The sequence below is a fragment of the Microcaecilia unicolor genome, chromosome 1 (genome assembly GCF_901765095.1).
Source record: "Microcaecilia unicolor chromosome 1, aMicUni1.1, whole genome shotgun sequence".
NCBI lineage: Eukaryota > Metazoa > Chordata > Amphibia > Gymnophiona > Siphonopidae > Microcaecilia > Microcaecilia unicolor.
The window spans coordinates 719,907,491-720,429,321 of record NC_044031.1 but is presented as its reverse complement, the minus strand read 5'-3'; the positions used below and the strand labels follow the sequence as shown (position 1 = coordinate 720,429,321).

Below are 521,831 nucleotides of genomic sequence, written 5' to 3'. Positions count from 1 at the left end.
CCCAAGATGGGCGGGCAGAAGAACTCTGCCATCTCCCACAAGTGATTTGGTCTCTCCCTCTCTCGCCTGCAAGCCATATGATCTCTCAAACATCCCCCTCCCCCCATACCTTTTAAATAGCAGATTTTCACTGGCTGCAAGCAGCAAATAATACACACTGCTTATGTTGGCTCCACAGCCTTCCCTCTGATGCAACTTCCGGTTTCCACATAGGCAGGAATACATCATAGGGAAGGCTGGTATGCAGGAAGGAGAGGAATTTTCAGCTGGTGGGGCTTGGGAATCCCTGCTAGACACTTCATAGGTGTGCTGCTACTGGGTGGGCCTGAGCCCAAAGTAGGTGGGCATGGGCCCACCCAGGCCCACCCTTGGCTACGCCACTGCAGTAGAGACAATGGATAGGGGTCACCAGTGCCACTTTGGACCCAGCACCAGTGAGGACAGAAGCGACTGAGGATCTCTTCTGTCCGGAACTCATTAGACACTGGGGAAAAGTCCAGGTAAGCTCAGGAGGAGGGGGCCTACCAAGGGAGGGGCCTTCAATTTGGTGAGTTGAGTCCAGATGGGTAGGCTTGGCCTAGGAGGTCACTTCAGGGGGCAAATGGATGCCCTTGAACTGGGGGGAGGGGAGAGCAAGCTTCCATTGGGGGGCATTGATGTAGGGGCTGCTTTAGGAAGGAGGATGACACCTGAGTGGGGGCACTTTGGAAGGGGTTGTATGACTGGGGTGGGTGCTTGCGGGATATCTTACATTTGTTATGGAAGCCCCTTTAAGATGTGACCTTACAGCATCGGTCCATGGCTTTGTGGCACTGTTCTTTCTAAGCTGTGCAGGAGTCCCTCCAACTGAATTACTGCTGGGGGGGTGCTTCAACATTGAACTTTCAATTGCTAGGGACAGGCAATATTGAGCTTGCAATTGCTAGGGACAGGCAGGTTCCCTGGAGTCCTGCAGACTTGCCTTCCCCTCACTATTTAAAATGTGATAGTGAAACAGCACCATCCACTGGCAGGACTGTAGATGGAGGACTCCTGCTCAACTTAGAGGGAACAGTAATTTGTGGCCCAATTTTCCTAGGTCAGTGGTTCACAAGCAGTATTATTCCTTTACTACGGGTGTCAATAACTTGTGGTACTGGACTACCACTAGTTACTGACTCCTATTGCAAAAGCCTGACATTTACTGCACCTTGATAACTTTCCCCTAGAATAGTGTACTGTGCATACTAAACTGGATACAGAAGATGTTAGCATTCATATTTTCTCTGTTCTAGTATATTACATGGATTCTTATTTTGAAAATATTTTACAACATTGCTCCCCCTCCCATGCGGTATAAAGTACTCATAGGGAGCAATTTAGTATAGTGCACCAAAATGCATGTGAAATTCCAGACACTAAGCACTATTCTGTAACAGCATCTGGGCACCCACATACCTAAATAGAACAAAGTATAAGGCAGCATTCACATGCCAACATTCAGGCCTGGTCTCTGGCAGGTGTAAATGTATACACCTAAGTGTTGCACTGTAGCAGGTAACTTATAGTGTTCTGTAAGTTACAAAGGTAAATGTAAAACCCATCCTTGATCCACTCACATATACGCCCCCTTGTAAATACATGCTAGGATTCTGTATTCCTAGCACGCAAAGAGCGCTTACATTTAGGCACTTTTGTTATAAAAAGGAGGACGATATTGTCCACAATGCATGTATTTTCCTTGTAGGAATCAGGGATGGCACAGAAATAAAGGTTAACAGACAAAATTAATATCAGGTGATACACTTTTAGTAGATTAACTTCATCCATTTCTTAACTAGCTTTCAGGATCTGACACTCTCTTCTGAGAAATTAGAAAATATATTTAATCCACATGAACAATGCAAACATGACAGTTGCCTTTTTTCTCATCTTTTGAATGCTTTTATTAGAGATATACTTGGTATTGGCTTCATTAAAATATTTATTTTATAATACTAGAAACACTTCTCTGATAGTAATAATCTAGGTCTTTTGGCGTGATTTAATAGTCTATGCTTATTGTTAACTTAACCTTTTATTGTTAGTCAATTCTGTTTATTGCTTGTAAGTCACATTGAACCTGAGCAAGTTTGGGATAATGTGGGGTATAAATATCATAAATAAATAGAGTATAGCATCCTTTCAGAAGAAACCTTCCAGAGGGTGCTTTATCTGGAACTGTGGAATATTGTGAGATTCTCATTTCCTAAAAGTTTTGTTACAATAATATTTACATAGTAATTTTCTTTTATAGTTACTCGTTTATTGTGGGGGTAAAATACTATTTCTATGTGATGCATTTGAAAGCTTCTGAGTACTTTTCAGTCACACCCATTTTAGATTAAACCAATGATTCCTAAACTAAATATGAGAAAAGTCTCACAGAACAATTAAATTACATAAGTAGGCCCAATAAAAATATTAATAAAATAGATTTGAGGAAACATACTCAAACCTATGCCAAATACCATAAATCAGAACATGGGGTGGACAGTTTTTAAAGCCATTTGCTCACATAAATTGTCTGTCAGAAAATTTCTTTCCCTCAGCGTGGCTTAAAAACAGGCACATTGGTAGGACTCTTCATAAGAAAATAAGAACATGAGTAGCCATATTGGGTCAGACCAATGGTTTATCTAGCCCAGTATCCTGCTTCCAACAGTGACCAATCCAGGTCACAAGTACCTGGCAGAAACCCAAATAATAGCAACATTCCATACTACCAATCCCAGGGCAAGTAGTGGCTTCCCGTGTCTGTCTCAATAGCAGACTATGGACTTTTCCTCCATAAACTTGTCCAAACCTTTTAAACCCAGATACACTAACTGCTGTTACCACATCCTCTGGGAATGAGTTCCAGAGCTTAACTATTCTTTGAGTGAAAAAATATTTCCTTCTATTTGTTTTAAAAGTATTTCCATGTGCTCTGTACTTTTTGAAACAGTGAAAAATCAATTTACATTTACCCATCTACTCCACTCAGGATTTTCCTCAATTATATCCCCCACAGCCATCTCTTTTCCAAGCTGAAGAGCCCTAACCTCTTAAGCCTTTCCTCATATGAGAGGAATTCCATTCCCTTTATCATTTTGGTTGCTCTTCTTTGAGGAGGTGCAGCCAGGGGTGCAATGTGGTCAGGGCAGGGAAATGAAAGATGTAGGCTGTATTTTCCATTAAATAATAATTTTTAAAAAGATCTGAAGAAAAGCAGAGGCAAATATCTGTGGCCACATTTGGGGTCATTCTATAAGGTAGGCACTAATATTACATGCCAGTTACAGGCATTTATGTGTGCATGTGTGTACCTACCTGTGTATATGCCAGAAGTGCACCTAAGCACTGTTCTGTATCCATGCATTTCTTCGATAGAGCGTAGTTTGCAACTGGGTGTAAACATGGGTGGCGTGTGGGCGAGACACACATAATTTACAGAAATGCGCCTAATTATACTGTTCTGTAAATTATGTGCGTCTCGCTCCTTAAACTAGGAATGAGCATTTAAATCCTAATAAATAATTTACACCAGCTCTGTGGCTGCCATAAGTGCATGTGTGTGTATATTTTTTTTTGTTACATTTGTACCCCGCGCTTTCCCACTCATGGCAGGCTCAATGCGGCTTATATAACCGATTACACTTGTATTCCATAAAAGAAAGTAGGCTCCTGCTTTCTTTAATAGAATATGTGCCAATAAGGCCTCCAGTTATAGAATTAGCCCCTGTACACCGACCTAATGCTTCAAAATGAAAATATGGGTGCACTTTCACTTTAAACATTTGTGTAAAGTCTGTGGGTTAAAAGTTCCCAAAACAAATTCTGAGGATACTTTTAACCCAAAGTGAATGTATGTACCTACTTTGATGCTGAAATCTTCTGCAGGTGCATTAGCACCTGCGTTTTATGCAGGGTTTTGTTTTTTTTTTTCCATAGAAAAAGATGTGAATAAGGCTGAAAATGCAATCTATATACACTATACTCCTTCAACTAAACATGCCCCCCCCCCCAGAAATTGTCTCTTTCAGGTCAGAGTTATTGGCAGAAGGTCCACACAGGGAGATGCCCTGTGGCCACTGGCAGTGTTGTGAGGACTGGCCCTAACACTAGGCAGACTAGGCATCTGCCTATGTTAGCGCAAATCTGTGGGTGGTGCCAACATGGTAGTCATTACCATCCCTTAAGCAAAATGAGAGTAGCTGGCAGAAGTACAGGCCCTTGAGCAGACACATGTATGCAAGACCTACCATATCTTAGGAGATGAGACATGACAGGCCTTGCATGCATGTATCTGATGAAGACACCATGCTATCTGTTCTTAGTTTGTTTTAGAGCTGGCCTTGTGGAGAGTGATCGCAGCAGCGATGTAAAGCAAAGTTCCAGGCAGGGAAGGGCTGAAATTCTGGACACCTGAGGGATAGGAAAAGAAAGGAGAGATGCTGAACACCTGGGGAGGAGGATATGGGAAGCAATAGGGAGTTGCTGAATACCTGATATAAGTGGAAAAGGGATGGGAAGGGGAGATGCTGGACCAGAGGGGATAGAGAAGGGAAGCGAAGTAAAGGGAAGAAGAGAAGCTGGACATGGGAAGGGGGGACTTGAGCCACTCCTGGGGGGGGGGGGGGGTATGGCTGAAGTTTTGCCAAGAGCATTAGATACCCTTGGGCCAGCTCTGAGTACCAATATGGAGAAGTATTGAATTGCACCAAGTGAGGGAAGAGTGTGGGGAGGGGATTCCTGCCAATAGGTGTGCCCTGTGTTTGAAATCACCTTCAGATTCACATAGGGCACTAACAACTACAAAAGCATGAAACACTGTTTCTGAGTACATTGCAGCATGTGGCTTCTCTCCACCTCCAACTGCTCATGGATTCACTTGAAGCTGGTGTAAATGGATTATTTCACCACCCTAATTAAATTAATCTTTCCCACTGAGATAAAAACAAACATACATAATGTAAATCTAATACAGTTAGTCTAAAATGTTTCCTTCTCTTGTTGACTCCTGTACCAGCTGCTCCATAAAGCAGTCCTTGATTTCATCAAGGAATTTTACCTCCCTAGCATGCCCTGTTGTTACATTTACCCAGTCAATATCAGGGTAATTGAAATCACCCATTATTATTATGTTGCCCAATTTGTTAGCCTCCCTAATTTCTGATAACATTTCAACATCCGTCTGTTCATCCTGGCCATGTGGACAGTAGTACGCTCCTATCACTATATTTTCCCCCTTTACACATGGAATTTCAATCCAGAGGGATTCCAAGATGTGTTTTGTGTCCTGCAGAATTTTCAATCTGTTTGTTTCAAGGCCCTCCTTAACATACAGTGCTACCCCTCCACCAATTCGATCCACCCTGTCACTATGATATAATTTGTACAGCGGTATGCCAGTGTCCTACTGGTTATCCTCCTTCCACCAGGTCTCATATCCCTCACTGAATTTTCAGCAGGTTGTAGCCAGTGAATATAAGAATTCTCTTTGGCTATAACACAGGCAGTTCAGCCAAAGCATCATACATACATACATATAGAACTCCTGGGAAACTTATGTGTCAAATTTTTAAAATCTGCACATTTTATTTGTTTCAAATTAACACAATGTGATCACTGTTTGAGTACTAATTAATTTAAACTACAGTACAGAAACAAGTTATTACTCAAAGATGCAGAATTCTTTTTGAGAAGGAGTTCCTCTAGGATTACCACAGTAATCCCTTCCTCTTTCATAAGTATTGCCACATTGGGACAGACCAAAGGTGCATCAAGCCCAGCATCCTGTTTCCAACAGTGGCCATTCCAGGTCACAAATATTTTATTTATTTATTTGGATTTTGCTCACACCTTTTTCATTAGTAGCTCAAGGTGAGTTACATTCAGGTTCACTGGGGTATTTCTCTGTCCCTGGAGGGCTCACATTCTGTTTGTACCTGAGGCAATGGAGGGTTAAGTGACTTGCCCAAGATCACTAGCAGCAGCAGTGGGATTTGAACTGGCCACCTCTGGATTTCAAAACTAGAGCTCTAACCATTCCTCCACTCCACTCCACAAGTACCTGGCAAGATCCTGAAAAAGTTCAATTTATTTTATGCTGCTTATCCCAGAAATAGCAGTGGATTTTCCCCAAGTCAATTTAATAATGGTCTATGACCTTTTCCTTTAGGAAGCTGTCCAGACCTTTTTAAAACCCCACTAAGCAATGAATTCCAGAGTTTAATTACACGTTGAGTGAAGAAAAAATTTCTCAGAGTCATATTAAATTTACTACTTTGTAGCGTCATCACATGCCCCCTAGTCCTAGTATTTTTGGAAAGAGTAAACAGATGATTCACGTCTACCCATTCCACTGCACTCTTTATTTTAGAGACCTCTATCATATCTCCTCTCAGCCGTCTTTTCTCCAAGCTGAAGAGCCCTAGATGCTTCAGCCTTTCCTCATAGGGAAGTCATCCCATCCCCTTTATCATTTTTGTTGCCCTTCTCTGCACCTTTTCTAATTCCACTATATCTTTTTTGAGATGCAGCGACCAGAATTGAGCACAATATTCGAGGTGCAGTCGCCAGGGCCACCGAGAGGGGGACAGGGGGGACAAAATTCCCAGGGCCTGGGCCTCTGGGGGAGGGGGCCCAGTGCTGCCGCCACAGTCCGGCCCGCCCGCCCTCCGTCACTCCCTGGCATTGAATTTAAGCGCCTCACCTTCGAAAGCGCAGCAAGCAGCGGCAGACCACTCCTTCCTTCCGTGTCCCGCTCTCACCTGACATAACTTCCACGAGGGCGGGACACAGAAGGAAGGAGTGGTCTGCCGCTACTTGCTGTGCTTTCTAAGGTGAGGCACTTAAGGTCAGTGCAGAGGGCCAAGGGGGTGGAGAGAGAGCCCGGTGGAGGGGGGGGCCCAGGGGCGGCCTTGTCCCAGGCCTGGCCCAGTCTCTCGGCGGCCCTGGCAGTCGCACCATGGACCGATACAAAGGCATTATAGCTTTCTCATTTTTGTTTTCCATTCCTTTCCTAATAATACCTAACATAGTAAATGACGGCAGAAAAAGACCCACATGGTCCATCCAGTCTGCCCTACAAGATAAACTCATATGTGCTACTTTTTGTGCCCAGCACTATCCCCTGCCTCCCAACCACCAGCCCCGCCTCCCACCACCGGCTCTGGCACAGACCGTATAAATCTGCCCAGCACTATCCCCGCCTCCCACCACCGGCTCTGCCACCCAATCTCGGCTAAGCTCCTTAGGATCCATTCCTTCTAAACAGGATTCCTTTATGTTTATCCCACACGTGTTTGAATTCTGTTACCATTCTATTTGCTTTCTTAGCCGCCGCAGCACACTGAGCAGAAGTATCATCAACGACAACACCTAGATCCCTTTCTTGGTCGGTGACTCCTAACGTGGAACCTTGCATGACGTAGCCATGTCAGTAAGGGCTCACACGCTAAACCCACAGTAATTCGGCAGCATGCAGTAATGTGGCCATGCTGCCGATTACTGCCAGGAATGCCTCACCACGGTAGAAAATAGAAAATTATTTTCTACCATAGGAAACTGTGTGAGCCAACTATCATCGGGCTCCTGCACTACCCCAGCAATAAGGCAGATTTGGTACACACTAACCATGCAGTAGCCCTACCACGCCTTTGTAAAATGGCCTTTGAATATGATAGCCTAGTGTACATAAATTCATGATTTTTATTTTAATGTTTATTGTGTTTGAAAGCTTTAAGGATACATATATATTCTTGTGATCTATGCATTTATTACTTATTGAGTTTGATAGCCTCGTGGATTGTTATTATCATAATGTAAATGAGAGCTTTTCATAGTGCTTTGTCATAAATACATATACATAAGTACATAAGCACCGCCATACTGGGAAAAGACCAAGGGTCCATCAAGCCCAGCAGCCTGTCTCTGACAGTGGTCAATCCAGGCCTCGAGAACCCGGCAAAACCTCAAAAACAAAACAAAAATTTAAATTAATAATGTTCAATGGACTTTTCCTTCAGGAATCTGTCCAAACCCTCTTTAAACTCAGCAAGGCCAACTGCTGTCACTACATTCTCCAGCAACAAGTTCCAGAGTCTAACTACGTGCTGAGTAAAGAAAAACTTTCTCCTATTTGTTTTAAATCTACCACATTCTAGCTTCATCTTATGTCCCCTGGTTCTATTATTGTTAGAAAGTGTAAACAAATGCTTCACATCTGTCCGCTCCATTCCACTCATTATCTTGTAGACTTCTATCATATCACCCCTCAGCCGCCTCTTCTCTAAGCTGAAGAGCCCTAACCGTCTTAGCCTTTCCTCATAGGGAAGTCCTCCCATCCCTTTTACCATTTCGTCGCCCTTCTCTGCACCTTCTCCAATTCCTTTATATCTGCTAAATTCTGAATCCTCATAAAAACATAAGAATAGCCATACTGGGTCAGACCAGTGGTCCATCTAGCCTAGTATCCTGCTTCCATCAGTAGCCAAGCCAGGCCACAAGTACCTGGCATAACCCCAAATAGTAGCAACATTCCATACTACCAATCCCAGGGCAAGCAGTGGCTTCCCCATGTCTATCTCAATAGTAGACTATGGACTTTTCTCTCCAGAAACTTGTCCAAACTTTTTTTAAACCTAGATATGCTAACTGCTGTTATCACATGTTCCGGCAACAAGTTCCAGAGCTTAACTATTTGAGTGAAAAAATATTTTCTCCTATTCGTTTTGAAAGTATTTCCATGTGCTTTCATTGAGTGTCCCCTAGTCTTTGTACTTTTTGAGAGTGAAAAATTGATTATTTTTACCTGTTCTACACCACTCAGGATTTTGTAGACCTCAATCATATCTCTCCTCAGCCATCTCTTTTTCAAGCTGAAGAGTCCTAACCAAATTTCTATTTTCGGCAATAATGGCCAAGCGCTTAAGTCCAAAATTAGCGCCTGGCCATTTACCAAGTGAGCCCTTACCACCTCCTATTTACTTGTATATAACTACTAAGTAGTGCCATACTGGGACACACCAAAAGTCCATCAGCATCCTGTTTCCAACAGTGGCCAATCCAGGTCACAAATACCTGGCAAGATCCCAAAAAAGTACAAAACATTTTATGCTGCTTATCCCAGAAATAGTGGATTTTCCCAAGTCCAATTTAATAATGGTCTATGGACTTTTCCTTTAGGAAGCCGGCCAAACCTTTTTTAAACTCCGCTAAGCTAACCGCCTTTACCACATTCTCTGGCAACAAATTCCAGAGTTTAATTACATGTTGAGTGAAGAAAAATTTTCTCCGATTCATTTTAAATTTACTACAACTTATGGGGCCCCTTTTTATAAGCGGCGGTAAGCCCATCGTGGGCTTACTGCTCGCTAAACAGGAAGTACCCCCGGGCTACCTCAGCAGTCTAGCAGTACTTCCCACACTATCGCACCATCATATCCGGTGCTACAAAAATATTTTTATTTCTTTAGTGCCGGAGTGTACCTAGTGGTAATTGGGCAGTGCCACGCGCTGCCCAGTTACTGCTGGGTTAGCGCGGAAGCCCTTACTGCCACGTCAGTGGGTGGCAGTAAGGGCTCCCCCCCCCCCCCCAAAATAGCCATGCGGCAAGTGCTTTACTTGCTGCACGGCCATTTTCTGCAGGAAAGAGTGACTTCCCTTTTACCCTCTGTGGTAAAAGGGGGCCTCGGCGTGTATGAAAAACACACACCAATGGCAGCGCAGGCCCCCTTTTTCTGTAGCTTAGTAAAAGGGGCCCATAGTGAGCTCCAGGAGTTACAGTTCTAGGTTTTAGAGCCGGGAACTCCTGGCGTCTCTTCTGCGTAATTCTTGATAAAACAAGAATTATACAAATTTGTGGCCCCCCAAAAAACTTCATTCAAATGACCAAAGTAAATACATAATATTCGGTCCCAGTCAGATTGTTTGGGAAGGCCAATATACATAGCATTACAATAGTCCAGATGACAAATCCCTACTGCCTGCGTTACTGTTCTGAACTGCTGTGGCTCCAATAATGATCACAACTGATGAACCAGCCACAGATTCAGCCATGCCTTTCTGGTCACTGCAGTGATTTAAGTCTCCATAGACAAGGAGAAATCAATGATGATTCTCGAACTACAAACCTCCCCCATAAAATTACTGTATTTGTAACATTAATCTGTGATCTACTACCCTCCAACTAACCTTTTAAATTTCAAAGACAATTATCCAAGCATGCCTGTGTGAAATATATTTGCCAAATACTTAGGTTCACCCCTGAATTGACAACTTACCCTAACTATAATTTGGTCCTGGGTGGTGACTTCAGTATCGTGGTCAATTCAATTCAATTTAGGTTTTTTATACCGCTAGTATCCCCTGTTTGAGGTTCAGTACGGTTTACAACGTTAGTGGGACAACAATTACAGATTTATAATTAAGACATTGGGTGAATACATTCTTATTGGTTAGATGTAGAGGGGCATAATCGAACGCAAACGCCTATCTCCATGGGCGTTTATCTCCGAGAACGGGTCCGTGAAGGGGCGGGCCGAACCGTATTTATGAAAAAATGGACGTTTTTCAGCTGGGCATTTGTTTTTTTCAGCGATAATGGAAACTAAAAACACCCAGCTCAAAAACGTCCTAATCCAAGCCATTTGGTCATGGGAGGGGCCACGATTCATAGTACACTCGCCCCCCTGACATGCCAGGACACCAACTGGGCAAGCTAGAGGTCAGTGCGGTGGACTTCAGACAATGCTCCCACAAGCATAGCTCCCTACCCACAAATGTACAACACTACCATAGCTCTTAGGGGTGAAGGGGGCACCTACATGTGGGTACAGTGGGTTTTGGAGGCCTCCCATTTACCAGCACAAGTGTTACAGGTGGGGGGGGATGGGCCTGGGGCCACCTAGCTGAAGTGCACTGCGGTACCCACTAAAAGTGCTCCAGGGACCTGCATACACGCAGGCCTCTAGGACTTGTTGCTGCTGTATAACACTGGAACACCAGTTGACACCTGAAGACTAATCTCTCCGAAAACGTCCTTTATTGGAATAACCGTGTTTACTCACAGTTAACTGCAGATCAGAGGTTGTGCCCCACTGGCAACGAGTCTCCCTGGTACTGAGATTAGCAGTAGGTCAGAGCTGGCAGAATGCTGTACAATGCCCTCATTCAGCCACATTCAAGGTAAGAACTAAGTTCTCTAACGTGGCTAACACAGGAAAGGGAACTAAAACTGGCTTACAAAAATGGCCACTACCGCATGGACTACAACAGGAAACACAACAGGGCACACTCTGACCCAGTAGGCAGGGGGAAAAGCACCATGGGAGAAGAGCCTACCAACTACCAACATCATGAGACTGTAACACAAGCTAATGAAATCACGGAGCCCAATACCCTACACCCACCACAATGCAATGCTGATGTGACCCTGTAGTGCACCCGAGAGCCACATCTGACCCAGGGAAAGGCTGTGAGAGGATTGAACACATTCTGCTGTCATGGAGGTGGGTACGGCATTTGAGGCTGGCATACAGGCTGGGAAAAAAGTTTTTAAAGTGGGGTTTTTTTTGGTGGGAGGGGGTTAGTGACCACTGGCGGAGTCCGGGGAGGTCATCCCCGATTCCCTCCAGTGGTCATCTGGGCAGTTGGGGCACTTTTTTGGGACTTGTTCGTGAGAAAAAAGGGTCCAAAAAAAGTGACCCAAAATCGCCTTTTTTTTTTTTCGATTATCAGCTAAAGATGCCCATTTCTCCTCAGCTGATAACCACGCCCCAGTCACGCCTCTGACACGCCCCCATCTTTATTCGTTTCCGCGACGGAGTGCAGTTGGAAACGCCCAAAATCGGCTTTCGATTATACCGATTTGGGCGTCTTTGCGAGAAAAACGCCCATCTCCCGATTCGGGTCGAAATACAGGCATTTTTCTTTTTCGATTATAAGCTGGATAGTGTTACAAAGCGTTATACGGTAAGATTATAGTCTGTGTTAAATTAGATATTTCTAAAGTTCGTAGGGATCCAAAAGCTAAGGTAGTTATTCTCTGCTCTGATAGTCAGAGGGAGTAAGTTCCATAATGGGATCCCAGCCACTGAGAAAAGCGAGAAAGATCTGAGATCAGACTCCCTTGTGAAACCGTGGGGCTAGGCTCAATTGTTATTTCAGTCTGTTGGAGTGAACAATGCAAATAGATGAGATGTTGATCAGGAGTGCAGAGGTTGCACCTTGAAGAATCTGAAAGATGAGGCAGGCCCTCGTCTGTATTATTTTATTTTATATTACATTTGTACTCCGCGCTTTCCCACTCATGGCAGGCTCAATGCGGCTTACATATTGTATACAGGTACTTATTTGTACCTGGGGCAATGGAGGGTTAAGTGACTTGCCCAGAGTCACAAGTAGCTGCCTGTGCCTGAAGTGGGAATCAAACTCAGTTCTTCAGTTCCCCAGGACCAAAGTCCACCACCCTAACCACTAGGCCACTCCTCCCTACTAGGCCACTCTTCTACTGAGTTATCTGCTATATAATTCCTAATCTAAAAGTGTAAATTTTGAGACATCTAGGAGTCTATTTTAGAAGCATTTATATATGTAAATATCAACATTTACACACATAGATTGCATGGATGTTTAAATGATGATTCTTAAAGCTGCTACTTACACATGTAGATAGCTGGGGCACAAAGGGGGCAATGTTCAGCCTGCCACAGTCAGTGTTTTTGTAAGCACTGACATGCTGGTACCTATTCTGTTATAGAATACTAGCATGGAGGGCATTTTAGAAAGGACATCCAACTCAGAATATGGATGTCCCAGTCAGTATGTCACAAGTGGACATCCATCTCACATTCATTTTTAGAACTGCCTGTTCTAAAATGCATGTAAGAAGGATATCCATATGCTGGAAAAGTCCAGCATTAACATCCATTTTACAAACTGAAACATCCAAATTGTGAATGAGGCAAAACAAGGGATATAAACGTCACTGTGGCAGCAGAGAAACATCCATATTATAAAATGGGCGCTCAGGCATCCATTTGGAGGAATAGCCCAATGGTTAAAGTATCCAGCAGAGAACCAGAGCAGAGATCTAGAGTTTGTCGGTTCATGTCCCACTGCAACTTTTTGTCATTTTTCTTTCCTCTTTTTAAATTGTGAGCACTTCAGGGACAAAAAAAAATACCTACTGTGCCTTCCTTTATCTCCATTCAGTGGAGAACTGCTGAATCAGAACACCTTTCTATAACTTGGACATGCAAAGTACCAAGTCTAAATATAGTCATCCATTTTTTTTGAACATAGGTATCCCTTTTCCTTCTGCAATTGGAGCTGGGCATCTATCTTTTGGCCCCTCCCTAGTCCTGCCTAGAGCATGCTTAGACCACTCCCCCTTGCCATATGGACATACTGCAGTGTTTGACGTCCACATTCTGGTTTTATAAAATTGGTATTTTAACGTACATGCAATATGGATGTCTAAATGCTGGTTTTCAGACGTCCAAAACACAAATAGAACTTCTAAAATAAGCACCTAAATCTACATCGATTCAGCAACATTTAGGCATTCCTACTTATACCAGGCCCGTGGCAGACATAAGATGGTGCACTTAAGGGCAATGTGCAGTGTGTGCAACTTACAGTATTGCCATGAAATGCCTGGCCACCCACCTGAGGTTACCCCGGGACCATTTAGAGAGTCTATCCTCAGCACAGCTGAGGTCCGCCTGCACTTGCTGCTTGTGCTCTACACTAACACCCTCCTCCCAACGACTGGGTTACAACTGCCTCTGAGCAAGTCTCCCGCTCTCAAATTATCCCTAGTGATTTCTAGGTTACTAGGGCCACACTCCCAGTGGTCCCACAGTTCCCAGAAAGCACTCACAGACCCAACACACAAACCACCAGGATTCTTTCACTCCAGACAAGCAGAATGAACAAACAAATGTGTTTATTCTCAGAACTTGAAACAATGGAGAGAAAAAATGTGCAACTAGCAAACAGTAACAAGTAACTGAAAAATAGATCAATTAGAAAACTAACTAAACATTTGCATACTTCCTAGAAAGTACCTGGGAAGATTAGGACATTCATAGCTGTTCACCAGTTATCAAATATAACTGTTTTTTACAGGGCTTCAGCAAAAAGTTCTCTCTCTCTCTCTCTCTCTCTTCTCCCAGGCTGAAAACTGAACTCTAAACCAGTAAAGTCCAAATAAGATGAGCTCCTGGGCCAATCAGAGCCCAGTCAACAAGATTTCAAATATATACTGCTTCTTGCTTCCTGTTTATGCCAAACAAAAGAAAAAACACTCAGTTCTCTGTAAAAGTTTTACAGCAAAGAAACACCACCTGCTGGCTAAATAGGATAAATATTCTTTAGAACATAATCAATACAGGAAAATATCCAATACATTTTACAGGCTTAAAACACACTGTTTCTTCACAAGTATTATATAAGTTGTGTCTGTAAGTAGACAACATGCCCATGTCCCACCTATGTTTCACCCACATGTATGCTCCCCTTGCAGTTTCACACTACAGCACTTAAATGCTCCCTTATAGAATATAATGTAGTGCACTTGCACATATAATTGCCAATTAAGACACCACTTACATCACAAGGTGCACATTACTATATGTGCCCAGTTATAGAATTGCCTTATATATACAGTCAGTCCAACATCCCCAGTGAGCTAACTAGGCACTAGCTTTGAATATCTGCGGTGCCTGAATAACTTCTGGGTCTACCCCAACTATACCCCTGGACCACCCTAGTGCAGTCAGCGCTAATATTCAATTGCACTAGCCGGTTAAGTACCACTGAACATTAACAGTTAGTCCAGCCAGCACAATTTAACTGGAATGGAGCTCTCCTGCCTGGTTAAATCATTTTGAATATTGACCCCAGAGTTTTCCAATAGATGTGGTTTAGGCATGAATTAGTCAGGCTAAAAAAATTATGTGTGTATTTCCCATTTTACAGTAGAAATGAATGTGTACTTTTATGACAGTTTTGTGCCAGCTTTGCACCTGTGCAAGTGCCAGGTATGTGATACTTGGGACTTAGATCACCCGCCGTGACTCAGAAGGGAAATTGTGCTATTCTTCGTGGTATCTACTATTACCACTTCAAAAACAGATAATTAGCATTATGTCACTGCTTTCCATGCTGTCTGTGCAGCTTTCTAAAAATGTGGCACATATAAATGTAAGCACTGACAAGTATACAGTGATGTGGGCAGTTACACATGTTATACTGGTGCATACACATGCAAACATAACATAACACCTGGTCTTCTATCCTTCTTACACCTTGCAGTTCAAAGTGGGCAACAGTAACATCAAAAGCCAGAACAATCCTCTGGGAGGACAGCTAAAAATGAGCAACAATTAAATCTATGGTTAAAAATCTTTTTGTAGTACAAATTTCTGAAAGAAGAGAGTCAATATTCTTTCAGAATGACAGATGCTACTCTTTTTCTGCATGTGCAGGTTTGTAAAATGCATACATTTGCCAATAAATACATATACACTCCTGCATGTCCTTATATGTATTTTATAGAAAGCTCCGTGTTTCACAGTGTCTTTTGTAAAATAATGGAAAAATGTGAACATCCAGATCTTGACATCTTATTTCCCACATAGAGTTTCTGGGCAAAATGGGTTTCTAATCTAGTGCTCCTGGATATTTGACATGTGCTTCATGCCAGTGATCAGAAGTTTAGAGTAAAAAGTAAACTCTGCAGAAGAAATATTCTTGATTATATTATACTCATCTTTTCCAACCTTTTAAACAAAGCTGCTTTAGGAAAAATTGGGCTTGCCTCTCTGACCATATTCTCCAGAATGCACAACATTAGAGATGATCTGGATGGACCAAGCAGGTCTTTTTCTGCCATCATTTACTATGTTACTATGATAGAAAAATAATATGGACCGTTTGACTAGAGACTGGAATTTATGAAGTATGTTACTGATTGCTGGTTAATATATTGGGAAACCAAATTCACATTGAATATGAACAGGATAACTCTATGGGAAACAGGAAAAGTAGTATACAGTGAAGATAATGCCCAGCACAAGAAAAAAGTGGAAGCAGCATTACATAGGCTAATGGAAGCAATCCAGAATGCCAGAAGACAGCATTTTGCCAATAAATCAGAGGACAAGTTTTAAAAAAATGGATACCTGTAAGACTATTCTCCATTTAATATTGCAAAAGAAGCTCTTTTGCAGATGCCATTTAACAAGTATAAATTATTTAAGTTTGGCATTAAGCCAGGAAAACATTTAGCTAGGGTGGTAGAAAAAAAACATAAATTCTAATCTCTAATCTTGTCCATAACCACTCTAATGGTTTACTACAAAATTGATCCTAACACCACTGGCAATATCTTTAAAGAGTATTATTAAAATGTATATTGCAAGTATCCAGCTGACTTAAAGATGTGAAGAATTTCTTTCAAATATTCATATACCCCAGACTGAGCCTGGAGTATGAGCATTTCTTAAAGTGCTCATCACAGTGTACGAAATAATGGCCTTCATTTCTGATCTATCCGTGGTGAAGGCCCCTGGTCCAGGTGCTATAAGTTGTTAAACAAACATATCTACCCTCATCAGCCAGGTGAAGGATCTTGGCATCACTGTGAATATAATGTTGACATTCTTAGCTCTATGTGCGGTAGTAGTCAAAAATGCTAATAGAATGTAAGGAATTATTCAAAACAGAATGAAGAATAAAACAATATTATAATATTGTAGTATAGAGCCTTGAATACTGAATACTTGAATCTTCAATACTGTGTATAGTTCTGGCTGCCCTATCTCAAAAAAGATATAGTAGAATTGGGAAAAGGTACACAGAAGGGGGAAAAAAAGATAAAAGTTGGAAGGACTCCCTTATGAAGAAAGGCTATACAGATTAGGGATCTTCACCTTGAAGAAGAGAGGTTACCCTCAGGGGGAGGAATGCTGGCTTCGGCCTTACCCCCTGGTAAGCCTTTTCTTGGCTGAGAGGTGTGTGGTGGAGGTGCCCAGCGCTCCCACCAGCTGCCTTCCAGGTGCTGTGGAGGACTTGCAGCCCATCTGCATATCCTCACAGCCTTCTCCGGGGTGACTGCCTGGTCCACTCAGAGCCTTCGCTCCAGGTGCCCAGTGCCCCCACCAGCTGCCTTCCAGGTGCTGTGGAGGGCTTGCAGCCCATCTACATATCCTCACAGCCTTCTCTGGGGTGACTCCCAGGTCCACCCCAATCCTTCCAGGGCTTCGCTCCAGGTGCCATGCGCTATCATTTTTCTCCTCCATTGCTAACTCCAGACACCATTCCTTTTATCTTGCTGCACCCTATGCCTGGAATAGACTTCTTTAGCTGGTAGGTCAAGCTCCATCTTTGGCCGTCTTCAAATCTAGGCTAAAAGCCCACCTTTTTAATGCTGTTTTTAACTCCTAACACTCACTTGTTACATACCATGTTTTATCATTCCCACCATAGTAATTCCCTTATCTTTTGTTTGTCCTGTTTGTCCTAATTAGATTGTAAGCTCTGTCAAGCAGACACTGTCTCTTAATGTCCAGTGTACAGCACTGCGTTTGTCTAATAGTGCTATAGGAATGAAAGTAGTAGTAGTAGTAGTGGCTGAGAAGTAATATGTCAGAGGTGGAGTGGACAGGTAAATAAGGAAAGGTTATGCCTTCAGGCTGTATCAGGACTAGGTGGCAATATATCAAACTAACAATTAGAAGAGAATATTTTTTTCAGTCAGCAAACAATCAAACTATGGAATTTGTTTCCAGAGGATGTGGTGGAGGCATCTAGCTTTTGTGGGTTTAGGAGTATAGAAGAATTCTTAAGAGGAAAAGTCCATAAACAATTATTATTTAAATAGACGTCGGAAAGCTACTGCTCATCTCTGTACACATCTTTAATATTGAGCTTTTTGAATCTTTGGTCTGTCCTAGCATGACCTATCTTATGTTCTTATATGTTATGGAAGAGGGAAAGAGCTAGAGTGAATAAAAGCATATGGAGAATTCCCATCAGTGAGGGTGGTATTAAATTTGCCAATATTAGATTATCGAACAATGACTTGTCAGATGAGTCTTGTTTCTAGATTGGATATGGGTGAAAGTAATTTTTCTATCTTTAGCCTGGATGAGTCAAACTAAAATGTTTAACCCCCTCCCCCCATATTTCATCTTGTAAAAGCAGTCATTAAACAATCATGATCTGTAGTATTCATATGTTAAGTAAGTTATCTTTGCAACTAGTGGTCAATCCTTTGTTTATATTGGAATCTGAAATGAAAATTTTTGGAATGGAAACAAATATCTATCAAGTCATTGCAGCAATTACAGGAACAGTATGACCTGTTCAGTACTCAGTTCTAGACCTGTCTGCAGGCTGTGTACATTTTATACAGGCTGTGGTAAACCAGAGGAAAGCAAAGCTGAGAGAAGACTACCTTGATAGAAAATGTAATCAAATTGGTGATTTACAGAAAACTTTGAGGCCCATTTGCTAAAGTTTAGCGCACGCTAAATGCTAATTCCCTTAGCGCACGTTAAGCTTTAGTTTACAGTTTATATTTTATATACCACTAACACCAAAAATTTGGTTTGAAGCGGTTTACAATAAGAATTGAAACCATACATCATAATAAAGGGAATTAGGAACACTAAAGAAAAAGCCTAACCAGAAATAATTAGGAAGTCTTAAAAAGAACTGTTTTAAGCATCAGAAGCAGAAAACCTGCGAGAGAACCCGTGGGACCATTAGATCAGCGAAACTGAATGAATTCTTAGCTTTTGTCTTTATGGAAGAAGATGTAAGAGATCTACCTGTACCGGAAATGGTTTTCAAGGGTGATAATGCTGAGGAACTGAAAGAAATCTCTGTGAACTTGGAAGACGTACTGAGCTAAACCAACAAATTAAAGAGTAATAGATCACCTGGACCGGATGACATATATCCAAGGGTACTCAAAGAACTCAAGCATGAAATTGCTGATTTGCTTTTAGTAATATGTAACGTCATTAAAATCGTCCCTGCCTGAAGATTGGAGGGTGACCAATGTAAAAGGGTTCTAGGGGTGAACCGGGAAATTACAAACCAGTAAGCCTGATGTCAGTGCCAGGTAAAATAGTGGAAACTATTATAAAGAATAAAATTATGGAGCACATCAATGAACATGGTTAATGGGACAGAGTCAGCATGGGTTCAGCCAAGGGAAGTCTTGCCGAAATCTTCTGCTCAGTGTGCGGCAGCGGCCAAACAAGCAAACAGGATGCTGGGAATTATTAGGAAGGGGATGGTGAATAAGACCGAAAATACTATAATGCCTCTGTATTGCTCAGTGGTACGACCTCACCTTGAGTATTATCTTCAGGTCTGGTCGCTGTATCTCAAAAAAGATATAGCAGAATTGGAAAAGGTTCAAAGAAGAGCAATCAAAATGATGAAGGGGATGGAACTCCTCACATATGAGGAAAGGCTAAAGAGGTTAGGGCTCTTCAGCTTGGAAAAGAGACAGATGAGGGGAGATATGATTGAGGTCTACACAATTTGAGTGGTGTAGAAAGAGTACAAGTGAATGGATTTGTTACTCATTCCAAAAGTACAAAGACTAGGGGACACTCAAGGAAGTTACATGGAAATACTTTTAAAACAAATAGGAGGAAATATTTTTTCCTGTCAATCAATAGTTAAGCTCTGGAACTCTTTGCCGGAGGATGTAGTACAAGCAGTTAGCGTATCTGGGTTTAAAAAAGGTTTGGACAAGTTTCTGGAGGAAAATGCCCATAGTCTGCTATTGAGACAGACATGGGGAAGCAACTGCTTGCTCTGGGATTGGTAGCATGGAATATTACCACTATTTGGGTTTCTGCCAGGTACTTGTGACCTGGCTTGGCCACTGTTGGAAACAGGATACTGGGCTAGATGGACTGTTGGTCTGACCCAGTATGGCTATTCTTATGTTGTAGATGTTCCTACTGCCTCAAAATATTGCAGCTATTGACAATAAGCTATTTTTGCAATACACTTGCTCAAGATGCAAGGTTGGAGACAGGACAAAATAAACTTCATAGTCTGCCCCACAGGCCCTTTTTTGTTTAAAATTGGTTTGATAATAACCTGCTTTAAGAAGTCTAGTTAGCAGCCCTGAGCATGGACTTGTTTGCTTTGTGAGTGAAAACTGGAGAGACAATTTTTTCAGCCAGGCATAGCAACTTGAGTGGGAAGGGTCAAGCATACAACCACTGGACCTTCAGTGTGCTTCAATTTATAAGCAAAGACATGATAAAATTCTGACAAACTATCTATATATGCTAATTTGGCCAAGGAACCTATTGCACGCGTCACCTAGATAGGATTTTATATAGTGCTGGGGAGGAGACGGCTGTCTTGGTACATGTGGGTACTAATGACATAGGAAAATGTGGGAGAGAGGTTCTGGAAGCAAAATTTAGGCTCTTAGGTAGAAAGCTGAAATCCAGATCCTCCAGGGTAGCATTTTCTGAAATGCTACCTGTGCCACGCGCAGGGCCCAAGAGACAGGCAGAGCTCCAGAGTCTCAATGCGTGGATGAGACGATGGTGCAGGGAGGAGGGCTTTAGATTTGTTAGGAACTGGGCAACATTCTGGGGAAGGGGGAGCCTATTCCGAAAGGATGGGCTCCATCTTAACCAGAGTGGGACCAGGCTGCTGGCATCGGCGTTTAAGAAGGAGATAGAGCAGCTTTTAAACTAGAAATGGGGGGAAGGCCGACAGTCGCTCAAAAGAGCATGGTTCGGGATAAGGTATCTTTCAAAGATATCACCATAACAGGGAAGATAGAGTATCCTGATAGTGAGGTTGCAAAAGAGATTGTAGTAGATCGGGTATCTTTAAATAACAATAAAAATCAGACAAAAGATTGCCAATTAATACTGTCAAGTACTAAGCATGATGTACTTAGGAACAACAAACAAAGTTTGAAATGTCTATATGCGAATGCCAGGAGCCTAAGAAATAAGATGGGGGAGTTGGAATATATTGCACTAAATGAAAAATTAGATATAATAGGCATCTCTGAGACCTGGTGGAAGGAGGATAACCAGTGGGACACTGTCATACCGGGGTACAAATTATATCGTAGTGATAGGGTGAATCGGATTGGTGGAGGGGTAGCATTGTATATTAACGAGAGCCTTGAATCAAATAGATTGAAAATTCTGCAGGAAACAAAACACTCCTTGGAATCACTGTGGATTGAAATTCCATGTGCAAAGGGGAAAAGGATAGTGATAGGAGTGTACTACCGTCCGCCTGGCCAGGACGAACAGACGGATGCGGAAATGTTAAAGGAAATCAGGGACGCAAACAAACTGGGCAACACAATAATAATGGGGGATTTCAATTACCCGCATATAGACTGGGTTAATGTAACATCTGTACACGCAAGGGACATAAGATTTCTTGATGAAATCAAGGACAGCTTCATGGAACAGCTAGTTCAGGAGCCGACAAGAGAAGGAAAAATACTAGACTTAGTCCTTAGTGGTGCTCATGATCTAGTGCAGGGGGTAACGATACGAGGGCCGCTTGATAACAGTGATCATAATATGATCGGTTTTGATATTGGCATTGAAGGAAGTGAAACTAGGAAATCAAGTACGCTAGCGTTTAACTATAGAAAAGGTGATTACGACAAAATGAGAAAAATGGTGAAAAAAAGACTGAAAGGAGCAGCTCGCAGAGTAAAAAACTTGCATCAGGCGTGGATGCTGTTTAAAAACACCATCCTGGAGGTTCAGGACAAATATATTCCACGTATTAGAAAAAAGGGAAAAAAGACTAAACGTCAGCCGGCGTGGCTAAACAGTAAGATAAAGGAAATCATTAGAGCCAAAAAACAATCCTTCAGAAAGTGGAGAAGAGAACCAACTGAAAGTAACAGGATAGATCATAAGGAATGCCAAGCCAAATGCAAAGCGGAGATAAGGAGGGCAAAAAAGGACTTTGAGAAGAAATTAGCGTTGGAAGCAAAAATACATAGTAAAAATTTTTTTAGATACATTAAAAGCAGGAAACCGGCCAAAGAGTCGGTTGGGCCGCTGGACGAAAATGGTGTTAAAGGGGCGATCAAGGAGGACAAAGCCGTAGCGGAGAAATTAAATGAATTCTTTGCTTCGGTCTTCACCGAGGAGGATTTGGGGGGGACACCGGTGCCGGAAAGAATATTTGAAGCGGGGGAGTCGGAGAAACTAAACAAATTCTCTGTAACCTTGGAGGATGTAATGGGTCAGTTCAGCAAGCTGAAGAGTAGTAAATCACCGGGACCTGATGGTATTCATCCCAGAGTATTAATAGAACTAAAAAATGAACTTGCGGAGCTACTGTTAGAAATATGCAATCTGTCCCTAAAATCGAGTGTAGTACCGGAAGACTGGAGGGTAGCCAATGTTACTCCGATTTTTAAGAAGGGTTCCAGAGGAGATCCGGGAAATTATAGACCGGTGAGTCTGACGTCGGTGCCGGGCAAGATGGTGGAGGCTATTATTAAGAATAAAATTGCAGAGCATATACAAAAACATGGACTGATGAGACAAAGTCAGCACGGATTTAGTGAAGGGAAGTCTTGCCTCACCAATCTAATGCATTTTTTTGAGGGGGTAAGCAAACATGTGGACAATGGGGAGCCGGTTGATATTGTATATCTGGATTTTCAGAAGGCGTTTGACAAAGTGCCGCACGAAAGACTCCTGAAGAAATTGCAGAGTCATGGAATCGGAGGTAGGGTATTATTATGGATTAAGAACTGGTTGAAAGATAGGAAGCAGAGAGTAGGATTGCGTGGCCAGTATTCTCAGTGGAGGAGGGTAGTTAGTGGGGTCCCGCAGGGGTCTGTGCTGGGTCCGTTGCTTTTTAATGTATTTATAAATGACCTAGAGATGGGAATAACTAGTGAGGTAATTAAATTCGCCGATGACACAAAATTATTCAGGGTCGTCAAGTCGCAGGAGGAATGTGAACGATTACAGGAGGACCTTGCGAGACTGGGAGAATGGGCGTGCAAGTGGCAGATGAAGTTCAATGTTGACAAGTGCAAAGTGATGCATGTGGGTAAGAGGAACCCGAATTATAGCTAAGTCTTGCAAGGTTCCGCGTTAGGAGTTACGGATCAAGAAAGGGATCTGGGTGTCGTCGTCGATGATACGCTGAAACCTTCTGCTCAGTGTGCTGCTGCGGCTAGGAAAGCGAATAGAATGTTGGGTGTTATTAGGAAGGGTATGGAGTCCAGGTGTGCGGATGTTATAATGCCGTTGTATCGCTCCATGGTGCGACCGCACCTGGAGTATTGTGTTCAGTACTGGTCTCCGTATCTCAAAAAAGATATAGTAGAATTAGAAAAGGTACAGCGAAGGGCGACGAAAATGATAGTGGGGATGGGACGACTTTCCTACGAAGAGAGGCTGAGAAGGCTAGGGCTTTTCAGCTTGGAGAAGAGACGGCTGAGGGGAGATATGATAGAAGTGTATAAAATAATGAGTGGAATGGATCGGGTGGATGTGAAGCGACTGTTCACGCTATCCAAAATACTAGGACTAGAGGGCATGAGTTGAAGCTACAGTGTGGTAAATTTAAAACGAATCGGAGAAAATTTTTCTTCACCCAACGTGTAATTAGACTCTGGAATTCGTTGCCGGAGAACGTGGTACGGGCGGTTAGCTTGACGGAGTTTAAAAAGGGGTTAGATAGATTCCTAAAGGACAAGTCCATAGACCGCTATTAAATGGACTTGGAAAAATTCCGCATTTTTAGGTATAACTTGTCTGGAATGTTTTTACGTTTGGGGAGCGTGCCAGGTGCCCTTGACCTGGATTGGCCACTGTCGGTGACAGGATGCTGGGCTAGATGGACCTTTGGTCTTTCCCAGTATGGCACTACTTATGTACTTATGTACCCCCCCTGTCTATATGAGAAAATGAAATGAATCTTCAGTGGTATATTGGGGAACACACATTGTATTTAGATCAGCCAGCTACTCAGGGAAATGTTTTCAACCCAGTCCTTGAGCACACCCAGCCAGTCGGATATGTCCCGGGGACTAGGTTGAAAACCTCTGCACTAGGGGGAGCGCTAGGAAACTGGAGCTCCAAAAAGCAGTGAGCTCCTAGGGCTTTTAGGATCTGTAATAGCCAGGCAGGCAGAGCTTTGAATGCAAAAAGGGTCCTTTACTAAAGATTACCACATGTTATAATTCTCACAAGACCAAGGTACACTAATTAACTTCTAGAATTGAAAAGGAAATGTAGACATTAGAAAGGATATGGTACAAAGAACTCAACATCGAGGACAAACAGGCATGGAGAACTGCATTTAACAAATAGAAATATAAAACACTAACAAGAAAAAATTATTATTCTTCAATAATAGGAACAGAGCTGATGGATTTAAAGAAACCATATAGTAGAGAAAGTTAGTCAACTAAATGAGATTGTTATGAATGATATCCTTTCGAAACCGATATGGTTCTCCAAGCAAGTGGCTGAGAATATAAAGGCTAAAGAGTTGGCATTCCAGAAATACAGAAAACTCAAGAAAAGGAACAAGGGGAGGAATACCGGATGAAACAGAAAGAAGCCAAGAGAGAGATACGTCTGGCAAAAGCGCAAGCAGAAGAACAAATGGCTAGAAATGTAAGAAGGAGTGACAAAAACGTCTTCAGGTATATTAGTGAAAGGAGAATGACTAAAAAGGGAATTGTGAGACTAAAAGATACTGCGAACTGCTATGTGGACAATGATGAAGAAAAAGCAAATTTGCTAAATAGATACTTTTGACCTCTTTTCACAGAAGAAAATCCTGGAGAAGGACCGCAATGGACTGGAAAAAGTACAAATGAAAATGAAGTGGATAGAGCACCGTTCACGGAAGAGACTGTGTATGAACAACTTGAAAAGCTAAAGGTGGACAAAGCCATGAGACCGGATGGGATCCACCCCAGGATATTGAGGGAGCTCAGAGAGGTTCTGGTGGGTCCTCTTAAAGATTTGTTTAATATATCCTTGCAGACGGGAGAGGTTCCAAGGGATTGGAGAACTATGGATGTGGTCCCTCTTCACAAAAGTGGTGATAGGGAAGAAGCTGGAAACTACAGGCAGGTAAGCCTCACTTCAGTTATTGGAAAAGTAATGGAAGCGATGCTGAAGGAAAGGATAGTGAATTTCCTGGAAGACAATAAGTTGCAAGATCCGAAACAACATGGTTTTACCAAAGGGAAATTGTGCCAAACAAATCTCATTGAATTCTTTGATTGGGTGACAGGAGAATTGAATCAGGGACGAGCTATAGATGTAATCTACTTGATTTCAGCAAAGCTTTTGACACGGTTCCCCACAGGAGGCTCTTAAATAAACTGGACAGGCTGAAGATAGGACCCAAAGTGGTGAACTGGATTAGGAACTGGTTGACGGACAGACGCCAGAGGGTGGTGGTGAATGGAATTCGCTTGGAGGAGGGAAAGGTAAGTAGTGGAGTGCCTCAAGGATCGGTGCTGGGGCCAATTCTGTTCAATATATTTGTGAGTGACATTGCCGAAGGGTTAGAAGGTAAAGTTTGCCTATTTGCAGATGATACTAAGATCTGTAACAGAGTGGACACCCGGGAGGGAGTGGAAAACATGGAAAAGGATCTGAGGAAGCTAGAAGAATGGTCTAAAGTTTGGCAATTAAAATTCAATTGATACCAAAATTACCATTGATACCATTAGGTAGCAGTGCTGGTGAGGTTAGTGGGCATTGCAATACAATAAAATGTTTTTGAGATATGAAAAAAATACTGGAGTCTGTCCTGTTGCGGTTGTTGGTGAGCCCTTAGGTTCCCTGAGGCCTGGTAAGACCTCCGAGGACCGCCGCGCACCCCGAATCTTCACCCGCGGCGACCGCCGTTCACCGAGGGTTGAGCCCCCAGCTGCAGGCGGCCAGCAGGACTGCTGGAACCGCGGGGTGACGGCCTGGCTGGTAGTCAGCAACTCAGTCTCTAAAGGGCAGCTAGCAAGGACGGCTAGCGCAGAAAAGGAACACAGTCTCTGAAGGGGGCTAGCAAGGACGGCTAGCTGGAAGAGGAACACAGTCTCTGGAGGTGGCTAGCAAGGACGGCTAGCTTGACGAGGACACAGACTCCGAGGGTGGCTAGCAAGGACGGCTAGCTGGAAGAGGAACACAGTCTCTGAAGGTGGCTAGCAAGGACGGCTAGCTGAAGAGGAACACAGTCTCTGGAGGTGGCTAGCAAGGACGGCTAGCTTGACGAGGACACAGACTCCGAAGGTGGCTAGCAAGGACGGCTAGCTGGAAGAGGAACACAGTCTCTGAAGGTGGCTAGCAAGGACGGCTAGCTGAAGAGGACACAGTCTCTGAAGGTGGCTAGCAAGGACGGCTAGCTGAAGAGGACACAGTCTCTGAAGGTGGCTACACTTCCGATCCACTGTGTGGGCTTCTGACGAACGAAACGGAAGCACTGGACTCTTCCCGTTTCGTTGTTTAAATCCCCCGCCCGTCCATCCCCTTCAATCAGCTGAAGCCAATCCCCCCGGCCTAGGCAGGCAAGGGAGGCTTGGATTGGCCAGCCTGCCAGGCAGGCTGGGTCTCCTCGTCAATGCGCCAATCCGGCGCGAGTAGGCGGGGCTGGCTCGCTGGTCCGCTCCAGCGCAGGGAGACGACAACGCCGGCGCCGCCATCTTGGCTGGCGTATCCCCTTCTCCGAGGCCGGCGCTCACTCCAGCGGATCGCCGGCCTCGGAGCGGCCCGCGGCAGCGCCGGCCCCGTCGGCGGCTCGTCTTCGCCGTCCTGGATCCCGCGGCCTCCGTCGGTCTTCGCCCCCCGCTGCGGGAGCCCAGGTAAGGGCCCGGGATGGGACAGAGTCTTTGTGTGTTAGAAATTAAAATTCAATGCAAAGAAATGCAAAGTGATTCACTTTGGGAATAGAAATCCAAGGGAGACGTATGTGTTAGGCGGTGAGAGTCTGATAGCTACAGACGGGGAGAGGGATCTTGGGGTGATAATATCTGAGGATTTGAAGGCGATGAAACAGTGTGACAAGGCAGTGGCCGTAGCTAGAAGGTTGTTAGGCTGTATAGAGAGAGGTGTGACCAGCAGAAGAAAGAGGGTGTTGATGCCCCTGTATAAGTCGTTGGTGAGGCCCCACCTGGAGTATTGTGTTCAGTTTTGGAGGCCATATCTTGCTAAGGATGTAAAAAGAATTGAAGCGGTGCAAAGAAAAGCTACGAGAATGGTATGGGATTTGCATTACAAGATGTATGAGGAGAGACTTGCTGACCTAAACATGTATACTCTGGAGGAAAGGAGAAACAGGGGTGATATGATACAGACGTTCAAATATTTGAAAGGTATTAATCCGCAAACGAACCTTTTCTGGAGATGCGAAGGCGGTAGAACGAGAGGACATGAAATGAGATTAAAGGGGGGCAGACTCAAGAAAAATGTCAGGAAGTATTTTTTCACGGAGAGAGTGGTGGATGCTTGGAATGCCCTCCCGCGGGAGGTGGTGGAAAAGAAAACGGTAACGGAATTCAAACATGCGTGGGATAAACATAAAGGAATCCTGTTCAGAAGGAATGGATCCTCAGGAGCTTAGCTGAGATTGGGTGGCAGAGCCGGTGGTGGGAGGCGGGGCTGGTGGTTGGGAGGTGGGGATAGTGCTGGGCAGACTTATACGGTCTGAGCCAGAGCCGGTGCTGGGAGGCAGGACTGGTGGTTGGGAGATAGTGACGTGGAGGGGCATAATCGAACGAAAACATCTATCTCCATGGGCGTTTATCTCCAAGAACGGGTCCGTGAAGGGGCGGACCGAACCGTATTTTCGAAAAAAATAGACGTCCATGTTTTATTTGACAATTTGTGAGCTGGGCGTTTTTGTTTTTCAGCGATAATGGAAAATGAAAGCGCCCAGCTCAAAAACGAAAAAATCCAAGGCATTTGTTCGTGGGAGGGGCCAGGATTCGTAGTGCACTGGTCCCCCTCACATGCCAGGACACCAACTGGGCACCCTAGGGGGCACTTTTACAAAAACAAAAAAAAAGGTAAAAGAGCTCCCAGGTGCATAGCACCCTTCCCTTGTGTGTTGAGCCCCCCAAATCCCCCTCAAAACCCACTGCCCCTCAAGTCTACACCATTACTATAGCCCTAAGGGGTGAAGGGGGGCACCTACATGTGGGTACAGTGGGTTTGGGGGGGTTGGACGACTAAGCATTAAGCAGCACAATTGTAACAGGTAGGGGGGGATGGGCCTGGGTCCACCTGCCTGAAGTCCACTGCACCCCCTAACAACTGCTCCAGGGACCTGCATACTGCTGCCAGGGAGGTGGGTATGACATTTGAGGGTGAAAATAAAAAGTTGTGAAACATCATTTTTTGTGGTGGGAGGGGGTTAGTGACCACTGGGGGATTCAGGGGAGGTCATCCCCGATTCCCTCTGGGAGTAATCTGGTCATTTAGGGCACTTTTTGGGGCCTTATTCGTGAAAAAACAGGGTCCAGGAAAAGTGCCCTAAATTCTAGCTACAAGCGCATACTTTTTTTCCATTATCGGCGAAAGGCGCCCATCTCTGTTCGGGTGATAATTATGCCCCAGTCCCACCTTCACCATGCCTCCGACACGCCCCCGTGAACTTTGTACGCTTCCGCGTTGGAGTGCAGTTGAAAACGTCCAAGTTCGGCTTTCGATTATACCGCGTTATTCGTTTTTGTGAGATAAACGTCCATCTCCCGATTTAGGTCGGAAATTGGGCGTTTTTCTTGTTCGATTATAAGCAGGATAGTATACTACTTACAATGTCAGAGAATGTCACAGGGATAATTGTCCCCATCCTGTCCCATCCCCATGAGCTGTCTAATTCCATCCGCACAAGCCTCAAATAGTTATGATTTTATATATAAATAATTTTATTAAATTATAAAAAGAAACAATAATCTGTACAACTGTCATTTTATAAATCACAAACAATACAGTACAAAGATCAACAAAATCCCTGTCTCCCCTCACAAATATCCCCTCCACTATCAGGAAAACTGAACAAATTATTACAGAATATCACAAAGAAAACTCATTCTAACAGAATACCTTGGTCACACACCCAGAAAACACAAATATATAATAGCTGAGAATTTAAATTTTGGGGGTAGCGATTCCAAGATGGCGCTGTGAATTGACGCACCTGTGTTTGCTCCTGGAGGCTGCTGTGTTTGTGAGTTTCTCTCAGTGCCTCTGTAGCCTCGTCAACGATGGAGAAGCGGAGGGGGAAGGTAAAGGAATATCCCTCGGTTCCTGTGACCTCCTCGACGATGAAACAAACAACCCTGCAATTTCCCAGGCAGCAACCGGGTCCTCAGGGAACTTCGACTTCCTCTGCAGCTCTTGACCCTTCGGAGTCGATCGAGAGTGGAAACGGGGCTTCCTTGAGCCCTGTGGAGCGAATTGCACCTCCCCAGCCTGGAAGAGAGTTGCTGGCTGTTCAAACAGAGAGAGACGCCGAAGTGGCTCAGCTGGTCCTGTCTGAGGGTGTGACTGCAGCAACGGAGATAGATTCTCAACTTCGGGAAACATTACTACAACAGGCTTCAAATGTATTGCCTCAAGCTATTGTTTCCAAGTTAGCTCGTGCTGATAGTCTATCTCAATCTCCTCCTGTGGCTAGTGGAGTGATTAGACCAGCAATTGTGACGCTGGAGTCACTATGGGACATGGTTTACAATATCCAAACCTCTATGCAAACTACTTTAAAGCAGAATTCTTCTGATGTTGAAGTTCTTTGTGAGGCTGCCCTGCTTCAAGCACAAGTGACTGCACAGCAAACCCAGAAATTGGAACATGTGGATATCAAAATTCAAGAAATGGGATCTATAGAAACAGCTTTGGTTAAAGACAATAATTTCCTACATAAACGACTTGAATACCTGGAAAATCAGACTAAAAGACTTAACCTTAGGTTTCTTAATTTTCCCAAATCGCCGTTAATCTCTCCTTTGGAGATGGTTAAAAAATATTTGGTGGACATCCTGGAAATGGACAAGGACTCTCTCCCTCCCATTACACGGGCTTATTACATCGAGAGTACTGGAGTGGTGGTAGGAAACCCCCCCCCCCCCCCCGTAATAGGGGAGGGAATGAATCTTACCTCATTCCTAGAAAGCTCATTAGAAATAGTTACTCAGAGGTTAACTCTGCTTGTCACTTTTGCGTTGGAGCCTGATAGGAATGCCGTACTACGGCTTTCGTTGAGACACTTAGAAAATCTGTTCTTGGGCTCAAAGGTCCGTATCTTTACAGATCTCTCACGGCCTACACAGATGAGACGAAGGGCCTTTTTGGAACTTCGCCCCAGGGTGGTGGCATTGGGAGCAAATTTGTTTTGCGATTTCCTTGTTTTTGTAATGTGATGCTTGAGGGTAAACATTTTCAGATTGTAGATCCAAAACAGTTGAAAGAGTTTATTGATGCAAGAGTTGATGTGAATATAGTAAACCTTCCCTAATTAGCAGGCTGGGGTCTGAACCAGAGGAAGCATCTATTGATTATTAATTTTTGTAATTTTTGTTTTTTTGTTTTTTTTTAATTTCCTTAGTCTTGGAATCAAATTTCTTTAACTTGTGGACAAATGGGCTGTAAAGATATATACTTATCATTTTTGTTTCCTAATGTTAAATAATGCCGATTGCATATTCACTTTAAGTGGTGATATATTGGAAAATTTAAATAAATAATTTATATATATATATATATATATATAATAGCTGACCAAAAATGATAAACATATATTAAACCAAAACCCTAAGAAGCCACACCAAAGAAGTAGAAAGAGATGCATTTCCTCCTTTACCATGCAAAATAAAAAGATCATACATGAGGGGAGTGCAACTAGGACAACTACCCCGCGGCCAGAGAGAGTCTTAAGCCTGCTGGAAGCTGAAGAAGGCATGGCCTGGTAGTGGGCTTTGGAATCCCCTCACAAATTTCTGCCCTGGGCATTAGCCACATGTAACACCAGCTCTGGCAGGATACACATTTCAAATCTGATATATTCTAATCACAAAATAGGAACTACACTTTTTTTCTGCCTTTTGTTGTCTGGTCATTTTATTTTTCAAATCATGTTGGTTCCATGCTCTGGTTTCTTTTTCCCTCTGTCTTCTCTACTCACTTGTCAGGGTCTCTTGCCCATTTGACATTTCTTCTTTCTCTATGTTCACCATCCATCTTCCATCTCTGTGTACCTATCTTTCCCCATGTTCAGCATCTCCCTTCTCTGTGTCCCCTATACTTTCCTGTCCAGCATCTTCCCTGTGTCCATCTCCCTGCCTTAATCATTACCACTCTAAGTCCCTATCCCCTCCCCCTGTGTCCAGCATCACTCATCTGTGTCCTTATGCCCCCCCCAAATCCAGCATCTCCCTTCTATGTTCCTATTCTCCTCCATGTTTAGCATTGTCCTTCTGTGTCCATATACCCCCTCCAATGCCTGGCATTACCCCCTCTGTGTCCATATACCATCCACATGTAGGATCATACCCTCCTTCCCTTCCTATGGTCCAGGACCTACCCCATTCAGCTCCAGCGCTGTCTCTGTCCCCTTCAGCTTCAGCCCTCCTCCTTCCAGTGCTATCTCTGTCCCCTTCAGTTCCCTCCCTCCCTCCCTCCCTCCATCCAGCGCTGCCTCTTTCCCCTACAATCCAGCCCTCCCTTCCTCCTTCCAGTGCTTCCTCTGGCCTCTTCAGTCCAGCCCTCCATCCCTCCAGCGCTGCATCTGTCCCCTTCAGCTCCCTCCCTCCCTTCAGCACTGCCTGTCCCCTTCCACTCCAGCCCTCCTTTCCTCCCTCTAACGCTGCCTCTGTCCCCATCAGCTGCAGCTTTCCCTTCCTTCCTTCCTTCCTTCCTTCCTTAGCGCTGCTTCTGCCCCCTTCAATCCTGCCCTTCCTCCCTCCAGTGCTGTCTGTCCCCTTCAGCTCCAGCCCTCCCTTCCTCCCTCCAGTGCTGCCTCTGTTGCCTTCAGTCTGGCCCACCCTCCCTCCAGTGCTGCCTCTGTCTCCTTTAGTCTAGCCCTCCATCCCTCCAGTACTGCCTCTGTTCCATTCAGCTCCAGCCCTCTCTCCCTCACTCCAGTTCTGCCTCAGTCCTCTTCAGCTCCACCGTCCCCCTCAGCTCCAGCCCTCCCTCCCTCCCTCACTCCAGTTCTGCCTCTGTCCCCTTCAGCTCCCACGCTGCCTCAGTCCACTTCAGCTCTAGCTCTCCCTCCCTGTCTCCAGCACTGCCTCTGTCCCCTTCAGCTCCCTCCCTCCAGCGCTGCCTCTGTCCCCTTCAGCTCCAGCCCTCTCTCCAGTGCATCCTCTGTACCCTTCAGCTTTCTCCCTTCCTCCAGTGCTGCCTCTGTCCCCTGCAGTTCTGTCTCTATCCCCTTCAGTCCAGCCCTCCCTCCAGCGTTGTATCTGTCTCCTTCAGTCCAGCACTGCCACCCTCCCTCCTTGCCTCCCTCCCTCTCTCCAGTGCTGCCTCTGTCCCCTTCAATTTAGCCCTCCCTTCCTCCAGCACTGCCTCTGTCCCCTTCAGTCCAGCCCTCCCTCCAGCTTTGTCCCCTTCAGTCCAACGCTGCCTCCCTCTCTCCTGCACTGCCTCTGTGCCCTTCAGTCCAGCCCTCCCTCCCTCCAGCGCTTCCTCTGTCCCCTTCAGTCCAGTCCTCTCTGTCACCTTCAGTCCAGCCCTCCTCTCCAGTCTAGCCCTCCCTCCAGCGGTGCCTCGCAAAACAGGAAGTTACATCAGAAGGTGGGAGCCGGCAGAGGAGGAAAGGCCATGGAGCAGGCCTATGGCAGATCTTCTTTGCAAATAGTTAGGAAGCAAGAAGACATGGTGGGGTGGGAAGAAGGAAGGAAGGAGAGGCCATACCCACGGCAATCACGTTTTTTAAAACCGCGGGAGCAAGGCATTTTATCGCTTCTAATGGGTAGTAAAAGTTTTGCTCCCACACCCGCGGTAAAATGCTGTTAAGGATTTTTTTATTGCAGATTACCGTGGGCCCCCATCCCTGTGTCATTCTCTACGTAGGGTATAAGCAAAGATTGAACATATCAATATGTAAGAGAGTAAGAATAGTTAGAGAATAAGGGGACTAATGTAAAGAAAGTAGCACATGAAAGCAGAAAGGTGTTTAAATATGATCTCAACTATGGTAGGAATGGATAAACATGTCCTTCAGTATGTGCAGCCGGTGCATTCCTTGTGTGTGTGTGGTGTGTGTGGTGTGTGTGTGTGTGTGTGTGTGTGTGGTGTGTGTGTGTGTGTGTGTGTGTGAGAGAGAGAGAGAGAGAGAGAGACTAGCAAGTTAGTTCTTTCATTAAATGCCTGGTTGAAGTGCCAAGCTTTTATCTGCTTCCTGAAGTAGAGATAGTTTTGTGTTAAGCAAAGCCTTTTATGGAGTGCATTCCAGAATGTGGGGGCTATTCCGGAGCTTGCGGGTATCACATCGTGTAATTAGAAACAAAGCATAAACAAATGTGTTCTAAAAAGATATCATGATGTAACCACAGGCCCAGGAACCATTATAAGCTCTTCAGATAGGTCTGGTGAAATGCTGCGTGCACCACACTGGAGGTGGTGGGGACAAAAACAGTGAAAGAATTCACAAACACATGGGATAAACAGAGAGGGGCCAATATTTAGTCCGCGGGAGTATGACCAGCTAACTCCCTTGGTCGGCGCTAAGCCCAGATATTCAATGCTGGGCCATTTCCGGTGACTGGAATTGAATATCTGTTTTATTTTTGACCAAAGATAACCAGCTGTGTCAATATTCAGAATTAGCCGGTTATCTTTAAACCGGCCAAAGATATACCAGGTTTTCACGCAGCCAAATATGGCTGCGAAACCCCGTTTAAAAATCGGCCGATATAACCATCTATCCACTTGCTGCTAACTGGGGATATTCATCAGGGGATAATCGGTTATCCTTTACTGAATAACCGGCAGATAGCCGGTTAAGTTCTATTTAACCGGTCAGCAGTCATTCTGAATAGTGCTGAATATCAGGGGGAGAGAGTCCTATATAGAAAGAGGTTGGAATTAAAGTATACTATATTCAAGGCATAGAGGGGTATAGCCTGCATGGAGCAGCAGGTACAACTTGTTGGCCACCTTGTTGGGCAGATTGGATGGACCATGCAGGTGTTTATCTGTCATCACTTACTATATTACTGTGACTCAAAGTAACTAATCAAGAATTAATAGAGTTCTTCCAATTGCAGACACTTAGATTCTGCACTGCAAGATTACTAAAACTAAAAATGTCTCTTAAAAATAATGCCATTCAATTGCAGCATTTAATCCCATGGGCTACATGGTCTTTAATAAAAATATCCATGTGTACAAAGTAATCAGCCACCTGTGCTCAATTAAGCTAGCAGTTGGGGAGCTAAAAGTGCTGTCTGTCTGCAGAGAGACAGAGGGGCTGATTTAAAAGGCTATGCGGTAGAGCTATGTGGCTTTTACTGTGAAATTACCTCAAAAATATGCCACAGCGATGCAGTATTCTGTTTCTTTTTCATTTCATTTATTGACATTTGTACCCCACATTATCCAACACAATGTCAGTTCAATGTGGCTTACATCAACAGAATAACAATACATATCCAAGATCCTCACAGAAATAAAGAACGATAGCAAGATAATATAAACAATCGTAAATGCAGACTGAAAACAGTAGAAAACCTAAACTCCATTTTAGATTATCCATAAGTAAAAATTTCTCAAAAAGAAAGATTTATAATATTCTACGAAAGAGCATATAACCATTCATACCTCATATCTTTTGGAAGGGAGTTCCACCATTTGGTGCCCTGATACATAAACCCTGCTGAATGTATCAGTTTATGAACTATTTTCCTACAACTGCATTACGTATGAGAAGCTCCACTGTGTCTTGCATATGCTCAGGTGCTAAATCATATAAAATCTGATAAATAAAAGTACACATTTTAAAAATACTTTCCTTTACAGGTGACTAATGCAGTCTATATAACAATGGGATGCTCTTTCACAGCGTGAAACCTTAAAAATCAATCTTGCCTCAGTGTTTTGTGCAGTCTACAGTTTTTTTTAAATTTCCAGCTCTTTACATCCTACATAGACTGCATTCCAATAGTCAAGATGAGATAGCACCAGAGTTTGAACCAGCGCACGGAAAATATTAATAGAAAAATAAGACCTAATTATTTTCAATTTCTATAAGGTCTTAAAAATCCTAGATATGACTATAGAGACCTGAGATTCAAATGTTAAATGTGGTCAAATGTAACTCCCAGTATTTAACTTGATCAGTAGTGTAACTATCGTAGGAAATCACACTAAAAGTGCTAGTTATAACCAAAAATTTAGTTTTTTCCCTGTTTAACTTCAGTTTAGAAATCAATACCCATTGTTCCATTATTCTTCCCAAAGATGACATCAGAACATTAAAAAAGAATTTGTGAGATCGGTGAGCCTCGCGGCACTCCACAATCAGGAGACCACATATGGTTGTCATGTTACAAAGTGTGTACTGTCTGAAAAAACCCATGCACACCACAGCAGTAATCTGCAGCTTATTGTGAAAATGTCCTCCTTTCAGTGCATAAATGGTGATTGGGTCAAACATTGATAGGAAGAGAGACATTTAAAACAAAATCAAGCTGCTAGGTCTGCATCCTCCCCCTCCCCCCAAACACACAAAAAGGGAAATGGGACTTGATATACCAGTGGCGTAGCCAGACTGCCAATTTTGGGTGGGCCTGAACCCAAAGTGGGTGGGCACAAAATTTTCTCTCTACCCCCCCCCCCCCCCAGCAAAATTTAGTCACACTCAGATGCATTTGTCACACAGGGTAAAGTGCTGTTTTTCAGTGCATCAGATTTCAGACAATTTATTTAATAACCTAATCCTTTTCAGTGAGCTTTCAGAGGCCAAAACCTCCTGCCTCAGGTCAGTATAATGCTGTTACGGTATCCTCTCCTGACCTAAGGAAGGAAGTATTGGTCTCTGGAACTTTATTAATACCATATTACTTTATCCTAAATTAAAAATAAAATTATTTTCTTTACCTTTGTTGTATGGCCATTTACTTTTTCTCATTGTGTTGCTCCCAGTCTTTAGATTCTGCTTTCCTTTGTTTTCGCTTAACTCTTCTGCCAGGGTTTCCTGGCCATTTGTCATTTTTCTCTCCTTTTTCTTTGTTTTCTTCAATATTTTTCTGCCTCTCTCTGTGTCCAGATTTAATTCATTCTTACTATCCATTCTTTAATTTCCTTCATCTACTTATGGCTTTTCATTTTTTTCTCACCCTTGTTCTCCCCATGCCCCTTCCTCTTATTCTCCAGTCTTTCACTACTCTCCTTTTCCATCCAGCAGCTCTCTTCTTTCTCTCCCCATCCTTCCAGTAGTCTCCCCTCTTTCTTTCTGCATTCTTCCATCCAGCGTCACCTCTTTCTCCCTACTCTTCCATCCAGCGTCTTCCCTCTTTCTTTCTTTCTTTCTCCCTACCCTTCCATCCAGCGTCTCCCTCTTTTTCTCCCCATCCTTCCGTATGTTTTCCCTCTTTCTCTGCCATCCTTCTGTCTGTTTTCCCTCTTTCTCTCCCCATCCTTCCATTTTCCCTCTTTTTCTGCCATCCTCCCATCTGTTTTCCCTCTTTCTCTCCCCATCCTTCCGTTTTCCCTCTTTCTCTGCCATCCTCCCATCTGTTTTCCCTCTTTCTCTCCCCATCCTTCCGTTTTCTCTCTGCCATCCTCCCATCTGTTTTCCCTCTTTCTCTCCCCATCCTTTCGTTTTCCCTCTTTCTCCCCATCCTGCCATCCATTTTCCCTCTCCCGATTCAGGCCCACCAGCCCCAGCTCCCATTGCCGGCCACTGCTACTTTTCCTGACGAGCAGCAGGGCCGTCGCTACAAAAAGAAGAAGCGCTCAGCTGACTGAGCTGAGTGCCAACGCTAACGCGACGAGAAAAAATGTTTTTTAAAAAACGCGGCACCGCAGGCAGCCTCGAAGCATTGGCTGCTGGCTCTGCAGGCTCCTCCCGTCTCTTACGTCACTGCCCCTGCTTCGCTCCAGGGGCAGTGACGTAAGAGACGGGAGGAGCCTGCAGAGCCAGCAGCCAATGCTTCGAGGCTGCCTGCGGTGCTGCGTTTTTTTAAAAACATTTTTTCTCGTCGCGTTAGTGTTGGCGCTCAGCTCAGTCAGCTGAGCGCTTCTTCGTTTTGTAGCGCCGGCCCTGCTGCTCATCAGGGAAAGCAGCAATGGCCGGCAATGGGAGCTGGGGCTGGCGCGGGCCTTGAGGAAGAGTGGGTGGGCGGGGCCTGGGCGGGCCCACCCGTAGCTACGCCCCTGTGATATACTGCCTTTCTGAGGTTTTTGCAACTACATTCAAAGTTGTTTACATATATTTGGGTACTTATTTTGTACCAGGGGCAATGGAGGGTTAGGTGACTTGCCCAGAGTCACAAGGAGCTGCAGTGGGAATTGAACTCAGTTCCCCAGGATCAATGTCCGCTGCACTAACCACTAGGCTATTCCTCCATCCCCTCCCCCCCAAACCCAACCTGCCCTGAAAACCTGCTGCTCCTACAAAACAACAAAATGCCTGGTAGTCTAACGTCTCCCCCCAACATCAGCCCCCTCCTCCTGACTTAACCAGACTTAAAAATAAATTCCTGGTAGTCTAGCGGTTCCCCTTCCTTCCAACCGAACCCAATCCCCCTCCCCCTCAACTTTAAAAAAAATCCCTGCTAATCTAGTGTTACCCATTCCCCTCATCACCCACCTGAAAAAACCTGAAAGTCAGAAGTGATGCCCACCCACTCCTGCTTTTCTTTCCTGCTGTCATTCAACATGTCAGTACCTGACCTCTAATGGTGTGACACATTGGTAGGGTCCAATCTACCTTATTTGTAGACTGACCCCTAGTAGTACATTACAATGTTGCCATTTTGAATGATAGCAGCACCAAAAGACAGGAGAAGCAAGTAGCATCACTCCGGCACATCTCTCTCAGATAAATTCTTGTGCATCTCCTTACCACCTGAGTGGCTGGGATGCCTCAAGACCTGGCAGGGGAATATATGGTCTAATGTCTCCTCTCAGGCAAGGCCCCACTCCCAGAAGCCCTATAGGCCTGACCTGGAAGAAGGGACTAGAAAGGGAGATTGCAGTCATGAGTGCTTCCTCCTCTGCCCCCCACCCTACTGTGATACCTGGTAGCAGCTTCTATATATCTCATATCTATGTCAGGTGCTGGAGTGGCCAACCTAAGTTCAGCTGCTATTGTTGTCTGTTGCAGGGCATCAGACATTTCCTGTCACCTCTTTTCTAGTTACTGGAGGCATGGCATAATGGTTTGGGGCTGGCAAGTTTGAGTCCCACCGGGGTTTCTTATGATGCAGGCCACATTAGATCCCTCTCCATTGGGCAACCCTCTAGTTGAACGCTTGACAGTAAGAAGGAGCTGCTTTGATTGTGGGTGTTGAGGGCCCTTTGGACGCATCTGTAAAACCTCCATCCCCCCCCCCCCCCCACCTTGTTCTACAGTCTCCCTTTCCCAGGGCTTGACTAGTAGTGTTTAAACCACAGCAGTTGTCAGCTTTGCATATCAGGGCATCAGCGCATATTTTGGAAAATGGAGACACAGACCTTTGTATGCATATAACAGAAAACATTGCATTTGGAACAGAAATACATCTTTAAACTATTTATTTATTTATTATTTATTTAGTACATTTATATCCCACCTTTTCCCACAGGTGTGCAGGCTCAACATGGCTTACAATGTAATGATAAGGCGGTCGCCAGATCAGTTGTTATACATTTACAATCAAATGAGATAGGATCAAAGGAATAAGGGAAGAAGAAGAGAGGGAAAGGGCAAGAGAGTCTAAAATGGTCCGTGAAGATGTTATTAGGAAGGACTGGTGGTTATATGATGAATCCTAGGAATAGGTTATTCGAGATAGGCTGGTCTGATGTAGGTTCCTGAAGCTGAGATGATTATGAGTGGTTTAACAGCTTTCAGCAGGACAGTCTATAATGGAGATCTTCTCCATTGACCTCATTGTGGATGCAGCCGCTCTTCATGGAGCATCCTGAGCTCCTTCAGAATTTGCCCCTGAATGTCACATATGGCTGCCAACTCCTGCTGCATGATTCTGCACATGCCTGTGACTTGCAGCAGGAGCTAGCCTAGGGTGTCTGTTGGGGGGGGGGGGGCTCACCAGCAGGCATGACAGCTGTGTCATGGGGGGGGCTTAGCTGCTGTGACCTCCTGCCTAGCTGCCTGGAAGAGCTATTTGTCGGCCCCTTCTTCCCCTTCTAGTGGGGACATGCCCCTGCAGGGGTCCTCCTTCTTTTCTAGTTCAGTGTGGTGTTGGGTATGACCGTGTTGTAGGATGAGGGAAACCTCCCACTGCCCAGGGTCCAACAGCACTTCCACCCAGGCCCTCTCAGCAGCAAGCTGGTCAGGGCTGGGCTGAGCAGCAGCTGGAGGGTGGCCTGTGTGTTTAAACGGTTTGCAGTTGAGATCAGCACATCCTACATGGCTTGCATAGTGATACAGCTGGCTATTGGTATACAGGTCCTAGGAAACAGATTGGCAAGCGGCCCGCTAGTCCTAGTAAATTGGAAGTCGAAGAAGCAGATACAATGAAGTTAGATTTAAAAAAAGCCTTTATTGTAGAAAACCAGATAAAAAGACACCCCAAATACCTGCATAGACCACCCCTTTAATTTTACAATTGGTAAATTATCTTAAAATATAACTTATTCCAGAACTGCTGTTTACAGATTTTTTTACATTGTAAGTTTACTTGGCATACAGAACAAGTCCCACATTTGAAGTGTACTCGTGGCAATCTAGACTCCCCCTTATTATAGGTAAAGATGATGGAACCCAATAATCATATAAATTGTGACTTTTCTTATGTGCAATAATGAGACATCTCTTGTTAGTGGTCCTATTGGAGCTGGGGGACATGTTCTGAGTTGTTCTGCAGACGTTTGCCATGGGCAGAGGAGAAGGGGATCTGTTGGATTTCCTTCAGAACTCACTGTATCTGACTCTTCCAGTGTATGGTGCTTTGCACATGACTGGTGGTGTGATCCTGGGGGGCACTGTTTCACACTCCATTTTCCAGGCTACTCCTGATTGATCTCCATGCCCTCATGGAGACATTGTGGGGTGGCAGGAAGTGGTGTCTTGGCACAGGGGAACCAAGAGCTTAGGCTCCTCCATAGAGAAACTGGGCTCTCTCCTGAGAGACATGGAGGGGCATAATCGAACGGGGAGTCCAAGTTTTCTTGAAGACATCCTCGCAGGACGTTCCACGAAGGGGCAGGGAAACCCGTATTATCGAAACAAGATAGGCGGCCATCTTTTGTTTCGATAATATGGTCGGGGACGTCCAAATCTCAGCGTTTAGGTCAACCTTAGAGATGGTCGTCCCTAGAGATGGTTGTCCCCGATTTTCAGCGATAATGGAAACCGAGGACGCCCATCTCAGAAACAACCAAATGCAAGCCATTTGGTCATGGGAGGAGCCAGCATTCATAGTGCACTGGTCCCCCTCACATGCCAGGACACCAACCGGGCACCCTAGGGGGCACTGCAGTGGACTTCAGAAATTGCTCCCAGGTACATAGCTCCCTTACCTTGTGTGTTGAGCCCCCCAACCCCCCCCCCAAAAAAAACCCACTCTCCATAACTGTACACCACTACCATAGCCCTTATGGGTGAAGGGGGGCACCTAGATGTGGGTACAGTGGGTTTCTGGTGGGTTTTGGAGGGCTCACATTTACCACCACAAGTGTACAGGTAGGGGGGATGGGCCTGGGTCTGCCTGCCTGAAGTGCACTGCACCCACTAAAACTGCTCCAGGGACCTGCATACTGCTGTGATGAACCTGAATATGACATTGGAAGCTGGCATACAGGCTGGCACAAAATATTTTTAAATAATTTTTTTGAGGGTGGGAGGGGGTTAGTGACCACTGGGGAAGTAAGGAGAGGTGATCCCCGATTCTCTTCGGTAGTCATCTGGTCAGTTCGGGCACCTTTTTGTGGCTTGGTCATAAGAAAAACAGGACCAGGTAAAGTCTTCCAAGTGCTCGTCAGGGACACCCTTTTTTTTCCATTATGGGTTGAGGACGCCCATGTGTTAGGCACGCCCAAGTCCCGCCTTCGCTACTCCTCCGACATGCCCCCGTGAACTTTGGTCATCCCCGCGATGGAAAGCAGTTTGGGACGCTCAAAATCTGCTTTCGATTATGCCGATATGGGCGACCCTCTGAGAAGGATGCCCATCTTCCGATTTGTGTTGAAAGATGGGCGTCCTTCTCTTTCGAAAATGAGCCTGATGTTGTCCTGACTGAGGGTTGCCCTTTCATGTGCACATTTTGTATGTGGAGGGAACATCCTGCCGTTGCCACAAACATTTCTTCAACACGGGACTACTACCGCCATTGCACATTTGCTGTAGTTTATTTCTGACAATTATCTCAGAATGTCTCTGTCGTTTGCAGTGTGTCCTTTTATTGCATGTTTTTTTAGTGTATTTTCGAATATCAGAAAACATTTATTTTCCTCTCTTATTATAAACTTAGTTTTTTCACATTTTTTAATAGATGCTTTTTTCCCCATTTCGGCATATAAAAAATGCCTCTCCACATCACACAAGACAAAGCAGAAAACCATTATAGAAAAATTAAACAAAGAAAAGCTTTAGAAAATGAGAAGTAGTAAAAAGAAGTAGAGAAGCTGTGGCTAGCCTGTATGGCTTAGAGAAATAGGGTGCTGGTTGGTTTGGGGTGAGCCAACCAGAAACACTACAAAATCAGCACGATCATACCTAAACCTTCACTACCCAAGTACCAAAGGACTCAAATACAAATCTACTTATGCATCCAGTTTTTCCTACTTAAGCGCACAACAATGGAACACACTGCCAAAAGTAGTAAAAACTACGCTCGACCACCTAAATTTCCGAAAAGCACTAAAAACAAATCTGTTCAAAAAGGCCTACCCCACCAACCCAACATAAAAAAAACCTGGTTACCTGCGACATAACGTAACCAAAGACCGTAATGGACATATCCTACCTCTTCTTCTTCCTCTCTAAGTTCCCCTAATGTATTCACCATACATGAACCTTAGTCTACCACAATATCACCTTGTATTTGTTCATACCGGAACTGGCTAACGTTGTTACGGAACTATGTAAGCCACATTGAGCCTGCAAATAGGTGGGAAAATGTGGGATACAAATGTAATAAATAAATAAAAATTATTATGTATATTGTTGGAATGCCTTGGCTGGATTAGATATGCAGTACATAAATCAGTTTAAATAAATTAAAGAAAAAGACATTGCTGTACTCCCCAAAGAAGGCCCAAAGTGCAGGTCTAACCTGCCTCACTCAGAGAATTTCCTGAGAAAAAACATAGAAGTCTAACAGGATAAAGGGAGAAACTGCCTATTTTAAAATGCTTGGTGAAAAAGCCATGTTTAAAGAGGTTGCTTAGAATGAGAGCAAGAAAGTTCCATAGAACTGGTGCCATGTACGAAAAAAATGAGCAATGTGTCATCTGTAAGTGGAAAGTCTAGCAGAGGGAACCACAAGAGTGTTGTTGTTGTTGTTGTTGTTGTGACCTAAGTATACAACATAGGACATAAGGAATCATCCAATTTGAGAGGTAGGGGGAGCTCTAAGTGCAATGCATTATAGTCAAAACTTCATACGTTATTCTAATATGAATAGACAGCTGATGCTGCTCCATCAGCAATAGGGTCACATAAACAAACTTAGGTGCTCTGTATAGTAGACACACTGCAATATTTTGAAGTAATTGTAGATAGAAGACTATTTCAGGTCAATTAAAAGATAATTACAATAATCCAAGCAATTTAAAACAAAAGCACACAAAAGAGTATGAATACAAATCCATATAATCAATTTGCAGAGGATAAATTTCACCACTTGCCAGTACACTTAATAATACATGCCGGTGTGGCCTGAGAGAGACTTGGAGGGATGCAGGACCACAAGAGACTTATTTGCATTAGTTAGTAAGGACTAAAAAGCAGCAGTGAATAGTGGGGTCATGTGTGAAAAAATGTTACTCAGTTATTGTGCTGGCCCTGAATAGCTGAAGGTCCTGCGTAGGATGTACCTCTTCTTAACTTACTTTTACTTTTTTGGGGGGGAGGGGTTGGGGGTTGATTTGTAATTTAAGTTTTGATGTGATGCTTATGCTCCCTCTAGCTAACAGTTCACTAGCAAGAGTATGAGTGACAAGAAATCCTCAGGGCATTATGGGGGTGATTTGAATATTTAAAAAAATAGGAATGGACCATTGCACCATAGTGTATTAATGGATAATGAGGCATATGTTATAACAGATGCTAAAGAGCATGTTTGCAAATATGTGTGAACAGCATTGCACAAAAGTTAACTATACCTCCCCGTGATATAGTTAACCTTTTTGTATTAAAGCATCTGCAGTGTATTTTGCATCTTTTAACTTGTATCTTTTTCATTTTGCTAAAAGGTAGTGGGCTATTTTGCATACTGTTATAGCTCATTGGCATAGATTTTGCTTAATACTTCTGCTAGTATTAACATGCTTTAATGCATTGTCTCTTAAGTTGTAGGGAAAAAAACTGGTGGGGAAGAGAAATCTTTTTCCAAATATAATAACTGTAATAGTCATGTTGTGATGAGTTAAGTTGGGTTGGTTGGGAAGTTTGTTTTAGGTTATTGGCTAATTTGATGAGCCAAGATTTGAGGAACTGCAGAACTTGTTTCTTAAAAAAGTTAAGTAAATATGCTATAACAGACTATATGCAGATGTCTGCATGTTTATTGTTTTCAGATGTATCTGTAAATGAATGGTGCAAATTAGGAAACACAAATTGTTCTTTAGAAAATCTGATAAAACAAAAAGGGAATAACTGTAATTTAAAGTAAAACCAAAAACACAAACACAGCAGTATTTTGGTATCTCCTTTCTCACATATATTCTCTGCATCTTGAAGAGCATATTAGTTTGATTAAAATATGTGTTTCTGATTACAGTGTGTGATGTAATTTGTTACACTTTTGCTGACATGGACCAGCCACACCAGCATGTGATGATATTTGTAATAATATTCATTTAAACCTAAGAATGCTGTACACAGAATACAGCATAAATTAATTGTGATGCAATGAAATGTTAAGCCTAAAAATCAATGTATGAGGTGAATGGACACAATCATAAGTAAATGAACTGTTTTCTATAAATACTTTTTCTATAGTAACCTAAGCAGCAAAGATGCATGTTGCGGAGCCCATGCATTTTAGTTTCCCCATTTTGAAGATTAAGGAACAGTATAGTGCTAATACAATCACAGCCATCAGTTTTCTGTGGCAGCTGAAAGATAGATTCTGTGGCAAAGCTTCTGAAATGTTGAAAAACCTATGTAGTAAATACACATTAATTTGCATATCTAAATATATATTAATATACATTAATTTACATATCTAAGTAATGCAAATTAGTATTTGACTTTTTATCAGTAAAGTTATTTTTTTACTTTTTTCTGTGGAACAGAAGAAAGAAGCAGTTGTTCAAAGTTCCCAGGATTCACAAACTAGTGCCCGACATGGCCATGTTTTGCAAGAAGTACAGGTTATGTCATGGGCAATGAAAACTGTAACACTGAACATAAAAACACATTAATAAATAGTCCAATAAATACATATAAATCTACGAACCAACACATGTACCTAGTGCTAAGAACTCATATAAATACATAAATATTTATTAAAACCATAAATAATTAAAACACCGTGTAAAAATGAATATAATGCAAGAAGTAATAGAAACACAATACAAATAAATATATGAGGCAAGCAATAACACATAAAAACTAAGAAGTTGAACTTGGTGCAACCTCTAAAACCCAGCTGGTGTGAGACTACAAACTTCACCAATACTGATTGTAACTAAGAAAAGTAAAATGTCAATAAATTAGAATCAGTTAAAAAGATGTATGTATGAGAATAAGTGGTAGTATCACTACAGCCACCTTCACATATAAAGACGAACATAAGTCTGTTAACTTACATATGTCTCTTCCTGGGTCCATTTAAAATCATAAAAACAAACTTGCTGTGACAGCCAACCTTAAATGTTGCAGTCATGTACATATGCATGAACTGTTTTTGAAAAAATAAAATCACAAATATATGCAAGCTCTTCAAAAAAAATCAGAGATGTTGTCACCAAGACATCAAAATTATAAAAACTAAATAAAAACAGCTTTTAAAAGATCTCAGACTCATGTAGTGTGAATATGGAGATCCGTGGCAATGAAATCAAATGAGAAGTCCATTGGGAAAAAAAGGGTTAAAAACTAAAAACAAACCCCGGAATTCTATATATCTCACTGAAATTTCTGCGCAAAAATTGAAGCGTATTCTGTAACAATGTATATAAGCTAAGTGGTTAACAAGCTATTTAGCATTGATAATTGGATGTGTTAATCTGGTCATGAGCCCAGGCCAAGGCCTAGTATAGGGTTTTGGCCTAGGTTAGACTGAACAGGCCTTTAAACACCACCCCAGCCACCAAGCCCCTCACACACACAACAACTAACTAGCACCACCAGAAAATGGGAGATAGAGCATTCCGGCAGGCCTCACGGCCTATCGGGAACCCACTTGCACAAAGTCCAAGCGTGCGGGCCTCACGGCCAAACAGGAACCAAGTCATACACTGGGAAAGGGAGAAAGAACAACGAGGGTTCCCCAAAGGGACAGGAACACCAGCAATGCACACAGAGAAAGCGAAGAATGCAAGGGAAAAGGGACTGACAGATGTTCCAGTAGGAAACACAAGGCTGTGCCACTGGCAGTCAAGAATAAAGGAAGCCACACAAGAGAACACTCTAGGCTGTACCATACACCACACAAGGGAAAGTCACCTAAGAATACACAATGCTAACCTCACAACATACAGGGATAAAAGGAACTGCTATGTAGGAATAAGCAAGGCTGTGTCATACAGCACTCAAAGGTAAAGGGAATCCACAGACAAGAATGCACAAGGCTAGCCTCACAACACACAGGGATAAAGGGAACTGCTATATAGGAATAAACAAGGCTGTGCCACACAGCACTCAAAGGTAAAGGGAGAGGTAAGCAAACAGAGAACATTGCCTTAACACACACAGATCAGATAAGGAGCAGCGCTCACCAGAAACAGGAGACATACAGCAAAGAAGGAATAAAAGCAGGCAAAAGGGAAAAGACTGCTTCAAAACACAACCTATATAAATTCCTAATATCCAGTCAGCATTCAGTTTTTCCTACATAAGCACACAACTGTGGAACGCATTACCAAAAGCCTTGAAAACGACGTACAACCACCTAAAATTCCAGAAATCACTATAAACCAACCTGTTTAAAAAGGCGTACCCTACCGATCCAACTTAAATGCCTAATCTCTGCAACATAACCAAACTAAAGCACATAATGGACATAACACAACTCTTCCGTTCTCCGATTCCCTAATATGGCTGTGCCACATGAACTTGATCTTACCACAACATCACCCTGTATTTGTTCACATCGGAGCCTGCAAAGGCCTCTCTGGTACTATGTAAGCCACATTGAGCCTACAAATAAGTGGGAAAATGTGGGATACAAATGTAACAAATAAATAAAAAAAATAAATAAAGTATTCCTAAATTACAGTGTACTTTATAGAACACACTTAGGCGACTTTCATTTTGGCACCATGATATATCAAATCTAGTACAAAGTGTGGAAAAAAGGTCCTAAGATGTTTGCTTTTCCATAATCTGCAAATTCAGTTAAAACCTCTAAAAACGTAGTGGAACACATTGATACCGATTCTGTGCATTCCAATGATGTCACTGCATTCCAGTGACATCATCAGTGCGTTCCAGTGAAAGAAGAAACCTCAGAAACCTTTAATGTCCATAAAAAGTGTGTAGAACATCATAAGAACATAACTTAAGAACATAAGCATTGCCATACTGGGACAGACCAAAGGTCCATCAAGCCCAGTATCCTGTTTCCAACAGTGGCCAATCCAGGTCACAAGTACCTGGCAAGATTCCAGAACAACAAAACAGATTTTATGCTGCTTATCTTAGAATATGCAGTGGATTTTCCCAAGTCCATCTTTATAATGACTTATGGACTTTTCTTTTAGGAAATTATCCAAAACGTTTAAAAATCCTGCTAAGCAACTGCTTTTACCGCATTCTCTGGCAACAAATTCCAGAGTTTAATTACTCATTGAGTGAATAAATATTTTCTCGGATTCATTTTAAATTTACTACTTAGTAACTTCTTTGTGTTCCCCCTAGTCAGTGGTATGCTGGAGCCGGCTCGCAAGAGCCAGTTGTTAAATTTTTTACCGACTTGCGAGACGGTTGTTCTCGAGGGTGAGCCGGCTCTCCTTCCTCCCTCCCTCCCAGCTACAAGGTTCGGTCCCTCCCTCCCTTGTCCAGCGAATTCTTTGGGGCAGGCAGTCTTGCCTGCCCGCTGCCGGCGCTGACCCTCCCCCGCTGCCGGATCTCTGTTTAAAAATGGCCGCCAAGACTTCTGCTGAAGTCTTGGAGGCCGCCCTTGTAAGTCTCGGCGGCCATTTTGAAGAACGATCCGGCAGCGGGGGGAGAGTCAGCGCCGGCACTGGGCAGGAAAGACTGGGGGGCATGCGATGAAACTACAGTGTAGTAAATTTAAAACAAATCGGAGAAAATGTTTCTTCACCCAACGTATAATTAAACTCTGGAATTCGTTGCCGGAGAACGTGGTGAAGGCGGTTAGCTTAGCAGAGTTTAAAAAGGGTTAGACGGTTTCCTAAAGAACAAGTCCATAAACCACTACTAAATGGACTTGGGAAAAATCCACAATTCCAGGAATAACATGTATAGAATGTACGTTTGGGAAGCTCGCCAGGTGCCCTTGGCCTGGATTGGCCACTGTCGTGGACAGGATGCTGGGCTCGATGGACCCTTGGTCTTTTCCCAGTGTGGCATTACTGATGTACTTATGTACTTATCTTTTCTGCCTGCCCCGAAGCATCCGCTGGACAACCTCGGTGGCTGGGGGGGGGGGGCAGGGGAGAGAAGGGAGGTGCTGGACATGGGTGGCTGGAGGGTGGGACAAGGGAGAGAAGGGAGTCACTGGACATGGGTGGCTGGAGGAGGGGGGCAGGGGAGAGAAGGGAGTTGCTGGGCATGGGTGGTTGGAGGGGGCAGGGGAGAGAGGAGAGTCGCTGGGCATGGGTGGCTGGAGGGGGGCAGGGGAGAGAAGGGAGTCACTAGACATGGGCGGCTGGAAGGGGGGACAGGGGAGAGAGGACAGTCGCTGGGCATGGGTGGCTGGAGGGGGGCAGGGAAAAGAGGAGGGTTGCTGGACATGGGTGGATGGAGGGGAGGGCAGGGGAGAGGAGGGTCGCTGGGTATGGGTGGCTGGAGGGGGGCAGGGGAGAGAGGAGGGTTGCTGGACATGGGTGGATGGAGGGGAGGCAGAGGAGAGGAGGGTCACTGGACATGGGTGGATGGAGGAGAGGGCAGGGGGAGAGAAGGGTCGCTGGACATGGGTGGATGGAGGGCAGGGGAGAGGAGGGTCGCTGGACATGGGTGGATGGAGGGCAGGGGAAAGGAGGGTCGCTGGGTATGGGTGGATGCAGGGCAGGGGAGAGGAGGGTCGCTGGGTGTGAATGGAGGGCAGGGGAGAGGAGGGTCACTAGGTATGGGTAGATGGAGGGCAGGGCAGGGGAGGGGATAGGAGGGTCGCTGGGTATGGGTGGATGGTGGGCAGCGGAGAGGAGAGTCGCTGGGCATGGGTGGATGGAGGGCAGGGCAAGGGGAGAGAAGGGTTGCTGGACGTGGGTGGATAGAGGGCAGGGCAGGGGGAGAGAAGGGTCGCTGGACATGGGTGGATGGAGGGCAGGGGAGAGGAGAGGAGGGTCGCTGGACATGGGTGGAGAAGAGGGAAGAGTGAGGAAGGAGATGAGTTGAGGGAAAAGGAAGAGAGGAGAAAAACTGCATATGGATGAAGAAAATAGGCAGAAGCTGGATCCACTGGACAGTCAAGTCTGCGGAGGACCAGAAATGAAGAAGAAAGGAGGAAAGGAAAGAAATAAATGGAAAGGAAGCCCTGGAAACGGAGTTAAGAGGACAGATAGCAGCAGAATCGGATACTGGGCCAGCATGATCAGAAAAACAAAGTCACCAGACAACAAAGATAGAAAAAAATCATTTTATTTTCATTATAGTGTTTGGAATATGTTCACTTTGAGAATCAGTTGCTCAACATTAAAAGTTTATATTTATTTACTTATTTATGGCATTTTATCGCACTTGAAACATGAATTTTCGTCGCCCTTCTCTCTACCTTTTCTAAATCCACTATATCTTTTTTAAGATGCGGTGACCAGAACTGCACACAGTATTCAAGGTGTGATTGCACCATGGAGCAACACAAAAGCATTATAGCGTTCTCAGTTTTGTTTTCCATTCCTTTCCTAATAATTCCTAACATTCTATAAATGTGCCACTAATGCAAAATCAACAACCCAACATGTAAGAATGCATACATCCACCGCACAACCAAATCTGGCGCCCCAGCACAAATGCAGACCCCGTCACCCAAGTCCACATCACAAGCACCCCTGCTCCTATTCCCAGCCACAGTCACTGAAAAGGACAAACATCCATCCGAGGCCGAAAACAAAGTTCACCAACCTCAAATCACAAGAATTTAAAACATCTGAAAACATCTCTAATTTGTCAAAATTAGTATTTACACATCCATAAATTGTAAAATGAAAAACATTAAAATCCTGATGAGGAATCCAAGTAAACCATCCTCTTAAAACAGAAAAAGCCTCCTCTTAAAAGCAAAAAAAAAAAAAAAAGGTTCCTTTGCTGGCTGAAGCCATAGAAGAATAGTTATATAATACACTCTTCCACTATAAAAAATACCACAGTCATCTAAACAAAAACAAAACTAGACTTAAAAAATAGCTAAGATCACATGAGGTAGCCAGGTGGTAGTTCCGAATTGGTGTGTTGGATGCGCGTAGGCGCCTACATGGCTTAGTAAAAGGGTCTCTTGATTTGCTAAAGTGTGCTACTGCATTAGTACATAAGTATATAAGTAATGCCACACTGGGAAAAGACCAAGGGTCCATCGAGCCCAGCATCCTGTCCACGACAGCGGCCAATCCAGGCAATAATGCTGTTAACACATTATTAGTAAATAGTTCTCATTGCTTAAAATTCTACCTGTAATAAATAATGTATATCATGCATTTGAGGGACACTTTTAGTAAGCTGCATAAGTGCCTATGCGCATCCAATGCACGCCAATTTGGAACTACCGCCCGGCTGTGGCCTGGGCGGTAATTTCATTTTTTACACGCATCCACTACACACGAACCGGAAAAAATATTTTACTAGTAAAAAAGGCCCGTTTCTGACACAAATGAAACGGGCGCTAGCAAGGTTTTCCTCGGAGTGTGTATGTTTGAGAGAGTGTGTGTGAGAGTGAGTGTGTGAGAGAGAGAGAGTGAATGTGCGAGTGTGTGTGTGTGTGTGTGTGTGTGTGACAGAGAGAGAGTGAGACTGGGTGCGAGTGTGTCTATGAGAGAGAGAGTGTGTGTGATTCTCCTCTCTCCCCTGCCCCCCTGTAGCTACCCAGCGATTCTCCTCTCTCCCCTGCCCCCCTCCAGCCACCCAGCGATTCTCCTCTCTCCCCTGCCCCCCCCCTCCAGCCACCCAGCGATTCTCCTCTCTCCCCTTCCCCCCCCCAGCCACCCAGCGATTCTCCTCGCTCCCCTGATTACCTCCGTTGAAGCGGCCGCCTTATTGAAAGCCCTGCCCGTCTGCAGCCTTCCCTTCGAGATCGTTCCCTCAGAGTTCTGCCCTCGCGGAAAGAGGAAATGACATCAGAAGGCGGGACTCTGAGGGAACGAACTCGAAGGGAAGGCTGGAAACGGGCAGGGCTTTCAATGAAGTGGCCGCTTCAACGGAGGTAATCAGGGGAGCGAGGAGAATCGCTGGGTGGCTGGAGGGGGGGCAGGGGAGCGAGTAGAATCGCTGGGTGGCTGGAGGGGGGGGGGCAGGGAATCAGGGCTTGCTCCCGCTGTTCTTTTTTGCCTCTGCCGTTCAGCTGTCACTGGTGTCCACGAAGGGCTGAAGCTGCTCTGTAACAGATTGACAGAAGCGTCCTCGAGAGCAACGTCTCACCCCTCTCTTGTTTATTTTGGTCGCATGCTTCCCGCCTCCCTGCTTCGAATAGGAACATCTCCTGACGTCAAGCAAGCAGGCTTCTACTGTGGGAGAGTGACGTCAGGAGATGGTTACGAACATAGGCAGAGACATAGGAACATTGCAGGAGCAAATTATTATATTAGATTTTCTGGCACATGGCACTAACCGGGCGGTAATCAGCAGTGTACGCATGCTAACGATTACCATCCAGTTAACACGTGAAACCATACCGCTAAGTCAATGGGTGGCGGTAAGGTCTCAGGCCCAAAAAGGATGTGCACCAATTTTTATTTTGTCGCATGTCCATTTTGGCCCAAAAAAAGGCCTTTTTTGTAGATGCGCAGAAAAATGGACCTGCGCGCATCCAATACATGCATCTACACCAGCAGAGGCCATTTTTCAGCACACCTTAGTAAAAGGACCCATTAGTGTGTACTAACAAGCTATTACACTTTGTTTTAATTACCCCTCTCTAGACCTCCGGGGTGTGATGAGGAAAAGTATAATGGTGGGGATATATTGTCATCCACCTGGACAGAATAAAGAGATAGACAGTGAAATACTTATAGAAATTAAGAAGGCTAACTAATTTGATAAGACGACAATGGAAGATTTCAATCACCCAAGTATTGATTGGAAAGAATAATCCGAATCACAGCTACCTGATGCTAAGATCCACTTTGGGGTCAGTGCCCAAGAAAAAGATCTGGGTGTCATAGATAATATGCTGAAATCTTCTGCTCAGTGTGCAGCGGCGGCCAAAAAAACAAACAGGATGCTAGGAATTATTAGGAAAGGGATGGTGAATAAGACCGAATATACTGTAATGCCTTTGTATCGCTCCATGGTGTGTCCGCACCTTGGATATTGTGTTCATTTCTGGTCGCCGTATCTCAAAAAAGACATAGCAGAATTAGAAAAGGTTCAAAGAAGAGCAACTAAAATGATAAAAAAGATGGAATTCCTCTCATATGAAGAAAGGCTAAAGAGGTGTAGTCTCGTGGAACGTGTGTGGAATCACCTATCCTGTCAAGAGAACCAAAATATCGTCAGCATTAAAACAGTATAAAGCCGATATAGCATGCCTTCAAGAGACTAGGCTTTCTATGGAGGAACATTACAAATTGCAAGCCATTGGGGAGAGGTCCGGTGCTCCCCGGCACCTGGTCATCAAGGGGGTGTGGTGATATTAATATGGAGGTCGTTGGCATACCAAGCCAAGATATTATTCAAGAAGGCAGGTATTTGGGCTTTAAACTAAATTTACAAGGTAGAAAGGTCTTGATGGTGGCGGTTTCTCCGAGGACAAGCAAGCTGCTTGTTCTCACTGATGGGTGACGTCCACGGCACCCCCTCCAATCGGAATCTTCACTAGCAAAGACGTTTGCTAGCTCTCGCGTGCCCATGCGCACCGCGCAAGCGCGACCGTCTTCCCGTCTGAACCGGCTCGTGTTCGTCAGTCTTCTTTTGTCCGCACTCGGGACGGTCGTGTTTTGCCGCCGTTTTGTGCCCCTCAGAAGACCTCGCGCGTCTTTCGCGTTTTCTACTTTTTTCTGTGTGTTTGTTTTTAAAAAAAAAAAAAAAAGAAGGTTCCCCTTTTTTCCCGTATTTCTAGCTTTTTCCCAGCGTAAGTGTCCTTTCGCTTTCGGGAGCGGCCTTGTTGGCCGCCCGTACGGGTTTTTCTCCCTTTTTTTCGGTGCCTATTGTCATCATCGCAAATTTTGATTTCGCCGGCGTGATTTTTCCGCCCATGTCATCGAAGCCTTCCAGCGGCTTCAAGAAGTGCACCCAGTGCGCCCGGATAATCTCGCTCACTGATAGGCACGCTTCGTGTCTTCAGTGTCTGGGGGCTGGGCACCACCCGCAGGCCTGTAGTCTTTGTGCTCTTTTGCAGAAGAGGACTCGGGTAGCGAGGTTAGCCCAGTGGAACATTCTGTTCTCCGGCGCTTCGACGGCAACAGCATCTCGGGATTCGTCGAGTGCATCGGCGTCGGCAGCACCAAAGTCTTCGGGGAGTGCATCGGCGTCGACGGCATCGAGGCGTATTCCTCCTGCATCGACGCTGGTGCTGATGTCGTCGGACGGTGGTGCTTCGTCTGGAGTGCAGGTGAGGGCTGTCCATTCCCTTGCTGGTGGCGGTGAGCCTTCGGGTAGGTCTCCTCCTGCCCTGAGGGCTCCTGCGGTACAGCCTCCCTGGGATCGACCATCTTCGGACCCGGCCCCGAGGAAGCGACGTCTGGATTCAACGTCCTCCTCATCGGTACCGGGGAGCTCCGGTGATATGCTTCGCTCGAAGAAGTCGAAGAAGCATCGTCACCGGTCACCTTCCCGACTTGGTACCGGGAGCTCTGGGTTGCCGAGGGAGTCGGCACCCAGCAGGCATCGGCACCGGGAGGACCGCTCACCCTCCATCCAGGAGGTGTCGGTGCGCTCTACCCCGAACAGCCCGGTACCGCCTCCGCGCCTGGAACAGATTCTGACCGCGACGCCTGCACCGGCTTCTCAGTCTTTCTCCACAGCCGCTCTGCACGAGAGTCTCCGGGCCGTTCTTCCAGGCCTCCTGGAAGACCTCCTTCTCCTCCGGTACCGGGGGTGCCTGCGCCGCCAGTGCCGTCGAGTGAGGCGACGGCTGGCCCTTTGCCTGGGGTGAGGTCCCCGGTACCGGTATCGCTTGCGGTACCAGCTTCGGCTGCTTCCCAGGTGGACTCCCGACAACATCGGGGGAGGGAGCTTCGCCGCTGCCGGCCAGGGAGTCCACCTCTCGACGCTCCCACCGTGGCCGTGTTGCCACGGAGTCAGAACGGGCGCGGCTTCAGACACAGGTTCGTGAACTTGTGTCTGATACCGATGGTGAGGCCTCGTGGGAGGTGGAGGAGGACATCAGATATTTCTCTGACAAGGAGTCTGATGGCCTTCCTTCTGACCCCACTCCCTCCCCTGAAAGGCAGCTTTCTCCTCCCGAGAGTCTGTCTTTCTCGGCCTTTGTCCGGGAGATGTCTACGGCCATCCCCTTCCCGGTGGTCGCGGAGGATGAGCCAAGGGCTGAGATGTTTGAGCTCTTGGACTATCCTTCTCCACCTAAGGAAGCGTCCACAGTACCCATGCATCATGTCCTAAAAAAGACATTGCTGGCAAACTGGACCAAGCCACTAACTAATCCCCACATTCCCAAGAAGATAGAATCCCAGTATCGGATCCATGGGGACCCAGAGCTGATGCGCACTCAGTTGCCTCACGACTCTGGTGTGATGGATCTGGCCCTAAAGAAGGCTAAGAGTTCTAGGGAGCATGCTTCAGCACCCCTGGGCAAAGACCCCAGAACCTTAGACTCCTTTGGGAGGAAGGCCTATCATTCTTCCATGCTCGTGGCCAAGATTCAATCATACCAGCTCTACACGAGCATCCATATGCGGAACAATGTGCGGCAGCTGGCGGACTTGGTGGACAAGCTCCCTTCTGAGCAAGCCAAGCCATTTCAGGAGGTGGTCAGGCAGCTGAAGGCATGTAGGAAATTCCTGGCCAGAGGGGTATATGATACCTTCGATGTTGCGTCCAGGGCCGCTGCTCAAGGTGTGGTGATGCGCAGACTCTCATGGCTGCGTGCCTCCGACCTGGAGAATAGATCCAGCAGCGGATTGCGAACTTCCCTTGCCGAGGGATAACATTTTTGGGGAAAAGGTCGAACAGGTGGTAGAACAGCTCCACCAGCGGGATAACGCTTTCGACAAATTCTTCCGCCGGCAGCCTTCGGCATCTACCTCATCAGGTAGACGTTTTTATGGGGGAAGGAGGGCTGTTCCCTACTCTTCTGGTAAGCGTAGGTACAATCCTCCCTCTCGACAGCCTGCGGCCCAGGCTGAGCCCCAGCGCGCTCGCTCTCGTCAGCAGCGTGCGCCTCAGCAAGGCCCCACAGCTCCCCAGCAAAAGCAGGGGGCGAGCTTTTGACTGGCTCCAGCAGAGCATAGCTGATATCACAGTGTCCGTGCCGGGCGATCTGCCGGTCGGGGGGGAGGTTGAAAGTTTTTCACCAAAGGTGGCCTCTTATAACCTCCGACCGTTGGGTTCTTCAAATAGTCCGGCAAGGATACGCCCTCAATTTGGCCTCCATGCCTCCAAATTGCCCACCGGGAGCTCAGTCTTTCAGCTTCCAGCACAAGCAGGTACTTGCAGAGGAACTCTCCGCCCTTCTCAGCGCCAATGCGGTCAAGCCCGTGCCACCGGGGCAAGAGGGGCTGGGATTCTATTCCAGGTACTTCCTTGTGGAAAAGAAAACGGGGGATGCGTTCCATCCTAGACCTAAGGGCCCTGAACAAATATCTGGTCAAGGAAAAGTTCAGGATGCTTTCCCTGGGCACCCTTCTTCCCATGATTCAGGAAAAAGATTGGCTATGCTCTCTGGACTTAAAGGATGCTTACACACATATTCCGATACTCAGGGCCGGTCTTAGGCAGAGGCGACCGAGGCAGCCGCATAGGGCCCCGCGCTTAAGGGGGCCCCGCGCGGCGCGCCTCATCTCTGACCGACCCCCGCTTGGACCGCACCACCGCATCATGATTTGATCCCGCTCCGCTTCTGCCTCCGGTCCGGTGCCCTGCCCACCCACCGCTGAGCCTGCTGTCAGCTCCCGCCTCTCCCCGGACCGGACAGACAATTGCAGGCTTGCAGCGACGCCCCGAACCCCGACAGTCAGAGTTGCAGGCAGCGATGGCTCACCCACCCAGCTTTTCCCTTCCCACCCAATGTCCCGCCTTCCTTCTGATGATGTATTTCCTGAGCGGGAAGGGAAAAGAGGTGAGCCTGATGCGAGTGAGTCGACTTCAAATAAAGTGAAGTGGCATGGAGCTGATCAGCTGGAGCAAGTTTTTGCGCCTCCTGCACTGCCATTCAAAGGCAAGCCAGCCAGGTATTTATGATTATTAGCTTTTCTTCCAGCTCTGGAGCACAGTAGTCTCTTCCCCCTCCCCCCTCCAGGGCAATTAAACTGTAGATCACGATCACCGTGTGGCAGAAGAACATCGTCCACTGAAAAATGCCTGTTGAAGAATTAAAAACAAAACGACCCCCCCCCCCCCCAGCATATTTACATTGACATAACTATACATTTATTTATTTATTCACCTTTTCAGTTAAGGCATCCAAATGGCAGATGACATTTAAAGTGAGCAAGTGCAAAGTGATGCATGTGGGAAAGAGGAACCCAAACCATAGTTATGTGATGCAAGGTTCCACACTAGGAGTCACCTCCCAGGAAAAGCATCTACTACTACTACTTACCATTTCTATAGCACTATTATATGTAAGCAGCGCTATACACTGGACATGAAGAGATAGTCCCTGCTTGACAAAGCTTACAATGTAATTAGGACAGACGAATAAGGGTTAGGAGTTAAAAGCAGCAGCATCAAAAACGTGGGCTTTTAGCCTAGATTTGAAGACTGCCAGAGATGGAGCTTGACGTACCGGCTTAGGAAGTCTATTCCAAGCATATGGCATAGCAAAATAAAAGGAACGGAGTCTGGAGTTAGCAGTGGAGGAGAAGGGTGCAGATAAGAGAGATTTACCCAGTGAACAGAATTCCAGGTAGGAGTGTAGGGAGAGATAGGAGTGGAAAGATACTGAGGAGCTGCAGATTGAATGCACTTGTAAGTCAATAAGAAGAGTTTTAACTGTATGCAGAAATGGATAGGGAGCCAATGAAGTGACTTGAGAAGAGGGCTAATATGAGCATAGCAAGCAACACTGGAGGAATATAAGTCGTGCAGCAGAATTTTGAACAGATTGAAGGGGAGAGAGATGGCTTAGTGGAAGACTTGTGAGAAGCAAGTTGCAATAGTCTACATGAGAGGTGATAAGAGTGTGGATAAGGGTTCTTATAGTGTGCTCAGAAAGGAAAGTATGAATTTTGTTGATATTATAGAGAAAGAAACAACAGATTTTATTAGTCTGCTGAATATGTGCAGAGAAGGAGATTGTGTGTCCGCACCTCTGACCCCCCGGGGTTATGAGAATTGGAACTACTAATTGTAGTGGACTTGAACTGAATAATTTCTGGGGAGGGGGGGTTCATGAAAGCATTGTGCTTATTATTTCAATCAGTTTTTCTGTACAAGTTTAGCTTCATTTGTCTTAATTTGAAATTTCATAAATAAAAAATTTTCTAAAAATTGAATAATCTTATCAATGGGGTGGAGCTGGGGTGGGGGAGGGGCAGGGGCGGGGCTAGGATGGGGCCCCACCAAATTGGTCTGCACAGGGCCCCGCACTTGCTAAGACCGGCCCTGCCGATACTGCCAGCTCACAGACAGTATCTCCGATTCCGTCTGGGAACACGTCACTTCCAGTACTGTGTGCTACCCTTTGGGCTCGCCTCCGCGCCCAGGGTGTTCCAGTACTGTGTGCTACCCTTTGGGCTCGCCTCCGCGCCCAGGGTGTTCACGAAGTGCCTGGCTGTGGTAGCAGCAGCGCTCCGCAGGCTTGGAGTGCACGTGTTCCCTTATCTCGACGATTGGCTGGTGAAGAACACATCCAAGGCAGGAGCTCTACAGTCCATGCCTTCCTCCTGGATTAGGGGGAAGGCCTGCTTTATGCTTATCCTCCCATACCTCTGGTGGGGAAGACTTTGTTGAAACTCAAGCAAGACCGAGGCACCATGATTCTGATTGCTCCTTTTTGGCCGCGTCAGATCTGGTTCCCTCTTCTTCTGGAGTTGTCCTCCGAAGAACCGTGGAGATTGGAGTGTTTTACGACCCTCATCACCCAGAATGAAGGGGCGCTTCTGCATCCCAACCTCCAGTCTCTGGCTCTCACGGCCTGGATGTTGAGAGCGTAGACTTTGCCTCTTTGGGTCTGTCGGAGGGTGTCTCCCGTGTCTTGCTTGCTTCCAGGAAAAATTCCACTAAGAGGAGTTATTTCTTTTTATGGAGGAGGTTTGCCATCTGGTGTGACAGCAAGGCCTTAGATCCTCGCTCTTGTCCTACACAGACCCTGCTTGACTACCTTCTGCACTTGTCTGAGTCTGGTCTCAAGACCAACTCTGTAAGGGTTCACCTTAGCGCAATCAGTGCATACCATTACCGTGTGGAAGGTAAGCCGATCTCGGGACAGCCTTTAGTTGTTCGCTTTATGAGAGGTTTGCTTTTGTCAAAGCCCCCCATCAAACCTCTTACAGTGTCATGGGATCTCAATGTAGTTCTCACCCAGCTGATGAAACCTCCTTTTGAGCCACTGAATTCATGCTATCTGAAGTACTTGACCTGGAAGGTCATTTTCTTGGTAGCAGTTACTTCAGCTCGTAGAGTCAGTGAGCTTCAGGCCCTGGTAGCCCAGGCCCCTTACACCAAATTTCATCATAACAGAGTAGTCCTCCGCACTCACCCTAAGTTCTTGCCGAAGGTTGTGTCGGAGTTCCATCTGAACCAGTCAATTGTCTTGCCAACATTCTTTCCCCGTCCTCATTCCTGCCCTGCTGAACGTCAGCTGCCCACATTGGACTGCAAAAGAGCATTGGCCTTCTATCTGGAGCGGACACAGCCCAACAGACAGTCCGCCCAAATGTTTGTTTCTTTTGATCCCAACAGGAGGGGAGTGGCTGTGGGGAAACGCACCTTATCAAATTGGCTAGCAGACTGCATTTCCTTCACTTATGCCCAGGCTGGGCTGGCTCTTGAGGGTCATGTCACGGCTCACAATGTTAGAGCCATGGCAGCGTCAGTGGCCCACTTGAAGTCAGCCACTATTGAAGAGATCTGCAAAGCTGTGACGTGGTCATCTGTCCACACATTCACATCTCATTACTGCCTGCAGCAGGATACCCGACGCGACAGTTGGTTCGGGCAGTCGGTGCTTCAGAATCTGTTTGGGGTTTAGAATCCAACTCCACCCCCCTAGGCCCATTTTTTATTCTGTTCCAGGCTACACTCTCAGTTAGTTGGATAAGTTGTTAGGTCAATCTCAGTTATGTCCTCGCCGTTGCGAGGCCCAATTGACCATGTTTGTTGTTTTGAGTGAGCCTGGGGGCTAGGGATACACCATCAGTGAGAACAAGCAGCCTGCTTGTCCTCGGAGAAAGCGAATGCTACATACCTGTAGAAGGTATTCTCCGAGGACAGCAGGCTGATTGTTCTCACAAAACCCACCCGCCTCCCCTTTGGAGTTGTGTCTTCCCTTGTCTTTGTCTTGCTACATATGGGACTGACGAACACGAGCCGGTTCGGGCGGGAAGACGGTCACGCATGCGCGGTGCGCATGGGCGCGCGAGGGCTAGCAAACGTCTTTGCTAGTGAAGATTCCGATTGGAGGGGGTGCCGTGGACGTCACCCATCATCAGTGAAAACAATCAGCCTGCTGTCCTCGGAGAATACCTTCTACAGGTATGTAGCATTCGCTTTATGCGCCAGTCATATTTGACAAAACCTTTTATCCCCGGCTGCTGTCTTATTGTCAGCGATACCCATTAAACCATATTTGTCTACGTGTTCTATAATTTCATTCTTTATAATAGTTTCCACTATTTTGCCCGGCACAGACGTCAGGCTTACCGGTCTATAATTTTCCGGATCACCCCTAGAACCCTTTTTAAAAATTGGCATCACTTTGGCCACCCTCCAATCTTCAGGCACTATGGACATATTACTAATAGCAGATCAGCAATTTGGAGCTTGAGTTCTTTGATTCTCCGAGGACAAGCAGGCTGGATTATATTCACAACTCGGTCGACGTCCATGTTGGCCCGGAAACTGGCATTTGCCATAGCAAAAAGAAAAACTTTGCTTGAACCTTCTGGTGCATGTGCAGTGCACACCACGCATGCATGGACCGACTTCCCGCCTGCCGCGCGAGCGCATACCTCAATTTCTTTTTTTCCGCGATGAGGTGCGGCAGGTTCATTCTGTGCTCCATGTTACTGCCTTGGAAAAGAGCCTTCTGTTTTGCTGTTTGACTTTTTGTCGCGTGTTTTTTCCGTTATTTATTTTCTTCTTTAAAAAAAAAAGAGTCCTTTATTTTCACAATTTCTATTTTTTCCCCTTGTTTAAGTTTCCTTTCTTTTTTGACAGTGGCTGGTTTTAGGCTGTGCAGTCGGGTTTCTACCCTTTTTTGTGCCCTTTTTACTTAGGTACAGTCGAGTCCTTTGATTTCACCGGTGCCGTTTTTCCTTCCATGCCATTGAAGACACCCAGCAGCTTCAAATGTACTCGGTGCAACCGGACCATCTCAGGTACAGATACCTATTCTCGGTGTATTCAGTGCCTTGGGCCCGACCATAGCTCAACACATTGTGCCCTGTGTCTTCATATGAAGGAAAGGACCCAACTTGCTCGAGAAGCCCAATGCGAGAAACTTTTTGGGGCTCAATCTGATCCTTCGACATTCGCACCGAGGTAGTCGACATCGAGGGACGCATCAATGTTAGGAGCAGAGGTACACATGGCTACTGAGAGGCCAAGACATGCTGGGAGCAGTGAGGCATTGAGTGGGTCTCCACCTATCTCGAGGCCTCCTGCTGTGCAGGCCCCCCAGGACTGACCATCGTCGGACCCGACCCCGAGGCGACATGAGGATTCGACGTCATCCTTGTTGGCACTAAGGAGCCTCGGTGATGAGCATTGTTCTGTCCCCTGACAGCCTGGCACTAGTTATAGTGTGACCCTAAAATGTGTTAATGCCTTCACTGCTATTCTTACTCCTAAAGATCTTGATTGCTGCAGTCTTCACTGCTAAGATATGTGTGAGAGCAATGCATTGTGTGTAATGTAGTTCACAGACAACACAACCCCACTTGCCTGTCTGTATAAGATCTGTAGATGAAAAACAACAAAGCAGTGGAATCAAATGTATTTATTGGAACAATACCCGACGTGGCCACGTTTCACCCTCAGGCTGCGTCAGGGGTATAAACTATCAAAAGTGTATGTAAATATATCATACACACTAGTAGTTCCAAAATCTAGTTCCACTTATCTGCTACTTCCAACTAAACTGATATGCATTAGGCTAATGCATATCAGTTTAGTTGGAAGTAGCAGATAAGTGGAACTAGATTTTGGAACTACTAGTGTGTATGATATATTTACATACACTTTTGATAGTTTATACCCCTGACGCAGCCTGAGGGTGAAACGTGGCCACGTCGGGTATTGTTCCAATAAATACATTTGATTCCACTGCTTTGTTGTTTTTCATCTACTGTTTTGTAAGCAGTTGTGTGCCTTTTTGTTTTTTTTGTATAAGATCTGTTACTACTGGTTGTGATGCTGCTTAGATCACTTTCCTGTCTCAGCCAAGCTTGGCTTCTTTGTTTATGTGCCAGCACTTCCTGGCCATTCTTACTATCTCTGCCTTGAGAGGTCAGCCAGGTATGACCTTTTCCTCCAATCAGGGGCTGTCTCCTAGAGCCGACCTTGCCACTCGAGGGCAGGCTTTGTCCCTATTGGCCTTTCTACTCTTTCCTTTCTAAATCTGTATGAGCTCCTGGCTCCGCCACTCTGCCCATGAGGAGGACAGTATTCCATCTTGCTCCAGGACAAAGCAATGATCCTGTTGTAGCTCTGGAAAAGCACTAGTCTTTTCACCCTGAAAATATCCTCCTAAAAGAGGGTACTGCACTCCCAAACACCTAACTCTGAGCTGCCTCTATCTATGGAACTATTTTCTTACCTCTGCAATGTAAACTGGTTAAACTTCTACCTTCTCTCCACTGATACAGCTCACAAAACCACAGGATTCCTTTGTGTTTATGAACATCTAACTGTGAGTAATCATCTATGTTATTTAATAAAGAAGCTTCAGAAAAGAACAAGACATTTAGGTGTGTTGATGTGCTAGGGGTTTATACTTCAAGATATAGCTAAATAACTCTTAAGAAACAGCTATACAAGTCTCGAGAGACTTGACAGGCATCGAACGAAAGCTAAGAAGCACTGTCACCATTCTCCCTCGACACACTGTGCCGGGAGCTCCAGGGAGGTGCAGATGCATTGGTCTCTTAGCAGTCTGGTTCCTGCTCCTGAACCTCAACCAATTCTGCCACCGACTGCTCCACTGGCCCCTCAGCTTTCTCCGATGGCAGCTCTCAACGAGTACATCCAGGCCCTACTTTCAGAACTTCTGGAGGAACTGCTGCACCAGTGTGCTTCACCGTCGGGGGTGCTTGCGCCTGCCATGCCATCTGCTGCAGCTGTGTCCGGCCCTTCACCTGCGATGAGGTCCTCATCCTCGGTGCTGCTTGTGTTGGCCTCTCGACATCGCCATCGAGGAAGTCGGTCCTCAGCATCGAGGCAGGCTCAGTCTCAGAGCTCCCTTAGGTAAGTGCTTTCCGATACTGAGGATAAGCTCTCGTGGGAGTCAGAGGAAGATCCAAGGTACTTTTCCTCCGATCAGTCTTTTGGGATTCCTTCTGAACCTTCCCCTCAACCTGAAAGGAGACTGTCTCCTCCTGAGAGCCTCTCTTTTTCATCGTTTGTGCGGAAAATGGCTGAGGCCATTCCATTCCCTATGGAAGTGGAGGATGAGCCCAGGGCTCTAATGCTCGAGGTCCTGGACTACACCTCTCCACCTAAGGAGGCAGTGACGGCTCCTTTGCATAAGGTACTCCGGGAAGTCCTTATGCGAAACTGGTCATTCCCTCTATCTGGTCCCGTGATCCCTAAGAAGACTGATTCCCAGTATCAGATCCATGGTGAACCCGGTTGATGAGGTCAGTTACCCCACTACTCCATGGTGATGGACTCCACCCTCAAGAGAGCCAAGAGTACTAGAGACTATGCCTCGGCGCCGCCAGCCAAAGAAACTAGAACCTTGGATTCTTTTGGGAGGTAGACATATCAGGCCGCTAAGCTCGCTGCCCGTATCCAATCTTACCAGCTCTTCACGAGCGTTCACTTGTGGAACTCGGTGAGGTTGATGCCCTCTCTCCGGAGCAGGATGAGCCTTTTCGCCAGGTGGTCAGGCAGCAGAAGGTGTGTCGTAAATTCCTGGCCAGGGGTCCATACGACACTTTTGATGTGGCATCCAGAATCTCTGCTCAAGGTATAGCGATGCGCAGACTCTCATGGCTGCATGTCTCTGACCTAGACCATTCGGTCTAGCAGAGAATGGCGGATGTACCTTGCAGGGGGGATAACCTTTTCAGAGAGAAGGTGGAAGACCTGGTCGACCAGATCAAAAAGCATAATGATGCTTTGGCTTCTCTCACCCACCGGGCACCTTCTGCTACAGCCTCCTCAACCAGGAGGTTTTTTGGGGGGACACGGAGTGCTCCCTATTCCTATGCTAGGCATAGGTACGCTCCGGCGTCCCGACAGCTTATTCAGGCTCAGCCTCAGCATGCTCGTTCTTGTAAACAGCGTGGGCCTAAGGCCCATGCTGCTCCCCAGCAAAAGCAAGGGACGGACTTTTGACTGGCTCCAGCAAAGCATTGCCACAGTAAAAGTGTCCATACTGGACGACTTGCCGGTTGGAGGGAAGTTAATGTTTATTCACCAAAGGTGGCCTCTCGTGACCTCCGACCAGTGGGTTCTTCAAATAGTCCAGTTAGGCTACACACTCAATCTGGAATCCAGACCTCCAAATTGCCCACTGGGAGCTCATTCATACAGCTCCCAGCACAGACAGGTACTTGCAGTGGAACTTTCCGCCCTTCTAAAGGCACATGCGGTCGAACCTGTTCCACCAGGAGAAGAAGGGCTGGGATTCTATTCCAGGTACTTCCTTGTGCAAAAGAAAACAGGGGGATGTATCCCATCCTAGGTCTAAGGACCCTGAACAAATTCCTAATCCGAGAAATGTTCAGGATGGTTTCCCTGGGCACCCTTCTTCCCATGATTTAGGAAAGTGATTGGCTATGCTCTCTGGACTAAAAGGATGCTTACACATACATCTCGATACTTCCAGCTCACAGGAAGTATCTTTGATTTCAGCTGGGAACACAGCACTTTCAGTATTGTGTACTGCCCTTTGGCCTGGCGTCAGAGTGTTTACAAAGTGCCTAGCAGTAGTCACAGCGTCGCTCCGCAGGCTGGAGTCCATGCAAATGACTATTCAGGTGCTAGAGCTACTAGGGTTGGTAATAAATTACTCCAAGTCCCATCTCACTCCTGTTCAAAAATTAGAGTTCATTGGAGCACTGCTGGACATGAAGACAGCTTGGCCTTATCTCCCCGAGACACGGGCAGACAACCTCCTGTCCCTGGTGTCCACAGTTCGAGCATGTCAGCAGGTCACAGCTCGGCAGATGTTGAGACTTTTGGGATATATGGCCTCCACAGTGCATGTAACACCCACGGCACGTCTACATATGCGATCAGCTCAATGGACCGTAGCTTCCCAGTGGCATCAAGCTGCGGGGAATCTGGAGGGTATTATCAGACTGTCTACAGACTTTTGCAACTCTCTTCAGTGGTGCACAATCCAGCCCAATTTGACCATGGGGCGATCATTCCAAATTCCTCAGCCGCAGAAAGTGCTGACGACGGATGCATCCCTCCTGGGGTGGGGAGCTCATGTAGATGGGCTTCACACTCAGGGAGTCTGGTCCTCCCAGGAAACAGGTCTTCAGGTCTAACTCCTGGAGCTACGAGCGATCTGGAACGCTCTGAAGACTTTCAGAGATCGGCTGTCCAACCAAATTATCTTGATTCAAACAAACAATCAGGTTGCGATGTTCTACACCAACAAGCAGAGGAGTACCAAATCTCACCCTCTGTGTCAGGAAGCTGTCCAGATGTGGGTTTGGGTACGCCGTCATGGCATGTTTCTCCAAGGTACTTATCTGGCAGGCGTAAACAACAGTCTGGCTGACAGGCTAAGCAGGGTAATGCAACCTCACGAGTAGTCGCTGAATATGGGCATCACCCGTAAGATCTTCTGAGTGTGGGGCACCCCCTCAGTGGATCTTTTTGCCACTCAAATCAGTCACAAGGTCCCTCAGTTCTGTTCCAGGCTTCAGGCCCACGACAGACTAGCGTCAGATTCCTTTCTCCTACATTGGGGAACTTGCCTTCTGTATGTGTATCCTCCCATACCTCTGGTAGGGAAGACTTTGTTGAAACTCAAGCAAGACCGTGGAACCATGATCCTGATTGCACCCTACTGGCCACGGCAGATTTGGTTCCCTCTTCTTCTGGAGTTGTCCTCCGAAGAACCGTGGAGATTGGAGTGTTTTCCAACCCTCATCACTCAGAACGAGGGGTCGCTTCTACATCCCAACCTCCAGTCTCTCACGGCCTGGATGTTGAGAACTTAGAATTCGCCTTCTTGGGTCTTTCAGAGGGTGTCTCCCGGGTCTTGCTTGCTACCAGGAAAGATTCTACGAAGAGGTATTACTCTTTTAAATGGAGGAGGTTTGCCGTCTGGTGTGACAGCAGGGCCCTAGATCCTCCCTCTTGTCCTAAACAGACCCTGCTCGAATACCTTCTACATTTATCAGAGTCTGGTCTCAAGACCAACTCTGTAAGGGTTCACCTCAGCGCAGTTAGTGCTTATCATCAACATGTAGAGGGTAAGCCTATCTCTGGACAGCTTTTAGTTGTTCGGTTCATGATAGGTTTGCTATTGTCAAAGTCCCCTGTCAAATCTCCACCAGTGTCATAAGATCTCAACGTCGTTCTCACCCAGCTGATGAAAGCTCCTTTTGAGCCACTGAATTCTTGACATCTGACATTCCTGCCAAAAGTGGTGTCGGAGTTCCATCTGAACCAGTCAATTGTCTTGCCAAAATTTTTTCCCCGTCCTCATGCCCACCCTGGCGAAAGCAGCTTGCACACCTTGGACTGCAAGAGAGCATTGGCGTTTTACATGGAGCGGAAGAAGCCCTTCAGAGAATCCACCCAGTTGTTTGTTGGTTTTGATTCAACAGGAGGGGAGTCGCCATTGGAAAACGCACAATCTCCAATTGGCTATCAGATTGCATATCCTTCACTTGTGCCCAAGCTGGGCTGACTCTGGAGGGCCATGTCATGGCTCATAATGTCAGAGCCATGGCTGCGTCAGTGGCTCACTTGAAGTCAGCCTCTATTGAAGAAATTTGCAAAGCTGCAATGTGGTCTTCAGTCCACACATTCACATCTCACTACTGTCTTGAGCAGGATACCCAACGTGACAGTAGTTTTGGGAAGTCGGTGCTGCAGAATCTTTTTTGGGTTTAGAATCCAACTCCACCCACCTAGGCCCATTTTATTCTGTTCCAGGCTGCACTCTCAGCTAGTTATATATAGTTTCAGGTTAATCTCTGCTTTGTCCTCACCATTGCAAGGCCCAATTGACCAATATTCATTGTTTTGCGTAAGCCTGGATGCTAGGGATTCCCCAGTTGTGAGTATAATCCAGCCTGCTTGTCCTCGGGGAAAGCAAAGATACTTATCTGTAGCAGGTATTCTCCGAGGACAGCAGGCTGATTATTCTCACAAACCCACCCACCTCCCCTTGGAGTTGTTTATTTGTTTATGCTTTTAGACTTAACTGATGTCCGCTCATGCGTGCTGCACGCGCACCAGAAAGCTCTAGCAAAGTTTTTCTTTTTGCTATGGCAAATGCCGGTTCCTGGGCCAACGCGGATGTCGACCCAGTTGTGAGAATAATCAACCTGCTGTCCTCGGAGAATACCTGCTACAGGTAAATATCTTCACTGCACCGTTGGATGTATGCAATCCAGTCCAGGTGATTTACTACTTTTTAATTTGTCAATTTGGCTCAGTACATCTTACTGGAGGAAGGTGAATAGTGGTGTTCCCCAGGAATCTGTACTATTTAACATATTTATAAAAGATCTAGAAATAGAAATGGGAACAATTAGTGAGGGGGGTTAAATTTGCAGATTACACAAAAATATTCAAAGTTGTTAAATCACATGTAGACTGTGAGAAATTGGAGGACCTTAGTAGATTGGAAAACTGGGCATCTAAATGGCAGCCCATGTGTGGGTGAAACAGGGACCACGTCAGGTAATTTTTAAATAAAGATTCCTGTATTCAGAGCATTCCTGGATCTGCTCTGTGTTTGTATTAGGTTTTTGATGCGGATATGAAAGCCTGTCTGTTTTTTGTACAAATGCAAAGTGATGCATATTGAGAAGAATAATCCAAATCATAGTTACATGATGTTAGGCTCCACATTAGGAGTAACCATCAAAGAAAAAGATCTAGGTATCATTGTGGACAGTACATTGAAATCTTCTACTCAGCAGAAGCAGCAGCCAAAATGCAAACAGAATGCTAGGAGCTATTAGGAAAGGGATAGAAAATAAGGCAAAGAATATTATAATGCCTCTGTATCGCTGCATGGTGTTATCTTACCTTGAGTATTGTGTGCATTTCTGGTCATCATATCTCAAAAGATATAGCACAATTAGAACAGGTTCAAAGAAAGGTGATCAAAATGATTAAGGGAATGGAACTTCTCTCATATGAGGAAAGGCTTAAGAGGTTAGGGCTCTTCAGCTCGGAGAAGAGACGACTGAGGAGGATATGATAGAGGTCTACAAAACCATGAGTGGAGTACAATGGATAAACGTGAATTGAATGTTTATTCTTCAAAAAGTACAAAGACTATGGGACAATCCATGATGTAATAAGGTAATACTTTTAAAATTAATAGGAGAAAAAATATTTTTTCAGCCAATGAATAGTTAAGTTCTTGACCTCCTTGCTAGAGAATGTGGTAACAGCAATTAGTGTATCTTTGTTTTAAAAACAATTGGACAAGTTTCTGGAGAAAAAAGTCCATGATCTGCTATTTAAGATAGGCATGGGGAAAGGCACTACTTGTCCCTAGTATAAGTAGAATGGAATTTTGATACTTTTGGGGATTCTGCCAGGTTGTGACCAGATTGGCTCAGTATCCTGTTAGAGGCAGGATACTGGGCTAGAAGGGCCATCAGCCTGACCCAGTATGGCTATTCTTTTGTACTTATGGCCACTCCTACCCTGACCCACTTTACCACTGACGATCATCTCTGGGTAAGGCCTGGGGGTGATAAGGGGCTGGAAGGATGGGAAAGAAGATTCTTGTGGAGACATGTAGGTGGAGTTTTGGGCTGGTAGAGGGGCCTCTTGATCTTTGCTGTTCAGTGGAGTTAGGGGGATCAGAGAGATATGCCTTCAGGGGGGGTGTTATGGAATTTGATTGAGGGAAGTTGGGTGGGTCTGGCACTTGGATTGGGGTTTATCAGGGTGGAGAGATGATGTCAGGGTGGGAAGATTGGACTTTGGGGGTTCGGTAGAAGGAATCAGATGGAAGGGGAAATGTATGGGGGGGGGGATGTCATCGGCATTTATTTATTTCTACCAGGGCTGTACTGCATTTAATGCAGTGTCTCTTCCATAACCCTCTGCCCTTTGTGGTAAAAGTAGGGCAGATGCTGGGCATGGCCCCAGCATTTACTGCACAGGCTTTGCACTTATTGCATGTAACTTTTTGCAGTAAACTTCTGCACTTTAGTAGAAGTAGTGGTGTAGCTAAGTGGAGCCACAGGGGCCTGGGCCCCCTCAAATTTCCTCTGGGCCCCTGTTTTTGCTGGTGGGGGTCCCCAACCCCTGCCAGCTGAAGCCTTGTCCAGCGCCAGTCTCCAGCAGCACCGCTTTGCCTGCCGTGCTCTTTCTTCCCCCTCACGTCCTGTACGCTTCTTTTAGTGAAATTGACCAAATATTCCCTCACCCCCACCTCAGGCTCTGGCCCCCTCCCACCACGAGGTCTGGCTACGCCCCTGAGTAGAAGGGCTCTTATGTTGTGTATAATCTTTCTTCACTATATGAGATGGTGGAATTCTTTCACAAGTAAATTATTTTAATAATCTAAATAAAAGTAACATTAAAAAATATGAGGAAATCATTTGAAAGTTGTCCTTTTCATGCAACAGCTAAGCAAGACTGAAAAGACGTTTCTGGATGTTTGGAATTAGAGTTCATTGTGAACTTTTTTTTTTCTGTTCTTAGGTGTCCTGTTGCAAGTGCAATCAAGGACTTGGAAATGGTTTTAAAGCAGGAAAAGAAAGATTTGAGACAAGTACAAGAACTTATCATTCATGACTTTGCAGAGAGCAAGGTTGTGACAGGAATGATCTGATACAGATTTTCTGTCTTAGAGACTTTATGCTGTTTACACAGGACTGAAACACTAGGATTTTCCTGGAGTTATAAAATGAGAGCATTTGACATTTGTCTTAAGGAGCACAACATTAAACCTGCTACTACTTATCATTTCTATAGCACTGCAGTTAGGTACTGAGTTTCACCTTATTCGAGTTTCCCTTTCACTGGTAGATGTTTAAAAGGTCCCATCTGTCTATGTTCACAAGTTAGGTGACTAGACTCTATGAAAGTTTATAAAACTTTTTCTTACATTGGCATCTATGAAGAAAATATTTGGTACATTTAGGGGGGTAGTCAGGGCTGGTGCAAGGGTGTTGGGTGCCCTAGACCAGTGGTTCCCAAACCTGGTCCTGAAAGCACCCCAGCCAGTCAAGTTTTTAGGATATCCAGAATGAATTTTCATGAAAGAGAGTTACATGCACTGCCTCCACTGCATGCAAATCTCTCTTATGAATATTCACTGTGGATATCCTGAAAACCAATTATTGGTGCTAATTAACGTTATTTAATTAAATTGCGCACAAATTTGTTCACACAATTTTTGGTGACATATAGAATAAGGGGGAAAGTGATTTGTGTGTGTAAAAGGCCTTTTATAAAATTAAATTATGCCAAAAAGTAAGTTTGGTTCAAGTGGACATGTAATTGTATAGTAGAAAAGGTCTGTGGAAATGAGGAGAGTCACAGTTTACGTGTTCATTTTATAAAATATTCACATACTTTAGACACTAGCAGTCTTTTTGGATTTGTGCTACTATTTTATAGACACATAGATGCCCGTGTGTCTTTATAATATACAGTGGTGGAAATAAGTATTTGATCCCTTGCTGATTTTGTAAGTTTGCCCACTGACAAAGACATGAGCAGCCCATAATTGAAGGGTAGGTTATTGGTAACAGTGAGAGATAGCACATCACAAATTAAATCCGGAAAATCACATTGTGGAAAGTATATGAATTTATTTGCATTCTGCAGAGGGAAATAAGTATTTAATCCCTCTGGCAAACAAGACCTAATACTTGGTGGCAAAACCCTTGTTGGCAAGCACAGCGGTCAGACGTCTTCTGTAGTTGATGATGAGGTTTGCACACATGTCAGGAGGAATTTTGGTCCACTCCTCTTTGCAGATCATCTCTAAATCATTAAGAGTTCTGGGCTGTCGCTTGGCAACTCGCAGCTTCAGCTCCCTCCATAAGTTTTCAATGGGATTAAGGTCTGGTGACTGGCTAGGCCACTCCATGACCCTAATGTGCTTCTTCCTGAGCCACTCCTTTGTTGCCTTGGCTGTATGTTTTGGGTCATTGTCGTGCTGGAAGACCCAGCCACGACCCATTTTTAAGGCCCTGGCGGAGGGAAGGAGGTTGTCACTCAGAATTGTACGGTACATGGCCCCATCCATTCTCCCATTGATGCGGTGAAGTAGTCCTGTGCCCTTAGCAGAGAAACACCCCCAAAACATAACATTTCCACCTCCATGCTTGACAGTGGGGACGGTGTTCTTTGGGTCATAGGCAGCATTTCTCTTCCTCCAAACACGGCGAGTTGAGTTCATGCCAAAGAGCTCAATTTTTGTCTCATCTGACCACAGCACCTTCTCCCAATCACTCTCGGCATCATCCAGGTGTTCACTGGCAAACTTCAGACGGGCCGTCACATGTGCCTTCCGGAGCAGGGGGACCTTGCGGGCACTGCAGGATTGCAATCCGTTATGTCGTAATGTGTTACCAATGGTTTTCGTGGTGACAGTGGTCCCAGCTGCCTTGAGATCATTGACAAGTTCCCCCCTTGTAGTTGTAGGCTGATTTCTAACCTTCCTCATGATCAAGGATACCCCACGAGGTGAGATTTTGCGTGGAGCCCCAGATCTTTGTCGATTGACAGTCATTTTGTACTTCTTCCATTTTCTTACTATGGCACCAACAGTTGTCTCCTTCTCGCCCAGCGTCTTACTGATGGTTTTGTAGCCCATTCCAGCCTTGTGCAGGTGTATGATCTTGTCCCTGACATCCTTAGACAGCTCCTTGCTCTTGGCCATTTTGTAGAGGTTAGAGTCTGACTGATTCACTGAGTCTGTGGACAGGTGTCTTTCATACAGGTGACCATTGCCGACAGCTGTCTGTCATGCAGGTAACGAGTTGATTTGGAGCATCTACCTGGTCTGTAGGGGCCAGATCTCTTACTGGTTGGTGGGGGATCAAATACTTATTTCCCTCTGCAGAATGCAAATAAATTCATATACTTTCCACAATGTGATTTTCCGGATTTAATTTGTGATGTGCTATCTCTCACTGTTACCAATAACCTACCCTTCAATTATGGGCTGCTCATGTCTTTGTCAGTGGGCAAACTTACAAAATCAGCAAGGGATCAAATACTTATTTCCCCCACTGTAGGTGATATCCTGCCCTATTAACCTAGATACCCTGTTATAAAATTACCCTCCAAAATCCTATTCAGTTTTCAAAAGTAGTGTAGGTGGGAAATTATCAACATGGGCTACCATTAAGACAGGTTATTGTACTGTTAACCTGAGTTATTACTAACTAGAATGCATTGCATAAATTGGGACCTGCGCTAAAATATCATGAGCTGTGTTAAAATAACCCATCTTAATGGTAGCCCACATTGAGAACTTCCTTTTTTAGATGCCTAACTTCCAAAATTAGATGCCAAAACCTTTTGAAAACTGGAAATATGGTCTCTAAATTCACAATGAATTCCAATTCCAAACATCTTTTATGTATATAGCTAAAAATATTATTTTATTATTTTCCAACTGACTGCTGAAGACTACTCAGTACATCATCCTTGTAGAGTGAATGAGTTAAAGGACTCTAAGCTTATATAAACAGCCTGTCAGAGCCTCTTTCCTTATTCCAACTTCTCCCTTAAACTGCCATTCAAAAGACCTCAGACTCACCTCATAAGAAAACTGCAGAAATACATTCCAGAATCCTAAAATGAGAAGAAAAGTGATATTGTTTTATTAATAGGTATTCTTATAATTTGGGATTAATTCCATGTTTGCATGTCTTGAGCAGAATAAGAGAAACCTACCAGAAAATTCTGAATTGATGTTATGTATTCTGTCACTGGATAACATAATGTTATCATAAAGATCAATTGCATTTAAAATTGAATTTTCTTTTCCACATCAGGAAAGAATACTTTTGTATACATGGGCATAATAATATGTTCCTTGTGTTTCATATCCAGAAGGTGAATTTGAAAACTAAAACCTCGAGGAGTAAAGTCTGTAGGAAAGATCTTAAACCATATAAAATATGCAGTTTTCTAGAGCCTCGGGATGTCAATATTTTAACAAAGTTACAGATTGTGAGGTTTGCTGTTATGCATGTATTACATTTGCTTTGCTAATTAATATGGGGTTGGTAATATGGCAAATACTGCTTAAGTTTCAATGAACCTGAGGGTGAATGGATTTTCAGTTCAGACTTCATAGACCCTGACCATAGGTTTGAACTGTAATAATAGCACAGACATTGTGGTTTACCCCTTGATGACCTCAGAGACTAGGCCCTGAGGGTTATTCAAGGTAAGCTCCTTCCCTTTGCAGGGACTTTGGATGCTTAGAGGAGTTCCTCACAATTATTCTGACCTATTGACATGTTTGGCAGTTGGAGTAAGTGTAGCAAGACTCTCTGTTCAGAAAGGGCAGCCAGAAGCCAGAACGTTTTTGGTTCCTTCTTAAATGAGGAGCAGGCACAGAGGCAGCACAGCCAATTCACCCCGTAGAGATTCTGTAACCTGGTAGCAGCCAAATCGTTTTGCTATTGAAAAATACGTTTAAGATCTGAAAAGTATTTTCTCTCTCAGTTCAGTGGTATCCCAGGTTGCTAACTGTGCCATTCCTATAACAGAGCAGATCGGTAATAAGTACAAATGAGTCTTTATTGTAGAGTATCAACACAGTCAAATGCCCGACACAGGCCATGTTTCGCTCGAAGGGGCTGCATCAGGGGCTATAAAATAATAATTAACAAACAAAATTACAAATATAAAAAACAAGTATAAAAACATAAATGCATAATAAAACAAGAAAACCATTACATGTAAAAACTATGTTTGTTGTTCCTAAGTACATCATGCTTGGTACTTGACAGTATTAATTGGCAATCTTTTGTCTGATTTTTATTGTTATTTAAAGATACCCGATCTACTACAATCTCTTTTGCAACCTCACTATCAGGATACTCTATCTTCCCTGTTATGGTGATATCTTTGAAAGATACCTTATCCCGAACCATGCTCTTTTGAGCGACTGTCGGCCTTCCCCCCATTAAACTAGAAATGGGGGGAAGGCCGACAGTCGCTCAAAAGAGCATGGTTCGGGATAAGGTATCTTTCAAAGATATCACCATAACAGGGAAGATAGAGTATCCTGATAGTGAGGTTGCAAAAGAGATTGTAGTAGATCGGGTATCTTTAAATAACAATAAAAATCAGACAAAAGATTGCCAATTAATACTGTCAAGTACCAAGCATGATGTACTTAGGAACAACAAACATAGTTTGAAATGTCTATATGCGAATGCCAGGAGCCTAAGAAATAAGATGGGGGAGTTGGAATATATTGCACTAAATGAAAAATTAGATATAATAGGCATCTCTGAGACCTGGTGGAAGGAGGATAACCAGTGGGACACTGTCATACCGGGGTACAAATTATATCGTAGTGATAGGGTGAATCGGATTGGTGGAGGGGTAGCATTGTATATTAACGAGAGCCTTGAATCAAATAGATTGAAAATTCTGCAGGAAACAAAACACTCCTTGGAATCACTGTGGATTGAAATTCCATGTGCAAAGGGGAAAAGGATAGTGATAGGAGTGTACTACCGTCCGCCTGGCCAGGACGAACAGACGGATGCGGAAATGTTAAAGGAAATCAGGGACGCAAACAAACTGGGCAACACAATAATAATGGGGGATTTCAATTACCCGCATATAGACTGGGTTAATGTAACATCTGTACACGCAAGGGACATAAGATTTCTTGATGAAATCAAGGACAGCTTAATGGAACAGCTAGTTCAGGAGCCGACAAGAGAAGGAAAAATACTAGACTTAGTCCTTAGTGGTGCTCATGATCTAGTGCAGGGGGTAACGATACGAGGGCCGCTTGATAACAGTGATCATAATATGATCGGTTTTGATATTGGCATTGAAGGAAGTGAAACCAGGAAATCAAGTACGCTAGTGTTTAACTATAGAAAAGGTGATTACGACAAAATGAGAAAAATGGTGAAAAAAAGACTGAAAGGAGCAGCTCGCAGAGTAAAATACTTGCATCAGGCGTGGATGCTGTTTAAAAACACCATCCTGGAGGTTCAGGACAAATATATTCCACGTATTAGAAAAAAGGGAAAAAAGACTAAACGTCAGCCGGCGTGGCTAAACAGTAAGATAAAGGAAATCATTAGAGCCAAAAAACAATCCTTCAGAAAGTGGAGAAGAGAACCAACTGAAAGTAACAGGATAGATCATAAGGAATGCCAAGCCAAATGCAAAGCGGAGATAAGGAGGGCAAAAAAGGACTTTGAGAAGAAATTAGCGTTGGAAGCAAAAATACATAGTAAAAATTTTTTTAGATACATTAAAAGCAGGAAACCGGCCAAAGAGTCGGTTGGGCCGCTGGACGAAAATGGTGTTAAAGGGGCGATCAAGGAGGACAAAGCCGTAGCGGAGAAATTAAATGAATTCTTTGCTTCGGTCTTCACCGAGGAGGATTTGGGGGGGACACCGGTGCCAGAAAGAATATTTGAAGCGGGGGAGTCGGAGAAACTAAACAAATTCTCTGTAACCTTGGAGGATGTAATGGGTCAGTTCAGCAAGCTGAAGAGTAGTAAATCACCGGGACCTGATGGTATTCATCCCAGAGTATTAATAGAACTAAAAAATGAACTTGCGGAGCTACTGTTAGAAATATGCAATCTGTCCCTAAAATCGAGTGTAGTACCGGAAGACTGGAGGGTAGCCAATGTTACTCCGATTTTTAAGAAGGGTTCCAGAGGAGATCCGGGAAATTATAGACCGGTGAGTCTGACGTCGGTGCCGGGCAAGATGGTGGAGGCTATTATTAAGAATAAAATTGCAGAGCATATACAAAAACATGGACTGATGAGACAAAGTCAGCACGGATTTAGTGAAGGGAAGTCTTGCCTCACCAATCTAATGCATTTTTTTGAGGGGGTAAGCAAACATGTGGACAATGGGGAGCCGGTTGATATTGTATATCTGGATTTTCAGAAGGCGTTTGACAAAGTGCCGCACGAAAGACTCCTGAAGAAATTGCAGAGTCATGGAATCGGAGGTAGGGTATTATTATGGATTAAGAACTGGTTGAAAGATAGGAAGCAGAGAGTAGGATTGCGTGGCCAGTATTCTCAGTGGAGGAGGGTAGTTAGTGGGGTCCCGCAGGGGTCTGTGCTGGGTCCGTTGCTTTTTAATGTATTTATAAATGACCTAGAGATGGGAATAACTAGTGAGGTAATTAAATTCGCCGATGACACAAAATTATTCAGGGTCGTCAAGTCGCAGGAGGAATGTGAACGATTACAGGAGGACCTTGCGAGACTGGGAGAATGGGCGTGCAAGTGGCAGATGAAGTTCAATGTTGACAAGTGTAAAGTGATGCATGTGGGTAAGAGGAACCCGAATTATAGCTACGTCTTGCAAGGTTCCGCGTTAGGAGTTACGGATCAAGAAAGGGATCTGGGTGTCGTCGTCGATGATACGCTGAAACCTTCTGTTCAGTGTGCTGCTGCGGCTAGGAAAGCGAATAGAATGTTGGGTGTTATTAGGAAGGGTATGGAGTCCAGGTGTGCGGATGTTATAATGCCGTTGTATCGCTCCATGGTGCGACCGCACCTGGAGTATTGTGTTCAGTACTGGTCTCCGTATCTCAAAAAAGATATAGTAGAATTGGAAAAGGTACAGCGAAGGGCGACGAAAATGATAGTGGGGATGGGACGACTTTCCTACGAAGAGAGGCTGAGAAGGCTAGGGCTTTTCAGCTTGGAGAAGAGACGGCTGAGGGGAGATATGATAGAAGTGTATAAAATAATGAGTGGAATGGATCGGGTGGATGTGAAGCGACTGTTCACGCTATCCAAAAATACTAGGACTAGAGGGCATGAGTTGAAGCTACAGTGTGGTAAATTTAAAACGAATCGGAGAAAATGTTTCTTCACCCAACGTGTAATTAGACTCTGGAATTCGTTGCCGGAGAACGTGGTACGGGCGGTTAGCTTGACGGAGTTTAAAAAGGGGTTAGATAGATTCCTAAAGGACAAGTCCATAGACCGCTATTAAATGGACTTGGAAAAATTCCGCATTTTTAGGTATAACTTGTCTGGAATGTTTTTACGTTTGGGGAGCGTGCCAGGTGCCCTTGACCTGGATTGGCCACTGTCGGTGACAGGATGCTGGGCTAGATGGACCTTTGGTCTTTCCCAGTATGGCACTACTTATGTACTTATGTACTTATGTACTGTGTACTCACATTCATATTTGTGACATATATATGTATATACATGTAATTAGTAACAATAATATAAAATATTGTATTGACATAACCAATGAGTCTAAATAAAATGTCTTTAACATATATAATATTATTAAAACAAAAACATAGATAATGATGATATACAAATATATTATATCAAAGTAAACATAGGACACCTACCCATTCTGTAATCTTCATCACAAAAATGTTCAATGGTGTTTACACTAGTTTCAACCATATACAGCTACAGACCAAAGAATAATGGATAAAATGTTATAAAAAAGCTGTTGAGTGATCACAAAAGTTATATCACAAAGTGAATTTGATAGATGGATTACTCACTTGATGGTCCAACGGCTATAGCAAAGAAACAGGTAAAAAAAAAATTTACAGATAAACAAACCAGCACAGTTTCTTTTCCAAAGGTTAACTTGAACATTATTGTTTTTATACTTGTTTTTTTTATATATTTGTAACTTTGTTAATTATTATTTTATATCCCCTGATGCAACCCTTTTGGGCATAAAACAACCTGTGTCAGGCGTTTGATTGTGTTGATACTCTACAATAAAGACTCATTTGTACCCAATTTAAGATTACTGAATTTCCCGAAGGAATTTGGAATTACTCCATTGGATGCTTTTAAGCTCTACTTACAGGAGGTTTTAAATTTATCCCAGGAAACTATTCCGCCATTGAACAAAGTATATTATATACCAATTAAAAAGCCTCCTGAAACCTCTCTTCCAGCAATTCCACCTGAAGAGCCAGGATTGAATATATCTGAATTATTAGAAACAACTTTGGACTCAAACTCTGAAAGAGCGACCCTAATTGCATTGTTTATTTTTCAACAAGATTTGGACGCGGGCATGCGTATATATTTTAAGAAAATGCAGACTCTGTTCAGGGGAAAGAGGGTTTGGATATATCCCGATATTACAAAGCAGACCCAAGAAAGGAGGAAGCTGTTCCTTGCAATGAGAACAGAAGTGACATCTCTAGGGGCCTCCTTTTATCTTAATTTTCCTTGTAAATGTGTTATTAAGTATTTGGGTCTTAAGTATTATTTCTACCAGCCTGAACAGTTGAAGGCATTTATAAATATGAAGAAACTTGGTAAACCGTAGGTCTTGATGAATAAATAATTGTTAATAAGCTAGGTATACATGCAATGCATATTACCTATTTAATTTTGTTCTACTTTGTGTAGTCTTCATATTTGCTTAGATTACCCCCCACTAATTGTGGTCTAAAGAAGATAATTCTGGGGGGTTTTTTCTTGGTAAAAATGTTTTACTTAAATTTATATTTTCCTTTCTGTATTGCTTATTCAAATGTAACTGTATTATTAATTTGATTAAAAATTAATAAAGATATAAAAAAAAGACTCATTTGTACCTACTAAGGACAAATCAAGGTTAGATATACATATGAAGTAGCAAATACAATGAGTTTATGTTGTTGGGCAGACTGGATGGATTGTACAGGTCTTTATCTGCTGTCATCTACTACTACTTATAATCAGACAATCTCCCTTGTCGTCCCCCTTCTCCTCCACTGCTAACTCCAGACTTTGTTCCTTTTCCCTTGCGGCACCTTATGCCTGGAATAGACTTCCTGAGCCTGTACGTCTAGCTCCATCTCTACCTGTTTTCAAATCTATGCTGAAAACCCACCTTTTCACCACTGCTTTTGGCTCCTAGCCACTACTCAATTGCCCTCCCCTTGTTCCTTCTCACCCAGTACTTCCCTTGCCTTTAATTGTCTTGTCTGTCTGTATTTTTTAGATTGTAAGCTCTATTGAGCAGGGACTGTCTCTCTGTGTCAGGTGTTCAGCGCTGCGTGCATCTGGTAGCGCTATACAAATGCTAATAATAATAATAGACGTACACAGTGCTGTACCCATTATATGCAGGTACTTTCCTCTGTCCCTAGAGGGCTCACGATCTAAGTTTTTATAACTGGGACAATGAAGGGTTAAGTGACTTGCCCAAGGTCACAAGGAGCTATAGTGGGAATTGAACCCAGGTTGCAAGGATCAAAGCTCACTGCACTTAGGCTACTTCTCCACACTAGTTGTTGTTACTATGTAACAACAAATAAATTTTGTTAGCTTTGATGAAAGATTATCCCAATTCTACTTTTCTGTATGATTTCTAACTTTATAGAACATGTTAGAAATAGAAAGAACCACATTTTAGGGATAGATAAAAGTGTTTTATATCAGAAATTTTCAGGAAAACCCAATCTGAATATGGATTATTTCAACCTTGCTTATGGCAAAACACTTTGGAAATAAGGCTTTATATTGTCAGAGGCATCCTTGTTTTTTAAAGAATACATCACTATGGTGATATGTTTGCAGGAACAAACTATGTGTCATTTATTGTATTCTGCAGCAGGGCCCCAAAATGTTCCTCTGTTTTGAGAGCAGGAAATTTCTGGAGCCTCTGCTCCTCATCTGTGTCTAGTTATAAAGTTATGTAATGATAGTGGGTATTCCTTGTGTGTCTGCTTTGGAGGGATCTAAGAAAAGCTCAGATTAATCAGGGTCTGGAGGAATTTTTGCCATGGATTGGCAGAACGTGCTGCTAAAGCCCAGGGGGCTGTAAGGCTGCTGAGAAGCAGCAGTTAGCTCCCTCACTTCATAACCAGCTAAGCCTTGTAAATGAAGAGGAACTTCCCAGGCTAGCTTGGTTTAACTGCAAAAAAGGAGCTGAGAGAACAGACCAGAGAGAGATCTGGAAAGAGTTTATGGATGTCCAGGTATTTCAGAAATATTAAAAAAAAACAAGTAACCTGCAGGAACCCCATAGCTTTAAAACTGCAGTAGTGTTTTCTTAATCCTAAGGAAGTTTGTGGGACGAAAAAGATGCATCCCAGCAAGCATCCTTGGAAGGCCAAGCAGATCCGTAATGGATCGAACCCCAGTGCATCCTGAGCAGACAATAAGGAGGTATTGAGAGATTTTATAGCATATTTTCCTTTTATGCATTTTATAGGTAGTGCCCCCTCTGCCCCCCCCCCCCCAATGGACTCTGATGTCTGTAGAAAGGCATAGATTTTGTTTTGGGGTTCTGAGGAATGGGGAGAAGCAAACTCCTTCAAGTCCCTACCTTTACAGAGCTTTTTTACTTTAAGTATGTCTTCCAAAATAACTCCAACATTCCAACTCAAAAGATATAACACAGACCAATAGTATGGTAAAAATATATGGGCTAATATTCAATGATGGTTATTAATCTTTTTTTTTAACACCAGCCATATTATTTTTAAAAAATATGTATATATGGGTGCCAGCCAACCTAGGGGAGGTTCCCTGATTGACTGAGTATGTGGTTGGAAGCATGTTCTTGATTCTCTGTGCTTTTCTATTTTATTGTGTTTTTATTTCCTTTATATTTTATATATTGTAAACCACCTAGTTGTTTGCAAATTAGGTGGTGTATCAAGTCTGAATAAAACCTAAAAAACAATTCTATAAATGTGCCCCAATAAATAGGTGCCCAGAGGGCCACTGTTAGGAACCTATTCTATAAAAAGCAGAAAATAACCAGAAGGAGGCTGTTCCATAAAGGAATATAGGCACCTACTTTCATTTATGGAATACCAGCATAACAACAACAAATATGCACCTATAATTAGGGCCATGCACTTATGTTAGCCATAGAGCTGACTTAAGTGCTCATGCCTAAATGCAGAAGATACATGCATAAAGTATAGAATTCTATAAGTTTTGCTTGTAAATATGAGCCTCACCATAGCTCTACCCATACTTGACATATGTATACCTACCTATAAAATATGCACTCTGCAAAAAATGCACATATTTACAGCAAAGCACCTAGGTATAATTTTGGCATTTATGTGCATATGTACAATTATCATAATATCATTCATTGTTGATGTTATGATTATACATTATGTTAATGATTTACATGCATAATGCAAATAAATGTTAGTGCATACTTTACAGAATTACCCCCTTAGAGGTTAATTCTATAACAGGGCACCTGGGATAAGAAGGTAAGTAGGCGCCTATTTCAATTCTGTTCAATAAAGAAAAGTAGGTGCCTACTTTATAGAACACTAGCAAGTGACAGAAAACATATTTACATTTATAGCTGATATAAATGCCTGCATGTAGATGTTAGCTAGAACATGCATATATTATAGAATACTATCATTTACACATGTATTTGCATACTTTGTCCAAATTCTGCCCATGCATTTATATTTGTAAAAAGCCATTAAAACATGGTATGTACTTTTCCACTATCCAGTAAGAATGGATGCAAATGTATTTATTTATTTATTACATTTGTATCCCGCACTTTCCCACTAAAAGCAGGCTCAATGCGGCTTAATCTGGGTCCTTTGGGTAAGCTTGCTTGAATAAATGGGTTTTTAGTGCTTTCCTGAATGGTAGGTGGTCATGGATTGCTTGGATAGGTCTAGGGAGAGCGTTCCAGAGTTGGCTGCCCAGGAAGGAGAAATTGGGGTAGTGCAGGTTGAGGTACTTTCGCGAGGATACAGACATGTTTCTTGCTGGGAGGTTGATCAGATTTATCATATAGTCCGGAGATTCTCCGTGTATTATCTTGTGGATTAAAGTCTGGGCTTTGAAGTTGATACGTTCTTTGATTGGGAGCCAGTGTAGTCTTGCACGGAGAGGAGTTGCACTCTCAAAACGTGATTTGCCAAAGATGAGTCTCGCTGCAGTATTCTGGGCAGTCTGAAGTTTTTTCAGGATGTGGGCTTTGTATGTATTATACAAGAGGTCATTTACACAAGTAAATGATTAGAATCCGCCACACTGCCTAAACTAGTTTTTTTATAGAATTACCCCCATAGTGGCAATATTTAGCTGATAAAGTGTTTCTATACTAGGACATGCTGAAGGTCCATCAAGCCCAGTATCCTGTTTCCAACAGTGGCCAATCCAGGTCACAAATAACTGGCAAGATTCCAAAACAGTACAATACATTTTATGCTGCTTATCCTAGAACTAAGCAGTGGATTTTCCCAAGTTCATTTTGGTCTATGGACTTTTCCCAAGTTCAATAATGGTCTATGGACTTTTCCTTTAGGAAGCCATCCAAACCTTTTTTTATACCCCGCTAAGCTAACTGCTTTTACTACATTCTCTGGCAACGAATTTTCAAAGTTTAATTACACATTGATTGAAGAAATATTTTCTCTGATTCGTTTTAAATTTACTACTTTGTAGCTTCATTGCATGCCCCCTAGTCCTGGTATTTTTGGATAGAGTCAACAAGTGATTCACGTCTACCCGTTCCATTCCACTCATTATTTTATATACCTCTATCATATCTACCCTCAGCCGTCTTTTCTCCAATGTGAAGAGCCCAAGCCATTTCAGCCTTTCCTCATAAGGAAGTTGGCCCATCCCCTTTATCATTTTCGTTGCCCTTCTCTGTACCTGTTCTAATTCCATTATCTTTTTTGAGATGCGGTGACCAGAATTGCACACAGTATTCAAGATGTACCATGGAGCAATACAAAGGCATTATAACATCCTTGTTTTTATTTTCCATTCCTTTCCTAATAATACCTAACATTCTATTTGCTTTCTTTGCCACTGCAGCACACTGAGCAGAGGGTTTCAAAGTATCGTCAACGATGACTCTTAGATCCTTTTCCTGGTCGGTGACTCCTAATGTGGAACCTTGCATCATGTAGCTATAGTTCGGGTTCCTCTTTCCCACATGCATCACTTTGCACTTGCTGACATTACACATCATCTGCCATTTGGATGCCAAGTCTCCCAGTCTCGTAAGGTCGTTTTACAATTTTTCACAATCCTCTTGCGATTTAACAACTTTGAATAACCTTGTGTCATCGGCAGATTTAATTACCTCACTAATTATTCCCATATCTAGATAATTTATAAATATGTTAAAAAACAGCAGTCCCAACACAGACCCATGTGGAACCTCACTATCTACCCTTCTCCACTGAGAATACTGACCATTTAACCGTACTCTCTGTTTTCTATAATTTAGCCAGTTTTTAATCCACAATAGAACACTACCTCGTATCCCATGAGTTTACAATTTTCTCTGGAGTCTTTCATGAGGTACTTTGTTAAATGTCTTTTGAAAATTCAGAGCACAATATCGACTGGCTCACCTTTATCCACATGTTTGTTCACCCCTTCAAAAAAATGTAGTAGATTGATGAGGCAAGATTTCCTTCACTAAATCCATGTTGGCATTGTCTCAATCCATGCTTTTGAAAATGCTTTCTAATTTTGTTCTTTATAATAGTCTCTACTGTTTTGCCTGGCATCGACCTCAGGCTCACTGGTCTGTAATTTCCCGGATCACTTCTGGAACCCTTTTAAAAAATTGGCGTTACATTTGCCACCCTCCAGTCTTCCGGTACCATGCTTGATTTTAAAGATAAATTACATATTACTAACAATAGTTCCGCAAGTTCATTTTTCAATTCTATCAATACTCTGGGATGTATACCATCTGGTCCTGGTGATTTGCTACTCTTCATTTTGTCAAATTACCCTATTACAGTTCCAGGTTTGCAGAGATTTGATTCAGTTTTTCTGACTCGTCAACAGTGAATACCGTTTCTGGCTCCGGTATCTCTCCCAAATCTTCCGTGGTGAAGACCAAAGCAAAGAATTTATTCTCTCTCTGCTATGGCCTTGTCTTCCCTGAGTGCCCCTTTTACCTCTCGGTAATCTAGCAGTCCAACAGATTCTTTTGCTGGCTTCTTGCTTTTAATATATCTAAAAAAGTTTTTACTATGCAATTTTGCCTCCAACGCAAACTTCTTTTCAAAGTCCCTCTTTGCCTTCCTTATCAGCGTTTTGCATTTGACTTGTCATTCTTTATGCTGTTTCCTATTATTTTCAGTTAGATCCTTCTTCCATGTTCTGAAGGATTTTCTTTCAGCTCTAATAGCTTCCTTCATCTCACATTTTAACGTTGGTGGCTGTCTTTTGGTCTTCCTCCTTTCTTGATACATGGAATATATTTGGCCTGGATTTCCAGGATGGTATTTTTGAACAGCATCCACGCCTGATGTAAATTTTTGACCTTCGCAGCTGCTCCTCTTAAGTTTTTTTTTTTCACCGTTCTCATTTTATCATAGTCTTTCTTTTTGAAAGTTAAATTCTAACGTATTGGATTTCCTGTGTGTACTTACTCAAGAGCTTATATCAGATCTGATCATGTTATGATCACTGTTATCAAGAGGCCCCAGCACCAGATCATTCATTCAACTAAGGATTAGGTCTGAAATTTTTCCTCCTCTTGTTGGCTCCTGAACCAGCTGCTCCATAAAGCAGTCCTTGATTCCATCAAGGAATTTCACCTCCCTAGCATGCACTGATGTTACATTTACCCAGTCAATATCGAAGTAATTGAAATCACCCATTATTATCGTTTGCCAGTTTGTTAGCCTCCCTAATTTCTGATAACATTCCTACTACATCTGTCTCTTCATCCTGGCCAGCTGGACAGTAGTACACACCTATCACTATCCTTTTCTATAAGGATTTTTCCTGGTCAGGGTCTTGATGGTAGGGGGTCACTTCCAAGTTGGTGTCTTGATGGGGGGATGCTAGATTGAAGTCTTGATGGAGAGGGGATACTTCTGGGTCAGGGTCTTGATAGCAGGAGATGTTTCCAGGTTGAGGTCTTCATGGGGAGGGGCTTCCAGGCATAGGTGCCTGGTATAAGAGGCTTGGGGAGGCTACACCTCCCCTGCTGCAGGACCCGGTTGCTGCCTGGGAAATTGCAGGGTTGTTTGTTTCAACGTCGAGGAGGTCACAGGAACCGAGGGAAATTCCTTTACCTTCCCCCTCCGCTTCCCCATGGTTAACGAGGCTACAGAGGCACCGAGAGAAACTCACAAACACAGCAGCCTCCAGGAGCAAACACAGGTGCGTCTATTCACAGCGCCATCTTGGAATCCTCAAGCTGCTGAATCTTGCTCCTAAGTAGAACAACTAAGCAAGAAGGAATATGCAAAAATGGAGGGAAAAAGACTTCAGAAATTCTGTATTCACCTATAACAAAGTAGTGAATCACAGACTGCCATAGACCTCTAAAAAAACTTTACATCAGAGGCTATGGTACAGATTCCTCATTAGAAAAAAAACCTCCATAGTAACATCTCAGAGCTATTTCTTAACAAGATAAGAATACACCTATTTGGGCAGTGGCGTTATCCGGAGGTGATAGAGGGCTTAGCTCCCGACGAAGCGATGTGAAGAAATGGAGGCTTTCTTTCGAGCACACCCTCCGGATAACGCCACTGCCCAGATAGGTGTATTCTTATCTTGTTAACTTTTTGTGACCATAGAGCATGAAAATAGTAAGAAATAGCTCTGAGATGTTACTATGGATGTTTTTTTCTGACTAATGAGGAATCTGTATCATAGCCTCTGATATAAAGTTTTTTTAGAGGTCTATGGCAGTCTGTGATTCACTACTTTGTTATAGGTGAATACAGAATTTCTGAAGTCTTTTTCCCTCCATTTTTGCATATTCCATCATTTTTTAGTGCAATTTCCTTTTAGTGGTGCAATTGAGTACTTACTGGATCCTTATTAAGTATTTTTCAGTTGGATCATTATAACATGTTATCTGACTGCTGTACATTTTGTGAGACACTATTAATGGAAAAAAACAGTTTATTTTTGGAAAGAAATAACTGCTATTTATAGGATACTGTTTTGACCAAGATTTCTGCAGTTGATAATATCTGAGCTTCATTTCAAGCATAAATTAGGCCACTTGCAATAAGAAATAGAAAAACTTTATCTTCTTTTTTTAATAGAATACTTAAGTAAATAATCTGCAACAAGACTGTTATAAAAGTAGAGCAAGACCGTCCCTAAATAAATAATCAACCGATTATAATCCATGGACTTCCTAGTTAGTGACTGATGTTTTGTTTTGTTTGAGTGACTGTGATCCTTCAGATCACTTGTTCAAGGATCAATGCTCTTGGACATATGAATATTCCTTTCCTGCAACAGGGTCAAGAGAACTATATATAGGCACAGCCTGTAAACTAATCTCCACAAGTAACCAAAGGGTTACCAAATAGCTCCAGAAAAAGGAGGACAGATTGAGCCAGTCTGAGTTTTACTTCCATTGCTTTCAATGGAAGTAAAACCTGGACTGGATCAATGTGTCCTCCTTTTTCTGGAGCCATATGGTAACCCTACCAAAAGCAGGCCTGGTGATTTTCAAGTTACCAAGGTAAAACTTGTCCTACCTGAATGAAGCTTCTGTTGTTTAGATATATGTGATTAAGGCATCTGGTAGAGGGTTCCTCTTGTCTTCCCTGGGTCTCCCTGGGCTCAGAGTTTTTATCTCACTACCTGCACCATGCCCTCCCTGCTCTGCCTAATGTAGCTCTGTGAAGGAGTATTGTTAAGGGGAACTAGTAACCTCCTATACACTCCCTCATATGGGGTATATTCACATAACATGTAGGCGCAAGCAATAGCACCAACCATAGAGCTGGTGTAAGGGTAAACACTTCAGTGCAGCAGGTACTTGCGTAACTTATAGTATTCTTAGGTTATATGAGAAATGGGAACCAGACCTATTATCCTACCTACATTGTGCCCTTACCTACGCCCTTCTTGCAGATACATACTATGTAAATTAGTCAGTATTTGCAGAATAGTGCTTTGGCAGCTTGCTGGCATATACATTAGTATTCTAAACATTTACATGCATAATGCAAATGTAAATATTAGAGTACCTAGTTTATAGAACTATCCCTATCTGTATAGAGTTAGGGTAGTGTGTGGGCGGGAACATAAAACTATATAGCAGCAATACTCAGCCACATGAATTTGCAGCTAGTTAATGCACATTTTGAAATGCCTTTATAATGCCTATTTAATAAAGTCAAGTACATGCATACATGACTTTATAAAATACTATTGTAGGTGCAAAAGAACACATATAAATGTAAGCCCTAGCACATATACCAGCTTAAGGGCTGGTGTAAATAGTATTGCATGCTTTCTGTTTGTATGTGTGTAAATTAAGGAAATTTATAATCTACATGCGCTAAGTGACACCTCCTACCTTGCTTTGCCCCTCTGAACATATGTAGTGAAAGTACATACCATAACACTTACATGTGTATTTTAACTCTAGTTGGTATTTTATAAGCAGTCATTTAGACATGTATGTGGCCATTCAAACGCATCAATGATTAAAATACCAGCATTTACAAGTATTCATAGCACCTAAAACTAGGCTGTTTCTTACAAAATTACGCCATACATTTAGCTATGTGGTTTTCTTTGGGCCTGCAAAGCAGTCCTAAAGTAAATTGCTTGGCTATATACATACAGCTTGACATTCAGCTGCTGCAATTGGTGTTTTGGGGTTGTTGTTTTTTTAATGCCTGCTATGATGGTTAAATGAAATCTGAATTTTTTGTACCAGTATCTAGATTGCAGCAGGTACTGAATATCCAGATAGAGTGATGATATTATCCAAATGAGTAACTGAATAAAGATGGGATAGCAATATGAATAGTCATATTTACTGTTAGGTGAAAATTTGCAAACATGGTATATGAGCAGTTTATGCAAAGAAATACTACTAGGTGCAAAGATTTGATGTATGAAGATGCTGCTAAGTGGTTCACATTCCAAATTTAAGATGATCAGAGGAAGAAAGGAAAGTTGCAATATTCTTTAGAGAGGAGAAAGAACATAAGAACATAAAAGTTGCCCTACTGGATCAGATCAAGTCTCACTCATAGGGTGGAATACAACTAGACTGGTGCTTTCATTCATTAATGTTTTTTGAGATCATAGTTCTATGCAAGGGAACCATAATTTTTGAACCTAGGTTCCTGCTTGTGTGGCGAGGGAACTGTTGAAAAACATTTAAGCTAAGACCTTGCTTTAAGAGCATGGCAGCAACTTTTGGACCTGGGATCCGCTTTTGCAGCAAGGGAACTGTTGAAGTTTCTAGCTGAGACCATGCTTTTACAGCATGGCATCAATCTTTGGCCAGTGGAAAGAGAGAAAAAGTTCTATCTATAGAGCAGAAACGTTTGCAGAATACACCGAGCACCTTCCCACGTGATCAAATTTAGTCATAGCCATTTATGCCAGGTGGGTGTATTCTATAACAATGTGCATAGATTTTAGAAATGCCCACGCTCTGCCCATGGCCATGCCCCCTTTTCAACTATGTGACTTAGAATTTAAGTGCACCACATTACAGAATATGCATTGGGGTCTTTTACAAAGACACGCTAGCGTTTTTAGCTTGCGCTAAACACTAGAGATGCCCATAGGAATATATGGGTGTCTCTAGCATTGTCAGACTTGTGAGTTCTTGTACCAAGTACAGCACTGCCGGGCCCGGTACTCGAATCAGGTTCTGCTTGGCGGCTGGACAACCCCGGGTTTCACCTGCGCTGACCGCCATTCCCCAGAGGTTGAGCCCCTAGGGCTTACGAGATGGAGCAGGAAGCGGGGTGATGAACGTAATGGCCAGACTGGCAGCAGGCAAGTGAGTAATCCAGGTACAGGCAAGGTCAGGAGGCAGGCAGCAGACACAAGAGTAATCCAGGTACAGGCAGAGTCAATAGGCAGGCAGCAGATATGAGAGTAATCCAGGTACAGGCAAGGTCAGTAGGCAGGCAGCAGACACAAGAGTAATCCAGGTACAGGCTAAGTCAGCAACGAAGAACAAAGTAGAGGAGAAGCACACTACTGAGCAAGTAACACCTACCAAAGTAGAAGCTGAAGCAAGGAGTCTAGGGAGAGCTCAGATGATAAAATGCTGGCGTCTGACATCAACAGGGAGAAGGGGCACAGCCATAGGACAAGAGCAGGGGAAGGAGGAACCGGAAGACCAATAGGAGAGAAGCAAGGGAAGCCAGGCAGAGGAAGAGCAGACCCAGGTGGGTGGAAGCAAAGCAATCAAGGAGCCTGCAGCCAGAGAAGAACTACACACATGGCTCAGGGCTGTGCCAGTCAAGTGTGCATGTCGACGGGACCCTGTGCAGCCCAAGGATGCCGCTTTAGTTGAGGTAGGGGACATGACAGGCGTTTAGCACACACTTATTTTTAGTACGTGCTAAAAACGCTAGCACGCCTTTGTAAAACGACACCTTAACGAGCTGTGCACGTAAATCTTAATTCATGCCAATTAGTGCTGATAATTGCTTTATAACATCCAATTAACACTGCTGATTAGCTAGTTTACAATTAAGTTGCATGCATTATTATAGAATACACTTTGATTTCCATGTGGAAATTAAGGCGCCATATACCGAATCCCAGGGCAAGTGTTTATTTAAGTAGAATTTAGCACAGTAGAGCCCTGGATTATTCATATTCAAATCTAAATCGATATTTGGCCAAATATGAATAATGTATTTATGGCAGTATTTGAGGCCAAATCAAATATGAATATTCAGTACAGCCCTAACAATGATAACGACAATCAAGAATGTACATTCAACAATCCAGAATGTACATTTTCTTAAAAGTGTACCCCCAAACTCTCCCATTACTATCCCATATTCTTAATGCAGCATCATTTTTTCTGATCTCTCTCTCTAGTTTCCTGTCTGTTTTTCCCTCTACCGTTTCTTTCCCCTTTCATCATTATTATTATTTATTATTTATGGCATTTATACCCTGCTCAACAGCAGGTTCAGTGCGGCTTACAAGGTATGGTACAAAGTATTACAGAGATAACAGAAAGTATGGTACAAGGTATGGTACAAAGTATCACAGAGATAACACAACGTATGGTACAAGGTATGGTACAAAGTATCACAGAGATAACATGAAGTGTGGTATTTCTTTGCTCGTTACCTGTTCTCTTTCTTTTTCGTTCTAAAAATTCTGATATCTCTGCTAAATATTTGACATTTTTGCACAGATCTCCCAAAGATTAATAATTGTTAGAAAAGGTTTGCTCAAAACTTGGAGACTATCAATTTTCTCTTTTAGCTAAAATTCTTGGTGGTCTCCAAAACTCGGCTTTTTTTTTTTGTCTAATTGGAGGGTGTTCTACTCCCTACACACACACTTCAATTTTTAGAAAATACCCTTGGGCATGCATGTTCTTTGAACTGATTTGCTAGTTTATCCTTTTTAGCCTTTTTCAATCTGGTCATGAAAAGCACATCTGGTTCCCATTTTAATCAGTTTTCCTGGTGGACCAACTCCATATTATAGAGAGCTAACAGTGCTAAAATATTAATCAACAATGATGCAACTTCTGGAAACTTAGAACAATTTTATTCAGTGGTTGTAAAAAGTGTGTTACTGATGAAGACCAATTGATTTTGCTACTGATAAATATGATGATGAATAATAGTAGCTATATTTCCACATAAGCTAACTTTGTAAATAATCAGAAATTTGTTTTTATAAATTAAATGGATTTTCTTCACTTAACTTTTCAGATATATCAATATTTATATACAGTGGATGGTCTTATGTACAAATTAAATGTAACAAGTATCATGGAATTCGCATTGCTGAAATTACAGTCCACCCTCTTCTTTCCTTGCTTTCCTTGCATGCATGAAAAGTAAGTGGGTGAATTTTCAAATACACATATACTTTTGCTTTGAGCACATTTGTGCACATTTTTATACCTGTTCTATGGCATGAACAAAATTTCCAGGTTATTTTATGTGAATAGATACGTATTTTCAAAAGTAGATACATACATGCTAATTGCTTCTAAACTGCATCCCCAGGAACACCTTCCTTCAATTTGAGCAAATTTACATGACCTCAATATTCAAAAACATTTATGGGATCAAAGTCTTGAGCTGCTAAATGTATAAAATGTGGCCATATATTTACTTTAACGTTAACTTGTCTTAACTTCAAACGTATATTCCGCTTAACCCAGAGAGTTCAAGGCAGATTACAAATCAAAATGCAATTAGCTAAACATAATAAAAGCTCATTCAATACAGTTTCATATTACAGCAAATAAAATAAAATTGCATTTCAATTTTTAAATCATAAACAGTATGAATTCATAAAAATATAATACCCATTTCATTAGATAACCATGTTTTAAGTTAATTTTTCTGAAAGATAGCTCTAATGAAGCCTTATCTGAAAAGATATCTAACTCTGAAGGAAAAGAGCACATCATTGAAAAGTTCTGAAGCATATAGAAGTCAATCAGCAGTCCTTAACTGATGGAATTTTCAATTTTCAATTCACAGATGATCAAAGACAGTGTACCACTAGCGATGATGCCATGCCACTAATTAATTTAAAATAATAATTATATATTTAAATGTCATTCACAGATGGATCAATTGAACCAAAAGAGGGGTTGCCCTTTCCTATCTCTTAATCCTTACCATTACTTTTGTAGCAATTGTTTTTGCATTAAATGCTGATGAGCCCTTACTCTCTTGGGGAGACCTAGGTATATTATGTTACAGTAATCAAGGTGGGAAAGAACAACCATCTATTTAGATGACCCTCAACAAAAAAATGAACTTGATGAACCAAACAAAGGTTCACAAACATTTTTTAACCATGAAAGAAACTTGTTTTTCCATCATGAGCACCAAAACATTACTGACACTCAAATTCTTAATGCTAGAATCCAGATGGACCAATATTTGGCTTTGATTTGGTAGTGTCTCCCATGCATATTAGGGACATCTTCTCTGGCCTTACTTTTAACATATTCTTCTTCTTGCAGTTTTCCACCTCAATGTAACATCCAATACATAAGAAGTTTGTTGCAAGGTATCTTTCTTAGGGATTACTGTTTGTATTTCATCCACCTATAGGAAATAACACCTAGCTTCTTGAGAGCCAGTCCTAATGGAAAAATGAGGGGCAAGGGTAGCCTTAATGCATCCCCCAGTTCAACTTTCTACCACTTCACTGATCTCTTGCTAAGCTGTTCTTTGTTTCAAGCAACTTTAACTTACCAGCCCCAGATATATCAAAGGATTTTCTATCAGTCTGCTCTTCTTTAGGCTTCAGTCAACATGTTTCTAATCCCACTCATGCTAAAAGTAATGCCCTTGATCTCATCTTTTCCCATTCAACTGCTACTTTTCAACCCAGCTCAGACTCCTCCTCCTCTGTTCAGTGGTCTGACCATTTCCTGCTCACCTTTTCCTTTCCGGTATAGGCGAAAGTGTGATGTTTGACCACGGGAATACAAAGCCTGGAGAGATGGATCTTAAAAACACTTGTTTTTATTGATGAAAAAAAGACTTGACACAACTGTTGTGTTTCGGCCGTCTTCTTTTCATCAATAAAAACAAGTGTTTTTAAGATCCATCTCTCCAGGCTTTGTATTCCCGTGGTCAAACATCCCACTTTCGCCTATACCTGTGTTCTTCCGTGGGGCGTTCGAGTTCTCTGCGAGCTTGCGGATTCTTTTGAACACCTTTTCCTTTCCAACTATCTTACCCACTAACAACTCCTTTCCTAAGTGCTGTTTCTCTCGTATCAGTCCTGATGAACTCACACACCATATTTACACCATCACACCCTTGTGTGCAACAGTCCTGCTTGACTCTCATTTATCTGCCATCCAGGAAGCTTTTGCTTCCATTCGTTATAAACTCACTCCACTCTACCTCACAGGATCACAAAACACAAATGCTCTTCTTGGTTTCACCCAGGTCTGTACTTATTTAAATGACAAGTGACTAATGTACTGTATACTAATGAAATTATCATTTTGCTTGTTGAGGTGTTTGTTTGAGGAGATTTACTTGTGGTTAGTGTTCCCTGATTGTCACTTTCTTTTAGCCTTTTTTCTCTTCATTTACTGTTTCAGCCCTTTACAGAACTTCTCACCTTTTCCTCTCATATTTCTCTTCTTCTTCCTATTTCTGTCTCCATTCTCACCCCTTTCTCTACCAGTCCCAGCGCTGTATTTATCTGTCTATAGGTTTTGCTGAGTGTTTCTCTATGACTATGTGAGTGGCTCTCTCTGTCTCTCCCTCTTTCTCTCTCTGTATGTGGCTGGAGCACTGGTGGTGGGTTCTAGGTGCTGTGTAATCTGTTCGTGAGCCCTTGAGCCCAGGCCAAGGCCTAGGAAGGATCTTGGCCAAGGCCTACGGTAGACCGAACAGGCGCTACGCACAACCCCAGCCACCAAGCCCTGCACAAACAGGACAAGCAACTAGCACCACCAGAAAAAGGGAGATAGACCACTCAGGCGGGCCTCACGGCTGAACGGAAACCCACTCGTACAGAGTCCAAGCGTGCAGGCCTCACGACTGAACAGGAACCGAGTCATACACTGGGAAAGGAAAAAGAACAACGAGGGGTCCCCAAAGGGACTAGAGCACAAGCAACGCACACAGTGCAAACTAGAGACACCAGGGAAAGGGCGACAGACAGAAGCTACTATAGGAATACACAAGGCTGTGCCACACGGCAGTCAAGGCTAAAGGAAACCACTCAAAGGAATACTCTAGGCTGTATCATACAGCATTCAAAGGTAAGGGGAAGCCACCTATAGGAATACACAAGGCTGTGCCACACAGTGCACAAGGATAAAGGGAATCCACAAGGCTGACCCCACAGCACACAAGGGTAAAGGGAAGCTGCTTATAGGAATGCACAAGGCTGTGCCACACAGCACACAAGGGTAAAGGGAAGCAAACAGAGAAAGTTGCCTTAACATACACAGATCAGACAAGGAGCAATGCTCACCAAAATCAGGAGACAGACTCAGCAAACAAAGGGGAAAAAACAGGCTAAAGGGAAGGCTGCTTTTGGGACACCAAACAGCAGGTAGCAGGGCAAACACAGCAGACAAAGGTAAGGCAAACAAAGGAAAACTTAAACGAACAGGAGCAATTACAAGGACAGGGAGGCTGCCAACAAAGGCAGGACTACAGAAGGCAAATACTAAGTTCAGCACATAAAGGGTTACACTGAGGAAAGGGAAACTAAACAAACGAACTGGAACGATGCACTCAGGTGCAGGGGAGTGAAACAATCAAGCTTACGCTGGGAACACCCAGCAAACACAGAAGCTACAAGCTACGAGGAGAGTAGAAAAAGTCCAACAAACACACAGTATGCAACAGCACAGACTGAAAGAAATGGGAACAGGCTTCAGATGACAGGAATCAAATGCTAAAGCATGGCCTGTAGGGAGAGGTAAGCTTAAATAGATCAGGCTTCTGACATCTGCTGCTTCAGACGTCAGCGCAACCCCTGACAGATCAATCAGAAGCGAGTCCCAAACATTCCCCTTCCTGTCTAGCAGAATCATAACATGCTGGTTGTGAGTTTTAGCTTTGTCATTAACGACATAAATGATTGCTTTCTGTGGGCACTTATGTTTGATAAGCAGAGGCCTCAGAAGAGCACCAGAAGGAGGCTTTCTTATCAGAGGATTTATAGGCCTAAGACCCAGCTCCTGGTTCCTTGAGTTCTGCTTCAACAAGTTGATTATTCTCCACCTCTGCCTGAAGCTAGAGCCTTAGCTGCAGTTCGCTACACAGCAGGAACCACCTGATGTTCACCACAACCCTTGCCTTTTTCACCATAGGTATTGTCATGGAGTTTATAGAACTCTGCCCTTCACCCTTAAAAATAGTGCCTTAGACAGCCTAAGCCACCTTAAGAGCACTAGTCCCACCCAGGAGGAAGTGAGCCGGGAGGAGGGGTGTAGCCTAGACAAGGAAGTATATAGTCGAAGCCCCAGGGTATGTCACCACAACCTATGATTAAGAATTGTGAACTGGCTGAGGTAAGTTGCTTTTGCTTCCTGTTTGAAACTGACAAGCCTTGATCTGAGTTCTGGCTGGAGCCAGACCCTATGTTAGGATTCTCACGGAAACACTGGTTTTGTGAGCCCTTGGGCCACTGCAGCGGCAGGCAAAACCACCCCCCAAACTGGAGACAAGGCGGAGCAGAACTGGAACCCCGGACTGGAGTTACAGCTGAGGCAAACAAGCTGGAACAGCTAGACTTCACCTGCACTTGGCCGCCGTTCCCCAGGAGTTGAGCCCCTGGGTGCAGGCAGCCGGCAGGACTTACCGGACAGGGCAGGAACTGGATACCAGCAGGATATCCCCAGGGTCTAGAATACACAAGGGAGGCTAGACAGAATACTAGACTAGGACTCTCAGACAAATACCACACTTGGTAGAACGCAGACAGGGTAAGAATCAAGACAGAGGTGCCCACAGGCACCCAGACAAGAACAAGGCTGCAGAGCTAATAGCTGACCAACACGGACAGGGAGCAGAGCATTGGCTGAGGCCCCAGTAACTGACAAACACAGGCAGAGAACAGAGCACTGGCTGAAGCTCCAGTAGCTGAGAAACACAGGCAGAGAGCAGGGCTATGGCTGAAGATCCAGTAGCTAAGAAACACAGACAGAGAGCAGGGCTATGGCTGAAGCTCCAGTAGCTGACAAATACAGACCGAGAACAGGGCAATGGCTGAAGCTCCAGTAGCTAAGAAACACAGAAGAGATCAGAACAATGGCTGATGCTCCAGTAGCTGACAAACACAGACAAAGAACATAAAGACTGAAAGCTGCCAAGCAGCCACTAAGAAAGAAACACTAGACAAGGAATACAGACCAGAAAACAAGACTAGGAAAAGCAATAAAACCAAAGCTAAACTACACACAGACTAACTAGAACTAAACTATACACAGGTTAACTAGATTCAGGCAAGGAACAGGACTAGGCAGAAGTGCACAGAGCACACTAACAACCCAGAGACCTTAGGCGATGCAAAGGCAAACACAGAAGTTTCTAGGTGATTAATAAAGCCCATCAGCTGCTGAAGCTCACTGCAGGAATCACAAGGCAGCTACGGATGCTGTTTAGGCACAAACAAGAAGGGCAAGTCTGGCAGCTTGGAAGATCCGGACCAGACTTGGCTGAAGTCTGGAACGGGTAGGGACAGCCAGACATTCTATGGCAGCCACCAGTTCTGGCCACCAGAGGGCGAGAGGAGCACAAACCAAGAAAAAAGTCACAAAAAGTCGGAGAACTGAGAAAGACTCATAGGCTGTGTTTGGGGTGGAGCCGCCCTACCAGTCACACATACTATGTTCAGGCCTTGCCAGCCTGAGACCTGCATAAGACTGCTTATTGAACTGCAGAGGTGTTTTTCCCTGTATTCCTGGCCCTGTGATGTTAACAGGCCTCAGGATTCAATTAAATCAACACTTGTTTTCATTTATATCCCTTTGTCCTGCTGTGTTATTCCAGAGGCCCATCCCCCTATCCTCGCTCGGGGTATTACAGCATATTCTAGTACACTCTGGTGGCCATAGCCAGCATTAAAGAGTCAGCCTCCTCATGTTGCATCTATTTCTGAGGGGCTTTCTCAGCCACACCTTAGGATCTGCTGCAGAAACAGCAAACTATGACCAAGTTCTATGAGATTGTTCATTTCCTGTGAGTTTTAGGGGCAATCCATTGCCCACAAGTAACAATCATACCATTCTGAGAGAGTGAGACAAGCTACCATAATAGAGAGGCCTTTCACTCCCTCAATATGCTGTGGCCAAAGTTTCATCACTGATGTCTTTTGAAACTTCTCAGGCTTCCATTATAATGCATTCATTCTGTCACAGTCCAGAATACATAACAAATGTATGAGTAGATAGTTCATGGGTAAGTAAGCGCCTCCAAAGTGCACAGAGCACCTCATCTGTGCTCTTTTTTCTCCAAAGGAGTCTCTGAATCAGTTCCTATAACACATGACAAAGGACCTAAGTGAATCCTAGTCATGCAAACTGGCCTCTTTATTATATCTTTCTCTTCTTCCCCTCAGGTGATAGATGCTATCCCTAAGAAACCTAGCTGATGACCCTCATTGTAGGATGCTCCAGAAAAACTTTATTAGGGACCCAACACGGTCCGTGTTTCGGTTTTTAAAAAAACCTTCATCAGGGGTCAATCAGTAGTTGCACAGAGGATATACTGACAGACAAAGGAGCTCATAAAATGTAGTCTCTTAAATAAAATAGAAAGTGTTGCCTCGTACCGACAGATTCAATATGAAATAGTATTGAAAAAAGTGGCGCCAAAATACACCCAATCTACATTTTATGAGCTCCTTTGTCTGTCAGTATATCCTCTGTGCAACTACTGATTGACCCCTGATGAAGGTTTTTTTAAAAACCGAAACACAGACCGTGTTGGGTCCCTAATAAAGTTTTTCTGGAGCATCTCACCCCTTGTCTTGGATTGATCTCTTGAAGTTGTTTTTTCCACCTGTTTCTTTTTTTTGTGTTGGACTTTTGTGGAAATTTTGGACCTTTTTTGTTTCTGCGTTTGCCTCATTGTAGGACCCACAGGCTGAGGAACACTATAACAGGCCCCACTACCAAATAAAGGCTATAATCAAAAGGACGTTTGAGCTTCTGAAAAGCTACTTCAGGGGCCTGAACAGATTGGATAGAGAGCTCCTATACACTCTCTCCCCCAAAGTCTGACATTTTTGTGGTGTGCTGCATAACTTGGCCCTTACCTGTAGACTTCCGCCTCCTAAGAACACTGTGCCAGAACTGTGACTTCCCTGCACCAACCTCTCTGTTTGTTCCAAATGTTTTTCCTGGATGGTGAGTTTTCACTCCCATAGTGCTAAGAGCTTCTTATTTTGCTGGAGGAGTTATTCATTAGACAGAGTCAGCTGGTCTTTCCTTTGTGAAGTCATATTCTCTGCTATATTTTCACTTCTAGCAGACTCTTCTGCGGAGTCAGGCACATCTACATAAAGAGATAGTAGTGGCATTTTTACTTCAGCTGCCACTTGTGCTCTGGCATCCTCAACATGCATCAACTGTTCCTGCACTAGAGGATGGTCCTCCTCCCGCTACTTCTGCAGTTGAACATTGTGGCCCTCCATATAAGCTCTCTGTACATTTCTGGAAGGTCATGGCTACACTGAAAAACCTTTCCATCTGCTACAGGTATGAAATGGAAAAGCAAACATAATACTTTAGTCAGGGATGTGGGTCCCATACCTATAAGATTTTCCCAGTTAAGGGACTGCAGGCTTGTTTTACCTGATATGGCTCATATATAAGGCTACAAAAGGGGTGGGCTGCAATTTGTCTATACAGCCCTTACAGTGGTCTGAATATAGGTGGCTGTTACTTAGATTTAGCCTTACCACTCCACTAGGCATTCCTGCTATCAAGACAGCATAAGCAACTTCATTCTTGTATTGTCATCTGGGCCACAGAGAGTATATGAGTATAGGCCATAGGTATAGTTACTGAGCAAGTGGATCTGACTCCTAAGGGGAGGCAAGGGTGGGGAATAGTGGAGATCAGGGCAATGCAGTGAGGGATATTTGAAAGTCTAGGATGTTTCTCCTAAGGCTGCTGCATAATGGGAAGTATAGCAATCATTTCAATGCATAGAAGATTGAACCTCTGGAAAATGTTCATGCAATAGTGAGTAATTCTACAGGAAAGAGATAATATTTATTGTGGCCTGGATTTAGAAGAGCATGGATATCATATCATGTCCAAGAGGAATAGCTAGCTACTCACATATACTGTCTAGTTCAAAGATTTTCAACCCAGTCCTGAAATCTCTCTCATGTGGATATCCTGAAAACCTGACTGGCTGGGGTGCCTCCAGGACTAGGTTTGGGAACCAATGTTCTATGCCCTCCAAGGTTTCCAGTCTGTTGTGGATGAAACGACAAATAGAGTGTCAGAATTGGTTGATATTTGGAATGCACACTTAGCTAAGTCCCTAAAGAAAACTGCATCGCTAAAAAGGGTCCCACTCACAAATGCTTACATTAGTTTTCTCCAAACATTTGTATCCTTAAGTGTCAAGGATGGAAACTGGAAAGGAGATGTTAAGCCTTTCCTCAGATGATAAGCCTTTCCTCAGCTGAGAGGTGCCCAGCTCTACCACCGGCTGCCTTTCAGGTGCTGTGGAGAACTTGCAGCTCATCTGCATATCCTTACAGCCTTCTCCAGGGTGACACCCAGGTCCACTCCGATCCACTCAGGGCCTCCGCTCTAGGTGCCCAGCGCTCCCACCAGGTGCTGTGGAGTACTTGCAGCCCTTCTGCATTTCCTCACAGCTGTATCCGGGGTGACTCCAGTTCCACCCCGATCTTCCCAGGGCCCTCGCTCCAAGTGCACAGAGTTTCCAGGTGCTTTTTTGGCTAGGATCAGGCGACCCTCAGGGGGAGGAATGCTGGCTTCGGCCTAACCCCTAGTAAGCCTTTCCTCAGCTGAGGGGTGCCCAGCTCTACCACCGGCTGCCCTTCAGGTGCTGTGGAGGACTTGCAGCTCATCTGCATATCCTTACAGCCTTCTCCGGGGTGACACCCAGGTCCACTCCGATCCTCTCAGGGCCTCCGCTTTAGGTGCCGCGCGCCGGGGCATTTTTCTCTTTACATCTAATCTTCTTCCCAGTTGCTAAAGTACCTCAGTCATTTATGGCCCCTATTCACATTCTCTTCCTAGCCCTGTCCCTTCCTAATCTTTTCCCTCACCCCCTACCTCTCTCCGCTAAAGGAACTCACTGCCCATCCATCGAATTCATCACCTCACCTTCTCTCCTACCCTCTTCCTCCCTCTTGGCTTTTAATCTCCGCCTCTTTCTTCCGTCCATTTTGCCTTCTCCATTCCACCTAAATACCTCTCGCCTTCGACGCCTTCGTGGCCACACCTCTCCTACTCTCCTCCGCTCTCTTTTACTCCTTCTCTTACTCTCAGCCGGTGACATCAATCCCAATCCTGGCCCCCCTCACCAACTATTATCCCAACACTACAGATCTCACCGCGACCTCTCTAACCTCATCTCTATTTCTCTACTCCCCTCCTCTTCTCTGCCCTTCTCCTGCGCCCTATGGAATGCCCGCTCTATCTGTAACAAACTCGCCTATATCCAGGACCTCTTTATCTCGCGTCACCTCCATCTGCTCGCCATAACAGAAACCTGGCTCTGCCCTGATGACTCTGCTTCAGTTGCAGCCCTGTGCCATGGCGGTTATCTATTTTCACATACTCCTCACCCTGCTGGCCGTGGGGGCGGTGTTGGACTACTTCTCTCTCCCTCCTCCAGATTTCAACCCCTTCTTCCACCTCAATCTCACTGTTTTTTCTCCTTTGAAGTCCACTCTATCCGCCTTTTCTCTCCTCTGCCTCTTCGAATAGCGGTCATTTATCGTCCCCCTGATAAGTCCCTGTCATCCTTTCTCAGTGACTTTGACGCCTGGCTTGCCTTCTTCCATGATCCTTCCTCCCCCTCTCTCATCCTTGGTGACTTTAATATTCCTGCTAATGATCCTTCCAACTCTTATATTTCCAAGTTACTCGCTTTAACGTCCTCCTTTAATCTCCAACTATGCTCCACCTCCCCCACTCATCAAAATGGTCACTGTCTTGATCTCATCTTCTTCTCCAACTGTTCACCTTCTAGTTTCCTTGCCTCTGATCTTCCCTCCTCTGATCACCATCTTATAACTTTCACACTTAAATCTCCTCCCTCCCAGTACCGTCCTATCTTATCTAATTTATCTAGGAATCTTCACGATATTGACCCTTCAACTCTATCCTCCCATGTTTCAAACCTCCTCTCTACTGTGGCACCACCCACATCTGTCAACAAGGCTGTTTCTTCTTACAACAATACTCTATCCTCTGCCTTAGACACTCTTGCACCTTTGATGACCTGCCCTGTAAGGCGTACAAAACCCCAACCTTGGCTGACTTCTAATATCCGCTACCTAAGTTCCTGTACCCGCTCCGCCGAACGCCTCTGGCTGAAATCTCGGGCCCTTGCTGATTTCTTACACTTTAAGTTCATGCTGACCTCCTTCCAATCTGCTCTTTACGTGCCAAACAGGATTATTATATCCAACTGACCAACTCTCTTGGCTCTAATCCTCGACTTCTCTTCACCACATTGAACTCTCTCCTCAAGGTACCCCCTCCCCCAACTCCCCCTTCATTATCTCCTCAGACCCTTGCTGAATTCTTCACAACAAGGTTCAAAAGATAAACCTTGCTTTCTCTACCTCACCACCTCTCCCTCCACTAGTCCGTTCCCCTCTCTCTCCTTCCCCTCATTCCCTTTCCTCCTTTCCTGAAGTTACTATTGAGGAAACTACACTTCTCCTTTCTTCCTCAAAATGTACCACCTGTTCCTCTGATCCCATTCCCACCCACCTTCTTAATGCCATCTCTCCTGCTCTTATTCCTTTTATCTGTCACATTCTCAACCTCTCACTTTCCACTGCGACTGTCCCTGTTGCCTTTAAACATGCTGTGGTCACACCTCTCCTTAAGAAGCCTTCACTCGACCCTACTTGTCGCTCTAATTACCGACCCATCTCCCTCCTTCCATTTCTGTCCAAATTACTTGAGCGTGCTGTTCACCGCCGCTGCCTTGATTTTCTCTTCTCACATGCTATTCTTGACCCACTACAATCTGGTTTTCGCCCTCTCCACTCAACCGAAACTGCGCTTACTAAAGTCTCCAATGACCTATTACTGGCTAAATCCAGAGGTCAATATTCCATCCACATTCTTCTTGATCTTTCCGCTGCTTTTGACACTGTCGATCACAGCATATTTCTCGATACCCTGTCCTCACTTGGATTCCAGGGCTCTGTCCTTTCCTGGTTCTCTTCCTACCTCTCCCTCCGCACCTTTAGTGTTCACTCTGGTGGCTCCTCTTCTACTTCTATCCCTCTGCCTGTCGGCGTACCTCAGGGTTCTGTTCTTGGTCCCCTCCTCTTTTCTATCTACACTTCTTCCCTTGGTTCATTAATCTCATCCCATGGCTTTTCCTACCATCTCTATGCTGATGACTCCCAAATCTACCTTTCTACCCCTGATATCTCACCTTGCATCCAAACCAAAGTTTCAGCGTGCTTGTCTGACATTGCTGTCTGGATGTCTCAACGCCACCTGAAATTAAATATGACCAAAACCGAGCTTCTCATTTTCCCCCCCAAACCCACCTCCCCGCTCCCCCCGTTTTCTATTTCTGTTGATGGCTCTCTCATTCTCCCTGTCTCCTCAGCTCGAAACCTTGGGGTCATCTTTGACTCTTCTCTGTCCTTCTCTGCTCATATCCAGCAGATTGCCAAGATCTGTCGTTTCTTTCTTTACAACATCCGTAAAATCCGCCCCTTTCTTTCCGAGCACTCTACCAAAACCCTCATCCACACCCTTGTCACCTCTCGTTTAGACTACTGCAATCTGCTTCTTGCTGGCCTCCCACTTAGTCACCTCTCCCCTCTCCAGTCAGTTCAAAACTCTGCTGCCCGTCTCGTCTTCCACCAGGGTCGCTTTACTCATACTACCCCTCTCCTCAAGTCCCTTCACTGGCTTCCCATATTCGTTTTCGCATCCTGTTCAAACTTCTTCTACTAACCTATAAATGTACTCACTCTGCTGCTCCCCAGTATCTCTCCACACTCGTCCTTCCTTACACCCCTTCCCGTGCACTCCGCTTCATGGATAAATCCTTCTTATCTGTTCCCTTCTCCACTACTGCCAACTCCAGACTTCGCGCCTTCTGTCTCGCTGCACCCTACGCCTGGAATAAACTTCCTGAGCCCCTACGTCTTGCCCCATCCTTGGCCACCTTTAAATCTAGACTGAAAGCCCACCTCTTTAACATTGCTTTTGACTCGTAACCACTTGTAACCACTCGCCTCCACCTACCCTCCTCTCTTCCTTCCCGTTCACATTAATTAATTTGATTTGCTTACTTTATTTATTTTTTGTCTATTAGATTGTAAGCTCTTTGAGCAGGGACTGTCTTTCTTCTATGTTTGTGTAGCGCTGCGTACGCCTTGTAGCGCTATAGAAATGCTAAATAGTAGTAGTAGTAGTAGTAGTATAATTCTTGCCTAGATGATTATAGACTAAACTGTAAGAAATACATGACAAATTACCACCAAGCCTTAACAGTAACCAAAAAATAAATTTCTCTCAGGTGCATTGAAAAGACTGCCATTTCAACCAACAACTAACTCTCCCCTGAAAGTGTAACTGGAAAGAAAAACCAGGCTGTATATCAATTGTTGGTATTGTGGCCATTCTGAACAAAGCAGCAAGCAGCTTAGAGGAGTAGCCTAGTGGTTAGTGCAAAGGGACCCTGTTTCAAGTCCTACTTCAGCTCTTTCTCTTTTTTTCTTTTTTTTTTTAAATACTAGTAAAAGAGGCCCGTTTCAGAGCAAATGAAATGGGCGCTAGCAAGGTTTTCGTCGCCAACACCCCCCCCCCCTCCCTCCCTGGCCAACCCCCTCGTTGTTCTGCCATTGCTCCACCCCCAACGTCATGACATTTGACGCGAGGGCGGAGTCCGGAGCGATTTCCCATCCCTGCCTCCCTCCCTGCCAACCCCTTTGTTGTTCTGGTATTGCTCTGCCCTCGAGGGCGGGGCCCGGAGCGATTTTGGTGGCTTCACCACCACGAACCTTTGAACCTTTTTGAAGGAAGTCAGGGCTTGGCTTCACTGACGTCAGTGTCCTCAGAACGTTGAGGGTGAGTTTTATTATAGTAGATGAGCGTTCCAGAAACAGAAAAATACCTACTGTGCCTAAATATATAAGACACCTGCAAGCCTGAAGGCTATTGAAGTGGAGTACATTCAGATACAGTACGTATTTTTCAGGTCCTGGAGGGATCACATTAACTCTTTTTTGTAATCTTAGGGTTTAAAACTGTATCCCTAGGTTTACAGTTCACTGCACTAACCACTAGGCTACTCCTCTGTTCTGCAGGAACATCTGTGTGGCCATATTTTTGAAAATGATGCCAGACATTCATATCTCTTGTTTTTTTGTCGTTCAAAGTTGGATGTTTCAATTTGGAAAATAGCTATTGATTTTGGACATTTTCAGTGCAGGAAATCTAGACATTTTTCCTGTTTGACTATGGCTGTGAGATGGACTTTTTTTGTTTTTTGGACTTAGACATTTTTTGAAAATGTTCCTACTGTTCATATTGTTTAGTAGCACCTCATCATCACCTTGGGCAATGACATATGAGATACTACAAGGATTGATAATTTCACCTTTTTACTTTATATATCTACCTCAAACCACTAGTTGAGCTGATTCAGTTGATGGGTGTTCAGTTCTATATCTACACGCATGATGTGCAGTTAATCATACCTTTTGAAATAAATTTACCTACAGCATTGATAGATGCTCAGTTCTACATCTACACGCATGATGTGCAGCTAATCATTCCTTTTGAAATAAATTTACCTACAGCTCTGCGTTAACTGACTGCCTATATAATAGCAATTCAAGATTGGGCTATAATCAAAAACCTTTGCTTGAACCCAAGTAAAACAGAGCTCCTGTGGATTCCCAATGCAAGCAGTCACGTACCCAACATCAAAATCCCTTGCAAAATCTACAAACTCCCCTTTAAATCACAGCTTAGAAACCTTGGGGTACAGCTGGACTCAATATTTACACTAATCCCTCAAATCCAAGCAGTCTTCAGGAGCTGCCTCTATGTTCTGCCACACTGAGGGGCATAATCAAACGTCACCGGCGAAATAGATCGCCAGCGATCTATTTTGGCAGCGGCGCAACAGCTGGCCATAACCATATTATCGAAAAAGATGGCCGGCCATCTTTTCTTTCGATAATACAGTTTGCCCCGGCCAAATGCCAGTGTTCGCCGGGTTTGACATGGCCGGTTTTGTTTTTCAGCAATAATGGAAAAAAATGCCGGCGATCTCAAACCCAGCGAAATCCAAAGCATTTGGTTGTGGGAGGAGCCAGCATTTGTAGTGCACTGGTTCCCATGACATGCCAGGACACCAACCGGGCACCCTAGGGGGCACTTCTAAAAAATTTTTTAAAATACACAAATAGCTCCCAGGTGCATAGCTCCCTTCCCTTGGGTGCTGAGCCCCCCAAATCCCCCCAAACCCACTCCCCACAACTCTACACCACTACCATGGCCCTTATGGGTGAAGGAGGGCACCTACATGTGGGTACAGTGGGTTTTGGGGGGGGGGGGTTGGAGGGCTCAACACTTAGCACCACAAGTGTAACAGGTAGGGGGGGGATGGACCTGGGTCTGCCTGCCTGAAGTGCTCTGCACCCATTAAAAACTGCTCCAGGGACTTGCATACTGCTGTCAGGGAGCTGGGTATGACATTTGAGGCTGGCATACAGGCTGGCAAAAAAGTTTTTTTTTGTTTTTTTAGTGTGGGAGGGGGTTGGTGACCACTTGGGCAGTATAGGGAGGTCATCCCCCATTCCCTCCGGTGGTCATCTGGTGAGTTGGGGCACCTTTTTGAGGCTTGGTCGTGAAAATAAAAGGACCAAGTAAACCTGGCGAAATACTGATTAACGCCACTTTTTTTCCATTATCTGCGAAAGCCAGCCATCTGGTAGCCACACCCATGCCCGCCCATGTCCCGCCTTCGCTTCGCCGCTGACACGCCCCCTTGAACTTTCGCTGGCTCAGCGACAGGAAAGCGGCGATGGTGTCAAAAAAGCAGCTTTCGATTATACCGATTTTGCCGCTTTTGAGAGATCGCCGGCCATCTCCCGATTTATGGTGGAAGATAGCCGGCGATCACTTTCGAAAATAAGCCTGACTGTGTACATCGAGAATACAAGTCTTGTCCAGTGGTTCACGCCATGGTAACATCAAGACTGAATTATTTATTTATTTGTTACATTTGTACCCCACATTGTCCCACCTATTTGCAAGCTCAATGTGGCTTACATAGTACCGTAAAGGCATTCGCCACTCGGTTGATAACAAATACAGGTTATATTGTGGTTGAAGTGAGGTAGGTGTGTATGAGGCACCGAGATGATGGAAGGGATGAAGATTGTATATTGTCCAGTACGATCATTGGTTATGTTGTGTTGCTGGATAAGGGGATTTACGTTGGATTGGTGAGGTAAGCCTTTTTGAAGAGGGTGGTTTTTAGTGACTTCCTGAAGTTTAGATGGTCATGGATTGTTTTCACACCTTTTGGGAGTCCTTTGCAATTTGGATAATGTAGGTTTAGGTATGATTGTGATGATCCAATTCTGTTTCTGGTTGGTAGATCTATGAGGTCTGTCATATATCCTGGGACTTCGCTGTAGATAATTTTGTGGACCAAAGTGCAAATTTTGAAGATGATTCGTTCTTTGAGTGGGAGCCAGTGTAGCTTTTCTCGGAGGGGTTTGGCGCTTTCGAAGCATGTTTTACCAAATATCAGCCTGCCAGCTGTGTACTGGGTGGTCTGGAGTTTTTTTTTCCGAGTTGTTCTTTACATCCCGCATAGATTCCGTTGCAGTAGTCTGTATGGCTTAGGACAATTGATTGTATTAGGTTTCAAAATATTTCCCTGGGGAAGAAAGGTTTTATTCATTTGAATTTCCACATTGAGTAAAACATTTTCTTTATTACAGAGTTTACTTGGTTCTCAAACGTAAGGTTGCGGTTGATTATGACGCCGAGTATTTTTAGGCTGTCTGAGGCAGGGAGGGTGTGTTCTGGGGTGTTTATGGTTGTGGGTTTGTACTTGTTATGTTGAGATGAGAGGATGAGGCAGTGTGTTTTTTTCAGTGTTCAGTTTCAGTTGGAATGAGTTTGCCCAGGAGTTCATGATGTTTAGACTGTCGTTGATCTCATTGGTTATTTCTGTTAAGTCATGACTGAAGGGAATGCAGTTTGTGACGTCATCTGCATAGATGAACAGGTTGAGGCCTCGGTTGGATAGGGACTTTGCCAGTTGCATCATCATCACCACGTTGAAGAGTATTGGTGATAATGGTGATCCTTGAGGTACTCCACAGGTAGCTTTCCATGGTGGTGATATGTTTGAGTTTGATTTTACTTGGTAAGTTCTGGTGGTTAGAAAACCCTTTATCCAGTTAAGTACATTTCCATCAATCCCGAAGTGGCCAAGGAGTCTTAGTAATATATTGTGGTTGACCATGTCAAATGCACTTGACATGTCGAATTGGAGGAGAAGTATACTTTTACCCATGGCTATTTCTTGCTTGAATTTTGACCAAGAGAGTGACTAGGACAGTTTCGGTACTGTGGTGGGGGCGGAATCCTGACTGTGAGTCTTGTAGTATTGAGAACGTGTCCATGTATTCTGTAAGCTGTTTGGTCACCAAGCTCTCCATCAGTTTGACTACTAGTGGGATAGACACAACTGGGCAGTAATTGGTTAGGTTGTTAGCGTCTTTGGGTATTGGGGTGAGAAGAATGTTACCATATTCCTCGGGGAAGAGATCTTGTTGTAGTCTGAAGTTTAAGTGGGATGTGAGATCTGCCATGAAGCGGTCGGGGGCAGATTTGAGTGGATGACTGGGACATGTATCCAGTTTGCAGTGGATGTTGGCAAACCTATGAGTTGCTTTTGTAACTGATTCAATGGTGAGGAGAGTAAATGTTGACCAGATATGGTCAGCTGGGCATCCACCAGGGATTAGGTCCAGGTCGTTGAAGAAATTTTTGATGTCGGTGTTGTGCTGAGGAAGTGTGCTGCGTAATTTTATTATTTTTTCGTTAAAGTAATTAGCAAGTTTGTCTGTGGGCGGCATGACTGTATTGGTCGTGGTGATAGGAGTGGTGTCTAGTAACTTATTTATGATTTCAAATAGTTTCTTCAAGTCTTTGTAATTCGGTCCTATTTTAGTTTTGTAATAGGACCTTTTGGTTTGTCTTATTGCATATTTGTATTTTCTATGTGTTTGTTTCCATGTATTGAGTGTGTGTTCTTCTTTTGTTTTTTTCCATGCTCGTTCAAGATTCCTGGATTGTGTTTTGAGTTTTTTTAATTCGTCATTGAACCATGGTATCAAGTTTTGTCTTCTTGATATTCTTGTCTTTACTGGTGCTATTTCGTTTAGTACGCTTCTGCATCTATCCTCCCACTGATTGAGGTAGTGTATGGAGTCCGTTCATGTTTTCCATTCGTTGTCATATATCAGTTGCCAGAATAATTGTGGATCTATTTGCCCTCTCGTGGTGTAAGTTGTGCGTGCTGGTGTAGAGTTTAGTCCCTTCTTCCGCCAGTTTAGGGATAGGTTCAATTTGTAGTGGTCGGTTTCTGTCCATTTGCTGTCTGTTATTATTAGGTTATGATCTGTGGATAGTTTGTGTGATAAGAGGTCTAGTGTGTGACCTTTAATGTGGGTAGCTTGCATGTGAGGCCATTTGAGATCCCAGGATTGTAGGAAGTCTTTGCATTCACATGCATTGGTGGAGTTGGGGTCTTCTAGGTGAAGGTTTATGTCGCCTAGTATTAGTGTATTGGAGTTGTTTACACATGAAAATAGGTTGGCTTTCGTTCCAGTTTCTGGGCGGTGTGTAAAACAGGACGCAGTTCAGATGATTGGTCAGGGATTTGTTATGGATTCTGAATGATGCAATTTCTAGTTGGGGTGGTCCAATGGGTGATTTTGTAACCTGGAGGGCATAGTTCAAGGATAATGGGGTCCTTTTGATCGTGAATCCATGTTTCGTTGATGAAGATAAGATCGAGGTTTTCTAAGCTGATCCAGTCTGATATTGTTGTTATTTTGTTAACTACGGGCCTAGAATTAATATAGTCCACTTGGATATTTTGGTATGGGGCTGCTAGATTTGATGATATGTGGATTTTTGTTAGTTGCCGTTCCTTGGGTGGTGTGTGTTTATTGTGATCTTTCCTTCCGTTTTGTTGGTGTTGTCCGTATTTAGATAGTCTTCCTTTAGTTTGATGGGTGTCAGTTTGGTGAGGTGTGATTTTGGTGATTTTGTAGGATGGGTATGATATTATTTCCTGTAAGTGGGATGGATAGTGTTACGTGGATCAATGAAAGGGAGTAGATTGTTAGGGGTATTTTGACTGTATTCATTTTGGTGTCAATTTGGGGGTAGGTAGGTGATAGGTAGGTTACTCACAGTCAGCTGCTTGGGGGTGATATCCTTGGCGCAGAACTCTGTTTCTTTGGACACCGTTCTGATGGTTGGAGGCAAAGAGGTTCCGTTAGCAAGGGCGCAGTGCTGCCGGTTGGGGTAGAGTTGCCAGCTGGTTGTCTAACGGGTGGCGGTCGTTTGGGCTGGGATCTTCACAGATCAGCTTCCTGTAGTTAATAGTTCGATGGGTATATTTGGTAGGTGGCTCGGCTGGGTCCCACTCGGGGTGAGCTGCTTTTGCCGCAATGGTCAGCTCATGCGGTGTGATGCAGTGTGGGCCCGTTTCTACGTCGTAGATCCCTCATGACTCGGCCAGTGGGTGCTCCCTCTGTGCACAGGGACGGTGTAGAAGCCGGGTCTGTACTATAATTACTGTAATGCGTGTGACTACAAAGGATTTGCACCAGCTCCATTTGATTCAGCATGAGCTAGGAGGTTATCAGCAGAGCAGAGGCAATGAAGGGGTGTATAAGGGATAATAAAGTTAAGGAGATAGGTGGGAGCAGTAGAGGATCTTGACTTATAAACCAGAAGCAGGATCTTGTGTGTGATTCGGGCACAGATAGGTAACCAATGTTCAGAGCAGAGAAGGGGGGTAACATGATCAAAGTGGTGTGAGTTACAGAGAAGTTTAACTGCAGTTGACTGAACTAACTTTACAGTAATTGAGGTTGGAGATAACAAGAGCTCAGATGAGGGGATGAAGGTTTGAAGTGGAGAGGACAGGGCAGAGAGAATGGGCATGGTGGAGGAAAGAATAAAGAGCAAAGTGCAGAATCAATTTGAGGTTTGAATGTGAGGAAGGAATCAAAGATAACATCGAGGATCTTAACAGAATCCTTAAACGGAAGTGGGACACCATCAAGTGAAGGTGGGGGAAGAGAAACATCACATGAAGAAGAGAAATGGATAGATTCACACTTCAAAGAGTTGGGAATGAGAAGGTTGGACTTGAGCCAAGACGAGATGTGAGAGAGACAGGAATTAAGACGGTGAACAGCTGAGACATCAGATGCTTTACAGAGAATGTGGATATCATCTGTGTAGCAGAAGGGGGTACAGGAGTGCTCTTGGCTGATGGGGACCAAGGAAGATATTAAAGAGGGTAGGGGCAAAAATAGAATCTTGAGGTACATCGGAAAGTGAAGGTAGGGAATCAGTTGAAGAATTTTGGAAACAGAGCTGGTAGGAACAGTTGCTGAGTTAACTAGAGAACCATGAGAAAACTATGCCAGAGATACCAATAGAATGGAGGCAATGAAGGAGGAGACTGTGATTGACAAGGTCAAAGGCAGAAGAGAGATCTAGAGAGACCAGAATGACAAAGTATTGTTGGTCAATGGAGGTGCGGATGAGATCATAGAGACCAGGAAGAAGGGTTTCAGTGCTGTGGGAAGTCCTGAAACCAGATTGATAGGGATGAAGAATGTTGCTCTGTTCGAGGTGGTGAGTGAGTTGGATATGAACCTATTTTTCTGGGGCCTTAGAGAAGATAGGGAGATTAGAGATTGGGCAGAAACTAGAAGGTGTTTTAATGTGTGTTGTATTAATATTGGAAGTAGCATAATGTTTATTTATTTATTTATTTATTTATTGCATTTGTATCCCACATTTTCCCACCTCTTTGCAGGCTCAATGTGGCTTACAATATGTTGTAACATGTACTGTTATTTGTACTGCTTACTTATTACCTATGTCTAGGTTATTCTGCTGTACACTGCCATAGATGAATTTCTTCAAACTGTTGGTAAGTACATCATAATAAATAAATAATCATAAATAACCAGCCAAAGTTAGGACAGCAAAAAGGCTGTCCTAACTTTGGCTGATTAGTTATATGGTTAGTGGTTTGAATATTGTCACTAACCGGATATGTTCCAGTTCTGCCCAAGCTCCATCCATGGACCTTGCCAGCACTGCCTGAATAGTTCTGAGGCAGTCAAAGGGAATATTCAGTGGTACTATGCAGTTAGTGCCCTTTACTATCCTACTCACCGCCACATATCCAGTTGCAGCACCCACTGATTGGATATGTGCTGTTGAATATCAGCCAGTGTAAGTATCAATGGTTTTCCTAAGTTTTAACCTAAGTTTTAACCTAAGTTTTAATAATACATTGGCACTGTTCATTGTTAATGGGAATGGCTAAAGGGTACTTTAATCCAGAGTTAGAGTTTGTAGTGGTGTACCTGTGCCCTCCTAAATCTAAAACCTGCTGCACCTCTTTCATGAAGAATTAGGAGTCCTAATCCTGTAATGGAGATGTAGCTGAGTACTCAGCTGGACTGCAGTGGTAGTATGATTGTTGCCATGGGCATACCCAGGGTCTCTGATACATGCACAAGAAACTGGTCTATAACATCCATGGATGGGTAGACGCAGCAGCTAAGAGTAGCTCCAGGGCTAGCTGGGGCACAGGCATTAGAAACCACAGCCAGATACAAAACGTCTGCTACATTTGAGAACACAAAGAGTGCAAAACATTAGCCTTGTTGAGGCAAGGCTAGCATCAGGCCTTCAGCAACTTTGTTGGAGCAGTACCAAAGACAGTAGGGAAAACTGGCCTTCTTTGTGGCTCAATAAGAAACCTCTTTGTGGTAAGATGTCAAGGGACATGTTTAGTAGTTCATCTAAGTTTGCCATCTGAATCCATGTCATAAAGAACTGTAGGCAGATGGTAATTGCCATGCTAATGCTGTTTAGTAAATAGGCCTCTGTGTATAGAAGCATTGCACAGTTATAGGATGTATCTAGGTATGACATATGTTTTCACTTGTTAGCAGATAGACACATAGGAGATTGTTCTTTAACACATGGCAGAAATCATAGCTAACCTGAGGCACTCATAAAGTAAATCAAGTCCTGCAGCAGGAAACTAGCAAATTCTGCTATTTTGCATCTTAGCAAAAAATCATATGAAAGTGGGATCTGGTATTTTATCAGGAAATACCCTATGGTTGCCTTTTCTCAAAACTGATGGCTGCAATACAAAATGACAATGTAGTCTTAAAAATACATTATGCTTGTTAAAAAAGACCTTCCTCAATATTTGGGTGGAAAAAATGATTAAATGAAATAATCATCAAACAAACTTTTGAAACTGGATTTAGAAGAGGTGAGAAAATTGTATGAAAAATATTCATTTGTTAAAAACTTGCAGAGTATTTTAACAATGTGAAAATATTCCACCAATGTTCATATTCTTAACAGAAACATCCTTAAAACATAGGCATTGCTGAGGGGGGAAATTCAAGATGGCTGCCGCACCGGATGTTTGGTGAGAACGCTCTGTGAGAATTACGCTGAAATTCTTTTTTTCCTCGGCGAAAATGCCCCATACTAAACATAAGGGAGTTTTGAGGATAGTGCCTCCTCCTACGTCAACTCCCTCCTCGGCTCAAACATCGCTGGAGCGCTTTTTCCCCGGTGTTCCCAGGCTTCGGGGAGAGGATCCCATAGTGGGGAGGTCCGGAGAAGTGGAAGCCCTACCGGGAGAGGAAGTCTCCCTGTCTCCACCATCGATCTCACTGATTCCTCCCAGCCTGATGTCGAGAGCGTCCCTGGTGGGAAACCCCGTTGACTCGGAAGGCATGTAGAAAGGGGCTTCCAGTGAGGACCCAGGTATGCAGGGAACGACTCGGAGACTCGCTGGAAGTTTGTCTTCCACGGTACAGACTGAGGAGGTTACACTGCAAACTTTGAAGGTGATGTTGGACCAGATTACCACTACACTTCAGAAGACATCAGGTGATGTGCTTATTCTAAATACTAAGTTTGAGGACTTAAAGCAAACTGTAGACTCTGTTAAAAATGATATTACAAAACAAGTACAATCTATACAAAAAGAGGTTGATAATTTGAATGCCTTTAAGAATGTGACTACGAAGGATTCTATAGATATGAGATGTAAACTTGAACAACTTGAAAACTACAACAGGCGCCTAAATCTCCGATTTTTGAACTTTCCAGTAATAGCGGGGGTAACTCTGAGTGATACCTTTAAGAAGTACTTGATAGAAATTTGATTTTTCCTCCTGAGGCCATACCCCCGCTAAACAAAATATATTATATTCCTAAAATTAGAGAAGGAGTACAAGGTCCTGAGAAAGACAATTTTGACTTACAAAATATCTCTGACATTCTGGAACAATCTTCTGATATTATAACGAATAGAGCTACAATGATTGTATCTATGGTGTTCGAGCAAGATTACAATGCAATTTTAAGACTTTATTTTAGAAATTTGAAAGCTCAATTCTATGGTTCTAAAGTCTGGATCTACCCAGACGTCACCAAGTCTACACAACAAAAAAGGAAGTTGTTTCTTGCTTTAAAACAAAGGACAATAGATATAGGTGCTTCCTTTTTTCTTGCATACCCGTACAAGTGTGTAGTGAAATTAGGTCAAACTAAGTATACTTTCTTTTCACCGGAACAAGTGAAATGAAATAGTACCTGGAGAGAATGCAGCCATTTCTTTAATTTGAAAATTTGTTGGTATCTAACTTCTCTAACTCTTTCCCTCCCCCCCCCCCCCCCCCCCCCCCCCCCCCCCCCCCCCCCCTCCATGTTAATTGGGGTCTAAGAAAGGTTAAATATTACGTTTGTTTGTAGAAACTTTCCAATTATTGCATTTTCTTTAAGTATTCTTATAGATGTATTATAAGTGAAAGTTTGAAATATCAGTTTTCATTTCTACCTGTATTTCTGAGGCGGGGATAGTACTGGGCAGACTTGTACGGTCTGTGCCCTGAAAAAGACAGGTACAAATCAAGGTAAGGTATGCACAAAAAAGTGGCACATTTCTAGGGCAGACTGGATGGACTGTGCAGGTCTTTTTCTGCTGTCATCTACGATGTTACTATGTATGTTCTGTACAAGGTTATCCTTGAATATTGTATTTAAAAGCATAAATAAAGAATAAAAAAAAACATAGGCATTGCTATGGGATGGTATCCCATTGCCAACCCATTTTCAGGCAGGCAAAGCAATGGCGCTCCCAACTTCTTTCTTGCACACCACGCTGATGCTCCTTCTCCAGTGTGGTTCAATGTGATGTTTGAACTACACATACTCAGAGTACAAACTGTTCAAATATTGTATTGAATTGTGCCTCACAGGAGAAGAACCAAATAATGAAAAATATTCCCAATTGTATCTCTGGAAAAGATATAAAACTAATGGTATAACACCAGAGAAAAAAATCTAACAAGGAGATAAGTAAGTGAAGGGATTGACCTAGTGCAGTTCTGGGTGACAAATAACAATAAAAATCAGACAAAAGATCGCCAATTAATACTGTCAAGTACTAAGCATGATGTACTTAGGAACAACAAACATAGTTTGAAATGTCTATATGCGAATGCCAGGAGCCTAAGAAATAAGATGGGGGAGTTGGAATATATTGCACTAAATGAAAAATTAGATATAATAGGCATCTCTGAGACCTGGTGGAAGGAGGATAACCAGTGGGACACTGTCATACCGGGGTACAAATTATATCGTAGTGATAGGGTGAATCGGATTGGTGGAGGGGTAGCATTGTATATTAACGAGAGCCTTGAATCAAATAGATTGAAAATTCTGCAGGAAACAAAACACTCCTTGGAATCACTGTGGATTGAAATTCCATGTGCAAAGGGGAAAAGGATAGTGATAGGAGTGTACTACGTCCGCCTGGCCAGGACGAACAGACGGATGCGGAAATGTTAAAGGAAATCAGGGACGCAAACAAACTGGGCAACACAATAATAATGGGGGATTTCAATTACCCGCATATAGACTGGGTTAATGTAACATCTGTACATGCAAGGGACATAAGATTTCTTGATGAAATCAAGGACAGCTTCATGGAACAGCTAGTTCAGGAGCCGACAAGAGAAGGAAAAATACTAGACTTAGTCCTTAGTGGTGCTCATGATCTAGTGCAGGGGGTAACGATACGAGGGCCGCTTGATAACAGTGATCATAATATGATCGGTTTTGATATTGGCATTGAAGGAAGTGAAACCAGGAAATCAAGTACGCTAGTGTTTAACTATAGAAAAGGTGATTACGACAAAATGAGAAAAATGGTGAAAAAAAGACTGAAAGGAGCAGCTCGCAGAGTAAAATACTTGCATCAGGCGTGGATGCTGTTTAAAAACACCATCCTGGAGGTTCAGGACAAATATATTCCACGTATTAGAAAAAAGGGAAAAAAGACTAAACGTCAGCCGGCGTGGCTAAACAGTAAGATAAAGGAAATCATTAGAGCCAAAAAACAATCCTTCAGAAAGTGGAGAAGAGAACCAACTGAAAGTAACAGGATAGATCATAAGGAATGCCAAGCCAAATGCAAAGCGGAGATAAGGAGGGCAAAAAAGGACTTTGAGAAGAAATTAGCGTTGGAAGCAAAAATACATAGTAAAAATTTTTTTAGATACATTAAAAGCAGGAAACCGGCCAAAGAGTCGGTTGGGCCGCTGGACGAAAATGGTGTTAAAGGGGCGATCAAGGAGGACAAAGCCGTAGCGGAGAAATTAAATGAATTCTTTGCTTCGGTCTTCACCGAGGAGGATTTGGGGGGGACACCGGTGCCAGAAAGAATATTTGAAGCGGGGGAGTCGGAGAAACTAAACAAATTCTCTGTAACCTTGGAGGATGTAATGGGTCAGTTCAGCAAGCTGAAGAGTAGTAAATCACCGGGACCTGATGGTATTCATCCCAGAGTATTAATAGAACTAAAAAATGAACTTGCGGAGCTACTGTTAGAAATATGCAATCTGTCCCTAAAATCGAGTGTAGTACCGGAAGACTGGAGGGTAGCCAATGTTACTCCGATTTTTAAGAAGGGTTCCAGAGGAGATCCGGGAAATTATAGACCGGTGAGTCTGACGTCGGTGCCGGGCAAGATGGTGGAGGCTATTATTAAGAATAAAATTGCAGAGCATATACAAAAACATGGACTGATGAGACAAAGTCAGCACGGATTTAGTGAAGGGAAGTCTTGCCTCACCAATCTAATGCATTTTTTTGAGGGGGTAAGCAAACATGTGGACAATGGGGAGCCGGTTGATATTGTATATCTGGATTTCAGAAGGCGTTTGACAAAGTGCCGCACGAAAGACTCCTGAAGAAATTGCAGAGTCATGGAATCGGAGGTAGGGTATTATTATGGATTAAGAACTGGTTGAAAGATAGGAAGCAGAGAGTAGGATTGCGTGGCCAGTATTCTCAGTGGAGGAGGGTAGTTAGTGGGGTCCCGCAGGGGTCTGTGCTGGGTCCGTTGCTTTTTAATGTATTTATAAATGACCTAGAGATGGGAATAACTAGTGAGGTAATTAAATTCGCCGATGACACAAAATTATTCAGGGTCGTCAAGTCGCAGGAGGAATGTGAACGATTACAGGAGGACCTTGCGAGACTGGGAGAATGGGCGTGCAAGTGGCAGATGAAGTTCAATGTTGACAAGTGTAAAGTGATGCATGTGGGTAAGAGGAACCCGAATTATAGCTACGTCTTGCAAGGTTCCGCGTTAGGAGTTACGGATCAAGAAAGGGATCTGGGTGTCGTCGTCGATGATACGCTGAAACCTTCTGTTCAGTGTGCTGCTGCGGCTAGGAAAGCGAATAGAATGTTGGGTGTTATTAGGAAGGGTATGGAGTCCAGGTGTGCGGATGTTATAATGCCGTTGTATCGCTCCATGGTGCGACCGCACCTGGAGTATTGTGTTCAGTACTGGTCTCCGTATCTCAAAAAAGATATAGTAGAATTGGAAAAGGTACAGCGAAGGGCGACGAAAATGATAGTGGGGATGGGACGACTTTCCTACGAAGAGAGGCTGAGAAGGCTAGGGCTTTTCAGCTTGGAGAAGAGACGGCTGAGGGGAGATATGATAGAAGTGTATAAAATAATGAGTGGAATGGATCGGGTGGATGTGAAGCGACTGTTCACGCTATCCAAAAATACTAGGACTAGAGGGCATGAGTTGAAGCTACAGTGTGGTAAATGTAAAACGAATCGGAGAAAATGTTTCTTCACCCAACGTGTAATTAGACTCTGGAATTCGTTGCCGGAGAACGTGGTACGGGCGGTTAGCTTGACGGAGTTTAAAAAGGGGTTAGATAGATTCCTAAAGGACAAGTCCATAGACCGCTATTAAATGGACTTGGAAAAATTCCGCATTTTTAGGTATAACTTGTCTGGAATGTTTTTACGTTTGGGGAGCGTGCCAGGTGCCCTTGACCTGGATTGGCCACTGTCGGTGACAGGATGCTGGGCTAGATGGACCTTTGGTCTTTCCCAGTATGGCACTACTTATGTACTTATGTACTTATGTGACAAATCAAAAAAGATTTTTTATATGATAAAATGTTCTCAGAGTTATAAGTGATAATAAGTCCGACTCTGCAGGGTTTTATGTATATTTTGGAAGACAGCAAAAATCATCATATTCAGAGTTCCTGAAGAAGAAATTTGAAACCCTGCAGAGTCGGACTCGTTATGATTTCATTTTGAAGCAGTTGTGTCGAGAGGTTGGACAGATATATTGAGGTCCCATGGAACCAGCCTTGTAGGACACGGCCTCGTTGCTACATCATAAGTATCTAAAGTTTTGGTGAAGGATACAATTGATTTTTTCTGGCCAGACTATGACATGTGGAGGGGCATAATCGAACGCGAACGCCCATCTCCATGGGCGTCTATGAACGAAAACAGGTATGTGAAGAGGCAGGACAGACCGTATTATCGAAAAAGATGGGCGTCCATCTTTCATTTCGAAAATATGGTTTGGACGGACCAAATGCCATGGATTTGGTCCCTTCTGAGATGGGCGGGGGTTTTTTTGCGATAATGGAAACTAAACACGCCCAGCTCAGAAACGTCCCAATCTAAGCCATTTGGTCATGGGAGGGACAAATGTACAACACTACCATAGCTCTTAGGGGTGAAGGGGGCAACTACATGTGGGTACAGTGGGTTTTAGGGGCCTCCAATTTACCACCACAAGTGTTATGGGTGGGGGGGGGATGGGCCTGGGTCTGCTTGCCTGAAGTGCACTGCAGTACCCACTAAAAGTGCTCCAGGGACAGAACTTGTTGCTGGTGTATAACCTTGGCACAGCAGTTCACACCTGAAGACTAATCTCGCTGAAAACGTCCTGTATTTGAATAAGCACGTTTACTCACAGTTAACTGCAGATCAGAGGTTGTGCCCCACTGGCAATGAGTCTCGCTGGCACTGAGATTAGCAGTAGCTCCGAGCTGGCAGAATGGTGTACAATGCCCTCTTTCAGCAACATTCAAGGTAAGAACTAAGTGCTGTAACGTGGCTAACACATGAAAGGGATCTAAAAGTGTCTTACACAAATTGCCACTACCTCATGGACTACCGGAAACAAAACAGGGCACACTCTGACCCAGTAAGCAGAGGGAAAAGCACCATGGGAGTAGAGCCTACCAACTACCAACATTGTGAGCATTTAACACAAGCTAGTGGAATCACGGAGCCCAATACCCTACACCCACCACAATGCATTGCTGATGTGACTCTGCAGTGCCCTTAACAGAAAAGGTGTCACACTCACCCGAGACCCACATTAGAACCAGGGAAAGGCTGTCAGAGGATAGAACACATTCTGCTGTCATGGAGGTGGGTACGGCATTTGAGACTGGCATACAGGCTGGGAAAAAAAGTTTGTAAAGTGGGTTATTTGGTGGGAGGGGGTTAGTGACCACTGGGGGAGTCAGGGGAGGTCATCCCCGATTCCCTCCGGTGGTCATCTGGTCAGTTGGGGCACTTTTTTGGGACTTGGACCTGAAAAAAAGGGGTCCAAATAAAGCGGACCAAATTCTTGTCAAAAACGTCCTTGTTTCGATTATCAGCTAAAGACGCCCATCTCTCCTCGGCCGATAACCACGCCCCAGTCCCATCTTCGCCACACCTCCGACACGCCTCCGTGATCTTTGTTCGTCTCCGTGACGGACTGCAGTTGAGGATGCCAAAAATCAGGTTTCGATTATACCGATTTGGGCGCCCAAGGGAAACGGACGCCCATCTCCCGATTTGGGTCGAAATATGGGCGTCTTTCTCTTTCAAAAATAAGCTGGATAGACTCCTAGTAGTGCAAATGCAAATGTTAGCCACGTTACTGTTCATACTATTTACTAGTACATCTCTGTTTTTTAATACACCCAGTGCCCCAGCAACATCAAAGGATTTCGGAGCAGCAGCCAAGGATATAGGGACTAGGAAGTCAAAGAAAAAGCAGATGCTTGGAGGCACTTTTGTTCCCTGGAACATCAATGCTTTGCAAAATGCCTGCACTGTAAAAAGCATGTGAATTCGGGAAAATAATTGTCTTTCTTTCTAACACTTCTATGAAGTACCACCTAGAAATATATTATAAGACTGTATTGCTTTCAGAGAAAGCTGGAAATCAGATAGTAGCAGTAACGGAACAAGAGAAAAGGGGAGGGTCTGATAGCAGTTATTTTAACCCAGCTCCCCAGCCACTCCACCAGTTACAAGGCAGGCCCTAACCCATACACAGAGGCAGGCTACAATGGAGGACTCAGGAAATACAAGCAAGCTAGGCAGAAACAGGACTCAGGGTATACAAGCAAGCTTGGCAGAAACAGGACTCGGGATATACAAGCAAGCTTGGTAGAAACAGGACTCGGGATATACAAGCAAGCTTGGCAGAAACAGAACTCAGGATATACAAGCAAGCTTGGCAGAAACAGGTCTCAGAGTACACAAGCAAGCTTGGCAGAGCAGACAGAAGAAGTAACCAGGAACTAGCAGAGTCTTTGGGCAGACAGCGGACAACAGAATAAACCAGGAGCAAACAGAGTCTAGGGCAGGCAGAGGATAATAGAATAAACCAGGAGCAAACAGAGTCTTTGGGCGGGCAGAGGAAAAAACCAGGAGCTAACAGAGTCTGGGCTGAAGCTTCCGCAGTTCCAAACACAGACAGAGAGAAAATGGCTGAAGCTTCAGACTCCAAACGCAGAGCAAGGCAAAGGAAGGACTAGCAGTCCACAGACACAAAGCAGAAGGGCAAAAGCCCACACGGAAGGACTAGAAGTCCACAGATGCAAAGCAGAAGGGCAGCGCCCACACAGAAGGACTGGCAGTCCACAGACACAAATAGCAGATGGGCAAGAGCCCCAGAGAAAGGCAAGTTGCAGCGCAACAGTGCTCTCACTAACCTCACGGCCTATTGGCATAACACTCTTACTTACTATGCAAAGGCCCTGAATGCAAGCACAGCACTTCCTTATGAAGGCTGTCACTGATGATGTCACCTACTGCAGGACAGGAGCAGGGAACACACTCACACCAAGGAGAGGCTTGGAACACATAGGAAGAACAGGCAGGAGCCATCTTGGAAGCTGGCACAAAACAAGTGGGAGCCATCTTAGATGCTGGCTCCTCAGAGAGGCATAGTCCACACAGGTGAGGTCTAGTGAAGCAATCAGCACACAGAGACAGAGACAAGACTAACACAGAAACAGACAGAAGCCAGTATAGATGCTGACCCCAAGAAATAAGGAAAGTCTGAGGGTGGTCATGACCACAGACGTGACAACAAGTCCATAAACCACTACTAAATGGACTTGGGAAAAATCCACAATTCCAGGAATAACATGTATAGAATGTTTGTATGTTTGGGAAGCTCGCCAGGTGCCCTTGGCCTGGATTGGCCGCTGTCGTGGACAGGATGCTGGGCTCGATGGACCTTTGGTCTTTTCCCAGTGTGGCATTACTTATGTACTTATGTAATCCTGGAGAAGGACCACAATTTATTTATTTATTTATTAATTATTTATTTGTTACATTTATACCCCGCTCTTTCCCGCTTGATAGCAGGTTCAGTGCGGCTTACAAAGTACGGGTTACAAAGTATCATAGAAAGAACACAGCTGTAGAATGGTAGGGGTAAGATGTGGTTGCTTAGAATAGGTTGAGATAAGTGAAATGTGTAGGGGAGGTAGAGGTAAGGGAGGAAGGGGTGTTATGGGATGGGCTCATAGATTAAGTTGGGTCATTTGGGTAGGCTTGCTTGAAGAGGTAAGTTTTTAGCAACTTCCGGAAGGGTAGATGGTCACTGATTGTTCAAATGGGTCTGGGTAGGGCATTCCAGAGTTGGCTGCCTATGACGGAGAAGTTGGATGCATAGTAGGTTTTGTACTTGAGACCTTTGCAGTTGCAAAAGCACTAATGAGAATGGAGTGGATAGAGCACCGTTCACAGAAGAGAGTGTATATGAACAACTTGAAAATCTAAAGGTGGACAAAGCCGTGGGACCGGATGGGATCCACCCCAGGATATTGAGGGAGCTCAGAGAGGTTTTGGCGGGTCCTCTTAAAGATTTGTTTAATAAATCCTTGGAGACGGGAGAGGTTCCGTGGGATTGGAGAACGGCGGATGCGGTTGCTCTTCACAAAAGTGGTGATAGGGAAGAAGCTGGAAACTACAGGCCGGTAAGCCTCACTTCGATTATTGGAAAAGGAATGGAAGTGATGCTGAAGGAAAGGATAGTGAATTTCCTGGAAACCAATAAGTTGCAAGATCAGAGACAACATGGTTTTACCAAAGGTAAATCGTGCCAAACGAATCTCATTGAATTCTTTGATTGGGTGACTGGAGAATTGAATCAGGGACGTGCTATAGATGTAATCTACTTAGATTTCAGCAAAGCTTTTGACACGGTTCCCCACAGGAGGCTCTTGAATAAACTTGACAGGCTGAAAATAGGACCCGACATGGTAAACTAGATTAGAAACTGGTTGACGGACAGATGCCAGAGGGTGGTGGTTAATGGAATTCGCTTGGATGAGGGAAAGGTGAGTAGTGGAGTGCCTCAGAGATCAGTACTGGGGCCGACTCTGTTCAATATATTTGTGAGGACATTGCCGAAGGGTTAGAAGGTAAAGTTTGCCTTTTTGCGGATGATACTAAGATTTGTAACAGAGTGGACACCCGGGAGGGAGTGGAAAACATGAAAAAGGATCTGCAGAAGCTAGAAGAATGGTCTAAGGTTTGGCAATTAAAATTCAATGCGAAGAAATACAAAATGATGCACTTAGGGTGTAGAAATCCACCGGAGACGTATGTGTTAGGCGGTGAGAGTCTGATATGTGCGGACAGGGAGAGGGATCTTGGGGTGATAGTTTCTGAGGATCTGAAGGCGACAAAACAGTGTGACAAGGCGGTGGCCGTAGCTAGAAGGTTGCTAGGCTGTATAGAGAGAGGTGTGACCAGCAGAAGAAAAGAGGTTTTAATGCCCCTGTATAAGTCGTTGGTGAGACCCCACCTGGAGTATTGTGTTCATTTTTGGAAGCCGTATCTTGCTAAGGATGTAAAAAGAATTGAAGCGGTGCAAAGAAAAGCTACGAGGATGGTATGGGATTTGTGTTACAAGATGTATGAGGAGAGACTTGCTGACCTGAACATGTATACCCTGGAGGAAAGGAGAAACGGGTGATATGATACAGACATTCAGATATTTGAAGGGTATTAATCCGCAAACGAACCTTTTACGTAGATGGGAAGGCGGTAGAACTAGAGGACATGAAATGAGATTGAAGGGGGGCAGACTCAAGAAAAATGTCAGGAAGTATTTTTTCACGGAGAGAGTAGTGGATACTTGGAATGCCCTCCCGCGGGAGGTGGTGGAGATGAAAACAGTAATGGAATTCAAAAATGCGTAGGATAAACATAAAGGAATCCTGTTCAGAAGGAATGGATCCTCAGAAGCTTAGCAGAGATTGGGTGGCAGAGCCGGTGGGGGGAGGCGGGGCTAGTGGTTGGGAGGCGGGGCTAGTGCTGGGCAGACTTCTACGGTCTGTGCCCTGAAAATGGCAGAAACAAATCAAGGTCAGGTATACACAAAAAGTAGCACATATGAGTTTATCTTGTTGGGCAGACTGGATGTACCGTGCAGGTCTTTTTCTGCTGACATCTACTATGTTGTTGTTGTATTTGTACCCTGCACTTTCCCACTCATGGCAGGCTCAATGCGGCTTACATGGGGCAATGGAGGGTTAAGTGACTTGCCCAGAATCACAAGGAGCTGCCTGTGCCTGAAGTGGGAATCAAACTCAGTTCCTCAGGACCAAAGTCCACCACCCTAACCACTAGGCCACTCCTCCACTCTCTTACTACGTTACTATGTTTTTTGTTTAGGTCAGATAATCAAGACTGTACTGTATATGCATGCACAACATAACACAACAAGTAGTATTTACTTTAATATTTATGAAATGTGATCTGTGATAGAGATATTTGAGCTCTCAGATTAGATGTGTCAATGTTTAAAAACTTGCTTAAGTCTCAGTGATTAATTGTAGAGGATTAATTTCTCACTCTCATGAATTAGTTATACAGATAGATCCTGGTCATGTTTGTTAACGGGGTGATGAATTGTACATCGTCTGCGTATATTCTATACGATATATCTCCTAGGGATTCCATAAATAAATTAAATAGTACTGCCGAGAGGGCTGAACCTTGTGGTACACCACATGTGATTGGAAAGCTAGTGGAAACCGTGTCTCAATTTTTAACATGAAACTTTCTTCTCTGTAAGTATGAGAGAAACCATGATAGGACTTGCCCACCAATGCCAAAGTCTGAAAGCTTGTTGAGCAGGAGTTGTTGATCAATAGTCTCAAACACTGATGTGATATCAATTTTGATGGCGCAGAAGTTGGTGTTCTGGTCCATTCCAAACCTTAATTCATCTAGCATTGATAGCAGCAGAAGTTCCACACTATGGTTGGTCTAAAGCCATATTGAAAATCATTTAACAGATGATTTTCTTCTACAAACTCCATTAGTTGGTGCAACACAGTTTTTTCAATAATTTTTGCAAGGAACGGTATGACTGAGATTGGTCTGTAGGTATTCATTATACTTCCGTCAAGTGATGGTTTTTTTTAGTAATGGTTTAACAGTTGCTCTTTTATGCGAGTCTATCAGTACACCTTCCTGCAGCAATTTATTCACAAGATTTTTTTTAAAAAGGTGCAATCATCTTCAGCATTGATCTAAATATTATCGAACAGCAGGGGTCTACTTGAGCTCTGGTGGGAGATAGGCTCTTCACCAATTTCTCTATCATGTTTTCGTCTATTATGTGGAATGTATTCCAAGTTTTATCTGCTGCTTCCACTCTTGATGTTGGCAGAACTAGAGCAACAGATTCTGAGTTTGAATTTTTTGTGTTAAGTTTCTGATGCAGTCACATTACATAATCTTGGGGATCAACATATTGTGCTGACTCTTCTTTCCTTCCCTCAAATGAACTGTGTGGAATAGTTCTCTGGATTTATTTAGGGAAGTTTTGATGTTATCCTTGAAGTATGTATTCCTTTCTTCTTCCCATGATCATGTATATTCAGCCATTTTAATCTCATATGTCTCCAAGTTTTCATTAGTTTTTGTTTTTTTCAATATTCTCTCTGCTGCTCTTAGATCTTTTCTTCATTCTTTTAGTGCAGGTGTAAGCCAACACCAGGTCTCTCCTGAGCTCTTCACTTTTATTGGCTTTTTTGGTGCTAACTGATCTAAAGCGTCTGTTACTGATTTGGTCCAGTGGTCAACCATATCATTTTGGTTCTTGTCCATATTGCTTGAGAATTTATCTGCTAGACAAGCTTTTAGATCTACCAGCTCAAATTTGGACCTTGTTTGTAGCATTTTGACTTGTCTGCCTTTTTCACTCTTTAAATCTTTCCTTGAGAACTGGAATATTACTAAAGTGTGATCTGACCATGAAATTTCTTGATCAACAGAGGATACAATCAGAGACTGGAATAAGTCAGGTGATATATATACTAGATCTAATATGTGACCTGCTGAGTGTGTAGAGTCTTTCACAATTTGTCTGAATTGTAATTGCACTAGTATTCCGTGATCTTTGTTGTGGCGATATCTCATTGACAGACAGTTCACTATAGTATTATTATTTATTGCATTTGTATCCCACTTTTTTCCCACCTATTTGCAGGCTCAAAGTGGCTTACATATTTTTGTTAACATAATTATTCTTGGGTGTCAGGTACAATTATTGTTGTACAGAGATTAATTAAGGAAAGAAGTAGAGAGTAGAAGGGAGGTATTTATTAGGTATAGTGAACAGTAGGTTTTCAGCAGTGGATTAGTAAGGTTCTAGGTTTTCATTGTATGCTTTGTTGAAGAGATACATTAAAATCCCCTAATATGCATACATTCTATAGATCAGTGGGTAAAGTTGATAAAAATTCTAAGAATGGTGAACAGTCTGCGGTTATGTTTCCTGGACGACAGTAGAATAAGCAGAAGGCTATAGATGTGCATTCTATATTAGGAATTCTGCACCAAGCAGTTTAAGTGACAGTGTTTGGTTTTTTTTAATATTACCACTCCTCTTCCTTTTTTGTATGACCTGCATGTCCATTCCCATTTATATTCTTTAGGGAAGCATTGTCTATCCACTACTAAGTCTGATTTTAGGAGCCAGGATTCTGTAACACAGAATACGAAAAAATTATGCTGCACAATTAGGTCATGTATCAGTATCGTCTTATTACGAACAGATCTGGCATTTAATAGGCCTACTTTCAAGTTAGAAGTTTCATCTACGTGAATATTCACTTTTCTCAGGATTTGTGTGACACCGAAAAGGCTTTCTTCTGTATTTATGTATGTTATGCAGAGATCCATAACGGTCTCTGTTCAATATTACCTTGATAGGCCTATAGAGACACACGTTGGGCAATAGGCAATAGGAAGTATCAGGAAGTCAATGATTTTGTTTAGAATTTGCTCAGGTTCCATGTTGAGTCTAAAGTATTCCTTCCATGTCTGTCAGGTGGGCTGAGATTTCATCCTTTCGTTCCTCATTTACTAACCTGTTTTTGATATTCACTATCATAAATGTCTAATTGTAGTATGAGTTAGTTTGTTTCTAGTCCGCTGGTATTCAAATAAAATTGTATCTTACTTCACTGTACATGGTGTTTATTCATGCCCAAGTTGTGCAGCTTTGGAGTGAGTTTAGTGGTGGTCAGTCCCAGCACCTGCCTCCTGCACCAGTGAGGATCACCACAAAAATAACCTTCAGAGCTGTGCAAGCAAAAACAGTCCTATTGACCTTTATTTGCAAGAGTTTTTGGTTTATTTATTTTTTGATTACCTGAGGAGGCCTCCGCCAGTCTCAGTGGTCGTCTGGTCCCACACCAGGTCCCCTGCTGCTCAAGCACTCCTGCCCTATCCTGGGTCTGTCATGGGAGTCAGGAAGAGCAGATCCTGTAGGGCTGTGCTCTCCCAAGCTATCGCCCACAGCCTCCTGCTCAGGGACTCCTGCTCTGTCCCAGCTCAGCCCTGGGAGCTGGGAAGGGCAGATCCTGTGGGGCTGTGCTCTTACAGGTGGTTGCCCATGCCGCCTGCAACCCCACTGCTGCCTCCTATGTCGAGCTCGCTGGGTTCTGGAGCAGGGCAAGCACATCGCTGCTACCACATGTCTTGGTAGCTTGTTTCCTCCGCTTTCGTCCAGCAAGGGAGATCCCCTTCTCCCTGATGCGTTGTGGGGCATTTTTCAATTACGGTTGACCTTCCCCTCTGCTGGGTGTACCGCCCAGGGCCGAGCATGGCAGACTCGATCCTGGTGAACGCGTATGTCAGCCGCCACACTTCAGCCACTCCAGCTCTGCTCAGCTCTGCCTAGCAGGGAGGTCCTGCCTGCTGTTTTCCCTCCAGGCATCATGGGAATCCCGGATAACCTTAACAGCTCCCGATGGCTCTACCTAGGACCCTGGAGTGTTACAGGGATCTTTAGGGCCAGCCTCAGGCTCAAGGAGCTTGTCGCACAGCTGTTGGTTAGTCGGCCATCAATTATGGATATGCAGACTGGTTAGATGAAGCTCCAGGAAAGGGATGAGGAGCACTGCAGCAGAACACCTGTTTAGGACCCTGCTAGCTTCCTAAATGCTTATGTTCAAAGAAAACTCATTAGGCAGCTATGCACAAGGATATACATACCTAGACGACTTTGGTATGTGAGCCCTGGGGGTGGCAGAGGATGATGGAAAGAAGCAGCTAAGGGGCCTACAAGCATTAGATCAGTCTTGTAGCACCAAAACACATTATTGTAAAAAATTTTTAAAGCAGAGAACAAAAGCCTCTTTATCCTTTTAAGATAATTTTTATATGAGGTCCTCTGTTACCACTTGGCACATAAAAGCACTATGCATCATTTATAGATTTTCCACAGTTTACTTAGAATAAGTACAGATTGTTTCCAAAAAAAACTAGGGAACTTCTTTAAATATTCATTAAAACTTCACCTCCATTTCATGCATTTCCCAAATACCTGAGTCATATGTAAGCTGAACTCCAACTTAAGAAACACTGTAGATAGAGACAAAATTAGTGACCACAGGTAACGGTAGCTATTTAGGTTAGGCTTTGGTAAAGGCAGGCTAACACCTGGGTCTATCTGGGCTATCTGTATAGAAATACTAGCTGTCTCCGCTGGCATTGCTCAGGGATAGGTTAGTACTTTGTAATTGAGAAAAGCAAGATTTATTTGTTTGTAATAACACTGTACAAGTATGTATTTTTAACTCATTTATGATGGTTGTTACATTTTGTGTGATGTCTTTAATGTGAAAAATGAAACATAAAGAATAGGTATAGAAATATGTATATAAATATATTTTTATTTGTACAAACAGAAATAGAAGATAGGGAAGATAGGGTATCCCGATAGTGAGATTGCAAAAGAGACCATAGTAGATCAGGTGTCCTTAAATAAAAATAAAAATCAGACAAAAGATTGCAAATGAATACTGTCAAGTACTGAGCATGATGTAAATAGGAACAACAAACGTAGTTGAAATGTCTATATGCGAATGCCAGGAGCCTAAGAAATAAGATGGGAGAGTTAGAATATATTGCACTAAATGAAAAATGAGATATAATAGGCATCTCTGAGACCTGGTGGAAGAAGAATAACCAGTGGGACACAGTCATACCGGGGTACAAATTATATCGTAGTGATAGGGTGGATCGAATTGGTGGAGGGGTAGCATTGTATGTTATGGAGATCCTTGAATCAAATAGATTGAAAATTCTGCAGGAAACAAAACACATGTTGGAATCACTATGGATTGAAATTCCATGTGTAAAGGGGAAAAGGATAGTGATAGGAGTGTACTACCGTCTGCCTGGCCAGGATGAACAGACGGATGCAGAAATGTTAAAGGAAATTAGGGACACAAACAAACTGGGCAACACAATAATAATGGGTGATTTCAATTACCCCGATATTGACTGGTTAAATGTAACATCGGGGCATGCTAGTGTCACGGTTGTGGCCGTGCACTTATGCAGGGCCGCTGAGAGACTGGGCCGGGCCCGGGGCCCCCTCCCCCCAGAGGTCGCCGCTGGTCCCCCCCTCTGTCCGCCACTGGGCCAGGCCCCCTGCATTGAAATCACAGCGCCTCTCACCTCCGTGTGAAAGAGCTGCAGGCAGCAGCAGATCGCCTCCCTTCGGGCCTCCTTCCTCTCTGTGTCCCGCCCTTACGAAAGTTAGTACATAAGTACATAAGTAGTGCCATACTGGGAAAGACCAAAGGTCCATCTAGCCCAGCATCCTGTCACCGACAGTGGCCAATCCAGGTCAAGGGCACCTGGCACGCTCCCCAAACGTAAAAACATTCCAGACAAGTTATACCTAAAAATGCGGAATTTTTCCAAGTCCATTTAATAGCGGTCTATGGACTTGTCCTTTAGGAATCTATCTAACCCCTTTTTAAACTCCGTCAAGCTAACCGCCCGTACCACGTTCTCCGGCAATGAATTCCAGAGTCTAATTACACGTTGGGTGAAGAAAAATTTTCTCCGATTCGTTTTAAATTTACCACACTGTAGCTTCAACTCATGCCCTCTAGTCCTAGTATTTTTGGATAGCGTGAACAGTCGCTTCACATCCACCCGATCCATTCCACTCATTATTTTATACACTTCTATCATATCTCCCCTCAGCCGTCTCTTCTCCAAGCTGAAAAGCCCTAGCCTTCTCAGCCTCTCTTCATAGGAAAGTCGTCCCATCCCCACTATCATTTTCGTCGCCCTTCGCTGTACCTTTTCCAATTCTACTATATCTTTTTTGAGATACGGAGACCAGTACTGAACACAATACTCCAGGTGCGGTCGCACCATGGAGCGATACAACGGCATTATAACATCCGCACACCTGGACTCCATACCCTTCCTAATAACACCCAACATTCTATTCGCTTTCCTAGCCGCAGCAGCACACTGAGCAGAAGGTTTCAGCGTATCATCGACGACGACACCCAGATCCCTTTCTTGATCCGTAACTCCTAACGCGGAACCTTGCAAGACGTAGCTATAATTCGGGTTCCTCTTACCCACATGCATCACTTTGCACTTGTCAACATTGAACTTCATCTGCCACTTGCACGCCCATTCTCCCAGTCTCGCAAGGTCCTCCTGTAATCGTTCACATTCCTCCTGCGACTTGACGACCCTGAATAATTTTGTGTCATCGGCGAATTTAATTACCTCACTAGTTATTCCCATCTCTAGGTCATTTATAAATACATTAAAAAGCAACGGACCCAGCACAGACCCCTGCGGGACCCCACTAACTACCCTCCTCCACTGAGAATACTGGCCACGCAATCCTACTCTCTGCTTCCTATCTTTCAACCAGTTCTTAATCCATAATAATACCCTACCTCCGATTCCATGACTCTGCAATTTCTTCAGGAGTCTTTCGTGCGGCACTTTGTCAAACGCCTTCTGAAAATCCAGATATACAATATCAACCGGCTCCCCATTGTCCACATGTTTGCTTACCCCCTCAAAAAAATGCATTAGATTGGTGAGGCAAGACTTCCCTTCACTAAATCCGTGCTGACTTTGTCTCATCAGTCCATGTTTTTGTATATGCTCTGCAATTTTATTCTTAATAATAGCCTCCACCATCTTGCCCGGCACCGACGTCAGACTCACCGGTCTATAATTTCCCGGATCTCCTCTGGAACCTTTCTTAAAAATCGGAGTAACATTGGCTACCCTCCAGTCTTCCGGTATTACACTCGATTTTAGGGACAGATTGCATATTTCTAACAGTAGCTCCGCAAGTTCATTTTTTAGTTCTATTAATACTCTGGGATGAATACCATCAGGTCCCGGTGATTTACTACTCTTCAGCTTGCTGAACTGACCCATTACATCCTCCAAGGTTACAGAGAATTTGTTTAGTTTCTCCGACTCCCCCGCTTCAAATATTCTTTCCGGCACCGGTGTCCCCCCCAAATCCTCCTCGGTGAAGACCGAAGCAAAGAATTCATTTAATTTCTCCGCTACGGCTTTGTCCTCCTTGATCGCCCCTTTAACACCATTTTCGTCCAGCGGCCCAACCGACTCTTTGGCCGGTTTCCTGCTTTTAATGTATCTAAAAAAGTTTTTACTATGTATTTTTGCTTCCAACGCTAATTTCTTCTCAAAGTCCTTTTTTGCCCTCCTTATCTCCGCTTTGCATTTGGCTTGGCATTCCTTATGATCTATCCTGTTACTTTCAGTTGGTTCTCTTCTCCACTTTCTGAAGGATTGTTTTTGGCTCTAATGATTTCCTTTATCTTACTGTTTAGCCACGCCGGCTGACGTTTAGTCTTTTTTCCCTTTTTTCTAATACGTGGAATATATTTGTCCTGAACCTCCAGGATGGTGTTTTTAAACAGCATCCACGCCTGATGCAAGTTTTTTACTCTGCGAGCTGCTCCTTTCAGTCTTTTTTTCACCATTTTTCTCATTTTGTCGTAATCACCTTTTCTATAGTTAAACGCTAGCGTACTTGATTTCCTAGTTTCACTTCCTTCAATGCCAATATCAAAACCGATCATATTATGATCACTGTTATCAAGCGGCCCTCGTATCGTTACCCCCTGCACTAGATCATGAGCACCACTAAGGACTAAGTCTAGTATTTTTCCTTCTCTTGTCGGCTCCTGAACTAGCTGTTCCATGAAGCTGTCCTTGATTTCATCAAGAAATCTTATGTCCCTTACGTGTACAGATGTTACATTAACCCAGTCTATATGCGGGTAATTGAAATCCCCCATTATTATTGTGTTGCCCAGTTTGTTTGCGTCCCTGATTTCCTTTAACATTTCCGCATCCGTCTGTTCGTCCTGGCCAGGCGGACGGTAGTACACTCCTATCACTATCCTTTTCCCCTTTGCACATGGAATTTCAATCCACAGTGATTCCAAGGAGTGTTTTGCTTCCTGCAGAATTTTCAATCTATTTGACATCAGACAAGGGAGGGACACAAGGAGGGAAGGAGGCCCGAAGGGAGGCGATCTGCTGCTGCCTGCAGCGCTTTCACACATGTGAGAGGCGCTGTGATTTCAGTGCAGGGGGCCCGTCCCGGTGGCAGACGGTTGACGACGGAGGGCGGGTGGGACTACGGCGCTGGGCCCCCCTTGGAGGCCCGGGCCTGGGGAATCTTGTTGCCCCTGCCCCCCTCTCTCGGCGGCCCTGCCCTTATGTTCAGACCTATCTGTTTCTCTGTATCTAGCTCTGTGACCACTCCAGGCTGCCTTTTTTCCTATTGTTGTTCTTCCTGTAAGCCAAGCCTCGCTTTGGTCTCCCTGCTTCTGCTTCATTTCCTGTTGTTGTTCTTCCTGTTAGCCAAGCCTCGCTTTGGTGTCCCTGAAGCCAAGCCTTGCTTTGGTCTCCCTGCTTCTGCTTCATTTCCTATTTGTGACATCATCAGCCTACTCCTTTATAAGGACCCAGGGAGCTTTCCTACGTTTCCTTTGCAAGAGGTCTCTTAATCTTGTGTTACCTGTTTAGATCATATCCATGCTTGGCTTGGTTCCTGAGAGTCTTGCTCCTGAAGGTCTGTTCTGTGTTTCTCTGAGTCTTGTGTTTCCTTTGTTTCTGTGAGTTTACTTTTGAACCTTGTTCCTGAAAGCCTGGCTGTAGAGCCACACCCTGCACTTGGTGTCTATATCTGTTTGACTCTACCCTTGGCTCCTGCTTTTAATCTAGCCCTGCTTTTGACTCTTACTATAGTTATGCTCTGTGTTTAAGCCAACCTCTGTGTTTAGCCAAGCTCTGTTTCTGTATTCCCTGTTCTGTTTCCTGTGTGTGTGGTTCTTGTCTGTTTATTCTGAGAGTCTGTAGAAGCCAGCATCATCCCTGATTACTTCTCTGCTATGTAGCTGTATCTGCTGCCTCTCTCAGTCTGCCTGGCCTTTCCCTTTCCAGCTGTGGATGCTGGTAAGCACAATGCTTCCTTGTTTGTCTTCCCTTAGTCTGCTTAATCCTTTGCCTGCTATGTTTGCTTCGTGGCTCTTGAGCTCTGTTTCTGGCAAGTTCTGTTCCTGTTGTGTGTGTGAGCCAGGTTCTGCCCCTGCTCTGTGTTTGAGCTAGTTCTGTTCCTGTTCCCTTGTCAAGCCAAGCCAGTTTCAGAATCCTGTTTCAGCCAAGCCTGTTCCAGAATCCTGTTCCAGTCAAGCCAAGCCAAGCCCATTTCAGAATCCTGTTCCAGCCAAGCCAAGCCCGTTCCAGAATCCTGTTCCAGCCAAGCCAAGCCTGTTCCAGAATCTTGTTCCAGTCAAGCCAAGCCTGTTCCAGAATCCTGTTCCAGCCAAGCCAAGCCCGTTCTAGAATCCAGTTCCAAAATTCGGTTCCAGCCAAGCCCATTCCAGAATCCGATTTGAGAATCTTGTTCCAGCCAAGCCTGTTCGAGAATCCTGTTCCAGCCAAGCCTGTTCGTGAATCCTGTCCCTGCCTTGTTTATTGTCTTGCTTCTTGTTGCCTAGCTCCTACCCTGTCTTGCCTGTCTAGTTGTGCTTTGTCTTGTCTCTTTCAGTCTAGTCCTGTCTGGATCCAGTTCTTGCCTTGTCTTGCCCTTTTCTGGACCCAGTTTTAATCTATTTCCGTGTTTGCTTTGTCTTGCATTTCTGGGTCCCAGTCCCAGTTTTAATCCAGTTCCAAGTCTTGCCTTGTCCTGTCTGGGTTCCCTCTGTGCTGTGAAAAGGCAGGTGATTTGTGGTATTGGTTTAATGTGCAAAGACTGTCCATGAAGATTTGTTCTGAACTGTTTTGCTATATTGGAAGTGTGCTGAGCTCTTACTAAACCCTTCTGAAGGAGGGGGAAGGGAAAGCTAATGCTCTAATAGAAGACCTGAGCGTTTGCTGAGGGATTTTGGGGCCTGGACTGTACTTTTTTTTCTTTTGAAGATTATCTTATGAGGACTGTACCTTTTTCTTTTGAAGACTATATTAAGAGGGCTGTAACTTTTGTTTTGAAGAATATATTATGATTTTTGGTATGAAATCGACTTGATAATAAAATACTTTGGCCCTGAGTCCCAGAATCAGGAGCATTCTGTCCTGAAACTTTGGGAGCCCCGCAGGCTTGCTGGCTCCACCCAAGAGGAGGAAGCAGACCCCCTCCCCCCTTTTACACTCTGAAAAACTTAAATATCAATAAAATGAACAACGAAATCCAAGAAATTCTACCAGATGAAACTAAAGAATATTTGTCTATTCACACAATGCAAGATGCTAATGACATTGTAAATTATCCGGTTGAATTTCTAAATTCACTGTATCCACCAGGAATATCACCAAATCAACTACACTTAAAACTTGGTTCGCCAACCATACTGCTACAAAATCTAAATGCTCCAAAGCTATGTAATGGCACACGTTTAGCTCTTAAAACTCTAATGCCACACATTAGTGAAGCTACAATCTTAACAGGTTGTACCAAAGTACACCACATTTTTATACCTAAACTTCCTCTAACTCCGTCTATTAGATACAGTTCAAAAGACTGCAGTTTCCAGTTCAACTAGTCTTTGCAATGTTGATAACTAAGGCTCAAGGTCAAACGTTAAAAGTCACAGGTGTCAACTTACAAAACCTATGTTTTTCACATGGCCAATTATATGTCGCCTGTTCACGAGTTGGCTGCAATAAGTCTTTATACATATATGCTCCAAATAGAAAAACAAAAAATGTTGTCTATCAAAATGCGCTTGAATGAGAACTTATTATAAATTATATTAAACATATTTAATATTTATCTACTCCTGTGTGTTCTGCATAAGTACATAAGTATTGCCATACTGGGACAGACCAAAGGTCCATCAAGCCCAGCATCCTGTCTCCAACAGTGGCCAATCCAGGTCAGAAATACCTGGCAAGATCCCAAAAAAGTACAAAACATTTTATACTGCTTATCCCAGAAATAGTGGATTTTCCCCAATTCCATTTAATAATGGTCTACGGACTTTTCCTTTAGGAAGCCGGCCAAACCTTTTTTAAACTCCGCTAAGCTAACCGCCTTTACCACATTCTCTGGCAATGAATTCCAGGGTTTAATTACATGTTGAGTGAAGAAAACTTTTCTCTGATTCATTTTAAATTTACTACATTGTAGCTTCATCGCATGCCCCCTAGTCCTAGTATTTTGGGAAAGCGTAAACAGACACTTCACATCTACCCGTTCAACTCCACTCGTTATTTTATAGACCTCTATCGTATCTCCTCTCAATTGCCTTTTCTCCAAGCTGAAGAGCCCTAGCTGCTTTAGCCTTTCCTCATAGGGAAGTCATCCCATTCCCTTTATCATTTTCGTCGCCCTTCTCTGCACCTTTTCTAATTCCACTATATCTCGTTCATTTCCTTGCCACCCCCCTTGGCCTCTCTCACATGGTTCCACCATTCCCAGTGTCTCCCTCCCTCCACATTTCTAGCCCAGCATCTGCTCCCTCTTTCTTCTCCCCCCACCATCCACCACCACCCAGCATTTTCCTGCCCCTTCTCTCCTCTTGCTCCCTCCCTCGTGGTTCTGCATTTCTCCCTTTCTCTTCCTTTCCACCCGTAGTCCAGTATCTCTCCCTCACTCCCTTCTGCCTCTGGATCCAACATCTCCCTTCTTCTTCCCCCCTCCTGTCCAGCATCTCTCCTTCCCTCTTCTTCACTCTCATGTTCAACATCATTCCCTCTCTTTTTCCTCTTCCCTCTCTCCCATTGTCCACCATCTCTCCCTTGCATCCCAAGTCTAACATCTCTTCTCCCCCACAGGATCTCTCCATCTCCTCCACCATCATGTCCAACATTTCTCCCTCATCCCTCTACCCCCTGTGAAGTATCTCTCCCTCCCAGGTCCAAAATTTCTTCCTCGCTTGTCCTTCACCCCTCCTGTGCAGCATCTCTCCCTCCCTCCCAGGTACAACATTCTTCCTCTCTTGTCCTTCCCCCCTCCTGTGCAGCATCTCTTCTTCCCTCCCCACCCCACCCTACCTTAACTACCTACATCCAACAATTTTCCCCACTCTCTTACCCCTCCCCCCAAAATGCAGCATCTTTTAAAGAGTCGCCTGCAGCATGTAAGAATCACTGCTGCTGCCAGCTGACTCAGAAGCCTTTCCTCTGCTGCATTCCTCCCAGGAAATTGCATCAGAGTTGGGGGGGGGGGGGGAGAAGCAGCAGAGGGAAGGCTTCCAGGTCAGCAGTTCCAGTGACCAGTAATTAGCAACTTTGAGTAGTGAAAATCTTCTCAAGTGACTTCAAGATGACTTTTGGACTGAACAAATAAGCTAAAGCAACTTTTCTTATGGGGAAAGCTGAGCAAAACTGAAAACATTCCTCTGACTGATAATTGTGAGATAAAGGAACTCAAACAATTAGGTGTGTATAAATATCTAGGAGTGGAGGAAGGAGCAACAATCAAACAGAAATCACTAAGAGGAAATACCAGTAAATAATATTATAGGAGATTAAAATAGATATTGAAGAATATATTAACATCGTGGAATAAGATACAGGCTATTAATCAGCTGGCAATTCCTGCACTCTCATACTGCTCTGGAATTATAGACTGGCCTCTTAAAGACTTTGAAAAACTGGATGTGTGAAGAAAAAAATTCCCCCCTGTCCATGAGGTTGTTTATAAGAATCAGTGATGCCAAAACTGTACATTCCTAAATCTGAAGGAGGGATAGGTCTCATAGAACTAGATTATGCCTTCTGAGCTTCTATCATAGGCCTCCATGTTTTCTTAACAGCATCATCAGATCCAAATGCACAAAAGGTGTTGAAATGTGAAAGGAAACTTCCAGCATCCATTTTCATTATTAAACTTGGACAAATGTTCCAAGGAGTAAAACAAATAAGTGAGAATCCACTGATACCAAGAAGCCACAGAATTTGCAAAGAAAAACACTCTTCAAGGAATTAGGCCTGCAGATGAGGAATAATAAGTGGCAAATGCATACATATAGTAGGAAATGCAAAGTTTTTGGTGAATTGAAACCTAAGGTTAATCGATTACAGTTCCAGCCCAGGACAGAGGATTACGGATGAAATGGTTTACAGCAAAAAAGAAACAAAACAGAGGAGCAGCTACAATGCTCAAAAATTTACTTTAGGCATGGATGGGGTTCAAAAATACCATCCTGGAAGCCCATACCAGACATATTCTATGTATTAAAAAAGGAGGAACTAAGGCCAAATGACGACCAGCATGGTTAAAAAAAGTGAGGTGAAGGAAGCTATTAGAGCTAAAAGAAAATCCTTCTGAAAATGGAAGAAGGATGTGACTGAAAGTAATAGGAAACAGCATAAGGAATGGCAAGTCAAATGCAAAGCACTGATAAAGAAGGCAAAGAGAGACTTTGAAAAACAGATTGCACTGGAGACAAAAAAAAACAAACAGAATAACTTTTTTAGGTCTATTAGAAGCAATAAGCCAGTAAAAGAATCAGTTGGACTGTTAGATGACCTAGGGATAAAAGGGGCATTCAGGGAAGACAAGGCCAAAGCAGAGAGATTAAATGAATTCTTTGCTTCGGTCTTCACTTACAGGTGCTAGAAATGGGATCCAGTGCTGATGAGTCACAGAAACTGAAACAAATCTCTGTAAACATGGAAGAAGTAATAGAGCAATTTGACAAATAGAAGAGTAGCAAATTGCCAGGACCGAATGGTACACATCCCAGAGTACTGGCAGAATTGAAAAATGAACTTGCAGAGCTATTGTTAATATGTAATTTATCTTTAAAATCAAGCATGGTACTGGAAAATTGGAGGGTGGCCAGTGTAACGCCGATTTTTAGAAAGGGTTCCAGAAGTGATCCGGAAATTTATAGACCAGTGAGCCTGACGCCGGTGCCATGAATAGAGACTATTATAAAGAGCAAAGTTAAAGAGCATATACATAAGCATGGATTAATGAGACAAAAAGCCAACATGGATTTAGCAAAGGGAAATCTTACCTCACCAATCTACTAATATTTCTTTGAAGGGGTGAATAAGCATATGGATTAAGGTGAGCCAGTTGATATTGTGTATTTGGATTTTCAAAAGGCAGTTGACAAAGTACCTCATGAAAGACTCCTGAGAAAATTAGAAAGTCATGGGATAAGAGGCAATGATCTATTGTGGATTAAAAACTGATTAAAAGATAGAAAACAGACAGTAGGGTTAAATGGTCAATATTCTTAATGGAGAAGAGAAGATAGTGGGGTTCCCCAGGGGTCTGTGCTAGGACTGCTGCTTTTTAACATATTTATAAATAATCTAGAGATGGGACTAACTAGTGGTGTAATTAGATTTGCTGATGATACAAAGTTATTAAAGTTGTTAAATTGCAAAAGGATTGTAAAAGATTACAAGAGGACCTTACGAGACTGGGAGACTGGGCATCCAGATGGCAGATGACTTTTAATGTGAGCAAGTGCAAAGTGATGCTTATGGGAAAGGGAAACCCAAATCACAGTTACATGATGCAAGGTTCCACATTAGGAGTCCCCGCCCAGGAAAAGGATCTAGGTGTCATAATTGATGATGCATTGAACCCCCTGCTCAGTGTGCAGTGGTGGCTAGGAAAGCACATAGAATGTTAGGAATTATTAGGAAAGGAATGTAAAACAAGACTCAGAATGTTATAATGCCTTTGTATCACTCCATGATGTGACTGCACCTCGAATACTCTATGCAGTTCCATTATATCTCAAGAAAGATATCATGGCAGTGGCGTAGCCAGACTGCCAATTTTGGATGGGCCTGAACCCACAGTGGGTGGGCACAAAATTTTCTCTCTACCCCCCTCCCCCAGCAAAATTTAGTCACGCTAATCAGATGCATTTGTCACACAGGGTAAAGTGCTGCTTTTCAGTGCATCAGATTTCAGAAAATTTATTTAATAGCCTAACACCCTTTTCAGTGAGCTTTCAGAGGCCAAAACCTCCTGCCTCAGGTCAGTATAATGCTGTTACGGTATCCTCGCCTGACCTAAGGAAGGAAGTATTGGTCTCTGAAACTTCATTAACACAGATACCATATTACTTTATCCTAAATTAAAAATAAAATTATTTTCTTTACCTTTCTTGTATGGCCATTTACTTTTTCTCATTGTGTCACTCCCAGTCTCTAGATTCTGCTTTCCTTCGTTTTCGCTTAACTCTTCTGCCACGGTTTCCTGGCCATTTCTCATTTTTCTCTCCTTTTTCTTTGCTTTCTTCAATATTTTTCTGCCTCTCTCTCTCTCTGTCCTGATTTAATTCATTCTTACTATCCATTCTTTAATTTCCTTCATCTACTTATGGCTTTTCATCTTTTTCTCACCCTTGTTCTCCTCATGCCCCTTCCTCTTATTCTCCAGTCTTTCACTACTCTCCTTTTCCATCCAGCAGCTCTCTTCTTTCTCTCCACATCCTTCCAGTCTCTCCCCTTTCTCTGCATCCTTCCAGTCTCTCCCCTTTCTCTCCCCATCCTTCCATCCAGAGTCTCTCTCCCCATCCATCCGTTTTCCCTCTTTCTCTCCCCATCCTTCCATCTGTTTTCTATCTTTTCTCCCCATCCTTCCATGTTTTCCCTCTTTCTCCCCATCCTTCCAAGTTTTCCCTCTTTCTCCCCATCCTTCCATGTTTTCCCTCATTCTCTGCCATCCTTCCATCTGTTTTCCCTCTTTTCTCCCCATCCTTCCGTTTTCCCTCTTTCTCCCCATCCTTCCGTTTTCCCTCTTTCTCCCCATCCTTCCATGTTTTCCCTCATTCTCTGCCATCCTTCCATCTGTTTTCCCTCTTTTCTCCCCATCCTTCCAAGTTTTCCCTCTTTCTCCCCATCCTTCCATGTTTTCCCTCTTTCTCCCCATCCTTCCATGTTTTCCCTCATTCTCTGCAATCCTTCCATCTGTTTTCCCTCTTTTCTCCCCATCCTTCCAAGTTTTCCCTCTTTCTCCCCATCCTTCCATGTTTTCCCTCATTCTCCCCATCCTTCCATGTTTCCCTCTTTCTCCCCATCCTTCCATGTTTTCCCTCATTCTCTGCCATCCTTCCATCTGTTTTCCCTCTTTTCTCCCCATCCTTCCATGTTTTCCCTCTTTCTCCCCATCCTTCCATCTGTTTTCCCTCTTTTTCTCCCCATCCTTCCATGTTTTCCCTCTTTTCTTCGACGAGGCCCGCCCTGCATGCCAGCGCCAGCCCCCATTGCCGGCCACTGCTGCTTTTCCTGTTGAGCAGCAGGGCCGGCGCTACAAAAAGAAGAAGCGCTAACGGCGCTAAGGACGAGAAATGTTTTTTTAAAAAAAAAGCGCGGCACCGGCAGGCACTGTCTCGGCAGCCTTGAGGCATTGGCTGCAGGCTCGCAGGCTCCTCCCGCAGACGGGAGGAGCCTGCAAGCCAGCAGCCAATGCCTCAGCAGCCAATGCCTCAAGGCTGCCGAGACAGTGCCTGCCGGTGCCGCGCTTTTTTTTTTTTTTAAAACATTTCTCGTCCTTAGCGCCGTTAGCGTTTCTTCTTTTTGTAGCGCCGGCCCTGCTGCTCAACAGGAAAAGCAGCAGTGGCCGGCAATGGGGGCTGGCGCTGGCGCTGGGCGGGACTGGGCTGAAATTGGGTGGGCCTGGGCCCACCCAGGCCCACCCATAGCTACGCCCCTGTATCATGGTATTAAAAAAGGTACAGAGAAGGGCAACAAAAATGATATAGGAGATGGGATGACTTCCCTATGAGGAAAGGCTAAAGCAGCTAGGGCTCTTCAGCTTGGAGAAGAAACGACTGAGGAGAGGTATGATAAAGGTTTATAAAATACTGAGTGGAGTGGAACAGGTAAATATGAATCGTTTCTTTTACTCTTTACAGAAATACCAGGTCTAGGGGGCATGCAAAGAAGTATCAGGGCTATATGGAGCAATAATGAAGGCAACACCACCTAAAAAATATGATGGGGTAGCACAAAGATGGACCACTGAACTGGGAACGGTAATCAGAGATGAAGATATCCTAGCATACATAAAAGAAATTAAAGATAACATACATAGTGCTAGACATAGAGAAACCTAGTATAGAATAATCACAAGAGCGTATTTTTCACCTAAACAAGCATTTTATGCGGGGCGGATACCGATGAGTAAATGCCCTAAATGTGAAAATACAGAACCGACCTTAATACATATGTTATGGGAATGTACGCATGTGAGGAGGTTTTGGACTAGGATACAAAGGTACTGTGAACATATAATGAATAAACAAGTCCATTTGACACCTCTGCTCTGCTTACTAGGATATAGAGGAAGCAGAAGTAATCTTAAGTGTTCGGAACGCCAATTTATGTATAAAGCATGTATAATAGGGAAACAGTGTATAATACAATACTGGATACAAGAAGAAATGCCATCATATTGGCATTGGCGTAATAGTCTGCATTTATTAGTAACATGGGAAGCTAAAGATGCCAGAGGAACTTTAAAGAGGAAAAAAGAATTCTGGGCAATATGGGAGCCCTATGTTCAAGCCTTAAGTAGTAGGGCCCGAAGTTTAGTAATGAACACTATACAAGAGTAGTATAAATATCATCATGGTAGTACTGAGAGTGAAGAGCGGTATCTCAACATGGAACATAATAGGGAATTAGATGTATAACAGTCTGAGGGGAGGGTGGGCTGTAGAACAATTAAGGAGACAAGGGAGGGGGGAAGGGGGGAAGTTATATGATAAGCTTGATTGTGTAATATATATAATCAGAATATGTTGACACCTTGATGACACATTGTTAATACAAAAGTTGAACATAGATTGGGGGGGGGGGGGAAGGATAAAAATGTTAAAAGCTTGATGACGGATTACAATCTCCAATTAATCATGAGAACATGTTATCTTTGAATCTCGATGTATTCATGTTATTGGAAATATTTCTTTGAAGTGTCATCAATAAAAATGTTGAAACATAAAACGAATCAGAGAAAATATTTCTTCACTCGAGTAATTAAACTGTGGAATTCATTGCCAGAGAATGTGGTAAAAGCAGTTAGCAGGGTTTTTAAAAAGTTTGGATAATTTCCTAAAAAAAAAAAAAAATCCATAAGCCATTATTAAGATGGACTTGGGAAAATCCACTGCATATTCTGGGATAGGCAGCATTAAATCTGTTTTGCTGTTCTGGAATCTTGCCAAATACTTGTGACCTGGATTGGCCACTGTTAGAAACAGGATACTGGGCTTGATGGACCTTCAGTCTGTCCCAGTAAGGCAATACTTATGTGTCTATCAGTAGATTCTGGAAGAAAGTACTGGAAACAGTCACTCATCTTGTAGCTGGCTGTGAAGTTTTGACGGCAGAAAGTCTCTATTCAGTAAGGTGTAGCAAGGTGGCACGTCTCATCCACTGGAAACTTTGTAAACATTACAATATTACTGTGCCAGAAAAGCATTAGGATCACGACCTTAAGAGAATCATGGAGAATGAAGAGGTTATGATCATCTGGGACATCCCCGTTCTGACAGAAAGTTGAGTGTCAGGAAACCAGATGTAGTGGTAAAAGAGAGAAACAACAGGGTTTTGGTTTTTTTGTTTTTTGCCATGAGACTACCACTAGGAGTCACCCAGTGCCATTTAAACCCAGCATCCGAGCAGATGGTAGTGACTGGGGATTGCTCTTGTTTTTAGCCCCTATACACCAGAGAACCCTCCTGGGAGGTCTTCAGAGGGGTTTGGGATGCCTTTGGGGATGAGGGACATGACTGGAGGGGGTTTATAGTGGCTTCAGGAGGGTTGTGGTGCACACAAATAACTTGACATTGACTTCTTCAAGTTTGTTCCAGGGAAGAAAAGTAATGCCAGTTCAAAGCTGACATAAGTTTTCTACAAATAATGCAGTCTGCACAGTTTAATACAAGCTGTGTTATTCAGTTTGCATAATAATGAAGTACTTTTCATGCATTTGAGTGCTTTCCATCTCATTATAATGTAGCCCCTGGTGATCTAAACTAACGTGTTGTGGTAAAATAACACATGATTTTATAATTTAGTCCACATTAAGAGGCAAGTATTATGTATTCCCTTAACACAGGTCAGTTACTATCCTTATTGGTCATTTTTCCTTCTCAGCATCCTGTTGTTATTACTTTCTCCTCACCAAGTCCATCATTTGTTTTGGTTTGTTGTGTCATTGTAGAGCTCAGAGGTTCCCCCTTCCCCTCAAGTAAAAGTTGTTCTTGTTTTTGTGGTTGTTTTACCTCAGTGACATTTTCTCTCATGGCAAACTTTTATATTTCTGTAAGGCAATGAGAGAGTCTAGTGGTTGTGTGTAATTTGTTTTCTTCAGTGGATTTCCTGTGATGCAGAAAAGTAAAATTTCCTTCACCTCCAGTCCAAACTTTTGTTTTCCTTCCATTTTTTGCATCTGTGTTTATTTTATGACCTGTGGCTAAGGAATGTTTGCCTTGATGAAATCAAGTTGATGCCTGACTAGGATTTGTTGACTTTTTATGGATTCTCTTTTTTCCCTCTCTCTTTCATTGTCAGAATTCAGTAGCTGTAACCCATAGTATATTCCGCGTTTAGTACTGTTTGTGATATGGACCTATACAGTAAGGTTGCATAATAAATTCTGAGGATGAATAATTTACCATATAATTAACTTCCTGAAACAGAGGGGCATATGCACTGAATATATTAGCATGCACAAAAAATAGTATGCTATGTACTAAGGTCCTAGTATGCACTCTAAATGATATTATTGCATATCCACATTTAAATGAAGGCACATCATCCCCCAGATTCTGTATAGGTCACCCAAATTTGAGCATAGATCCCAAATCTGTGCATAAGCTAATTAGCTAATTAGACACTAAATATTATTGGAGTTAAGCAGTTAATTAGCAGTAATTAATACTTAAATGCAGATGTGCACTATGCCCTATTCTGTAACATGTGCGCGTAAAATTCATGGTGTGCAGCTCGAAAGGGGACGTGGCCACGGGAGGGGCATGGGCGGGTTAAGGGGTGTTCCCACAATTTAGGTGCAGTGTTATAGAATACTTGTATTTGCGTACCTAACTGCTATCAGTTAGGCACCAGCTCTTGGCAAGTGTAAGTGCTGACAGCCAAAGTTAGGCACAAAATGCATGCTAAGCTAGTATTCTGTAAAGTACGCTCCACATGGAGCACCCTTTACAGAATACTAGCTAAGCGCAGACCCTCCCATGGGCACCATTTATTGAATCTAGCCCCTTATGCTAATTGTTTCCCACATACCTACTAAAGCCTAGTATTTCACACATGCCCTGGATCAGGTGTTAAATTAGCATGGCTTATTTCTCTTTTAGTACTAGAGTGGAGGAGTAGCCTCATGGTTAGTGCAGTGGACTTTGATCCTGAGGGACTGGGTTCAGTTCCCACTGCAGCTCCTTGTGACTGTGGGCAAGTCATTTAACCCTCCATTGCCCCAGGTATAAATAAGTACCTGTATATACTATGTAAACCACTTTGAATTTAGTTGGAAAATACCACAGAAAGGCAGTATATCAAGTCCCATTTCTCTTTCCTTATAATGTACATACTTGTGAATAAAAGTGACCTTTACCATACTGGACTTTGTGCTTTATCCAACTCCTTTTCACACCTTTATGGTTCTTTGATGGATTTTGCCTCTATTCTTTGTCTATAATGTATACACATACATATTTCCTATATATTTATCTCTTCAAGCATCAGATTGAAGGTAACACATCTCCTGGGAATGTCTGGGGGGGGGGGGGTTAATCCAACTAAATGTATGCATGTTGTGGGATCAGATATGATCATTTGGTGAGCTGCAATGGAGTTTGGATTGGAGGAAGGTCTGCAACTCATTTATTTTGTTCAATCTCAGATTCTAGGAGAAGACATAAAGAGGGCACCATTGGGGTTTGAGGTTTTATATAAGAATCACAAGGGTACAAAGGGTCTATTTGCCAAAAGCAATTGAGAATTTGTAGCACAGGAGATAAGATAGCTTCCTTTTATGGAGGCTTGGGAGTCCACTTTGGGGAATCTGTGTATCAGGGAGGAATGGCAAAGTATCTTCTTAATGGTGGTTAGAACCTCCATGTCCATTCCTCTGATGGAAGTTGGCTATACTACTACTACTACTATTTAGCATTTCTATAGCGCTACAAGGCGTACGCAGCGCTGCACAAACATAGAAGAAAGACAGTCCATGCTCAAAGAGCTTATAATCTAATAGACAAAAAATAAAGTAAGTGGAGGAGTGGCCTAGTGGTTAGGGTGGTGGACTTTGGTCCTGAGAAAGTGAGTTCGATTCCCAGTTCAGGCACAGGCAGCTCCTTGTGACTCTGGGCAAGTCACTTAACCCTCCATTGCCCCATGTAAGCTGCATTTAGCCTGCCATGAGTGGGAAAGCATGGGGTACAAAAAAAATCAATTAATGTAACATAGTAGATGATGGCAGAAAAAGACCTGCACAGTCAATCCAGTCTGCCCAAGAAAATAAATTCATATGTGCTACTTTTTTATTTGTACTGTCCTCTTCAGTGCACAGACCGTATAAGTCTGGCCAGCCCTATCCCCGCCTCCCAACCACCAACCCCACCTCCCAACCACCAGATCTGGCACAGACCGTATAAGTCTGCCCAGCACTATCCCTGCCTCCCACCACCGGCTCTGGCACAGACCGTATAAGTCTGCCCAGCACTATCCTCGCCGCCTAACCACCAGCCCCGGCACAGACCGTATATGTCTGCCCAGCACTAGCCCCGCCTCCCAACCACCAGCTCTGCCACCCATTCTAGGCTAAGCTCCTGAGGATCCCTTCCTTCTGCACAGGATTCCTTTATGTTTATCCCACGCATGTTTGAATTCCGTTACCGTTTTCATCTCCACCACCTCCCGCGGGAGGGCATTCCAAGCATCCACCACCCTCTCCGTGAAAAAATACTTCCTGACATTCTTCTTGAGTCTGCCCCCCTTCAATCTCATTTCATGCCCTCTCGTTCTACCGCCTTCCCATCTCCGGAAAAGGTTCGTTTGCGGATTAATACCTTTCAAATATTTGAACGTCTGTATCATATCACCCCTGTTCCTCCTTTCCTCCAGGGTATACATGTTCAGGTCCGCAAGTCTCTCCTCATACGTCTTGTAACGCAAATCCCATACCATCCTCGTAGCTTTTCTTTGCACCGCTTCAATTCTTTTTACATCCTTAGCAAGATACGGCCTCCAAAACTGAACACAATACTCCAGGTGGGGCCTCACCAACGACTTGTACAGGGGCATCAACACCTCTTTTCTTCTGCTGGTCACACCTCTCTCTATACAGCCTAGTAACTTTCTAGCTACGGCCACCGCCTTGTCACACTGTTTCATCGCCTTCAGATCCTCAGATACTATCACCCCAAGATCCCTCTCCCCATCCGTACCTAGCAGACTCTTACCGCCTAACACATACGCCTCTCTTGGATTTCTACTCCCTAAGTGCATCACTTTGCATTTCTTCGCATTGAATTTTAATTGCCAAACCTTAGACCATTCTTCTAGCTTTTTCAGATCCTTTTTCATGTTTTCCACTCCCTCCGGGGTGTCCACTGTGTTACAAATCTTAGTATCATCGCAAATAGGCAAACTTTACCTTCTAACCCTTCGGCAATGTCACTCACAAATATATTAAACAGAATCGGCCCCAGCACCAATCCCTGAGGCACTCCACTACTCACCTTTCCCTCCTCCGAGCGAACTCCATTCACCACCACCCTCTGGCGCCTGTCCGTCAACCAGTTCCTAATCCAGTTCACCACTTTGGGTCAAAAGCCTTGCTGAAATCTAAGTAGATTACGTCTATAATATGTCCACGGTTCAATTCTCCGGTCACCCAATCAAAGAATTCAATGAGATTCGTTTGGCACAATTTCCCTTTGGTAAAACCATGTTGTCTCGGATCTTGCAACTCATTTTCTTCCAGGAAATTCACTATCCTTTCCTTCAGCATCGCTTCCATTACTTTTCCAATAACTGAAGTGAGGCTTACCGGCCTGTAGTTTCCAGCTTCTTCCCTATCACCACTTTTGTGAAGAGGGACCACCTCCGCTGTTCTCCAATCCCTCGGAACCTCTCCCATTTCTAAGGATTTATTAAACAAATCTTTAAGAGGACCCGCCAGAACCTCTCTGAGCTCTCTCAATATCCTGGGGTGGATCCCATCCGGTCCCATGGCTTTGTCCACCTTTAGTTTTTCTAGTTGTTGATACACACTCTCTTCCGTGAACGGTGCTATATCCACTCCATTCTTAAATGAACTTTTGCCAGTCCATCGTGGTCCTTCTCCCGGATTTTCTTCAGTAAAAACAGAACAAAAGTATCTATTTAGCAAATTTGCCTTTTCTTCATCATTATCTGCATAGCGGTTTGCAGTATCTTTTAGTCTCACAATTCCCTTTTTAGTCATTCTCCTTTCACTAATATACCTGAAGAAATTTTTGTCACCCCTCCTTACCTTTCTAGCCATTTGTTCTTCCGCTTGCGCTTTCGCCAGACGTACCTCTCTCTTGGCTTCTTTCAGTTTCCTCCGGTATTCCTCCCCGTGTTCCTCGTCTTGAGTTTTTTTGTATTTCTGGAATGCGAACTCTTTAGCTTTTATTTCTCAGCCACTTGCTTGGAGAACCATAGTGGTTTCCTTTTTCTCTTGCTTTTATTTATTTTCCTTACATAAAGGTTTGTGGCCCTATTTATAGCTTCTTTCAGCCTGGACCACTGTCCTTCCACTTCTCGTACGTCCTCCCAGCCCATCAGCTCCTTCCTTAGGTATTCCCCCATTTTACTAAAGTCAGCACGCTTGAAATCCAGGACTTTGAGTTTTGAGTGGCAACCCTCCTCTTCAGCCGTCATATCAAACCAAACCGTTTGATGGTCACTGCCGCCCAGGTGGGCACCCACTCGGACATTTGACACGCTATCCGCATTTGTGAGCACCAGATCCAGCGTCGCTCCCTCCCTCGTGGGTTCCATGACCATTTGTCTGAGCAGAGCACTTTGGAAAGCATCCACAATCTCTCTACTTCTTTCCGATTCCACAGACAGAACCTTCCAATCTACATCCGGCACATTGAAATCTCCCAGCAACAGCACCTCTCTCTTCTTTCCCAACTTTTGAATATCTGCGATCAGGTCTTTATCTAATTCTTCCAATTGTGTTGGAGGTCTGTAGACAACACCCACGTGGACAGAGGTTCTATCATCTCTTTTTAAGGTGATCCATATCACTTCTTCCTTACCCCAGGTCCCTGTCATTTCGGTTGCTGTGATATCATTTCTCACATATAGAGCTACTCCTCCACCTTTACGACCCTCTCTATCCTTCCTAAATAGATTATAGCCTGGTATGTTTGCATCCCATTCATGGGAACCATTGGGCCATGTCTCTGTGATTGCAACAACGTCTAAGTCTGCCTCCAACATCAGGGCTTGAAGGTCATGAACTTTGTTGCCAAGACTGCGAGCATTTGTGGTCATCACTTTCCATTTACATTTCCAATTCCTGGTATGTGTTTCAACATTTGATATTTTGGTGTGTTTTCTGTCTTTGGGTTCCTCCATATCTTTTTGTTCACCCTTAATTTCTTTTGCTTTTGCTGTTTCTTCTGGCTCAGTTCTATTTTTAGGAACCTCACAGAGCTCTAATGGAGCAAAAGAATTCTGTAGGGGTAACACTTGTGAGGGTGTATGCCTCTGTGTCACATGACGAGGTCTGCCTGAGCCTACTGTGAACCATCTATTCTTAGGTGGTTTTATCCTTTGAGGCAGTGGTGTGAATTTGGTTTGATATGTGTACAGGAAGGAGGAGGAGAGGAGGGTAGGTGGAGGCGAGTGGTTACAAGTGGTTACGAGTCAAAAGCAATGTTAAAGAGGTGGGCTTTCAGTCTAGATTTAAAGATGGCCAAGGATGGGGCAAGACGTAGGGGCTCAGGAAGTTTTTTCCAGGCGTAGGGTGCAGCGAGACAGAAGGCGCAAAGTCTGGAGTTGGCAGTAGTGGAGAAGGGAACAGATAAGTAGGATTTATCCATGGAGCGGAGTGCACGGGAAGGGGTGTAGGGAAGGACGAGTGTGGAGAGATACTGGGGAGCAGCAGAGTGAGTACATTTATAGGTTAGTAGAAGAAGTTTGAACAGGATGCGAAAACGGATAGGGAGCCAGTGAAGTGACTTGAGGAGAGGGGTAGTATGAGTAAAACGACCCTGGCGGAAGACAAGACGGGCAGCAGAGTTTTGAACCGATTGGAGAGGGGAGAGGTGACTAAGTGGGAGGCCAGCAAGAAGCAGATTGCAGTAGTCTAAACGAGAGGTGACAAGGGTGTGGATGAGGGTTTTAGTAGAGTGCTCAGAAAGAAAGGGGCGGATTTTACGGATGTTGTAAAGAAAGAAACGACAGGTCTTGGCGATCTGCTGGATATGAGCAGAGAAGGAGAGAGAAGATTCAAAGATGACCCCAAGGTTTCGAGCTGAGAAGACAGGGAGAATGAGAGAGCCATCAACAGAAATAGAAAACGGGGGGAGTACTATAAAGTACTCTATAGGAACTATTTGTCACCAGCCTACCTATGTCAGTTGTGTAACAGCTGGTTTCATTTGGTATAGTAATGAGAATGGAGGTTTCTACTATGGGGGGAAGGAGGAGGATGGGGTGGCATTGCATGTTGGCGAGCTGCAGGGTAGCTGAAGAAACAACTGTATACCTTGTGGCAGAGTTGGAGGATGGGGAGAGAAGGGAAGGGAAGGGATGATTTAGGAGAAATATGAAATGTACCTCCCTTACTAGTGTTGTTCCTAGTTTACTAGTACTGCTCCTAATTTTCAAAAGTATTGCATATTAATGGAATATATGGGTGAGGAAGAGGGTTATCACTTTAATTTTAATATGGGTAAAGTACTTTTACCATTTAATGGTTTATGTTAGATAGGCAAGGAAGGCAGGGAAAGGGTATCTATGATGGGAGAAGTGGCAGCACCCAGTACTTTTTATATATCTTCTGGTTTTGTTTTTGGTTCTAACATGCTAGCAAATGTGAGTTTTGGTTACATTCATTGTTGGACCTGCTATGTGAGCTTACACTGAAAAAACAATTTTAGTTATTTATTTTAAAAAATTGTAGCCCGTTCATCTACCATCCTGAGCAGGGAACAATTATGCATGTTGTGAAAACCTACACTTATATTTTGATACTGTGATGGGGACAGTTTTCAGTGAGGGCAGTATACTTATACTTCAATTCATACTTACTATGCCAAAGCAGCTTCCTGGTTAATCATGAGTTGTAAGAAGAGAAAGCAGATCATTGTCAGAAGAAGTTGGCTTTCAGCTTTCTGCCTTGTACATCAGAGATTTAGGAAAAAAGAAGCTGTTGAGCCTGTGCAGCAGATGAGACATTTCAAGTGTCCCAGATTTAAAGGCCTTTTTACTAAGCCGTGTTAAGTGCTAGTGTGCGCTTAACACAGAAAATATGGCCTAATGCAGGATGCGATAAAGCATTTGGCATTAATTTTGCTATTCGAATATACTAAGCATGCGTTTTTTTTGGGGGGGGGGAGGGGAATTTCAAAGGCAAAGAATGGGCATAGAGGTGCTATTCAACTAGTGCTCTGACATAGCGTGTCCATAACGGAGGAGCCATTAATGCCTCCTAAAGAGGAGTCGGTAAGTGCTCCAATGTTAAATTTTTAAAATAGCTCCACACCAGTGTTAACATTAGTGCACAGCCAGATATTCAACAAATAGAAAAATACCTATTTTACAGCTACTCTAGAAATGGGCTTATCACGCAGGAAAGTCCTGTGTCAGGACACACTAAGCCCATTTACTAGCATAGCTTAGTAAAAGGGCCCCTTAGTGAAAATAGTGAAGGTGACAGATGGCTTAGTAAAGCTGAGCGTCATTTGGATCATTCCACTAGGAAGGAGGAGAAGTTGTAAAGTGCACCCTTACCGGGTGACACAAGGGAACATTTCCTCTTTCTCCATGTGCAGACTCAGGGTGTGGTGTATGTGGGGTGTGTGTTAATGGTTGGGTAGTATACAGAAAGTGTTTGTGGGATAAGGGTCTCCAAAGATTATGTCTGCAATACTTTATATATGACTAAAATGTCAGTGGACATATGTATTTGTGGAATATATGCAGTGTGTTTTTTCTAGCAAAAAAGGTGCCGGTACTCAAATGCCAGGCCACCCTTCAGGGGTGGGGTAATCATTGAGGGACCCACACCATAATAGCCAGGCCCCCTGCAACCAGTCACAGAATCTATGACAAAGCAGAATTGGTGTGTAGAGCCTGAGCTCTTTCATTAAAACTTGGGGACCATGGGCGAATTTTAGCAGACCATAGAAAAGGTGCCGGTACTCAGTACCTCCAAGTACCCCCTCAAAAAAAGCCCTGAATATATGAGACTTGGGGCATGGAGATGTGTACCGTGAGGAAGGACTGAGTACATGTGAGAGGAAGTCAGAAATGTGTGTGAGGAGGGGGTATATGTGTGTGTTTCTTGCAGGTTCTGCTTTGGACCTGTGGGGGAGGGGGGTTGAAGTGTGGGAGGGCGATGAGGGTGAATATAAATACATGTTTGGGTGGGATGTGTGGGTTTTTGTGAGGGGGGATGGAAGTGTGAGTTTGTGGAGGTAGGAAAGAGTGAAATGAATGTTGGAATAGTGAATCAAGTTAGTATATGCATATTTTTCATGTTTTGTTTGCCTTTTGCATGATTTTTCTTTTCTTCTAAATTTGAGCATTGTTCATTCGCTGGTTGACAAAGTCCTGTTTCAGCTGAATAAAAATAAAATAAATAAAAAACAGTTAAGGCGACATGGTAGCAATTTAATAAAGAGGTGCATACAGTATCCACTTTTAGTGGGTATTTTAGTCATTTACATGCAAATATAGTCATATACGTGCATAAATGACTTGTTATCAGATACTGATTGTATAAAAGTATGTGCCATGATATAATGGTGTGAGCAGTGCCAGGGGGTGTGCACAAGGGCGTTGTTGGAATGGAGTCCCCAGGTATGTGTGTAGATTATAAAATACTACAGTTTACGCACATGCTTGAAAATATTGGTATGGACATTTACTCCAGCTGTAGGGCTGGTGCAAATGTTTGTGCTTCCCACTTACACTAGTGTTTTATAAAGACAAACAGGTACCTAGAGTCTTTATAAAATAGACTGAACATAGGGGCCTTAAACAGTGCTTTAGCTAGGTGCCCCCTTATAAGATTACCCTCCTATAAAACAAACATTTCTATTTTTATCATTTTTTAACCCATAGAGTTAAAGAAGCTTCATTAGTCCTGCACCACAATCTTTGCTTTACTATTTAACAAAAACAAAATATAAAACCTCATCTGTCCATTTAATTCTTTGTGTTAACAATTATAAAAATAGAAATGTTTGTTTTAAAGGAAGCTTCTTAGACCAATGGTGTGTTTTAACAGGTATTTAGAGCACATGCTTTGCATAGTATTGAACTCCTGCGGTCTTTCCCTCCTCATCAAAAATGAATACTTCAGAGGCATCTTTTTTTGAAGCGTATGATATATTAAGTTATATTTTGGATAGTGCCATAGGAGCCAGCTCCATGGGTGTTTTGAGTGCTTGAGCACCCCCATTATTGAGCAAACTCTTTGTGTCCAGGGAGGGATAATTTCCATTGGGATTAGCACCCCCAATCATTTGGAAAAGTTGGCTCTTATGGATAGTGCTATTTTCGTATTGATATGTATGAAGTTAACATTGGAGATTACTTCAGTAATTTTGATAGTTTAGTCTCTGCTGCCTTTGTAAGTTTGAGCTAGAATACTCAAGTAAAAGGAAACGTTTTTTAACCTAAAACAAAACCCCCCAAATTTTACATTTCTTCCAGCAGGTCACAGAATGCAGCCAGAAACTCAAGTGCTGCATCTTTCACATTGGTTACTACACTTTATAATAAATTTTAATTTTCTCCTTCCTTTTAGCTGGAAAAAAGGAACTGGTTTTTAATTTGGATAAGCTAATTCAAGATGCCAAAGAGACATGTTTATCAAGATTATCAGATGAAGAAATAAAAGATATTAGATCCATGATGGATACATCAGCAAAGTCAGCAGCAATAACAGAGGTTTGCTTGGCAGTAATCTTACAGTTACATGGTCGTACTGTGGCTCATGTTTTCATAGGATAACTTATTTGGCTTTAAATTTAGTTTTTATTGTATAGGTTTAAGAAACCTTAAAGTCCCTTTCACTAATGTGCATTTAGCAATTATTTTGTGGCTTAGTGCGTTGTGGGGGTAGTTATTAAGGTGTGGTACTGCATCTTAATTTACAGCAGGAGTCACCAACAGGCGGTAGCTCAGTACTGCAGGTTGCTAACTGCCACAGTACATGAAGAACACAACATGCAGTAAACCAGGCAAGCTGTTTTCTTCATGCTTTTGGAAGCATCGAATCTCTAAGCCACAGCCCAGTCCTCCCAGGAGACACTTTAAGGGGCCTTAGCAAGACTAATGCTATGGGTTGCCAGCATCATTTTGAACCCAGGGCTGGCAAGAGTCATGAGTGGCAGGGGATCGCTCCTGACCTAAACCCATAAGGCACCAGGAAACCTTTAAGATAGATCCAAGGGGGATCCACTCAGGAGGAGGAAAGCTCTTTGGGGGAGAGATTGCTCAAGGAGTCCACTGGGAGAGCCTTGGTAGGAAGGGGGAGTCAAGGGTTTGCTAAGGCCCTTTTAGGGTGTCTCCCAGGAGCATCAGGCCCCGATCCAGTGCTCCTATGCCTGGAAAAATACTGCTGTTTTTGCTGGCAGGATTTTTCTAGGAATAATGCAGCTTGCAGTGTTCATCGCAAGCCTCATTATTAAATTTACATATTAATGAATATTTTGCATGTGTTTGTATGTTTTACCTTTTATTATTATGCAACCCATGGTAACTTTAATATACTTTATGGTAATTTGACACATGATAGTACCCTTTATCATTGTTTCCTCTTAGGACATGTTTAGTTGAACTTAAATTTTTTTTATTTGTAGCTTAAGGATCAGTATAATACCAAGAAAATTTATATTTTCTGCTTGAATTTCCCTGCTGTCTTGTTAATTTGTGATGTGAGTGTTTCTAGTAACAGGTTTGGAATTTTATCCTTGTTATTGTAAACTGTTTTGATGTTTCATTGTTATAAGAAGTGATATATCAGATAGATAGATAGATAGATAGATAGGAAGGATGTGTTTATTTATTTCACTTCTGCAAAGTCCATGGGTTCAAAAGTACATCGGTGTATTAACTCTGAACATATGGCATAAAGAATATGAAAATTTCAGTGAACCACATTCATGAATTTTATGCCTTGAAGACCTTTTAACTAACTTCAGAAATGTATATGAGAGTTTTAACCCATTATGTGTAAGGTGTAGTTGATGCTTATTGCCTACATCCAGACCTACCAGCTCTACACAAGCATTTACTTGAAGTCCCTGGCTCGCAGTGCATTTATTCTCATGGACTCTCTTCCTTAGGAGCAGATCACAGAGCTTTATCAGTTGGCCAGAAAGCACTGGAATGCAAGATGTATCTGGCCAGGGGCACCTATGATACTTTTGACATTGCATCCAAACTTTCTGCCATGGGTGTGGGAATGCATAGACTCTCATGGATACGTATTTCTGACCTAGAACCATCAGTTGAAGAGAGCTTAGCGGACATTCCCTGCTGAGGAGACAATCTGTTTGGGGACAAGGTGGAGGAGATCACTGGCCTCATTAAGAAGCATACTGACACTATTCAGTCCCTCTCTCAGCAGTCTCCAGCTGCAACATCCTCTACTAGGAGGTTTCTAAGTGGTCCGAGACGCAGCTGAAAGGCTTATCTCAGCAGTCCCAGCCCCAACAGCCCCATTCACGTCAGTCTAGGACCCAAAAGTCAGGGGACGAGCTTTTAATTGATTCCAGGAGAGCATAGCCACAGTCCAAGTAAAAATCCCAGATGACCTTCTGATGGGAGAGAAGCTGATTCCTTTCCATCAAAGGTGGACCATTGTAACCTCCGACAAGCGAGTTCTTCAAATAGTCTGTCTTGGTTACACTCTGCTTTGGCAACAGAGACCACCAAATTGCCCAATGAGAGCACCATTCATCAGCTCTCAGCACAAGCAGGTACTTTCAGAAGAAATCTCTGCCCTTCTACAGGCCATGATGGTCAAATTGGTGCCACTAGGAGAAGAAGGGAAAGGATTCTATTCCAGGTATTTTATTTCCTTTTGCCCAAAAAGATAGGTGAATGTCGTCTCTGAACAAATTCCTGGTCAAGAAAAGTTCAGAATGATTTCCCTGGACACCCTTCTCTCCATGATTCAGGAGCGCTTTTTGGACTTAAAGGATGCCTATACCTACATTTCAGTGTTTTCCAGTCACATGAAGTATCTCAGATTTTAAGTAGGGAAACACCACTACCACTACCAGTACCGCATTCTGCCATTTGGACTCACATCAGCTCCCAAAGTTTTTACCAAATTCCTTGCAGTAGTCACAGCATCACTATGCAGACCAGGACACTATCAGGCTTATTTTCGAAAGAGAAGGATGCCTATCTTTCGACACAAATCGGGAGATGGGCGTCCTTCTCCCAGGGTCGCCCAAATTGACATAATCGAAAGCCGATTTTGGGCGTCCCCAACTGCTTTCCATTGCAGGGATGACCAAAGTTCCTGGGGGCGTGTCGGAAGCATAGCGAAGGGGGGGTTTTGGGCGTGCATAACACATGGGCGTCCTCGACCCATAATGGGAAAAAAGGGCATCCCTGACGGACGACTTTACTTGGTCCTTTTTTTCATACGACCAAGCCACAAAAAGGTGACTGAAATGACCAAATGACCACCGGAGGGAATCAGGGATGACCTCCCCTTACTCCCCCAGTGGTCACTAACCCCTCCCACCCTCAAAAAAAATTGTTTAATATTTTTTGCCAGCCTCTATGCAAACCTCAAATATCATACCCAGCTCCATGACAGCAGTATGCAGGTCCCTTGAGCAGTTTTAGTGGGTGCAGTGCACTTCAGGCAGGCAGACCCAGGCTCCCCCCCTCCACCTGTTACATGTGGTGGTAAATGTGAGCCCTTCAAAACCCACCAGAAACCCACTGTACCCACATCTAGGTGCCCCCCTTCACCCATAAGGGCTATGGTAGTGGTGTACAGTTGTGAGGAGTGGGTTTTGGGGGGCTCAGCACACAAGGTAAGGGAGCTATGTACCTGGGAGCTTTTTCTGAACTCCATTGCAGTGCCCCCTAGGGTGTCCTGGCATGTGAGGGGGACCAGTGCACTACGAATGCTGGCTCCTCCCACGACCAAAGGGCTTGCATTTGGTCGTTTCTGAGATGGGCGTCCTTAGTTTCCATTATCGCCAAAACTCAGAAAGGACCAAGTCTAAGGACGACCATCTCTAGGGATGACCTAAATGTCAAGATTTGGGCGTCCCCGACTGTATTATCGAAATGAAAGATGGACGCCCGTCTTGTTTCGATAATAAGGGTTTCCCCGCCCCTTCGCAAGGCGCCCCTTTTGATTATGCCCCTCTATGCTGATGACACCCAGCTTTATCTCTCCACACCTAACATCACTGCGGAAACCCAGGCCAAAGTATCGGCCTGCTTATCCGACATTGCTGCCTGGATGTCTAACCGCCACTTGAAACTGAACATGGCCAAGACCGAGCTTATTGTCTTCCCTCCCAAACCCATTTCTCTTCTCCCTCCACTCTCTATCACAGTTGATAACACCCTCATCGTCCCCGTCTCATCTGCCCGCAACCTCGGAGTCATCTTCGACTCCTCCCTCTCCTTCTCTGCGCATATCCAGCAGATAGCCAAGACCTGTCGCTTCTTCCTCTTTAACATTAGCAAAATTTGCCCTCTCCTCTCTGAGCACACTACCCGAACACTTATCCACTCATTACCTCTCGCCTTGACTACTGCAACCTACTCCTCACTGGCCTCCCACTTTGCCATCTATCCCCCCTTCAGTCCGTTCAGAACTCTGCTGCACATCTTATCTTCCGCCTGGACCGATACACTCATATCACCCCTCTCCTTAAGTCACTTCATTGGCTTCCGATCAGGTACCACATACAGTTCAAGCTTCTCCTATTAACCTACAAATGCACTCGATCTGCAGCCCCTCCTTACCTCTCTACCCTCATTTCCCCTTACGTTCCTACCCGTAACCTCCGCTCTCAAGACAAATCCCTCCTTTCAGTACCCTTCTCCGCCACCGCCAACTCCAGGCTCCACCCTTTCTCCCTTGCCTCACCCCATGCCTGGAATAAACTCCCTGAGCCCATACGCCAGGCCCCTTCCCTGCCCATCTTCAAATCCTTGCTCAAAGCCCACCTCTTCAATGTCGCCTTCGGCACCTAACCACCATACCTCTATTCAGGAAATCTAGACTGCCCCAACTTGACATTTTGCCCGTTAGATTGTAAGCTCCTTTGAGCAGGGACTGTCCTTTTTGTTAAACTGTACAGCGCTGTGTAACCCTAGTAGCGCTCTAGAAATGTTAAGTAGTAGTAGTATGGGTTTCCCTACCTAGACAATTGTCTAGTAAAGAGCACATCACAAGAAGGAGCATAAATGCCCATGCAAAGAACTGTTTGGGTGCTAGAGCTACTAGGGTTTGTTGTAAACTTCCCCACCTACAACCTGTACAGAAATTGGAATTCATAGGAGCCCTGTATGTGAGAGCGGATGCTTGGTGATGTTTGCCTTACAAGTCCGCAGCAGCAGGCAGGTCACAGCTCAGCAGATGTTGAGATTGCTAAGCCACATGGCCTCCACAGTACACGTCAATCCCATGTCTCACCTCCATTTTAGAGGGACCTGATGTTTTCCAGTTGTCTCCACCTATAGGGAACCTAGTGGATGTCATCCAAGTTCCTTGTTCACGCTGTTCTCTGGTGAATAAGTAGGCCAAATTTGACCACAGGACTCCCATTCCAAATTCTACTGTCTCAAAAGGTGTTGACAATGGATGCATCCAACCTTGAATGGAGAGCTCATGTCAATGGGTTTCATACCCAAGGGACATGGTCTGCTTAGGAGACAGCTCTTCACATCAAACTCCTGGAGCTAAGGACTATTTGGAACACTCTAAAGGCTTTCAAAGGTCAGCTGCTGAATCAAATTGTTCTCATTCAAAGCAGCAAACAGGTTTTGATGTACTATGTTAACAGAAAAGGGGGTATGGGATCCTACCCCTAGTAACCTGGCAACCTCACAAGTGGTCTCTCAACATCAATATAGCCCATAAGATCTTAAGAGAGTGGATCTTTTTGCTACTCATTACAACAACAAGACTTCTCAGGTTTGTTCCAGGCAAAGATCACATGGCAGACTAGTGTCAGATGCCTTTCTTCTCCATTGGGGGAAGGGTCTTCTGTATGTGTATCCTCCCATATCTCTCATAGAAAAGACCTTGCTGAAACTCAAGGAAGATCGGGAATGATTAACCTAATCACACCATTCTGGCCAAAGACAGATCTGGTTCCCTCTTCTTCTGGAGTTGTTCTCTGAAGAAGCGTGTATTTTGACCTTCATCATGCAGAATAAGGAGTTCCTTCTGCACATCAAAATCTAGTTCTTGGCATTCATGGCCTGGATGTTGGGAGCATAGAATGTCACTCCTTTAATCTGCCTGTGGGTGTCTCCAGAATCTTTCTTGCTTGCAGGAAAGATTCCAGTAAGAGATGTTATTCTTTCAAATGGAGGAGGTTTGCCTTCTGGTGTGAGGGCAAAGCCCTTGATCCTCTCACTTGCCCTACACAAAAACTGCCTGAATACCTCCTGCACCTTTCTGAGTCTGGGAGTTCAGCTCAGCACAATCAGTCCTTATCATCTACATGTGTGTGGGGGGGGGAGGGGGTTTGCCCATCTCTGTACAGCTAACTCATGAGAGGATTGTTGTTGACAAAGCCCCCGGTCAAACCTCCTACCATGTCATGGGATCTCAACGTCATTTTCAACCAGCTGATGAATGCCCTGTCATCTGAAGTATCTGACCTGGAAGGTTGTATTTGTGGTGACGGTCACTTCAGCTTGCAGAATCAGCTTCAGGCCCTAGTAGCTGATCCAGCATTTTTCCCAAAACCTCATGCCCATCCTTGCGAAAGCACAACAAACCTTAGCCTTTTATTTGAAGTGGACTAAAGCCCATAGACAGGCCACTCAGCTTTTTGTTTCTTTTGACCCAAACAGGATGGGAGTAGCCATCAGCACACACACACACTTTCCAGTTGGCTAGCAGATTGCATTTCCTTCACTTATGCCCAGACTGACTCTTGAGGGTCATGTCACTGCTCATAATGTCAGAGCCATGGCTATGTCGGTAGCCCACTTAAGATCAGCCTCCATTGAAGAGATTTGCAAAGATGTGACATGGTCTCCAGTCCACATATTCACATCTCACTACTGCCTTGAGCAAGACACCCGCCATTTCAGTCAGATAGTCCTGCAGAATTTGTTTGATGTCTAGAATCCAACTCCACCTTCCTAGGCCCACTTTTGTTCTGTTCCAGGCTGTACCTTCATAACCAGTTTCTATATAGTTTCAGGTTAATCGACTTCAAGGCCTCGACATTTTGAGTCCCTGTTGTCCTAGCATTGTTGATTTTTATGAGCCTGGTAGCTAGGGAGTTCCACTTGTGAGAATATATTGGGCCTGCTTGTCCTCGGATAAACTGACAGAAATCACCAACGAAATCAAGAATAGCTTGAACATCATGGACTCTTGAGCAAATGCATTTCAACTAAAACTCAACAAAGAATAAACACACTGTCTCATCCTCTCATCACAACACAGCGTGGACAACCCCACAATCATCAACACCCCAGATTACACCCTCCCTGTCTCAGGCAGCCTGAAAATCCTCGGCATTACAATAGATCGCAACTTAACACTAGAGAGCCAAGTGACATCCACAACAAAGAAAATGTTCCACTCAATGTGGAAACTCAAATGCGTAAAACAATTCTTCCCGAGGGAAACATTTAGCAACCTGATACAATCAATGGTACTAAACCAGGTAGACTACTGCAATGGAATTTATGCGGGATGCAAAGAACAAACATTAAAGAAACTTCAGACCACTCAAAACACAGCAGCTAGGCCTATCTTCAGAAAAACGCAATTTGAAAGCGCAAAACTCCTCCGCGAAAAACTACACTGGCTCCCAATCAAAGAACGCATTGCCTTCTATTCTGCACTCTGGTTCACAAAATTATCTATGGTGAAGCCCCGGGATCCATGACAGACCTGATCGACCTACCAACTACAAACACATCCGAATCAGCACGAACGTACCTAAATCTGCACTACCCAAGCTGCAAAGGACTTAAATATAAAGCTACTTACGCATCCAGTTTCTCCTACATAAGCACACAACTGTGGAACGCATTACCAAAAGCCTTGAAAACCACGTACGACCACCTAAACTTCAGGAAATCACTAAAAACTTACCTGTTTAAAAAGGCCTACCCTACCAATCCAACATAAATGACGATCTCTGCAACGCACCAAAACTAAAGTACGTGAAGGACATGGCTCAACTCTTCTGTTGTACGATTCCCAAATGTGGCTGAGCCACATGAACTTTATCTTACCACAACATCACTTTGTATTTGTTTACACTGGAGTCTGCAAACGCAGCTCCGGTACTATGTAAGCCACATTTAGCCTGCAAATAGGTGGGAAAATGTGGGATACAAATGTAACAAATAAAATAAAGCAAAGTTACTCACATGTAGCAGGTGTTCTCTAAGGACAGCAGGCCTAATATTCTCACATATCATCCCTCCTCCTCTTGGATTTGTCTTCTTCAGCTATTCCATTAGACTGAGGTACCTGCAGGAAGGCACCTGTGCATGCGTGGTGGGATGCTGTCAGAACTTTCTTAAAGCAATGCACACTAGGCAGCATCCTCACCATACTCCACCAAATGTCATCACCCACATGTGAGAATACTATGCCTGCTGTCCTCAGAGAACACCTGCTACAGGTGAGTAACTTTGCTTTAGCTCACCCTTTCACAAGTTTGTCCCACACACTAAGACCATTTTTACTACAGCAGTAAAATGGCCAATTTTCCAATTTTTGCTTTAAAGGCCATGCATTAATGTTAAAAATCAATAAATACAAATTGTTTCTAATTCAGTAGCCAATAAGGTAAAAGTTGACTTTTAATTATCCATATACTTAAAAAAAACTATGGTGAAGAAAAAACCTCAGTGTTTGCTTAATTCGAACAGCTCTTATGTAGCTATTATCAGCTTAAACAAGCTTTAAGCAAAGCAACACATCACAGGAGGAAAAAAAACTCCACTATTGTACAGGAATTTGACAAGTAACTATAATCCAAACAGTGCAGTTCAAACCAACAGTGACTCTTTGCAAAGCTGCTACATCAAAACATTCAGTCCACAATGTAAACAAGTAAAGGCACCCACACTTATCTTTCTCAAAGTTGCTCACAGTGTCTTCCAGCTGAACCCCAGCCCCTCCCCCAGCAGCCATGTTAGAAACCAGTTTACTGAAAAGTGCTTGTGAATCCCCTAACGCAGCATGAAGCGAAACAGAGATTTCTCTGTCTGGAATTTTGAGCTGGAATGCCAAGAGTTGAGTTGAAATGCAGCTTGAGCTTCTGAAACAGGACACTGTGAGCAGCTTTGAGAAAGATAAGTGTGGGTGCCTTTTCTTGTTTACATTATGAATTGAATGTTTTGATATAGCAGCTTTGCAACGAGTCACTGTTGGTTTGAACTGCACTGTTTGGATTATAGTTACTTGTCAAAGTTTTGCAAACTAGTGGAGTATTATTTTTCCTGTGATGTGTTGCTTTGCTTTAAGCTCGTTTAAACAGACATAGCTATATAAGAGCTGTTTGAATTAAGCAAACACTGAGATTTTTTCTCCACTAAAGTTTTTTAAGCATATGGACAATTAAAGGGCAGTTCTTACCTCATTGGCTATTGAATTACTGTATAAACAATTTGAAATTGTTTCACTCCAGTTTGAGTTATTTGTGTAACTACATGTACTAATGTTACCATTAGCATGTGGCCATTAAAAAAAAATTAGTATGTATGCACTTACCAACACCTATTTTGTAAGTGGTAAGGACTTGCGTGCTAATCCTGTGCTAACCAGTTAACCAGTGGTATTGTAGCTGTGCTTACTGAGTAGCACAGAAATTCCCGCTCAGGTAAAACAGGGAAAAAAAGACAAAGATTGGGTCAAACCCACTGAACGTAAAATGGAGATACGATCTTGAAAACAGGTCTAGAAGGGGAAACCTTTGGTTGTTGGTCATACCAGAGATAGTCCCCAATCAACCACTTACACGTGCCTTGGAACAATGGTTGGACCCTGAGTTTACCATTGCATGTGGGCTTCAAGCTGGCATTTTTAGAGTACGTATACCATGTGGATAACAGACAACCTGGGGATACTTGTCCTCGAATGGTTGTTGTCAGATTTCATAATTATATTAACAAGATGGAAACTCTTAAGTAATATAAGCTGAAGCGTGATACTGTCTTTTATGATGGAGTTCCAGTACACATTTTCCAAGACCACTCCACGGCATTTAACTTCTGAAAGTATTCCATGATGGCAAATGGCATTCTGTTGACAAGCTGGCAGATGCTCAGGGTTTTGTCAATAAGATGCAGATACCAGCAACTTCATGACTGTATGTATTTTCTTTAAGTGAAAGTTTATATAGGTATTACTTCTGTGGAACACATTCCTCATTATGTATACTGTGCATTAAGACTGAGAATCACCGAGCCACTTAGGCTTATTTATGAGAACTTTCTACCGCTGACACTAGTGAGTATGTTGGATCCCATTCTCTTGAATTGTGAATTTCTAGATTTCTTGCAAAGAAATGGTGGGGGGAGTACCACATGTCATGAGAATGCGACTTCCTGACCTTTTTTGTTGCAGAGCTGTTGTCGAACACTATTTTGTTGTACTTGCTACCTGCTACTGGGTTGGGGGAGTTGAAGGGGGGTAGGGAGTGGGACTGGGTGGGTGTTTTGGGGTGGCTGTTTGGGGGGTTGCATTTCACTATACAATATGGCTATGGGTACTGTGTCTTGAGTAATTTAGACCTCATAAGCTTTCATGTTAGGGTTACGCAAGTTGTCAGGCCATGCATAAACTGCTTCTTCCCAGAATACTTCCAATACTTATGTCAGCTTTTTAATATCTCAGGTGAGGCTGGGCACCCAGGGAGATCACTATTAGTGTTAACATTTTTGGATTCCCCTGATATGTTTGGATAGTTGGCCTTTCACTCTACTAGAATGTTGTCCTGGAATGTCTCCAGGTTCACATTCTCAGTAAAGCGAACTAGCGAAGTAAGATTCTTTCCTTGCTCAAACATTAAAAGCAGATATAGCTTGCCTCCAGGAAATCAGGGTAACTGATCAAGAACACCAAACACTCTATACGGGCTGGGTGGGAGAGATCTATTACTCGTCCACTGCCCATAGGAGGGATGAAGTAACAGTATTAGTTTGTAAAAACATTGCAGTGTCAGGTCACACAACTCACTTTCCAAGGGCGGGATTATTGCCTTTTGGTGGTATTTGTACCCAATAATTACAAACATGCCTTTTAAAAAAAATTTGGTCAGTTCTGCTAAGAAAGATATGTCTATCCGTTTAATAACTGAAGGTGATTTCAACAAAGTTATAAACCATCAACTGGACAGAATTTCTCAGAATTGATCTGCTAACTTGGGACCCAGTAAGAGTCTGCCATATCTTTATGCCTCCTTCAGACTGGTAGATCCCTGGCGATTATTACATCTATCTGAGAGGAATTGCACATACTTGTCCAGGGCTCATGGGACTGTGTCCAGAACTGATTATGTTTAGTATCTCAGTCTTTGTTTTCTTGGGTTGTGGAAATAGAAATAGGACCATTGGCTGTGTCCAACCATTCTGTCATTTGGATAGACCTTGAGATGGACCCATTTCACATCAGGACTAGGCATTGGAGGTTTCCCGCCTATTTGTTTCAAGATTCAAATTTTCCAACATATTTGCATAAAAAGTGAGCTGACTCAGGGTTGCAAAGAGGTTGACCATTTTAATGGTCAGTACATTTCTAATCCTCTTCATTATTGGGAAACACTAAAAATAGTGCTTCAAAGAGACATAATAGTTTATACAGTCATTTATACCCACCGTATTTCCCAGGGTATTTTATTATTAGAGAAATAGTACAATCAGGCAAAATACAATTATATATCACATCCAACCCCAACTACTAAATAGACACCCAAGCTGCACTAAATGCATTGATCCATGAGAGGACTAAGAAAATGTTATTTTTTTGCAAGTATAAATTTTTCATTATGGTGAGGAGTGTGGTAGCCGTGTTAGTCCACTCTTAAGGTTATCAAGATCGGATCTGAGGAAGAAGGGCAACCTTCGAAAGCTAATCAAGAAATGTATTAAGTTATGTCCAATAAAAAAGGTATCATCTTATTTTCTTTTCCATGTTTTATTTTGTTTGATTTCTATTGATATCATTATGGTGATAAACCTGAGAAATTGCTTGTGCAGATTGCAAAAACATGGCACAGAGAGGAGGAGTGGCCTAGTGGTTAGGGTGGTGGACTTTGGTCCTGAGGAAGTGAGTTCAATTCCCAGCACAAGCAGCTCCTTGTGACCCTGGGCAAGTCACTTAACCCTCCATTGCCTGCTGCATTGAGCCTGCTATGAGTGGGAAAGCACAGGGTACAAATGTAACAAAAATAAATAACATGTTTCTACTGTAGTAAACTCAAAGGGGATACAATCTAACAGAACTGCAGATATTGCACAAACATTTTTGTGATGTGTCTCCTTCAGGGGTGGACCACAACCTTTAGACTATCTGGAGGACTTGGGCCTGTCCCAACTTCCTCTGGAAGTGTTCACACATTTGAATGTCTCTCTGTCAGCAAACGAAATTCAAACTGCCAATGGGAAACATCCCCAGATCCGGATAGGTTCACCCCAAAATTCTACAATATTATCATGACACAGGCTTGTGGACCTCTTGTATCATACTATACAGAAGTGATTTCAGGAGGGGCCTTCCCACTTAGATCCAATGAGGCCTTGATTACGCTTATTCCCAAAACAGGTAAACCACATCCATCTCCTGGAGTCATACTGACCCATTTCCCTACTAAAGGTAGATATTAAAATTCATTCTAGAGTAGTAGCTAATCGTTTAGCTTCCTATCTTCCATCAATAATTTGTCCTGAACAAGTTGATTTTGTTAAAGGTAGACAGCACTTAGCTTGGATACTTAACTACCGGTACCATTAAGATTTCATCATATATATTTGCAAGAACTGCTCACAGAATTTGATTATGATGTGTTGGTGTAGAAATGGACAGACGATATAGGTGCTGAAATAAAAAATGACCATATTAAACAATGCCTGAGAGAGACACGTAGATGTACAAAGAATATACCTTTGTGGGAAACTCAATTCAAAATGCTTATGAGACTGCATATTGCCTCATAGAGCGCCTATAAAGCCACGTTCAAGCCAGACTCTCATTGTCCTAAATGTTACCTCCCTGACTCATCTCTGATCATATGTTCTGAATTGTTCTAAGACTAGATTGTTCTGGATACAACTCCTCTCCCAAATCTCCTGTTTGTGGGACCAAGTGTCTTTTATACCCAAAGCTATTATTTTCTGTGTTTCATCTAGTCCATCCTGTTCCAAAGGGATTGAAAAGATTTTTGCAGCGTGCAACCTTAATGGGTAAGAAAACTATTCATAGTAACATAGTAGATGACGGCAGAAAAAGACCTGTGCGGTCTATCCAGTCTGCCCAACAAGATAAACTCACATGTGCTACTTTTTGTGTATACCTTACCTTGATTTGTACCTGTCCTTTTCCGGGCACAGACCGTATAAGTCTGCCCAGCACTATCCCTGCCTCCCAACCACCAGCCCCGCCTCCCACCACCGGTTCTGGCACAGACCATATTCTTTCTTGTTGGTTGTCTACAGACCTTCTGTGACTCAATAGAGATCTTACATGATTAACTTGCTCTCAATGGAGCAGCAGGCTGTGGACAATTTGGACTTGAAGCCGGGCAAGTGTTTTTGTTCAGTTTGGGAACCTTTCTGGAATTTTCTACCACATGTGGCATGAAGTAGACTACTGAGCTTATAACTCGAGATGGAGGTTAAATCTTTGGCTTTGAATTATTGCAACACTTTTTTTGAGATTTTTTGGAATATGGGATTAGTAGGGGGATATTAAAAATTCTGTAAAGTTGGACGTTAGGTCTTACTTATACGGTCTGTGCCAGAGCCGGTGGTGGGAGGCGGGGCTGGTGGTTGGGGGGCAGGGATAGTGCTGGGCAGACTTATACGGTCTGTGCCCTGAAGAGGACAGGTACAAATCAAGGTAGGGTATACACAAAAAGTAGCACATATGAGTTTATCTTGTTGGGTAGACTGGATGGACCGTGCAAGTCTTTTTCTGCCGTCATCTACTATGTTATTATGTTCCTATATATACATTTCTTTTATTTGATATTGGTTATTATGCTTGTACTTTGTTCATTTTGACTCATAAAAATATTTTAACATAAGTTTTATGTGCTCATAAGAATTTCCAGTGTGATCTAATTGTACTATTTCTAAATTTTAATGGTATAAAAAAATGGAGTGAATGCGTAAGATACAGAGATCTTAACCTCCAGACTGCTAATTTAGATTTGAGTCAAGTTATTTTTATGTTTAGTTATACACCAATTGGATTTTGTGGTTTATCCATGTCAATTTCCATTTTTAGGCTAATAGCTTTTTAAAACTGTTTGTCTTCATGTGTCATAAGACCTTGTATTGGAAAATCTGAAGACTGCCCATCAGATAGGAGATTACATTTATCGTTTGTACTGAAAGTGAAATTCACTTGTGGTATTCTGAGTATTTCTTTTTTTCTTGCAGTCACATTACATTGGTCCTGGTCCGAGATTCTGCCGTGTCCTGTTCAAACTTGGTGGTCAGAGTCCACTAATATCACATTACCTTAAAATGCATGAAGTCACAAATGTAATCAAAAGTACACTGACTTATAAATTGCAACGTACTGAAATTTCCAGATTACCATATCCTTTTCACCCAAATTGTGTTCACAAACTAGTTCAGCTAAAGAAAACATTTTTAAGGCCTCAGCAATGCATTTTAGTTTTCATGGTATACTACAAAGCCTTGCTTTCCTCCTCTTTTCAACATTTTACAGGACCAGGACACTGCACCAGTGATTTCACAGTGAGAATCCTCAAAGGTAACTTTAAAACCATACAAGAACGTAAGACCTTTGAAGTCAGAATGATTGAATATTTTAACACCCAACAGAAAGGACTTAACAAGGATCTGGGGTTCCTAGCCCATTATAAACCATAAAGCTGTATGTCTCTGTTGATCACCCTCCCCTCACCTATCCACACCCACCCTGTTAGAATATCAATGATATGCTTTGATGTCCCCATGCATACTTCCTACCCGCCCCCCTCCTCCCACCCTGTCAGACTGTCATAGTAATGTTTGAATGTTTTCACTTATATACACTGTCAGCTAGCACATTTGCTTATTTCCGATCTGAGGAAGAAGGGCAACCTTCGAAAGCTAATCAAGAAATGTATTAAGTTATGTCCAATAAAAAAGGTATCATCTTATTTTCTTTTCCATGTTTTATTTTGTTTGATTTCTATTGATAACCTTAAGAGTGGACTAACACGGCTACCACACTCCTCTACTCCTCTTTCCTATAAACTCAAAAAAGCTACAATATTATCCCTTAATGGTAACTTAGAACAAATCCAGTAACTTAACACTTGCATTAAGATTTTCTATTACATTAATGTTTAATTGATATATACCTATATTTATGTATTTGAGATCCTAAACATTAGCTGTTACCCCCATTTTCCATTTCTATTTTTTTACTTGACATTTTGGAGATTCCATCTGAACTATAGAGATTACATCTGTTGTGTTTTGACTATATGACATAACCCCTTTGTTTACATGTTCAGCTAATGGGTTTCGGAACTGAGGGTCTTTCTTCTAATTACTTTTATCCTTCCTTACATATATAATTGTTTCCAGCAACTCATGTTTGGCAGAATAAATGATTTCAAATGAAGATTAGTGCTTATGTTCCCTCTGGCATTTTCTGATGGCGATCCTCATAGTTGTGATCTGTTATATACCAAAGTGTTTCCACATGATAGCTTAGGGACACCTTGTAATGCAACTGTTTGATATTTTATTTCATCAGCTATTTGTAGCTAAGGTTTTAGGATGTAAAATAGTGTAAACAATACCATGTTCAAATAATTCACCCTAATTAACATTAGTTTATTTCTGTGAAATTTGGAAATATAGAAATATTTGATGAACTGGAGTTAATCACCACCAAAGGCAATACCTGAGTGGCTCTGAATATCTTTTTGTCTAAAAATACCTATCAAATATGTGTGTGATGCCATTGCCTATGGGTTCTAATCAGATATTTCCAGAGCTTTCCAGGAATTCTTGAAAAGCCACCTTCAGGCATGCATGGTAGTTTTGATTGCTCATGCATCATCTGAATTTGAATTTTAAATTTAATTACTTTGTTATTCCAAGTTTGAGCTCAAGGCAATATATAAGAAGGTACATAAATTATTTCCCTGCCCAAGTGAGTTTACAATTTAAATTATACTTAAGGCAATGAAGGATGTGACAGGTACAGGGCCTATCATGCTGGGAAAATAGTATTTTCCTTTAAAATGTGGGTGGAACCACAGGTCCCATAAGGCCTTGCACCACAGCAGGGAACATAATGAAAAAGGATGGGGGCAGAGAAGCTTGCAAACCCAGGGAGGGAAGGCTGGGAGGAGTGATGCCACTTATCCTAATTGGGAGTGACATGAGACCAGCCCACAGATAGGTTGGGAACTAAGGAGAAGGGAGGGGTTGATATCTTGAGGCCCCTTCTGAGGCCCCTTAAAAAAAAAAAAAGAAGAAGAACTGCAGATGGGAGAGTGTAAATGGCCTGTGTCCAGAGGTGGAGGATAGGACTGTAAAGTTATGATGAGTCTGGTCCTATCCAGAGTGAGGAGGCTGTTGGACTGAAACTCTGGTTGTCATCAAGAACGAGTCAGTCTAGTTGTTTTGCAGAGTGTTAGTTTCTTGATTCTCCTTTGCAAGATTGACAGCCAGGAGGGTCTGCCCAGAAGGAGTAGTGCGCAAATTTTGGGAACAGCAATTCGACTGGAGAATTCACCCTTTTGCTGGGAATAAGGACTATTGATGCTGAAGAAGCTCTATGTGCAGACTGTCTCTAATTATTATTATTTGAATCAAGTCCCTGTCCTTGGCACTGAAGGGCCAGGGGCCCTTAGACTGCCCTCCTGAAGTGCTGAGGACCAGGAAGAGGTCATAATTTAGCAGAATTAATGTCTGTATCTAGTCAGAAACTGGGGCAGTCTTTTAACGAAGGTGGCTTTGAAGCTTGTTCATCATACCAGTACTGTAGTTATGTGGTAGAAGATAATACTGTATTTAATCACCAGTTACAAAAAAACATTTTTCTAAAGAGTCAAGTTAATTGTAATTCTGTAGGGGTAATTTATGTTATTATATGCCCCTGCAAAAAATGGTATGTGGGACAAACGAGTAGAATGATAAAACATAGGATTGGTGAACATTGGTGAACAAGGCGACGGCCATGGCCAGAAAGATGCTAGGCTGCATTGAGAGGGGTATAACCAGCAGAAGAAAGGAGGTGTTGATGCGCCTCTACAAGTTGTTGGTGAGGCCCCACTTGGAGTATTGTGTTCAGTTTTGGAGGCCGTATCTTGCTAAAGATGTAAAAAAACTGGAAGCGGTGCAAAGAAAAGCTACAAAAGTGGTAAGGGATTTGCATTGCAAACCATACGAGGAGAGACTTGCTGACCTGAACATGTATACTTTGGAGGAAAGGAGAAACAGGGGTGTCATGATACAGACATTCAAATATTTGAAAGGTATTAATCCGCAAGCAAACCTTTTCCGGAGATGGGAAGGCAATAGAACTAGAGGACATGAATTGTGGTTGAAGGAGGGCAGACTCAGGAGTAATGTCGGGAAGTATTTTTTCAGAGAGAGTGGTGGATACGTGGAATACCCTCCCACGGGAGGTGGTGGAGATGAAAACAGTAATGGAATTCAAACAGGCATGGGATAAACACAAAGGAATCCTGTTTAGAAGGAATGGGTCCACAGAATCTTAGCAGAGATTGGGTGGCAACGCCAGTAATTGGGAAGCTAAACTGGTGCTGGGCAGACTTCTACGGCCTACGCCCTGATTGTGACTGAATAGATATGGATGGGCTTGAGTGTAAATTTTAAGGGGCTTTGACGTTAGCTTCAGAACTATTAGTACAAGCAGAGTGCTGGGCAGACTTCTACGGTCTGTGCCCTGAGAATGGCAAGAACAAATCAAACTCGGGTATACCTATATCGCATATCATGTAAAATGAGTTTATCTTGTTGGGTAGACTGGATGGACCATACAGGTCTTTATCTGCCTTCATTTACTACTACTACTACTTACTACTACTTAACATTTCTAGAGCGCTACTAGGGTTAAGCAGCGCTGTACAATTTAACAAAGAGAGACAGTCCCTGCTCAAAGAGCTTACAATCTAATAGACAAGTGAACGGTCGGTCCGATAGGGGCAGTCAAATTGGGTGGGGCAGTTTACTATGTTACTATATGTTAACATTTAAGCAACATTAGAAGACGCTGCTTGGAAGCGCCCCTTGTTAGTCATTGGGTTGATATGAAACACTCATTACAAGATTTAAAGTTTTTGGTTTTGTTACAAGTTAATACCACTAGAGGGGGTAACATATCTCAAAAATTGTTAAGAATGGAGCAACGCATTATTTTTTCATGGCAGACTTTTCACCCTTTTGGATTAAGTAAAGAAGTAGAATGGGCAGAAGTGATGTAATATATGTGAGTAGAAACTTGAATTTATGTTGGGGACAACGGTGACATCATGCGGTATGTGGGCAGGTTTCTTTACTTAAGGACCACCTGAGTACACATGTGCCAGCATTTTTGGCAGTTGAACCCACGTAGTTCCCATCCAGGAGGATGTGCTGAAAATGAGCTTTGATGGTATAAGTTTGTTAAATTATTGAGTAATTTTGGTATATTGATGTTCTTAATTCATGCTCCTGTATTGATTTTATGATCATTAACAGAGCAGCCACTGCAATATGGTGGCATTTTGAACATCTCCTGAGGACGCCCATTGGTGAAACACAGTCTTGTGTAAAGCTGTCAACAGAATAAAATTCAAGTTGTATTTGGATCTTCAGTTCAATGATGACGATAGGTTACATCAAGATTATGTGGACTGGAACTGCAAGGCATTTATTTATTTAAACGACGCTTTAAATATCCATCACATTTCTCGTGGTTGAACATTGGATTTATACAAAACAGGACACTTTGAATTTATTTTCCAGATGGTTACTTTAATCAAGATTGGCATGTAGTCTTCCTACTATTATCTATAGATGGACATTTATTTCAGTGTTGTTTCTGAATATATATGTAGGTAGGGAGTTTTGGTTTAATGGTATTGTGTGATATTTCTGGAGGGTGATACATCAGGTGGTTTTAATTTGATTAATACAATATAATATTTTTCCAATAAAGACATTTATAATAACCTATTCTTTCCAGTAATTATAGTTTATATTTGAAGAATATTTGAAGTTCCTAACTAACTTATATTAAGAAGACTACTGAACAACCTGTTGCTGAAGGGACTGAAGTATCTTTTGAGAGTTTAAATCTTACACAGACACTTGAAGATGATAATTTGGGTTTAAAACCTGCAACATTAATAGTGACATTTGTACTACAACCTGATAGAGACTGGATATTAAAACAATTTTTCCACCATAGAGAAGAGCTTTTTCTCAGTTGTAAGATTAGAATGTTTTCAGATGTATCTAAAACAACCCAAAAGTGGTGCCAATCTTTCCTTAAACTTCACCCACGAGTTATACAATTGGGCAGTTTTTTCTGGTTGAATTTCCCATGTAAGTGTGTGTTCAAATTAAATTCAGTGAAATATGTTTTTTATGATCCTATACACTTAAGTTCTTTATTAGATTCCAAGATTGTTATAACTTCATCCTCACAGCCAAGAGTCGTAGTTACATCCACTCCGTAATTTAGATTGGTAATAATCCTGAAACTCTTCTGTCTAGCCTCTAATCTTTGAATATTGTAGAGTCTTTCTTCATTGTTTTTAGCATTGTTCCTTGCTTCTCCCCCAGTTGTGGATTAAAGATGAGAAATATTATATGTTGATTATGTTTTTTGTGTGATTTGGAAATTTGAATTGAAAATACTCTTCTGTATCAAGATATATTCTTGGAATTTAAATTTGTAAATTGCTTAAAATTAAAAAATTGCGAAAATGCCCCTGATCCGCCCATGCCCCTCCCATGGTCATGCCCCCTTTTTGGAGCATGATTTTATGTGTGGATCCCAGCACACCTAAATTTTAATTAATGCCAATTAGCACCAATAATTGATTTTTAGGGCCCAATTATCAATTCTAATTAGGAGTGAAGGAGTAGCCTAGTGGTTAGAGCAGCAGACTTTGATCCTGGGGAACTGGGTTCAATTCCCACTGCAGTTCCTTGTGACTCTGGGCAAGTCACTTAACCCTCCATTGCCCCAAGTACAAATAAGTACCTGTATATACTATCCTGCTTATAATCGAAAGAGAAAAACGCCTATATTGCGACCCAAATCGGGAGATGGGCGTCTTTCTCCCGTGGGCGCCCAAATCGGTATAATTGAAAGCCGATTTTGGGCGTTTCCAACTGCAATCCATCACGGAAACGGGTAAAGTTGACGGGGGCGTGTTGGAGGCGTGGTGAAGGCGGAACTGGGGCGTGGTTATCGGCCGAGGAGAGATAGGCGTCTTTAGCTGATAATCGAAAAAAAAGGCGTTTTTACCGCGATTTTGGGTCACTTTTTTTGGACCCTTTTTTTTCATGAACAGGTCCCAAAAAGTGCCCCAACTGACCAGATGACCACTGGAGGGAATCGGGGATGACCTCCCCGGACTCCCCCAGTGGTCACTAACCCCCTCCCACCAAAAAAAACCCATTTTAAAACTTTTTTCCAGTCTGTATGCCAGCCTCAAATGCCGTACCCACCTCCATGACAGCAGAATGTGTTCTATCCTGTGACAGCCTTTCCCTGGTTCTGATGTGGCTCTCGGGTGAGTGTGACACCTTTTCTGTTATGTGCACTGCAGAGTCACATCAGCAATGCATTGTGGTGGGTGTAGGGTATTGGGCTCCATGATTCCACTAGCTTGTGGCAAATGCTCACGATATTGGTAGTTGGTAGGCTCTACTCCCATGGTGCTTTTCCCCCTGCTTACTGGGTCAGAGTGTGCCCTGTTTTGTTTCCGGTAGTCCATGAGGTAGTGGCCATTTTTGTAAGCCAGTTTTAGATCCCTTTCACGTGTTAGCCACGTTACAGAACTTAGTTCTTACCTTGAATGTGGCTGAAAGAGGGCATTGTACACCATTCTGCCAGCTCGGACCTACTGCTCATCTCAGTACCAGGGAGACTTGTTGCCAGTGGGGCACAACCTCTGATCTGCAGTTAACTGTGAGTAAGCGTGCTTATTCCAATAAAGGACGTTTTCGGAGAGATTAGTCTTCAGGTGTCAACTGGTGTGCCAATGTTATATAGCAGCAACAAGTCCTAGAGGCCTGCGTGTATGCAGGTCCCTGGAGCACTTTTAGTGGGTACCGCAGTGCACTTCAGCTAGGTGGACCCAGGCCCATCCCCTCCTACCTGTAACACTTGTGCTGGTAAATGGGAGGCCTCCAAAACCCACTGTACCCACATGTAGGTGCCCCCTTCACCCCTAAGAGCTATGGTAGTGTTGTACATTTGTGGGTAGTGGGTTTTGGGGGAGGGGGGTTGGGTGCTCAGCACCCGTGGTAAGGGAGATATGCATGTGGGAGCGTTGTCTGAAGTCCACTGCACTGACCTCTAGGGTACCCAGTTGGTGTCCTGGCATGTCAGGGGGGCGAGTGTACTACGAATCGTGGCCCCTCCCACGACCAAATGGCTTGGATTAGGACGTTTTTGAGCTGGGCGTTTTTAGTTTCCATTATCGCTAAAAAAAACAAACGCCCAGCTGAAAAACGTCCATTTTTTCGAAAATACGGTCTGTCCCGCCTCTTCATGTACCCGTTTTTGGACATAGACGCCCATGGAGATAGGCGTTCACGTTCGATTATGCCCCTCCACGTAAACCACTTTGAACATAGTTGTAAAAAACACAGAAAAGCAGTATATCATTTCCCTTTCCCTTTCATTATTTAATTAAATTGCATGTACAAAATTGGCATTTGCCCAAATTTGCACACACAGTTTTAAGCACCATTTACAGAAGTTGGGGCATAGTGTCTACATTGGAGGAAGTGAGGCAGAGTAAGCAGACATCAGTTTGGACCATGCTGAGAATGTTGTGCCTTATTGTATCAACAGTTCACATTATTATCAGGCATCTCACTGTATAAAACATGCCCAATAAACCTTAAAGACCCAGTGAAAACATAGCACTTTGGGACATCCACAATGCATCAGTGTATCAGAATAGCTTAGATACTACCTGTCATAGCAGTCCCCCCTTTCTAATCTGGCTTAGTGTATACAGTTCTAATTTCAGCCTTTTTCAATTATTCTAACCACATATTTCTCCAACTTGGGCTTAGGCTATGAAGCGTACCGAAATGGACTCTCCATGAAATAGTACTGCACATTAACATTCTGGAGTAAATGGCAGTACACTATTACCAAAGTGATCAGTAAAATTGTCCTGATCCAGATTAACAGTCAGGTAGGTGGCATGTTCTGCTTCAACAAGCACAATTGAACATAATCTTTCCCCCTGTATTTGGAAGCTGTCAGATTGTGGAACTGGACCATCTCATATGAGATTACTCAAAGATGCACTTATTTGGCATATATGGAAACACTCTGGCAGACAAGTTCAGTCACCTGCTGAACAGTCAAAAGTAGACCCTGAGTCAGTATGGTGAAACACATTTTCTTTCAGTAAACAACTCCTGAGATAGATAGAAGATAAAATGGTAGTATGCTGCCGTTTTGCTCTGGAAAGAGATCAGAAAGTAGACTGGCATTGGATGTCTTCTCCTTTCCTTAAAAAGGGGACTCTTGCATAGAATCTGCAATCTCGCTATTATTTGGGATTCTGTTAGGTACCTGTGACTTGGATTGCCATTGTTGGAAGCAGGGTACTAGGCTAGATGGACCATCAGTCTGACCCATTATGGCTATTCGTATGTAATATCTTTGGTGGTATTAACCCTAGTAAATTAAAAAAAAAAAGAAACATCTGAGCAGAAACAGATTTGGTTTCCTACGGTCTGTTTGTTTTGTTTTGTGTTTTGAAGAATAAATCAAGTTGAATAGTTTTCCAGCACTGATAAAGAGAAGAAATGAACATTAATGTATCAGCAAGGTCCTAGATGTATTTTCTTGTTCCATACTGCTTGAATATCTCATGCATTTCTAAAAGTTTGGACTTCGAACCAACTTTGTTGACATATACCATCATCATCCTAGTCTTTGGTTGTATGATTTATATTGAGCATGCTTCTTGTGAAGTCTCCCATCAGGCCACCCACTGTGTCATGACAGCTCAGTGTGGCTAGTAATGAAAGCCCCATTTGAGTAACTAGCTACTTTAAGGCTAAAGTACCTTTCCTGGAAGATTACATTAATTGGTGGTAGTCTAGCCCATAGAGCTAATTAACTCCAACTAACTTATCTACCTTATATAAAATGTATAATAGCAGGTTGGTGCTATATATGAATCCTAGGTTTCTGTCTAAGGCTGTGATGGACATCCACTTTAAATGGTTATTTATTTATATGGATTTATTTACCACCTTTTTGAAGCAATAGACAGCAGTAAAATATTCAAATAATAATACAAAGCATAGTATACTACTTACAATGTCAACAGGATGCCCAGCTACACTTCATGGACTTCATCTCAAATACCTGTATGTCCTCCCCAAATATTCTTATAGCAGGAGACATCAACCTTCATCTTGAAGACACTAACATAAACAAAGTACGCGAATGCAAGGAATTCCTTCAACTCTGGGAGATCCACTGGCCTAACATGCAACCCACCCACAAGAAAGGACACATATTAGACATTATAACCTACAAATTTTCATCAGAAGCGAACCTCAAAATGAATGGTATAAAATGGACAGCCACACCATGGTCAGACCACTACAAGGCAAACACCTCCCTCCTCTGGAAAACAAAAGAAACACAACAAAAACAAGAAAAAAGAACATACACTACAAGAGGCAAGATAGACCCTCTATCATTCTGGCAACAAATATACACCGACGAATGGACAACAAATACAGACTCACCCCAATTTCTACAAGAATGGGACAACAGATGCAAAACAGTCCTAGACAAGATAGCACCACTCCAAACTAGAACTTCACACAGGAAAAACTCAATCCCTTGGTTCAATGAGGAACTGAAGGAACTAAAAACACAGGTTAGAAGATTAGAAAGAGCTTGGACCAAAAAAAAAGACAATCACACACTCAATGAGTGGAAACAGTTACAAAGAAAATACAAATACAAAATCAGACAAACCAAAAGAACGTACTACAGAACTATAATAGGACCAAATTACAAGGATACGCATAAACTCTTTTCACTTGTAAACAATCTCCTAGACACCACACAGGTCACCTCGAATAGCACAGAAATCCCATTGGCAACCAACCTAGCGAAATACTTCAAGGAAAAAATCATAAAACTCCGACGCATGTTACCAAGTAATACCACTGACTACACAAGCATCCTTGAATGCTTAGACCCAAAACCCGGGGAATACCCATCCGATCGATCATGGACCAACTTTGATCTGGCAAAAGTACACCTGAGAATGAGGTGGATAGAGCGCCGTTCACAGAAGAGAGTGTGTATTAACAACTTGGAAAGCTAAAGGTGGACAAAGCCATGGGGCCGGACGGGATCCACCCCAGAATACTGAGGGAGCTCAGAGAGGTTCTGGCGGGTCCTCTTAAAGACTTGTTTAATAAATCCTTGGAGACGGGAGAGGTTCCGAGGGATTGGAGAACGGCGGAGGTGGTCCCTCTTCACAAAAGTGGGGATAGGGAAGAAGCTGGAAACTACAGGCTGGTAAGCCTCACTTCGGTTATTGGAAAAGTAATGGAAGCCATGCTGAAGGAAAGGATAGTGAATTTCCTGGAAGCCAATAAGTTGCAAGATCCGAGACAACATGGTTTCAACAAAGGGAAATCGTGCCAAACGAATCTCATTGAATTCTTTGACTGGGTGACAGGAGAATTAAATCAAGGACGTGCTATGGATGTCATCTACTTAGATTTCAGCAAGGCTTTTGACACAGTTCCCCACAGGAGGCTCTTAAATAAACTAGACAGCCTGAAGATAGGACCCGAAGTGGTGAACTGGATTAGGAACTGGTTGACGGACAGACGCCAGAGGGTGGTGGTAAATGGAGTTCGCTCGGAGGAGGGAAAGGTGAGTAGTGGAGTGCCTCAGGGATCGGTGCTGGGGCCGATTCTGTTCAATATATTTGTGAGTGACATAGCTGAAGGGTTACAAAGTAAAGTTTGCCTTTTTGCGGATGACACCAAGATTTCCAACAGAGTGGACACCCCGGAGGGACTGGAAAACATGAAAAAAGATCTGAAGAAGCTAGAAGAATGGTCTAACGTTTGGCAATTAAAATTCAATGCGAAAAAATGCAAAGTGATGCACTTAGGGAGTAGAAATCCAAGGGAGACGTTTGTGTTAGGCGGGGAGAGTCTGATAGGCACGGACGGGGAGAGGGATCTTGGGGTGATAGTATCTGAGGACCTGAAGGCGACGAAACAGTGCGACAAGGCGGTGGCCGTAGCTAGAAGATTGCTAGGCTGTATAGAGAGAGGAGTGACCAGCAGAAGAAAGGAGGTTTTAATGCCCCTGTATAAGACATTGGTGAGGCCCCACCTGGAGTATTGTGTTCAGTTTTGGAGGCCGTATCTTGCGAAGGATGTTAAAAAAATGGAAGCGGTGCAAAGAAAAGCTACGAGGATGGTATGGGATTTACGTTCCAAGACGTATGAAGAGAGGCTTGCTGACCTGAACATGTACACCCTGGAGGAAAGGAGGAACAGGGGTGATATGATACAGACATTCAAATATTTGAATGGTATTAATCCGCAAACAAATCTTTTCCGGAGATGGGAAGGCGGTAGAACGAGAGGACATGAAATGAGATTGAAGGGGGGCAGACTCAGGAAAGATGTCAGGAAGTATTTTTTCACGGAGAGGGTGGTGAACGTTTGGAATGCCCTCCCGCGGGAGGTGGTGGAGATGAAAACGGTAACAGAGTTCAAACATGCGTGGGATATGCATAGAGGAATCCTGTGCAGAAGGAATGGATCCTCAGAAGCTTAGCTGAAATTGGGTGGCGGAGCAGGTGGGGGGAAGAGGGGGTGGTGGTTGGGAAGCAAGGATAGGGGAGGGCAGACTTATACGGTCTGTACCAGAGCCGGTGATGGGAGGCGGGACTGGTGGTTGGGAGGCGGGTAATACTGCTGGGCAGACTTATATGGTCTGTGCCCTGAAAAGGACAGGTACAAATTCAATTCAAGGTAAGGTATACACATATGAGTTTGTCTTGGGCAGACTGGATGGACCATGCAGGTCTTTTTCTGCCATCATCTACTATGTTACTATGTTACTATGATCTGATCTCAGTCGACAAATTCACACACTGGATCAGAAAATATGCCAAAACTCATTGTAAACTGGACACCTGCCCTACTAGCCTAGTAAAAGCCGCCCCCAAACAATTCAAAAAAGACCTCACAAACCAAGTAAATTACAGACTCCTAAATGGGCTCTTCCCCACGAACAAAGGAAATATCCTCCTCACTGCACTGCCAAAAGATGCTAAGAAAAGCACAATGGACCTAACCAATTACCGACCAGTTGCTTCTATCCCGCTCATAACAAAATTGATGGAAGGCATAGTGACGAAACAACTCACGGAATACCTAACCAAACACTCAATTCTACATGAGTCTCAATCAGGATTTCGCGCAAATCATAGTACTGAAACTGTACTAGTGTCTGCAATGAATTCATTCAAAAAAAAACTATCGCAACCGGCAAGAATATACTAGTACTACAATTCGACATGTCTAGTGCCTTCGACATGGTAGATCATGAAATATTACTACACCTGTTAGAATATTTCGGAATCGGAGGCCCAGTTCTCAAATGGTTCAAAGGATTCCTCACCTCCAGATCCTACCAAGTAACAACGAACAATGACAGATCACCACCTTCGACACCAGAATGTGGAGTTCCCCAGGGATCCCCCCTATCGCCAACTATCTTCAACCTTATGATGATACCACTAGCCAAACTTCTAGCCAATCACAACCTCAACCCCTACATATATGCGGATGATGTCACAATCTACATCCCGTTCAAAAGTAACCTAAACGAAATAACCAACGAGATCAACCAGAGCCTCCAAATCATGCATTCTTGGACAGATTCATTCCAGCTAAAACTGAACCCGGAAAAACCTCAATGTCTAGTTATCACTTCTCAATGCAACACAAACAACTACACTACCATAACCACACCATACGGCACACTTCCTATCTCAGAAAGTCTGAAAATTCTTGGAGTCACTATTGACCGAAACCTCACTCTTGAGACCCACGTGAAGAACATAACGAAAAAAATGTTCCACTTGATGTGGAAACTTAAGAGAATAAAACCTTTTTTCCCAAGAAACATCTTCCACACCCTAGTACAGTCATTAGTGATAAGTCACCTGGACTACGTTAACTCTCTATACGCAGGCTGTAAAGAGCAGACCATTAAAAAACTCCAAACAGCTCAGAACACCGCTGCCAGACTCATCTTTGGAAAAACTAAATACGAAAGGGCGAAACCTCTAAGAGAGAAACTACACTGGCTACCACTCAAGGAACGAATTGAGTTCAAGATCTGTACTACCGTCCACAAAATCATCCACGCAGATGCCCCACTATATATGTTAAACCTAGTGGACCTACCACCTAGAAATGCCAAAAAATCGGCCCGCAAATTCCTCAATCTGAACTTTCCCAGCTGCAAAGGAATTAAATACAAACAGGCATACGCTACTACTTTTGCGTATAAAAGCACACAGACCTGGAACGCACTACCCATGGCCCTGAAAATGATGGACAATCTAACCAGCTTTTGCAAAGCTTTGAAAACACATCTCTTCAACAAAGCCTACTAAACACATCCTAATAAACAATTCTCAAATTACTCAGGTGCATCAAAACACCTTTCACAATACCTTACCTAGCATCTTACACCTAAACCATACCCCTTCAACCAATTATTGATTGTATTTAAGATAATGTAATGACAGCATCATAACAAAACTCTGTAAGCCACATTGAGCCTGCAAAAAGGTGGGATAATGTGGGGTACAAATGCAATAATAATAATAACACACTACATAATAAAACATTTCAATAGACAGTATAGGGTATAAGTAAAGATGGAACATATAGATAGGTAAGAGAGTAAGAGGAGTTAGAAAATAAGGGGACCAATTTAAAGAGTTGTACATGAGGTGAGAGAGGTGATCAAATATTGTCTCAGCTAGAGTAGGAGTTACTTCTTCCATTAAAGGCCTGGTTGAAAAGCCAAGCTTTTCACCTGCTTCCTGAAGTAGAGATAGTCTTGTGTAAAGCAGAGCCTTTCAGGGAGTCTCTTCCAGAGTTAACCATCCTTTCAATGTTTTTCTGAAAGCGTGAGCATGCATGGAAGTGCAGGCAGCTTGGGGCTTGGGCAGTAGACCGCCTCAGCTGGCAGGGCTTGGTCATCCCTGTCAGCTACCATGGGTGCCACAGGTTTGAAGGGGGTCTTAAAATATGCCGGGGCTCACCTGTGAGTTCACTGGGGTACCATGGCACACAATTTGGGAATCACAGCCCTAATGTATTAGTGGTTAATTGTTTTAATATGTCTGCTAGGATATATGTGCTAAGATTTTCATGCACATTATAATACCAATTTCTTAATGCACTTTTAGTACGTTTGGCCATGTAGAGAGTAGCAAAAGAAGAAACTATTTTTAAAAAAAGTATTGAAAAAAAACAGGACTTTATTATGAAGAACATGATAAAGAGATGAGATATTTTCCAAGTTATCCTTGAATAAACAGTTTATTTGCAGAAAAAGTCTCCCTCACCCAGGGGCGGACTGAGAGCATCAATACACTTATTGGGAAAACTGAACAAGCTGCATCATTACTACTACTACTACAGGTCCCAAAAATCAACACTAACAGAATATCTTGCCTTGGTCACACCTGCAAACACAAATACAGGTTAAGTGACCACAAACTAAGGGGCCCTGCACGTTCTATTTTATACTTATGGGTCTCAGGGCACTTAGTGCATACTAATTCCCATTAGCGCATACTAAGCTTTAGTAAAAGGACTCCTAAGAGTAGAAATATGTAAACAATTAGCTTGAAAGCTCAAGACCCCAGACTCTACATGCAGCACAACACCAGAGAAATAGAAAATGTTGCATTTCCTTGTACAGTGCAATATATAAAGATAGCAAATGTCAATTCCCAAAACTGACACGTTGCAATCAATAAATGGAAAATAAAATTATTTTTCTACCTTTATGGTCCCAGTCTCTGCTCCTTCTTATCTCGTAGATTGCTGTCCAGGGCCTTCTGTCCATTTGCCATATTTTTCTCTCCTATCTTCTTAATTTCTTCCACTCACTGATTTTTTTCATTCTTAGCATGTCACCCTAATCTCCCTGTCCACCCTCCTCCATGCCCAGCATGACCGCCCCATTTCCCCTCCCACATTCCTCCATGCCCAGCACGTCCCATGATCTCTGCTGCTACCATGTCCCCCTGATCTCCTTTTCCACCCTCTCCACAGCCAGGCCAGAATGTTACCCAATCTCTCCTCCCCCATTCCTCTGTGCCAAGCATTCCCCCTCAAATTCCCCTTCCACCATATCCAGCAAAAGATTATTAGAAATAACGGACTGCCTATGCATGGTCCATCTGTTAGAAGTCTAAAGCTGTTCCAGTTGGATAGGCAATCAGTGTCTTAAAAGTTGGAGGACAAAGGATTTTTTTAACTTATGTGAAAGCTTTTTAATTCATTTGAAAGCTTCCCATATGTAGATATAAATATTGTATATCACTAAACAGCTTCAAAAATTATTGTAGCTAGTAGAAACAGCAGTTTTAATCTCTGTATTTTGTGTGCTTATTTTTCTACACTGTTCTAACTTCTATAAAATACAGATGGCCAAATTTCAGTGAGGATATCCTGTTTCCTGATGGATTCTTCATCTTAACTGTTAAATCTGCACTGGGAAGCCTTAAAATATATCACTGCATTCCACAAAACATGCCATCCCAGCGTCCCCTGTTCTCAATCTAACCTCCTTAGTCGGTCCCATGCCGGGCTGCTCATTTATTTAAATCTATATAACTTTATTATTTTAGTAACTCAAAACAGCAAATGGCATTTATTTGATTGTCTTTATGTACTTTATAATAACGACCAGCAAAAATGGACAGGCTATCCACTCACTCACAATCAATTGCAATATCTATAGAAAGCATATTAAAATTTAAATGTTTATTTTCAAAATTATTTTTGACTCTGTAACGATTTTATTAAGTAATACATACACATTTGCATACAGTGTTCACCTGTTGTGACCCCTGTGACCTAGGCCAAAGCCTAGGGCAGACTGAGCCCACGCTAACACAGAGACTAAAGGGCTACAAGCCCAGCATACTCAGGGAGACCAGAGAGCACCACCAGGGAGGAAAGACAGAATACTCATACGGGCCGCAAGGCCAAACTGGAACCAACACGTAACAAGTTCTCACAGACTCAACAGCAAATACATAGTAACATATATGGAGGGGCATAATCGAACGAAAATGTCTATCTCTATGGGCATTTATCTCCAAGAACGGGTCCGTGAAGGGGCGGACCGAACCGTATTTTCGCAAAAAATAGACGTCCATGTTTTATTCGACAATTTGTGAGCTGGGCGTTTTTGTTTTTCAGCGATAATGGAAAATGAAAGCGCCCAGCTCAAAAACGAATAAATCCAAGGCATTTGTTCGTGGGAGGGGCCAGGATTCATAGTGCACTGGTCCCCCTCACATGCCAGGACACCAACCGGGCACCCTAGGGGGCACTTTTACAAAAACAAAAAAAAAGGTAAAAGAGCTCCCAGGTGCATAGCACCCTTCCCTTGTGTGTTGAGCCCCCCAAATCCCCCTCAAAACCCACTGTCCAAAAGTCTACACCATTATTATAGCCCTAAGGGGTGAAGGGGGGCACCTACATGTGGGTACAGTGGGTTTGGGGGGGTTGGACGACTAATAAGCATTAAGCAGCACAATTATAACAGGTAGGGGGGGATGGGCCTGGGTCCACCTGCCTGAAGTCCACTGCACCCCCTAACAACTGCTCCAGGGACCTGCATACTGCTGCCAGGGAGGTGGGTATGACATTTGATGGTGAAAATAAAAAGTTGTGAAACATCATTTTTTTGTGGTGGGAGGGGGTTAGTGACCACTGGGGGAGTGAGGGGAGGTCATCCCCGATTCCATCCGATGGTCATCTGGTCATTTAGAGCACTTTTTTGGGACCTGTTCGTGTGAAAAAAGGGTCCAACAAAAGTGTCCTAAATGTTCGCTAAAAACACCTTTATTTTTTCGATTATCGCCCTAACGCGTACATCTCTCCTCGGCCGATAACCATGCCCCAGTTCCACCTTCGCCACACCTCTGACACGCCCCCATCAACTTTGTCCACATCCGCGACGGAGTGCAGTTGAAAACGTCCAAAATCGGCTTTCGATTATACCGATTTATTCGTTTTTGTGAGATAAACGTCTATCTCCCGATTTGGGTCGAAATCTAGGCGTTTTTCTCTTTCGATTATAAGGTGGATGGTAACATAGTAGATGACAGCAGAAAAAGACCTGCACGGTCCATCCAGTCTGCCCAACAAGATAAACTCACATGTGCCATTTTTTGTGTATACCTTACCTTGATTTGTACCTGTCTTTTTCAGGGCACAGACCGTATAAGTCTGCCAAGCACTATCCCCACCCCCCAACCACCCGCCCTGCCTCCCACCACCGGCTCTGGCACAGACCGTATAAGTCTGCCCAGCACTATCCCCACCTCCCAACCACCAGCCCTGCCTCCCACCACCGGCTAAGCTTCTGGGGATCCCTTCCTTCTGAGCAGGATTACTTTATGTTTATCCCACGCATGTTTGAATTCCGTTACCATTTTCCTCTCCACCACCTCCCGTGGGAGGGCATTCCAAGCATCCACCACTCTCTCCGTGAAAAAATACTTCCTGACAAAGGGTTAAAGGCTAACCACACAGAGAGAGAACTCGCACTGTTCCACAGGCACAAACAGAGAATCAGAAGGTAAGCTCACAGCTGAGGGAATTAACGCTAGAGCATCCTATATAAGCAGAGGTACGCATAAATAGGGTCTGGCATCTGACATAATCTGCCTCAGATGTCAGCCCAATCCCTGACATAGCCAATCAGGACCGAGACCCTGTCACTACCATGCTTGTCCCAGTAGGATCATAACAACCTTAGGATAAAACAAATCATTACTGTTGCCTTTCATTGCACATGGGTTTTATATCATATCTACTTTGTACCTCAGCATGTTGCAAAGAAATCCATGGTGTTCTTGCTCCTTTGATCCATCTTCCCCCACCCCGCGTCAAACCGGCTCCTTATCGCAGCACTTCTAAGCTCTAAAAAAAAAAAAGATAAAGCTGCCTGCCTGTCAGTACAGAGCTGCATGCTGCAATACTGACAGTGAGGCTCTGCTGGAACCTCCCCCACTGAAGCAGGAAGTGTGTCACGGGGTGAGGTTCCGACAAGCCTCGCTATCAGTGTTGTAAGCACAGGGCTCTGTACTGGCACTGCAGCTTTATCTTTTTCTTTTTTTAAGTGTACAGCAGTGATGGCTGTGGTGGCCACTAGACCACCAGGTCTTTTCAACGCTGTCAGGATTTTTTCACGCTTCACAGGGGAGGAAACGCCCCCCACATTCCACATAGCCCCCCCCTGGGTTGCCATTACCAGAAATATTCATTTGCAGTGTCAAAAACAAAGAATATATTACCTGCACCCAGCTCCACCCAGAACACGTACCAATAACCAAGTCATGTCCTCATATAATAGCATCCAGTGTGTGGAAAATAGTACCCTGCTCAGCAACCAAAAGACCCCACCTTCCCCCCTTCCGTATCCTAAATGAGTTCTATCCAAATTAAATGGCAACATGAGCACTAGACTAAATACCAGCGCACCAGAGATCACACTAGCGCTAAGAGGGCCCCCACCACTATTATCAGCATCTTTCAGTCTACCAATTCCATTCCTTCTACAGTCTATGCCCTGAAAATGGCAAGGACAAATCCAAGATCAAGTATACATATGAAGTATCACATCATATCTTACGCTATGAGTTTATCTTATTGGGCAGACTGGATAGACTGTACAGGTCTTTATCTGCCATCGTCTACTATGTTACATTGATTGCTACTGAATATTATTCATAGTGTAACAGAAACATGATTTTTTTACCCCATTTTTTTCTATATATCCAAATCAAAAGAATTTGTGAATCATGAAAAAGGAGATTGCACTAGAAAAAGTCTAAGATTGGCATATCAGCCACATCTTAAGAAACCTGAGATTGAAGGTTTTCCTAGCTTGATCAATAGTCTAAAACTACCTCTGCAAAAGAAACAGAACAAGATGGAGAGTTTTCCTGCTGTGCCATAATGATCAAACAGCAACTAATCAAGGAACATTATAAGAGTCTAGAAAAATCCCCTGCAAACTCTGACTCTATGTACCACTCAGTGTGGAAGGTTACAGGGCATCTTGTCTCATAAAATGACTTACAGATACAGCTCAAGTTCGCAGCTTTGGTTAAACCTAAGAACATCCTTCAGAGGAATGGATATCCAGCTCATTTCATTAATGACAGATGTTTCCATTAGAGCTTACCAGAAACAGAAAAACAAAAAGATATCTCGACTTTCTGAATAAAAAGCAATGCTACAATGAATGCACGACAATAAAAAGGAGATGGCGTCAGACTCATAAAACTGAATTTCAAAAGCACACTTCTTAAAGGAAAAATTGTTAACAAAAATACCATTGTGAAAACTGACAAAAATATGCTTGAGTAACCTTAGAAATATTTTGTAACAACATCTAAACCACATGCACAAATTTTACAACGCTAATGTGAGACTAGCGTGAATGGATGAATATGCAGTATGTATTATTATGCAAACACAGGACCCCACAAGTACAGAACATATATACACTTAAAGCTCACATTTGTCGCAGATTATGTGAAGCTCAATCACCACTGCTCTACCTGCATAAATGGACTTTTCAATCATTGCTCATCATCTCCACAAAGTACCCATGTATGCCAGCAAGGCAGTTACTTTTGCCCCTGCAATTTAGGAGGTGGTCCTGATGCAGGGTTAGTTTAGGGGAGAAAATTACATGTGTGGTTTTTGCTTCAAACAGTACCTGTGCACAAAGCAGATGTAAATTTGTGCAAGGACATTTTTGTAGGCAATTATCAAAGTACATACTGTATGTATCATTTCTTTGATTTCTGCAGAAAAAAATACTGGTAAAAATTAAACGTTTAAGATAACATACATGAAATGGTCATAAAAGTAACAACAACACATCTGCAGTTGTTATATGTTTCAGACCACAGCTTCACTAGTTTTGGTGAAAGTGTGGAGTGTTGCATAATGTAGTTGTAAGACATGGGAGGAGGCCTAGGTTTTCAACTAAGAATGGATCTTATAAGAGAAAGACAAGACATGGAACAGCATAGTAACATAATCTAAACATCCTTGGGAGAGGTTTAGAGGCTAGTGGTAGGAACATACATGAGAAGTCAGATAAAAGCCATAAGATTGTCAGTGTTGACTTCAGTATGATAATTTATAGAATCAGGTATCCAATGTGGTAGATAACTGAGAGAAAGACAGACAGACTGACCTTTGTCTGACCCATTTAAAATATTTTGCTTCTGATTAAGCCTATTTGCTTCCATTGCCAACCCCAACAGTACCTGAGTCTGATCTGAGCCCTACAAAGCATTGATAAAGAAGGCTACAAAAGAATATGAAGAAAACTTTCCGCAGAGACAAAAACTCATAGTAACACCTTTTTCAGGTACATCAGAAGCAGAAAGCCTATGAGGGAATCCATGGGACTGTTAGATCATTAGATCATGAAGGAGCAAAAGGGGCACTCAGAGACGCCAAGGCCATAGCGGAGGGATTGAATGAATTCTTTGCTTCGGTCTTTACGGAAGAAGATGTAAGAGATCTACCTGTACCGGAAATGGTTAAGGATGATGATGTGGAGGAACAGAAAGAAATCTCAGTGAACGTGGAAGACGTACTGAGCCAAACTGACAAGTTAAAGAGTGATAATTCACCTGGACTGGATGCTATACACCCCAGACTGCTGAAAGAAGTCAAACATGAAATTGATGATCTGCTGTTGGTCATCTGTAACCTATCGTTAAAATTGTCTGTAATACCTGAAGAATGAAGGGTGGCCAATGTAAAGCCAATTTTTAAAAAAGGGTTCCGGGGTCATCCGGGAAACTACACACCAGTAAGCCTGACTTCAGTGCCAAGCAAAATAGAAACTATTATAAAGAATAAAATTATGGAACACATAGACAAACATGGTTTAATGAGACAGAGTCAGCATGGGTTCAGCCAAGTGAAGCCTTACTTCACCAATTTGCTTCATTTCTTTGAAGGCGTGAATAAACATCTGGATAAAGGTGAGCTGGTTGATGAAGTGTATCTAGATTTTCAGAAAGTTTTTGACAAAGTTCCTCATGAGAGACTCCTGAGAAAATTAAAGAGTCATGGGATAGGAGGTAAGGTTCTGGAGTGGATTAGGAATTGGGTATTGTACAGAAAACAAAGGGTATGGTTAAATGGCCATTTTTCTCAATGGAGTGAGGTGATTAAATTTGCAGATGACGCGAAACTATTCAAAGTTGTTAAAATGTGTGCTGATTGTGAAATATTACAGGAAAACCTTAGGAAGTTGGAAGACTGGGTATCTAATAGGCAGATGAAATTTAATGTGGACAAGTGTAAAGTGGTGCACAATGGGAAGAATAATCCAAATCATAGCTATTTGATGCTAGATACCTCACTAAGAGTCAGCACCCTAGAAAAAGATCTAGATATCTTTGTAGACAGTACTCTGAAATCTTTTGCCCATTGTGTGGTGGCAGCCAATAAAGCAAACAGAATGCTAGGAATTATTAAAGGGATAGAAAATAAGACAAAGTGATTTGTAATGCCTCTGTTTCGCTCCATAGTGCGACCACACCTTGAGTATTGTGTGCAATTCTGGTCGCCGTATCTTTAAAAAGATAAAGCAGAATTAGAAAAGGTTCAAAGATTAGTTACCAAAATGATTAAGGAGATGAAACACCTTTCATATGAGGAAAGCCTTAAGAGGTTAAGGCTCTTCAGCTTGGAAACAAGATGGCTGGGGGAGCAATATGATAGAGGTCTACAAAATACTGAGTGGTGTAGAACAGGTAAACGTAAATCAATTTTTCACTCTTTCAAAAAGTACAGACTAAGGCACACTCAAGGAAATCATATGGTACTACTTCTAAAAGAAACAGGAGGAAATTTTTTTCACTCAAAGAATAGTTAAGCTCTGGAACTCATTGCCAGAAGATGTGGTATCAACGGTTAGTGTATCTAGGTTAAAAAAAGTTTGGACAAATTCCTGGAGGAAAAGTCCATAGTCTGCTATTGAGATAGACATGGGGAAAGCCACTGCTTGTCACTGGGAACGGTAGCATGAATCATGCTACTATTTGGGATTCTGTCAGGAACTTGTGACCTGAATTGGCCAATGTTGGAAGCAGAATACTGGGCTAGATTGACCATTGGTCTGACCCAGAAAATCTAGTCTTATGTAGTCCCTTCTCCTCTGTCTTGATTCTACCTCCACTTTTTATATCCTCCTGCTATGCTTTCCTCCTACTTATGATACCACTCTTTTTGACTCAGATTCCATAGTCCAGTTTCCCAATCTCCTCATCTTAGGGGACTTTAATAAACTTCCTAAGCCACAGGACAAATACTTTCTTTCCTTTTGATCTTCACCAGTAGAGACAAAGAAAGAAATGAATTATAGGAAAGAATAATCCATGGAATGATAAAGATTCAAAAAGAAGATTTCAATTACCCTGATATTGACAGGATAAATATAACATCGGGGCACGCTAGGGAGGTAAAATTCCTTGATGAAATCAAGGACAGCTTTATGGAGCAGCTGGTACAGGAGCCGACGAGAGGAGGCAAAATTCTAGACCTAGTCCTTAGTGGAGCGCATGATCTGGTGCAGGAGGTAATGGTGCTGGGGCCGCTTGATAACAGTGATCATAATATGATCGGATTTGATATTAGCTTTGAAGTAAGTATACATAGGAAATCAAATACGTTAGCGTTTAACTTTAAAAAGGGAGACTACGATAAAATGAGAAGAACGGAGGAGCGACTGCAAGGGCCGGCATGGATGCTGTTCAAAAACACCATCCTGGAAGCCCAGGCGAAATATATTCCACGTATTAAAAAAGGAGGACGGAAGACCAAATGACAGCTGGCGTGGTTAAAAAGTGAGGTGGAGGAAGCTATTAGAGCTGAAAGAAAATCCTTCAGAAAATGGAAGAAGGAACCGACTGAAAATAATAAGAAACAGCATAAGGAATGTCAAGTCAAATGCAAAGCGCTGATAAGAAAGGCTAAGAAGGGGAGAGGAAGTGATGTCATGGACTGGGATGGCAGCTTGAACGCGGAGCTCAGTTGGGGCGCTATTAAAAGTGAGCAAATCCCGTAGATTTGAGCAGCATCTCGAAGCTTGGATTGCAGGGGAGAGGTCCCAGAGCTATGCTGCCGAAGAAGGGGCTGGAGCAATTCCATTTCACGACGGAACAAAGCAAAAAAATGCCGGCGGTCTCGACGGGGCCAGAGCGGAGCGAGTCCAAGATGGTGGTGATTCCAGCTGTAGCCGAAGAGGAGCATGCTGAGGAAGGACTGGAGGACTCTGGCGAGATTACTAAATCGGATGTGGTGGGTTGGTTTCAGGACTTGAAGGCCGATCTGGCGGGGGTCCAAAAGGATGTCCAAAACGCCCTGAGAGAAATTAGGGCTGAAATCCGCAACCTGGGAACGCGTGTCGGTGAGGTGGAGGAAGAGATGGAGATTCTTAAGCAGGATATGGACTGGTGACAGATTGATTAATTCGCTGAGGACATTATAACATAGTAACATTACTATGACGGCAGAAAAAGACAGAAAAAGGCAGAAAAAGACCTGCACGGTCCATCCAGTCTGCCCAACAAGACAACTCATGTGTGCTACTTTTGTGTATACCCTACTTTGATTTGTACCTGTGCTCTTCAGGGCACAGACCATATAAGTCTGCCCAGCACTATCCCCGCCTCCCACCACCGGCTCTGGCACAGACCGTATAAGTCTGTCCAGCGCTATCCCTGCCTCCCAACCTCCAGTCCCGCCTCCCACTATCGGCTCTGCTATCCAATCTCGGTTAAGCTCCTGAGGATCCTTTCCTTCTGAACAGGATTCCTTTATGTTTATCCCACGCATGTTTGAATTCCGTTACCGTTTTCCTCTCCACCACCTCCCGTGGGAGGGCATTCCAAGCATCCACCACTCTCTCCGTGAAGAAATACTTCCTGACATTTTTCTTGAGTCTGCCCCCCTTCAATCTCATTTCATGTCCTCTCGTTCTACCGCCTTCGTATCTCCGGAAAAGGTTCGTTTGCGGATTAATACCTTTCAAATATTTGAACGTCTGTATCATATCACCCCTGTTTCTCCTTTCCTCCAGGGTATACATGTTCAGGTCAGCAAGTCTCTCCTCATACGTCTTGTTACGCAAATCCCATACCATTCTCATAGCTTTTCTTTGCACCGCTTCGATTCTTTTTACATCCTTAGCAAGATACGGCCTCCAAAACTGAACACAATACTCTAGATGGGGCCTCACCAACGACTTATACAGAGGCATCAACACCCCCTTTCTTCTGCTGGTCACACCTCTCTCTATACAGCCCAACAACCTTCTAGATACAGCCACCACCTTGTCACACTGTTTCGTCACCTTCAAATCCTCAGCTACTATCACCCCAAGGTCCCTCTCCCCGTCTGAACCTATCAGACTCTCGCCACCTAACACATACGTCTCCCGTGGATTTCTATTCCCTAAGTGCATCACTTTGCATTTCTTCGCATTGAATTTTAATTGCCAGACCTTAGACCATTGTTCTAGCTTCTTCAAATCCTTTTTCATGTTTTCCACTCCCTCCGGGGTGTCCACTCTCTTACAGATCTTAGTATCATCCGCAAATAGGCAAACTTTACCTTCTAACCCTTCGGCAAGGTCACTCATAATATATTGAACAGAATCGGCCCCAGCACCGATCCTTGAGGCACTCCACTACTCACCTTTCCCTCCTCCGAGCTAACTCCATTCACCACCACCCTCTGGCGTCTGTCCGTCAACCAGTTCCTAATCCAGTTCACCACTTTAGGTCCTATCTTCAGCCCATCCAGTTTATTTAAAAGCCTCCTGTGGGGAACCGTGTCAAAAGCTTTGCTGAAATCTAAGTAGATTACGTCTATAGCTCGTCCCTGATTCAATCCTCCTGTCACCCAATCAAAAAACTCAATGAGATTCGTTTGGCACGATTTCCCTTTGGTAAAACCATGTTGTCTCGGATCTTGCAACTTATTGGCTTCCAGGAAATTCACTATCCTTTCCTTCAGCATCACTTCCATTACTTTTCCAATAACCAAAGTTAGGCTTACCGGCCTGTAGTTTCCAGCTACTTCCCTATCACCACTTTTGTGAAGAGGGACCACCTCCGCCATTCTCCAATCCCTCGGAACATCTCCCGTCTCCAAGGATTTATTAAACTAAGAGGACCCGCCAGGACCTGTCTGAGCTCTCTTAATATCCTGGGGTGGATCCCGTCCGGTCCCATGGCTTTGTCCACCTTTAGCTTTACAAGTTGTTCATACACACTCTCTTCTGTAAATGATGCTGTATCCACTCCACTATCATTTGTACTTTTTCCAGTCCATCGCGGTCCTGCTCCAGGATTTTCTTCTGTGAAAACAGAACAAAAGTATCTGTTTAGCAAATTTGCTTTTCCTTCATCACTATCTACATAGCGGTTCGCAGTATCTTTTAGTCTCACAATTCCCTTTTTAGTCATTCTCCTTTCACTAATATACCTGAAGAAATTTTTGTCACCCCTCCTTACATTTCTAGCCATTTGTTCTTCCGCTTGCGCTTTCGCCAGACGTATCTCTTTCTTGGCTTCTTTCAGTTTCCTCCGGTATTCCTTCCCGTGTTCCTGTTCTTGAGTTTTTGTGTATTTCTGGAATGCCAACTCTTTAGCCTTTATTTTCTCAGCCACTTGCTTGGAGAACCATATCAGTTTCCTTTTTCTCTTGCTTTTATTTACTTTCCTTACATAAAGGTTTGTAGCCCTATTTATAGCTTCTTTCAGCCTGGACCACTGTCCTTCCACTTTTTGTACTTCCTCCCAGCCCATCAGCTCCTTCCTCAGGTATTCAGCACGCTTGAAATCCAGGACTTTGAGTTTTGAGTGGCTGCCCTCCACTACAGCAGTCATATCAAACCAAACCGTTTGATGGTCACTGCCGCCCAGGTGGGCACCCACTCGGACATTTGACACGCTATCCCCATTTGTGAGCACCAGATCCAGCGTCGCTCCCTCCCTCGTGGGTTCCGTCACCATTTGTCTGAGCAAAACACTTTGGAAAGCATCCACGATCTGTCTACTTCTCTCCGATTTCGCCAGTCAGGTACCAAAATTATCTCCAAGGCCCATGCGATTCATCACTGCTCGCAAACCCCCCCCCCCCCCCCGACCGTATTATTGAAACGAAAAATGGACACCCATCTTGTTTCGATAATACGGGTTTCGCCGCCCTTTCGCCGGGATGTCCTGCGAGGATATCCTCAGGAAAACTTGGGTACCCCTTTCAATTATGCCCCTCTACGTATTCTCTACAATCATCTCAGACCTCGTTCCCCAGCTGCTCCATTCCAGGGCAACCTGCACTTTCTCAAGAGGTAAGTCCATCTTGCAGCAAGACTCTGGCGCAAAATACACTCTGCTGATAGCCTTAATTGTATTTACCAACTTAAAGACCAGAATCATGTTTAAATATTAACTGCTCTTGTATCTGTCCTAAAAAGCTGTTCTCTACCCTATCCAATCTATCTTGCACTGGCCCAAGAAATGTTATCCCTTCAACTGTCACTGCCTCAGATCTCCAACATACTCTTCATCTAAAATCTCCTCTCTGCGATCATCTTTTGGGTTCACCATTCCAGGCACAACTTCAGCATTTCCTTGCTGCTTGCTCCCTGACTCTGAATCTCAAGTCTTGCTCTCAAAAGTACCTGGGTAGAATTCAATAGGATTTTGCTGATTGCTCATATAAAACATCTCTCCTCTTCCTTGTCTACAACATGTCTACTCGATCTTATTCCTTCATCCTGGCTGAAGATTCCTACACATGGATTGCTAGTTTTACTTTTATCCATTATCAATAATAGTTTGTCTCTGGTCATGTACCAACAGATTGGAAAACTGCTATTTTCTGACCTGTCTTAAAAAAGCCCTCCCTGGATCTTTCACCCTCCAACTATAGGCCTGTATCTAACCCAATATACCTCGCTAAACTTGTAGAGAAGGTTGTCTTTACAAAGCTATCTTAGCATGTTGACTTGTTCCATATCCACACCAGTCTGGATTTAGGGCAGGCTATAGCATGGAAACAATCATCACTTTTCTTATTAGTGATCTACATTCTGCTTTTGATTCTAGCAGAATTGCCTTACTTGTCTGTCTCAACTTAACTGCAGTATTTGACCTCATAGACCATGACATGTTGTTAGCCAGATTATCAGACATTGGCATATCCAGCACCATTCTCTGCTGGGTTTCCTCTTTTCTTTCTAACCAAGTTTTCTAAGTTACACTGCCCTCTTCTAGCTCCTCTCCGTACTTACTGCTTTTTAGTGTACATCAGGACTCATTTCTAGCCCACCCCCTTCTTTTTAATCTGTATGTCCATTCCATGGCTACTCTCATTCAAAGGTCTTTAATCACCCCTTACCTCTATGCTAATGACATACTCCTAGTCTCCTACCATGACCTTACAACCTGGGTCTCAAATAACTCTAATTATGTCTTGATTCCATCTCAGTCTGACTCTATACTCACCATCTCATTCTGAACTCAGGAAAAATCATGGCTTTCTAGATCACTAGTTATCCTCTTCGTTTATCATTTACCCCTACCATTTTTGGCACTCCAGTAGTCCTTGTTGACTCATTCCAATATCTAGGTGTTCTTATTGATTCTCAACTTTCTTTTGAAGTTCAGATCACTTAAGTAATCCATTCTAGTTGTCTCACCCTTCGGCACTTCAGCCTATCCATAATTACCTTGATGACTTTGCCTGTGCTGCACATCTTTGTGCTCTAGTTCCATTACTGTAATGTAATTTATGCTGGCTTAGTCTCTGCTCTCCTCAAACCTCTGCAATCTGTGCAAAATACCACAATCAGATTTATGGCTGATGCCCAATGCTTTAATCATGTCACCCCTCTCCTCAATCAGCACCACTAGCTTTCTGTCTTTTATAGAATACATCAACCATGACCCACAGTCCTCTCAAGTGCTAACCATGACCCACAGTCCTCTTCGTCTTGGATCACCTCCTTAATATTTCACTTCAGCCAGATAAGGACCCTTCAATCTGCTTCAGAAAGTTGCCTAGCCATTCTGTCAGTTTTCTCCTCCTGTCTCAAGAGAACACAACAAAGTGCATTCTTATTTCTTGCCCCCAATCAATTGAACTTTCTTCCACTTCTTCTCTGAACTGAGTTGTCCTGTCCCAAATTTAATCTGCCCTCAAAGCCACTGTTCTCTCTAAACTGAGCGGGAGTCCTCCACCTTCAATACTGCCAATGTGCACTGCAGTTTCACTATCACATTTTCAACAGTGATGGACAGGCGAGCTCTGCACGACTCCAGGGAACTTGCTTGTCCCTAGTGATTGAAAAAACAATATTAACATACCGCTCCTCACTGGCAGCAATGCAGTTGGAGGATTCCTGCTTAGCTTAGAGAGAACAGTGCTCAAAGCCCACTTATTTTCCCAGGCCTTACCAAGATCAACAGATCCCGAGGGGCCTGCATCCTTGGTAATTATCCCTTAGCTGTATCCATTCTGTATCCCTCTTGTTTACTGTTATCTTTCCTGTCTACAATTGTAGTTCCTTACCAACTCCTATATTTTGTATTGTGAACCACTTTGCTTGTACCCTCATAAAGGCAGCATACACAGAGACTGATAAACATAAATATAAACATTGTAAATTATAACTGAACTGAATTTCAAGCAAATCAAAAGGCCATTTAAGCTATTACAAATGAGTATATAAACCACAGAAATACAGAAGCACTTCTCAGTTCATTTGTATTTTAAACTTACATCTGATGACTTCCAATATGAAATGGAAATTTGTGCTAAAAATGATACAAGCATCTTAATAGATTTATAGATTTATTATTTATAATCCGCCTTTATCCAAGGTGATGGCTATCTATAGTTCAAGCACAAAATGTCCCCCCCTAAAAAACCCTAACTTGTTGACTAAAAAGTCAGAGTTTAGGTAGCAGTGTCAATGTGGCATAGGGACTTTGAGCACCTACCTACATTGAAGATCTGTCCCCCCCCCCCCCCCCCCAACAGAAGAAGTTTGTATCAGAGGGAGTACAGCATGGTAGGCCTTAAGCACAAGCAGTTGCTCAAGTGCTCTGCACTGTACTGACAGCTGTTCTTCAAGCCTGGGGAGATAAGGAGGCAATGACCCTACAATAGCAATGACAAAGGAAGGAGGCAAGCCAAGTTGAAGGAAGGCAAGTTGATACTGAACATGGGGAAGGGAGAGAAAGGAAAGGGGAGATACTGGACATGGAGCTTGGGAAAAGAAGGGGAGATGCTAGACATGGGGGAGTAGGAAATGGGAGGAGATATGCTGGGCATGGAGCATGGAGAAAGGGAATGCATAGAGAAATGTTGGAGTGGTGGAACGGAAGGGAAAAGGAAGTGCTGGACACAGGAAGTAGAGAAGGGATGGGGAAATGGTGGGCTATGGTGGAGTACAAAAAGGGAAGATACAGGACTATAGGGACAAGTAGGGAAGGGGAAATGCAGGTATGGGACATAAAGAGAGGGAGAAATACTGGACACAGGTAATGAGTAAGAGATGGAGAGAGAAGGGGAGATAGTGATAGGCTAGGAAGGAGAGAGAAAGATGGGGAATGTGAGGGCTAGGGTAAGCGAGACTGAAAGCTATAAATAGATGCAGTAAAGAAGAGGGAGATTGAGAATTGAATGCTGAGAAGAGAATGAAACCTGAGTGGATACAGGGCAGGTGTTAAAGGGGGTACAAATAGGGTGGATAGAGAAGTAGGAAAATAAATAGAAGAAAGCTAAAAGTGAAAGCGCAATATCCAAGATGGATATAGGGAAGGAAGTGAAGATGAGTATAGGAGACACTGGGAACAGAGTTAAGAGAACATAAAGAGAAGAAAGCAGAAATCAGACACTAGGAGTGAGAGGATTAGAAAAATAAAATGACCAGACAACACTGGTAGGAAAAATAATTTTATTTTCAGTTTAGTAACTGCAGCATGTCAATTTGGGGAATTTACATCTGCTATTTTTATATTTTGCACAGTATGGAGGACATGAATCACTGTTTCTATTTTTCTGGTGTTGACCTGCATGCAAGGGAATGGGGCTTGATATACCACCTTTCTGTGATTTTTGCAACTATATTCAAAGCAGTTTATATAGTATATACAGGTACTTATTTGTACCTGGGGCAATGGAGAATTAAGTGACTTGCCCAGAGTCACAAGGAGCTGCAGTGGAAATTGAACCCAGTTCCCCGGATCAAAGTCCGCTGCACTAACCACTGGGCTACTCCTCCACTCCAGAATGTGTATGTGGGGGGGGGGGGAGTAGGGTTTCAGTTGAATTTTTGTGTACATATTGTTAGTTTGTGGTAATTTGTTCTATTCTTGGTGAGGGTCTATCTTTTTTCAGCCAAGTATTCTGTTAGCGTGGGATTTCATTATAGAGGTCTGTAGTAATACGATTTGGTGAGTTTTTCAGTAGGTGTACTGATGTTCTAGATCCTATTGCAATATTTACAGTGCTGCCATTTTCTGGGTAAGCTCCTTGTGTAAATTCTGGTCCTGAGTAAATGTTATAGCATAATGTACCTGGTACTGGACAGGGTATATGGTGCTGTTAATAAAATGAAAACAGAATCAATCACTGTATTTTGTTTTATTGTATGATGAAAACTTAAGGAGAAGAGCAAATAAAGTACAGAAAGCAAGTGGATCATGGAAAACATTGATATATAATGAAAGAAGATCAGAGACAACAAAGAGGTCAATTTTCACAGTTTAGGAGATTAACTTTAGAGTTAGGTGCCTAATTTTTCCATTTTGAAAAATGGCAAGGGCAGGTTTGCTAAATTTACTGTTCTAAAAAGTGGTTAATGACCAAAGAAGGGCACCAGTGCTGAAATTTGAACAAATATTAGGCTTCTAAAAAAACATTTAGGTCAGATACTCGACAACCTTTGAATGTAAGCCTGGTAGAGATAAAAGTGACTAGAGCAGAGGATCAATAGACCTAATAATCAAGAGGCATGTGAAGAATTTCTCTCTGAGAATACAGTTTTCTACAAGCCAACATTTAATTTAAATAGACCCTGCTTGCTGAGCAACTGTTCTATCTATATGCCCATGTGGACCAGAAGAAAAATTATCAGAGGCATTTTTGCCTGTTATAATCACAGATGTTACTATCCAGCTCATTTTCGAAAGTGATCGCCGGCCATCTTCCAACACAAATTGGGAGATGGCCGGCGATCTCGCAAAAGCGGCCAAATCGGTATAATCGAAAGCCGCTATTTTGACACCATCGCCGCTTTCCCGTCGCAGAGCCAGCGAAAGTTCAAGGGGGCGTGTTGGCAGCGACGCGAAGGCGGGACATGGGCGGGGTTACAAAATTGCCGGCTTTAGCCCATAATGGAAAAAAAACCCGGCGATGAAGAGCATTTGGCCGCTTTTACTTGGTCCCTTTTTTTTCAGGTCGAAGCTTCAAAAATGTGGCCGAACTGACCACATGACCACCGGAAGGAATCAGGGATGACCTCCCCGTACTCCCCCAGTGGTCACCAACCCCCTCCCAGCATAAAAAACAGGTTACAAATACTTTTTTGCCAGCCTCTATGCCAGCCTCAAATGCCGTACCCACCTCCATGACAGCAGAATGTGTTCTGTCCTCCAACAGCCTTTGCCTGCTTGTGATGTGGCTCTGGGATGAGTGTGGCACCTTTTCTGTTATTTGCACTGCAGAGTCACATCAGCAATGCATTGTGGTGGGTATAGGTATTGGTAGTTGGTAGGCTCTGCTTTTCCCCCTGCTTACTGGGTCAGAGTGTGCCCTCTTTTGTTTCCTGTTGTAGTCCATGCGGTAGTGGCCATTTTTGAAAAGACAGTTTTAGATCCCTTTCCTGTGTTACCCACGTCAGAGAACGTAGTTCTTACCTTGAATGGTGCAGAAAGAGAGCATTGTACACCATTGTGCCAGCTCTGACCTATTGCTAATCTTAGTACCAGGGGACTCTTTGCCAGTGGGGCACAACCTCTGATCTGCAGTTAACTGTGAGTAAACGTGGTTATTTCAAGAAAGGACTTTTTCAAAGAGATTAGTCTTCAGGTGTGAACTGGTGTGCCAAAGTTATACAGCAGCAATAAGTCCTAGAGGCTGTATGCAGGTCCCTGGAGCAGTTTTAGTGGGTGCAGTACATTTGTGGGTAGTGGGTTTGGGGGGAGGGGGTGGTTGGAGGGCTCAGCTCCCAAAGTAAGGGAGCTTTTCTGAAGTCCACCGCAGTGACCCCTAGGGAGCCCGGTTGGTGTCCTAGCATGTCAGGGGGGCCAGTGCACTAAAAATGCTGGCTTCTCCCACAGCCAAATGCCTTGAATTTGGCTGGGGTTTGAGATGGCCGACATAACTTTCCATTATCGCTAAAAAACAAAGCCAGCCATCTCAAACCCCGGCCAAATCCAGTGCATTTGGCTGGCCGGAACCATATTATCGAAACAAAAGATGGCCGGCCATCTTTTTCGAAAACACGGGTCTGGCCAGCTGTTTGCGGCGCCACCAAAATACATCGCCGGCCATTTATTTCGCCGGCGCCGTTCGATTATTCCCCTCTATGGGGCTCATTTTAAAAAGAGAAAAACATCCAAAACGTGGCATAAATCTGCATTTGGACATTTTTCTCATAAAAACGTCCAAATTGATATTTTCAAAACCAATTTTTAGACGTTTTTCTGTGATGTCTGTCAAAAGTGTGTTCAAATCACAAGGGGGTGTGTTAAGGACGGGACCTGGATGTTGCTAACACATGGACGTTTTTCTGCCATAATGGAACAAAAATAAAACATCAGGGCTATAAGTTGGATGTTTTGGTCTAGACCTGTTTTATTAATGAATAAGATATAACAAAAGAGAGGGAACGAAGTACAAACTAAAGTCCAAACAAAAAAAAACAGCACCACGGGCCTTTAAAAATGGAACACAGTTCTTTAATGAATGAGCCTTGACAAAAAGACCCGACACGGGCCGTGTTTCGGTGACTAGCACCTGCGTCAGGGGTCACAGTGATGACGTGGAAAACTTGGGGAATAACTCAAATATATTCCTCTACAATATATTATTCCCCCATGTCTCATATAGTAAAAGCTACAAAGCACCATTTGGATACAGAAAGTGAAAGTGCCTTGGTGCTTTGTAGCTTTTACTATATGAGACGTGGGGGAATAATATATTGTAGAGGAATATATTCGAGTTATTCCCCAAGTTTTCCACGTCATCACTGTGACCCCTGACGCAGGTGCTAGTCACCGAACCATGGCCCGTGTCGGGTCTTTTTGTCAAGGCTCATTCATTAAAGAACTGTGTTCCATTTTTAAAGGCCCATGGTGCTGTTTTTTTTTTTTTTGTTATTAATGAATAAGCCATAAAAATGTATCCTAGATGACCACTGGTGGGAACACTACTACTACTACTACTTAACCTTTCTAAAGCGCTACTAGGGTTACGCAGCGCTGTACAATTTAACAAGAAGGACAGTCCCTGCTCAAAGGAGCTTACAATCTAATGGACGAAATGTCAAGTTGGGGCAGTCTAGATTTCCTGAATAGAGGTACAATGGTTAGGTGCCGAAGGTGACATTGAAGAGGTGGGCTTTGAGTAGGGATTTGAAGATGGGCAGAGAGGGGGCTTGGCGTATGGGCTCAGGGAGTTTATTCCAGGCATAGGGTGAGGCTAGGCAGAAAGGGTGGAGCCTGGAGTTGGTAGTGGTGGAGAAGGGAACTGAGAGGAGGGATTTGTCCTGTGAGCGGAGGTTACGGGTAGGAACGTAAGTGGAGATGAGGGTAGAGAGGTAGTGAGGGGCTGCAGATCGAGTGCATTTGTAGGTAAGTAGGAGAATTTTGAACTGTATGCGGTACCTGATCAGAAGCCAGTGAAGTCACTTGAGGAGAGGGGTGATATGGGCATAACGGTCCTGGTGGAAGATAAGACGTGCAGCAGAGTTCTGAACGGATTGTAGGGGGGATAGATGGCTAAGTGGGAGGCCAGAGAGGAGTAGGTTGCAGTAGTCAAGGCGAGAGGTAATGAGAGAGTGGACGAGTGTTCGGGTGGTGTGCTCAGAGAGGAAAGGGCGAATTTTGCTGATGTTATAAAGAAAGAAGCGACAGGTCTTGGCTATCTGCTGGATATGCGCAGAGAAGGAGAGGGAGGAGTCGAAGATGACTCCGAGGTTGCGGGCAGATGAGATGGGGAGGATGAGGGTGTTATCAACTGAGATAGAGAGTGGAGGGAGAGGTGAAGTGGGTTTGGGTGGAAAGACAATAAGCTCGGTCTTGGCCATGTTCAGTTTCAGGTGGCGATTGGACATCTAGGCAGCAATGTCGGATAAGCAGGCCGATACTTTGGCCTGGGTTTCCGCCGTGATGTCTGGTGTGGAGAGATAAAGCTGGGTGTCATCAGCATAAAGATGATATTGGAAACCGTGAGATGAGATTAGCGAGCCCAGTGAAGAGGTGTAGATTGAAAAAAGAAGGGGTCCAAGGACAGATCCCTGAGGAACTCCAACAGAGAGCGGGATGGGGGTGGAGGAAGATCCATGAGAATGTACCCTGAAGGTACGGTGGGAGAGGTAAGACCTCCCCTTACTCCCTATGGTCATTAACCCTCTTCCAACCCCCCAAAATATGATTAAAAACATTACTTATCAGCCTCTATGCCAGCCTCAGATGTTATACTCAGGTCCATTAGAGTAGCATGCAGGTCCCTGGAGTAGTCTAGTGGTGGGTGCAGCGCACTGCAGACAGATGGACTCAGGTCCGTACCCCCCCCCCCTACCTGTTACACTTGTGGTGTAAACTGTGAGCCCTCCAAAACTCACCAGAAACTCACTGTACCCACATATAAGTGCCCCTTCACCCATAAGGGCTATTATAGTGGTGTACAGTTAGGGGTAGTGCGTTTTGGGGGACTCAGCAGATAAGATAAGTGAGCAACGGTGAGATGTGTACCTGGGAGCATTTATTTGAAGTCTACAGCAATGCCCCCTAGGGTGCCCCAATGCTCTCCTGGGATGTCTGTGTGGCCAGTCTACTAAGAATGCTGGCTCCTCCTACATCCAATGGCTCAATTTTGTGTGTTTTTCACTTGGACTTTCTTTTTTCAAAAATGGACCAAAAAAATAAACGCACAGATCACAAAAACATCTAGCAAGTAGCCATTAAAAAAAAAAAAAAAGACATTTTTCTGTTTTGAAAATGGCTATCTTCCCCACTTGAATTGTGGATGTTTTTAGCAAAATGTCCAAAGTTGGACTGAGACATCATATGAAAAATGCCCCTCCATGTGACTTATATAAAGTCTGCATTTTAGAAGTACTTGACTGACACTGGAAGTGGAGGTGGTATATCTATCTGACTGAAATTTTGCAGAATCTTTTATCAATTTTTTGAACATCCACAAATATTCTTGTATCTAACAATTTGGTTTACTAATGCAAGGGGTTATTTAGATGGAGTGATACAGTGGAGCACTAATAGTACGTGGAAGATGGGAGGCAAAGACCTTGGAACTGCGTACTATCAGTGTGTGTATAAGCAAATCTGCCTTCGGAATTGTCTTACAAAAGTGCCAAAAAGCACTCATGTAACCAGGTTTTTTGGCTGCCTCCCACCTGCCTCTGGAGGTCTCTTACAAAAGTCGCCAAAAAAGCATGCACACAACCAGGTTTTTCGGCTGCCTCCCACCTGTCTCTGGAGTTGTTTTACTAAAGTTACCAAAAACGTGCACACAAACCTGGTGACTTTTCTAAGAGAACTCCAGAGGCAGGCAGGAGGCTGCTGATAAAACAAAAAAAGAAACAAAACTAGACATCAAGGACTACCGCACTGTACCATGTACAGATGAATCCTGTGTATAAGCCCAGCATCATCGGGAGGCATTTTGCCCTCGCGCATAATCCGGACATGTGCAATAACTCACTGTCTACAAGCTGGCCTCATAGGCCCTTTCACATACTGTACTATCTCATAGTTATCAACTGTTTCACCTTCTCTCAGATAACATTTCTGTGTTGGTATAACTCTAACATTGTTTTTTATATGCAGCATATGATATAGTATTGTAGCAAGTTCAACTACATATTTATGTATCAAATTCCAAAATATCTAAAAACAGAAACATTTCCCTTGACTAATTATGTACATCAGTTGCTCCAACCTATCAAGATGTTATTAAAGAAACTGAAACAATCAGAAAGAACATTCACATGGATTATAATATGTAAGTCTGCATGTATTATTTAAATATAGCATACATCAGAATGTGATGCTGGTCGTACTTACAGCAAAAATAGCTTTAGTTGTGTTTGAAAAACGCGCTGAAGTTGAATGGCCAAAACTAAGGGGCCCTTTTATTAAGTGCTTTAGGTAGTTACCCCCAGATTCTATATAAGGCATGGCAAGCTTCGTGGGCATGCATCCAATTTACGTGTGCACGTTGAGTAACGAACCAATCTGTGATGATGTAATTAGCTGATAATTGGAATTTACATGTGCATGTTTTTAGGCATATTCTAAAAAGAGGCATGCGTAGCTGAAAAGGAGGCATGGCCATGGGAGGAGTGTGGTTGATCTACAAATTTACCTGTGTGGTTATAGAATTTGGTGGAACGTGCCTACATGTAGGAACAGATATTTACACCAGGTTTTCAGTGGCATAAATGGCCACGCTTAAATGTAGGCAGGTTCCCAGGCCCTATGAGTTATTCTATAAACCGCACCCAACTTTAATGCACCTATTATTTTAGACGCCACTTACAGAATCTGGCACATAACGCACAAATTAGCACACTTTAACTGCTACCACACAAGCACTGTGTGGGTTTAACAGCATGTGCAGATTCACAAATGTTATGTTAGGACTTGGTAACTAGGTGGAGCATAGGCGAATGGGCATGGAGAGCAAGCTGTAGGCGATGCCCAGCACATACTGTGTGTTAAGCAGCACTTATGGAGTTAGAAACAGGTCCACAAAATTGCATACGCAGGTTACAGAATTGTGCCACTTATGCATCTAACTTAGTGGCCCTCTTTACTAAGCTGTGTTAGGTAACTGGCAAATGTGAATGTGCTAACTGCACGCTAAAAAGGGTTTTTTTTGAGGGTGTGTGTTGGAGGATAGAGTGGGCGTTCCTGCGCTAAACAGCGCATCACATTATCTACATTTATTGTAACCCGCTCATGTGCTTAGATGGGCAGGTTAGAAGTTTTGCTAAATAAATAAAATAAAATAAACAACTGCTTAGTGCAGGAATACCATATGAGCCCTTACCGCCTATAAAATGGGTGGTGGTAAGTGCTCCTGTGGTAATATTTTTAATGGCTGCACATTAATGGCAACATTGGCGCATGGCCATTAATACAAAAATTAGAAAATTGGCCATTTACAGTTGTGGTAAAAATGGCCTTAGTACACAGGAAAAACTCGCATAAGGCCAGTTTTTATTGCAGCTTAGTAGAAGAACACATTAATTGTTAAATTAGGTGCTAATTGGCTAGCACCTAAATACTATAGTGCACAACTGCAAAGGGAGTGTGCACATGGGCGGGTGCATCTTGCATTTGTACATGTAAGATATAGAATGATATCACGTATGTGCACAACTGCCAACAGTTAGGCGGGAGCATTTGCACTATCCTTTGACATAAGTGCTCCTACCTAAATTTAGGCACGTGAATGCTGACTTTCACTAGATTCTATAAAGGCAATTTCCCACATAATCACCATTATAGAATTGGCACTTAGATGTGAATGGATATATGGTGCCGAAAAAAGTGCTATTCTATAAGCCATGCTTAAAGTTAGGAGCGGTTTATAGAATAGCGCTTACACCCGGGAATCGCGCCTAACTTTAGGCACTGCCATTTGCAGTAACTGAAACATGGTGCAAATCTTTGCGCCTAAATTAGGTGCATTTCTCCTTATTCTGTAACTATGCATGATAATTTTAGGAATGTCCCCGTTCCACCCATGACCCTCCCATTTCAATGCCCTCTTTTTGAACTCATGCGTAAAATTTAGGTGCGTATGTTCCAATTAAATCTAATTAGTGCCAATAATTGCTTGTTAAGCCAATTATCCATGCTAATTAGTTCATTTTTCAGTTAAATTGTGTGCGCAAATTGGGCACACACCAAAATTTGACTTTTACAGAATTCGGGAGTTAGTTCCCAAACTTTTGGCACCTAACTTTACACGACCTTTCTTGAATTGACCCATTATTGCCTCCTAAATAGGAAGCACTTAGTGTATCCATGCTAATTGTGACCTGAGTACTGCATGCTAATGGACATTTTAATGCAGGAACTGCAAAGGACATGCTGGGCATGCACCCCAGTAGTTGGCCTCTTAGATTTGCACTTGTCTCATATTAATTTAGCATTAAGGCACAGTAAGTGCAATATCTACTGCAGTTTAGTAAAAGGACCCCTAAGTTGGCCCTAATAAAATCATTAAGAAAATGATAAACACTTTAATAACCATAGCATCATACAGTTTATTGTTGTACTGTATTAATTTTAGTCAATTAAATTGACTGACCAGGAATAGAGCTATTGTTTGTGCAGATGGCATTATTCCAGTAATATTTACAGGCCAATTTACTAAATTACATCATGTGTTTAAGACAGCTTTTAACATGTGCTGATAGCTAACACCAAACTTGCTAGACGTTTGGCTGAAAATTCATCAAAATCCTTAATTAAAACGTAATTTCTAGTAGCAGGTTTCTGCCCAGAAACAGTTGCCTATTGTCAAGTAAAATACATCCTGCATCCAAGAGAAGCCCTTGCTAACAGATAATATATGAAGGAGGAACTTATGTGGTCTCAAAATGTTATATATATTTTTTGCATACTTTTCCTTGGCCCATCAATAAAATGATCTTAACTTGTAAAGAATCTGAGATGTACTTTGTAATGAAAACTTATGTGATGACTATTCTACATAAGCCACTTTGATTGTAACCACAGAAAGGTGGTATATCAAATCCCATCCACTTTCCCTTTCACTTAACTGACATGAAAGAAAGTCTGCTATTAAAATTGAAGGATTGAAGCTAGTGATGGATGTAAGAGATATTTGCATACCCCAGTTTATGCTATGCTGGGTCTCCTGCAGGAAGTAAGCCAGGCACCACAATTATTCTTGTGTCCACATTTTCCTTCCAGTAAGCTAGACAGAAAAGTTGTAATTTCCTGCTGTTGCACACTTCCCCCGAGTTCTATAAATGGCTCTAAAAAATGTATGCGCATTTAATTGAATAATGGGCTAATTAGTACCAATAATTGGGCCATAACAATCATTGGTGCCAATTGGCATTAACTACAATTTATGTGTGTAAATTTACACAGCTGGATTCACGTATAAAATTTATGCATGGATCCAAAAAGGGGGCACAGACATGGGAGGATCATGCACAGACCTGGGGCATTCTTCAATTTATGCGTGCTGTTATAGAATAAAGGAGATCCGTGCCTAATTTAGGCGTGGAGATTTACACCAGGATTTCATTGGTGTAAATGGTCACGTTCCTGGCACAAAGCACTATTCTATAAACGGTGCCTAATTTTGAGTACCATTTATAGAACAGCGCTACACGCTATTTTTTTCAGTTCTGATTTTTTAGGCTTCATTTATTGAATTTAGCCCTTTCTGCACTGCTCCAGTCCCTAAAAGACTGATCTGAAAAATTGTTTTACATGTTAAAAACACTTTTGCAGAATTTGATTTTAGGTCTACATTTTACTGTTTTTATGCACAAAATGGCCTTGGTGAAATGTTTTGACTTTGCATTTAGTAAACTTATACATGTATATTTATGCTTGTGAAATTTTGTGCAAAATTAAATTTAAGACATTGCTCTGATTTATTTACTAAATTTGCAGTCCTAAAATGCACATAAAAAGGCGTTTGAAGGCATAGTTATCTATTTTTGTGAAAAATGGCCTTTAAATACCTTTTTAATGAGGTGTAAAGATATTTTTTGTTTTGTTTTTGCAAAGTGTTTCATTGGAACCTTATACATTTTCTCCAACATTTATTTGTATATGCAACCTACTAGAAAATTAACACATCTTTTGTATGTCTGCCTGCAAAAGTTTTGTTATAGCACTTAGTTGCCCTCCTGCTGATCAGCAAAGAATTTAGGGGCTTTTTTTTACTAAGCTACGGTAAACAAAAATGTGCTTAACACAGGGTGAACTGAGGCATCGCACGTTAATTTAGGGATGTGCGCGCACTTCCCAAACACTTAAAAACCCACTGGGGGCGGGTTAGGGCAGAGAGTAGGCATGAACTGCACTAATCGGTTAGTGCAGCTACATTTACTGCATGCTAACTGATCAGCATGTGGTTTGTGTGTGAGCCCTTGTCACCTACAAAGTATGTGTGTTTAAGTGCTGACGTGCTAAAGGGAAAATTAGCGCATGGCAATTAATGCTGGAAATACAAAAATCGGCCATTTTAAACATGTGGTAAAAATGGCCTTAGCGCATGACAATGACCTGCATAAGTACATGTTAAGGTCACTTTTTACCAAATCTTAGTAAAAGGGCCCCTTAGATTGTGTCGTTTCCAAGTCAAATGATTTAATTTTGATGCCCATCTTTATTATTGTAGTTTGCGAGATAAAACTAAAAAAGAACTTTCAGAAATAGAACACAATCTACAAGTTAATATGCAGATCGAAAGGTCAGTATTTATTTTATTATAAAATGTTGTTTGTTTATTTTTGCAACAAAAACCATTTAATTAAATACATTATCTAGCTGACCATGCTTTTAGCTTTCTTCAGACATAGTCAAGTACATATATTCCATCAATGTCCAAATGTTCCTACAGAATTAGTTTATGTTGTTGAGGATCTGCTTGAAGAACTAGTATAATTAAAACACAGAAAAGATTTCTAAGTGTGATCTCCTGTTGTGATTATGGGGTAATTCTATAAAGAGGCGTCTAGTCGGGGTCTATTTTATAAAGGAAAGTAGGTATCTACTGCATATGTATCAGTGAGTACATATGCAGTTAGAGATGGTGTAAATGCTTGCACCTAGATGCCAGAAATACACATGAACTTACAGTATCCTATAAATTATGCGTGTGTGAGTGCCACTCAAGCCCCACCCAGACTCCGCCCACGTGAATACCCACTTCTTCTATGGAAGATATGCATGCATTTACACAATAGCACATAGTTGGAATTTTGCCATTTATGTGCATACGTGCGTATTTGCCAGTATTCTAGTTATGCATGCATGTGTTTGACAGGTACGTGTTAGTCCCTTCTTTACAGAATTACTCCTTATATGCAGGGCCGATGAGAGACAAAGTTGGACCCAGGGCAAACAATCTTAAGGGCTGCCCTGCCTCCCCTCGTTTTTATAAAAATCAAAGCCCCCAACCCCCACATACCTTTTAGAACAACAGTTCATCTCCGGCAGCGAGCACAAGCTGCCAGCGACTGATACACACTTCTCCTGCCAGCCACACAGCCTTCCCTCTGGTGTGTTCCCACCTATGTGGAAACAGGAAGTTGTGTCACAGGGAAGGCTGTGCAGCTGGCACATGTAGGCTGTATCAGTCACTGGCTGCTCATGCTCACTGACGGCAAAGAACTGTTTTTTTTAAAAGGTACTCAGGGGGCCTCAATTTTTACAAAAACGAATCAATTCAGATCGTGAACTGGACAGCAGCAGTGCTGGGCCCTCCATGGAGACTGGGCCCCGGGGAATCTTGCTGCCCCACCTCCCCCTCTTGGCAGCCCTTCCTATGTAGCTAGCTCAGAGACTTACACGGTGATTTGTGTATTTAAGGTGACATAAACACTGGACTAGCTGAATGAATATACTCGTTTTTTTGTGTGCTCTTAAGTTATTGTTCAGTCATCTCCACAGCTATATTTGAATACATTTAACAAAACTTTTTAAATATTTGTATCTGTAACCTAAAGCTATTATAGCTTTCCTGTTTATTAGTTATTCTTTAATCTTTAAAATGCAGTCTTCACGGACTTCCGGTCGGGACATGAGCTGAGCAGCAGCGTGTGGCTCGAGCTCTGAGACCCCTGCCCAAAAATTTAATCTAATCGGAAGGTGCCCAAAGTCAGATCTCGCGGAAAGTGGGGTAATTTATGGACAAATACCTCAGCAGGTCTCCATTAGCGATGGCACAAAAATTGGCGAAAAAAGAGAAAATAAAGACGAACGCGCAGGAGACCAAGATGGCGGAAATACCCGCTCCGCAAACGGAAGGCTTTTCAGAAGCACAACTCCAGCAAATCACGATGGCAGTAGCGAAGGCATGGGACCCGAAATGGGCGGCAGTAGAGCACAAGTTGGAAGAACTTAATACAAGGCTAGATGAAGTGGGCATTCGAATGGGGGACCTCGAAACTCGAGTGTCGGCCCTGGAAGATGAAGGGCGTGGATATGGCCCAGACATAGCCACCCTCACAAAACAGCTCCACGAATACCACAACAAATTAGAGGATTTAGAAAATCGCTCCAGGAGGAGCAATATACGGTTGGTGAGGATACCAGAAACAATTCCTGAAAAGAATTTAACCACCTGGCTTGAAACATGGCTAGCCAAAGAACTAGCATTAACAGACACCATGGGGCCGTTCGTAGTAGAACGAGCTCACCGCGTGGGACGCAAGGCTGAAGAACAAGCGCGCCCGCGAGTAATTATAGCCAAGATATTAAACTATAGGCATCGGATGGAGATTTTGCAGGGATTCAGGATGCGGAGGGACTCTTTGACACATGATAGGCATAAAGTATTAATTTTTCAAGATTTCTCGACTGAGGTGCAACTGCGGAGGCGACAGTACCATCCGTTATGCTCTGCACTTGTGAATAAAGGCATAAGGTTTTCCCTCCAATTCCCAGCAACTCTGCGGATGTTAATCCAGGGTCAGTGGAAATAATTTAAAACGGTGACAGAAGCAAAGAAAGCAGCGCTGGAAGAAGGCTTACTAGAAAAAATCTAGTGGTAACGCGATTCAACAAGGCACCAGAGAAAAGGTACATTGGACAGAGTGGGCAGGGGCCTCATGTGCCTAGGGGGTCACTTCTCCACAGACAGGCTAGACCTGGAGCGAGAGAAGGGGGGTTTAATAGAGAGGGGGGGAGGAAAGTGGGAGGGGGGTGGGGAGGAATAAGGAGGATAGAGGATATGGGGGGAAAAGAAATAGTAAGGATAGACAAAGGTAAAAAGATAGGGGTAAACAACGGGTTAAGCAGACTCCCAAATAGAACATATGAGGGGGAAACACGGGTAGCAGAATTAGCAGATAAACCAACCATAAGAGATCACAATGCCGGTTAGATTAACAACCTGGAACGTCGGGGGGATTAACTCCCCGATCAAACGAGCTAAAATCCTGACGGCCCTGAAGCGTCATAACGCGGACATAGCATGTCTGCAAGAAACACATTTATCAGAACTAGAACATGCAAAGTTGAAGAGGAGCTGGGTGGGGGAGGTGTTTTCCTTGGAGGCCCTCGGGAAGAAAGGAGGGATTGCAATTTTATTTAGGAAAGGATTAACATATAAGGCCTCCCGGGAGGACTCTGGGGAAGACGGGAGATATTTAATACTAATGGCTATCCGGTATGGAACTTATTCTGGTAACAGTCTATGGGCCGAACATTCATGACCCCTCATTCCTGAGGTCCCTGATGGCCAAATGTGCAAAATATAATAATAAAAGATTGGTAGTGGTGGGAGATTTTAATTTAGTGTTTAATCCTCAAATGGATTGCTCAAACAGAGACTCTTCCCATCACCTAGGCATAAGGGCTAGAGAATTAGGGTCGTTTTCTAAAACACTTAACTTGATCGACGCATGGAGAACATTGCACCCGACTGAAAGAGAGTATTCTCATAGGTCTAGAGCCCATGACACATTAAGTAGGTTGGATTATATTTTGATAGACAGTTTAACACTACCGCATTTAATAGGGGCAACCATTGGCCTGGAAGAAATATCAGATCATGCGGCCGTATGGATAGATTTAGAGCTGCAAGCAGATAACCAAAGTGGGAGAGGGTGGAGATTCCCGGCATACTTATATACGGATGAGAAATTTATCAAATATTTACATATGAAATGGGAAGACTACGCCCAGAACAATAGACAACATGTTCAGACGCAATCAGTCCTCTTCTGGGAAGCGTCTAAGGCGGTCTTGAGGGGGGAAATCTTGGCATATTGCAGCAAAAAGAATAAAAGTAGAGCAGCAGGAATCCTGTTATTAGAATCCAGATTGAAAAAAGCTCAGAAGAGATATACCCAGAATTCAACCAAGGTAAATCTAGACACAATGAAGTCACTGCAAATTGCCTTAAATACTAAACTACATGAAATTGAAAATAGATCGGCTCTATACTATAAATACAGACTCCATAGATTTGGGAATAAATCGGGACGCTTATTGGCAGGAGTAATTAAAGGATGGGGGGGTTCTAGGACAGTGACCACAATACGGAATAGTCAGGGTAGATTAACCAGCAACCCTAAAGAAATAACCCAAGTCTTCACTGAATATTTTCAGACTCTGAACACTAACCAAACACAATTATCAGAGACAGCTTTAAATGATTATTTGAGAAACGTTAGGATACCACAGATTACTCAGCAACAGCGGGAAGGCTTAAATTTGCCATTAACATTAGTAGAATTACAGAAGGCAATAAAAGAGTTAAAATTAAGATCAGCCCCAGGCCCAGATGGGCTATCAGGGGAGTATTATAAACTAATATCACCACAGACACAAACTCATCTACTAGCTTATTATGAAGAAGTGATTGAGATGGGTGAACTACCCGCATATGCCAATGTAGCATATATAACATTGATTCCAAAGGCGGGCAAGTCACCAGAAAGACCAGGGTCCTACAGGCTCATCTCACTGCTGAATGTAGAAGTCAAATTATTAGCAAAAATTATGTCAGAACGTTTGGCGCAATGCTTGCCTGACCTGGTGGGCCAAGACCAAGTAGGGTTTATTCGGAGAAGGCGGGCAGTACACAATGTTAGAAAGCTACTAGTGGCCTTGTCGGTATGCAAGACAAAAAAAATACCGGTGTGGATACTAAGCTTGGATGCCGAAAAGGCGTTTGACCACGTCAATTGGGAATACTTGGAACAAGTACTGACAAGAATGGGAATCACGGGATGGTTTAGGGAGGTAATAAAATCATTATATAATAACCCGAGAGCCAGTGTAATTGTCAATGGGGGGAAGGGCAATGAATTTCGGATTAACAAAGGAACTAGACAGGGTTGTCCGCTCTCCCCACTCCTTTTTGTGCTGGCATTAGAACCACTATTAAGAACTATTGTGGCCAATCAAGAAATACAGGGAGTTACAGTGGCGGGCCGGCAAATAAAAGTGCTGGCCTACGCAGATGACCTGTTATTGGTATTAACTGATCCAGCACACTCTCTGGGCTGTTTATTGCAGGAAGTACAGAGGTTTGGAGAAATCTCGGGGTTTAAGCTAAACATCACGAAATCTTGTGTTCTTCCGGTGGGCACGGAAGGGGTGGAGAGGTGGACAGGTACACAATCATTACAGTGGACGGAAGAACCCATAACATACCTAGGGGTAAAGATACCGGCAGATCTCAGACAATTATATACCATAAATGTAGTTAAACTGCTAAAAGAGACAGAAGACAGATTGGGCATGTGGGGATCCCTGCCTACCTCATTATTAGGGCGGATAGCCTTATACAATATGTGTATAACCCCGAAGTGGTTGTACGTTTTTCAGACACTACCACTGTTCCTGAAGAGACAAGAGGAACAGAAACTAAATCAGTTGGTACAACGTTTTCTGTGGCGAGGGAGGAAGCCACGCCTACCAGTAACTACATTAACCATCCCAGTTGAATATGGGGGCCTAGGACTGTTAAGTGTGAGGCATTTGACAGTGGCCAGTGGAATGCGACACATCAATGACTGGTTCAGGGGGACGACAGAATTTTCTAACACAGATCTGGAGTTACAGCTGGAACCAAGGTGGCATTTTACAAATTATCTACACGTAGGAGGGACAGTAATTCCAGAAATCTTGAAATATGCAATGATAATGCCCACTGCAAAAGCAGTGTGGAGATGGATATGTAAGCTACATAAATTTTCCGCCAACGTCACGCCCTTCCGATCTATATGTGGCAATATGGACTTTGAACCGGGACAGATATATGGGACATTTCAGAAGTGGAAGCGACAAGGGGTGGTATACCTCCTCCAAGTACTAACCACAGAAGGCAAGATTAAGAACTTTGCGGAATTGCAAAGAGAATATGGATTGCCCGACAAAGACAGATTTCACTACCAGCAGCTAAAACACTATGTACATTCTTTACCGTGGGAAGATCTCACGGAGGATGTACAAATAGAAATGTCAGATGCATTTTCCCTGGCAGCTCAGCAGGAAGTACCACTTGCATTTCACCACAGGTATATCAGAGATACGGCCGCAGAATTGGATTACAAAAAACTAGTGCAGCAGTGGAGTGCAGATCTGATGCAGACAGTAACAGAGGCACAGATAAAAGCACATATCCTGACCATGAGGCACGCCACTGCAGCCGCACTACACTGGGAACAGCAGTACAGGCTGGCTGTGCGGACGTATATAGCGCCCAGACAAGCTTTTCATATGGGTGTGTCACCCTGGGGATCATGCCCCAGATGTGATTGTGCTGGAGCAACCTTGGGTCACATGATATGGAACTGCTCAGCAGTGGTGGAATTTTGGAAAGGATTGCTCGCTTATGTATCACAATTGTGGAATTCACCTTGGATTTATGATGTGGCGATTCTCTTTGGTCATTTCAGACTAAGCAAACCAACACAGAGAGGATATACAGAATTTGCTTCAAAGACGGTTATAATTGCTAAGAAGTTATTCTGGCCGAATGACTCTCGCCCAGGCCACCATGCAGACAACAGTGGAGAACGCGAATGTTGATGTTGATGAGAGTAGAACGGATGGGCGTGAAGAACTGGGAATTGATAGAAGGGAAGAAATTTGAAGCGTGTTGGAGTCCCCTTTTAAACACGCTCCCGCAAGCAGCCCGCAGTTACCTGATAAACTTCTAAATGGGGAGGATGAAGAAGACGGTGGAACAGGGAACATGAACAGACAGAGTTGGAGGTTTTGGGAAGGGGAGCGTAGGCTCTTTGGTTAAGGACCAAACAAACCCAATAACCAAGAAGAGAGGGAGGGAAAAGGTAACGAGGGAGAGGGGGGAAGGGAAAGGGAGGGGGGGGAGGGAAAAAAGGAAATAGAAAAATCAAGATTTGTAACAATGTAGCAGATCTTAAAAGTTGTGCACATATGAGTAAAAGGAAATGCTAATTCAAGTTGAGTTATTCACATTGATGTTAATGGGTTGAGTAAATTAAGTAGAATTGGTAAGAGAGACGAAGTAAGAGTCATAGAGAGAACTAATATAAAAACCTGGACTCAGACATGTATGTACCTGAAAAGAGGATGTAACTGAAATAGAGCTTAGGATCAGGTAGAGGAAGACATAAAAGACTAAGACAGAGAGAACGGTTTCAATATAAACAAGAGAGCTCAGAGTTATGATCAGGATTACTTTGACCTGTAACAAATATTATGTAATATGAATACATGTGTGTTTCAATGTTGAATATTGTATATTTGAACATTTAATAAAAAAGATTTAAACATAAAATGCAGTCTTCACATATCTGATTTATAGAAAGAACAAATTTGAGAGAGTAACTCTCCTTTTGATACAGTTGCATTGGTTGCTGATGCATTTCTAGTCATTATTCAAACTTTGTAGATTTGTATTTTGGGTTATTTATGAGCTAGCACCTGATTACATGATATCGGATTTCATTTTCTTAAGAAGGATATAGGTGTGTGTCATGTATTCACATTAACCCTTTAATTTCCATCTCTAGAGATAGTAAAATTGAAAAGGCCACTCTCTCAAACTTTAACTTAACAATTGGTGTTAATTTGGAATTCTTGTCCTGTTGACCTCAAAGAAGGAGATAATTATTTGAAATTTAAGAATTGAAAACCTTTTTTATTTTCCACATTTTATTTTATTGATAGATATATTTTTGATGATATGGCTGTATTATATGATTTTCGTAGTGATGTACTAGCTTCTTTTATTGTAAATTGCTTTGTACTAAATTGTTTGGTAGTGGTATATAAGAATTTTATTATATATATTGCATTAATATTGGGCCCTACCTACTATGAGTAAAGTGACTTCAGAAAAGAGCACTTTACATGGATAATCATGCAAAACACCTAGAAAACCAACACAGAAAAAATGAATATTTTAATGCTTTTTTTGTGCAAGGTGCATGTTTGTGAAGTCACTAAAACATACTTAGCAATAGTAAACACTTGTGCAAAGTTTTGTGTAAATTTTGAATTAATGAATTACTGTGATACAAAATCATTCAAAGCAGCTCATTAATACCAAGAAATGCAAAACAAGCATGTGAAAAAGGCTTTGCAAGCTTACCTTGGCTCAAAATATAACTACAGCTGGTTGAGAAAAACAATACCTTTTTGCATAGTTATGACAGCCTAAATTTAAAGGGCCTTCCGTCCTGAAGCTGAGGTCCCCCAAGAACTCGTTCCCCCTAAAATCCCTCATGGCCCATTGGACCCAACATGCCCCTCCCCTAGACCCTGGTGTGGGGCTAAAAGGTTTCAAAGTACCCCTCCCCCCCCCCCCCCCCCCCCACACACACACACTTTAAATCCTCACCCTTTCCCAAAATCCTGCCCCTTAAAATTTAGGCTGCCATTGCCAAGTGAAAAGACATTTCTATCCCTTTTTTCAAACATTGCCACATGCAAAGTTCCTGGCTGTGCCAACATGTGAAAATGAAATTGTGGTGGGGATGTAAATGAACCAAGAGCTCATTTGCATCTCCTAGCTGAATTTCATAGAAATGACTACTCACCTATGAACAGTGTCACAGGTTAGTACATCCCCCTCTCTCTCAAGCCAGCATATCCCCTTTCTTTCTCCCTCCCCTGATCCTGTATCTCCTATCCACCCCCCCCCCCCCCCAACTCTCCAATGTGTTCTTCTTCCTCTGCCACTGTCAAATTCACTGCTGCTGTTTCCTGGGACACATGTCATCGACAATAATCAAACAGAAAAAGGAGGATGATGAACCTATTAGCTTGTTGCCCACTGCCAATGTCTCTGCTGGGTAGACTTCGTGTTTCAGAGGGGGTGAGACTGGTATAGCCATCAGCGGGACACACAAGCTAATAGGCTCTGCACCTTTTTTCTGTTTTACTGTTGTTGCTGCCACTTCCAAGGACATGCAGCAGCGGATGGGAAGTGGAGAAGTGAGCTGACTGGGAGCCAAGTGAGACTCCTGCTGCAGGAACATTTTGAGGGCATATTTTGTTATCTGCAAAATTTGCTGCCTCAGATGACTGCATCACTTGGCATAATAATGCAGCTCATTCATAAGCTATAGAAAGCTTCAAATCATTGAAGGAGGCACTTCAGCATGAAATATCATTTTAAATGCAGTCTGTGATTTAGGAGACCTTTTACTAATGAGCTGATGCTCAAAAACTAATGCTGACGGTAGAGACGATTAGCGCCAGCCTAACGCTGGTGTTACTGAGCACAGAATGCTCAGAGGGCTCTAGCGCAGGAGACAATGTGCATGCCAAAGAAGAGAGCAAATAGCATGCAAATGTAATCAAACATGTTAATGAAGTAATTTCCTATTCCCTCCCAATACTCAGAGAACACACACAAAACAAAGCCATCCTTACTGCTGAAAACCTAACGCCAGTTTAGAGTACGCATTGGGGTGTTTGAAGAGAAGATTTCTCACTATCATTTCTTTAAAAGCTGCCAGTTTTTATTTAATTTGAAAGCAGAAGGAAACCCTTGCAAGCCTCTAAATGCTCATAGTGAGAGATGAATATATGCGAATCAGAGCAAACCTGAAAGTGAAAGCACATATTGGTACCTGTTTTCTGCACTTAAATATATTATTATTATTATTATTTGTTGCATTTGTATCCCACATTTTCCCACCAATTTACAGGCTCAATGTGGCTTACATTATGACGTAGTGGCGATCACCATTTCCGGATAAAGACTTACAGTGTTATTGCATTAGGCGCATAAATGGTAAAAGTAAAGTACAACTTGGTGTTGCATTAAAGTTCCTGAATGATAGAGTGAATTATACAATAGGTTAGATCAACTATAGAAAGTTCATTTCTGGCATGAGAAATAGAGTGGTAGTACGTATTGTGTAACTTTCATTAGTGAAAATATAAGCTTTTCAAGTGAAAAAATAATTTTGAAGCTTATACGGTTTCCTAAAGGACAAGTCCATAAACCACTACTAAATGGACTTGGGATAAATCCACAATTCCAGGAATAACATGTATAGAATGTTTGTACATTTGGGAAGCTCGCCAGGTGCCCTTGGCCTGGATTGGCCGCTGTCATGGACAGGATGCTGGGCTCGATGGACCCTTGGTCTTTTCCCAGTGTGGCATTACTTATGTACTTATATTTAAAGGCGCAGAAGAACAGTGCTGATGTGTGCTTTGCTTCTGGGTTTGCCTGGTGCCTGCAAATAAGGCCTGTGCTTACCGCAAAACTATTGTGCACATATACCAGACATGTTCTTCCCCCTTGCTTTCAGTCAAATAGTGCACATATCATTTGCATCTTTTTACAGTTTAGCTTTAGGAAGTTGTTTTCCTGCGCTGCTCCTGTGGTACTGATCGGGGACTTTTGCAGATGGCACCAAGTTCTGAGCATCGACGCGTATGTGTGTTAATCACTTAACACATGGATTAGCACATGCTGATTGTTAGCTCATGGCTGTGTTAACACTTAATGCTGTGGCTTGACACTTAGCACCTGCTAATTCATGTTTTATCCCCCGGATTCTTTATACTGTGACTTAAATTGTGTGTGCAAATCTGGTCATATTCTGGATTTGTCATGCAATTTAATTAGTTAATAAGCCAATCAGCACCGATAATTGCCAATTAACAAGCAATTATTGAAATAATTGGCATTAATTAGAATTTATGCGCACAACTGTCCAAGCGTATTCTGTAACATGATGTGCATAAATTCTAAGTTACATAACTGAAAAGGGAGCATGGCCATAGGCATAGAATGGGTGGGTCATGAGCATTTCTAAAATCTATGCACATTGTTATAGAATACATCCGGTCTGTGCCTAATTTAAGCGTCGGTATTTACATCAAGTTTTACTTGGTATAATTGCCCCCGACTAAATTTAGTCAGGCAGATGGGATCTAGTCATATTCATAAGCTGTGCTGAAATTTACATGTATTCTATAAAGTACACCTAGACGGTTGTTTTTTTTTTTTTGGGGGGGGGGGTTGGTGCTGATATTTTAGGCGTGATGTATAGAACCTAGCCCTAAGTGCATAAAAGGCAGTTCTATACCTAGGCATCTGTGGTTATGTGCCCCTTTTGCACACATAAATGCTGAGAAAATTAGCATTTATATGCATAAGTGCCCGATTCTATAAGGGTGTGCATGAGTGCTATAGTGTGCAGCTGCACGGGTGGCATACATGTAGCCAAAGCCTACACTGCAATTATACATTATCAGTTATGCATATGCTCATACTGCAGTTACGCATTATCACTTATGCCAGCTCTATAGCTGCTGTCACTGCTGATGTGTAATGTTAGGCATGCCATTGGAAGGTTATGCTTGTATTCTATAGTGGCATCTTGGTGCTCGCCATACAGCATCAGGTCACCCAATTATAGAATTGTCCCCATGGTATAAAGAGGAGGTGAATGGGCTCAGAATGGCATGGACTGGGGCTTGCAGTTAGCGCATGATGAGTTACTGTATATTATTACTGCAGCAGATAGCACAGATCACTTAATGCCATTAGGGGTGAATTCTATAAATGGCACCTAAAAAACTGATGCCAAAGAAAATGCTTAAGCAGTATTCTATAAGCCGCACCTAAAGTTCTTCGCGGTTTATAGAATAACACTTAAGTGAAGAGGTCACGTGTAAATTTAGGCACCGCCATTTGCACCAACAAAAATGTGGTGCAAATGCCCGCTCCTAAATTTATGCGCAGAGCACCTCTATTCTATAATTACGCATGTAGCTGAAAACCATACCCAATCCACCCCAAAATGCCCATGACCCTCCCGTTTTCATGCCCCCTTTTTCAGGCTGTGCATAATTTACATTCATAAATCCCAATTAAATCTAATTAGTGCCAATAATTGCTTGTTAAAAAGCCAGTTATAGGCACTAATTGGCTCATTATTCTATTAAATTGTGCACACAAATTGCATGCAATTTTTGGCGACTTTTATAAAATCAGGAGGTTTATGTAGTGAAAAATTCTCCATGTTAACGGAATGGGAAAATGGCTGGCCACACCACCAACAGTTACTGAAGAGATTTTGCAGTTAATGTTTTAATTTTTGCAACTAACACGTGGTAACTGCAGATTTTTATTGCAGTTTAGTAAAAGGGCATTTTATCTGCATTTTTTGTGGTTAAGCAATATTTCATATTGTGTGAATGTTGAGTTTGTTTCTTTTCTATTTTTATTGTTCTTCTGTGTCTTTTATGAATTTTGTATTTTTTGAGTTTGTAAAATACTGTGGCCTGCAAAGCCAGGTGGTATAGTAAGTTCTCTAATAAACATAAACATAATAATTTAGTAGGCAACAGTCCAGAGCTACAAATACCTGTAATCTAAACAGAACATTCAAGGCAGCAGCTATTTATGGAATCCTGACGTAGAATATTTTGTTGAGTGTGGTGTACAAGTGATCTGTTTAAGTCAGATGACCACACAGCTGGATTTAGGCGTAGTGCTAGATGTGCTGTACTTAGATTTTTAGCAAAGTCTTTGACACAGTTCTGTATAGACAACTTATAAATAAACTTAGGGGGTCTTTTACTAAGCGGCAGTAAGCCCATCGTGGGCTTACCGCTTGCTAAACCGGAACCACCAGCATGCGCCATTTCCAGCACTACAAAAATATTTTTATTTTTGTAGCGGCAGTGTTTACCCAGCAGTAATTGGGCAGTGCTGCACACTGCCCAGTTACCGCAGGGTTAGCGTGAGAGCCTTTACCGCCAAAATGGCCAAACAACAAGAGCTTCACCTGCCATGCCATTTCTTTTTTTTTTTAACCCAGTCTTTTACCCGCTGCGGTAAAAGGGGGCCTTAGCGCACCACATCTTAGTGAAGAGACCCCTGAGTGCCCTCAGTATGGGCTCTAAAATGATTGGGTTAGGAGCTGGTAGAGTGGACGGTGACAAAGGGTAGTGTCAGATGTATGATTACCTTCCAGTTGGTGAGATGTCATATTTGTGTGCTCGATGCAAAGAGCTCCTACCTCTCAGGGAACAAGTCCGTTCTCTTGAGGCTAGAGTAGCAGACTTGGAAGAGCTGAGGGAGACAGAGAGGTACATAAAGGAGGTCTACAGGTACGTTGTAGAGAAGTCCCACCTCCAATCTGGCAGCCCCTGTGCTGCTTTGGAGGATGGAGGCCTTCGAAAAGGAGACCATCACCCTGGTGAGGCTGGAAGTAATCCTGTAGACAGGACCAGCACACCAGGGAACGCAATATCCTCTCGCACCGAGGATGTGTCTCCAGGGGTTAGTGCCCAGGTGGGAAGGGTTAGGATGGCTGTTGTAGTTGATGATTCAATTATTAGGAATGTAGATAGCTGGGTGGCTGGTGGACATGAGGATCACCTGGTCACTTGCCTGCCTGGTGCGAAGGTGGCGGACCTCACGCGTCACCTAGATAGGATTTCAGATAGTGCTGGGGAGGAGCCGGCTGTCTTGGTACATGTGGGTACCAAAAACATAGGAAAATGTGGGAGAGAGGTTGTGGAAGCCAAATTTAGGCTCTTAGGTAGAAAGCTCAAATCTAGAACCTCTAGGGTAGCATTTTCTGAAGTGCTACCCGTTCCACGCGCAGGGCCTGAGAGACAGGCAGAGCTCCGGAGTCTCAATGCGTGGATGAGACGATGGTGCAGAGAGAAGAGTTTTAGATTAGGACCTAGGCAACATTCTGGGAAAGGGGGAGCCTATTCTGAAAGGGGAGCCTATTCTGAAAGGATGGGCTCCACCTTAACCAGGGTGGGACCAGGCTGTTGGCATTGGTGTTTAAAAAGGATATAGAGCAGCTTTTAAGCTAGAGACTAGGGGAAGGCTGACAGTCATTCAAAAGCGCATGGTTCGGAATAAGGTATCTTTTAAAGATATCACCAAAAAAGGAAAGATAGGGTATCCCGATAGTGAGGTTGCAAAAGGGACCATAGTAGATCACGTGTCCTTTAAAAAAAAATAAATCAGACAAAAGATTACAAATTATTACTGTCAAGTACTGAGCGTGATGTAGATAGGAACAACAAACATAGTTTGAAATGTCTATATGTAAATGCCAGAAGAAATAAGATGGGAAAGTTAGAATATATTGCACTAAATGAAAAATTAGATATAATAGGCATCTCTGAGACCTGGTGGAAGGAGGATAACCAGTGGGACACTGTCATACCGGGGTACAAATTATATCGTACTGATAGGGTGGATCAAATTGGTGGAGGGGTAGCATTGTATGTTAAAGAGTGCCTTGAATCAAATAGACTGAAACTTCTGCAGAAAACAAAACACATCTTAGAATCCCTATGGATTAAAATCCCATGTGTAAAGGGGAAAAGGATAGTAATAAGAGTGTACTACCGTCCGCCTGGCCAGGATGAACAGACGGATGTAGAAATGTTATGGAAATTAGGGAGGCTAATAAACTGGGCAACACGATAATAATGGGTGATTTCAATTCACACAGGCAAGCACTCCAGGACCTTCCCAGTCTGCCGCATCTGGCTCTCTCTGATACAACTTCATGTTGCAAGGGTCAGACATGGCAGAGGGAACTCCCTACAGTGCCTTTGTGAATTGCAGACGGCCCGAAAATGTAAGCTGCAAGCACTGCAGCGGCAGCAGGGGAGGAAGCAGGAAGCAGCAGATTCCGGACCTACGAGAGGGGAAGTAGGCAGAGATGCTGGATTGTGGGCAGCGGGAGGGAGGTCAAGATTTGCTGCAGCGCACCAGGGTGCAGTGGCACACAGTTTGGGAAACACTGCTCTAGTCCTTAGTCTCCATTTAATTTCTCATCTATCTACTTGCTTTTAGTACCTGCCTCTCATTCCTTCTCAAGCACTCCCATTGACCCTCTGTATCTCCTTTCCCCAGTCTCCTAAACCCCTCCCCCCATCTTTGACCTACTTTATTAGTTCCCCATTCCTATCCTCTGTACTCACCCTTTTAGCCTTTATCTACCCTCCACTGCATATCTTCACCCTATGATTCCTAGCTCCACATCTGTCTCTCCTTCCTTCTCTTGCCTCCAAGGCCATTATCTTTTACCCTATACCCCAAGTTCTATTTCCTCTCTTTCACCATCTTTTTAACCCCATTTCCACCCTCACTCAGCTCCTTCAGAGACCCATCATTCTCCTCCCATACCATCCCAAGTACCCTCATGTCTCTCATCCTGTCTCCAGTCTTCCAGGTCATTCACATGATGTCTCCATCTTTCCTTGCATCAACTCCTTTTCTTGCTCCTCTTCTCTTATCCCTCATTTCACACTCTCACTCATTCTCCCAACCCACCCTACTCATACCTACAACTGCCAAGTATTCACTATCCCTTCAAAATTCCCACCACATCTCTCCTATCCATAATTCCCTGCTCTGCTCCCCAACACTCTCCCAATTTTATTTATTTATTTATTGCATTTGTATCCCACATTTTCCCACCTTTTTGCGGGCTTAGTGTGGCTTACAATACATTATGAATAATGGAGATACAGTTTGTTACAATTCGGTTATGGATTACATTGTGAAGAGTTATATGAGACAAAATCAAAGTATCGTTAAGGAATATATCAATGGAAAAGAACATTGAAACATTGGAAGGAAACAACGGGAAACTAAAGGGCAATACATAATGACAAAAAACATATGGGATAGATTTTTCTATGAGTAAAGGTATGAGTGTGGTGAGATTTCAGGATTGAAATCACCAAGTCCCAGTCATCTGCTTTGTTCCCCTCCCCCCACACCACACCCTAGTCATATCCATTTTCTGATCTGTCCCTCGCCTTTAGTCATCTTCTGCTCTATTCTCCCCTCACCCCTAGTCCCATCCAGTTTCTGCTCTGTTTTCCATCCACCCACACCTCCTAGCCCCATCTTCTGCTCCCTTCCTCTACTTCCCCACCCATACCCCCAGCCCCATCTGTCTTCTCCTCCTTCCCCCTCCCACCTACCCATCTACCCATACCCCTAGTTCCATCAGCCTTCTGCTCTATTCCCCTCCCCTCCACCCACAGTCCCATCTATCTTCTCCTCCTTCCCCCTCCCACCTACCCATCTACCCACACCCCCTAGTTCCATCAACCTTCTGCTCTATTCCCCTCCCCTCCACCCACAGCCCCATCTATCTTCTGCTCCTTCCCCCTTCCCCACCCCCCCACAACCTAGTCCCATCAATCTTCTGCTTTCCAGTATCTCCTGTCTATTTGACTTTTTCTCTCTCCATGTCAACCATCATTCCCTCTGACTCCCTACCTCTCCTGTCCATCACCTCCCCTCTGTGTCCTTGTCCTTATTCTCCCCATGTTCAGCATCTGCCCCCTGTGTCCCCATCCATACCTCTGTCCCCATGTTCCTCCCCTCTTTCCTCCTCCTTTCTCCTGCACTCCCACCCAAGCATCTCTCCTTTGTCTCTCCCCTGCCCCATCCCTATCATACTGCATCTCACTCTCCCCTCCACAGATCCAGCATTTTCCCCAATCTCCCCTCCTCCATGCATCCCATCTTTCTCATCCTGTGAGTACACCTTCTCTCTCCCTCTCTTCCCTAACTCCTCATTCTTGTTCTTGCTTACCCCTCCCTTTCCCCTTTCCACTTCCCCTGTGGACTGGCATCTCTCCCTACCCTCAAGCCCTCATGATGTGGGATCCTTTCACCTTTTTCTCCTCCCCATCTGTGGGTGCGACATCTCTGTCTCTCCTTCCATACCCCCAAGAGGACCGCCAGTATCACTCTCTCCACCCCCCCACCCCCACCCCCACCCCCCGTGTTGCAGGCAGTGTCAGTGATGTAAGCACTGCTTTCAGCCTGTCTCGGAAGCCTTCTCTGTACAGCCACTTCCTGTTTCTGCATAGGTAGGACACTGTACAGAGAAGGCTTCAAGAGTAGGCTGAAGGCAGCACTTATATTGCTGATGCTGCCAACGTTCTCCTGGAAGTTTGGAGGCCTGCAGCGCAGGGGGAGAGAGGAGGGGGAGCGATACAGGACCCCACTGGTGAGTGGAACGAGAGAAAAAGAGGAGCTGCACCACTTGGGGGGGGGATGCTAGAAGAAAATGAGGTTGCAAGCCATTTGGGGGGGAAGCCCCCCTTACCCCACCAAACTACACCCATATAAACAACCCTTTATGATCTGCACCCGGGCCACTAATTCTTGGCCTTTTTAACATTTTTGTGAGTCATATTGCGGAAGGGCTATCTGGTAAGGTTTGCCTCCTTGAGGCTGATACCAAAATGTGCACTAAGGTAGACACCCCTGATGGTAAGGATAACACGAGGAGGGTCCTAGCAAAACTTGAAGAATAGTCCAGAATTTGGTACCTAAGATTTAGTGATAAAAAATGTAGGTTCATACATTTGGACAACAAAAATCCGAGGGATGCTTGGGTACATAGGGAGAGGAATGACCAGAAGGAAAAAAAGGTGAAAGTGCCTCTAAATAAGTCTCTGGCAAGACCTCATTTAGAGTACTGTGTATATTTCTGGAGGCAGGAACTTTCAGAAAAATATAAACAGGATGGAGTCAGTCCAGAGGGCAGGTACTAAAATAGTCAGTGGTCTCTGACATAAAGGGTATGGGGATAGACTTATAGTTCTTAATATGTATACTTTGACAGAAAGGTGGGAGAGGAGAGATATGATAGAGATGTTTAAATACCTCCATGGCATAAATGAACAGGAGGCAAGTATCTTTCAATTGAAAGGATGCTCTAGAATGAGGAGGCATAGGATTAAGGTGAAAGGGACAGACTCAGGAGTAACCTGAGGAAATACTTCATGAAAAGGGTGGAGAATACGTAAAATGGTCTCCCGTTGGAGGTGGTAGAGATGAAGACTGTATCTGAATTCAAGAAAGCTTGGGACAAGCACATAGGACCTCTAAGGGAGAAGAAGGAATAGCAGACGGTATGGATGAGTAGATTTGATACACCATATGTTCTTTATCTTTCATCATTTTCTTTGTTTCTCTCTGTTTTTCTTGGACTAATTTACTGTATCACATACAATTTGTTAACTTTTGTTTATACATGTTCAAGTGATTAATGAGGAAAGCAAACTATTTTATATATTTTTTTGTTTGTTATTTTGAAATAATATTTCCAATAAAAAGAAACAAATGGAAATAAAAGGTTCATGTTGAGAACAGAGAAGAAACTAATACAATACAATCAAACAACCAATATAAACAGAATGGAGTCAGTCCAGAGGGCAGGTGCTAAAATGGTCATATGTCCATTGCTTAGACCCAATTTAAACTTCACCCCCTGTAGGTACTCTTTATCAATTAGAAAATATTCCAGTTGGACAGGATCAAAGAAAGCATATTGGACACCATTATACTTAACAACAAGCTCAGATGACTGGGTGATCCAAAAGAGTGGCCCGTGAAGAAATAATGTCTTACAATGTTTCTAGGAAAGTTGTCAAATCAAGGGAATCTAAATTGGCCACCTTTTCTGGCAACCCTCAGGGGGAGGAATGCTGGCTTTGGCCTAACCCCTGGTAAGCCTTTCCTCGGCTGAGAGGTGCCCAGCTCTACCACCGGCTGCCTTTCAGGTGCTGTGGAGGACTTGCAGCTCATCTGGATATCCTTACAGCGTTCTCCGGGGTGACTCCCAGGTCCACTCCTATCCACTCAGGGCCTCCGCTGTAGGTGCCCAGTGCTCCCACCAGGTGCTGTGGAGGACTTACAGCCCTTCTGCATATCCTCACAACTGTATCCGAGGTGACTCCCAGGTCCACCCCGATCTTCCCAGGGCCCTCACTCCAGGTGCCTAGGGTTTCCAGGTGCTTTTTGGCTAAGATCAGGTGACCCTCAGGGGGAGGAATGCTGGCTTTGGCCTAACCCCTGGTAAGCCTTTCCTTGGCTGAGAGGTGCCCGGCTCTACCACCGGCTACCTTTCAGGTGCTGTGGAGGACTTGCAGCTCATCTGGATATCCTTACAGCCTTCTCCGGGGTGACTCCCAGGTCCACTCCAATCCACTCAGGGCCTCCACTCTAGGTGCCGCGTGCCAGGCATTTTTTTTCTTTACATTAATTTTTTTCCCAGTTACTACTTATGGCTCCAGTACACTTTCTCTTCTTGGTACTGTCCCTTCCTAATCTGTTTCTCCATCTGAAACCACTGTACACTGCAGGAACACATTATCCACCCTCTGGACATCATCTCACCATCTCTTTTTTCCTCTTCCTTCTTCTCAGCTCTCAACCTTCAACATTTCCTTCCTTCCATTCATCCCTCTCCTTTCTATCTGAGTACATCTCGCCTTTGTCGCTGTCGTCATACCTCTCCTACTCTTCTCCGTACTCTCTTGCTCCTTCTCCTGCTCTCCGCTGGGGACATTAATCCCAATCCTGGTCCTCCACATCAGCTGTCATCCTATTTGTGCAGGTCACACCGTGATATCTCCAATCTAATTTCTGTTCCTCTCCTCCTCCCCCTCCTTCCCTGCCTTTCTCTTGCACTCTGTGGAATGCCCGCTCTGTCTGTAACAAACTTTCCTACATCCATGACCTATGTATCTCTTATACTTTCCAACTGCTTGCCCTAACTGAAACTTGGCTTTACCCTGAAGACTCTGCTTCAGTCGCGGCCCTATGCCATGGAGATTATCTTTTTTACCATACTCCTCGCCCAGTTGGCCACGGAGGTGGTGTCAGGTTACTACTTTCACCCTCTTATAGATTTCAACCTCTTCTTCCACCTCAGTCTCACTGCTTTTCTTCCTTCGAAGTCCACTCTATCCGTCTATTCGCTCCTCTGCCTCTCCGAGTAGCAGTCATTTATCGACCCCCTGATAAGTCAATTTCTTCCTTTCTCACTGACTTTGATGCCTGGCTTTCCTTCTTTCTTGAACCTTCATCTCCTTCCCTCATTCTTGGGGATTTTAACATTCATGCTAATGATCCCTCTGACTCTTATGCTTCTCAGTTTCTTGCTTTAACATCCTCTTTCAATCTTCAACTGAGCTCCACTGCCCCCGCTCACCAGAATGCCCACTGTCTTGATCTTATGCTCTTCTCAATCTGCTCACTCTCCAGTTTCTGTGCCTCAACTCTTCCCCTCTCTGACCATCATCTGATAACTTTCACACTTAAACACTCTCCTTTCCAGTCCTGTCCAATCTTAACCAACACATTTAGGAATCTTCAGGCTATTGACCCTTCTACTCTTTCCTCCAGTGTTTCAAATCTCTTCTCTACTACTATGTTATCCAAGTCTGTCAATGAGGCTGTCTTTTCCTATAATACTATTCTCTCCCTCTGCTCTGGATACTCTCGCTCCTCCCATTCCCCGTTCTGTAAAACGTACCAAACCCCAGCCTTGGCTGACCTCTAGAATCCGCTACCTACGTTCCTGTGCCCGCTCTGCCAAACTGCTTTGGCTGAAATCTTGTGCCCATGCTGACTTCATACATTTCAAATTCTTGCTGACCTCCTTCCAGTCTGCTCTTTTACTTGCCAAACAGGACTATTACATCCAATTGACAAATTCTCTTTGCTCAATCAATCCCTCGATGTCTGTTTGCCACACTGAACTGTCTCCTCAAAGTGCCTTCACCTCCAACTCCCCCTTCACTTTCCCCCCAGACTATGGCTGAGTACTTTCATGATAAGGTTCACAAGATTAAACTTGAATTCTCAACCAGGTCACCTCCACCTCTCCTTCTCTTAGTCCATTCTCTCAACCCTCCAACTCCTGCCTCATTTTCTTCCTTTTCTGAGATCACTGAAGAGGAAACTATACAACTTCTTTCCTTCTCGAAACTAACTACCTGTTCCTCTGATCCTATTCCCACCCATCTACTTAACACTATCTCTCCTACTGTCATCCCTTTTATCTGTCATATCCTCAATCTTTCACTTTCCACTGTGACTGTTCCTGATGCCTTCAAACATGCCATAGTCACACCACTCCTTAAAAAACCTTCATTGGACCCTACCTGTCCTTCCAACTATAGCCCCATCTCCCTATGCTTGATATGCCAAAGAGAAGGGGCAAGGTTCAGAGTAATCCTCCTCCTCCACAATCTGTTGGTACAGCACGTCGAACTGTAATAATCTCTAATGCACTGCTTGCTGCAGGCAGAGAAACAGCTGTTGGGGCAGCAATATTTCTCTAAACATGAACCTCTTCCATTTCCCTATATAGCCGGAGCAGCACTGCTCAGTAGTGGAGCGGAATCCAGAAGTGGAGCCATGGCTGCACGTTGCTGTTGTTATCTCCCATGCAAGTATAGCTGCATGGGAGACAACAGTGACATCTTTTTCAGTTTTGACACCAAATATAAAGGAGAGCACGACAATCTTGTCAAGTGCTGGTCAGGATTTGTCTCTTGGAATAGGGGAACGGGGCAGTTTGCCACTTTTGAGTCCTTCCACTATGGCCATTGGTGAAGCCTGATGTGGTAACCTGAGACATTTGCCACCCGATATTCAAAGTGATTTAAGTGGGCAGGAGAAACTCCTGTCCATTTAAATCACACTCAGCAGGCTGAGCACTGATATTCAGCGGCATTTAACTGGTCAGTGCCGCTGATTATTGGATCTGAAGGGCCATGTGTTAGGTAGGCCGGAGAGGGGTGTTCCAGAGGCAGAGTTGTGGAGCTGCTGGCAGCTATGTGGATGCTGGCAATATTCAATGCTGGCACCTGCATAGCTAAGCGACCAAATAGGACTGCATAAAAAGCAGTCCTAACTTTGGTCGCTTAGCAATGCAGGTGCTAGCACTGAAAACTGGCCAGCACCCGCAGAGCTGTCAGAGGTGTCTTGCTTGCCACAGACATGCTCCCCTCCCGAGCCCCCCCTAAAACCCTGACACCATTACAGATGTCTCACCCAATAGTGCCCCCCCCCCCCCCCGATTCTGATTCCCCTGATACCAAGCCCCTCATCCCCATTTCTCAATAAGGCTCCTACGGGCCTACCTTTACCTCTCTGGTGATCAAGCGTGTATGGGGAAGGAGTGAACCCTATTGATTCCTGCCCCTTGTAGCTGAAGCTATAAATGGTGTCTGTGACTCTAGACATAGTCTCATGGTACTACTGCTAAAGGTCAGCCTTCCATATATGTGGACTATTGAGGATGTATTTTTGCCTTTTTTTGAGGACTAATAGTCTATTTCCTTGTATATTCCTGAATTTCCTTTTCAAAGTATTATACTTTGGTAGTTTAAATGCAAAGAAATAATATAAAATAAAATCACTCTTTTTGTCCTTCCAGTCCATTAGCACTGTTGTATCCTGGTCAGTCCTGAAATCATCCTTAACTGAAAGAGCAACAAGATAAATTTACATAGCCTATGAAGTCATTATGTTCAAGCACCTCTATATTTCACAAAATTACGTGCTAGTGTGTGGAGTCGATTCCAGTAGAATTCTCCTACATTTCCATAGAGAACCAAATTTATTCACGATCTATAAATGCATGGGGATAAGGCATTTTCCTAGTTTTCTACTTTCCTGATCAGATGGAAGAAACTTTACCCGGTTTGGAATGCTCAGGCTAGCTTGGCCTCTCCAATTTGATTTTTGAGCATATCTCTATATAAAACGCACCTCCAACATACTAATGAAGCCAGAAGTTGTAGTTGTGTAGACCGCTTTTGCCCATGAGTGTCTGCCCCGCCCTCACATCACAACTACTACTACTACTACTACTATTTGACATTTATAGAGCGCTACTAGGGTTGACATCGCGGGCGGAGCACTCACACTCACCAAATCGCAAAATCGCAGCGCTGCAGCACCAGCCAACAACAACGGAATAAACAAACAAAAAAAAAAAACCCGTGGGAGGGAGAGAAGGAGGGAGGGTGGGGGATTCGCAAAAACCGATCTCGGCAAACCTAAACTTAGCTGAGAAGGCGAGTCAAAACAACACACACATACCAAGTCACACGCATTCGCCTGCCCTCACAATCTTACACACCGACCACCCATCCCCCTCCCCCATGGTCTGCCATCTCTCCCTCTATCTTCGGCTCTCTCCACTCCAGTATATCTCCCCCTCTCCATCCATCCGCGCTCCGCCACATCTTCGTTAATCTCAAACTTCACCTCTCCTACCTTCAAACTCATACGTGAGGTTACCCGCCGCCATCCTTGCCGATTTCTTCCTCCGCCACCCCGCCCCCTCTGACGTCCCTTCTCTCCCTCTACTGCGTTCCGCCCTGCCGGAAGCAGGAACTTACGTTAGAAGATGCGGGACTCTGGCCTAGGAGAAAGTGGCGTCGAGGAAGACGGGACGCTGGAGGAGGAAAGCTTCTGGTGATTTCAAAGAAACATAAATTGGAGTTTGACAGTTGGGGGTGGGGACTTTGCGAGTGAAGGACAGATACTGGATTGGGGCTACCAGTGAGAGAAAGGGAGAAATACCGGTCGTGGGCGTGTGTGAGTTGTTTGAGTTCCTGCTTCTTCCGGTTTGTCTCACGTTCATGCTTTGTCCTAAAGTCACTCACACCCACACACTCCCCTCCCACCCCCCTTAATACAAAAAAACACAAATGGAAAATGTAAATGTCTCTCTCTCAATAACACACACACACATTCCCCCCAAACACCAGCACAACATCATACACAGACTCTGTCTCTCACTCACACTCACACCCACACACTCCCCCCCAATAAATACACAAGCTCTAACATGCAGAATCAGCATCTCTCACTCACACCCACATACACAACCAACACAAAGAAGAAAAACAAAAAATATTTCACATAATACAACAATGTACATTAATCATTAGCATGACAACACATTTCTCCTAACAATCCCTTTCAAAACATTAATTGCAGGAAGCCAATACCTTGCTAGCGTCCGTTTCATTGCTTTCAGAAATGGGCGTTGTTTCCTAGTTTTTTATATTACATGACATATTCAGATAGGGTCATGTTCATTAACATGCCATTGAGAGGACCTACACTAGAGAACAACTGTCAGTTGAAATAGAAAGGCAATTAGGGGTGTGATGAATGGGGCTTTGGCCTTTATTTGACTGAGATGATGACTAATTCTAGTTGATTCCAATAGAAAATGCTAACATTAAAAGCTATAGTATGGAAACATTTCAATTGGTTTTACCACACATTGATGTTTAATATAATGGAAAGAACAGTGACAATGAAAGGAAAAATGCACTGAAGAAGCTAAAGCCTGAACACAATTTAACATTTTATAGTCACCCCAATATGTCTTACAAAGTTAGAGATGGTAGGGCATTGTTCTTGGTTTTGGATTGAGCCAGAGTCACTTTTATTATTATTCCTTTTTTCCATGAAACCATAGTAGGTTTTAAGAGAGCCAGACTTTAAACGTTCTTTAAAAATATGATAAACTTTGAAATCATCTTTTTCGGAGGATGATTCTCTGCACCTCATGCAGAGATTTTCTGTATAGCACAAAACAAACTGTGAGTAGTAGGCCAAAATATTTGTTTTCTTGGAAAGCAGAGAAGGAGAAAGAACCAACATTAGTAGGCAATTATATTTAAACAATTTTAGCATGTTTTGCCAAATCCCTGTAGAGGAAATTCACAAAATTCTGTAAAAAGATGGCTAGCTGTCCATCTTTTTTAAATTGGTCACAGTAGGAGCCAGATTTAAAGAAACTAGACTGTACAAAGTAACAATGAGTCTGATTCTTGGTGCTGCTGACTCCCTTTTCATCTCATTCTTTGGACTCCTAATATGTTATCTCTGTTTTTCTTTGCACGTGTTTAAAATAGGATTCTAAACAAACTTTCTGCTGGGAAGAACAGAGCATGAAATCTCTTTTCTTAAGATTACCTTTCATTTACCGCTATGATACCAGGTGAGGGTAAACAAAGCAGCATCCAAAAAGGTGGATTCCTAGTGCTGAAACAGTCAAAAGAGCTTCTAAAAACGGGGGAAGTAGTATGGTCTCTGTGCTAGCCCACTTCAGTGCATGGAAAATAAGATCAATAAATACATCTAAGTCTAGTCTTTTTTATGAGAGTAACTTAGGGGCCCTTTTATTACGCTGCAGTAAAAGGGGCCTGCGGTGTCGTCAGCCTGTGGATTTGCTGCACACCAAGGCCCCTTTTACCGCAGCAGGGTTTTTTGTGAAAAAAAGGAATGGCTGTGCAGTAAGTATATACATGCCGTGTGGCCCTTTCCTGGGGGGAACCCTTACCACCTCCTGTTTAGGGGGCAGTAGTGTTCTCCCGCACTAACCCAATGGTTAATTACTGCCGGGTAAGCCCCCTGTGGAAAAAAATTAAAATAATTTCTAGCACACCAGAAATGGTGCGATGAGGGTGGCATTAGCACCAGCTACCGTGGTGAGCCAACAGTAGTGCCGGATTGGCGCGCAACAAAGCAGTGGTAGCTCTACCACCGCTTTGTAAAGGAGCCCCTTAATGCAGCTTTCAGAGGACAAGCAGGGTAGAATATCCTTTCATCATCCAATGAAGCCTGCATAGGGAAGTACTTGTGGGAGTAAGACCCTCCCCCCCCCCCCCTTTCTATAATATTCAGTGTGTAACAGGCTTTTAGCTTGTATCCATCCGTAACGCTGGCTTTGTGATGTCATCAGACTGCACTGAACCCTGTGCAGAAAGATCTCTGCTTTACTTTGCATCTTAAAGAAGGACATGCCCGAACATGTTTGCCCTGCATCTAAGAATAACTTGTGGCTATGATCCATCTGCAGAACAATTAAATTTAGATGTCCCGTCACATCGGGTCTTAAAATTGCGTGAGTATAGTAGAGTAACTATTTTTCATGTAGCAGGTCTTACTATATGGAACAGCTTACCATTAAGGCTCAAAAACATTCAAGAGGTAAAACAGTTTAAATAAAAGTTGAAAACCTATCTCTTGTATAAAGTAGCAGAAAATCAAGAGTAGACTTCAGAAGTAATTTGACTGAACCGATTGGACTGAAGCTCTGGGCTTGATCTGTATATGTCTTAGTTACTCAAGTTTTGTATTTGACTGTGTATGTGTTTATTATATGCTTTTATGTATTTGTATTCTGTCAATCGCTGAGAACGTTTTAGATTATGCAGTATAGAAATTTTAAAATAAAAATAAATCCACTGTGACCCAGAGAGGCATCTGAGTTGAATTAGAGATATGCAGGAATTTCCATGTAATGTCAAATACATTCCTGTGGTTATCATATCAGACCAATCACATATCAAGATGATATCATGATTTAAAGGTCACTACTAATAAGATCGAGTATAAAGATGCAAGAAGCACTTGTGAGAGCACCGACTTCTATCTTGAGCCTACTCAACCGCACTGGTATCCTGAACACCGAGAACATTTCCACATCACAAACCACCTGCCAGCCAAGCCAGTCACCTACAAGAAGAACCCAATACCTCCAAGGTCGTTTGGTACTGCTATCCTAAATGTCTGTGAGATACTGAATATTATGGAAAGGTGGGGGGGGGGGGGGAGGGTCTTAACCCCACACCATCCTCCAGTTTTGAAGTTGTATTGAAAGTTTAAAATTTGACTGCACATATCCACCACTTCTCACACTATATTATCCTGCCAAGCCATGTCAGTTTTTGTTTTCTGCTTAGTTGTTCAGTCATGCTCTTTTTGTAATAGACTTATTTTCCCATAAGTTTAAGTATTTTAGAATATTTTCATCTTTCTCACACATCTTAGTATTTTCTATAGTTTGCTTCATGTATGATTATCCTCCAGTTAGTGAGACGTTATATGTGTGCAGTCTGTGCCTAGCACTCAGAAAATGAGTCTGATCTCGGGAGGCTAAGATGACAGACCTGTAGGAGCTGAGAAAGACAGAGAGTATAGAGAGGAGACCTCAAGGACATAGTAAGTACAGCAGTCTAACGTCCAGTCTGGCAGCCCCAAAGAGGAACAGTCACCTGGAAGGAAAGTATCACCTTGACGTAACAAGAAGTGACCGTATTCCTAGGACCTGTCCTCGAGGTTATGCATTATCCTTTCACACCAGGATAGAAGATTTAGGATGCCATTGTAGTTGGTGATTTGATCATTAGGGATATTGACAGCAAGGTTGCTGATAGACATGAGGATCATTTGCTAACTTACCTACCTGGTGCAAAAGTGTTAGACTTCATTCATAACCAAGGTAGGATTTTAGACATGGGGTGATGATGAGTGACATATGAAGATGCAGGAAGGAGGTTCTGGAAGCCAAATTTAGGATATTAGATAGAAAGTTAAAAATACAACACCTTCAGAATATCATTCTCAGGAATGTTACCTATCCCACATGTGCAGATCCTCAGAGGCAGACAGAGCTCTAGAGTCTCAAAGTGACAATGAACAATGGTGCAGGGAAGAGGACTTTAGAGTTTTTAAAGAATTGGGCAACATCCTGAGGAATGGAAAGCTTTTTCTGAAAAAATGGGCTTCATCTTAACCAAGAATTAGAGCAGCATTTAACCCAGATAATAGGGGAATCCAATAATCACTCAGGAGAGCATTTGATCAATGTAAGGTATCTTCATAATACACTACAAAAATAATGAATTTAGAGTATCCCAACAGAAAGGTTGTGTTAACTTACCTCATCACCTGCTATGCAGGTTCTGAATACAAATAAAGAAAACATACTTTAAATTGCCTAGATGTGAATGCTAGAAGTTTAAAAAATAATTCTAGTGAGTTGCAATGTGTGGTAATAGTAGATATCTCAGAAGCCTGATGAGAATAACAAATGGGATAGTGTGATACCAGGATACAAATTATAGCAAAATGATCAGATTGATCACATTGGTGTTATATGTTAAAAATGGTATTGAGTCAAATAGGATACAAGTTGTATTGGAAACAAAATGCAATATTGAATCTTTATGGGTAGAAATTCCATGTGTGATGGGGAAGAATATAGAAGTGGGGGTATAGTGCCATCCGCCAAGAGAGAATGAAGAGACAGTGATATGCCAACACAAATTAGGAAACTAACAAATTTAGTAATACAATAATAACGGGGCACTTAAATTACCATACAAAAAAAACAACAATATTAACAAAAAAACATAAACTGTGCCTCTGCTCTAAACATATGCAAAAAAACATATAATAATATCCCTCTGTGGAGAAAATAACCTCAGATATAAGCAGGAACTATCAGGAAAGCGTTCAAATGACAATGACTAACCCAGTCCAGTATTACCTATCATAGGTCTGAAAAACTCCACTGCAGTTAAAACATAATATAATATTTAACAATTAATTTAGGAAAACAAAGGGCCCCTTTTACTAAGCCACTCTAGTGATCCCAGCACAGCAAATGAGACACAACCCATTCAATTTGGATAGGCTTTGTCACATTTGCCATATGGGAATTGCTAGTGTGGTTTAGTAAAAGAGGCCCAAAATATCTAATGTGATAGTTCAACTCATGTCCATCTCCAAAAAACACACACAGATCACCTCGTAGTCAGGAAGCCCTCAAATTAGAAGCCAAGTTCAGTATATATGAAAAATCAGTGATAAGCCACTAAATGATAACAAATTCAAATGAGAGCTCTTCGGTATCAGCAATCAGTGTCCTGGTTCTCTATCGTAACATAGTCATGAGATGAGTCAAACTATCACATGAAGATAATTTTGTTTTTCTAAGATAAGGTTATTACTCATTTTTGGACAATAATTAGTTGCATGTATGGATTGCTTGTAGCTGGTTACATATCACTGGACTATTTCTCTTGGAGTGGAGGAGTAACCTAATGGTTAGTGCAGTGGTTGGAGAACCTGGGGAACTGGGTTCAATTTTCACTGCAGCTCCTTCTGACTCTTGGTAAGTTACAAAGCAAGTACCAGTATATAATATGCAAACCACCTTGATTGTAGCCACAGAAAGGGAGTATATCAAGTCCCTTTCCCTTTAGAACTGGGTTCAATTCTCACTGCAGCTCCTTGAGACACTGGGCAAGTTACTCAACCTCCATTGCCCCAGGTACAAAACTTAGATCGTGAGCTCACTAGGGACAAAGAACATATCTGCATATAGTAATTATCAACCACCATGGTTGTACCACAGGAATGCAATATATTGAATCCATGACCCTTTCTATATTTGTAAGTACTTTTCAAATTATTTTAAGAGTTAAAACCTTTATTATTAACATAACAGTAAGACTTCATTCAACATTAATATTTCCAGAATGTAACATACGGGCCCTTTTACTAAAGTTTAGCGCTCTGTCACATGGCCCATAGATATAAAATAGGACGCACAGCATTCACTAATTCCTGTTAGCATGTGCTAAGCTTTAGTAAAAGAGCCCTATAGTATCAGATGGCAGATAAGATCATCATGGTCCATCTAGTCTGCCCAGAAAGTTAGCTAGAGTTGTACCTGCCGCTCTGTGTGGAACATGCAGGTTACCTCCTCATTAATTTGTATAGGATTGTATCTGCCGCTCTGTGGAGGTCAAACCCTTCTGTATCTGTTGTTTTGCTTTGATCCCATCCTTTTGCTTGATTGGAATTCTCTGATTTATCCCACACCTTCTTGAATTTTGTTACAGTTTTTTTTTCCTCAACCACTGGGAGGGCGTTCCAGGCATCCAGAACCCTTTCAGTGAAAAAGTATTTCCTGTTGTTGCTTTTAAGCTTACCTCCTGGCAGTTCTAAAGCTTCCCCATCTTTGAAAACATTTGTTTGCTTAGTAATGCCTTTCAACTATTTAAATACCTGCATCATATCTCCCTTTCTCTCTAGGTCTTCAAGTCTTTTCTCATATGTCTTCTGGCACAGACATCATACCATTTGGTTATTCGTACTAAATTAACACCCTTAGCTGATCAACAAACTGTTCTGAAGAGTTGCTTTTATGTTCTGATTTTAATAGAATGATGCCTCCTTTTTCAGAATTATGCTCAGTAAGGAATCTTCAATGATCCCAGAAGCTGTAGACGAAGATACGGACGAAGAGTTCCTTTAAAAAAGCGGCATCTACTATTCATTACAAACATTACTTACTAAACAGTGGTGTTATGGTAAAAAAAAAGTTACATTTTAATACATTTAGCACTGAATTTTAGAAGGCGTAGGGGATATAAACAGAAGATTTACACAAGTAAATCCAGTTATATAAATAGAGATTTTAGAAAAGGTGCTACTAATACATATATGCAGCAGCATGCAGAAATTTAAAGGAGGAGTGGTCTGAGCAATCCCTTAAAGTATACTCCATATTTTACATGGTGATATACCTCAGAAAATATGGCATTTATGGCTTCAAATCTAGGCTACAATCCCACCTTTTTGAGACTGCTTTTAAGTCCTATTCACTTGTTCAGTACCCATGTATGTTTTATCATTCCCACCTTAAGTACTATTACTACTACTTCTACTTATCATTTCTATAGTGCTACTAGACATACCCAGCACGTACTGGCTCAGGAAGTCTATTCCAGGCATATGGTATAGCAAGGTAAAAGAAAAAGGAGTCTGGAGGAGAAGGGTACAGATTTACTCAGTGAACAGGGTTCCTGGGGAGCAGTGTAGGGAGAGATAAGAGTGGAGAGGTACTGAGGAGCTGCAGAGTGAATGCACTTGTAAGTCAATAAGAGGAGTTTGAACTGTATGCAGAAACGGATAGGGAGCTAATGAAGTGACTTGAGGAGAAGGCTAATATGAGCATAGTGACATTGGCGGAATATAAGTCATGCAGCAGAATTTTGAACAGGTTGAAGGGGAGAGAGATGGCTTAGTGGGAGACTGTGAGAAGCAAGCTACATAAGAACATAAGAGTAGCCATACTGGGACAGACCAATCGTCCATCTAGCCCAATATCCTATTTCCAACAGTAGCCAAGCCAGGTCACAAGTACCTGGCAGAAACCCAAATAATAGCAACATTCCATGCTACAAATCCCAGGGTAAGCAGTTGATTCCCCATGTCTGTCTCAATAGCAGACTATGGGCGTTTCCTTCAGGAACTTGTCCAAACATTTTTTAAACCCAGATATGCTAACTAATGTTACCACATCCTCTGGCAAAGAGTGGCCTAGTGGTTAGAGTTGTGGACTTTGGTCTTGGGGAACTGGGTTTGATTCCCACTGCAGGCACAGGCAGCTCCTTGTGACTCTGGGCAAGTCACTTAACCCTCCATTGCCCCAGGTACAAATAAGTACCTAAGCCACATTGAGCCTGCCATGAGTGGGAAAGTGTGGGGTACAAATTAAAAACAAAAACTTTGTTGAGTGAAAACATATTTCCTCCTATTTGTTTTAAAAGTACTTCCATGTAACTTCCTTGAGTGTCCTCTAGTCTTTGTACTTTTTGACCGATTAAAAGAATCAATTTACTTCTATTCATTCTACACTCAGGATTTTGTCTCCCCTCATCTGTCTCTTTTCCAAGCTGAAGAGCCCTAACCTCTTTAGCCGTTCCATCCCCTTTATCATTTTGGTTGCTCTTCTCTAAACCTTCTCTAATTCCGCTATATATTTTTTGAGGTACGGCAACCAGAACTGAACGCAATACTCAATTTGTGGTCATACCATAGAGTGATACAGAGGCATTATAGAATTTTCGGTCTTATTCACCATCCCTTTCCTAATAATTCCTAACATCCTGTTTGCTTTTTTGGCTGCCACCGCACACTGAGTAGAAGATTTCTACAATGACACCCAGATCTTTTTCTTGAGTGCTGACCCCCAAGGTGGACCCTAGCATCAGGTAACTATGATTCAGATTATTCTTTTCAACGTGCATCACCTTGCATTTGTCCATATTAAATTTCATCTGCCATTTGGATGCACAGTCTCCAATTTCCTAAGGTCTTCTTGCAATATTTCACAGTCCGCACATGTTTTAACAACCTTGAATAGTTTTGTATCATCTGCAAATTTAATCAACTCACTCGTAATTCCAATTTCCTTATCATTTATAAATATGTTAAATAGCACCAGTTCCAGTAATGATCCCTGCGGCACTCCACTGTTCACCCTCCTCCATTGAGAGAAATGACCATTTAAACCTACCCTCTGTTTTCTGTCCAATAACCAATTCCTAATCCACACCAGAACACTGCCTCCTATTCCATGGCTCTTTAATTTTCTCAGGAGTCTCTCATGAGGAACTTTATCAAAAGCTTTCTGAAAATCTAGATACACTACATCAAAAGGCTCACCTTTATCCACATGTTTATTCACGCCTTCAAAGAAATTAAGCATATTGGTGAGGCAACACTTCCTTCGGCGGAACTCATGCCAACTCTGTCCCATTAAACCATATTTGTCTACGTGTTCCATAATTTTATTCTTTATAATAGTTTCTACTGTTTTGCCCGGCACTGACGTCAGGCTTACTACTACTACTATTACTACTTATCATTTTTAAAGCGCTACTAGACGTACGCAGCGCTGTACACTTACCAGTCTGTAATTTCCCAGATCACCCCTGGAACCCTTTTTAAATATCGGTGTCACATTGGCCACCCTCCAATCTTCAGGTACTATGGATTATGTTAACAACGGGTTACATATTACTAACAGCAGATCAGCAATTTCATGCTTGAGTTCTTTGAGAACCCTTGGATGTATGCCATCCAGTCCAAGTGATTTACTACTCTTTAATTTGACAATTTGGCTCAGTATATCTTCTAGGTTCAACGAGATTTCTTTCAGTACCTCCACATCATCATCCTTGAAAAACATTTCCAGTACAAGCAAATCTCATACATCTTCTTCCGTAAAGACCGAAGCAAAGAATTCATTCAGTTTCTCTGCTATGGCCTTGCCATCCATGAGCGCCCCTTTTGCTCCTTCGTGATCTAATGGTCCCATGGATTCCTTTGCCAGCTTTCTGCTTCTTTTATACCTAAAAAAGATTGTTACTTTGAGTTTTAGCCTCTGCGGCAGGTTTCTCTTCAAATTTTCTTTTAGCCTTTATTAATGGTTTGCATCTGACTTGCCAGTGCATATGTTGCTTATTTTCTTCATTTGGGTCCTTTTTCCATTCTTTGAAGGACAACCTTTTGGCTGTAATAGACTCTTTTACTTCACCTTTTAACCATGCTGGCTTTTGTTTTCTCTTCTTTCCACCTTTGCAAATAAGTGGAATGCATCTGGTCTGGGCTTCCAAGATAGTATTTTTGAATAACGTCCACACCTGATTTTGTGTCCTAACCTTAGCAGCTGATCTTTTTAGCTTCTTCTTAACCATTTTTCTCATTTCATTATAGTCGCCCTTTCAAAAATTAAATGAAGCTACAGTAGATTTCCTTTGTGGGTTCACTCAAGATAGTAGCTCAAACTTGATCATGTTATGATCACTGTTGCCCAGGGGACCTAACACCATCACCTCTCACACTATGCCCTGCATGCCACCAAGGACCATATCAAAAATGGCTCCCTTTCTCATCGGTACCTGAACCAGTTGCTCCAAGAAGCAGTCATTTATTACATCTAGAAATTTTATCTCCTTGGCACTGCCTGATGTAACATTTATCCAATCAATATTGGGGTAATTGAAATCACCCATTATTACAGTGTTGCCCAATTTGCCAGCTTTCCTAATCTCTGTAAACATTTCTTCATCCGTCTGTTCAATCCCAGCGGACAACAGTACAGCCCTACAAGAATGCTCCTTCCACACATGGAATTTCTATCCATAATGATTCCATGCTGCTATCTCAATTCCTTCTTTAACTTATAGCGCAATCTCCCCCCTCCAATTTGATCCTATTATTGCAATACAATTTGTACCCTGTTAACACAGTGTCTCCTTGATTGTCCTCTTTACATCAAGTCTCTGAGATGCCTATTATATCTACTTCATCATTTAGTCCTATATACTCTAACTCTCCCATATTATTTTTTAGGCTTCTAGCATCTGTATACAGGCACTTCAAATTGTGCTTTTTCCTTGCTTAGAAGTTGAAAGGGATAATATGCAACCTTTATCCTACTCTCTCATTAAGCACAACTGACTTACTTTCAGCATTGTTGAAGCCTCTCTACTGGGATTCCCTAAATGTCCTGTTTCAGTAGTATTCTTCATGGATACTCCATACTGAACCACATGCTCCTGGACAACTCTTGCCCCCCCCCCCCCCCCTCCCATTTCAGTTTAAAAGCTGCTTTATCTTCTTTTTAAAAGTTAACGCTTGCAGCCTGGTTCCATCCCAGTTAATGTGGAGCCCATCCTTTTGGAACAATCTCCCCCTTTCCCAAAATGTCACCTAGTTCATAACAAATCTAAATCCCTGATCCCTGCACCATCGTCTCAACTACACATTGAGACTTCGGAGCTCTGCCTGCCTTTTGGGTCCTGCAGGTGGAATGGGTTTCATTTCTGAAAATGCTACCCTGGAGAATCAGCTTTCTACCTAAGAGCCTAAATTTGGCTTCCAGTACCTCCCTCCCACATTTTCCTTTGTCATTGGTACCCACATGTACCAAGACAGCAGGCTCCTCCCCAGCACTGTCTAAGATTCTGTCTAGGTAATGCATGAGGTCTGCCACTTTCGCACCAGGCAGAAAAGTGACCAGGCGATCCTCACATCTACCACCCACCCAGCTATCTATATGCCTAATGATCAAATCACCAACTACAACAGCTGTCCTATCCCTTCCCACCTGGGCAGAAGTTCTTGGAGACATATCCTCGGTTCGAGAGGTGGGCAGGTCCTGGCTACAGGAGTGCTTCCTACTTCACCAGAGCAATGTTCTCCTTCTAGGAGACCTCCCTCCTTCAAGGTAGCACAGGGGCTACCAGACTGGAGGTAGAACTTTCTAAAACGTCCCTGTAGGTCTCCTCTATATACCTCTCTGTCTTCCTCAGCTCCACCAAGTCTGCTACTCTAGCCTGAAGAGAACATATCCATTCTCTGAGAGCTAGGAGCGTTTTGCATCGGGCACACGCATACAACCGCTCACCAACTGGGAGATAGTCATACATATGACACTCAATGCAAAAGACTGAATAGCACCCCTCTCACTGCTGGACTGCTGTCTCCATCTTAGTATTGTTGAGATTTTCAATAATTTAAAACTTGCTAAGGTATTAAAGATATTAGTCTAATATAAAAAAGTCTTTAGCTTATATGGCATATTGTGTGATTTATTTAGTGATTTCTTCTTAGAAGTTAATGAAATGTAATTAAAACTCTGAAAGAGCACTCCTCCCTTGTTATCCTAATTAGAATAACTGACTATAGTTGTGCTGGGGGTGGGTGGGAGTTGGGGAGGATGGGTGAGATTGAAGACTAAAGTAAGTCCTGCTGTGCCTTCTAGAGGCTATCTATTAATGTTGTAGGTTGTGCAAAAAGTTCAAATTAACTCAGTAATCAGATAGCCCTTAATAACCTTTGCAAATATTCTACTTTCTCACACCTTAATTAACACCTAATCAAATCAGTAGCAGTGCTACCTCTCCAGTAGCCAAAGAACAGAAAATAACTGTCTTTTAGAACAAAATTTGAGCCTTGCTACTATCCTTTTTAATGTTCTTTGGCTGTTAAGTTGCAATAGTCTAAGCAAGAGATGATAAGAGTGTGGATAAGGGTTTTGGTACTGTGCTCAGAAAAGAAAGGACAAATTTTGGTGATATTATAGAGAAAGAAACAACAGGTTTTAGCAGTCAGTTAGATATGTGCAGAGAAAGAGAGACAGGAATCAAAGATAACCCCAAGGTTATGACCTTATGTTATCCACAGAGATAGAGAATGGGGTGGGTTTAGGGGGAAATAAAAGTTCAGTCTTGGTCATGTTTAGTTTCAGATGGTGATGAGACATCCAGGCAGCAATGTCAGACAGGCAGGCGGATACTTGGGCCTGGATTCCTGTTGAAATTTCTGGTGTGAAGAGACAGATCTAGGAGTCATCAGCATAAAGGTGATACTGAAAACCATGAAAACTTATTTGTCCTGTTGTCTGTCTTGATTAGAGTGTAAGCTCTATTAAGCAGCAACTGTCTCTTACATGTTCAGTGTACAGCACGTCTAGTAGCGCTACAAGAAATGATAAGTACTAATAGTAGTAGTCTTTGGGATTCCGGAATCTTGCTGCTCTTTGTCCTTATCCCTTATTTGTCCTGTTTATCTTGATTAGATTGTAAGCTCTGTCGAACAGGGACTGTCTCTTACACGTTCAGTGTACAATGCTGCGAACATCTAGTAGCGCTATAGAAATGAAAAGTAGTAGTAGTAGTTCGAGCTATGCAGAACCCCCAGCTATCTTTGTGTTTGTTCTGGGGTTTGGATGAGTGCTAGAGGTAGGGAATTGCTCTCCATTTGCAACTTAATCAGCTCCCTGTGGATATGCAACTATAACAAATCTGCCACTTATATGTGTAAATCAGAGCTTCTTAACCCAGTCATTGAGGCACACCTAGTCCCATCAGGTTTTCAGGATATCCACAATGAATATACATGAGATAGATTTACATACGAAGGAGGCAATGCATGCAACTCTATCTCATTCATATTCATTGTAGATATCCTGAAAACCTGTTGGGACTAGTATGCCTCAAGGATTGGGTTGAGAAGCATTGGTGTAAGCTATGTCACTTATACATATAAGTAGCAAAATTGCTTCTTATATATGATGCTTTTTTACCCTAGTGATGCTACTCTTTTTTTTGAACATCTTAATTCTTGAAATTGTTTCTTCTGTTGTTTCTCAGACCTGTTATATATATTTCTTAAGCAGCACTATGGGTATTTTACAAAAAGCTACATGCTCACCAAGCTTTTTATAAAATACTAGTGTGATTTTGAGTGCACAGAGCTCAATACCTGTTTTTCAAACTAGACACCCACCCTACCACTTGCACCTCCTATTTTAGTGCCTACATTTTCAGACCAAAACAATGCTTAGACTTTTGAAAATACAAAAAGCGCATGAATTGCTTCAATCCCATCTCTCCTTCCTCCCCGAGAAACATGCTTGCTAAGTGCAAGTAAAGATTCTCATATTGTGGAACAAATTGCCTATTGTAACCCGCACACCGGGAAGGCAATTTTTATATAGGACTAAATTCGATATACAGTGCTGAAAAAATAAGCACTAAAGCACTATTCTATATGCCCTGAGTTGGGCACTGTTTATAGAATAGCATCTAGCACCAGGAGCCGCACCTAACTTTTAGGCCTGAGAATTTACACCAACTGAAACCTGGTGTAAATCCCTGCACCTAAATTAGGCGCAGATCAAGTGAATTCCTTAACAGTGCAAACAAATTCTTGAAATGACCATGCCCCTCCCATGGCCATGCCCCCTTTCCAGATCTGCACACTAGAATTTACATGCACATCTTTATAGAATACACCTAGCAAGATGCGCACGTAAATTCTAATTGTTGCCAATTAGTGTTGATAATTGATTATTAGCAACCAATTATCAGCTCTAATTGCTTCGTTATTCATTAAATTGCACGTGGAAATTGGGCACATGCCCAATTTCCCATACACAGTTTTGAGCACCAGATATAGCATCTGGCAGATAGCCCATTTCTGCAGGTAGTACATTGTTTTATCCAATGGAATTACTTTGAATATTGCCCTCTTATTATTATTATTATTGTAGTTGAACCTTCCACTCTGCAAAACAGCACACTCTGAAGAGGAGTCTAAAGGGAAATTTGGCACGTGAAAACATTTTTACTTTGACTTGGGGCTCTTTTACTAAAGGGCATTAAGCCCTTAATGCACATTTAGCACACACAAAGGCTTCTGCAGATATACATTAAAGTCTTTTGCAGTATTTTGCTGATTTGTATGCACTAACTTGCATGTTACTGATTTTTAAACAAATATTTTTGGGACGGAGCATGTCATGGATGGAGAGGGGGCATGGAAGCGTTAACCTGAGAGTGCATTATAATTACCACACACTAATGGGTTAACGTGGGAGCACTTGGGGCAAATAACAAAAATGAAAAAGCCCTAAATAGATGCCACAGTAAATCTGGGCATAGCATGAGGTAAAATTTCATATTACTAGACATTAAACCCAGATTTTGCCACACTTTAGTAAAAGGGCCCCTTAAATTTAAGTTTTAAAAGAGAATTAAAATTGAAATTCCAATTGCATAATGGATTTTGGCACCTACTAAACGTGAAGGTCAAAATACTGCACTAATTCCCACTCCCTCATAGCAGCTTCTTCCTTACTTGCCAGGGTGATCCACAGAATGTATATGGCTTCAAAATGCACATAACTGTTGGTTTGATTTATTGTCAGGTAATTGGAGATTTGCTGAGGAGCAGAAGAAGACAGGAATGTGGATTTTCTGAGTCTAGTTACTTGGTTAACTAGCCAAGATCAACATTTTTATCCTTACTTATCTGTTTTCAACAATTAGAATAGAAGAAATATTTCATTTCCTATTGCCTTCCTGGCTTCCCATTCACTCCAGAACTCATTTCAGCAGCCAGAAGGAGGATGGCTATAAGGGATTAAAATGTTATTCCTCTCATAATTATAAATCTGAAGTAGCTTAGATTGTTACATAACTGAAGAAGTATGTACTATTCAAGACAAGAAATGAAAAAATGTCTTATTTAAGAAGTATCTCTGTTTTATTTGTTTCCATGTAATATTACATTTCAACGTTTAACTCAATAAATGTTAGTACATTTTAGTGAGTTGTATACTGCTAGAAAGCTGAAGGTTTTCACTGATACAGTAAAGATGTTTTTCAAAATGGAAAAATATACAAGACAACCATTTCAACTGTTTCTTTAGTTATGCAGCTTGATAAGTGTAACTACTTATTATAGTATAAACCAGAAAAGAGATTATTTACTGTGGCAAAGGAAGTCCTGCCAGTTCTTCAAAGCCTTGCATAGTTTCTTTTCAGTTTTTACATTTTTTAAATCTCAAGAAAAACCATAGCTCCGCCTCCGGGCTTGGTGGCAAACAGGCTTCTATTTTGCAGGCTCAGCCTATGGTCATCAGTTTTATAATAGGCATCTCGCACGCTGGCGAGGAAGCTGGCCAGCTTGTCAGCAGGGACTAATGAGACGGTGCAGCCTCCCCATCCTGCTCCAGTCAGCCTTGAGCCGATAGCTCCAGATTTCCTGAGAGAAAACCAAAAGAATCATTTTACAAAGCACACTTAAACCAAAACTTTTTTACTAGGTACCAAAAGATATAAAATGCTGTGCATATTGAGACCTACCGCTAAACTGTGTTATGGTTTTGCAACTGACTTGCATCAACAGTGCAAAACTTCAATGTCAATTATTGGAGGTGTTTCTAGCACTTTGGAAAAGGCAGTTATGCAGCTAACAAGGAGTGATATTCAGTGCCAGTGCCACATAAATAGTGTTGTAAGTTTGCCCAGTTAGCTATGCAGGTACGACACTGAATACTGGCCATACCTGATAACTTCCAGACACCACCAAAAACCCAGACAGGGCTCAGTACTGGATATCTGGGTCTAATTTAATTGGTGGAGGTCAGTGTTTAAAAAAATGCAGTCACTGGCTGAATACTAACACCATAGTTTTTTTTTATTTATTTTAAGGGCCCCTTTTTACAAAGGCATGCTAAAAATAAGCTTGCGCTAAACACTAGAGATGCCCAGATATTCCTATGGGTGTCTCTAGCGTTTAGGGCTTGATTCTATATATGGTGCCTAAAATTAATAGGCAACTACTCCTAAGCGTATTCTATTTATAACAATGCGTGTAGATTTTGGAATGCCCATGAAACTCCCATTTCCACACCCCTAGGTACACCCCTGTTTGCCTGTGCGCATTAGAATTTAGGCGCAGTACATTACAGAATACACTTAGCAATGCACACACATAAATTCTAATTTTTGCCAAATAGTGCTCATTATTGCTTGTAAAGAGCTGTTGACAAAACTTATCAGCTTGTTAAAACAATTAGGGCCCTTTTTACTAAGCCTTGCGGTAGGTGCACTAACATTTTTAGCAGTGCTAGAAATTAGCGCGCATTAACACTAGAGATGCCCATAGGAATATATGGGTGTCTCTAGCATAAGCGCGTGCTAAATTTTAGCACACCTTAGTAAACAGGGCCCTTAATCTACATGCGTAGTTATAGATTACACCTAGATTTACATGTGGAACCACGTGGAACTCTAGGCATGCTATATAGAATCCGGGGTCTAGCGTGTGCTAAAAACACTAGCGTGCCTTTGTAAAAGACCCCCCTAAGGGTCTCTTTAGGATACAATCACTTGTATTTACAGTTTACAAACATTTTCTATTTAAAGGAAATTTTGCAGGCCTATGTCTTTTTCGTCCTTTGCTTGTGGAATGCAATTTTCAAAGCAATCTAGCTATATTAAAAAGAATTAACACTCTCATGTTGCATTGTGTGAAAACATAAAAGCTTGCATATTTTTAGTTGGATTATAAGGAGAAATACCTGGGGCTATGTTTAGGGCAAGAAAGGAAAATAGTATCTGTGTATGACATTATAAAGCACAGGTTCCCTTTTATCCATTTTGACCACCTGCAAGTAAAACCAAATGCACAGTGTACAGGTGCTTTCAGCACTTTGTGCACTAAAATCAAGCACTGTCTTTGAAACTGTTTAGGCTACTTAATGATTGCTTCCGCTAAGGGAAATTTTGTAAAACCCTGCAGTCAAATAAACGCTAATCCAATTTTCAAAGGGAAAGTATGTGGATACACATTTATTTCTGCTATTTAATGCACACTTTTGAAAATCCTAACATGGGCATATAAATCCATGCCCCACTGTAACTCCACTCCCAGGAACACATCTGCTTACCAAAAGTAATAATATCCATAAAATGGCTTTATATCCACATATAATCCAGACTATTTTATAACAAGCCATTTTTGTATCATAGACACACTTTTATTGACATAAATGGATGGATCTTAAAAGTTTCTATGTGTGTACACTTCAAAATTTGAATTTCTGGGATATAAAACCTCTTCTAGTGCATCTTTGCAATCAAAAGATGTATAAAATAAAACAAACATTAAATCATGAATAAAAAACAAAGGGCTTGATACTCAGCCTGTGGTAGTAAGCAGCTTGGAAGTTGCTCACAGCCGTGGGCTCAATTAACCCTGGATATTCAATCTTGGGGCATGTCAGAATATCTGGGCAGCAACCCAGAAGCTAACCAAGCACTGGCTGATATTCAGACCAGCGCCTGGTTAACTCAGCAGATAATTTTACGTTAGCAAGCTGAGACCCGGGGGAACTCAGAGCAAATCCCGCTGTGGCTCCCTGTGATCTTGGCAAATCACTTAACCCCCCATTGCATGAGGTACAGACTCAGATTGTGAGCTCCTTCAGGGACATAAAAAATACCTATGCACACTGCTTCAATAGCTTTTGGGCTTGCAAGCCGTAAACAAGATTTTTTTTTTTTTTAAAGGAAAGATATGTGCCTGGGCCCACCAAACGGCCTGCTGTTCCTGGAACCACTCCCTCTCTCCAATCCTGGAAAAACTTCTCCTTCCCTCCACCTTCTCCCCTCAAACAGAAATCACTCCCTTTCTTCCTGCCTCCCAAACTTGGAACTATGTCCCTTCTCCTCAGCCCTGTATCCTCCAAACCTAGAATACCTTCTCTTTCTTCTACCCTCACCCTCCATATCTGTAATCACTCCTTTTCTCCTCTATACCTTCTTACCCCAAATCTATAATTACTCCCCTTCTCCTTTACCTAGAATCACTCCCCTTCTCCACCCCTTCCCCACAGACCTAGAATCACTTCACTTCTCCAGTCCCAGACCCAGAATCAATCCTCTTCATCTCTGCCCCCCCCCCCCCCAGAGCTAGAATAACCTCTCTTTCATCTCTAATCTCTCCCCTAGAATCACTCCCCTTCTCCTCCACCCCCAAACTGTGAATCACGAAAAAAGTATAGTATGTGTGATATGTGCCAGGCCAAGAATTATACAGGAAAAGGATAAAGCCAATGTACACTAAGAAAACCGTGCCAGCAGATCTTATTACCTTTGGCCTTTCATGGCACTAAAAGATTTTAAAAAATCATTTTCAAGGGTAAAATGGTGCTTTACTTGAGGGAATGGGTTTTTACAAAATTCCCTGCCTGTATACTGCCTCAGTGGTGTATCCAGAGAGTGAATTTTGGGTGAGCAACTAAATTTTATCTCCATCTCCACCCCTCAAACTTGAGGTGCTCCCCCCCCCACCCCAAACTCAACTTTTAAAAGAAATTATAAGTACCTGAGCTGACAGAGATCTCCAAGCCCCGCCAGCTGAAGATCTCCCCAAAGGTACCAGAAATACCCGTGCTCATCTCAGCAGCCAGAGGCTCCTTCCTAAGCTGCTGGTGTCAGCACCCCAGCACACACTGAGTTTCTGCGCATGTGGAAAAACAGCACATGCAGTGTACCGGTGCTGATGGCTCAGGAAGCCGCTGTCGACTGCTGAGGTGAGCACAGGTATTTCCGGGTGCCTTCAAGAAGATCTTTAGCTGACGGGGCTTGGGGGATCCCCAGCAGCTACCACAGCAGTGTGCTGTTGTTGGGTGGGCAAGTGCCCACCAAAGGCCACCTGTGGCTATGCCACTGTGAACTGCCTGCATGTGTTTTAAGTGTACCAGGACTGAGTGTGGTCTTAGGAACAGGCTTAGGGAGGCATTTGCATTTTTGTGCATACCTTTGAAAATTTGTGAGTGGTAAAGAGCTGATGTAAGCACATAAATTTCCATGGGGTAATTTTTGAAATGGAAGTGTGCACATACTTCCACTTTGAAAAGTCGGCAAAGCCTGCATGGAAAAATGTATGCATGTACATACTAAACATTTTAATCAGTTCTCATTCTACAGAATACACAGTTGCACCCCTTCGTCTGTGAATATAACAGGACCTTCTGAAAGGTGAGCTCCTGAAAAAATGCTAGCACAGCACGAATTGTACATTACCATCACTAAGCAGAACTGCTACAAATGTAGGAAATATCTTTGAAAAAAAGTCTTTTGAGCCTCATAAAATTACAATTACATCAAAAGAAACTGCAGAAATTGTTCTTTCAATGTAATGAGTCAACGCAGACCTACAGCACCATTAACTGCATCCCATGATTTATAGGATACAGTCTGTAAACAATACTCTAATGCCAGTAGGAAAACATCAGACATCTTACCACATTTTTCCTTCTTAAGCAACTCATTTGCTAGAAAAAGTTGGGAACATATTTTCTCTCTCTCGTTTAAATCTAGGGTGGCAAATGATATCATGGTTTGTGTCATTGACTCAAACCATATCCCAAGAGTATTTCTTTATTTTGGTGTCACAACTTACAGACAGATGTCCACCAGCTGATCCAGCTCAAGACAGCTGCATTCGTACATGTCCCTGCAGCTCATGTGACTCTGGTTCATGAGGTCTCCCAGCAGCTGGATAGCATCTGCAGGTGCTTCATCACATACCTTCTTGAAACGGAGAACTCTTGCAGCTTCACTGTACACATGCTCAGCTCGCTGGTACAGCTTAAAACTGCAAACTAACGTAAATTAAAGTACTGGTAAGAGAAGTTAGACGTACTGTATTTCATTACAAATGTAAGACATGTCTTGCTCGCTCAGACAGTGAATCTGGGCCACTTGCAGATCATCATGGGAAGTTCAGTTCTCTATGACTCCCTCCCAGAGGTAACAGAGTTGCCCAAGTCTTTCTGGCAAATAGACTGACCTCCTGAAACTCATCTAAACCTTTTAAATTTTTTAGGCTTGCTTTTCTGAAGAAGGCTGTGAACACTGTAAGGCTATTCTACATACTGTTTTGTTAATTGTTTAGGGCTGCATTTTAATTAAAATTAATTGTGCGATTAAAGGTATGTTATTTATTTATTTTCCCACTGCAGCTCCTTGTGACTCTGGGCAATAGAGGGTTAAGTGACTTGCCCAGAGTCACAAGAAGCTGCATTGGGGTGGGGGAATAACATACCTTTAATCGCATGATTAATCACAATTAAAATTTTAATCGAAATACAGCCTTAATTTTTTTTAACCAAGCTGAATTAAGAACCTTGATCGCATCCCACCAACATATTCTACACTTTAATTGTACATGGACTGAAAACCTGCTTTCTAAGTCTGTTCTAAATCTGCTACTAGTTAGTTTCATAGAGCATTCCTTTGTACTAGAATTATTTGAAAGTGTAAATAACAGTTTCTATTAGTCAAACAGACCACTCATTATTTTATAAACCTATATCTCCTCTCCTTTCCAAGCTGAAGCCTTTATGAATTCTCTAGTTTTGCTGTGTCTTTTCAGAAATGGGGCAGCCGAAACTGCACACAATACTTGAATGTGGTCATTCCATGGATTCAGACAAAACCAATATGAATGATATCCTCAAGTTTTATTCTTCCTGCATAACTGTTAACATTCTATTTGCTTTTTTGACTGCTGCTTCACACCGAGCTGAGGATTTTAATGTATTGTCCACAGTGATTCAAAGGTCCTTTTCACAGGCAGTGGTGAGTACTTTAAGGGTAATTTTACAACCAGTTCTGCAGTACACAGACTACTGGATCAACATGCTATAAAACATCTTTGTACATTTTCCAAGGTTACTGTTTCTGTGTTTAAATGGTTTAAAAACTGTAGGCCTGATATTCAAAGGATTTATGCTCCTAACTCTGGAGCCTTTTTACTAAGTTGCATTAAGCAGCTAACATGGCATTATCAGCCCAGCAGGGGCGTAGCCAGACTTCGGCAGGAGGGGGGTCCAGAGCCCGAGGTGAAGGGGCACATTTTAGCCCCCCCCCCCAACGCTGGTGACCCCCCGCCATTGCCAACCCCCTCCTGCCGCCGCCACCAACAACAACTTTGATCCCCCCCGCCGCCGACCCTCTCAACCCCCCTCCCGCTGCCAACCCTCCCCCGCCACCGCCATCACCTACCTTTGCTGGCGGTGGACCCCAACCCCCACCAACCGAGGTCCTCTTCTTCCGGCGCAAGGCTTCGTTCTGTTTCTGTGAGTCTGACGTCCTGCATGTTGTACGTGCAGGACGTCAGACTCACAGAAACAGAATGAAGCCTTGCGCCAGAAGAAGAGGGCCTCGGCTGGCGTCCCCCGCCAGCAAAGGTAGGCGATGGCAGCAGCAGGGAGGGTTGGCGGCGGGAGGGAGGGTCGTCAGTAGGGGGGTCCAGGGCCAAATCTACAGGGGCCCAGGCCCCCACGTAGCTATGCCACTGCAGCCCAGTAGACAATAGTGACAGCTCATGCAACTGTGTACAGCAGTGTTTTTAATTTTTGTTACATTTGTATCCCGTGCTTTCCCACTCATGGCAGGCTCAATGCGGCAGGCAATGGAGGGTTAAGTGACTTGCCCAGAGTCACAAGGAGCTGCCTGTGCCGGGAATTGAACTCAGTTCCTCAGGACCAAAGTCCACCACCCTAACCACTAGGCCACTCCTCCACTCCTAAGTTTCCCAAGTCCAGTCTTGGAGTACCCTTGCCAGTCAAGTTTTCCACAATGAACATCCATGAAATAGATTTGCATATAATGGAGGCAGTGTATGCAAATCAAATTCATGCATATTCATTATGGATATCCTGAAAACCTGACTGGCAAGGGGTAGTCCAAGACTGGACTTGGGAAACACTGGTCTACAGTGCTAAAACAGGGACCTGTGCATTAAAAATGCCATATTAGCTGCCTAACGTAGGAGTGGGCCGAGTATGAGCGTGGCAGGAGTGGGAGGAGGTGTGGCCTGCTGTGACAGTTAGTGCAGAGGTCTTTAAATAATGTGTGTAACTTGTTTAGTGTGTACATGTAAGGGGGACATTCTCATGGGTGCGACCAACGTTTACACATTACACAACTGCATTTGATTGGTGACAGAGAAGAAGCTGGAAACTACAGATCAGTAAGCCTCATTTCGGTTATTGGAAAAGCAATGGAAGCGATGCTGAAGGAAAGGAAAGGATAGTGAATTTCCTGGAATCTAATAGGTTACAAGATCCGAGACAACATGGTGTTACCAAAGGTAAATCGTACCAAACGAATTTGATTGAATTCTTGTACTGGGTGACCATAGAATTGGATCAAGGATGTGCACTAAATGTAATCAACTTAAATTTCAGCAAAGCCTTTGACACAGTTCCTCATAGGAGGCTCTTGAATAAACTTGACAGGCTAAAGTTAGGTCTCAAAGTGGTGTATTGGATTAGGAACTGGTTGACAGACAGACGACAGAGAGTGGTGGTTAATGAAATTCAATCGGAGAAAGGAAAGGTGAGTAGTGCAGTGCCTCAAGGATCGGTGCTGGGGCCAATTTTGTTCAATATATTTTTGAGCGACATTCCTGAAGGGTTAGAAGGTAAGGTTTGCCTTTTAGTAGATGACAGCAAGATTTTGTAACAGCGTAAACACCCCGGAGGTAGTGGAAAACATGAAAAAGGATCTGCAAAAGTTAGAAGAATGGTCTAATATTTGGCAATTAAAATTCAATGCAAAGAAGTGCAGAGTGATGCACTTAGGGAGTAGAAATTCAAGGGAATCTGTAAGACGCCGAGCGGGGTTTGGGCTTGACTGGGAAAATAATACAGCCAGACAGATGGTATTATTTACAGAATAGACAGTCCTGGTCCTGTTACCTCACAGGGCTGGGTTGTAGCAAGGATAACCCACTACAGTTCAACAATCCAACTTATTCCTATTTATATTCATGTACTCTCAGGCTTTATTCTTTCCAGAGCTTGAGACACCCAGCGGTTCAGCAAGCCGCCTTAAGCCAGCCTCAGCAGCGGTTCCAACTCATTCCGTGGTTATGGGGTTGTCACGCCCAAACACAGTCTCTTCTTTACTTCTACTCCTTGGGTTGGGTTTGCTTTCAGCCTGACCTTCAACACCTTTACAAAGTTCCAATAAGCAGTAGCAATCTCTCCACTACTCATGCTTAGCAAACAGTACTTGTAATGTCCCAGTAATTTTTACAGCGATCACATGCCCTTATGACTTGCTCCAGCTATACACCATCACTTATTCTCAGGGCTTACCTCAGCCAGCTCACAATGACTCAAATCCAGTCAATCAATCATACTCTGGTTTCCTGCACTTCTCTACCAAGCACCTCACTTGGCTAGGTCTCTGTATCGGGACCTTGCTCCTCCAGCTATCTCTCCTCCTGGCGCCTCTCTCCTCTTGCTCTGTTCTAAGGCTTTTAACTTCCTGCATTCTGAAGCCACTCCCTCCTGGCAGGTAGCCTCACTTTCCCATAATACATTGGATCCTGCCATAATAGTTCTGCAGTTCAGTCAGAGACACAATAGGTCCAACACCCCCTGCTGTAAGATGGCTGAACTGCCACTCCTCGCCAGGAATAGCACCAGGGACTCCTGCACCAACTCCTTCACTGCCTCACGGAGCCATATGTGTTAAGCGATGAGAGGCTGATATGAACAGACAGGGAGAGGGACCTTGGGGTGATAGTATCTGAGGATCTGAAGGCGATGAAACTGTGTGACAAGGTGGTGGCCATAGCCAGAAGGATGCTAGGATGTATAGAGAGAGGTGTAACCAGCAGAAGAAAGGCGTCCCTTTACCTGGTCCAGTTTTTCTTATGACCAAGGCACAAAAAGGTGCCTGAACTGACCAGATGACCACAGGAGAGAATCGGGGATGACCTCCCCTTACTCCCCCAGTGGTCACTAACCCCTCCCACCCTCAAAAAACAACTTTAAAAATATGTCGTGCCAGCCTCTATGTCAGCCTCAAATGTCATACTCAGGACCATCGCAGCAGTATGCAGGTCCTGGAGCAGTTTTAGTGGGTGTAGTGCACTTCAGGCAGGCGGACCCAGGCCCATCCCCCCTCCTGTTACATTTGTGGTAGTAAATGAGAGCCCTGCAAAACCCACCAGAAACCCACTGTACCCACATCTAGGTGCCCCCTTCACCCGTAAGGGCTATGGTAGTGGTGTACAGTTGTGGGTAGTAGGTTTGGGGGGGGGGGGGGTTGTCAGTACACAAGGTAAGGAAGCTATGTACCTGGGAGCATTTTCTGAAGTCCACTGCAGTGCCCCCTAGGGTGCCTGGCTGGTGTCCTGGCATGTGAGGGGGACCAGTGCACTACGAATGCTGGTCCTCCCACGACCAAAGGGCTTGCATTTGGTCATTTCTGAGATGGGCATCCTTAGTTTCCATTATCGCCAAAAATCAGAAACGACCAAGTCTAGGGACGACTATCTCTAAGGTCAACCTAAATTTACAGATTTGGGCGTCCCCGACCGTATTATCGAACCGAAAGATGGACACCTATCTTGTTTCGATAATACAGGTTTCCCCGCCCCTTCGCCAGGATGTTTTGCGAGGATGTCCTCAGTAAAACTTGGGCATCCCTTTCGATTATGCCCCTCTATGTATGTAATCTACACCCATAGTTCATGATTCCACCTGACTCTGCCCAAACTCCTCCTAATATTGCCTCAAAGTGCATAATTCACACCTGAGATAATTTTATAAGAGGCACTTTAACCCCCTGATTCTATAAAGATCAACAAAAATTGCGTCTACAAATTTAGGAGCGTTCCCAATTTACGTCTTCAATTTAATTGAACAAGCCAATTAGCACCAATAATTGACTTTTTAACAAGCAATTATTGGCACTAATTAGATTTCATTGGAACCAACGGGTATAAAGTTAGGCGCTGGATCCATGCCTAAAATTTACATGTTCTAAAAAAGGGGGCACCTGATGTTGGAGGCAGACTTGGATGTTGTTGCAATCACAGAGACGTGGCTAAATGGTTCCCATGAATGGGATGAAAACATACCAGGCTATAATCTATTTAGGAAGGATAGAGAGGGTCGTAAAGGTGGCGGAGTAGCTCTGTATGTGAGGAATGATATCACTGCGACTGAAATGACAGGGACCTGTGGAAAGGAAGAAGCGATATGGATCACCTTAAAAAGAGATGATAGAACCTCTGTCCACGTGGGTGTTGTCTACAGACCTCCGACACAATTGGAAGAATTAGATAAAGACCTGATCACAGATATTCAAAAGTTGGGAAGCAAGACAGAGGTGCTGTTGCTGGGAGATTTCAATTTGCAGGATGTAGATTGGAAGGTTCCGTCTGCGGAATCGGAAAGAAGTAGAGGGATCGTGGATGCTTTCCAAAGTGTTTTGCTCAGACAAATGGTGATGGAACCCACAAGGGAGGGAGCGACACTGGATCTGGTGCTCACAAATGGGGATAGCGTGTCAAATATCCGAGTGGGTGCCCACCTGAGCAGCAGTGACCATCAAATGGTTCGGTTTGATATGACTGCTGTAGTGGAGGGCAGCCACTCAAAACTCAAAGTCCTAGATTTCAAGCGTGCTGACTTTAGTAAAATGGGGGAATACCTGAGGAAGGAGATGATGGGCTGGGAGGAAATACGAGAAGTGGAAGGACAGTGGTCCAGGCTGAAAGAAGCTATAAATAGGGCCACGAACCTTTATGTAAGGAAAGTAAATAAAAGCAAGAGAAAAAGGAAACTGATATGGTTCTCCAAGCAAGTGGTTGAGAAAATAAAGGCTAAAGAGTTGGCATTCCAGAAATACAGAAAAACTCAAGAAAAGGAACACATGGAGGAATACCGGATGAAAATGAAAGAAGCCAAGAGAGAGATACGACTGGCAAAAGCGCAAGCGGAAGAACAAATGGCTAGAAATGTAAGGAGGGGTGACAAAAATTTCTTCAGGTATATTAGTGAAAGAAGAATGACTAAATAGGGAATTGTGAGACTAAAAGATACTGCGAACCGCTATGTGGAAAATGATGAAGAAAAAGCAAATTTGCTAAATAGATACTTTTGTTCTGTTTTCACAGAGGAAAATCCTGGAGAAGGACCGCGATGGACTGGAAATAATACAATTGAGAATGAAGTGGATAGAGCACCGTTCACGGAAGAAAGTGTGTATCAACAACTTGAAAAGCTAAAGGTGGACAAAGCCATGGGACCGGACGGGATCCACCCCAGGATATTGAGGGAGCTCAGAGAGGTTTTGGCGGGTCATCTTAAAGATTTGTTTAATATATCCTTGCAGACGGGAAAGGTTCCGAGAGATTGGAGAACGGCGGAGGTGGTCCCTCTTCACAAAAGTGGTGATAGGGAAGAAGCTGGAAACTACAGGCCGGTAAGCCTCACTTCGGTTATTGGAAAAGTAATGGAAGCGATGCTGAAGGAAAGGATAGTGAATTTCCTGGAAGCCAATAAGTTGCAAGATCCGAGACAACATGGTTTTACGAAAGGGAAATCGTGCCAAACGAATCTCATTGAGTTCTTTGATTGGGTGACAGGAGAATTGAATCAGGGACGAGCTATGGACGTAATCTACTTAGATTTCAGCAAAGCTTTTGACACGGTTCCCCACAGGAGGCTCTTAAATAAACTGGAGGGGCTGAAGATAGGACCTGAAGTGGTGAACTGGATTAGGAACTGGTTGACGTCAGACGCCAGAGGGTGGTGGTGAATGGAATTCGCTCGGAGGAAGGAAAGGTGAGTAGTGGAGTGCCTCAGGGATCGGTGCTGGGGCCGATTCTGTTCAATATATTTGTGAGTGACATTGCCGAAGGGTTAGAAGGTAAAGTTTGTCTATTTGCGGATGATACTAAGATCTGTAACAGAGTGGACACCCGGGAGGGAGTGGAAAACATGAAAAAGGATCTGAGGAAGCTAGAAGAATGGTCTAAGGTTTGGCAATTAAAATTCAATGCAAAGAAATGCAAAGTGATGCACTTAGGGAATAGAAATCCACGGGAGACGTATGTGTTAGGCGGGGAGAGTCTAATAGGTACGGGCGGAGAGAGGGATCTTGGGGTGATAGTATCTAAGGATTTGAAGGCGACGAAACAGTGTGACAAGGCGGTGGCCGTAGCTAGAAGGTTGTTAGGCTGTATAGAGAGAGGTGTGACCAGCAGAAGAAAGGGGTTGTTGATGCCCCTGTATAAGTCGTTGGTGAGGCCCCACCTGGAGTATTGTGTTCAGTTTTGGAGGCCGTATCTTGTTAAGGATGTAAAAAGAATTGAAGCAGTGCAAAGAAAAGCTACGAGAATGGTATGGGATTTGCGTTACAAGACATATGAGGAGAGACTTGCTGAACTAAACATGTATACTCTGGAGGAAAGGAGAAACAGGGGTGATATGATACAGATGTTCATATATTTGAAAGGTATTAATCCGCAAACGAACCTTTTCCGGAGATGGGAAGGTGGTAGAACGAGAGGACATGAAATGAGATTGAAGGGGGGCAGACTCAAGAAAAATGTCAGGAAGTATTTTTTCACGGAGAAAGTAGTGGATGCTTGGAATGCCCTCCCGCGGGAGGTGGTGGAAATGAAAACGGTAACAGAATTCAAACATGCGTAGGATAAGCATAAAGGAATCCTGTGCCGAAGGAATGGATCCTCAGGAGCTTAGTCAAGATCGGGAGGCGGGGCTGGTGGTTGGGAGGCGGGGATAGTGCTGGGCAGACTTATACGGTCTGTGCCAGAGCCGGTGGTTGGGAGGCAGGGCTGGTGGTTGGGAGGTGAGGATAGTGCTTGGCAGACTTATACGGTCTGTGCCCTGAAGAGCACAGGTACAAATCAAAGTAGGATATACACAAAAAGCAGCAAATATGAGTTATCTTGTTGGGCAGACTGGATGGACCGTGCAGGTCTTTTTCTGCTGTCATCTACTATGTTACTATGAAATGGAAGGGTCATGGATGTTTTCTGGGCAGAACGGGAGCATGGATTCGCGTTACACATATAATTACAGAATGGTGCTCCATATGATTTGACTCCTAAGCTACACCAGAATCAACCAATACTGGTCTCTTCTAATTTGATTTCTTCAATCACATTATCATTATTGAACATTATATCTCACACTAATCTCACTTTTATGTCATGCATTATTTATTTATCCTAATTTTCCTGATTTATTTACTTATCCTAATTTACCTGATATTCTTCGCATCTTAATTGTAACAATAAGCTGAACTTCTTATTCTGTTACGACAATCATCATTGCGACATAATGTAAGCCACATTGAGCCTGCAAATAGGTGGGAAAATGTGGGATACAAATGCAGCAAATAAATAAATACATAAATTTAGGAGCAGGCATTTGCACCATGTTTTTATTGGTGCAAATGGCCACACCAACATTTACACGTGACTCTATAAACTGCGCCAACCTTTAGGCACGGCATATAGAATACCACTCACACGGGTATTTTTTGGCGCCAATTTTATAGGCACCATATATAGAATCTAGCCCTAAGTGCACATACACACATATATGTTTCAAAAATACTTCAAGTTACCCCAAAGTATCAAGTTGCTATGTGAACTGCTAGCATGCAGGGCTGGCTTTGAACTATTGCATAGGGCTAGGCAGGGGCAGCGGAACGCCTTGTTGTTTGGGGGTGCCCAAGTTCCACCCCTAACACTACCCCCAGCTCCACCCCACCCCAAGATAATACCATTGATGCTCTCTCCTCTCCAGCCTTCCTCCCATGCTTTCTTTAAATATACAAGCCTATCAGCAAAGGATTTTAAAATAATTTCTTTTGCCCAGCCCTTCAGCATCCACAAAAATATAGCTACTTTTGCTGATCTTAAAATTTTTTTGTAAAATCTTTTCATCACTTAGAAAAACAAAGTACAGTTTACTTTTTTGTACTGTGCATAAATTGTACCTAGTATATCTGAATGTATCTCACCTTGAGCTACTGCAGAGAAAGGTGTAAGCTAAATCCAAACCAAAACCAAGTACCTGATATAATGTGAATCAATACAAAGTCCTATAAAAGTCACTCAAGACCTATAAGGCAAGGCTATAATCTCTCTATCCCTCCCTCTCCTCTACCTCCACCTCCAGGTGCAACATTTCTCCTTCTCCCTTCCCTCTCCTCCACCCTGGGCCAGGTATCACCCATCTCTCTCAACCCCCTTCTCCAGCAGCTCCCCCTCTCTCAAACCTCTTCCCCTGCCCAAGGTCAGGCAGCTGGCCTCTCTCTTAATCGCCCCTGAAGTCCAGCAGATTTCTCCTCTCTCTCACCCCTCAATTCTGCAACTCTTCTTGCTCTCAACCCCCCTGCCCCCCCCCCCCCAGCCATGGCCCCTTGCGATTCAGCAGCAAACCTTCTTTCAACCACCCAGGTCCAGCAGCTTTCCCCTCTCTTAACCCCACCCCGATCTGGTAGCTTCCCTCTCTATGACCCCCTTCCGATCTGGCAGCTCTCCTCTCTCTCAACCCCCCCCCCCCAACCCCTGCAATGCAATCACTCCCCCTCTTTCAAACACCCCAAGCCCTGTGATTCAGTACCTCCCCCTATCTCAAACACTCCCATCCAACAGCTTCCCTCTTTCTCACCCCTCCAATCCAGCAGCTGTTCTCTTTCTCAATCCCCCCTCTGACCCTGTGATTCAATATCTCCCCCTCTCTAACCCCCCCCCCCCCCCCACCAGGGTCCGGCAGCTTCACTCTCCCCTTGATCTGGCAGAGGCCCCCCTTCAACTCAAAGTAAAACATAAATGACTCACACAAATAGACAAAAAGAGAGAGCACATGCAGGGCCGTGCCGATGCGGTAAGCGAGGTAAGCGCCGCAGGGGGGCGCCCACCTCTGGAGGGCGCCGCCGCGGTGCTTACCCTCGCCCAGGCGCCCCAGCCCAATCGTTGACTTCGGACGTCCCTGCTGCCCTCACAAGCGTAGCGCTTTTGCGAGGCAGCTCGGGCTCTCCCTCCTTCCTTCCTTAGTTCCCGCTCTGGCTCCCCGATCAGCAGCGCCCCCTCCCCCGCGTGTTTTAACCTTTACGCGATGTCAATCAATGAAGAACGCACACCAGACTCGTTTCCAGCTTCTCTCTTCACACAGTGTCCCGCCTTCAGCGTCAGCGATGATGCATTTCCTGTTCCCGCGAGGGCGGGACACTGTGTGAAGAGAGAAGCTGGAAACGAGTCTGTTGTGCGTTCTTCATTGATTGACATCGCGTAAAGGTTAAAACACGCGGGGGGGGGGGGGGCTGCTGATCGGGGAGCCAGAGCGGGAACCAAGGAAGGAAGGAGGGAGAGCCAGAGCTGCCTCGCAAAAAACGCTGCAGCCTGCCACATGTAGGGGGGAGGGCAGGGGAGAGGAGAATTGTTGGCCATGTATGGATGCAGGGCAGGGAGAGAGAAGAAATCACTGGACAGGAGGGGAGAGGGCAGAGCAGGGGAGAGAATTGCTGACAGGCATGGATGGGAGGGCAGAGAGGCATGGATGGGAGGGCAGCAGCAGGGCCCAGGGAGAGGACAAATTGCTGGAAGGGGAGGGGAGAGAGGAGGATTGCTAGCTATGGATGCAGCAGGGAAGGGCAGAGAGGGACAAGGATGGACATGGGGGCCCAGGGAGAGGACAAATTGCTGGAAATGGAGGGGAGGAGGATTGCTGGCTATGGATGGAGGAGGAGGGAAGGGCAGAGAGGGACAAGGATGGACATGGGGGCCCAGGGAGAGGACAAATTGCTGGAAATGGAGGGGAGGAGGATTGCTGGCTATGGATGGAGGAGGAGGGAAGCGCAGAGAGGGACAAGGATGGACATGGGGGCCCAGGGAGAGGACAAATTGCTGGAAATGGAGGGGAGGGGAGAGAGGAGGATTGCTGGCTATGGATGGAGGAGGGAAGGGCAGAGAGGGACAAGGATGGACATGGGGGCCCAGGGAGAGGACAAATTGCTGGAAATGGAGGGGAGGAGGATTGCTGGCTATGGATGGAGGAGGAGGGAAGGGCAGAGAGGGACAAGGATGGACATGGGGGCCCAGGGAGAGGACAAATTGCTGGAAATGGAGGGGAGGAGGATTGCTGGTTATGGATGGAGGAGGAGGGAAGGGCAGAGAGGGACAAGGATGGACATGGGGGCCCAGGGAGAGGACAAATTGCTGGAAATGGAGGGGAGGGGAGAGAGGAGGATTGCTGGCTATGGATGGAGGAGGAGGGAAGCACAGAGAGGGACAAGGATGGACATGGGGGCCCAGGGAGAGGACAAATTGCTGGAAATGGAGGGGAGGGGAGAGAGGAGGATTGCTGGCTATGGATGGAGGAGGGAAGGGCAGAGAGGGACAAGGATGGACATGGGGGCCCAGGGAGAGGACAAATTGCTGGAAATGGAGGGGAGGAGGATTGCTGGCTATGGATGGAGGAGGAGGGAAACGCAGAGAGGGACAAGGATGGACATGGGGGCCCAGGGACAGGACAATTTGCTGGAAATGGAGGGGAGGGGAGAGAGGAGGATTGCTGGCTATGGATGGAGGAGGGAAGGGCAGAGAGGGACAAGGATGGACATGGGGGCCCAGGGAGAGGACAAATTGCTGGAAATGGAGGGGAGGGGAGAGAGGAGGATTGCTGGCTATGGATGGAGGAGGGAAGGGCAGAGAGGGACAAGAATGGACATGGATGGGAGGGCAGGACCCAGGGAGAGAGAAGAAATTGCTGGAAATGGATATAGAGCAAGAAATGAAGAAGAAAGGAGGAAAGTAAAGAAATAAATGGAAAGGAAGCCCTGGAAATGGAGTTAAGAGGACAGATAGCAGCAGACTCAGATACTGGGCCAGCATGATCGGAAAAAGAAAGTCACCAGACAACAAAGGTAAAAAAAAATCATTTTATTTTCATTTTAGCGTTTGGAATATGTCCACTTTGAGAATTTACATCTGCTATCTTATTTTGCAATGTATAGCAATTTGTTTCTAAGAATATTGCTGACAGTTCCTGTCAGTGTGGCAAGTGGTGAGCGATCATTTTCACCGGGGGGGGGGGGGGGGGGGGGGGGGCGTGATCATTTTCACCGGGGGGGGGCACCAACTGATAGTCTGCAGGGGGGCGCCAGAGACCCTAGGCACGGCCCTGAGCACATGGGGGGGGGGGGGGGGTAGTAATCTGCACTCTGAGGTAGGTGTAACCCTAGCACAGCTATGGGTAGACTGGATGGATCATGCTGCTCTTTATCTGTATTTACTATGTTACTATGAAAGATGTAATCCTAAGTATAGACAAAAATGTCTGCATGACTTTTTCTTATAATGTAAAATCTCTTCTGAAATAACTTTTTATTTTCCATTTGGCAAACACTCTTCAAAACATCATACGTATACTATATGTCAGTTTGTGTGACTGGGGATGGTGGTTATCATTTCCCTCTTAAAAGCAGGATACATAATGCCATATGTTTCAAGGAAAAATGCCAAATTTAATAGACAAGATATTTCCACCTGTCGAGACACACCAACCTGCAAACAAAAGGCTCTTAAATTTGTGAATCAGGGCACTGTGGTAATGGCAATTCACAAGGCCAGCTGTGAGGCCAGATCAAGGTTATAGAGCAACAGTCACGCATATAAAGAAAAGAACTCCGGTCATCAATTATGGGGATAGTCCCTTTCCACCAAAACAAGGAGGTACGAGTTGAATGGATAAAACACCATATTCAGAATTCCATGTGCTTTACTTCATTTGAGCACTGTTTCAGTTTCCTGAAACACATGCACAGCTGCTAATTCAGAAGCTTATTTGGGGAGGGGGGGCCAGAAAGTGGGATATTTTATAAGGCCTTTCTAAAAGAAATTTTCAAATAAAACTCTGCAGTAAACAGACTACCAGCGTGTTATAAATCATGTTCATATGTTTCTTTAGAGAGGGAGGGGTAGGTTTCCAGTTCACCACCCATTTTTAGCTGGTGATTTCTAAGCTGTGCATTACACAGTGATGTACATTCTCACGGCTAACGCAAGCCAAGAATAAAGATAAATGTTGAACAAGTAAGCGGAGAACTGAAACACTCGACTAAGGATCATTTCTCTTTAAATAGTCTTAACTTGCAGTCCTGGTAATGAAGTGAGCAGATTTCAAAATGTGCATTCAGTTATGGCATATCGAAGGTTGCGTGAGAGTTGTCTATAGCTCACACACTCTTGTAAATCACCACTGAACAGTAGTAACTCAAAAAAGGAACTAAACATGCCTGGTTTCAATTTCAGTGCAAAAGGCTTGCCAATGCTTGCGACGAACTTGGAGACCACCCTTTGGTAAAGCAATTCTTTTCTGGTCAGGTCACTTTCATTATGCCTACGCCACTGGAATGGTCCTCCAGTGGCTGGCTGGGAGCCAGAAAAATCTGAAGTCTCCTTGAAAGCTTTATTGTCATATCCTGAAAACCATTCAGCCTGGGATTTAGCTTGTCCAGAGAAAACCTACTGTAATTCTACGGAACAAGTATTTTTCATGCAAAGGAGACTCACATGACAAGCAAATAAAAACATAGACATTAAGGGTGAATTCTATAAATCATGCCTAAAAAATTGGTGCCAAAAAAATGCTTAAGTGCTATTCTATAAGCCACGCCTAAAGTTAGGCACAGTTTATAGAACGGCGCTTAAGTCCCAGGGGTCAAACATAAATTTAGGCATGTCCATTTGCACCAATAAAAATGTGGTGTAAATGCCCCTGCCTAAATTTACACACAGAACCCCCTTATTCGAAAATTGCACGCGTAACTCAAAACCACACCCACTATCTACCCCAAACCGCCCATGATCCTCCCATTTCCATGCCCCCTATTTTAGGCACAAATCACACACCTAAATTTAAGTGTGCACATCTCCACTGATTCCAATTAGCGCCAATATTTGCTTGTTAAAAAGCCATTATTAGCATTAATTGGCTTGTTATTTAATTAAACTGCATGCAATTTTTAATTACTTTTGATAGAATTAAGGGGTAGATCACTAAGCGGAGCTTTTACTAATCTGCATTAGGCACTAGTGCATGCCTAACACAGCTTAAAATGGTGCATCATGGGATGCACACAGGCATCTTGCAGTAACTGCCACATAAGCGTGTGCTAATGCAGGCACTAAAAATATTGGGGGGGGAGGGGCGTATCAGGGAGCGGCGAGTGGGGTATTAATCCACATTAGCAGGCGCTAACTGGTTAGCACAGGATCACCACGTGAGCCCTTATTGCCTACAAAATGAGTGGCAGTAAATGCGCAGTCTTTTTTTAATTTAATGGCTGCGCACTAATAGCATTAATGGGAAAAATAGAAATCATCCATTTTATGGTTGCGGTAAAAATGGCCTTAGTGCATGGGACGAACCCACATAAGGGTGTGCTAAGGTCACTTTCTGCCACAGCTTAGTAAAAGGACCCCTAAAAGATTTTTCTTTTGTATTGTTAAATGCAGTTTGTATTATTTATTTATTTTATTTGTTACATTTGTATCCCACATTTTCCCACCTATTTGCAGGTTCAATGTGGCTTAAATTCCGGTACGAACAAATACAGTAATGTTGTGGTAGAATAAAGTTCGTGTGTACACACACATTAGAGAATCGTAGAGAGGAAGAGTTATTATATGTCCATTACGAGCTTTGGTTTTGTGTTGCAGGGTACAGGCATTTAAGTTGGATCGGTAGGGTATGTCTTTTTGACCTTGGGGTCATCTTTGACTCTTCTCTCTCCTTCTCTGCTCAAATCCAGCAGATCGCCAAGACCTGTTGTTTCTTTCTTTACAACATCCGTAAAATCCGCCCCTTTCTTTCCGAGCACTCTACTAAAACCCTCATCCACACCCTTGTCACCTCTCGTTTAGACTACTGCAATCTGCTTCTTGCTGGCCTCCCACTTAGTCACCTCTCCCCTCTCCAATCGGTTCAAAACTCTGCTGCCCGTCTCGTCTTCCGCCAGGGTCGCTTTACTCATACTACCCCTCTCCTCAAGTCGCTTCACTGGCTCCCTATCCGTTTTTGCATCCTGTTCAAACTTCTTCTACTAACCTATAAATGTACTCACTCTGCTGCTCCCCAGTATCTCTCCACACCAGGGGCGTAGCCAGACACCCAATTTTGGGTGGGCCTGGGCCCAAGATGGGTGGGCAGAAGAACCTCGCCCCGTCCCACACGTGATTTGGTCTCTCCTTCTCTCGCCTGCATGCCATATGGTCTCTCAAATATCCCCCCTCTCCCGTATACCTTTTAAATAGCAGATTTTCACCAGCAGCGAGCAGCAACTAATACACACTGCTCATGTTGGCCCCACACCCTTCCCTCTGATGCAACTTCCTGTTTCCGCCTAGGCAGAAATACATCAGAGGGAAGGCCCTACGTCTTGCCCCATCCTTGGCCACCTTTAAATCTAGACTGAAAGCCCACCTCTTTAACATTGCTTTTGACTTGTAACCACTTGTAACCACTCGCCTCCACCTACCCTCCTCTCCTCCTTCCTGTACACATTAATTGATTTGATTTGATTTACTTACTTTATTTTTTGTCTGTTAGATTGTAAGCTCTTTGAGCAGGGACTGTCTTTCTTCTATGTTTGTGCAGCGCTGCGTACGCCTTGTAGCGCTATAGAAATGCTAAATAGTAGTAGTAGTAGTAGTAGTAGTAGTAGTTTTTAATGATTTCCGGACGTTTATGTGATCATAAGTTGTTTTCACGGCTTTTGGTAATGCGTTCCATAGTTGTGTGCTTATGTAGGAAAAGCTGGATGCATAGGTTGATTTGTATTTGAGGCCTTTGCAGCTTGGGTAGTGGAGATTTAGGTATGTTCGTGTTGATCCTGTTGTGTTTCTGGTTGGTAGGTCTATGAGGTCTGTCATGTATTCCGGGGCTTCGCCGTAGATAATTTTATGAACCAGGGTGCAGATTTTGAAAGCAATACGTTCTTTGATTGGGAGCCAGTGCAGTTTTTCTCGGAGGGGTTTGGCGCTTCGAATTGTGTTTTTCCAAATATTACGCTATTCATGGGAAAACTGATAAGTAACTATGGGGCCTTTTTACTTAGCACTAGTAAATGGACTTAGCACGTCCTAACACAGGACATTTCTAACATGGCTGTAAATTTGGCCTTTTTCTATTTGTTGAATTTCTGGCCGTGTGCTAATTTCAGTCTTAGCACACGCCAGCCAATATTTAAAACCGTTTAACTGGCCAGGAACAGCTCCTGGCCAGTTAAACAGCACTTAGCCGGCTATCTGGCAATATTCAGCAGGAGATAGCCAGCTAGCACCTAATGGATAACTGGTTATATCACACGATATAACTGGCTATCCACCGATATTCAGTGCATCACTAGCTAAGTTTGGCGGACAAATCTGGCCGCCAAAATAGCAGGTATATCTTCCGCCGGTTTAAAAATAACCAGCCAGTGCTGAATATCAGCAGCCCGGTTACTTCCTACGGTCCGAATATTGGTCCCACGGTCATTTAAAAAAATTAATGCAGGAGCACTTACCCCCTCCAATTCAGGAGGTGCTAAAAGCTCTGGCATTACAGATGCGCATCAGTAATGTCAGCGTGTACATTCTCCGCCTCTGGCACGCCCCCTCCAATAAAAATAAATATCACATGCTTAGCACATGCAAATGGACAAACGAATGCAGAATGCTTTAGCGTGACCTGTGTTAGGCCATTTTTCCTGCATTAAGCATGTGTTAGCACTTAAAAAGGCCCCTATGAAAATTACTGTGGGAAAGCAAAATTCATGTTAAAAATATTAATTATTCGGCTGATATTCAGCCTATGGCCATCAACACTAACTGCTGTGAGAACTAGGGCCTGGATATACCAGCGTTGAATGTTCATGTGTTTGGCAGCACCTAACATAGTAACATAGTAGATGACGGCAGAAAAAGACCTGCACGGTCCATCCAGTCTGCCCAACAAGACAAACTCATATGTGCTACTTTTTGTGTATATCTTGCCTTGATTTGTAACTGTCATTTTCAGGGCACAGACCGTACAAGTCTGCCCAGCACTATCCCCGCCTCCCAACCACCAGCCCCGCCTCCCACCACCGGCTCTGGCACAGACCGTATAAGTCTGCCCAGCACTATCCCCGCCTCCCAACCACCAGCCCCGCCTCCCACCACCAGCTCTGCAGCACCTACCAGTTATCTGTGTACCAGGGGCGTAGCTACGGGTACCCAATTCCAGCCCAGGCCCGCCCAGCGCCAGCTCCCATAGCCGCAGCGCGCGGCGCTACAAAAAGAAGAATCGCTCAGCTGACTGAGCTGAGCGCCAACGCGTCGCTAAGAACAAGAAAAAATGTTTTTAAAAAAACGCGGCACCGCAGGCAGCCTCGAAGCATTGGCTGCTGGCTCTGTGCAGGCTCCTCCCGTCTCTTACATCACTGCCCCTGTAGCGAAGCCAATGCTTCGAGGCTGCCTGCGGTGCCGCGTTTTTTTAAAAACATTTTTTCTTGTTCTTAGCGACGCGTTGGCGCTCAGCTCAGTCAGCTGAGCGCTTCTTCTTTTTGTAGCGCCGGCCCTGCTGCTCATCAGGAAAAGCAGCAGTGGCCGGCAATGGGAGCTGGGGCTGGTGGGCCTGAATGGGAGAGGGAAAATGGATGGCAGGATGGGGAGAAAGAGGAAAAATGGGAGGATGGCAGAGAAAGAGGGAAAATGGAAGGATGGGGAGAGAAAGAGGGAAAACAGATGGCAGGATAGGGAGAAAGAGGGAAAATGGAAGGATGGGGAGAGAAAGAGGGAAAACAGATGGCAGGATGGCAGAGAAAGAGGGAAAATGGAAGGATGGGGAGAGAAAGAGGGAAAACAGATGGCAGGATGGGGAGAAAGAGGGAAAATGGAAGGATGGGGAGAGAAAGAGGGAAAACAGATGGGAGGATGGCAGAGAAAGAGGGAAAATGGAAGGATGGGAGAGAAAGAGGGAAAACAGATGGCAGGAGGGGGAGAAAGAGGGAAAATGGAAGGATGGGGAGAGAAAGAGGGAAAACAGATGGCAGGATGGAGAGAAAGAGGGAAAATGGAAGGATGGGGAGAGAAAGAGGGAAAACAGATGGCAGGATGGCAGAGAAAGAGGGAAAATGGAAGGATGGGGAGAGAAAGAGGGAAAACAGATGGCAGGATGGGGAGAAAGAGGGAAAATGGAAGGATGGGGAGAGAAAGAGGGAAAACAGATGGGAGGATGGCAGAGAAAGAGGGAAAATGGAAGGATGGGAGAGAAAGAGGGAAAACAGATGGCAGGATGGGGAGAAAGAGGGAAAATGGAAGGATGGGGAGAGAGAGGGAAAATGGAAGGATGGGGAGAGAGAGGGAAAATGGAAGGATGGGGAGAGAAAGAGGGAAAACAGATGGGAGGATGGCAGAGAAAGAGGGAAAACAGATGGGAGGATGGCAGAGAAAGAGGGAAAATGGAAGGATGGGGAGAGAAAGAGGGAAAACAGATGGGAGGATGGCAGAGAAAGAGGGGAGATGGATGAAAGGATGCAGAGAAAAAGGGGAGAGTGGAAGGATGTGGAGAGAGAAGGGACACTGAACAGAAAAGGGTAGAGAGATAGACACTGGTTAGAAGGAGGGAGAGAGACATTAGATGGAAGGATCAGGAGAGAGGGTAGATGGGTGGAAGGATGGGGAGAGAAAGAGGGAAGACGCTGGATGTAAGGGTAGGGAGAAAGAGGTGACACTGGATGGAAGGATGCAGAAAGAAAGAGGGGAGACTATTGGAAGGATGGGGAGAGAGAGGGGAGACACTGGAAGGATGGGGAGAGAAAGAGGAGAGCTGCTGCATGGAAAGGGGGAGTAGTGAAAGATTGGAGAATAAGAGGAAGGGGCATGGGGAGAACAAGGGTGAGAAAAGGATGAAAAGCCATAAGTAGATGAAGGAAATTAAAGAATGGATAGTAAGAATGAATTAAATCTGGACACAGAGAGAGGCAGAAAAATATTGAAGAAAGCAAAGAAAAAGGAGAGAAAAATGACAAATGGCCAGGAAACCCTGGCAGAAGAGTCAAGCGAAAACGAAGGAAAGCAGAATCTAGAGACTGGGAGCAACACAATAAGAAAAAGTAAATGGCCATACAACAAAGGTAAAGAAAATAATTTTATTTTTAATTTAGGATAAAGTAATATGGTGTTAATAAAGTTTCAGAGACCAATACTTCCTTCCTTAGGTCAGGAGAGGATACCGTAACAGCATTATACTGACCTGAGGCAGGAGGTTTTGACCTCTGAAAGCTCACTGAAAAGGGTGTTAAGGCTATTAAATAAATTGTCTGAAATCTGATGCACTGAAAAGCAGCACTTTACCCTGTGTGACAAATGCATCTGAGTGTGACTACATTTTGCTGGGGGGGGGGGGGGGGTAGAGAGAAAAATTTGTGCCCACCCACTTTGGGTTCAGGCCCACCCAAAATTGGCAGTCTGGCTACGCCACTGCTGTGTACAGCCCATCCTCAGAGCAATACCTCCCGGATAGCTAACTAGGCATAGGACTGAAGAAACACCGCACACAGCCAAGTGATTGTAGTACAATGATGACTTTATTCCTTGCTTGTGCCTACTGATATTATCAGCCCCTTGCTTGAGACACCGAGGAAATTCAGTTGTGTACAGAAGGTGGTGACTTTTGCCTTGCGCAAACATCCTGTTTTTAATTAGTCAACCCTCTAGGAAGCAGTTCACTAACTCCTGCTATTATATACCCCTGTACAGTAACAACATTCACATAAAAAACAACACAAAATCAAAATTACAAACAGACCTTTAAAACATCAACAACTCATCCTTAAAAAATTGGCACACTACAGATTTAGTGATTATTAATTTCTCCCTGATCTGGAGATTGACAGCAATTCCCAGCTCTCCTAGGAACGGGTATTCATATGCAATGAGATGCGAAATGCCAACAACTTATCCCATGTCACTGCCAAACTAAAATGAGCAGAAAAAAAAAACAAAAATATGCATTTTATCATTAGCCGATAATAGTGAGAGAGCGTGTGCTATTTGCAAAGAGTGTGCCCATAGCACATATGTGAATTACAGCGCATACGTGCATAGTGCGCTCTCAACAACTTTGCACATGTGATGAAAAATGGCCAAATGAAAACAAAGTAAAATGAACGTCCGAAGTTTGGACATTATTCCTTTTCATACTACTTTATTATACAAACATATCATATTCCATTCAGCCAGAATATCTGATCATAATTTGTCTGTAGAAAATATGAAGTTATATGTTATATTGATATCTATTGCACTTACAATAATCTGAATGGAAAGACAATGCCAAAGTAACGTTCCAACAATGGTGGAATACTACATGTTTATTTTACAAACATGAATCTTACATAGCTGGAAAGTCCAAATTTATAATTCATCATGAAAAAGTTTGGAAACCTTTTACATTATTCTGTAAAATACCATAAATACGTGCAGGTACTGTGATCTTTATGATAATTTACCATTATATATTTCTTTAATCAATTTTGTTATATGTCTCATGTATATTCTGACTTGCTGCTGTGGCTGTTGCTATATATTCTCACAGTTTTATCCTTGCTGTTTTGTTATTGGTTATTTTTACTTTGTTAATGTTAACATTATCAATAGAAATCAAACAAAATAAAACATGGAAAAGAAAATAAGATGATACCTTTTTTATTGGACATAACTTAATACATTTCTTGATTAGCTTTCGAAGGTTGCCCTTCTTCGTCAGATTGGAAATAAGCAAATGTCATGTTAACATAAAACTCTTAATAAAAATTATTGGAACTTAAAAAATGAATGGCTGATGGGAGATATGATAGAGGTCTATAAAACAATGAGTGGAGTGGAACTGGTAGATATGAATCGCTTGTTTACTCTTTCCAAAAATACTAGGACTAGGGGGCACACGATGAAGCTACAAAGTAGTAAATTTAAAACGAATTGGAGGAAAGTTTTCTTCACTCAACTTGTAATTAAACTCTGGAATTCGTTGCCAGAGAATGGAGTAAAAGCAGTTAGATTTGCAGGGTTTAAAAAAGGTTTGGATGGCTTCCTAAAGGAAACGTCCATAGACCTTTATTAAAATGGAGTTGGGGAAAATTCATTGTTTATTTCTAGGATAAGCAGCATAAAATGTATTGTACTTTTTTGGGATCTTGCCAGGTACTTGTGACCTGGATTGGCCACTGTTGGAAACAGGATGCTGGGCTTGATGGACCTTCGGTCTGTCCCAGTATGGCAATACGTATGTACTTATGTAACGTCCCCGGAAATGGCACAGGAAACGACACGAAACGAAAATTTTCTGGCTGGCTCCCCCCATCATATCAGGCCTTTCACAAGGGTGTGCCACTGTCATTCCAATTATTGCTGTATTCTTTCCAGTTGTTTATTGTTTTAGACCTTTCCAGAGTTGTTTCTGTTATTCTGCCAAGTCTCTCGTTTCTTTTTCAGTATTTAATAGCAGATTATAATGTTCTTGTTGACCATGTAGTAAGCTTGCTGAAATTTGAGGAGGAGGATAATTGCTGTATCATTTTCTCCTTTCCCCTCACTAGATAGCGTGATATTAAAGGGTCATCTTTATATCCTATGCTCGTGTTTCCTCTGCTGTCATCATGTATATTTTAAGCAACGGAAGTTGCTTGCATTGTTTTTAAGTGCTTTGGGATTGTCCTTTTGTTTCACAATCAACGATACCTTTTGAATATACCTGCAGGTCAACAACTGTAAGTTTATTTTAATTGATGTACAGTGGGGGGAAATAAGTATTTGATCCCTTGCTGATTTTGTAAGTTTGCCCACTGACAAAGACATGAGCAGCCCATAATTGAAGGGTAGGTTATTGGTAACAGTGAGAGATAGCACATCACAAATTAAATCCGGAAAATCACATTGTGGAAAGTATATGAATTTATTTGCATTCTGCAGAGGGAAATAAGTATTTAATCCCTCTGGCAAACAAGACCTAATACTTGGTGGCAAAACCCTTGTTGGCAAGCACAGCGGTCAGACGTCTTCTGTAGTTGATGATGAGGTTTGCACACATGTCAGGAGGAATTTTGGTCCACTCCTCTTTGCAGATCATCTCTAAATCATTAAGAGTTCTGGGCTGTCGCTTGGCAACTCGCAGCTTCAGCTCCCTCCATAAGTTTTCAATGGGATTAAGGTCTGGTGACTGGCTAGGCCACTCCATGACCCTAATGTGCTTCTTCCTGAGCCACTCCTTTGTTGCCTTGGCTGTATGTTTTGGGTCATTGTCGTGCTGGAAGACCCAGCCACGACCCATTTTTAAGGCCCTGGCGGAGGGAAGGAGGTTGTCACTCAGAATTGTACGGTACATGGCCCCATCCATTCTCCCATTGATGCGGTGAAGTAGTCCTGTGCCCTTAGCAGAGAAACACCCCCAAAACATAACATTTCCACCTCCATGCTTGACAGTGGGGACGGTGTTCTTTGGGTCATAGGCAGCATTTCTCTTCCTCCAAACACGGCGAGTTGAGTTCATGCCAAAGAGCTCAATTTTTGTCTCATCTGACCACAGCACCTTCTCCCAATCACTCTCGGCATCATCCAGGTGTTCACTGGCAAACTTCAGACGGGCCGTCACATGTGCCTTCCGGAGCAGGGGGACCTTGCGGGCACTGCAGGATTGCAATCCGTTATGTCGTAATGTGTTACCAATGGTTTTCGTGGTGACAGTGGTCCCAGCTGCCTTGAGATCATTGACAAGTTCCCCCCTTGTAGTTGTAGGCTGATTTCTAACCTTCCTCATGATCAAGGATACCCCACGAGGTGAGATTTTGCGTGGAGCCCCAGATCTTTGTCGATTGACAGTCATTTTGTACTTCTTCCATTTTCTTACTATGGCACCAACAGTTGTCTCCTTCTCGCCCAGCGTCTTACTGATGGTTTTGTAGCCCATTCCAGCCTTGTGCAGGTGTATGATCTTGTCCCTGACATCCTTAGACAGCTCCTTGCTCTTGGCCATTTTGTAGAGGTTAGAATCTGACTGATTCACTGAGTCTGTGGACAGGTGTCTTTCATACAGGTGACCATTGCCGACAGCTGTCTGTCATGCAGGTAACGAGTTGATTTGGAGCATCTACCTGGTCTGTAGGGGCCAGATCTCTTACTGGTTGGTGGGGGATCTGTTGGAATGTAATTGTATTTTACATGCATTGCCTGTCACCTATTATTTCTCTGTGATTACTCTGTGACCTCTGATGTGAATTACTTAGAGAGGTCACACAGCTATGCAACTTCCTGTGGGGGTTAGATGCAGCACATGCAGCACATGGAGCACATGGAGCTCATGATCTCTCCTAACCTGAGAGGATCTATGGTGGTGTGAGCATCCATTACCATCTAAGCACATGGAAGGAGCTGATAATACAAATGTATAGTAATATGTATATATAAGCCTGTCTGATTATAATCTAACTGCAAACTGTGAGTAAACAGATGTTTTGTTACTTCAACTTTAAAGTGACTCAGCAGTGAATTATTCAGGGGTGAATGAGAGAGAGATGAAGAAAGAAATTAACATTTCTAAAGCTGAAGCTGTGTGTACTAAAATCTGCTAATTATTTACTACAAATAATCCAACAAAAGGGTTATGGGCCCAGGGCTCAGGAATTGAAAAAGAAGAGAAATATTACCAGGCAGAAAAAAAGGCCACATTTTTCTCTTAAGTTTTAAAGGAAAGAATCAGTCTGTCTCTCTCTCCCCCCACACAGCAGACAGAAGGCTAAGAAAATGGCTGAGGGAAGAAATTCACCATTGTTCTATTCTCTCAAGGTGCCTAAATTAACTGAGTTTAATTATCAGCAGTGGGAATTAAGATTCATATGTCTCCTTCGAGCAAAAAGATTAGATATATGCTTAGACCAAGACAGAACAGCTGAAAATATGGCTGAATGGGACAATGCAAACTATTATGTGAAGTGCATGCTTTTGGAAGCTCTCTCAGAGAAACAAGCCATATTAGTGGAGGGAAAAGATACACCAAAGGACATTTTATATAAACTGAGAACTATGTATGCAACTACATATGCAAAGCAGCAACCAATTTGGTTGGCAGAGTTGAATGAAACCAAATTAAGGGATAAAAGTAAATGTAATGATCACATTATGCATCTTATGTCTTCATTTCAAAAGCTAGAACTTTCTGGAATTCCCATGTGTGATGCATTGAAAAGAGCATTTCTTTTTACCTCACTATCAAAGAAGTTTGATGTTTTTAGGTCTGTAAATGAGGCCATTGAAGGGCAATCTTTTGAACAGACAACATCAAAACTAAGGCAGGAATGCATAATAAATGATTCTGAGGAGATGTGTTCTCAAAGCAAGTCAGAGAGAAATGAAACAAATTTCTTGGCAAAGAACAGAGGAAGGCGGAGCTATGGGAAAACTCCACCCAAGGGCAAGCTGATTTGCTACTCATGTGGAAAGGAGGGACATGTATCTAAATGGTGTAAGGAAACACAAAACACTCCCTCTAGCTCACCTAAGCCAATGGAACTAAAGAATTTTCAAACCAGGAAATGTATGAAGGACAAAGATAAACACAAGGGCTTTCTAATGGCAGAAAAATCTTTGACTATGGTAAATAATAATTCAAATGAAAGTACTTGGATTTTGGATTCAGGGAGCACATGCCATTTAACCAATTGTAAGAATTTCTTTCAGGAAATGTGTCCAGAAGAAGGTATTCTTAAAACTGCAAACGCAGGGACTGCTAAGATCCAAGCAAAAGGTATTGGATTCTTAAAATGCAAAGTGTCTAATGAAGTTAAAGAAATTCCTGTAAGTGATGTCTTGTATATTCCCCAAGCAGTTTGCAATATGCTTAGTGTATCTACATTAGATAAGAAGGGATTTGTGATTCATTTTGAAAACAGTAAGTGCACAATCTCTAAAAATGATGAAGTGTATGCTGAAGCGTTTATGCATAATGATGTTTATAAGCTGAACATTTCAGGTGAAGCCTCACATATGGCGCAAGTAAGGAAGAATGATGGTAAATGTAGTCTGGAAATCTGGCACCGCCGCCTGGGACATCGTGATTTTAAGGTGATCCAGGATCTTTACAGTAAGCAACTAGCCACTGGCATTCAGATAAGTGCAGATGCTGGTAAAATGGAGAAATGCATAGACTGTGTTACTCAAAAAGGTGTGAGACCCTCATTTCCTGCATACACAGGAAATAGGAGTAATAAAGTACTGGACTTAATACACAGTGACTTATGTGGACCGTTTAATATCCCATCATTGGGAAATAACAGATTTGTGCTAATATTCTTGGATGATTTCTCTAGATATTGTGTGGCCTATTTGCTGAAAGAAAAAAGTCAAGTCACAGACATGCTGAAGAAATACGTAGCCATGGTGAGCAATAAATTTGAAAGAAAACCAAAGGTTCTTCAGACCGACAATGGTGGTGAGTTCACTTCACAAAGCATGCGCACATTTCTAGAACAAGAAGGCATTCAGCATATCACAACAGTAGCTTATACACCAGAGCAAAATTCTGTTGCAGAGAGAAAATTTAGGTCACTTGTGGAAATGACCAGATGTATGCTGTCAGATAGCAATCTCCCTAAAAGACTATGGGGGGAAGCCATTCTCACAGCAGTGTACCTACAAAACAGAATGCCAACTAAAGGCGCTGAGCGCACACCACATGAGACATGGCATGGTAGGAAGCCAAACCTGTCACACATAAGAACATTTGGAAGTACAGCATATGCTCATGTACCAAAGCAAAGAAGGCATAAGCTGGATTCCACAACACAAAGGGGCATTTTAGTTGGCTATGCTCCAGGACACAAAGGATATAGAATTTTGAATCTGAAAACTGGCATTGTTGGCATAAGACATGTTACATATTTTGATGAAAACAAGAGGGTTGATAAAGGCTGGATTATCCCAGATGAGCCTTATCATCCAGAATATGAAACTAGAACCATAATAGACATGCCAGTGTATATAAATGCCATACCAAGGCAGATGTCTGAAAGCAACTCATCTGTATCTAACGAGGAACAGGCAGAGGAAGCAGACACAGAAAGGATCATTGAAGAAGACAGTACAGTTGGAGAAGGGGAATCAATTGGAGAAGGACTCTCAGATTTAGAGAATGCGGAAAGGTCGGACCAACCTGTTGTCAGACGCTCATCCAGGGAAAACAAAGGTGTTCCACCCCCAAGACTGTCTTACCTAACAAAGTCAGCAGAAGCTCAAGAGCCCTTAACATGGGATGAGATTGAGAAAATGCCAGCAGAAGAAGCTGCTGAATGGCATAAAGCTGCACAAGAAGAAATTGATGCATTGGATAAAAATAATACTTGGATTCTTACAAAATTACCTCCTGGCAAGAAAGCTATAGGATGCAAATGGGTATTCAAGTTAAAAAGGAATGCACAAGGAAAAGTGGAAAGGTATAAAGCCAGATTAGTGGCAAAGGGATATCTTCAAAAATATGGAGAAGATTTTGATGAAGTGTTTGCACCTGTAGTGAAACACACGACAATCAGAACACTTCTGAGCATTGCAGTCTCAAAAGGCATGCAAGTCAACCACATTGATGTGAAAACAGCGTTTCTTCACGGAGATATAACTGAAGACTTGTACATGGAACAACCAACAGGTTTCATAAATACAAAACAAAGACAGCTAGTGTGTAAATTAAACAAAGGTCTTTATGGATTAAAGCAAAGTGCAAAATGTTGGAATGATAAATTGCATGAAATATTGACAAATTTAGGATTTAAGCAAGGTGAAGCAGATAAATGCTTGTACACTAGGTGCACAAATGGACAATATGCATACATTTTAGCTTTTGTTGATGATCTGCTCATTGCAAGCAAAAGTGAGCAAGAGTACAAGGACATTGTAAAGTGTTTAAACCTCAATGTTGAGATAAAAGAACTGGGTAATGTGTCATACTATCTTGGTATAGAAATTGAGAAACAAAATGATGGTTCTTATCTTCTAAGCCAGAAGCAGAAAATAAATGAGCTTATTGAAAGTTTAGGTATGCAAGATGCCCAAGTTGTAAGCACTCCCATGATCACTGATTTTCTGAAGGATGAAACAGTAAGAGAACCTTTACCAGATAACATCCAATATAGATCAGCCATAGGTAAGCTTTTATATCTAGCTACCACATACAGGGCTGATATAGCAAATGCAGTAGGAATTTTGAGCAGAAGGGTCAGCTCACCTACCAAATCAGATTGGACTGCAGTTAAAAGGATGGTAAGGTATTTAAAGGGTACCATTGATTGTAAATTAAAGATTTCAGCCAATAGTAATCCAAAACTAATATGTTACTGTGATTCAGATTGGGCAGGGGATCATTCTGATTATAAATCCACAAGTGGATATGTGTTTATGTATGGAAATGTACAAATTTCATGGGCCAGTCATAAACAAAGTATTGTGAGTTTGTCTTCTACAGAAGCTGAATATGTGGCCGTATCGGAAGCGTGCAGAGAACTGATGTGGATTGAAAAACTTTTGCTGGATTTCGGAATAGCTGAAAAGAGACCAATCCAGATAATGGAAGATAATCAGAGCTGCATCCGACTGTCACAGAATGACAAGGTTCAGTCACGCACCAAGCACATCGCAACGAAATACCACAACGTGCGAGAGTTGGCGAAAGATGGGGTCATAAGTCTACACTATTGTCACACCAGTGAGATGACAGCTGACATCATGACCAAACCGTTACCCAGAGAACATTTTGTGAATCTGCGTATAAAGCTTGGACTTTGTATGAATAAATAATTGCATGACAGTTATGCATGAGAAGGGGTTTGTTGGAATGTAATTGTATTTTACATGCATTGCCTGTCACCTATTATTTCTCTGTGATTACTCTGTGACCTCTGATGTGAATTACTTAGAGAGGTCACACAGCTATGCAACTTCCTGTGGGGGTTAGATGCAGCACATGCAGCACATGGAGCACATGGAGCTCATGATCTCTCCTAACCTGAGAGGATCTATGGTGGTGTGAGCATCCATTACCATCTAAGCACATGGAAGGAGCTGATAATACAAATGTATAGTAATATGTATATATAAGCCTGTCTGATTATAATCTAACTGCAAACTGTGAGTAAACAGATGTTTTGTTACTTCAACTTTAAAGTGACTCAGCAGTGAATTATTCAGGGGTGAATGAGAGAGAGATGAAGAAAGAAATTAACATTTCTAAAGCTGAAGCTGTGTGTACTAAAATCTGCTAATTATTTACTACAAATAATCCAACAGGATCAAATACTTATTTCCCTCTGCAGAATGCAAATAAATTCATATACTTTCCACAATGTGATTTTCCGGATTTAATTTGTGATGTGCTATCTCTCACTGTTACCAATAACCTACCCTTCAATTATGGGCTGCTCATGTCTTTGTCAGTGGGCAAACTTACAAAATCAGCAAGGGATCAAATACTTATTTCCCCCACTGTATATAACTTGGCATTTACATTCAGAAGGAGTTTTTTTAATCTTTTGCAGATTGACTGATACGAAAGTAGCAGAAATCTGCCAAATATCTAGAATGTCACAGTTGTATACAGGAATTGTGAATTAATTGATGGCTTGCACATTACTATATGATAAGGCATTTCTTGACAGGCTCATGTGCATTCTTAGGGCCCTGTTTACTAAGGTACGCTATCATTTTTAGCATATGCTAAAAATTGGCACATGTTAACTGTGTGTTCACCCATAGGAATATTATGGGCGTCTACACAGTTAGTGCGTGCTAATGCTTAGCGTGCACCAGGGCTGCCAAGAGGGTGGGACGGGGGGCAAAAATTCCCAGGCCTGGGACCAGTGCCGTAGCGAGGGTGCCTGACACCCGGGGCGGGTCGCAGCTGCGCACCCCCCCCCCGGGTGCAGGGCACGGCGCCCCCCCTCCGGAGCGCTCCCCCCCCGAAACGCACCCTACCTTTCAGCAGGGGACAGGCGGGAGGGCCGATCCGCCCCCAGTGCACATCACTGGGAGCTGCGTCAGCTCTGCTGCTTCCCTGCTTTCTCTGCCCCGGAACAGGAAGTAACCAGCTCCGGGGCAGAAAGAGCAGGGAACCAGCGAGCCGACACCCCCCCCCAGCGCGTGCACCCAGGGCGGACCGCCCCACCGCCCCCCCCCTTCCTACGCCACTGCCTGGGACTCCAAGGAGGGCCCGGCGCCAGGGTCTATCACCCGCTCTTGCTCCCAGGCCACCGGCGCCGCAGTCCCTAGTCTCCACCTACCTACCTACCCTCAGCTCCCTTCTGTTGGCCATCCGATCACCTTCATTTAAAAAAACAAAAAAAAATCTCGAAATCGGCAGCGCCTTCTGTATGAAAGCGGCAGATCACCTCGGGTGGACCTCCCTACTACTACTACTTAACATTTCTAAAGCGCTACTAGGGTTACGCAGCGCTGTACAATTTAACAAGAAGGACAGTCCCTGCTCAAAGGAGCTTACAATCTAATGGACGAAATGTCAAGTTGGGGCAGTCTAGATTTCCTGAATAGAGATACAATGGTTAAGTGCCGAAGGCGACATTGAAGAGGTGGGCTTTGAGTAGTGATTTCAAGATGGGCAGAGAGGGGGCTTGGCATATGGGTGCAGGGAGTTTATTCCAGGCATAGGGTGAGTATAGGCAGAAAGGGCGGAGCCTGGAGTTGGCGGTGGTGGAGAAGGGAACTGAAAGGAGGGATTTGTCCTGTGAGCGGAGGTTACGGGTAGGAATGTAAGGGGAGATGAGGGTAGAGAGGTAGTGAGGGGCTGCAGATCGAGTACATTTGTAGGTAAGTAGGAGAAGCTTGAACTGTATGCGGTACCTGATCGGAAGCCAGTGAAGTGACTTGAGGAGAGGGGTGATATGGGCATATCGGTCCCTCACTGTGTCCCGCCCTCGCGGAAATAGGAAGCTACATCAGAGGAGGGCAGGACACAGTGAGGGAAGGCCCGCCTGAGGCGATCTGCTGCTTTCACACAGAAGGCACTGCATTGCTGATTTCAAGATTTTTTTTTTAATGAAGGTGGTCGGATGGCAGACAGAAGGGAGCTGAAGGAAGGTAGGTGGAGACTGGGGACTGCGGTGCCAGCAGCCTGGGAGCAGGAGCGGGAGGCGACAGCAGTAGCGATTGGGGAGAGGCAGGGGTGGCGGCGATCCTTAGGGAGGGGCTGGGGGCTGGGGGCAGCCTTGCTCCGGGCCTGGCTCAGTCTCTCAGCGGCCCTGGAGTGCTCTAAAAACGCTAATGCACCTCTAGTGAGGCTTAATAAACAGGGCCCTTAATGACAGTATAACACATGGCGTAAATAAATACCACTAAGCTTATATTTTCATATGAATACCACACTCATGTTATTGCATAACAAAGGGGGAAAAGCCTCAGAAATCCGTGATAATATAGCATCCTACGAACCGGTCTGTGCTGTGCTAAATTAAAGCAATACTCTACAGATCCTGGTCTATCATCGGCCAGAAAAACCCTTTAAAAATAACTAACTTTAATCATTTCAGCTTATCTATAAAAACAACATGTGGAATTCCGTTTAGCATGCAGCACACTTATCTTTTCCCAATGGGACCCGTTTCACCATCAGGCTTCCTCAGGGATGCAGTGTTACAAAACCAAAAAAAAAAAAAAAACTTCATATATATAATGTTTAAATTTTTAAGATGTTTGCAAAAAGTTAGTATCAAACTGAGGATACTCATGTAACAAACCTTTAACTGACTTTGCCATCTTGGTTTCCCTTCAGCAATAGAATGGGCAGTTTTTCTTTAATTTTTTCTTTGATTTTTTTCACATATGTCTATTTTTGTTTTGTTCACGTGTTTATTTTTAGAAGGTACGGTGATTGAACATTAAGTACAAAAGAAAGAGTTTTGAATGCTGGATTGATTACATCATTTATTTATTACATTTGTATCCTGCACTTTCCCACTAAAAGCAGGCTCAATGCGGCTTACATAGTAATAGGTAACACAGAAGTTTGTTATGTAAAGTAGGAAATTAAGTATAACATAGTAATAGGATGGATGGGTAGGTAGAGACAGGTGATAGAGAGAAAGGTAAGGTGGGAAATAGAGTCTTATTATTATTGAGTATCTATATTGAATCGCTGGTAGCGTGCTGATGTCAGCAGGGAAAGCAAGATGGTGGAAGTCAGTTAAAGGTTTGTCACAAGAGTAGCCTCAGTTTGATACTAAGGGGGTTGTTTACTAAAGCTTAGCTGGAGTTATCTGCAGCAGGGCATATAGGAGTAAAATGGGCCCTGCTGCAGATAAGCTAAGTTTAGTAAACAGGGGAGTAAGTTTTTGCAAACTTCTTAAAAATTGAAACATTATACATATGTTTTTTCGGGGGGTTTTGTAGCACTGCATCCCTGAAGAAGCTTGATAGTGAAATGGGTCCCATTGGGAAAAGGTAAGCGCGCTGCATGCTAAACAGAATTCTACATGTTGTTTTTATAGATAAGCTGAAATGATTAAAGTTAAAGTTGGTTATTTTATGGGGTTTTCTGGCCGAAGATAGACCGGGGTCTGTAGAGTATTGCTTTAATTTAGAACACCACAGACCGGTCCATAGGATGCTATATTACCATGGATTTCTTAGGCCTTTTCTCCTTATTTTATGCAACAACATACTTGTGGCATTCATATGAAAATAAAAGCTTGGTATCGACACATATATCCACTTTGGTTTAGAGTTTGACTGCGTTATATGTGGATTAAGATTCAATTTTGTTGAAAGTGATAAATAAATATCAAACAAAAGATCCCATGTATTCGCTATCCTTTGCCAGCATTTAACTGTAATCATGGCCCTTGTCAATTCTTGTGCCCTGAGATTTTTTACACTTACTTCTTGTTGGTTACACAGGACAGCAAGATTTTTGTTTCCATAATAAGACTGGGTGTTTCTTATAGATTTTTGGATGCTGGTCACAGAAGTGACTGCAAAATGTTTCTATAACTTTTCCAGAAATGTACAGAAATTTGTTACAACCCATGCATGTCAATATATATTATATTAAATATATTATGATGTCATTTAGCTCTATTTTAATTTATTGCTTCTAGAAGAAGTTGATAAATAGCTAGTTATTGCATGATCTGATGGTACATTAAAGTGGAACTGTCACAGAAATGTATTTACAAACCGTGCATGAGCCCTGCACGCTACCCCCTGGATTCTATTAATGGCACCCAAAATTGATTAACAAGCCAATTAGTGTCAATAATTGGGTGCTAGTTGGTGCCAATTTGGATTTGCGTAAACATCTTGCTCAGCACTATTCTATAACAATGTGCACCCAAATCCCATAGGGGACCTTTTCAAAAGCCACGGTAAAAAGTGGCCTGCGTTAGTTTGGGCCATTTTTTTTACTGCGGCCGGTAAAAAGGCCTTTTTTTAAAGGGACAGTAAACAGCCGTGCACTAATATTAAAAGTAGTGCATGGCAATTTACTGCCTGAGACTAATGCCACCTAGTTACTTGGCATTAAGGGCTCACATGCTACTCCTGTTGTAATCAGACAGCGCACATTAATGTGGCTGCACTGCCAATTACCGTCAGGAACGCCCCATGGTAGAAAATTATTTTTTAGCGTGGGAAACAGTGCGCGCTAACTTCGATACTACTGCAGGGTGCCCACGCTACCGCAGCGGTACTGTCGATTTAGCACATACTACCTGCGTGTTAGCCCTACCGCGGCTTAGTAAAAGGGCCCCTTAGTGTGCAACTCAAAAGGGGGCGTGGCCATAAGAGGTAAATGAGCAGATCAGGGGCATTCCTAAAATGTGTGCGCCATGTTACAGAATTCAGGGAAATGTGCCCACCTGCTTTTAGCAAGCATAAGTTTAAGTGCCTAAATTTGGGCACCGAAATTGGTAGGCGGTACTATTCTACAATGGGCACTCATCTTTGAGTGCCCATTATAGAATAACACAGTGGCGTAGCTACGTGGGGCCACGGGGGCCTGGGCCCCCATAGATTTGGCCCTGGACCCCCCTGCCAACAACCCTCTCAATACCCCCTCCCGCCACCAACCCTCCCCCCCCCCCCGCGCCGCCGCCGTCATCGTGGGCTACCTTTGCTGGTGGGGGGCCCCAACCCCCGCCAGCTGAGGTCCTCTTCTTCTGGCGCAAGACTTCGTTCTGTTTCAGAGTCTGACACCCTGCACGTTGTACGTGCAGGACGTCAGACTCACAGAAACAGAACGAGACCTTGCAGATAAGCCAGCAACGCGGCCGCTGGCTGATCTGCAAAGGCTTCGTTCTGTTTCTGTGAGTTTGACATCCTGCACGTTGTACATGCAGGATGTCAGACTCACAGAAATAGAACAAAGCCTTGCGCCGGAAGAAGAGGACCTCGGCTGGCAGGGATTGGGGTCCCCCGCCAGCAAAGGTAGGCAGCGGCGGGGGGAGGGTTGTCGGCGGGAGGGGGAGTCAAGAGGGTTGTCGGCAGGGGGGGGGTCAAAGTTGGTGGCGGCGGCAGCAGGAGCGGTCGGCAATGGCGGGGGGGCGGCGGCACCGGGGGGGGTGGGCTAAAATATGCCCCCTCACCTCAAGCACTGGACTCCCCTCCCGCCGAAGTCTGGCTACACCCCTGGAATAACATTGAGTGCTAATTTTTTTCATTGACAATTTTTGAGCACCATTTACTGAATCTACCCCTATGTGCATAGGTTCACTATACCCACTTTGACTGCACCTTGGGCTTCTTTTACAAAGCCATGCTAGTGATTACTGTGTGGCGAATGAAAGGAAGTCCGTAGGATTTGAATGGGCTTCCTCTCATTTGCCACACTGGGAATCTCTAGCGCAGCTTTGTAAAAGAGGCTTCTTGATAACTTCCCCTCTTAATGTATGTTAAACTGTAAAAATCTTCTGTTATTCCCTTAAAGCATGTTAGTAACTATGCCTTCAAATTAAAAAAAGAAATTTGATTGTACCCCAACCATTAACTATTACAAAACATATTTATTTACACATACGTATATTTTCTTGAAGAATTTTTACCAAGTTTCAAAATAGGTGTTGAACGCCTTAAAATTTCAAAAGGTTTTGATACCATTTTCAGTTTAACCAGAAAATCATTCAATAAAATCTCAGAATAGGATCATTCTTAGGTTAGATTTTGCAGGCTGCAACATATTGTTCTCCTTTTTTCCACTGTATCAGCCAGTGCTGAGTACATCTAGTAGGGCTATTCAAATGATAAGTAGTAGTATAGCTATAGACTTACCATCTTGTGTATTTTGGCTAAGGATGATAGAACGAAGCTCTTCCAAATTAATTCCCAAGCTCTTACAAATTTCCTCTCTGCTGTATGGCTCAGGATGAAGTGTTTTCTCCACAACAGTCAACATTTCCTCAAGGCTAACCCCTAGTTTCATCTGCAGGTCACCCAATTTCCACAGGGTTTTCCAGTCCAGGCCTTGCAATTTTGCTATAAGCTATAAATCAAAATAACATTAATAACTGGATTTTATCATTGGAAATGTACACAAATTCAATAATATAAATTACTCATTGTACAAATCAAAATAAATTTATACCTAGTTTTGAAGTATAGTTCATTGACAATCTGTGAAATTCACAGGAGGATGTGCCCTCTCTCTATCTTGCCCCTGCCTAACCCCAGAGCCCATACCCTTGCCAGGAAGCTATCTCTCCCAGATACCTCCCTAGACTCACCTGACCATCAGTCTCAATGTTGTGTCCTACTTGGAGTCCTGTGGGCTGCTAAGACTATCATAAATGCATCATGCTGGCTTGTGTGGCCTACTCTATTCTAGGGTTGACAGCTATGGCCACTTCAAATAGGCGTCTTACAGTGGGCTGCTGACAGATACCACAAAGCTCAAGCTTATTATATATAGAAATGGTATATATGGATGGCAACTGTTCTCATTCATGGATGTGGTGTCCCTCAAGGCTCCCCTTTGTTTCCATTACTTTTTAATCTTTTTATGACCACTCTAGCCCTAGTTAGATGAAATGATGATGAACATCTCTTGTCATGTGCAGTTGACATAGAGGGGCATTTTAGATTTGACATCTAAGTCAGACTTTGGACATGAGATCTGCGCCAAAATCAGTGCAGATTCTATAACAATGCGCATAACGCAACAAGCTAATGAGCGCTGATAACAGCACTTAACAAGCAATAATAAGCAGTAATTGGCACTGATTAGAATTTAGGTGCACAACTTGCTAGACGTATTCTGTAACGATGTGCGCCAAACTTCTAACATGCACAGGCAAAAAGGGGTGTAGTTATGGGTGGGGAAATGGGCATTTCGTGGGTGTTCTGAAATTTATGCGCCTAGTTATAGAATATGGTCCAGTAAGCATAAATGTACGCACTGGGATTTACACCACATTTTCGCTGGTGTAAATGGGTATGCGTAGATTTCGGCGCTGAAATATCAACTAAGTGTATTCTGTAATCGGTGCCTAAATCTAGGCACGGATTATAGAATATGCTTAGCACTGATTTCAGAGCCAATTTTTTAGGCACCATATATAGAATCTCCCCCTTTGCACTAAATATCCCAAATCTGAATGGTAAATATAACCATTTTCAAAAAACCAAAATGTCTTTTTTTTTCAAAAATACCATTTGTAACGAGGTTTTGTGCTCTATGCATTTATCTTTTCAGGTCATTAATAAAAAAAAGGAACAAGTGAAAAACGTAGAAAATCAAGCCATTGGGATGTAGAAGGGGTCGGCATTTTTAGCAGACTGGTCTCTCAGACATCCCAGGAGAGCAAGGAGGCACTGCTGTGGAATCCATAGAAATGCTCCCATGTACACATCTCACTGTTGCTACCTTATCTTGTCTGCTGAGGCCTCCAAAATCCACCCAAAACCCACTACCCTCAACTGTACACCACTACAATAGCCCTTATGGGTGAAGGGAGCACCTATATGTGGGTACAGTGGGTTTCTGGTCAGTTTTGGAGGGCTCACCTTTTCCACCACAAGTGTAACAGATAAAGGGAGGTATAGGCCTGGGTCCACCTGTCTACACTGCTCCAGGGACATGCATGCTGTAATGGACCTGACTATAACATCTGAGTCTGTTATACAGGCTAGTGAATACTATCTTTATTCACATTTTGTGGAGGTGGGAGGGGGGGTCAGAGACCCCTGGGGGAGTAATGGAGGTCATTCCTGAATCCAGGGCCGGTCTTAGCAAGTGCGGGGCCTTATGCAGACCAATTTGGTGGGGCCCCATCCTAGCCCCACCCCACCATAGCCCCGCCCCACCATAGCCCCGCCCCCACCCTAGCTCCACCCCATTGATAAAATTATTCCATTTTTAGAACATTTTTTTATTTATGAAATTTCAAAGACAAATGAAGCTAAACTTGTACAAAAAACTGATTGAAATAATAAGCACAATGCTATCATGAAACCTCCCCTCCCCAGAAATTATTCAGTTCAAGTCCACTACAATTAGTAGTTCCAATTCTCATAACAAAGGAGAATAAAGGAAAAATATTAAGAAAAGATTCAGTACTTTCAAATTCCCCTATTACTCTGTAACCCATATATGCAATAAAATAAAAATGAAATGAAAAGATATACAATAAAATTAAGTGATATGTAAAATATAATGTACAATATAAAAACATATAGACCACCAAGGTATTAAAATTGTTTTAAAATATATACCACAACTCTCTGACTCAAGAAGACTCCGACTCTGTCATCCATAATTGTCTGACAACACACAGAAAAAAAATAAGTAAAAAAAAAAAAAGTCACAATTAATACCTTATACACCAATATACCAGCCATACGGAAAATGCAGATTATCAACAATATGAAGCTAGCAAGGGATCATAATATCACAATTCTCATGTAGAGCCACAAAACACCCTTTTAGAGATAGTGTGTCATGATTTAGGCTCTACACCCTTTCCAATGTTTGGTGCCACCTTAGTAAGGCCAACACACAATCTCTCCACTGCAAAACACTATACACAAATGTGTGCAAAAACACACTCATAACCTTCACAAACCATAAACAGCACTAATTCCAAGGACAGGACGAGCTACAACCTTATGCGTGGCGTGGAAAGGCAACTGTAATTACACCGGGCTCTAAAACACCAGTGCACATCCTAGTGAAAAAAAACAAACAAAAAGGGCTGCAAACTATACGCTAGCAGAATACTGTACCTTCCTTGATCACACCTGAAAAACACATGAATGCAAAATACTGAACTGGAAAGTTACCTCAAGAAGTCAGACTCAGTATGTAGCAATACTACAAAAATTAAAACTTACATGAAAAATATCACAGATGCACATTTCCAAAAACTGACATATTCCAATTAATAAATCCTGAATAAAATAGTTTTTTCTACCTTTGTTGTCTGGTGACTTTGTTTTTCTGATCATGCTGGCTCAGTATCCGATTGTGCTGCTATCTGTCCTCTTAACTCCGTTTCCAGGGCTTCCTTTCCATTTATTTCTTTACTTTCTGCCTTTCTTCTTCATTTCTTGCCCTACATCCGTAAGTAAAAGCTGGGTCCTCCGCAGACTTGACTGTCCAGTGGATCCAGCTTCTGCCTATTTTCTATATCTATGTGCACTTTATCTCCTCTCTTCCTTTCCCTCACCTCATCTCCTTCCTCACTCTTCCCTCGCCTCCATCCATGTCCAGCATTTCTTCTCTCTCCTCCATCCACCCATGTCCAGCGACCCTCCTGTCCCCCCTGCCATCCATCTATGTCCAGCAACCCCCCTGCCCCCCTGTCCTCCCCTGCCATCCACCTATGTCCAGAGACCCCCTCCCCTCCATCCACCCATGTCCAGCGACCCTCCTGTCCTCCCTGCCCGCCCCTGCCATCCACCTATGTCCAGAAACCCCCTCCCCTGCCATCCACCCATGTCCAGCGACCCTCCTGTCCCCCCTGCCATCCATGTCCAGCAACCCCCCCTGTCCCCTATGCCCTCCCCTGCCATCCACCCATGTCCAGCGACCCTCCTGTGCCCCCTGCCCTCCCCTGCCATCCACCTATGTCCAGAAACCCCCTCCCCTGCCACCCACCCATGTCCAGCGCCCCTCCTGTCCTCCCTGCCCACCCCTGCCATCCACCTATGTCCAGAAACCCCCTCCCCTGCCATCCACCCATGTCCAGCGACCCTCCTGTCCCTCCTGCCATCCATGTCCAGCAACCCCCCCCCCGTCCCCTATGCTCTCCCCTGCCATCCACCCATGTCCAGCGACCCTCCTGTGCCCCCTGCCCTCCCCTGCCATCCACCTATGTCCAGAAACCCCCTCCCCTGCCATCCACCCATGTCCAGCGACCCTCCTGTCCCCCCTGCCATCCATGTCCAGCAACCCCCTGTCCCCTATGCCCTCCCCTGCCATCCACCCATGTCCAGTGACCCTCCTGTGCCCCCTGCCCTCCCCCTATGTCCAGAAGCCCTCCTCCCCTACATCCACCCCATGTCCAGCGACCCTCCTGCCCCCCTTGCCAACTGCCATCCACCTATGTCCAGTAACCCCCCTGCCCTCCACCCACGTCCCGCGACGCGAGTCTCCTCGTTCCCCTGCTGCTCTCCCTCCCTCCAGCCACCTGAGACATCTCCCGTCTGACCCCCCCCCCCGACCCGCCAAACGACCCTCTTCTTTCGCCCGCACCTCAACTGACCCGACCCAGCATTTAAAAAAACCTTCAAGCGGCGGTGCCGGTGCCTCGCGTCTGAGGGCAGAAAACTCGCTTCGTCGTTGGCCGGCCTTCCCTCAAGTCCCGCCCTTGCGGAAGTTACATCAGAGGGCGGGACTTGAGGGAAGGCCAGCCAACGACGAAGCGAGTTTTCTGCCCTCAGACGCGAGGCACCGGCACCGCCGCTTGAAGGTTTTTTTTAATGCTGGGTCGGGTCAGTTGAGGTGCGGGCGAAAGAAGAGGGTCATTTGGCGGGGAGGGGGAAGGTCAGACGGGAGATGTCTCAGGTGGCTGGAGGGAGGGAGAGCAGCAGGGGAACGAGGAGACTCGCGACGTGGGTGAAGGGCAGACGAGCGTGGTCGGCGAGGCAGAGGCGAGGCACGCCGCGCGGGGCCCCCTTAGGCGCGGGGCCCTATGCGGCCGCCTCGGTCGCCTCTGCCTAAGACCGACCCTGCCTGAATCCCTCCAGTGGCCATCTAGTCATTTAGGGCACCTTTTTGTGTCTTATTTGTTAGAAAAACAGGTCTAGACTAAAACGTTGAGGTTTTCGCCCTAGACGTTTTAGTTTTGTTCCATTATGGCTGTAAAACATCCAAGGGTTAGGCACGCCCTAAGCCTGCCTTAATCCCGCCTTCAAAATGCATCCAACACACCCTCTTGTGATTTGGACACACTAGGTTTCGAAAATACCGATTTAGACATTTTGAGAAGAAATCCATCCAGATGGTGCTTTATAACACTTTTTGGACATTTTTCTGTTTTCGAAAATGAGCCCATAGTGATGTTAATTCCTGCTCTTGATTATATTTCTGATACCTTTAACAGAACACTGTCTTGTATGGATAAGATCTAACACTGGGCACTGGATAATATGCTAAAGCTGAACACTAACAAGACTAAAATTCTTTGGTTTAAAGATTCTGGAGTAACTGCTTCTAATGCCATTCCTTTATCTTCAGGCACTTTCTTACCAGTAGAAGTTAAATCTAAAGTACTTGGTATCATTCTGGACTCTTCCTTATCCTTTTGAGCCTCAGATAAATCATTTATGGAGAAAAACATTTTTTTTTAAACTAAAATAGCTACACCTAACCTGATCTTATTTCTATGAAGCGCATTTCGCTTTCTTAGTCCAGATGTCAGTTTTTTCCACATCTGGATTACTGCAATTCTCTGTATTTGAGTTTGTCATCTAGGCTAATGATCAAACTGAAACTCTTCCAGAATACTTCAGCATGACTCATCTTTCAGATTAGGAAGTTTGATAGTGTTTCGCTTTTTCTTGCTAAATTACACTGGCTCCCTATACAGGCCTCTATGTTATCTAAATTAGCATGCCTGGTGTTTCAAACTTTTTATGGTCTTCTGAGTTTGTGATTAATTTCTTAGACACACCATTGTTTAGGTACTCCTCTTAACTGCAGGATCAGCTGTTGCTTTGCCCTTCCTCTTCCAAAGATAAGCTTAATTCTTCTTTCCTGTTCCAAGCAATTTTTTTTCTGGAATTCTTTACCCTAATTTATCAGGACTGATACAAATTATTTATTCTTTCACAAGAAATTGAAAACTTTTTCTTCGATAAATTTTAAACACTGTTTACTAAGCAGCGTTATAGGCGTATTAACATTCTTAACGCGTATTAATCATGTACATGCCAACAATATCCCTATAGGCGCTTACATGGTTAGCACGCACGCTAAGTGTAGGTGCGCTAAAAACACTAACGCACCTTAGTAAGCAGGGCCCTTAATGGACTGCTCCTTGTTTATGGAATTTGTATTTTTATATATTAATGTATCTCCCAACAATGTACTGGTTCTCTTAGGGGTCCTTTTACAAAGGTGTGCTGAAAAATGGCTTGCGGTAGTGTAGGCGCAGGTGTGGGCGCGCGCTGATCAATTTTTTAGCACGCCTGTAAAAAAGGCCTCTTTTTTTTGCCAAAAATGGACGTGCGGCAAAATCAAAATTGCAATGCATCCATTTTAGGTCTGAGACCTTACTGCCAGCCATTGACCTAGTGGTAAATATTCTGGGCGGTAATGACCTACTCGCATCAAATGCCACTTGGCGCACATCTGTTCCGCGTGACAGAAAATAATAAATATTTTTCAGACGCATGTAGCGAATGTGCGCCAAAACTGAAATTACCACAAGGGCCATGCGGTAAATGTGCAGTAACTCCAATTTGGCATGCATTCAGCACGCGTAGGCGCCCACGCGGCTTAGTAAAAGGGCCCTTTAAATTGTAAACTGTAAAAAAGACATGGGTACTGAACAAGTGAACAGTAGTTAGGAGTTAAGAGCAGCCTCAAAAAGGTGGGCCTTTAGCCTAGATTTGAATATGGCCAGAGTCTGAGCTTGACTTGACTTGGGAAGTCAATTCCAAGCATACGGCGAAGATAAAAGGAACAGAGTCTAGAGTTGGCAGTGGAGGAGAAGGGTACAGGTAGGAGAGATTTACCAGATGAACTGAGTTCCTGGGGAGGAGTGTAGGGAGAGATAAAAGTGGAGAGGTACTGAGGAGCTGCAGAGCGAATGCACTTGTAAGTCAATAAGAGGAGTTCGAACTGTATGCGGAAACTGATAGGGAGCCAATGAAGTGACTTGAGGAGAAGGCTAATATGAGCGTAGCGACACTGGTGGAATATAAGTTGTGCACCAATGCTATGTCACTCTAGTGTTCTATAATGGAACCTAGGAGCCAAGATTTCGTTACAGAATAGGTTTCTGCTACACATACTCTGGGTGCCTAAATGAAGGTGCCTAGTTGTAGAATTGTCTTCTCTAGGGGGGATTTTATAAAGTCATTTTGCACATTGGTGTCTGTTATTAAAGAAAATAAAGCCCAGGCACGCAAATTGGAATATACTGAAAATCAGTTAAGAAGGAATAACTTAAGGTTTTTGAACTTTCCTTTTTCTTCATTTGTTACAAGAATTTATTACTGCTAGAGAGAATGTGAGGGTTACCCCTGAAATGGTTTCTTCCAGTTAATGTGCTGTCTAGGCTGCATGATCCTAAAATCCTTCTGGTCAGTTTGAATTATGATATAATTCTATTTATGTATTAGATGTTTGGATTTATTTCCTATTCTTGGATCCTTTTATTGTGGACAAAAGATATTTGTATTCTTTCTTTATTTTTATATTTACTGTAGCTTATTGAGTTAAGCAAAATATTGTGAATTTCTAAACATTTTGATGTAATATCATCTCTATGTAAGTAATTGAATATTAATAAAAGATTGAAAAAAAAAAGTCATTTTGCACATTATGTGGCTTGTTATAAAATTCCAATTGGCATAAAAGTATGCATGTTAATATGGAGGTGTGTATTTTGGTGGTAGGAGTGTATGGAGGAGGAGTTTGGGCGAAGCACAGGTGGAATTTGCAAGTACATGCATAGATTATAAAATTCAATGTAGGTACAGGTAATTATAGAGTTGGATGACAACCACAAGTAGCATGGTGATAATCTCTTTACTAGTGTTAAAATCAGTCACTGGATATAAGCATCACCCAGCATGGCCACATTTCGTCTTACACCTCCCTCAGGTGCATAAATTCACATCCAGAGGAAACATCCAAACAATGTATTCAAATGATTCAAAATTATAACAGATGAGTCAACACCTCTTAGATCAGCAATCTAAGGGGCTCTTTTACAAAGCTGCAGCAAAAACAGTGGCCATAGCGTGCCCTTATGCAGGTCTTTTCCACATGCTAAGGTCACTTTTTGTCACAGCTGGAAAATGGTCGATTTTCTATTTTCTGCTACTGGTTTGTGGCCATTACCGCATGGGCCAGTACTGCCGCTCATTCTATAGGTGGTAACAGATCACATGTTAATCCTGTGCTAATGAGTTAGTTTGCGACAATGTGGCTGCGATAACTGATTAGCGCAGTCACACCCACTCTCCACCTCCAGATCTGCCCCCATGGGACAAAATACATTTTATTTTTTACTGCGCCAATAGTGCATGCACAAGTACTGCGGGACACCTCAGAGTGCCCCGTGGTATGCCATTTTAATTTGTGGTATGCACACATTAGTGCTCATCGCAACTAGTAAAAGGGCCCCTAAGTTAAATTGGAGACACACAGCAAACTGTGGCACAGACATTTAGGGTCCTGTTTAGTAAAATGCGCTAGCATTTTTATCACGTGCTAAAAATTAGTGTGCGCTAACCGTGTAGATGCCCATAGGAATATTATGGGCACGTAAACAGCGCACGCTAATGATTAGCATGTGCTAAAAACACTAACGGCTTAGTAAACAGGGCCCTTGTATTGCTCCCTGAAATATAGGTACAGTTTTTGCCATTTATGCTAGTATTTTCTTTTCTTTCTTTCTTATACATAGATTTGAAATCAGCCTTACAAGACATCTTATTTTCAGAAATAGATCACCACTTACAACAACATACTCTTGAAAAAGGCGACAGATCAAAGGAACAAAATAATATTAACGCAACAATAACCTCATCAACCACATGTATATTAAAAGAGGAAAGAGAAATTAAAAAAAATAAATAACTGGAAATGTTAATCATTGAAAAAGGCACACCCATAAACCAAGCGTATGACAAATTCAGTCCAAATTCTGTGCCGCTTGCATCTGCCTGAGTGGTTCTAGCACCACTACTGGTGAGGTTCTTGGCATCAAGAAAAAACCTAAGTTGTTCAGGGGTACAGAAAACATAACCTGAACAAACTTAAACATTTACATGGATGTCTTAGGAAAAACAAAGCTCCCAATTCTCTTGCTTCATAACATAGTCAAGAAGTCCTTATGCCTTTCCTGGGCGGCCTTCACGAGGTCAGGAAAAATTCACACTCTACACCCCATGAACAACTTTTGCATATTTTTGAAGTAAAGAACATGATCAAGTTCAAATCTTGCTCACAAAACAAATAATAAAAGTTGAGTAGATCTCTCTCCAACCCCTAGACTGGATTCTTCCAACAAGATAAAAAAAAAACACTTACTTGTTGGGATGCAGCCTTACCAATCTCCACCCCCAACAAAGGATTCCCTCTGTGGATTCATCAGATAAAATAGCTTGCCTACTAGCACAGAGGCAGAAGCTATTCCAAGAATCTCCACCATAACTCTCTTGGAATTAACCCAATAACTTTAGGAAAATTAATGAGACAAAGATTAAGATGCCTCAAAGAATTTTTTAACATGCTCAATCTTCCTAGCCAAAAAGATTTTATCTTGACTGTCGTAATTATTAACATTTTTCACTGAACACAGGTCTTGCTCTACTGAGAGAATCTTGTCAGAATGTTCTTTAAATTGAACTTCTCACACTCAGCCCTTTTACTTCTGATGACAAAAGTTGTAAGTCAGCAGTAACGTTACCTACTGAAGAATCAAGTTTCTCCAGGGCTCCCCAAATACCACCTACAGTCACCATCTCAGACTTTGGCCTGTTTACTTTGAGTGCTCCGTACCGTGTGCAGAAATGCCAAGGGTGGCTCATCCTAGTGCTGGAGATTTACCACCACAATGCTGGAGATTGAAGACAAATGAGTGAGATTTTTCTTGCAGGCCCCAGCCATATCTAAAACTAGTTCTGGCAGATGCACATTCCAAAAACTGACATATTTTCCAATCAATAAATAGAAAATAAAATTCTTTTTTTCTAACTTTCTTGTCTAGTCATTTAATTTTCCTCTTCATGCTGGTCCCAGTCTCTGGTTTCTACTTTCCTCTGTCTTTTCTTAACTCTCTTGCCAGGGCCTCTTGATCCATCTGACATTTCCTCTCTCTCCATGTCCACTATCCATCTTCCCTCTGTGTCGCTATCACTCTGTTTAATATTTCCTGTGCCCCTGCTCCTATCCTCCCACCATGATAAGTATTCCTCTTCTCTGTGTCTGTATTCTTGCCCTATCCAGTATCACCTTTCTGTGTTTCCATCCCCCCTCATCATCAACCCTTTGTGTCCCTATCCCCCTTCCACCTGTCCAGCACCACGTACGGGAAAGAAATGATAGGGACTGCAAGGAGGAAAAGCAGCCCTTCCCATGCTGATGTATCTGCTGTTATTCTGCTGGAATCCTCTGGGGCATCATCAAATTTTTATCTATTCACTAACCTTGATGGTACTGGAGATGGAGGAAGGGGGCAGGCCAGGAAAAAAGAGATAATAAAAATGGAGGGCAAAAAACAGTTTACACGTCACATTAACTGCCACATTTTGAATACGCTGCCAGAACCCTTATCCACACCCTTGTCGCCTCTCGCTTGGACTATTGCAATTTACTTCTTACTGGTCTTCCGCTCAGCCATCTCTATCCTCTCCAATCTGTCCAAAATTCTGCGGCACGACTTGTTTTCCGCCAGAATCATTATACCCATACTAGCCCGCTCCTCAAGTGACTTCACTGGCTCCCTGTCCGCTTCCGCATTCAGTTTAAACTTCTCGTACTGACCTTTAAATGCATCCACTCTGCAGCCCCCCATTACCTCTCCGCTCTCATCTCTCCCTACATTCCTCCCCGTGAACTCCGCTCGCTTGACAAATCTCTCTTGTCGTCCTTCTTCTCCTCCACTGATATCTGTTCTCCATTGTAGAAATGTCTTTATGGAACCTCTCTCCATGTTTCCAATATATAATGCATTAATATTATAAGTGAATAGGCTTTGCATGTATAACTTAAAATCTAGACGTGTCAGGCAAATTCAGAGTTCATACTTGGAATCGGCTGGTTCAATTTAGTATAAATCACATGTTTTTCTCTCAGTAGCAAAATCATTGTTGCGTTGTGTTATTAAAACAGACATGGGAAAATTCACTGCTTATTTCTAGGCTAAGCAGCATAAAATCTGTTTTAGTCTTTTGGGATCTTGCCAGGTACTTGTGACCTAGATTGGCTTGATGGACCTTCAGTCTGTCCCAGTATGGCAACGCTTGTGTTCTTATGTAATGGGTATGGCATAGTTCTACCAGCTTTGTTCTTTTCCAGACTGCGTTTAAATTATTTTGCTTTCCTAAATTGTGTTTCAGTCACATGTACCATAATAAATGTAGTTTGCTTACTTAGAATATGCCTTTTACCAAGATTTCAACAGTTTTTTCTTTAAACCATAAATAGATAGGTGATGTATCCAGGGCATTTTTTTTTAGCCAGTACGCATCATGGAGTACCAGCACCTTTTTTCCCTACCTTCCAAAAATGTCCTATCCACCTCATTACATTTCTCACTCAAAATCACCCAGCTCAGGGGTGTGCTGGTAAATTTTTAACAACGGGCTCTCTCTCCGGGCATAGCCGGCCCTGAAATTTTTTTTTTTTGGGGGGGGGGGGAATACATGTCTCTCTCTCCCCTCCCTTGTGTGGGCACGCTAGGCATACCTTTGTTGAGCCCCACCAGCCAATAAATGGGACTTCCACCATTCTCTGCTGCTTGTTTCTGGCTCTGAGCAGCATGATGGAACCTTCTTGCGCTTGCATGAAAAGTCCAAGCCTGATGATCAGAGTCAGAAACAAGGAGCAGGGAGCAGCAGCAGTCTATTTACTTGGCTGGTGGGGCCAGCATTACTGCCAGCAAAGTAAAAATGAATTCAGGAAGGGGCCCAAGCCCACATTTTGGGAGTCAGTTGTTAAAGTAGCCATGGGGAGGCCTACTTTAACAACCGGCTCCCAAAATTCTTAAAAACTTAACAAACGGCTCTCGCGAGCCCGTGAGAGCCTGCTCCAGCACACCACTGACCCAGCTTGTTTCCGTCCCCCCTCCCCCCAGCCTCAAACCTGTGACCCTCAGACTCAGAGGCAGCCATTTCTAGATCATTGGTTCCCAAACCTGTCCTGGGGGACAGGTTTTCAGGATGTCTGCAACGAATGTTCATGAGTTAGGTTTGCATGCAATGGAGGCAGTGCTTGTCTACCTCATGAATATTCATTGCAGATATCCTGAAAACCTGACTGGCTGTGGTTTCCCCAGGACAGGTTTGGGAACCACTGTTCCAGGTACAGCTATTCTGAGCCACATGATTGCATACACGTGTTGGCTGAAAAGAAGCCTTAGTTATCCTGCCCCCTAAGCTTGACTTTGAATGAGTACCAGCACCTTTTTTCCTAGAAAAAAAAAAAAGCACTGGATATATTCAATATTTTTCATATCATGACAAACGTACAACCATATGAACAAGACATGGAGAAAGAAACCATTTAGCTGCAGCTTGAATGAAAACATTTCGCCAGAGATTTTATTAAAATACAAGTCAGCTAATAGAAACCCATAACAATTACTAATAATGTTTAACAACGAATAGCTGTTGGCCTGCTTTACAATCTACATTTCAGACGTGTTTCTTCAGCTCCAGGCCAAGAAAACCAGAGAATCCAAGTGATCTTCTGAGTATCTCCTAGTCAAACACTCAGTCTCTCATCAGGAACTCTTCAGAGAAGAAGTATGGATTGACTGATAGCATGGGGAATGGAGCAGTGGACTGGGACAATTGAGGTGGCACAGTTTATTCTCTTAGAAACCAGGGATTAGCTCAGCGTACCAGCTTCAGTAATTACAACACAAGCTGGATTCTGTCAGGCAAGCTACATGACAGAAGCTTGGCATCAGACTGTGGGAGAGCAGAGCTGGGGAGGAAAGATTAATAAAAATCCAACCATTACCCTCTCATCATCTCCACAAAAATTCTCCTGCACACTGCCTGGCAAAAAAATGAAGGGAGGAGGGCCAACCACTCATACCAGCTGCTCTTATGAAGTTATCCCAGTGTTTGGAGGGATTTTTTTTCCTCTCAAAAAAGTTCTTTTGCAGTTTTGTTAAGGAGAAATAAAGAATAATGCTCTGAACTTAGGCATGAAGGCTATCATTCAGGTAACTTAAGCAAGTTTCGTAGGAAGTGCTGCATGACGGCGCTCTACAAGAAGTAGCAAAGCTTTCTGACTCTGCAAACCAAGCAACCTATAGCATGAACCCTGCCTAATCTGTCATTACTCCTCAGGGTGATTTTAAAGCTGTTTCATGACTATTGACCAGGAAAGCAGTTTTAAATTTGCTTTGCTGGGAACCTGGCTCCCTTTATTGGAAAAGCATAGTCCTCCTTTCCCAACCCTCTTCTCCTCTTTTTTTCACATTGGAAGGTTACCTTTCTCTCAAGGTAATCTTGCTCTCTTTAATTCCAGCTGATTTGAAACCTGTAAGGTATGAGAGGCGTCACTGCTTCTCTCTGGGCCCCAAGACATGCACCTCCACTCCACATGCATGAACAGCAACTGCTACGGTCAGGATTATAGTGACCACGATGGTGATAATGTTGGAGAAGTCTGCTGGTATTATTTGAGAAAATTGGAATAATTTCATAGCACTGATGTCCCTGACGAAGGAGTTTCTGAAACAGAGTGTTCCGTCAGATGTCTGCATAGCAGAAAAATGGAAGGGTGTCACAGCAGAAAGATAAGTGATGTCTTCAGCTGTTTTTCAGCAGACTGGTGCTACGTTGTCTATTTTATATACATAGACATTAGATTGCTGCTATATTTTGAACTGAGATCATTCGCATCAATATTGTGGAACTTGGATTGTTTTTCCTTCCAGCAGACGGATATCTTTGGATTGAAAGCCTATTGGCCTCTTTATTTTTGGACTTGACGTTCTCATTGGGAATTCTGTTTGTCTTAAATAATTGAAAAATTAAAAAAAAAAAGATTGGTTGGCATTTCTCACTGAGAATGGGCTTGGCTTTTGGATACAGCCTATACTGGATCCTCCCTTTTTCCTTCAATAAATATTTTTTTGAGTGGTAATCAGTGGTGTGCTGGTAAATGTTTAACAACAGGCTCTCTCCCCGGTCCACCTCTGTGCCCCCCACCCCGTCCACCTCTGCGCCCCTCCCCGTCCACCTCTGCGCCCCCCCCCCCAAATTGCAGAGCTGGTTATAGCCGGGGAGAGAGCCTGGGAGGGGGCAATCTAATTCATGTTTAATGTGGGATAAAATACCATAAATTAGTAAATAAAAATAAACTTTTAATGTTGAGCACCTGATTCTCAAAGTGGACATATTCCAAACACTATAATGAAAATAAAATGATTTTTTCTACCTTTGTTGTCTGGTGACTTTGTTTTTCTGACCATGCCGGCCCAATATCCGATTCAGCTGCTATCTGTCCTCTTAACTCCATTTCCAGGGCTTCCTTTCCATTTATTTCTTTACTTTCCGCCTTTCTTCTTCATTTCTTGCCCTACATCTGTAAGTAAAAGCTGGGTCCTCCGCAGACTTGACTGTCCAGTGGATCCAGCTTCAGCCTATTTTCTCCATCCATGTGCAGTTATTCTCCTCTCTTCCTTTTCCCTCTTCTCATCTCATTCCTCACTCCTCCCTCCCCTCCATCCATGTCCAGCATTTCTTCTCTCTCCCTTCCCTCTCCTCCATCCATGTCCAGCAACCCTCCTCTCCCCCTGCCCTCCATGCACCCATGTCCAGCAACCCTCCTCTCCCCTCTATCCACCCATGTCCAGCGACCCTCCTCTCCCCCCCTGCCCTGCATCCACCCATGTCCAGCAACCCTCCTCTCCCCTCCAGCCACCCATGTCCAGCAACCCTCCTCTCCCCCTGCCATCCACCCATGTCCAGCGACCCTCCTCTCCCCTCTGCACTGCATCCACCCATGTCCAGCAACCCTCCTCTCCCCTCCATCCACCCATGTCCAGCAACCCTCCTCTCCCCTGCCCTCCATCCACCCACCCATGTCCAGCAACCCTCCTCTCCCCCTGCCATCCCCTGCATCCACCCATGTCCAACAACCCTCCTCTCCTCTCCCCTGCCCTCCATCCACCCATGCCCAGCAACCCTCCTCTCCCCTGCTCTCCATCCACCATGTCCAGCAACCCTCCTCTCCCCTCCATCCACCCATGTCCAGCAAACCTCCTCTCCCCTCCATCCACCCATGTCCAGCAACCCTCCTCTCCCCTGCCCTCCATCCACCCACCCATGTCCAGCAACCCTCCTCTCCCCCATGCCCTCCTCCCCTCCATCTGCCTTCTTCCAGCCCCCCCCCCTGGTTGTCCATCATCCGTCTGCCCTCTGCTCCCCAACAGAGCTGGTTTCCTTCCTGCGCCACTGCCCTGCCTTTAAAATTTTTATTTTCCCTCGAGGCGCGCCGGCATTGAAGCGAAGGCAGCAGGCTCAGCTCGGTTCCAGCCGTCTGTTCCCTTCCCTCGCATCATCGCTCCACCCTCGCGCAAACAGGAAATACGTCAGAAGAGGGTGGAGCCATGATGCGAGGGAAGGGAACGGAAGGCTGGAACCGAGCTGAGCCTGCTGCCTTCGCTTCAATGCCGGTGCGCCTCGAGGGAAAATAAAATTTTTAAAGGCAGGGCAGCGGCGCAGGAAGGAAACCAGGTCTGTCGGGGAGCAGAGGGCAGACGGATGATGCACGACTGGGGCAGCAGAGGCGAGCTGGCTCGCACTGGCCAACAACCGGCTCGCAAGATGCCAATAAATTTAACAAGCGGCTCTTGCGAGCCGGTGTGAGCCGGCTCCAGCACACCACTGGTGGTAATTGTTTTTATACCACTTTAGTTCCCTCTGTCTTTATCAAGTTGTAGAGCCTTTAGGTGATGAAGAAAACAAAACACAATTTCCAATAAACAAACCTAGAGAACCATCCAGATGCGTAAGGATGGATTGCTTGTACACCTCTCACTCAGTGGAATGGAGGAGTAGCCTAGTGGTTAGTGCAGTGGACATTGATCCTGGGGAACTGAGTTTGATTTCCACTGCAGCTCCTTGTGACTCTGGGCAAGTCACTTAAACCTCCATTGCCCCCGGTACAAAATAAGTACCTGAATATATGTAAACCGCTTTGAATGTAGTTGCAAAAACCACAGAAAGGCAGTATATCAAGTCCCCATTCCCTTTGGTACAAAACAAGTACTTATATATGATATGTAAACCCTCTGCTGATCTGACTGTGGTTGTAGTTTGCCAGGAAGCTGTGCTTTGTCTTTATGCTTCACCAATCTATTACATTTCTTTGAAGGGGTGAACAAACATGTGGATAAAGGCGAGCCAGTTAATATTGTGTATCTGGATTCTCAAAAGGCATTTGACAAAGTACCTCATGAAAGACTCCAGAAGAAACTGAAGGGTCATGGGATAGGAGGTAGTGTCCTAATGTGGATTAAAAACTGGTTAAAGGATAGAAAACAGAGAGTAGGGTTAAATGGTCAGTATTCTCAATGGAGAAGGGTAGTTAGTGGGGTTCCCCAGGGGTCTGTGCTGGGACCACTGCTTTTCAACATATTTTTAAATGATCTAGAAATGGGGGTAACTAGTGAGGTAATTAAATTTGTTGACGACACAAGTTATTCAAAGTTGTTAAATTGCGAGAGGACTGTGAAAAATTACAAGAGGACCTTATGAGACTGGGCATCTAAATGGCAGATGACGTCTAATGTGAACAAGGGCAAAGTGATGCATGTGGGAAAGAGGAACACGAACTATAGCTACGTAATGCAAGGTTCCACGTTAGAGGTCACTGACCAAGAAAGAGATCTTGGTGTCGTCGTTGATGATATGTTGAAACCCTCTGCTGCGGCAGCTAAGAAAGCAAATAGAATGTTAGGTATTATTAGGAAAGGAATGGAAAACAAAAGTGAGGACGTTATAATGCCTTTGTATCAGTCCATGGAGCGACCGCACCTCGAATATTGTGTTCAATTCTGATCGCTGCATCTCAAAAAAGATATAGTGGAATTAGAAAAGGTACCGAGAAGGGCGACGAAAATGATAAAGGTGATGGGACGACTTCTCTATGAGGAAAGGCTGAAGCATCTAGGGCTCTTCAGCTTGGAGAAAAGACAGCTGAGGGGAGATATGATAGAGGTCTATAAAATAATGAATGGAACGGGTAGACGTGAATCGTTTGTTTACGCTTTCCAAAAATATTAGGACTAGGGGCATGCAATGAAGCTACAAAGCAGTAAATTAAAATGAATCAGAGAAAATGTTTCTTCACTCAACGTGTACTTAAACTCTAGAATTCATGGTAAAGGCAGTTACTTTAGCGGGGTTTTAAAAAGGTCTGGATGGCTTCCTAAGGGAAAAGTCCATAGACCATTATTAAATTGATTTTGGGAAAATCCACTGCTATTTCTGGGATAAGCAGCATAAAATGTATTGAACTTTTTTGGGATCCTGCCAGGTATTTGTGACCTGGATTGGTCACTGCTGGAAACAGGATGCTGGGCTTGAAGGACCTTTGGTCTGTCCCAGTGTGGCAATACTTATGTACTTATGACTATGCAGCAGCAAAGGAGAGACAGCAATTCCTGCAAGTGCTCCTTACACGGGGCAAGGGCCAAGTCAGTAGGCATACTAACTAAAGATGTTTCATACTTTTTTTGTTTGTAGATTTTTGCGTTGATTGAATATCAATGACAAGGGGAATGCAATGTACCAGATCTTCCTTGTGATGGAAAACAATCCATGACTATGAATCTGATGTGCGGAATGAACCTCAGTGTGATGAGGTTAATTGTATTTTTTGTTTATTTATATGCTTGTAATTAATGTGATTTTTATTATGTGTGTCTATTTGTACCCCATGCTGGATAAGAACGCTATATAAATGATAATAAATGAAATGAAAATTAAGGGGAAAAATATTCCACTAGAGGGAGGAAGTCAAACTGCTGCCAAATGCAACATAAGCCCCAAGCAAGTGCAAACAACAAGAAAAATGATCAGATGTTTCCTAAACCTGTCCAATCCCATCTTTCCTATTAAGTAGAACTAGAAGGAAATATAAAAGAAAGCTTAGAACATAGGCAAGAAAGATTAGCCCCCAAGGACCCCAGCATCATTCTTTCCAGCTTCCGACTGAAAATAATCACAACTGCCATGTCTAACAGCTAACCTTCAACTCCCAGATTTAGCTGCTTTGATCTACAGTTTCTAATTGACTTAAAAGCCTGTGTTTTTTTTTTTAACAAACCAAACCTCTGACTCTCCAGTAACTAAGTATTAGATCCCAGAAAAGGACTACTTCTTCTGTTTAAGTGCATGAAAAAGTTCTGAACACAGACTATTAATTATTCTCTTGTAAGTTTAAAATAGATGGACAAAAACATGTCCCTACACAGAAAAGAAAGATCCTAATTAAACCTTTCTGAGAATAACTGCCAGAAATTCACAAAACTCAAAATTATATGCTTTGAGATAGTAGTCTAACTCTGCAAATAGCTTCAAATATGCTGTTTTACATGTAAATGTTTGAAAATATACCTCCTCTATCACTCTTGCATGCAGACAATCCTTAAGCTCACATTTGGAAAAAGAGCCTAATAAATTTAAAATCTAAACGACAATCACAGGGTTTGCAACATATAGAATGGAGAATAAAGCTTCCGGTCATTCAGCTTGTCGATTTAAAAAAGTATCATTTTTTTGTATTTTAATTTTATGCTACAGTGGGGGAAATAAGTATTTGATCCCTTGCTGATTTTGTAAGTTTGCCCACTGACAAAGACATGAGCAGCCCATAATTGAAGGGTAGGTTATTGGTAACAGTGAGAGATAGTACATCACAAATTAAATCCGGAAAATCACATTGTGGAAAGTATATGAATTTATTTGCATTCTGCAGAGGGAAATAAGTATTTAATCCCTCTGGCAAACAAGACCTAATACTTGGTGGCAAAACCCTTGTTGGCAAGCACAGCGGTCAGACGTCTTCTGTAGTTGATGATGAGGTTTGCACACATGTCAGGAGGAATTTTGGTCCACTCCTCTTTGCAGATCATCTCTAAATCATTAAGAGTTCTGGGCTGTCGCTTGGCAACTCGCAGCTTCAGCTCCCTCCATAAGTTTTCAATGGGATTAAGGTCTGGTGACTGGCTAGGCCACTCCATGACCCTAATGTGCTTCTTCCTGAGCCACTCCTTTGTTGCCTTGGCTGTATGTTTTGGGTCATTGTCGTGCTGGAAGACCCAGCCACGACCCATTTTTAAGGCCCTGGCGGAGGGAAGGAGGTTGTCACTCAGAATTGTACGGTACATGGCCCCATCCATTCTCCCATTGATGCGGTGAAGTAGTCCTGTGCCCTTAGCAGAGAAACACCCCCAAAACATAACATTTCCACCTCCATGCTTGACAGTGGGGACGGTGTTCTTTGGGTCATAGGCAGCATTTCTCTTCCTCCAAACACGGCGAGTTGAGTTCATGCCAAAGAGCTCAATTTTTGTCTCATCTGACCACAGCACCTTCTCCCAATCACTCTCGGCATCATCCAGGTGTTCACTGGCAAACTTCAGACGGGCCGTCACATGTGCCTTCCGGAGCAGGGGGACCTTGCGGGCACTGCAGGATTGCAATCCGTTATGTCGTAATGTGTTACCAATGGTTTTCGTGGTGACAGTGGTCCCAGCTGCCTTGAGATCATTGACAAGTTCCCCCCTTGTAGTTGTAGGCTGATTTCTAACCTTCCTCATGATCAAGGATACCCCACGAGGTGAGATTTTGCGTGGAGCCCCAGATCTTTGTCGATTGACAGTCATTTTGTACTTCTTCCATTTTCTTACTATGGCACCAACAGCTGTCTCCTTCTCGCCCAGCGTCTTACTGATGGTTTTGTAGCCCATTCCAGCCTTGTGCAGGTGTATGATCTTGTCCCTGACATCCTTAGACAGCTCCTTGCTCTTGGCCATTTTGTAGAGGTTAGAGTCTGACTGATTCACTGAGTCTGTGGACAGGTGTCTTTCATACAGGTGACCATTGCCGACAGCTGTCTGTCATGCAGGTAACGAGTTGATTTGGAGCATCTACCTGGTCTGTAGGGGCCAGATCTCTTACTGGTTGGTGGAGGATCAAATACTTATTTCCCTCTGCAGAATGCAAATAAATTCATATACTTTCCACAATGTGATTTTCCGGATTTAATTTGTGATGTGCTATCTCTCACTGTTACCAATAACCTACCCTTCAATTATGGGCTGCTCATGTCTTTGTCAGTGGGCAAACTTACAAAATCAGCAAGGGATCAAATACTTATTTCCCCCACTGTATAATGAATCTTTCTATGGTGTGCGGTGGGGGGGGGGGGGGGGGGAGATGGAGAAGGTGCATGATGTAGCTATGAGGGCCTTTTTCGATGCATTACAATTTGCATTTATATCCCATTTTATTTTATATAATTCTGAGCGGCTGATAACATTATATGTACCGTGAAATATAAAACAATACACAAAATATAAACATCCAAAAATAATTATGAGCACTCCTATGCCCTGTACTTTACATATCCCCATTCCATCAAATACAAGAAAGAGTAATTTCTTTCTAGCCTGAAGTACAAAAAACAAATAAACTCCATGCTCCTAAGAAGTTCCCATTGGGGGTGATTCCCCTTTGGCTTGCCCTCTGGAGGGAACTCAGAGGCGGTAACCCTCCTATAGGGTAACACCTGTTCTTCACCCTATGGCACCAGGGGTTGGGACCACAGAATCCACATACGGGAAAGAAATGATAGGGGCTGCAAGGAGGAAAAGCAGCCTTCCCATGCTGATGTATCTGCTGTTATTCTGCTGGAATCCTCTGGGGCATCAGCAAATTTTTATCTATTCACTAACCTTGATGGTACTGGAGGTGGAGGAAGGGGGCAGGCCAGGAAAAAAGAGATAATAAAAATGGAGGGCAAAAAAACAGTTTACACGTCACATTAACTGCCACATTTTGAATACGCTGCCAGAACCCTTATCCACACCCTTGTCGCCTCTCGCTTGGACTATTGCAATTTACTTCTTACTGGTCTTCCTCTCAGTCATCTCTATCCTCTCCAATCTGTCCAAAATTCTGCGGCACGACTTGTTTTCCGCCAGAATCGTTATACCCATACTAGCCCGCTCCTCAAGTGACTTCACTGGCTCCCTGTCCGCTTCCGCATTCAGTTTAAACTTCTCGTACTGACCTATAAATGCATCCACTCTGCAGCCCCCCATTACCTCTCCGCTCTCATCTCTCCCTACATTCCTCCCCGTGAACTCTACTCACTAGGCAAATCTCTCTTGTCGTCCACCTTCTCCTCCACTGCTAACCCCAGGCTTCGCTCCTTTTCTCTCGCGGCACCTTATGCCTGGAATAGACTTCCTGGACCTATACGTCTAGCTCCATCTCTACCTGTTTTCAAATCTATGCTGAAAACCCACCTTTTCACTGCTGCTTTTAGCTCCTAGCCACAATTGCCCTCCCCTTGTCCCTTCCTCCCTTCTCACCATTACTTACCTCACCCGTAACTGCCTTGTTTGTCTGTATTACTTAGATTGTAAGCTCTTTTGAGCAGGGACTGTCTCTTTGTATCAGGTGTTCATCGCTGCATGTGTCTGGTAGCACTATACAAATGCTAATAATAATAATAATTCTATATATTGTAATCCACGGGACACAGCCAGGTTTGTAATCCACAGGCTACCTCAATTTCCTGGATCTCCCAGTTTCCCCAATCCTCTCACAGGGAGAAACCAGGTCAGTCACTTCTGCTTTCTCCCCCTTCTGGCCCCCAGTGTCTGGTTTCAACCCCGAATGGATACACCCAGCTCTGACCTAGGCGGCCACCTAGGCTGCAGCTAAGACGCTGGATTTACTGGGCTCCTCTATCCGCCCCTTTCTAGCTTCTGACCACTGCTCGCAACTCCAGCTGCCTGGGTCTCTGAGCACTCTTCCAAGTCCACCCTTAATTTCAGGGCAATAGTCACTCTCAGTCTTAAGGGCAAACCCCCCCCCCTTCAGACTTCCTTCCTTCCCCTCCCCGCTTATGGTTCAGTTTCACCCGTCTTCACTTCCACCTCTTACAGCCTGGGAAATAGAAAGGTGTGGTAGTCGTGTTAGTCCACTCTTAAAGGTTATCAATAGAAATCAAACAAAATAAAACATGGAAAAGAAAATAAGATGATACCTTTTTTATTGGACATAACTTAATACATTTCTTGATTAGCTTTCGAAGGTTGCCCTTCTTCGTCAGATCGGAAATAAGCAAATGTGGTAGCAGATAGTATATATAAGAGAAACATCAAAGCATTACTTTGACAGTCTGACAGAGTGGGAGGGTGGGGGTATGCATGGGGACATCAAAGCATTTTGACACCCAACAAACAGGACTTAATAAGGATCTGGGTTTTCTAACTCATTATAAAACATAAAGCTGTATTTCTCTGTTTATTTCTCTGTTTATTACCCTCCTCTCACCTACCAACACCCATCCTGTTAGAATATCAATGAAATGCTTTGATGTCCCCATGCATACCCCCACCCTCCCACTCTGTCAGACTGTCAAAGTAATGCTTTGATGTTTCTCTTATATATACTATCTGCTAACACATTTGCTTATTTCCGATCTGAGGAAGAAGGGCAACCTTCGAAAGCTAATCAAGAAATGTATTAAGTTATGTCCAATAAAAAAGGTATCATCTTATTTTCTTTTCCATGTTTTATTTTGTTTGATTTCTATTGATAGCTTGGGAAATGAAAGCGCCCCACCCTCCTTGTCAGCTTCAACACTTGACAACCACCCACATGGCCCCAGCTAAACCTTAGTGCTGCTGTAGCCACTTCGTCCCTCCTTTCATTAAGTCAAAGAACCATGTTGCCATGAGCCCTTTCAAGTGCCCACCTTTGACTTGAGCTACAGCAGATTCTGGGACTTGTAGTCTGGGTAGCACTTCCTGGTCCTACCCGGTGCCTCCCTCCAGGACTGCTGGGATTTGTAGCCTTTTGATCCCAATAACCTCAACTTGAATGTGTAAATATACAGAATACAGTCACATGTGTAAGTGTACACTAACCCATGAAAGTACAGCAGAGCAACTGTGTTATTCTGTGAAGGCACATGGAAATGGCGTAGCACATAAACACAAGGTGTGCATATACATGGGCGGGACGCCAACTTACACCCATAACATACAGAATACTGTAAGTTTCATGTACCTGGCTGCGTTTATGTGATCGCAATTATACCAAGTGTAAAATCGGGCGCCTACATGTTAGGCCTACCCATGCCCAGTCCCATTAGTATCTGCAACTAAATCTGGGCACCAAGAATCTATTAGAGAATTGTGTCCATTAACCAGTATGTGAGTAGATTTTACTCTATATGCCATGAAAAAGCCTCGGCAGTGACTTCTTTCGCACAAGGAACACAGCCCTGTGACTTGCCTCAAAAAAACCATAGCATATTGCAAGTCCACAATTATACTTCTTTATTCTTCAAATATATTCTATTAAAAACTTTTAGAAACCTGTAGAAGACTTATCTCCACGGAGGTCCTGTTTAATAGCAATATTGAGAATATTTAAGATATGTTTTTTTAAAGTTTTCTAAAAGTATTTTTTAATAGAATATGTTTGAGGAATAAAGAAGTATAATTGTGGACTTGCAATATGTCATGTTGTTTTGAGGCAAGTCACAGGGCTATGTTCCTTGTGTGAAAGAAGTCACTGCCGAGGCTTTTTCACGGCAAATAGAATAAAATCTACTCACATACTGGTTAATAGACTGACTAAGTTTGAGCGCTGGCTGGGTTTTGTAGCTATTTGAGTAATACCCCCGCTACTTACGAGTTTGTTTGAACTATTCAAATTTTAGAATTGTGCAATATTGGGGCATCTAAATGGAGACACCCACTGGTCAAATTGCCTCCGTAGCATATAAAAAGCTATAAGATATGGACATATCTCCCTAATCTAATGCACGAGCATTTACACCAGCTCTATGGTGCTCACACCCAAACACATACACACATATATACCCGGCTACACTAGTATCCTAAGAAGCAAAGTAGGCGCCTACTTTCCCTTACAGAATAGACTCCAAATAGGTGCCCCTTTATAGAATTACCCTCTACGAGGGTAGTTTTATACGGGAAGACCCTTCTAAAGACAAGCAGGTGTCAGTGTAAGAGGCAGGTGTGGTTATATACACCAGTCCAAGAGTTGATGTAAATGTCCACACCAATATCTGTCAACAATGCATGCAAATTATAGTACTTTAAAAAACTATGTGCAAACTCCACCCCCTGCATTCCAACTGCAAAGGATGTGCCATCATTTTAAAGTGTGTACCCTTGCGCTGGTCAATATATTATGGAAGGTCTTTTATGCATGGGTGTGGCCACACCTGTGTGCAATTGACTAAAAAACCCTAAAGTTGGCATGTACTTTAAAGTACATACCTGTCTTGAAATGCCTAGACACTCGCCTGGGGCTAACCCAGCAGCAACTTAGAGGGTCTATCCCCAGCACAACTCAGGTCCGCCTGCATCTGTGCATGTGCTCTACCCTAGCACCCTCTTCCCACCGACTGGGTCCCAACTGCCTCTGGGCAAGTCTCCCACTCTCAAGTTATCCCCGGTTATTTCTAGGTTACTGGGGCCACACTCCCAGTGGTCCCACAGTTCCTAGAAAGCACTCACAGACCCAACACACAAACCACCAGGATTCTTAGTCAGTCCACACAAGCAGAGTCAATAAACTAAAAAAGGTTTATTGTCATAAAAAATATTGAACAGTGAAGTATAAAAACAGATGGAAAATAACAGATAACTGAATAAGGATCACTTGTAAAACTATCTAAACATTTTATCACTACCTGGATAGTGCCTGGGAAATAAAGGAAATATAGCTGCTCACAGGTTAAAGAATATAAATGTTCACAGGGTCTCAATAAAGAGGTATTTCTCTCTCTACTTCCAAACTGAGACTTGTATATCATAGAGGCCATGAAAAGGTGCAAACCATATATATTCCTAGTTTTTACTTTAATATAGCTATTTTTCTGGGAGCAGACTTAAGAGTTGCAAGACAGCTATAATATGCTTTTTCTGAAAAATACCTTTCTAAGGCTGTGGTTTGACATTTGGCCTATGCTAACTTGTGATAAGACAAAGACTCCTATGACTAAGGACATCTGCTGTATCCAGATAAACAATCAAAATGAGAAGTAAGTGGGTGTGAGTAAAATTATAGCCTTAGCAAGAGGGTGGGGGTAGTAACAGAATAACTTTACCCATTATCTAATGAAAACTTATGCTTATATGCATGACAGGCCCTAACTGCCAATATAATAAGGGAATGAATGATAGAATTTGATGGAACATGTTGGAACATGATTCATAACAGGAAACAGAATATTCTGGAAAGATGCATATTGATTAGGTAGGAAGGGTAATTATAATTAATATAATGAAGAAAGGAAGAAAAAAGTATTTAAGAAGAAACAGAATTGAGGATGGCGAACCTCAGTGTGTCCACTAGCAGGTGGACATATTGACAGCTTCCAGGGAAAACTCTGTTTTTATTTGCTACATATTATACTGTATTGGAAATGTATTTGTTACTATTTCAATAATTACTAATTGGCTTCTTTGACAATTTGAATAAACATTTATTATGTCTAATACTTATTTAGTAATCAGAGTTTTTCTTGCCTGGAATTCTGCCTGGGGAGTAAAGATTTACTCGAGGTTCCCCCCTCCCCCCCAGGAGACCTCCAGAAAGTTACTTCTGTCTCAGAGGCAAGACAGAAAGTGGACAGACTGGAGAAAAATCCAGTATTTCCAGACTGAATTTGAGCTCCTGGGCAAATCAGAGCCCAGAATAACATTTTTAAAAAATAGCTGGCCACATCACTGCTGGTTACTTCCTCTCTGTGCTAAACTAAAGAAGGAACAGTCATTTCTCTGTAGCATAGTAACATAGTAGATGACGGCAGAAAAAGAGCTGCACGGTCCATCCAGTCTGCCCAACAAGATAAATTCATATGTGCTACTTTTTATTTGTACCTGTCCTCTTCAGGGCACAGACCGTATAAGTCTGGCCAGTACTATCCCCGCCTCCCAACCACCAGCCCTGCCTCCCACTACCAGCTCTGGCACAGACCGTATAAGTCTGCCCAGCACTATCCCCGCCTCCCAACTACCAGTCCCACCTCCCACCTCCAGCTCTGGCACAGACCGTATAAGTCTGCCCAGCACTATCTCCGCCTCCCAACCACCAGCCCCGCCTCCCACCACCGGCTCTGGCACAGACCGTATAAGTCTGCCCAGCACTATCCCCACCTCCCACCACTGGCTCTGCCACCTAAACTCGGCTAAGCTCCCAAGGATACATTCTTTCTGAACAGGATTCCTTTATGTTTATCCCACGCATGTTTGAATTCTGTTACCGTTTTCATCTCCACCACCTCCCGTGGGAGGGCATTCCAAGTATTCACCACTCTCTCCGTGAAAAAGAGTACTTCCTGACATTTTTCCTGAGTCTGCCCCCCCTTCAATCTCATTTCATGTCCTCTCATTCTACCGCCTTCGCATCTCCGGAAAAGATTCGTTTGTGGATTAATACCTTTCAAATATTTGAACGTCTATATCATATCACCCCTGTTTCTCCTTTCCTCCAGAGTATACATGTTCAGGTCCGCAAGTCTCCCCTCATACGTCTTGTAATGCAAATCCCACACCATTCTGGTAGCTTTCCTTTGCACCGCTTCAATTCTTTTTACATCCTTCGCAAGATTCGGCTTCCAAAACTGAACACAATACTCCAGGTGGGGCCTCACCAATGACTTGTACAGGGGCATCAACACCTCCTTTCTTCTGCTGGTCACACCTCTCTCTATACAGCCTAGCAACCTTCTCGCTACAGCCACCGCCTTGTCACACTGTTTCGTTGCCTTCAGATCCTCAGATACTATCACCCCAAGATCCCTCTCCCCATCCGTTCCTATCAGACTCTCACCGCTTAACACATACGTCTCCCGTGGATTTCTCTTCCCTAAGTGCATCACTTTGCATTTTTTCGCATTGAATTTTAATTGCTAAACCTTAGACCATTCTTCAAGCTTCCGCAGATCCTTTTTCATGTTTTCCACTCCCTCCCGGGTGTCCACAGCTTTAAACATAAACCTGCTGGCCAAACTAGAGAAATACACTTCGAGAAATAATACAGTTTACAGGCTTATAAACCCAATGTTTTGTCATAATACCCCTTTATCAAATTACCCTCTCACTGTTAATGTGGCAGATAGCACAAAACAGTTAACTACGTCATCAGAGCTGCAGTTAATTGCATTCCATATTGGCAGAATAGTGGACTTCCTCAAAGTGTTGGGAATGATTCAACAGTTACTGCTGAGAATTTGCATTTAACGTATTTTAACTTTGTCTAATAAGACACATTAACTGCAAAAACCTTAATGCGATTTAGTAAACACACCTTTTAATGGCTTAAACATTCAAAACTGTTCAATTCAGGAGGGAAATTATTAACATGAGCTATTGTTAAGAGTGTTATTTTAGTGTTAAGCCCAGTCATTAGTAATTAGGTCTCACTGTATAAAACAGGAACCATGCTAAAACGGCACGTTAGTTTTAACAGTAGTCTGGATAGTTAGTCCCCTACCTGACAGTCAAGTTACATCTTAAAATGAGTACTCTTTGCTTAATTTAAATTTAATTTCACTTTAATTTTGTATTAAATAGTTTTGTTACAATTGGTACAAGTGATAAAAAAACAAAATATTGTCATATGAAGATAGCATATGTTAGTAAAGTATATTTGCATCTGTGTGACCGATGACGAAGGTGGTGCGTGATTTGCTATGAGCGAGAATGTCAGTGAGTGGCACCGCTAAGGCCTGCGGATGACATGCACTAATGGCAAACATTAGCACATGGCCATTAACACAAAAAATACAAAATAGCCATTTTTAAGGCTGCAGTATAAATGACTTTAGCACACAGGAAAGACTCTCATAAGGGTACGTTAAAGCCACTTTTTACCACAGCTTAGTAAAAGGACTCCTTAGAGTGTAACACGATGGAAACAGAAAGCACTTTGCAGAAATTTTGGCAAGCAGAGCTATTTTTCGTTTTGTAGAAACATTTTGCATGCTGTGTTTGCCTTTTAAAATAGTGCAAACTTCCATCTGAGATGCCCTCCACTATCTACATTCTGCCGGTCATGACACAGAGAACAATGCTAACCCATAATTTTCTGCAGAATCTCACCGTTCCCGCACTATCTAAACAATGTATGCTACTGTTTACAAAGCGGATTTCTGTGACTGTCTCTCTTTTGGGGGAGAGGGGAGGTAAGATTCCTCAGTTGAAGGATCAGCCTCCACTGTAATCCTAAGAAAGAATTTAAAGGAATTTAATAATTCCACCAGTGCTGTAATGTGAGGAAGAACCAAAACACAGCAAGCAGGAAAACAATCATGGCCTTTCTTTATTGTCTGTAGCATTTAATGAAACAGAATTATACTGTAATTATCTAACTCTAGACATATTGCAAGGGAATGAATTTCACCTGCTTTCATTCAGTTTACAAACTAGCAGCCAACTTAAAAATGTAAAAATAACTGGAGCTTTAAACTGGCATAACACTGGAAAGATCGAAATGTCTGTAGAAGTGGAATCTAATCAGGGCTGGATTAACACTATATTAGGTCCTAGGCAAACATGAATACGTAGGGTCCCCCCTGCCATGGACCCCACATATGTGGCTTAACGGTTACAGCTGGAAAGCTCCAAGTTACCCTGACCCAGGAATTTGTGGCAACCTCATCCTGATGCATTATGGACCCATATAGCTGATTTCAATGAGTAAAATAGCTCACTGAATTGGGATGTAAGTTCAAAAGCAGGACTGGCCAAAAAGCTTCCCTCCTGGAGGAGGGTAACTTGGGAGCAGTGGCATACTTGGGGTTTTTAGAGAATCCACAAAGCGTGGAGAACTCAAAGAAGACCCACGGATACTTTGTAAAACAAACAAAAAAGTGGGCACAAAACCAGGATTCCCAGAGACTGGATCACAGTAAAGCTAAAACCAAATTTTATTAATTAGTATATTTGACTCGTATATTTGACTCGACACAACCGTTGTGTTTCGGCCAAAGGGCCTGCATCAGGAGTCTAAATACTAAGGTAGACAGCTAATTATGATCCAGAATAAGAAATACTGGCGAATAGTGTATAAATGGTCTTTAAAAAGACCTTTGTATTTTTTACTGTGATCCAGTCTCTGGGACTCCTGGTTTTGTGCCCACTTTTTTGTTTGTTGTACTTGAGGTTTTTAACACTTGGGGCAAATCATCTTTGAACACCTCCTCTTCCATGTCCATGCTATCAGTTCTACCAGTCTCCTGCTCTAGAACAGGAAGTTGACATCAGAGGGGCAGGGGGCTGGCAGAGCTGACAGCACATGCATAGACTGCGGCCCTGTGAGTGCTCGATGTACCCCCTTATTGTATGCACCAGGGGCAGACTGCTCCCACCACCCCACCCTTGGTACACCATTGCTTGAAAATTGTGGAGCAATAGGCTGAGAACCAGGGGGGTAGGGCAAGTCGTTTTCACCTTTTATTGCTTCTGGTACAAACGTACAGGTGACATATCCAGCCTATAGATTTACAAAATTTTACCTGCGAAGAAAGCATCATAAATGGAAGCAAAAGAAAATGATACTTAGCTTTCTTTGGTATTGCTGAAAGGATATAAATAGAATGGAGACAGTGTTAATACAGCTTTCATAGGATGGCCCACCCACCAGCCTGCCCGTTTGTCCAGAAATCCGGACAAACGGGCAGATTGCTAGCCTCCCCTCCCCTCCCTTACTACTGCCCTGGTGGTCTAGTGACCTCTTCCTCCTTCGTGGCAGGAAAGAGCCCCCTCTTTCCTGGCCGGAGCGCTGCCCTGCATGCATCCCTTCCTGTTCGTGATCTTGGCGCCGACTCAAAATGGCCGCCGAGAGTTGAAGTGACCTCGCGAGACTTCAACTGTTGGCGGCCATTTTGAATCGGCGCCGAGATCACAAACAGGAAGGATGCATGCAGGGCAGCGCTCTGGGCAGGAAAGAGGGGGCTGTTTCCTGCCCCGAAGAGGTCACTAGACCACCAGGGCAGTAGTAAGGTAAGGGGAGGAGGGGAAAATGTGACAGGGGGTGAAGCGAGGGCATGAAAGGGGGCGGAGCAGGGTGTGAAAGGGGGCGGGGCATGTGTCCTCCTTTTGGAGGGACAAAATATGGTAACCCTATGCACGCATGCACTCTCACTCTTCAGATACATGCACGCATGCACCCTCACTTTTCATACACACACACACTCTTCTAGTGCTGTGCTGCCGTTTATATGTTCATTCAGTCAGTGCCTCCTCCCTCAACCAGCTCAGCTCATTGTCATGTAAAGGTTTTGCATTTGTGGATAGCTCTTTTCCTCAGTTTGCAGCAGATCCCTCACACTTTCTGTCATTCCTCTTACATTCTCAGCATCCCACCCCCAAGCACACTCACTGCTTAAGGTGGCTCTCTCCAAGCCAGTACAGAGTTCATTGTCCTCCACAGCACATGCAGGTCAGGCCCTCCTTCCTGTATCTTTAACAGCCTTCTCACTTGCTAGGTCCTACCACAGTCTCTGCACTAGAAGTGGGGGGGGGGGGGGGGGGGGGGAGGGGAGGCTTGGAAAGCTATGGAGGAAATATCCAAACACTTTTGCCAACCTTCTGCCTCCAAGACAGATAATTACAAATCTGTAGAATCCTGAAAAAAATCCATTCAGTTGGAAATCCTAGCCTCCTGAATCCTAAGCATATTTGACAGCATATTTAAATCAACCCTCTAAACTTATGGGATCTAGGCAGGTACCTAATTTGCCTAAGCAATCCAGTCCTGATCAACATAAGGCATGAGCTAAAATTCTACATTTTGAAATTTAATCTAGGCATATTTACTCCAATTATATTTTCCTTTTAATCTGATGCAAACCATACCTTTGCAGCCAGACGACATTCCATCACTCTGATATTAAAATGAGAAGTTGCTGCTTTATTCATTTCAACACAACTGTTAGCAATCACAAAGACCGTTCCAGCTGGAAGCTTCACATCAGTTGCTCGCAGAGGACTGAACTCTATTAATTTGGCCTGTTAAAAGCAATTTGAACCATCTGTTTTAATTTATTGTCACCTGCAAATGAGTCTAGTTCCAAAAATAAAACACACCTTGCCCAATGTGACACAGCTCTCAAGAGTATGGAGAGTGGTGGAATGGAGTGGAAAGAGGGATTAAGATGTGTCAGATTCACTCACCTTACCTGAAAATCAATAGGTCATATTTTTGAGGAAGTTTTGCTAGATTTCTGGATATTTTAAATTGTTTTGGTGGCTTTTCTAAAGGCAGTGTATCAAAAACAAATAAAGAAACATATAGATAGAGAAATAATGAGCAATAAAAAAAAAAGTTGTAGATGATTTGGAGAAGAGGCAGCTGAGGGAAGATATAATAGAGTTCTATGGAATAATGAATGGAACAGGTAAATGGGAATTGATTGTTTACTCTTTCAGAAAATACAAAGACTAGGAGATGCGCCATGAGGTTATAAAGCAGTATACTTAAAATAAATCAGATAATATATTTTTTCACTCAATGCATAGCTGGGTTCCAGAATTAATTAATTAATTAATGTATGTATGTACGTATGCATTCATTAATTTAATACATTTAAGCCCGCCCATCCAGCCATCTCAGCGGGATACAAAAATAATAACAGACTTAACAAAACAAATATCCACAATACCCATCTAATACAGCATCTAAGCCCTCTCTCACCTCAAGCAAAAGCCTTGCAAAACAAGGTTTTCAATTGCTTCTTAAACAGAGCTAAGGAAGACATTTGACACATTACAGGAGGAAGGGCATTCCACAAGCAAGGGCCAACAACAAAAGAAGCACAAGCCCAAACTTCCTTCAGGCAAACTTGGTGGAAGGAAGGAAAATCCAACAACCCCTGATCCTGAGACCTCAAAGCCCTCTGAGGACAATATGCCTGCAAGCATTGCACCAAGGCCACAGAGCATCATCATCAAGCAACCTAAACACCAATACAGCACACAACGGGCAACCGGTGCAATTGTACCAACTGAGGGGTTATATGCACCTCCCTACCAACACCGGTAAGCACAGAGTTCTGTGCCACCTGCAAGGCCCACAATATTGAACGTGGAAGACCGCACAAAAGGGCATTGCAGTAATCAAAACGGGGCAGCACATAACTCTGTGGCACGGTGCAAAAATTCTTCACAGAAAGAAATTTCTGAAGCCTTGATACCAATTGCAATTTAAAAAAAAACCAGCCCTCACCATCGCGGCAACCTGCTGCTTAACAGACAACGTGGAATCTAAAATAACTCCTAAACTACGAATCAAAGTCAATACAGGAATAAAAAGAGAATCCAACTGAAAACCAGAAAAAACGGACACTGCTCACCGGACTGAGCAAGCCATAAGACCTGAGACTTAGCTACATTTAAAGCCAATCCATTCTTACCCATCCAATCCTGTGTCCCCAGAAATAAGTCTGCATCAACTCAACACCATCCTCAACCACAAGGGGTACAGCAAAATAAAACTGCAAATCATCCGAAAAAATACGATAGCTGACACCCATATCGGCCAAGCATAAACATAAATTTGTTGCCAGAGGATGTGGAAAGAGCAGTTATTAAGGTAGACTGTGGGGGTAAATAGCATGGATTGTTGCTACTTTTTGGGATCCTGCCAGCTACTTGTAACCTGGATTGGCCACTGCCAAAAACAGGATATTGGGATTGATGGACATTTGGTTTAACCCAGTATGGCAATTTTTATGTTCTTATGCTTTTTATGGAACTCAGTAAATGTACAACTGGGTTTTGAAGGGCTCGGCTCCCTTCACCAGGTCAGTGCAAAGTGCAAAACCATGAAGAAGGGTGTTCCACGGAAACACTAGTCACAAATGTACCGAGTCCAATTAAAAGGCATCATCTACAACATTTTTGTTGACCCTTCTTTCTGCATATCGAAGTGGATTAACATGAGAACCTGTTCCGTTTAATCCCCATAAATGTAGAATAGACGTCAATTTTCTAGACAGAGGGACTTCTCAAACTAAAGCTAAGGAGTTCCACTAAAGTGTGGCAAAGTTTGTATTTCCTGGGTGATAAGTGCAAGTTGGGGGTGTTCCAAGCAATATTCTCATACATTTATCACCCAGAAAACATTGTAAGGGGGAAATTCAATAAAGTGCCTCAAAATTTAATGCTGGGCATTACGTGTGAATTCTATAATGGCATTTGAACACCCAGATTCTACTATAGAACACCAGCATAAATTTGCATTTACATTCCAGCACTTAGGCATGTCCACTTACACCATATCTATCGCAGGCATAAATGCGCACACCTAACTGCGTGTAAATGACGCTGTTCTATAACAGTGAGATTTACACACCCAGTTCGTCATCAGCATCACAGAATCAAATCCCTTTATTCACTTATACTACTTCCATATCTCTATATTGACTGTCTTTTAACTTATCTTCATTCATTCAAGACAAATATAAACTGTTACTCATCTGAGGATGCAACTTTACTGCAAGGTCGGGGACTGACTATCCGACACGACTCCTGTTTCGCACACAGCTGTTTCAATGATGTCCCCTAACATAGATAGAAACACTGACTGCCAGTAAAGTTGCATCCTCAGATGAGTAAGTTTTATATTTTTCTTGAATGAATGAATGAATGAATGAATGAATGAAGCTGTTAAAAGACAGCCAATATACAGGGTTCGATTCTGTAATGTCGATGACAAGGTGGGTGGGTAAATCTCACTGTTAATGAAGGGTTTGGTCAGTGAGTGACACCACTGAGGTACACAGGTAAAACTTTGAGTCAAGTGGGAATTTGATTATGTTGGCTACGTATGCTTGTTAACCTAGACTATAATATTTTGCCATTATTAGATGACTATTCTATAACATGTATGTCATTGTAGGAGATGCCCGTGTCCCACCCATGTTAGCACCCCCCCCTTGCATTTGTGCATTAGGTAAGTTCTGCAGTAACGTCCCTTTTACTAAACCACATTACGCATTACTGCGTGTTTAATGTGGGGAAAGAGGTTTACCGCAAAATACAATAATTTCTGCACTAATCACACGTTATTTTTTTATGATTTTTTTTGAGAGGAGGCATATCATGGGTGGGGGATGGGTGTGGAAGCATTTTCCAGCTAGCATGTTCACATTAGCAAGCACTAACTGGACAGAGTAGGTTTAACGCAGGAGCACTTAGTGATTCCTATAGGAGGCAGTAAGCGCTCTTGAATAAATTTTTTGCAAGTCCACGTGCTCATGGAAAAATTTGCATGGGACCTGCAAAAAAGAAAATCCATAATATACTGGCGCATTAAATATAAGCTTAGCATATGGGAAAGCCCTGCATTAAAACACGCTAAGCCCATAATTTAGTGCATTTTAACCGCCCAGTAGCATCTATCCCATTAGTAGTCAAACTAATGGAAGGTCTGGTGACCAAACAATTCAATGACTATATAAACAAATTCACTATACTACATGAGTCACAATCAGGATTTCGACCCCTACACAGTACCGAAACAGTACTACTTACTCTCCTAACCAAATTCAAGCAGGAAATAGCAATAGGCAAGAGCATTCTTCTCCTCCAATGACATGTCAAGTGCGTTCGACATGGTTAACCATAACATACTGCTAAGACTTCTAGAATGCTTCGTAATCAGTGGCAGCACTCTCAATTGGATCAAGGGCTTTCTAACCACAAGAACATATCAAGTAAAATCAAAATCAAACATATCATCATCGTGGAAACCAGATTGCGGAGTACCGCAAGGATCATCACCATCATCGATCCTTTTCAACCTCATGATGACACCACTAGCCAAGACCTTATCCACCCAAGGCCGTAACCCATTTATCTGCGCTGATGACGTTACATTATATATCCCCTACAAACACAATTTGGCAGAAATCACCAACGAAATCAAGCTCAGCTTAAACATCATGAACTCATGGGCTAATGCATTCCAACTAAAACTCAATACAGAAAAAACACACTGTCTCATCATCTCATCCCAATACAATACATACAAACCCACAAACATTAACACCCCAGGATACACCCTCCCTATCTCATACAGCCTGAAAATTCTTGGAGTAACAATCGACCGTCACCTCTCACTAGAGACCCAAGCGAAATCCACCACAAAGAAAATGTTTTTCTCAATGTGGAAACTCAAACGCGTGAAACCATTCTTCCCGAGGGAAATATTTCGTAACCTGATACAATCAATGGTACTAAGCCACGCAGACTACTGTAATGGAATCTATGTGGGATGCAAAGATCAAATCATAAAAAAACTTCAGACCACCCAAAACACAGCAGCCAGGCTTATATTTGGAAAAACACGTTTTGACAGCGCTAAACCACTCCAAGAAAAACTGCATTGGCTACCAATCAAAGAACATATCACTTTCAAAATCTGAATGACTGTTCATAAAATTATTTATGGCGAGGCACCTGGATACATGACAGACCTTATTGACCTGCCAACCAGAAACACCACAAAATCTGCACGATCATACTTAAACCTCCACTACCCAAGCAACAAAGGACTGAAATATAAATCCACCTATGCATCCAGCTTTTCCTACTTAAGTGCACAACTAAGGAACGCACTGCCAAAAATAGTAAAAACTATGCCAGACCACCTTAATTTCCAGAAAGCACTAAAAACAGACCTATTCAAAAGAGCATACCCCACCGACCCAACATAAAAATACATGGACACCTGCGACACAATGCAACTAAAGAACGTAAAGGACATTACCTGACTCTTCCTCCCCCCCCCCTCACTCTCTATGTTCCCCCCAATTGTACCTACCATACATGTACCTTATCTACCACAATATCACCTTGTATTCATTCATACCATGTATTTGTTCAGACCGGAATCGGCTAACGCCGTTAACGGTAATATGTAAGCCACATTGAGCCTGCAAAAAAGTGGGAAAATGGGGATACAAATGCAACAAATAAATAAATATAATGTCTGTGTGGCCAGTCTACTAAGGATGCTAGCTCCACCTACATCCCAATGGCTTGATTTTGTGAGTTTTTCATTTGGACGTTTTTATTTTTGAAAATGGCCCAAAAAGATAGACACAACACTGTCTAGCAAGTAGCCATTTTTGAAAAAAAAAAAAACGATAAATGTTTTTCAGGTTCTAAAATGGCTATGTTCATAACTGGATTTAGGTCTTAGACATCATATCGAAAATGCTTCTCAAATTCTCTCTTGGACTAACCAGCATTTGAAGCAGTCGTTAAACAGACAGAGTAGCTCAAAACTCCCTGACAAATAAACATGCAAACACAAGCAGGGCAACTGAGGCTGGGGCAAATTTAGGCATTCTACAGTGAGCTCCTGAAGACGGAGACTGAAAGGTCCCAAATTAAAGATGAGGTAAGGGAATGACTGAGAGGGGACACTTAGAGAAGGGTGGATAGAGCAAAAAATGGAAAACCTTTGGGATTGAGTGTAGGAGGGTGAGAGAATGTACTGGGGAAGGGACACTTAGGGAAGGGTGGATAAAACAAAACAGGTGCGTATACGCTAACCAGAGCTTTCCCATGCTTATAGGCGTATTTTACAAATCATGTGCGTACATGACAACCAGAGCTTTACAAAACACACTAACCTTGCCCCCACCTCTGTATGCTTCCATTCACGTTTACATGCATATATATATACTCCAGCCAGTTTTATAACTCCCTCCTTCTCTGCATAAAACATTGTGGAGTAGAGGAGTGGCCTAGTGGTTAGGGTGGTGGACTTTGGTCCTGGGGAACTGAGGAACTGAGTTCGATTCCCACTTCAGGCACAGGCAGCTCCTTGTGACTCTAGGCAAGTCACTTAACCCTCCATTGCCCCATGTAAGCCGCATTGAGCCTGCCATGAGTGGGAAAGCGCGGGGTACAAATGTAACAAAACAAAAACAAAACAAAAATTGTTTTAAGTGCAGAAATGGTTTATCAAATTATCCCATTAAAGCATAAATACAAAGAGGGTAGGTGAGGAGAGTTCGGGCATTTACACTCCACTTTCTTTCCATATATTTTAAGCATATCCCCAGGGCATAGTCCCAAACAAATAATACAAATAATAAGCATTTCCAGAAAGATGAGACCTTTCAAAATTGGATATACAAAATGTTTTGCACGCAAAACATGCTAAGTATCTTTGCAAAGGAATGAATCAATGCACAATTCAGAGAACGGATCTTTTGCAGAAACAACAGGAGAATGAAATAGAACGGAAATCTGGATGTAATATATAACATATAGAAAAGATAATATACCGTATCAGAAGTGTTTTTCTTTTAGATTTTAAGCAAAGACAAAGATACTTACAGTTCCTTCTTCTGCTAGAAACGATATGGACTGGTCCATGCCGCCTCCTTCAGTGCCAATGAAGCGCTCGCTCTTAGCGCAGAGTTCTGCAAGTTCCACCTGAGAATACAGTTAAGTTAAAATAGTTGCAATGAGATACCAGGACGGGTTTGGTGGATAAAGGCAGCATGCCTCCAATGCACTGCTCTCTCTTACAACTCATACCATCAAATTAAGGGTTGGAGTTACTAACAGGTGCCACCCGATAATATTTTCTAGTATGTGTTAACATGATTATTTACCACAGCTCCTGTTTAATGCCATGGGACCTACTCTACTAATAATGCCTTATTGGCGTTAGTATTTGCCAGTAAATCTAGCCCTACGTCTCAGCTCACTTTTTTTTTGTTACATTTGTACCCCGCGCTTTCCCACTCATGGCAGGCTCAATGCGGCTTACATGGGGCAATGGAGGGTTAAGTGACTTGCCCAGAGTCACAAGGAGCTGCCTGTGCCTGAAGTGGGAATCGAACTCAGTTCCTCCACCACCCTAACCACTAGGCCACTCCTCCACTGTTGCTACTATTGGAGATTCTACATGGAATGTTGCTATTCCACTAGCAACATTCCATGTAGAAGTCGGCCCTTGCAGATCACCGATGTGGCCGCGCAGGCTTCTGCTTCTGTGAGTCTGACGTCCTGCACGTACGTGCAGGACGTCAGACTCACAGAAACAGAAGCCTGCGCAGCCTTCTACATGGAATGTTGCTAGTGGAATAGCAACATTCCATGTAGAATCTCCAATAGTAGCAACATTCCATGTAGAATCTCCAATAGTATCTATTTTATTTTTGTTACATTTGTACCCTGCGCTTTCCCACTCATGGCAGGCTCAATGCGGCTTACATGGGGCAATGGAGGGTTAAGTGACTTGCCCAGAGTCACAAGGAGCTGCCTGTGCCTGAAGTGGGAATCAAACTCAGTTCCTCAGTTCCCCGGGACCAAAGTCCACCGCCCTAACCACTAGGCCACTCCTCCACTCCACTTGTACTAGTAAACTGACTTCTGCATTAACTTTGTACTTTACAACAGGACGGATGCACGAACCAGATCTGGTTCATTTCCCCCCCCCCCCCCATTTGTTCTGATGAAAAGTGCTCACTGCAGTCGGTGTATACAGAATTCATGACCCTGCTCTAACTGAAGAGCAGATGGCTTCTAGGCATTTGATCTAAGACCTCCACCCATGATCTGCCTCCCAATAAGTTGCCAGCCATAAATCTTATGGGTAATAAGGAGCTACAATTAATCACCAAGACTACGTCTGACATTTGGAAAACTATTTAATTAGCTTCATAATTCAAGAAGGCCTGAAATAAACACAGGGAATTTCCGATTAGGAAGAGAGGAGAAATGCAAAGATCGGCCGTGGTATATTGCCCTTCAGCAACAAGGATAAAAGATACTATGCTAAATATCAACAGCTACATAAACACCGCTGTAAGCCTAACTCAAGGCTATGTTTGTCATACACATAGGGAGGTGTTTATGCAGCAGTTTTTATGTATCTTTTCAGCACTGTCTTGTCCTTTGATACTGTGTGTAAGCACTTATTTTGTCTCTATATTGTTCTGCTAGGCTATCAGGCAACGTTCCCTCTAAGCCAGGCTTGTCCAACACATACGGCCTTTGGGCCAGAACCTGGCCACCAAGTGCTTTTTTTCTGGCTCTTAGAAGCTTAGCAGTTCTTGTGGTGCTTACAGTGGGATTCTGCTTCCCCACCGCAACTTGGATCTCTATAAGCACGAGTCATGCAGTGCTGGAAGTTAGGGTTGGTCTTGTGGTTTCAGTTCTTCTAAGACTTGAAACCGTGAGATCAACCCACTGTACGGCTAAAGCTTGCAGTCAGCCAAGTTGTGGTGGGGGTGCAGGAATCAGTGGCGTACCAAGGGGGGGGCGATGGGGGAGGTCCGCCCTGAGTGCACACCGCTGGGGGGGGGGGTGCCGTGGCGCGCGCCTGTCAGCTGACTTCGCTGACTTCGCTAACTTCGCTGCAGCTCACACTGCCCCGGAACAGGTTACTTCCTGTTCCGGCCGGGGCAGAGGGAGCTGCAGCGAAGTGAGCGAAGTCAGCAAACTCAGCTGACAGGCGCGCGCGCCGCGGCACCCCCCCCCCCAGCAGCGTGCACCCGGGGGGGTCATTTTGCAGGGGGGGGGCGCGCTGCACCCGGGGGGAGGCACATCGGTGATCCACCCTGGGTGTCATGCCGGCTAGGATCGCCACTGGCAGGAATCCCACTGTTTCTTCTGCAGCTGAAACCAGATGAGGGAAAAGAAACTGGGTGAAGGATGGGGAGGTTACATGCATAGCCGCCAAAAGGGGGGGGCAGGGGGGACAAAATTCCCTGGGCCCGGGCCTCCAAGGGGGACCCGGCACCACAGTCCCACCCACCCTCCGTCGTTGACCGTCTGCCCCCTGCATTGAAACCGCAGTCTCACCTCCGTAAAAGCAGCGCTGCAGGCAGCAGAACGCCTCCCTTCAGCCCTCCTTCCCTCCCTGTGTCCCGCCCTTGTCTGACGTAACTTCCGCGAGGACGGGACACAAGGAGGGAAGGAGGGCCGAAGGGAGGCGTTCTGCTGCCTGCAGCGCTGCTTTTACGGAGGTGAGACTGCGATTTCAATGCAGGGGGGCCCGGCCCGGTGGTGGACGGAGGGGGGAGGGGCGGCGGCAGCGACCTCGGGGGGTGGAGGGGGGAGCAGTGGCTGTGGCGATCTCGGGGGGGGAGCGATGGCGACCTCGGGGGGGGTGGAGGGGGGAGCAGCGGTGACCTCGGGGGGCCGGGCGGTGAGGGACAGAAACCAGGCTTGGAAACTAAGCAGAGATCTCCCACGTGGTGACCAATGGGCAACCAGTCTTGCAGTATTTTCTGCTTCATTTGGCAATTCTTTGTAAGTAAATTTTCTTCATATCCAACGGAATGAATCAGGTATAACCACATAGCTGGGAAGAAAACTTGCAAATGGCCATGTATTGCTAATTTGTATAGCTATATGAGTACTAACTAAAACAAAAATGGCTTTCCGAATGCTTGATATCACATCACAGTATTGCACTGCCACTGATAGGCATTGCTTGTGCAACCAGGTGATGAAGTGTATTGCAATTTTGTGTATACATTGAGGTGAAAATCCACAAACCTTCTACATAGACTTTTAGGGTCTCTTTTTCAAACCCACGCTAGCGATTCCCATGTGGCAAATGAGATGACGCCCATAGGAACTGAATGGGCTTCCTCTCATTTACCTCACAGGAATCGCTATCGCGGCTTTGTAAACCAGGCCCTTAGTTTGATAGTTCTATCATTAAAATCAGGGAAGGCAAATGTTTGCCACTGCAGTATTGTTTCCACAAAAAAAAGTTTACTTATCAAAATAGAATTCTGCTAATCTTTACACTTATTTTTGTGAAGGAAGTAACAGTGGTGCAGCACAGTGACTTAGCAAGGAACTTCACTGGCTTCCGATCAGGTACCGCATACAGTTCAAGCTTCTCCTACTAACCTACAAATGCACTCAATCTGCAGCCCCTCATACCTCTCTACCCTCATCTCCCCTTACGCCCCTACCCGAAACCTCCGCTCACAGGACAAATCCCTCCTTTCAGTACCCTTCTCCACCACCGCCAACTCCAGGCTCCGCCCTTTCTGCCTCGCCTCACCCTATGCTTGGAATAAACTCTCTGAGCCCGTACGCCAAGCCCCCTCCCTACCCATCTTCAAATCCTTGCTCAAAGCCCACCTCTTCAATGTCGCTTTCGGCACCTAACCATTATACCTCTATTCAGGAAATCTAGACTGCCCCAATCTTGATTGACTGCACTTTTTTGTCCTTTAGATTGTAAGCTCCTTTGAGCAGGGACTGTCCTTCTTTGTTAGATTGTACAGCGCTGCGCAACCCTGGTAGCGCTTTAGAAATGTTAAATAGTAGTAGTAGTAGTAACTTTCAAGTGTCTGGGTCCAACCTTAAATACACTGAAGTTTAGTGTGGCTGGGACTGCCACAGAGGGGATCCTGCTATATGAAGATCATGGAGACAGTGAAAAGCCGAGAACCACAGGCAAAACATCTGCCAGCCAGGTGGCGGGAGGGAAGAGAAGGGGAACATCTGGCTAAGGGTTAGTGAGGAAGGATCACCATGCAATGTAGCTCACAGAGGATTCTGCCTCAGAAAAGGCATTAATAAACACAGGGGCGGTGCTTGGACAGCCAGCGCCTTGGCTCAAACTGGACATGTGAATGCAAAGAGATTATAAATGAAGGAAATTGACTAATGCAGGGTGATATTAGTACAGCTTTGTTTACTCTGCCCTGCAAATAAAGAGGAAAGCCCCAGATGCTGACCTCTACACATGCTTCCACAGGCACTTTAGTAATCTGGGCAATCATTCTCTTTGTCATCTCAAAATAACAGCTTCTACCGTAGTCTCTCCAAACGTTAACTGTTTTGTATTTTATTACCAAAAAGGAATTTTGTTTGGCATCTAAATCCTTCAAGACAATAGACATGATAAAAGAAGTGACTTTGATCCTTGCAAAAACACTGGGTACCTGAGACTACCCCTACCCCCCCTACATACACATATTACCATCACCACCATTAACACTTCATCCCCTTTCACCCCATCCCCTCTGGGTCACCCCAGAACCACTCTTCTTACCAACAGAGAAAAAGACCCCATTGACAGCATCATTTGCATACGAATGACAGGCTTCCAGATTTCACATCCTAAATCATTTGGAAGCATGTGAATTGTGTGCAGATAGATTCTAGTGATGCTTTCACGGAGGTCTTTTTCTCTGCTGGTAAGGGTGGCTCTGGTTTATATTTAAATATTTAAGAATTTAGCAATTATATTGATTGTTCAACTTTAATTCAATAGACATGCTTTTTGGTATTTGCTGGAAGGTTGTTCACCTCTCGTATCTTTATGGTTTCCATATTGATGTATGCAAATTCCCAGCAGACAATAAGTCTACAGCTTTAAGGCCTTCCAAGAACCCCAGAGGAGATCTAGTTTCAGGCCTGTAAGATGGGAACAGAAGAGGCCTCTTTGCTACCAAGCTACATGCACGTTTATAATTCCAACTCATACTTGCAGGGCTAGAGGCTAAGGAGAAAAGAGAAATGCGACAACGCCTACTGTAGAGGATCTGAATTCAGGGCAAGAGCAAGGACTTGAAAAACGTTTTTGTGGATTTACTTCACACCTTTTTCAGTAGTAGCTTAAGGTGAATTACATTCAGGTAGTGCAGGAATTTTTCTCTTCCCAGAGGGTTTACAATCTAAATTGTACCTGGCACTATTCTGTTGGAGTTGGTTCTTTTCCTGAAAGTTACAATCACACAACTACTTTTGAGCTGTATGTGACCTCCTATCCTTGCCAGGAATGAATGCAATGCTATTAACTCCACTTAAAGGGCATAAGCCTAGCTTTGGCTTATGTTAGACCAGAAAAGGAACCTGTGTTGCATTAGCTGTGATGCATATCCTTGTTAACTACTGCTTTTGCTGTAGCCTTTTTCTGAGAATTGTATTCTCCTTGCAATATGTCAGAGCTTTTGTACTTCGAAAGGAGAGTGGTCAGAAAGATGCAGTCAGTAAACAGTTAATTCAGTACACAAATCTGTGATAAAAATAATGAACCGTGTGTCAAGTGTTCCATCAGATTTGTATTGAATCTCCTTCTATTTTCTGTTGCTGTTTCCTCTAGGGTCACTGTAAAGCTGTAAGCTCAGAGTCTATGATAAACTACTGGAGAATTCAGCTGTTGAACTATGGTGTCTTCATTGCTGTCTAATACTGATTATTTGGGGGATCTAAGGAACGGTGGCGTTTTAAGTGTGTGCTAAAAATAGGTGCAGGCTAAACGCTAGAGATGCCAATGTATTCCTACGGGCATCTTTAGCATTTAGCGCGTGCCTATTTTTAGCGTGTGGTAGAAACGGCAACACGCCTTAGTAAAAGACCCACTTTGTTTGACTAGAAGACTATCACAGATTATCATATTGTAACTTTTGTTACACCAGGTTAATACAATTAAATTGAATAAAACATAATTTCAACAATTTTTAAAGTGATGGTGAGGAATAGCTGTTGATATAGTGAAAGAGACTGCATGATACCAAAATCTCCAACAGGGTAGAAACATTGGAAGGAGTTGATAACATGGAGGAGAGATCTTGTGATGATTAAGGAATAGCCTAGTGTGTGGCGTAAAATAATTCAACGTCACACAAGTAGACTGCAAAAACCCAAAGGAGTGGTATCTTATGTAGGGTAAAATTCTTCTGTATATCACAGAACAGCAGGATCTAGAGGTGAACATATCTCATGAGCTTAAGGTAACCAGCAGATATATAAGGTGAAAGCAAAAGCCAGAATAATGTGTGGTTGAATAGAGAGTGAAATGGCCCGCAGGAAAAAGGAGGAGACAGTGTCTCCGTATAACTCTCTAGTGAGACTTCATTTGCTGTAAGTATAACTGTGGAGAATGCACCTTTCAAAAGACATAAATCAGATGGAGGCATTCCAGAGAGGGATTACTAAAATGGTCAATGGTATTCATTACAAAGTATATATATTTATTTATTTTGACATTTATATCCCTCTTTTCCCAAGCAATATTTAGGTTCAATGTGGCTTACAGATACAAATATTTACATACTGTATAGCACAGTTGACTGCAAAAGTCAAAACAGAAAAATGGGAATTGTTTCATAATGTTACAGAATGGTTAAATTTCTGTTTAGTGTTAAGAAAGATATACAGAAATATTCAAAGACCATACAAGATTGAATTACAATTCATCTTTGTTCTAAAAGAAAAGATTTGTTAAAAAGAAAGGATTTTAGTGATTTCCAGACGCTTGTATAATCTCGGATACCTTTGATGTTCTTTGGTAATGAATTCCTCCGCTTAGTACATTGAAATGAAAAATCAACTAAAACAGCTGATTTGTATATAATTTTCTTACATTTGGGGTAGTGAAGAAGTAGGAAGTCCCTGGATCCTTGGATGGAATTATGAGCAGGAAGTTCAGTCAAGGGAAGCATGCAATCCAGTGTCAATCCATAAATGATTTGGAAGGCAAATACATATAATTTATAAGCTACCCTAGCTTTAATCGGAAGCCAGTGTAATAAAAGAAGCAAAAGAGAGGCTTTGTTAAATCGTGAAACATTAATACAAGTCTTTTTGAGCAGTTTATAATTTCCTCACTATTTTGTCTTTGCAGCCAGCATTGATGTGCTAAAGTTAGAGAACAAGCAGAAGAAAAAAGAACTGCAGTGAACCGATGATCCGACAAAGTGTGATAGATACTTTGTGATGTAATTGAAATGGTTACTTATGGGCTCATTTTCGAAAGAGAAGGACATCCACCTTTCGACATAAATCGGAAGATGGACGTCCAAATCGGTATAATCGAAAGACGATTTAGGACGTCCCCAACTGCACTCCATCACAAGGACGGCCAAAGTTCAAGGGGGCGTGTCAGAGGTTTAGCGAAGGCGGGACTTGGGCGTGCCTAACACTTGGACGTCCTTGACCCACAATCGAAAAAAACAAAGACGTCCCTGACGAACACGTGGACGTTTTCACCCGGACCTCTTTTTCTTACGACTAATGCACAAAAAGGTGCCTGAAATGACCAGATGACCCCCGGAGGGAATCGGGGATGATCTCCCCTTTCTCCCCCTGTGGTCACCAACCCCCTCCCACCCTCAAAAAACATCTTTAAAAATATTTTGTGCCAGCCTCAGATGTCATACTCAGGTCCACCACAGCAGTATGCAGGTCCCTGGAGCAGTTTTAGTGGGTGCAGTGCACTTCAGAAAGGCGGACCCAGCCCCACCCCCCTACCTGTTATGTTTGTGGAGGAAACAGTGAGCCCTCCAAAACCCACCATAAACCCACTGTACCCACATCTAGGTGCCCCCCTTCACCCGTAAGAGCTATGGTAGTGGTGGGTTTTGGGGGGGGTTCTGGGGGGGCTCAGCACACAAGTACACTGCAGTGCCCCCTAGGGTGCCCGGTTGGTGTCCTGACATGTCAGGGGGACCAATGCACTACAAAAATGCTGGTCCCTCCCATGACCAAATGGCTTGCATTTGGTCATTTTTGACATGGACGTCTTTGGTTTCGAAAATCACCGAAAATCAGAAACGTCCATGTCTAGGGACGTCCAAATCTAGGGACGGCGAAATTTAAGGATTTGGACATCCCTGACGGTATTTTCAAAACTAAAGATGGACGTCCATCTTGTTTCGAAAATATGGGTTTACCCGACCCTTGATCTGGACATTTTGCAAAGACGACCAAATCACAACTAGGTCGTCCCTTTCGAAAATGCCCCTCCACGTAATTCAAATTTTGTGAATCTACTGATGCGCTAAAACTTCTCATTTTTCTTCTTCACGGCTCATTTTTCTTCTTCACGGTTCTCTAATTTTAGCGCACCAATAGACTCAAAAAAATTTAACTACATAGTGGCTATTTCAATTACCACTGGTCTACAATTAGACATATTTTTATTTCCAGATGGGTTTTTTGGAATAGGAGTTAATATGATTTTACCCTTCGACTGAGGGAAGATACCATAGGTAAATAAATAAGTGTAATCTTAGACACTCTATGAAGAAATCAGGGGCAGATTTTAGAATATATCTTGTGCATGAGTCCGGGATGCAATGTGAGGAGGAAGGAATTTGATTTTCTGAAGAGTTGGTATGGAAAAGTCACACCATATTCTATCTGCTGCAGAGGACAAATCAGTAGGTTCTTCTAAAAGCTTGTCAAACTCCCCAGTAAATTGGATTACATTTTGTCTAAGCTTACAAATTTTTTGTTCAAAGTATGTAGCCAATTGAGATGCAGAAGGGATAGATTAATTTGGGGATACTAACTCTTGAGTATTCAATAGGTTTTTGACAAAGGCATATAGGGTCCCTTTTATTAAGCCGTTTAGGCACCTACGTGTATCCAACATGCATGAAATTGGCAATACCATCCGGCTACCGCATGCCCCAGGTGGTAATTCCATTTTTGGCGCGCGCCCAAAAAACGCACCAAATATTTTCTATTCTCTACCGCAGGATGCTTACCCAGTGGTAATCAGCAGTTGGTGCTCGCTGGACACTTACTGCCCAGTTAGTGCGTGAGACCTTACTGCTAAGTCAATGGGTGGCATTAAGGTTTCAGACTGAAAATGGACACACTGATTTTAATTTTGCCGCAAGTCCATTTTTCGGCACAAACAAAATGAATTTTTTTCAACGCGCACTGAGAAAATGGACCAACGCTCATCCAAAACACATGTCTGCACTACCACAGGCCACTTTTTTACCACAGCTTAGTAAAAGGACCCCATAGCGTTTCATATTTGTATGTTCACCTCCTATCGATTTTTCATAATAATCAGTTTTGGCTTTCTTTATCTTATTTTTGTAAACTCTGACTGCCTAGTGGTTAGGATGGTGGAATTTGGTCCTGGGGAACTGAGTTTGATTCCCACTTCAGGCACAGGCAACTCCTTGTGACTCTGGGCAAGTCATTTAACCCTCCATTGCCCCAGGTACAAATAAGTACCTGTAAGCCGCATTGAGCCTGCCATGAGTGGGAAAGCGCAGGGTACAAATGTAACAAAAAATAATAATAATAATTTTGTTTTGTAGTGATTTAGTTTTCATCCACTTTCTTTCCAGTTTCCTACGTTGTCTTTTCATGTCTAATATGTCTTGATTAAAACCAGTTAGATAACTTTTTATTCAGACTGAGTTTCATTTTAATAGGAGCTATATCATGTAGAATAGTTTTGCTGAGTTCATCCCAATTTAGTAAAAAATTGTCAGAGACTATCTCAGGGATAAGTTCATGTTCATTAAATTTGGACCAAAATTCTATAATATTGACTATGCCTCTAGTGTTGCATATAGCAGGTTCATGTCTGGCATTTGTATTATTCTTAACTTCCTTCCAATTGATTTTGAACAGTAATCTACTATGATCTGACCAAATTTATTGGCTCCCAGTCTATCTCAGATATAAAAAGATGATCAGGATTTATAAATTTATAAGCTAGTAAATCAAGCATATGACCTTTGTTATGAGTACATGGCCCTTTAGGCTGGATGAAGTTCCATAATTCAAGCAGTTCTGACAAATCTTTGTTTTAGTGTCATATGTTTTCTCTAAATGTAGATTAATGTCACCTATTAATAAAATGTTATCAAAATTAGTACAAATGTTAGATATGAAGTCTGAGAATTCCTCTGCAGCATCATTCCAATTTCCTGGATGATAGAATAACATTAGAGATAGTTGATTGCATAATGTATGATCAGTAATATTCCAGGCAAGGATTTCTAAATTGCAAGTTAGACTTTGGGATCGTTGTTTAAGATTTACAAATTAATTATAAATAATTGCTATCCCACCCCCCTCTTCTTTTATGTCTAGTAAGATGTTGGACTTTATAACCTGGAGGGCAGATGTCAAGTACTACTACTACTTATCATTTTTAAAGCGCTACTAGACGTACGCAGCGCTGTACACTTGAACATGAAGAGACAGTCCCTGCTTGACAGAGCTTACAATCTAATTAGGACAGATAAACAGGACAAACAAGAGATAAGGGAATATTAAAGTGAGGATGATAAAATAAGGGTTCTGAACAAGTGAATAAGGGTTAGGATTTAAAAGCAGAATTGGGTTGTCTGTAGAATGTAACCATGTTTCTGTTATCAATGCAAGCCCTAATTGTTGTCTCTCAATCCCATCACGAATAATGTCTTTTTGTTTACAACAGATCTTGCGTTAACGTATCCTGTGGGGATAGGAATGTAAGATTTTGTGCATGTTGTATGTGGTTTTATATGTATTATGTGATGATTGGGTTTATGTGTATTAGAATTGTGATGATGTGATCATTTTTTGTTGAATGTAGGGATAAGAGATAATCCCTGTGACTCTGACTGTAAGTGACTACTGGAGAATTTGTCTCTTGGAAGATCTCGCCTGGACTTCAGACGAGTTGTTTCAAGTACTGGAATACTCAGGGGCGGCCCAAGGCAACATGCCACCTGAGACAGGGCTGAGATGTCACCCCCCCCCCTCCCCGGCATCTTCCCCCTTCCTTCCTCCACCCCATTCCCTGATTTTACCTGCTTTTTAAAATAGGAAGTTACATCAGAGAGGCAGGAAGTTACATCAGAGAGGCAGCTGCAGTAAAGGGAAGAGGCAGGTGCCAGCGGAAGGCCAGCATATGGGAATCACTGCCGCTGTCGGCTTTTAAAAAACATAAAAAGAAGGTAAAAATTGGGGAATGATTTGGAGAAAGGAAGGGGAGATGCTGCTCCCAAAAGAGTGTTGCCTGAGGCCCCCGCCTAGGTGGTCTAATGGTCGGGCCGCCCCTGGGGATACTCTGAAATTGTGAGTTGGCAGTTGTTAGAGAACTGAAGAGCAAGATACAGAATATGAAACATGTGAACCATTTCCCAAATAAAACCATTTTCTCTGAGACTGGATGAGATTTCCCCAAATTAATCTGTCACTTTCAAGTTAACATACACATTAATTAATGTTGTCTGAGTTAAAACAAAAGGCAGGATTATAAATGCAGTATGTTGTTAAGCTTGAGGTATATCTGAGCAAGCTAAATCAGAACCTAAAATATGTTAAACATAAAGGGCAGTATGCTTTAAATTTACCTTGAATAAAGGAATCTGGGTGAATATTTTCAATGTTATAATCAAGACAAATCCTAAGAAGGTAAAAGATAAATTCCTTGGCTTTGTTTTTGAAGTTGCATATGAAGGGACATACAAAGTGGCGTGACTTGCCCCTTTGGCGTGCCTCTTCAGCATGACACCTGAGTCGTGACACCTCAGTGGTAGGCACGTTGATCTACTCACTGTGGGGCACTTTTACTAAGCCACAGTAAAAATTGGCTTGCGGCAGTGTGAGCGCATCTTTTGGGTGTGTGCCAGGCCAGTCTTTGCTGTGTCCTGGAAAAAGGACCATTTTATATGGGTCTGGAAAATGGACATGCGGCAAACTAAAAACCAGGGTGCATCCATTTTCGGCCTGAGACCTTACCACCACCCACTGACTTAGCGATAAGGACTCACGCGCTACCTGGGTAAGCGCCAAATTCAGAATTACTACCCAGGGCACGAGGTAGCCAGGTGGTAATGCTGATTTGGCGTGCACTGGATGCACGTAGGCCCTTATGCACCTTTGTAAAAGGGCCCTGTGTGATGATGTCACTAACTGCTATAGCGATTTAAAATGGAAAAGAATGCAAAGTTTCAATAACTCACTGAAGCAGCACTGTAATTGCTTTTAAGGGAAAGCTGTGATGTAGCTGTAACTCTCAGTGGCAGCCACACTGATCTACTCGCTGTGTGATGATGTCACTAACTGCTGTGGAGGGGCATAATCGAAAGGGATGCCCAAATTTTGCTGAGGACGTCCTCGCAAAACGTCCCGATGGAGGGGCAGAGAAACCCGTATTATTGAAACAAGATGGACGTGCATCTTTTGTTTCGATAATACAGTTAGGGACGCCCAAATCTTGAAATTTAGGTCATCCTTAGAGATGGTTGTCCCTAGACTTGGTCATTTCTGATTTTCAGCAATAATGGAAACCAAGGACGCCCATCTCAGAAACAACCAAATGCAAGCCCTTTGGTCATGGGAGGAGCCAGCATTCTTAATGCACTGGTCCCCCTCATATGTCAGGACAGCAACCGGGCACCCTAGGGGGCACTGAAGTGGACTTCATAAATTGCTCCCAGGTACCTAGCTCCCTTACCTTGTGTGCTGAACCCCCCAACCCCCCCCCCAACCCCACTACCCACAACTGTACACCACTACCATAGCCCTTACGGGTGAAGGGGGCACCTAGATGTGGGTACAGTGGGTTTGTGGTGGGTTTTGGAGGGCTCACATTTACCACCACAAGTGAAACAGGTAGGGGGGGATGGGCCTGGGTCCACCTGCCTGAAGTGCACTGCACTCACTAAAACTGCTTCAGGGACCTGCATACTGCTGTGATGGACCTGAGTATGACATCTGAGGCTGGCATACAGGCTGGCACAAAATATTTTTAAAGATTTTTTTTGAGGGTGGGAGGGGGTTAGTGACTACTGGGGGAATAAGGGGAGGTCATCCCCGATTCTCTCCGGTGGTCATCTGGTCAGTTCGGGCACCTTTTTGTGCCTTAGTCATAAGAAAAACAGGACCAGGTAAAGTTGTCCAAGTGCTCATCAGGGATGCCCTTTTTTTTTTTCATTATGGGTAGAGGACGTCCATGTGTTAGGCATGCCCAAGTCCTGCCTTCGCTACGCCTCAGACATGCCCCCGTGAACTTTGGTCGTTCCCGCGACAGAAAGCAGTTGGGGATGCCCAGAATCAGCTTTCGATTATACCGATTTGGGCGACCCTCTGAGAAGGACGCCTATCTTCCGATTTGTGTCGAAAGATGGGTGTCCTTCTCTTTCGAAAATGAGCCTGATAGTGATTTAAAATGGAAAAGAATGCAAAGGTTCATATGAGGACACATCTAAATATGTTCGGTTTTGAAGAAAGGTGGTTTAGGGCAGATACAATAGAAATATTTACCATATGTTACATTTTACTGCAAGAGGTGCGGGGTATGCTTGATTGCAGGCAATACATGATTTTACATTCAAAACAGTGATCACAATATGAAATAGTTGGAATTAGCAGAATATTTGATGGTGATGTTCCTATCTTAAGAGCAGATTATACACAGCCATGGGCTATACAAAGATGTGAGCTATCCATAATTATACTTATAAAAGGTGCTTCCCCATGGGTTGTACATGGGTACAGGTATGGTAAATACCTCCAAGGTATATATTCACAGGAGCTGGGCTTCTTTCAATAGAAAGGAGGCTCTGGAATGAGGGGTAATAAGATTCGTTTGAAACAAAATAGGCTCACGAATAATTAGAGGAAATATTTTATTTTGGAAAAAGTAGTGCTTGTGTGGAACAGTCTCCAAGCGGAGGTGGTGGAGACGAAGTTAATATCTGAATTCAAAACCGCATGGGACAAGCAGAGAATCTCTGAATGAGAGGAACAGATTGTAGATCTTAGTTGGGGGTATGGATGAGCAAACAGGATTGGCCGTATGGTCTTTATCTGTCATCATTATCTAGGTTTCTATGAAATTACAATTTAGGGCCTGATTCCCTAAGGCGTTTCTACCTTTCTGTGTCTGGGGAAAGAAAGCTTAGCAAATGTGGCTCTTAGAAATATTCTATCTTTCTGCCCCCTATGGAACGACATCATTTCCACTCTATTTTATTAATTTTTCACTGAAAAGCACTGAAGAATAATGACTGCTCTTTTGTTCCAGTCCACAACAGATTCCAAGCTTCCAGCCATAAGCCTAAGTATCTGGATTGCAATAGCAAATTCGGAGCCCATATGAGCAGATGTAGTCATTTATTCATTTTATTGGTCTTTACTGATGAACAAGCACCCAAAGAACTCTTGATGAGGCTTGAAAATACCCCTAAAATTTGTTAGGCTAATATTTCATGCTCTATCATTTTGGAGTTGAAGGCATAAAGTGTTGCATGCAAAACAAGCTGATTTCCTCAATCAGATTTAAAGGAAAAAGCCCAAAACAGGCTTTCATTAGGGCTGTAATGACATGTAAATCTTCAGAAGAAAATGACCTTGCTGATTTAATTTCTGATAGAAAGTTTTCCATGTGGAACGCCTCAGCATACACTGGTGGACTTAGGAAATGGGTGATATAATTGGAAAAAAACAACTTCCCAGAATACCCTTTTTTTCTCTATTTTTATGTACAGATCAGTACTTTGCTTTTTATAAGGGCAAGCACGCATCTGTAAGCTGAAAACATATTCACATGTGTAGTCCAGGGATTCCCTTTGATCTGAAGGAGAGTACCGCAAAATATCTGTTTTTTTGTTTTGTTTTGTTTTAAACCATTCAAAGTTCCTTCTAATGAACCCCCTGGGTTAAGAGGGGGCAAAATGATTGCTATTTAAATCTTTCATCATCAGGACAATTAACTCTTACCCTCCATACAAAACATGATGAAACTCATCCTAAGCAGTCACATAAAGAAAGCTGGGATTTGTCTTGGCAAGACAGAAAAACGTGTTTTGCTGTTTTTATTGGAGCTTGGCTTGACATGATAGAAACTGGGTGTTATTCATTTTATTATTTATTCTGGAGGGAATTCTTTATTTACTTTACTTTATTGGGTTTATACCCACACACGTCTGAGTCGGACGCTCAGTTCCGTGTGGCTTACATTAAGTTCATTCAAATATACAAACAGAGGTCAGATATGCAAATCAGATATACAAATTAGAATACCAAAAATGTTCAGGCGTGCATGAAGAGGGATAGTAGAGAGCCGAGTTAGTAATATATTGGGAGGTAATCAAATATTCAAATCAGAATACCAAAACAGTTCAGGAGTGCATGAAGAGGGATAGTAGAGGTGAGTGGCCGAGTTAGTAATATAATGGGAAGTAGTGTGGTATCATAATCTGGGTAATGTGTGTTGTGCTTGATTGTTGCTTGATGCTAGGTTGTATCGATCATCAGGAATTTTAAATTTTTTTGCGAGAACTTTCATAGGTGATGTCGTGTCATGTGTCCTTTGGAAATACATTCCACCATCTGGCCGCGTTGAATGGGAAGTTTGCAGTGTGGGCTGCTTTGTAGGTCACCCCTTTACAGCTAGGATAGTGTATTATGAGGTAGACTGTAGAGGCATATTTTCAAAGCACTTTGGGAGGCTAAGTTCCATAGGTTTCTATGGAACTTTGGGAGGCTAAGTGCTTTGAAAATGAGCCTGTCTGTGTTTCTCCTTCAGGGTAGGTTGCGGTAGTTCAATTAGTGGCATCATGTAACTTGGTGTGCTTCCGTATACAATCTGGTATATGAAAGTGCAGATTTTGAAGATCACTCTTGCTCTTATTGGTAGCCAGTGTAAATATTTCAGCAGTGGCGTTGTGAGATCATATTAGGATTCACCGCAAATCAGGCGTGCTGAGGTGTTTTGTGTTTCAAGTTTTTTTGCGTATGTTTTCAGGCTCATTTTCAAAGCACTTAGCCTCCCAAAGTTCCATAGAAACCTATGGAACTTAGCCTCCCAAAGTGCTTTGAAAATATGCCTCATTGTCTACATCCTGCACAGACCGCATTGCAGTAGTCTATTTGGGGCAAAACTAAGCTTTGGGTTAGAATTTGGAAGGCAGTTTTTGAGAGGTATGCTCTTATTCATCGTAGTTTCCAGAGGGATCTGAATACTTTTGATGTTAAAGCGGACATTTGTGGTTCTAGTGTTAGGTGTTAGTCAATCAGTATTCCTAATATTTTGACATTTGTTCTAGTGTGTATTCTGTTTGATCTATTTGAATTTTGTAGCTTATTATTGGTTTCGAAGGGTTGGTTATCGCCATGAACTTCGTTTTTTCTCTGTTGAATTTCAGCTTGAAAGTCATGGCCTAGGTTTCCATCAGGTCAAGTGCACGTTTGATGTCTCTTTGTGCAGCTGTGATGTCATCAACAAAGGGGATGCATATTGTTACATCGTCCACGTGTAACACCGTTCACTACTAGATTGTGGCCCAAGGGGGCCATCAGAACACTAAATAGTGATGGGAGAACCTTGGGGCACTCCACATTCTGGGATCCATGCCATAGACAGGGATCCTGGCATCTTCATTTTGTAGGATCGGCTGCTCAGGAACCCTGAAACCAACATATGATCTTGCCCCCTATTCCTATGTTGTCTAGCGTGTTTAGTAGCAACCCATGCAAGCTCATTTTCAAAGCACTTAGCCTCCCAAAGTTCCATAGAAGCCTATGGAACTTAGCCTCCCAAAGTGCTTTGAAAATATGCCTCATAGAGGCATATTTTCAAAGCACTTTGGGAGGCTAAGTTCCATAGGTTTCTATGGAACTTTGGGAGGCTAAGTGCTTTGAAAATGAGCCTCATAGTCTACCAGATCAAAAGATGATGACATGTAGAATTGGGGGATCATGGCCCTGCGACCAGTGCTGATCTCTTTTCTTGGGTCAGAAACCAGCGCTGTTACTGTTTCTGTGCTGTAATTTGGGCAGAAGCCCAATTGAGAACTATGCAGTATGGAAAAGTGTGTCACATATTCCATGAGTTGGTTTGTGGCTATGCCCTCCATTACTTTGGTAAGTAGGGGGATGGATGCCACAGGTCTGTAGTTGAATATTACATCTCACATGATGTTGTTATTTTTTGGGATGGAGGTTAGGATGATGCCTCCTTTTTCCTTTGGGAATTGGCCCTGGTTAAGCATGGAAGTGATGTGCTTCATTAGGCAGTGTATGAATGTATCAGGGGCATCCTTTAGCACAAAATTTGAACAGGGGTCAAGAGGGCATTGTGATTTGGCGTATTTATTCACATGATTTTTGATCATGTTGGTGGAGGGGTGTGTGAAAGTTCTCCATGTATGGGGCCTTCCGTTTTACTTGTCATGTTTAGATATCCTCCTGTGTTGTTGGTGGTGGTGGTGGGAAGATCTTTTTTGATGTTGGAGATTTTCCGTTTGAAGTAGTGGGCCAGCTCTTGAGCCAAGGGATGTTGTCTGTTGTCCGCTGTCAGATCCTGTGTGTCCATCAGACCATTTACCAGCCTTAAAAGTTTTTTTAGAGTTTAGTTGATCACCTCCTATTTTGTCTTCATAGTATTTAACTTTGGCTTTCTTGATATCAGTTTTGTATTTTTGAATCATTGTGCGCCATTGCGCTCTGTTTTTATCGGATTTGTGACAGATCCATTTCCTCTCAAGTCTTCTGCATGCTTTTTTCATCTGTGATAGTTCCTAGTTGAACCAGGGATGAATTGTTCACCTTGGTGATTTTTCAACTTCTCTGGTGCTATTTTGTCCAGTCTTGCGCAACTCTCCTTGTCCCATTGATTCAGGAAGGTATTTGTGCTGTGCTGATCTTATACACAGCTTTGGTTTATGTTGTGTCAGAATTGGTCTGCATTGATATTTTTCCTCTTGTTATCCTGGTGTTGGGTCGGGCATTCTGGGTTCTCTTTGTCCCATGCTGGCAACTCCAGGATGAATGTTAGCTTGTAATGGTCTGACCATTGGCCTGGTGTCCATAGTGCATCTCTGATTTTCATCTCGCATCAGTTTTCGAGTCTGTAAGCTAGTATGTCTAGCTGGTGTCCTTTGTTGTGGGTGATGTTGGTTGTTATATGTTGGAAGTTCCACGTGTCTAGGAAATCCATTAGGTCTTGGGTGTCCATATCATTCTGACAATCCAGGTGTTAAGTTAGTGTCACTCAGTATAACCGCGCTGTCATATTGAGTGCAGGTGTTTGAGATAAACTACATGAACTCATCCTGTGTATTCATTTGTCCACTTTCCCGGTGGGTGATAGAATAGGGTAAAGAAGATATTTCCCCTAGAGTGAGTTATCATTTTCACAAGTCATGATTTCCAGATAAGGGGTTATGAGGTCAGATGAGAGTTTGAGGTTAAAGAAGGATTTGTAGAGGATGGCGATACTGCCCCACTCTCATTGGCTCGGGTTTGGTGTGTGATCTTTGTATCCTGGTGTGCATATATCCCTTATCACTGGGTCATTGAGGGATCTGAGCCATGTTTTGGTTATGAAGAGTAGACCCAGTTGTTCCTCCTCTAGTCAGTCTCTGATGATTTCTGTTTTGTTAAGTATGGATCTTGCTTTGATATATCCAATCAGTATCGGCAGTCTAGAGCCGGTATGCTGTTTCACGCAGTCTATTTCGATTAGCTGATGTTTGGTCCTATTATTATCATTATCTAGTTTGCCTTTTCAGTTGGTGGTGTTTGTTCTGTGTTGGGTATTAACAGAGAGCCTATCGCAGCTATTTTTCGTGGCAAGGCTCTTTCTGTTATCATAATTGGTAAATTTTGACCACTGCTGAAGGCATCTGTCTGATGATAAATTAGCCAGGTTATTATCAGGTAGTAGGTCAGCCATAGTGTGTAACCTATTTCCTTGATTTGGTGAGTGGGTTGGTGAAGAGAAGTGGGTCTGTTTGTGTTTGAGGTCGATGATGATTTGGTTGGTGTTTGTCGGGTGTGGGAATTTGTGGATAGCTCATGGGGTGAGTGTTCCACTTTTCGCCTCTAGTCACTTTACTTGTTTCTCACTCTGCTGCTGCTGCTGACAAATGAGGTATCAATATTGTGGCTGTGAGAATCTAGCTGGTGATAAAGAATTGGTTAGCACATATTGTGGTCTCTTCAGTAATGTCCTAAAAAAATACATATTTCAGATAAGAGCTGTGACTCTCTAAAATCTCTTCTGTAATGTAAATTGTCCTAAAAATATATATTTCAAATTAGAGCTGAGTACTCTCTAAATCACAGATAGGTGATGTGGTTTTTATTGCAGCAGAAATTATGTTAGAGCTCGTTATGATTATACGATGAAATATTGTAGTAGGGGTCCGATAAATTACAGAAAATCAGTACTATGCTATATGGTGGTTGCAGTATGGGAAAACGTTTCCTGAAGTGGCAATCAAGGCTAAGAGTCAAACTACAGTATTAAAGATTCAGGGAGTCATAGAAAAGAGGGATAGTTATACACAATATAGTATCCGCAGCAGTGGAAATTATCCTCAAAAAGCATTTAGAGTGATATAATAGAGGCTGCATCAGTAGGAAGTGAGCAGATGGAAGGGAAGTAGCTTGCACCTAAAATAATTCTCAGATTGCATTCAGAGTGATACAATGGAGACTGCATCAGTGGAAAAAAATTAAAGGCAAACAATGAAAATTAAAAGGCAATAATGTGCAGCAATGAAACTTTAGTGGAGTGGAGGAGTGGCCTAGTAGTTAGAGCACCGGTCTTGGAATCCAGAGGTGGCCAGTTCAAATCCCACTGCTGCTCCTTGTGATCTTGGGCAAGTCACTTAACCTTCCATTGCCTCAGGTACAAACTTAGATTGTGAGCCCTCCAGGGACAGAGAAATATCCAGACTACCTGAATGTAACTCACCTTGAGCTACTACTAAAAAAGGTGTGAGCAAAATCTAAATAAATAAATAGTCTTGGATAAACATTAAGGATGAAAATTAAAGTGCAGCAATACAGTTCAAGGACAGGATATGGCAAGACCAAATGGATAGCCGTATTATCTTTTTAAAATGTTTGTGGTTCTTTTCAATGTAGATGAATTGAGAGAGGTTAATAGCAGAAGCTCTCCATCTGCGGATTTGGGTTTGATTATATAGGCTCAGTAGGCAATTCAACCGGAGGGAAAAGTCATGATTGACAATTAAAGAAGCAGCAGGTTCTGATGGTCAGTTCTCTGATCTCCAGTGAGAAATTATAATAATAATTATGAGCTTTCAATTATAGTTTGAACTTCTTGTTTCTTTCTTTTTCTGCATAATTTGCATTAACTCTGAATATGGTCATCAGGCAAACGAAAACCATGCACTAGTGTAAAAGCTCTCCATATCTGGTCCTTAAGAACCCCCAGCAGGTCTAGTTTCAGAATAACTGTAACAATATTTTGCAATGTCCTTTGCGCACAGATTTGAGAGGTCATTTCAGAGGGACTTTTCTATATGTAAAGTCTCTTTGGTAAATTGAAAAGGGGCTTTTCTAAAACCATGTTTTATTAAAAACTTGTTTGTGAAAGAGGCTTTTAGAGATTGGGATTGTATGACTGGATGTCTGGAACACAAAGCATGGTTTTTGCTCATCTTTCCTATTCTGTTACTGGCGTTGTTTTCTGCTTATTTTCAATTTTTTGTTATTCTGTAAACCTCCTTGACCTGCTCACCATATTAGACAGTTTATCAAATACGTAATAAATAAATGTGTCTGTATGCACGTGCAGCAGTATCCAAACCGACAACAACATGTGTACTCTGTACACGTGCTGGGGGCAGAGTCATACTAACATAGTAGATGACGGCAGAAAAAGACCTGCACAGTCCATCCAGTCTGCCCAACAAGATAAAATCATATGTGCCACTTTTTGTGTATACCTTACTTTGATTTGTACCTGTCTTCTTCAGGGCACAGACCGTATAAGTCTGCCCAGCACTATCCCTGCCTCCCAGCCACCAGTCCCGCCTCCCACCACCGGCTCTGGCACAGACCATATAAGCCTGCCCAGCACTATCCCCGCCTCCCAACCACCAGTCCCGCCTCCCACCACCGGCTCTGGCACAGACCATATAAGTCTGCCCAGCATTAACCCCACCTCCTAACCACCAGTCCCGCCTCCCACCACATGTAAATTAAGCAAATACATGCAGAGAGTGCATACACTATTTATTATATATTTATTTAAGAAATGTATAAACCACTATCCCACAATTCTAGGTGGCTTCCTAAGCAACATACATAATAAAAACATTCAAACAAAAACATTTTAACAAAAATTAACATTAACTAATAAAACAAAACATAATATATACCTGCAGCAATTAAATACAACAATTCTACATCCTAGCAGCTGCCTTACATATCAGCAAATGCTTGAGTAAACACATATGTCTTTAGTTGTTTTCTAAACTACATAACAGAACAAATCTTACACAGTGTCTGAGGCAGTGCCTTCAACAAAACAGCCCCCTCTATACAAAATATAAAGGAACGATATAAATCCAACCAAACATGTTGGAAAGATGGAACATCAGCCAATAATTTGTCTCCAGATCTGGTCTATGAATCTTCAACAAACTTGCTAAAGTTAAAGGAACATTTTAATTCATGGCCTTATAAAAGAAAGTCAAAACTTTAAACCATATCCTCCAGACAATAGAAAGCCAATATAATCCTTTCAGGGTAGACAGAATATGGTCAAATTGAGTTAGAGAATCCAAAGCACAATAAGATAGCTTGCTTCATAAAGTGTGAATTTGAGCCCATGGTGGATAGATGGGATCTGAATTCATCTCCCCCTCTGGCTCCACTCTCTACCCCTTCTCACCTGCCCCCCGCTAACCCAAAATATTACATATCTGAGCTGGCAAGGATCCCCCAAACCCACCAGCTGAAGATTTCCTCCTCGGGTGGCCAGCGCTCTTCCAAATGGCATCCGGCAGCACTTGCCTCGAGCTGACACCACCACCAGCAGGCCGTGCAAGCTCTGTGCCTGTACATGTGTAGAAACTGAGCATGTGCAGAGGAGCCGGTATCCACGTCAGCTGAAGGAAAGTGCTGTTGGCTGCCATTTGGAAGAGCACTGGCAGTCTGAGGAGGAGAAAATCTTCAGCTGGCAGCAGTGGCGCTCCTAGGGGGGCTGACACCCGGGGCAGATCGCCAATGCGCCCGGCCCCTGGGTGCAGCGCCCCCCCCCCGGATGCAGTGCGACCCCCCCCCCCCGGCAAAAGGACACACCCCCTGTGAAAGAACCCCCCCCAGGTGCACGCCGCTGGGGGGGTGCCGCGCGCACCTGTCTGTTTGTTCCATGCTCCCGCTCTGCCCCGGAACAGGAAGTAACCTGTTCCGGGGCAGAGGGAACATGGAACGAACGACGGACAGGCGCGCGCGGCAACCCCCCCCCCCCACCCACCGGCGTGCACCCGGGGCGGACCGCACCCACCGCCCTCCCCAGGAACGCCACTGGCTGGCAGGGTTCACAGATCCCCACCAACCACAGTAAGAGTGCCATAATTCTGGGTGAGCCTGAGTCCAATGTGGGTGGGCCCTGGCCCACCCGTGGCTACGCAACTGAGAATCACAAAGGTGCTTATGTTGCCTTTACAAAACAAGAATAAAACTGGTGCATTTTTCAAAATGTTTTTACCATGCCTGTTATAACATCTTGGTCTAAGAAGCAGGAAATTTGCATCTTTTGGTCAGTCTGAATACCAGACCAATTGGTCAAGGAGGGGCATGTATCAAAATTTTGATATCAGGTCCACTTTAACGAAGACTTTCCAGATTCTAAATCTTGTTCAAGTCACAGTTTATTTTTCTATGCTGGCTCAATTTTCACTTGTATCTGGAAATGTCTGTGATCAAGAACTCTAATTGGACCGACCCCCCCCCCCCCCCCCCCCCCCCCCCCCCCCCCCCCCCCCCCCGAAAAAGAACCTTGTGGTATGATTAATAACTCTTAAAACAGTGATGAGCACAGAATAATCAATAATGCCTGGTTTTCAAACAAATCTGGGACTTGAGAGTAAAATTTTGTGGTTTTCTAGAAAGCTGCATATTTAGGTATACAGAGACCGAATATATATACAAAGTTAAAGTAGCTGCAAATACAGTAACATGAGCCTGAATATAAACTGAAGGTTTAATTTTACTTTTATCACACTTGTTATTTTTGTTTCAGCCTTCGGGACCAGATTATTACAAACTAAGTACACCAAGTTTTATAAATACAACAAGGGGAAAGACACTATGACTAAGCTTTAAGATATACTATTAAAAGGTCAAAACTCTATTTCTTTACCAAAGACAACATGCATTAGTAAAGTGGCTTATTCTTTGCACAGGAACATCTTCATTCTGTCTACATAAAGAATTATTTAGATATGAGCGTTCACTTTCTGGGAAAGATTTATCAAGGGTAGGGGCAACTTGCTGGCACTAATATGCTTTGGGAAATTTAACAAGGAGGAGAAATGTGAGTTGGTTTTTAACCATCCGGCACTAATTCTGTTGAGTCACAAATCCCCCAACACTAAGCTCATCATTCTAATGAGTCAAGCCAGATGTTCTGCACATGTGGAAGGAGGGCTACTGAAAACCTCAATGGGCCACAAGGCTTCAATGTAGATAGTTGGTGGTGCTGTTAACCATGTTACTGTTATTCAACAGTTTTACCAAGTCCAGGCTTTGGAGGGTTTAAGCCCAATCTAGACTAGGAAGGATCTTACCTCTCAGATATTCACTGATTGTTTTAGATCAGAAATTGATGCAATTTGAGCCTCTGTTGGGAAAGATTGCCCCTTACAGAGACCCAGGGAGAATTTAATGACATTCCAGATAACGACCCTATTTGATGTAGGGATAGGCGAGAGAACGTTTAAGAGTGAGTCAAAGATCCGATTTGTCTCTCTCTTTTCACACTTTCAGCTGAAATAAAATCTGGATATTGAAAGTTTGTTAATATCCTTTAAGCCATCCTATTGTGCATTGGATCCTCTTCCATTAAAGCTAGTAAAGGTTATATGACCTTTAAAGTCCTGAGGCTATCAACCATAGTGAATCTTTCTCTCACACAAGGCTATGTGTCTTCTGGTCTAAAGGAAACCATAATAAGACCTGTACTTAATAGTTAAGGATGTAGAGGATCCACAGGTACGTCAACCCATTTCTAATCTGCCTTTATTTTAGCAAAGTTTAAGAAAATGTTTATTTTTCAACAGTTGCTTGATTTCTGTCAGGAGAATGAAGTCATTCATTTTATTTTTTCTTTACTTTTCTTACATTTGTACCCCGCGCTTTCCCACCCTTAGCAGGTTCAATGCGGCTTACATATTATATACAGGTACTTATTTGTACCTGGGGCAATGGAGGGTTAAGTGACTTGCCCAGAGTCACAAGAAGCTGCCTGTGCCTGCAGTGGGAATCGAACCCAGTTCCCCAGGACCAAAGTCCACCACTCTAACCACTAGGCCACTCCTCCACTACAGCTGTACCAGAGGTGGGAAACCTTGGCACTTGAGGGCTGTAACCCAGTCAGGTTTTCAGGATTTTCCCAAAGAATATGCAAATACATCTCATGCACGTATTCATTGGGGAAATTTTGAAAACCCAACTGGGTTTCAGCCATCGAGGACCAAGGTTGCCCGCCCCTAATCTGTACCAATCCAGGTTTAAAGAGAGTCATGGGATAGAGACCGTGTTGCTTTCCATAGTTAGTGACATCTGGAAAGCCGCTGATGAAGGATAGGATTCTCTACTGATCCTTCTTGACTTAACATCAGCATAAAATACTGTTGATCACTCCCTTCTACTCCTGAATAGGGGACGTCCATGTCAGAACTTCTCATACGGTCCCAAAAAACAAGAAGGCAGACGATCCACAAAATCTAATGTGGACACAAACAGAGCAGATCAATCAGTAGTATGGTTCAAAGCTTTATTATAAAACTAGTGAAAAAAGGCCCGTTTCAGTTTATAAGGAAACGGATGCTAGCAAGGTTTTCCTCGTAGTGTGTATGTTTGAGAGAGTGTGTGTGTGAGAGTGACTGTGAGGGAGAGAGAGAGTGACTGTGCGTTTGTGTGTGTGTCAGAGAGAGAGTGAGATTGGGTGCGATTGTGTCTGTGAGAGAGTGTGTGCGTGTCAGAATGACAGTGTATGCGAGTGCATATGTGAGACACAGCGAGACCGAGAGTTTGCTGAACCCCCTTCCCCTCCCCCCTTCCACCCCTGTCTGAGTTCCTGAAACCCCTCCCACTTCTTCACATGTGAGGTCCAGGACCCCCCATACCACTTCTTCCCATCCTCCCTCTCCCCTTCCCACTCCGCCTCTCCCCCCCCTCCGAGTTCCAGGACCCCCCTCCCCTTCCAGTTCCAGGACCTGCCCCTTCCCTTCCAGTTGATTTCCAGAAATCCCCTCCCCCAATGTCATTTCAGGACCCCCCTCTGTAGTTTCATGACCTCCTTCCACCCCCCCTGTGTCGGTCATGACCCCCCCCCTTCCCTCCCCTGTCATTTTAGGACCCCCCTCCCCACCTCCTGCACGTTTTTACTTCCCACACGCTTCACACAGCCTCTTCTTTCGCTTCTGTTTCAGCTGTTCCTGTGGTCCCGCCCTCAAGGGTGGGACCACACGAACAGCAGAAACAGAAGCGATAGAAGAGGCTGTGTGATGCGGATGACGTTACTGATCTATTGCTGGAATCAGACCACGGAGCCACGGCCCCAGGCAGAGACCGAACGTTGGAGGTGAGAATTATTATATAGGATAATCGCGCGACACAGACTGTGTTTCACCCACAAGGGCTGCGTCAGGGGCTCTTCCAAACCTAGGACAGCTATACTTAGCTTGACAGGGTCTTTTAGGTCCTCAGCCCAGGGTTTCTATAACCTGCACATTCCTGCTCTCCTCTCTTGGAAGTCTCCCTCTGTTCTCCTCCCAAGAGAGAAGAGCAGGAATGTGCAGGCTATAGAAACCCTGGGCTGAGGACCTAAAAGACTCTGTCGAGATAAGTATAGCTGTCCTAGGTTTGGAAGAGCCCCTGACGCAGCCCTTGTGGGCAAAACACGATTACAGAATAACAGAGTTAAAGTGGGATTTGAACCTGAATCCCTTGGTTTGTAGTCCAATGCACTAAACTCTAGTGCACCTCTGCTCTTCAGCTTGGAAAAGAGATGGATGAGGGGAGATATGACTGAGGTGTAGAACGAGTAGAAGTAATTGATTTTTTTACTCATTCCAAAAGTACAAAGACTAGGGGACACTCGAAGTTACATGGAAATACTTTTAAAACAAATAGGAGGAAATATTTTTTCACTCAATAAATAGTTAAAGCTCTGGAACTCTTTGCCAGAGGATATAGTAACAGCAGTTAGTGTATCTGGGTTTAAAAAAGGTTTGTACAAATTCCTGGAAGAAAAGTCCATAGTCTGCTATTGAGACAGACATGGGAAGCAACTGCTTGCCCTGGGATTTGTAGTACAGAGTGTTGCCACGATTTGGGTTTCTGCCAGGTACTTGTGACCTGGCTTGGCCACTGTTTGAAAAACAGGATATTGGGCTAGATGGACCATTGGTCTGACCCAATATGGTTACTCTTATGTTCTTCTTACGTACTAACCACTAGGCTTTTGCTCAGATCTGTCTACTGCTAAGTTCACAATGCCCATAATATCTGATGCTGTCACAGAGCCAGTTTCACTTTCAGGGAAGAGGGAGGGGGACAGCAGCCACTGGAGGATTGAGGTGTCATGCTTTAATCTCTCCAGTAACCAGCTGCTCAGAGCACCTTTCTGTACCCTGGATGTGACTGAAACAAGTCTAATTAAGAATGTGCTTCTTTTAGACTTGGATGTTTTCTTCTCTTTAGTCATCACTGTTGGACGTCCTGATTTGGGGCCCTTCCTAGTCCCACTCAAAATACAACCACAGCATTCCCCCTTGCCATATGGATGTACGGCAGTGTTGAACATCCAGATCCTGTCTTTACAAAATCAGGATTTGGATATTTCAAGCACATGGATGTCTGTTTCAGCGTTTTGGGTCATCTGTATGCTTCACAAATAAGCGTCGTAATCTCCAATACCCTTCTTTATATTTATATATTTTTTTATGATGATGATTATTAGTTTCAGCTATGCTTTATTTAGACTGATCTATTGCTAGCCTTTCATAGGTTTGTTCATATCCTCCCAATTGTTTGTTTCATTGCTGACGACATTCAAATTACTCCGAACTATTTTCAAGAACAAAACTGTTCATATTTTTCTATCAATACACTAGGTTGATTACAAATTTTAAAAACATTTTCTTCAAAAATAAAATCTGATCAGTTTACACAAATCACAGCAAGAAAAACCGAAAACCAAGTTCAAGACAGTAAGCAAAGCTCAGAAGAGTGAACATGCATTAAAGACAATTCATGAGAGCTCCCATCTGCTTCTAGTTTGCATGCTAAGTCTCGGTTAATGGATCTCACATGTGCGCCACAAGGTAATGAAGTCTATTTTCATCAGAATCAGACATGTTTGTAAGACATTATCTGAATGTCATCAGAACCGCACAAATTATAATCTGATGGGATCTTCCCTGTAATTTACTTAAATTAAGGTTGCCAGTCGGGTCCTCCTGATCACCACCCATGCAACTCCAAAGTGCTCTACTCACACTTAATTTGAAATACATATTGTTAAAATTAACAACTGGCTAACAGCTGTGACATTGCAGCTATGGTGGGAAAGATATCTGAAAGGCTTATTGTCACTTTATTTAACTAGCATGTATTAAGGGTAATGCCTGAGATCATTGGTAAATCATTCCTGTTGTTGAATGATATGGAGGCTCATTTTCAAAGCACACAGACTTACAAAGTTACATAGGTTACATAGGCATTTTCGAAAGAGAAGGGCGCCCATCTTCCAACACAAATCGGGACATGGGCGTCCTTCTCTCAGGGTCGCACAAATCGGCATAATTGAAAGCCAATTTTGGGCGTCTTCAGCTGCAGTCCGTTGTGGGGACAACCAAAGTTCATGGGGGTGTGTCGGAGGCATAGCGAAGGCGGGACTGGGGTGTGCTTAAGAGATGGGCGTCCTCGGCCGATAATGGAAAAAAGAAGGGCGTCCCTGACGAGCATTTGGTCGACTTTACTTGGTCCATTTTTTTTCATGCCCAAGCCTCAAAAAGGTGCCCAAGCTGACCAGATGACCACTGGAGGGAATCGGGGATGACCTCCCCTTACTCCCCCAGTGGTCACCAACCCCCTCCCACCCTAAAAAAAATTTGTTTTTAATTTTTTGCCAGCCTCTATGCCAGCCTCAAATGTCATACCCAGCTCTATCACAGCAGTATGCAGGTCCCTGGAGCAGTTTTAGTGGGTGCAGTGCACTTCAGCCAGGCAGACCCAGGCCCATCCCCACCACCTACTACACTTGTGCTGGTAAATGTGAGCCCTTCAAAACCCACCCAAAACCCACTGTACCCACTTGTAGGTGCCCCCCTTCACCCATTAGGGCTATGGTAGTGGTGTACAGTTGTGGGGAGTGGGTTTTGGGGGGGTTTGGGGGGGCTCAGGACCAAAGGTAAGGGAGCTATGTCTTGGATTTGGTCGTACTCGGTTTCCATTATCTCCGAAAACCGGGGACGACCATCTCTAAGGTCGGCCATCTCAACATTTAGGTCGACCATCTCTAAGGTCGACCTATATGTTGAGATTTGGGCGTCCCCGACTGTATTATCGAAACGAAAGATGGACGCCCATCTTGTTTCGATAATAGCGGTTTTCCCGCCCCTTCGCCGGGACGTCCTTAGAGATGGGCGCTCTTAGAGATGGTCATCCCCATTCGATTATGCCCCTCCACGTAATTTGGAAGTCCATGTGCTTTGAAAATGGCCACCATAGTGACTTTAGGTTTTTGATGTGATGATACCATGAAGTTTAATTCACAGACTGGAAATATGGTGAAGTTATGTTTTTTTCACCTTCAAATGATACGACAGTTGACATGGAAGTAATCTGTTAAAGTCTGTTCATGCTTTGGTAATGAGCAGGTTAGATTCCTGTAATTCTCTTTTTCAAGGATTGAGTAAAACTGAATTGTACAGAAGATTGCAACTGGTGCAAAACACAGCTGCCAGACTTGTGATTGGAAGTAGAAAGTTTGATCATATCATGCCTGTTTTGTACCGGTTGCACTGGCTTCCTGTGACAGCTCGTATACCTTGAAGACTTTATGTTTGGTGAACAAGTCCTATCATTTGGATCTTCCAGTTTATCTTTCGAAGAAACTAAAGAAATATATACCTCGATAGACACTTCATTCATCTTAGAAAAGGTTTCTTCAGCTTCAACCTCTGGATGTGATAAAACTTTCAACTACTGGAAAGAGTGTTCTCTTTTACTGGGCCTACTCTTTGGGACTCATTACCTGACTAAGGGGCCCTTTGGTGCACTGAAAAATGGGCTGCGCTAGTGTAGGCGCGTGTTTTGGGCATGCGCAGATCCATTTTTCAGCGTGCCTGTAAAAAAGGCCTTTTTAACATTTTTTTGCTAAAAATGGATGTACGTAAAATAAAAATTGGTGCATGTCCATTTTGGGTCTGAGACCTTACCGCCAGCCATTGACAGCGGTAAGGTCTCACGCGTTAACTGTGTTGTAATTATCTACGCACGTAGAATGATGAGTACCACCCAGTTGTCTGGTATGTGTAGCAGACACGTGTAAAAAATAAAATTACCACAAAGGCCATGCGATAGCCAAGTGGTAACTCAAAATTGACGCACGTTGGGCGTGCATAGGCACCTACGTGGCTTAGTAAAAGGGCCCCTAAATTTGTAATGTCCCTTCCTAACTGGGTTTCCTTAAACTTTTGAAAACCTGGCTTTTCCAACAATGTTTTGTTTAAGTAGGATATGGAACTTATTATTGATGAGATTCATAATGTTTTTATTGGTTATTGTTATTTTTAATGTATACTGTGATCTTATGTTATATCGTATTTAATATCTAATTCTTGATTATAAACTGCCTTTATACTTGGGTAAAAGGTGGTATATAAAATGAATAAATCAAATCAAACTAGGATAATGCATGGTGTGGATAACATGAGGAAAGACTTAGCGAAGCTAGAGGAATGATCTCTGTCATAAAATATAGAGAGATAGGCTTATGACCCTCAAATTGTATACACTGAAACAGAGGTGGGAGAGAGGGGATATGATAGAGATGTTTAAGTATCGCAGTGGCATTAATGTGCAGGAGATGATCCTTTTTCAAATGAAGGAAAACTCTGGAATAAGAGGGCATAGGATGAAGTTAAGAGGAAATAGGCTTAGGAGTAATCTAAGAAAATACTCTTTCACGGAAAGGGTGGCAGATGCATGGAATGGTCTCCAGGCTGAGGTCGTGGAGACATGGACTGTGTCAGAATTTAAGAAAGCATGGGACAGGCACATTGGATCTCTTAGGAAAAGGAGGAGTTAGTGGTTACTGAGGATGGGCAGACTGGATGGGCCATTTGGCCCTTATCTGCCATCATGTTTCTATCTGGAATTTGGCAGCTAAGATTTAATGCTAAAAAACTGCAAGGTCATGCATTTGGGCTACAAAAAACCAAGGGAATGGTACAGTTTAGTGGATGAAGAATTTTTGTGCACGAAAGAGATGAGGGATTTGAGTGTGATTGTATGTGAAGATCATAAGGTGGCCAAACAGGTACAAAAGGTGATGATGAACATTAGAAGGATGCTTGGGTGCACAGGGAGAGGAATTGCCAGTAGGGAAAAGGAGGTGATGATGTCCATTTATAAGATTCTGGTGAGACCTCATTTAGAATACTGTGTACAATTCTGGAGACCACACCTTCAAAAACATATAAACAGAATGGAGTCAATCCAAAGGGCAGCTACTAAAATTGTCATTGGTCTACGTCATAAAGCACATGGGGACAGGGGCGTAGCCAGACACCCAATTTTGGGTGGGCCTGGACCCAAGATGGGTGGGCAGAAGAACTCCGCCTTGTCCCACAAGTGATTTGGTCTCTCTCTCGCCTGCATACCATATGGTCTCTCAAACATCCCCCTCACCCCCCTTTTAAATAGATTTTCACTGGCAGCGAGCAGCAACTAATACACACTGCTCATGTTGGCCCTACAGCCTGTATCAGTTGCTACTTGCTGCAGATGAAGATCTATTTACAAGGTACGCAGGAGGGACAGTTGTTGGGAGTTTTCGGCTGGTGGCGCTTGGGAAGAATGTCTGCCAGCCACATCATAGGTGTACTGTTACTGGATGGGCCTGAGCCCAAAGTGGGTGGGCCTGGGCCCACCCTTGGCTACGCCACTGCATGGGGGCAGACTTAAAGATCTCAATATGTATACTTTGGAAGAAAGGCGGGAGAGGGGAGAAATGATAGAGACATTTAAATACCTACACAGCATAAATGCACAGGAGGCGAGTCTCTTCAACTGAAAGGAAACTTTGGAATGAGGGGCCAAAGGATGAAGGTGAAAGAGGACAGAATTAGAAGTAACCTGAGGAAATACTTCTACATGGAAAGGGTGATGAATTCATGTAAAATGGCCTCTGGGTAGAAGTGGTGGAGATAAAAACAGTATCGGAATTCCAGAGAGCTTGGGACAAGTATATAGGATCTGTAAGAGACTGATAGGAAGAATAGATGGCATGGATGGGAAGACTGGATAGGCCATATGGTCTTTATCTGTCTACATTTTTCTCTGTTTTTATGCATGCTATAGGTAAGCAACTCCTTAAATTATAGTACATTGAACTCTAAATTTAGATTTTAAGAAGGAACTAAAATTTCCAGCAAGATATGTTACAATAGTACAAATTAAAACCATGTAAAATAAAAAAATCCGTGCATTAAAGCTTTCCTTCCGTGATGTCACTTTCCCCTTCTTTCTATAACTTGGTGCCTACAATTATATGCCGAGTTCACAGGTAAGTTATAGAATATTAGCACATATTCACTCACCTGTTATATTACACACACAAGTACTAAAATTCGTGAAACCCACTTAGAATATAAATGGAAGGGGGTGTGACAGTGGGAGGTGCCTGGATGGAGCATGGGCATGTCCAACAGAGTTTTTTTAATCAAAGCAGCAGTTTTTTCCAAAAACCTTTTCTGTTAACTGTTAGCAGTGTAGTTAATGAAGAGAAAAGTTAACTGAATGGCAGATTACATAATGTATTTATTTATTTATTTGCTGTATTTGTATCCCACATTTTCCCACCTCTTTGCAGGCTCAATGTGGCTTACATTACGCCATAATGGAGATCGCCATTTCCGGAATGAGAAGTACAGAATATTATTACATTTAAAGTACAGAAAATAAAAGCTATAATGCAATCAGCTACTCCTTTCCAGGTGGTGCTAACTGAAGAGCACTTCAGTTATGCATGTAAGTGGGAGACACACCTATGTCCCATCTATGCTTCGCCTCTGTTTATGCCCCTCTTGCTACATTAAGCAGGTATTTGCAGAATAGCACCTGAGTACCCTGCTACAGGTGCGTAGCCACGGGTGGGCCTGGATGGGCCCAGGCCCACCCACTTTTGCTACAGGCCCGCCCCGCCCGCGACAGCCCCCTGCACTGACCTGAAGCGTGTTCTCCCTCCAATCCAGCACCGGCGATCATAGCCAGCCTTCTACCATGTCCAGCAGGAAGTTGCAGAGTAGGCGGGACGCGCCTGAGAAGAAGCTCCGACAACGCGCGCTGGACGTGGTAGAAGGCTGGCTATGATCGCCGATGCTGGATTGGAGGGAGAACGCGCTTCAGGTCAGTGCAGGGGGTTGTCACGGGCGGGGCGGTCGCGGGTGGACACAAAATGTGGTGGTGGCGGCGGGTGGGGGGTGGACGGTGGAGAGGAAAGAGGTCTGTGCCCACCCAGTCCACCTCCAGGCCCACCCAAAAATTAATCGCTGGCTACGCTACTGCCCTGCTAGCACTTACCCGAGTCTGCATGTAAGTGACAGTATTCGAATCATTTACATGTGTAACATGCATGTAAATGAGGGCCTTTATGTGGTACATAAACAGTATTGGAACAAATTTGACCAATTCAATGCATGAAAATCAGCCTTTACTTCTTCAAGGTACATCATGCTTTCGTCTGTTAAAAACAGAAATGTGCTTACTGCGGCCAAATACCAGAAAAAAAAATCCAAAGTCCCCTCCCATCCCTCTTATTGCAGCCTAAGGGCTGTGATGAATAAAGGATCTTATTCCAAGCCAACCTCTGTTGTTCTCTATCCTTCAGCACTCCCAAAGCCATAAAAACTGAAGGCAGTGCTCAAGTGACCTTCTGGCCAGATTAAAACAATCATGTAAAAGTTCAGGATGCCCTCTAGTTTCATCGCCCAGGGCACCAGCAGTACACAATGTGCTAGTTGGGCAACACACCATTTTCCAGTGTGTATACCACCTCTATCCAGGAAACATTTGCCAGCCCCAAGGAGGGCTTAAAGTGGCACAAGACCTAAACAATCACAACAAAAGAAACCTGGTACACACAGGTACAAAAGGCAGAGGGTCAAAACCAGCCCAAGATATGGTGAGTAGAGGATCATTTTGCAAGTCCTTTGTCCTATATAGCAGCCACTACCATTTGCATGTGCAGGTATTCTGCAGACCAGTAAAGAGCTGCTGATTCCTGTGGGAGTCCGTAAGAAATCTGTGGGTACACCCAGAAAAAAACAGTGCTGCCTCTGGATGCCTACACGTGCCCACAGTCTGACTGCCAGGGAGAATCTGCAGCTCTAACTGCCTGCACTGTCTGTAGGGAAAGTTGTACTGTGCCTTGCAAGAAATCTTAGTATAACTCAGTGGTTCCCAAACTGGGTTCTTTGAACTCTCTTCAGGGGTTCCTCACGAAATCAGATTATAGAATCTATTTGTATGAACAAGTATATGCTTACATAAATTGAGGGTTCCTCGGAATATGAAAAAATGTTTTAGGGGTTCTGTCACAATAAAATGATTGGGAATTACTGGAATATCTGTTAATAGGGCACTCAAGTAGCTTAGGACAATTTTATGAGAAAGGAACAAAACTCTTTACAGATATTTTGGGGCCAAATAGTGCCATGATCAGAAGATATGGACAGGGCTATAGTGAGCTATGTGGGGATGGTGCAGCTGCAGAGATTGCAAGGGAGATGAGAGCACCAAAACTGCACCATGTCCATTGCCATCCCTGCTTGGCTGCGACACAGTGGGTGGGGTGGGAGTACTAGAAGGCATGTGGCACAGGGCACATTTCTGGCTTGGGACTCCACTGGATGTGGAAGGAGTTCTGCTGCTCAGAACTGCTTATCTATAACTTGCTTTTTCCCTTTTTGTTTGCTATGATCAGAAAGAAAGCTATTCGAAGTAATTAAATCATGAGAGGATTGTAAAAAATTACAAGAGGACCTTACGAGACTGGGAGACTGGGCGTCTAAATGGCAGGTGACGTTTAATGTGAGCAAGTGCAAAGTGATGCATGTGGGAAAGAGGACCCCAAATTACAGCTACGTCATGCAAGGTTCCACATTAGGAGTCACCGACCAAGAAAGGGATCTAGGTGTCATCGTTGATAATACGTTGAAACCTTCCGCTCAGTGTGCTGCAGCAGCTAAGAAAACAACTAGAATGTTAGGTATCATTAGAAAGGAAAGGAAAACAAAAATGAGGATGTTATAATGCCTTTGTATCGCTCCATGGTGCAACCACACCTCAAATACTGTGTTCAATTCTGGTCGCCACATCTCAAAAAAGATATAGTGGAATTAGAAAAGGTGCAGAGAAGAGCGATGAAAATGATAAAAGGGATGGGACGACTTCCCTATGAGGAAAAGCTAAAGCGGCTGGGGCTCTTCAGCTTGGAGAAAAGATGGCTGACGGGAGATATGATAGAGGTCTATAAAATAATGAGTGGAGTACAACGGGTAGACGTGAAGCATCTGTTTACGCTTTCCAAAAATACAAGGACTGGGGGCATGCGATGAAGCTACAAAGTAGTAAATTTAAAACGAATCAGTGAAACTTTTTCTTCACTCAACATGTAATTCAACTCTGGAATTCGTTGCCAGAAAATGTGGTAAAGGCAGTTAGCTTAGCAGAGTTTTAAAAAGGTTTGGACGGTTTCCTAAAGGAAAAGTTCTCATTATTAAATTAGACTTGGGGAAAATATTTCTGGATAAGCAGCATAAAATGTTTTGTACTTTTTTGGGGATCTTGCAGGTGTAATAAAAAGGATTTTAGAGATTGCTTTTTGATTCTATCTGCCTTGACTAACAAGTGCACTTGGGGTCTGTATTGTTGATTAGAAGTAATTCTGTTTAAAAATGATTGTTTAACTTTGATTGTGTGAAAATAAGTTGGAATGTAGAAGATAAGATACAGTTCTCATTAATTTGGTATGTGAAGAGGAGGATGGTGCTTATTTTCGAAGTTCAGACTGGCCACCTGGACTTGGAAACATGTGACCACATTCCCACAGTACCTATTCTCAAGCATTCTGTAATTTTCCTTGGCTCTGAAAATAAGCTTTGGCTTAATAAAAAGGGGGGGCTTGTTGCGGCAGTGCTTTGAGGCTCATCTGTGGGTGGATGCATCGTGCAGAAAAGACTTGTTCCTGGTCATAAGGAGACTTCGGGCTTTCGCTGCAACGGGCCTCCCGGCTGATGAGAAAAGGGCCTGAAATTCCTGACCAGTGATGTTGTATGTATAGTGTATTATTGCTTCTTTTCCTGGTCTAAGATCTCTTAGCATTGCTTAGATGTAGAGACCAGTTATGTAATGATTGTTTATAGATAGGTATTATTTCTTTTTAGTTATATAGCTAATCATTGTGTGTATATAGATTAATCATTGTATATATCTTAATCATTGTAGATGTTAGCACCTCTAATAAAAGGTCTCATTTACCTAATACAAATCCAAAACAATCCACAGTAATTATTGAGTAGTCTGTGTCAGTGAAGCAGGCTGTAAATCCACAGCAGTACACTGGATTGGCCACTGTTGAAAACAGGATGCTGGGTTTGATGGACCTTTGGTCTGTCCCAGTATGGCAATACTTATGTACTTATACAAAGTAAACTGTTAGCCTTATCCTGATGAAGGCATGGCATTAATTCAAGGGCTGATGGATGCCTATGTTATCATTGTCCAAAAAATAAAAAAATAGTCAATCCCAATATAAAGAAAGTATATAGATGTCTAGAGAATAATACAATCCTGTGGCACTTAATATCTTCATTGAAAAAGGGACCAAAGGAGAGTTCAGTATAGGCTTTTCCCACAGCCGACTGGGTAAATGTAAGATCAAGACATGCTAGGGAGGTAAAATTCCATGACGAAATCAAGGACTGCTTTATGGAGTAGCTGGTACAACAGGAGAAGGAAATATTCTAGACCTAGTCCTTAGTGGAGCGCATTATCTGGTGCAGGAGGTAATGGTGCTGGGCCACTTGATAACAGTGATCATAATATGATCAGATTTGATATCGGGCTTGGAGTAAGTCCACACAGGAAATCCAATACGTTAGCGTTTAACTTTCAAAAAAGAGACTATGACAAAATGAGAAGAAAAGTGTAAAAAAAAACTTATAGGAGCAGCTGCAAAGGTCAAAAATTTACAAGAAGTGTGGATGCTGTTCAAAAATACTATCCTATGTCTGAGCAACTCCCTGCTTTGATTCATCAGTCCCCTTCTCAAGCCATGTTTGAGAGCTTCCTCAAAAGCCTACCTTTTATGATTCAACTTTTAAATCATAAACTTTATGCATAACCACGTTTAATGTAATAAAATGGCCTACCGCCTCTTTGTCATCTTCTCTTATATCTTGATCATAAGCTCAACAGAACAGGGATCCTTCTACGTATCTGCACAACACTACAGAAACAATTATTAAGAATTCTAGGAGTAGAAGTACCTTACCTTTGAAAGGGTCAGTCCATTCACATTGAGTCCCACCAGTCCTGCACAGCACACCAGAGCACTGGAGCTGGAGAGACCAGCACTTGGTGGGATAGTCCCTTCCACCAGGCAATTCATTCCATGCGGGCCACTGAGGCTAAACCTTTCCTACAAAGAACACAGACCGTGAAAGCCATAATCTTGTCTTAATGCACATGGAGTATTTGAATCTTAACAGGCTTTTTTTAAATCTCTTATTTCATTTGATATACCACTATTATAAGGCAATATCTGAGCAGTTTACAATTAAAAAAAACAGCAATAGGGTTTAATGCAATGTAAGGGGAACATGGTGAGGGGGCCCAGATCACATACATACATACTAAAAATCTTTTAACACTAAAATAAATTGTTAATCTAAGACACAGAAAGAAAGGAAGGACAGCTGCAATGTGCCCACCACCAGTGCTAGTCCAAAAAGGACATAATCTATAACATAAGGGATGAGTGAATCAGAATTAAAGGCCAGTTGAAAATAAGCTTTTATAGTTATGTTGAATTTTTTTGAAAACACAGTCTCTTCATGTATATACTGAGGCAAACTGTTCCAGAGAGTGGAAACCACTACACTAGGGGTAGGCAACTCCGGTCCTCGAGAGTCGCAGGCAGGTCAGGTTTTCAGGCTACCCACAATGAATATGCAGGAGATAGATTTGCATACCATGGAGGCAGTGCCTGCGGCTCTCGAGGACCGGAGTTGCCTACCCCTGCACTACACTAATACAAGACTGTCGGATACAGTCTAAGGTGCCCTTTTACTAAACCACATTAAGTGCTACTGCATGCTTAACATGGGAAAAAATGCCTAAAGCAGGATGCATTAAAGTATCCTGTGTTAGTTTTGGCAATAGTGTGTGGTAATCGTGAACTATTTTTATTTTAGGCGGGGCCTGTGTCATGAACACAGAATGGCTGTGAAAGCATTAACCAGTTAGCGCACTGACATTACCACTCGCTCATAGGCGCCGACTCCGTGGGTGCTCGAGCACTCCCAATATTTTCTAGCCTGCCGTCACCCAACCAGAACAAGCCATTGGAAGTTCCGTTTCCAACCCCTGCCCGCTCTCTTCTCCCTCAACAGTCCTGCATCCTCGCCTTCCTGCCGCCCAGAATTTAAAACTGATTTGCTGGATATGAATGGAGGAGAGGGCAGGGGAAGAGAGACTTGCTGGACATGGATCGATGGAGGGGAGGGCAGGGGAGAGAGAAGAAATTGTTGGACATGGATGGGAGGGGAGAGAGAAGAAATCGCTGGACATGGAGGGGAGGGCAGGGGAGAGAGGAGAATTGTTGGATATGGATGGAAGAGAGGGCAGGGAAAGGAAAGTTGATGGACATGGATGGATGGAGGAGAGGGTAGGGGAGAGAGGAGAATTGCTGTACATAGATGGAGGGAAGGGCAGGAGAAATGCTGGACATGTATGGAGGAGAGGGAAGAGAGGAAGGAGATGCACATAGATGGAGGGAAGGAGATGCACGTGGATGGAGAGCAAGGGAGAAAGGAGAAATGCAGGACTGGACATGGAGTGGAGGAAAGACAGAGGAAGTAGATGCACATGGAGGGGAGAGGAGAAATGCTGGGCATGGATGGAGGGGAGGGAAGACAGAGGAGGAGATGCACATGGATGGAGGGGAGAGAGGAGAAATGCTGGACATGGATGGAGGGGAGGGAAGATAGAGGAAGTGAGATGAACATGGATGGAGGGGCAGAGAGAGAGGAGAAATGCTGGACACGGATGGAGGGGTAAATTCTGGACATGGATAGAGGAGAGGGAAGAGAGAGGAAGGAGATGCATATGGATGGAGGGGAGGAAAGAAAGAAGAAGGAGATGCATACTGACTGAAATGAGAGAATGGGAAAAGAAGAGAAAAACTACATATGGATGGAGAAAATAGACGCTGGATGGAAAGGGGGAAGAGAGGGGGCAGACGCTGGATGGAAAGGGGAAGACGGGGGTAGATGCTGGATGGAAAGGGGGGAGAAGATCGAGGAAAGAAGAAACAAGAGACTGAGACCAACACAAGTGGAGGAGTGGCCTAGTGGTTAGGGTGGTGGACTCTGGTCCTGGGGAACTGAGTTCAATTCCCACTTCAGGCACAGGCAGACTCCATTGCCCCAGGTATAAATAAGTACCTGTATATAATATGTAAGCCACATTGAGCCTGCCATGAGTGGGAAAGCACAGGGTACAAATGAAACAAAATAAAAACAGTAAATGGCCAGACAACAAAGGTAGGAAAAATGAATTTTTATTTTTAGTTTAGTATAAAGTAGTGTGGTAGCTGTGTTAATAAATACAGAAAATGGAAATAAGGTAATATCTTTATTGGACTAATTTTAATACATTTTTTACTAATGTTTGGAGACCAAACCCTCCTTTCCCATGTCAGAACAGAATACCGTAACAGCAGTATACTGTCCTGACCTGAGGAAAGAGGTTTTGCCTCTGAAAGCTAATTGAAAAATGATATTATCATATTATCATATTTTCCATTTTTTTTTTGTTTTATTTGTATTTGTTAAGCTACAGTATAGTGATTGAAATATGTCAGTTTTTGAAATTTGTATCTCCTTATATTTGCACAGTACAGGGGGACTGAGGGGCGGGACTGTTCAGGGAAGAAGTCTTGGTGCAGTTTGCAGGCAGCCTTTGAGTGGCACTGCCACTGCCCAGGTGAAGACTGCAGCAGACAGGATGTTAAGGTACCGGGGGGGGGGGGGGGGGGGGGGGGGGGGGGAATGCACCACCTGTAAAAAAAAAAAAAAAAATTCAGCACCCCCATTCATTTTGAAAATTTAGCTCCCATGCACTCGCTAACTGGTTTATGCGGGCTTAGTGTGGGAGCCCTTATTGCCTCCTAAACAGGAGGAGGCAAGTGTTCCTTCATTATCTTTTTCAGTTGCCAAGCACTAATGCTAACATTAGCACACAACCTGGAAAACAAAATTGAATAACAATTTTAAGGCCATGGTAGAAATGGCGTTAGTCTGCAGAAATATCCTGCATTACCACACACTAAGGGAACTTTCTACCGTGTAAAGGGGCCCCTAAATAATTATTAAATGTGTCAGTATGTAGAGATGATTCAGGGAAGAAGAGCAAAGGGTACTTAAATATGTAAAAAAACAACCTATTTCAAAAAGGCCAGAAACGCAGTATAAAAAGCCTGGTGTACAGTAATCAGAATTTTAAATGGAATACATCATTGAATTGGAAGGCAATGTTCTTTCATGAGTAATTGAGTAACTGTCATTTCTCGGCATTATAAAGAAGTCTCACCAAAGTGTTTTGAATTAGTTGTAATCTTCAAAGTTGTGCATTCTTGAGACCCTGATATAAAGAGTTACAATAACCTAGTCACAATATGACAAGAGAATGAAGGAGAAAATGTAACATTTTTTTAAAATCCAGCGTTAAAGGATGGCCCGGTGCTTGGGCTTCTGACACAACGGAGGGCCCTTCTTCACATGTCAAGCACCTTCTTCTGCTGGTCCCATGAAAAGTATCATGAATTTACCTGCCCACGATGGCAGAATAGAAAGGCTGAAGATGGAAAAAACTGTCTGGGATAAGGAGTAACACCTTACAAGTAGTCACACTCTACGACTAGCAAGTGGGAAATAGCTTCATCATCAGCTACTTTACTAAATTAAGAGGCCTTTTTCCTAAGGCATGGTAAACAGTTACAGCATAAATTAGCATGCAGTAATCATTAGTGTGCTGGGATGACAGCATAAGCATACATACCACTGTAACTTACTACATGCTGTCACTGCTGCAAATGCCCTTACAGCCTCCTACATGGAAGGTGGTAAGGGCATCCATGCTATCTGTCAAAATACTTATCACACAGTAAAGATGTTTTCTATGCGGTAACCAGATGGGAGGATTCTTGGAATGCCCCTAACAGTTACCACACAGGCTTTGCACTTAAGAGATAAATTCAGGAAATGACACCAGAATTTAGGTGCCAAAATGATGCAAGCTATTCCCCAGAATCTATGTATGGCGACTAAAGTTGCGCACGTGAATCAGCGCACATAGCCGATTTGTGCGCGCAATTTAATTGATTAATGAGCCAGTCAGCGGCAATAATTGGCTGCTAACAACCAATTATTGGCGTTAATTGGCCTTTATTTATTGAGATTTGCTATACCGCTGTTAACTAACTTGCAGATCACAGTGATGTACGATGTTAACAGCAATCCATGCAAAATCAGAAAGGAAAGGTAGCATTCAAACTGAGGAGGTAGATCCACAAAACAGAGGAGGGAGGTAACACAAATAGGTAAGGGTAAAAAGGTAAAAGAGGAGTAAACCAAAACCTAGGTTGAATCAAAAGCCTGATTGAAAAGCCACATTTTCAAAGTAATTTTAAACTTTTTAAAAGATAGCTCAGCTTGGATGGAAAGGGGCATAGAGCTCCAGTGAAAAGGGGAGTGGAATCTTACCTTGCGTTTCTAGGTCATGGAAGGTAAAGATGATAATCATTAAGAGAGTGCAGAAGCTGGGCTGGAGTACGTGGAATGGTAAGGTTTGAGAGATAGGAAGGCCGATTCTAAAAGCCTTAAAAGTTAAAAGAAGAACCTTGTAGATGATCCGCTTATAAATGGGAAACCAGTGGTGTTTAATGAATAACGGGAAGACATGATCACAGTGGCGTACCTAGGGTAGTTGACACCCGGGGCCGGTCATTTTTTAACACCCCCCCCCCCCCCCAAATCCAGTACTAGGCATGCCGAGAATACAAAACACTCAGGACCTATAGAGCAATTCTACCATACCATAAGCAGTCATTTCTACGAGTCACACAAGGAAAAGGAAAGCATCTTAAACACTACAATGAGCACTAGAACATCAATTCACCTATTGTAAAATGAAACCAGACAGAATAGTACAGATCGTAGATCCTGCACAGTCAATGCCAACTGAAAGCCATGTCTTTTTCACAAACACAGATACACCCTAATCCACTATAGAATAAGTAATCATAAACTTTCTATTTAGACAAAAATTAAACTGAACCCCCAATGCCAGACTCTGCATACAATGCAACACCACAGAAACTGTCCCCTAGTACTGTGCAAAATATAAAGACAGCAGATGTAAATTTGAAAAAACTAACAAGTACCAATCACCACTTTACAAATTAACAAATAGAAATAAACAAATATAGAAAGTAAAATAATACCATTTTATTGGACTAATACATTTAGCTTTCAGAGGCCAAAACCTCCGTCCTCGGGTCAGTACAGTATAGTGCTGTTACAGTATCCTATCCTGACCTGAGGAAGGGGGTTTTGTTCTCCGAAAGTTAGTCAAAATGTATTAAAATTAGTCCAATAAAAAGATTACCTTATTTACATGTTCTATTATAAACATTTAACATATCTACAATACTTTATCCTAAAGCAAAAAAATAAAAAAATATATTTTATTTACAGTTTGTTGTCTCTGGTTTCTGCTTTCCTCATCTTCTTTTCACCGTCTTCCTTCCATCCAGCATCTGTCTTCACTCTCTCTCTCTCTCTCTGCTATCCAGTGTCAGCCCTCTCTGCCGTCCCTTCCATCCACTGCCTGCCCTTTCTCTCTGCCCCTTCAATCCACCATTTGCCCTCCCTCTCCCATCCATCCAGGGTCTGCCCTCCCTCTCGCTCCCCCTTCCATCTAGGATCTGTCCCCTCTCTCTCTCTGCCCCTTTTTTCAGCCCCCAGTTCCAGCCCCCTTCTCCCCTCTGAACACCCCCACCCCAGTCCCCTTCTCCCCTCCCCTTCTCCTGTCTGAGACCCCCACCACAGTCCCCTTCTCCCCTCCCCTGTCTGAGACCCCCACCACAGTCCCCTTCTCTCCTCTGAACACCCCCACCCCAGTCCCCTTCTCCCCTCTGAGATCCCCACCCCAGTGCCCTTCTCCCCTCCCCTGTCTGAGATCCCCACCCCCGTCCCCTTCTCCCCTCTGAATACCCCCACCCCAGTCCCCTTCTCCCCTGTCTGAGATCCCCACCCCAGTCCCCTTCTCCCCTCCCCTTTTCCCCTCTGAATACCCCCACCCCAGTCCCCTTCTCCCCTGTCTGAGATCCCCACCCCAGTCCCCTTCTCCCCTCTGAACACCCCCACCCCAGTCCCTTTCGCCCCTCTCCTTCCCCACCGGCTAAGCAGCGTCGCAGGCAGCGCATCGTGCCCTGCTTGTAAAAAAAATAAATAAAATCTCCTTCCTTCTCCTCGTCTTGACGTCTTGACGTCGACTCGGGCCTTCCAATCAACCTGTTCCGGGGCAGAGGGAGGGAGCTGCAGCGAACGAGAGAATTTAGCATAGCGATTCGAAGTCGCAGCTGACAGGCGCACGCCGCGGCACCCCCCAGCGGCATGTACCCGGGGTGGACCACCCCCACCGCACCCCCCTTTGTAAGCCACTGGTAGGAACAGTAATAGTAACGAGACACTGACTCTGACATTGAGAAAGGAGTTCCTATGCAGAAGAAATGGTTGAAAGCAGAACTGTTCCAATGTCCAAGCCAAATAAAGGAACTTTCAAATGTATGTCACAATGCATGCAAAAACAGTCACACCTAGGTCCAGTTTTGATGAAAGGAATTATCACTATCCAGCTTATTTTCGAAAGAGATCGCCGGCCAGCTTCCGACACAAATCGGGAGATGGCCAGCCATCTCCTGAAGCCGGCCAAATCGGTACAATCGAAAGCCGATTTTGGCCGGCTCCAACAGCTTTCCGTCGCTGGGACGGCCAAAGTTCCCGGGGGCGTGTCGGAAGGGTAGCGAAGGCGGGACAGGGGCGTGCCGGGGTGTGCTTAACAGATGGGCGCCCTCGGCCAATAATGGAAAAAGAAGGGCGTCCCTGGCGAGAATTTGGTCCACTTTATTTGGTCCCTTTTTTTAGGTCCAAGTCCCAAAAAAGTGCCCTAACTGACCAGATGACCACTGGTGGGAATCAGGGATCACCTCCCCTGAGTCCCCCAGTGGTCACTAACCCCCTCTCACCCTCAAAAAAACAACTTTATAAACTTTTTTTTCCAGCCTCTATGCCAGCCTCAAATGTCATACTCAGGTCCATCGCAGCAGTATACAAGTCCCTGGAGCAGTTTTAGTGGGTGCAGTGGACTTCAGGCAGGCGGACCCAGGCCCCCCCCCCCCCACCTGTTACACTTGTGGTGGAAAATGGGATCCCTTCAAAACCCACCCGAAACCCACTGTACCCACATGTAGGTGCCCCCCTTCACCCCTTAGGAATATGGTAGTGGTGTATAGTTGTGGGGAGTGGGTTTTGGGGGGGGGTTGGGGGGCTCAGCACCCAAGGTAAGGGAGCTATGCACCTGGGAGCTATTTTTTTTAATTTTTAGCAGTGCCCCCTAGGGTGCCCGGTTGGTGTCCTGGCATGTTAGGGGGACCAGTGCACTACAACTGCTGGCTCCTCCCACGACCAAATGCCTTGGATTTGGCTGGGTTTGAGATCGCCGGCCTCGGTTTCCATTATCGGCGAAAACCGATGCTGGCCATCTCAAACCCGGCCATCTCTGACATTTGGCCGGCCCCAACCGTATTATCGAAACGAAAGATGGACGCCCATCTCGTTCGAAAATATGGTCAGCCCCGCCCCTTTGCGGCGCCATCCTCGGAGATGGGCGCCCTTAGAGATGGGCGTCCCCAGTCGAAAATGCCCCTCCACGCAAATCAATATTGTTACTTTTTTGCAGCAGCAGTTTCAGAAATCCATCTAATAGAAGTAACAAGGCAACCTCACACAATATGCAACACCTATTATACGGCACAGGTTAGGATATTCCAATCCCTCTGTGCAAAAGGTGTTCATGGCTTGGCCAGGTAGCAAGCATGTTCCTTGATGTACCAGTAGGGGGCAGTTCCTCTCAAAGAGTGTGTGTATGGCAGCAGACTTCTCATGATGACAGACTGGGGAAACCAGCTCTCTGAAGAGCAAGTTCAGCTCCAGGGAAAATTTTGACACCTAAAACCTGAATGGGCCTCTTTGCTTGCAGGCTTGACTGCATCATGGCATGTGCATTATTACACTTTTCTGCATTTTTACCAGTGGGCTGTGAATAACTTCTCAATGAGAGAGTGAATTTAAATAAACACATGTGAATTCTTAATGAAGCTGAATTTCCTTAAGCCGAGTGCTACCGGTTCATCCAAAGCTTCCACCTGTGAAGACACCTTCAGAGATTAAGCTCTCTTCTTCTGCATGCGATAGTTTTTAAAAAATAAGAGAGTTGGGACCTTATTGCGAATGTCTATCTTTGCTAGTGAGCTGCACCACACAAGAGGAGGAGTGGCCTAGTGGTTAGGGTGGTGGACTTTGGTCCTGAGGAACTGAGTTCAATTCCCACTTCAGGCACAGGCAGCTCCTTGTGACTCTGGCCAAGTCATTAACCCTCCATTGCCCCATGTAAGCCGCATTGAGCCTGCCATGAGTGGGAAAGCGCGGGGTACAAATGTAACAAAAAAAAAAAAAAAGAGGTAGAGAGATATAGAGAAGAAATAAAGCAGAAAGAACCTGCATCCACTTCTACATCTGCAGGATTACTTTTAACCAATTCTGAATCTTGGTGACAGGTGCTCCACGGCAGATAAAATGTTCCCAGTTTCACTGGTGCATTCACACACATGCACAACATACTTGAGGTGTGGCAAAGCACTCAAAAAAGTTTTCACTATCATCCATTAGTTTTCAAGTGCAAACTATAGCTAAAATTTCCTTTACAAGTGATAGAAAATATTAAATAGAGACGATAATGTTTCCAGAGCTCTTTCTTGAATAACATCAGACAAGCTTGTTTAAGCAAAAAAAAAAAAAAAAAAAAAAAAAGACGGCTGAGGACATATTTAACCAGAAACTGATCCACAGGGTTAGTCTTGAATGGAAATCAGACTTACAAACTTATCACGCAATGTTTAAATAAAAAATGTACTCTAGTTTCAGACATGAAAATGGACTCTGCCAAGTTCTGCAACGGCTGTATCCCACAAGGATAACATGTTCAATTTAATATAAACAGATTATCCCCCTGGACCCTCTCAGTACTTGTGTTTGAATATTTTCAAACAGTCTGTAGTAGTTAAAGATATTTGCTGCCAACACTGTAATGTACGGACCTGCTTTACGCATTAACTGTCGTGCAAAAGGTCTTCTTAGTTAAAAGTGAAGCTCAGAACCAGACTTAAAGAGTCAGCAGAGCTGTGTAGGACATTTTGCCCTTAATACTAGAAAGCTGCACTGCTCTTCGAAGCCCCAGAATTCACAAAGGAATGCTAACAAATATACTTTAGGTTGGTGTTTGATTGAGCAATCAGAGAGACAAAAAAAAATGTTAAAACGGCATGGAAGCCCACTCCTACGAGGTCTCAAATGACAGGACTTCTTGCACAAGACTCTCCAAGTAAGTGTCAGATGCTACATTATTTAGACTGAGGGAAATGAAAAAGGCATCAGTACAAACTCTTGAAACAAACATTACCTCCTTGTGCAGATCATGATGGCATAAAAAGCTTAAAACTAGTAGCACCCGGACTGGCCACATGTTCCCTGCCAGCATCTGCTGCCAACCACCATTTCTTTATTTATGCATTTTAAATCAGAATGTTAATTAGCAAATTTAAAAAGGATTAGCAGTAGCCTATGCAAATAAATGCTTTACACATCCCTGGACAAATAAAGCATTGATGTGCAGCTGAATTATAAAGCTAAGGGACCCACTACAACAGTTCTACACCGACTACCCAGGCACTGCAAAATATTTTACCCTTCAGTGGAAAGGAGCCGCATGGAACAGTGGGACCCAAAGAGGTGCCGTTATGGATGGATTTGGACTTTAGTTACTCGCCTTTCTAAACCTGAGTGCAACACAAGTTATATTCAATCTAAGTTAGTATTTTAAGGGGTCCCTTTACTAAGTGCGTTAGGCGCTAATGCATGCTCAATGCGGCTTAAAATGGCACACTTCGGGATGCACTCAGGTGTCCGTGGTAATTGCCAAATTAGCATGTGCACACACTAAAAATAGGGTGGGTTTTGAAGGGGAAATGGAAAAGGACAGAAGACAGATGATCCTGCGTTAATCAGTTAATGCGGCTGCATTGCCGTGCACTAACTGGTTGGCACAAGAATACCGTATAAGCCCTTACTGCCTGCAAAACAGACGGTGTCTTTCTCTTTCGAAAATAAGCTGGATTGTGTTGTCATCGCAAGTAGTATACCATGCCATACTTTGTATTGTTGTTCGAATATTTTTACTGCTCTAATTGCCTCCTGCTCATGTTTGATCTATTCTTACTGTACAACGCCTTGAGTGAATTCCTTCAAAAAGGCGGTAAATAAATCCTAATAAATAAATAAATAAATACAGACAATACGTGCAACCAAATGATAAAGGGGATGGAACTCCTCTCATATGAGGAAAGGGTAAAGAGGTTAGGGCTCTTCAGCTTGGAAAAGAGACAGCTAAGGAGGGATATGATTGAGATCTATAACATCTCTATACATCTATAACATCTATACATCTATAACATATAACTATCTCTAATCGATCAGATACCGCATACAATTCAAGATTCTCCTCCTTACGTACAAATGCACCCGGTCTGCAGCTCCTCACTACCTCTCCTCCCTCATCTCCCCCTATGTTCCCACCCGTAACCTCCGCTCACAGGAGAAATCCCTCCTCTCAGTTCCCTTCTCCACCACTGCCAACTCCAGGCTCCGCTCATTCTGCCTTGCCTCACCCTTTGCCTGGAACAATCTTTCTCAACCCCTACGCCAAGCCCCCTCCCTACCCATTTTCAAATCTCTGCTTAAAACTCACCTCTTCAATGCTGCTTTCGGCACCTAACCTTTTGTGAATTATAGTATTCCCTATCAGACGGACTCTGTACTTGTTTTTAGATTGTACACCTGTCTTTTAGATTGTCTTTTAGATTATAAGCTCCTTAAGCAGGGACTGTCCTTCTAAGTTAAATTGTACAGCACTGCGTAACCCTGGTAGCGCTTTAGAAATGTCAAGTAGTAGTAGTAGTAAAAGTGAATCGACTAGGGGACGCTCAATGAAGTTACATGGAAATACTTTTCAAACAAATAGGAGGAAATATTTTTTCACTCAAAGAATAGGTTAAGCTCTGGAACTTATTGCCGGACAATGTGGTAACAGCAGTTAGCCTATATGGATTTCAAAAAGGTTTGGACAAGTTCCTGGAGGAAAAGTCCATACTCTGAAATTGAGATAGACATGGGGAAGCCACTGCTTGCTCTGGGATTGGTAACATGGAATCTTGATACTATTTGCGATTCGGACAGGTATGTGTGACCTGGATTGGCCACTGTTGGAAACAAGATACTGGGCTAAATGGACCATTGGTCTGTCCCAGTATGACTATTTTTATGTTCCTATGTCAGAGGATATTGATTTGATCAACACGTGATTAAGTGTCATTAAACATGTGGTAATCTAAACATGGGGTGGCGTGCAAAATGTCATTAGTGTGAGCTTATACAGTGACATTTTTAATGAAAAACAAATTGTGGTTGAAATAATTTGCCAGTAGATGAAGTATTCCAACCAAAAAGAGTAATAATGTTCAGTAATCCAACATGTAAACAACTATGGAAATGGTACATAATTCAATGGAACATTCATTTAAATGTATCACTCAATCATCCTGTATTAACATTACCACATGAAGAAATAACATTACAAACTAGACATGGATCAACTAGATAATGCAATTAAACAAGCCTTATCACTCTGACTCAGTTTCATAATAAAGAAGGTGGAAGAATGAATCCAGTAAACCAATTACGCAAATGGTTTAATAACATTAAATTGCAATGAAGAAGTGTGTTCAAACTACAAAACATGGGATCGATTCGATAAAGTGTGTATTTATATGTTAAATGAACATGAGAGTTTGCAATTTATAGTTTATATAAAATTAACATAACATATAATATTGAATTGCCTCAAACTGTTTAAGGCAATATATTTTCAGTGCCAAGTGGTCTAGCACTTCTTTCATCGGATCACTCTTATTTTTTGTATGCTATAGCCTATAATATAGCGCTTAATCAAAATAACTCAAAACGTGAACTTCTCTTAACGTTCTCTCCAAGGTGCACCGTGTTGCTTGACTTGCTGCTTCACTCTTGTCCACCACTATCTCTAACTGAATTTGGTTTCCCCTGGAAATGCGATAATGCCGACACAGCCCATTCACTTTGAATGTACTGTGTTGGCACTGCCGCACGGCTTTGTAAATAGGAGGGATATTTTTTATATGGATATTAGGGTAACAAAGAGATTATTACATAACAGGCTTATATAAAACACAAACTAATGCAATAGGTAACACGATTAAGCAGATTGCCCAACTGAGCCATAACTCTCTGTAAAACAATTGATTGTACAACTAATTTACGCCTCCTTGTGAAACATCTTCAAGTTTCTGATAGAGAGGTGTGGTAGCCGTGTTAGTCCACTTTTAAAGGTAATCAACAGAAATAAAATAAAACATGGAAAAGAAAATAAGATGATACCTTTTTTACTGGATATAACTTAATACATTTCTTGATTAGCTTTCGAATGCCAAAACAAATTTCACAGGACCCCACGGTCATTCACAAAGGAAACATATTCAACATTAAGGAATCTTTCACGTGCTCATCTTCCAATGTGGTATATATCATTCAGTGTAAAAAATGCAACAAAGGCTGCTACCTTGGAGAAACAAGTCAGATGCTAAAGAAGAGATTTAATTTACATAGACACCATAAGAAAAATGCCAGTACTAATAAAGATGTCACACCTGTGGGGCAGCACTTTACAAAACCAGAACACTGTACCAGTGATTTCATGGTAAGAATCCTGAAAGGGAACTTTAAAACAATACAGGAACGTAAGACCTTTGAAGTCAGAATGAGTAAATATTTTGACACCCACCAGACAGGACTTAACAAAGATCTGGGTTTTCTAGCCCATTATCCTATATAATAAAACGCACCTCCAACATTCTGAAGCTGACTGCATGGCTGAGGCATTCCTGCTCTCTGTATCCATCTCCTGAATTGACATCACATACTTCCGGGTTCGTCACAAGCAGAAGTGTCCAACCACACGAGGTTTCTCGGCTTCAGAATGTTGGAGGTGCATTCTATTAAATAGGATTGGTCAGTTCGTTGAAGCACAGCCAGAGCTCAGCGTCCTGCACATTAACGCTCAGACACCAGAGTGAGGGGGGGGGGGGGCCTGACACCAGAGAGGGGAGGTATCTCTGTCACACACACACTCTCTCTCTCACACACACTGTCTCTCTCTCACAGTCAATGTTTTTCTCTCTCTCACTCTCACACACTCTATGTCTCACACTGTATCACATTCACTCTCTATGTGTCACACAGTCACTCACACACTCTCTTGGTCTCATACACTCAGTCTCACAGAGAGTCTGTGTCTCACACACACTCTCTCTCTCTCTCGCAAACACTGTATCTGTGTGAAACACACTCTCTCTCTCTCACACTGTGTCTCATATAAGCACTTGCACACACTCTCATTCTCACATACACACTCTCTCTCACAGACACACTCGCACCAAGACTCTCTCTCTCTCTCTCACACACACACACACACACACACACTCGCACATTCACTCTCTCTCTCACACACAGTCACTCTCACATACACTCTCTCAAACATACACACTCCGAGGAAAACCTTGCTAGCGCCCGTTTCATTTGTGTCAGAAACGGGCCTTTTTTACTAGTAATCCATAAAATTGTACTGCTTTGTCACCCTTCTATCTCCATGCATATCTCCCTGTCCCTCATCAACCCGACTCTTCCTGTCTCTCACCTACCCACCCTCATCCTGTTAGACTGTCACTGAAATGCTTTGATGTTTCACTTATATATACTGTCATCTACCAACATTTGCTTATTTCCGATCTGATGAAGAAGGGCAACCTTCGAAAGCTAATCAAGAAATGTATTATGTCCAATAAAAAAGGTAGCATCTTATTTTCTTTTCCACGTTTTATTTTGTTTCAAGTCTCTGATGAAACCCCATGGAAAACCACTTAACCTGATGTAAACCGTAGTGAACCCTAGTGGGGAGACGGCGGTATACAAACAATAAATTGATATATTGATATCATAAGGGCCCTTTTACTGAGCTGCAGTAAAAGGGGCCTCACGTTAGTGGCGGTGGCCATTTTTGCCATGCGCCAGGGTCCCTTTTACCGCAGCAGGTAAATAAGACGGAAAAAGAAATGGCCATAATGTAAGTTTGCACTTCCAGCACAGCCATTTCGGGGGGGGGGGGGGGCGCACTTACCACTACCCCACTACCCATTGAGGTGGCGGTAAGGGCTTCCACGCTAACCTGGCAGTAACCAGGACCCATTAGTGCCTGGTATCTGCTAGCGCCGGAAATGGTGCATGCTGGGGGTGGACGTACCGTCAGCACCTGCATTCTGCCGGCAGTATTTCCGGGTTGCCACACAACAACCCTTTAGAAGACCTTTACCACTGAACGCTGCTAGTTCAATATTGGAAAATTACTTTTTACCAAAAGCAAAAATACTTTTTAGTAATGTAACTATTCACACTGGAAAGAGCAGGAGCTGCACAACAGCACTGAAGGGTGGTGCAAAGACTCCAGAGGTCATATTTATTTTGCACAAATCAAGCCTTAAATTTTCAAATGTATTAAAAAATATGAAAACAAAAGTGCAAATGCGATTTTGCTTTTGAGAGGAGAGGGTGGCTTTAAAGGAAGAGGGAGGGGATATGTAATCTGTAATAAGTACTGGGAAACTCTATAGGCTGGATATTATACAAAAAATTGCAATTCCTTTTCTTGCATAAGTGACATCCAGTGACACAGAAAATAAATATACTCTGGGTGTTATGTTTTCTCAATAAAACGTTTTGAAATGACTACAGTTCAAAGCATTAGTAAATTAAACATAAAAGGTTAAGAATACCAAGAACCTTCTTTTTTAAATATTTATTATTGTAGTACTGAAGTGTCCCTTTAAATCCAAAATTCCATATTAAATCCAAGCTTAGTGCAGTTTTATGACAGTTGGAAATGCATGAGTAACTAATAATTTGAACTTTACCTGAATTCCCTTTAGTCCACATAGGAAGTAGTTGTGCCATAAAGGTTTTGTGTTTTCAATCTGAATATTGTCGGCATTAGAAGTGAAATCCCTGTGAAAACAGTGAAAATATGCAGCTCTAGGTCAATGTTACAGAAGCTTACTGCTGCCACCTGCTGAGGAAACTGAAAACAGAAACAACCTGGAACAACTTTCAGTGTGGGTTCTTCCACCTACTTAGTTTATAAGCGGTATTTACAAATCACAAAATATTTGATTTTTCTTACATTTCTGTATCATTAAGAAGATTAGAACCTGAAGCTACAAGATTAAACCTCAGTTCAGCACCACAGTCTATCCAGATACTTGCTCTAAAATTAGAATTTAGGCTACAGTTCCCAGAGCGATTCTTTTATGTTGTGTCAAATGTCTCACTAGACATACTAGAGTAGAAGGGAAAATTGGGTTCGTTGCAACTTTTGCAGCCTGAGACCCTGAAGAAGCAGCGAAACGCTGGCCACCGTCAGCTCTGGGCAGCAAGTGAAGGACCGCACAGCGGAGAGCAGAGAGCAGCATCCCACGAACACTATTCAAGAAAGATAAGTGTAAAAAGTATATATGGGATAGCGTAGTATGCTCTAGTGGTGATCTACGTACAGAATACTTACCGTTATTTCTTTAAAACAACATAATTTTTTCTTTAATTTGTTTTTTGACCACAGAAAATACAGTTTTGCTCAGATCTGTGGCAACAGGGGTTTTTTTGCCTATGATGAAGAGAAGACCATTGTGTCTGTTTAAACTCCTTGGGATTGAAGTTTAATCTCGGAGCTCTTTGAGGCTTTTTCCCTGCACACAGAGTCATTTGTCAGTTTTTGTGGAATGTTTGATTGTTTTGGATATTATAGAGCTTCCACTCCACAGATAATACTTTAAATGTGTCACCCTGACAGCATAACTTATACATGACTAGAAAGCTCTAGAAAACATAATCTTCAAGGGCTTCAACTCATCGCTTGTCATGGAAGAGTCTCCTAAGGGCCAGATGAACTAGAAGGATTTCCCTTATGTGTCTAGGAAAAAAAACAAATTTAACACAACTGTATCTTAATGACGATGAATATCTATAAGATGTTTGTAGAAGATTTAGGGGGGGGAGGAATTCATCAAGCTGCATTACGCCCTTAAGGTGCGTTAAGGGAATTAGCGTGCGCTAAATGTTAAAAGCCCATAGGTTTAGAATGGGCTTTTAGCATTTAGCTAATGCCACATGATGAACTCCCCCCCCTAAATAGCTGCTTTATCATTTTATTAATTTGATGATATACCGCCTCTTTTGAGCACGAGAAAAGGCAGGTACTTGTACTGTACCTAATGGGCTCACAACCTAAGTAGTACATTGTACCTGGGGCAATGGAGGGCTAAGTGACTTGCCCAGGGCCACACAGGGCTGCAGAGGGAATTGAACCTGGTTTCCCAGGAACTCAATCCATTTCTGGCCGTTAGGCAGCAGTGGGAATCAAACTCAGTTCCGCAACCCGCTGCACTAACCATTAGGCCACTCCTCCACTTTAATTAAGTTTGTCAATATAACCCATTCTAATATTAAAATGTAATGCTTACAACCAAATCAAACCATGACAGAAGATCCCAGAATCCATTAAAACAGATGCCGCATGAAGTGTTCATTGGCCCCGAGGGCACTCTAGAATACTGGTTCTCAACCCGGTCCTCAGGGCACACCCAGTCAGGTGGGTTTCCAATATAGTTACTGGTTATGAAAACTGAATCCTGCATATTATAGTCTCCAGTTCTCTGCATTTATCTATGCCTTCAGCTCATGTTCAGAAAATGAGGGGCCCTTTGACTAAACCGTGGTGGGAAATTGACTTAACACATTTTAACTCAGGACTTTCCTGCGCACTAAGCCAATTCCTAATGCGGCAGAAAAATGGAGCTTTTTCTTTTTATTCTTATTTGCAGATCGTGTGCTAATGCTGTCATTAGTGCAAGGGAACAGCATACAATTAATGTAGGAGTACTTACCGCCTCCTATTTACTCCCACATTAACTCTGCATTAACCACTTAATGTGCACTAATTCAAACGTGCTAGCTGGTTAGTGCTTCCAAGCCCACTCTCCATTCATGACACGCCCCCAGAAAAAAATATATTTTTTAAATTGCTTGTCAGCTAACTGCAAAACGGTTTAACACATTTTGAGGTAAGCCTATTACCCCCATGTAAAGCATGCATTAGCATGTAACACAGTTTAGTACAACAACCCCTGAATGTCTGACATCAATAAATTATTATTTCTTATTAATATTACATAAGAATATAAGAGTAGCCATACTGGGTCAGACCAATGGTCCATCTAGCCCAGTATCCTGTTTTCCAAACAGTGGCCAAGCCAGGTCACAAGTACCTGGCAGAAACCCAAATCATGGCAACACTCCATACTACAAATCCCAGGGCATGCAGTTATGTCTGTCTCAATAGCAGACTATGGACTTTTCCTCCAGCAATTTGTCCAAACCTTTTTTAAACACAGAATGCTAACCACCATTACGACATCCTCTGGCAAAGAGTTCCAGAGTTTAACTATTTCTTGAGTGAAAAATATTTCCTCCTATTTGTTTTAAAAGTATTTCCATGTAACTTCCTCGAGAGTCCCCTAGTCTTTGTACTTTTGGAACGAATAAAAAATTGATTTACTTTTACTCGTTATACACCATTCAGGATTTTGTAGACCTCAATCATGTCTCCCCCTCACCCGTCTCTTTTCCAAGCTGAAGAGCCATAACCTCCTTAGCCTTTCCTCATACGAGAAGAGTTCCATCTCCTTTATCATTTGGTCGCTCTTCTTTGAACCTTTTCTAATTCCGCTTTTTTTTTTTTTAGATAAGGCAACCAGAATTGAACGTACCATGGAGCGATACAAAAGCATTATAGTATTTTCAGTCTTATTCACCATCCCTTTCCTAATAATTCCTAGCATCCTGTTTGCTTTTTTGGCTGTCACCGCACACTGAGCAGACGATTTCAGCGTATTATCTACAATGACACCCGACTCTTTTTCTTGAGCGTTGACCCCAAGGGAGACCCTACCATCAGGTAACTATGATTTGGATTACTCTTTCCAACTTGCATCACCTTGCTTTTGTCCATATTAAATTTCATCTGCCATATGGATGCCCAGTCTTCCAATTTCCTGAGGTCTTCCTGCAATATTTCACAGTTCGCACATGTTTTAACAACCTTGAATAGTTTTGTATCATCTGCAAAGTTGATCACCTCACTTGTCATTCCGATTTCCATATCATTTATAAATATGTTAAATAGTACCGGTTCCAGGAGGAAGTGACGTCACCGTATAGCATGGTGGTCTAGCTCCGCAGCTCCCATACCCAACACCGACTTTTGGGGTAAAATCGCGAATCAACAACTGAAAAACGGGGTTTGGATGAGCGGATCCTGCCATTGAACAACTACAGCCATGAGCAAAACAGCTTCCAGCCGGAAAAAAGATGCGGATAGAGCGGAGAAAAGTATGGTGCCCAAGGCCGCTAAACGCCACGAGTCCCCAGGGCGTGCTTCCCTCTCGGACTCGGACTCCGCTTTGTCTATGTCGGAAGCGCGAGCACCTCCCTTGAAAAAAAGCATCTCAAGCGAGCTCCGCAAATTTTTATCCAATATCCAGACTGAAATTAAGCAGTCCAAAGAAGAAATCTTAGAGCGGATGGACACCTTAAGCGCAGACCTCCGTGAGTTAGGCGGCAGAGTGGAGGAGGCTGAGCTAAAACTAGACGAACACGCTGAGTCCCTGAACAAACATGCTGAACTTCTCCAGGAACTGGAACAAAAGCATGCACACTTGGAATACAAGATGGACGATCTTGAGAATAGGGGACGGAGGAATAATCTCCGCTTCCCTGGTGTACCTGAAGGCGGTGACACAGAGAACGTGGCTGAAATAGTGCAAACTTTGTGCTCAACTCTGCTCGGTCCTGAAGCGGGTGAAATGCGATGTGAGCTGGATAGAGCCCACAGAGCGCTGGGGGCGCGTAAAGAACAGCAGACCCGCGATATAATAGTGCGTTTCCACAAATACGAAATTAAGGAAAAAATTCTGGTGGCCGCTAGAACGACTGAGCGTCTGGACTATGGAGGGACCCGCATACAGGTTTACCAGGATTTATCGCAATATACATTACAATTAAGAAGACAGATGAGACCAGTGCTGGAGTCCTTGAACAAACATAAAATATCTTATAGATGGGGATTTCCCTTCGCTCTCCTTTTTACCCTGAAGGGTAACAAACAGAAGGTGCAAACTCTACAGGAGGCTTGGGAGGCCCTATATGCTGCGGAACTGGTTTCTGTTAAGTCTCCACCTGGGGCAGTAGCGCCTACCACCCGAGCAAAGCTTCAACGGTGGCAAAGAATCCCAGAATCGACAAAGCGTGGTACTCAGAAGCAGGGGTGTATCTGCGTGGGGCCACAGGGGCCTGGGCCCCCGCAGATTTCGCCCTGGCCCCCCTCCCCGCCGTCAACCCTCCCCCGCTGCTTACTTTTGCTGGCGGGGGGCCCCAACCCCCGCCAGCCGAGGTCCGACCCGCAATCTCCATATTTCGTCTTCCTCCGTGGCCATGTGCTTCAAGGAAGTAACGCTGCAGTGCTGATTGGTTGAATCCAGTTCGGCATCTGACGTCGCTGCGACGTCAGACGCCGAACTGGATTCAACCAATCAGCACTGCAGCGTTACTTCCTTGAAGCACATGGCCACGGAGGAAGACGAAATATGGAGATTGCGGGTCGGACCTCGGCTGGCGGGGGTTGGGGCCCCCCGCCAGCAAAAGTAAGCAACGGGGGAGGGTTGACGGCGGGGAGGGGGTGGAGAGAGGCAGAGGCGGCGGCGGCAGGGGGGGGGGAGGCAAAAATGTGCCCCCCCTCTCTGGCTCTGGCCCCCCCTACCGCCGGATTCCAGATACGCCCCTGCTCAGAAGCGCTGAGATGTACTGAGTAGGTTGGACTGACCCCATTAGACCAGGTCACCAGGAACATGGTGTAGGGAAAATACACTACTCTGGCCTGGCAGAGGTACCTATTTTGAACTGCATATTGTGAATGAGGGCGAGAGTTCTGCTCATATTAAAAAAAAATATATATATATAGAATTTCAAAGTTTATGGTTGGATGTAATGATAATGGTGGAGGGCTAATTGTTAACTGGTTGTTAAATGGGACTAGCTGAAGGATGGAACGCTGACGGGAGAGTTAGTTGTTTGATTCGATAAGGCAGGGTTGGGGGGGTGGATGTGTGGCTGGGAACTGTGTGAAGGATGGGGAACTTCCTCGACTCCCACTTGGAGGTCTTTCAAGTGGTGGAAAAGGATGGGATAGGGGAGGAATTTCAGTGGGGGGGAGTGGCTAGGGGTGGGAGGGAGGAAGGGGGTAGGGAAGGACATGGCTGGCATTTAAGATTACATACTCTACGATACTATACAGAGTGGTCTTGGAGGGATGAAGCTCCTCAAGAACGATAATCCATTTAATGAAGGGTACAGGTTTAAAGATCTTATCTTATAATGTAAAAGGCCTTAACATGCCTCAGAAACGGCAGAAGTTTTATAAAGAACTGGGACAGCTTAGGCCACATGTGGCTCTTCTTCAAGAAACACACTTGAGGGAAAGGCACGAAAGATTTCTCTCCTGCTCGGACTTCCCGGTGGCGCATTTCGCCTCCGCAGCAGGGCCTAGACGGGGGGGTGTAGCAATTTTGATACATTCCACAGTTGGGGCGCAGGTGCTTAGGATCAAGAGGGACCCGGGAGGACGCTATATTTTTCTGCATGTTAAAATTGACCAGGTGGACCTCACTATCGCCTCTATATATGCCCCAAACTTAGGGCAAGCAGGTTTTATTGAGAAAGTTAAAAATTCCTTGGCCTCCTTTGCACAGGGCTCCCTAATTATAGGGGGGGACTTTAATACAGTGATGAACCCGGGCATGGATCGCTCTGGAGCCTCTAGAATGGAGGGACAGAGGGACACGCAAGCATTGAGATCTTTAACTCAATCTTTAGGCACGGTAGATCTGTGGAGGGTTCATAATCAGAGGGTGCGAGATTATACGTTCTATTCCCCAGTACACCACTCCTATTCCCGCATAGATTATATCCTAGTGGATGTTGCCTTAGCGGAGAGAGGCCCAGAAGCAGGAATAGGTAGTATGACTCTGTCAGACCATGCCCCGATATGGGTAACTTTACCCAATATTAGAACTGAGAGCAAGGACAAAAGATGGGCATTAAACGTTAATATTCTGCAAGATGAGGCAGCTGTGGTGGGATATAAAAAAATGTTGAAAGAATATTTTGAGTTTAATTTGAATTCTGGGCCTTCACTCAGCACAATCTGGGATACTATGAAGGCAGTATCTCATGGCTATTTTTTGCAACTGGCCAGTAAGAAAGCAAAAGCCCGTAAGGCACAAGTAGCAAGCTGTTTGGAGAATATTCGATCATTGGAAGCGCAGCATAAGGCAAGTGGGTCCTCGCAGACCCTGAAAGAACTAAGTGATCAAAGATTAATGCTAGACTCTATATATTCTGAGCAACTTAGCATGTTATATGCAAAGAGCAGGCTGGGCTCTTATGAGTTCGCCAACAAAGCAGGGCGTCTTTTAGCTATAAAGATGCGTAGGCAAAAAGTAGACAAAACTATCTTAAAGATCAGGGACAGGGTTGGGAAAGATCTTGATAAATCTGAGGACATACGTAGGAGATTTGGGGAATTCTACCAGGCCTTATACGCTGGGGAACTCAATCCATCTATGGAATCAGTAGATCAATATTTACGGGACAGCGAGTTGTCCTCCCTGAGTCACCAGCAGCAGCAACTGTTAGATGAGCCGGTTACACCTAAGGAAATTCAAGAGGCTATTAAAAGCTTACCATCGAGCAAGTCGCCTGGTCTGGATGGATTGCCCAATGAGTTCTATAAGCAGTTCGCACCCGAGTTAGCCCCTCTCTTAGCTGACTTGTTTAATCAAGTGGGAAGGGGCGGGTCCTTGCCTCTGTCTATGATGGAGGCTTGGATAGCAGTACTACCCAAGCCTGGAAAAGACCATATGGACTGTGGATCTTATAGACCTATATCAGTGTTAAATGCTGACGTAAAAATCTTGGCTAAAGTATTAGCCAATCGAGTGGCACCAGTGCTACCAGTGCTCATCCATCCAGATCAGGTGGGCTTTGTCTCATACCGGAAGGCAATGGACAATATCAGGAGAGCGGTAGACCTTATGTACTTGGCAAAAAGAACCCAGAAACCGTTATGTCTTTTAAGTCTGGACGCAGAAAAAGCCTTTGACCGGGTTCACTGGCCCTTCATGCATAGAGTCCTTGAGACGATGGGGTTTGGATTACAGTTTAGGAGATGGATCCAGGCTTTTTATAATTCCCCAAGGGCATGTGTCCGGGTCAACGGAAGCAATTCAGACTTATTTACGCTCTATAGAGGAACTAGGCAGGGATGCCCTCTTTCACCATTGTTGTTCGCTATGGTGATGGAGCCCTTTGCGGCTCGGTTGCGCTTGGACCCCAATATCTCAGGAGTTAGAGTGGCAGACAGAATCCATAAACTGGCCCTTTTTGCGGATGATGTCCTACTGTTTGTTACTCGCCCACTAACCACATTCCCACATTTAGAGCGATTGATAGATGAATACTCTGCTGTGTCTGGCTTTAAAGTCAACATGGCTAAATCTGAAGCCCTAAATGTAACCCTTCCAGAGGAGGTGGTGGATTCTTTAAAGATCTCTTCTCCTTTTCGATGGGCTCATAAACAACTTAGATACTTGGGGGTGAATTTGACTAGGACATTCTCTGAGCTGTTTAACGCAAATTATAAGGGGCTAAGCAAAATTATTAGGGCTGATTTAGAGCGCTGGGGAGACATGCAATTTTCATGGTTTGGGAGAATAGCTATTCTTAAAATGAATATTCTGCCTCGGTTGCTATATCTTTTCCAGGTGCTGCCTGTGATGATGCCCAGACGATTTATAGCATCCTTACAAGACACACTTGTGCGGTTCGTCTGGGCAGGAAAGCGCCCAAGACTAGCGAGATCACTGCTATACAGGGATAGGAAAAGAGGAGGGCTGGGGGTACCCAATCTCGCTTGGTACTATAGAGCGGCACAGGGGAAGGCAGCACTCGAATGGCATCAAGAATACCCAGACAGACAATGGGTACAAATAGAACAACACTCACTGGGAGACACACCGTTGAGCGCATTAATATGGTTACCTAGGCCGTTTAGATGTATGGGAGAGGGAACTTGCTCCTCAGTGGAGGTAACACTTCACTATTGGGACAGAATGTTTCCCAAGAAACAATGCATCCTGACCCAGAGTACCCCAATAGCATATAACCCATTATTCTTGCCCGGTACTATAAAGGGGACATTCACAAAATGGCACAGAGCCGGGGTGCGGACCTGGGGACAGATGTTTGAAGATGGCTCGGTGCTGTCTTTTAAGGCTCTGAAGGACAGATACCCTGAGGTAGAGGGAGATGAATTCGCATATTGCCAAGTGGCCCACTTCTTGCAAACTAAAGCCGTGCGAGAGGTGATGTCGCGAAAGAAACTTGGTCTGGAGGAGATATGCGGGAAACTTGCGTCCTCCCGTGGCCTGATTGGTTATCTGTATCAAAACATAAGTCATCATTCATCGTATAATGGAATACACAGAAGAGGCTGGGAGAGGGAACTAGGTATAGATTTGGAGGAGTCCGAGTGGGAGAGTATTGAGAGAAAAGTAGTGAGGCTATCGACTCATATCCCCATGCAGGAGAATGCAGTGAAGGTACTGTATAGGTGGTACCTCACACCGGCCCGGTTGCAGAGGATCTTTCCAGATGCGTTGGATGGGTGCTGGCGACGCTGTGGTCAAAAGGGTACAATGGGTCACGTGTGGTGGAGCTGCAAAAAAATTAAAGCCTACTGGAGGGCGATTCATTTTCGGCTGCAGAAATGACTGGGGTGCAGGGTGCCGCTGAGTCCAGTGGTGTTCCTGTTTTCAGCCAGGATTGCTGGTCTCTCATCTGCCCAGCAGTCTTTGGTAAACCAGGTGGTGGGCACTGCCAGGGTGGTAGTGGCTTCTCATTGGCGGAGAGAGGGGGTGCCCCCAACAACAAAATGGCTCTATAAATTGAGGTATGTGAGAGAGATGGAGAGATTGATTGCTGAGCGCAAGCACCAGTTGGGTACTTGGCAATCGGTATGGCAATATATTCCTCCTGACGCTCTGTAACTATGATCTATATGCTCAGAGAGTGTTCTGCATGGTCCTAGCTAGCCGTGTCTTTTGGGAGAGAGTTGGGGGTGGGAGGGGGCAGGGATTGGACGGGGAATTATTATACTCTGTAAAAAAACTCTAAAAAATTACTGAAGTTTGGTAATGTACTAGTAGGCCAGTTGATACTGTCACTCGTTACAATATAGGCAGCACTATTAGACTTCTTGTATATGTAAAGCAGAAGTGCTTGCCTGTTGCTTGTATTATGTAAACTTTGTTCAAGTTCACTGACAATAAAGACTTCTTGCAAATAAAAAAAAAAATAGTACCGGTTCCAGTACAGATCCCTGTGGCACTCCACTGTTCACCCTCCTCCATTGAGAGAAATGACCATTTAACCCTACCCTCTGTTTTTTGTCCAATAACCAATTCCTAATCCACACCAGAGCCTTGCCTCCTATCCATGACTCTTTAATTTTCTCAGGAGTCTCTCATGAGGAACTTTATCAAAAGCTTTCTGAAAATCTAAATAGCAAATTATGCTCAAGGGACTGCATGGTTAACATTTGCAGCATTATAAAATCTTTTTGCTTTATGATATGTTAGGAGGTAATGGGGAAATGAAGAAGGGAACCTGCCAGACTGGAAGTTAATTAAAGACAAAGAAAGACTTTAGTCTCATTAATTTCCTATTATAATTTGTTTCCCATGATGTCAGACTAATAAACCCTGACAGCCTGTGCACAACTTGCATGTCATTGATTGGTCAATTCTGCTGTGTATTCTACTAACATACATAAACCAGCTCTAGTCTTAAATCGATGCCTAAGTGTATTCTGTCCGTAAGTACCCTGCAACTATTTTATTTGAATGCTACAGTGGGGACTATCTATTATTTGTATTCTTTCTTCCCACCCAGTCTGTACACAAACTGGGGTAATTTTATAGAGCAATTTCAATTATAAAATTCCAACCAGTAAGAAAGTATGCATGTTGACATTATGGTGTGCATTTTACCAATAGGCAAGTACAAGGCCAACGTTTCGATGGAGTGCGCATGGAGTTTAAAAGTGTCTCAAGTATAAAACAAACAAAATCAAGCCATTGGTGCATAGAAGGAGCCAGCTTTCCTAGTAGGCTGGCTGCACAGGCACCCCAGCAGAGCAGTGGGACACTCTATGGGGCATTGCAGTGGACTTCACATAAAGGATCCTAGGTACACATCTCACCATTACCCCTTATATTGTTTGGTGAGCCTTCCAAAACCCACCCAAAAAACTTACTGTGCCCAACTATACACCACTACAGTAGCCCTTATGGCTACAGGTATCACCTATATGTGGGTACAGTAGGTTTGGGGGATTTTGTGGGAGCTGACACTTTCCACCACAAGTGTAATAGTTTGATTATGGGCCTGGGCTACCTTCTCTACAGTGCACTGCACCAACCACTAGGCTACTCCAGGAACCTGCTTGCTGCTGTAATAGGACTGGCCATAACATCTGAAGCTGTCATAGAGGCTGGTATTTACTGTTTCATTTACATCTTTGCGGGCTGGGAGGGGATCAGTGACCACTGAAGGAGTAAGGGGGTGTCATTCCTTTATTCCTACAGTGGTCTTCTGGTTATTTAGGGCACTTTTTTGTGGCTTATAAGTACATAAGTATTGCCATACTGGGAAAGACCAAAGGTCCATCAAGCCCAGCATCCTGTTTCCAACAGTGGTCAATCCAGATCACATATACCTGGCAAGATCCCAAAAAGTACAAAACATTTTATACTGCTTATCCCAGAAATAGTGGATTTTCCCCAAGTCCATTTAATAACGATCTATGGACTTTTCCTTCAGGAAGCCGTCCAAACCTTTTTAAAACTCCGCTAAGCTAACTGCCTTTACCACATTCTCTGGCAATGAATTCCAGAGTTTAATTACACGTTGAGTGAAGAAACATTTTCTCTGATTCGTTTTAAATTTACTACATTGTAGCTTCATCGCATGCCCCCTAGTCCTAGTATTTTTGGAAAGCGTGAACAGACGCTTCACATCTACCCGTTCAACTCCACTCATTATTTTATAGACCTCTATCATATCTCCCCTCAGCCACCTTTTCTCCAAGCTGAAGAGCCTTAGCCGCTTTAGCCTTTCCTCATAGGGAAATCGTCCCATCCCCTTTATCATTTTCGTCGCCCTTCTCTGCACCTTTTCTAATTCCACTATATCTTTTTTGAGATAAGGCAACCAGAACTGAACACAATGTTCGAGGTGTGGTCGCACCATGGAGCGATACAAAGGCATTATAACATCCTCATTTTTGTTTTCCATTCCTTTCCTAATAATACCTAACATAGCTTATTCGCTATAGAAATGATAAGTAGTAGTAGTAATAAAACAGGTCTAGACCAAAACGTCCAACTTATAGCCCTGGATGTTTTTGTTTTGTTCCATTATGGCAGAAAAACATCCAAATGTTAGGAACGCCCTAATCCCACCCTTAACACGCTCCCGACACGCCCCCTTGTGATTTGAACACACCTCTGATGGACTTCGTAGAAAAAGTCTAAAAATTGTTTTTGAAAATACCATTTTGGATGTTTTTGTGAGAAAAACGTCCAAATGCAGATTTATGCCACGGTTTAGATGTTTTTCTCTTTTGAAAATGAGCCCCATAGGCACCTATGTTTCTTGATAAAACAGCACCTAAGTAGTTGCCTACTTGCCCAATAAAACTAGTTGCTCCCTTATAAAATTCCCTTCCACGCGTCCAGTCCTTAGCTCTCAGATACACCTGTGTTAATTATACCTCTGCCACTCCTTTGTGTTTGGTTTTCAGATGTATTTTCCAAAGCCATCATTCACTCTGGGCAAGGAGGCAAGAAACTCCATCTTTCCTGGCATAGAAGATGCCTACTGGCTGGCAAGATTCAGATCAGACCCAAGGAGAATACTAAAAGAGATAATCACCTCCAGACTTTTAGAGTATGGAAGAGAGAGAGATGCTGGAAGGAAATGTAGCTAACGTTCTTTCCCCAGTTTTTTCCAATTTTACTTTCCAACGGACTTCCCTCAATGAGCTCAGCCTACATATGCTTATAATAAAAGTCTCACTGCCAACCAAAAAGTCAAAGTCATATTATAAACTAGCATTGAGGTTTTTTTTTCACAACTCTTTTTATCAAGAAACTATTAAAACAGGCCCGTTTCTGACACAAATGAAACGGGTGCTAGCAAGGTTTTCCTCGGAGTGTGTATGTTTGAGAGAGTATGTGTGAGATTGACTGTGTGTGAGAGAGAGAGAGTGAATGTGCAAGTGTGTGTGTGTGACAGAGAGAGACTGAGACTGCTGGGTGCGAGTGTGTCTCCTTTGTCCCCCCTCCAGCCACCCCGCGATTCTCCTCTCTCCCCTGCTCCCCCTCCAGCCACCCAGCGATTCTACTTTTTCCTTTGCCCCCCTCCAGCCACCCAGTGAGTCTCCTGTTCCCTGCCCCCCCTCCATCCACCCAGCAATTCTCCTGTGTCCCCTGCCCCCCCTCCAGCCACCCAGCGATTGTCCTATCTCCCCTGCCCCCCCTCCAGCCACCCAGCGATTCTCCTTTTTCCCTTGCCCCCCCCTCCAGCCACCCAGTGAATCTCCTCTCCCCTGCCCCCCTCCAGCCACCCAGCGATTCTCCTATCTCCCCTGCCCCCCTCCAGCCACCTAGTGATTCTCCTGTGTCCCCTGCCCCCCCCCACTCCAGCCACCCAGCGATTATCCTATCTCCCCTGCCCCCCACTCCAGCCACTCCTCCACTTTAATCAGCATATATTAAATTCCCCCCATGTGCTACAGAAAAGCACCGAGCACATCCTATATAATAAAACGCACCTCCAACGTTCTGAAGCTGAGAAAGTGAAGCTTTAAAGCCTTGAAGCATTCGTGCGCTCTGTAAGGCTCCATCGCCTCAATTGATGACATGTAGTTCCGGAATGTTGTAGGAATGCTTCAAGACTTGAAGGCTTCACTTTCTCGGCTTCAGAACATTGGAGGTGCGTTTTATTATATAGGATGAGAAAGACCAAATCTCAGCTGTGAGCATTATAATTAAGTGTACATCCTAAGCATTAAGTTCAACACTGAAACCTGCACTGACCCAAAGTGATACTATAGGGCTTGATGTCTAAAGTGCACTAAGCAGTCAGCAAAGGATTTGGTATGCAATAATTATTAGCGTAGGCTCTAAAAATCCTACTAACTGCATGTGTTAAGGGGCAGGAACTGGGCAGGTTATGGGCAGACAACGGGCATAGAATGCACACTGCAGTTAGGGGTCCTTTTACAAAGGCACACTAGCACTTTTAGTGCGCGCATTAAATATGCATGCACTAAATGCTAGAGATGCCCATATATTCCTATGGGCATCTCTAGCATTTAGTGTGCGCTAAAAACGCTAGCATACCTTTGTAAGAGACCTCCTTAGTGCATGGTACTTTCTGCACATGCCACTAGCGCATTTAGAATGGGTGTATTTACTGCCTCCTCCACTAGAGGAGTGGGTGGCGGAGCAGGTGGGAGGAAGAGGGGTTGGTGGTTGGGAGGCTAGGATAGGGGAGGGCAGACTTATATGGTCTGTACCAGAGCCGATGATGGGAGGCGGGGCTGGTGGTTGGGAGGCGGGAAATACTGCTGGGCAGACTTATATGGTCTGTGCCCTGAAAAGGACAGGTACAAATTCAAGGTAAGGTATACACATATGAGTTTGTCTTGGGCAGACTGGATGGACCATGCAGGTCTTTTTCTGCCGTCATCTACTATGTTACTATGTAGAGGCATTGGGGGAGGGGGGGGATTCTATAAATGGCACCAAAACACTGGGGGCTAAGCTGGTATTCTCTAATGGCAGAGCTGGGCACCAAATCTGTTATAGAATACTAGTGTAACTCCACACCAAACGTTAGGATCAACCACTTATATCATATCTATGGTTGGTGTAAATGTTGGCACCTACAGTCAGCAGTTGAGTGTGTAAATGCAACTATGTCATAAAGCACTTGCTGAAATAGTCATTATGCCCGTGATCCACCCATGACCCTCATATAGGAACGCCCCTTTTGCAGTTAAGTGCTAGAACACTTAGGTGCCAACTTATAGAATAGTGTAGCAAGTGCAAGGTGATGCATGTGGGAAAAAAGAACCCGAATTATAGCTACATCATGCAAGGTTCCACATTAGGAGTTACGGACCAAGAAAGGGATCTGGGTGTCGTCGTCGATAATACACTGAAACCTTCTGCTCGGTGTGCTGCTGCGGCTAGGAAAGCGAATAAAATGTTGGGTATTATTAGGAAAGGTATGGAAAACAGGTGTGAGGATGTTATAATGCCGTTGTATCGCTCCATGGTGCGACCGCACCTTGAGTATTGTGTTCAATTCTGGTCGCCGCATCTCAAAGAAAGATATAGTAGAATTGGAAAAGGTGCAGCGAAGGGCGACTAAAATGATAGCGGGGATGGGACGACTTCCCTATGAAGAAAGACTAAGGAGGCTAGGGCTTTTCAGCTTGGAGAAGAGACAGCTGAGTGGAGGAGTGGCCTAGCAGTTAGGGTGGTGGACTTTGGTCCTGGGGAACTGAGGAACTGAGTTCAATTCCCGGCACAGGCAGCTCCTTGTGACTCTGGGCAAGTCACTTAACCCTCCATTGCCTGCCGCATTGAGCCTGCCATGAGTGGGAAAGTGTGGGGTACAAATGTAATTTAAAAAAAAAAAAGACATGATAGAGGTATATAAAATAATGAGTGGAGTGGAACAGGTGGATGTGAAGCGTCTGTTCACGTTTTCCAAAAATACTAGGACTAGGGGGCATGCGATGAAACCACAGTGTGGTAAATTTAAAACAAATTGGAGAAAACTTTTCTTCACCCAATGCATAATTAAACTCTGGAATTCTTTGCCGGAGAACGTGGTGAAAGCGGTTAGCTTGGCAGAGTTTAAAAAGGGGTTAGACGGTTTCCTAAAGAGCAAGTCCATAAACCGCTACTAAATGGATTTGGGAAAAATCCACAATTCCAGGAATAACATGTATAGAATGTTTGTACGTTTGGGAAGCTTACCAGGTGCCCTTGGCCTGGATTGGCCGCTGTCAGTGGACAGGATGCTGGGCTCGATGGACCCTTGGTCTTTTCCCAGTGTGGCATTACTTATGTACTTAAGTAGTGGCATATTTATTCAAGGTGCATGTGTTCCAGACGCACCCCATCCACAGCCCCCCCCCCCCCCCCCCCGACCATGCCTTAAAATCATCTCCGCTCCAGTGTTTGTCTGGGCAGCTGCACTCATAGACTGCCTGCACCGGGACTTTATTTCTTAACTGTCCCACCCTTTCTGATGCAACTTTCTGTTGTGAGAAAGGCAGGACAATCAGAGAAAAAAGTCCAGATGCAGGCTGCAGGCATCCTATGTGTGCCACTGGTACTGCCTGGGCGAAGACTGGAAGGTAGGTGATTTTAAGGTACCAGGGAGAGGGGGGTGAAGGAGACAAGGTCTGTGAGAGACCCTGTTCAAAATTCCTGGATACGCCACTGGAATAGTGCTTAAGTGCACTGTGTGCCTAACTGTCACTTCGGCCCTCTTTTAGTACCTATAATCTGTTAACTCCTGTTGCCAGAACAAAGGTTTTGTGCTTAATTTGCACCTGAGTTTTGGAGCACTATACAGAATTACCTCCTTAGATGTTAACTTTATAAAGGGGCACCTACTACTACTACTACTACTTAACATTTCTAGAGCGCTACTGATGAGGAACAGTAACTAGGGTTACGCAGCGCTGTACAAAATAAACAAAAAGGACAGTCCCTGCTCAAATGAGCTTACAATCTAAAGAACGAAATGTCAAGTTGGGCAGTCTAGATTTCCTGGATAGAGGAGTAGAGGTTAGGTGCCGAAGGCGACATTGAAGAGGTGGGCTTTAAGCAGAGATTTGAAGATGGGGAGGGAGGGGGCCTGGCGTATGGGCTCAGGGAGTTTGTTCCAAGCATAGGGTGAGGCGAGGCAGAAAGGGCGGAGCCTGGAGTTGGCGGTGGTGGAGAAGGGTACTGAAATGAGGGATTTGTCTTGAGAGCGGAGGTTACGGGTAGGAACGTAAGGGGAGATGAGGGCTGAGAGGTAAGGAGGGGCAGCAGATCGAGTACATTTGTAGGTTAGTAGCAGTTTTAGGCACCACAAAGGCACCTATTTGGAGCTTATTCTATAACAAAAGTAGGTGCCACTGTTCCCTCTAAGATAAGCAGGAGTCCTCTGCTTACAGTGCTGCCAGTGGCAGTCCTGCAGTGGAGGGACAAGCAAGATCTGCAGGACTCCAGGGAACCACTGTTGGGTCCCCTGGAAAACAGTGATCAAAACATGATCTAGTTTAAGCTACTATCTGGGATGAACCCACAAAGGAAATCTACTGTAGCTACACTTAATTTTCAAAAGGGCAACTATAATAAAATGAGGAGAACGGTTAAAAAGAAACTAAAAGGAATGGCTGCTAAGGTTAGAACACTAAATCAGGCGTGGACATTATTCAAAAATCACTACAAAATAATCAAAGAGGATGTGGAGTCAATCAAATCAAAAACACTATAAACAAAAATGACCCACTATAATAACAAAAATATGTGTGAACAGAGGAAGTCACACATAAAGGAAGGAAAAAGCCTCAAAGAGCTCCAGATTGCCAGATCTGTAGTTTGAGAAGGTATGAGGCTGTCCTATACGGTGTAGGCCACTAGAGGGCACTAGAAGAAGTTGGAGGTCACTAGGACCGGGGAGAGCCCTGGGAGGTCCACAGGTGCAGGAGATTATGGGCTGGGTCCTGGGTAGCTAATTAACTACTTTATACCCCACCTGAGTTGTGAAAGGAGGGGAGATGAGCTAGCAGCAGAAGAAGAGAGAGCCCCTGAAAGATACTGGCTAACCTGATGGACTTGGGGTGGACTGGGTGTCCAAAGGAGATCAGCAGGCTGAAAATCCTGGGGTAAGAAGCAGTGTTGCCAGGTGGGCGGTTTTCCGCGACCCGCCGCGGGAAATTTTTGCCCGCGGCGGGTTGCGGTTTTTTGGGCTGGTTTTTGTGCTTCGGGCGGTTTTTTTAGGTGGCTTTTTCGGCCGCGGTGGGCGGGGTTAGTGACGTTTTTGGGCGGGGTTAGTGACGTGGGAGGCGGGGTTAGTGACGTGGGAGGCAGAGTTAGTGACGTGGGAGGCGGGGTTAGTGACGGGGAAGGCGGGGCCGATGACGGCGGGGGCGGGGTGATGACGCGGGGGCGGGGGTGTCAGGGGCGGGGTTTGAGTTTGGGCGGGTTTTGGGCTGGATTTTGGGCTCCTTTAGGCTGGAAAAATATTTTCCACCTGGCAACCCTGGTAAGAAGTCCCTAAAGTATTAGTGTTTGACTGTGTGTCTAGAACTGTGTGTTCAAAGTGGAGGGACTGTGTGTCCGAAGAAGAAAAGACTGTGTGTCTAGAACTGTGTGTTCAAAGAGGGGACTGTGTGTCCAAAGTACTGAGAGAAGCAGGCTGCAAAGCCTGGGGTTGAGAGTCCCCAAGGTATTGGTATAGTACTGAGCCCATGTATCTGTGTGGGGAGGCTCAAGGTGAAGATCTATGAAAGCATAAACTGTTAAGCTAGAAGAAGTGTGCCCAGGGGCTGGAATAAAGAGTTGCCAGAGAAATATGCAGTTGGTGAGACCTGCTTAATTTGCTGAGTGGAAACCAGGTCACCCTGATTGAGAAGGGGTAGCACACTAATCTGCATATGATTTGCATGTTGAGAACCAGGTCACCCTGAGTGAGAAGGGGGATATCACAAGAGCTAAAGGCGATCATAATGATCTGTTCCTCATCATTGGCTAAAAAAAACCTTCTAAACGGCCAATGAAAATTTGTTATATTTTTTTTTTATTTCTTTTTGTTACATTTGTACCCCACGCTTTCCCACTCATAGCAGGTTCAATGCGGCTTACATATTATATACAGGTACTTATTTGTACCTGGGGCAATGGAGGGTTAAGTGACTTGCCCAGAGTCACAAGGCGCTGCCTGTGCCTGCACACTTGCTGTGTAAGTTGCATCAAAATATCCAAAATGGCGATCAAAATTCCAAAGTGCAAAACATCAAACAAAAGCACACACTTGCTTATAACTGCTTATATTGTCAATACACTCTGATGTCATAAACCAAAACAGCGCAAAGTGCAAGAAACTTCAAGGTTAATACTTAGCTCGAACTCAGATGGTTGTCTCTCCTGAAGTCCTAGTTCCAGCCTTAAACAGTCCCCCAGACACATACATTTTATTTTATTTTTTGTTACATTTGTACCCCGCGCTTTCCCACTCATGGCAGGCTCAATGTAAATTATGGTATTCTTTAATTCAGCATTTTTCAACCGGTATGCCTTGGCTGGTCCACAGGTGTGCGGTGGGAGTTGAGGGTTATTTATTAGTAGAGCCAGATTAATTTGTGCTGGAATGGAATGTACCTTTTAAAAGTTTTCTTCTCTCTAACATAGTAGATGACGGCAGAAAAAGACCTGCACGGTCCATCCAGTCTGCCCAACAAGATAACTCATATGTGCTAATTTTTGTGTATACCCTACTTTGATTTGTACCTGTGTTCTTCAGGGCACAGACCATATAAGTCTGCCCAGCACTATCCCCGCCTCCCAACCACCGGGCTCTGGCACAGACCGTATAAGTCTGCCCAGCACTATCCCCGCCTCCCACCACCGGCTCTGGCACAGACCGTATAAGTCTATCCAGCACTATCCCCGCCTCCCAACCACCAGCCCCGCCTCCCACCACCGGCTCTGGCACAGACCGTATAAGTGTGCCCATCACTATCCCTGCCTCCCACCACCAGTTCTGGCACAGACCGTATAAGTCTGCCCAGCACTATCCCTGCCTCCCAACCACCAGCCCCGCCTCCCACCACCGGCTCTGGCACAGACCGTATAAGTCTGCCCATCACTATCCCTGCCTCCCAACCACCAGCCCCGCCTCCCACCACCGGCTCTGGCACAGACCGTATAAGTCTGCCCAGCACTATCCCCGCCTCCCAACCACCAGCCCCGCCTCCCACCACCGGCTCTGGCACAGACCGTATAAGTCTGCCCAGCACTATCCCCGCCTCCCAACACCGGCTCTGGCACAGACCGTATAAGTCTGCCCAGCACTATCCCTGCCTCCCAACACCGGCTCTGGCACAGGCCGTATAAGTCTGCCCAGCACTAGCCCCACCTCCCAACCACCAGCCCCGCCTCCCGATCTTGACTAAGCTCCTGAGGATCCATTCCTTCTGCACAGGATTCCTTTATGCTTATCCCACGCATGTTTGAATTCTGCTACCGTTTTCATTTCCACCACCTCCCGCTGGAGAGCATTCCAAGCATCCACTACTCTCTCCGTGAAAAAATACTTCTTAACATTTTTCTTGAGTCTGCCCCCCTTCAATCTCATTTCATGTCCTCTCGTTCTACCACCTTCCCATCTTCCCATCTTCTCTCTAGCAGTTGGTGGCATTGAGCAGCGATTCATACAGCCTGTTTGCACCAACCCCAGAGCGTTCTCTCTGACATAACTTCCTGCTTCCACATAGGAACTTCCTGCTTCCACATAGGCGCTCACTGGCTGCAGAGGGAACAGTAGAGAGAGGGTGGGGGAAGGGAAGAGAAGGTAAATGCTGGACTATTTGTGTGTGGGGGGGAGTAAATGCTGGAGTGTGTGGGGGCGGGGAGAGGTAAAATGCTGGACCATGTGTGGGGGTGTGCCTTGACAATTTTAGTACTCTGTAAGTGTGCCATGAGATGAAAAAGTTTGAAAATCTCTGCTTTAATTTATGCGTATAGGCAAACGCCCCACCCTTGTTCTCTGCCCACCTGCAAAGCATGCACCGTCGAAGACATGCATGTACTTTCAGAATAGAATGTAGCCAGATTATTGTCATTTAGGTGTGTATGTGTTTACATACATGTCTAAATGACTAGAATATCAGTAGATACAGTGGTGGAAATAAGTATTTGATCCCTTGCTGATTTTGTAAGTTTGCCCACTGACAAAGACATGAGCAGCCCATAATTGAAGGGTAGGTTATTGGTAACAGTGAGAGATAGCACATCACAAATTAAATCCGGAAAATCACATTGTGGAAAGTATATGAATTTATTTGCATTCTGCAGAGGGAAATAAGTATTTGATCCCCCACCAACCAGTAAGAGATCTGGCCCCTACAGACCAGGTAGATGCTCCAAATCAACTCGTTACCTGCATGACAGACAGCTGTCGGCAATGGTCACCTGTATGAAAGACACCTGTCCACAGACTCAGTGAATCAGTCAGACTCTAACCTCTACAAAATGGCCAAGAGCAAGGAGCTGTCTAAGGATGTCAGGGACAAGATCATACACCTGCACAAGGCTGGAATGGGCTACAAAACCATCAGTAAGACGCTGGGCGAGAAGGAGACAACTGTTGGTGCCATAGTAAGAAAATGGAAGAAGTACAAAATGACTGTCAATCGACAAAGATCTGGGGCTCCACGCAAAATCTCACCTCGTGGGGTATCCTTGATCATGAGGAAGGTTAGAAATCAGCCTACAACTACAAGGGGGGAACTTGTCAATGATCTCAAGGCAGCTGGGACCACTGTCACCACGAAAACCATTGGTAACACATTACGACATAACGGATTGCAATCCTGCAGTGCCCGCAAGGTCCCCCTGCTCCGGAAGGCACATGTGACGGCCCGTCTGAAGTTTGCCAGTGAACACCTGGATGATGCCGAGAGTGATTGGGAGAAGGTGCTGTGGTCAGATGAGACAAAAATTGAGCTCTTTGGCATGAACTCAACTCGCCGTGTTTGGAGGAAGAGAAATGCTGCCTATGACCCAAAGAACACCGTCCCCACTGTCAAGCATGGAGGTGGAAATGTTATGTTTTGGGGGTGTTTCTCTGCTAAGGGCACAGGACTACTTCACCGCATCAATGGGAGAATGGATGGGGCCATGTACCGTACAATTCTGAGTGACAACCTCCTTCCCTCCGCCAGGGCCTTAAAAATGGGTCGTGGCTGGGTCTTCCAGCACGACAATGACCCAAAACATACAGCCAAGGCAACAAAGGAGTGGCTCAGGAAGAAGCACATTAGGGTCATGGAGTGGCCTAGCCAGTCACCAGACCTTAATCCCATTGAAAACTTATGGAGGGAGCTGAAGCTGCGAGTTGCCAAGCGACAGCCCAGAACTCTTAATGATTTAGAGATGATCTGCAAAGAGGAGTGGACCAAAATTCCTCCTGACATGTGTGCAAACCTCATCATCAACTACAGAAGACGTCTGACCGCTGTGCTTGCCAACAAGGGTTTTGCCACCAAGTATTAGGTCTTGTTTGCCAGAGGGATTAAATACTTATTTCCCTCTGCAGAATGCAAATAAATTCATATACTTTCCACAATGTGATTTTCCGGATTTAATTTGTGATGTGCTATCTCTCACTGTTACCAATAACCTACCCTTCAATTATGGGCTGCTCATGTCTTTGTCAGTGGGCAAACTTACAAAATCAGCAAGGGATCAAATACTTATTTCCACCACTGTATGTGTGTAAATGCTGCTTCCATGTTACATTGCTCCTTATAGAATTACTCCCTATGTGTATCCATGCTAACTGCAAACAATGTGCAGCAAAGAACATTTCTATGCAATAACTGATGGGGACACGCTGGGCATATCCCCAAAATTACCACACAGCCTCTGTACTTACTGCACAAACTACAAAAACTCACCACACATTCGTTAAAGGGCGTCTATGCATTTTATTCAGCAAAATAATGTATTTTATTCAGCAAAAAGCCATAATTAACCCCAAGGATGGTAGGGCATCTAATGCCTCTATAGAAGAGAATAAAAATAGTAAAATCTGGAGAGCCTTGTATACCAATGCCCGTAGTATGGGAAGCAAACTTCTAGATCTTGAGGCTACAATGATGGAAGCAGACTTGAATTTAGTGGCGGTCACGGAGTCGTGGTTCACAGAGAACCATGACTGGGATGTTGCTATACCTGGCTTTAACCTATTCAGGAAGGACAGAGTAGGAAAAAAGGGTGGAGGTGTGACATTATATGCTAAGAATGATATCCAAGTGACAGAACTGCAGGACATGTGGGGTATGGAAGAAGCGCTGTGGGTTAAACTGGAAAGAGGGAAAGGAAAATGTATCTATATCAGAATAATATTGTCATGTCTGTGGTCGTGATCCCTCTCTGACTCACCTTATTTCTGTTGGTCAGCTGCTGAGCTGGCTACTGTCCGCATGGTTGTTTCTTTCCTGTGTGTTTCAAGCCTCACTTTGGGTTCTGTGTAATTCCTGCCTCTGTCCTGTAGGGTTTCTTTCCTATGTGTTTCAAGCCTCACTTGGGGTTCTGTGTATTTCCTGTCTCTGTCCTGTAGGGTTTCCACTTCCTCTGTGTTTCAAGCCTCACTTTGGGTTCTGTGTATTTCCTGCCTCTGTCCTGTTTATAAGGAAGTGGTTCATTTTCATTCAGGGCCTTTGCAATGCCAAAGGTCTCCAGGTTAGTCCGTGTGCAGTGAAGCACTTCTGCTTTGTTTATTGTCTGTGTGCATGTGGGCACTTCTGCCTTGATTTCTTGTTGCTTTGTTCTTAGCATGTGTGCTTGTGGGCACTTCTATCTTGATTCCTTGTTTAGGGTGCCTGTGTGCACTTCTGCTTCTGTTCTTCTCCATCTGTTCGTGTGCAAGGCTCTGCCTTCTGCCATAGTTCTGTTGTTTGTCTGTATGGATCAGCTTTGTGTCCTGCCTAGTCTGCCTTGCTTGTTCGAGTCCCCTCTACCTTAGCTTCAGCTTTAGTTCTGTTATTTGTCTGTGTGGGTCAGCTTTGTATCCTGCTTGGGTCTGCCCTGTTTGTCTTCAGCTCCAGTCCCCTTCCTGCTTGTCTCTGCCCTGTTTGCTTTCAGCTTCTGTTCCTGCCAAGCTTGTTTGAGTATCCTGAATCCTGCTTGAGTATCCTGAATCCTGCTTCTGCCAAGATTGTTTGAGTATCCTGAATCCAGTTCCAGCCAAGCCAAGTCCATGCCAGCATATGGTTCCAGTCCATCCAAGCCAAATCTGTTCCAGCATTTGGTTCCAAGTCCAGCCAAGACAAGTCCGTTCCAGCATTTGATTCCAGCCAAGTCAAGTGCATCCTGAATCCTGTCCAGTCCTGCTTGGAGGGTTTTGCCTCCAAATGCCGCTCGATGACAGTAGGCCAAGGGCTCAAGTTGTTCCAGAGTTTGTGCCTGTTTGTTTAAAGCCTGGGATCGTGACAAATATACAGCCCACCCTCACAGTCGGAGGAAATGGACAGGGACTTAACTGAAGACATCTACAAGATAGCTAGGAAAGGGGAAGTACTACTGATAGGTGACTTCAATATGCCGGATGTTGATTGGGGTGTCCCGGCTGCGGGGTCGTCTAGAAGCAAAGAGATCTTAGATTCCCTACAGGAAGAATTGTTCCAGCAGTGGGTAATGGAACCGACGCGGGATGGAGCTATTCTGGACCTGGTGCTTATGAATGGAGAGTACGTTTCTGACGTCAAGGTGGCAGACCATTTGGCATCTAGTGATCATCGTATGGTGTGGTTCAATATTAAAACAGAAGAGAGGGCTCATTCGAGATTGAAGGCCCTGGATTTCAAAGGAACTAACTTTGCCGAGATGGGGGAATTTCTCAAGGAACAGTTAGCGGGATGGGAACAGCTGAAGAATTTAGAACAGCAATGGACAAGACTGAAAGGAGCTATATTAAAGGCAACTAACCTTTATGTTAGAAAATTACATAAAAGAGGAAAAGAAGGCCTCTCTGGTACTCGAATGTAGTAGCTGAAAAGATAAGGGTAAGGAGGCTAGCCTTCATATGTTATGAGACGACTCAGAAAGATGAAGACAGGAGAGAATACCTGAATAAGTGAAGAGAAGCTGGAAAAGTTATCAGGAAAGCAAAGCGGCAAATGGAGGAAAAAATAGCTAATACGGTAAAATTGGGGGATAAGACCTTTTTCAGATATGTAAGTGACAAGAGGAAGTGCCATAATAGCATTGTGAGGCTCAAAGCTGAGGGAGAGAAATACGTGAAAGATAAGGCTAAAGCTGAACTGCTTAACAATTATTTTAGCTCTGTGTTCACAAATGGAAGCTTGGGGGTAGAGCTGCAGAAAACAAAGGCTAAAGGTGATGGATGTATGGTAGACCAAGAAACCGTTTACAGAGGACTATGTTCGTGAGGGGCTTGCCAAACTAAAAGTAGACAGAGCGATGTGGCCAGCTGGGATACACCCGAGTGTGCTTAAGGAACTCAGAGAAGTTCTGTCAGCTCCGCTGACGGACCTCTTCAATGCTTCCTTAGAAACTGGAGTGGTCCTGGTGGACTGGAGAAGGGTGGATGTGGTTCCTTTGCACAAGAGTGGAAGTAAGGAGGAGGTTTGGAATTACAGACCTGTCAGTCTGAACTCAGTGGTGAGTAAGCTAATGGAAATGCTTCTAAAGAGGAGGATTGTGAGATTTCTTGAACTAAATGGAATGCGGGACCCGAGGCAACATGGTTTTACTAGTGGCAGATCGTGTCAGACGAATCTGACTGTCTTCTTCGACTGGGTGACCAAACAGTTGGATGTGGAAGGGGCGCTTGATGTGGTATACTTGGATTTCAGCAAAGCCTTTGACACGGTTCCGCTCAGGTGACTGATAAATAAATTGAGTGCCCTCGGTATGGGACCTAGAGTAACTGATTGGATTAAAAATTGGTTGAATGGTAGGAGACAGAAGGTGGTAAATGGAGCTTGCTCTGAAGAAAAGGATGTCGTCAGTGGAGTACCCCAGGGATCGGTCCTAGGGCTGGCTCTTTTTAACGTCTTTGTGAGCGATATTGTGGAAGGGCTGTCTGGTAAGGTTTGTCTCTTTGTGGATGATACCAAACTCTGCAACAGGGTGGACACCCCGGAGGGTGTGAATGACAAGAGGAAGGATCTAGCGAAGCTGGAGGAATGGACTGATATTTGGCAACTAAGATTTAATCCCAAAAAATGCAGGGTCATGCACTTGTCTCACAAGAACCCAAGGGAACGGTACAGTATAGGGGGTGAAGTGCTTCAGTGTGCAAAGGAAAAGCGGGACCTAGGGGTGATTGTGTCTGATGACCTTAAAGCTTCCAAACAGGTAGAAAAAGCGACGGTTAAAGCCAGAAGGATGCTTGGGTGCATAAAGAGAGGCATGACCGGCAGGAAAAAGGAGGTGATAGTGCCGTTGTATAAGTCTCTAGTGAGGCCCTATTTGGACTACTGTGTGCAGTTCTGGAGACCGCACCTACAGAAAGATATAAACAGGATGGAGATGGTCCAGAGGGCGGTTACAAAATTAGTAAGCCGTCTTGAACGCAAAAATTATAGGGACACGCTTACGAACCTCAACATGTATACGCTGGAAGAGAGGAGGGAGAGAGGAGACATGATAGAGACATTTAAATATCTCAAGGGCATTTATGTACAGGAAGAGAGCCTTTTTCAAATGAAGGAGAGCTCTGGAATGAGGGGGCATATGACAAAGTTAAGAGGGAATAGGCTTAGGAGTAACCTAAGGAAGTACTATTTCACAGAAAGGGTGGTGGAGGCGTGGAATGGTCTCCCGGTGGAAGTTGTGGAGTCGAGGACTGTTCCAGAATTTAAAAAGGCATGGGATAAGCATGTAGGATCACTTAGGAACAGGAAGAATTAGGGGTTACAGAGGATGGGCAGACTGGATGGGTCACATGGCCTTTACCTGCCGTCATGTTTCTGTTTCTAAAATGTGGCAGCTTGGAAAAAATAAATATGAAGAGGAACAAATGTCCATGGAACACAACTGAACAGCCCTTGAGCCTGCCTGGATATCTTTCAAATATGAAGAGAAAATAAAACAGGCTGAGTATTGCTAGAAACCTAGAAATAGGATGTTTGCAGCATAACGGTGACATCATGTGGATACAGAGTAGACTCCAGCTCTCTGTTTCCTATGAATGGAATTTTGTTTTTACATTTTCATTTAACAAGATAGATAGTAAGCTACCATTGGCATTGTGATTAGTATAGTGTATGCAATATGGAGGTAGCACTTTAGAAAGTCACATAGATAGTTCTTATTACTTGGAGCTTACAATCTAGTTAAGACATACAGAAAAGACAAATGAAAAGTGAGAGCGTTCAAGTTAAAAAGTGAAGTCGTGATAAGAACCAAACCAGGAGGTGTTACAAGTGGGATGAATTGAGGAAGTGGCAATTCCAACAGTAGCCAATCCAGGTCACAAGTACCTGGCAAGATCTCAAAATAGTACAGTACATTTTATACTGCTTATTCTAGAAATAAGGAGTGTGTTTTCCCCAAGTCCATTTTAATAATGTTCTATGGACTTTTCCTTTAGGAAGCCATCCAAACTTTTTTTTTAATCCTGCTAAGCTAACCGCTTTTACTACATTCTCTGGCAATGAATTCCAGAGTTTAATTACACATTGAGAGAAGAAATATTTTCTCCGATTCATTTTAAATTTAGTACTTTCTAGCTTCATTGCGTGCCTTCTAGTCCTAGTATTTTTGGAAAGAGTAAACAAGTGAATCACGTCTACCCATTCCACTCCACATCTTACAGACCTCTATCATATCTCCCTTCAGCCACCTTTTCTCCAAGCTGAAGAGCCCTAGCCACTTTAGACTTTCCTCATAGGAAAGTCATCCCATCCCCTTTATCATTTTTATCACCCTTCTCTGTACCATTTCTAATTCCACTATATCTTTTCTGAGATGCGGTGACCAGAATTGAACGCAACATTCCAGGTGTGGTCGCACCAAGCAACGATACAAAGGCATTATAATGTCCTCATTTTTGTTTTCCATTCTTTTCCTAATAATACCTAACATTCTATTTGCTTTCTTAGCCGCCACCGCACACTGAGCAAAAGATTTCAACGTATCATCAACGATGAAGCCTAGCTCCCTTTCCCGGTCAGTGACTCCTAATGTGGAACCTTACATTACATAACTATAATTCGGGTTCCTCTTTCCCACATGCATCACTTTGCACTTGCTCACATTAAACATCATCTGTCATTTAGACGCCCAGTCTCCAAGTCTCATAAGGTCCTCTTGTAATTTTTCACAATCCTCTTGTGATTTAACAACTTTGAATAACTTTGTGTCGTCAGCAAATTTAATTACCTCACTAGTTACTCCCATTACCTCTTGCACCAGATCATGCACTCCCCTAAGGACCAGATCTAGAACTATTTCTACAGTAGGGCTTCTCAACCCAGTCCTCAGGGCATACCCATCCAGTCAGGTTTTCAGGATATCCCAATGAACATGCACGGGATAGATTTACATGTACTACTTTCTTTGTATGCAAATCTCTTATGCATATTCATTGTGGACATCCTGAGTGCCTGGGTGTGCCCCAAGGCCTAGGTTGAGAAGCCCTTCTCTAAAACATTGGTCTTTTTTTTTTTTTCCGATTATCCAAATGCCTGTCTCCTTGGTGCTCAAGATCATTCCATGGACCTCATGGGTTATTCACAGTCTATCACCTCTTGCAAAAAAACTGAATGCTTGTCAAGTGTATACCATTGATGTTTGTGCCTTCCTGTTTTTCCAGAGTGTCTCATAATAAAAATCATTACAGAAACAAATGAAGATGGAGAGAGTTCCTGTCTTTAATCCTAATTATCTCCACAGTCTTTGTATTTCCTGCTGTTGTTCTTGCTGTACTATTTTATTCCAATATACTTGCCATACTGGGACAGACTGAAGGTCCATCTAATCCAGTATCCTGTTTCCAATAGTTGCCAATCCAGGTCCAAATACCTGACAAGATCCCGAAAGAGTAAAATAGATTTTATGCTGCATATCCCAGAAATATGTAGTGGATTTTCCCCAAGTCCACCTTAATAATAGCTTATGGACTTTAATTTTAGGAACTTGCCCAAACCTTTTTTTAAACCCTGCTAAGCTAACTGCTTTTACCAAATTCTCTGACAACAAATTCTAGACTTTAATTACAAAGATGAACATGGATAGCATCAGTAGAAGAAATACAGCTACATACATGTCTGTATCAGCACATATACATGTATATAGGTATTTTAGAACCTAGAAGTGCATGTGCCGAAACTGTATGTGTGCCATTTGGAAACATACACATCTATATGCTGCCAATTAATAACACAACCTGCAAATATTTGGCACAGTCGATTTTGGGGGACATTAAAAAGCACTGACCCCTTGATATTCACTGCTATGTAACTGGCCAGGAATGGCTCCTGGCCAGTTACATAGCACTTACATAAGTACATAAGTATTACCATACTGGAACAGACTGAAGGTCCATCAAGCCCAGAATCCTGTTTCTAACAGTGACCAATTCACGTTCAAAGAAAGTGCAGCGCCATTTTTGAAAAGAAGTAGAGCGGGATGAGTGAGCAATTAAACTACTGAGAGTGGGACAGAAGACTTCCCCTGAAGAAGCGGTGGTGAAACGGGTCCCCGTTGGGATTGTACCGTTACAAGATAAGTGCCCCTCTCCCCGCACACATTAATATACAGGTTGAGCCTGTTTAGGAAATTGTTGAGATTGAAAAACTGATATAATAAAGTATTCAATATATGATTTACATAGAGGTTTTTTAGCGTCAATGATTGAGTGAAGATGGATGCAGAGTATTATGTCATAAAGATCTTGACATGATCTTTTTCTCCATTAATTAAACTGTAAAGCAGCTGAATAAAAATAAACAAAAAAAGGAAAAGAAAAAAAATGATTCCTAGCCAGACATTGAGTATATACTGTGATACAGTAATTGCTATTATTAACAGAAATGACAAGTTTAGAATGAGTTATGACAGATTTGAAGAATATTGGTTTAAAACAAAAAAAATAAGAAATGACCAATGAAGAATACAGTAGTTTGGAGTATACTGGTGTAATGATCTATTAGCACCTTTATGTACCACTTCTGATGGTTACTCAAAAATAATATTTTATTTTCAAGTGAATATGACTTAGGCTATATCCACCATGTTTTGAAAAAAAATTGTTTATGGTTTGGATATGTGGGTTTGAGGTTTGATAATGTAGCTGAGCAGTATGATAGTACTGAATGTGTCTCAGGATATTCTTACAGTCCCAAACTTTTGTATGGGAAACTTTAGCGAGTGTTTTAAAATAGAAGTTGTTAAACATTTTTCATAGGTGTTGGGTGATGAAGTAAATGAAGAGGGCTGCTTGCAGCTGGCTTTCTTATTTTTCCCATATAGAAAAAAGTTTGAAACATGTCAAATGTGAGCTGTGCAACAATGGCATCAGTCCAGCTGGGACTGGCACCAGTCTGAGCAGAAATAAATATGTTTACAGAGTCCGAGGGCTGCTAGAGACAAATGAAAAATGTGCATAAAGTGAAGTGAATGAACATATCCATGGAGAGGGGAAGGCGGTAGAACTAGAGGACATGAAATGAGATTGAAGGGGGGCAGACTCAAGAAAAATGTCAGGAAGTATTTCTTCACGGAGAGGGTGGTGGATGCTTCGAATGCCCTCCCGCGGGAGGTGGTGGAAATGAAAACGGTAACGGCATTCAAACATGCGTGGGATAAACATAAAGGAATCCTGTTCAGAAGGAATGAATCCTCAGGAGCTTAGCCGAGCTCGGGTGGCAGAGCCAGTGGTGGGAGGCAGGGCTGGTGGTTGGGAGGCGGGGATAGTGCTGGGCAGACTTATACGGTCTATGCCGGGGCTGGTGGTTGGGAGGTGGGGAAAATGCTGGGCAGACTTATACGGTCTGTACCAGAGCTGGTGGTGGGAGGCGGGGCTGGTGGTTGGGAGGTGGGGATAGTGCTGGGCAGACTTATACGGTCTGTGCCCTGAAGAGGACAGGTACAAATCAAAGTAGGGTATACACAAAAAGTAGCACATATGAGTTTATCTTGTTGGGCAGACTGGGTGGACCATCTAGGTCTTTTTCTGCCATCATCTATTATGTTACTATGACAAAGTAGAAAGCTGTAACAGAGCTTCTCTGGTGGCCCCTCATTGTTCTTTTTGCCCAATATATTCTGTGTGCCTGCTTTCATGACAGTTGCTCTTCAATATGTTGCTGTCTAGGGGCGTAAAAGGTTTGGGGGAATCTAACTCTGGATTTTTCTTGAGTTTTAACAGTATTGCAATATGATCAGCTGAAATATCAAATCAAGTATTAGAAGGCAACACAAAGGCTGCAGGTGATACCTGGTTTGTGGATTCATTTAATTGCATTACTGATTAACTTGAGAGCTGTGCTCTCTTCATCAGGTGAAAGCAAAATGAATGATTTTCTTTTGGAATAATGAATGGTTTTCCTTTTCCTTAACACTCCTGCTCAGTTTTGAGTATACATGACCATTCCTGGAAAAAGGGAAAGGGGATGGAGTTTGATTTACTGCCTTTCTGTGGTTACAATCAAAACAGTTTATATATTATACAGGCACTTAATTTGTATCTGAGGCAGTGGAGGGTTAAGAAAATGCCCGGAGTCACAAGGAGCTGGTTACCCTGGTTCTCAGGCCATTGCACTAACCACTAATCTACTCCTCCACTCACCAGAAACAAAAAAAATGAGGTTTTAATGAATTCTGTTAGAGCAAACAATTTGTAATACAACAGCCCAAACCCCATTCTTTGATGTGAAATATTTAAAAATTTACAGAACTTCAAACATGTAACTTTGCAGATTGCTTACGGACCCACAACATGAAAAGTTGGCCGTTCTCAATATTTTGGATCCATTATGTTAGTCACCTTTTCTGAGAGAAAATCACATATAGACCTACAGTGTTTTTAGACATTGAGGGGGGGTCTTTTACTAAAGATTAGCTTAAGTTACCTACAACAGGGCCCATTTTATTTCTATGGGTCCTACTGCAGATAACTCGCGCTAATCTTTAGTAAAAGACCCCCTTATTTATTTGGATTTTGCTCAAACCTTTTTCAGTAGTAGCTCAAAGTGAGTTACATTCAGATACACTGGGTATTTCTCCGTCCATGGAAGGCTCAAAATCTAATTTTGAACCTAAGACAATGGAGGGTTAAGTCACTTGCCCAAGATCACTTGAACTGGGCACCTCTGAATGTCAAGGCCGGTACTCTAACCACTAGGCTGCTACTCCACTCCAGTGATAAATTTAAATAAAATATTATTTCTTCTTTAGCATTCAATGCATAGTATAATAAAGGGGTCCTTTTACTAAGGTGCGCTGAAAAATGGCCTGCGGTAGTGTAGATGCGTGTTTTGGGTGAGCACAGAATTATTTTGTAGTGCAACTAAAAAAAATGCCTTCTTTTTTTTTGCTGAAAATGGATGTGCAGCAAAATTTAAATTGCCATGCGTCCATTTTGGGTCTGAGACCTTACCGCAAGGGAAGGGAAGGGAAAGGGGACTTGATATACCGCCTTTCTGAGATTTGTTTTTGCAACTACATTCAAAGTGGTTTACATATATTCAGGTATTTATTTTGTACCAGTGACAATGGAGGGTTAAGTGACTTGCCCAGAGTCATAAGGAGCTGCAGTGGGAATAGAACTCAGTTCCCCAGGATCAAAGTCCACTGCACTAACCACTAGGCTACTCCTCGCAAGCAGGGCAGGAATGGTCTACACGCGTCAAATGCCACTTGACGTGTGTAGCTGCCGCGCATCAGAAAATAAAAATTAGTTTTCAGACGCACGTAGTGGATGCACGACAAAATTGAAATTACCGCAAGGGCCACACAGTAACCGGGCGGTAACTCCAATTTTGCACGGCTTATTAAAGGGCCCCAGAAACACTTGTATGGTTGACTGACAGTGTGAACCCTGATTATGAATAGGGCATCTAGGTAAAGATTAAGACATCCAGGTTAGGATGTTCACAGTTCTCCAAGTATTTCAACAAGGCTCTGCTGAATGTGGAGCCTTCTGTAAAATATGTATCATGATGCCAGAGAGTACACAGGCATTTGTCAACATGTCCAGCGACAACAGACATTTTAAAAATATATGTTAAAAAAAAGAATGGCATCACGCAGGGCTTTATATACATATAAGTGCTGGCAAACTGATCTTGCATCATACATGTGTGAATACTGGATTTTCACAAAATTACACATGTAAGAGCCAGGGGCGTAGCCAGACAGCAGATTTTGGGTGGGCCTAGACAAGAAGTGGGTGGGCACCAAGTGTTCTCTCCCTCCCACCAAAAAAAGATCTCAGCTGGCGGGAAAATGCTTCTCTCAACCTTGGCAGTCTGCAGCAGGCATGTGCTAAAAACTGAGCATGCGCAGTTGCCAGTATCATGGAGAGCAGCATTTTTGTTACCATCAGGGGGAACTCTTCAGCTGGTGGAGCTTGGGATCCCCAGATCCCCACCAGCTGCTACTAAACATGTGCTACTGTTGGGTGGGCCTGAGCCCTAAGTGGGTGGACCCTAGCCCACCCAGACCCACCTGTGGCTACGCCACTGGTAAGAGCAGCCACTTCAGAAGCCGAGTCAAATAACTTTTCATTTCTGAAGTGAGGTTAGACACCAGAGAGGTAAGCAGATTTGTCCCCCCAATCACTGATGAACAACCTAGATCAAAAAGAGCACGTAGCAGATACTTATGCCTGCCTTAAAGCTGGAGTAAAGGCCAAAGAGATTTTTTTTTTGTACAAAAATGGGGGAAAAAAATATATACACTTTTTGAACTACTCAAACTGCACCCAGAGAACACCCCTAACAAACTGGGCAACACTATAATAATGGGTGAGTTCAATTACCCCGATATTGACTGGGTAAATGTAACATCAGGGCATGTTAGGGAGGTAAAATTCCTTGACGAAATCAAGGACTGATTTATGGAGCAGCTGGTACAGGAGCCGACAAGAAAAGGAACAATTCTAGACCTAGTCCTTAGTGGAGCACATGATCTGGTGCAGGAAGTAATGGTGATGAGGCAGCTTGATAACAGTGATCATAATATGATCAGATTTGATATTAGCTTTGGAGTAAGTATAAACAGGAAATCCAATACGTTAGTGTTTAACTTTCAAAAAGGAGACTATAATAAAATGAGAAGAACAATGAAAAACAAACTTAAAGGAACGGCTGCGAGGGTCAAAAATTTACATCAGGCGTGGATGCTATTTAAAAATACCATCCTGGAAACCCATGCCAAATATATTCTGTGTATTAAAAAAGGAGGGAGGAAGACCAAACGACAGCCAGCGTGGTTAAAAATTGAGGTGAAGGAACCTATTAGAGCTAAAAGAAAAGAAGGAACTGACTGAAAATAACAAGAAGCAGCATAAGGAATGTCAAGTCAAATGCAAAGCACTGATAAGGAAGGCAAATAGGGACTTCGAAAAAAGATTGTGTTGGAGGCAAAAACACGTGGAGGAGCATAATCGAACAGGGTGCCCAAGTTTTCCTGAGGTCATCCTTGCAGGACGTCCCACGAAGGGGCAGAGAAACCCGTATTAATGAAACAATATGGGCGGCCATCTTTCGTTTCGATAATATGGTCGCGGACGCCCAAATCTCAACATTTAGGTCGACCTTAGAGATGGGTGTCCCTGATTTTCAACGATAATGGAAACCGAGGATGCCCCTCTCAGAAACGACCAAAACCAAGCCATTTGGTCGTGGGAGGAGCCAGCATTCGTAGTGTACTGGTCCCCGACATGCCAGGACACCAACTGGGCACCCTAGGGGGCACAGCAGTGAACTTCAGGGACCTGCATACTGCTGTCATGGAGCTGGGTATGATATTTGAGGCTGGCATAGAGGCTGGAAAAAATATTTTTTAAATTTTTTTTGAGGGTGGGAGGGGGTTAGTGACCACTGGGGGAGTAAGGGAAGGTCATCCCCGATTCCTTCCGGTGGTCATCTGGTCATTTAGGGCACATTTTTGTGGCTTGGTCGTAAGAAAAAAAGGACCAAGTAAAGTTGACCAAGTGTTTATCAGGGACGCCCTTCTTTTTTTCATTATCGGCCGAGTACGCCCATGTGTTAAGCATGCCCTAGTCCCGCCTTCGCTATGCTTCCGACACGCCCCCGTAAACTTTGGTCATCCCCGCGACGGAAAGCAGTTGAGGACACCCAAAATCAGCTTTCAGACTCGATTCCAAGATGGCGTTTTGCACACACGCACCTGAGTGAGCTCCCTGAGGACGCTGTGAACTGTTGCCTCTTGCGGTTCCCTCGTCTCGTCATTCGCGATGGGAAAGCGGAGGGGGAAGGTGAGGGAGCTCCCCTCGGCTCCTGGACCTTTGTCGGCATTGAGGCAATCGATTTTGCAGTTCCCCAGGACGCCGCCGGGACCTCTAAGCACATGGACTCCTTCTGCCACTGTTGACGTGCCGACGTCGATGGGAAGCGGAGACGGGGTTTCCTTGAGCCCCGAAGACCGCAGGGAACCTCCACAGCCAGGAAGTGAACTATTCGCTGCAGCCCAGACAGTATCCGATACCGAAGGGGTAAACCCGGAGCTGCCAGAGTGGAGGACAGCGGCGAATTTGAGTGGGACCGCGGATTCTGCGTTTTCGGCCAAATTGGCCTCAAAGGTACTGCCGCAAGCTATTATTAATAGACTTTCTCGTACCGAGACCCCACCACACTCCTTTTTGCCAACAGGTGGAATAAGCAAGCCCTCCATTGTGACACTTGAGTCACTGTGGGATATGGTATATAATACTCACTCCTCTATGCAAAGTATGCTAAAAGAAAATACTAATGATATTAAAACTCTCTCAGAAGCAGTTCTGATTCAGGCACAGGTGACAGCACAGCAATCCTTTAAGATTGAAAAAGTAGATACTAAGATTCAAGAAATGGGGTCTTTGGAATCCGCTTTGGTTAAGGACAATAATTTCTTACATAAACGTTTGGAATACCTTGAAAATCAGTCTCGGAGACTTAACCTCCGGTTTCTTAATTTCCCCAAGTCTCCTTTAATTTCTTCAATAGAGATGGTGAAAAAATACATGATTGACATTCTGGGAATGGACAAAGACTCATTGCCTCCCATAACCCGGGCCCATTATATCTGGAATATTAAGGGAACATTGGGAGACCCCCCTAGACGAGAAATGGGTGAAGAAATGAATCTTACTTCCTTCCTGGAAAGTTCACTGGATGTGATTACCTACAGGACTACAATGTTAGTCACTTTTGTGCTGGAGCCGGATCAGAATGCTGTGTTAAGACTTTCCCTGAGGCATTTAGACGAACTGTTTATGGGCTCCAAGGTTAGGATTTTTCCTGATCTTTCTAGGCCGACACAAGTGAGACGCAGGGCCTTTTTGGAACTCCGTCCCAGAGTAGAAGCCTTGAAAGCTAATTTTGTTTTACGTTTTCCTTGTATATGTACTGTTCTGCTTTAGGGCAAACAATTTCAATTTGTAGACCCTAAACAGCTTAAAGATTTTCTAGATGCTAGAGTTGAAGTGACTGTTACATGCCCTCCTACACAGCAGGCTGGAGTCTGAATTTAGAGGTAGCAAGTGTGTAATAATAATCCAATGCTTTTTCCTTTTTTTTTTTTTTTTTTCCTTTTCTTGGAATCGCTTTTCTTGAGTTGTGGACGGAAAAAAGTGTTTATTGTTTCCTTATACCACTTTTTGTAAAGAATTTCTTTTGTTATTTCAATGTGAATTGTATTATCACATTGCTGTGTGAATCATTAAATGATTAATAAAGGTTAAAAAAAAAAATCAGCTTTCAATTATGCCGATTTGGGCGACCCTGGGAGAAGGACGCCCATCTTAATTTGTGTCGAAAGATGGGCGCCCTTCTCTTTCGAAAATAAGCCTGATAGTAAACATTTTTTAAAGTATATTAAAAGCAAGAAGTTGGCAAAAGAATCGGTTGGACCGCTAGATGACCAAGGGGTAAAAGGAGCAATCAGGGAAGACAAAGCCATATATCACCCTGGATGAAATCTTTGTCTCTTCTGGATCACAGTTTTGTTTTAATGCTTATCACTAGCCCCCCCATCACTCACACCTATAGTAAACCCTCCCATCTCCCTCTTGCACCCTTCCCAAGTTAAATACCAACTCTGATATATATCCATGCATCCTCCTTGCACTGATCCTCGGTGACCGTAAGACATACTTATTCCATAATAATATATAATACTGAGGGGCATTTTTGATATGATGGCTAAATCTGATTTGGATGTTTTGCAGAAAATGTCCACAAAGCCAGCAATGAACATGGCCATTCTGAAACTAGAAAAACGTTCAACTTTTTATTTTAAAAAATGGCCATTTGCTAGATGTTTTTGTGTACACTGCATCTATCTTTCTGGATCATTTTTTGGGGGAAAAAATGTCCAAGGGAAAAATGCACAAAAACAAGCCATTAGGATGTATTGGGTGGGGGAGAGCAGTGTTCTTAGTAAAGTGACCACAAAGGCATCCTAGCAGAGCAGTGGAGTACCCTAGGCGGCACAGTGGGCCACATAAAAGGTCTCAGCTACTCATATCACTATTACCCCTTATATTGGATGGGGAGCCCTACAAAAACCACCATAAACCTATTGAACCCAACTGTACACCACTACAATAGCCCTTATGGCTGCAGGTGTCACCTATATGGGGGTAAGGTAGGTTTTTGGTGGGTTTTGGATGGCTGACACTGTCCTCCACAAGTGTAACCGTTAGAGTGGGATATGGGCTTGTGTCCTGTTCTCTACAGTGCACTGCACCGAACACTAGGCTACTCCAAGGACCTGCTTCTGCTGTAATAGAACTGGCCATAATATCTGAAGTTGCCATAGAGGCTGCTATGTACTGTTGCTTTCACATCTTTAGGGGTCAGTGACCACTGGGGGAGTAAAGGGGGTCATGCCTTAATTCCTCCAGTGGTCATTTGGGGACCCTTTTACTAAGCCGCGTAGGCGAGTACGCGTGTCCTATGCACGTTAATTTGGAGTTACCGTCTGGGCCATGCAGTAGTTTTTTATTCATGTCCGCTACTCGCACCAGAAATAATTTACTACTGTACATCGCCTTGAGTGAATTCCTTCAAAAAGGCGGTAAATAAATCCTAATAAATAAATACAATTAAGTAAGGGAGCTATGCACCTGGGAGCAATTTCTGAAGTCCACTGCAGTGCCCCCTAGGGTGCCCGGTTGGTGTCCTGGCATGTCAGGGAGACCAGTGCACTACGAATGTGGCTCCTCCCATGACCAAAATGCTTGGATTTGGTCGTTTCTGAGATGGGCGTCCTCGGTTTCCATTATCGCTGAAAACCGGGGACGACCATCTCTAAGGACGACCATCTCTAAGGTCGACCTAAATGTGGAGATTTGGGCGTCCCCGACCGTATTATCGAAACGAAAGATGGACGCCCATCTTGTTTCGATAATACGTGTTTCCCCGCCCCTTCGCCGGGACGTCCTGCAAGGACGTCCTCAGGAAAACTTGGGCACCCCGTTCGATTATGCCCCTCTTAGTCATGATTGAAAGAGGTCTAGACCAAATCATCTAACTTTTAACTGTGGACATTTTTGCTTTGTTTCATTATGGAAGAAAAACGTCCAAGTTTTGGGAACACCCAAATCCCGCCCCCAACATGCCCCCTTGTAATTTGGACACCCTGCATATATAGAAAACTACCTTACAAATTGGTTTTGAAAATAATGACTTGGATGTTTTGGCAAAAAAAAGTTCATCTGTCCACTTTGTGCCATTTTATGGACATTTTTTTCTGTTTTGAAAATGAGGCTGTCACAAAACGCCCAGCCACCTGCCTGGGGTTACCCCATGACCACTTAGAGGGTCTATTCCCAGCACAGCTCAGGTCCGCCTGTACCTGCCACTTGTGCTCTGCACTAGCAACCTCCTCCCACCGACTGGGTCACAATCGCCTCTGGGCAAGTCCCCTATTCTCAAATTATCCCTAGTGATTTCCAGATTACTGGAGCCACACTCCCAGTGGTCCCACAGTTCCCACAAAGCACTCTCTGACCCAACACACAAACCACCAGGATTCTTTATCAGTCCAGACAGAGAGGCAATAGCCTAAATATTGTTTATTGTCTTTTAAAAATCGAATGGTGGAACAAAATAGTGCAATTAACAAACAATAACAGGTAACTGAAATGTTGATCAATTATAAACACTAACTAAACATTTGTTTACTTCCTAAAAAGTACTTTGGGAGATCAGGGCATATAGCTGTTCACCAGTTATCAAATATAACTTTTTTTTACAGGGCTTCATCAAAGAGCTTTCTCTCTCTCTTCTCCTGGTGCAGAAAGTGAAGCAAAAGCCAGTACAATTCAGGGGCGTAGCTACGGGTGGGCCTGGCTGGGCCCAGGCCCACCCAATTTCAGCCCAGGCCCGCCCAGCGCCAGCCCCAGCTCCCATTGCCGGCCACTGCTGCTTTTCCTGTTGAGGCATTGGCTGCTGGCTCGCAGGCTCCTCCCGTCTCTTACGTTACTGCCCCTGCGTCGCTTCAGGGGCAGTGACGTAGGAGACGGGAGGAGCCTGCGAGCCAGCAGCCAATGCCTCAAGGCTGCCTAGACAGTGCCTGCCAGTGCCGCGCTTTTTTTTTTTTTTTTAAACATTTTTTGTCCTCAGCGTTAGCGCTTCTTCTTTTTGTAGCGCCGGCCCTGCTGCTCAACAGGAAAAGCAGCAGTGGCCGGCAATGGGAGCTGGGGCTGGTGCTGGCATGCAGGGCGGGCCTTGAGGAAAAGAGGGAAAACATGGAAGGATGGGGAGAAAGAGGGAAAACAGATGGAAGGATGGTGAGAAAAGAGGGAAAACAGATGGAAGGATGGTGAGAAAAGAGGGAAAACAGATGGAAGGATGGCAGAGAAAGAGGGAAAACATGGAAGGATGGGGAGAAAGAGGGAAAACATGGAAGGATGGGGAGAAAGAAGGAAAACAGATGGAAGGATGGCAGAGAATGAGGGAAAACATGGAAGGATGGCAGAGAATGAGGGAAAACATGGAAGGATGGGGAGAAAAGAGGGAAAACAGATGGAAGGATGGGGAGAAAAGAGGGAAAACAGATGGAAGGATGGCAGAGAATGAGGGAAAACATGGAAGGATGGGGAGAAAGAGGGAAAACATGGAAGGATGGCAGAGAAAGAGGGAAAACAGATGGAAGGATGGGAAGAGAAAGAGGGAAAATGGATGGATGGGGAGAGAGACTCTGGATGGAAGGATGGGGAGAGAAAGAGGGGATATGGATGAAAGGATGCAGAGAGAAAGGGGAGAGGCTGGAAGGATGTGGAAAGAGAAGGGACACTGAACAGAAAAGGGTACAGAGATACAGAGACACTGGTTAGAAAGAGGGAGAGAGAGACATTAGATGGAAGGATCAGGAGAGAGGGTAGATGGATGGAAGGATGGGGAGAGAAAGAGGGAAGACGCTGGATGGAAGGGTAGGGAGAAAGAGGTGACACTGGACGGAAGGATGCAGAAAGAAAGAGGGGAGAGTACTGGAAGGATGGGGAGAGAGAGGGGAGACTGGAAGGATGGGGAGAGAAAGAAGAGAGCTGCTGGATGGAAAAGGAGAGTAGTGAAAGACTGGAGAATAAGAGGAAGGGGCATGGGGAGAACAAGGGTGAGAAAAAGATGAAAAGCCATAAGTAGATGAAGGAAATTAAAGAATGGATAGTAAGAATGAATTAAATCAGGACAGAGAGAGAGAGAGAGGCAGAAAAATATTGAAGAAAGCAAAGAAAAAGGAGAGAAAAATGACAAATGGCCAAGAAAACCTGGCAGAAGAGTTAAGCGAATACGAAGGAAAGCAGAATCTAGAGACTGTGAGCGACACAATGAGAAAAAGTAAATGGCCATACAAGAAAGGTAAAGAAAATAATTTTATTTTTAATTTAGGATAAAGTAATATGGTACCTGTGTTAATGAAGTTTCAGAGACCAATACTTCCTTCCTTAGGTCAGGCGAGGATACCGTAACAGCATTATACTGACCTGAGGCAGGAAGTTTTGGCCTCTGAAAGCTCACTGAAAAGGGTGTTAGGCTATTAAATAAATTTTCTGAAATCTGATGCACTGAAAAGCAGCACTTTACCCTGTGTGACAAATGCATCTGATTAGCGTAACTAAATTTTGCTGGGGGAGGGGGGTAAAGAGAAAATTTTGTGCCCACCCACTTTGGGTTCAGGCCCATCCAAAATTGGCAGTCTGGCTACGCCACTGGTACAATTGAAATGAAAGAAGCTCCTGGGCTAATCAGAGTCCAGGCAACAACAACATTTGAAAACAGCTGGTTACATCACTCAGGCATTTCATTATCTGTGTTAACTAAGGAAAGAAAGATCAGTTCTTTGTAACAGCTTAAAACATAATATGCACCACCTGCTGGCCAAACTAGAAAAATGCACTTCATGATTTAATAAAGGCAATTTTACAGGCTTAAAACACTGTTCTGTCACAGAGGCCCACTGTGTTCTACCCTGTTTTGCATTTGTATGGGTTGATTTTACTTCCCAGTCATTCATGACATGCATTGCTCTAACCTACAGAGACACTTTGGGGAGCCTACTCAGCAGAAAATTGGTGCTTACTTTCCTTTATATAGTACTAGTGAAACAGCTAATATACACAAGTGGTATTCAGGCATAGAGTTGGTGTAACTGCAAGTACCTAAATGCCAAAGCTATGCATATATTTTATAGTATTCTATTAGGTACAATAGTGCCTAGGTGAGAATTTGGTATGTATGCATGTACATGCTAATATTCTAAACATTTACATGCATGTAGCAGTCAGTGTGAACAAGGATGGGGCCTGGAGCCTTGAAAAGCACAGCAGAAAATCAGTTCTTATGTTCAGAAAGTTCTCTCCCATGGCCTGCTCCTGTAGGGCCATGATGTGCAATAGTCTACCTTTCAAAACGCAGCACAAACAGCTCGTCCCTGGCCTGGAATTCCAGAATTAAAGTTTACTATTGGGCTCATTTTCAAAACAGAAATTTTTTAAAAAGTGGCATAAAGCAGCATTTGGACGTTTTTCTCACAAAAACATCCAAATCAGCATTTTCAAAACCTATTTTTAGACGTTTTTCTATGAAGTCCGTCAGAAGTGCATCCAAATCTCAAGGGGGCGTGTCAGGGGCATGTTCAGGCTTGGACTTGGGCGTTCCTAAGACGTTTTTCAGCCATAATGGAACAAAACAAAACCATCCAGCACTAAAACTAAGATATTTCGAGCTAGACCTGTTTTTATAACAAATAAGGCACAAAAAGGTGCCCTAAATAGCCAGATGACCACTGGATGGAATCAGGGATGACCTCCCCTTATTTCCCCAGTGGTCACTAAGCCCCCTCCCACCCCCCAAAAATGTGATGAAAAACATTACTTGCCAGCCTCGATTGTTATACTCCGGTCCATTAGAACAGCATGCAGGTCCCTGGAGTAGACTAATGGTGGGTGCAGTGCACTGCAGACAGGTGGACCCAGGCTCCTACCTCCCCCTACCTATTACACTTATGGAGGAAACTGTGAGCCCTCCAAAACTCATCAGAAACCCACTGTACCCACATATAGGTGCCGTCTTCACCCATAAGGGCTATGGCAGTGGTGTACATTTGGGGGTAGAGGGTTTTGGGTGGGTTTGGGGGGGCTCAGCAGACAAGATAAGGGAGCAATGGTGAGATGAGTGCCTGGGAGCATTTTATGAAGTCCACTGCAGTGTCCCCTAGGGTGTCCTATTGCTGTCCTGGGATGTCAGGGGGACCAGTCTACTAAAAATGCTGGCTCCTCCTACATCCCAATGGCTTGATTTTGTGCACTTGGATGTTTTTTTCGAAAATGGACCAAAAAACTAAACGTCCAAATCACAAAACCTAGTTCAAAACAGTATTTTCGAAAAAAAAAAAAAAAAAAGATGTTTTTCTGTTTTGAAAATGAACTTCTTTCCTATTCAGATTTTGGACGTTTCTTTTGCAAAATGTTCAAAGTCGGACTTAGACGTCATATCAAAAATGCCCCTCACGTTACTTTGGAAGTCTATCCCTCCAATATTCTAAAGCATTTAACCGGCCAAGATCGACACCTGGCCAGTTAAATACCCCATAATCAACTATCTGGCAATATTCAGCGGGTGAAAGCTAACTAGCTCCCACTGAATATCACCAGTTAACGGCTAGGAGATAGCCATTTATATCAGTCGACCTAACCGGCTATCCGCCAATTTTCAGCCCCACTTTAGTGGCTATATTTGGCCACATGAATATGTAGGATATCTTCGGGCCAGTTAGAAGATAACCGGCTAAGTCTGAATATCAACATAGCCGGTTATCTTCTAACTGCCCAAATAAACCGGATATTCAATGCCTTTCACTAGAAACAGCCTGGCATTGAATATCGGGTTTAGCGGTGACTGCAGGAGTTAGCCGGGCTAACTCCCGCGGTCTGAATATCGGCCCTTAAGTTCTTTGAAAATGAGCACATTACTAATCTAACATCTACTGGCAACTGATTCCAAACATCAGGGTCTGATACAGATAAAATCCTGTTGCCAATACTAACTCCATATACATAACTAGGCATCCAAATGGTTAATGAGACTGAGATCTCAGGGCATGAGAAAGATGGTAAAAGCAAATTGGAACTATAGTAGGAAGAAACAAATTCAGTCTGTCTCACTACTTCAAGAAACAACATTACTCTCCAAAAAGATATTCTTCATTCTACAGGAAGCCAATAATGGGACTGTAGAACAGAAGTATATTCATGTAGCCTTGTGCCTGTGAGAAGCTAGGCTGTGACACTTTGAACAATTTGAAGAGGTCTAACAGCTAACCAAATAATACTTAATTACAATAGTCTAATTGTGAAAACATCAACTGCTGCAGAGCTCTAAAATAAGACTTAAGTCTACACAATGGCCAGAGCTTATAGTCCTGGGGAAAACTACTTTGTATCCCTGGGGGTAAATAGCTTGCTATGTTTTGGGATTCCGCCAGGTACTTGTGACCAGGATTGGCCAGTGTTAGAAACAGGTTACTGGGTTTGATGGATTTTGGTCTGACTCAGTAGAGCAACTATTATGACTTATGTACTACAGTAACTTCTTATTGTGTGGTCATAAGGACAAGTCAGACTTCAATAAGACCCCTCCAATATCTAATTTCAGACAAGATAGGAATTCTTCGATCACCTAACTGCATCTCAGAAGGGCCAGGCAAGTCTGAGGTATACTGCACCACCACAGATCATAACTGTGAAAACCAATCATGTTGGCAACACTTGGTGGAGAAGCTTAAGATCTTAGGCAAAGAGATTGAAAATGGTCTTTTCTTTTTCCACTTGAAGGGGTGAGGGTGAGCAGTTCATTCATCTGGAGTCTAATTTATTTGTTCAAATTTTTTGTTCTACAATAGCAATAAAGTCTTTGGAGTTGGGAATATACTGTACCAGCCATCATAATAACTTTGGCGCCATTAAATTCAACCATGTCACAGTCATCATGAGACTAGAGGATGCAGTCTCTGTCGGATTCTATTACACCGCTGGCATTTAGAGAGACTTAGAAGTCTGCAAGTATCAACAAGAACAACTGTGCTACAGCTCCCCAGACTTTTCTGTCTGTTCTTCCTGTTTTGGCACATCCGGCCGACACGTTCCACAATTTTATGAATTTCAGACACCGCCATCAGCTTTCCTCATACATTTCAGAATGCCATATGGTTTCAATTCATAACCTTTAATCTAATTATCCTTTATTTATTTAAGTTGTTATATCTTTTGTGTATTTCATGAAATGTATTTACACAGCTAGAATTCCATATTTACACCACATTAAAGGAAGTTATTGAATAAATTAAATGAGGCCATCACCATTTTTGGCCCATTAATACACGCTGGTATGCATTATGGACATAATAATTTGGCTTGTTTGTTCTCTTCAACTGAACAAGACTTGTTGCATTAAAAGAAACATTTCAGAAAGCTGAAAGGACTGAATTGATTGATTCCTGAGGGTGTATAACGATAAGTGCTATCCATCCTCAATGCAAAGACTATGGGGCTAGTGCAGTAAGGCTAATGCAGGCTCAAAGTCTTTAAAACGTGATAAAACTGAGTTAGCCTTAACCAACTTGCCTGTTCGTTCAAGTTAATATGCAGTTAATACTTTCAAAGTAAATAAGAGGAAATATTTTTTCAGTCCATGAATAGTTAAGCTCTGGTACTCGATGCTGAAGGATGTAGTAACAGCAGTTAGCGTATTTGGCTTTACAAAAAAGGTTTGGACAAGTTCCTGGAGGAAAAGACCATTATCTGCTATTGAGACAGACAAGGGGAAGACACTGCTTGCCCTGGGATTTGTAGCATGGAAGGTTGCCACAATTTGGGTTTCTGCCAAGTACTTGAGACCTGGCTTGGCCACTATTGGAAACAGGATGCTGGACTACATGAACCATTGGTCTGACCCAGTATGGGTATTCTTATGTTCTAACTCAAAATGACACAATGCAAATATTAATGAGCTGTGTTGCATACAGAAAAACACAGGAAAATGAAGGCAGATAAAGACCATATGGCCTATCCAGTCTGCCCAGCCATACCATCTACCATCCCTTTCTCCACCTCAAAGATCCCATGTACCTATCCTAAGTTTTCTTGAACTCACACTATTCCACACATTAACCACCCTTTCTGTGAAGAAGTATTTTCATAGGTTACTCTTAAGTCTGTCCCCTTTCATCTTCATCCTATGCTCCCTCATTCCAGAGCTTCATTTCAATAGAAAGAGACTCACCTCCTGTGCATTAATGGCCTAATGGCTAGTGCAGTGGGCTTTGATCCTGGCAACCTAGGTTCAAGTCCCACTGCAGCTCCTTGCAACCTCGGGCAAGTCACTTAACCCTCCATTACCCCAGGTACAAAAACTTAGATTGTGAGCCCTCTAGGGAGAGATACAGTATCTGCATATAATGGGTACAGTGCTGCATAAGTCTAGTAGAGCTATAGAAATAATTATTATTAGTAGTAGAGGTATTTAAACATCTCTATCATATCTCCCCTCTCCCACAGTAAACATACTGAGATCTTTAAGTCTGTCGCCAAGGAAAGGCCATCAACCATTTTAGTAGCCACTCTCTTAGGGTTAATGTCCTCTTTTTGAGGACACTGTGGGACGTCCAGGCGGGTTTTTCCAACCTGCCCATTTGCCCAGGTTTGCGGACAAATGAGCAGGCTGGAATTGGATGACCCACAGTGACAGTGTCCTCAAAAAGAGGACAAGTAAGTCTCCCTCTACCCACAGTCCACATCCCCTCCCCTACCTTATCTTATCGACCTCTGGTGGTCTAGTGACCTCTTCAGAGCAGGAAAGGCGCCCACTCTTTCCTGCCCGGCAGTGCCGCTGCCCACTTGCTGCCAACGCCGCTTCAAAATGGGTGCCGAGATTTCAAGTGACAGCTTTGTGAGTCTTCCAGAAAGGTTGGTGCACGTTGGGCATGTGTAGGCGCCTACTCGGCTTTGTAAAAGGACCCCTAAAACTTTCTTGGCAGTATGCAACATATGCTTAGGGATGTAATGCTGAATATGGGGACCTAATAAAAGTGGCACATTACATTTTAAAATATGAAAAGTAAGTAATAAAACCTCGAACACAGCACATTTACAAACAGGCAATCAATACAATCCATACAACAATCGTAGATATTAAATTTATTTTCTGAAATAATTGCAATCTTGTAGGTTTCGCAGTGTCAGACAGCCATGTGGCATATGTTTGCAAATATAGCATGTCCACACTTATGATGCATACATGCATATAACACGCACTACTATCAGTTAATATTTCTAAAGCACGCTAATTGCAAAATTAACGCATTTGTTTTAATGGGCTTTTCCTTTTAGTTTTTTTCAGGCATTGTTAATGCACAAAACCTGCAAAAGCACTAAAAAGAAAAGGCCTTAAAAACAAATGTGCTAATTTCGCAATGAGTGCACCTTAGTAAAACTACACTGGTATAGTGTGCTTGTACATATGGCATGCAGGGAGTAAGCATGGTTTGTAAAAACAAGTATAATATGCGCATTATCACCCCAAATCTATAAATGACACTCAAATCTGAGTACCCAAAATTGCGTGCAATCCCGAGATCCATATGCAAATAAATGAATGAGTCATTAATAATCAATTATTGATGTTAATCAGCTCTAAATTTGAATTTGTGCGCAGATCTGGCCGCACACGTTTCTATAAAGATCCGTGACCAAATTCTCTCAAGGGGTGTTCCATAGAAGTACACATGTGTTACTGAATATGGGGGCTGTGGATTGACACCAGGTTTCAGGATTCTAGAATTATAAATGCGTATTCTTAATTGGCAATCAGCGTTTTTAACAGCACTTAAGCAATAATGAGCACTAATTGGCAATAATTAGAATTTATGCACATAACTCGCTAAGCGTATTCTATAATGAACTACACCTAAATTCTAATGTGCGGCGCCAAAAAGGGGCGTGGTTATGGGCAGGGAAATTGGCGTTTCATGTACGTTCCAAAAGTTACACGCACTGTTATAGAATAAGCACCTCTGCAGCTAAATCTGCAAACCAGTATATATGCCATGTTTCCCTTGGTGTAAATGCATTTCTGTAGTTCTAGCCATTAGGATATCAATTAAATGTATTCTGTATACTTTGCCTAAATCTAGACACCGCTTACATAATATGCATAGGTGGAAATTTATTCCGTGCAGATTTTTCAGGCTCCATATATAGAATCTAGCCCTATCCTCCAGATTCTGTATAGCGTGCCTAGAGAACCGCAATGAAATCCAAGCGTATTCTGTAACAGCGCGCCTAAGTCAATTAGCTTAACAAACCAATCAACACTAATTGACAGTAATTAGAATTTACATGCACAACTCCCTAAGCATATTCTAATGCGAGCAGGCAAAAAGGGACATGGTTATGGGCGGAAAAATGGGCATCCCACTGGCATTCTGAAATTTATGCATGTAAATCTACACGCTGGGATTTATGCCACATTTTTGTTGGTAAATGGAGGCACATAGTTTTAGGTGCTGGGATATCAACTAAGCATATTTATTTATTTATTTGTTACATTTGTATCCTACATTTTCCCACCTATTTGCAGGCTCAATGTAGCTTACATAGTACCGGAAAGGTGTTCGCCATCTCCGGTATGAACAAATACAAAGTGATGTTGTGGTAGGATAAGGTTCATGTGGAACAGACACTTTAGGGAATTGTAGAGCGGAAGAGTTATGTTATGTCCATTACGTGCTTTGGTTTCGTTGTGTTGCAGAGTTCAGGCATTTAAGTTGGATCGTTAGGGTATGCTTTTTTGAACAGGTTAGTTTTTAGTGATTTCCGGAAGTTTAGGTGGTCATTCGTTGTTTTCACGGCTTTTGGTAATGCATTCCACAGTTGTGTGCTTATGTAGGAAAACAGGATGCATAAGTTGATTTGTATTTGAGTCCTTTGCAGCTTGAGTAGTGGAGATTTAGATATGTTCGTGTTGATCCGGATGAGTTTCTGGTTGGTAGGTCTATGATTCTATATACCATGTCTAAATCTAGGTGCTGCTTATAAAATGCACTTAGTCGGCAATGTTTTCCACGTGGATTTTTTAGGTGCCATATATAGAATCTCCCTGTAGGTACTTATTCTATAAGGTAGAGCATAAGTGCTGTAGTGTGTAACTGGAAAAGGGCATATATGTGGGTGAGCCATGGGTGTGTCTTCAAGTGACATGCTTAACTTATGGAAAGGGTGGTGAATGTGTGGAACAGCCTCCTGGTGGAGGTGGTGGAGACAAAAATTGTATGTGAGTTCAAGAAAACTTAGGATAGGTACATGGGATCTTTGAGCTACTGCCTAGTTACTCCGTGGCCCGTGCAGTAATTTTATTACTCTGATGAACAGTGAAAATTGGGTGGTAACTCGTAGGTGATTACCACATGGTTAACACATGAGACCTTACAGCTAAGTCAATGGCTGGCGGTAAGGTCTCAGACCCAAAATGGACAAGCGCCAATTTTTATTTTGCCGCACGTCCATTTTTGGCACAATTTTTAAAAAGTCCTTTTTTACAGGTGTGCTGAAAAATAGATATGCGCATCCATAACACACACTAACATATAGTAACATAATAAATGACGGCAGATAAAGACCTGTACGGTCTATCCAGTCTGCCCACAAAGATAAACTCACTCACATGGTATGTGATACTTTATATGTATGCCCGAGTTTGATTTGTCCATGCCTCTCTCTGGGCACAGACCGTAGAAGTGTACCCAGCACTGTTCTTGTACTAAGTTCTGGAGCTAACGTCGAAGCCCCTTAAAATTTACACTCCAGCTCATCCCTATCAATTCAGACACAATCAGGGCATAGACCGTAGAAGTCTGCCCAGCTCCCATTTTGTTTCCCAATTACCACCTACACTACCGCAGCCCATTTTTCATCGCACTTTTAAAAAAAGGACCCCTTATTGACTATTGCTGATAAGACAATATTTTAAAAATAACTATGGAGGAAAAAGGCTTTTAGACATGACACCGACAACAGCACTGGCATGAGCATCTTATTATTATGAGGCCATGTTCTTGGCCAAGTTTAATAGTACACCATGAAGAAGAAAACAAAAAAACAAACAGATAAAGCACAGGATATAAACAATTCTTCTGATTTTAGGTTTTAGTTGATTTTTAAAAATAAGGTGTTTATTGAATAAATACCATTGCCTCTATTACTCTGTCATTCCTCCCCCGGCTTCTCTTGGCCCCCACTTAGCTTTTGCAGCTTAACAGCATTAATGACGCCTAAGTGACACATACTTACTTAATTCAACTAGAAAAGGTACACAGAAATAACACTAATATTTTGGTAATCTCAAAGAACCCTAAATTATATGGAAAATAAACACTTAAATATACAATTTATTATCTTCTAAGAATAAAAATATTAGGGGTTCCTTTTACTAAGGCCTGCTAAATGCCATACAGTCCACTGCATTCCTATGGGCTGCATAGCATTTAATGAACACTAATTTGTTAGCGTGCCTTAGTAAAAGGACCCCTTAGTTATCTTGCAAATTCAACTCTTTCTGTGTAAGGTTTGTTCCACTTAGAATGAGGTACAGTAGCATCAATTACCATGTAGAAACAACTTTGTATTCTATGGGTCTAATCATTTTATATATTACATCAGTGTATCCTTACCGGTAACAAAATCTTCCAAATCAATTCATTTAATGGAGACATTTTCAATATAGTCACTATAACATTTATAATTCTAGATTTAAAAGTTACTTACAGGTACAAGGGATTTGCATTGGCCAACTGTACAATCTGTGTTTTCAAAGGTTCAACGGCTGCAAGTATATCTTGTTCTATAGCCATAGGGAGCACTGCATAACCACAGTAATCTATATGCTCTCCTAGAAAGCAGACAAAATAAAATAAATTGCATCTCAACAACTTAGTGGAAGGAGAACAACCAATGGGACACTGTCATACAAGAGTACAAGTTACATCAAAATGACAGGGCACATCAAATTGGTGGAGGGATGGTACGCTACATTAAAGATGGCATAGAGTCAAGCAGAGAGTGAGACAGAATATAAGTCCTGTAGGAAAACACACTGTGGAATCTTTATAGATAGAAATTCCATGTATGACTAGGAAAAAGTATCATGGTAGGGGTAAACTACATCCACCTGGCCATAGACAAGACAGGGACAAGGAAATGCTAGAAGCAATTAGAAAAGCAAATAACATTGTTAACACAATAATGGGAGATTTCAGCTTCTAATTTATGATTTACTAGGAAAAAATGCCCGTTTCTGAGCGGAATGAAACGGGCGCTAGCAAGGGGCCCCCTCCCTCCGTCCCTCGAAGCTATTTGCCTTGTTCGCTGTGGGCTGTTTCGGCCGTCGAGTGTCAATAGCTCCGCCCTCGACGTCATGACGTTTTGACGCGTCATGACGTTTTGACGCGAGGGCGGTGCAGACACTCCAGGGCACACCGGATATCTCGGGCGCCTCAACTTCCGTGGAGGCTTCAGAACGTTGGGGTTGCCTTTTATATATATCGATTCTGGTTTTGTTATACTGTTCGCAATGAACATGTAAGAAAGGTTAACAAATAAAATGTAAATTTTAAAATTAAAGAAAAGGAAAATAAAATTCCAACATTAGATACTAAAAAGTGCCTAAGTATTCATACCAGTACAATAGAGATAGGTAAATACCATATGTTGACCAGAATACAGACACACAAATCAGTCAGCAAACACGCATTCCTAATTAAAAATGGATAAAATCCTGCATTCAACCACCCTGCCCCGAGACTAGCAATATTTATTTTTCAATATTTTTGCTTCCTTCTTAGAGCACTGTACTCCCAGCATGAGTAATTAAAATACAGCACCATAGTGTTCTTAGCAGCTTCCGTATGTCTCAGAGTAGTGTCTCCAAATGGGTTGTTTTTTGTCCATATCATGACAGGAATGAATCTCTTTCTCAAGCCAAGGTAGGATCGCAAACTCTGCAATAGCCTGCTTATACCTACACTTATGTTAATGTTTGTATTAGCTTCTTCCTTGAGTTCACAGGATGTATTTAGAAATAATTTTTAATCAGGTCCATTTCTGCATCTTTCTCTGACATTTGCTTGGTCTCTGATTGCATTTCTTGGTATTTTAGGATCTTTCTTTTCATGTGTTATACAGAATAGTTGTTTGGTACTGACATTTCTATTAGGAATTCTGTTCTTGTGTTTCCCTTCGTGATTACTATACCCAGGTATAGCATGAGGAGTGGAGCAACAATAATGAAACGTATTCAAAATCAACATCACCCATCGCTGTCCTTTTCCTACCTAACCTACTCATCTTAGAGTGCTGGAATCAACGTATACACTTCAGAGCTACACAGCTTTCCACTGTGGGTGACTACAGAGAAAAATGGGGTAGTTTAAGATTCATTTTGTTTAGCATTCTCTTTTCATGTAGGCTTTCTGAAGAAAGGGAGATAGTTTGCTAAGGATCAGATTAAAATTTGCTCCTTTAACTAGTCACCAAGACTTTGTGTACACCAGTGTTTTTCAAACGGTGTGCTGCAGCTGCTCCCTAGGTGTGCCACAGAGTCCGTGGGGATCCTATGGGAATCCCCTCCAGGTCATAGGTGTAACTACAGGGTGGCAAGTACCATCCTACAAAACTGCCTTGCTACCCCAAACAGAATCAGCGCACTTCCCCTCCTCAGGTCTAGATTTGCCTCACTATCTTCCTCCTCCCACCCTTCGGGTCTCTCCTCTGTCCGCCGCAATTCTACAAACTTTGCACTTGGCAGAAGCTATAAGAACAGGCCTTCCTCTGGCCAGCCCTGGGGTCCTTCCTTCTAAAGCGATTTTCTTTTGGGAGGAACTCAGCAGAGGGAAAGTCTCTGGACAGACAGAAAAAGGTTGTTCTAATAGCTGCCAGCAAACACAAAGTTTGTAGAATCTTGGTGGACAGGAGAGAGAGGACTGAGGGGTGGAAGGAGGAAGGTAGGAAAACATATTAAACAAGAAAACTTAAAAAAAAAATCAGTTCCTAAAGTAGATGCCTAATTTTTTGGTTCCTAAATTTAGGAATATTTCCAGTTGGAAAGTCATCTATTTATTTACAAAGCCTTGATATACTGCTGATTGTACCATGCAACTAAGTGGTTCATAAAACAAAATGACTAAATAAAAAGAAGCAAAGAGAAAACAAGTAGAAGGCATGGGGGATGGGGGAGAGGAAAGAGTGAGGACAGAAGAGAGTGTGCAGCCCAGTGTGATCAGTGAGGGGTACTGGGTTGACCATATGCAATTTGAAAAGGCCATGTCTTTATTTCTAAAAACTTAGGAACCTAAATTAAGACCTGTCATTTATTTGCCTACACTTAGAGGCTGACTCATTTAACCACTGTAACCTCGGTACCATTAACAGAGGTTACTGTGTGTATTGCCAGTGGTCAAATTACTTTCAGTGAGGCCCATTCAATAAAAAATGCACAACCACAATGCTCATGGTATCGTAGGTTATCATGCTTTAGTGAATCAGCCTCTTAGGAACATAAGGCCCCTCTTTTAAAAGTTTCTGTTTACATGTAACACTGACCCAGAATATTCTTCCTGTTACTGCAAGGGAAGATAGATGATGGTGTCCTGCTAGATAGGCATGGTGGTAGAATGTTGTTGTTTATCATCTATGGAATATTAAATATTTATTCCTCTATTTGGAACTTCCTGAGTTATTGATGGCAGTGCACACATTGATTACTACTAAATTAGATTACTGCAACTCTCTTTATTTAGGGTTGCCAAAGAGACAACTGCAACAATTACAGTAAGTTCATAATGTAGCAGCTTGTCTAAGGACTCAGATAAATATTTCTGAACATTTTAAACTGGTTCTAGAAGACTACATTGACTCCCTATTATCCAAAGGATAGAATTCAACAGTGTATTTTTTTCTAGCAAAAAAGGTGCCCTACTCAAATGCCAGGCCATCCTTCAGGGGTGAGGTGATCACTGAGGAACCCACCCCACAAAAGTCAGGCCCCATGCCACAGAATCTTTGAAAAGACAGCACTGGTGTGCAGAGCCTGGGCTCTTTCATTAATTCTTGGGACCATGGCCTTGTTCTCCAACTACTGAAACCGAATCTGTCCAGCCATGATCAAGGCACAGACCGTAGAAGTCTACACAGCATTACAGTGTAGTAAATTTAAAACAAATCGGAGAAAATGTTTCTTCACCCAACGCGTAATTAAACTCTGGAATGCGTTGCCGGAGAACGTGGTGAAGGCGGTTAGCTTGGCAGAGTTTAAAAAGGGGTTAGACGGTTTCCTAAAGAGCAAGTCCATAAACCGCTACTAAATGGATTTGGGAAAAATCCACAATTCCAGGAATAACATGTATAGAATGTTTGTACGTTTGGAAAGCTTGCCAGGTGCCCTTGGCCTGGATTGGCCACTGTCGTGGACAGGATGCTGGGCTCGATGGACCCTTGGTCTTTTCCCAGTGTGGCATTACTTATGTACTTATGTACTAGATTTGCTTCCCAGTTACTGGTGTTGCAATCTAATCACCACTAAGCTTGTTTGGTTCTATGCCTTCTATACAGGATTCCTTTGAGTTTATCCCACACATTTTTTAATTCCGTTACCATTTTCATCTCCACCACCAGGGCCGCCGAGAGACTAGGCCGGGCCCGGGGCAAGGCCGCCCCACCTCCGGTCCCCCGCCGCTGCTGTCCCCGGTCTCACCTGCCTTCCTCCACAGCTCCGGGCCCCTTGCATTCAAAGCGGCAATCGCAGATCGCCTCTCTTCTGGCCTTCCCTTCCTGTGTCCCGCCCTCATCTGATGTAACTTCCGGTTTCCGCGAGGGCGGCACACAGGGAGGGAAGGCCCAAAGGGAGGCGATCTGTGACTGCCGCTTCAAATTCAGGGGGCCCGGAGCCGAGGAGACAGGCAGGTGAGACCGGGGACTGCAGTGCCAGTGGCTTGACCCCAGCACCGGACCCCCTTGGAGGGGAATTTTGTCCCCCCTGGCTCCCCTCTCGGTGGCCCTGTCCACCACCTCCCGCAGGAGGACATTCCAGATAGCTACTACCCTCTCCATTATTCCTGAGTCGGCCCCCCTGCAACCTCAATTCATGTCCTCTAGTTCTACCACCTTCCTGTCTCTGGAAAAGGTATGTTTGCAGATTAATACCTTTCAAATATTTGAATGCCTGTATCATATCACCCCAGTCTTTCTTTTCCTTCAGGGTATACATGCTCATGTCCTCAAGTCTCTCCTCATACGTCTAGTAGTGCTATAGAAATGATAAGTAGAAGTCATAGTAGTAAGTATAAGCTCATACTAAGTAAGAGAAGTAGGACTTTCTTTTGCACTAGCAGAACTGTGTGCAACCAACTCCCTTACAATTTGAAAATGTTGTTTGAACCTGCAGTTTTCCAGAAGCATTTCAAGGCATGGCTTTTTGCCATCATTTTGTATGTCTGATAATAACGTTTATATTGTGATATATTATACATATACCATACCATAACATACATAACTTATGTTCCGCCATATCTCCATACGATTCATTGCGGATTACAAGAAAAGAAACGTATCAGTTAGATAGAATTACAGAAGAATATCAGAACAAATTGACTTAAATTAAGTCTATGTCTGAAAACCATAAAATCTTCAGTTGTTTTCTAAACAAAAAATAAGACCAAATAGATCTAACCTGATTCCAGATTTTTACCACTAAATATTGAAAAGAGTTACTCAAATAGCTCTTAAACCTAACTCCTCTAAAATTAGTAAACAATAAAGTATTAGTATGAATACCACGAGAAGCACATCTTGCAGCTAATAAGGTCAAATATTTGGAAAGACAAACAGAATTCTGTCCAGCCAAAGTTTTGAAAACCATACATGCTATTTTAAATTTAATTCTAAAATGAACCAGAAGCCAGTGCAATTTATCAAGAGGAGTCACCCTCTCAAACATGAAGGCGAATTTTAAGATAGAACATAGATATCAAAAATGAGACATGCTTCAAAATCTGCTGCATTTAAAATAATGATCTGGTGTTGTAGAGCTTTTAACAGGGGATGTGAGACATTTTCACCCTTCTCAGCATACTCAAACTCACACTTCTTAATAAGAAACAAACAAAATGTATTTGGTGAAAAAAGGCCACAGCTTTGCTTTTAATGGTGATAACAGTGGGACCCGAGCAATGAACAACCACAAGAAATATATATCAGGAATATACCAAAATCTGGGCATCCAGCCCCAGCCAGGAGCCCATAGTTTAATTAAACCACCTTACCCCGCCACAGCAGCAGGGGCATGGGTCAAGCCTAGATCTGATGCCTGAGCTGTTAAGCATGGGCCTAACATTTACTACCCAGTCAATGCCAAGGGCCCCCCCTTCCTAGCTCGGGTACCCCCCCCCCCCCAAGCTCTGACATCTAGCCCAAGGGCGGGATTGGTAGCTGAACGGCTCTGAGGAGCAGGAAGAAGCCTGTTCCCCAGAGGCCACCCCCCCTTTTAAAAACAACCCCTCTGAACCTCCCAGTTGCTTGAGGAAAGGCACCCAATTAGGTGAGCCTTCTCGCTGAGCATCAGTTTTTCAAAAATCTCATCCCCAGTTGGAGGGTCCGAGCCCACAAGAGCCAGCCCCCTCCTCCAATCAGGTTCTTCCCTTTAGTGCTCCCCATCCTGGCCTGGGCGAGCAAGACTTCACCCAAAGCCCGCCATAGCTACCCAGGCCAACGTCAGGTGACGCTCACTCCCCTGTTAAGGGCAAGCTTTGGACAAGCCCTTCACCCTAGAAACATCTAAAATGTATGCAGGAATGGACATGTATGTGCTGGCTAGATGCAGCCCTGGCACACATTTTGCAAATGGCAATGTCTGCAAAATCAGTGGAGGAACATTGACAACATACAAGTCTACGTGCTGGCATGCAGACATGTATATCTGCCATGTAGAAAACCTACACGCCTGTGTTTCCTCAAGCTATCATAGAGCCCAATACCATTTTCCATTATCGCTTTCAAGGGGGGTGGGCAGTGATTTCCAAACCTGGTTCTGGAGGCATTGTGGATATCCAGTCAGGATATCCACAATGAATATTCATGAGAGAAGTCTGCGTGGATTGCTTCCATTGCATGCAAATCTCTCTCATGAATATTTATTGTGGATATCCTGAAAAACTGACTGGCTGGGGTGCCTCCAGGACCAGGTTTGGGAACCACTGCACTAGGGGATTAAAGAGGTAACCTTCCTAATCCCTCCAGTAAGAGCACTGCACATAATGCTGGAAATCCTTGATGTTGATCTCAGAAGACACAAACATTCATTCCCCTTTTGAAATGGACAATGTACATGTATATTTTAGCCCTGCTGTAGTCCAGCCCAAAATACACCCAGACCATTTCCCCTTGCCATATGAACATGTATATACCAGCTTTCTAAAATCGGGATCTCAGTGTATATGTGATATATGTATACCTGTAAATGCCAGTTTATACATATTCTAATCATGCATGGGTTTTCTAAAATAACCACTATATTGTATTATTGTATATTTTAGTGTTACATATTTTTACACATATAGGACTAGGTTCTATAAATGGCGTGGAAAAATTTAAGCATTGAGCACTATTCTATAAAGGATTCATGCCCTTTATAGAAAACTACTACTACTACTTATTATTTCTATAGCACTACTAAACGTACGCAGCGCTGTACATTTGAACATGAAGAGACAGTCCCTGCTCGAAAGAGCTTACAATCTAATTAGGACAGACAAACAGGACAAATAAGAGATAAGGGAATTACTAAGCTGGGAATGAAAAGTATGGGTACTGAACAAGTGAGTAAGGGTCGGGAGTTAAAAGCAGCATCAAAAAGGTGGGCTTTTAGCCTAGATTTGAAGACGGCCAGTGATTGAGCTTGACGTACTGGCTCAGGGAATCTATTCCAGGCATATGGTGCAGCAAAATAAAAGGAACGGAGTCTGGAGTTAGCGGTGGAGGAGAAGGGCACAGATAAGAGAGATGTACCCAGTGAACAGAGTTCCTGGGGAGGAGTGTAGGGAGAGATGAGAGTGGAGAGGTACTGAGGAGCTGCAGAGTAAATGCACTTGTAAGTCAATAAAAGGAGTCTGAACTGTATGCGGAAACGGATAGGGAGCCAGTGAAGTGACTTGAGGGGAGGGCTAATATGAACAGTGACACTGGCAGTACATAAGTCGTGCAGCAGAATTTTGAAATGATTGAAGAGGAGAGAGATGACTAAGTGGGAGACCTGTGAGAAGCAAGTTGCAATAGTCTAAGCGAGAGGTGATAAGAGTGTGGGTAAGGGTTCTGGTAGTGTGCTCAGAAAGGAAAAGGATGAATTTGGTGATATTATAGAGAAAGAAACAACAGAAAAGCACATAAATGGCACCAGCAATTATGCCTGCTGAAATCAGGTGTAAATGCAGATGGAATCTATTCTGTACCAACGCACATAGATTCTGGAAATGCCCCTGAAACATTCCCTTGAATTTATGTGCTATAGGAATTCCGCATGCATCATTATAGAATACGATGTGCACATAAATCCCAATTAAGGCCAATTAATGCCAATAATTGGTTGTTAGCAGCCAATTATTGGCACGTATTGGCTCCTTAATCAATTAAGTTGCACGTACAAATTTAGTCATATATAGCATTCACGGGTTTATTTTTTTCTAGTTCAGATTTCTCCTTCCTCCATTCTCAAATGCAGCTTTTGACAACCACAAATTCACTGGCTGATGCTCTGTTGATGTTTCCTGTGCTCTGGCACTGACTTTCAATTTATAATCTGCGGTATAGGACTTGCGTTCCGTTCTAGGCATGATGTTCAATATGGCACATTTAAAAATTTTAAAAAATGAATTAAGGCATATGCTGGATGCAAATTGCCCAACAAATTCCTTTCTCTTACCTTGGTAATAGCAGTGAAAATCAAAATGTGTGTTAGTGTCTCTCTGCAGGGCTCCACCATATGTTATATCCGTGTATTTGCTAAATGGATACATCAGTCCCTTCTTATGCAATAGTGCATTATGGGATCCTTTTATAACGTGCACTTACAGATTTAGCGCACGCTAATGATTGGCGGGTGTTAATAAGACACCATAGGAATATAATAGCATCTTATCATTTTGTGCATGCTAATCATTAGCATGCACTAAATCCATTAGTACACCTCAGTAAAAGGTCCTCTAAATGCATGAGCATGCTATATCAGTTTTTTTACTATAATGTGTCGTTTCCATGTGTTATACACGTGTGCATGTTATTTTTTTGAAAATACAGTAGTTCACTTGGGGAAAGGCGCTTTATAAAAATGAGAAATAAATAAATAGCTTGCATGTTTTAAACATTTATTGTAAACCATTTTGGGACCTATGGAACTTTGCAAGTCTAAGTGCTTTGAAAATACACCTCCACATTATCTTTAAGGGACCCTTTTACTAAAGTTCAGTGCACGCTAACGGAGTTAGTGCATGCTAAATGCTAAGAAGCCCATAGGTATAAAATGGGCTTCTTAGCATTTAGCACATGCTAAGCTTTAGTAAAAGGGTCCCTAAAGGCAGATATATCAAGTAATTAAACAAAAATCACCTAACACGCACTAATCTTTGAAAAATAAATACTTCATCATGAAATACTCCTTTAAAACATTTCTATCGCAGATGTCTACTAGTGTAACCAACACTACGCAATCTTTGGAAGAAAATATACTTTTTAAAAGCAACTATTTCCTCCATAAACACTCTTTCAATCATGGCTCAATCACTATCTCACTGTCCTGATGGCTGAATACTCCATACGCTTCCCAATACATTAAGGTAATTTGAGAAGGAAAATCTCTTCAACAGAATTCACTAGGAACTAGGAAACACAGGCACAGCTCTGTTTCTGATTTAGCTCAGAGACTGTAAGATAAGGATGTACAGAGGCATAAAATTTTTGGTTTGTTTTCATATTTTGGGTGCGGTTTTTTTTTATTCATTTGAACATTTTTTTAAATAACAGTAATTTTAATGCAGATTAATTCTTAGGTTTTTTGAATATCTGAAAGATATTGTACCGTATTGTATAAATGAATTTTGTGCACACTAAAAGTGCAATTCTACAATTGGGTGCCAGCAGTTAGCATGCCTTGTGAGTGCGTGTAAGGGTTAAGAAAACTGGCACTTTTGCAAGTAAACGCTAAGCTATAAGGGTGCACATAAGTGGTATAGGGAGTGAATAGAAGAGCACTTAGGCCTGGAACTCGCTCCTAACTTTAGGCTTGGCCATTTTCACCAACTAAAAAGTGGTGCAAATATACGCGCCTAAATTGGGTACATATCCCTGTATTCTATAAAAACCAGCGTAAATGCTAGGAACACCCCCATTCTGCCCATGACCCTCCCATTTCCGTGCCCTTTTTTTTTTTTTTTTTTTTTACTCGCGAGTAAAATTTAGGCACGGATCCCACACATAAATTTACACTCAAAAGTTCCAATTAAATCTAATTAGTTTCACTAATTAACTTGTTATTCAATTATATTGGGCACACGACCAAATTTACACATTGCAATTTTTGGCGACTTTTATAGAATTAGGGGGATAGTGCGTAATTGCAAGGCGGCATGCACATGGGCGGAGCATAGGCAGGCCTCCTGGTTACATGGGTAAAATACAGAACACTGTACGTTATGTGCACCATAGCCAAAGTTACCCCTGGTGTAACTGTGGCTGCCTGAATAATGAAGCACATGTAGAACACTTGGAGGCCTATTTTCAAAGCACTTAGACTTACAAAGTTTCATAGTAATCTATAGAACTTTGTAAGTCTAAGTGCTTTGAAAATGATCCCCTTGGTGATGTCACAATGGCCTCTGTTTTACACAATGGGAAGTGCTCTGACCTAATTGTTAGCAGAAAACAGCTGTTCCTGGTAGCAGAAATGAACAAAGAAACAGAGAATAGGATGGCAGACCTTAAGCTTTTATCTAGTCTGCTCAGTTTTCTTCCTTTTGCAAGGTCATGGACCACAGTTGATCTGTGGCTTTCCCTTTAGAGATTCCCTGTGCTTATCCCATGATTTCTTGAATTGAGTTATTGTTTTTGCCAACCACATTTCACCTGAAGAAATATTTTCTAATGTTACTTCTGAGTCTGACCCCTTTGAATATCAATATCATGATCTTTTGTTCTAGAAATGCCTTTCTAAAGAAAAATGTTTGTTTCAAGAAGGGCTTGGAGACTGTGAGCTACCCTAAAGCCCAGGAGGTGCTTTACCTAGAACAATAACAAATTTGATTGAATTCTGGACACTTCAATCATCGATTATGTCTAAAAAAAAATTTTACCGGTTGAACCAGGAAATAAACCACACACTTTCCAGTTTCTTTGAAAACAAAATCCAAAATGTTTTCAAACGTGAAACTCTTAAAAAGCAAAATAGAGTTTCAAAATGTGCATTGTTAGTTTTTCCAATCCCTGACGCACAAGACAGAGCTAAATTAGGGAAAAGGAGTTCTCCTTACCTATTAAGTTGACTCGCCCTGGTGCACGAACATAAAATTTAGGAGATGATCCAAATTTAAAAGTAAACATCTCCTTCAGCTTGAGAAATCTGAAACACATGAAGGAAAGGCCTGCATGAGAAAAAAAAACAATACATTTGAGCGGCTGATATTGTGATAAAAGCAATTCACTTAGCCTGCAGTGAACCCTATGAAATACTAACACTGGTCACATAGTTCTATGCTATGGGAGTAAAATGACCTTACAACACATATCAGTTCTACAATGTATAAGTGCTGCTAAATAATTGGGTGCAACCAACAGAAAATCTTAAAGCCAGGAGCCCATGACAGCTAATAAGTTCAGGTTTCCCTATTATTCTAGTCTCACATCATTAAAACCAAAGCTTTTAGAATTTTAATTGGAATTTGTGTAGGTTGCAAAATCCTTGGTCCAAGAAAAATGATGGTGCAGTCAGGGCTGGCCTTAGCAATTGTACGGCCCTGTGCAGACTAGTTTGGTAGGTGTCCCCCCACCTCCCCCGCTCATGACTTAAGATTTCAAATGAGAAATATAGTGCTGAGGGGGAGGACAGAGAGGGAGATAGAGATGGAGCTGGAAAGGAAAAAGAAGCTTTAACTTTTGCTCAGCCACCTGTTGCAAAGCTGACTCATTAAGTGCAGGGCCCTGTGCGGTCGCCTCTGTCGCCCCTGCTTAAGACTGGCCCTGGGTGCAGTGTATGAACTTTACAAACTACACAGGTCCCTTATTCAAACAATTCCAATTTTAGTTGGGGCAATCGTGGCTACCAGACCCCTGCACTACTGTGATTTTATTACAATAAAATCAATGTTTTCCAGGGTTTCATCACTGACTCTTTCTTGTGAACGTAGAGGCTGGACATTAAAGGTATTTTCAGTGTGGAGGACAGCAGGCATTCTCATTTGTGTAAAGCAGCTTCTATAGATTAGATCAGAGGTGAGCAATGTGGCCTACTGGCCTGAGACATGAGAGGCCAACAGGTAAGAAGCACTGCTCTACGACTTCTCCTGCCAACTGGAGGACAATACCCAGGAGACAGTAAGAACTAAGAACAGACAGACCCCTGGAGGCCGTGGTGGCACTGTTTCCCCTTATCCCATCCCCACTATGCTTTCTGCCAGCAGCTGACTTACCAGAGCAAAAACCTGCCTTGGAAACCACTGAATTAGCACATCTCAGAAGGCCCTTCCCTTCCTAAACATTGGGGTTCTAGGCATATGCCTTGTCGGAGTAGGCAGGGCTGGATTAAGGCTGCTCCTAGACCTTGGGCTTTACTCTCAGTTCTCAAGTGCATACAAAAGGTTAGGTTTTCAGGATTTCCTTATGTAATCCCCCAATCTATTGGGGATTACTAAACTAAAGAGACCTCCTTCAGAGTTACTGGGAGGAGGGAGCAGGTTGGAGAGGAAGAGTAAGAAGCCCAACCCAAAGGGGAGTGTTTATGGGAAAGTTGCTCAGGAAAATGTTTAAATGGATAGGAGGAGTGGAGGAGTGGCCTAGTGGTTAGGGTGGTGGACTTTGGTCCTGGGGAACTGAGGAACTGAGTTCAATTCCCACTTCAGGCACAGGCAGCTCCTTGTGACTCTGGGCAAGTCACTTAACCCTCCATTGCCCCATGTAAGCCGCATTGAGCCTGCCATGAGTGGCAAAGCGTGGGGTACAAATGTAACAAAAATAAAATAGATACTATTGGAGATTCTACATGGAATGTTGCTACTATTGGAGATTCTACATGGAATGTTGCTATTCCACTAGCAACATTCCATGTAGAAGGCTGTGCAGGCTTCTGCTTCTGTGAGTCTGACGTCCTGCATGTATGTGCAGGACGTCAGACTCACAGAAGCAGAAGCCTGCGCGGCCACATTGGTGATCTGCAAGGGCCGACTTCTACATGGAATGTTGCTAGTGGAATCTCAAATAGTAGCAACAGTGGAGGAGTGGCCTAGTGGTTAGGGTGGTGGACTTTGGTCCTGGGGAACTGAGGAACTGAGTTCGATTCCCACTTCAGGCACAGGCAGCTCCTTGTGACTCTGGGCAAGTCACTTAACCCTCCATTGCCCCATGTAAGCCGCATTGAGCCTGCCATGAGTGGGAAAGCGCGGGGTACAAATGTAACAAATAAAATAAAAAATATAGGTTTGGAAGTAACCTGTTCCGGGGCAGAGGGAGCACAGAACGAATGTAGCGGACAGGCACGCGAGACCCCCCCAGTGGTGTGCACCCGGGGCAGACCGCCCCCACCCCCTTGGTACACCACTGCCCCTCTGGGACCCATGAGGAGAGGGGGTGTCCTGGATAGGTCCAGTATCCTAAGGCTGAATAAAGAGGAGGTCTTAATGCATTACCTGTGGAGTGTGAGGAGTATTCCAGATGGGTGAAAGGGTTAACCAAGCTCAAGAGCAGAACAGGAAAGATCCTGTTTGGTATCAGAGGTAGAAGCGCAAAGAAGTGCGCCTTTAGAGGAAGGACAGACAGGGAGGTCTGGTCCTAAGTAGGTCCGGCAGCTGGATAAAGCCCAGCGGGACCACTTGCTGCAAACAGTGCTGCAAGCACAGCCTTGGATTATTCTGCCCCAAAGGACAGGTATTGAACTGGTGAAGCTGTACATATGTAAATTCCCTAGGATTTATAAATGGACAATCATATAGGAGTTGGAACTCTTACACCAAGAGTCTTGAACTGGCACTTAAACCTCTTTTCAGCAAATTAAGCACTTGGATACAAATTGCACTGTTTGATATTGAGTGAACTGTTTGTTCCCAGAGAATCAGTGGCATAGCAAGGGCGGGGCGGTGGCGGCGGTCCGCCCCGGGTGTCAGCAGATAGGGGGGTGCTCCACCTCTCCCGCTGCTCGCTCCTCTGGCACCCCCCCCCCCCCCCCCGCACCAGCCCTTTAAAAAGAAATCTCCGACGCGAAGCGCAGCACCTCGTGTCTGCGACTGCAAGCAAAAGAAGCGGATCATCTCATTGGGCCTTCCCTCACCTGTCCCACCCTCCTCTGAGGCAACTTCCTATTTCCGCAAGGGCGGGACAGTGAGGGAAGGCCCGAAGAGAGACGATCCACTTCTTTTACATGCAGTCATGAGGTGCTGCGCTTCTCTATCGCGTCGGAGATTTCTTTTTAAAGACCGGGTGGCAGGGAGAAGACGAGGCAGGGTGAGGGTGGGAGGGACTCGGATGGCAGAAGGGACTGGGTGGGGGACAGATGGGGTGAGGGGGAGGGTGGGGGGGACTCGGATGGCAGAAGGGACTGGGTGGGGGACAGATGGGGTGAGGGTGAGGGTGAGGGTGGGGGGGGACTCGGATGGCAGAAGGGACTGGGTGGGGGACAGATGGGGTGAGGGTGGGGGGGACTCGGATGGCAGAAGGGACTGAGTGGGGGACAGATGGGATGAGAGGGACTCAGATGGCAGAAGGGACCGGGTGGGGGACAGATAGGGTGGGGGGACTCGGATAGCAGAAGGGACTGGGTGGGGGGGACAGATGGGGTGAGAGGGACTCAGATGGCAGAAGGGACTGGGTGGGGGACAGATGGGGTGAGGGTGAGGGTGGGGGGGACTTGGATGGCAGAAGGGACTGGGTGGGGGACAGATGGGGTGAGGGTGAGGGTGGGGGGGACTCGGATGGCAGAAGGGACTGGGTGGGGGACAGATGGGGTGAGGGTGGGGGGACTCGGATGGCAGAAGGGACTGAGTGGGGGACAGATGGGATGAGAGGGACTCAGATGGCAGAAGGGACCGGGTGGGGGACAGATAGGGTGCGGGGACTCGGATAGCAGAAGGGACTGGGTGGGGGGGACAGATGGGGTGAGAGGGACTCAGATGGCAGAAGGGACTGGGTGGGGGGGACAGATGGGGTGAGAGGGACTCGGATGGCAGAAGGGACTGGGTGGGGGACAGATAGGGTGGGAGGACTCAGATGGCAGAAGGGACTGGGTGGGGGGGACAGATGGGAGAAGGGGCATGGAGCTGGAACTGGGGTCTGAAAAGTGGGCAGGAGGGAGAATGGGGTCATGCCTGGGGCAGGGGTAAGTGGGAGAATCAATGGATCTGGAACTAGGGGCAGCCACAGGTGGGATAATGGGGCTGAAACTGGGAGCCGAAAAGAGGGGGCAGTGAGAGAGGGGGAATAGCTCCTGGATGGAAGGGGGAGTGAGAAGGAGGGCAGACCCTGAATGGATGGGAGAGGGAGAGGGAGGGCAAATGGTGGATCGAAGGAGCAGAGAGAAAGGGCAGACAGTGGATAGAAGGGAGTGAAAGAGCAGACAGTGGATGGAAGGGGGCAGAGATAGAGGGCAGATGCTAGATGGAAAGGAGAGAGAGAGGGCAGATGCTAGATGGAAAGGAGAGAGAGAGGGCAGATGCTAGAAGGAAAGGAGAGAGAGAGCGGGCAGACAGTGGATGGAAGGGGCAGGGAGAGAGGGCAGACATTGTTTGGAGGGGACAGGAGAGACAGAGAGCAGACACAGGATGGCAGGGAGAGAGAGAAGGCAGATGCTGGATGGAAGGAAGACAGTGAAAAGAAGATGAGGAAAGCAGAAACCAGAGACGACAAACTGTAAATAAAATGTATATTTTTATTTTTTTTGCTTTAGGATAAAGTAGTATTGTAGCTGTGTTAATAAATGCTTATAAATAGAACATGGAAATAAGGTAATCTTTTAATTGGACTAATTTTAATACATTTTGACTAACTTTCAGAGAACAAAACCCCCTTTCTCAGGTCAGGATAGGATACTGTAACAGCACTATACTGTATTGATCTGAGGAAGGAGGTTTTGGCCTCTGAAAGCTAAAAGTATTAGTCCAATAAAATGATATTATTTTATTTTCTATTTTTGTTGTATTTCTATTTGTTAATTTGTAAAGTGATTGGTATTTGTTAGTTTTTTCAAATTTACATCTGCTGTCTTTATATTTCGCACAGTACTTAGGGACATTTTCTGTTTCTGTGGTGTTGCACTGTATGCTCAGTCTGGCCTCTTGGGGGTTCCGTTTAATGTTTGTCTAAATAGAAAGTTTATGATTACTTATTCTATAGTGGTTTAGGGTGTATCTGTGTTTGTGAAAAAGACATGGCTCTCAGTTGGCATTCACTATGCAGGATCGACGATCTGTACTATTCTGTCTGGTTTTGTTTTACAATAGGTGAATTGATGATGTAGTGCTCACTGTAGTGTTTAAAATGCTTTCCTTTTCCTTATGTGACTCGTAGAAATTACTGCTTATGGTATGGTAGAATTGCTCTAGATATCCTGAGTGTTTTGTATTCTTGGTATGCCTAGTACTGGATTTTGGAGGGGGGTGTTAAAAAATGACCGGCCCCGGGTGTCAACTACCCTAGCTACGCCACTGCAGAGAATGTGAAGTTTGGATAAACTGCCTGTTACAGCATTCAAGTAAGTTTATATCTGTTTCATAAAACCTGGACTAGAGAGTTTCTTTGAAGTGAGAGTAAAGTCTATTTGCTCCTAGGCTAATAAAGAAAATAGAAGCAAATATATGACTTAAAAACCTACGGCCTACTGGAGTTATTCCGGCCCCAGACTCTGGCCAGCTCAAAAAGAAAATAAAACTTCTGTAGTGACCCTGGTTAGGGTGCTGACCTGAAGAGCGAGATGGTACCTGGAACTTTGTGGCGAGACCAGGATTACACTTAATAAATATTCATGACAGAGATCTGTATGCCAACTACTTTCATTGTACGAAAATCTCTCTCATGCATATTCATTAGAGGTATCATAAGAACATAAGAATAGCCATACTGAGTCAGACCTATGGTCCATCTAGCCCAGTATCCTGCTTCCAGCAGTGGCCAATCCAGGTCACAAATACTGGGCAGAAACCCAGTTAGTAGCACCATTCCATGCTACCAATCCCAGGGCAAGCAGTGACTTCCCCCATGTCCATCTCAATAACAGACTAAGAATTTTTCCTCCAGGAACTTGTCCAACCTTTTTTAAACCCAGATAAGCTAACTACTGTTACCACATCTTCCAGCAACGAGTTTTAAAAGTTAACTATTCTTTGAGTAAAAAAATATTGCCTCCTATTTGTTTTAAAAATATTTACATGCAATTCCAATGAGTGTCCTCTGGCCTTTGTACTTTCTGAATGAGTGAAAAATCGATTCACCTCTACCCATTTCACAGCACTCAGGATTTTGTAGACCTCAATCATATCACCCCTCAGCTGTCTCTTTTCCAAGCTGAAGAGCCCTAACGTCTCTAGCCTTTCCTCATATGGGAGCAGTTCCATCCCCTCTAACATTTTGGTCGCTCTTCTTTGAACTTTTTCTAATTCTCATATAACTTTTTTGAGATACAACTAGAGAACACTCTCTCTTTTTTATTTTATTTTTTTTTAAAGATCCTGATTGTGTTTCCTTAAAGACCATATGAGTAACACCTTATTATTGGAACTGGGTTAGTACATAAGTATTGCCACACTGGGACAGAGCAAAGGTCCATCAAGCCCAGCATCATGTTTCCAACAGTGGCCAATCCAGGTCAGAAATACCTAGCAAGCACCCGAAAAAGTGGAGGAGTGGCCTAGTGGTTAGGGTGGTGGACTTTGGTCCCGAGGAACTGAGTTCAATTCCCACTTCAGGCACAGGCAGCTCCTTGTGGCTCTGGGCAAGTCACTTAACCCTCCATTGCCCCATGTAAGCTGCATTGAGCCTGCCATGAGTGGGAAAGCGCGGGGTACAAATGTAACAAAAAAAATACATTTTATGCTGCTTATCCCAGAAATAGCAGTGGATTTTCCCCAAGTAAATTTAATAATGGTCTATGGACTTTTCCCTTAGGAAGCCGTCCAGACCTTTTTAAAACCCCGCTAAGAGTCTAGTGACTGAACTTTGCAAAATATCAAGGAAATAGGCCTAGCACCTCTCAGAATAAGTCTGATCCCTATCCTACATATAAATACTCCCTAAATCCCATGGGAGTATTTATATAGACTTTGAGGATGTGACGCATGAATAATGCTGATGGTACAATATTCACTGTGATGCATCCTATGGATTGGACCCTGTACCAACCTTTATTCTTGTAAATAATTAGGCTTGTTTGGAACTGCCATAACTTGCCTAGAGCCTGCCTTTGTCACCTAAGATTTGGCTATCAACTGGCACCATATCTGGTGCTTCTCAACCTTCTCCTGGAGACACAAGTAGCCAGCCAGGTTTGCAGAATTACCACCATTAAAATGCGTGCAATGGCTCTCCAATCTGCATATTTATTATGGTAATCCTAAAAATCCAACTGGCTAGGTTTGCCTCCAAGGTTGAGTTACTGGAATAACATCTGTGCTTACAAGTTAATACCATTCCACAGAGCTCTATGCAATGAGTGAATTACTTTCTTGGTTCATTATATTATCTGTTCAACTGTGACTTAAGAACCCATGTTTGTCTTACACCTTTCTTCCCTACCTCATTAAAGGGCTAAATGAGTCAAATTGTATATATCCATGTTCAGAAAGATGGAAATAAAACATTATTTAATTGTCACAGCACTGAAATAGTTTGAGTGACACAGTAATAACAAATTTAAAGGAAACTGGCTTACTAAGTAATTAGCACAAAGTTGCCAATTCTTCCTACTTATGAGGAAGACTGCTCATGATGGCTTCATCTTTCTCCATGCCCTCCCACCTAGCTAGTCCTGGTAGTTTCCTGTTTCCAACTGTAATTACATTTGTAATGTGGCATTTTCGTTGGCAACCAATTATAATGTTCTAGTACATATTGTGTTGTCATTGCAAGTAGTATATCATGCCATACGTTGTATTGTTGTTCGAATATTTTTACTGCTCTAATTGCCTACTGCTTACTGTACACCACCTTGAGTGAATTCCTTCAAAAGGGTAGTAAATAAATCCTAATAAATAAATAAACCAAAACTCCATTCTGTACTGGCTCCTAGGGAGCTGCACTGCCCTTCTGTTCAGCATTTACTGTTCAGGAGGTTTTCTGTAGGGCTGCTGCTTAGACATGCAATTGTAGAAGTAATTATATGTCATAAACCACCAAACGTCTGGGAAGATAGGGTCAAACACTTCAGTTCCCTTCTAGCTCTTCCTCACCTAAACAATGCATTAAGTTGAAAACACAGAAAACCTGAAATAACAAAACAAAGAATAAAATGTTTTTTTTTCCTTCAGAATGTAGCCCGTGATTAACAACAGCCAGAGGCAATACTACAGAACAGTTAAGACTGCGGTGGACACAAAAGGGAAAACATAAGTTTATTGTGTCGAAACACTCCACTGCTCTCCTCACTGGTTCGGTAGCGCTCGTTTATGTCACGCAGCTGTACTGCCATGGTGTCTGGAAGAAGTCAGCAGGAGCTGCCAGAGTACACATCCTTGCATCTTAATAAGCTAGATAGAGGGCCAGCCTGGTGGTTTGGACTAGGTCATATTTCTGTCTCATTTTGTACTTCCCAAGTCAGCTGGTGTTAGGGATGCTGCAGAGACGACATTCATGGCCAATAACTGCAGAATTCCAGAGGGAACCCTGGTGCCTGGACCCCAGCCAAAGATTGTCCTCACAAAGACTACACTAAATGTTAAATTGGGATATACATTTGAGAAGGAAATTGTTGAGTTGTGGAGCATGAAGGCTCCGATTGAGCTGGAAGACCAAAGGAAAAGCTAGAAGAATGGTCTAAAGTTTGGCAATTAAAATTCAATGCAAAGTGATGCACTTGTTATGGTATAAGCCAATTGTCAGAATTAAATATGTAGCAGAGTTATTGATTTTATCAATATAAAAATGCAGCTTTTAAAAGATGTACTGAAACTGCATTTCAATACCTTCTTTCCCCTTTTCCTTGGGAATTTCTGGTAGCAGGGCTAGTCAATTACAAACACTTAACAGAGACAAAAGCTGGCTGGGAGGGTCACCAAGACATCTCTAGAGAACAAAAAACTGAAGCAGACTCCTATGACTCAAATGACAAAAGAAACTCCACCTATCACAGCAGACTGAAACCCTCAAGCTATAGAAAAGCCATTTGCCAGCAGATATCCAGGAAACATGTGACCATGCTTCCCTGCAAACTACAATACCCAGGATCCCCTGCAAACTACAACTCAGGGAACATTATAAAAAGCCTGGAAACAGCCCAGCTCTCTCTCTTGGGAAGCTCGCTTGGGACCTGACCTGACCTGCAGTCCACCTGCCTCTGCCTCATGGCTCATCAATCTTCAATGGACCACAGCATGCTCTGTAACAAAAAGACTGTTCTGTGAGTTATAACTTTTTGATCTAGACCTGCTACCTGGCTTTAAGTGCAGATTCTCTGTAAGACCCTTACCTCTCGTTTGCAATATTATTTACATGATTTGTAAATTAAATCAACCTTTTTGAAGTTAAAAATATAGTCTCTTTGTGTTCTGAGTATATGATATCTGTTAAGGTTATACTGGTAGCGCATGGACACTTTTAAACTTAGTGCCATGCTCTGAGTATATGCTTTCAAATCTTGCAGTACAGAATACTGCATTTCAACAGAGATATATACTTAATTAATTTAATTTATTGCAATTATCACCTTTGGCGATTGGTGGAGAAATTAATATCCTAAAACTTATAAATACAGCGCCTGCTCTTAAATTATAAACAGTAGTGAGTGCTCTAGAGCTCTTTCCCCCAAAGTAAATCATTTCTTGTAACACACTTAGGGAGTAGAAATCTACAGGAGATGTATGTGTTAGGCAGTGACAGTCTGATATGCACAGACAGGGAGAGGGATCTTGGGGTGATAGTATCTGAGGATCTGAAGGCGATGAAACAGTGTGACAAGGCAGTGGCCGTAGCCAGAAGGATGCTAGGCTGTATAGAGAGAGGTGTAACCAGCAGAAGAAAGGAGGTGTTGATGCCCCTGTACAAGTCACTAGTAAGGCCCCACCTGGAGTTCAGTTTTGGAGGCCGTATCTTGCTAAGAATGTAAAATGACTGGAAGCAGTGCAAAGAAAAGCTACAAAAATGGTATGGTATTTGTGTTACAAGATGTACGGGGAAAGACTTACTGACCTGAACATGTATACCTTGGAAGAAAGGAGAAACAGGGGTGATATGATACAGACATTCAAATATTTGAACGGTATTAATCCGCAAACAAACCTTTTCCAGAGACGGGAAGGTGGTAGAACTAGAGGACATGAATTGAGGTTGAAGGAGGGCAGACTCAGGAAAAATGTCAGGAACTATTTTTTCATGGAGTGTGCTAGGGGGCGGAGCCATGTAGAGTGGGTGGAACCAAGGCAGAGTGGGGTGGGCTGGGGGCGTGTACTAAAATCCCCCTCTCAAAAATTGGGACCCCTTGGCAGCTGTGTTATATATAGGATATAGTCAGGTAGCATCCTGAACAAAAGATATAGGTAACCATTTATATGTGAATTATGTATCTTGTTGAATTTCTTTGCTAGATAAGCTTTAAATTTATATGTGGTGCACACTAAATTCCACCATTGATCATAACAAATATTGGATAAATTCTTCAACGAATTTAGAACAATTTTTAAGGCATGAGATAGTAAAGAATCCAGTAATAAACATTCAGATTGTGTTAATATAACTTGAAAGCAAAGAGATTTCAAAATGATCATTTTAAACTGCAAATCACATTTTATACGAAGGATTCTATGAATGGTATCCCAAATTGAGATCCAATACGTCTGAAGATGAGTACATTTAAATAAAAGATATTTCATGGAACCCAGTACTTTGTCACAAGACCAGAATTTGTTTAGATAAGGATTAATCAAGTGGGATCTAATGGGAGAGGGCAATGGGACTTGATATACTGCCTTTCTGTGCTTTTTGCAACTGCATTCAAAGTGGTTTACATGGTATATACAGGGCAATATATGGTTAAGTGACTTGCCCAGGGTCACAAGGAGCTGCAGTGAGAATTGAACTGAGTTCCCCAGGATCAAAGTCCACTGCACTAAGCACTAGGCTACTCCACCACTCCTGCGGGGGGTGGGGGTCCAGACAGCTCTATGTATTAGAAAAAGCATGGATTGAGTGACATTTGCAGATCTAGACGCACTTAGAGTAATACTCCAAAAGGAATCCCAGTCTTTATCATGAAATATAAAGGCACTATCTTCCTGCCAAGCTTTTTTAAGGCTATTCATTTTGACACAATTTAGTGATTGTAGAATTTTGTAAAAATAGGATGCTGAATGGCATGTGGCCATAATCTATTTACAGTAGGATAGTAAGGAAGGAAGAAGTAGAGTGTAAATGCCTTTTAAATTCATTAACACACATCAACCCATGACTAACTTACAGTATAGCAGCAGACAATAATCTACTTTTCAAGAACTTCCAGATTTGAGTTTTACTGAGTCTGAGCCTATTCGTACTTATCAGAAGAGCGGATATCCCGCAATATCTTTGGCTGGCTTCTGAGATACATGTGAAAGTCTTTGCATGACAAATGCAGGGCTGCCAAGAAAGGGAGCAGGGGGGCAAGATTCCCCAGGCCCAGCCTCCGAGAAGGGCCCTGCGCCAGGGTTTGTCTCTCTCCTGCTCCTGTGTGTTGGGACCCAGGTGATTGCGTTAATGCGATTACCCAAGTCCGGGCACACAGGAGCAGGAGGGTGACAGACCAAGGGAAAAGCAGATTCAGTTAGGTAAAGGGGAGCGGAAGCTGCCTGAATAGCAGACCTGCCAAGTCTCCAGCATTCAGCTGGAGACTCCTGCTTTGGTAGGTCACCTCCCGCCAAAGCGGGACAGTCTCCCGCTGAGATCAAATCGCTTCCTCATCGCTGCCACTGCTGCTTCTCCCGGAAAATAACAAAAATTAAAAAGCGCGGGGCCGCAGCAGCCTTCAGGCATGCGCTGTCAGCTCTGCTGGTCCTGTGCCCCCAGAATTTGAAGTTGACGTCAGCGGGAGCACAGGACCAGCCTGAAGGTTGCTGCGGCCCCGCGCTTTTTTATTTTTGTCACGGCTGCTGTAGAGATTGCATGGAAACAGGAGGGAGAAAGACAAATTGAAACAAGTTGAAGCCAATAGGTTAGTTTTTATTTGTTTCCTCTGAGCTGCTATATCCATGTTGTCATTCTTTCTTTATTGTTGGTCGCATTTTTTTATTTAATCTCACATATTTTCAAACATGCTGGATTGTGCAGTATACAGACGTGCATAAAGAAAGTATAATAAGGTAGTAACTTTTCATAGGTAGAGTAGTAACTTGTTAGAAATTAATCAGTGTGTCATTTGGAGGGGCTGGTTATGGGGACACTGTTGTATTTGTGCAAAGAATTTGTTTTTCTAAAGGTAAAGGGCCTCTAAAACAGACATTATGTTATGAGAATCAAGTGCTCAACATTCAGAGTTTCTATTTATTTATTTACTTAATTATATCATTTATATCTCACATTAAACGTGAATTGGGTTGAAACCTGGGAACATTTAAAATCTTTTTTCCCCTTATGTTTATATCAAAAGAAAAAGATGACAAGAGGTAAAGTAGGCAGAGCCAATGCAGAGTGGGCGGGGTTGGGGCATGTACTAAAATCTCCCTCTCAAAAAATCAGGACCCCTTGGCAGCTCTGGAGTAGGGGGGGAGCAGGGGGGTAGTGGAGTGGGGGACAGTGGTGGCTACAGTGGCTCTGCCCTGGGCCCAGCTCTGTCTCTTGGCAGCCCTGGACAAGTGCTTAAAATTGTGATGCATGAACAAAATTCCTTTGACAGTGTAAACCAGCAGGGAAACAATGATCAGCAATGCCTTTCTCTCTCTTTAGCACCCCAATGTGTCCAGACTTACTAACAGGCCAGAGATGACTTCTCTCATTAGGTGGGGGTAGATGTGTTGGTCATAAAAGAAAATGAGGTTATTTTCCCTAAAATTAAAAAACCTGGAGCATGGAAGTCAACTTTTCAAAATTATTGGGGGTGCTAAGATCAATGGATATAACCCTTGCCTGGACACATACAAGGAATTTTATCAATACTAGGGGTGCTCAAGTACCCACAAAGCCAGCTCCTATGACCTGGAGGACATATTTGAAGAAGTCCAAAAGGAGGACATGTTCTTTTAAAAGAGGACATTTAGAGGCATATTTTCAAAGCACTTTGGGAGGCTAAGTTCCATAGGTTTCTATGGAACTTTGGGAGGCTAAGTGCTTTGAAAATGAGCCTGATGGTAACCCTATATATGTGCAATTTCCAAAAGCCTTTTATCTGACCTTTGCTCAAATCAGAATGCTTCAGAGACTTAGATTTCAATCAAAAATAAAATGCCCTGCCAAAGAAGCAAAAGGTGAAGGAGGGGTATGAGGAGCTTATGGAGGACAGAAAAAGTGTACTCCATTGGCAGTTTTCAAAACCTGGGACTAAGACAGATTGGAGTGGCCTAGTGGTTAGGGTGGTGGACTTTGGACCTGGGGAACTGAGTTCGATTCCTGGCACAGGCAGCTCCTTGTGACTCTGGGTAAGTCACTTAACCCTCCATTGCCCCCTGTAAGCCGCATTGAGCCTGCCGTGAGTGGGAAAGCGCGGGGTACAAATGTAACAAAAAAAAAAAAATTAAGTTGCTGCTATTCACAGATGGTTAAACCTTGTTTCCTAGAATTTCTTTCCTTTGGGATTTAAGAAGTCTTTCCAATATGGCAAGGAGTTAAATTATGTAGCTGAGTTGTTAAATAGAGAGGTTTAGTAGGGAAACTTGCCCTTACCCTCTTTTCTGCCAAATTGGCTAAGGTGCTGAATTGGGCCTAAGACTAGAGAGGATTAGACAGGTTAATCCATTTTGATGAGGCAAGTGAGTGAAAGATGGCACAGTCCCCATGAAATTATGATCTGAAATAATTTTTTAAAACAACACTAAATTTGCTCCTTAGCTCAGGGGGACCTCCCTCCCGCTCCGCAGATAGCTCAGGTGGACCCCCCCTGCTCTTTTTTTGTCTCTTAGAGGGAACACTGATTCTGTGTGTTTATTAGATATTTCATTAGGGTATTATGCTGACATTGCATTATATCTCTGTTATTGGAATGTCAGTGCTGTTAAATGTGTATATTTTTGATATTGTTTCATGGTAGTCCTAAGGTTTTAATTTACTGTTACATAGTAACATAGTAGATGACGGCAGAAAAAGACCTGCACGGCCCATCCAGTCTGCCCAAGAAATGTGCCACTTTTTTGTGTATACCTTACCTTGATTTGTACCTGCCTTTTTCAGGGCACAGACTGTACAAGTCTGCCCAGCACTATCCCCGCCTCCCACCATCGGCTCTGGCCCCTCCCCCTCAACCTCGCCCAACTATAACCACGGCCTTCAGGAATCTCCAAGCTGTCAACCCCCCTACCCTATCCTCTCACATCTCCAATTTCTTTCCTTCCATCTCGTCTTCTGAATCTGTCGACACGGCTGTCTCTACCTACAATGAAACTCTCTCCACTGCTCTGGATACCCTAGCACCATCTGTCTCTCGCCCCACTAAGCGCACTAATCCTCAGCCCTGGTTAACCCCTTGCATCCGTTACCTTCGCTCCTGCACCCGATCTGCTGAACGACTCTGGAGGAAATCTCGCACCCTATCAGACTTCACCCATTACAAATTCATGTTATCCTCCTTCCAGTCCTCCCTATTCCTTGCCAAACAGGAATATTATTCTCAATTAACCAATTCTCTTGGCTCCAACCCTCGTCGCCTCTTCACCACCCTCAACTCCCTACTTAAAGTACCCTCCACTCCCACCTCCCCTCACTCTCTCCTCAAACACTAGCTGACCACTTCCGCGATAAAGTGCAGAAGATTAACCTTGAATTCACTTCCAAGCCTTCTCCTCCCTGTGACTTCTTAACCCACTCCCTCAACCAACCTAACCCAGCCTCCTTTTCCTCCTTCCCTGAGATCACCGAAGAGGAAACTGCTCGCCTTCTTTCTTCCTCTAAGTGCACCACCTGTTCCTCGGATCCCATTCCCACCAATCTGCTTACCAACATCTCTCCTACAGTTAACCCCTCAATCTGTCACATCCTCAACCTCTCTCTCTCCACTGCTACTGTCCCTGACACCTTCAAGCACGCTGTAGTCACACCACTTCTCAAAAAACCATCACTTGACCCCACCTGTCCCTCCAACTACCGCCCCATCTCTCTTCTACCCTTCCTCTCCAAATTACTTGAACGTGCTGTCCACAGCCATTGCCTTGACTTCCTCTCCTCTCAGGCCGTCCTCGACCCGCTTCAATCTGGCTTTCGCCCACTACACTCAACAGAAACAGCACTCTCTAAAGTCTGCAATGACCTGTTCCTCGCCAAATCCAAAGGCCATTATTCCATCCTCATCCTCCTCAACCTAACCGCCGCCTTTGATACCGTCAATCATAATTTACTTCTTGACACATTGTCCTCATTTGGGTTCCAGGGCTCCGTCCTCTCCTGGTTCTCCTCGTATCTTTCCCAACGCACCTTCAGAGTATCTTCTAATGGCTCCTCTTCCACCCCCGTCCCGCTCTCTGTTGGGGTTCCTCAAGGATCTGTCCTTGGACTGCTTCTCTTCTCGATATACACCTCTTCCCTAGGCTCGTTGATCTCATCACATGGTTTCCAGTACCATCTCTATGCCGATGAAACCCAGCTTTACCTCTCCACTTCCGACATCACAGTCGAAACCCAGGCCAAAGTTTCAGCCTGCCTTTCCAACATCGCTGCCTGGATGTCCAACCGGCATCTGAAATTGAACATGGCAAAGACTGAGCTCCTTATCTTTCCACCCAAACCCTCTTCTCCTCTTCCCCCACTTTCCGTCTCTGTTGACAACGCCCTCATCCTCCCCGTCTCTTCAGCAAGCAATCTCGGAGTCATTTTCGACTCCTCCCTCTCCTTCTCTGCCCATTTCCAGCAGACAGCTAAGACCTGTCGCTTCTTCCTCTATAATATTAGCAAAATTCGCCCATTCCTCTCTGAACAGACCACCCGAACCCTCGTCCACTCGCTCGTTACCTCTCGTCTTGACTATTGCAACCTTCTCGCTGGCCTCCCGCTTAGCCACCTATCCCCCCTTCAATCTGTCCAAAATTCCACCGCACGTCTTATCTACCGCGTGAACCGATACTCTCATATCACCCCTCTCCTCAAGTCGCTTCACTGGCTCCCACTCCGCTACCGTATACTGTTCAAGCTTCTCCTATTGACCTTCAAGTGCACTCAATCTGCTGCCCCCCATTACCTCTCTACCCTCCTCTCCCCGTATGTTCCCACCCGTAACCTCCGCTCTCAGGACAAATCACTCCTATCTGTACCCTTCTCCACCACCGCTAACTCCAGACTCCGCCCCTTCTGCCTCGCAGCACCTTATGCCTGGAACAGACTTCCTGAGCCCATACGCCATGCGCCCTCCCTGCCCATTTTCAAGTCCTTACTCAAGGCCCATCTCTTCTCCCTTGCTTTTGGCGCCTAACCACCTTCCCCATTCCTGTTACCTACACTGACTACGTAGTCTGTTACCGTTAGATTGTAAGCTCTCTTGAGCAGGGACTGTCCCTCCCCGTGTTTAAACTTGTACAGCGCTGCGTAACCCTGGCAGCGCTATAGAAATGTTAAGTAGTAGTAGTAGACTGTATAAGTCTGCCCAGCACTATTCCCGCCGCCCAACCACCAGCCCCGCCTCCCACTACCGGCTCTGTTATCCAATTTCGGCTAAGCTCCTGAGGATCCATTTCTTCTGAACAGGATTCCTTTATGTTTATCCCACGCATGTTTGAATTCCGTTACCGTTTTCATCTCCACCACCTCCCGTGGGAGGGCATTCCAAGCATCCACCACTCTCTCCGTGAAAAAATACTGTTCTCAAGTTTACCTCATTTACCCCCGTTTACTGGGCTATGCTAGCGGCTGATGTGTGCTAATGCCAACAACACAGCCCTTTGAATGGGCTGTGTCAGCATTGTTGCGCAGCAGCCGCTAGCACAGCTTAGTAAACGGGGTTATTGTATTGTATTGACCTATAAGTGCATTCACTCTGCAGCTCCTCAGTACCTCTCCACTCTCATCTCTCCCTACATTCCTCCCCGGGAACTCCGTTCACTGGGTAAATCTCTCTTATCTGCACCCTTCTCCTCCACCGCTAACTCCAGACTCTTCCTTTTATCTTGCTGCACCATATGCCTGGAATGGACTTCCTGAGCCGGTACGTCAAGCTCCATCTCTGGCCGTCTTCAAATCTAAGCTAAAAGCCCACCTTTTTGATGCTACTTTTAACTCCTAACCCTTATTCACCTGTTCAGAACCCTTATTTTATCATCCTCACCTTGTAGGAGTGGACAAGCAATTACTGTACTCGGCCTGCAGCCATCACTAGCCTGGCAGGACAACCTCAAGCTCTGTGCTAGCAATAAAGCTGTCATGTCTTTGGAACCAATTTGCCTCTTGTCTCCTGTTACAACCTTACTATTCCCTTATCTCTTGTTTGTCCTGTTTGTCTGTCCTAATTAAATTGTAAGCTCTGTCGAGCAGGGATTGTCTCTTCTTTTTCAAGTGTACAGCGCTGCGTACGTCTAGTAGCGCTATAGAAATGATAAGTAGTAGTAGTAGTATTTATGTTTACATTTAGTCATTTTTACTGTTAACGAAATTGTAAGTTTTATATTAAACTGTACCAGCTGTACACTGCCTTGGGTGAATCTCTTCATAAAGGCGGTTAATAAATCCCAATAAACACAAAAGGCCAAAGAGAGGGGAAAAAAGGACCTTAGAATTCAAGTGTTAGTCTTAACACACACTTCCATACACTGCTTTCTTTTTCTACCTAGGCACTAGGCAGGCCTACTCTGCAACTCTCTTCACTGAAGCCCCGCCCACAGCACTCCCTTAAAGGGGGCGGAGTGGGGAGTAGAACACCTTCATTTAGCTGCGAAGTATCGTCTGAGCCCTCCCAGACTTCGCTGCTAAATGTAGTATTCCATTCCCCACTCCGCCCCCTTCCCCATGGAAGTCCCGCCTACAGTGTTCCATGTGCTCCTTCCTTCTCGAAAGCGGAAGCTCCACCCTATTAGAAGAAGTACGTAGTAGCATTTGGTCCCTGAAAATCAAGCTGAAAATGCTGTGACGTGTTCCAGCCGCGCCTCACCGTTCCTTCCCGACAGAGGAAGAAAATTTGGAGGAAAATAGAGGATCCGCAATAAAGTAGAGAACGAGGAGGCGGGGGAGATGTAGTAGAGTGGGCGCCACCAATTTTTTTTATTTGCAATAAGGTTTTATTGAATTTTCGTTTTATTCGACAAGTTAAAAGCTATTGTCTGTACTGCTCCAAACGCCTTCTTACCTTTCATTGTCGGCCACTTGAAAGCGGGTGGTGGGAGGCAAATCAGCCGATGCCATTAGTGAGCACTAGTGGATAGTTAACTTTAAGCACGATCCTCCTTCTTGCTGCTCTTTAGGGCAGAATTTACAGGGGCTGGCCCGGCTGGGGGCAGCAGCAGATGTTTGCAGTACTAGCCGACACACACGGAAGTCGTGTCTTCCGGATGGGACGAGCCCTTATGAAAATGTGGAATCTGGCAAGTTAGAGGTGCTACGCGGAAATCCTGTCTTGTGACTGCCACCACTGCAGTTTACCTTTTTCACACATTCCTAATTGAATGCAAAATACAGGGGGTAGGAGATGATGAAAATTTAGGAATCTGTGGACTAATAACAGACCACTGGACATTGTAAAATGTAATTGGTTCTATCTAGAAACTGAACTGGGCTTGGAAAAACTGAAATTTTTAGATAGTAATATTTTTCAATATACCAGTATACAAAACAAGATACCTAAGCTGCCAACATCTTCCAGTGCTTGTGGATTAAAAATGTATGTATTTCTATGTGCAGAGACAGGATGCATATGTGTAAGAGCGTATTTAAGTGTTTATTCCTCTTGTGTAATAGCTTGCATGCTAATGTTTTTTTTTTTTTTTAATCTGCTCAGTGCTATGCAGTTTCCTTCCCTAACAGCATTAACGTTAATTCACTTCTCATGCTTTCAGGACCGGTGGACTAGAGCCATCTTTGTAGTTCGGAAATTTTAAGGCCCTTTTTACAAAGGTGTGCTACTGTTTTTAGTGCATGCTAAAAGTAAGCGTGTGCAAAACGCTGGAGACATCGATATATTCCTGTGGGCATCTCTAGCATTCAGCATGTGCTAAAAACACTAGCGCGCCTTTGGAAAAGTCCCCCATAATGAACTTTGACTTGATCAGATATGCAGCATGATTTGGAGGAAAAGCAAAGCGAATAAATTGTAGAACAGCCCATTGGCATAAATTTAACTTTGAAATATACAGAAATTTGATGAATGAGAGCCTTATCTTCTGGGAGAAAGGAGCCCTCCCCCCCCCCCCCCCGTGGTAGGAAAGGAAACATGTAAAACGTAATTTTACTTGCTACTGATTTTAAGGAAAGTGGACTATTTTTAGAACTGAGTTAGATCGGTCGTAGTCAAAATAAGTACTAAGTTATAAAATGAAAACTTGTAACACAAGTACCAAGCTTTAAAATTTTTTTTGTTAATTGGATGTGATTTTTGTGTATATTTCCTATGTTTTTTTTACTACGTTGATTATACACAGTTTTTGTATGGACAATGATTCCATTCTTGTTTAAATCTTTATGTTCTCTTCTGACATGCTTTTTATTGCCATTTAGGGGCCCTTTTACTAAAAGGCGTTAAGTCGTAATGCATATTTAACCCTAGAACGCATATTGGGGGCCTTTTAGGCCCCCATGCTTACATTTTTGCTATTATCTGCAAAATTACTTTAGTTAGAATTTTGAAACTCAAGGTATTACTCAAGTATGTCATTGTTGATAATATCCAGTTGTTCCTATAATTTTGTTTCATAGGCATTATGGTGTAACAATGCTTGTTTGGTGAAAACTACATCTGTACGAATTGGGGGCCTTTTAGGCCCCCACTGTTTTTATCATGTTCTCAGAAGTGTTTGTGTCTCAAGTTACTTTATTTGTACTCAGTAATGCTGGTGGAGGGGCCAGGGTGTGGATAATAACATGTGAGGATGTCATGTGATTTTTGGAGGGAGTGATAAGGCCATGACATCACCTCAGGTCCTCTGAACACTGAGGACAGTATACACTGTGAGCTAATTGGTGAAGGACCTGTGATAAGATAAGCTGTTGAGAGGAAATCTGTTTCATTTTCTAACATCTAGTCAGCAATGGCACAGTCTTCCTCCAAGTGTCTGACTGACCAAGAGATTGAAGCGATTATGTTTCAAAGCGATGATGAAAGTGAACTGTCTTTGTCTGATGAAGAATATCTGCCACCAGCTAATCAAACATCCTCATCCAGTGATTCTTCTGATGATGAAGAAGTGAATCTAGTGGATCCTCAAGAAGTGATAAGTAGAACATCCAAAACGAATGTTTTTTGGGACAGTAATCCTACATTAGTCGGACGTACTCCAATACACAATATTGTGAGACAGGCTCAAGGAGCTGTGGGAAGTCCCAGTTACTTTACCCCTAAAGATGTATTCTGTATTTATTTTTCTGACAATATTGCAGAAGAGGTCCTATTATGTTCAAACCTAGAAGGAAGACGTATCGCTTCAGCAAAAAATAAGTCCTGGAAAAATATCTCAAAAGAGGAACTTTATGCATATATTGGACTTTTCCTGCTGGCAGGGAGTCAAAAATCGTATGATGTCCCAATACGAGAATTATTTCTGGACCCACTTTCTGATCCACACTATAAGGCGACAATGTCAGTGGGCAGATATGAGGAAATTAGAAGGATCATTCGCTTTGATGATAAGCGAACTCGTGCAGCGAGGTTTGAAACAGACAAATTAGCCCCTATCAGTTATATCTGGAACATATTTATCAAAAATTGCACAAAACTTTACAATCCTAGTATTAATGTTACTGTAGATGAGCAACTTGTACCGTTCAGAGGACGCTGCAAATTCATACAATACATGCCCAGCAAGCCAGCCAAGTACGGTATAAAAATCTTCTGGATGTGTGATTCTGCAAATTATTATGGCATAAATGGCGTAATCTACTGTGGCAAAGAGGTTGGTGCACCAGTACAGAAGGATCTGGGGTCTGAAATAGTCAAAACTCTTGCTGTTCCAATATTCAATTCAGGTAGAAACATCACCATGGACAATTATTTCACCAATGTTGAACTAGGCAATTTTCTGCTTGCAAAAGCTATTACACTTGTTGGTACTATAAAGCAAAACAGACGAGAAATTCCAGCAGCACTCAAACACAATCGTCAGCGAGCACTTTATGAGAGTGTCTTTGGATTCAATAACAAAGCGACTTTGGTATCTTACAAGGCAAAGAAGGAGAAATCTGTAATTTTACTCAGTACCATGCATCACGATTGCAGTGTTGACAGCAATAACCAAAAATTGAAACCAGAAATCATCCTGCATTACAATGCAACAAAAGGAGGTGTAGATAAAATGGATGAGATGGTGGGAGAATATTCGTGTAAGAGGCAAACAAAACGATGGCCTGTAGTACTATTTTCAAATATGCTTGATGTAGCAGCCCTGAATTCATTCATTATTTATACAGAAACTCATCCTGAATTTCATGCACAGAGGAAGGACAGGAGACGCTTATTCTTGAAGGACCTTTGTCATGAACTTGTAATACCTCACATGATAGAGCGAAGCGACTTGAATTGCTTGCCAAAGAAAACTAAAGAAGCAATGAAACGGTGTGGCGTACAGTTTCAGATTACTCCAGAGCCAGGAGAAAGAAAACGAAAGCGTTGTTTCATGTGTCCAAGAAACAGAGAGGAAAACCGAGCGATATTGTTCCACTTGTAAGGAAACTGTTGCAAAGAACACTCTTCTGAAAAAATAACATGTCAGAATTGTTTGGAAGACTAATATAATAGAAAAGAAAGTTAGAATAAAAATGTAGCTGCAGCTAGTTTGCTATAGATTTCTATGCATTTTTGTGTGTTTTCATGTCTTTGCGTGAAATTTGGGAAAAAAAAGATTTTTTGGTGTTTTCTGTGAAAAATTATAATTAAAATGTTGTCCACTATTCATATTTTATTGAGCAATTTTGAAATAAACTTGTGAAAGTTATTTAAGTGTGTTTTTCTACATTATGTGCATGGGGGCCTAAAAGGCCCCCATGACGTTAATATGTATATTTTTAACGTCATGCGTTCTAGGGTTAAAAGGGAATTTATTAAACGGCACCAAAAAATTCAGCACTAAGCGCTATTCTAAAAAGGGCCTTATATAAAATATCATTTAGCACGCCTAACTTTTGGGCGCTGGACTTAAGCAAAAACCTAGTGTATATGCCTGTGCCCAAGTTATGCATGGTTAGGCAGTATTCTGTAATAATGCATTCAGCTTTTTGGAATACCCCTGACACCCATGATCACACACCCCTTTTTAGAGAGTTAGGTGACTTGCCTTATAGAATAGTGTGCATCCAGATGTGTGTGCATATTTTAATGAGTGCCAATTCACATCAATAATTGGTTGTTAGCACCAAATTATTGATGGTTCAGAGCTTGTTATTTAATTTATTTGTGTGTGCATCTCAGAAGCTTTGGGCACAATATATAGAATCCAGGAGTAAGTGCATAAAAAAATAGGCTACCACAAAATGCATTAAAGGTTTTTTGTGGTATTTTGCTTGTTTGGTATTTTTTTTATATATATTTTTTTTCAGGGGATGTGTCATGAGCAGAGAATGGACATGGAAGGTGCTGTGTTATGGAACACGCTCCCATCAGAAATTTTATCAAATTAACTCTGCCATTCAGTTTAAAGCCTATTTGTATGTGAAAGCTTTTCCATGTTGATTGCTATTTTATCTTGTTTTGACTTGTTTGTTTATCCTATTTCTTTCATTTTTTTTGTAAGTCTATTATTTGTATTTTATTATAATCCAGCTACATGGTGAGGCAAAAAAAAAAATCCCTAGAGTTTTTGCCTTTTTCTCAGCAACTGCTTTGAATTTCAACGAGAAATTTTACATACTTTTTTACCCCCATGTTTACTAAGCCACACAGTAATGCTGACACAGTCCATTCAAAGTGAATGGGCCATGATGGCATTAGCACATGGCAGCTGCCAGCGCAGCATAGTAAACGGGGGTTAGTCATCATACTTATGTATCACTGTTAAACACCATTTAATTATCTTAAGCTATGTTGATATTACTGACATTTTAGCATTACTACCTAGTGATTTTTGCACGTTAAAAATGTTTGCGTTAAAACACAGTAAATAACATCATTCAAATGATACAATTAACAATGTGTTTAGAATTTTGCAGTCACTATGAATGCTCAAAGTGTCCACCCCCCCAGCTTTAACACAAGGCTTCAGTCGCTTTGGGATGTTCTTTACAGCCTTGTCGATCAGTCCCTGGGGCAGGCTGTCCCAGATCATCTGCAGCGCTTCCTTGAAATCGGCTATTGTTCGTGGCTTTGGGTGGAGCTTGTGATAGGCCTCCAACATTGATCCCCACACAAAAAGTCTACATCACAGTGACATCATTGACAGTAACCTGGTACCCAAATAATGGTAGCTTTTCAGAGCAAACATTTTTGAACACATGAAAATCGCTAGGTGATCATGCTAAAAAGTCTTTAACTTCATTGTGTTTACAGATAATCTCATTCCATTTGGCACATAAACATAGAAAGTAACAACAAATAAAGATGTAAAATTTCATGTTGAAATTTGAAGCAGTTGCTGAGAAAACAGCAAAAAAACTCTAGGTGGTTACTTTTTTCCCCCCCACTCTATAGAATGGTAGAATAGTGTGGGATAGAAATGTTTTAAATAAATAACCAGCGCACTAACTGGTTAATATGGGATCTCTTACTGCCTCCTAAATTGGAGGCAATAAGTGTTCCTGCATTAACCTTTTTCAGGTAGCACGCGCCAATGGCAACATTAGCACATGACCTTTAAAAAAAAAAAACCCAAACCTGAAAATGCTTTAAATAATGCCATATAAAATCTAGGTTTCACATGAGGGGTGGTTAAGAAGATAAGCAAGTGTTACTAATCAGTATTACATGTATGCCCTAACTATGTATTGTCCTAGGTTATACTTACGGAAATCACAATATTGTAACACTATATAAGGTGCTGTGCAATGTTTTGTAATTCCAACAGAGAATCTAATTGCTGAATCCCTGTCTCTCAGCGCTGATACAATAAAACTTTGTTATAAATGCTATGGGAACTGGTTATTTAATTCTCTACCAGGGTTAGTGGACGGGAATCTGGAGACTTTGAATTGGACTGTTTTGGATTGCCCAGGGATACTGGTTACCGCTTGGTGCCAGGTAAGAAAATGTCTTCTTAGTACGGTGCTGTGTGTGGCTGGGTTTTCTCTGTGGTCCCTTCAATGCCTCATGATCTCTCACTTTTCTTTCCTCCTAGTACAAAGCCAATATAGCATTGTAGAAACGCACTTTTGTTACTGTCATCTCACAGCTGGGAATTTTTCTGTTATCTCAGTGTTTCACTCAGTTTCAGGGATACCCTTCTTTTCAGTTTAAAGGATCCTCAAGCCCCCTCTGGGTGTCACTCCTCTTTCCTGGTTGAGGGGCTCCCAGGTCTGTCCCATTAATGGACAGGAGTAAAAGTTATCTATCCATGAGCTGAAGATAAAGTTTAATTGGGTTATGCAGTAAAGAATGAGTTTGAAGATGAAAGACCCACTGTGAAAGCTGCACTGACGTCCCTGAGGAAGGGTTTGAAACGGGAATTTCTGTCAGATGGGAATGGACAGCAAAATAGCAATGAAGTTGGAAAGCTAAGTTTTGCTTCTGTCTCTTTCTTCATTTTCCGGTGCAAAGTAAATTGATTGTTATATCATTAAAGTTTGAAGAGTGATTATACTAAGACCTCTGGGGTAAATATTGTTCCCCAGGGAGCGTAAGGGTCTGGACTTTATATGGATGCCTATAGACAATATTTATATTTTTAGGAGATTATTCACATTATAGATTTTTGTGGGACACTAAATTTAAGTTTCACTCAGAAGCATTAGGGGCTTGAGTTTAGAGTATTACATGAAAAAGTGACCCACGTCTTGTGGTTTGACTCACTGAAAGTTATGCTAGGCTGTAGGCACAGCCTATACGGAACTCTTTCACACCCTAGGCACAGCCTATACTGAACTCTTTCACACCCTTAAAATTAAAAACAAAATCAAAGAGATATTGAAGTGATTCAGTCCTTAGGCATCCGATATATATTTTGTTACATTTAAGGATTGACTATTTTTTGATGATATAGTTGAATTGTCTCTCCTTTGGATTTACTCAAGTGTAAAGAATGATCCAACATCCAAGTTTTAGATGGGCCTAGTCAAAGTCCTGACTTGAACCTGATGGAAATGCTGTAGGAGGACCTGAAACAAGCAGTTTATGCATGAAAACATACTAATATATCTGAATTAAAGCAGTTCTGAAAAGAAGAGTGGGCTAAGATTCCTCAACAACAATGTGAAAGACTGATATTTAAATTATAGGAAGTGTATGGTTACAATTATTTCTGCTACAACTGGTGCAACCACTTATTAAGTTTAGAGGCTAGTTATTTTTTCACATGAGTAAATTTAAAACAAATCAGAGAAAATATTTCTTCACTCAACATGTAATTAAACTCTGGAATTTGTTGCCAGAGAATGTGGTAAAAGCAGTTAGCTTAGCTGGTTTAAAAAAGGTTTGGATAGCTTCTTAAAAGAAAAGTCCATAAGCCATTATTAAGATGGACGTGGGGAAAATCCACTGCTTATTTCTCGGATAAAAAGTATAAAATATATTGTACTGTTTTGGGATCTTGCAAGGTACTTGTAACCTGGATTGGCCACTGTTGGAAACAGGATGCTGGGCTTGAGAGACTTTTGGCAACATGTACTTATGAGATGGCTGTTGGATAGCTTTGTTGCTTAATTAAATGAAGAAATTATTTAAAAACTGTGTTATGTGTTTACTCAGGTTCCCTTTTCTAATATTACATTTGTTTAAAGATCTTAAGTAGAGAGGTGTGGTAGCCGTGTTAGTCCACTCTTAAGGTTATCAATAGAAATCAAACAAAATAAAACATGGAAAAGAAAATAAGATACCTTTTTTTATTGGACATAACTTAATACATTTCTAGATTAACTTTCAAAGGTTGCCCTTAACAAGGATCTGGGTTTTCTAGCCCATTATAAACCATAAAGTTGTATTTCTCTGTTTATCACTCTCCTCTCAACTACCCACACCCATTCTGTTAGACTATCAATGAAATGAAATGCTTTGATGTACCCATGCATACCTCCTACCCACCCCCATCTTGCTAGACTGTCATTGAAATGCTTTGAAGCTTCACTTATATAGACTATCAACTAACACATTTGCTTATTTCCGATCTGACGAGGAAGGGCAACCTTTGAAAGCTAATCAAGAAATGTTTAAAGATCTGAAACCATTCAGTGTGACATATATGCAATGGGAAAAAGGCAAATACTTTTTCACATCACTGTACATCAGAAAAACTGTTCAGTTTCAGTAAGCACATAGTTGTGATGCAAAAAGTGATCCAGAAGACAAGATTCAGCTTGGGCAAGCTGCTGCTGTCTGTGATGCTCTCCACCACTGCTAACACCAGATTCTGCACTACTTGCCTTGCTGCACTATACACGTGGAACATCCTTGGTCTTTCTGAATTGGTGCATTTTGCTCCATCTCTGGTCATGTTCAAGTTCCACATAAAGAGCCATCTCTGAGATTCTTTCATAGCCAAAGACTGCTGACTCTTCGTTATTCTGAGAAACAGAGTAAGGGTGGACCAAAGGACTGCCAGCAGTCAAGTTAAAATAAATACACTTTTTATTTATTGACAAAGCACCAATTAAAAGGACCTGCCACGGGGCTCTGTTTTGACTGTGAACTGCCTGCTTCAGGGGTCAAACATGCTCTGTCAAATGTAGTGTGGGGTTGAAAGCTGTTATGGAAACAGATTCCAATTGTAGCAACAACTGAAAGTCAATAGAAAAAAAACCTGCTGCTTGCCTCAAGAGTTCAGTAGCAAACCAGGTGACTTCCAGTTGCTGCTACATTTGGATTCTGTTTCTAGATGGAGCATTTTTGACCCCTGAAGCAGGCGGTTCACTGCCGAAACATGGCCCTGCTGTATTGGGTCCTTTTAAGCTGGTGCTTTGTCAAAAAAAAGTTTGTTTGTTTGGTTTTTTTTTTTACTTCTGGAAGTTCTTCAGTCCATTCCTTTTTACTTCTGGAAGTTCTTCAGTCCATTCCTTTTGGTTGGTAACCCTTCCTTATCCTGCCTATCTCAAATTAAACCTATTTTTACTGTAATTACCTGATTACTAGAAATGAGCTTTATTTTATGTATAATACAATAGGTGCCATGTGCCAGCTCTGGAGGTGCAGAGCACATTTATTATTGACCAGTGTCCTTCACTGTGTCCTAGGAGGGATACTTTGTTTTGAATTTAGCACCTTCAATCATTTTGAAAAGTTGGCTGCTGTGTACTATACTGTACTGCACTACATATGTCTAGTTGCAGTAGCTCTACACAGACTGCAGATGCTGTAATGATGGCCCCGAGTCACTGAAAGACTTATCTCAGATGCTACAACTTCATTATCTTATTATGATTATGATATTAAAAAGACAATTTAAAACAACTCAGGAACTTAAAGGACACTTGAATTGTTTGATCTTTTTAACTTTAATACTAACATAAAAGAACATAATAGAGTCTTGTCCCACCATATTTAGACTCTGTGGTCAGTATTACGTTAATACAGATTATGGTGTTTCATCATATATATCTGGATATTCGCCATCAGGTTGTACACAGACATCAGTGCTAAATATGAGTATAAAGCAGCCACAGGAAGGTATCCAAGTACCACCAATATTCAGCACTGGTAACTGCATAAGTTAAGGCAGCTATTTTGCTTGCAAATGTGTTTTATTTGTTAGGGGCAGGGGAATTCCTTTGCTACCTGGATAAGTGCTGTTGAATAAGAACCTGTTCATTTTTAACTATTGGTATCACTTAAGGCTACATTTACTACAAGGCACTACCACAAGTTAATATATGTTAACTACTGCAGATCTTATTTTATGCAATTGGATCTATTTTTGACTATCATGCTCTGTAACATAGAATAACAGCAAAATATCTTGCCACCTTCCAGTCACTCATCAACTCTGCCTCCTTAACCTCTCCCTTACATACTATTGTGAACATACAGGGTAGGCTCAACCGTTTGGCAAACTAGGCGGTCACTAGGGCAGCACCTTCTTGGGGAGTCTGGGAGAGTGTGGCAAAGAGCAACTGCAGTCAAAGCAAAGTACATCCCAGTAACCACACATCTCAAGAACCATCAACCTGTGCTTTTAAAGTATGATGTCCAAGTATGCTTTTATAGGATCATTCTGGAAGGGAAGCATGACTGTTGAGTTTAATTATTAAAATGTTGTGTGGGTTCGCCTAGGATGTTTAATTCCACTGCACTAACCCCTATATATATATCCAGAACTCTTGGTATGTTCAGACAGCCTCATCTTTTGCTCTGATTTAACTTGGCAAATAGGGCCAGCGTTAGGGGATTGCAAAGGGGGGTAATTTTTCTAGTCCCCCAAGCCTATCTGGAGCTGTGGGTTTGTCTCTGGTGGGCTTAGGACCCTGTCCTAAGTAAAGGGAGCATTAGTTCACTGTATTCAATAAAGATGTATCATGTCATTTTATAATTATTTATTTACTTAAACCCTCAAAATGCTCCCGTCTCCATTGCCAACTTAGTGCATTAAAGACAAGCACAACAGCAGCACATCCTACTTCACGTGTTACTATTCTGAAGCTATCCAATCGCCAGACCCCGCCGCCGTTGCTAGGTAGAGGCCGAGCGTGGTTGCTAAGAGAGCGGAGCAGCGGGCGCCTGCGGAGGTGCTGCCTCCACCTCTTCCTCCTTCCCTCTCTCTGGTGTTACAGCGATTCGGCGCCCTCCGAGCTCCGCAACCCGAGCCTCGCAGTTCCCGGGAGAGCGGGCGGCGGGGGTTGTGGTTAGGGGGCTGAAGAATTCCGGAGGCGCAGAGGATTCTGGGAGAGACAGACTCCGTCCCAGCCCACCGGCCAAGATGTCGGATATGGAGGATGATTTCATGTGCGATGATGAGGAAGATTATGACCTGGTAGGTGTCGGAGGAGGGTGACGGCTCCCAGCTGTTTCAGCAGGGAGCTGTGTCTGTCTCGTGCTCTCCTGTGGGCAGTAGAGGCGGGTCTTTCCACTCTCGGTGCGATGTAGAGCCACGGGGGTTCACAGTGGCCGAGTTTTGTTCAGGTCAGCGTTGGGGTTGCCCCGCTGCCGGGGCAGTGAGTGGCAAGTGTCTGCATGACAGAAAATGGCGGGTCCTGGTTACACGCATCTGTCAGGGCTTAAAAGACTTGCTAGTCCCTGGTTTGATTGACAGAGGGACGTAGGCCTGAGAACTGCCCTTTAACGCCCAGTAAGTCAGGGTCTCTCTTTATGTTGTTGTTATTTGGTTAGTGAAGTACATATAGGTATCAATGTGGCTGCACCTTCAAAATGTTTTTTTTTTTTTTTGCAATAGCAACTTTCTTCCTGAGTAGTTCAAAATAAACTTTCAGTCTCTAGAGAAAATATACTGAGATTATTTTTTCAATCATGTTTCAGCTTATTTGGTTAATCTGTTAAAAAAAAATCAAGCACATTTTAATGGTAGATTGTGCCAAATACTTTTTTTTTTAATTGAAATGGTATTTGTGAATGGAGGAACCTGTCTTGCTTTCCGACTTAGTAAAAAAAGAAACAACAACATAAGTTATATGATAAGGAAAAATAAGCTACGAAGTAGTTGATAGCTACTACGTTTTTAGACCTTGCTGCTACTTTTTTAGGGATCTGTTTACTAAGGTGCGCTAGCGTTTTTAATGCATGCTAAAAATTAGCATGTGCTAACTGTGTGGATTATGGGCATCTACATGGTTAGCACAAATTAGTGTGCCTCTAGCGTGGCTTTGTACACAAATTTTTAGAAGGTGTTAAGTATTTAGTGGCAACAGATGCTTGTATGATCTTAGTGCAGTATTATATATTTACAAAACATTTTCTTTGTTACCTTCGGTAAATGTTTTTAATTATCAAAGTTTAACAGTTCCATATATATATATATATACTTAAATGGACTGAAGCTCAGAAGCGGAGCCAGGTTGACAGTTAGGGGGGAGCAAAAGCGGTGCGAGAACAGACTTCTGCTGGCGCACATTTTCAATGAAACACGAGAAAAAAATAGGTGTCGGCAGTACTCCTTTTGGGGGAGCGGCCACTCCCCTGGTGCCCCACCTAGCTACGCCACTGCTGAAGCTATTCATTATTGTATACTTTTTAACGAATAGACCACTGCTAAGCTTTGTTTGTCCTGGCAGAAATCTCATTTGTAATTCACGTGTACCTCTTGTTGATGGCAACATGACCCTTCCTATACTCTTTATGAGCATCTGGTTAGTGGCCTTATGCACACTGATCTTAGAGAGGAGAGGAAAAATTCACTGCCATATTTACAGATGAGTAGCAGGAACACTTATAACAGATTCAGCTATTGTTAAATAAATTGAATACTAGTGTTGAGTGTAATTTCATGTTAATTGAAAGCAAATGTGGATTTTGATTGGGTATTCCTTCCAGCAAGGATATCAAAATTAGGGGCATATGCTTTCAGAAATGTAGTTTATCACAGGTTTGATGTCGCCAACAGTTTATTGCACTGATTCGTTAATCCATTAAATATCACAGAGCTTATAATATACACTTTCCCCCCTGTTTACTAAGCCGCGCGGCAATGCCGACACAGCTCATTCAAACGTGGGGGGGGGGGGGGGGGTTTGATTCCTGCTCTGGCCATTAACAACCAGCCAGAGATTGCTTCAAGAGAATATTTTGGTGGTGAGATTCAGAAATTAAAGAAGAATCAATATTTTAAGTGGGTGGTTCTTAATATTAAACTTAACTTTCATTTCTTGTACAGTTTATGTGGTATGGTGATCCTTGGGCTAATAAGACGGGATACAATATCTCTAAGGTAGGTACTGTCTTCTAGCTCACAGAGTGCTGTTAACAAAAATATTTGGCAGGCTTTTCTGTACTGACAGCTTTTTTTTTGTTAACAGCGCTCTGTGAGCTAAAAGACAGTACCTACCTTAGAGATATTGTATCCCGTCTTGTTGACTATACATATATCTTTGGAGAATCACGAATAGGAATTTCTGACCCCTGAAGCAGGCGCTTGTGCGCCGAAACACGGCCTAAATCGGGTCATCATTTAATAAAGGAGGACATTGATTATCCCGATCCTGGAAGCCCAGTGTTGCGTTTTTTGTTTCTGTATTATTTTGTATGCTGTTTGACCCACTCTTTTGTGATTGTTGATCCTTGGGCTAATGTCATACCCTTAAAGTTTGGATTTGAAAAACCTGAAAAATCTATCGGACCTTAACACATTGTACGTAAATTAATTACACTTTTATGCTGTATGTCTTGTTTACTAAGCCGTGCTGTAGGCATACTAACAGAGGCACCCATTATATTCCTACGGGTGATTGTCTCTATCGTTAGTGTGCGCTTTTTTTTTTTTAAATTCCTACAGTGCGGCTTAGTAAACAGGGCCCTAAGACTTACAAAGTTCCATTGTAACCTATGGAACTTTGTAAATCCAAGGGCTTTGAAAATGAGCCCCATAGTGTGCATACAGTGTTCATTCCTTTTCTATTTTGTTAGGAGGATAGAGGAATTTAAAATCTTTTCAGTTGACTGTTTCCTAATATAGGGGTCCTTTTACTTAGCAGTGTTAGGGCTAACGTGCACCTAACGCAGTTTACAATGTGCTCAGGCCTCCTGCAGTAAGTGCCATTTTAGCATGCACTTAATCCATCAAATTTTCATGGGAGGGGTGTGTCAGGGAGGGCATTCCTGCAGTATTCAGTGCAACTGCATTACTGCACGCTAACTGGTTAGTGCAGGATTACTGCTTGAGCCCTTACCACCTACAAAGTGGGTGGTGGTAAATGCTTATGCTGCGCACTAAATGTGGCCATGAATATGAAAAGGAAAAATGGCCATTTTGTAGCCACGGCAAAAATGGCCTTAGTGAGTTGGAAAAACCCACGCAAGGGTGCGCTAAACCAACCTTTTGCTGCAGTTTGGTAAAAGAACCCAGAGTGTGTATACCATGAAAAATTCCTCTAGAAAATACTAGGAAACAACTTTCACCTAACAGAATTTGAAAGTACATCATACAGACACAGCATCAAGAGAAGAATGACAGAAGTTCTTGTTCTGATTTTGTGTGCCTGTGGTAAGTGTGGTGTCCTGTATGTGACTTCAGTTAAACAATTATCAGGCCTTTCTTGTTTTTTTTTTTTTTTAACTTGAAAGTTTTATACATTTTTGAAAGAGCACAGATAACATAAAACAAACTCCTGGTATCCAGGCAACAGCTTTCAAATATACAGCTGCATTCAAACAGTGCTCTGAAATATATATAAAATAAATACTAATATCTTTCCTGAGCACAGATGGCAAGCATAGATTAATGGAATAATTCAGCATATGAATTATTCTCAGATTAGTATTCCTTTTGTTTATGTAAAATATTACAGAGACATGCTGTAAGGTTGAGTATAATATTTTACTACTTTGTATTCAGACTTTATGATATTTTACATATAAGGTAGAAATGGTCAGAGATAATGGGGCCTGTTTACTAAACTGCAGTATAAGTTGCAATTATCGCAGCATAACCTGGGATTTTACTGCATGGTGACTGCACGTTTTAGTTTATACCTTTTTGAGGGTGTTCCCACTTTTTTTTTTTTTAAATGTACGCTATGCGTTAATGTTTTCAGTAGCGTGCGATACCTCCAGAGGGTTAACACAGGATTACTTGCTGTCTCCTATTTATTTCCCAATTACTGGAGTTGCCATCTAAGCACTGCTAGGTTTTATTTTGATTTCATCCTATTTCCATATAGGAGTCCTCTGTGTTCATTTCATTCATTTTTGAATTCCTTCACTGATTTTGTCTCCACCATCTCCCCCAGGAGGGTATTCTAGGCATCCACTACCCTTTCTGTGAAAGTACTACCAGACATGACTCCTAAATTGACCACCCTTATATACCGTTATATAATGGTTGAGACTCTCTCCTTCAAGGGCTATGGAAGCTTGTCTCCACAACATCACCAGATAGTCTAGGTCAGTGCAGGGCCTGGGGGCCAGTATCTGCCCCTGGAGACCTCTGGGGTGATACTCATCATTCTGCCTTTTTTTTCTGCTACACTCTGTCTTAATAGACAAAGAGAATGTATTTGGAAATCCCTCCTTCCTTCAGAATACACTCAATGAAAAGTTTGAAGGCAGGCTGATGGGGTGGATATCATTGACACATACTGATTAGCAATGTTGAGGACTCAAATGGGAAGATATTTGGTAGCTCTCCTTCAGTTCATTTGGATCCAAATTGTCCTGCACTTAAAAATTAGGGAAGACCATTGGTCTAGGCATTGTTGCTGAGCCACCAAGCTGGCCAGTTTTGTGTTATATTTAAATTCATTTCTTTAGTACTCTACAGTCTATTGCAGAATAGAGGGTCCAAAAGAGAGGCCAAAGAATGCAAACAGTGATCACACTACTACCAGGTCTAGAGAAGCTGAGAAAACATACCAAGGTGACAGACGACACCAGTATGATAAGAGAAGAATTTCTGTTACCATAGTGGTACGGTCGGTCATCTTGGCATCTTCCAGGCTACCCAAGAATCAGGAACAGATTTTTTTAGGCTGATGCAGAAAGCTGTGCATTAGAGCTTTGTACTAAAGCTCTGCACAGCTTATACCTGGGGGAATTCTGCACAAATATTTTGGGAATTTTTAGCACAATGTTATATAATTCTGCAGAATTGTGCATTCTTTATTTGGGGAAATCTGCACATATTTCCTACTATTTTCTAGAGGTATTTCATGATGTACACACTATGGGGCTGCACAGCTTCTGTCTTCCCCAGCATTATCACTCTCTAGGTTCCACTCCCCCCAGCTTAGTTTGAACCTGTTCACTAATCTCTAGCTTTCTGTGCCCCCTAGCTCGCTGTTCACCAAGAGTAGTCTAATGATTAGAACAGTAAGCTGAGAACCAGGAGAACTTGGTTCAGTTCTCACTATGGCTCCTTGGACCCTTGGCAAGTCACTTAACCCTTCATTCCTCAAGTTACAAAAACTTAGATTGTGAGCCCACCAGGGACATAGAAAGTACTTGTAGGTAATGTAAAACCACTCTGGTTTATCACAGAAAGATGGTATATCAAGAATCAAACAAACAATCCCTACCCTTCTCTGTCTTTTTTTTCTCTCCTTGACCTGTGTGGTTCTCTTCCAGCTCTTCAGCTTTCTCTTTGTGGCCGAGATGTTTCTCTCCTTCTCCCTCAGGCACCCCCCCCCCCCCCCCCGGCATCAAGGCAAATAATTTACGGAAATGCAGACCCCTGTAGAAGCTCAACCCTTCCTTGGAAAGACCCATCCCTCTTTTCCTCCCTTTAAAGTCCCAATCCTAGGACTCTCCTCTACCCAACTCATTGCCTAAGGTTCCAGTCACCTAGGGAGCAGGAGTGATACCCACACTCTCATCTCTTGGCACACTGCCAGTTTATAAAATGGCTGTGAATCATTCAATGTCAACCAAATAGGGGTGCGTAAAACCTCTGATTTGGTATCAAACTGTGGACCTTTCATATAGCACTGACTCTTAGCCATTGGGTTGCTCACCAGTTTTTAATCAGTATGTGAATCAGTAAAACCAAGAGTCAGAAGACTTTTGGCTGCTGTAATAGAATGGACCAGTGATCTTCACTATTTTTCTAGCGTGAACCATTTTGGAAAAAAGAACGTCAAAGTGCGAGCCAAAATCATTACTCGACAAAGCAGACCACACTTATCACGGAAACACAGCTGTTCTAAATAGTTCCTACATTCTTTTTCCCTAAGCCTATCTTCCCTCCCTCCCCACCAACAGCCACAATCTCTATTCCTGTTCCCCAGTACACACACTCCCATTCAGTTCCCACCAGTTAACCTTCATCACTTTCAACCTCTTCAAGCTGGCTTCCATTCCCCCCACCCCCCAATGCCATCTCTGGAACAGATATTCTGTTTTCCTCTGATACCAGTTCAAACTTCTAAAGAGTTCAAATTCCCATACTGCTCTCAGTCTTACAAGAATAGTGAAAGAGTTGGGCAACAGGTGGGGAATTCTGTGCAGTCTGATTTTTCAGCGCAGAGCAGCAAAGATACTCGCTCATTTTCTGGTGCTGCCCTGCGTACTCATTGATCCAGCGCGGCAAGAGGAGGGGCTGCACAGATGCAGGTCAAGCATCTTCCTCCTCTGCCACCTTGGTCCCTGGTGGTTCCTTTAAGCCTTGCGGCTGTGTGGAGGCCTGCAAGGTTCAAAGGAACAGTTGGGCCCAGGATGGCAAAGGAGCAGGAAGAAGCCTGATGTATGGCTGTGCAACTCCTTCTCTTGCTGCGCTGATTTGGTGAGTGGACAGGGAGTTGGGGGTCTAGAAAGACTGTAAATGGGGCGGGGGCCTGAAATAAGGTGGATGGTCTGTTTTTTCAGGGAAGGGGTCTGAAGGTAGATGAAGTGTGTGGGGAGCTGTAAAAGAAATGGGTGATATGTGTTTGCAGTGAAGGGGGCTGAAAAAGGTAGATGAAGTGTGTGTTTGCAGGGAGGGGTCTGATAAAAAGATGGAGTGTGGGGGTGGGCTGGAAAAGGTTGATAGAGTGTGGGGGGCTGGAAAAAGGTGGATGAGGTGTGTGCACGTCATTGGAATGAGGTGGGGGTTTGCAGGAAGGTGCATGGGAAACTGCTGTTGCAGTGGTGTTGCTGGGGGGGGGGGGGGTTGTTACATTTGTACCCCGCGCTTTCCCACTCATGGCAGGCTCAATGTGGCTTACATATTGTATACAGGTACTTATTTGTACCTGGGGCAATGGAGGGTTAAGTGACTTGCCCAGAGTCACAAGGAGCTGCCTGTGCCTGAAGTGGGAATTGAACTCAGTTCCTCAGGACCAAAGTCCACCACCCTAACCACTAGGCCACTCCTCCACCTCAGGGTTCAGGCCTGGGAGAGATGCCAGCCCTTATAATGGGGGAATTCTGCACAAAAAGTTACAAATAAAATGTGCAGAAATAACAGTTGAATGGTGGAGGTGGGGAATAATGGCTGTAGTTCCAGTAGCAAAATTCAGTGGGGGGGGTGAGTGGGAGCTGTATGGAATCAGGGGACTGCAAGGACTGTGGTGGCCACCTCTGGGCCCTGCAGCGAAGAACATTAGAATAGACAGTTTAATGTCTCATCTGAAGAAAGGATATCAAGAGAACTATTTTTTGGATTATGAATTTACCTTGAGAAGTAATGTTTGTCTTAGGATCTGTGTTGCAAAGCTGCTAATTCCCCCAAGATAATATACTTTCTTTTCTGTGATAACTGAATTCATTGGATAGAGTTAACCAAAAGAAGATGGTTCATGACAAGCATCTGTGCATGTTTGTTCAAATTCCCTTTATCACAGTAAAGTGCTAAAACTGTAATATCCTGCATCTGTGTCTAAGGCAGTTCCAGATGCATTAGAACATTAAAGCAGCTAGTCTGTATTTATATTGCGGTGTTCATCTTCAGGTAGATCCCAATTGTAGTATTGCTGAAACATCCATGCATAGGCTTCTGGTGTATCAAGTCAAACTCTCAAGTTGATGTCTTTATACATGAACTCATTACAGCCTTAAGGATATAAAGAGACTTCTCTACGTTCACAGTCACTTTATTTTTAATCTCTCACTCACTTGGCCATTTGTAATATTGGTATGTAGTGATAGAATTGAATTAGATGGCAAACTGGGTAGGCTATATGGCCTTTATCTGCTGTCATTTTCTATATTTCTATCTGTTCTGTTCTAGCTGTATCATTTATAAATATAATGAATTAATATAATTAAAACACATTATTATAACTTGTCACAGCCAGGACACCAATATTACCTTTTTGGATAAGGCAAATACTTTTAAAATCAAATAAAGTACTACTACTACTACCACTTTTCATTTCTATAGCGCGCTACTAGGCATACGTAGCACTGTACACTAAACTCATAGGAGACACTCCCTGCTCGACAGTGCTTACAATCTAATCAAGACAGACAAACAGGATAAATAAGGGATTAGAGAATTACTTATGATCAAAACAGACATTGGTACTGAACAAGTGAATAGGAGTTAAAAGCAGCCTCAAAAAGGTGAGCTTTTAGCCTAGATTTGAATACGGCCAGAGACGGAGATTGACTTGACTCTGGAAGTCTATTCCAGTCATATGGTGCAGCAAGATAAAAGGAACAGAGTCTGGAGTTGGCAGTGGAGGAGAAGGGTACGGATAAGGGAGATTTACCCAATGAATGGCGTTCCCAGGGAGGAGTGTAGGGAGAGATAAGAGTGGAGAGATACTGAGAAACTGCAGAGTGAATGCACTTGCAGGTCAATAAGAGGCATTTGAACTATATGTGGAAACCGATAGGGAGCCATTGAAGTAACTGTAACTTGAGAAGAGGGCTAATGTGAGCATAGTGACACTGGTGGAATATAAACTGTGCAGCAGAATTTTGAGTGGATTGAAGGGGAGAGAGATCGTTTAGTGGGAGACCTGTGAGAAGCAAGTTGCAGTAATCTAAGTGTGAGTTGATAAGTGTGGATAAGGGTTTTGGAAGTGTACTCAGATCAAGCAGAGTGCAATTTGCTGTGGTTTCATGAATAGTCAAACATGGATAGCAAATGAAAAGGAGAAAACCTTTATAAAACATATCCATATTTTTTTAAAGTACCGCATTCTACAGCTTTGGGCTCTTTTATATTTAAGCTCTTTCATTTTCAGTAAGGTCTTTCCAGTATAAACAAAGAATTTTAATTTGTGCGTTGTAAAAGGTTGGGACTGGAAGAAAATTAAGCACATTCAGGACCATAAACAGAAGCCTGAAATTAGTTTAGAGGTCCTTTTACTAAGATGCATTTATCCCATTTCTTGCACACTAAGCCTGTTTTTACCACATCCTAAACAAAAGCCTTTGTGCCAGTCCCGTGCTGATTTTTCCTTAGCACACGGGACTAGCAAACGCATTACTGCTCCCACGTTTACCCAGCACTAATCAGTTACTGCGGTAATGTCTACAGGCTAGCTGGTTACTGTAGACATACTTACTCTCCACCTATGACACACCCCCTCAAACAAAATAGTGAAAAAAATTGTTTTTATGTGTGCACACTCTCATTCTCACACACACACATGCTCTCTCTCACAGACACACTTGCACCCAGACTCACTCTCTCTCACACTCACACATACACTCTCTGAAACATACACACTCCGAGGAAAACCTTGCTAGCGCCCGCTTCATTTGTGTCAGAAACGGGCCTTTTTTACTAGTATATATAATAAGGTTGAAAAGACTTCTATGAATTATGCTCCATATAATTTCCCCACTTGTTTTTTGTTCTGATAATAAACACAGGTAAATTCCTGGAAAAAATAGAGAATCATAAAAACTGAAAACAAAGGTCACCAATATGTAGGGACATCTTCAGGACTCTGTTGGCCTACATAGTAATCGATATTGGACAATAGAGTACAGTTAGTAACATAGTAGATGACGGCAGATAAAGACCTGTACACTGATCTGGTCTGCCCAACAAGATAAACTCATAGCATAAGGTATGATGTGATACTACATATACTACATATATATACTTGATCTTGATTTGTCCTTGCCATTGTCAGGGCACAGACCATAAAAATCTGCCCAGCACTAGCCTTATTCTCCAACTACCGAAGCTGTAATCGATGCCCACTCCAGTTTATCCAAATTTCTCCAGCCACAGTTGGGGCACAGACTGTAGAAGTCTGCCTGGCACTGGCCTATGAATCAGATTAGAGCTGCTTGTTGTACTTAGCACTGGCACAGCACAAATGGGTAGACAGATGACAGCTACTCATGTCAGTACTTCAGAGAAATAGAATTTTTTATCTGATTCAGCTGTGCATTTTTATTTTAATTTTTAATGCTTCTTGGATGTGCAGATGTGTATTTCTATGACTTAAAATTTGGCATGATTTGTATGCTTTCTATACAGCATTGGCAGAGAGGTTAGATGTAAGTGTTCAAAGAGCTCATAGAGGAATGAGTATTTTAAACATTGCTGTTCTGCTTTTACCATCTGCACACACTCCTGATTTTCTTCTCTTAACATTCAGGAATACTCAGAAGACAGTAACTCTGAGCCAAATGTGGATCTGGAAAATCAGTACTACAATTCAAAAGCTTTGAAGGAAGATGATCCAAAAGCAGCACTCAGCAGTTTCCAGAAGGTTCCCAATTTACTTTGTGGTTTATAAAGTTTAATTCATGTTAATACTTAATTCTGCATCCCTTATGTGTGAATTTATTATATTTACCTTCATGACATTAGTTGATACTGGCCCTTTAACAAAACTATTTGTTCATAGCAATATTCTTATTTCAAGGCACCATTGGCTTAGGTGCAGTTTATCTTCAGCATTGGGTAATAAAGTTGCATGAGGATCAGTAGTTTTTTTGATGCATAGAAAGCTTAAATATGGCTAAGTTACAGTTCTGGAGGACCTATTCATGGCATTAATCAGTGCAAGTTAGTGTAAACTTGAATATATGTTCAGCTGTGTGTCCTTTCTAAAATCTATCTCCACTAAAGCTTTTTTTTTCACGTAGATTTTTTAAAAAAGCAGGTTTTATGTTTACCGCTGGGGACAAAGTGAATCTAGTGAAATGCAGTGAAGTCCCTGGGTTCACAACTGTGTTTATAGGAAAACCACTTAGTAAGTTTTGCTTCACCACAGAATGATAGTACACATTTACTAAATTTGGAAAATATGTTTCTAGTGTCTTTTTTTTTTATTTCAGGTCTTAGAACTTGAGGGTGAAAAAGGAGAATGGGGATTCAAAGCACTAAAGCAGATGATTAAAATAAACTTCAAACTGGTATGCTAGAGTTTTTTTTCTTTTGTCTTAAATATGTGTTGTATCTTAAGACAGATTTTTATAGACATTTATTTTACCTATTAATGTTTCTTCCTTGAGCTTTGCTAGACCAGGCCAGATGTGCAGGTTTAGACCAGCCCGCCAGCAGATGGATACAGAAGGCTACAACTTCCCAGTAACTTCATCACTGTACTAAAGGAGTGGTGCAAATAAGGCATTTACCAATATCTTTTGTCAACATATAAAATAAAATTAAACCAAGAAGATCACCCCTAAATGTCTGTTAAGGATGAGAAAGGAAGATGTATAAATAAATACTTAAAGGACTGAAGACTCTTCCAATTGTCACTAGAAGAATGAACAGGAGTAGAATGAGAAGCAAGTCGAGTGAACTGTAAAATATATGGAATGTCGATCACAGCTCTGTATCCTTGGAGGAATAAGGACTGTTGCGTTGAGATTTCAGTCTGTCTCTAAGGGGTTCTTTTACTAAAGCTTAGCTCCAGTTATCTGCAGCAGGGCCCATAGGAATAACATGGGCCCTGCTGCAGATAACTCGAGGTAAGCTTGGAGTGGAGGAGTGGCCTAGTGGTTAGGGTGGTGGACTTTGGTCCTGAGGAACTGAGTTCGATTCCCGGCACAGGCAGCTCCTTGTGACTCTGGGCAAGTCACTTAACCCTCCATTGCCCCATGTAAGCCGCATTGAGCCTGCCATAAGTGGGAAAGCGTGGGGTACAAATGTAACAAAATAAAAAAATAAAAGACCCCCTAGTGTAGTCTCTGCTGCCAGCCACTTGTGCCTAAGGCACAGAGGTTGCCATAAAAGCATCAGAGTACAGCAAATGATATCCAGGGACCATAGTTCAATGGTGAAATAGATCTGCTCCTGCAGATACCCACCTACTGGAATTATCGTGGAGGGGAACCCACTACATCTTTAGGTTTCCAGGGGCACTTCAGCAGTGGAGTTGCTGTTCCTTGATTGTGAGCTCTGGAAGATTATGATCCAACTTTTCAAAATTAGCTCTCCCTGAACATAGTCTAGGAGTTTGTTCAATATTGAGGGTGCTCAAGCACCCACAGAGGTGGCTTCTAAGTATGGAAGGGCGCCTTACCCAAAGCTGTTTGACTGGAAGGAAGATTGCTTCCCAGCCTTTAACTCCTGGAGTCTCAGAATCAACAGACAACTCCTCAAACTCCAAGTGGATGGATGGGTTTACACTTAGGGGCTTCTTGGTGTTCTCCAATCACAATTTCCCCCTAAAGAAGCTTAGAAGCTATATTCGCTGTCCAGTTGTGCAGCCACAACAGCCTTCACGCGTTGACAAGCAAGACCACTGACTGTGGTGAAATCCTGATCATTCACCAAAGCTGCAGCTCTAATTCCACTTCAACTGCTTCCTGATCCTCTGGTAGCTGGTGTAGCCTGAGCAATAAGATGCATGCTGCGTTACCACTGCAGACAGAGGATTCTCAGATCATGTTACCCTTCTGCGTTGGCTCTCAATAGTTGTACATATTAAATGTAAAATCTTAATTTTGGCATTCCACTCCCTTTACATTGGAACCCTGAATCTATTTACAGTCTGTTCTAATTCCCTATTTTGCTGTCTTCTCTATCTTCTAGTTGTTCCATCACTTAATAAAGTTAGATTAGAGAGTACATGGGATGTTGCCTTTAGATGTCTCGTATTTCTGTTCTGGAATGTGATCCCAACTAAAATCAGTCAAAAAAAGTACCTACAAAAAATGTAACATAGGCGTTAAAATCTTGGTTGTTTTGGAAGATTTATGAAGAATCTTGAGCTTAAGCTAAATGTATCGGTGTATTACTTGAGTGATGGCTGCAGGGCTATAGATTTTCCCCACATCCTCCTAATGGGTATCCTCATGCTGGACTGTGTAAAGGTTTGAATTGTACTCTTGCTCTCCCTTACCCTTTTGTTATATTTTTGTATGATGTGCTTATCTGTGTCACTAATTTTTTGTTATCCTATTTTGATATTGCAAACAGCTCTGAGCTTTGAAGTGAAGGGCAGTATATCAAATAAAAGGACTTTTAAACATTGCTGTCTTAAAGCAAACCTTCTACCTTTTCATGCTTCAGTATACTAGATTTTATGTCCCTGAGATTTCTGACAAGCTGCCACCTTTGGTTTCATGATAACCCAGAACATATTTATTCACAGAAATTACATTTGGTCTCTTGTTTAGTGAATGCTTTTATATTGAACTTCCCTGCTTATTGACATTTAAAGTTTTCATTAGTACTGATATAAAAATGTTTTCTTACAGGGGAACTATCCTGAAATGATGAACAGATACAAACAGCTGTTGACGTATATTCGAAGTGCAGTCACAAGAAACTACTCAGAAAAATCTATCAACTCTATTCTTGATTATATCTCTACTTCCAAACAGGTTATATTTTACGATTAAAAGAAAGTAATAAAGTAGAGTGTACTATATTAGGTTGTTGTACTTATTCATTAGAAAGAGTGAATGTCATTTAGCAAATTAGAGGTACAGAATTTCAACTAAGTGTCCTGACTATTTATGCTTGTTCCTATTCTGTTCCCTCTGGGATGTTTAACGTGATGCAGTCTCACTGAGCATACTATAGGGCTGACCTTAATAGTTTGGCAAACATAAGGGATTGTTGATCATATCCTAGTAATCAAATCCAACTCCTGAAGTGTTCTGTCCCCTTTTTTTTACTCTTTGGAATTCTCGCTATCCTCTTCCTTGCATCTGTGTATCAAAATAGTTGATTTGTGTGCCTTTGGCCTGTTGCTGAGTCAGACAGATGAGAAGGCTAGAGTCTAGTGCTCTGCTTCTGTATGTTGATGGAGGGCTGAAGGAAGACGAGAGCTCATGTTAGAAGATGTTTCTCTTTCCTTTAGATTTCCTTTCTAAATAGATAACGTAAGCTTTTTTTGTAAATACTGTGTTAATTATTCTTTAAAATTCTTTTTTTTTAATTATTATTATGAGACTGGCAGTTTAAGTGTCAGAACACTTATCTATGAATTCAGAAACCATAACTTTGAATCTTACATCAGTCACCTAGGAGCCTCTTTATAAAGTGCATTAAAAATGAATGTGTGTGCTTTGGAGGCCTTTTAACACCATATTTAGTAAAGGACATTAAGCAGGGAGAGCTTAAGATTTACTGGCACCATTTTCAGATTTGGAGTGAGCAAAGCAAGCAGTAGGAGAGGTCTCTTCTGCCCTTCGTAGCCTTTCCATAGCACTAGATAGGGCCTTCTCAGCCCTGTCTACCCTGATGGGGGTATCAGCACTTGGAGCCCCTTTGAAGCTCTGATAGAAATGGCACAGTCAGCACAAAGCAGGTCCATTATTCACTAGGGTGGCAAGGGGTCATGAATGACTCTTAAAACATTGGGTGAAAGAGGGGTCAAACATTTGTAGGCCCTTTAAATACATGGGAGGTACATGATGCTTGCTGAAAGTTATCTCTGCTTATTGAGGTATTGTTAACTTTTTGTGTTAATGGGAGGGTTAGTGCAAATTGCTAGTATTAATATTAAAACATGTTTAATGCAAATCACATTAACTGATTTGCATAATTTTTCCTTGTTAAGAGAGCATTTTTTGTGTTAATTGGTAACCAAGATATGTTTGTTGTTTGTAATGGTTGTTAATGCACTTTACTATATAGGCATCTTGGTGTGTAACATTTAGCAAATCACTGAAGCATCCTCTGAATGTGGGCTTTTAAAGGGCAAAGTGCTTGTAGCCAAGTAATTAATTAAAATAGGTGAATAACATAATTCAATGCAATATATGTAGTGAATTAATATATTTTGTTAATAAACAGATGTTAGATTATAAGTTATGGTATGTTAACATAGTAGATTAGTAAGTTATTGTTATGATTCAAAATGGAGTGTATTTTATATTTATTGCTTATGTTGCATTTATTTTTTGCTTCAATATATTAATTACCTGTTAGCCCATTTTTAATAGGGAGCAGTAGTAGAAGCTAGAACAGAAGAAAACGTAATTCTAGATTCTAAGTTTGAAATTCCAATCACTCTTTCGCAAGTGGTCTTTCATGAACTGGCAAGTATTTTATTTATGTTGAAGTTCCACCAATTTGACGTCATTAATAGGAGCAAATTTGCTCTTTGTAATGATAGAATCCTGATTTTTTATGTCAGATGGACTTGCTGCAGGAATTCTATGAAACCACACTCGAAGCCTTGAAAGATGCAAAGAATGACAGGTTGTGGTTTAAGACAAACACAAAGGTAAAAACTATCGTTCACTCATTTGCTTGTGCGGGTATTGCTCCTGACTAGAGAATTCTAGTTTTATGTTGTAGTTTCATACGGATGTTAATGACTTTGTTACAGCTTGGCAAACTGTATTTAGAAAGAGAAGAATATGGAAAACTTCAGAAGATTTTGCGCCAGCTACATCAGTCTTGTCAGGTAGGGTTGCAATTTCTCTAAAACTACTTTGATGTTCTGTAGTAAAAGCTTTCATGCATTCATGAAAACTATATTCAATAGCTCCCTAGTATTTTGGTAAAAGTGAGTGGTTATGAAAAAAATAGGGAACACTGCATGAATTACACTAATCATTCTCAACTCCCTGCTTGGGTCACACCCAGCCAATCAGGTTTGTAGGATATCCACAACAGATTTGCATGCACTGCCTCCATTATATGCAAATCTGGTGTATGTTCATTGTAGATATCCCAGACACCTGATTAGCTGGTTGGATTGACAACCATTTAATTATACACTCACAGTTTCAATTAGCAATACCCAGATTTGGTATTGGTGATATTTTATTGTAATTCTCTTACTATGATTATCCAGCTGTTGGGAGGATTTGTTTTCTTTCTATCATTTTCATTTAAATTTGAGATGATATACTCCACTATGTGCAATGACAAAGGTCTGTAGGATGGGTTTTTGTGTGCAGCTTCTAGTTCCTTAATGTTATCATGCTATCTTTGGGCTGTCTTATTTTCAGAAAGAAAAGTAAACACATTATTTTTATCCGTAATGAAGTGCTCTATTATGATTGCAGTATTTAAAACGTCTGCAGTTCTTTATTACTTATGTTAATAGTGCTAGAATATTTTTCTTCTGTGTAAAATAGTGTATAAGCCTATCTGCATTACCACGACAATGTGCTGTTTAATATTAATGGGGGAACAAAACATTTTGTAATTCCTGAAACAGCAGGCTCCGTGTGGAAATTTATTTTATAGGGTCAAGTACGTAAGTATTACCATACTGGGACAGACCGAATGGAGCCCAGCATCCTGTTTCCAACAAATGGCCGATCTAGGTTACAAGTACCTGGCAAGATCCTAAAACAGTACAATACATTTTATGCTGCTTATCCTAAAAATAACCAGTGGATTTTCCCCAAGTCCATTATAATAATGGCTTATGAACATTTCTTTTAGGAAGCGGTACAAACCTTTTTTAAAATCCTGCTAAGCTAACTGCTTTTACTACATTGTCTGGCAACGAATTCCAGAGTTTAATTACACATTGAGAAGGAAATATTTTCTCCGATTCGTTTTAAATTTACTACTTTGTAGCTGTACTGTTTTGGGATTTTGCAAGGTATTTGTAACCTGGATTGGCCACTGTTGGAAACCACCACCATGACCTTGGTAGACGTTCTTAGAGGCGTGATGAGACCAAAGGGCTTGATAGTCATTTGGTCTTTCCCGTATGGCAACACTTATTTACTTATTCTTTTTAAAAGTTAGATAGACATTAAACACTCAATTGTGCATTTCAACATTGCTGACTTTCTGCCTGTGCCAAAAATGTTTTTAGATCATTCAATTCTACTTTTTCAGTTAAATGAGATAGGTATTAATGGGAAAATATTGAGTTGGTTTGAATTATTTTTGAAGACCAGATCTTACTATGTCAAAGGGAAAACTGGTAAATCATCTAGTTGAAGTCCTGGATCCGGAGTGCCTCAGGGATCACCGCTTTCGCCCTCTCTGTGTAATATATATTTGAGTTCTTTTGGCAATTATTTTTCAGTTAGCATGATAATCTGTGTTATCTTATATAGATGATATTTTTCTTTTATGTCCAGTACTGGAAAGTCTTGTTGATACTTTAAAGTCCATTAGGTATTATATTTCTGTTATAGATAATTGGGCCACTAGATATATTTTTTAAGTTAAATAAGCAAAAAATTAAAATGCTTTGCTTTAGAGATGTCTATAATTCCTGTGAAGTTTAGTAACATTGGATACAGGTGAAATTCTGAAAATAGAGGATCATTCAAGAAGATTGGGTATAATCCTAGATTCGGGCTTATGGTTTGATAGACAAGTAAATGCCCATAGCAAAAGATTTTTAATGTTAAGGCAATTAAGGGCAATAAAATCAAATATCCAACAGGAGGACTTTAAGGTTCTAGCCCAGGCAGTTTTGCTGCCTCAGTTGGATATAATTCGTTATATCTTCTGGTTACCAGAAATTTACATAATTTTTTGCTGTTGATGCAGAATACTGCTGTCAGGATGGTTTGTGGGTTGAGTTGTTTTGATAGTGTCTCTTTTTCTATGCATGACCTTTATTGGTTACTAAAACGTCGGTGTTTAAATTTGGAATGGTTAGGAGAATTACTTATTGTTCCATCTGCTAGCAGAAAATTGGGTTTGTGAGAACTTACAAAATTAGTTTTTTTTAAATCTTTAAATAATATTCATTTTAAAACTATTATTGAGATACTTTTATCTCCCACAAGGCCACAAGCACAGTTTTGAATAAATTTCAGAGCGATAACACAGTGGGAGGTGGTGACAATAGACATTAGCAAGTTGAGTTGGGGAGCTCATTACAAATTCTGTCTGGCACATGGTTTCTGGATGAAACAGGAGTCTCGGTGGTCAATAAACCGCTTGGAGCTCAGGGCTGTACAGAATGCCTTATGCGACTTCACTCCCTTTTTGGCAGGGGCCCCAGTCCAAGTTTCCTCCGACAATGCGATGGTGGTGGCTTATATTGAATAAGCAAGGCAAGACCCATAGTCATCTGTCGTCGGTGGAGGTGTCCTCCCTCATGAGTCGAGTGGAGAAAATTCTCTGCTTGTCTGCAGCTCACATTGTGGGGGTCCTTGAATGTGAAGGCAGACTTTCCCAGCAGGCACTCATTTGACCTGGGAGAATGGGAGCTATTCAGCCAGAGGTTTCAGCTGATAGTGGACCTATGGTGTTCTATGCTTCTGAACTTGATGGTATCAAGAAGGCAAGTCAAAGTTCCCAAGTTCTTCAGCTGTGTGAAAGAACCAGGCTCAGTGGGGATCGATACCCTTGCCAGAGACACATCTACTGTATGTCTTCCCTCCTTGGCCCATGGTACGCCATATGTTGAAAAGGATCGCATTGCACCAGGGTCAAATAATTCTCGTAATGTTGGATTGACCGCAGAGGCAGTGCTATGCAGACCTGATTCGCCTGCTGGACAGGGAGTCCTCTCTGTCTTCCACAGGTATGCGGCCTCCTGAAGCAAAGTCCAGTGATCATGGAGGATCCATGCTCTTTCGTCAGTGGCGTAGCTCCCCAATAGATTTGGATAAAAACGGCGCCTATTTTGCTGCTGGACCACTCCTTTCACTGATCTCTCTTCCTCCCCTTTCTCCTGATCATCTTCTTACAGCTTGCAAGTTCAGCGGTAGAGCAGCAGCAGTATTAGCTGTAAGAACAAAGTGAAAGCACGCAGGACCATTTTCCTGTATGCACCACTGCTGCTCTGCTCTGCCCGTCACGTGGCATGCCCCTCTGATCTTTCCCCTACTTTCCAACTCACGGTTCAGGCAAGCGCACCCCTGTTCCTCTGGACATGCTGTTGGCACGTCGCGATCATGCGCCCAAGTGCAATCTTATTTGCTGACTGCAGGGGAGGCATGCAGGCATTGGCTATGGCAAGCGCAGGGGCTGTTTTGTTTTTCCCCGCGCCTCCCTCCCTCAATGCTTGTCTGTTGTCTGTGTTTTTGGCCCTCCTTCCAGAGCTGTGGCTGTCCAGCTCCCAGCCCTGATGCTGCTGCTGAGGAGGCTGTTGTTGCTTTTGCTCAGGTTGGCACAGGTACTCATTGTTAGTTATGGATTGTGACTGAGGCAGATTCCTGGGTCAGAGGGAGCATGACTGACAGAGCAGCAGTGGCATGTGCATGCATGCAGGAAAATGGTCCCGCGTATGCTTTCACTTTGTTTTTACTGCAAATACCACGCTGCTCTTCCGCCAAACTTGAAAGATGTTAAAGAAAATGATCGGGAGAGAAAGGGGATGACGCTGAATGTTGGGGTGAAGAGACAGACAAAAGAGATAAGAAATTCAGAAATAAAGTGATTTTTGATGAGCGTGATGGGGTGATACTTGATGGGGGGGAGGGGAACAGACAGAAACTGCACCATGCAGGATGGGGTAGCAGAGAGAGAGAGTAAAGGTAGAGAGAGATATGGGGTGATGATTGGGGGGGGGGGGGGGGGGCAGAGACTGCACCATGCTGGATGGGATAGCAGAGAGAGAGAGATGGGGTGATACTTGATTTGAAGGGGGGGGGGGGGGGGGAGACAGAGACTTCACCATGCTGGATGAGGTACCAGAGATAGAGAGTAATACTGGATGAGAAGAAGAGAGATAGTGATGCTGGGGGGGTGGGGGGAGAGACAGGATAATGATGGAAGCGGATATGGGATGATGCTGGCAGGGCCGTGCCTAGGGTCTCTGGCGCCCCCCTGCAGACTATCAATTGGCGCCCCCCCCCCCCCCCCGTGAAAATGATCACGCCCCCCCCCCCCCATGAAAATGATCGCTCACCACTTGCCACACTGAAAGGAATTGTCAGCAATATTCTTAGAAACAAATTGGTATACATTGCAAAATAAGATAGCAGATGTAAATTCTCAAAGTGGACATATTCCAAATGCTAAAATGAAAATAAAATGATTTTTTTTCTACCTTTGTTGTCTGGTGACTTTCTTTTTTCAATCATGCTGGTCCAGTATCTGATTCTGCTGCTATCTGTCCTCTTAACTCCATTTCCAGGGCTTCCTTTCCATTTATTTCTTTACTTTTCTCCTTTCTTCTTCATTTCTTGCTCTATATCCATTTCCAGCAATTTCTCCTCTCTCCCTGGGTCCTGCCCTCCCATCCATGTCCATTCTTGTCCCTCTCTGCCCTTCCCTCCTCCATCCATAGCCAGCAATCCTCCTCTCTCCCCTCCCCTCCATTTCCAGCAATTTGTCCTCTCCCTGGGCCCCCATGTCCATCCTTGTCCCTCTCTGCCCTTCCCTCCTCCATCCATAGCCAGCAATCCTCTCTCCCCTCCCCTTCCAGCAATTTGTCCTCTCCCTGGGCCCTGCCCTCCCATCGATGCCTCTCTGCCCTCCCATCCATGCCTCTCTGCCCTTCCCTCCGCGCCCTGGGGCCTTTAAATCTTTTACTTCTGGTCGCAGCAGCGTCAGTGAAAGCGGAGCGCTGCCGACATCTCCCTTCCCTTTGCGCTCTTGGTTCCCTCAGTGTCCGCCTTCTTCTGACGTCAGAAGAAGGCGGGACACTGAGGGAACCAACGAGTGCAAGGGAAGGGAGACGTCGGCAGCAGTGGCGTAGCTAGGGTAGTTGACACCCGGGGCCGGTCATTTTTTTTAACACCCCCCCCCCCCAAATCCAGTACTAGGCATACCGAGAATACAAAACACGACCTATAGAGCAATTTTACCATACCATAAGCAGTCGTTTCTATGAGTCACACAAGGAAAAGGAAAGCATCTTAAGCACTACAGTGAGCACTAGAACATCAATTCACCTATTGTAAAACGAAACCAGACAGAATAGTACAGATCGTCGATCCTGCACAGTCAATGCCAACTGAAAGCCATGTCTTTTTCACAAACACAGATACACCCTAATCCACTATAGAATAAGTAATCATAAACTTTCTATTTAGACAAAAATTAAACTGAACCCCCAATGCCAGACTCTGCATACAATGCAACGCCACAGAAACAGAAAATGTCTCCTAGTACTGTGCAAAATATAAAGACAGCAGATGTAAATTTGAAAAAACTAACAAATACCAATCACCACTTTACAAATTAACAAATAGAAATAAAACAAATACAGAAAATAAAATAATACCATTTTATTGGACTAATACATTTAACTTCCAGAGGCCAAAATCTCCTTCCTCAGGTCAATACAGTATAGTGCTGTTACAGTATCCTATCCTGATCTGAGGAAGGGGGTTTTGTTCTCTGAAAGTTAAGTCAAAATGTATTAAAATTAGTCCAATAAAAAGATTACCTTATTTACATGTTCTATTTATAAACATTTATTAATACAGCTAAAATACTATATCCTAAAGCAAAATAATAAAAATATATATTTACAGTTTGTTGTCTTTGGTTTCTGCTTTCCTCATCTTCTTTTCACCGTCTTCCTTCCATCCAGCATCTGTCTTCGCTCTCTCTCTGCCATCCAGTGTCTGCCCTCTCTAATGTGCCTTCCATCCACATCTGCCCTCTATTTCTGCCCCTTCCATCCACCATCTGCCCCAGTCTGCCATCTCTCTCTCCCCCTTCCATCCACCATCTGCCCTCTCTCTCTCCTTTCCCTCCAGCATTTGCCCTCTATCTCTGCCCCTTCCATCCACTGTCTGCTCTTTCACTCCCTTCTATCCACTGTCTGCCCTTTCTCTCTGCTCCTTCGATTCACCATTTGCCCTCTCTCTTTCCCCCTCCCATCCATTCAGGGTCTGCCCTCCCTCTCACTCCCCATTCCATCCAGGATCTATCCCCCCTCTCTCAATGCCCCCTCTTTTCGGCTCCCAGTTCCCACCTGCGGCTGCCCCTAGTTCCAGATCCATTGATTCTCCCATCCACCTCTGCCCCAGGCATGACCCCATTCTCCCTCCTGCTCACTTCAGACCCCAGTTCCAGATCCATGCCCCTTCTCCCATCTGTCTCCCACCCAGTCCCTTCTGCTATCCAAGTGCCCCCACCCTCACCCCATCTGTCTCCCACCCAGTCCCTTCTGCCCATCCAAGTCCCCCTCACCCCATCTGTCTCCCACCCAGTTCCTTCTGCCCATCTGAGTCCCCCTCACCCCATCTGTCTCCCACCCAGTCCCTTCTGCTATCCAAGTGCCCCCACCCTCACCCCATTTGTCTCCCAACCAGTCCCTTCTGCTATCCATGTGCCCCCCCCACCCTCACCCCCACCCTCACCCCATCTGTCTCCCACCCAGTCCCTTCTGCCCATCCGAGTCCCCCTCACCCCATCTGGCTCCCACCCAGTCCCTTCTGCTATCCAAGTGCCCCCCACCCTCACCCTGTCTCCCACCCAGTCCCTTCTGCCCATCCGAGTCCCCCTCACCTCATCTGTCTCCCACCCAGTCCCTTCTGCTATCCAAATGCCCCCCACCCTCACCCCATCTGTCTCCCACCCAGTCCCTTCTGCCCATCCGAGTCCCCCTCACCCCATCTGGCTCCCACCCAGTCCCTTCTGCTATCCAAGTGCCCCCCACCCTCACCCCATCTGTCTCCCACCCAGTCCCTTCTGCCCATCCGAGTCCCCCTCACCCCATCTGTCTCCCACCTAGTCCCTTCTGCTATCCAAGTGCCCCCCACCCTCACCCCATCTGTCTCCCACCCAGTCCCTTCTGCCCATCCGAGTCCCCCTCACCCCATCTGGCTCCCACCCAGTCCCTTCTGCTATCCAAGTGCCCCTCACTCTCACCCCATCTGTCTCCCACCCAGTCCCTTCTGCCCATCCGAGTCCCCCTCACCCCATCTGTGTCCCACCCAGTCCCTTCTGCTATCCAAGTGCCCCCACCCTCACCCTATCATCTGTCTCCCACCCAGTCCCTTCTGCCCATCCGAGTCCCCCTCACCCCATCTGTCTCCCACCCAGTCCCTTCTGCTATCCAAGTGCCCCGCACCCTCACCCCATCATATGTCTCCCACCCAGTCCCTTCTGCCCATCCGAGTCCCCCTCACCCCATCTGTCTCCCACCTAGTCCCTTCTGCTATCCAAGTGCCCCCCACCCTCACCCCATCTGTCTCCCACCCAGTCCCTTCTGCCCATCCGAGTCCCCCTCACCCCATCTGGCTCCCACCCAGTCCCTTCTGCTATCCAAGTGCCCCTCACTCTCACCCCATCTGTCTCCCACCCAGTCCCTTCTGCCCATCCGAGTTCCCCTCACCCCATCTGTCTCCCACCCAGTCCCTTCTGCTATCCGAGTCCCCCCCCACCTTCACCCCATCTGTCCCCCACCCTCACCCTGCCTCGTCTTCTCCCTGCCACCCGGTCTTTAAAAATAAATTGCCGACGCGATAGGGAGCGCAGCACCTCGTGTGCAAGTAAAAGAAGCGGATCCGATCATCTCATTGGGCCTTCCTTCACTGTCCCGCCCTAGAGGAAATAGGAAGTTGCGTTAGAGGAGGGCGGGACAGTGAGGGAAGGCCCAATGAGATGATCGGATCCGCTTCTTTTACTTGCACACGAGGTGCTGCGCTCGCTATTCGCGTCGGCAATTTATTTTTAAAGGGCTGGTGCGGGGGAGGGGCTGCCAGGAAGAAGAGCAGCGGGAGCGGCGGCACCCCCCTTTCTGATGACACTCGGGGCGGACCGCCCCCATCGCCCCGCCCTTGCTGGTCGGCAGCGCTTTCACTGACGCTGCTGCGACCCAGGTAAAATATTTAAAGGCCTTTGCGGCGCGGGGCGAGGGTAAGCACCGCGGCGGCGCCCTCCAGAGGTGGGCGCCCCCCTGCGGCGCTTACCTCGCTTACCGCATCGGCACGGCCCTGGATGCTGGATGGGGAGGAAGATTAAGAGATGGATGGGGAATGAGAGACAGGGTGATGGTGGATGGGAAGAGAGAGATGGGGGGTGAAAGGGAGATGATGCTGGGTGCGGGGCGGGAAGAGAGACAAACAGGGTGATGCTGTATGGGGGAGCAGAGAGGGTGATTTTGGATAGGGAGGAAGAGGGTGAGATGCTGGATGGGGGAAGACTGGGCAAGTCACTTAACCCTCCATTGCCCCAGGTACAAATAAGTACCTGTATACAATATGTAAGCCGCATTGAGCCTGCCATGAGTGGGAAAGCATGGGGTACAAATGTAACAAAACAAAAAAAGAGAGAGAGACAGGGAGATGGTGGATGGGATGAGAGATAGATGGGGTGAAGCTGAATTGGGTGGAAGAGAGAGAGAGAGCAATGATGGATGGGGAAGAGAGACAGAGATCACAATGCTGGATGGGGGAGAAGAGAAAAAGACCTAATGCTGAATGGGGTAGGAGAGAGAGATACGGGGCAATTCTGGATAACTGGGAAGAGAGAGAAAGATGGGGCAATGCTGGCTATGGGGAAATGAGAGAGAGACAGAAAGAGAGATGGGGTGATGCTGGTTGGCAGGGGAAGAAAGAGATAGATAGAGAGTGTAGATGCTGCATTTAGGTGGGGAAGAGAAAGAGATACTAAGAGGAGATGCATAGTGGAGGGGGGAGAGAAAGAAAGGAAGAGGAGATGTTATATGATGGGGAAAGAGTTAAAGACTAGGGAATAAGAGAAAGGGGAATGGATGGGCTTGGGTGAGGGAAAATATGGAAAAACTAGTGGGAAAGGCCCGTTTCTGGCGGTGATGAAACGGGCCCTAGCCGGCACCGGACTCCCTTCCCCTCCCCTTACGCTTGTCTTCCTGGTGGTCTAGAGGTACCTGTTCGGTCGGGGCAGGAAAGAAAGAGCCCCCTCTTTCCTGCCCGTAGCGGTGCTGATTGCTTCCTTGCTGCTGCATCGTGTTGGAGTCCGGCTCTCGGCGTTTAAAAATGGCCGCCGTGAGTTGAAGTCTTGCGAGGCAGCTTCAACTCTCGGCGGCCATTTTGATTCGCCGAGAGCCGGACTCAGACACGATGCAGCCGGGCAGCTAGCAGCAGCGCTCCGGGCAGGATAGCGGGGTTTCCTTCGTTCCTGCCCGAGTGAACAGGTACCGCTAGACCACCAGGGATAGTGGCGTAAGGGGATGGGAGGTGACAGGGGGGAGGGAAGGTGTTGAGGGGAAGAGTGTGTTACCAGGGGCGTGCCGGTACCTTCAAAGGGGCGTGGCGATGTGTTGAAAGGGGCCGGGGTGCTGGTCACGTCGGCGTTTACGTCTGGGATGTTCCCTACTGCTCCCCGTTCGTTGATTTGCCTTTTTTTCGTGTTCCGCCCTCGACGTCATCACGTGTGACGCGAGGGCGGGGCCTGCCGACATGGTGAGTGTTGTGGCTTCACCACCATGAAGTTACGAACCTGTGTGTGAGTGCCTGCAGTGACGTCAGTGTCCTCAGAACGTTGAGGGTGTGTTTTATTATAGTAGATGTAGGTAGATTCAGTGGAAAAAAAAAGGGAGATTAAAGACCGGATAGTAAGAATGAATAAAATGTAAATGGACAGAAGCTGAAAGATGAGTGTCAGACATGAATGTAGTGGAGGAAATATAGAAGACAGGAGAGAGAAAAAAGAAATGGACAGAAAACCCTGGCAAGAGAGTTAAGAGAAGACTGAAGAAAGCAGAAACCAGAGAAACTAAATGGCCAGACAAAGGTAGAAAAGGAATTTTATTTGTAATTCAGATTAAATTAGTGTGGTAACCACATTAGGTCTTCTTTTACAAAGCTGTGCAAGCGATTCCTGCGTGGCAAATAAGAGGAAGTCTATTGAAATTGAATGGGCTTCCTCTCATTTGCTGCTCCGGGAATTGCTAGTGCGGTTTAGTAAAAGAGACCCTTAGAGGGGCATAATTGAATGAAAACATCTATCTCCATGGGCATTTATCTCCGAGAACGGGTCCGTGAAGGGGCGGACTGAACCGTATTTTTGAAAAAAATAGACGTCCATGTTTTATTCGACAATTTGTGAGCTGGGCGTTTTTGTTTTTCAGTGATAATGGAAAATGAAAGCGCCCAGCTCAAAAACGAATAAATCCAAGGCATTTGTTCGTGGGAGGGACCAGGATTCATAGTGCACTGGTCCCCCTCACATGCCAGGACACCAACCGGGCACCCTAGGGGGCACTTTTACAAAAACAAAAAAAAAGGTAAAAGAGCTCCCAGGTGCATAGTACCCTTCCCTTGTGTGTTGAGCCCCCCAAATCCCCCTCAAAACCCACTGCTCACAAGTCTACACCATTACTATAGCCCTAAGGGGTGAAGGGGGGCACCTACATGTGGGTACAGTGGGTTTGGGGGGGTTGGATGACTAAGCATTAAGCAGAACAATTGTAACAGGTGGGGGGGGGGGGGGATGGGCCTGGGTCCACCTGCCTGAAGTCCACTGCACCCCCTAACAACTGCTCCAGGGACCTGCATACTGCTGCCAGGGAGGTGGGTATGACATTTGAGGCTGAAAATAAAAAGTTGTGAAACATCATTTTTTGTGGTGGGAGGGGGTTAGTGACCACTGGGGGAGTCAGGGGAGGTCATCCCTGATTCCCTCTGGGGGTAATCTGGTCATTTAGGGTACTTTTTGGGGCCTTATTCGTGAAAAAACAGGGTCCAGGAAAAGTGCCCTAAATTCTAGCTACAAACGCATACTTTTTTTTCCATTATCGGCGAAAGGCGCCCATCTCTCCTCGGCCGATAACCACGCCCCAGTTCCACCTTCGCCACGCCTCCGACACCCCCCCGTCAACTTTGTACGCTTCCGCGATGGAGTGCAGTTGAAAACGTCCAAAATCGGCTTTCCATTATACTGATTTATTCGTTTTTGTGAGATAAACGTCTATCTCCCGATTTGGGTTGAAATCTAGGCGTTTTTCTCTTTCAATTATAAGGTGGTTAGTCAACTCCAAAAGGTAATAAAAATTTTAAAAAAATTTAAATGGAAAATTAGGTGATACTTTTTATTGGACCAACTTAATATATTTTTTGACCAGCTTTCAGAAGCCAAACCCACCTTCCTCAGGTCAGGACAGTATACCATAAAAGCATTATACCACCCTGGCCTGAGGAAAGAAGTTTTGGTCTTTGAAAGCTAATCAAAAAATGTATTAAGTTAGTGCAATGAAAATATATCACCTTTATGTTCTGTTTTTTTGCTTTATTTGTATTTGTTAATTTCTAATGTAGTGATTGGAATATATCAGTTTTGAAATTTGCAGCTGCTATCTTTGTTTTGCACACATCACTGTTTCTTTTTTTTCTGGTGTTGTAATGTATGCAATGTCTGGCTGCTTGGAGGTACAGATTAATTTTTGTCTATATATTTGTATTTTTAGGTTATGGTTACTTATTCTGTATATGATGAGGATCTGTATGTTCTGTGTGTGTGAAGGAGGCTAGGTATTCTGTTAACCACTGAATGTCTGTGTAGGATCAGTCTGATTTAATCTGGCTGTTAATCTTTTTCAATAGGTATATTGATGTTCCAGTGCCCACTACAATATTTATGTTGCTGCTTTTTCCTAGGTAGACCCTTGTTTTGAGATTCATAGATGTTTCTATTATGGTATGATAGAGTTGCTCTACAGTTCCTAATGAATGACTTTTGTAGGTTTTTATATTACTTCACAATATGCCTGGTACTGGATGTTGGGTTTATATTTAGCTCATACCTCTCATAGTAGTAGCTTAAAGTGAGTTGCATTCATGTACAACAGGTATTTTCCTGTCCCTAGAGGTTTACAGTCTTAAGTTTGTACAGGAGGCAATGCAGAGTTAAATAACTTGCCCACTCTCTCAAGGAGCAGCAGTGGGATGTGATCCCTGGCTTCCCTGGTTCTCAATCCACTTCTCTAACCCATTAGATAACAGTTAATATACTTTTTCCAAACATGTTTGTTAACTGTACAGTAAACTAAAGACCAGCAGATCTAAAGTGTGTTGACCATTTGGCAACTTACTAAAATATTTGATAGACTATTTTATGGTTGCCAGTAACCACAGAATTTCTGTTACAGTGCTGCTGAATTTCACTGTTCACATATCTAACAGGAAGATGCTGGAGTGGGGGCTAGGACTGACTAGGAGTCCAGTGTTAAAGTACTTACATATATTTCCAGAATACTGCAAATACTGTTCTGTTTAATAATTTGCATTATTGTGGTATATTATTTGGTTGTTTTTGGCACATAATTCTCTGGAGTGTATTCAGTGTGCATAATACCATCAGTAATAGAGATACTAGGGGGAAATAGCTGGTGCATGTGCACCAGAGACACAGCGAAGGGGTCCTTCACTGCTGTGTTCAAAAGTACCCCTACTATCCCTTTACTTCTTACGTGGGTATTGCCCCCACCCCAATCACACCCTAGCCTCCCCAGACAGCTGAGTCAGTTGACTGCATATGCCTATGAGGATTTTAACCCTCCCCTCTCTCCCAGCCCTTCAGCCTTGCACTGGCGCCTATTTTAGAAAAGTCTGCTCCCCTTGATGTCAAAACCTGGCTACTCCCTGCCTTTAGTCTTACAGCTTGGCCTTTGAAAAGGCTTGGTTGAGACAAAAAGATTATTCTGATTCGGTTATTGCTACCTTGGTTCAGGCTCCAGAAATGCTCTACATCCATGGCATATGCATGGGTGTGGTTGTTCGAGGGCTGGTATTCTGAGCGCGGACTTTCTTCCTTCTCTGCTAAGATCATGCACATCCTAGCATTTCTCCAGGCAGGTCTTCAGAAAGGATTGGTGTTAGGTTCTCTAAAAGTTTGAGTTGTGGCTTTGGCCTGTTTCAGGGGATGACTACAGAAGACGTCTCTTGCAGCCTACCTGGATATTGTTTGATTCTTGCAGGGAGCAGGCCGCTTATGGGCCTCCCTTTCATACACTGTGTCCAGAGTAGAACCTTAATTTAGTCATTCAAACTCTTCAGAAGCCTCCTTTTAAGCCACTCTGGAAGGCTTCCTTGAAAGATCTTATGCTAAAGACAGCTTTCTTGGTGGCAGTTGAGTTGGCGTGTAGGGTTTCGAAGCTTCAGGCTCTCTCTGGTCAGGATCCCTTTCTTCTCTTTTTGGAGGTGAGGTCTCCCTGTGCACGGTTCCTTCCTTTCTTCTGAAAATGGTATCGGCATTTCATCTCAACCAGTCTGTGGAGCATCCGTCCTTTCGCAGAGAGGACGAAGAGGCTCCGTATTCTTCCTTGATGCTTCTGTATCTGTGTAGAGTCCTCATTAGATATCTGAAAGTCACAAATGAGTTTCACAAATCAGACAGACTATTTGTGCTGTTTGGTAAATGGAGGCTTGGCCTTATGGCTTCCAAGCCCACAGTTGCTAAATGAGTGAAGGAGACTATCGCATCAGCTTATTTGCTTGCAGGAAAGCAGGCTCCTCAGGTTTTGCGGGCTCATTCTACGAGGGGGTACAGCGCATCCTTGGCAGAGTCTATCTTACTGTCTATGGCGGATATTTATTTTATTTGTTTTAGATATTTCTAGCCCGCCTATATTCTAAGCGGTTTCCATAAAAATCATACATATTAAAATACAAAATAACAAAAATACATCTTCATTAACATACATAACATAAAGTGCTGCACAAACTCTTCAGCTCTACATTACCCATCAGAAAAAAGCTTGAACCTAAAGCTGTGTTTTTAACATTTTCTTAAATTGCTGAAAACTAGTAGTTATACACAGCTGACCAGGCAAAGCATTCCATATAAGCGTTCCTGCGGTTGAAAAGACTGATGCTTGGTTAGTAGCATAATACACAGAAGATACAAAATGCAAATTCAAACATTTAGTGAAATCAGATCTTAAAGTCCTTCCAGATGAGAGGCCTTTGATGAGAAAACCTGATCAAAATCTATGGCATTTTACCATGAACCACTTGGTAAACAAGAGTCAAAAACTTTATACTGCACTCTGTTTCACAGGAAACCAGTGAAGTTGTTTCAACACTAGTGTTATGTTCAAATTTAGAAATGCCAGCAACCAATCTATCAGCTGCATTCTCTACTATTTGTAACACTTTAAGCCTATACTCTGGAACACCCAAATAAGGAGAGTTTCAGTAACCTATTTTTGGTTAAACCATCGCCTGACTAAAGCTCCGAAAATCACCTGGACATAACACAGGTTTTAAGCAAAACAGCATCCACAGTTGATGAAAGGCTGACTGCACCACATTTACAATTTGATCTTTCATCAAAAGCTGGGAATCCAAAATCACACCCAGTAACTTTTATCTCCTTTTGCACTGGTACACCAATTTCACCAACACGAATAGCCAAAGGCCAACAATTATCCATCATGGTCAAAGCTGCATATCTTTGGCAAGCACTACAGGGTGGATGTTGCAGCACACTCGGAAGCGAGTTTTGGGGCTTCGGTCCTCGGGGTGGTAGCGCCAGGATCCTACCCACTCTATAGATTCCTTTTGAACATCCCACAGGTTCTGGAATAGTGGAAAGCTACTTAATGGAAGGAGAAATTAGGTCTTACCTGATCATTTTATTTCCATCAGTCCTTCCCACTATTCCAGAGGCCCACCCGAGGTTTCTATTATATTTAGTTGGTGTGAAGTAATGGGTCAAATAACAACTGTCAACTTGCATGGTGCTTCCTGCCTGTCTCTTGTTCTCTACAAGTTGTCCAAAAATGAGAGAGGTTCAGACATGTTTGTGCATCTGGTTAGCAAGTTCTTTAAGGTTGTTGAGTTTATTCTGAATTTCTCCTTACTGCTTGTCTACATAAATACTGAGGAGCTGCCCTGTTTCAGCTCGGTCTTCAGTTCTCTATCTCCACCTGCTGGTTGATGGACACAGCTATCCCATGGGTTCTGGAAGGATTAATGGAAAGAAAATTATCAGGTAAGACCTAATTTCTCTTTGCTCTTTTTATGCAGGAGGCTTTAGTGACTATTTTTAGGAAAATAAGTGTCACTTATTAAAGCTACATTTCTGCATGGACTGCATAATACTAAATATTTGCTTCCTGCCTCCAGACTGATGATGGAGAAGATGACCTGAAGAAGGGAACACAACTATTGGAAATCTATGCTTTGGAAATTCAAATGTACACAGCACAGAAAAATAATAAAAAACTTAAAGCACTATATGAACAGTCATTGCACATCAAATCTGCAATCCCTCATCCGCTCATCATGGGAGTTATCAGAGGTAAGTGTGATGGTTACATGACAGATTACTGATCAAAGCAAAAATGATTACACCATTGTGGTTAATATAAATGATAAAAGAGCAGGATGAAAGATCAATTTCTTTTTTCAGGGGAAGTTATGGGAAAAACTGCAGAATGTCCATGCTAGGAAAACTTTAAGTAGACCAATTATGCTTTGCTTAACTTCTCACAAACAGATTCCCAGCAAAAGAACCATATTCTAGGAATTTTCAAGCAGTCTCTTGTATTTCAGTGTACCTCAGTAAGTATGAATTATTGAGTGATGAAAGAATTTAAGGCAAGCACGCACATCTTTCCCAGCCACATTTTAAAATATTAACTTATGGGTTGTTTTTCTTTTCTGATTTTTAAGGGAAAAAAATCTTGGATAAAATTAAGAAAGGTTGTGTCAATAATAAAGTTATTATTTTTCAAGTGCATTTGACATTTGTGTCCCTGCAGGAACTGGAGTCTCTGGTCTGCAGTCTTTTTCCAATTTTAACTGTGAAGCGATGAAATACAGTGTGTTTCTGGAAGGTCAACTTGAATGTGACTTGTTGATGTGAAACTACTTAATCTTTTTTTTTGCAAAATATCTTTAAAGGGGGTAGCTATTAAGGTACAGTAATACTCCCACAGTAAACTAAACTTTTACTGCACCTTAGTTTACTGTGGGAGTAACTCAGTACTGCAGGTTAGTGACTTACTGTACCTGAATAATCCAGTTTGTGATTAACTTCACAAGCAGCATCATACATATTGCAGCTTAATTGCTCCCAGGCCCATCTTAAAGGGGGCGGCTATTAAAAACATCTTCTCCCCCCAGCCCCCACCCGGAGCTCCTCCAACTTCTGATAGGCCCTCTAAGCATACCTGTCCAAATCCTTGGAGTCTATTAGTTCTGAAGAAGAGATCCCCAGTCACTCCTGCCCCTTCCAACGCTGGGTTCAAAATGATGCTGGTGACTTTGAGACTATTGCTGGCTCCATTTTGAGCACAGTACTGGCAGAGGCAGGAACGACTGGGGATCTGTCCTGCCCTTGAACTCTTAAGGCACCAATGATTTGAACAGGTGGGAAGTCCATGGGAGGGTGGGTGGTCTTTGGTGGGAAAGGGGGGGGGGTCTTCAGGGAGGGATTGTGATAGGGAGCTCTTTGGAATGGTGGATGTATTTGGGGAGGCTAGGGGATGGGATGCCATACCAAGACACATCTGAACAGCCACCCTTCCGAAAGCTGCTGAAAACTTACCTCTTCAAACAAGCCTATCCAAACGAAACCAACTTAATTAACGAACCTCATCCACACAACTAAAACTACCCATACCTTTATCCTTCCCCCCCACTTCTCTTCCTCTTGTCCCACTCTATACAACTGTGTTATCTCTGGGATACTCTGTACCCTACATTGTAAACCGCATTAAACCGCTGTGTTACCTCTGTAATACTTTGTACCCTACATTGTAAGCTGCACTGAACCTGCTATCGAGCGGGAAAGAGCGGGGTATAAATGCTACAAATAAATAATTTTAATGCTTGACTGCTTTAAGGTATGACTGCAAGCTGTTATTCAATTTACATAATGAGGTGTTTTGCATGCATTTGCATGTGTTTTATGTCTCATTATTATATATAACTACCTAAACTTCTGGAAATCACTAAAGACTAACCTGTTCCAAAAGGCATACCCTACCAACCCAACTTAATTGCCTGAACTCTGCTACACAACAAAACTCAAGTACGTAATGGACATTACTCAATTCTTCCGTTGTACGAGTCCCTAATGTGACAGTGCTACGTGAACTCTATCCTATCAAAACATTACCTTCTATTTGTTCACCGGAGACTTCAGAGCCTCTCCGGTACTATGTAAGCCACATTGAGCCTGCAAGTAGGTGGGAAAATGTGGAATACAAATGTAATAAATAAATAAATGTGTGTTATCGGGCAAATTACAATCATTGTTGCCATGATGTATCTTAATAACTACCCCCTTAATCTGACCAGATAACTACATGAATACTTTGTAGCTGGCCAGTCTGTTTAAAGTTCAGTACTACAAGTTATCTTTCAGACCTCGACAACTATATAACCTCTTCTCAAGTCTGTAGGTTGGCCTCATATCTGCTTCCACATACAGTTCAAGCTTCTCCTATTCATCTATTACTCACCTACAACTGCGGTTGCTCTTCAGCTCCTTAGTACATCTGTTCTCTGATATGTCCCATACCCTTCATTTATTTATTTATTTGTTACATTTGTATCCCACATTTTCCCACCTATTTGTAGGTTCAGTGTGGCTTACATAGTACCGGAGAGGCGTTTGCAGACTCCGGTGTGAACAAATACAAAGTGATGTTGTGGCAAGATAAAGTTCATGTGGCACAGCCACATTAGGGCGTCGTATAACGGAAGAGTTGTGTTATGTCCATTACGTACTTTAGTTTTGTTGTGTTGCAGAGATCAGGCATTTATGTTGGATCAGTGGGGTATGCCTTTTTAAACAGGTTAGTTTTTAGTGTTTTTCGGAAGTTTAGGTGATCTTACATAGTTTTCAAGTATTTTGGTAATGCGTTCCACAGTTGTGTGCTTATGTAGGAAAAACTGGATGCGTAGATTGATTTGTATTTGAGTCCTTTGCAGCTTGGGTAGTGCAGATTTAGGTACATTCGTTTTGATTTGAATGTGTTTCTAATTGGTAGGTCGATCAAGTCTGTCATGTATCCCGGTGCTTCACCGTAGATAATTTTGTGAACCAGAGTGCAGATTTTGAAAGCAATGCGTTCTTTGATTGGGAGCCAGTGTAGTTTTTCGGGGAGGGGTTTTGCACTTTCAAATTGTGTTTTTCCGAAGATAAGCCTAGCTGCCGTGTTTTGAGCGGTCTGAAGTTTCTTTAAGGTTTGTTCTTTACATCCCGCATAAATTCCATTGCAGTAGTCTACATGGCTTAGTACCATTGATTGTATCAGGTTGCGAAATGTTTCTTGTATCAGGTTGCGAAATTGCTTCACACGTTTGAGCTTCCACATTGAGTGGAACATTTTCTGTGTCGTGGTTGTCACTTGGCTCTCTAGTGTTAAGTTGCTGTCCATTGTAACGCCGAGGATTTTCAGGCTGTCTGAGATAGGGAGAGTGTAATCTGGAGTGTTGATGATTGTGGGGTTGTCCGCGCTGTGTTGGGATGAGAGGATGAGACAGTGTGTTTTTTCTTTGTTGAGTTTTAGTTGAAATGCATTAGCCCAAGAGTCCATGATGTTCAAGCTGATCTTGATTTCGTTGGTGATTTCTGTCATCATGACCTCTCCTCCATTGCCAGATTTTGACTCCATGTTTTTCACTTTGCTGTAACTTAATGGCTAGAACAGCAGGCTGAGAACCAAGGAAAACAGGATTGAAATCCTTCTTCTCCTATTGACAGTTCTTCTGACCTTTGGGTAAATCACTTCAGTGAACTGCATTTACGCTAACTAGAGGCTGACCGTAGCTGTGTTTTCAGTTGCAGACAAAACTGCTGCTGAAACTGTCTGAACACTTTTGGCCAAAACCAAAACTGCAGCCAAAACTTATCACTTGGCTTCAGCCAAAGCCATACCAAAAATGAAAACTAAAGTTTGGTTCTGTGAATGTTTAACCCAGTGGGAATTGTCAGATCAGTCTGCAGCCCTCTGCTAAATCCACAGGAGATTATCCACCAGTCCCAGGAACTGCAAGTACAGGTTGAGAACTGGGAGAGCCAGTTTATCAAGGACTTCTTTTTTTTTTTTAAGATTGTTTTTATTCAACATTTCAATAAAGAAAATCATACAATACACTTAACTGCAGCCACAAGGCTACCAACTCTCCAAAATTCCTCAAACTCATCTGTAATACTTAATCAACATTGTATTTTTCCCCCTACCCAACCCTTCCACCCCTCCCCCCACTATCCTCCCGTTCATGGCTGCCCCCCCCCCCCCCCCCCCCCCCGGTGTACCACTAGCAGTGTTCCATATTCTTTCTAAGTTTGTCCATTCTTGCGCATCATGTCTGTATCTGCTCTTCGATCTGTCAATTTCTCAAGATCCGTTATGACCCAGAGTCTTAATTTCCAGTCTATATCAAGGACTTCTTAACAAGACTGGCACATTAAGTTCCCACGTCAGTGCAGATGAAGTTAAATATCCTCTGAGACAGGAACTTTGTGAGAGCATGTAAAAAAAAAAATAATTCATGATTACCAGCTTTTTATGCTTACTCAAACTGTGTACAAATAAGAGAAAGTATTATTGAGATGTTTCCTGTTTTTGTATTTAACTATAGAACTAATTAAGGGCAAGTATGATATAGGTCCTTATAAAATAGGGTAAAAGAGTCCAGAAACTGGTGTACACTATGGACATTATAGAACATTGATGATATACAATCCAGAATAAGAGAGGCTAATTCCTAAGGAGTTTATCATCTCAAATTTACAGACTTAAATTCCTGCTGAACTTTTGTATCAAAAGTATTTATTTGGAGCACTCTATTTACCATATAAACTATTATGCAAGATCATAACCACATTACTTGCAATTAAATGTCCCATTTTCTTGTACTGATGGTCTCACGGACCTCCAGCCCCTGTGTTTGACTGGTCTGAGCTTTTGACAGCCCATACCTGTCAAACAAGTGCTGGAGGATTGTGCCCAAGGGCATGCTCAAGCTCAATCCTCCCACACTTAACCTATGATCAGAGATAATAGCGTGTATAAATTTGTATGCTATAATCTCTGATCATCGGGGTGGTAAAGCCCCGCACTATTCTGCACTATTTTTAGAGCGCTGTTTGGAACAGCACAGGGCTTTCAATCATCTGGGCATTAGAGACCAAGAAAATGTGGTGGAAAGATACAGAAATTGTATTGGATGCCACCAGCCTGCTTAAGAATAATGTCCAAATACATCTTCATGCATTGCCTGTGCATATTATGTCTTATAAATTCAGGGGGGTGAGTCTCTTTGGACCAATACCAGTTTTGAGACAAACATTAACAGTGAACCTGAGAGATTTGGGATCCTCCCTAAGCAAGGATATGTGGAATATTATTGCTTTCAAGGTAGTGCCATCCCTCCATTTTATTTGCTTCGACCGCATACAAACAAAGATCTTCAACGTTGTTGGTCCTACCCTATGGAACTCCCTTCCCCCATGCCTACATCTAGAACAATCTTTCACTAAGTTCTTAAAATTTTTCTCTGTAGAGACGCCTTCCAATCATAACTGCCTCCACTGCTGCCCGCAGGGTGAGAAATCCGTGCCGGCCGATGTTTTAGATCTGCTTAAACTATCTTAATATTAATTCTATTTGTGTTGAAAGTATTTCCATGTGGCTTCCTCGAGTGTTCCTTGGTCTTTGTACTTTTGGAATGAGTGAAGGGTCTATTTACTTCTGCTCATTCTACACCGCTCAGGATTTTGTGGACCTCGGTCATGTCTCCCCTCATTCGTCTCTTTACCGGGCTGGGGAGCCCAGGCCTCTTTGGCCTTTCCTCATGCTGGGGGAATTCCATCCGCTTTGTCATTTTGGTTGCTCTTTGAACCTTTTGAGACATGGCGACCGGAACTGAATGCGATGCTCGGGGTGCGGACTCACCATGGAGCAATACAAAGGCATTATAGTATTTTTGGTCTTATTCATCATCCCTTTACTAATAATTCCTAGCAGAAGATTTTAGCGTGTGGTCTGCAGTGATACCCGGATCTTTTTCTTGAGTGCTGACCCCCAAGGTGGACACCAGCATCAGGCAACTACATGTACATGTGTGATATGATCGATCTGCCGTTGAGAAATTCCTTGGTGTCATCTCGAAGTTTTCTTCATCTGCACTATCCTTCATGCAGGCATCTAAAATATAAGACAATCTATGCCTCTTCTTTCTCTTTCATCAGCCCGTGAACCTGAAATGCTTTGCCGAGACCCCTGAAAGAGTCATCGGATCATCAAACTTTTAAAAAAACTGCTAAAAACTTATTTGTTTAACAAAGCCTACCCCGAAGTCAACAATGCTGTTTAACCCCCTTATTCTTTTCCCGCTTTGTTAGTTTATCCGCTCTTTCCCCTCTGTCAGCTTCTCTTATCTTTGCTACTCTGTACTTAATTTGCAAGCTCTTTTACTGGATCAATGTTTTTTTGCTGTTCTATTTTGTATTTTATTGTAACTTTTTTAGCCACATTGAGCCCGCATAAGCTGGGAAAATGTGGGATACAAGTGGACCAATAAATCTTTTCCCTATCCTATCACTGATTGTAGTTCCTTTCTGTTTTTTACTATTTTTTAGAATTTGTAAACTGCTCTGAAAGGTTTCTAGAGGGTGGTAAATCAATCGCGTATAAACGTGAAGGTATGCGCTAAACTAACCCATTTGGAGACATTGCACTTGAGAGTCTGGCATGTGCAAAAACTGGGCATGTGCTGAGTCTGGTGCCAGGCGCTTTCTAAAGCTGCTACCAACTGCTAAGCTGTGGGAGAGAAAATTCAGGATATCTTTGAGGAGCTCTTCAGTTGGCAAGGCTTTTTTTTATCCCTGCTAGCTTGCAGGAAAGGTGTTCTGCTGCTGCTGGGTGAGCCCGAGCCCAAAGTGGGTGGACCCTGACCCACCTGTGGCAATGCCACTGCTAGTAGTAGATTTAATACAAATTAAAACTGGTAAAATAGTTATTAGTCAGTTTACAGTTAAACTAAGGAATTTGTACCCAAGTGATCAAATCTAGTAGGGTAACTGAATATCAGAGAGGTTTAGACAAGTACCTGGCATACAAGTCTATCATAATCAGTTGAATTATAATTTATTTATGGTTAAGTATTACTATCTTAAATGTATGTGTATTTATGTGTTTTTATTATGTATTTTGTAATTTTTTTTATATATTTATATATGTTGATTTTGTTGTAAACCACATAGGGCAGTCCTTTTAATGGACTAGAAAGGCGGTATATAAACTGCAGAATCCAAAGACTTTCTAGTGCCAATTAGTCATCTGATTTCTTTCTCTTTCTTAAACCATTCTAGGTTCACTACTTTCACCCCTCCCCCTTATGCTGATTGCAGTCTTTTCTTCCATCATTTTCTTCTGACTAGCCCCAAGGATTCAAAGGCATGATTGCCTGCTAGAGGCACACACTTTATTCCCCCCCCCCCCCCCCAAAAAAAAGAGAAAAGACTGTCTTGCTCATGCAGTTGATATGCATGTTTTCTTTCCTTTTCAGAATGTGGAGGAAAAATGCACTTAAGAGAAGGAGAATTTGAAAAGGCACACACTGACTTTTTTGAAGCTTTTAAGAATTACGATGAGTCGGGGAGTCCCAGGCGAACTACTTGCTTGAAATATTTGGTCTTAGCAAACATGCTGATGAAGTCAGGGATAAATCCATTTGACTCTCAGGAGGTATGGTAAATGAAAGCAGTGTCGGTTAACTGCTGTCCTTATCTGAAGACTGTTCTTTTATCTCTCTCTCTTTTTTTTTTTTTTTTTTTTTTTCTTTTTCTTCATGTCCAGGCTAAACCATACAAAAATGATCCAGAAATTTTAGCAATGACAAATTTAGTAAGGTAAGGTTATTTTTGTTTGTTTTTTTTGTGATATAAGGCCATTTTTATGGAATAAAATGTGGTTTAACTTAGTATTGTTCGCTCAAAGGGGATCCCAGCATGATTAACAATTACATTACTTTAGGAAGCATGCATCAAGTTCTGCGTTGCAGTCATGCAACAACTAGGGAATTCCCACTCCCTCTTAGCGAGTCTGTTTTCATACCTATTTTTTTAATTGTTGACATTTTTATTAAATTTTACCAAATTTAGGAACTATGCAAAACTTAGAATGAACAGCATTACAAACTGCCTACTCCCCCAAACACCTTTTTCTCCCGACCTTCCCACCCTTATCCTCCAAGCTCCAACCCTCTCAATACACCTATAACCATTGCAGAGAAGATCTTGTTTATTACGGACCTCTCTTCGCCTTCCTAGCCCTTTCCCAACCCATGTTCTTTCTAACTTCCCCTCCCTTATATTTGTTTGTATTTTTATCAGATTTATATTCGCTCTATTTTTCTCTTAAAGTGCCTATCAGAATAATGACATCACTGAATTTGAGAAGATTCTGAAAACAAACCACAGCAACATTATGGACGATCCCTTCATAAGGGAGCATATTGAAGGTATCCTGTGCTTAGAATTATAGAAGAAGGAAAAGCAATTTTTTACATTTTCCTGTTTTTAGAATTGTCACTTCTCAGCATTAGCACTTATTTTTAGTAAGGCCATTTCCTTTTTTTCTTAAACCTGGATAAAGGGGAAATGTTATTGTTCCCCACAGCAGGCTCTGCTTCCAGTCTAAGGTTATCTGCATGAGATATAACTTGTAATGAGTAGTATGGTGCAATATTCAACTTATCACTCTGTTACTAAAAGTTTACACACGTGCCATCATCATTGTGATACGATAGATAGCACAAAAATGTGTTTAATTTGGACAGAACATCTGTCCCATGTAGTTGCATTTAAATCAAATTAGCAAGTTTGCACAAGGTCCCAGAAATGCTAAGCAACAAATTTGACACTACTGTTGCTTCAGTGCAAGATGATGGTAGATTACCTTTCATGGTTTCTTTTAAATACTGAAAATATATAGAGAGGGAGCTTTACACATTTGGGCTGTCCTTGCTGTGTTGCTGTTTTTGCACTACTAATAGCATTGAGACAGAAACAGATTGACTTGTTATATGATTTGAGAGCTGCACAGGAAGATCTCGCACTCATTATAACAGTGTCCCTTATATTAAACCTGTGTGGTATTGGCAAACTAGTGCAGCAAATACTAGCAAAAAGGGGGGTGAGGTTGTATGCATTGGTAAGTTAGTAAATGACAGCAGATAAAAACCGATATGGCCCATTGGTCTGCATATTCTGAATCATAATTACTAACTCTGTGGGTACCCCCTAATATTAAGTAAACTCCTTCACTGTGTCCAGGGAGAGCAATTTCTGTTGATTTTTAGCTCCTCCAATCATTTTGAAAAGTTGATTCCTCTATATTGAATAAATGTTGATTCCATTATATTGACTATGACAGTCATCACACACTCATTTTCAAAGAAGTTTTTTCATGTTCTTTCTGTCTCATCTAGCTATTTGTTTCATTTTTGCTTCAATAGAAATTGATACGATAATTTTGACTTTTTGATTTTGTAGATTTTAGGATCACTATCCCTTTTAATTCCGAGTTGATTTTATCAATTTGGTTTTTTTTTTTAAATTTTATTTTTGTTACATTTGTACCCCGCACTTTCCCACTCATAGCAGGTTCAATGCGGCGTACATATTATATACAGGTACTTATTGTTTTCTTTGATTTTCTATATTTGGGAAAAATCTTTACCAACTCAGTCCCAGTGAAATGTTATGGATTGTACTATTAGTGTGGTTTGTTTTGTTTTTTTGTAACAGTATGTGTTTGTTAAAGGCACAAAGTAGAAAATACAAAGATACAACTGTACCAAACCATAAGAGAATTATAACCTCACCCCAATAAACCCGCCCCTAAAACCTACAATATCCCCCCCACCCACCCACACACACAGCAACAATTGTCATACCCACCTCTAGGTACACCGTGACTGTTCAGTGTCCATAGAAATTGCCCATTATCTCCTCATTTCTTTAACCATTTGCCAAAGGTGAGACCATTTTTCACTTGTAGAATTATAGCAACACAACCACTTACCTATAAGCTTCTCCAATTCCCCAACAATGTTTAATTTCAAAAGTCAGCCCATTACTCTGGGCACTGTTGTTTGTTTCCAGTTGGCCGCAAGGTACATCCTTTTTAATCTCTGCTGCAAGGTACATCCTTTTTAATCTCTTCCATTTTAGTCCTCTTCGGTTACCCAGTCCCAGTAGACACCACTTAGGATCCCTGGGAAATGGGCATATCAGAGAAACAGACACACACCTTGTGACTGCTGTCCTGGATGTTCTCACAAGTCCACCATCTGTGAAAAAGAAAGGTTCCTAACCCTTATAGCATCCTTACCAACCTCCATTTCCTGATCATAAAGTCCCTTGTAAAATTGCACAAAGTAATTTCTGATCTCACCAGACCCCTTTAATTTTAGAAATGATGTGAGCTATTCGCTGCCCTCTCAAATGCCTAACCGGCATTTTCCCATATTTGAAAAATTGCTGCTGGACCTTGTGCCTAATGTTATCCACCTGCTCCACTTGTAAGCAGTGAAGCTCATTCCTGTATTGTTTCAAGTGTTACAAAATATCTAGGGTGGCCTTCATCTGGTGAATGCGTTCCAGATTCACCAACGGGGTTCTGATCTCCAACACGGTGTAGAACAGATAAAAGTGAATTGATCTTTCACTCTTTCAAAAAGTACAAAGACCAGGAGACATTCAATGAAATTACATGGAAATACTTTTAAAACAAATAGGAAGTGTCATGAAACACCTAGCCACCCACCTGGGGTTACCCTGCAGCAACTTAGAGGGTCTAACCCCAGCACAGCTCAGGTCAGCCTGCACCTGCTGCTTGTGCGCTACACTATCACCCTCCTCCCACAGACTGGGTCTCTGGGCGAGTCTCCCACTCTCAAATTATCCCCAGTGATTTCTAGGTTACTGGAGCCACACTCCCAGTGGTCCCACAGTTCCCAGAAAACATTCTCAGACCCAGCACACAACTACCGGGATTCTTTATCAGTCCAGACAACAGAGCGAACAAATAATTTTGTTCTCATAAAAATTGAACTCTGAACAAAAAATGTGCAATTAGCAAACAATAAAAGGTAACTGAAATATGGATCAATTATAACACAAACTAAATATCTATATACTGTCTAAACAGTACCTGGGAAGTTCAGGACATATAATTGTGCACAGAGCCTTAGCGAAAGATCTGTCTCCCTCTTCTTCCAGGCTAAGACTGAAGCAACAGGCAGCATCTGCTGGGTAATTTTCAAAACTGCAGGCCAGTCAGAGCCCAAAACAGTCAAGTTTCAAATAAAAACTGGTTACATCACTACAGCCACTTTCGATTATCTGTGTGCCAAATAAAGACAAGTCAGTCCTCTGTAACAGCTTTAAGCATAAACATGCACCGTCTGCTGGCCAAACAGGAGAAATACACTTCAGAACATAATGTAGGAAAATATCAAATATATTTTACATGCTTAAAACACACTGGGCTCCTTTTACTAAGCAGTGGTAAGCCTCAAGCGCTAGGGATGGCAGTACTTCCCACCCCTAGCGCGCTGTCATTTTCAGTGGTACGAAAATGTATTTATTTTTGTAGTGCCAGAGTGTACTCGGCGGTAATTGGGCAGTGCTGTGCGATGCTCTGGCCCTGTTACTACTGGGTTAACACTGGAGCCCTTACCGCCATCTCGGTGGGTGGCGATAAGGGCTCCCTCCCTGAAATGGCCGCGCGGCAAGTCACAGATTTCAGTGGGAGAAGTGAGATTCAGTTCTTTATCTAACTCTCCTGCAGAGCTAAGCACTTAAACATCTATACCACAGCGATGATGTCACTTCTTCCCCTATTACAGTAGTTTTTATTTTGGAAGTAAGATACAAGCATCTTAATTTTATATTCCATTCATATTTAGTTTCACATACCATTCCAAACACTTCCTCTTGCTTATTATGCTTATCTACTAGACTCAGGTTAGCTATCCATTCCCTGCCTCTAACCTGGCGATGCTACCTGGCACTTTGCATTCTTTTTCTTGACTCCCCAACACTTTGCATCACTCTTCTCCTGGCACTTTAACTTGAGTCATCTCATACCAAGTTCTGGTCTGCCTTGAAGACTCACCTCTTTTCCCAAGACTTTTATGCCCCTTAGAACACGTTAGCTCCTTCATGGTTGCCTGCCTCCCTCTTTCTCTGTCTCCCCTTCGTACTTTCTGCTGTCCTATCTCATTATGGAGTTCCTTTCTTTTTATGTTTGCTGTTGTAATCAAGATCTGTGCACTGACACTGGCTGTAATGAGTAAGTGAAGGTGCTCAAAGTGTATGAGAAATACAGACTGCAAAGGAGAGACACACTCCTAATGAGTAAGACAAGGGTCTCAGAGTGAGAGCCTTCAAATGAGCGTTACTTGGCATCTCAGGGCCGTTGTTTGAATAAAGATAATAATAACTGGTATAATATGCTTCAAATAGGGACCAGTCCTTTTTCTATAAACCTGATAATGTTGTAGCATGAAGGTGGAATAGAGAGAAGGGATTTCATTGCTTAATACAGAGGAGTTGTATTAAGTCTAAGTACTGGGTTACAGGCAGATATCTTGTTGTTAAAGTGCTGTCAAGTTAGTGTGTATTCATGTTGATCCTCTGGTTATCTAAAGTCGTGAATACTTTTTAAGCTTTTCAGGGGCCCTTTTACAGAGCAGCAGTAAGCCCTACGCGGGCATACCGCTCACTCTTCCAGGACTACCGCTGACCCAATGCGGCTGCCAGCAGTAGTCCCACCCTGAGTGCGCACCATTTACAGGGGAAAAAGAAAACCCCCGGAAATGGCTTTTGTGGCGATAACCCGGCGGTATCCGGGCATCGCTGGGCGCTGCCGGGTTAGTGCAGGAGCCCTTATTGCCACCTCATTGGGTGGCGGTAAGGGCTCCTCACCGAATGGCCACATGGTAAGAGTTTTTTCACTGCCTGGCCATTATTTGGGGGGGGGGGGGGGGGCTTTTACCAGCTTTGGTAAAAACGGCCCTCGCTGCTAGCGCAGTGTCCTTTTTCCCGCAGCTTGGTAAAAGGACCCCCTAGTTAGTTGTTCAGACATTCAGGGCTAAGGATGTCGGTGCCGGGCAAAATGGTAGAGACTATTATAAAGAACAAAATTACAGATCATATTCAAAATCATGGATTAATGAGACAAAGCCAACATGGATTTAGTGAAGGGAAATCTTGCCTCACCAATCTATTACATTTCTTTGAAGGGGTGAACAAACATGTGGATAAAGGTCAGCTGGTTGATATTATTATCTGGATTTTCAGAAGGCATTTGACAAAGTACCTCATGAAAAACTCCAGAGGAAATTGGAGAGTCATGGGACAGGAGGTACTGTCCTAGTGTGGATTAAAAACTGGTTAAAAGATAGAAAACAGAGAGTAGGGTTAAATGGTCAGTATTCTCAATGGAGAAGGGTAGTTAATGGGGTTCCCCAGGGGTCTGTGCTGGGACCGCTGCTTTTTAACATATTTTCAATGACCTAGAGATGGGCGTAACTAGTGAGATAATTAAATTTGCTGCTGACACAAAGATATTAAAAGTTGTTAAATCGTAGGAGGATTGTGAAAAATTACAAGAGGGCCTTACGAGACTGGGAGACTGGGTGTCTAAATGGCAGATGACGTTTAATGTGAGCAAGTGCATAGTGTAAGAAAGAGGAGCTCAAATTATAGCTACATCATGCAAGGTTCCACGTTAGGAGTCATGGACCAAGAAAGGGATTTAGGTGTCGTCGTTGATGATGCGTTGAAACCTTCCGCTAGTGTGCTGCTGCAGCTAAGAAAGCAAATAGAATGTTAGATATTATTAGGAAAGGAATGTAAAACAAAAATGAGGACGCTATAATGCCTTTGTATCGCTCCGTGGTGCGACCGCACCTTGAATATTGTGTTCAGTTCTTGTCACCACATCTCAAAAAAGATATAATGGAATTAGATAAGGTGCAGAGAAGGGCGATGAAAATGATAAAGGGGATGGGACGACTTCCCTGTGAGGAAAGGCTAAAGCGGCTAGGGCACTTCAGCTTGGAGAAAAGGCGACTGGGGAGATATTATAGAGGTCTATAAAATGATGAGTGGAGTTGAACGGGTAGACATGAAGCATATGTTTACGCTTTCCAATAATAAACATAAAACACAAATGTGTTAATTACTGAAGTACTAAACTAGGCTTACCACTAGAGCATGCCAAGTGAAGAGCAATTCTATAAACTAGGAGCTCGCATTTATGCACCACTTACACACATAGATGTATAAAACCTACCGAGGCTATACTATGAGGGCACACATCATTTACATATCACATAAATGCAAGTGGGCATATATATGGGTGAGACACAGGTAGGGCTCCTACTTACGCATATAACTTGTATGTTATGCACATCCCTTCCATATTTATATGTCTGCAGTTAGGCCAGGTCTATGGCTGATGTAAATGTTAGGTGCACTGATACCAAGTTATGCTAGTATTCTGTACTGGAATCTCAGCACCCAGATCCTATAGAATAGGTTTCCACCGCACATCCTCTGGGTGCCTAAATGGAATTTAGTAAGAAAATTGCCCCATGGCCATTAACCATTAATAAGCTCTTTTTGTTGGCCCACATAAAGGACTAACGGCTTCTCGCTGACTTAACTGTTGATTTTTCCAAATAAATGCTTTCCTGGAAAAATGTGCAAGCTATAGTCTAAAGTGGTTTCGCTAAGTGCTGCTGTTTTTAATAAAGATATTTTTTCCATTATGAATTTGAAATGCATCTTTGCACTTGAGCAATGCTAACTCCAGACAAAAAAATATAGTAGTTGAGACAAAATTTTAAAACACAGTTCAGGCTTTTGGAGCATTAGAATTAAGAGAATCTATATCAGAAAAACTATATATCAAACAAGTGGGTTAACTCTATGGTGGGAAAACACTTGAACAACACACCCAAAAAAGTGGAGAAAAAAGATCTCAGTGATACCACTCAAGCCACCCAAGGTTTAAGGTGTTGAGAACAGTACACCATCACAGATCAGAAAAAAACTCCACTCTCCATAGTGTCCATCAGTTAATTTCATACCCAAACCAGAGTAAAAAAAAAACACTTGTATATCCACAGGTATAGAAAATAAACAAATCACAGTCACCATAATTCCAAACAGGTGAATATTTCAAATCATCTTATCTCACTCCGTCTTCAAACTGCATATCTTCACATCAGCTGCCAGTGAGTCCCCAATACCCAACAAGGAATCCCCGTTTCACTAAAGTTGCATCAGGGGTAATTATCCTGTGTATGACCACTTTACAATACGATCCAGCAGGCTAAGCCACAGAGTTAACCCACTTGTTTGATATAGATTTTCGCTCTCATCTCTCCCTACACTCCTCCCCGTGAACTCCGTTCACTGGGTAAATGTCTCCTGTCGTCCCCCTTCTCCCCCACTGCTAACTCCTGGCTCCGTTCCTTCTATCTCGCTGCTCCCTATGCCTGGAATAGACTCCCTGAGCCAGTACATCAGGCTCAGTCTCTGGCTGTCTTCAAGTCTAGGCTTAAAGCCCACCTCTTTGCTACTGCTTTCAACTCCTAACCATGACTCTCTTACTCAACGCCCTCACTTATCACCCCTACCACTGCAATTTCCCCACCCCTAGCTGTCTGTTCGTCTGTCCAATTTAGATTGTAAGCTCTGTTGAGCAGGGACTGTCTTTTCATGTTAATTTGTACAGCGCTGCGTAAGTCTAATAGCGCTATAGAAATGTTTAATAGTAGTAGTAGTAGTTTACATTTTTCTAGCTCGTGTGAATTTGAGGCATTAGAATTAGTATCATTAAATGTCTGTCTTTTCTCTTACAGAGCTTTTACGAAACATCAGAACACAAGTGCTTATAAAGTTAATTAAGCCTTATACAAGAATACATATTCCGTTTATATCTAAGGTAAATTATGATGACTGTTGGGCAACAGTAAAACATAAAATCTCTTTTACCATACATAAATTCTAACAGTAATCATGCCAGGAGTTGGATCCAAGCCCAAAAGGCGAAGAATTCAAAATGGTTCTAATAGTTGGAAGATAATTTCAAAACTTTTTTTTTTCCATGGGCTTTGAGAAACATTGTCAGCACTCCTGGAGTTAGCAGTATGTATGCTTTTCTCTGTGGGATAAAGGGCAGGATCAGGTCAGGGTAGAATAATCATACACAGGATGTGAAGAACCTATAGTCCCCCTTCCAGCCTAAATTTTCTAAGGGAATCTCCAGGGGCAATTTCCCTTTGAAATTCGGCATACCTGTCATCTTGCAAATCCTGCAGATAGTTTACAAATTGCCCCTTTTATTGATGTCAGCATATGGTGATGCTTGCCAGTACTGATTTTCTTTGGGGAGGTGGGGGAAACACATTGGGGCCTGCAGAAGTTTCTGTATTTTGGTTACAGTGAGGAAAATGTATTAATTTGCTATAGTTCAAATAGGTTCCAGGTTGGCAACTGGCAGAAAATCAACACTCATGCTTGTAGTTTCTAGAAAGCTATGATATAACCTAGTACTAATGACCTGGATCTTTGCTAGTTTACAATCTATGTACACACATAGATGCTTGTATGTCTGTCTGTGTAGATATTGTTGCTTGGGAAATATTCTTGAGTGCTATTAGATAATAGGCAAATGTGAAGTTAATGTAGTGTTGTGGGCACCTGAGTTCTCTCTTTGAGTCTCTATCCCTGCTCTGTAGCCACAGTACTGCTGCTGCCATGACATCTAGGCCATCAGGAGATGGAACGCAAGAGGGGAGTGCTGGAGAAATAACCTAGCTAACTAGGAATAAAGCCACCGTCTCTGTCTTCTTTGTAAACATGGTGATTAATGTAGATTCCAATTAATTGATTGTCCAGGAGGGTAGTTGATTTTAAAAAAAAGCTGTAGATGTAATAAAAACAATATGTGGTACTTATATAACAAAAGTCTTCTGTTTTAGGAGCTAAACATAGATGTAGCCGATGTGGAGAGCTTGCTTGTGCAGTGCATATTGGATAAGTATGACACTTTTCTTTTTTTCATGGCAATTATATAATATTTTTAAACTATAGGATCTGTAATTTTTAGGATATGCATAGCTTTTTCATGCAAAGGCAGTGAACAGGTTTTTTTTTTTCCCACAAATACAGCCCATCAGCAGTGTGCTTGTATCATAATTTTTATGGCACTTGTACTTTGGATATTAAGATCACTGACAATATCTATCATATTTGCAAATCACATCTAGATATTCATGATAGGATAATCTTTCATATTTTAAATTGTGCACAGAAAAATATTTTTGATCTCAACATCAATGGGGACATTCTATAACTGGGCACCTGGCAGGGGGCTATTCTTCAAAGTAAATTAGGCACTTTATAGAACACTGCGGTAACAGCAAAAATAAATAAAGTGTAGCACTTAACTCCAGCCATAGAGCTGGAATAAGCGTGTGTGCCTTATTTTCAGTGATACACATGTAACTTTGCTCTGTCTATGTATGCATGTATTTACAAAATAGCATTTAGGTGGAATTTTTATATGTTTTTGTGTATATGTACTATTTTAATTAAATATGCATGTAATCGACATGTAACTGTTAGCACATATATGTTCCTGGGAGAATTTTATGCAAAAGGTGTTTTTTGTTTGTTTTTTTAATTCTGCGCGCAATATTTAGAAAATTCTGCATTGTTTATTTTGTAGTGTTCTTGCACAGAATTTCTCCATTATCAGGCCTGAAAATCCCTCCTGTCATATGTGAAATATATTTTATTAAATACAAATAGTACAAAAAGGCAAAGAAGAACAAAGCCAGTACAGCAACAATTAGCAATGAACATAGTAACACCAATAAGTACAGCATCCTTGAAGAAAACATTATAAAGGAGTTTCTATTCTAAACCACTGCCAACCCCCTAAGGCAAGAGGCTTGGACTCTGATAGCCTCACCCTATATCCCCTATCCTTCTTCCTTCCTGTCGTTTGCCTCTTCAGCCTCTCCAGTTTCATCTCTCCTTCTGACTCCTAGCAACATCCCGAATTCTGCCCCCCCCCCCCCCCCACCAAAGCTTCTCCCATATGCATTACCCCTACATCTCGTTCTCCCCATAGCACACCCTCAAGCTTAATTTACTCACTCCCATATCACAGTCTCAGTTTTCACTGCCCCCCCCCCCTCAAAACCCTAGGGTGCACACTCACCTTGCTCTGCTTCCCCCCCCCCCCTTCCCATGGCACATTCTTACCGTGCTCTGCTCCCCCCTAACTCTCCTCATGGCTTTTTCTCACCCTGCTCTGCTCCTCTCCCCAACAGGATCATGCAGCAGGAGGAAGAGGAAGTGAGCCCCTGTATGTTCTGTGAGGTTGGGGAATTCTGCACTTCACAGTTAATAGAATTCCCCCCAGGAGTAATTATAGATAAGAAATTTTGGTAGTTAAGATGTTGGATTGTTGTCCATTCATTGTGGCCTTATTTTATTGTTCTCCATCTCTAGGCATTGATGTTTGTGAGTTAGTGCATCAGTGTATGGCTGAGTTAGTTATAAAATTCTCATGGATTTTGATTTGGGGAGATTTTAATGTTCATGTGCCTATGGGAACTGATAGTAAGGTGCATCAATTTTTAGATCGAATTCAGTTTACAGTCGTTGACGTCTGGTTCTACACGTGGATGGCTAGGCTTTAGATCTTATTTTAGCAGGGCTGGGCTGGAGAACCGGGTAATTCCTTCAGTTGCCTGTCCATTATCTTGGTCAGATCATTTTGTTATCCTGTTTTTGGATGCGGCCTTGCCGAGCCCAGTTCCAGGAGTGTTCAGGATGTTCTTTTGATTAGGAACTGTGGGGCTATTGATTTAGAGCCCCTAGCTGACAGTATACCAGAATTGTTTGGAGAGTTGGATTTAGAGGGTCAGGCAACTATGCAGAATTCTACCCTGGGAGCTATAGTTGATAGAGTGGTTCCAAATAGAGTGGTGAGTGAAAGAGGGAAAAGAGAGAACCCTTGGTTCCATTCTGGATTATTCATTTATTTTATTGCATTTGTACCCCACATTATCCCACCTATTTGCAGGCTCAATGTGGCTTACAGAGTGTTGTTATGACATAGTCATGACAGGATCTTGTATACAATCGGTATTAAGCAGAAGATGTATGAGGTATTAGAGAAGGAGGTGTTAGATAGGGTGGTGTAAGAGGTGTATTTTGATACTTGGGTGGGTTGGGTGGTGATTTTTGTCGTTAAGGGTTCTTTTTGTAGGCTTTGTTGAAGAGATGTGTCTTCAAAGATTTGCGAAAGTTGATTAGATTGTCCATGGTTTTCAGGGCTGTGGGTAGTGCGTTCCATAGCTGTGTACTTCTGTACGAGGAGGTAGTGGCGTATGCCTGCTTATATTTAAGTCCTTTACAGCTGGGGAAGTTCAGATTGAGGAATTTGCGGGCTTATCTTTTGGCGTTTCTGGGCGGTAGGTCCACTAGGTTTAACATGTAGAGTGGGGCATCTGAGTGAATGATTTTGTGTCCGGTCATGCAGATCTTAAACTCAATGTGTTCCTTGAGAGGGAGCCAGTGAAGTTTCTCTCTTAAGGGTTTCACACTTTCGTATTTGGTTTTTCCAAATATGAGTCTGGCTGCGATATTCTGGGCTGTTTGGAGTTTTTTAATAGTCTGTTCTTTGCAGCCAGCGTACAGAGTGTTACAGTAGTCCAGATGACTTATTACCATTGACTGTACTGGGAAGAAAGGTTTTACTCTTTTGAGTTTCCACATCGAGTAGAACATCTTTTTCGTTGTGTTCTTCACGTGGGTGTCGAGTGTGAGGTTTCGATCGATGGTGACTCCAAGAATCTTCAAATTTTCTGAAATGGGAAGAGTGCAGTATGGTGTGGTTATGGTGGAGTAGTTGTTTGTGTTGAATTGGGAAGTAAGTACTAGGCATTGAGTTTTTTCTGCATTGAGTTTTAGCTGGAATGAATCTGCCCAGGAGTGCATGATTCGGAGGCTTTGGTTGATCTCGTTGGTGATTTAGATCATGTTTGAACGGGATATAGATCGTGACATTGTCTGCATAAATGTATGGGTTAAGGTTTTGATTAGCTAAGAGTTTGGCTAATGGTATCATCATTAGGTTGAAAAGAGTTGGTGAGAGGGGGGATCCTTGAGGAACTCCGCATTCCGGTATCCATGGAGGTGATCTTTCAGTGTTCGTTGTTACTTGGTAGGATCTGGTGGTGAGGAATCCCTCAAACCATTTGAGAACTGTGCCTCCGACTCCGAAGTATTCTAGTATATGAAGTAATATTCCATGATCAACCATGTCGAAGGCGCTAGACATGTCAAATTGTATTAGGAGTATGTTCTTACCAGTTGCAATTGTTTTTTTGAATGAGTTCATTGCAGACACTAGTACAGTTTTGGTGCTACGATTTGATCAAAATCATGTTGAGGCGTCAACTAGGGTAAAGAGACAATGACAAAAGGGGCATGCTCTTGAAGCCAGATATTTTTAAGGTGGCTGCAACGGTTTTATCAAACTCAAAAAAAGCAGGCAAAAATGGTCTATTTATGGGACGCTGGTTAAGAGTGCTCCCAATCCAGCTTGTAAGTTTTTTTTTTGTTTTTTGTTTTTCAAATTTTGAATAGGTTGAGGAGTGGGGAGGTTGGGATTAGTCAGCAACCCATGCCCTCTTCTGAGTCCGTTGGCTGATGCTTTTTTAGAGAAGGTGACCACCTTGAGGGAAGGTCTTGGACATCTTGATTCATCATTTATTAAAATTGGTGGGATTGAGGATGTAGGAGGTTGAAATGAATTTTGATTACCCACATCGGATGAGTTTGTTAGATGTTTACAAGGTTTGTATGTAGGGAGCACCTTGGACCCTGTGCCTCTATCCTGGGTTAAGCATTTGTGCCATGGTTTATTGCGCATGGCACATGCACTGATTTGTGGGTGTTTGGATGAGGGAATAGTTCCAACATTATGGAGGGGGGCAGTGGTGCATCCAATTTTGAAGGGATCTACTAAAGATGTAATGGATGTTACTAGTTATAGACCCATATGTACATTGGGGTTGTTTGCAAAGGTAATTGAGAAAATAGGGACATTGAGTCTTTTTCAGTCAGGTTTTCAAGAGGGTCATAGGACTGAGACAGTTTTAGTTTGTTTGTTTGTTTGTTTGTTTATTGAGTGATGTCCGTGAACAGTTGGATAAGGGAAGGATGGCACTGGCTGTTTCCTTAGATCTTAAGCCATGTTTGATGTGTTGGACCACCAGTTACTCATTCAATGATTGAGTGATTTGGATTTATGTGGTACAGTGTTGGCTTGCTTTACATTGTTTCTTCGGGATCATTCATTTTTAGTGTAGGATAGAGGTGATTGTGCTACCATCCATGAGGTGACTTGTGTGGTAGCTCATGGATCTGCTTTGTCGCCCATTCAGTTGACTCTATTTTTGACACCTGTAGTTCAGCTAATTCAACAGTTTTCTGTTAGTGTTCATGTGTATGCAGACAACATATTAGTGGTGGGTTATTGTTCTCCATCTGCCCCTGATCTACCTCATTGCAGGATTGTCTGTTTGCGGTGGAGGGTTGGCTAACACAGAATAGGTTGATTTTAAATGTGGAAAAGACCGCTGCCTGTCAGTTGACCAATCATTTACCTCGCCCAGATGTTTTTCTCTTTTTTTTTTTTTACAGGGTAAGGTTCAGCCTGTTTACCATTGAGACTACTCGGCATGTATTTCTTCATTCTTTGCTGATTTTTAAATTAGATTATGAATCCAATTGAAAACTTAAGTGGCTAATATCCTGCTGACAAGGGTACTCAACACATAGAAAATAGCAAGTTCATCTGATTTTACTTAGTAGTATTTGGAAGTCATCTTAAAATCCAATTTTTTAGAGGCAGGAAAAGACCTCAAATGCTCTGCTTGTTATCATTAGTTTAGCAACAGAAATGCCATGCGAACGTCCTCACTGATCTAAAAAACCTCCTCGATTTTTCTAATTTTTTAAAGTGCATACATACTTTACTTTTATGTTCATTGTTTCACATTATTTGATCAACTAGGAATTAAGGGATATTTATCTTTTTTCTAAAAGATACTTCATTCAGTTTCTCCGGAATATTTTATTTTCTGGCATGCAGCGAAAATCGGGCAGTAACTCCAACAAATGCAAGAGACCTCACCACTAAGTCAATAGCTGGTGGTAAGGTCTCAGACCTAAAATGGACGTGCAACAATTTTTATTTTGCCGTATGTCCATTTTCAGCAAAAATTTTAAAAAGGCTTTTTTTGCAGGCACATTGAAAAATGGATCTGCACACGCCCAAAACCTGCACCTACACTACCGCAGGCCATTTTTCAGCTCACCTTAGTAAAAGGACCCCTTAGTCTCTCCTCTTCATATGGTAGTGAGCAGGGTTGGCAGCCAAGGAGTTAGATAGATACACATGATCTGTACAAAGAAACCAAGAATAAAATATTTCCCAAAAGGTAGAATTCAGTGAAAATGGATATGATATCAGATAGTTATTTTCATAGTTCAGAATTCAAGAGTTAGCCTAATAACCTGAGGATTAGGAAGTTGTCAGAATTCTTGTACATCAGTTAAAATCTAGAACATATTAGGTAATTTGTATGTAATAAACATACACAGGTTATCAAAAATCTTTAACATAATGGTACCTCTAAGATGATGTAATGATGAAGTTCAGTAAATGCAAACTGATACTGTAGCTGTGTCCTGTGGACTTGAAAATTATTTTCCATGATTTGGTTAACACAGAATTTCTGTAGAGATAAGCATACTCTTGGCCATGTTGAACTACTCAGATGCAGTAGGTTGATTTAGTAATATGAATATGATTACTTTTAAGCTGCTCATAAAACATATATTATTTTGGAAATAATTATTTTACATTGTCAGGAGTAGTTTTCCCCCTCCCCCCTCTGGCTGGGTATATTACATGCTTTACTAACAGCTTAATAGCAAACAAGGAATAAGAAAACAATCAAAAAGTGCAGCTTCAAGAATTGGTCCCAAAAATAATAGAGGATAGGAAAAGAAACAGTTTTACCTCTGAAGAATTGAAATGCTATGTAATAATATTTTGGAGTGGCTTAAGGGATTTCCTTTTGAGCTTACATCAAATTGTAAGAGTATCTGTCCCATGAAAGAACGTGAACTAGAATCACTTGGAAACCCCCTTAGCGTTTAGCACCAAATTAATGACCCCAAACACATTTTTTTAAATCTCTGACAAAATTTATCTTTCTTTTCTATTCAGTACTATTCATGGCCGAATCGATCAAGTCAATCAACTCCTGGAATTGGACCATCAGAAAAGGGGTGGAGCACGGTACACCGCATTGGATAAATGGACAAACCAACTAAATTCTCTCAACCAGGCTGTAGTCAGTAAATTGGCTTAACAGAATAAGATTCTAAAAGAAGTAATTATTACAACAGTTTGGTGATTTAAACCTTCAAGGAACTGGAAATGGCAAAATTACTGTCGGATGGTGTGCCCTGAAAAAATATTTGGAGTTACGACAGAAGTGCTTTTTTGATCAGTTGGTTTGTGTTTTGCTGCTGCATTTATCCCAAGAAAAACAGCTTTAACCTCCAGAAGAAAACCAAAATGCCATGGGATTTATGCTGTATCGACATCACGCCCTAACCATTCAGCCTGATAATAATTTATCAAGGGCAACTAGTGACCAGAGAAGAAATGCAGTTTTTAAGTACACTGACATACTACTATTGGTTCAGTTTAAACATTTTACCTGAAAGTAATTCTCACAGAAATAACCTGCAATAACTTGAAATGCGTACTTTTTTGAATACTTCCTTTTCTCATGTATACATTGAAATGTTTGCTGCATTTTGCAAAAATACCAGTTCTACTCCCCTACACTCCACCCCGCCCTTGGAAAAAAAAAAGAAAAAATTGTCCATATATTTCTGTACTTGCAGCATAGTAAAGGTTTAGAAGAAACCCCATAACTATAGTGGCACACTGTCACTTATTGTAGGTTTCAAGCAGCAAAAATAAACAGTGCAGCTCAGAAATTGTACACTTTGGTCCTTCTGGTGTGTTTTATTATTTTTAGTTGGGGAGGAGAGATGGGATGGTGGAATAAAATATATCCTAGTATTTCTTTATATAATTTCTCATTATGATAAAATATTTGAGGAATAGTTTTAAAAGTTCTGTTACAATTTTATTTTTCTTTATCATCCATTCCAAACGAGTCCAGACCAGAAGGATTGACTCTCGTGCCAGCAGATGAAGACAGAAATATTCCTGAAGCGTCCCCTTTCCCTTTATAAGGCTGATAAAGGCACAGCTTCAGTCAGAATTTCTCTGTCTCCAGCAGGTGGCTGTATTTATCTGATCTGGTCTAATACAGCAGACTGTGCAAGCAGCTAGAGGAGGCAGAGGGTGTTCACTCAACTCTTCCATCTGGGCAGGCATTGAGGCTAGGGAACCTTTGGGCAACAATTTCTTTCTCAGTTCTCTTACTTCTAGAGAGATCCACTGCTGGATTTATCTTTGTGAATTCCCTGGATTCTTGGCCAGAATTAGGGTCTACCCTGGAGAAGTAAAGAACAGACAGACACTGGTGGCACTACATAGAGCCCCTGTGTTGTCTGTGGGTAGGCTCCATACAGTTTTTAAAATATTTTTTGGAGGGACAGAATAGTTTTGTGCAGTGGCCACAGACAGCCTTGATCAGAATCTTCAGGACCAGTAAGATTCTTCTCACCGGTGGCTCTAGGATGGAGAAACGCTATTTAGTGTGCAAGACTTGCTGGTAGTGCACTGCATTTGAATGCAATTGTGGTGTCTAAGATTACGAGGGAGGTCATGTGGCTGAGAGATGTGTTGCAGTCCCCACTGTTGATAGCTACAACGTAGTGCAATTCAGAGGGCATTCAGATGGAACAGGGGCAGGTTGAGCACAGCACTCAGCACCATGGGTGCAGGAAAAAACACCATTTTGGCTCTGGTCTTGTGAGATATCAGGAATGGGGAGAAGGCCTCTCTGTTACTGCTGCCCAGGAAATATCACAGAAGAACAAAACAGGAGAGGAGTTCCTCAGGGGTGTGGACATACCACCCCATGTAAAATTTTCCTCTGAATTTATTTTAATGATGCACAGGGCATACTACTTGTGTCAGGGCCTGGGCAAGGCAAAAGTGGGGGCAGGTTGTACCCTGGACCCATGTAAAAAAATGCCTTGTTGCACAGGAAGCCTGAGTCAGTAGCTGCAGACAAAGGAGTGGATTCTATAGTGATGTGTACAGTATCTTGGACACCACCCCATTTCTATAGGAGTATATCACCATCTGTAAACAAAGACGAGCAACAAACCCCTAAATATTTAGGGAGATGTTTAGGGGTACATTCAAGAAATGGCACTGAAATTTAGGTACCTAACATATATTGATTTGCTCTGGAGTTGGCTTTAACCCAGGCCATGAAGTATATCATAAATTTTAAACAGAAACCTCAACAGCCTAGGGTACCTACAGAGATGGTCTCCCCCAATTTTAACAGCTGCTATCATCAGTTTCAGAAATCCTTTGAAAACAGCTGCAAAGGAAAACATCTCCCTAATGGAGAAAAAAACCTTAGCAAAAAAACAGAGGAAATAATTGTGTTAATAACGTGTTGGGTTAAAGTCAACACCATTCTGGAAAAGATCGAAAAGGTATGGGGAATTTATTACACGTGCACAGAACAAACTTATTTTCACTTAGCTTATCCACCTGGGTGTTCACCGCAGCCTTCGGTTTCCAAAACCCTCCAACCGGGACTAGCTTTAAAACTGTGAACTGTAGCACCATGCAGAAATCCTCTAGGGGACCCTCTTGTTTCGTCTCTGCCTCAGGAGGTATCCACTAACGAAAATCTTTCAGTCATGTAGTAAGACTACAAAATGGCGACCATTTTCGTTGGTGGATTCCTCCTGAGGCAGAGACGAAACAAGAGGGCCCCCTTGAGGATTTTTGCGTGGTGCTACAGTTGACAGTTTTAAAGCTAGTCCCGGTTGGAGGGTTTTTGGAAACCGAAGGCTGCGATGACCACCCGTGTGAATAACCTAAGTGAAAATAAGTTTGTTCTGTGCACATGTAATAAATTCCCTATACCTTTTTGATCTTTTTCAGCATGGTGTTGTCTTTAACCCGACACATTATTACATAATTATTTCCTCTGTTTTTTTGCTGCTAAGGTTTTTTCTCAATTAGGGAGTTGTTTTCCTTTGCAGTTGTTTTCAGAGGATTTCTGAAACCGATGATAGGAGCCGTTAAAATTGGGGGAGACCATCTCTGCAGGCACCCTAGGCTGTTGAGGTTTCTGTTTGTTTAAAATTTATGATATACTTCATGGTCTGGGTTAAAGCCAATTCTAGAGCAAATCAATATATGTTAGGTTTCTGATGAT

The 521,831-nt window shown here is 43.2% G+C and overlaps 2 protein-coding genes across 4 annotated transcripts; one reads left to right on the top strand and one right to left on the bottom strand.

Moving 5' to 3' along the window:
* Positions 1 to 245,389: 245,389 nt before the first annotated feature.
* On the bottom strand, positions 245,390 to 454,693 carry GALK2 (galactokinase 2). 2 transcript variants are annotated; one of them, XM_030189569.1, is made up of 10 exons: positions 453,657 to 454,693; positions 435,343 to 435,453; positions 424,544 to 424,667; positions 374,911 to 375,001; positions 359,728 to 359,874; positions 322,557 to 322,655; positions 316,059 to 316,211; positions 284,827 to 285,037; positions 250,102 to 250,303; positions 245,390 to 245,892 (listed from the first exon to the last, which is right to left on the bottom strand). In XM_030189569.1, exons 1-10 carry the CDS (start codon positions 453,661 to 453,663, stop codon positions 245,685 to 245,687), a joined length of 1,353 nt encoding a protein of 450 aa, XP_030045429.1. In that variant the 5' UTR covers positions 453,664 to 454,693; the 3' UTR covers positions 245,390 to 245,684. The 2 variants fall into 2 exon arrangements, with proteins under 2 accessions (XP_030045429.1, XP_030045428.1); XM_030189568.1 differs by having other exon boundaries at positions 435,343 to 435,431.
* A 9,556-nt stretch (positions 454,694 to 464,249) lies between these two features.
* Positions 464,250 to 519,455, top strand: COPS2 (COP9 signalosome subunit 2). Of its 2 annotated transcripts, none has more exons than XM_030189566.1 (13): positions 464,250 to 464,556; positions 474,731 to 474,844; positions 475,416 to 475,493; positions 477,789 to 477,914; positions 479,657 to 479,767; positions 479,873 to 479,950; positions 495,426 to 495,600; positions 502,830 to 503,008; positions 503,120 to 503,172; positions 503,686 to 503,783; positions 511,206 to 511,288; positions 512,328 to 512,386; positions 518,666 to 519,455. In XM_030189566.1, the coding sequence occupies exons 1-13, from the start codon at positions 464,503 to 464,505 to the stop codon at positions 518,808 to 518,810; spliced, it is 1,353 nt and encodes a 450-aa protein (XP_030045426.1). In that variant the 5' UTR covers positions 464,250 to 464,502; the 3' UTR covers positions 518,811 to 519,455. The 2 variants fall into 2 exon arrangements, with proteins under 2 accessions (XP_030045426.1, XP_030045427.1); XM_030189567.1 differs by having other exon boundaries at positions 464,252 to 464,556; positions 479,678 to 479,767.
* Positions 519,456 to 521,831: the final 2,376 nt, after the last annotated feature.

What these genes read in the sequence shown, in the direction of transcription:
- GALK2 (XM_030189568.1), bottom strand. Translation starts at nt 453,712, where the DNA reads ATGGCATCGGCTGATTTGCCTCCCACCACCCGCTTTCAAGTGGCCGAC. An exon ending in CAAGTGGCCGACAATGAAAG is followed by an intron (nt 435,432 to 453,656) that starts GTAAGAAGGCGT and finishes CATGTGTTTCAG; the next exon opens with ATTTCTCAAGCTGAAGGAGA. An exon ending in CAGCTGGTGGACATCTGTCT is followed by an intron (nt 245,893 to 250,101) that starts GTAAGTTGTGAC and finishes GTTTTCTCTCAG; the next exon opens with GAAATCTGGAGCTATCGGCT.
- COPS2 (XM_030189566.1), top strand. Translation starts at nt 464,503, where the DNA reads ATGTCGGATATGGAGGATGATTTCATGTGCGATGATGAGGAAGATTAT. An exon ending in GGTTTAAGACAAACACAAAG is followed by an intron (nt 479,768 to 479,872) that starts GTAAAAACTATC and finishes ACTTTGTTACAG; the next exon opens with CTTGGCAAACTGTATTTAGA. An exon ending in CATCATGGGAGTTATCAGAG is followed by an intron (nt 495,601 to 502,829) that starts GTAAGTGTGATG and finishes TTTCCTTTTCAG; the next exon opens with AATGTGGAGGAAAAATGCAC.